Source organism: Pelecanus crispus, chromosome 5 (genome assembly GCF_030463565.1).
Source record: "Pelecanus crispus isolate bPelCri1 chromosome 5, bPelCri1.pri, whole genome shotgun sequence".
NCBI classification, from domain to species: domain Eukaryota; kingdom Metazoa; phylum Chordata; class Aves; order Pelecaniformes; family Pelecanidae; genus Pelecanus; species Pelecanus crispus.
The window spans coordinates 71,070,888-71,569,403 of NC_134647.1; the positions used below are offsets into that span (position 1 = coordinate 71,070,888).

Below are 498,516 nucleotides of genomic sequence, written 5' to 3' on the forward strand. Positions count from 1 at the left end.
GGGGTGGCACTGGCCTGGTAGCAATGCCACCGGTCCCTATCCCTTCCCTCATTCCCCCACTGCTCCTCAGTACAGCAGGAGCGTGTCCCCTGGATGTGGCTGAGCCCCTGAGAAACAGCAGCTTGGACAGAGCCCAATACCCCCAGCCCTTGTGACCTCCTGGGCCAGAATGGCCAGTCAGTCCCATTCTTTTCCCCTTTTGCTACATTCCCACAAGGACTTTGGGTTTTAATTTTTTTTGAGGGGTTTTTGTGGGTTTTTTTCCTTTTCCAGTGTGAATTATTGATCAGGTCGCTGCTAAGCTCTCCCCCACGCTGCCTGGCTGCCATGCTTCCCTGCTGGAGCAGTGGGTGGGGTGGGGGAGTAAATCAAAACAACAGAATAATTAATGACCCAAGATGCTGAAACTCAGCCGAAAGCTGAGCTGCTCCGGCTGGCCCGGGAGGAGCTTCCCAGTAGCAGGGAGGTTGCACCCGGGAGCGCTTTTGCAGGAGGGTATTTTTGGGGGAGGGCAGGCAAACACAAAATAAAGAGGTGGTGATGAGTGAGCATCTCCCTCCCCCTCCGAAGGGCTGCTGTGAGGGCTGATGCTGGCAGTCGTGCCAGTGCAAGTCCCATCAGATCCCAGCCCTGTCCCCCCGGGCTCAGCCCTGGATAAAGCTGGGGGGGGGTCTGTTACAGGGCAGCACCCCGAAATGCAGCTGCAGCCCCTACCACGAGCCAAGCACAAGGACTAATATGTCCCCAGGACTCATCACCAGCTCCAAGCCCCGGCACTGCCATGAGGTTCCCAGCCACCGCGGAGCCGAGCAGCATCCAGGGGTGGCCCATCAGGTAAAGCCTCTCCCAGAGCAGCAAGGCTGGGCAAGTTGGACTGTCACTTGATAAATTTCAGCTGGAAAAAACCCCAAACCCCAATTTGTTTATTGAGTTAAATCCCTTGACTCCAGGAGTAGGTGCCCCGCACCCTTGAGCCTGAGGAGAGCGGCCGGGGCCGTGGGCTCCCATCGCCTTGGCCATGGCTCGCCCCGGTTCCCTGCTGCCCATCAGAATTAGCCAGCCTGTTTGAGCGGGTTTACAACAATCATCAAATAACTGGTTCATTGACAGCATGTCAGGCTGAGAAGACTGACTGAGCCCTCGTTTGCTGATTGCTAATTAGCTTAACATTCCTAATCCCTCATTAGCGACTATGAAGTAAGCTCTGAAATATGAGGTCAGCCCTAATCAGCGTTTAAAATATAAAGCCCACTGGCACGTGATGGAGGTGGGAGAGAGGGGGGTGGCTGTGGGCCAGCCTCAAGGGCTTCCATGGTTTGGGGGACAAGGCTACGCAGGGCAGAGCCAGATGTGAAGGGTTAAACCCCCTGTGGCCACAGACATCTGCACATCACCCCAAATCTCAGCCCTGCCCCCCCCCTTCAGTGCACATCCTGGCTCCACGCTTGATGCAGGCAGTGGCATTTGGGGTGACAGCACATGAGATGCACATGATTGCTCTCAAGTCCCATTCCTTGCTGTGCCTGGCTGGACATCACCGTGGGGCTCGCAGCAACCCTCCGCTGCACCGAAACCTCTCGCTTTGCCCCCTGCAACCCAGCTTTCCCAGCTGGAATGCTCCAGACGGGCCATCCCGCAGACGGGGACCCTCATGTCCTCAAGGACTGGCAGCAGGAGGCATGGAGGAGCAATCAGCCATGGTAAATACCCTTGGCAATTAGCACCATGGCCCTGTCCCTGCTCTGGGGCTCTCTGGAGGGGAGGGCGGCGATGGGCTTTAATGGGGTTTTAGGGTGGGTTTTAACCCCGGTGAGCTGAACATGTCCAAGCAGGGATGACAAGTCCAGGGTGATGCATGCGGCATCCCTGGGATAAAATCTAGGCAAAAGCACCCGCAGGTGAGGCTGACCCGGCACTGCTCCCCACTGCATCGGAGGGACCACGAGCCACCGGCTGCCGGGGACGTGGCAGCCCCACGCTCCCACCGCCATCCCCACCAGCTCTCCCCTGCCCCGTGGGGTTTGGGCAGGGGCTCTGTGCTGCGTAGCTGTGGTTTGGTCCGGCTGCCCTGCCTCAACCCTGCCTGCCGAAGCCTCCTGCCTGCAGTCAGCAGAGGTGCCAATCCCCCGCGCAAATCCCCAAAGCCTCTTTCTGCTCCTGGCTCTCCTTGTGCCATTTCGTGGGGGGTGGCTGGGCAGCACCCCGCCACTTGCACCCCCCACCCAAGGGCGGCTACAACCCCCCCGGTGTGCCCCCCCCTCACAGGCTGCTGCCACCGCTCAGCACTGGGGGCAAACCAGCCCCCAGGCTGCAAAGCCCGCAGGGGCGGGGGGCCTGGAGCTGCTGCTGTCAGGGGCAGACCCAGAGGCCCAGGCAGCGGCTGCGAGGGGATGGGGACAGCCCCACAGCTGCAGGACGCGGGTGGCCGCCAACCCCACCGTGCCAGGCAAGGCCAGAGGAGAAAAGTCCCCAGGAAGGGGCAGAGGAGCAATGCCCTGAGAGAGCCTGGTTCTGCCAGCAATGCCCCAGTTTGAATGCATTGAATTTTTTTTTTTTTTTAATGCACACAAAGGCAAAACAAACTCATCCTCTCGCACCGCTGACAGGTATTATTGGGCGTCACCTGCCCAGTTACAGCTTTCCAGGTCCAGCCTCTCTCTAAACCAGGCGGGAATCAGCACTTTGCAACCTGGTTCCCCTCTCAGCTGCACCCGGTGCCTGGGCTGGGGTCCGAAATCGCAATTGTTACTCTTCTGGCAGCCTGGCTGTGGGGAAACAGCCCGGGTCGGTCTGGCCTCGCCTAAACCCATGTGAAGTCAGAGCCGTAAGCTCACAGGAGCATCACGCAGCTCACCGGGATAGCACAAACCCTCCCAGCCCTGGGGACTTGCGCCTTGCTCAGCCCGACCCGACCCACGTGTCCCACACTGTGGGGCTGAAGGATGCTGGAAAACCTCCCATGGGGCAACCCTTCCCCCAGCAAGGGCAGCCCCCCACTCACAAGGCCACCCAGCCCTCCCACAGCACACACCATTACTATTATTACTTTTACTATTATTACTATTAAAAAAAAAAGAAGGGGGAAAAGGCTTGCAGAGGTGACAAGCCCCGATCCCCCCTGCTCGCAGGGCACAGCAAGTGCTGCTGCTGCAGACGCCAGATTTTGATGGGGCCATGAGTCACGGTTTGGTGCATCCGACGGCAATTCCAGCTGCGGTTTCCATTCAGGGCAGGCTGTCAACAGTGGGGGGCCAAGCACCCATGCAGATTGTTTTGGCTTTCCCCCTAATTCCCATCTTCGAAATTCCTAGTAAGCTGCAGGCAGCCTGGCTGCCAGCAGCAGGACTTCACCCAGGGTCTTGCTCGAACCCTCTGATCCTGGGGGAAGGAGTCAAATCTCGGTGTCAGCGTCAGCGAGCGGGCGCCGAAGCACGCAGAGCTGCCCACGTGCATGCTGTTATTCAGGAGGAAAATGGCCCTTATTTGTTGCGGCTCAATCCTCTGGGAGAATAAACTGCTGTGAACTAAGAGCAATTTATTTCTGACTGGGGGAACCTCTACAGGAGGGCTGCAGGCTTTAAACTTAACCCTAATTAAACTCTAGCTAGTAAGTCTTAAAAAAGGAGAGAAACCGGATGTTCCTATGAAGATACAATTTGAAAAGCTCTCATTGCCCTATCTCTGCTCAGCCCCAAAGAGCAGGACCAGAGCGAAGCTCCTGGCCCCCCGTGCCGATGGAGTGTGATGCTCTGGATTCGGGCCGCGGGCCACGGCCCTTGCTCTGCGCCAGGTCCCTGTGCAGAGCCGACAGCGGCTGCAGGAGCTGCGAGCCTCGCCGTGCCACAGAAAGGCCATTTTGTTCAACGCCACAGGAGCCGTAACGGCATCCTTTCGCCGCGCACTCCGTGCCTGCCATCCCTCTGAGCCGCGCTGTCCCCCTCCGCGTGGGCAGGAGCATCGCTCTTTCATGAACGGACGTCAGCAATGACGAACAGCGGTGCGGCGAGAGCCTGCCGGCAGAGGCACTGCAAATCTCCCATGGATGGAGCTGCGCTTCGCCCCCGATTTCTGCTCAGCAGCTTCTCTGGAGCATGGAGACATGGGATATTTTGAGCATCCTCAGCAGCAGCACACGAGGCTGAGCCCAATCCCCCAGATACGAGTGTCTCCCCCGCTCTTTATTTCCAAGGACAGGAACAAGCCTTTGAAGACTTTTCCATGTGGAGAGTGCACACCTGCAAATGTTAAAAGCAAAGGGGTGTTTCTGGAAAGGTTGTGGGTGGTATATTATCAAGACAGCCTAAATAACTGGGTGCACAAGGGGGCTATGTAGCTCCTGCTGCCTCGTGCCGTTTGGCTAATCCAAGCCAATGCCGTACCTGTGCCGCTGGCAGCCGCTGCCCTTTGGATTTTATTGTGCACACAATTCATGCCCCCATCAGCTATTGTGTTCAAGTGTGGTCGCAGCCTCTCCTTGCCTTGCTGTTTTCTTCTGTGGCTCAGATAAGTTTCATGTCTTGCACGTTTTTACCTCTTTAGTGAGGACTGACCATTAGGACCCTGTATTAGCAGGGACACAGGGCACTATACACTTAAGGGACTCTCGGCAGGGGATGGTAAATTCTCGGCTTGAGTTTCAGAGTGGAAAGCTTTGGCTTATCCATACATCTAGCCTATGGAGCAGAAAATCCCAAATAGCCTGGTAGATTTACTCTGATACCTCCGACACCCACTCTGCAGGCTATTTTCTGCCCCGCCAAGCAGCCGATTGAGGCAGCGGGGCTGACGGCACAGCCACCCCCGGTGCTGCGGGAGAGCAAGGGGAGACCGAACAAGAAACACACACGAGTTTGAATTTATGTAAAAAGAAAAAAAAAAAAAATATTTATTTTGGAGGAGGATTTGAACATCGACATGCAGGTACAACATGAATAAAAATTATTGCACCGCTATTATGTGGCAATTGTTCAAGTTTCTAAAAACACAGAAATTCCACACTTTCTCTTATCTAGCTAAGTGCTGAGTGACACAGCTTGGTGGAGCCCAGCTCAGGAGGTGCTCTCACAGCCGCCTGGATATGGTAATCGAACACAACGTAAACACACACTTCTGTCAAATCTTCTACTAGAAGTACAGAATTATCCTTCACATCCAGTAAGAGAAAACCAGAGAAAGACTTTATCCTCCCCTCTTCGGAAGAAAAAAAAAAAAATTTAAAATACTCCATATCACACCTTAACGCAAGTGTGGCAACCAAAACCACTGGTCACTCCTACCCCTTCCCCGGCAAGCGCTCTTTAGTATATTAGCAGCCAAAGGCCTCTGACATTCAGACCCAGGAGTGGCCGTTACAATGCTAAAGTCTAATATTTACAATAAATATCATCCATTTCTCTTAGTTTGCAACAGTAAGAGACAAAGGGAAAAATAACACTGAAATGAGGGACGGGGCAGGAATGCACCGGCTGGATGCAGGAGCAGAAAGGAGCCACAGAGGCTGGAACCAGCTTTGATGCCATCATCCCAACACAGATGAGGAGCAGGAGACACATCCAAGCCGACAGAAGGAAACAGGGAAACGAAGCAGGAAAGCAGCGTATTTGGATGGTCATATGCACAGCTCATTCACCAAACGCACACGCACGCAACTTCAACCTCCCGCCTGTCTGACTCAGGGTTATCTACGGGGGCCGAGTCCTCAGCTTGCTGAATGCTTTGCTCGGGTACCACGGGTCCGATCCTGCGCTGGGGAACACTCTCTCGCTCTTCACACACAGCTTTCCAACATCTCGTTCCTCCCCAACGTTTTGCAACCTTATTTGAGAAGGTATTTAAGCAATTCTTAGCAGAGCAAGGAGTAAGTCTTGGTGTATCTGCCTGGTTTATTATCAAAATTTTATAGAAAAAGGGTTTTTTGCCCAAACCTTTTGCTAAGGTGCACCATATAAATTTGACAGAAGGTGGAACTGGGACGATGGGGCACCTGGCACATCGAGGGAAACCGCAGGACCACGAGCAGGGCATATGGGGCTTCACTAGGATGCTTTCCTGGTAACACTGTTTGGCTTTAGCTTCCAAAAAAACCATTTTTTTTTTCTTAAATTGCACTGATCACTTTCTGTACCGTAGCTACAAAAGAGGCGATGAAACACATACCTCACCTCTTCTTTGGCCAATTCAGGCAAAAGCAGCAAAAGCTGTGACATAGTAAGTTTTTTCACTCCTCTTTCTAGGCATAAGAAAGGATAACTCTGCAACTCAGCGCTGGAACCACCGGCTGCAAAGGGAGGGAGTCAGCAGGTAATACAGCCGGTACCTTCAGAGGGTCCCATCCCAACCTGCGTGGGATGAGCCAGGTTACCCAGCCCTCTCTCCTAAGAGTGGTGGTTGGTTTTCCCCTCAGGTTTTTTAAACGCAGAGCCCTTCGTGGATGCTCACAGAAGAAGCTGTGTCACCGCAAGGAGCAGGAAACGAGGACCTGCCGCCCAGGGAACAGCCAGGCCGGACCACGCCCTCACGCTACTCTGGGCTCACTATTTAATTGATACAGACTTCCATCTCGCCAAGGTTAGGTGCTCTCAGGAGATAAGCTTGAGGTTTGTCTTTGTAATTACCACAGACTCAGGACGCTGAATCAATTTTTCACTATTCCTGTCCATTTTACTGTATACTGGACTGCCAATCGGACCTTGTTTCTCAGCAATTTTTCAGTAGATCAACCCATCGGGGAGAAAACCAGCCAGGTAAGTACCAGATCCTGCCAGGTCTGTTCCTTAACTTGTTACTGCTCCAGATCAGCACAGAACGACGTTCATCAACAAGAGCGCTCCGAGAGGCTGGAGATACCCAGGACCCTGGCAAGGCAGTGGAAATATCACGGTTTATAATTGCAAACCAAGTGTATATGAGTAGCCTATGAATTCCAGGAAAAAGAGCAAAGAGACAGCCCCGCAGGCTCTGCTCTCAATAGCGTCACAGCAAGATTTATTAACGTGTTATCTGGGAGCGTCGAGGCTTTGGTTAGTGTATTAACAACACCATACATGTTCACACAGACACACAGAGTAAACACGCATTTAAACATGTCAAAAAAAAAAAAAGCTCAAACCAAACCAAAACTTGGTCCAGAAATGAAATCCAAGCAGCCAAAATCAAGTATATAATGGGGGGAAACAATGGTTATACAGAAAGAAGCAGGGTGAGATTCCAGAGATTTCTGTCTTTTGTAGATTGAGCTGAAATCAAGTTGAAAGAGATGGAGAAAATACATTCCTATATAAAAACATATTTGCATTTAGGGGAAGCGAATCAAAACGTCAAGCTCAGAAAAAGCCAAGACAATGAATAAGGCAGCGGTGTAATGAAATCAGACCAACAGAGGCAGGTTTTAGCTTGAAATACTGTTGCACAGTCATTCTGCTTCTAACAGAGTAAGCCAGTGAGCAGGATACTAGACCTTGCGGGCGATCCGCAGGGAGATACACTCAGACAAGACTAGGATAAAAGCTGAGCACGATCTGGGACAAATGACGGGAGTGTTCGTTGAGAGGAACCTTTAATTGGATGAAGAAATGGCTTACAGTGCTACAGGTATCACCACTTGACACATTTATTGGTGTATTATTATTGATCTAATCCTCAGCAAAGAGCACTGTTATCCAGAGTCGGTCACACTTAAAGCAAAGCAATGTCTAAACCTAAGAGCAAAGAGTAATTTTTTTAATGGAAGGTGACCTCAGCCGTGGAAATGATCTAGCTATCATAGCTGAAATCTTAAAATATCACATGTGTTTTGAAGTCTGCTTGCAGCTTGTCCACAGAACTCGAGGAGTCAGAACTCTTCATAGGTTTTTTTGTTTTTAAAACGGGCAGATTCAGAAAACTCAGCATGTTTCCCAAGCCCCAATTCAGAAATGTTAAGGAACACCTTAAAATCCCTACCTATTTAGACTCACCAAGAGAAGGAAAAGTCTCCAAAGGTCATTTATCATCAAGATAACTTTGCCCGAGGCATACTGGAGAACACGCGACTACAAATTTCTCTACTTTAAAATCAACCTACAAGGCACCCCTTTCCTGGGGTCATTTATTCTGAGGCAGGGCAAGTTATGAATTGAAGCCAGAGAAAGGAAGATAAAACATCGCTAAAATTTTAAAAACAGAGGGAAAAGTTGCCATGTGTCCCATAAAGGAAAAGTAAAAACAATGCAAAAAAACCAGCTTACGGATTGGAGATTTCTCTTTCTGATAATTCCATTGAAAAATACTTTTACTTGGTTTAAAGAGAAGACAGATCTCTCTCTGTCCGACCCCTCCAGCAAAGTCCCTTGCCTCTGTACCCTCTAAGGACGCGTGCAGGACTGTGAATGCACACGGTGACAAAGAGGTCTTACTTGCACCGAAGACGGTTTGTAGTTCCAGAATAACTTGCGGACAAGAGAGCAGTTTCTTCTCCTTGTCAAAGGACGTCAGATTGTAAATTCAAAGAAAAAACTTGAAATTTGTGAATTTCAATGGCATTTCAAAGAGAAGGTTGAAAAGTAGAAATTTAAAAGTAAGCTGCCTTTTTTGTACTCAGAATTTTTGGGATCTCAAATAAATGCAGGATTAGAGGGAAAAGCAAAACAGGCCCTAAACTCAGGCAAAATAAAAGGTCTGGAAGTTAAAAAAAAAAAAAAAAAAAAATCAAACTGTTTCTTAAGCCCTGCTTTAAAGATACCCTGTTCTAAAGAGACCTCAAACAGCAAGCATTACTGTGTACAAAAATAGAATAGCAAGGATGAAAAAACACAAAAAACAGTATGAAAAAAACCCTCCCAAAAATAGATGTACACAAGTTCTATTTTATATTAGTGTATATTACAAAATTCAAACATGCAGTCTCTATTTTGAATGTAGAATGCTCCAGTCCACATGTACCAGGGATGCTGCTATGTTTTCTTTACAGCACCATCATGTGACAGGGGAAAGTCTTGTATTTTTAACTGATTTCCAACCTCTTTGCTTTTGGTTTGCACGAGAGTCCCTTCTTTACAGGGCCTCGTGCTGCCATCTGGCAGAGGAGAGGCTCTCAGAGCTGCTGGTCCAACAGTGTGAGACAGCTCTCTGGATGGAGTGATTTTACAGCTACCTCCCAACACTTCAGATGCTTTAGCACTGCAAAAAGTTGCCTCCTTTTTTGCCACCGCGGGACACGTTGCCTCCCAGGGCTTTGCTGAGTTTAACGACTCTGCGCAGGGTCCGCTCCTTGTGGTCAGACTGTCTGTGCTAGATAGTTTGGCTTTCTCTTGACACACTCCTGCTTGTGAAGTTTCCTGCCTTTTTTGTTTCGAATCTCTCTCTTCTTTACAGGAGGCACCCAAATGGGGGAAATCCTTTCTCTTTTCCACCTCTCCGGAACCAGACATACTGAGCTTGAAAGGGCCTAACACGCTCTGAGCTAGCGGCACTAACTGAGACACAGAGAGAGCTCTTTCGATAGCACCGGGGACGAGGAGCGCGGAGGATACAGGACCTGCTGGGCTCGTTTTGCTGGCGGTTGCAGCACACTCTGCCTGGGATGAGCTGGGTTGCTTTTCAGTACTAGGACTTTTTTGGGACATTGCACTCGTGCTTCCAGGAGACAGAAATGAGGTGCTGTGCTGTTCCGCAGGCTGAAGTGTCTCCTTGTGATCCTTCTCACTGCGATCCACGGGGCTTACCGAGAGAGGAGTGCTCACACTTGCCGTGCACCACGAAGAAAGTGCCAGCAGAGGTTTGGAATCCTGTTTTTTCTGACTGCTTTCTGTTAGCAGAGGGACTTTCAGGTCAAGCTTACCACACGAGGCCCCTGAAGAGTCACCTTCTTCAAGTTCCAGGAGTTTGATAGATGGGCACTGTATATGTTCTATGCGAGCTATTGTTTTTTGAGTACTTGTAGTTCTCCCTAGGTCTTTGATTGCTTCAGAAGACTTGTCTTTTGGACCAAAACACTCAAAAGTTTTGTCTTCCAGCAATTTATGTTGCTTTGCAGTTGTTTCTGATCTTAGGAATGGCTTTTCTGAACTAGCTAATTTTTCTGGAGAAGTTCTTGGGAGGACCTCTGATGAGGAAGGGTGCACACCGATTTGCAGTGGCTCTGAAACAGGCTTGGCTTGTTGATTATTTCCCTTCTGCAAATCTTCTGTACCTTTTGGATCTTCAGGTAGAAAGGCATCATCTTCAATACTATCCTTGCTTTCCAATTTAGATGAAAACTTATCCTCATTAAAAGAATCTGAGCCTTGGTCTCCACTGTCAGGGGGCTTGTCCAGTCTTCTCCCATCCTGACTATCTTCTGAACCATCATCCGTCTCATCTTCAGAAGAATCTACTTCTCTGATGGCCTCTTGCTTTTGAAGAGACTCCCTCCTCTCCACCCTGTCCTGTCGAATAGCACCCAACTTCCGTGAACCCGGCTTCTGCAACATCCCTTTTTCTGCTAGCCCAAGTTTGCCACCTGTTATTTCATTCACAGATTCTTGTAAGCTCTGGAGACTAGGATCCCTCTGCAGCATCTCCTTCTTAAATTCAGAGTGAGAGATATCCAAGCTATGCTTACGTGAGGAAGCCAGCTTCTTCTCAGAAGAGGACAGCGAGGCAGCCAGTTTCTCGGCCGACTGCACTCTCTTTAGCAAAGGAGACCTAGGGGGCTCAGCACTTTTGGGGCGAGAAATTTGTCTCACCAGTGGTGGAGAGGAGTGTAGTTTTACTGGAAAAGACTGAATAATACTGGAGCTGCCAACTGAGTGTCCTGGTAAAGGAGATGGGGAGCGCTGCGGTGATGTGGACTGTGGGGTTGGTGACGGAGTGTGAGCTAGTGGTGACAGAGGGATGTTTCCCGCAGATTTTCGCCTTGGAGATCTGTACTGCCTTTGAAGCTTTGGTGCTAGTCCATGCAGAGAGCTGGGTCGGATGTGTCCAGAGCTGGCTGGAGAATTGGGAACACTGGAACTGGGAGAGCTGCTCTGGGAAGAATTGCCACCAACTTAAAAGAGAGGGGGGGAAAAAAAAAAACCACTAAGAAGATTAATATATATTTGGCCATTAAAACAAGTTATTGAAAATAAGACATGCAAAGTGAAGACAAAATGCCATGTTACCACAAGGCACTGCAGTAATATTACAAGGTAATATTGCATGGCTTCTGATGAAAAATTCACATCTTCGTCACACAACACCAGAATATAGTAAGAAACACTCTGCTATCAGAATGGTTTTTTTTCTGAAAAAAACCTCTGAGCAGATAAACCATGTGTTTCATTGCTATTCTCAAGATGCAAATCTCTTTATTCCATCAGCTGATTCAATTTTCAAATATGACTTTGCCACACTGTTTTGATTCCTTTTCTCTGAACTAATATAGAAAATGTGTCAAACTGCTACAAAAACATTGCAACTTACAATACAAATTTACATCAAAGTGAAAGGATGCTGTAGTACAGCAAATGCATTCTTAAAAAGATGTATGGATTTTCGTTTTTAAATGAATCAATGAATGAGAATACATCCATCCTTAAGGTAATCGACATCACAGCTGTCATTTTACTTCACAGCAGACCTACTATCTCCTGCTGTGTATTTCACTTCAAAAATTAATCAATAAGCAAAAATATTCTCCAAGGTTTTTTTCTGTTTGTGTGGATTTTGGGGGGGGTTTGTTTTGTTTCGTTTCTTTTTTTACCTGAGTGTACAGACTCAGGAGTTGATCTGTAACTCTGCGTTGGTGACCGAGGAGACAGATTGTGAGTTGGAGAGCCAGGCACACTTTCTCCAGAAGACAGAGAGCGGTTTAGTGAAGATAAACTCCGGCTGGTGTGAAGTAGCGATGCTTGTTTAGTGATCTTCCTCAACAAAGAACTCTTCTTCTTACTGTGGAAGAGCATTCAAAAGTTGTTTACAAGCCCAAATGATTTATTTACCTTTATTGGCGTATTTCAGTCAATTTTATAGCACAGTTAAAGAGAAAAAGAAAACAAAAAGAAAAGAAGAACTAAAGGACGTACCTGCTGATATACATTATCTGCAAATCGATTTGACAAGATCTCTCTTACATTATCTTGGTTACCATTTAATTTTCACAGAGAAACATCAAAACGAACCTTTCCTGACCATCCTTAGTTTTGCTCTTCTTGTTCCTACGAGCCATCTTAGATTTGTAGCTGGCTTTTCGAGCTGGACCAACTTTGATGGATGTGTTCTCAAATGGCGTGGTGGAGATAGACACTTTATTTCCACTCTGTCAGAAACAAGACACAGAGACATTGCTTAAAACGTGGCTATTTGAAGCAGATCTGCAGGCTAAGCAGGTAGGCTGCTAGTTTATTGCTGCCTGCCATTTTGTAATCCTTTGTCAAACTCCATTTCCCCCTTTGCGTTTCTACCTATCATTTATTAAGGAATTGCTGAGAGAGAGCCCTCTTTAGTCAGGCTTTCACAAATGATTAGCTCAGACCCCAGCTGGTAGGTAAAGCTTCCCAGAGCAGATAGAACACAGCATCTGACCTCTCCCATTGAGATCCCAACTGCCTCAATTTAATACTTGTAATACTTGGAAACTTGAGCAAAGTGATGTTCTGTCACCAATCCTATTCCCAGGGCTCTGACTGATGGCAGATGTGAGCATATCAGGCATCTATCATGATGGATCTCCAACACAGAGCATGGCTTGTCTCGCTCATCTTAAAAAAATATATAATAATCCTGATTGCTCCTCTATTTGCAATCCCAAAGACTTCTGTCTCTTGGAACGGTCCAAAATTTTGGGGTTTATTTCCATGAATGGATTCAGCTCAGAGGAGATATCAAAACACAAGTCATTTAACTGGATAATTTTAAGATGGACCATTACAAAGCTGCTTTTAAATACCACTAGGAATAATCCTTGAGAAAGCAGTATTAAGAGCTAATAACATTAGCACAGCCTAAAGGCAAAAAATAAAAGCAATTTGAAAAATTTTTAAGGTATTTGTTTCTTAAAGTGATGTTTGAGGAAAGGTATACTTAAATCTTATTAACCTTTGTCTCTACTGCTGATAAAAATGTATCTGACAGGTCCTTATTTCTCACACAAAATATCCGAGTTCAGCTTACATTACATGCAGAAATTTTGGAGATTTAGGGATCAAGCTGCAGCGATGAGTTTTTGCAAAACAAGGACCAGGTGCTGTGTACATACTTGTGTTTCAGACACTGCCAATTAGATACCTGCGGCATTTTAAACAAGCTGGCCCATATTTTCCAAAATGTAACAGTGCTGAGTCCCTACCTTCAGAATCAGCTCCACCACTTCTGTGTGCACCAGTCCATGGACCGGCTCCCCGTTGACATGGGTTATCAGATCCCCTTCACGCAGACCTGCTTCGTTCGCTGGACCGCCTTCTTCCACATGCTGGCAACGAGAAGGGGATGACTGATTTGAGAAACGTACAAGATCGCTGGCCGGATCAGACTCAAAAGCCTGTCCGTCTCGTCTCTTGCTGCAGCCAGCATCAGCTGCTTCAACGAATGGTGAAAGAAGCCACTGACTGGCACAGCCAAGCACAAAAGGCTGCACTCTTCCACTCCTCCCCCAGCATCCTGCCAGTCTTCTGCCGATCCAAGGCAGGCAGCCAGGATGGTTAAGCTGATCAAGAGACCACCTCCTCCCAAAGCAAAAGGCTTAACACACTTCCAAAAATTTTCAGCACTCAGGAATGTTAACTAGATACTCTTGATTTCCAGACAAGCATTCAATCTTTCCCAATTTCTTTGCCATCCCAAATCCAGCATCCTTCCATGTAAATGCTGGAACCCAAGGCGGCCAACAGACTTTTAAATAAGACTCTGAGCCGTGTGTTTAGGGTGCCTATATTGCATCTCAACCCAAACAGAGTTTCTTTTTCCACCTTCCATCCTTTATTAACCTATCCAACATCAGATCTTTTCCCCCATGAACACACTGCCTTTTCCCACCACTGTACAGAGAGGTAAGCCTCCTTCACAGGGAGGAGACAGATATGCTTGAGAATACTGCAACTCTCCCTCTAGCCAGAAAAGGCTACAAATCAGTATCTTGGTAAACTCAGCATTTTTCAAGGAAAGCAGAGAGAAGCAACGGAAAAATGCAGCTCCAGATTATTTTTCTAGGTAAGAATGAGTGTTAAATAATGACCAAAGCATATGAAGTCCAAATTGTCTAATGAACACAGAGATACAAGGAAAAGAATGAACCACCTTTACCCTGACTCCATTCTCCCTAACTACACAGTTCAAAGTGCTTCAGGGAATGGATCATTCCTAGAAGCCATATACGTTAACAAAAAAGAGATCAAGTACCAGAAGTAATGGGAAGGAAGAGATACAGGCATGGAAACCGGGCCTTTTAGCATAGCACACAGCTAAGCCAAGAGCTAAATCCCTAGGCAATCAGCATAGCAGCAGTTATGCTTTAAGGCTTGTAATCAATTCCTAGCAACTGCTTGAAAAGCCCCAGCAGACTGAACCGATCAGAAGCAGGTTATAATCACTAACACAGGTTGGAATAAATTAGCTACAACTGACCCTCATGCAACAACCCCAATAAAGAGTAAGAGGGTATGTACACAGAAACATGCTTCAAAGTATGTGCTACAGGTGAAAGAAGGTGGATTCATGTAACCAGGGAAGAAAGAACGAAAGAAAGGTTGCTGTGGTTCTGTGATGAGCTTGAAAACTGCTACAGGGAAAACCCAAAGTGCTGTTAGGTACGTACGCATTTATTTATTTGTTAATTTTAAAGGGTTTCCCCCACCCCAAAAAGATAACTTTGGGTCCGAATAAGGAGAGAGAAAACAGGGTGGCAAAATACAATTTATAAAGCTAAATCCCATAACCTTTGCTAAATGCATTTCTGGCCCCAAGGGTACTCTTTTTAGAAAAGCAGAGACATACCCAGACCATGTGATGCACAGTGTAGATATCACTGTCACCCATATAGACGCGAATGGCACGGAGAGTGAAACCGTATTTCTTTCCAGCCCGATGGATGATGATTGGTGGTTTCAGGTTTGCGATAGCAGGAGAAAAGTCGCGGCTGGGTGAGGAGTCCCTCGAAGATGGGTTGGAGGATAGAGAATGAGGTGACATTGGACTGGCCAATGGAGAACACGTGTGGTGATCTACAGTGATGACACAAAGGTGTGCAAAAATTAGGAAAACAGGCCTCCAAAAGAGAAATTTTTTGTTAGAGAACAGCTAGGAAACCTTCTCTCCCAATGCTCTTAAAGCTGGTGGTCTTCACCAGAGCTGGGTTTGCCTGCAGCTTCAACTAATTCATGCTTCGAAATACAAAAATCAGCAGAGTTTCCAAAAGACACATTTGGAGGTGTGTATTTAATACAGCAGCACTTGCTCGCCTAGGATTATGGTTGGGTCACAGTGTTTACTTCTTCTCTTTCAGGGATTTACAACCCGTCACAAGCATTTGCTCTAGGCACAATCCCGGAACACCCCATTTCAAGGTTATGATATATTATCCTCCTCCAAAAGATCAGATAGTCTCTAGATCTTGGTGCAAGTTACATGTTGGTGCTGAGATAAATCAAAATCAGTATTAACACAAAAACATCAATAGGCAATCAGACAACAACTGCATCTAGGTAGTTTTGGTAGTGTTTTAAATTCACAGGGGCAAAAACATTTAACCCTAAAAAATTAGCTACTGCAGGGACTTTGCTACTGAAAAACAACATCACAAGTGTATTTTAGAGTGCATTTCCCAAACAAACAGCCGTGGGCTGGCTGGGCTATTGGCTAAACTATCTGATTCTGCTTGCTAGTGGAACAACATCCACTTTTAAAAATACAAAGCAAATACAGAACTCTCATTTTAAAGTGAAGCTGGTCAACATCAGTAAAATAAACCCAAAGAGCAGGAATATTAAATGCAGCTGTAAAAGGTAATCCCTAATCCATTAAGAAATACCTGCTGAATTGCCCAGCACATATTTACCTGGCAGATGAGAGCAGCTGTGGAGGAACCTTTGCTGGGTGATTAAATACACATTTTAGAGATTTTTCACGAGGGAGTTTGTAGTTTGAAAGCAACCAATGCCCAAACCACAAGAAATGTAACGTGCATCACCACGATGGTGCCAAGAAGCGGTTGCACACCTGCCTCCAGCTCCCCGGCTGAGAGGGGCAGGCGGGCATTGCTCCGCCAGCAGGCTCTGCTGCATTGGCACTCGTGGCCCAGCTGCGATTTCCTGCTCCCATCTAGGCAGGAACAGGTACAGCCCTGGAAATACAGCAAGGACTTATTCTCTGGAAAGAGGGACAAAGTCCTTGCGGGGAGAGCCTCCTGCTGAACCGGTCTGTCATAGCTCGGCATGGTTGGGCTGCTCACTGGAAGTTACCACCTGGCATTAGGAATTGTCAAGGTCTGGCTCTGCTTGGAGACAGAGCCGGGCCAACAAGGTAGGCTATTCTGCGTTAACTTGCTTGATGAGTTACTTACACTACTGAATTCCTGAACACCCAATCTCAACCAAGTTATCTGGAGTTACTGAAACTTCCCAGTGCATGAATGCACCAGACACATACAGTTCCCGAACAACACCATAGTTAGCACGTAACCCCCCAAAAATAGTACCTTGAGGGTTAAAATCATTCCATCTCTATATACTTCCTTGCTGCACCATTGTCTAGAGACCAGCTAGGAGCCAATTTAAACAAAACTAGGGAAAGAATAAGGCCCAGCTGCCATTTGCAGAAGCTGCAGTCAGACCACACACACAATGCTCCTGTCTGTGGCAAAGCAGCATTCATTATCCTGCCGAGTAGTAAATATTAAACCGATTGTAAAAGTTAGATCTCTCCCCTCCTGCCAGCGAGGGCGTTATTCCAGGAGAGCGAAGGGGGAGGCTCTGTCTGCAGACCTTTTGTTTAGTGCTTGCAGATTCTGACAATGCCTCACCCAAGGCATTTCTTACCTGAGGGAATCAGGAGAGACAAGGCAGTAGCGGATGCTGATTTAATCACTTTATTGACAGGTCTTGAGGTACGTTTCTCCCCTGATTCCCCAGAGAGCAACCTGTGTCGTGCCCGCCGCACTGCCAAATCGCTGATGGCTTTTGGAGTGGTAAGGTCTGGGCCTTCATTGCTATTAGTGCGAGCGCGTGGATCAGAGAAATCTGCAGTGCTCCCAGCTACAGTTTAAATTAAAACAGATTAGAACCACAGGGAATTCCTAACAGTCTATTCCCCTACAGGCAAAATACATTAAATCAAAGTCATGTTTACATGAAGTCCAAGAGTAAATTTTCCTAAGAAGAAACCCCAGGGCTTGAATTTTTATTTACAGAAATGGTGTTATTCTGAATACAGAAAATTAGCGGCTTCTGTTCTGTTGGAAAAGCTCGCTAATGAAATCACGTTGCTCAGTAGCAGCTACACAAATCCTAAAGCTGCGTGCAGTTCTGCAGGCAAGCCATTTCAATGGGATCGTTCACAGATGAAAACAGGTTTATGGAAAGTGCTCCATTTTTACAACCAGCAAGAACTGTCAATCTTTAAGTTAAAACTGCCTGTAACAGAAGAACCAGGTTCTACTGGAGTTGCACATAAAAAATCTACTTTAAGAAAATACTAAGGCACTAAAGTCAGGGAAAGTAAAAATGCGGATTGCAAAGACAACCCTAATTTGCCCCCTTCTGTGCACCGTTGCAATTTAGTCATGAATTACTTAGCTGCTATAATTACATATAAAATATATAATATATATGAAAAATATATATATAATCTTGAAAATCAGACTGGGCATGCAGCAATAGCAGATGCTGGGTGCTGGGGGTGCTGTACTCAAGCTTGGTACCTCAGTTCCCCATCTGATAACTTAAAGGGGCCCTGTGAAAATACATTAATTAGAATTTACAAGGTGCTCAGAAGCGAAAGTGGTGAGCATCACAGCAAGTCCACAAGAGAAATTAATCATTCTGTCTTCAAAAGCAAATTTTAAGCTGCGTGCAATAAATAAAGCCTAAGGGCCGCATTTTGAACAATGAGGACAGAACAAAACATTGACCATCGTTATTTAAGTGGGCACGACTGCTCTGCATACTAAGTAAAGCAGGAAGTACCATGAAAATAAAAATTCAAAGCACCATTCCCATAGACCTCAGTACCAGATGCCAGTTCAACATTTAACAGCCACAGAGTTTCAAATAAGGCTCCCAGACAAAGAGGAACCCAGAAGTAGAGGCTGCATGTGAAAAGGCTGCAATATGCATTACAGGAGCACTCTGAGACAGTGACAGGAATGAAATTCGTTTCTTGCAATCCCCTGCCTCTGACTTAATTTTGCAGGCTGGGGCCACTGAAGCAACGGTATCCCTGAATGCCATGCGCTGGATTAAAGACTGCTCTAATGCCTTAGGCTCAGGGGAGCAGGCTCCCCAGGGAAGCTTCTTTTTTGCCTATTTCAACTTGTAGATACTCAAATTTGCAGTGAAAGTGTTCCTGCAATCTCCAATAGCATGTTTCTAGGCTTTTAGTATGAAACCGAGAAACTAAGGTTCCATTACGGCACCTGTGTCACCCAAGTATGTGGTAGCTTCCTTCACTCCTACACCGTTTCCCATGGGTTAATGGAGCACATGATGGCAGCACCGGGCCTCTTCCGGGACGATGAGCCATAGAGGGACACAGAGGGACAATTTTGGAGGAAATTTCACAGACTGCATTGCAGAAGAGGAATAATGAGATGTGGGGATCTTTGGCTTTACTGTGGTCTGGAGGCAAATTTCCTCTAAGGCATTTCCACCTTCTGCTATCAAGCCACCACCACATCCGCCCAGTGCCCTTCACTCTGTCCTTGTCCAGTCTTGCTGCCACTCTGACTCCTTGCTCAGTACCCCTTTCCTCTCCTTTCCATCCTCAATGCATCCACAATTGCTTTGCCTGCTTGCTCCCAGTTTCCCCCAGCAACTTGTTTCTTATTTTCTTACCCAGTTAGTCCTTCTTCTTCAACACTACAGTCTAGTTTTTCCCCTAAATATGCCTGCCTTCTCAAATATTATCTTGCCAACCTTCAATTCAACTTCCCTGCTCTCTTCCACTGGGCTAAATTTCCTTTTTTTCCTCCTTACTACTTCCCACCATTTCCCAGCTCTGGCTTCCTCTGTACTCAGAAACAGGCAGCTTCGCCCTCTGCCTTCCAGTGGAGCAGGAGCTGGGGACACTGCAGCACCCAGCATCCAGCCCTGCACCGCAGCAGCCCAGGGCACCATCGCAGGGAAGGACCTGCTCAGCCCAGTGCTGGAGAATGGCCACGGGACAGACAAAGCTTTTGAGAAGTCAAACACTGACTTCTAAGACTCACTCTACTAAACCTAGGCTGCACTTTTTTAAGCCTGCAACTTGGCTAAATTTGGGGATATTTGGCTGAGACAGCAAGTAGCATGTCCCTGACACAAACCCCACTCCCCCAGCAAATTTCAAGTCTCTACTCCAAACTTTTTGGATAAATAAAACCATAGGAGGCAGGGATCTGTTAGTATGGCTGACACCCATATTCTCCAGCCCCACTCAGCAGTGATGTGCTCTGACTAATGCTTAAAATAACACTGCCTCAGGTAGGCATCCAGTGGTTGTAAGTAGGCATAGATCATATGGGTCTCAAGCATGGGAAGACCTTAATCAATTTGAAGTGAGAAGTCTGAAATAAAAGATGTAATTTTGAAGAGATAAACCACTGATGATATTTTAAAGGCAAGCACATCCACAAAACTATACTAAAATAACCACTTAGCATGAGACATTCGAGACATTCACATCACTCGACATCCAAACCCACAGTTTTACAGAGTTAACGTCTGCAAGCTAAGATGGCTTTCCTGGGGACCACGACACCATCACACCAAGCACGTACCTGTCAGCGTTGAGGCGCTGCTGACGGCCGTGGAGGGGGTGGTGGGTCCGGCATCCCCTTCCAGCTGCAGCTCCTGCTCCACAGGCTGTTCTGGAATGGGCACCGGCAGCCCCTCCCGTGACTGCACAGCAGATAAGAGCATCCCCTCGGACTGCGGCCTTTTGAGAACAGTTCCCTCGTCCTCGGCGGAGATGGCAAAACGGGGCATATCAAGAAGCCCTGAGCAGCGTCGGCGGACCGTCAAGGGTGGACTGGAGTCGCTCTCCGTGTGTGAGGATTCAGACATAGACAAGCGCTTACGCAAGCTAAGAGAGAAAACCAGACAGAGCCCCTCAGTTGAGTTAGGGGGATAATGAACTTTAAAGAGAGAAAACAGCACACAGACACAACTCACACATCTGAAGACAATTTAAGATGAAGCTAGGAGACCGAGCTACATCATTAGGATTTAAAACAGCAAAGGCTTGGGGCATCACCTGAGTCTAGATTTCCAATATATTCTGTGGTTAAGCTTCTAAGAAAGGAATGAATAAAACCAAATTCTGGGCATTCATATATTTTACTGACATTTTTATTAGAACACAAGATTTTTTTGGATATTCTGAACTTCAGAAACTTTGGACTTTCCTAATGGTTTCTCTAATTTGTGACAAATAGTAAAAGTCTGGCAATACCAGACTTTGAATTCACTGATGTTTAAGAAAAAACTGCTGTTAATACATCTCCGACATAACTAGCCTTTCCCCAAATGAAAGCTTTACTTAAGGTTAGAATCCTTTTAACTTCATTTAAAGTATTAGCTAGAAATTTAGGAGATGTTAGTACTTAATTAGATACATTTAAGGCCTATATCACTTCTACACATTCATTTTCCACTATTTATTCCACTCTTCAGGCTCCACCTGTGGAAATACATCATATGAAGCATTCCTGACCTAACACTCGTTATAGAAAGTTTTGGCACAGGTTGGTCTTTCTCAGATGCTACAAGAAACCAAAAGACTTAGCTCTACAGAACTTACATTTCAGGAGACCCAATCACCCAGCTGCGGTCTCGACTCTTTAAGCCACCAAGGCTGTCCAGCCGGTCATCTTTTTCTTCACTCAGACTCCGTTTAGTTGGTGGTGGAGTCTTCCTCTCTTCATGGATGGAAAGGCGTTCCATGCTGCTGTACACCTGCATATAAGAAAAGATCCTTCTGTACAGAGAAAACAAAAGCTCTGTGGCCTTTTCTGATCAAGGGGCATAATCTCTTCTCAAAATGAAAGATATCGCCCAAAAGCATGAACTTGGAAATATTCTTTGACTAAATAATGCAGTGCAGATATTACACGCTCAAAGTGTGCCAGGGAGGAAAGGGAAAAACCAAGCTTCAGAAACATGAAACATGCTTTTCTACAACAGCATCCAACACCTCTTCTCTGAAAACAGCCCAGCATACCATAGAAATACTAAGACTTTTTGAAATTACTTGATTTTTGTCCTCGACAATTCTCAAATCTAAGAAGAGATATGCTAAAGCAGGCTTCACAAGTCTTGAAGGCTGGCATCTGGATCTTGAAATCTTACTACACAAATTCAATTCAGTGATAGGCATCACACTCATGACCCCATTTCATTATCATCAGTCTATCAGCATTGCCCCAAGCTTATTTCAGAACAAAAAAGTCCTGCCCTCCTCAAGGAATCTACTATAATGCTGACAGCTTAATGAAAGTGCCTTTCTTGGTTTTACAGCCGTCTTTAAATAATTAAATGATTAAGCAAAAAAAATCCATCCTTTTAAAACTACACTTGACTGTGGACCTAATTTACATAAGAAGAGATTAATGAAAATAATGTTATTAAAAATTCAGAGCATCAACAAGATAACTATTAATAAATCATATGGCTGAATTGTCAGACAAGAATTTCAAAATATAATGAGCCTTTTATGCCTCCCACATTACAAATGCTGTATAATTTTCCAGGTCTTAAAATAAATTCATTAAAAGTGAACTTTTTCTCTTTGTGGCAAAAACACTGAACCCTAAAGAAAAGCTTCAGTCTAACAGATGAATAATACTCATGGTGAGAAAAGGCAGAAAAAAGAAACCCTTACGTACTCATGAGAACTTTTTCAAAACTCCAACTAATCCTCAGGTCCAATTTTAAACATACTTTTGGTGATGCAAATCAGGAGCAACTCCATAAAATTAATGGTAACTGTTACTTAAGCCACTGTAGCCAGGCTGAGGACAAAGAAGAACAAACTGGTGCTTCAAAACTGACTTCAGAAGTGGAAATCTGAAACATCTTTCAGAGGCTGTAAGTAAAATTCCTACTCCCATCTCATCAAGAAGAGGGAAATAGTGCTCATAGAGCAGGCTGACCTCAAAACAGCATTTCTTCTCCCTTTTGCCCCTCCCCAAACCTACTTTGTTTTATCCACGCTAACAGTGGCGTTGTACTACTTTGTAACATCCATAATTCCAGCTTTTTATTTCAGATCACCTGAGTAAGAATACGAGACCTGCACAGACCCGAGTAAGGCACATGGAATCCAGAAAGCATGGCTAGAGGGGACCTCTTCAGGGTTTCCTGTCCATTTCCCCACCTCAAAGCAGAACCAGCTCTCTTGTAATCACCTGACAGATGTTTCTCCAACCTATTCTTAAAAGCCGCCAGTGATGGCAATTCTACAAATTCCCCAGGCAACCCATGCCAGGGCTTAATCATTGTCCAACACTGGAAACCTTTTCTTATCATCTATCCTATACCTTCTTTGTGCCCATGATTTCATGTCAGTTCTGGGTAGAACAGGAAGACCGATGTATCCTTTCCTTCTAGCAGTTATGTACTTGGAAACCCATTAGGTTTTATGTTTTGTGGAACTCGGGTCATTCTTGTTGCTTTCTTCTGGACTCTCTTTCACTGGTCCATGTTTATTTTAAGGAACAGTGCCCAGAACAGAACAGAATACCCCAGCTAAGGCCTTCCCACTGCTAAGCAGATAGAAGGGATTTCTTCATTTGCCTTGCAGAAAATATTCGTGCTCGCCCAGTATGGTAACTGCCTTTTTGCTTCAATAATTCGGCCCATCTAACTCATATATGCCCAGATCCTTCTCTTTGAAACTGTCACCTTTTGTTCCTCAGGCTGTATTTGGGACCATGAACAGCAGAGGTGTAAACTTCACCTGTGCTCTTACTGCATGGGATCCCTTTGATATTAGACCATTATTCCAAAATGTCAGAATCAATTTTCCTCCTCATACCATCTTGTCATCTACTGGAAGACCCTTTCAAAATGACACTGTTCAAAGCAAATAAGCTTTGGACACTCCCTATGCCAGCATCCAAGTCACTAGTAAAAACATCAAACTGTATCAGATGCAGGAGAGAACTCCACAGTACCCTGAATATTAGTGAAACATTAAGAAATACAAGATCTCATTCTCAAATTATTCTTGCACTCACCTTCTAACAGGCCACAAACTGACAGAGAATAAACAATGTACACAGTCTTTTCTTTCCTCAGTGAATACTAAACACCATGCAACTCCCACATATCATCTGCATGATTAAAATCTACCCCATATGAAACAAAGAAACTGTGTTCCTGTCTGTATTTTTTCTTTCAACAAGCTAGCATGCTCCTACCTTGCTGAACCTCGGCGAGCATGAGGAAAACTGCCGAATTTCCACGTGATCATCATCATTAGTGTCCTCCTCTTCTTCCGAATCCAGGTGTTGGTACCGTTCTGAACGGGCTGTGAACAAGACGTGGCACATTTCATTAGTGTGGGAATGTTGATAACTCTCACACCTCAAGCATTTCTACTTGTCTACTTACAAAGAACTTTGAGCGTTCATACACCATGCAGGGTATTTTCCTTAATGCTGAAACATACCCAGCCAGTTTTGCTCATTCTGTACAATCAGCAGTGAGGAATACCTCCTTCCTACTGAATTTATCTTATAACATCAGCTATATTATATTCTAAAAGCAGCTGATACTCAGCAGGTGTCTAATTTTGCAGACCCTTCATGGTAGGGATATTTCTTCCTTACGGCAAACAATCATATGGAAGGAAACACAGAAACAATTCACTGTCCCAATTTCCAATAAACAGTTTTATGATTTTACAAAATTTGTCCTTCATACATACATACAAACCTTCTTTAAAAAGTAAAAATATTTACCCCAAAAAAACATTTCCTCTTCTCCCTCCTATAACTAGAAAAAGGATTAGATTTCGTGAAAGAAAATGGGCAAGCAGCCAATATGCAAAGCTATTTTTTTAATGCAAAAATCTAAACTGCTTCCAAAGAGATTTTGTGCTTTGAGATTTGCAGCACTGGATTTCTAAGCCAGCCACATTGGATTTTGCAGGGCAGGCATTAATAAGTTTGGCTACAGAAAGCAGATAGCTATGCTGAGCCAAATTTGTTGCACTGTATCAGCCAGAAAGCTACTTTTGTAAATTCCAAAATTTTCTGCGTTAGGGTTTATAACAGTAATGCCAACTCTTATCAGCGTCTATGTGAGATATTTCCTGATGTGAGAATTCCAGCCTTTGAAAAGGACTCACATCAAAGTCACCCTGATAACCTGCTGAGCATGCCTGGGCACTTGGGGAGTTTGCCATCATTCCTACTTGACAGACCCAGTGATTTGCACCACTGAACATAACGTGGCACTTTTACCCACCAGGATCCGCTCACGGCTGCTGTGCTGAGCCTCTCCCAATCACTGACCCAATTCAGTGACCAGAGCTCAAGTTCAATGTCCAATAAGTCCAATGAGCAGGGGGAACACACCGCCACCCTGGTTTCTACATGTATGTTGTACCAATATAAACACAATACATGCAAAACACACCTCAGCCCCCTCTGCACAGCTTGACTCAAATTGCCCTCTGCAGCAAGTACGTGGAGATTTCTCAATCTCTCTCCATCCTACCTCTCCATCCAGCCTCTACCCTAAAAGCCACTTCTCCAAACTGGGAGAGCATTATCTAAATAGGATCTCTGCTTTTGCAGCGTGGCAGCCAAGGGGCTGGAGGCAGGCTGCTCTCTCCTTCCCTTCGCCCTGAGTAAAGCGTGGGAGCAGAGCAAAAATGTGCTTCATACGGAGCCAGTGAGTCCCATGGCCCTGGGAGAAGGATGGAAGAGATTCCATTGAAGGAGGGCAGAAATTTCCATAGCTCAGGAAACTGAAATAGCCCAGTATCATCCTGTGCTGCAGCTGGAGTCGGGGGAAAGACCCCCCTGACCAGTGACAAGCCCAAGCCCTTTCCACCTGCTCAGCTCGCCAAGTCAAATGAGAAAAGCTAAGGAGCAGAGGCTCTGGGGACGGAGACCTCTCCATCCCTCACATGACGCTCCTCCCTTCTCTCCCAAGAGCACCGACTCTGTCTGGCGCTTATCTGGAAATACCAGGAATCTTACATAGCACTGATACCACGGCAGTTCCCAGACATTTATACACACCAGACAAGCACTTCATATCTCATTAGAGTTAACAATACTAAAAAAAAAGTGATACCCTTGCAGTGAAAATAATCTAAGTTACTTTAAATCTCTGAAGAATTTTCCCTACATACTTGTCTTCGAGGTTCAGGTTTTGTTTGGGTTTTTTTAAAGAAACATTCATTGGCTGAAAACAGTCACTACGGAAAGACAATATTATTCAAAGACTAATGGAAGTTGGATATATCAAATGCTTTGTAAGTACTGTAATAAACCCAGCATAACACCTGCAGCACCTCTCACTGCAGAGCCATGGCTGGCAGGACCACAGGCACCAGTGAAAGGCCAACTGACTTCAGCAGCAGCATTTTTTCATTTAAAATTCATTTGCTTTCAAAGAAACCTTAGTTGGCATTCAACAGAAACTTTTTAAAGCAATTTCCATCAAGCATTTTATTCAATTTCTAACAATGACTTATCTCTAACAATTTCAAAAATGAAATATGCACCAAAAGTATGATGCCATTTAGGCTGAATCTTTAGTCTTACTGTCAAAATAGCTTGTGTCATCCTCAGATTCCAACTGTGGGATGAATTCAGCTTTCTGCCGAAGTAATCCATTCCAGTCCAAATCTTTAAAGAACCGATGCTGTTTCACTTCAAAGGCACTACCTGAAATAAGTACCTTTTATTGCAGAGTATTTCTTTCAGCATTTGCATAACAAGAAAACCAAACCCTAAAAATATCAAGAGCCTAAGAGAATGTACCCCAAGTACATTTAAGTCACACATTTTTCCAGGAATTTTGAGAAACAACTTATCTGTTTACCAAAGTGGTGATGCAGGATAAAATCTGAACAAGATTTCCTCCTTCCCACCTCCTCTTCCTGTTTAATGACAACACATGACTAAACAGGCTGCAAGACAGCATCTGCTGTTACATTCCACAGCAAGTTGCAAGATTAAGAACTAATTAACATCTTAATTTAAAATTTCCAAACTCTAAATACCATCTTGATCATAGCTAAATAAAGAGAGCAAACTCAGAAAGGTACTTAGCATGAGTGTGGCTCCGTTCTCTTGAATAAACTCATCCATGTGCTTAAAACAAGGCAGGGGCTTACAAATCTTCCTGAATTAGTATCTTTTGTTATTAACCTCAGAAGCTTGGGTACCCAGAAGGAAAAACTAAGGATTATCTGTCTACTAGTGTATGCATTTTTTTTTCAAATGAAATTAATATTCATAAGAGATGCTACTGTCTTTTTAAAAAAGAGAATAGCAGAGGAAAAGAGATAAAAGGTTTGTTGAGTGCCAGAGGCACTATGAGATGCCAAGTGGAACAGCAGTCTCAGCATTACAGGTATGTAAGAAATCAAAAAAATCAGTCCATCAACTCATTTTATAAGGCAAGAAACTCTACATCTTTTCCATGACAGCAACATCTTTCAAGTACATGGATTTGAAGTAAAGAAGAACATGTGAAAACCATCTGATATCATTATTAATTCATGATCTATTCATCACCCTTGTGTGCACATATGTTAAGTTTGCTGAATACATGTGCCTTTTGGAATTGTTATATGTAAGTTTTTATTTTGTCCTTAAAGTGTAGTTTCCAATTGCAAATCCAAAATTAAATCAAATAAATCAAATCAATGAAACAGACAACCTGTGCCATGAAGCCACAGTGTTGCATAAATTATTTTAAAACAAGAACATAGCTAGAGATTATTTATGGTTATTTACTATCAGGAAATGAGAAGTGTTGACTTGTAAAATTTTAAATCCGATATTATAACACAGAAAGATTGACATAGGCACCTGACTTTGCCAAAGAGGCTTTGTTGTAGGTTTGGAGAATTCTACGGTCCAGGCCTCTGGGAATGGGAAAGTTCTCATTTATTTTATTACACCCAGGAGTTCACATCCATGTAGGGGATTAAGCCCCTAGTCAAAGAGAACTTCAAAGAAATCTGATTATACACTGTTCAAACAGAGACACAACCCTCAAGCCTTCAATGGAACAGCACAAATTTGAGAAGTTATGTTGCCAAGCTGACAGTGTTCCTTTCTTGTTTCCCAAACAAGACAGTCATATCTGCCTGACTCATGTACAATCTACACTAATTCTCAGAGCTTCATCACCCAGGATTCACTGAACCCAGTATAAACTGTTTCCCAGCTCTAGATAAGCATTTTTCAACATGGGTGGGTGTGCACCACTGGCAAGGTAGCTTCGTTTCCTGCTTCTGGCTAGTACTTTCCTACACACAAGGTTCCTACCTGTTCCCATTCTTTCCAGAGGATTTTGGCGGAGAAGCTTAGAAATGAGGTCTTGGGCATCTGGTGGCAGTGCATCATCACCTTCTGGCCAGGCAATTTCATCTGGGGACAAAAAGAGACTTGACATTTTCTACAAGCTTTACGACCAATTTGAATAACCATTCACATTCCTATACTGTAAAACGCAGTGTTCAGTACTGCCCCGGAATCGTAAACACCTTGAATTCAGCAGCTTGCATAGTTAATATAATTCAAGCATTGACATTTTCCAAAATGCATAAAATTCAGTGTCAGCTAAAGCTGCTGTCAATCCAAGCAGTGCTTGTGGAGAAAAAAAAGCATTAAGAACTCTATTAATAAAGTATGAAATGGGACTTCCATGACAATCCATAAACAATGACACTGACAATACTGCAGCTGTATCTCATGCCTGCACATTCCACGCTTGTTATACTTGGAACAGAGAGAACAATTCACAGGTAACAATTTCATGCATCATATTTAGTTCTTTGCTGAAATTTGCTTTTTACAAAGGACATTTGCCAAGTGTGTTAAAAATTTACTGTTTCAGAAAGCATTCCCAATAGGAAATGTTTTCACTGGCATATTCACTGAGAGAACACAAAGCAATCATTTGTCCAACTCCAGGCAGGAGATAGGTTTAAAAAGCCGCAAGACATGAAGGTACCGAGTACAACAGCTTCAATGTGTCTTGCTTAGAATTTTCTTTTTATTTTATTTATACAACAATTACTAATTGACTGACATTTGTAGCTACAGAAGCAATAACAAAAATCAGACTGAATTAGAACAGTTGGTGGCTGCTCCTTTCATATTCCCCATCATTTAAATTAAAAGACAGAACAGAAAAATCCCCAAATATTTTTCACCAATCGCACGAGGATTTGCGTGACTCCCACACTATGCACAAGGACAGAACTATCTACCAAGATGTTAAGCAACTCACCAACTTTCATAGCTGGAATCAGATGGATGCTAGTTTGACACAGAAAGATAAATACTTTAAAATTAAACCCCATTATTTTATACCTAGTCTTTCCTGACTAAACTGTGGATCCTCAATATTTTCAAGGTTTTACTTCACAGCACACTTCGAAACCCCTTCAGAACCAGAACAGAAACATACCACTGATCACTTGTCCAAACAGCTCTTCAGGTGTGTCCCCAAAGAAAGGAACGCAGCCGACTAGAAACTCGTACAGGATAACTCCCATGGCCCACCAGTCCACAGGCTTCCCATAGCCCTGGCGCAGGATCACTTCTGGTGCAATGTATTCCGGGGTCCCACAGACCTCGAGAGAAACACACAAGAAAGCAATAAACCTACGAATTGCCAAATTCACATCAAAGCTTATTTTTGTCTTTTTTTTCTTTCCCCCCTCAGAGCTTTACAAGGAAGTTATTAATGTTTTGCCACTAACCGCTCTATGCTGTGAACTGTGGAGCAAGAGTCTATATTTGAGGAACACATTACCTGCACAGAAATGATATCACATACTATGAAATGTACATAGTGGGGACATGGCAGCTAAGTAGTTCTTTGGTGCACATATAGTAAAGCATATGGGAAAAATGCATATTCTGTGTGTATAGGTCTGTCTGCTTGATAGATGTCTACTGGTACAGCTACAGCTATCAGGAACTGAGTTTTGACAAACCTCTCACAACTCTGTGCTAGCAGAATTTAGTTTCACAGATGCAGAGTTAGCAGCACAGCATGATTACATACTTCAGCATTTAAACTTGGGAGGTACAGCTGGCACAGACAATGGCTAAGGAAACCACACTGGAAGATCTGGGTTGCCTCGGGCTTAGAAGCAAAAACAATAACAAAACAGTTGTCTCCTGGTTTCAGCTGGGATAGAGTTAATTTTCTTCCTAGTAGCTGGCGTAGTGCTGTGTTTTGGATTTAGTTTGAGAATAACCTTGATAACACACGGATGTTTTAGTTGTTGCTAGGTACTGCTTACACTAGTCAAGGACTTTTCAGCTTCCCATGCTCTGCCAGGTGCACAACAAACTAGAAGGGGTTACAGCTAAGATAGTTGATCCAAACTGGCCAAAGGGCTATTCCATACCATATGGCATCATGCTCAGTATATAACCTGGGGGGACTTGGCCAGGGGGCAGCAATCGCTGCTCAGGGACTGGCTGGGCATCGTTGGCGGGTGGTGAGCAATTGCACTATGCATCACTTGTTTTGTGTATTATTATTATTATTATCCCTTCCTTTTCGGTTCTATTAAACTGTCTTTATCTCAACCCATGAATTTTACTTCTATTCTCTCCCGCATCCCACTGGGGAGGGGGAGAGTGAGCGAACAGCTGTGTGGTGTTTAGCTGCCTGCCGGGTTAAACCACAACAAGTTCTAAAAAATGTAACACTGCAAAGACCATGATCTAGTGACCAAAGAGAGTTCCTGCTAGAAAAAACATCATTACTCAGAAGCAAAGGAAGACAATACCACAGGATGATAATGAATTAACACTTGGCACAGCTAAAAAAGAAAACTCAGCTGCCATCCTAGGTATTTTCAGAAGAGAGAAGCATTTTTTAATCACATTATACAAGGCACTGATGAGCCTGCATCCAGAACAGTACAGTTCCTGTCAACTATGCCCAGGAAATATCAACTCGAGCTGAAAGAGGTGCATGGAAGAGCTATTCATTCATCAAAGGAAAATCTATCTTGATATCTAGAAGAAGTTAGCTGGTTAAGCCTAGCGAAATGAAGGCTAAGGAGAAAAATGACCCTTAGTAAATATCATGGGGATCAAAATCAATGTGTAAGCCATCAGACAAAATTACAAGAAGAAACGTATAGGAACTTGCCATGAACTTTCTAAGCACCAGAAGGGGGAGACTGTGGAACAACCTTCCAGGAAAATCCATGTTACATCCCTAAACCAACTTCTGTTCACACCTGCAGTGCTGCCTGGGCCACACTTTCAATATCCTAAACTAAGAGCTGAAGTGCATCACTCCAAAACAAGAAGTTGAAATAACAAACAATACCAATTTATGCACAAACACTAGAATGGAGTTGTATCTTTTCCTCCCATTCTACAACGCATAGCACAGCATCGAGGCAGAGGAGTGCTACAAACTCCTATTCTATCCCGAGACAGAATCCTGCATCTGATCTCATATCAAAAGACAAAATTTTTCAGCTTACCTGCTTGTCCAGGAATTCCCTGGTATCCTTCTCAATGTGTCCCTCATAAAGATTAGTTGTAAGACTCATCAACCCAATTTTAGACAGTCCAAAGTCTGTTAGTTTAATGTGACCCATGGAAGTTATCAGGAGACTAGAAAAAAGAGAATAAGCAAAATAATCCAACATTCAATTAATTGTTTCCCAAAAGCAATTTAAAAAAAAAAGAACACAAGATAATTCTAAGCAAGTTCTCAGTGTTACATCCCCATCAAACAACTGGAAGGAACCTCTTAGCAACTGAATATCACAGAGCCGCCAAGGCAACTAGAAATCAGACTACCTTGTGCCATAATTTCATCAGCGTAGCAACAGCTTTGAGATAAGACCTTCTTCCCACCCTTCCTCAGTGTCTATCTGGTTCTACATCTGTAGCAAGAGACTCTGTAAAATCTCCTACATGTCAGATGCCACTGAAGATCTCTACCGTCTCTAGCCCCCATGTCCTCTTGCCTATGGAGAAAGCCCTGAGGAACTGGTGGTCTCCCTCCAGCTTCTGAAGACCTAAAGACTTACTTATCAGGTTTTAGGTCACGGTGAACAATCCCATAATTATGTAGGTACTCCAACGCCAGAACAGTCTCAGCAAAATACATCCTCGCCATATCAACAGGTAGGGCACCAATGTTCTTGAGAAGCGTAGCACAATCACCTCCTAGAAAAAAAGTTGCAAATGTGGCACAGTGAAATGGCAAATATCAGTAAGAACGAACAGCTACGAGTCTACAATACTAGATTAGAGTAAGTTTCCTAAAGACTGTCTCTCTCAACCCTGTTAGCCTGAATTCTAAAGCTTCCTCTACACTCTGTCTTGAGCTTCAAATAAATATTAAGCTCGTAGAAAAATGGAGATCCATGTATGTTGGGCATGCTTGCTCAAGGACTGCACAGATGCCGTTTCCAAACTGTAAGCAAGCCTTGAAGAAAGAGCAGTTCATGACTGTTTGGCCTCTCTATAAATTTCTTTGCTTTCCACCACTGAGACATGTACTACTTCTGATATACAAGCTTCTTAAAATAGTAAGTAAACACCTCTACAACTACTAACTGGCTCTCCCTACACATAGAGAGGCAGCCATGCCTTTGGACACAGTGGTAGTCATGAAAATAAGTCTGTGGGCCCCTGATTCAAACTTCTTAAGGAATATTGGCCACACATTTCATTCGACCTTCATCTCTACTTGCACATAGGAATTAATATTAAAATTTATGTCAATACATCTGTTTTCATTCCACTCATTTACCTGAAAGAGCACTGATACAGTAACTACAAGCTTATTTCTCATAAACATTCAGCCAAGCAAGCCAGGCATAAGAAATTAATCCTATCCACCAGTGGAAATACATTGCTTACAATAAGATACAGTGATAAAATAAAATCAAATTATATTCCAAGGAATAAGCAAAGCAAACAAAAAAAACCCAGCATGAAATAGCACTGTATTTTAAAAAAAGGCTGCTAAAGAACAAAGACTGTGTTGCTTGTTGATGTTTCTTAACTTTCTTTTTCTAACTGTAGTGCCAAGTAAACGTGCTATGGATCTAGCCATGCCATCCCATAGGAGAGTGGGAGGATCTCTTTCCAACAAGGACTGGAAAGTTCATGCTGACTTCTGACCCCAGCAGTTTTCTACATGTGGCTTTACGTTTCCTCAGCTCCACCGCAGTCATGTTGTATTAGTCACAGGGATTCACAAATGGAGTATCTCCTTACGCTAAACTGTACTAGCGGTAGAATGACTCATTTCTCCAGCTCAGCCCAAGCAGTCTATACACTCCTCCCTAAAAGGGCATCACAACCTCCCCTGCGACAGCAGGGCTGACTGAGCTCACTTTCCATGAGGAAAGGACTAGCACACACATGAGCTGGTCTTCCTGGTTTTTGTGTTCAGAGCAGCGCATTGACCAGTCTTACACCCAAAAGTACACATTGTATTAATCACTCTGAAACGTCATCCTTTATGAAAAGACACACCGCATACACACTACACATCCATCCTATCTAAGGTCCCTTTACAGGTGTAGATAACGACAGCCATACCTTCCACATACTCCATAACCATGCACAGGTGGCGCTTGGTCTCAAAGGAGCAGAACATGCTGACCACAAAGGGGTTCTCAGCAAATGTCAAGATATCTCTCTCCACAAAAGCCTGCTGGATCTGATTTCTCAAAATTAGGTTCTGTTTGTTGATCTTCTTCATGGCAAAACGTTGACGGGTGGTCTTGTGTCGCACCAAATACACCGCTCTAGAAAACCACACACCAAGGGGAAAAATTCCATTTTCAGTTCAAACTGTTTTGGTTTTTTTTAAAAACAGTGATGGTAACTGTTTTGGATGGATCCTGACAGACCTATCTGTGACTCCATAAAATCCCATCTCAGTGCTAAGCTCCTCTGGAAAAGAAGGAACCTCGTGATGCTTCCTTCCAAAAGCTACTCTGCCTTCTTGAATTAAACAGCATTTTCACTGATGTGACTAACAAAGAGGTGTTTCAGACTCAAATGTCACAAAATTCCTTAAGCATCACTGCAGAGACATGTACTTTTCAACACTACAGTCACCATTTCACTTAAAAAAATTGTCCAAAACATATGGAATCAGCACGATTTCTTTCCAAGCTCCATAAAATTAATTTGATGCAACACTGTCACTGGGGATTTCCTTCAGTAAAGTATCTCTTACATTTCTATCATTTGCAGATCATGAGATTCCTGCACATTAATAATACAGTTTGCAAATAAAATTTTCATCCAGTTTGCCTTCCTTATTGAATCAGCACTTGTTTCCTTTTCTCTGGAGTATATTACATTTAACATGGTATTGTGTCTCAACAGCAGCTGACTATAAAATACACCCAGGATAAAGACAGATACGAGTAACAGCAAAACTACCACCTCTCTCTCCCCTTTTTACAAAGTTACACTTCAATCATGGGGCTTGTGCAGAAGTATGACTGAAAAGATATAAAATCTTCTTGTCTAATAATATGGCTCTTCCACATGCTCCATTGTGTCTTCACTGACTGAAAAATACACTTACACTTCTTCCACATATAATTTTTAAAAAATGAGTTGCTGTTAACTAAGCACCCACTTCAACAAAACACTCGAGCACATGCTCAAGTTTTGCTGTTATGACCTACTGAATATCACTGCTTTTCAGTTACAGCCTAATGACTATCACTGGTAAGGATTGATGAACTGCAAAGAGTCAGGAACCATCTTTAAAATTCTGGATAGCTTTGTATGAGCAGTTAAAATTTTAACTGACCAACTTCATTCTGGATTCTTCAATGGATAATAAAATCTAATAGCATTTTTACTGTATTCCTTCTCACAGTAGATTTGCTACAATGTAATTTTAGCATTTCTTTTAGTATTTCAAGTGCTCACAAACAGCCACATATGTTACATATATAATCGGAATACATGGAAGAATGGCAAAGCATTAACTACTTCTCCCTCAATAGTCTTGCTGTTTCAATGAATCATCAACAACATTTGCAACTACAGAATTTTACCCCCACTCATTTAGCCTTTAAACAAACACAAATCACAGGTCTTAACCAGACAGCATGAAAGGAAATACAGACTGCCTTGCTAAGCAGTAAGGAAATGGGTGCAAAATAATTTTCTCAGACTCACGGAACTACTTTTTTTTACTATTACTTAGGAAATCTCATAATAAACTAAGTGACAATATTTCCCCTAGAGACAAAATTTAGGGAAAATGTTTTTGTCATCTCAAGCTAAGGTTCTGCAGTGTCTATATTTTACCTACCTACCATAAAGAAACTGCAGAAACAGTTACTGGAAAAACAGGCTTGAGGTCACAGCTAGGAAGGGCTTCAGAAAACTTGCACCACAGAGGGATTAGGAATATCATATTCTGAAAGGTTTAAGGTAGGGCAACTAATTTTCCTGAGCTGCAACCTGTGTGCAAGTTCAGCGCAATGTAAGGACTCCACAGCTAGGAACTATGTCCAGGTAAAGGAGCTGTTGTCTAAGAAACCCCAAGAACGTGCAAGAAATGGCATCTCCCAGAAGAATGCAGCAGACATCACAAGTGTGGAACCTCTGTAAGACCCAAGCAAAATTAATTTATGCTTTGGACTCAACAAAACCCAGTTATTCGCCAAACTTTGCTATAGCCCTTCCCAAGGTAGGACAATAATAGTATTCTCTTCTAAAGCAAAATCTAAAAGCCTTACCCATAAGCACCATTACTGATCAGTTTAATAGTTTCAAACTCTTCTTCAGATGGAGTTTTCTTTGACTGGACAGAGGCCCCACGGCTCTGGGGAAAGACAACAAGAAAATGGAAATCAGGAGCCGGAATGACTTCATTCTATACGTCACTTTTTTGTCCTTTTCTTCTTTAAGCAGCATTCACCCGAACTCAATCCATTTCTAAACCTCTGGAGTCCTCAGCTTTAGGATAACTGCCTGTATTCCTAGGTCCCTTGTAGATTTTCTCCACAAATACTAGCACAAAAAGACAGTGGACCTTAAGATTCGGGCCTTTCCCCAACACTACATTTTTAAAAAAAACATAAAATAAACAACTAAGGATCTTTGAAACCTAATGAGTTATATAGTTAAATACTTCTAACAGTCTGTTACTAAAGTCGACTCTCTTCACTACCCATCACATTTTACAAATGCAGATATAAAGAATTTCTCCAATTATTTTTGCTTGTGACTGTAAAAAAAAAAAATAACAAAACCTGATGATAATGCCTGTTTGCAACTTTTAAGCGTTTCACCACCACAGCATAGATTTCCACATTTTCGAGTGTATACTCTAATTTTAACAGACGCTTTTAAATGTTAGCACTTTTTTTTTTAATTGAAATTACTCTGCATGATAATTAATTCTTTACTGTAGACTACCTCTTTCCAGAGGAAAAAAAAAAAAAAAAAAGCGCTAGACAGAGTGAGTGTATTACTGGTTTACCTCGACTGAATCATCTGTCTCAGGAGTGTCTGGGCTGTCATAGCTATTCAGCTGGGCCATTTCTGAAAAGAAAGAGGAACGATTACTCCTAATGATCTCAATCAAACACTATTCTCTTTGTTTATACAAGATAAACATGATTTTAAAAGGTGCTTGTAGATGACAAAGGACATTTTTCCCTTCTGTAAAAAGTCACCCCAATTATACAGTGATAACCTTTAACATCTTTTAAACTGTAGGCAGTATTTTTTACAAAGATAAATAATATAATATAATTAATTGTTTTAATTTCAGCCTGACTTATTCTAGGTGGTTCTATAATAAGTAAAAGCAATAAATGCAGCTTTGGGGAAACCACTAGCTAGTTAATATTAAAACCTATTCCATGCATATATGTCTGAATATAGCCTGGTGGCACCTCTGTACTCCAGAAAAGAAAAAGAATTACATTTCAAACAACCTGTCTCTATGAAATGTGTCTGATTCTGCAAAATGCTGAGCAGCGGCAAACTGGGAGAGAGTCAGTTAGTTTAGGCTACTCAGCTGTCTTAGGAGATGCTATAAACTTTGCAAAACCAAATCCTACATTAACTATTAGTCTCTGCACAGACATCATTGACATTTCTGGGTGCCCTCCTTACAGAAAGGAAATAAGGCACCTTGACATCTCCGCACATTTCTAAAGAAAATTTGACTTTAGTAAGGGGAATTAGTGATGGAAAGGTTCTCTCCCATGACAGGGATCAAAGGAAATTTCCCTTTAATGTCAGATTTCAACAAATGCTATTAAATTGCATTTAGCAATCCTTGGTAGAAATTTTCCCGAAGAGCTCTTCACTTGAAGTCAACCTGTCACCGTCATTCTGGTAAACAGCACAGAAGTTAAACTAGTCCTATCCAGACTACTAATTTATGCTAAAATTATGCTCTCCTGAGAAAACAAAAAGTACGGTTCAATCACTGAAATATTCCACAGTAAATTCCAGTCTCTGTTACACTTTCTATTGTTGCTGAGCAAGCCGTACATGCTCATAAAACTTGTCATAGGAGAAGAGGTTCAGCTAGCAAAGTGCCAGGCAGAAATATTAACTCACAAATTCCAAAGTTAAGATCTTCTGGGCCTCTGTATGTTTACAGCATATTCAAATTACCATATGCAATTCTGGGACCTAGCAGAAAAGCTGTTACTTTCTTCTAAAGCATTACTCTCTTTGGTTTCACTGCTATGCAAGATGTAAAAATACAATCTCATATTCACCTAAAAATTCACACTGGTTCCGGTTTCTCATGGCAAATCACAACAAATACAACTTTTCCCAGAGAGGACAACAAAGTGGGATGACAAGATACTTTCCAACCAGGCCACCAGCAGGCAGATCAGAAAAATAACGGGGAAATTTACTTTTACTGTCTAACAGCACAGAGAAAACAGTTAAATCATAAAGCCATTTCCTAACATTGTTTCAGCTATAATACAGGGAGACATTATTAACACCATAAGTAAAGAACTGTCACTGCTGATGTGCAGTCCTCACCCAAGCAATGCTCCTTTGAGACATGGGGCTGGAAAGGACAGGCTAGAATTTGACAGCAAACAGGAAAATAAGGAAAAACGGCCTAGAAATTAAACCAATAAAATAAAAGCCTCCTTCAGTTATGTTGCGACCAGAGATCTGGTTATCCTTTCAGTAGTTTGGAGAGTACAAAACAAGAGCTCTCACCCTCCAGGGGATCCCTGGTGAGTCCCAGCTGGCTGATAATATAACGAGGAATGTCGCATTTAATTCCTTGCCCTTCCTTGGCATGGCCTTCTGCAGCTTCTAACAAATGGTAGAACTCTTCAGGATCAAACTCCTACAGCAAAGTAGTGAGAGAGACAGAGAGAGGTAAATGATTCAGCTTTACAATTAGGTAAAAGGTTTCTCTCCCATACAGGAGATTCCTCAGAAACATCCAAAGTTAATTCTGGGCTCAGCAGTGATGCAAAACATTTGCAGTTACAACAAGCATGTCAATGTGTTCCACTCTGCTCTCCAAAAATGACAGACATTTACAGCTTGCAGGATGTCCACCGGCTTAGATCTGCAAATCAAAATAGGACAAGGACTGTAGGGACTTTTTGTGAACCAGAACCAGACTACCAGATAATATGGTCATGATAACGTAGGCACCAACGTGGACACACCTCCCAATTTTCTCACATTGAGATGTGCCATGGAAAGGTCTGTGATGAGGACTGAGGTGCTACCTTCTGCCACCTCCGTCTGACAGGTCAGTTAAGCCAGTATAAACCTCTCCTGCTTTCAAATGACACTTCTGATCAAACCATACACCCACGCAAATCTGTAACTGTCCCAACCTTAGTAATTACTAGTAAAATTATTAATAAAACATAAATTGCTATTTTATCAGCAGAGATTTCACTTTCTATGTAAGAAATACTGCTGCAGTATTTCTTGTACTATACAGTACAGGATCATCTTATCAACTCAGTGTTGGTGTATATGATCTTTAAGGCAAGAAGAGGTTATAAGAAGGTGTGATCTCTTTTACTAGCCTAAGAGATACAGTTGGAAATAAAAGGCAAGCTTTTGGCAGCAGGAGCACTCAGCTTAGAAGCAAGTTCACTAGTTAACTTTAACTCTCCCCTACAAACCTCATCATTCACCAGCAATGAGCAGCTTTGCCAAGACTGTTCAAAAATTTTCTAGTGAAATGGGAGCATACAAGGGGAAGAGTTACAGCATACAGCTGCGAGGGCATCAGAAAAGAACTGACGTGAGTGTGCTCAGCAGCATAAGAGAAAAGAGAGCACAGAACTGCAAACAAGAAAAACAAATACAATGATGTAAAGATATTTGAATGGTTTGAGAAACAGAGAAAAGAAATGCTTTTTCTCGACTGCTTTAAGCAATGATGCTTAGATACATGCTGTCACCAAAGACAGCAACAATGCAATAAAGTAAGTTCCTTCCTAACTCCTCTGGAAAAGGGTTCATCAGAATCCTCTACCTCAGAATTGGCAGAGAGCAGGAGCCAGACCAAAGATGACCACGGGAGAGAGGCGATCAACTAGAAACATTCAAGGTCAGGTTGGATGGAGCTCTGAGCAACCTGATCTAGTTAAAGGTGTCCCTGCTTACTGCAGGGGGGTTGGGCTAGATGATCTCTAAAGGTCCCTTCCAACCCAAAGCATTCTATGATTCCATGATTCTGTGAACAGTACTGTACTACTGAAAGAGAAGGTGGAGTCAAGGAAGGACTCTTCAAGACACAATGGTAGGTCATTTATTGGTGAGTGAAGGACAGAAGAAAAAAAGCCTGGTGACTTCAAAAAATTCAAACATACAAAAAATTAAGAAGTTAAACAAGGTCGAATTCTGTCGTCTTTTTAGTAGATTTATTTAATCTTCTGAATACAGTTTTACTGAAATGGAGAAGAATGATACCTACTAAGCAGAGGCAAATGCTACGGAAAAATAATCTGAAAAAAGAATAAATTACATACTTTTTCCCAAAAGATGGTTTCAGTGATGCACAAAACACATTATTATTTTCCTGAAGCCCCAGAGGCTCAGTCCATGAATAAACATTTCACAGTCCAACAGGTAATACAAGGACTGAAGCCAAATAACTGAAGTTTAAAATACTTAAATGCTTTCACCTCCATTAAAACAATCACAACCATCACAACCACTGCCTATGTGGTCAGTTACTTCATTTACAAGGAAGAAATAAGAATGAGCTGTGTTACTAAAATTAACATTAATATTAAATCTCAGCATATTCGTCTATAAGTTCACAAACAATGAAGCTAGAGGTTAAATTAATGTTAAAAATGTTAAATATATTAAAAAAAAGAAATGTAGTTCTCAAGCTACTTAAATGGTAGACTACCCATTGCTATATTTCTCATTCTTTTAAAGGATAAAAGGGACATTAATACTTAAGTCTTATGTCAGCAGGATAAAATATATATATGGACAAAATTGCTAGAAAGGCAATCAGATTAAATAAACAGGAAAAACTAATATGCAGATACAAATATTATTTTTATGCTTTGAAGTCTAGCCACCTCATCGTCAAGGTTGCCACTACATGCTTTGGAGTTCATTACTCAAATTTCAACGACTTTATGGCTTCCACCTGCTACCACTCACTTTGCAGAACATCAGGTGCAAGAAGACACTGGAGGAACCTGGAGACCTATTGATTTGCAGCTAAAAGCAGTCTTGAGTTTGGATCTGCTTGTGGGTATAGAGATGGGTTCACAAAACTTAGTGAGCTTTTATGCCTTCCTAGGTGATGTGTTACTAGTAGAGTGTACTCAAGCATAAATGACAATGGTGAATGCAGCAAATACAAATACAATAAGCTTAAATTTAGTTGCTTTCTTCATTGTCTTCACTTCCAAAGGATATTTTGAATAAGTGCTAAAAGATAACTGGAGTCACAAAAGTCCTCTAAATCACAAAAATAGTTTTGAAAGCCAAAGAATTTCCAGTCTGAATGGAGTTGTGTCCAGGATTTTCAATGTAATGTAGTGGAGACTTCTTGAATAAGTAAGTGTAGGCATCTGTCTTTCTAGTTGTGTGCCCCACCTCTTCATCACTGACAACAGTTGTATTTGAGCTATAGGGTCACAGCAAAGCAATCCATCTGACAGTCATGGAGGAGGAATAAGGGAACCCTCCAAAGTTTACTGGTGTTTTCATCAATACCTCAGCAGATGTTTTCAGAAGCTGATATCCTGGGAAAGGCCGGACACTGCTGTCTACCTTGTCAAAGAAAGCTCTGCAAAACTCAATTAACTGCTAGTGACTCCAGCGATAAAAGTCACCCCTGTGCACACTGCCCGCAATGTGCTTCAAATGTTAACCGTACATCTATATCCAGCCACAGATTCCTAATTTAGCCAACTCCTTTAATGTCTCAATCAGAAGTAGCTTCTTTGTCATTTTTATGTCCAGAAAGAACCATTACATTGTGAGCTTCGACCTCTCATGTAACACAAGCCAAGGAATTTCATCCTGCTATTCCATATGTTTCCACTGTAAGTTTGTGACACCTTCTCCAACCCTCAAACAATTTTTTGTGACTCTTCCCTACCACTCACCAATTTTTCAACATCCTTTTGAAATAGTGTCACAGAACTGACCCCTATACCAAATAACCACCACACCATTGGGGACACCAGAGGCCTGAACACCTCTTTCCATATATATTCAAGACTGTATTAGCCCTCTTGCTGTGGCATCACAGTGAGAATGTATGTTCAGGTTACATAAATATTTTTGGAGTCGTATGACTTCAGGACACAGTGACCTATTTCATTGCGATGGCCTACACTCTGTTCACCATTTCCTAGAGTTCAATAAAAGAATACGTTCTTATTAGCCAGAATAAGTTGTTAGAAAAACAATGAGACTTGCTTTTCCATATATTCCAAAAACATTCAAAAGGATTTTAACCACAGGCTTCCAAATCTGCTTGGATCTCTCACTGGCCTGTCCCTCTGTGTTCACAGCTGGAAAACCCAACATCCGTTTTCTCTGCAATTCTGGGTCTACAGTAAGAGTTTGAGACGAAGAGCCCAAACACCATTTATATGATGGAAGGGAACTTCTTAGTTTAGTCTAGTCTACCCTTGATTGGTTTAGGTGGGCTTGGTAGTGTAGGTTAATGGTTGGACTGGATGATCTTAAAGGTCTTTTCCAACCTAGATGATTCTATGATTCTATGATTCTTCCTTAGACACAGTTTTCTTAGCCTGGCTCTCTGGGCACCATATGCACATCATACATTTACACAGTCTTCACTGTACCTACTAACAACAGGAGGAAAATCAGGTGGCATCAAGTAGCATGAAATGATGTCAACAGCTACATCTGGCCCCTCAGCCATAAACTTTATACTAAAATATAATTTAGCTGCCGTTGCAGCTCACACTTCAAGGGAAAGATACTTCTATATCAATGCAAAAGATACTTAGTACTTCTTTTTCTGAAATATTGATTTATTTTTCATCAATGTTTTTATGAGAACTTAAAGCTTTCTCTTGAAGGCTTTGTGTTCCTTATCTCCTTAAACACACATCAGACTCTTTAGACCATACACGTACTCTCCCAAGGACCAAACTTACCAGGCACTCAAGCAGCCGAGCTGGTCGTGCAATGATAATCATCAGCTTCTTCACAAGTTGGGTAACGAAGGCAACTTCGGAGCTCTCGGATCGCTCGTGGGCCTGTGGAGAGCAGAACATCACATTATGGTCTTAGCAGTGAACTCTTCATTATCATATGTCAAATGCTGAATGCAGAGCAATCACCAACTCAGAAACTGTAATTCGGCAGCAAAGGCATGATTGAGTCAGGGCACGCAATGATCTCAGCTCATTCAAGGATGCCAAGTTACGTAGAGCTTTTCCATTACAACTTACTCCTTTTATCATGCAAGAGATATTTCAAAAGTTCTATTTGCATTATATCACCTATCAATTATATTAGAAATCATGTGGGTTTTTTATTTTATTTTTTAAAATGAAAATAGGAATACTAATTTTTTCAGTATTTTACCTTCCACACAATACTGACATCCAGACAATTACTAACAGCCATACATATTTCTAGGCTTTACTTTCAGCTAGAATTTGAACTACTTCTGCTCATCTTTCTGCAAGAAAAACCTAAACTTTAGTTTCTCTTTATTTATTTTTATAAATCCTGCTGACCAACTACAGCACTGTATTGTATGCTATGTAAGACCAAGCACATAAGCAAAGCAAAGAGCACACAGAAACCTAATTGGGAGAATTTACTCTTGTCCACCCCCTTTACTTCAGCAGATTTCAGTATAAATTCAAGGCTTAGTTTCAAGGGGGGGGTGTGGGGGTGGTGGTGACAGGGTGTCTATAACAATAAACACACTAAAACAAATGTAAAAAAAAAACCCACTAAAGACAAATTTGAACATCGCCCCCAAATCGCTCTTCTTTTGCTCAAGTACAAAATGGTTACATTATGAGTCCTGAAGCACAAATGAAACAGTATTTCATTGCAGGGTGATAAAAAGATGGTTCCAATAACATGTAAAAACTCCGAAACAAAGTATAGCTATTTTTTCCCCAAGGTCTGAAAATTAGGCTTTAGCAGAGCCACAGATTTAAAGTCCAGAACTTAACCCATGAGCTTATGCTGGCAATGAGCCAGTTGCTTATAGGAATGATATTTTACCAACAAGGATGTAAGCAGCAAGAAACTAAAAGGTTCATTTAGCGTTGTTCATTATCACTGTCTAAGAAAAAGACATATATGGGTGAGAAGTCAAATCACACTGGTGATCACCTAAAAGAACAATAAAAAGCACAGGGAAGCAGAATTTCAGAGCTAGAAACACACAGGCAGCATTTTAAATAAGATATCCCTGATATTTTGTTACCAAACAAAAAAACAAACAAACAAAAGAGTTCATTATTTCTCATTTTGACACAGGTCAGAATAAGAAATGCTATTTGTTTACTTCAGCACTGATAAGCTAGGGCTAGAATTTTAACCTTGAAGAAAATGATGTAACTGCTAGTTCATTATCTAAAAAGAACATCAGAGATGCTTCCTGGCTATAGAGCCTTATAAAGAAGATTATTTTGAAAGCATTGAAATAAGCTGCGATTTTTTCTAACTAAAAGGTATTTTCTAATTATAAAATAGAAAATAATCAAAATGAAGATTATTAGTATTCACTCCGTATTCCCTAATGCATTACGCGAACTTACGAGTTAAAATACGAATTCTAGAAAGAAATGAATGCTTTCATATTTGAAAAGCCATTCCAGATCACCAGGGGTTAGCTGTGTTGAAATGAATAAATAAAACATCAACAACTTTGTATTACTTGAAATATGAGTCATGCAATTGGAAAGTCCTTTCCCCCCCCACGTAAGTTATATTATGCAAAAAATAATAATTCATCTTTTTGCATCCATTTATACTGCTGAAGCAAACTTATTCTTTCAAATCAAGTCCTTTTGTTTTCTCCTTTTGTCATCTACAACAATTTACGCAAAATAATTTTTAAAATCTAACTAATTTATTCAGGTGTCTGTTTTGAAAATGAAAAGCTAGACTACCACTGCCAAATGCTACAGAAAAGCAAAAGGAAGAAAAAGGACTACAAAAATCAAACACAACTTGTAACAGCCACTCAGCCATCATCTCTGCACAGCGCTGCTCTTCCAAGATCCTCAGTAAAACTGCCTCTTCTTGTTTCCTTCTCACGCAGGACAGCCCGGCCATCCCTACAGACGTCTTGTTTACAATCTGTCCCAAGGACAGTATCTGGAAACCAGAGGGTTATATAGCCAGGCACTGCCTGCTGCTTCCATGTGCCTTGGTATGAGGCGTGCCATCTAATTAGCAGTTCCCAATGACGACACGCTTGTCTGGAGGTTGCTGGTGGCATTTCAGGGTTTCCCCCCCCCTCCGCCTCCCGAGGGGAGGAGGGAGAAGCTATAGGGGTTGTGGGTAGAGGCTGATGCCATTCCTACACACATTGCCAGGGACACGCGTACAGGAGGTAGCCACGGGTAATTTACAAACCGATTCCCTTATCTGAAAGACCCATCCGTCACTAACTGTAGCTGCTGGGGCATGAAATTAAAATCACTGTCCTCCCCTGGGGTTCAGCAGGACCAATAACTAGGATATGCAAGTCACAATGCTGTAATTGAGCTAATATACTGATGGAAGCCAAAACAATAGACCTGCAATGCCAAGAACCAATAAATTTACGCTCAGGCTTGTGTTAAGAAAGCAATCCCAATCAGAATATCCATTTGCCAATGTACGGCATCAGTCACCGTAGTATAAAACTAACGGCCTCCCCTGTTTCTTTTGTTCCATGCGCAGAAACACCTGTAATCCTTCACCGTCCTCACCAACTGGCTACGCCTATGCAAAAGCCATTAAACTTCTTTTGGCAAGTTCTACCTCGTCAATTCAACCAAGTAATAACTGACTATAAACTTTTTTTACCCAGGAACCTGAGCTCCCATCCCATCCTCTAACCCAACCCCACAGTAACAGATAAACAACTGAATGTCATATATTCTTTTTTATAAGTGCTCTATCTTATTTTTCAATTTTTTAACTTTAACTGTGAAGTGTAACATTCAAGTTCATGTTTTCCAAAATAAAGAGAATCTCTTAAATTCATTTTTACTTCAGGATAATTTCAGTGATGCAATAAGCAATGGGTTTTTCTGGCTGAAAGACAATATTCTATGCTCCAAACAAGGGAAAATATCTCGTTTGCCATAACTAATGAGATATGTTGGTATTTCGTAAAAGTCAGGACCTAAAAACTTTTAAAAGCTTTCTGGTTTTGTATATTTAAACAGCTCACTATTTACACACTCAGTTACTCTATTCTACAGATACATTTTTACAACATGTAGTCGACTCAAACTGCAAGACATTAAATCAAGTTTTCTTTCTATTGTTTGAAATACTGAGCAAGTTCAGTCTGTTAACATGCCAGAATCAGCACCTTAAAAAAGAATTTCAAGAGAATCCATTCTTTCACAGTAAAACTGTATGAAAATCCATGGGTATTCCTGCCACTTGCTGACCTGCTGCTGCTCATTTCCTTATTCACCAATAAATCATCTTTCCAATCTTTCTATATCTTATAAAAATATACCATAAAACTACATATCCTACTGCACAGACCATACAACTTCTCAAGTAGAAGAGCTTCTTTGATGACCTTCCAGCTGGTATTTTTATATAGTGTGTAACTCTGCATGATACATTAAAAGCTAAGCAAAAGCAAAGACCCCGCACTCAAAGTTTGGCATGATCTAATATTGACTCCAAAATTCTTGCATTTCAGTTAAGTCCTCCAAAAAAAATATTATCGCCAAATTCTGTATGTTTAGACTGAAATGTCCCAATTATTTCCTTTTAGAATGTAGTCTGAAGGGCAAAGCACAGACTGGAAGGCAGGGGAAAACTAGTACTTTTTAAAATATTAAAATGTAAAAGAAAAGACAAGGAACTATGGTAGGACAGAAAAAACAAATGAGAAAGATGTGGAATGAAGTCTTCGGCATTCCTCTGCTGTCCTCAATTTCTTTGTCCTCTTCCTTCCCAGCCTGTTCTGCCTCCCTTGTCTCCCTAAGCTTTCCCTTTAATCGTCGCTAGCCCACCTCACCTCCTAAAGTAAATCAATTAAACTTAAGAGTTGACCCTTCTCTCACCCCTGCCCTGCAGAAGGTGTTGAGGAGGAAGAGGTCAAAGCAAGTCCTGAGTGTCAATTCCTGAGCAAGCCCAGAGATGACCACTGTATCTTCTCTAATAACAGTTCAATGTCATCAATGTCATTTCCCTGTGCTTAGGAGTAGCAGTATAATGCATGTAGAATCAAAGGGAAAAGGACATTTAAGAAGTGTGTTTTGAGGATTTGTTCTACAAGAGGGGAGAGGAAAGGAAAAAAGCAGATTTACCTGACCCACACCTTCTCCAAGATCCTGATTAACCTCTTCAGGCCAGAAGACAGGCCTGAAAATGCAGACTGGAAGTGGCCAGACCCAATTTATTGCTCTCTTAATTCTTTATGGTATGAGAGAAATCATTGCCCACACACAAAGGAGGAAAGTCTGGGAGTGGGAGAATTTCAGGCTCCAAGTATCTGCTACCAGAAGCAGTAAACACACTGTAGTCCCCTTGCACCCATTGAAACGTAAGCTATTTTGCCAAGCATACACACCCACTTTTGGTGAAATCTTTTCAACTTCCAAACCATCACCCCAAGGGGCCTGATCCCTTATTTCATAGCTGATGTGTGCAAATACCCTGCTTCTACACCCTGGAGATACAAGCTGGACCCACCAGCACGTGCTCATCTGGCTGCAGGAAATCCCTCCATCTCCCCGTTCCACGGCCAGCCCTACGGTGCCTGCCCTGCACGTGCAGGACTGCTCACGCGCTCCGCCAGCCCGCAGCCAGCCATCGTGGGGCCCAGCAGGAATGGCTGGGTGACGTTATCCAGCCCAGGAAGGCTATGCTGCCACTTTCAAACTCCAGAAACATTTTCCTCTCTAAAGACTATGAATACTGAACAATTTCTTTGACTAGATGCAGTTTTTCAGGCCCTGTATGGTGGCATCAGCCGTCAATCTCTTGCACGGCATCCAAAGAACACCACTTTTACCAGTAAAAACATTTTTTACTATTAAATGCATCCATTTCATTCATATCATATCAGTGGTTACTGATATCCCATAGGCAGACAACCATATAGGCCCTCAAAAGACACTCCCTACCTCTCTTGATCTGTCAAAATTGTATTCCCTATCCTGGCAGAACACCACAAAACCAAACATGAATCATCTTTCTCCCATGTGTAAAAGTATCAGGGAAATTACAGCCACACTCATATAAATGGGGTAGCCAAAGATTTTAGCTGATACAAGGGAAGATTCTGCAGTTTTCACAAAGCTTTTTAATACAATAATTGTATATTAATATAGTATTTTTATTCATCTGCCATTTTCTAATGTCTGGAAAGCGTGGCAAAGGGGCACAAACTAGTGCAGTTCATGCCAGTGACCTGGCAAATAGATCAATACCATATAAACACATCTTCACCAAACAGATTAAAAATTATCACAGAAAATAAATTGTTTCAGGTGTTCTGTTTCTAGGTGTTTCCATGATATTTGTTTTCTGAGACTGCGATCTTTATAAATCCTGTGTATTCAGCTTCCTATCTCCTTAAATCAAAGCTTAGGAAGACATTCCCAAACAGAGGTCTGGACCCAGCAACTGGTAATTGCATTGACTCTTCACAACAGCTATAGCATAAATTCTAAGAGATTTTTTGAATTTAATATTATTTTCATTTTAAAGGAAAAGAGAAATTTTTAATGAGTAGCTGAAGCATACTGAGCATACATTAAAATTGTACCCCCTTGTGTATTTTCATACGCTTTGAACACCACAAAACACATCGAAGTACTAAAAACCCCACAATTGGATTAAGTTCAGCTGAAGAAAATCTTTTATGAAAAATTAATAGCAACACTACAAACTATGGTGTTTTCACTCCTTGAAGGCACTATTGTAATTAATAAGTCATTCAGAGTCTTGAAGTACATGAAAGAAAAGTTCAATAATTTCCTTCATCTGGATGAACCCAATTTTCATAAATGGTAAAGACTGCCTTTGACTTACTCATATGCATATTTAACTCTTGTACAAAGGAAGTACACAGGTGAAGTGATTTGCTCAAATCTGCCCGTGGTAGATCAACAGCAGACTGGAACAACTCAGATCTCCTGACACCCCACCCGCCGCCTCTCCCCTGCAATCCACGTTGTCTCTCCTAAAATCAAAGTTCTGGCTTACTGTTTAAAGTCTCAATCAAAATAATATATTCTACTTTCCAGAGAGCACTTACGTCCTGGAGAAGTTTCTCCAAGTTTTCCTGCAGCTCATAAAAGTACCGAGAAGTAATAAGACCTTCACGTGATTTATCTAGGCAATCTCTGGCCAGTTCAATAACTTGATGATGAATGAAACTTAGGACCCCATCTGCTAATTGCAGCACGTTCTCTGGAGCATTAGAGGCAATAAACTCAGCCAGCCGTTCTTCCATCTGCGCCGTGGCCTAAGAGTACAGAATAAAGAGAAATTACTCTTAAATTTTACTATCCCAGAACTTAAAACATAAACAATAGGGTGCTAAAGTAACTTATTCACAACTCCAAAATGGACGAGGCTTTAAAAAATATTCCAAAATACAATAGCATTTTGCTGAGAATAAAAATAGAATACCGTAGGCAAAAGTTATGTTCACATGAGCAAACAACAAAAATTAATCAGAACACACTTTCTGAAAATGCAAGTAAAAATGTCTTGTTCCTGAGGCTGTATTCCTCCCTGGGTCTCCAGAGTAAGGACATAAGATACAAGGCATTTTTCAGAACTTTTAGGCAAGACCATGGAAGCTGAAAATCACTGCCCCAAGCAATAGACACACAGCATTTCTATCATGATAAGCCCTGATATCCTGTCTCCAAAGAAACATCTATTTTTGCTATTGGTGGAATAGGAAGGAATGGCCATATTGACAGCTCTGGGATACATGATCCTCTATGCTCATTTCAATGAGATGTTGACTTTCAAAGCTTGATTCCACAGATTTCAAGATTTGGCTTTTTAAAAACCACACACACTTATTTTCACTGCAGATCACTTCAGCACATTTCAGTGTAACTGAATTCAGACTGACTTTTCTAAAAATCCAAATCTATCTTCATTTCTTCTCTGGTACCAAAAGCCCCAGTGGCAAACTTGGGTTTTGCTAAAACCTCCAGTATAATTTGGAATGACTTTAAAAGAAAACTTTGCATTTCCAACATGTAAATGGAAAGCCTACCAAAACCAAAGAAGTCTGGATCAGTACCAAGCAAATTTAATGCAGTTATACAGGGAATACTGAGAGAATGTTATTCAACTTATTTTGAAATTACTCTTTAAAATAGCTTTTTAAAGTATATATGAAAATAAGCAAAAAATCCTGTCTTGATCTGACTCAGAATTTAAACAAAAAGACAAGATTAGTTAAAAATACATGGAGAGCCAAAGCATGGCCCTTCTCCTCACTCTTGCGAGCATTTCACATGCCAGTAAAAGACATGAGAAATTTAGTAAATATGAAATGCATACACAAATACACAAAGCTTTTCACCCTTTTCCATCTGAATCACTCTATACATTCAATCTATTTCTTCTACTGCAGAGTTAACACATGAAGCAGAGAAGGCAGCTTCAAACTCTCAGCAAACTGCACTGCTTGGCAATGAGACCTAAGAGCTGGGCTCCTTCTCCAATGAGCACTGCAAATTAATACTGAGCTTGGTCACAAGTTCATTGAATGCATTATTCAAAAAGTGATTCCTTACCTTTGGAAACCTTTCTTTGTACACATGATTCATCATTATTATTTCACTGTCAAAGGAAATTGGGGAGCGACCCGGGCTAGAGGAGAAAAGAAAGTATGTTATCATTTACAGATATCGCATCAAAACCCTCCAAAATCCAGTGCTGCTCATAATGCTGCCACGCTGACTGTAGTCCTTCCAAAGCTTTGACTTCCCTGCAGTAATGGGCAGATGCTTAACTTCAGAGAAAATCCTAGCAAGCAATGGCAGTCTTATAGTCATCTGAAAACTGCTAACCTTCCTGTCTTCACGTGAACTCAGGCAGAAACCCACCGATTGTCAGTGAATGCAAGCCCTAACATACAAGCATGTAAAAACCCAGTGCATTTGTTGCAGGTACAGCTGTTATTTCCCTCATTCTCTTGCTGCCCTCCCTGGCAGTGGTAGCAGCCCTGCTCAGAAAGAAAGCACTGTTATCTCTGGAGTCTCTAGTGCCAGAAAGGAGCAGAGTAAAACGAAACAAGGAACTTGAGTTGACTTGCTTTCCTTTGTCTGAAGAATACCACACTACAGGAGGGATGCACGAGCAGTGTTATTGAGCTAAATCTTATATATAAATACCACAAGCAATAAGAACAGAATACTTTTATGAAAACGGCACTCCCTTTAGGCATGTTACACCACAGATGCATATGCATGTATGCCTAGGTTAGCAAGCAACTTCAAGGCACACCAAAAAACAGGACACTAAATCTTGACAAACTGCATTTATATTACTGTTTGGGTATTTTCTTTAGAGAAGAGTTGCATCTCATTTCATCACATCTGATGGTATGCAATGCTCTGACTCATTCTGCCACTGAGGACAGCCGGAGTGAGGTAATGCCGAGCTACAGGATCGCCTACAGGATCTCATTCTCATTTCTCCAGTTACCTTGTTTTAATGTTCAAGACAAGCAAGGGCTTCAATTATTTGGCATCCTACACGATCACTGTCTTTATGATTTTAAGAGTACTACGTATTCCTAAAAATATTTTCCCTATGTCAAAAAATACAATTTTATCTTGAATGAGTTCAAACATTTTAAACTTTCTTGTGAAAGATGAAATGAATCTCCCTAAATGGAATAAATGCATTTTAAGCTTGGAATGCATTACAGTTACTACCTTGCTGCTAACCTACTTAAAGGAAAAAACATCTTTTGGGAAAATATATTTACAATTCAAAGAAAATTTAACTCACTGGCTCACAGAATATAGCAATACCAATCTCTTTTCATGCCTGGCGCTGGAATTCCATGAATTACATTGTGTCTTGTTTTTATTAAGGTTTATCCCTCAGCTTGAGAAAATGCACTTCAGATTAAATCTCTCACTGAATCCTTTTGTTAAAGGAGAAAAACTGATTTGGATGTTTTGGATGCCAAGTAAAAACACATTTGCATCAACTTTTTTTGAAGAAAATATATCCCTTTAGCTTGGCAGATAGCTATTTTTAATCAAGGAAAATTTTCTTAAAGAAGAAACTTACATTTATATTCATATGTAACATATGACATAATAAAGAGAAGGGTAAGAACATTTAAATTTCAGACTTAGAAGCAAGTTCCCTCACATATCTAGCCTGCTATCTTTACCCTTTTTTCACTAAGACCAAACAATGACGTGAACACGACACTTGTTTACTGGCAGTTCATATGGAGCCGAAGAACTTCGTGAACATAGTTACTGAAGAATTTATTTTTCCAGAATGTATTATTTCTCTGTGTGATTTAAGTGAGGTATAAATTACAGGGATATATTAGCCCTTTGATACTAACTACAGAATTATGGAGGCACATACATACTTCATTTTAACACTAAAGTAGTCCTACTAAAATTTGTGCATGCTTAAGTATTTGCTGTCTTAGGGCTACAATAAAATATGAGGGGTTTTGCGTTTTGCTTTCAAAGCACTTTATTCATATGGACACAGGAAATTAAGAGCTATGCAGAAATCATGCTACTTGAGTTGTCCTGACAGCAGATGTAGTGTTTCCTTAAGGACAGCCACAATGATATGGGAGTTTATTAGGTTTGCTTTTGGTTTTTATGATTCTGAAACACAGTAATTTCTTCGCACCAGAGTCTACTGATTGGCAAGAAAGCAAACACTTATAATCCCTTAGCTTCCTTGGGCATTGGCAATTTTGTCTCTCATCTTTGGAAGCTGATTAATGCCACTTTTTACCACCTAAAATGACAGAGCACCCAAACAACTCTGAATAAAACCTGGGCTGAAGGTTCAAATTGTCATTGTAAATAAAATTTGCCCAATATAACAGGTCAAATTAAATGTCTAGCTGACTATAGCAAGACTGCAACATAATATGCTGCACCATAATTTTTTATGTTGATCCTTAGCCTGGGGAACTACAGAAATAATTAGACAGATAACTGACTAACTAACCAAAGGCTAGCTGCCAAGCACTGCTGGTTACTTTATAGCACCTTTGAGACACAACCAGGTGAAAAAGAAACCAGGACTGGGCAGATAACTGAATGCACCAAGGGAGAACGTAAGGAAATGTAGAAAAAAGAAAAAAGGAGCTTAATACATTTTATTGGCATGACAGCTTTTCAAATGCAGAAGCTTCACACATCTATCTAGCACCAAAAATTTCACATACAGAACCAAACCGGTCTAACATTGCAAGGCTCACAAAGGAACAGATTATTTTCTGTAAAACAGAGGACACATGCTGTGCACGTGCATAACATTTTAAGACAAAAAGCAGGCTGCTTCTCTTTTCTTGGTGCAGATAGGTAGGTCAAAGAAATTATTATTGTCAGTGAGTTTTTCATTTCAGCAGAGCAGACATTAGAAGAATCATATCTGTCCCCTTAAGCTTAACAGCAGAATGAAAAACTACTCTCTCTTTTCCCCTTCTTCACCCTCCCTCCACTTTATGAAATGATGTGGTGGTAGACTTTCAGTGACATCTATCTCCCGCAAAGGCTCTAGCCTCCAACTTGCCAAAAATCATGTGTCTTTATCTGATGCTAGAAAGTGAAAATAGCTTATAGACAGCTATTTCAAGGAGTAGCATTTATCATAACAACTTAAATCTTACAAAATATAGTCTAACTGTGACTAAATAAAACTGAGATGTTTATGAATACCTAATTTTTCCTTCACTGTAACAGCTGTATTTATTAGGAAAAAGCAGAGAAGCTAAAGCACAGCGCTCCCCTTTGCTTTTACCCTGTACATAAAGGTTTAATTAGGATGTACTTGCAGCACTTTACTAAAGTCAGTGTCCATAGGAAAATGAAAACCATAGGCCTTAATTTTCTGTCATTTCCAGACACACAGAATAAGGAATTTTAAAACTAGAGAGCTAAAGTTGTATGAAATAGAAACTAAGTTAAACCTTCTGCTGAAGGTGAGCAGAGCCTTCCTCTTCCCCCAAGAAATAAATATATAAGTCTTTGACCTCATACAAATTTCATTAATACTAGCAGTAAGTCAGCAAACTCCTCCTGAAAAAAGAGACAATAAAGCAGCAGCAAATATTGCCGATCTACACCTGCCCATCAAACTTCAGAGCAAATATGACTCGGTGCTTCACACAGACCACAACAATTAGATCTTGGGGCCTAATCCTGTTTCTGGACAGGACATTGACCAAAGGAGAAGGGAACTCAGTAGAGCAGAATCCATCTGCTAAAGTCTGAATTTATGCAACATGCACAGTAATAGTGAAATACAGTTTCCCACAGAATTACAACAATCTATAGCATGGAGGAAGTAATGTAGAAAATTAAACGTGTAACTTTTTTTTTTTTTCAGCATTTATTCAAGGACCCTTCTTCCTGCATAATCATAACCAAACAGCACAGAAAGTCCACACTGGGCAGTTATTCTAGTGCTGCCAGAAAAAAGGGAACCTGAGACAAAGCAGGATATACAGTAATTCTTCTTAGGGAACAGGCAAGCAGCAAAACAGAACAGTAAAGAGTCTTTCTCATTGAGTGCTTTGAAAAGTCATTTCTGAGTTTGTTTACATACTTTTTGATTTTTTCTATTTATTTTTACAAACGCTCAGCTTCAGCTACATTTAGCCTGCGGACAGATACTATTTGTGATTGATTTTGTATCGCTGAACTGTTTTCCAGTTCAGCGCTTCTTTATATGAGGAGTGACATTCTTATGAATGTAAGGGGGGGTGGGGTGGGGTGGTAATATATAAAAATAAATAATAAATAATTATAATAATACATATGCATAGATATGAGCGAATGTTAAGGGAAAGGGAATACATTTTAATCCCAATCTCTTTGAACGTAAGGACTAGAGTTTTTTCCACAGACTTACACAGGGGCTGCAACTAGCTCTTTCCAATACTTCAGGGGTTTTTCTTATACGTGCCAACAAAGACTGAGACTGCTTTAGACAGAAGACACTAGAAAGTTAAGTAATAAGCAGTACAGAGGGCAAATACGAATACCCAGTTTTCCTCATAATAGAAAACCATAAAGATGGTGAGTGAAACCAGAAGTTAATAAATTTAATCTTCAATCACTTTGGAGAACTTTTTAAAATCAAGTTCACAGAACTCCCTGTATTGAGAGAGAAAACAAAGAGACCAACATTATCTGTAACGTAGTTAGAATGTATTTTCATAAGAAATAGATGCCTTATGCTTCAGAATATGAAACTATTATCTGGCAAATCCATGGCTGCTCTGCAGGGAGCACCGCCTGCTCCTCCGCAGCTCGTGGCATTGGCACTTTCTGAAAGCAGCAGCATGAAGTGATGAAACCACCAAGATTACTCAAGTGGTTAAAGCTGATGCTTAAGTGCAGTGAGATGAGAGCGCTCCACAACCTGCAGGATCAATTTTTAAGATAAAAATGGACTATATGGGCCACTGGTGTGGGTTCACAACATGTATTCCTTCTTCCCATCTTCAGCATTTTATTGTCAGAAGCGTTTTTTTGGCAACTGGCATTTTCTAGGAGTTATCTTTGTATATTCTTAATGTCAGGATCTAGCATGTCAAAAGTCAGGTTGGAGGATTGCATTTAAAAAGCACTACCCAGCAAAGAGATGAAGGAGCATATTTGATTAAGGACAATCTCGTCTACTTCAACTATATAAAAATTCACTGCTACAATCTTCAACCCTTTTTCCCTAGACAACATTATCCTGAAATACGAAAAGAGATCAAGAAAAATGGGCAGAGTGAACGCACAAAGGCAGCTCTTGAAGAAGTCATTATTAGTTAACTCCACTTTTATCTCTGACATTCTCCACACATTCCCACGTGTTAGCAACCGCTAAAGGATGACAAGTAAAGAGAACCAGGAAAAGATGGAGGGCAGTATCTCTCTAACTTAAAAAGAGTAACGATGCTAAGTTTAGTGCAAGAATTCACACCCTCCATGCATTTTACTCCTGGGAGAAAAGATCTTCTTCAGGTAAAGGCCAGGATTGCTCTAAACAAAGTGAATGTAGCTTGGGCATCTCTCTTTTCGTCAATAACTTGAAGGATTTGAAGGTTGCATTAAAAAAAAAGAAAACAGTTGAGAGCTGATACTTAGGAACTACTTCTGCAGTTAATAAAGAAATAGTCTCTTCTACTGAAGACACACTGTAAGCACCAAAACAGGTGGCCACATGGAAGTACGTTCTTTCATTTGGCATGGGAGTACTGGAACTATTGGAGATGGATGAGAGAACAGTCTCCTGGCTTCAGCAACCAGCTTTATAAGCACATCACACTTTCAGGCTGGTCTCAGGCTACCTCCTTCCCCTGCACAGGAAAGCAGCTGGGAAAGAACCAGTGCCACTTCTTTGGTGTAGAAATTCAGGGGATTTCAAATAAGGCATGATTAGTTAAGTGATGAGTATCTTCAAGCCACACTGGTAGAACACCTCAAGCAACAGAGGTGCTACCAACATGTCAGCGTTGGTACCTCTGTGACTGTATGCTTTGTTACTTTTTTCATCCAGTTTGATCATTAAAACCGTTCTGTATGAACAGAACACTTGCAGCGAGATACAAGAAAGTGGTACATTTCTAGTCAAAGAAGTAGATTTTTCCAAAAGTTACATCTAGGCAATACTCTATCTACAAGCATAAAAGGATCATCTGATACTTCTAAAAGATCTTGGGTTATACAGACCCTCAAAAACAACAGTCCCAGCATTTGACAGTGACATCTCAAAATACCAGTTCCTCTCTCATAAAAAGAGATGTAAGACTGCAGTCATAAAGGATGGAAAATGAATACATGGTAACAATCAGTCATAAATATCAGACCCTCTTTTAAACTACAAAGCTGTGACTGCCAACCAAGGAAAATGTCTGATGTATTTTGTTCATCTGCTTTTCATTACAGCTGATCAAACAAGAACGCTAAATGCTTACGAAAATATTACATTTTTAGGGAATTCCTGCTTAATTTCCAACACATTAACTGCTCAGATTTTAGATTTTATTTTTTCATTTTTTAAGTAAGTAAAAATACCCTCTCACCAAGTGAGCTAATTCTGTCATGCGGGCAAATAAATAAGCAAGCTGTGCAATGAATAAGGTCAGGCCTTCATATATTTCAGTACTAGTTTGTTTACAAGGACACACTACCCTCTGTCAAAGAGGGCATTTACTCTTGCAAACATTGCTCCAACTGGTTGGATTGATATATCAATTTTCCTTTGAGGTGCAAGGGCCAGCATGAATGCTTGGTAGTGGCAAGGGTGCTTTAGAGTCACAGAGCATCACAGTACTAGCAATAAGCAAAATGAAAAACAAATCAGGCACAGTAAGTTTAAAAAATTAAATTACTTCATTCTAAGCTTCTGAATACCAATAAGGCTGGCCATTATCACACTGAAAACCAGAGAGCGCTAGCGAAAGCATTCAAGAGAGGAAGAAGATTAATCACATAGTTACATGACACACTGAATTAATCTAGTCTCTTCACAAATTATAAACCTACTATATGATAACGCTGCTTTTAAATTGGCTCACAGAGGTAAAATTCTCAGCAAACCGATAATCCACATTAACAAGGAAAAAAAAGAAAATTGGGCTCTTCGTTTTATTGTTTATATCATTCTTGCATTAACAAGAGTGTCTTATATGTCATTATGGCAACAGTAATATGTCTGTGTTAGAAAGAAGGATAATTACTTTAGTGATGTGTTGTCTACCTACAGTAGCTGTCTTATCTATAAAGAATTAGTACTACTACAGTTACACTACTCAGCGATAGTCAGAGTTAAGGGTGACAGCAAGAAGGCTGAAGTAGGACTACTGCTGAAAGAGACTTAGTGCAAATCATGTAACTAGTCTTTTACTACATGGCAATTTGCGGAGATCACAGGCTAAGTGTGTTACTACCCATAGTACTTACCTGCTCCTGTAGATTACTGTGTAACTACACTTAGTAGATCCATATGCAATTACCATGCAGCCTGCACTGAAGTTTAGAACATACAAATAATTACAAATAATAATGAAATGTCAGCTCTGCCATGACACGATACTCACCATGGATTTTTTTTTGTTATCTTGGCCTGTTTCAGTTCCCTCTATTACAAACCCTGGCCTAGGTCCTGAGCTGGGCACGCCGACTCAGTATTTCCAGCTGGCGGAGTTTCTGAATCTCATCCATTAATTTAAAGGTGATATCCACCTCTGACACCCTCAGATGAGAAGCAGAAGGGAGACTTCACCTCCTTGTCCCCTGCTTGTATAAATCCCTTCCCTTTCACAACATGCTGCATCTAGAGATACAGGTCTCTAGATGTTCATTCACTTGGTCCAGCACTAAACACATAGCAAAACTTAAGGCTTTTGCCATGATACAAAATGTTTGTGGATTTATTCCACATATTTGTTAGAGACCTGCAAGAAAGATTGCTCAGAGAGTTTGCAGAACCTCTGTCCTTGGAGATATTCAAAAGCTGTCAGGACATGGTCCTGGGCAATCTGCTCAAGCAGGGGTTTGGACAAGATGACCTCCAGAGGACCCTTCCAACCTCAGTCATTCTGTAATTCTGTGAAAGATGAAGTTCTAGCTGCTTCTGTTTTTAAGTATGGAAAAATCAACTGCACAAGGAAATAACCTCTGGATAGCTATCTTTGAACAATCAGTTCTCTGAAGCAACAGTGAAAATTATTCAACTGCTAATGCAGGAGAAATGGTTTCAGCACAATTCCATTTAAGGTTTTGACTTCATCTACCCTAGTTTTCATACCCTTTCAGAAGCACTGCTGGAAAAGTTATTAACAGTGACTGTAACCACTTCCTTATATTAATGCAGCAAAATTCTGAGAAGCAACTTCATTAAAGGAAATCTACATCCTATAGATTTAGTCCAAGATGGATCATGTTTTCATAGAGTTATTGTGAAGATACAAAAGCAGACTCTGGTAACCATTTTGCAACCCAAAACCTCAGCGTCAAATATAACCAAAAAAAAAAAAAAAAAAATCCTTTCTGATTAGGTGAAGTGGGTTAAATGTTGATTAAAAGAATTTCAAAAACATGCAACAAAACAACTACAAATGACTACTATTCTTATATCTGAAAGCGCACATAGAAATGCAATAGATGTATCCAACATCTTAAAAATTCAATAAACAACCTGAAGCTCACCTGAGACTGCGAGATCGAGGCCTCAAGGCTGGAGAATGGCGCCCTTCCTCATCAGTGATGCTCTCAGTGCTGAAATGCTTTGTCAGGAAATGAAGTTCATCTGCCGTGGGCTGAAAGGGCAGCTGGTGCAGCTTCTCCTGAGATGAGCATGATGACTGAGTACAGAAAAAAATACAGAAAAGAAATGCACTAAACGCATGCATAGGGGTCAGCTAATGAATGGAAGAGGAACGGATTCTGCCAGACACTGCACACTCCAGCGGAAAAGAAAGCTACTTGTCAGACCAGGTGCCTCTTTTTATTGTTCTCATTAGGCTAACCCAACCCTTACATACAATGACAGAGCTGGTGATATCAGGAAAACTTTGGTAGAAGGCTAGGGAACCATTGCATCCGATTCTGGAACCATTACATCTGATCATTAGGTAGTTTACTACCGGGAGACAGAAGGGAAGGTACGTGAGTACCAGTGCTACTCTGGAAAGCACAAGGAGGTTCCTGGAGTGGTGAGCAACTTTCTTTCCTTTTCCCTCATGCTCTCTTAGCTCAGGAGTTTCACTGGCATGCATAATGCTATGGAGCTGTGTAGGCATGAGAGTTTTTGCTGATTATTGGCTCTTGTTGGAAATTGCTAGTGTAAATGGTCAGGATTTTATTTCTCCCTTCCTTTACCATTCAGGCTTCTTCTCTAACCAGGTAGGTAATAATGAAATGAAAGTAGCTGACTTTGCAGAGTTGTAAGATTAACAGAGTTTGTTATAAACAGATTATTCATCTTTAAATAAGTTGATGCATTTATATGACACACATCCTGTGATAATGAGAGACATGAAACTGTTTTAATTTTTGAACCTCAAGAAACCTGAGATTAAAACAAATACTTGTGGGAAGTGTTAATAACATCAAATGTTGGATGTTCCAGGGGAAAAAGCTGTAGGTCAATTAACAAATGCATTTTTTCTTGTGTGATTTCTCAATGCCCCTTTCCATTTTACAAAAGTAAGGAAATATATTATGTAAGGACAAATTAAAAATGCTCTTTAAAAAAAAAAAAAAGAGGGGGGCGGGGGGGAGTGCTGAATAGCCAGAGTAGCACTGAATAAAACCAGTGGACCTTATTAAAAACATCATCCTAATCTAAGTTCCAAGGCTCCTTACTGATCTGATGAAATCAGTTACATACACTGTTCCAGTGGAAGAACTTTTCCTTTTGCTACAATGACCCTCACTCAAACTGGCAAGCACTGCATCCTAGTATCAGAAGTATTGGTAGGAGGGAATTATACATGATATAACATGTATGACCAAAGCTGTAACTCACCTAGTATGCTTTTCCAGGCTTACTTGCTGTTGATGGTTTTTGGAAAAGAATGCTAAGAAGTATGGCCAGGCAATGAAAGCCAAATGCTGACAAGGCTTTTCACCAAGTCCTGCACATTTGTAATGTTGATAGCAAAGAGAAACTACTCTGAATTCACCTAAAACAGGTACATCCAAATTTGTCAAGAAGGTAACAGCTACACTTGAACTGAATTAAAACTAAGCAGATTGTTGCAGATCCTAGCATAGTCTTATCCAGAGAATTCTAGCCAAGACTGAGATGGAAATCTGAATGTGAGAACTTATAAACCTAAAGATTTTATTATTTGATAAAAATATAATTGGCTCCAGACCCCAGATCCACTCCCTCTGCACTGCACAGAGTTATTTACAGAAAAGAACCCCCTTGAAAGCCTTGGGACATGCACGAACTCCCCAAGCATGGCTGGAACAGGAAGCCACCACTTCCGATGCTTTCCTTCAGGCAGGTCTGGGTGCAGGGATCGTGTTGGAAAGTCCTCTCCAGCACAGTGTCCACATAGTGATGATTATCCAGATGGTGTATCAGCTTACACTGGTCTAATCCACACTGAAGCCAAGACAGAGAGTCTGGGTATTTGATAGTCCCTTTGCCCACAGCTATTACTGCTGTGCACACTGCTTATGCCAAACACAGGAAAGATTCTCCCCCTGTAGTACAGAATTATGCAAGCCCTGTTTGACTTTCAGAGTTTTCTTTGATGTCTGTCTTTGTGTCTTACACAATACAAGGAGTGCGGAGAAGTACCTGCCTATGAAAAAACAGCAACGCTTTTCAAAGAAAAGGTATGTGTCAGTTGATGTCCCATTCATGATGAGTAACACGAATGCTGCAACAGAGCAGGAAGTACTAAAGACACTGTCTTACAAACATGCCTTAGCAGGTACTGAAGTGCTGGCATTACAAATACATATCTTATTCAAAACAAAAATTAAACTAAAACTACCACATTAAGGAAGGTTAGCACGTAGTTACTAGTTACTAGAGTTAGGGAAAAAAAAAATCAAAACTGATGTTGTAGAAAAAGCATTAAAAACTTTATGTCTCCCAACAGCAAAATCACTGGGGAAGCAGTGCTAGTCAACCATGGATGACGCAACAAAATCCTCCTTCCACTGTCTCTCCTTAAAAGCAATCAGATCACGAAGTTTGTAATTCCAGAGAATAATTAGAGAGAGCCCTGAAGATAAAGACCATGATGAGAAATGGACTTTCCTCTGCCAAGGGCTTCTCTAGCAGTCTTAAGGCATACAATCTTTCAATGAAAAAGTATGAAAACAAAGTGAAACACTTCTGAAGTATTGATTTTTAAGTAATCACATCACTGTATTGAATATTTGCAGCAGACTAATACAAACACCCCCCTGGTGTCTTAATTACAGATGCAGAATTAGTCAACTCCTCTCCAGTAAAAAACCTCGAGCTAATACTATAGTAGCTTATATATTAACTCTACATCTATAAAACGAATAGCAGATTAGACGTTTAAAAATAATTGTATATTGGCCCATTCAACTGACTGTTGTATATTCATCTAACTTGAAAGAAGGTCTTCTCCAGCTTTTTCAGTGTTGGTCTGATGAGATATATCTGGTCTTCATGATTTGTATGAAAAGGGTAAATGTGCATTTTTTAAAAGTGTCATCCCTCATTTGGAAGCAAAAAGTAAAGCAAAACATACAGTTTTCCACTGACCCTAGAATAGGTAGACGTCTTGGTTTGTTCAGTTGGTTGTTTGGTAGAGCAGCTGATCTATGACCAGAGAGACGCAGGTCAGCTTTAACTGCCATACAGAAACTCAGGCCAGCAGAACACAGAACTGACACTCTTCTTCCTGCTACTTCATTTCCTACTGATACGTACACCAGAAAGGTCTACCAGCATCTACCAGCATTAATTCATTGTGCCCTTTTGACAAGCCCCTTGACTACTTCTTACTTCAGTTTTGAAGGCTACACAGGAATAATACTGCTTATCAAGTTCACAGGTGTTATTCGGATCAAATTAATTCCAATCTATGAAATACTATGATAGCAGCATTGTCATACACAAGTAGTAAGTAGGATTGGCTTAGAAATGTAATACCAAGTTTAACAGCTCCAAGAATTGCATCACTACTTACTAAACAGCCCATTTAAATGTCTTTCTGAGATTGTAACACTGAACCAGCAAAAGGACAAGAGATCAGAGACTCAGCCATTAAAAAAAAAAAGTCTTGGAATTACAGGTTTTAATCTAAGTATTTCCTGCAGGAAGGTGAATTCAGATCTTCATATGACTATCATTTCATGTTTCTCATTATACCACCTTGTTTTCTGTTGCTTTCAACCTTGTAATACTTAACACCTTTTGAACTGATGCTTTCTATGTGACATGTCTATCTCAGATTTGTTTGGTTGGGTTTTTTTCCCTGGAAAAATCTCAGTCAAAATGATCTAGCCATTTCTGGGAACATGGTAAGAGACAAATATGCGTTCTTTCCCATGACAGAAAGCTGAGAACTTTCTAAAAGTAGCTTTAATGTCCCTATTTCAAAGCAAGGACTGATACTTCCATCAGGTATTTTTTTGTTAGTTTTGCTCTCTTCATGGGCATCTACCCAAAGGCTGGTCAAACTACAAACTCTTGAAAAACTAGTGATCACACCTGCAGGTAAGAAGGACTTAAGTACTGCAGGCAGTCTGGTCTCCAGAGGTGTCATCTTTATGGGCACCTTGGAAGTTCTCACAGTGACAACCAATGATCAAACTATTTGGCTGTCATCCATACAGAAAGGAACTGTACTTGCTCCGTGCTCTCATAGCTTGCACCCAGAGGAGGATTTAGCCATGGCTTATGCCCATAAAGATTTAACCTAAGACTATAAAGGCAAAAGCAGAGTTCCTTTTTAACAGCTGCTCTCAGGTGCTTGAATATATAATATTGCTTGGCAGTGAAACCAGGGGCATATTTTTCATGTTGATAATGAAATCTTCTCCCACATTTTTCATGCTCCTGCCCCTGTATCTGTACACACACACACAGAGACTTCTCCCACTGGCAACTGAAATCAAGTCACCTGCCTTCTAAGGAGACCAAAACCCCTCAACAAAAAACCAACTGTCTTGAAGGACAAAAAATAACAAATTGTGGAAATTGTACAAACTGGAGTCTGTGGGAAGCTGTACAGATGAGATTAACATTGCAAAATCAAATTTTAATCATATCAATTTATACTAAAAGGAAACTTTTGACCCCAATTTCTTGTCTTGCTATATAGACTGAATTTAACACTCACCTCCTAAGGAACTGTGATGATAAATTTGTGTTTGAGAGGCACCAGAAAGTATATAGGTGAACTTAATAGAACAGCTCACAAGGGAAACAATGATACTGTATTCAGTGTAAGATTCGCATAACACGGTGCATTGAGTCCTAATTAATGCAGGTATTACAATTATTAGGAACATACTGTAAGTAGTACATAAAAACCAAAATTATCAGTAGAAGTATTATGGAAAGAGGCAGTGATATGTGACCACACAGTTGAAGATATTCACTATAACACACATACAAAAGCGTGTTACATTAAGTCTGTACAGGTAGCCTTAACATTTCTAATTTTTCTATGCTTGGCTTTGCAAGGTTGTTATGTGGCTAACCACAACATCTAGTTTGCATAAACTAAAGAATAAGATTAATTGTATGAAGTATCTGAGAGCCACAAGGGTTAACACGGTGCTGCTACCCTACTGGTATTCATGACATACTAGCCTTTTGAAAGTACAGAATTCAAGCAAACTGCAACCAGCCTTTCTAATGACATGTGTAAGAACTGAAAAGCTTCATTAGGAGTTTCAGATTATTGGAGTTGAGTAGCAGATGTGGATTATCAGTTTTTCTTTCTGCTAGCCTGTTAGCAGAGGTTTTCATACTAAGAACTTGAAAGCAGACAAGAATTTCATTTCCCAGTTATAAAAAAACTGAGAGCTGGCTAGTAATTATGCACTATCTCTTAGAGTCCTGCCACTTCTGACACATTGTGCCTCTCAACTTATCAGTCGAGCCAAATGCTGCACTGGGGTTTCACCAATGCTAAAGGCAAAGTGCAAGATGATAGGAGCTGGGAAATGGAGGAAGAAGCAGCAGAACCAATAATTAAAATAATTTTTAAAATAATTAGTGTATTAAATAATGTTAGCAAAACAATGAAGAAAGATCAGATATTTTAGTAAAGATTCAGAAGCTGATTTGTTAGGGTGTGTTTGTACAAACTGAATTGCTTGAAAAAGTCTGTGCCACTTACTGAAACTGTTGAACTGGGAGTGTTTGTTCCATATCCAGATGAAGGAAGGGAGGCCAAGGACCAGCGGCGTCCATCCGTTCTGGGGGAAAGAAGCAAAGGAAATTACTGTCAGGGATCTATTGTGGCTAATACTTGGGGGAAATAAGCATTTTCCTCCCTCAAATCTCTTAACCTCAGGATTTTACTAAAGTCTCAAGTTATTCAGATAAATCAGGTATTCTATTTACAATGACCTCTGTGAAAAAGCAGCTAGGGTAAGTTTTAAAATCAGAAGTAAGTGACCTTAAAAAAGATAAAGTAAATGGGCATCAGATTCCTGCATTATGTAGATGCTTTGTAAATGTTACCAGTTGTGCAAAAATTGGAGTTTCTAAAACAGACAAATGAAATCAGCTCATTTCAAAAAGACAGTCATGCTTAAGATTATTACTCATGCAGCTCCTTGTCTTCCAAATAAACTTTCAAATTGAGGAAAAAAAAATCATATTACATCAAGAATCAACTAAAAGCAGGCTTGTTTGTTTACCTAGTCAGAAGGCATTCTGCCTAGCACATCGCCTGAGACAGCTGGTAAATTAAATCCAGTACAGCAGACCTGAACAGAGCCGAGAGGTCCACTCAAAATACAGAGGAGATAGCACAGAAATTCCACCTAGGGTCTCTTTCTCCTCCAGTCAATACAATATTAGCAGTTATTTCCTTATCGTAGCCAAAGAAACATGACCCTCAGGGAAAACATCCTGGAGATGCTGCAGAAAAGGTCTTGTTTTACCGATGTCAAAACTGAGGAACCGAGGAGCTATACAACAGCTTTGAGAAGAATCAGTATTCCCTCCTTGAAGCCCTCTTCTCCCCGCAAACCCGCCGCAGCGAGGATGGAAACTGAACTACATTCAGCTCAGTCTCAGCACTTTTTCTGCCTCTGCTTTCCTTTCAGTCTCGCATACATTTGTGTCCTATAATGTGTCTTGTTGCACGTTGGGATGGATTTTGTTTGGTTTATTACAGCAGATTATCAGTAACTGGTCATAAAGGGAAGCTGAATTAGAACAGTTCACTGTTCTAGCTTCCTTTGGAAAGATTTGGGGGTTTTGGGGTACACATACGTTAATGCAAGTGCATTATAAAATAGGATGTTTCGTACAGGTCTGAAATAGTGCTTATAGAAAACTCAATTGTTATCATTGTCACAGTAATATTTCTCATCTCACTATCCACACCCGTGAAGCCTCATCTTCAGAAAAATGCTCACTGCACACCCAGACATAAATGCCTGTTTATATTTTTCCCAGATCTAGTTCCTTTTATTCTCAGGCACTGATACACACTGCTCCTCCTATTTGCCATCTATCTTAGAACAAGAGGGAAATAAACCCACTGTTTTACATCACTGAAAGAATATTACGTCAAGAGGCTTTTTAAGAAGACTCATGCTTCATGCATTAAAAAACCAAAAATCAAGCTGTAATGCGGATTTCTATTGCATGCGTATGTTATAGCTAAACCCCATTTAGCCACAGGTGATGTTTTCTTTGGCAAGACAATTACATGTAAAAGAACAATCTCAAAAAAATCCAAGAGAAATTAAATTCCTTTCTTAACCCTGAAAAACAACAAATGTCAGCATTACAGAGTCACTGCAGTCAGGGATACAGTCAGGGACTGAACACCAAACTTCAATGATCTTCATTCAACTTCTTGTAACATACAGGGGTACTGGGGAAATATTTAGGACAACACTTCAACCTCAGTTTGGACCCTCAGGCCCAAAGCAAGACAGTATGTTCCTGACTTCTCAAAGAGTAGACAGGAACGCACAGGTCACTCATTTTTTGCAAAAGGAAAGACTAATCCTTTTTTAACCGAGTTGCCTAAATTGTGTATTGAAATGACTTCAGAATTTTCATTTTGACAAAGTTAACCAATAAAGTCTTTCTCAGTTAGAAAATTACAGGATACCTCTTCATGCTTGGGCTCTTTTCTGCTGATGCTAACTAGGCAAGCAATGTGCTAAGCAGTCAGGACAATGCATATCAGCTCTATTCTAGCAGAAAGAAGTGGGACAAGAGTAAAAATCTTCCAAATCAAAGGCAACAGGAAAAAGACTTTAAAAGAAAATTCCTCCTTCATTTATGCAAAACATTTCAAAGTTACTTCAGTGTTTTGTTAATAAACATATTTTTAGAGAGACCTCATGCAATATTGCTTCAGGAAAAGATAGTCCAAAAGAAATTTTAAGGTCTTTTATTTTATTTACTATAGACCCTTTGCTAGCACAATAAAAACATGCAAACAACAAATTTCGCCTTTAAAATGACATTGATTGTTAATTAAGGAGGTATTTTTATGGCAGCTAAATGCTATTCACTGAACAGTAGATCAATTGCAAAACAAGAAGGTGCTAGAACGCATCTTCTCCCGAGCACTACCTGTTTATCATTTTAAGCCAAAATGCAAAGATTTCTTGATTACCAAAGAATAGAAGCTGAATGCTTAAATGGGGTTATTACAGCAGGAACTTGTTAGGGACACAGGGTCAGCTGCACAGAAGCATAGTTCATACACATACACAAACAACAGCAATACGATACACATTACCTGTCCGCTCTGTGTCCATGGCTGTATGGAAGAAACCATACAATGATAATGAGAGAGGGGGAAGTAAAAGATGCACATGCGATTTCTGAAAAAAACTCTCATTTTCTGCTACTGGTATTCCACTAAGATCAGTTTTAGTGAACACGGACAGAATTAACCATACATTTCCTTATTCAAACAGGAGGATTCCTTTGTGGCTATGACACAATCATTGTAAGGGTGTCTAGCAAGGGATTTATGATTGATCACTAGTCAAACGAAGGACAATCTTGCTGTATGTGTAGTGAAATTGGCTTTACAATAAAATGAGTTTTCCAAATGTATTTCCTACTCTGTCCCAAGAATCAACTCATCACAGAGCTATAATGAAAGAATGGAAATAAAAAATAATGTCTGAACAGGACAAATGAAGAAATTACACAAAATATAAAAGGCAGAAAATCAGCAACTAATTATTTCTGTGATGGCAACGGGAGGAAATTGGGTAAGAACCATCTCTTAAGAGCCACGCAACACTGATCAAAAGGGTACAGTGAAATATCCATTTGTCTGGGGCAACAGAGCACCACACTTTCAATTACTTAGTATGATCATATAGGAGTTATTCTGATACCACTATATGATAATCTAATAAATATGTATTGGTACTGCTGGCATAGCTATACAGGGTGTAATGCAAGTAGAAAATGGAAACAAGTTTCTAAAACAAGCTTTGCTTAAGTGTTCTTTTCAATGACAGAAAAAGTATAGAGAGCAAAATGCATACTGTGAAATGAACCACAGTATTTGATAGGACAGACTTAACCTTTATTCATCCATTTCTTTAAAAATTAGATTTAAAAAGTGGGAAAGTGTGAAAGGGCACTCTTCAGAGTTTTATTATTAAAACATTTATTTTCTGCTTGAAATTTTAGAAAGCAATGATACTGAAACATCAAGTTGAAACATGATGTTGAAAAATTATGTTGTTTGGCAATGGTTTCAGCTGCAATTTTCCTCCTGTGTTCTGGGGTCCAGAACTCCAGATACTGTGGAAACTGGTAAAAATTCAGTTGACTTCAACAGAACTTATTGAATACACCCAGATAAGGCTCAGATACCTCTTTAAAAATAAAGGTGGATGCTGTGAGTCCATTTGAATTGTTTTAGCAGCAGGTAAAACACTGATTTTTCCCCCTGAGGCAACAGGAAAATACAGACCCAACCTGTCACATTCCACATGCTATTATAAGGTTTTTTCTTACTTAAGACCTGAAAACCAAAGTCTACTTCCAACAGTATTCAAGGACACCAGGTCTTCTAGCAAATCACCTCAATGGAGAAACACTCCAGGATTTACCTGCCATTCAGATAAAGGGTGTACCTTATTTCATCAAATCCTAACCTTTTATTCTTCTTTGAAGTTTTGAGACCTATCCTTTTTCTAACTAGTCCTCAAGCTAAATCTTGTCGTTCTCAGAAAACTTACTTCCTCTCAGGATGATCACACGTTTCCCATTCTCAGATCATTTTAACAAAGACAGGGTTTTTTCAGCCGAGGCAGGGTTTAGCAAATCCAAAATATCTTCCCCACACTTGAATCTAATAATCCTGATACTATGCCCGAACCCTGCTTGGGATCTCTTTTTTCCTGTTCTTTATTTCTCCACAAAATTTAACTTTCTGTATCATTATCCATTTCTGCCTACCTGCTGGGATACAACATTCAATACACCATTTGTCTGCTTCTCCCAGCTGTCTTTATTCTTTCTGTCCTATTCCTTACACTAAATTCATCACTATAGTATCAGATTTCTTTCCACCAGTTTGATATATGGCATGACCAGCATTTGTCTACGATTTGCTGCAGGACAGATGATAGCTTCGCATTCAGGTCTCTCAATGCTGCTCCTCTTCTAGAAGTTCTTGTAGACTTGCAATTTCAATTATCAGCTATTTTCCTCATTAGAGCATTAATGTACTCTTGACACCAATGCCCAAGACACTAGAGAAAACTAAGAAGTTGCTACCAGTCAGAAGGCAGTGAATGAATGCACATACTGTTGTGCATGCCTGATTTTAGGTATGTTTACCTCTTTGTGCAGACATAGCAAAGAAGATCAGTACACTTAGAATATACCTCAGTTATTCAGTGAGAAGAGCACCATCTAGGACTACAACTAAGATACAATTGTCCTAATCATAATTGGTTTTAATGTCATTATGACTAAATTCTTTGTTATATCACATGCCCTATATGTCATCCTTCTGGGAGAACGTTGCCTCCTCCCTAGGCAGTCTTGACTATTTAATTTACTTTCTCTTCTTCTAGGTCTGAAAAGAACCTAATACTTCCTGAGTCCTGCCAAGATCTAAACAAATAAAATAAAATAAAATTGGAAACATCAGAGAAAGTAAAGCACAATCAAAAAAATTCTAACCCATAGGCCATTTCTAAATAAAAGTATAAAGACTATTTGCTTGCCAGTCCAAAGAGAATAGATCCTGCCTTACCTTCGGGCAGGAACAAAGGAAAAATGAGCAGGTGCATTTGGAGAGAAGTTCCTGGGACTGTCCAAAGGGCTGCTACCTGTTTGAGAAAGTAAAAAAAAAGCACCCAAAAACCTTTCATTCACATTTGTAACAAACGGAGTAAGTTTTCACTGTGCAGAAAGAACTTCAACTGCAAGTTGTAGTCACAAATAATTGAAATGATGGAGCTTTGAGCCTTTGATCATTTGAGCATTAGGTTGCTAAAGAAATGTTCTTATGTATCAGTATTTTCCCTCCTTTTAAAATAATTTAAGGTGTACATTTTCTTTCTTACTTTCAGGTAAGCAACATATCACACATACACAAAATAGTCTCTTAATATTTTGCAGTAATTTCTATATCCAAGCTTTCCCTAACACTTCTCAATGAAAAACTTGAGTTAGAAATTACACTGATGACAGTTTCAGGAATAATAAATAGTAAGAAAGTATTTATTAACAATGTATGTCAAGGCTGAATGCAAAATTCACTGAGGAAAAATAAGATATACCAAAGGAACTGCACATGACAATAAAAGGACTACACACATGTAAGATGACCAGGCTACAAACGTATCAGCATTCACCCTAACTACCACTTTTCTGAAATAATACTTCTACCATGAAAATGAAAGTCCCAGTGAATTTATACAGCAAGGAAAAAATAACACTTCATTTTCACTTGGCACAAGAATACTTTCTCTGGGCTTTGTCATATGATGTGTAAGCATATGGTTGGTAAGTGGTATACTGCAATGTATTTTATTTCAAAGTAAAAAGCAACCATTTCATAGAAAGCCCTTCTGAAAGCCAGACTCATTTACAGACTAACTGCAGAAACCTTTGAAAGTTATAGATGAATGAGACGCTTCATGTCAGCAAGTGTGCTTTCTATTGGGCATATTCTTAAGTGGTTTGCTCTTTCAGATCCTTAATACAAGCACAAAAGAGAAACTATACATAGTAAACATATGCCAACAGCAATTTCTTTGTGCACAGCCAATGAAATAACATTAAAATCAGAGCAGGAAAACTAAATAGATACAGGTCAAGCAATGCACTGCAAGGTACATAACTGTGGTCATCAGAAATGTTTTCAAATTTTGATCCCACATAAAATGGATTTATTTTAGAAGTCATGTTGAAAAGTCAAACCAATGATGCGTCATCTGCAAAGGACTTGTCTCTGTTTTGGGAGAAGTACTAGGTGCCCAGCTCCCCAAGCCAGCACTGTTTGTGAGGTTACAGTCCCATCCGGCACTGTACTGAAGCTTATAATTAAGTTGCATTAATTTCAGCACAAGCTATTCATACACCTTAACTGTTATGCTGAGCAGGAACAGAATATAAGCACTGTGCTCAGTCAAAGGTAACATTCACTCACACTTAGGCTATACACACGGTTCACAAAAAACTGCAGCAGCATCTCTCCACAACTTCTTGTGAGCAAGGTGTGTGCACACCTGACAAGCACGCCTGGGCAGGCAGGGAGGAGGAGAGGGAGAACAAGCTGATGCCGTCTGGGGTGTGAGGATGGCCACAGCACAGCACAGGCCAGCAAACTCCATCTGGTCTACAAGTCTACAAGGGGAAAAATAGCAGCTGGTTGAGATTAAAGCAGCCCCAGGCAGATCTAACATGTGTCGAGGGGTGATGAGAGAACTGGAAAGGTAAGTGAATTCCAGACCACTTCACAATCTGCTTCACCAGGAGCAAACTAAATTTAAAAAAAAGGGTTTGAGCAACAGGTTTGTTTTTCTTTGGCTTGGTTTTCTTTTGTATTGTTAGTTAAGAACTAACAATGAGTTCACAGTGTAATATAACACAATGCAAGTCTTCACCCAAAACTGGATACTATTTAACCAGTATATCCCAAGCGGGAAGGGGAGAGAGCGATCAGAAATCAATAACTAGATGATTTCTGGTGCTTCATTTATTAAGCTTGCACTCATTTTAATTCATAGAGTCACAGTGGAAAAACAGAGACATTATACTGCTTTTGAATTAAGAGAAGACTAGTTTGACAGTCTAGATGGCACTGCAAGCTTACAAGAAAGACGGAAGAAGGCTACGACAGCCACAAAGCGAACAACTCAGCGGTGCATAAACACATACCCTGGCAGCAGCATGCAGCTAGGGTTAGGGTCACTATTTACTTGCAAGCAGAAAGCTGAAGGAGCATTTTAGGTCAGAAGGAAATGCAGCAGGAGTGAGGCCTTTCCGTGGTTACGTAGATCTTCTAACAAAGCAAGGAAGGCTGCCAGTTTTGGTGGGAACCTTGGTCTCTGCCTTCTCATTTTTCAAGTTTTACTGCTGACGAACCCTACTGTGTCAAGATGGTCTTTTTGAACAAAAAGCCCATTGCTCAATGCTGTTATAAACAAGCAATGAATTGTCATTGACTTTTTATGTCTTCATCAATCTTTCGTAAACTTTCCAGATTATGATCAAAATAGGATTTCAGAATAACTGAGCAAATTGGGTAATGACAGTTTTTAAATTTTGAAATTAAGTATGTGGGTGTTCGAATTCTTCTGAGCCCGCACAATCTGGTACAGAGATGCTACTAATTTTTAAGCAACTACTTTTTCAGATTTACACGGCATATTTCCTTCCAGACACTGGAATTTTAATTGGATCCCATGTGAGTTGCTTCTAGTTTTAAAATGAAAAGCAATTAGTTTTTCTACTCAATTCAAGTCTGGGTGAAGCTTTTAAAACAACAACAGGGAGAAGGGGAATTACTACTTTCCCTAAAATCTCCCAGTACTGCTGCATCTGCTATAGTTGAAGGAATTTTAATAAGAGGAGCCTTAGTGCAATGGTCTCATTCACCAAGGCCGATCGAAACCCTATTTATTGTGTTAGCAAAGGTAAGTTCCCCTGTTGCTCAAGGGTTACAGTTGGCTACTACTAAACCTGAAACCACACTGTCTCAAGGGAGGCTGTTACACAGAATGATTACCCATTAGGTAAATCAACACAGTTACATGAACGTTAATAATTCAGGCATAAACCTTAACATTTTCCGGGCACAGGAAGAAGGATGCAGCCAAAGCGTTTGTATATCCGCCACCCTCAAAGTACAAAACCGGACCTCATGGGCAATAGATAGGTGAAAGTCTCAGCTATCACCTACAGACATGACATTCATCAGAGAGGTATAGGATATACTAACATTATTTGCTGAATATTAACACAAGCAGCTAAATATCTTACTGCATGCTACAGAATTAGCTGTCTTCCAGCACACACGAATCTTAAAATGACCAAAAAGGCTTAAGCCCCCTGTGTACCACCTGTCTCATACACAGTTCTCACACCATCCGAGGATCATGCACATGAAATGCTGATGAACTGCAGCTTTGATAACCAGGGCAGGATCTAGAGCGGTATGTTACATGCTCTGCCCACTCTAAAAATAATAAATAAAGAGAGGCCTTAGTAATAGCCATTTTTCTGCCAGAAGGTGGAACTGAACTTGCAGCAAAAGAGCAGAATAATTTAATTCAGTAGCACAGTGCTACCTGCGAGCAGCTCCCTCCACCTGCCGTTACAGATGGGAGCAGGACGAAGGTCCCAGCAGTGACAAGTGCCTCCACTGGAAGCCAGCGAGCAACCTGGCTATCTTACAGCTGTGGAAAGTAAGTTTTAAAATAGGCTGAACTTCAATCATCCAGATGTAAGAACCTGTCTCTTTCCTACTGAATTATAAATATGATGGTGCTTCTTTGATTGATTTTAAGCTTTTCACTTTAAAATATAATCTAATAGTAACTTAGTAATGAACCTTATGATGCGTATGTGTCCTGGTTTTGGCTGGGATAGAGTTAATTTTCTTCCTAGTAGCAGGCATAGTGCTGTGTTTTCGATTTAGTAGGAGAAGAATGCTGATAACACACTGATGGTTTAGTCGTTGCTAAGTACTGCTTATGCTAGTCAAGGACTTTTCAGCTTCCCATGCTCTGCCAGGTGCACAAGAAACTGGGAGGGGGCACAGCCAGGATAGTTGATCCAAACTGACCAAAGGGCTATTCCATACCATATGATGTCATGCTCAGTATAGAAACTGCTTAGTCGCTGGCTGAGGCTAAACCACGACAGCATGCTGTAACAGCTGTACTGTGCACACCTTCTCTGTAATTCTTGAGATTTAAAAAAATGGATTCAAACAAGTACAAAAAAATGTAAGGAAGATACGTGTATATCTTTTTTCCCCTCTGATTTGAAAGAAAAAGAATTTAGAATAAAAGGAGGATTTTCAAACCTGTACTGCTAAAACTGGTCACTTCAATCCAAGTTTGGGTGCCTAGACAAGCAGAGCGACCTTTCCATGAAGTACACAAGCTGTAGCTTTCTATACCAAGGTCCCAGCTCATTTTGGAAAGTGTTATTTCATACAGTTTGAAAACTGAATTAGCACACTCCAAATCCATTAACCATTCTTGAATCAGAAGTGATTTCATGGCAGAGTTAAAATTGTTTAGATGTACTTCCATCTCAAATGTTGAGATCTGTTAAGTATTATTCTTCCTCTAAATTTTCTAGGATATGAAATTGCCTGGCACCTTATCTGGATGCTGTTTCACACAGTAAGTGTGTCTGCCTGCATCAGTGTTCATTAGGGGGCAGGTTTGCCTGATGGACAGTCAACTGTGCTGTATTACACCCGCTGACTTTTACATTACATACACAAGAATATCTCCTGAGGCTAGTGCCATCCAGGACTCAGTTTTAGAGTAGCTTCTGAACAGAAACATTTTAGAAAGCCTCCCTGATTTCTCTGCATGCTTGCTGTTCCTTTGATTCATAAGAGACGTTCAGAATGGGCATTAAGAAGAGCGTGGTCAAGACAAAAGAGGCCAGGGAGAGGCTCCAGCATTTCTTAGTAACTTATCAGTGTATGTGCCTGAACAAACAGATTGAGAGATTCTGTTCAAATACTAAACAAATATCACAGCCTGTTCTCAAATTCACATCTCGTATATGATATTTCTTAAGAAAATATTTGTGACTCTACTCTAAATTTCATCTACTTTTGTCTGTTGAATAAATTATTTTTCCCAGGGAAGACTCCTAAATACAGTACTGGTAGAGAACTCAAATTACAAGTAATTTATCTTCCTATACTCTACTGGCTATTCTTGGAGGTCACAAAGGATACCCTTTTAATTAATAGTTTTAAATCCCATATGCAACATCAGAACAAAAAATGGAAATATTTGACAATTACTGCTGAAGAAAGATGGCATGCCACTGATTAGTTACTCCAGTTTCTAGAAGACAGTCGCATACTTCTAATAAAAGATAGGCTTGTAAAGCCTGAGACAGCATCAAAACCACTATGAGCAATTTTTCATTTTTTAAATAGACAGAAGAGAAAAGCAAATCAAAATAAAATATAAATGTTTCTATCATAGAACATTTCTGCATTTGTTTTCTGAGCAATGATCACATCAACGTCTTGTTGCAATCTGCCAAGCGAGGAGCTTCTTCCATATTCTGAGGAGCATCTTTCTCTATCACTTTAGTTACAGGCTTGTACAGCTAATTTAGAATTTGTTAAATCCAATGTAAATATCAACTCGAAGAACAAAGTAAAGAGCACAACGTAACTAAGTGGAGAATCTCTACCAGGAAACATGCCTTGTTAAAACCAAATTTTACAAAGTTATCACTATCATAATCACACACAACAGAACCAAGGGAGTTTGAAGTGAAAGGGAATTGCCCTATGCACATTTGTGGCCCTGTATTTATCTGAGATGCTGAAGCAAAAAGAAAATTGTTTTAATACACTACTTTTAAGATTTTGTTAACATTTTAATTTGAAAATCATGGGCCATTTTAATAAAACAATGTCATTAAAGTAACTTCCCAGCCTTCCAGATTTATAGCACCCCAAGCAAATATGACAAAGTTTTATGAAAACTCAGGGTGGTTAGGGATTTCATGGGCATCTCTGAACAATAACTTTGGTCGTCTTTTTCCTTTCGACAGACTGGGTGTCACCTCTCGAGATGCAATGCTCTGCAAACAGAAGCAGATGGCTCCTAGCTGAGCTACTATCAATTTGCTGTTCTTTCTCAGCATTTCCTTAGTTTCAATCTCTGGAAAGTATTTACAGAACATACTGCCATGTAGGAGGAGGAAAGCCTGATTATAATGAAAACAACAGTTACTTGTCTTACATGCAACAGCGATGTGCTTCCAGACAGGCTCCACTGTGGATGATGTGCCACAAATGTTCAAGCTGTTTCATCCTACTGACTGGTGCCCATTAGGGCCATACCTGAAGCCCAACCGTCTTCTCTGGCATTTTGAAATATCAAAACCAATGTAGTCACACATCACCTGCCTCCCTCAACAATAAAAACACCAAGGGAACATGCTGTTCAGGCAAGCTGTTGAATCTGCATGCGTGACCCTTTCTGAAAATCCGTAGTTACTGGAGGCTGAACAATCATTTTTCTTTTTCTATAGAAAGAACATCTCCACACACTTCACCTCAATGACTAACAAGCAGTCACCCATTTGCTCCAAAATGAGCATTTCCCAGTTGCTGCCACGGTAAAACTGGCAATAATGTGAAAAAAAGAGAAGAATCCTGAATATTTCATGTTGCTCTAAGTGCAGATAGAGAGACCTTAAGATGGCACACTGCACAGCTGACGGGCTGCCAGAGGCATACAGAAACAAGCAGGATGTATCTTCTCATGAGAACTGCCGTTAAGTCACTGGCACAAATTAACCATGCTAGCAGACTTAAAACAAGTTTTTTACTTAAATGTCTTTACTTCATTTTATTTTACTTTGTTCTCCATCTCACGTTCTTTTGCAGGATGTAAGAGGACTGAATTCCCTGAAAGAGTAGAGGATGGATATGGTAGTGAACTAGAAAGTGCAGAACAGATGAGGACATAAAACATTTATTTTGAAACTATAAGGACCCTTTTACAAGTTAGAAAAGGTGAAAAACTATAGTCAGATTAAGTTGCAAAGAGCATATTTTGATGCAGAGTATCAATATGTTCAAACTCACTACAATGAACACTGTCATTTTTCCTAATGATTCCCACGTAAAGCAGTCCTAGGGAGTTACCTGCGTGTCCATGAAGAGGGGAATGTGGTCGCGGAAGAGTGGGAGATGTGCTGGATGTCACAATCAAACTCTTTCTGTTGCTTGTCCGACAGCTGAAAGAAAGAAAGATAAAAGATAAGGTATGGGCAGATGAACAAAAGCACCCAAAGGCAGATCCTGCAGAATGTGTTTCAGCTAAGGAGGAATCTCTCAGTATTTAGGTCGGTATTTCCTCATGCTCTCAATCTCAGTAGTAACCCTGCAAAGAAGTAAACATACAGGGCCGAAAGGTACTTTGTCAGCAATAAGTGCTTTAATATGCTGGAAGCAATATAAAACTGTATCTCATGCTGCACAGGCCACTAAAGATAGCTGATAACACATTCCTGAATCACAAAATATGTGCAACTCATGCTTTACAAATCACACAAAAAGCAGAAAACTGTAAAATACGCCAGAGTGCTTCAGATACTCTCACCAATATCCAACCTAGTAAATAAGTCTGTTACAGTTATTGGCTATCACTACCAGAAACCAGAGCATTTTCCTTAGGGCAGAGTTAAAACTACGAAGCAAAGTATTAGCACAATTTAGCAGATGAGCAGGATTGCTAATAAAACTTCAAGCCTGAGATTCAAGAATCTTTGTGAACACGTGTGGCAATACTGACAGAAAACTCCGCAAAGCAAGTTCCAGACAAGCCCTCTGCCGAATCAGCTCCACTCACTGCCATGACTTTGTTCCAGTAAAGAAAGCGACACTTCTGTATGAGGCAGTTCAGATTTATTTTTTTCCCCACTGGAGTTTCAGAACTTAGACTAATGAAGAGAACGATGTGTTCGTCCATTTGCTTCCCAGTCTGTGACTGCTAGTAGCAAACATTCAGCTCTGAAGATGATAAAAGTAATTGTAATGGGCAAGGGAAACATTTTTAAATTATGGGAGCTGCGAACAAGAGCGACTAAACATTGAAATCACTGTCTGATCACTTTTCCTGTTGTTTAAACAGATGAAACAGTCCAAGTTCCCAGCAAAATCTCACAACCCACCGAGTATTAAAGCTACGTACATTTATTCCTTGTACCTCTAATGTGCTTTCTAGATGGCAGAACCATTTCTGCTTACTTTAGCAGTTCTCAAACCAGGTAACTAAAATCATATTGGTCTTGATAGGGGTGGGAGAATAGACAGGAGCAGGGAAGGCTGAGCAGAGGCTGAACAAGGAGCTCGCTGGCCCAGCTCTGGAGGTGTCCTGTGAAGCTCCACGCTGGGTTACCGCAAGCGCATGCAAAGGTTGGTTGCTTGCAGAGCTCCGAATGCTGACGCCTCGGTCCTTCCTGCACCAGCTGATCTTCTGGAGCTGCCCAACAATGAATATGCTCGGGCTGCCAAGAACTACAATTTAATGCAAAACTATTTTGCTGCCACAGGATACAGTGCATCTGAATATTATTATTTGTAAGCTTTTTTTATTGCTGTTCTATAGGAAACTAGAGAACTTGATGCAGAAAAAAAATATACAACTGCACTGCCAACTATAATAAACAGTAATAAAGTTGAAGCACCATTAACTGCTATTCAGACTCTTTAGTGTACTTAAAGCATTCCTCAAAATTATCCAACTGATTCCATACAATCTCCATTTACATTCATGTATTATTCAACAATAGTCCATCCAAAAACTGATTGCCATTGTGTACATCGTATGGAAAAACTAACAGCCTGATTTCAAGAAGCTTAAAATCTCAGTTCATGGATTTTTTTAATATGTTTTCAGTCACTCAATTCCAGTAGCAGTTGAAAAAAACAGAATACTCAGTTCCAACATGAATACCAGATAACCATTATGTTTATATTACTAGAAAATCTTTCTCACAACATGGAAGTCCTGAGTATTCTAATACAATACATATTAGTATGTAAGAAATAAAAAAATCCTGGCTATTTTAATACAAATTACAATGTAAGAATTTAAGATCTTGCTCAATATAACACACTAGTACAATGAGAAAACAGAGCTCCATCCTCTATGGTCATATCCCTTTGCTAAAAAGAGTTCCTAAAATACACTTTACCACAGCGATGTCTGGAGCTGGCTATGGAAACTTGGTATATTTAAATCGCAGCGTAACAGGGAACATAAACTGTCCCAAAATCAGAGCTTTTTAACTGTTTGCCTGCATTTGCCAAATTGAACCGAGTTTTACAAACCCATTTTCTCTGCTATATTTGTAAAGATAAGGAACCAAAAGACAAAGGGTTAAGTGGCTGGAGAGCAAGCACAGCTGAGACCCATTAAAATAGGTCAGGTTTACACAAACGTACCCAGAGGAGGGAATAGCTTGGAGTGAAAGCCTAGCCCCAAGTTAGGAATAAAAAATTATTCTCTTTACACCCCCAAAATTGGATAACTTTCAATTTCCCTGGATCCCTAACGTGGGAAGGGAGAACATCACTTAGGCCCATTTAGCCATTTCTATGAACCATGTGTGTTGGCAATAAGGCAAAGCTTAAACACAGAGGCTAAAACCAGAATTTCTAATTTCTTGAACCTATGTTATATGATAAGAAAAATATACAAACAAATACAACCATACTCTCTACTGGTTGAAGAGAGCTCTCTGGATATATACACAAAACTTTTCCTAGATCTTGGAATCCCAGAGAAACTAAGGAACAAGAGTGATGAAGCCCTGCTAGTCACAAAAATACAAAAAAAGGGGGAAGGGAGGAGGGAACATGAAGACTTCATTTGGGCGACGTCCCCCAAGAAGTCACTATGGCAGCACTTGAGCACCTCCTAAAGAAGAACAGATAAATATGAAAGCAGTAAAGCTGGCTTTAACCAGGGTTTTGTGCCAAAGACATTCAAACTAGTCAATTTAAGTGTTGGCAGAAACAGTTCAAATGAAGAAAAAATTATTTCCTGGAAGATGCACTTTAGCCAGACAGATGGTACTGGGCTCAATACTGAGCTATAAGGCAAATGATAATGAGGAGATCATATTATTAATCCTTTAAATTGCATTAATTATTGTTAATGCTCACAAATTCTCCAAACAATACATGTTTCCTTGCCCTAAAAATAATTCAATCTACATAAGAAAACAGGAGGAGAAAGTAGAAATAGAAAAGGTTACCTATATGTCTCTGAGTATTTTAACTAGGGGAAAAAAAAGTTCTTAAGCAGTCCAGAGAGATTCCAAGCATTACTATTTGTTTATAAGCCAAAGTTTTGCTATTTTCATTAAATGCAAGGCGAGCCTGACCCTCACCCTCCTTTCCTCTCACAATTTGGTATGGCTCTCGTTAACCTTTTTTTTCTCAGATCCCACTTCATCATTTCAGAGAACAAACCCCCTCCAGGTCTTCCAGTTTAGGCAAAATACAATCTTAACAGCGCAGAGTTTCTGGTACCGCCTGGAGGTGCAGGGTTGAGCTCCAGCCAGCGGAGTGCTTTGGAGGGCTGTCAACCTGCAAATACCCCTCCTGCCACCCCCTGCCCCGCTGTGCCACCGGGGTCGCACGCTCACGCTGCCAAACCCAAGTCCAGAAATCTCTGAGAGCACGAGAGCGACTTCATTTAATTCTGAACATGCGCAGAAAAACGGATAGTTTATATCGAAATATTTGAAACGATGCCTTTGCCATCACTACGGAAATTGCGCTTTTACTATTTCTAGAGTTAACTTCTCCGCCTGCAGTAAAAATAACATTTGTTACGTGTACTGAAGCGTTCCCAGCGCATTCTTGAAACTGAACACTGCAGGACATCGGACATGGGTCTGGTAACTGGACACTGGGTTTGGACCCACTGAAATGTGCTCTGGAGCCAGCACCCTTGGCCAGCATTATTTATGAGAACATGTGGTAGCGTACCTGCGAGCTGCACGCAGCCCGGGTGCTTTTCAACTACACGCTGACAAACCTTTTCTGTGCACCAACAGACAATTCGATGTCAAGTCTCTAAAATGAGCACCATTACCGCACCTGGTTTCATATGCATTTTCAGTCGGAAAAGGAAATCGATGTTTCAGTTTCAGCACAAATCAATATTTGATTCTTTATTTTAGCAGTTTACTCAGGGGACATCTCTAACTCACTGAGCAAAACTGGTTAACGTCCACGAGGCATTCATGTAATGAAAGCAAGGGCCACAGAAAAACAATTGAAAAATAAATAACCAATACCACTATCAAGTAATTTCATAGCATTGCTGGTTATTAGAAATGAATAATGATGAGGAAGTTTCTCAAAATCTATCTAAATTTATAGGCCTTGAAAAATTTCTCATAGTTGAAGCTGCTGAATATGGAAGTAAAGATGAGCCCTGACTGCATGAGTCTTCCCAGAGACTCTGGTAGAAATCAACTTGAGGTAAAAAGATGTACAGAAATATTATAGTTTAAATGACATTTTGGCTAGTAATCATTAACGCATATGATTCGTATTAGTGATTTTTAATTCTGGAGTTCTCATTTTGTAAACCACCTCAGGTTGTCAGAGTGCCGGATTAACTCTTGCATTAACTAATAATTCCTTTCAAAATAACATTTCAGAAGTCCAGCATCAGACTTGTTCCAGATTTAACATTTAATTCAGTGAGCCCAAATCCCTACAAAATGGGATCCAAAATTCAGAGCAATCACACCTACAAAAGCTATCTGTGGTTACATGTTGTCCTAAAATGTACTATCACCTAACCAAATTTAACTAGATTCTCCTCTGATGTTACAGGAGTTTAGTTTCAGTTGATTTGCTTTACAAAGACTTCTTTATGAGAAACAGACATTTTGGAAATGAAAATAAGTATTTAAAATTTTTATTCACAATGGCAGAAAATTTACAAAATCCAAAATCTGCATGTCAATGAATGCACCAGCTGCGCAGCAATGTTAACTAGATGTGGAAGTTATTGTCTTAATTATAGTAATTCAAAGATGGAAGCAATTTTGTAAGCTTTAGCACTACCAACAACAGGGATAATTAGTTCTCTAAAATAGATGAGAATAAGTAAGCATCTGGTTCAACTGATTTTTTTTTTTTTTTCCACGTTCAAGAATAGTTTAAAAGTTATTAATCCTAGAATAACTGAGGGGGGAAAGTGTTATTATTCATGGTGTAGGTTTGGTGGTTTGCACATTCCTACAATAAACACTTCTTTTCTCTTAAGGAAATACAGTTATGCTCACTTAAGACTTGAAGAATGGAAGCGCAAGTCCAACAAGCAGCTTTTTAAAGATCGAAGGCAGATTCTCCATCACAACAGACACAGAACTATCCTCCTCCCAGTGTCACCCACGAAAACAGCATCTATTTCCTGTCATTAAGTCCCATGAACAGGGAAACATCCTTAATTGGGACCCCTTCCTGGTTACCTTGTCCAGAATAAATGAGTAAGGATTCTTTCTCCAGTGCATCTCTAGACAGTCTTTCCCTGCCATCAGTTCCTTTATAAGGTCAAACCCCAACTCCCATGACCTTGAGACTAAGTTGCAGTATTCCTGTTTCCCCCATCTTATCGAAGAATTTCAAATAGGATTGAACTCCGGAACCCAAAGGAATTTAGCCTTAAAGAAAAATAACAATGAAAACCAACTGCATGAGTGCAGGATCCTCTTCCACAAGAAGCTTGTACGGACTAGTTACTACAACCATGATGACTACAACTACAGAAACAGATGCAAGTTGTTTAACAGGCCAGGCTCTCCTCGAATTTGCACTGCCTGTTGTTTTGAAGCTCATGAGAGGAAATAAACTGGACAAATAAGTATTTTTTTTTTTATAACTGGACACTCCAAGTTTTCCAGCTTGCTGTAGGTGACAGTTGTACTCGGCTGCTGCAGACTCACTCTGTGTTCAAGGGTGTTTGTTCCACGCAGGATGAAAAGTTTCATCCCCCTCCCTCCTTCTTTTTAATGCCTATTTCATATTAATCCAGATATGTGCAATGTATGCACTGCTTCAGAAGAAGCAATTTTGCACAGTCATCTATGAGGTATGAGAAAGTCTTCTTGGAAAGTGAAGACGACTTTGCGTTGCTGTGAAACAAGAGAAAAGTCCTGCCCATATGGTTGAAGCCTTTCCCTTCTGTATTAAAGTAAGATGTTAAGGGGTGTTCCCATGCCTCGTGCTGGTACCAGTAAATTAGAGTCAGTGTGGATGACTATGGAAAGATGTGAATTCTATGAGACAAGGAGCACGGAGATAAAAGATACAGTCAACTTGTGAAGTATGGGCTGCAATTCTGTACAGATATCCAAAGAGAGCACAGGGGGTAAAAAACATGTCTTTTTTCATAATGCCACACATTTCAGCATGCTAGCAAACACATTAACTGAAGTGAACGAGGAGTCGAGCAATGCAAGACTTACAAAGCATGCGGTAAGTTGGATGTAGACTGGTTGTTTTGTTTTAAAGAAAATTAACATCTTAGGAATTAACTTATTGCATAAAAGACCATTTTCCTTTCATCTAAAACAAGCTATATGTTAGATAAACCCTTCTACTTCTTCATTTAGAGCTCAAATTCAACAAGCAGTGTCACCTCAAGCTAAGAATTTATGGAAGAAAAGGCTAAAATTGCCATTTAACATCAAATTTATGTCTAATCTGCCTAATGTTTGAGGCTGGTGCAGACCTGCTTATACCACGCTGTATAGTCCAGACCATTTGCATTATTAACAACATAGGAACAACTCTGCAAAGCCAAACAAAATTAAATGTCACAACAAATTACAATGACTGGTACAGCCATTCTCAACTAAATCAAGCCACTTTATTCTGAAATATTCCTCCCTCGCAAACAGACTCCGACCCTATCTTGGTTCTTACATGAAAAGGAAGAAAATAAGAAAAAAAATCTCTGATTATGGAAGAGATGCCCAGAATAAATATAGACAGTATTTAATGGGAGAAAACATACACCGACCTTCTCAATCATTACTATCTCCTACTTCAGTTGTGTTATGCATTATACTGCCATGAAGTTACATCACAAAGTGTGAAAAGATGATTTAATGAAAACTAAGCATAACTGCATACTTTCATTTCCCATTTCCCCCAACTCTATTATTAAATGCTTCATGTACCATAACTGCTTTTTAAATACGTCTCTACTCGGCAATTCTCAAGGAAGACAGTTTATCACATTTTTTTCCTCCAAAAAATCCAAGCAAACAAATTCAAGAATGAAATACAAAGTGATTTTGTATTGCTTCAAATCTTCTAACCACCTAGCCTACAATGATATACAGGTGTGTAATGTAACAAATCCATTCTAAACACTCTCCCCAAAGACACAGCCAGAAAACTAAGCATACAAGCTGAAAATGAAAAGAAACAGTTTTCTAAGATTCAAAAGTGAGGAGGTTTAATATAAATCTTGCACAAAAAACCACGAAGAGTCACTCAGTTGCTATGTAGCACAAAACATGAACAGTTCTCTTCATTTTGTTTCAGAGCACTTTCCTAGTTTAAGTAGTAAAAAATGTTACAAATTAGCTTTTTATTAGCTAACTGCAGTTTCAAACCTCAGTGTAAGGATAAATTACATATCTAATTTAAAAGCTATTCTAACAGTACATTATTTTGGAAATAATCTCCAAATCAGACCATGTCAACGGAGTTGCCTTCTCTGCACAGAGCACCGATTTTCACATGGTTGTAGAGTAGAGTAATAACCAGGGTGGGAGTATTATGAATGTAAATGGGACTAAGATGTTTGCAATTAAATTATTTGCCAAATTTTAAAAATACATATTCTGAAGGTTAGACCAACAAAATTGATACACATGGGCAATAAAATCTACACTTTTCCTGTGTCAAATACTCAAACCAAAAGGTAACCTTTTCCCTAAAAAAACAGTATCCAGGGTTTATTTTCTAGTGACGATTCACAGCCAAAAACTTTTCAACAGATTATACAGAAGCTCATAAAAGATGATGTGTCAACAATACCTTTGTAACTACATAGATTTTCACAACTCGATGGAGTCAAAAAGCTTTTCCTCTAGTTCATACAAATTGTCAGGTCTGACTGGTCTTAAATTATTGCCAGATAGGGCAAATGCCAGAGCAGACACTACTCGAAGGGAACCCTACTACGGACAGACTATGGGAAATGAAGAAAAAAAAAAAATTTACATATATATATATATAAAAATATATATAAAAGTCTCTGAATGCTGCCCTCCCTCCAAAAAAGGGAATGTAGAAATACTTGTGGGTCAGCAGACCCCAATCTGAATAGGCTTAGTCCGTAGGTGGAAAGCAAATCTCCCTGTCTGTCAGCCAGCAGCATCCCTGGTTTGCACCGGGGACTCCATGCTGCTGGAGCTGACTATTCCCAAACTGTAGCTTGGAAGAGGTGGAGAGGCCCTGTGCTCTCGTCAGTTCTGCTGGAAAGGTTTGGCCCTGTTGGTGAGACTCATTTTTCCAACCATGGACATTAACAATAACAACCCTCCTGAAGAGATTCAGGTTTTGTGCCTGCTTGGCAGAATTTTGTTTATGGTATGCTTTCATACTAGCTAGAACTACAATCCTACTTTGGCTTTTAGGCAAACTCTTAGGCTAATGAGTGATGGGCCATGCTTCCATCCCTGGTACTACTGCTATTTAGCAGACGAGCCTTACTTATCGCCATCCTCGTTCCTCCTAAGGGGCAAGACAGACAACATCAACTTTCCTAAGAACCACCCAACATATTTAAGTTACAAGCACTTTCCAATCCATTAGAGAACAGAAAAGCCTGAACAGAACACAGCACCAGATCTGGACAAATGTACCAGATGAGCAAACTCCAGGGAGAGTGTGTTGTTAGACACACAAATCCACTTCCCAAGTCCTCATCTACAACCAGTTCCTCACCATTTCAGGAAGCTTTGGGTAAAATCACCATCCCTCAATTTTTCACTTCTACATGCTTTAGATACAAAGGTTTCCTAGTTACTCTGGATTTATCTCAGAAGCCAAAGTGACCAAAATATATGACCTTTAAAAAAATCCAAGGTAAGCTGCAACATACATTGTCATGCTTTGTACCACTGGGACATCGACTGCTTCATCCCTCTTACATTTCTGACCCATGCATTGCTCCAACCATTGCCTGCTATGAAAGCCATATTCTTTTATCATACTGGGACTGCAGCTCCCCCTTTTTGAATTTGGCAGAGCTTCAATATACAAAAAAAAATTATTTAATGTGTAAACCATTCACAAGTTCACCTCCTATAGGAAAACATAGTAGATAATGAAGTAGATCCAGAAAATCAAAGTCTCAGTCTTAATCTGCCTACCTTATGATGGTACTTTAAATTTATACTTTTGCTTCTAAATTAAAATGTAAGAGTTTACTTTGTATTTTCATTATAAAAGACTCTCCCCCTTCTAAATTCATAATGTTTCTCAACTCTTAGCAGCTCCTACAAAACAAAACAAAAAACCAAAAATTCAGCAGCATCTCAGCAACATTTCTTAATACGTATAGGTTACTTCTAAAGACAGTCTAATAAAGAAAGGTTCTTTTTTTCAAGAGAGGAAAAAAACACTTTCCTGTGAAAGTATGAAAACATATGTATGTAAGCACGCGCGCGCACACACACACACAAAAACATTCAGCCCCCAAAGCCCTCCAAACAGAAGCACTGAAAACAATTTGTTGCTCATTACATTTGCACACACAAAGGTGGGAGAAAAATCCTCCAAAATATCTCTATAAAACATCAGCAAAGCCTGAGGTTGCTAAGATAGGCTGATAATAGTCTAATGGACATATTAGGAGACTAACCAGGTTTAACAAAACTGTAATCTCAGCAAGTAAACTACAAAACTTTTGTCATTTGTTCAGGACTAAGCTGTCTTAGGAAGGGACACGCCGTGCTTTGCCTGTCTGCACTCAAGAGGGGCTGAGCAGAGCTGTTCCCCACCAAAGCAAGATAAAGGTGAGACGTGCGTGCTGGCGTGCTGCTTTAATCCAAAATGGACATCAAGAGAGAATAGGTATTGCTCAGTTTGTTTCTCTCAGCTTTGTGAAAACAAATGCTGCTCAGGACCCTCCTAATCAATACACTCACTGAATGACAGAGAGGGAGAAAGGATACCTAGGTAAGAGGTAGCTTGTAATGTCAAAGAAGCTGACTGACAGGAGCTAGAGTTCTGTGGACACAGGAAATGCTCTGCATAGCAAGTGAAACCGGTAAACATCCATGTACAGAGATACACTACACTTGCAAATCAAGTATCCAGTTATTTGGTCCTTACTTGTTCAGGGAGGCAGGTCTGTCAATAAACCAGTCTCAGATAAAACCAACCATCTTAAAAGACATGAAAAAAGACTTACAAAAATACATTAGCTGCCTATACTGCAGTGTATATCATATCAAATAAGCAGCCTACTTTAAAATAGTAAGAAAATGCACCTGTAGAAGGCATTTCAAGTTAATGGAGCAATGAAACCACAAAAAGGCAGAACAAGAGGCGGAGGCACAGGGTGCAGATCCCACCCTGGCACAAAAAGCAGCCCCCAGATCTCCAGCAAGGCTAAGTTTCTGGAACAATCAAGCCTGATTACATGTTAAACCGCATTCTTTTGTGTAAAGCTTACTTGCTATCTGAGCCAAATGTTCATTATCCAATTGTTATCAATTTTTCATACAAGGCTGGTCATTCCAGTTTAATAACTATACAAATGCATACTACAGATAGATACACACACAGTTTTGAAATTTTAGGAGCTTGAAGCTGAAACAATCATTCACAAAACTAAGCAGAAGAAAAACACAAACATTAAAAGCCACAAGCTGAGACTTAAAGCTTGCTGCAGTTCTGCTATTGCCTAAGAAAGTATCCTTTAAAAGCTATTCTACTTAAGAGGGCTGAAGATTAAAATCAAAATCAATTCCACTTACAGTAAGATGGTGGAGAGCAGTAAGTACAAATACACGAATGTATCAAAAATAAATGGATGGCAGCAGTGATGACAAGAAAGAATCATAAAAGAAAATGGGAAAAAACTAAATCCTAGTAAAATCACAGAGCCGTAATTTACACAGCTATTAAAATAGCAGATACCTAATAAATGTACCTCTTCTAAAATTGCATCAGAACGCAAATGTAGAAACCACTAAAAGCTTTCTGAATGCTTTATGTACTTATTCGTAATTAAAGGAACTAGAAACAGGTAAGTATTATTTTTACAAACGATGTGTAACAAACTTTACCACAAACTCACACGCACAAGCAAACATGGCCCAAATTTTCTCTGAGACAAAGTAGGGAAAGAGGACTGTCAAAAAAAATTCATCCATTTCTGTATAAATAACAGATTGTCGTAAAAGACATTTCTGCAAGCCGGGTATTGTCATACCCCAGCTTTCTCACCATACCAGTTCTGCTCCACCATGAAGTCTGAAACCAGCATGGCCAGCATGAAATGAAATGAAACCCAAGAAAACTGCAGAAAGCACAAAAATGAAGACACACAGGAAGATAAATGCAAACACTTACAGAAAGCCAGGTCTTCAAATTCCAGAGCAATCATGCTTAATTTAAATTAAATCTGTTAATTGTAACATACTACTTTAGCATGCAATCAAGACTGGAACAAAATTAAAGGACAGGAAAACTTAGAATATACTGGTAATAAGTCATCTCAAATGCCACCACAGGATTCAAGCTAGTTTCCTTAGAGATCAAATATTCAGGGTTCTCATATATTCTCATATGTGCTTGCAGAACATTTTAATCTACAGAGGCTCACGTTGCTGTGGGTCCCAGTGGCTCTCCTCTAGTACATGCTCACTGGCAGTGTCTTATGATACCAAAAGTAACTCCTTCAGCATCAAATAAAACATGTGAAGTGACATTTACATCTCCTATTAATTCTGAAGTAGTTTAAATTATATGCTTAGCTCTGCGTAAACACAGCAGGTGGCAACAGATATGGGGAGACTAATGCTAGCATCATATCACTACGTAAGTATAAAACTGGCTTAGATTTTTGATACATGATTAAGCATTGTCTTCATATAAAACATCACAGTTGAATATCAACTCCTCAAACTTGAGGCATTTAGTGGAAAAGATCAGAATTTGTTAAGCTTACAATCTCAAAACACGCCCAATTTACAGCACAGCATTGCCTAAAATGTTAGCCGAAGAGATGGTATCAGGTGGCTTGGATTTCACATCTGGCATAAGGATTCCCCCACACAGGTCTCATAAGCATTCCCCTTCTGAATCCCAATTCTCTGGACCCTTCCACCTTCAGCTGAGGCAGTACCAAAAGCAAGCACACTGGAACAGTCTTCAAAACTAAACTTTTAAGAAGCTTGGAATAAGCTATGAGTTTTCACTACTGTGGTGCTTATTATTCTATCTACAAATCTACTCTAAAGGGTACTTAGGTATTACTCTGCAGTCATCAAAATAGTAACAAAAAAAAAGGGGGGGGGGGGGGGGCGGCTATGGACCGGGGAAAACTATTCAGGGAATATCTGATAATTAGCTACAAATGTAGAATCAAATCACTTCAAAGGTGTTTTCCTTAACGCTTTGAAAAAAATGTATACTTTCTCAATATGGTAATTGAGATGGTGGTCAACACTAAGTGTTCAGCACCTGGTTGAAAACTAAGTCATTTGCCCTCCAGGTAGGTGTATGGTGACAGAAGATGACATGTCATACACTGTTTCTCTCAGTTCTTTTAAATAAGGTTTGCTTTTTATAAAAACCATTTTGCCCTAAGGTGTACAGTTCCTTGTTAACACCAGCATTCAGCTGCCATTAAAATAATGGGAATCCCAAGTGCACCAGAGAACACCACTACCAACTTTGCTCCTCACCACAGCCCAGCACCTCTTCAAAGAAGAGCAAGGACCTGCAAAGAGTAACGTCAGAGCATGCGTAAAGGTTCCTCAGAACCAGATACATCTACAAGTCCATCCCAGAGCTTTAAGCTGATGGGCGCTCCGGATTTAAAATTCACTTGTCAGAGACAAACAACAGTTGAAATAAGCAGATGCACAGACTTTGTAAGGATTCCAAAACCCAAATGTGTCGACTTCAATTAAACACAAGAACTGCACATTTCCAGGCCAAACGCATGCCAGTATGTACTTTTTCTGTCTCATTGTCCATAGTAGCATTGATCTCAGTGGCCTCTGTGAAGTTCAGAATCTCCCTTCTCCTCCCACCTCTTCTGAAACCAGTTTCTTTCCCCAATATTTTTTTTTTTTTGCTTGCTTAAAACCTCAGTGTAAAATTATTTTATATTCAGCAGCCTCCTTCATGAGAAGGATCCAAATAATTCATTAAATCATCCACAATTTATGTGTTGCTTGGTTTCCTCTCCACAAAAGTTCTGACTTGAAAAACTGGTTTGTCCTGGGCTATAGCCAAGTGTTCATACAAGAGAGTTTCCATCTGAACAAAGAGCTTTCAAGGCTTAAAACTTCAGTGTTAACCCTGTAGGACACTTTGGGTTTTAGTCTAGCCAACAGTACTGAAAATGAATTTAAAATCTGATTTACACAGACAGAATCCCAAATAAACTAGAAATCACAAACAATCCAGGTGTATTCTCTGAATCATTACACTTATTTTGGATATTAGGAGGACCTACCTTCCATTCATGGCACACCGGTCTCTTCCACTGCATTGAAGCAGCACAAATATCCTGTAAAGGAGAGTGTACTAGAAGGTGCCCAAAACTCATCCATTAGTGAGCAAAATGCCCATTACGTTTTTGTGCAATCCAAAAGACTATTCTCATAAAGAGCTTTTCAGAAGATAAGGTAGAATTTTTTCTCCCCCCAAACAGTGTTTTTGTCCTAAGGCCATACTGAAATACTAGCAAAAGTAATTTGAAGGAAATTTCCTCTCCAATTAGGAGTGTCAGGAGGCCATGTAATACACTGAGCTAGGTAAAAAATTTGAACTAAATATTACCAAAAGCATCAGATTTCCAGGTCTTTCACATCCTTCCCAACATAAGGGAAACATTTCTTACTTTATTCATTTGAGCAGGGAAACGTGTGGCATGACAGCTGTCACTTTGAAGTTAATTATAGCATAGACTCACATTTGTAAGATTAGCTTTATGTTACCACAAAAAAGTAAGTATTCTGCTAATGTCAAATTAATTGTTTTTCTTCAGAGTGACAATGTATATATGGAGGAGGTGGCATCCTTCTGACACACACAGCTTTTAATGTCAATCTAGATGAATCAGCATAAAAAAGACACTGAATACATTTGAAGGGATATGTATGGACTCACTCTCTAACATGGTCCTGTTATGGTAGCTTAAAAGTTAGCACGAATACACCAATGCGTCAGAAAGCACTATTTACATGCTCTTGGTCGCCTGATTATTTCCCACTCACTCGTTTATGTCCCAGTGAAAGGTGGTTTCTCCTACTGTTTGTGAATATTTCAATAATAAAGGGCATTTTTCTTAGTTACCAAGGAACTGTTTATAATGAAATGCAATTATTTCCATACAATCACTGATTTTAGAGGTGTCTTGCAACTTAGATTGTTTTACACCTTAAGGGTAGTTAATTCCTGTGATTTGTAACAAATTACCAAATTACTGCATCACCGATGCCCTTTCACTGAAAGGAAAAGACAGGAAAGAGAATTACAGCATCACTGACAATTGTGGACACAAACCTTCCTGACAGAAATCCATCTTTGTCATCCCCCAGAGTTATCTTTCAAGTCACTTCAATACGCAAGTCTCTCCTGTCTTAACTTTGCAAAAAGAAAGTCACTAAACAGAAGTGAAATTATTAAAATCCATAGTCACAGCCTGTTCTACCCAGACAGGATTAAACTGCTGAAAAAATAAGGAAATATTAGAAATCACTATCCTAAGTTAGTTTTTCAAGACCAACAAACACCTACTTGCATAATACTACACTGCTGTTAATAATATCAAATTGCAAGAGTATATTCAAGATATGCCCAAAGCGCAGAGTAACAAAAGGATTTAAAGCCAGAGACATATAATTTAAATACATCAGAATGATGCTTTGTCTTTCTATAATCCAATTTCAATAGGCAAAGCCTCAGAACAGCTGATACTAGAATACCAACCCCATGTGCCCTTTGAACCAAGGAATTCTCATATTTTCTTCTATGGTTTAAAATCATAAATATTTATACAGAACCAGTTTGAGAGGTAAATCTGATTTATGTTTATGTCACCCTTCCCATGACAAACTTCTGTATTTACAGTTTGCTCTTGACTTTCTCTATCCTTCTGGGAATATGCTCAAGAAGAAACAATCCAGCCACTTTGACCGGAGGAGCAGATGGTTCACTTTTACAGTACCATTAGCTGCAGCAAGAATCCCACCAGCTGCATGAGAGAGCTCATTTCAACATAATGTACCAAGGAGAAAGAGGAGTCCTTCCCATTTCCCTCCTAATGTAGGAAAAAACATATGGGAGTGAAGCCCTTTAGGATTTTTAGTACGTATCAGAAGCCATCATTACAGAGAAATGTGCCATATAGTCAGAATACCACTAGTAACCCACTCTTGCGATGCAAAACCAAATTAAAAACTAAGAGACACTGAAGGTGGAGAAGCCCAGAATTACGAGCACACAAGCTATCACAAATGCAGTAGGACTGTGCATAAGTTTTATAAACAGATCAAGGGAAAATTGTATCAAATATTTGACACGGCAAAAAGTTCTCTGCTGGTAAAAATGCCCAAGATTGCAATGCTACAGAAGAAATTTAAATTGCAATCATAATTTCTAAAAGAAGTTTATTAAGAAGTGAGCATTATGCTTTGAAAGGGGGCCAATTAAAATGGAAAAATATTTATTAATTTAATAATATGGTACTTCATTCCAAGTGCCCAGATGCCACAATCCTGAGAACGTTAACACACAGAAATACCTCGATCCCGGCACTGCAATGCACTAGATGTACAGTGACCCCTCTCGTAGCCCAGATACTCTTGGGAGCAAAGTTACTACATACATGTACACGTGTTTTCAGGACTAATGCCCTGGCAAGAACTCACAGTATAAGCGTGTGATGTGAACTAGCTGATTTATCACAAGGCCAACCTGCCTACCCATCTCCCCCAAGACGGTTAGGCAGAGAGCTGGCAGGCCGCCAGCAGAGCGTGGCAGAAGGTGGTATTCCCAGCAAACTGTCACACATGCTCAAATATTTCATTTCTAAGGCTGACTGAAGGCTGTGGTTTCTGCGCTGCGCGAAACAGGATTTCCACCACATGACTTCATGCAGCTCCTCTCTGCTATGAATCCTCATAGAGTGTTTGATCATTTTGAAATATCTAATCTTCATTTATGTAATTAAATCAATAAAGTCATCTCTTTTCCATTAAGGTGTGCAGCAGATTTACAGATCAATTTCTTTGTTTTTGTACTTCAACTACTAACAAATAAATGGAATTTTAAATTTTGAGTAGGAGTTTTCTGACAATATATTGTACCTGAAACCTTGTTAGTATCTCTCAAACTGTTTCTGTCCTTGATGTCTAATTTTAAATTCAAGATGGCACACTAACGTGGTATTGAAAAATAAAGATACTTTATTTTTGTTATGAGAAACACACAGGTGTCCACTCTGTATGGAAGTCCATGATTGCTGAATTTTCACAAAATACTACCTTTATGCACGCAGAACACCATCTAGAATGGAGTGAGCTTTAGAAAAATGAAGTTCTGCAAGCAGAAGGAATAAACAAGTTGCTCCATAAGCTGCAGGTCTAACACAGGTTATTTTCTTACGGAACAGCGTCCTCCTCCACAAAGCCCCTCTCCCTCCCCTGCACTAACCCAGCTCCGCTCCTCCTGGCTCTGCCCATCTCACCTTGCTCTCACAGCGAGCCAAGCCTGATTAGACTATGCTGCTTCCATGCTCACCGGTTGGCAGCCAAGAAGCACCTGAAAGCCAAGTCCTACCTATCTCATCCTTCGGAAACGGAGGCACAGGACAATAATTTGCCTCTTTCCTCTCCCCAGACAAGTTCAAGAAACCCCTAAGGAAATGCTGAGCTTTATCTCTACCACTTCTGTTCCTCCATCAAACCACTGCTGCAACCGCTCAATGAGTTTGAAAGTTACTGCTGGGAGTGGAGACATCAACACACAACCTCAATCTGCAGGAGCTCTTTTCCTTTAAAAAACAGGCTAAAGACAACAAAACTTGTGTTTGAAAAGAATAACATCTCTAATGCAATTCTTTGCAACTAAGATCTAAATTTATTTACAAAATCTTTCTTCATCACCAGTAAAATTTCTAAAAGTCACTAACTTGGATAAAATTTAAACCACAAAAGTGGAAAGACAGCAGGAAATCGAGTGCCCCCCCATATTTCTATTTAGAAGCTACAATCCTCTAAAAAAGATGAATTTCATTTCTGATAACTGATGAATAAATTTCACCCCAAAAATCAAGTCAAAGCTTATATTCTGAGTCTTACATAGATTTTTAACTGTATCAGCAAATCAGCTGATGAGAGATTCTGAAACTAGCTGCAACCGTTTACTCATAAACCTGAATATACTGCTTTAGTTGGGATTAACTACCCACCATACTCACCAAGTCTATTCCTCCAGTAAGTTTTCAGGCTACATACATCAAGCTCCACAGAGCACCTGATGAGCAATAATTATGTCGATATTTCCCAGTCTTGAAGGGATACCACTGTACTGCATCAGATCTGATACTGTTCATTAGTTCACACACTTCAATGTGATTTCATCAAAATCCAGAGAGCACTATGACTACAAACACTGATCCTATTAACTACTACATTAACATATTTACATCTCCCAGAAAAAAAAGCTAAAGGTATTGAGTGACTTAAAATTTAAGGTTATGCATATCTCTAAGAAAACTATGTGCTACGAGTCAAAATATTTGCAAGCCCTGCCTAGTGCTGCCTATATCATCATAATACTGTTTTGCTACTTTGAATACTAAAGCAGCTTGTTCTCAGTAAAGCATCTATCCATCATTTTATAGAAACAAACCCCTTATCAAATTCACAGACTATGAGAAGTAAGGAACAATGAATTTAAATAAATACCTTAAAAAAGAATGATCAGTGGATCTGCACAGTATGATTTTTACAATGAATACAATTACAAATCATTAAGAAATTGTACCTAACGTGCTAGGAATATGAATTAATCTGTTAAAAAAAGAAGAAAGCAAGGCTAAACAGTATTAAAACAAGTAGCTTAGAAAAACATTGTAAGAATTACTTGCAAAATCCTTAGATTACCTTTTGGATCGTCTCAACATGCTGGTAGCAGGCAGAGAGAAATTGGACAGCACTGTCCAAAAGGAGTCAGACATGATCTTTAAAAGCTTTCATCGCTGGGAAAATACAGCACAATCAAGCCACTAGCAATAAATAAGGAACTAAATAATACCAGTGACAGAGCCAATGCAAATTCCCTGTAGACCTTGCAAGCTGTTCCATTAATGTGAGACAGGCAGGCAAGCGTACATATTGCTGCTGTTTCCACTGCCTCCGTTTTCTCCCGACTCCATCCCTGCCTCCCTCCCCTCCACCTTAGGAGGCAGTGCAAAATGAGATATTTATTCCCTTCCTCATATATATATATATACACTTTAAAACTCGAGTTTGTTGTATCCACAGCATACATGCTTTATATACGTCTCTCTGTGTTCATCCAGTACAATCAAAAGATTTTCAAGCAAAACCATAACCGGGCTCCGTTTGCAATCATGAATAACACACGGTTTTTAAGCTGTGTCTGCATGGAGAGCACCACTCAGTGCCTAGTTTCTGTTTTTATTTTGAAATGGTGGCCCTTCTGCTTCCTAACTACATGAGGCACATCAGGGGTGTTTTGCTTATTTTTTTTAATTAATCTTCTACCTTTAAACAAACGCCACCTTTTATCTTAAGTAACCCAAGAGGATTTTAAATAATTAAAAAAAAAAAAAAAAGCTTACAATGCCACCCAAGATCAGTTTAAAAACAGAAATCCATTCTCCCCCTGAAGTCAGCCGCACGACATACACATCAGTCACAGTAAACACAAACTCCTACGTAGCACCTGGTGCCCACAAAACAACGCGACCAGCTGAATTCTGACAACAAAACGCAAGCAGGACTCGTGTGATGCACATCAGAGGTTTCCCACACAACCCCTGCACATCAGCCACAGGTTCACTTTTCCCCCTTTGTGCCTGTAGAAGCTCCTTGCCATGTTTTTGCTTTTACCAGGGTCTAAACAAAACCTCATTGTAGCTGCCTTTTTTTTTTTTTCTTTTTAATTTCAATATGCAATCTATTTTTTTTCTATTGTGGCTTTTTTAAGCACTTCTGCCAGTAGGAAAGCTAATGACGTTCTCATATTTCAGCCTTCTTGAGTGGCTTTTTATCACAGACATGAGAAAGATGACAATCAACAGCTGGCACTGCCTTCCATGCACAATACAGCCCTTAAAAATTACACATAAATGTCTGGGAGAAAGAAATCCCAGTAGGATCCCTTTAGCTTGCCACAGAATCACATGAAAGAATTAGATGGTCTTCATAACTTTCCATTAAATAACGGCCCATTTTTAATATATACATTTATTAGGAATCACAGTACCTGACTCAGCAAAGCATGCTCTTCCATCTGAGCTTCAAAACAGGGAAATGTGATTTTGCATGCTGCAGGAACCGAATCTCTGTTCAACACAACTATCTCTTCTAGTGCTTTTAAACATTTATATCAAATGAATCTAAATCACATTCTGGTTTGACTTCACAAAGTTAATTTAGAGTACCACCAGACAAAACTCTGCCACTATGTACCACTGATGAAGAAACACATTCATTTTTGTATCCACATAACAACATATACCAATCAAGTGTAGAAGCTGAAGAACAGCATTTTAGCATTATATTCAGGATATTATGTGAACTTCCAATTCCAATAAATGCTGGTTTTGAAAATGTATAAAAATACTCAGACTTACTCTGTCAGCTAAAACATGAATTGAAATTCCCAATCAATAATGGGGGGGAAAAAGTGCTCAGTTAACTAACAAAATAAACCCATCACGACAAAAATAAATTCTGGAGTGCTTATAGTTAGCAAATTTTTATATATATATATATATATATAGTTAGTTAGTTAGCAAATAAAGTCACAACGAGCTAAACCCCCTAAATTTATATTCGTTGTGCTTTTTTCGAAAGTGATTGAAAACTCAGCAGTTGAAGACGTATCACTCATAGCATCACTGTACTCAGTACCAGCACTTTCACATCTCTTACAGGAAGGACACAAAAAGGAGAAGCCATTTTAGGAGAACACTCTCCATGGGCATCAGTGACTGACGGCTCTACGGCAGCATTAACCCAGTGAAACCCTGTCCATCCTCCGCTGCTCTTGGGGAATACAGGGCACCCCAAGCAGGACAGGACAGGGGGAACAGGATGTTTGCTACCATCTGAACCCCGTCCATCCCCCCATCTTGCTATTTAATGTGGTTCCACAGAGCACTCGCCCAAGAACTGCAAAAAGCACTTTGGGAATTATATAACACCGGTTCGCAAACAGCAGAAATTTCTTTAACACTTCATCTTCCTGCTTTTCAAAATGTGTGTTCCACATGCCAATAGCAAAATGTTATCTTGCCAATCAGCATCTGCAAAGCGCTTATTTTGGGACCGTCCCCAAACATTAGCTACAGAGAAGTTCAGAGTACCAAAAAAATGTGAAGACACCATACTTGGAGATGCAGTGTTTTTGCTAGAAAAACAGAACACCACAATGAAACCGTCAAACATCTTTTGTAAATATGTCATGTCTTAAAATACAACAATGTCAACATTTGCAGAATTCGCTTTAGTTGTAACAAATGTATGAAGCATAAGGATTTTCTCACATCTACAGTGACAAATTAAATCCTTCTAAGGAACTATATTACTGTCTATGCATAATAAGCAAAACATTTTGCAAAATTAGTACTAGAAATTTGTCACTAGTTCAAAAATATAGGCTGCTGCGTATTAGAGAGCATGGCAAGAAAAATAGCGCGCTCACACAAATAGGTTATGAGATGAGTTTTCTATTTTATTTAACTCATAAAAACATAAAGCCCTCTTCCCTTATAAAATTCTTCCACTTGCCTTTCAGGATATTCAGTCTCCATCAATCTCCACAATGCACCTTCTCCACTTCATGCCCAACTTGTCCTCAGAAAACACCACCGGCAGAACTTTTCGGCAGCTCCTGCGATGATGGAGTATTTCTCTGCCGACCAAAAGTGTAGTTTCCAGGGCCCTCCTAATGACATTGCATCCACTGGACAGTTACAAATAGCCAACGTCAAGGACTTCCCCAATTTCTCGTCTTTACCATTACCCAAGTAGGACATTAATTAAGCCTGACATTAAATGAGAATGCAATTAGGCAAACAGTCCACACGAAACCCATTACTTTCCAGACTTCTTTCATAGCAGCTACATTTATCATTAGATAAATTCGCTTGGTATAAGACCACCTTCTTTTAAATAAAACCTGTCATTTTAAAAGTAAGCTGAACTCCTTGTAAAGTTTGAAGTGGTACCAGGGAGATCATTGAGGACATTTTGAAAAAGAATATCCCAAAGGTCAAAACTCTTGTGACTGACTATATTTTAAGTTAACTATACATCAAGAAAAGTTCCCACAAAATATTCTTGACTATGTTTTTTTAAATATTTCAACCAGGATGAAATTTGTAGTAGTCCAGTAGTTTTCAAATGAAGATAATTTTCCTGTGTCACATTATGGTAAAGGAAAACTTATAATGGAAACCAGCTGAAATACTAATTGGAAAAAACCTACCTCTTCCTAATTATTCAATTACTTGAATAGTTACATTGTATTGTTTCACATAAATACCTGATACTTTCAGACTTAACTTTTCTGAATGCCGTATAAATTTTTTGAATAGCCTTAAAACCACAAATTATTCACTAAAAATATCCAGAAATTAAAACTGTTTTACTAGCGAAGCTAAATTGTTTGGAGGAGTCACAAAACAGAAAACACATTCCTTCTCTAAAAAGACACTATCAATTTTATTTTAAACTATAAATGGCATACCCAACAAGCACAGAAAATTATTCTACTTTAAGTTAGTGTAAGTTGACGCAGATGAACTGAAGATGTATCTGCTCTATATCACTAACAATACAGTTAAAACTGTGTAACATGAAAAAACTCCAGCAGAAAACATTGGTCTTTCAATACAAAGAAAGGAAAAAAGTTCTTCCTATAAGCTTCAAAAAAAAGGAGGGTTCCTTTAAAAAAAAAATTATATGGACGATGTGTGTTGAGCTATTTGGGGCATCATTATTATTTGAACAGTGACCTACGCAAATGAAGAACAGACTGTCTTTGAGCAGACTGCAATCTCAAGATATGTAAGTAACAGTGTGACAGAAAACATTAAGTTGAATATATCTTTAAGGTTCATTTTTCTATCATTATTTGCTAGGTTATACAATCTTAGATTTCTTCCTTTTTTGGCAGAAATCACCCTAGCTCCAGAAATCACCAAGCCAATACAGAACTAAAGAGCCATACTCTTCTGCTACAGTGGTTCAAGCCACTGCTGTAGCAACTTGTTCAGTTGCTACCTCTGTATAAAAGGGCTCCCAAAGACAAGTTTATCTGGGATTAAACTAAGAACTGATGGCCAAGTTTTCTGGGGGTGAAGAACAACAAAACTTCCCTCTGGTGTGCATTTCCCATGCAGGGAACATCCTAGTGACTGCACTAGTTAATGATGCAAAGGATCAGAAACATTTACTGAACTGAGGCAGAATTAGCTATCAGACATTGTACACTCATACCTGAATAGAAGCTGCCAACTTCTCATGTAACTTTAATCCAGCACAGTTACAGAATTGCCAGGAGTTGCCATCATAGTGGATAGCCTGAAATGCTATCTAATTCACTATAATATCAAATTCACTATAATATCACTGCACAGCTTAAGCATAAGCAACTGCTCTGACTTCACAGTCCTAAAACAACTCTGACAAAATTGTACTCACTTAGATATAGAGGATGTTAACTACAGCCGTATCATCACGATTACTATGTTCTAAATGAAAACACTACCAAATAGTGATGAGGCAAGCACTGCTAAAACAGTTAATTGTGCCCAAAATCCTGTGAATATTTAATACGAAAGATTCTTTCTTTGCATGTCTATTTACAAAAATATCACATTAGTATGCTAATATTCCATACAACACTATTCTTCCCAGATAACACTAGTAAGATGTTTGGTGACTTCAGCATAACATAAACTTAACATTACTTCAAGCTCACAAAATTGATGATTGGGCTCAGATGCCATGGAAAGGTCAATTATCCTCTTTAAATAAGTTACTAGAACTCACATTCCTTCCCTAGCCCTGTCCTCTTCATGTGTGATTTCAAATGTCAGTTGTCTGATCTAATCAAATGTAACCTCAATATGCGATTCAAACGCCATAAAAAATTAGAAATGTTATTTGAAAAATAACAATACTGAACATCAGTTCTGAAAATCTCACTTCATGTTTATACAGAAATCTTCTAACATTTTATCCAAAATGTTCTTGAAGACATTCAGTAACACTTGCGCGAAACACAGCATCACGGAGTGCTGCTATAACCTTGACATCCTCATCCAAAGATTTTCCCTCCTCTTCCAAAATTTATCCAAAGGAAAACACAGATCAAGCCTCCTGTTGCCACCATAGCATGTCTCCATCTCTATCATGTATTGTTTATCATGATGCACTTAAAACTTTCCTTCTAACCTGTAATATAGTGTTAACAAATGCACTGTGCAACAGCGTTTGCAAAGAGGAAGATATCTTACTCTCTTCTCCTGCCACTCCACCCTGCATCAGCCTCTCCATGAAGAAGTCCAGCACTTCATGGGCTTCAGTTCTTTGCAGAATTCTTCCACCTCTGGCTCCCTGCACTGAGTAACAAGACCAGGCTATTGCTAAATTCTGCCATAACAGGGTTTTTGTATATATCCCAAAGAACAACACACAGACCTTGATAGACATTGTCCGTAACCCATTCCAAGACTGCTGCAGCAAAGCAGATTTGAAAAAGCAGGTGTTATTACCCTCTGTTTTACAGGGAAACTACAGTGCAGAGCTTAAAGGACAAATGAAGAGAAAAAGCAGCCAGCAAAGGCAGCTGGCACACTTTGTGTCTTCACAGGGATTGAGGGCTGAAGAAGAACTACCAGTGGGTGGCTGAAACTAAACCAAGACAACACAAGTAATTCAGGTAAAATGAACAAAGCAAAGAGAGGGAAGAAAGCTGGTATTTAAGTGGGTGAATTAGGGGTCTTTTTGTTGCTCCGATCACAACTACTGGCTCACAAAAGCAAAAAGGGCTCCCCTCATCTATACAAGACTGCAACCATCCAACACCCATCTCCTGGCAGCAACCTGGACAGACACCATGCCAAGGATCACCGCGTCTCCAGGCTTGGGGCTACACTTGATAACCAGCTAGCAGGGAGCGCTTTCACCTGTTGGATAGCGTACTACCCAGAAGACCAAATCAAGCCTGAACTCTAAAATGACCTCTGGCATCTGATTTGTTTCTATGTATAATTCAGGCTGCTTGCTCCAACCTGCATCGCCGGTGCAGGACCTTCCAGTCCACAGCTTGTTTCCTCGTTTCTTGGTTAACACACTTAGGCTCAGATGAAATGTTAAGGATATTGTAAAGCCTTTGCATTTACCACAGCTTTTCTGAGACAAAAAGCTTATTTTGTAGGATGTTGGCTAAGGAGAGTTATTCTGGGAGCAAGGGGAATGCTAATGTAATGAACAGGCTAAGAGGATGAATTTTACATTTTCAAGCATAAATTCTTAATGAAGTTAGAGCACGGGATAAGAATAGACTTTACAAAATAAGCCATGGTACAGAAGAGACATGAGAAATCAAATGCTAGGGAATTTGATTACCATGCTTGGGAAAGAAACATCATGAGTGCTGGTATACAAAAAAAAAAGTATAAAAAGTTCATCCAGTTTTAAAGGCAGAATTATATCCTAATTTGGCTATGAATTTTTAACAGAAATTGGTCCCTATTTTAGTTATTCCTTTGGAATAACATGAATCTTCAGAGCAAAAGCTTAGCTTTTAATCCTAAAGTCTCGGAAAGCCATGATAACATACCATCAACCAGCAGGCAAACAAATACTCAAGGTTGTGAGCCTCAGAGAAATCCATAACATACAAGACAGAATGAACATGAGAACAAGCCCAGAACACTGATTTTTATATAACTACAGGTTGATACATCTCTATAAACTGTTTTACAGTAATTCTGGGAAACCCACAAAGGTGATGCATTACAAAAGTCATGTTTCCTAAAGTATATATAACACTTAGAAGTTCTTCTAATGAAGATATTTGATTTATATATAAGACTGCTAACCTGTATGTCCACCTATATATAAGTAGGGGCATACAAGTTAGAGGTCTGGAACACAGAAGCAGATTTTACAAGTTAAGATAAATCGGCCCAGAATGAATTCTCTTCTTTGAAATAAAGTACAGAATACACAGATATGGAAGTTGCAATGATTTCCACACTCTCCAGAAAAAAATCATTTTAAAATACTAAAAACAAAATTTTAAAGTTTGCAATGCTAAATCTTACTACACTCTACTGTAACACATTAAAAAATGGCACAAATAAATCTAAACTAATATAGCTAGAAACAAAAATAGATAATGGAATTGCTCATTTTAAAAATAAATATGATTTACATAGCCCACCTCAGCAATGAGCTTTTAAACCATATCAGACATAAAAAAGAAAGAAAATGTAGATAAATGGAAATATTAATCTTATACTCACTTTACTTTTTTTTCCTTCCAAATTTTGATTAGCAGAGCTTGTGTTATACAGATTTTATTGATTGGGAGAAGAAAAAAAAAATAAAATTTTAAGCAAAATGTATGCACTTTTTTTATATTTTCTAATAAAACCAAATTTAAGCTTTTGCCCTACCTATAAAAATGCAACTAGTAATAAAAGCAAATAATATTCCCAGCTCTTCAAATTATTTGCTACAACACACAAACTACTAAACAAACAGACAAGCCAAGACAGCATAGATCATGCACGCAAATGAACACCACCTGCTTGTCCAAAGAAAGTACTTTCTGCAGAGAAAATATGACTTGCAAAATTATTAAATAAAGTACTTTTCACAATACCAACCACTTACAACAACAGTATGTAAAAAGTAGACTGTGGCCTTCTACGGTGTAGTCTGCAGGTGCCCTTATTTTTAATAAGAAGAGGAAAGTTGCAGAAGCGACAGGTCACAGTTTTATGATCCATCTTGAAATTAGATGAGACTGCGCACACTAAACCATGGGGCACAGGCTGGAACACGTCCCCATGGGCTGTTCCTCTATGTCAAATATGAGTGCAGCTGTAATCAACTCCATTTTGTCCAAATTAATTGCAAGTTCTCTGCGAGTGCAATGCAGACACTCGTGACTTAAAGGAACACTTCTGATCAGTATTTGTGTGTTGATTCACTTGGAAAATTGGACGTTTAATGATTTTGGAATCTTCCAATTTCTTGGAAGCAGAATGAACAAACAGTTGAATTAAAATGAAGCATGGAGGAAAGCTGATAAGCGTTTTTATCAGATTTCTTTTGGTTCAACTTTTTTTCCCTAAAACCTTGCTGAGAATTATAACTTGACCTGTTCTGTTGTTGTTTTAAATTTCTCATCTACTGACGAATAAAACTGAGAATCACAGGAACACAAAAACAGGAACAATAAAATAAAGAGCATGAAAAATAATATTCACCGTCTCAGGCAAGCTATAACCCAAACATGCATTATCACTTCTACTTGTGCAGCAGCTCTTCTAATAGAACCAAAAGTATTACTTCCACAACTTTTTTTTTTTTTTTTTAAAGTGTTTATATAAATAAATGCCTGTCTCAGCCCAGAGATGTGACAACGCAACTCTCATTGCACAGCAAGTCTTTCCCAGATGGCTGGATCAATAACATCCCTGCTCGAAAGACCTGAAGGTCTAAAGAAAGGAAAGGACAGGGAGGACAGGAAGGAAAACAAAAGCACACAGAGCTCTTTCACCACAGCAAAGATTACAGTTTGAAGATTTTATTTTAGAACATTAATAATTCATAATGACAGTGTAATGTAAACTAGGTTAGAAGATTATGCTCTCAAGTACCACGCAAGGGATTGAATGACAGAATAATAACCATTGGCCAAAGCAGCAAAATTTTAGGAGATAAATAAGGGGAAGAGAGAACTTGGAGGACTAGAACAAGCATATTTTAGATGAACAAACAAAAAATAGGAATAGAGAGATGCTGAAGAAAAGGGGAGTACAGGTGCAGCCTGTAGAAAAGAGAGCACAAAAGGATACATTATAGAGGGTGAAGCTCTCTTGCACGCCTTTTGGCATGGTACAGTTTTGAATATTCAAACAAGAGCTTACATTTTGAGACAAAAATTCAACATAGCTCAGGATAGCTAGACACAGCTGAAAGGGGATACAGTTTTAAAAACTGGGGCAACGTTACCCTGAAATCTTCTTTCCTTCTTTATATTCTAAACTTTCCTTATGCTTTCAGGTTAATATTGATCCACTAAATGGTTTCTCTATCTAAATTAGAAATTGCAGCTCATGCCTTCAAACAGCAATTTTTTAAGAAAACAGATCTGAAAGGAATCTCCTGGTCATGGGCAGGAATAGTCCTGTGCTAATGCAAGCAGCTGTGTCATATAATCTCTGTTTCTCCCCAGCTCAAGTCTGTTAAATTGACACTAGGTACTCGCTATTACTACGTCTCTACTCTTAGTGCTTCAGTGCGGGATATTAACAGGCCTGCTTGCACATTCACCGATTTTCCAAGACGAAACTAAAAATAGCACCTGGTTGCCTCATAGTACAATTAAAAACAAGTTTTGGAAGATGCAGGGAACTGCCTATCAACAATAATAAACACATGACTGTCTGGTTAAGAATACGTATCTTCTCAGAATGATTCCCTTGCCAGGAATCTTTCAGTGCACAGGTTGTTTCTGTATCTGTATTCAAGAACAAAAGGTCTTTGAGGGAGAGACTATGTGAAAGGAAATTTTGTACAGAACTGAGCCCACCACTATCATTTGAGGAAATCACTGTTATTTGAGGACAAGGACAGAAAAAGAAAAATGTTGATATTGTCTACAGTCTCTTAAGAACTTTCTGAGCTTTTCATTCCTCACTAGAAGTAGCTAGGTTATCCCAACCATCCCAAACTCTTTGAACACTGCAAGGTTAGTAAATGAGTTGGCTCATATGCAGGTCTACCAGCAGAGCACAGCCTTCAAATGAAATTACACAGAAAAAACAGTTACGAACCACTTGGTTTACAGATGAAATGGCTAGCAAACATTAAAGCCCTGCGACTTCTGAAGCCACAAGTACATACGCCCCTCTGGGAGCCTCCGATTTCCCAGGTCAAACTACCAGGTTATCCTTTACAAGTGGTCCCACGGAGAGCAGCCAAACAGTGAGCTTGGAACGAGAGAGGAATTCACACCTCATGCTCCAAACCCCAGGGTTTAACTCTTCTGCTACTGCACCTCCGGGCGGGACGCAGGGATTTTAGCATTTAACTAATGTCTTCACATGAAAACATTATACCATTCAGGCCACCATGCCTGAATATTTCCAACCATGTGGCAAGCAAACAGTTTCCAATCAGCATAAGACAGACAACAAGTTTTCTGAGCCTGTCAAGGCTTAGGTATCACCAATATGTCCCTCCCCTGCAGTCTCCATCTCCTAGATGGGAAAACTATTCCCAAGAATAATAACTGGTACAAAAGAAAAGGAATAAAGAGAAAAATTTCCATTAAAAAAAGAAATGAATTCTGGGAAACTCATTCATTCATTCGGTGTCAGATGCACATTACAATTCAGTTGCCAAAAGATTACCTACTCAAAATTCACCGTTTCACATTATGCATAATGATATATTCACAAAGTTGTTCTGTTACTCATTATTCCTGAATTGCTTATCTACATTGTTTCCAAAAGTGACATTATACTGCCTTGCAGTCAACTCTGACCAATTATTTAGCGCATTTAAGAAAGCAGAACCTGTACCAAATCAAGCACTAAACCAGAAAGATACCGCTTGCTGCAAAAACAGAACAATTTCCAAATGTCATTCAAGCTGAATATAGTCCTCTGACATTTGTCAAATAGGAAACTCTAACTAAAACAAACTCTTAAAACCTGTATCAAGTGACTTTAAATTAAAAGGAAATTTAAGTAGAGATAGGAAACTATCACCAACTCTTGACAAGCCTTGAGGTTATTTCAAAATAAAAAGAACATCATCAAGTCTGAATTTTGAAATGTTTTTTATCTTCCCTAAAAATATGGACCTTTTCCGGTTTACAGGTGCTGCCCTGCTGTTGTAAAAGATATGTAGTCTTCAAAACCCAACACAGGTGATTTGGGGCAGCGCGTGCCAAGAATACATCCTTATACTATGGAAGGGATTTCTGCACCTGCTTGAAGTAGGACTGGAGTTACAAGACCCTCATCAAGACACACCAGCAATCCCAATACATAAGAAAAAGAACCGAAGTCTAACAGGAGACCCCATTCAAACAAGGCGGATGTCTCCATCTCCACCCCTTGGTGAAGGCGAGCTGACCGGCATCCTGCGACGCCTGGGAAGCCCACCTGTTTACTGCAACAGAGTACGCTTGCTGAGGACACTGCACACCGAACCACTCACCCACCCAAACAAGCCATAGCTCTAAATATAGGTCTCCCCTCATCCACTGCAACAGCTTATACAAAAAAATCTTTAAATAAAGGCAGGCAACCCTCCCAGTACATTTGTTGAATGTCTATTTTTAATATATTATTGTTACTTACCAGTTATTAATTAAACGCTTGTTGCCTAGAATAGGCAATTTTTATGTAAATCAAAATAGGCAATTTTTATGTAAATAAATTAATATATTCTTAAATTATATCACAGATGTCTATAAAATCCTAATTATATAAAACTCATAACATTGAAATTACACACTGATCAAGTAATTATGTACCGTGCTCAAACACTGAGTGTTTTGGAGCAACATTAGGTTTCCTGTTTTGTTTCACTTAAATAAGACAGCAAGGATCTGACCACCATCACATTCAGAAATGGTGACCACATTTTGTACAGACTAGGAAAAAAAAAATACATGAAACTACTCTGCAAAGCTGTAAAAAATTATTAGTTCTTATCAATAGACTTTATTAAGGAGAGAACCTCCAAGGGAAAACTTTCCTATCATCTCCACCATATATCCCTATAAGAACATGTTCCACAACTGGCATGAATTCATTAAATCAAAATAGCATGAGAAAATACCTGAATAATCCAGCTGAACCCAAATCTCCCCTTGATTTGTTAGGATAAAGCAAACTTCCAGTGAGACTTCACCTCACCTGCAGCACCCAGAGAGGCCAGAAATACAGCACCTTAACACATTCACCCTTGTTACCACAAACAAATTAAGCCATTTCTCAAAGTACTGAAACTACCTTCTATCTTGCTGAGGGTGATAGAGGTATAGTATTTTTTTGAAACAGGGGGAAATGCATGTTTCTTTAATCTCAAGGCCCATCACTTCTAAGTTACAACAATTCATTCATGACATCTTTTAAGCAACCTGACATCAAGAAATGCTGTAAATCTGTATTTCAATTAAAGGACAAATATGGGTATACAAAGACTTGCCAATTCATAAAGAGGACCAGCTGTGAAACATGGCCTCATTTTCTTCTTCAGTAATTTGACTTCCCTGCTATCCCCAGAAGAGTGCAAGCCAGATCCCAAATATGTGAGCCAATACTTTGCTTTAATTTTGGACATCATTCTCTTTTCTTCCTAAAGATACATGACCTTAATTCCAACCCACAGTTGCATCAACTACAGCAGTCTTACTTCACCTGTTATCAATTTATTTTTATTGTAATCATGTCACTTCACATTTCCTTTTACTCTTTTGAAAGGTTTACATTATTTTCAATTGTTCAAAGGATATACAGAAAATGTTTTCACTCTTCATTAATTCTTTCAGAAGCCACAAACGTCCATGCTAGCTTGTAGACACTTGACATCAGATGCACCAACAGTTGTTCATCAATCCATGTAAAAATATCAACACCACCACAAAAAATAGACAAGAAGGGGAAACCTATGTAGATACTTGCGAACACCATATACAGATGGTAAAAAAAATGAGAAAGATTTCACATTAAGGCATACATTTTTCTAGTTACATTTTCCACCAGTTCCTAGTATCACTTGCATAGCCATGGAAATGAACTGCAGCCTGGCTAACCTGAGGGTGTTAAGCTGAGTAGATCAATGATAGTAATAACTTGCCAAGATGAACCTTTGCTCTAAGCAAGCAGGAATGGCTATCACTGGTACCGTAACCAAGTAAACAAAACTACAACAAAGACAGACAGGATAAAACAGGATCAAGAGCTGCACAGGTGAAAGCAACAAGGACGAAAATAAAAAGTTATTATAGTAGACCTAAGCTCTTACACAGAGCTATGTATCTCTGAATCGTCAACCATTCAGTATTTAGAGAGCAGATGGCTGGAAGGTCCCCATATGTGAAAAATACTATTATCAAAAAGAGTCCACAGTAACAGTGGAATATAACTTGACACTACATCTTTTATATGAACTATTCTTAAAGAGTAAATTACTCACTGGCCCATGTCAAAAGCCTGAAGATTGAAGGATTCTCAGAGAAAAAAAAGCAGTAAGTACCAAAAAGGCTTTTGAAAATAATCAATAATCATTTAGATCTCCTCTCCAAAAAGAACAGTTCTCAATTGACTTTAAAAGTAACCTAATTTTGATAATTAATTACTACTTACAAGTCTGTTAATTAGCCCTAATGCTAAACAGCGTTTAATCACCCTTGTAAAGGAACATTACCCAATACCAGCTTTTAAATAGCAAAAAATAGTTTTAAATTATATCGATGACAACGACACTAAAATGTTGAGACTGCTCTTTAGTCACTGCCCTTCACTTCACTGCAAGTGCTGCCAAAATGAGCACCACAGTAAGAATTTTCACCAAGTGCTGCCCAACGTGCAGGGAAAGCGGCAGGCACGCTGGGCAACCGCTCTGTCTTCATGGCAGCGCACAATACACCAAGAACAGACGCATGCAACATGCCTGTCCTTTGCTGACAACCTGATTTCCACCCAACAGATGTAATACATGTTACTCTCCATTAGAGGGACAGATGCCTAAAATAGCTCAACTTCACATTTTCTGTTTACTCCTACCAGAGCTGGCCAGCAAGGGCAATCTCCCTCTCAAATGATTTGACGATCTGAAATTTGACGAGCTACATCCACGCTGCAGCATGTGAACTTCAAAACCAGCCCTCTGATGGCTCTGCTGGCTCAAGTTTTAAGTAGGTGCCATCAAGCTCCAATTTCATAACTGCACACACAAAGATCTCTAGCTTGTGTTAGCCTTTGTCAGTAACTGTCTCAGTGGGTGAAGTTTCTTCTTAGTGAAGAAGCCGAAGGTTTTCACTCCGGCTGCTGATGGCCATACATGTTCCATACTAGCACAGTGTGGAGGAAGGGCTATTCCTGAAGGAAAAATACATCAGCCAAGCTCTCAAATGCTTTAATACAAACTGAGCTGGTTTGGACTTTTTTTGGTTTACAAACTCTCGCACCCCATATTTAAGCCTCCTAACTACAGGCTTGATTTTACTTGTTATCCTTGGTAGACCGGGTGTCTGGAGACAGAGGCTTCAGCCTGCTAGCTTCTGTAGGAAATTAATGTGGATTTAACAGCGAATAGAACAGAGCACAGTATGTTAGCACAGACCCACTATTCTATGCACAGATTTTCAAGGACCCCACTCTAGGCTGCTTTACTTTTAAAGTTGGTTTTCTTGACATCAACGATACCTGCGAGTGTTTCTTTGCTCCACGGTACAAGTTGTACATGCACTCAGAAACCAGGACAAGGTACGACCAGGAATTTGCATGCACACACAGGTAGGCAGCTTTCCATTCCTCAATTAACTTTATATCCTTCCCTACATAGGGCCTTAAACTACACATGAAGTAGAAAAATTTGTACCAACAAGCAACATCAACCTGAATCCTAAATGACTGGAAGTAAATTACAACTACAAGGCTGTTCCCTTCTGTTAGATGTTATTCTCTTAAACTATAAAGCCGGTAAGTTCATAAATGGTTACACCAACACCAAACTGTTCGAAATTCCTAGTTGATACCTCTCCTTACCTCCACTGAAAAGGATGGCTGTAGCATGGACTAGATGGATTGCTCTGGGGTTGAGAGTTCCGGTAAAATACTAGAGGAGAAGTAACAAGTGCACAGTCAGCACTAAATGGGAATTTAAGGTGCTGCAGACCTGGAGCAGATGTAGGAAAGAACATGTGCTGATGAACATCACTTCCTCGGCAGTGGGAGTACAAAGAAGAGGAGATTCTGACAAGGTACCACAGTAGAAAAAAAAATAAGTCAGGGTCAATATCACATCTTCTGTTTCAATAAAGAAAAGATACTTCCAAAATACAAGTTATATCTTCTTAATAAATGCAATAGACTAAGTCAGTCATCCTTTCAATTATCATCCAAACCAAAATGGTTTTGTCAGTCAATATAATATCTAGTCAACGCTATTTTTCCACTACAAAAATCTTCCAATCTGGAATTATCCAAATCCTTTTCTGTAGTGATTTGCAGGCTTTCTGGAACACACACCACTGTCAATCCTCAACATAAAACATTTAATTGAGAAAAATTAACAAAGTTGATAATGGCACCAGTAACAGACACAGACCATTTATATCACAGCCTTCACAATTTGGGAGCCATGGTTCCACACCACGGCTGTGGCAACAACAGAAATACGCAACTGTGAAAACATGAGTTACAGGAACCATTAACTATAAAACAACATTTAGCACTGACAGTGGTTTATAACAACAACTAATTAAGCCTGAAAGCAGCACTGCAAAATGGCTTTATTCTAATTTTAGCAATGAGGAAACTGAGGCACAAAGAGGTTAAGTGACTCGTCCATAGCACATCCATGGCAGCATCAGGATTACAGCTGAGGACACCGATTCCCACCTCTGTGCTCAGTTCTGTAAACCACACTGCTTTTGCAGGGTTAGCAACCAACACGTATTCGTATACAGAGAGAGCACAGAAAATTTCTCAAAGTAGCTGCTTTCCAAAAAGCTGCAAACAGACTTCTACATAAACATGAAAAAGATGTTCTAACACCTACTTTATTGAACTTTATTGAACTATTGTACACGATGAGATGCCCTTCACTAGAAATAAAGTAAAAGTTAATTTACAAATACTGGTATTATAAAGTGTGCTTATGCATTAGAATACAAACTAGTGACACCATATTTTTACAACTATAACTTTGACTTTGATTGAGGGATGAAAAATGTTTCTGTTTACCATATTTAAGAATAAAGGTGAGCAAAAGGGATATCTGGGGCATGCTTCAGTTTTGTTTAGTATTCAGACATTTTACATTGAAAGTCCTGAAGTCAAGCATGTTTGTCAATGTTCCTTGCTTTAAATTTCCTCATGAATTCAAATACTTATCAGTAAGTAACCTTTACATCTTGGAAATCCTCCCCACGAGCAATCTCTGCTTAAACAGCTGATGAGCTTTACAGTCCGCAGACAGAAAAGGTTAAGCCTGCCTCTTACTCTGCCCCTCCCTTCACTGACTGTACGATAGATTCATTTAACCTCCCCTACTTATACACGTAGTATTAAATATACAATTTCCTTAATTTTAACTAATAAAATAATAAATATAATCACAAACATCATAAATAGCAGTTGTCATTAGTAGATTTCAAAGCATTTATAAAGGACAAAAATCTTAAAATGGAATTGCTTGTTTAAATTTCATTTGTAGAAATACACGTGGCAACGTAAATAAAGATTTTTTGGCTTTGAATCTAAAAGTTTTCAATAGCATTCTTAATTTAAAAAGATAACAAAGGTAGCAAAGGGTTCCATAGATTTGAGCCCTGTAACAGCTTTCTGGCAAATTATTAAAAGTACTTTTTAAATCTGAAGAGTGATCAAACTAGAAAGACAGAGTAACAAATATTCAGTTTTACTACATTAATTAATGCTTGGTACAAAACCTAACCACAGTGTACCCTATTTAAGAACATTTAAATATTGCTCTTTTTTGGCTATACTTTATGGTAAATGCTCCACAAAAGTAAAATGTTAAAGCTTCCAAATGAAATTTCGTGTACAGCCAAATAAGCATGACAGATAAAGAAAGTTCTAACAATAAAAGCAATGACTACTGGCCCCAGAAAATTCTGGCTTGTTTTTCTTCATAGTTTCAATTTGAAACGTTTAAGCTCAATTTATTTTTCACAACAATCCTTACTGGATCCGCAGAGATGGGGCTCCAAGCCTCTGTTTCCTCCGTTTCATCATTGTGCTGATACACTATGTTTCTTCCCAGCATAAGAGGCTTAGAGCTGGGAAGGAGAGCCCACTGTTATCACTCCAACGCAGAGCACAGAACAATCAGTGCAATTCCAAGCTCTTCACGTACCCCCAGTGTCACAGAGACCTCAGGAGTTCAAAAGTGGTCCAGATTAATCACACGGCTCATGTCAAAACCCGAATTATTTAAAAAAAAAAAACAAACGCAAACTTCTACAAGTCTATTCATAGCGTCCAGAGAAAGGAAATGAAGCCCACCAGTACGAAACAAAGGCACGGAAAAGTCCAGGACACCAACTAGCCATCTGACCCGTCACGCAGCCAGCAATATAGTCCCGACACCCTCAGGCTGAGCCCACAGCAAATCAGCGACAAACTTCTCCTGGGCTTCAAGGAGCAGGAACAGTCGCTCTCACCAAATCAAAAGGAAAGCGTAAAGCCAAAGGGAGCGATGGCACACTTGAAAGGATTCTGGCAGAAATCTCACATAGCAGCTTGAAAACTCACACTGCGATAGGAATAGAGTCACGGCTCCCACCCAAAGCCCTTGCGGAGTCATCAGCGGTGAAAGAGCAGCTGTTCTCGACCGGCGGGGGAACATGTGAACCATCCCTTTTTCAGAAATCAATCCCCTTAAGAACACACACAACTTTAATCTTAATAAACCTTCCTGTAACTCCCAAGCTGTGTTTCAGCTACAAACTTTATGGATTCCAGCACTGAAAACAGAGCAACAGCAATTGCAGCAGCCTGGGGAGCCGAATCCGGGGGTGGGGGGGAACAACCACCTTCATTAGAAGACGGTGTTCCCTTGCACAATGCATGTCTTGCATTTTTGTTTGCAAATGGCAATTTCAATCAGCTCCAAATCAATTTCGTGCTATTAACAAAACGGTCCCAAAATAATGCCCAACATTTTTTAAATGTATTTGTAAGAAGGCAGCTTTCAAAAAAAAAAAAAAAAATTCCAAATATGTGTCTTTGATAGACTTTGAAGTGTTAAAGACTGTATTTAGGCAGGTAAAGACAAGCACTCATTCACAAGTACTCATCAACCAAGTCAAATTCCAGATTACAACTCCGATCTTCAGATCCTCCCATGATTCAAATCACAGCAGGAGTGCCCCACGCTGCAAGATCACAACCTCTCAACAGCTATGTCCCATCAGGAGAACAAACTGCCAGTCTCGAAGGTAAGGTCCCGCGTGCCCAGGGTGGCTGGTCCTTAAACAACCAGAGCCCCTGCCCCCCCATGCCGTGCCTTCAGAGTAAGAAAGCACAGCAAGCAATAAAAGGTACAAATTTGGTATGTTACGTATAATTTTATTATACTTACTCAATGACAACCTGGATTAAGTAGTGGAAACTTGATAATAAAAACTGCACAAAAGACTGTTCTCACTTTTAAATCCTTGATGAAAACCTCCATAAATTCTTTGTCTCTGAGATTACAGTACACACAGAACACTAAAATCCGCCTTATTCACTATATCACTTCTTTTAGAGAAACAATGTTTTCCAATTATTTTTAAAGCCTAATATATGAATAGCAACACTCCTACGGAGCCCTGCAGGAATAATTCGGCACGTTCCACCTCCAGAGCCAGCCCCACATATCAGCTTAAGAGCACCGGGTTATTTTTGATCTACTGCTTGTGAGCTGCTCCTCTGCAGCTCAGAGAAGGATGGAGTGGTTAGAAAATGCCACCTCTTTCTCTCCCCATCTATAAATAGTATCACGAGCAGAAAGTATTGAATGGAGGCGTTATTTCCTATTCTATTTCCAAATCCAAGACAGAACAGAGTGCAAAAGTAGCACAACTCCCTGCTCCTTTTCAGAACCATTTTTTTCTCCATTTCCAGCACTTTGGCTTCTCCATGCTTGAGGCACAGCACTTGCTCCTGGCAGGGAAATGGCATCGATCGATCCCCAGCAGAAACGCTTACCCGCCAAGATGAACAGAAACGGAATGATATACTCCATTTCTCTGCAGATACAGAGGAAATTCCCACAGCACCCGAGCATGGCAAGATAAAGACATAAACCAGCACTAAAGGCCAGAAATTTTTTTCCTGCCATAAAACTTCTTGTTGTTTCCAAGGGTCTAAGCATGAAAAAGAATACAAGTAGAAACTGATATAAACTGGTATTCAGCATATCCTCCCAAAGAAATTCCTTGGTGTGTTTGTGTGTTATTTTACTGACAGGAAGCTGGGGGTAAGTTTAACAAATTATGATGAATGTTTAATGAAACACCCTATGAAATGTCTAGGGCTATAGAAACTAACAACCTTTGGAGCTTTATAAGTAGAAGAGGAGGGCAGAGAAGGAGGGAGAGAAAGAGAGAATATGAGCCCCACAGTGGACATAAATTGCCTTAAAAAGAGAATAAAAGGAATAAAGACCAACATACACATGCCTTGCACAGGTCACAGATCTTTAGCAAACACTATTATGTTGCTTACCAGATTTCAGAAAGATAGGTATAAAAACTTGAGGTAAATACTGTTTCTTGTCAGCACCTATCACTATCAAAACAGCAGTTTGTAATATTTGATTTATTTAAATGTGTATTTTACTGGATATATTCTGGATTATAATTATTTTTCATGTTTCTTATGAAACATTTTATCCATGTTCTTTTTCTGTTCATACACAGACTTTAAAAGTATATTTGATACAGATGACTGATAGCAGGAAAGAATTAACAACAGTAACTTGCATCTGAAATTAAAAACTGGTTTAGCAAATTTAGTTTGCTGAGGAAATTACTCTTTTCCAATTTAGATACGATGTGGGAAAGCAATATTTTCTTTTTAGAAAATTTTACGTTTAGACAGTACAAAAATTACAGCAACCCAAGCTAGTAACCCTGCCTAAGAAACCATGAGGATTTCAAATATAAACCCACGTTTTTCATAAAAAAACTGAACGGGTCAATAAAGTTCATGTTATAAACTACTGAATTTATTAAAAACAGGGTACTGAACAAGAAACCACATGGCTCAAATGCAACTCCAACTCGATTTAGTGACTGCTGATTAGCTGAGGAGGCAGTCAGAAGAAATAGTGAGCTCCAGGATGGTGCTGCACATCCTGCAGCCACAATGAAAATCTGCAGTTCACAGCCTGGTCTTTCGGATGGCGAGTTGCTGTTATACACATGAACACACACGAGCGCTTCATCACGAACCTCGTCTTGCTGCGCAGTACCCACCTTTGTCCCTTCAAGTCTGGAACGTCTCTAGTGCGCTTCACGTGCAGGTGCACATCAAAACCATTTGAAAGCTGAAGCCAACAATACAAAAAGCAATCTCTGTACATGCTGTAGCACCAAAAGAACAGAACAGGGTAATGGCTGAAAATAATTAAACCACTTCCACTAATAGGACAGAGATCGAAGTTTGGGTCTATCACTTCACATTTGCTATGTGAAATTAAAGAAAATATTCATGAATGGCAATTATTTTTTGCGAACAAAGCATGGGAAAAACCTAGCCAATATATTTATTTGCATAATTTATTAAAGGAAAACTTTGAACTCTGATTATTGAACCACACCAGAGACAGAATATAACTATTTGTTCCTGTTCTCATACTTGTATTATTCAACCTCTTAGCAGCCTACAACTCAGTTGAGTATAATTTCCTTTAGTGTATTAAACATAACCCCCCTACAGAAACACACACACTTTAAGCACATTAACAACAAAACGGTCTCTAAATAATCAGGCATTCCTCTTAATGTCACCCTGCATACAATTCCCCCATCTGTTTTACATGCCTGCTCACTCTGTGCTGATTATTTCAAGATTAGACTGCAAGATCTCCAAGGGCAAAGCCATCGTTTACGGTGTGCTTGTGTTCCCTTCTGCTAATATGGGAGCAGAGTCGCTAGTCAACAGACTTCACAGGCTCCATCCCACCAGCCATTCTCTTCAGCTTCTACCCAAGACCTTCTTTAGGTGACAAAATTCCTCATGCTCTCCTGCAAAAAATACTGAGGCATCTAACTCCACTCCTTTTCCTTAGTACAAACAAGCATAGCAACTCTTGTCCATGCCTACAATCAGTTCCTGCAGAAAAACAGAGACTACGATTACTGACCCAGACAAATATGAAGCAATGAGAGTCAGATAAAGAAAAAATTAGAAGCAGGAAGAGGTCACCCTTCTCCACTCAGCAATGACAAACACCCTAGCTAATCCACAGTCTAAAACCTTTCTAACCCAACAATCAACCAAAGCAATCACCTAGCAAGCCACAGTAATCAAGTCTTCATTCTGCTTCTGTCTGGCTGAAGAATAATTACTTCCCTCCCAAATATTATCTTTTTACAGCAGTAAATGCACCCCAGCCTCCAGACTAGCAGACGGAAAAATGCTGAGAGGCTGTATATTTCTATATAATACAATTGCTACTGAGCTGCTACAAAGGCTGGAGTTTGTGCAGAAAATGGATGCACCTCTTGAGGGTTTCTGGCTCCAAGCCAGACACTTCATCCTTCTGTCAATTCCTGCTTCTGCTCCCGTCGGTGAACAAAAGTCAATGAATGACAGCCAATGAATCAGGACCTAGCTACATCCATAACTATCCCTACTCATTAGCTACAGCACAACAGCTTTTCAGAACAAATTTTCCTTTCAGAATTTATTTTTGCTTATAAGGTTCACTGTTAGGTTGATTCAAGCAGAGGAAGAGCCTCCAGGAGAACTGAGAACTGCCTACAGTCTGTATTTAAGTGCACATCGTTAGGCCACCTTTTTCAACAGAATGGTTGAACAAATTTATACATATTAGGTATATATTTTTAACATATATATGTACATACATATTATAATTATTCCCTTTCTTGATATAATTTCTCTAATTTCTGATTCGAAGACTGAGTGGCTTTTTTTAAAATCAAGTAAGCACCCTGATACTGGGATATGCAAATCATGTACATCAGCTCCACAAGACCCTTTTCAGTGAGCCTGTACGCTTAACAGTACAGCATCAACACAAACATACACAAGCCACAATGCACTACTGACTTCTTAAATAGTTAAACTTTTCAAACAACAAGAAATCATTTGGTAGAATTGACAACAGAATCTGTAATTCCAGAAACCGCAATCAAATGATCAACTAGATAACACAGGCAACTAACTGAAGGCATTTCAATTCTTCATAGATTTTCAGTCTCGCTAGTAGCTGCAACCTTGTGCTGAAAATTTATCTTCTTGACACAGGTTGCTAAATTTCTTCACATAATGATGGCTTAAAAGGACTCACTTGGGGAAGAAAACTAAAGCGAAGTAATGAAAACTGAAGTCAATATAGAAATAAAACATTCAGTCAACTGGCTGAGTTACTACTAAATAAAACGCTATGCATTTGAAGCACTTCATTTGTATCTCAGCTATTTCAAATGTAAATACATGAGTAGGTTTGTGTCATACCCACCTCCACACTTGAACGAGGGAAGGGAATATCTCTGGCATCCTGAATTTCAATTCCAAAAGTTTTGTACAAAAATATTTAAGTTACATTAAACAAAAAACTTACTGGCAACTCACTGCTCCACCATTTGTGCAAAGAACCTTCACAATCTTCAAATCATGAACACCACCTTTCTTAAAAATCTATCAAATATAGTTAAGCTAGCCTTTAAGGCACACTGGTTAAAAAAAAAAAAACAAAAAACCAGCCAGTTTCATGTTCTTTAAATAACTCCCTGACTGGTTTACCATTGTTAGCCGAACTAAACAAAAAGGTCTGGTCATGCCCCATTTTAAAAAAAAGGCCTTTTGATCCGTTGTATTGTTCGGCCCCGAATCACTGGTGCTACACAGCATTTTCCAAACACTGTGTGTTATACAAAGGGGATAGCTTACACTGAAAGACTGAAAATCATTTCTCATTAGAACCAGAAACCTGAGGAAGAAAGGTTATATGCTTTTGTGAGCTTCATGTCTGTAGTCTGCAAGCTTTGGGAAACAATTTTAAATCATAATGCAATAGCAGGCAGTACAAAAGCTTTCTCTTTTATATAATACAATCAATAATGCAATTTCTTCCACCATAAATCTGTAAGCATAGCAGAAGCTAAACTCTCATAATATCATTGAAACACAAGTTAGTTCACTAAAATTCTTTAAACATCATAATGTATTAAAAAAAAAAAATTGCTACTTGTTTAAACCACATTTTTAAAATCCTACTTTTCCCGACATCTGCTACTTTGTTGAAATATCTCTATTACACTGACAGCTCCACAAACACCTGACCTGCACAGCCCAGAAGCTGTGTACTTACACTTCTGTCAACAGGCTGGTTTAAGAGCAGTGATCAAAGTTGTCCGTATCACACAAATAATCAGTGACTTCTGTGGAGTCACTTCAGCGATGTCAGTGCAAGCAACACTCAACACTGCAGCGACTTCCATCTCGGGATCAGCCCAAGCTGATAATTAGAAGTAAGCTTACACTACTACTACTTTTCCTACTACACTTAAGGAAATGAATAGAGGCTTCAGTCTCAGAGAAATGCAAGCTAGCTGTTTCCAAGTGCATGACAGATTCTTGAAAATGCTAACAGAGAAAACAGAGCATCTGCCCATTTAAATGATTTCCACAATTGAACATGTATGTATGTTCAAAACAAACCAAGTGATGAATAAAGAATAACTATACTTACAAGCTTCCTCTTCTGGGGAGACTGAGCTCCTTCTGGAAAAAAAAAGAATGAAAACCTTGAGTTAATTTTATTTGTTATCATATATTAATCATTTATCTATCAATAAATGACTGAGGCAAAATTAATGAAAAGCTGGCCATTTCCAAATGCACGCTCAGTGTATAACCACCTCACCAAGAGGTGAAGCTGCACACCTTCACAGCGCAGCAGTCTGGGCTACAAAAGTTACTCATTTTGGCTGAATAATCATTGCCTTTGCAGTCACAAAATCCTAAGCACTCAGCAGAGCAAATATAACTTTGAAATTCAAGCCTAAACATAGGTAAGGCAGTAATTAATTCTGTCCTACACGCCTCAGCAGCATCATATCCAAACCACTTCCAGCAGCGTGGTGCACAATATGCCTCGCACCTGCTGCATCTCTGTTCTCACATTCTCGCCAAAAGAAAAAATTAATGCAACAGAGCGGCTTTTGGGTTTTTTTTCCAAACGTACGCATTATTTGTGTCAGATATTATCACAAAAAAATCCAAGGCCAATGAGACACAATTCCCACCTCAGAGCAGCATTTTGCACCTAAGCAGCAAAAGCAAAGGGAGACCGGGAATTTTCAGGTTTTTATTTAAGTAACTAGACCATGAGCATCCACGAGGCACAGTCAGTGACGACACCATCATGAGACAATAACCGGCCGGGTCTGGCGTGCTGTTTAACGTCCACCCCAGCACGCCGCCGCTTCCCTGTGCCCCGGGCCGCCGGGCCCTGCGCTTCCGCAGGCCGCCACCAGGTGGCAGCCGCCTCCCGCCCGCCGCCGCCCAGGCCCCGCCCCCCTCCACCCCGGCCCCGCCCCCCTCCGCCCCGGCCCCGCCCTCGGCCCCGCCCTCCTCCGCCCCGGCCCCGCCCGCAAAAATGCAAACATGAAACATTTCCCCTCCCGCCTGGGCGGAGGCCGGGCCGAGCTGGGGAGTAACACCACAGCCGATTTCCATTCCTGACTTTCACAATACTCATGCTGTATTTCTCATCCCCGCGCTAAGGAGAGGGGGGGGGGAAGAAAAAAAAAATCAGCGTTTTCACTGAGCATTGAAAAAAGTCAACAGAAAAAAAAAAAAAATGTGGTAACCTCTTTTCCATATTTAGTTATGGTGTACATGCTGACTTAAATGATTAACAATGTTATTGACAAACTGTCAATGACTGGATGACTGGTCTGTTAAGTAACATTGGACATTACTTAGCAAAGTTTTTCAAAGATACCAAAAAGTTACAGCTACTTGGGGGGGGGGGGTGGGTTATAACCCACCAAAAAACCATTAATTCTTAAACATGCTGTTATTATTTTCAAGGATGAGTTCTCTACAGTTTGAAATTTCATTACAGTTTTACAGTACTGAGCAAATTTCATGTGTGAATTATCACAAGGCTGACAGCTTACAGCATCAAGAAATAAATTCCTGCCATCAGACAAACTTGTCAGGATCTAATCAAAACATTTCAAGTATGTAAGATAATAAATCATTAGCATCTATAGCAGGTTGCGTGTTTTATATTCTAAAAAGGTACTTCTTCCACTCTCATTTGTTAGAAAGAATTAAAGTTTCCAATCATGAAGTCTACATAGCAATGACAGCTTTTTGCCACTGCAAATGGATAAATAGGTAAGATATAGTTATTATATACATTATTCTGTTATTATATACATTATTCTGTTTGTGTATATAGTGTATTACTTATACATGCATATATATCTCTTACATCATATGAGCAGATGTATTTAATTTAACCTCTTTAAATAAGATCCGATAACAAAGGTACTTAGCAGAGGGTACTTTTCCGATTCAGATGGCGTATTTCCATTTATTCCAACACAGTCAGCCCTGGAAATTTTCAGAATGAATGAATAAAGCTCTGGATTTGCATGGTACTGGCTGAAAAAGTGACCTTTAAATCCTACCTCCTAATTTTTGAGCTTTTAGGGTTCACATTTACGAGCTTTGCTCTAGTTATTAGGGTTGAAAAGTCACTTAAAGAGAGAACACTTCCTCGCAGCAGCGCAGCAGCGCAGCAGCACAGCTCCAGTAACTGTGACTTGCAGACATACACCATGGGAATCCTAACAGGTCCAGTAACAGGAGTGGACAAACCTTTTCCTTTCCTCTACTGTACGCTCATTTTACTCACACAGTATTACCTTTAATACTTCCTATAATGTAGCTAATTCAAGATTAAATGCATGCAAGGTTAAAAGGAGGACTGACTCGGGCTTTGTTCCTGAAATCATCCTTTGAAATCGGTGATCAACCGAGTTTCCAAATAAGGAAGGAAAACAGTACTAGCAGATGACAACTCAATGCAATTGAAATATTATTCTATCCATGTAGCAATTGTTTTCATTCATTCTGCACCTCCACCTTGACAAACACAGTGCAGCTGTGGAATCAATAGGCAGTAGTTCAAATTTAATACCTCTGTGGTCTTGACAACAAAGAGCACAATCAAAGCAATCAATTTTTGTACCTGTTGTCCCGCTATGCCTGATTTCACGTTAGTCTTAAAACCCCTTCAAAAACCCTACGAGCCACACACCAAGCCATGCCCCGAGTCCCGCAGCACTTTTCCTGCCCTCTGGAGGAAGGCCAAGCCTGCACCCTCGCAGCTATCCGCCCTTTGCTGCTGCTCCAGAGCAGGGCTGGTAACAGCCCTTCTTCGGGTCCTCCAGACCAGACCACGAATGGCAGGGCCAACGCAAAAGCATCAGAGCTGCAAGTTACACAACCGCGAGCAACGTAATTACGAGCTTTGCTTTTCCTGGATCACCAGTGAGTTAGCGTCTAAAAAAGTTACATCCCAGGGAAGAAGACGAAAGCAAATGCCTGGAGATGGAAGCAAGGAGGGAGCAGACTGGAGACAGAACCGATGACCTATTTCAGGGCACCTATTTGAGGCCGTCCGCTGTCAGGAGAACACTGCGGATCTCCAGGGCATAGAGCAGACAATGAAAATGCCCACCAGAGATGGGGATACGCTCACAGGGTGGAGATTCAGCTGGGTCTTAAGATGGCTTAACATTTGAATGTGTGCAATGGGACCAACTGAGAGTTTACATCTAAAAATGATAGGGTAGTTTCAAACGTATGAACTAGCACTACAAAAACGTTGATTAAATAATTATGCAAAACGTTAAGAGAAAGTCCAACAGAATTTCACAAGTACCCTATAAAGGTGAAACTCTACTCAGAATCAGTTTTATAATACAGGTTAAATGTTTTAGATAGTAAATGATGAGGGAGGTGGTGTGATTTGACTGGTTTCCACCCACTCCGCGAAGGAGTTTGGCATTACATGTGCGTGTATCCTGAAAAAAATAAATCACATTTTAAGAGGTAAGACAACTAATAAAAGAGTGCTGAGCTGTGACTGCTTGGTCTGAAACACTATTTACAGGGTGCAGCTGTAATCCTTTAAGCAAATATGCTAGTTTAGCCTAAAGGACATTTTTCATTTAAGACCACCATTCTGATGAGAATGACACATGAACATTCAAGATTTCAAACCTCTTCTTCCGACAGCACATCTGCCTCCCTGAGCACTTGTGCTGCCAGTACCTATATATATTACCATTATTACTTCGGCCAGCCTCCATGCCACCTGCTCTCTAGGTCAACAATATAACCCTCAAACTAGAGGCTCACATCTATATTTGATTTATATGAAGTGATAAATAGCATAAGAATATTTTAAAGGATTGTTGCACACTATTCACACAGAACTTTCAGAAGTGGAAACAAACGCTAAAAAATAAGAAGTGTATTAAATCTTGCAGTATGCAAATGACAGGAACAGACTGTTCTGAAAGTTAATTTTTTTGTATCAGTTCCATATTTCCAGGCATAATTGTTGAACATGCAACTTGATCTCTACATGACAAAAGAAGCGGCAGATTTTCAGACAACTCTTTAAAAATGAACCTTGGGAAAGAAATTCAGCATCGTAGAATTTATAAAAAGCTGGTTCAAATACACTCCTTCAAAAGAGTTCCTTATATTTGCTTCCTTTTATCTTAAGGTTATCACCTCAGATCATGCAGATATAGAATCAGTTGGACACCATAACATGCTACAGTTCAGGTTTCACAACAGGACTGGATCATCACTGGATCTATCATTTTTGAGGCAGCAAGGAAGCTAGAAGAGAAAAATACATTGGCCATTTTAAGCATCACTTTTCTGTTTACATAATATATTGTTTCGTGCATAGATACTGAAATTTATTCTATTGTGATCTTTTGTATACAGAAACCGCATCTGAAAACAGGAATGTTTCAGGCAGCAGCAGGAGTCCTGGCTTTTTGCATACATATATGCACACAATATGAAATGGAAATAAAGTCTGGAAATCTATTTGCTCATTGACTTACAATACAACCCATCTCTTTTAAACAGATATGTTACGTTATAAAAGTGTGAAGAAAACAGGAGCCCATCACTCAAAATTGTCACTTTCTCTCAGTCTTGTAATTTGTCCTTGAATATGTAGCTGCGCATATGGCACGGACCCACAGGCAAAGTTGGATGCTGGAGTCTGCACTGATGGCAGCTTAAATGTAGTCCTTTCAAATTAAAGTGAGAACCGTCGCCACACTCAGGATGTTCCATATTTTTGCCGGAGCAGACAGCATGATTCCTGAGATTGCCTTTGACCTTGGCTTTCTTGCAAGGTAGCTCACTATCATACCAGTTGGGACAATAGACAAATATTTTTACAGCTATAACAGTAAATACATTCCAGTTAATAAGTTAATATTTCACAGATGATGAAATTCCACTGACACTCATTGACCTGGTACCATGCACTCATGTTTTAATATTTTTCCTTTGCTAACTATGTTTGCTTTAGGGTATACTACCAACCAGCAGGGGATTAATTAAATCTTTTTCTATACATAACCATTTGCATTACAGAGATGATATAATGAGGGTTGGAATCTCCAGTTCTGATGGAAAATACAACCTGGCCATGCAAGGACAAACCATAATCCATCCATCAGATTAACAGGAAGGAATTTTTCATGGTGATTAAAAAAAACCCACCCCACGCTAAGCTTCTCTTTCTCCTATCGGTATCTGTCAAGAAAAATAATTTCCTTCTTTTCACCATACGGTTATCAAAAACACTACTTCTCCGTTTCTCTCTCTAGAAATTACTACATCTGAACTTGTTTCCCAAACTCATCAGCAAAGAATTTTAAACAGCAACACTAAAACCGTATCTGTATTGAATGTCAGATTAACCTATGGAATATGCTGCTGATATTTTCTATAATTTACTGACGTTTTAGAAACTAAATTCAGGATCATACTATTAGATCATCTGCTTAGCTACAGAGATACTTAAAATACAGAAAATGAATACCCGAGCTCTTACCAATATCATTCAAAATACTGAAAGGACAGAAGAGTTTAGTTCACAGACCTTTGCCCACACTGTACTGAGTTTATGCCTGCAATCACACAAATCCTGAATTGCCATGGATATCTTAGTCCCAGCGCATCTTCCCATATTCCCAGTACCAGCCAAAATGCCTGGAACTGCCCTTTCCTATGAAATCTCACCTTCATGGCGTCAGGGTGCCAGAGCCTTCAGGACAATGTGTGTGGCACTAGAACAGTTAACAGTATACATGTTCACCCAGTGTTACCCTAAACATACTACCAGTTCAAAGCAAATTAAATGTATTATTTGGATTATTTCTCTACCTCAACAGAAGTTACGTGTCAGTAAAAATGTCATTTGCAAAGTACGTTAACATATAAAACCAAACGGGAGAAAAAACCCTCAGCTGTTTAACTAACAGGCAACCCTATTTCTCTAAATAATCAGTTTCTATCAGTCTTCAAACCCACAGGTCACGCATCAGCCAATGATGCATTTAATGTTTTTAACGTCTTCCAGCCTTTCTCTTCTCTTCAGCTTGGAAATCCCTTACTAGTCAGCAAAAAAAAAGCCTTTGGATTTATTTCAAATTATAGTTACTGCAGAATAAAGCTAAAAGCCCTTTAAGCAAAATTCTCAAACACAGCAAATTATTTTCCCTCCCCCACCAGCCCTCCTGCCTGGGCAACACGAAGTTCTTCCTTTGTAGGCAAAGCTAAGGATCCAGGTCACATCTGTGCATTAACCTGTCAAGAATATATACCTCCAAAAGTTGCCCACTAACCTTTCATATCACTTAACCTCAGGGCTTTCCATAAAATTAAGGGTATTGGTTACTTCACCTAAAATAATTCCAGAATACATCTTGGAACAGACAAGAATTCCCGCTTTCCTCAGAATATTTTCAGTGACCACTCCCAGAGAGAGAGAGAGAGAGAGAGAGAGATTCTAGTAAGCTGAAGTGTCTACTCCCAATTTTGTACATTACATCATGTTTTCAAGCCCAAAATACAACATTACGCAGTACACCATGGGCCAGACTGAACCCACTCATGGTAACAAACACAACTGAAACCCCACATCACAGGTTGGATAGGCAGATGACAATAAAAATGATGCATGCAAATGACATTCCCAAGTGGGTGAATGGAGAGTTGCCCAACCCCAGGAATAAGCCAGCTGCCGCAGCTGAGCTACAGATTACGGGATGAGTAGGCGTCTGCAGCCAAGGGCAGGGTGGTACGCACACATCCCTCGCTAGCCAGAGCAATGAATGACTTGCAATTCTTCAAGTCTCATTTCCTCTGCCAGATTCATTCCTATCTCTGTTATTTGGGACTAAGAGCACAGGGTCACTCTAATTTCATGCTCTCAGTCAAGCAGCAGTCTCTTTCTTTTCATAGTAAAGAAAATAGCTAGTTCCGTATTTGATCCCAAGCTTTTCAGCTGAGGTTAAACAGTGAATGGTTTCTGAAAATTAAAGACAACCTCTGAGAACCCTGGTCACATCAAGAATAGCAGGTGTAGTAACTCAGCTGTTCAATCCTTAGATGTCAGCAAACTAATTTACTATCAACTTGATTGTTTTCCTCGAGGCTAAAAAATCTGTAGCAGCAGCCCTCTTCAAATACACTTGCCAAACTTATTTTAAAATTATATGTAGCACATAAAAAAATTATGTTTTGAAGGTGTAGTTTCATTTGCAGGAAAAAGTAAATTTAAAGATTACAGCTTGAGTTTTGCAACTCAGAGTCCTAGATGTGGCACAGAAGCATACAAAAAACAGCAGAGCAAAAGAAAAAAGGTGAATTTGCTCTCATAACAGACAATCCATAAATTGCAACAGCAGTAGCTGCAGAGGGCCATTATGATAACTTATTCCCTGAAATAAACAATAACAGCTACCCAAAATGTACATGTGGATCAATGAAATAAAAAGTGAGATGCATGGTAGTCCTCTGTAAATAAAAGGTAGGTTACACTTTAAAACCTGAAAAATAACATCCTTAATAAATGCTCCAAATCTTTCTTATATGTATTATATTTTTGCACAAATTAGCCTAAAGGAGAGGGAACATTGAGAGGAATAAAGCAGACCGCTTAGACAGCTCATTAATCTTTCTCATTACTTAATTCTAGCTTTACAAGGCCATGAAGCAGATTACTGATCCACCCTATGTGTCAAACAGCCTGCCCAGCACTGAACAGTCATCCAGAATAATGGAAGCAACTGTTCAAAATTCTCTTTCATTTTGCCAGACAACACCAGTTTCAGAAATTTAAGTCAAAAGGTCACGTTCTACAAAATTTTGGAAAATGCAGAAAAGAGTGCCATCTGAGAGACACACAGGACTGCAGCTGTAACGCTACTGTTAGAAACTGCTCTTAAAATTACTGTCTTGACTTGCACCACAAATTCCTTCAAGACTGGGCATGCAACGATCACAAGGAAACAGTCACAGCTGCTAAAAATGCCAAGAGCATTACAAATAAACAAATCCAGTTTTATTCTCTCCCTTGTTGGCTCATACTAATATTAATCTATTATTAAGTCAGTTGTCATTTCTACTATACACGCATCTACTCCTTAAAAGGTTGTTTCTAAAAGAAATGACAGCCGATATCAAGGCTACCTGACCACCAATTTTATTTATAAAACTCTGTAAACATCCTTTATTGAATTTAAAACTGAATAATCAAGCCCAGTATAATTTTGGTGAGTTTGGGAACCCTTCTGGTTTATCTTACATAAAAGTTATATAAAACAATGTGCATCTCATGAAAATTCCTGGACCTGCTCACCAGCTCATATCCATTCAGTGCACTGTTAATACATGCTGCGAACAAAGGTCAAAGGTTACAAAGAAAATTATATTGAAATACATTGATTGAGAGACAATCTCCAACACTGTAGCTGGACCAAGAAAAGGTACATGGTCAGCTCAATAGTAACATCAGCAGCAGCTATCTCACAACAGTCCAAAGGGTTCTGTTTATTCTGTCAGGTTGGTTTCTCACCAGCTCCCCAGTTGTAAAGTATCTGGAAGCAGACAGGCAGAAATTAAGTTTTGGTGGTTGTTTCTGAGAGGCACTCCACATGTCTCCAATCATTTTGTCAATGTTAGGCTAACACTTTTGACACATCAACAGAATTTTGTCTTTACAATTGTATATTTCTCAACTAATTTAGACAAAAAGAAAATCTGTGTCAGACCGGTCTCCCAAGACGGCTGGACGGCTTGGCAATCCCTGAAAGAAGACCAAGCTTCCTAATAGTAAAGGTCTGGCAGAAAGTCCTAGGGAAGAGAAACTTTTTCATTCCTCAAAAAGCCTCAACAATGGAGGCATCTCCCATCCTCCCCTAAAGCTGCAGCAAGTCCATTCCACATAGATCATGTGAAAACACTCTCAGAAATTGAAAGCATAAGCAATCAATTTTAAAGATATTTAGTAATTAGTCCTAAAAGGAATTCCAAGCATATAAAGCTCCCTTGCCTTCATCTAGTTTATGACTGATAACATCTGTAACCTCATGAGGCATCCATTAAGTTCACTAGTTAATTACATCTGCTCTGACTGGACATTATTTACAGAACAAGCAGATGTAATTTTTCATTGCTTAGCTAGTCTACATGAGACACCAGCTTACCCCTCTCAAATCACTGCTTCTCACCGGAAGCAGGGAAGGAGGAACAGGCAAAGGATGGTCTGATCATTTTTTGCAAAGAAATAGTTAAAGGCCATCATCCACTTAATGAAGACATCCACATGCTGAGTACCATGTGAAAATTTGGAATAAGCAGATGCCAGCCAGTACTTACGTCTTTGTAAGCAGACAACAGAATTATAACTTCTCTTTTTGCCCTCAAAAGTCAATGGTCTCTGATAGTGCTTATGTCTGCTAGGCTCCAAACTGCAGCCAAACTGAAACATAAGTCCTTGACAGAAGTGATGAAAGAAAAGGCTCTCTTGCTTCATTCCCAGATAATAAATATTTTTACAGCAAAAGCAAATAGCCACAGAAGCTTTACATTTGTATTATGTGTACAGGAAGACATTCATCCCCTGAAAATAGAAGGTGGTTACACAGTGTGACTCATTTCAGACTGACAACACAAAGTGTTTCTAGAACCACCTTTTTATAATTAGTTCTGGAAAACAACATTTTCAGTGAAAAACAAGCATTAAATTGAAACACGCTGTCCTATCATCTCTTTCACACATACTTTCAAACAGGTATTTGATCTGCTTAGGAATATTTAAATTGACCATAAAGACCAAAAAAAAAAAAAAAGGCAATTGGTCCTCTCAATTTTGATGAGGTAGAACTGTAATAACCACCAACCTTACCTTAATGTTAAAATTATAATCTTGGACTATCTTAATTTCAAGGGAACAACACTGCCTGTCATGTTCACACGTGGCAAGGTTCTGATGGTAAAATATAAAATGTGAAACTGCAAAGTGGTGCTCGGCCAAACCCAAGATTAATTTACAGATCAAACTGAGTGTGGTGAAAGGTTTATCACTGGTGTATGCAAGACAATCTTCAGGCTTAGAGGATGTGGAACGTATCTTCGGAAGCAACATCTATTGCTTTCAAAATGAACGGCAGCAGAGCTGGGAACCACAGGCACTGACTGACCTCATCCCGGGGCATATTTTTAAATAACCACATCCAGGCGTATCCTTCAGGAATATCATAAATTGTGCAAATGTCAAGTGAACTAAGTTTTTGGATCTCTAAGATTTCTCATATGAAAAAGCATGTGATACATCGAAACATCTTTCACAGATTTATTTCTGAACAACCTTATATTTAATACAGTTGGGTAATTCAGACTTACTTGGTGCCAAGAGATCTGTTTCAGAGTAAAGGAAAATTCATCCCCAATTAAAGTACTGGTAAAATACAGGCACTCACTCCCAAAGCACAGCTTTGAGAAACTGCAGACTGTGCCTAATGACTTTTCGTTCTTATGGGTGATTAGTGTGCTCTGTAATGGACTGACAGAAACAGCTGATTCTATTACAAGGACATGTTCTGGCTAGGATTTTCTTTCTGTTGCATTTAAATTATAAATATGAACTCTCTTGAAAACATATGAAGACAGAAGATACTAATCAATCTCTAAAACTTCTGTCTTCTGTCCTTTACCGTACTTCAAATTAGACCAAACACTGACTTCATCACTAGGAAAAGCCTCTCGGGTACTCAGCACTGTCTGTACCGTATTACTCTTCCATACTACCAAGCACAGAGTTCTCTTCATCCTCTGCATCTTTTGGAAGAAACTGCAAGTTTTTTCCATTCAGGTGTTGGCTTCAAAGGCAGATTTTGAGGTATGTTCCAGTTTGTACCTATGGGTACAGAAGAAATTTCTGAAGTCTTTGCAAGACTTGCAAATTCATCAAAAATTGCCATTGAACAGTCCTTTTCTCCAAAGAAGATTTGGGAAGGGACTTTTCCTGAACCTGACAGATCTCACAACAGCTCGTCTAATCAATGTTCTTGTTCACACTTTCAGGTTGAAGTCAATGTATGGTTAAAGCATTCAGCTCTCAATAGCTTCTGAGGAGCTAAAAAGTCTTTAATACATTGGTTTTAACTCGTTGTCTTTACTGTACTGTAGAACTGGAATACCAGAATCTAAGCCTGTGCTTCTCTAATACGCATTTCATACAACCTACAGGAAGTTATACATACTGGAAGGAAAAAGTAGCATGAAAGCATAAAACATATTACAGCCAAATTTTTAGTACATAAAAAAAATTGAGTACAAAAGCGGTGCAAGCACCCAAAAACCAGCTGTATACCTCTGCACAAGCTTTCTCACTGTTGTTTTTCAACACTTTTGTTGCAATTTTCTTTTGCCTATCCCACTCCGCTAACAATCAGCCCCAATTCAATAGCTTTTCTCAGAGCAGAAGTAACAATATTGATGTGCTTGCCATATACATTAGAGGACATTTTGTACAAAGAGTATTTGTTGTAGATGTAAACCACTTAATTTTCATGATCCTCACTAATGAGAAAAAAATTCTTACAAGACTTTTCACAGAAACTTTTGCATTTTTGTTTGATATGGATCAAATTACAAAGAAAAAGCTAAAGACAAAAAAGTTTAGTGACCATCTATGAAGAAATAACCTAAATAGCTTGCAAAGAAAGACTCAAGACGTAACTTTCCAACAGCAGCCTTCTACCTACATCCTCTTTGGTATAGTAAGTTGTTTTCTCCATCAAGAGAATCCGTCTGCATCATTAATCCATATTTAGACAGTAACGTTCTCTCTCAGCCAGTGCTGCCACAAGCTGCATGACTCACCAAATGCTCACCAGAGAAGTGCAACTCCAGCAGCCAGAACCAAGGAGTAACAAAAGAATTAACGTGTTCCTGTAAAATCATTCACTGCATACACCAAATCTGAATTAAGTTCATTCATTCTCCTCTAAATTTAAATTCTGTGATAACTGATATTTTTTATTTCAATAAAAGTTTAGAAATTGATAACATAGTTCCAACATAGTCTTTTTTTTTAAAAAAAAAAAATTCACTTTTTCATTTCTCACGAAGTAAAAGCACAGCACGGAAAAGGAAAGATGGTGATTCCCATTTAAATCCTATTCTTGGGGCTAAAACATTACACCAAATTCACTGCCACATTTTAAGCATTTCAGTTTATGTAAGAGGAAAGATACACCTTCAGACAGAAACTTTCAGGATCTAAGGGTTTATTGGTAATACAGACTTCATGTTTGTTGAATTCAGAATTTTAACATCGGAAAGCAAACCCAGCGTCTAGTCCAGAAATTACAGCTACCTGGCTATAGGGGGACTTAAGTAACATAACATAAACTGAAAGTAATCCCAGTGCAGCTTCTGGGGTTACTGCAGATTTACATATATGATAAGTGACATTTTAGACTTAACATCTTAAAATGGTCTTTTCTCACTTATATGGTAAAAAAAAGCAAGTCACAGGTAACACTCTTGGGTTTTTTCAGTTATTAATTCCCCACTATCTTCTCAAATAATGAATTAGACGATGACGGTTTTTTACCCACCATTTATTTTTATAGAAGCATTAAAACATCAGCTTGACATTTATCTAAGAAAAAGACTGAGATGGCTCACATAGAGACAAGAACTATCAGAGGTTTGGCAAAAAAAATATGTATCTTCAGGGAAAAAAAGCAGGTTTTCCAATGTACTAAGTCCGCTGTCTCACTAGGAGATGAGCCCCTGGGAAAGTGCATTGCTTTGTTAACATGGTGTTGGAATATATTTCAGCTGGAGGTAAAGCAACTCAAATCATACTCCCTCCCCTGCCTGAAGCTGTAAGAAGCTAGCCAGCATTTATGCCTAGTCTGCTTAAATTACAATGTACAACGTGCTTAAAAAAAAATAAAATCAATAAACATTATGCCTACTTAAATAAGAATCAATAGACATTATAGATAAATAAAATATTCTTTTCATTTTCCCAATAATTCTAATTGACTATTTATAAGCCTCTCTACCCAAGTTTAACGTTAAATGCAGATGTACACAGAGCATTTAAATGTGTACTGGTTCTAGGAAACAGAATCTGTATTGTAAAACAAACTAGAAAAATTTTTTTTAAAAATAACCACTGAAGAGTACTAAACCTTATTTTCAGTCTTCATACTTCAAGTTTTGCTAATTACAGTATAGTTAAATTTCATTCCACTGCCTGTTCAGTCCTAGAGAGATAATGAACAGGATATAAAACTGATAAAGCAAATGGCTGGCAAAAAGATAGTATTTTCAAAACAATATAGGGACCTCACTGCACAAATTTCCATTCATTTCAATGGAAAAAGTGGGAAATCAAGTTCATTGTACTGTCTGAAAATCTCCATCTGTGGTTTCCTTCACACCTAACAGGCTTTTGCCCTCATAGATGCAGGTATTCCTATCAAGATAAATAAGTCACTGGAGCCTGAGAAATGCAGGGAGCAAAAAAGAGCTCAAAAAGCCAACAGGAAAATAAACAATATAATAGCAAGATACAGGAAAGGCAAATGAATCTGCCTACAATGCCAGTTAGCTGCCATGTGAAATACTGAGCAATGGAGCAAAGCAGAACTTACAAGTGCTTCCACATTAATTCTAGAAGCCTGAAAAATAAAAGTGTATTTGGCATCAACCACCCACCCTCTGTAACAAGCATCCCACACACCTACCCACAGGACGATAACCTATGGGATAGTGTTGTCAGTATCAACTTTTCAGGAATGATGGATTAAGATGTATGGGCAGGGAAGTGGCTCTGTACATGAAGTTTACGAGGATAAAAAATATTACAGAAGAAAAGCATCATGGAATCTCTTTGGACAGGAATCCCACCCAGCCTGTAATAACAAAAAATGCAGTTCCCGGACTGTGCTACCAACTCTCAGATCAGGACAGTGACAACAATCAGGAAACATTAAATAAGGTTAGGGAAGCTGCAAAATCAGGACAAGTCACAAGAGTGGAAGATTTCAGTCGTCCTCACAGACTGGGCCAGCGCGTCATTAGGATAAGCAATAGAGAGAATATTTTTGACATAATAAAATAATTGCTTCCTGGAAGACTAGTCTGAACTCCAAGAAGAGATACTATTTTGGATTTGTCTCCAGTCTTCTACATTCTTTTTAATTTTTAGTGCCTACGTCATGATTCTGTCTTGACTGACATGCAGCACGACTCCTGCGCAGATGCCTTCAGTCCCAAAAGGCTGATCAGCTCCCATCACACCTAATCAGGTTTTTTTACACCATTATGTCATGCACACATGGGGCTGCTAATCTCTTGTCTACCAATTCCCACACATGGAGCTGGCAGGTATTACAGAGAATGTTATTCACAGAAATCCTGTATTTCAGTGCCCCACTTGGCAATCTGAAGTTAGCCTCAAGAGTATCCCTCCTTGAACATCCTACATCAGAAATCCATTTAACTGCATTTACTTACAGAATCTCCCACTATCACACTCAGTTTCCCCTTATCCTTATGGATCCCTTCTGCTGCAGGAGCCTCCTCAGTACAGAAGGATACAGTGATATCACCTGGAAGGTGGGTCTTGTCCAAAAGATTGGGTCCATGCTTCCCAGGATTACCCTCTGTTTCTGAAACGCACATCCTCAGCAGCAGAAGCTGCTACAGTTAAGATGGAAGTGCCCTGTCATGCCTCTGTAGGTCTCATCTATGAACCTCTCTACTAACTTGGTCCAGTTAGCTACTTTCAGCTTAAAAGAGCAAACCTATTCTCTTAGCACTGGGAGCTCCTTGAACTGCATGCACACGTTAAAGGCCTGCTCCCAGACTACATAATATGTATTTTGCATTCTCTGGAATAACTGGAGAACCCTTCACTTAGACACTAGATTTTTACTTGTATCTCGTGTTTAAAATGTGTTAGGTAATGGAAGCTAGTATTAGTTAAGCTTCTCCTTAAGCGATTAAGATTACTCTCTTCCCACCATATTCTGCTTTTACTAAGCACATTAGAAATAGGTGAGAGATATCCAAAAGCATGTTTGGTTTGTTGTTTTGTTGGGGGTTTTTTGTTTGGATGGGTTTTGGTTTGGGTTTGTTGTTGTTTTTTTTTTTTTTTTAAATGCTGACTTGAGGCATTCTCTCTCTTCACTGATGACAGCCAACCTTTTTGTTGTCCCCTGTTCACTGTACAAATTAGAAAATTTTGTTACTTGCACTCCTGCATCTCTGAATAGGCTAAGCATTCTTAGTAGCCCATATGCTCAGACAGAAAGCTGGGTGATGTTTTAGGTGTGTGAAACATCTTATATACAGAAGTAAAAACAAACAAACAAACCAACCAACCAACCAAACACACAACACCCCACAAATGCAGAAGATGAGAATTATTTTATTACAGCAAAATGTTAGATAGGAGACCTCAAGGTTTTCCATTAATTCCAGCATACAATACATTAGTAGATACTGCACAAGACCAAATGTGCAGATTTTCTGTAAATCCCTGGCAGTGTGAGGAATTTATTAGGTAAGTGGTCAACACAATGCCAGAATCAATATATACACAACTAACTACTCATACACCCACGTAAGGCCAAACTAGCACTAATTTCAAAAAGGCTAGGGGAGAAACTGTGAACAGTTCACTGAAGACAATGTACAGCTGGAGTCTGGAAAAAAAAGGCAAACAAGCTGTTAGGCAGCGTCAAGAACAGGATGGAACATAATATGGAAATTATTGTAATGCCATTAGCTCAATCAGAAACACATCAGCAGTTATGATGCCATGTCTGGTTCTGGTCATGTCATTCACAAAGACAAATCCCAGACTCCTAGCCGAGACAGCTAGCTACAATTCTTAAAATTCACTCTCCTCTGTAATATACACTTGAGCCTGAAACTAGAAGAAAAAACTCTAAGCACCAACTTTAAGGAACAAGTTTTCAGAAGTGAGGAAATAACTTGTCCTTCTAGCCAAAAGAAGAGAGGTAGCTTCAAAGGTCTGCAGTGTGACACAACAGGCACTGAGCACTGCCTTCCATAGTTCAGCAAGGAGCATCTCCAGTTCATCTAAAAGAAATGAATATTTAAAGGCTATCAGCCATCATTCCAGCCAAAGTAGTCTTTGGCTGCAGTGAGGACAGTCTCTTGGATTCATTGAGTAATATCAAGTGAGAATTCCCATGGAAGGAAAGCTACTCAGATCAAAGGACAATGCTGGCACAATAAATGATGCATACAAATGGGTGCATGTAAATGTGCTGGAAATGCAAATTAAAAGTTTTAATTTTCAGAAGACCACACTTCTGAAACAGTAGCAGTACAGATTATGAAGTACCTACATTCTCTGTGGTCCTAAAGAGGTACAATTGGACAGCATATATACATTATTCCATACTTATGTGTGTGTATATATACACACACACAACTTCTATGAATACACACACACAAAGAAATTTTATTTTCTTGGGATAAGTGGAAAGCTCACACATTTTCATTTGTACATATGCAAACTTCAAAGAAACCAGAAGAGCTAATGCTGTTCCAATGCACAGATACAGCACAGATTGCAGTATTATTTATAACACCTTCTTTTACAACTGACTTCTTTCTTTGGAAAACAAAAGGCTTAAAAGCCACAGGTTTTTGGAATGCATTTTCTAGAAGTGCAATTTATGGAGGCATTCAAAAACAGCCTACAATATATATAGCAGGCAAACTGTGAAAGCTTAGCACAAGAGGAATTTTCCTAATCTGCTTAAGGACAGGATTTTTTTAGTGGCAACATGGCCGCTGCTATATGCCTGTGTTTCTCTGCATTAAGCCTGTTTGTTTTCTGTTTAGTTTGATTCTCTGGGGGGGATTAATAGTTTTTTGCTTTTTTGCCTTCATGGTAGGATCGCTTTATTATCTGATTTTACGGCTGCCATTGCCATTTTCTGTGGGGGCATTTCTTTGTTTGTTTTGTGGCTCATCTTCAGTGAATCCTCTCTAGTTACATGCAATCTTTTTGGCTTTTTACTCCACTCTGCTAGGACACTGCGCTACAAATTACCTTATGAGAGATTAACTGCAAGACTATCAGCCCCAATTTTCAGCAACTGAAGACCACAGAAGGATCTGTCTGCTGCTGAAAGACTGAGGTCCCAGCTGAAAGCTACAAATGTGTCGTTTGGGATGGATGGAGCTAAATCACCACATCTTTTCACAAGAGGATGCACTCCAGTACTAGGAATCAAACTGGTGAGGAAGACACTGTGGATCAGGATTTTTTCCAGGAGAAGAAAGAGCTACCAAGAATCCAAAGGTTTTCTCATTTTACTCCATTCCACCAGCAAATATCATGAGCAGTTATTTCAGGTTTTTGCATCTCTAAACAATAAGGCTTTCACCATTGAAAAAAGAATTAGCACTTTTATGTTAACCAATGAAAATATTTACTTTCATTTTCACTTGGTTATTAAATTTCATATTACACACACTTATGATACGGACTTTGGAAATACACCATTTGATCAATCTCCACCATTAATACTGCAATAAAAGGAGATCATCTTCCCTCCTGATCACCTCCTGGAGATGAAGATGCAAGCTTTATAAACTGAGAAAGGATTATGTCAGATCTTCTAACACTGATCACTGGCAGTGTTGTTAATGCATCAGCATCTTGCATTACTGGTAAAAATTAAAATTCTATGTACTTTGGAGAAAGTTGTACTTTGTCCACTACCAGGGGACAAAGGGAGTCTATACAGTATCTGGCAATTCTTTTAGTATTAGCTTGTTATGATGTCTTGTGCATCAGAAGGTAACATCCCACATCCAAAAATGAGTTTCTTGTAAAATTATGTCACTGGTTGGCAGTTTTTCCCACTTTTGTCCTCTGCAATGTTCTTCTCTGTTGAAAGTTCGAATTGCATTTAGCAAATGTTCTTATTCAATATTTTGCTGTCAGTGAATCTCTTTCCTGCAACCAGGAGTTACCATCATAATCCCAGTGGCATACTGGCTGCCCTTACAAATTGCAAGGAAGTTTTTCCCACTGTTTTGAGATTGTGCTTGAGGAATAGCATAAACTGTCTTATTTCTCAGTTAATTCTCAAACTGCCTGCAAACCAGGCCATGGTCAAACTACTGCAAGTGGTCAGGTAAGGAGAGGACACAAAGCTGTCACATCTCAGTTCAGATGCAGTAGCTTAGCCATGTGCACAGCTACCACTCCATTACAAGCCTTACTTGCATTATCTTCATTAACTTTGTTAACACTCGCCTGCTCTGGTGAATTCATCTGATGTTGAAAGCTGACTTCTGTTTCTATTTGCTCTGAGGTTGGATTTCCATCAGATTTGCAGCTATGTCTTTAATCTTCCAGACCAAAATAGCATAGATGAATTTTTACCTGGATCAAAAATAGGAGACCTTATTCACATTAGTAATGTTAGCACTTTTCTTCTAATATTAGTACTAATTTTGTACTTTTCGTGTTGAGCTAATACTGTACATTGTCCCCTTATGATAGTTCTGCTTCGTATATAGTCAATCCTGTGGCATTGGGTGTATTAGCTATGATAAATGTTCTATTTCTTACTTGATACTCGTATTTTTAGTTTTAAATTTTCATGAGCTGGTCTCCGTGTTATGATTTTATATTTCCACAAGACTACTCATACAGCTATTACATGAGTTCTTTAAGGAATTATGATTCACATTCTGATATCTCTTACTCTATTTAACATGTGTCAAAATAAATAGTAGAAAAATCCTTTTTAATGCAAAAGAATATCTGCATGGATATTGCACAAATCTTTATCAACTGAAATACTATTTGAAGATTTCCATTCCAAAGCAATTACCACTCCTGCAGAAGAAAGCAGCTGATGAAACAGGGAGCAAAAAAGATCAGTACTTAATCCATTATCACATCCCAGTAATGCTAATCTAGGTGTAAGATTAATTTGGACTTCAAACATATTAAAGCAGCAAAATAAGATTTGCTTCCAGAAATGTTCAAAGGACAGTATATCCATATGATCAGATTCAGCATTCACTGCAACCTTTCTTCCATAATATGCATTTGAAACTAACTTTTTCAGTTCATAATTTATCTCAGAAGTTTAGTAAGAGATAATACAAATAGATGGTCTATGGAAGCATTTACAAGACCCAAACATGGATTTTAATATGGGAAACAAAACTTAACTATTCACTAGATCTTCTTCTCTGATGGGGCAATTAAAAGACAAGGAACATATTTCCAAAGCAATCCTTTTAGTATTTCTCTCATATAAACTTCTAAAATTATTTCAAAGTAGCATTTTTTGTTTGTTTGTTTCCAACTATGATTGTTCTATCCTTTTTAATTCTATAGTTTTTCCCTAAGAACTCGACAGCTACCTGATAGCTGAATAGGTGGATGGTCTTTTTGTTCCTAGTGGTCCTTGGTTTAACATTTCAACATTAATTATTCTCATATTACCTCATTTTTAATTAAAACGGATTTCCTCTGAATTTTATTTAAAATTTTAACCTTTAAAAACCAATATCATGTTCAGATTCTATGAATGTTTTATCTCTACCTTATTGCACTCTCAGCTGTATTTTATGATCTTTAGAGTTATTTTGCCTCCCTTGTCTACGTTTTCCAAGTACAAGTCTTTACGATGCCCTCAATCTGGAAAATCTTTACTCCATTCAGGGAATTAAGCAGTCTTAAAATATATTTACAGGTATTTTTATACTTTGTCTGCATAAGTTTTAATTTTCTGTTTCTGTGTGGTTTTCTGGCTGCTATGAAGCACAAAACGTTTTAGGAATGCACAAATTAGCAATAACACAAATCCCAAACAGAAGATTCAGAGGGAAAAAAGAATAATAAGTATTTAACGGTAAAGTGGATGTTATTGCAAACTGACCAAAAAAAAAAAAAGATATCTTATTCAAATACATCTGTTTGCATGGTTGAAAGACCATGAAAGACAGCAGAAACAAGATTTGTAAGAGAGGCAAGTTAAGTAAAAGCCTTACTCAAACTGTTCCAAAATATTATGCTTAAAACCAATTTCTAGCCATAACACCAACTACCAATCACTATCTGTTATACTAATAAAAGGATTTTATTCTATTTTTGCTTTTTGCAAAAATTGACACACATCCAAGACTACAAGTGGCAGAAAATGCGGGACATGGTTGATTTAGGAAAGAATCACCATTCATTTCAAGAGTTCTAGAAGGTTTTTTCCCTGTATTTGTATAGCAAAATACAGTACCTAAACCTGCCTGTTACACAAGTATTAAACAGGAATGTCATTTATTTCATTTTTTTCAGAGTTCTATTAGAACTGACTCAGCATCTCAAACTGTTTGAACACTTGCAGCTTTCACATGCAATTTGGGTCACCCATCCTTCCTCGTCCTAACAACAACTTGTTGCACACAGACAACTGCAAATTTATACCACACTCTGGTTCATGAAAACAAACTGTTTATTTCTTCCTTTTTATAAAATAAAAAATAAGCCAAATCAACCAACTCCATAAAAACACCCAGCAAAGACCCAAAAGCCCAGCCCACAAACGAAGGGAGCCTATCTTTATTTTTACAGCTAAATATCTTGCTGTATTTTCTTTATTTCAGGAAAGCAGAGGGCTCTTGAAATACCAAAAGGAATTATTTTAATGCTTTCTCAAATCTGCCTCCTAGGAGTTTAGAAGCACTAATTCTTCACCAAGAATACTTGGGGAGAAATTGAGTTGGCTAGCTGGGGAAGTAAAAAATGCAACTCTTCCATTTAAAACATCATTTCTCAAGTGGTCAGGTTTCATTTGCACAATGCACCCTGCTGCCTTTCCCTTAGCAGCCCTCTAATCAAGCATACTTCCTGACAGAAAAGTAGAGAATATTGTAATGATTTTTCTGAAAACTTTGGAGTTTAAAAACACAGAGCATACATAAGTATGAAGCCTGCTTTCAAGTCCCATTACACAACATGCACAGTTCTGTGATGCTGTTTGACTTCACCTGCAGAGCAACTAGGATCTGCACACTATGGCTTAAGGATAAATGAGGAAAAATGAAGGGAGGTAAAGCTCTTGTGTCAGAAAGCTTTAATTTGCCTACAATGGGGAATTTTTGTAAGTTCAAAAATGAAATAAAAATAAGTAGTCGTTTCTTGAAATACTCTTTCACCTGATACTAGTGAGCAGCACATCAGGAGACCCAAGACAACAGAGTCTTCAAGAACCCCAAGACACCAATACGAGAATGCTTTGTTTGAAGTATCACTGTATATATTAAGGGTATTTAAAATTCATTTTACTTTGGGAAGAAACTAAGTTACCTGAGAATTAATGAATAAATGAATGAAAGCAAGCCATACACCAACTTCTTAAACAATAAGAACACACATTTGTCTCTGGTTGAAAGGTGAAGTTAGTAAAACTGTTAACATTATACTGTCTGCCAAAAAACACAAGCAAGGAATGGACATCACTTCAAGTAATTCACCAAGTAAAGACCAAGAGAAAAATAGAAAGAAGTGATATGCCATGCAGTAACCAAACTAACCTTCTCTGAAGTCATTGCAATTTTACCTTAAATGCTATTTTGTTCCATTTTTAAAAAACAGAAAAAAGTATGGTTATCTTGTGGTACACAAACGCCACAAAAAAGATGAAGTTATATGTGCAAGTAATGCAAGGCAAGTTCTACCTTAAACCCCTCTCATTCCACTAAATCTCTACCTTCAATTTTATATAAGTTACGTGGAGGCTAGCTTTCAAGAAATTGGGTTTTTTTTGGGTTTGGTTGGTTGGTGGGGTTTTTGGTTTTTTTTTTTTAAGTATGAGTTAAGGACGTGGAAAATTGGCAGTTCCCCGCAACAGCACATGAAGTACCTCTCAGCTCCTCATTTAGACATGTAACTGGATTGTTTTACCTGGCTACAATCATCTCCCCATCTCTATCAAAGAGAAGGAATTCTCCTACAGTACCACTTTTAGGTAGCCCATTTCACCAAGATTGCTGCAATCCATACAACCAGGCCAGGTACAAGCTATTTCTCTTGATTCATGGTAAATCAATATTATGTTTCCAGCACCACGGAACTAAATTACATCTGTTGCGTCTGCTGCTGAAAGCTATATGTAAGGGCATGGTTTTTCTTTAGTAGTTCATTTTTATCAGTCCCAATGGTACTACATTGCATTCTCTGTTATATTATGCCTTAACAAAAATGATTTTTACTACATCACTCCATCATCTGTCTAAACTTAATCAAGCACAACATCGCTTTCTGAAAGTCTACAGTAGTCTCACGTCCCTGAGGGGCTTTCTTCATGGTAGCCACTTTGGAAGAAAAATACCAGCTCAGCATTGTCAAACTATCAAAATTTACAAGCAGGCAGTTACCAGCACACAGCAAAATTGTTACAGTTGTTTAAAAAAAAAAAATCTTTAATATTGGCCCATTTCAATACAACAAGTTTTGGGTGCTATTTTATAAAGAAACAAGTTGAACAGAACTGCCAGGTTTACATTTGGCCCACAGAGTTTTAAGGTAGGGACTGCCAAAACAGTCAGCAAAGCGAAGAACATGAAGCTGCATGACATTCACATTTAAGAATGGAAGAGAAGATAAAAGCTAGAAAAACAAATAGTAAATGACTGAAAACCATTAGAGAGAATAAACTGTCAGCCCACAGCCTTTGTAATCCTCATATCAACCTGACATGTAAAACCATTCAGGTCCCTGTTTAAGTCACCGACAATCTTTTTTCTGCCCTTACGTCACCACAATCCATTCCTCTGGCCTTTAAATTTATCCTCATTTTGAAGTTTTTTAAGATCCTAATCCACTCCCAACAGGCATCCAACAATTAGCCCCCACAAGGGAATCTCTTTTCTAGTCGGTACACATTCTTCCACCTTGGCCAAGATATTCATGACAATTATGAAAAATAAAGCTAAACTACACAAATTTTTGCCGAGAAGGAGATCACTACATATACCTACAGACAAAAAAACAGCATAATATTGGAAACACTTTATAATAGTCTGAGGGCCACAGATTGGCTGGGAAGGAGACGACCATGGGTTTGGCTTGTTCTGTTTCAAACCAGTGTAGCCCAGAGTCATTACCAGCGTGTACAAGCCACAGGTCACAGCACAAATGGAGCAGAAAGGACCTTATGCACAGGCTACACTAACCTAGCAATGACATCCGATATAACTTCTTTTTTTTTTGGCTGCCAAGACAAGTGACATTTATTAGCCTATGCTGATATAAAACAAGTGATAAATGTCAAAGTCAATTAATATTTTCATATTTTGATGAAAGTAATTTAAAAGTAATTGTATCAGGCTACAGTTATTTAAGCTATGCCATACAATAGGCAATAATTATATTCATCCTCATTCCAAACATGATTTTAATCACACTAATATCCAAGAGCATTTTGGAAAGAGAAACCTTTGGCTACAAAAGCATCTGTTGTGCTAAAACAATCTGATTTAAAAGGAGCACTGCCATTAGCAAAATGAGTAATTTATAGATTTGACCAAAGACACGTAAAAACAAAGCTGAAACACTTTCCATCCAGAGGATTACTTGTTTGGATTCATAGACAAAATGCTGCTAACTTCAAAGCCCTGATTTTAATGATCTATATCTCATCTCCAAAGAGAAACAATACAAAACCATAAATGCAATTATTTCTTTAAGAAAGACAAATTTCATTAAAAGGACAGCAATGACTATGTCAGGATATCTTCTGCATAGAAAGTGGAAGAACTAAACTCTTTATTTACTATATTATGAAAAGCCTGCAGTAGAACACTTCACCCAAATGCCCACAGCAGACAGCATGTCAGGATGCATGGAGAAATGGACCTTATTACTTTCAGACATATCAATAAAAATTGGTATGGAATAATAGTTAAGGACAGCAAGCAAGGTTGAATGTTAGAATAAAGACCATCAAAATCTGAAACAACTTAATACTTTTTACTGGATATCATTCTTGATCCTTAAAGCAGAAAGAGAAACTTCAAAGTTTCAAAGTTTAATCATATAGAAACATTTACATAAAATGCCATGTATTATGTATTTATGCGATAGCATACAATAATTTAATTCAAACTGAAATTAGTTTTCTAATGTGGAATAAATAAGACTAGCAAATTCAAATTAATAGATGCATAACCTACCAGTCTTTCTTCTAGGCTCTGAATCACAAAACTAAAAAATGTGATTTATAAGAAATTTTCCAAATAGAGATAATGATTTCAAAGCTCATAAGCCAAGTTTAAGGAACTCTGTGCTACTCTATTTACAGTATAAATACTCATATCTCGTGAAAACACTGTAAAGTGAAAATGCGTATTCCTAAAGCATACCTGGCTACATTAAACTTAGTCTAATAAATCATTTACATACCACTTGAATTTTCTGTATTTTTAGGTGGCTTTTGTTTATTAGTTTCTTTCAAATGTGCCACTGATAGCCAGGCCAGAAGTTATACCACTTAACCTGCACGATAATTAAGAAAAACCTTTAACAAGTAGAAACATAGAATCATAGAATCATTTAGGTTGGAAAAGACCTTTAAGATCATCCAGTCCAACCATTAAACATTCCAACCATGAACATTCAAGTAGCAAAATTTTAGTAAGACTACCAAAGCCAACCCCATTTCTTCGATTCCTGAAAGAGTATGTAAACTTTAAACAGTTTGCTCCTGTACGAAAAAAGGATGCTAAATTATATTCACAGATTTGAAAATTCAGAGTATATCCACACAGCTGAACACAAACTACAGGGAACACATCAACTCTCTTGGATGCTAAGAGAAAAAAGTTGCATTCGCACACTGCTCTCGTGGGCAAAAAGACTCTGCTGCTCACGTAGCTGCTGAATAAAGTAATCCAGATACCTGCATCTCACTGTTGTGCTATGTATGCATATCAAAAAAGTCTAGGGTATGCAACTCTTAAAAATAAACCCCATCTGAAGATTTAATATCATATACTTCAGAGAGTAACACAAAGACACCACAGACATTTTGCACAGACACACTTCGGTGTCTACAGATTACTCCGTGTTTTTTAAAAATAGCTTCTAGAAATTCAAGAACAACCAACCGTGAAAAGCCGATCTTGTCTTGACCCCAGAAATGGTAAAATCCCATACCTTCTAGAAGTCCTATAAATATTAGCTGCTTGGGTAAAGCAATTTAATACAAAGTAAAAGAGGAATAACTGCTAAATCATATGGGAAATACTGCTACCTACTTACAACTGACTTTAAATGTCTCTTGACATTTTAGAAAGCCTTTTCTAGGTGTTATTAAAATACTGCAGCTCATAATATACTTTTGTCATTTATTTGACTAGTAGCCAGAATTTACAAATATTCAGAACACAAAGATACTTCATATTTATCCCTTGAAAACATGAGAGGACTACCTGCCCGCAATCAATACTGATAGCTTTTCAAAATTAGATTTTTCACTTGGCATGTTTTAATTAGGTTTCCTTTTACAAAACCCACTATCCTTCAATATATTAGAGAAACTGAAGAGGCAACCATAATCAGCAGAACTGACAGGAAAATAAAAAAGTGCTCTAACCAATTTAAACTTCTAGGCTGATGACATAAGCCTAGAAGCAAAATACATGCTGCCTCACTGCAGGACATTTCTTCTCATTAAAGAGGTAAGTGGGTCTGTGTAAGCAGCAAAGACTATTCAAGATAAGCAGATTAAACACTAGTCTTGCAGCACGGTAGCAGCATGTTATGTTGCTAGGTTGGAGAACAGGGTTTTCTTTTAAGATTTGGGATTTCCAGCATTAAGCAAGTACAAAATGAAGTGAATATTAACACAAGTGAAGCACCCCAAGCGGCTAATGGTGAGGAAAAGAAACAAAAGCCACTCCTTACACAGCAAACCCTGCAACTAGCAGCAGCAGCAAAAACTGTTCAACCAGCAAGTCTACCAAGCAGACACTTCCAAGCCAATGAAATGGATGAAAAAGATGTTACTGTTTAGCTTTAGGAAGAACCCCTTTGTCCAACATTACTTAGACTGAGATGCACACACATACAACCGTTCTTTCATACGGTCATCTGCTAAAAAAACCCCTTTCTTCCTGAAGTAGTAAAATCATTTCCTGGCATTTTTATCTTTTCTCACAGGGTGAAAATAAAAAGTTTAGTTCAACTACACAAGCATTCACAAAGTCCTTACTGACAAACTGAAAGCACTTATTTAAGCATAACTATAGCAAATTATTAGACCAATTTAACAATACCCTGAAGACAGCAGTTAAATGCTATCTTTTCTGCCTGAGCGAACCATTTAACCTTTTATTCTTGTCCATATTTCAAGGACTTTTTATTCTGACAAGCTTTCACATTTTTCCCTGGGTATATTTTCTAATGTCTTCAAAGTGAATGCCAAAAGCATATGCTCCCCAAACTCAGTTCCATTTCCCACTCCATTGCAAAGTGGACCACAAGCACCAATCCTGAAAAATCAAACCAGCGTGAAAGCTCACGTACCAGGTAGATATCCACCAAAAATCAATGAAGCTCCATACGTCTCTGAGCATGAATCCTCAGTCCTACAATGAGATGTAGTATATTCATACACATCATAACAATCCATCTTCTTATAACATATGGCATCCAAGCACAAGATTATAACAGACTCGCATAATAAAACCTCACAATTTGTTTCCACAGACTGAGTTTAGTCAAAAAAAGTTGCATATAACTGATCTAGTTAATGAACTCTAGTAACCATTAATCTGCAGGCAGTGTTCCCCAATCCTTTTCCTCCCTCAAGTCCCTTCAGACACTCCACCTGAGCAAAGCACTGTGCAGCTAGTCTGGACACCCACAGCTATTGACCAGCCCACCTACATAGAACAGCAAGTTCATTTGGCCTTCACCACTGTGCTAACACTAATGTCGATCCCTCTCCTTCTGTCAGCTGCTAATTTTCACAGAAGCTGAAGAACTTAGACTATCTTTTGGACATCTTCTCCAGACCAAATTTTAATTACTTTCATGTGTTGAAAGTTTACTGGGAGAATAGGAACCAAGCCTGAGCATAAAATCTTGTTTCTTTCGGAAGTTAGCCTAAAAAGATTACTTCTTTTAAACTAATATTTTTAAAAGACAGACAGTATGCTATTTCTTGTATCCTTTCTATAATTTCAGTATCTACATAAATCATTTTTATTTATCTTCTCATATTACCACCTCTTCTTCAGATGTCAATACGACTGGTGACTGCCTGTATCATCACTGACATCTGATCTGTGGATTTGGTTATGTTCCTGGTAGGTCTCTAAGCAGTACAAAGTAAGTGTTGTTAATGCAAAGAATCTAAATTAGAAAGAAAATGTTATTATGTTCCATGGGAAATCTGTTTTTTCTCTTGGAGTTCTGAATTCTTCAAGTAACTATAATGACAAGTAACTACAGAAAACCACCCTAAGTTATTCCAGACTTCAAATGTGAAACTTTACACGCAAGTTTCTAATGTTATCTTCCAGAGGTAACTTTCATAACTGAAATAACCACATTTTTTCTAAACGTAATTTCGATAAAATTGTCTTTTTTCTTTCTAAAGAACAATTAAGCTTTCAAATCAGACCTGTCAGCTTTGCTTTGATATAAACACAATGCTGTCATTCTTCTGTTGTCTTAAGAACAGAGCAAAGCCATTATTCCATGTATACATGACAACACTACTGGTAATTACAGGAAGCCAGCATATGCACCAGTGTTTAGCTTGATTAAAAGAAATATTATCCAATTTATACTGTTTATTATTCAAAGATTTTAGAACATTCCTCTCAAATTTTTAAATTTAAAGCTGTTTAAAACAATCCCCTCAAAGATTATAAGGAAAGGTGCTCAAAGTTTTATTAAAAAGTTTTATTAAAAACCCTCAATTCGTGAGGGTTTTTTCCCTTTGTTTCTTTTAAACACATCGTAAGTATCCCAAAAGGATCTAAATCTCTAGTATGGGAGAGAAACTAATCTCCTTCAAAACCTGAATGTTTTCTTTCATTTGAGCATACTTTCCATTGTCTACCACCAAGCCTCAAGCACAAGAAAAATTACATAGTCCAGGCCAAACCCCAAACCAAGGCAAACATCATCCCTGGGCAGACCAAGTTTTGTTTGTGGAACACTGAAGTGAGGATCTGGGAGAGTGAATGGAGTTTAAAGGGGGGTGCAGAGCAACTGGCAGTTATCAGATGCACAGCCCAGCATAGCACTAGAAAACATGTCAGTCAAGAAAAATGCACCACAAGAATCAAAGGTGTAAAGATGAGAGTAATCTATATAATTTTAGAAAGCCACTCAAAGTCAAATTTCTTCTAAAGGCTGTAAAAGCAAAGTTAGATTTCTCCTGGAAGCAGGTGCCAGTATTTCCCATTGCAGGATACCTTGCAGCAGGCAGTTCCAAAAACTCAAATCCAACAGACTCATAATATCTGAAGATTTTCATGTGTGTGTATGCATGCATTTTCATGCTAAATTTAAAGTTAACTTCTAATGTAAAGTTAATTTAAAATCTATTTATTAACCTTTCAGTTGATGTGTATTTCAGAAGTTTTAAAAAAGCAGAACAAAAAAATCAAATTTTCAGTCCCATTCAGTCTCCCCTCAGTGTAAACAGCTTTTTTTCCTTTCTAGAACATAATTTCTACTGTTAACTTTTTATGAAAATACTGCAAAAAGCAACATTCTTACTAACTGCATGCTTTATTAGATCTTATAATAAGCTCTGTAGCCAGCAAAAAATGTCTTCAGTAACTATGAAAGACTCTTAAGGAAAACAAAATTGAAGAGCATGTCAGTTTTCAGGGTTTCTAAATTATGTCCAAAGATGTCCCAGAGAAGGTTTAAACTGTACAGAAAACTGGACAGTACAGTAAGCCTTCTCTTGTTAAATGTATTGAAGCTTAGAGTTTCTGTAACCACTGATTCCCTGATTCCCTTTCCCCATAAAACAAAAAAGTCCTCAGTCCTTTGAGTAAAATAAATAAGCTCAAAATCAAGTCCACCAAATATGCTGAGATTATATTCTCCATGCCCTATTTCCCTCCCACCCCAGGAGGAAAATGTAAGATTTATCTTTTGAATGAAGAAATCGTTCTACTGGTTTGTGTTTTAGGGGTTTTTTTAATTTTTTTTTTATATATATATTTTAGCCAAACATGCTGTGTAGTAGAAAACACTAGTCAAGATAAAGACATTCAAGTACTGTGATGCAGTTTGGGTTTCACATCTGCACTGAAACCAGCACAAAAAGGGACCAAAATAAATTAACTAGTTGAACTTAGCCCAAATTTCAGCAGAAAATGAAAGGGAGCTAACACTCTGTAGGAAGATGTGGATGCAGAGAACTGTGGTGATGATAATGTCCAACCACATCTGAATACTGCTCAAGTATCACAAATGCAGAATATAAACTCCATGACAAGTATCTGAAATTTAGAATATCATACTCTCTATTACTTTTCTTACTTGCACTTACTCGTAAGGATTTTGGGGATAGAAACTCTAATTCCTTGCATGCGCAAGAAGAGCAAAAGCATACACGCCGCAGCTACTGCAATGCAAAAAAAAAAAAAAAAAAAAAAAGGAAAAAATCACATATTTCTAGTACAACATTATGTTCAAAATACAAGCTTATCTTCACAGGGACTCACTGGATACTACTAATTTTCATCTGTACAAAAATACCAGCAACAACAAATGATACACATGTATAGGGAACAATAACAAACCTAGGTAGCCTTATCACATGTGTGACTAACATCACAATGTATTTTATATCACAACAAATAACTAAAAAAACACAGATCTCTGCCCAGTGCAGCAGAAGCAGCTCCACCACCTGCATTAGCACTTGTCCCTAGGCAGTGACTTATGTCAATAGTCCAAGCACATTACCTAAAATGAAAGCCTAGAAATTAAAAGAATATTCCATTATTAAAAACACTTTCTCAGCCTTCTGTCAATACTATTGCACAGCTACATCAGATTGTGAACATGCTACATGTGTGCATATATTTATATGTATATCTATGTATACAGACACGTAAAATCTGATTTGCCCCTCCTGGATCTTCATTTCCAGATACTTCACTATTACAAATTTGTAGACCAAATTTGTGACACCAAACAGGATGCAACAAAAACAGACTGAAGAAATGAGGAAGGTGACAGACGGACCACGCTCTGATAGATCGACTTTGCTTGTAGGAACCATTCCTGTTCCTTTAGCTTATCTGCTTACACTACTACATGGCTATTTACTGCAGCAATCACAGCAGAAGAGAGTTCCCAGAGAAGATAGAAAGCATCACAGTAGTGATATGAAGTATATTTCAGGTAATGGAGGTAACAAGCACAAGGAAAACAGATGCATGCATTTGTTAGAGAACAGGAAGAGCTGGTGATGGTGAATGGTTTGTTTAACAGGGAAAAAAAAAGACTAGGTTTTGAAAAGAGTAAGCCACCTGTGAGAGATGAGCACAAGGAAACGTGAAACTCACACAATCCAGGTCCTTGAACAGGTGACCACTAAAAATAAGAAAGGAATAGACCAACAGTACTTTCAAAATAGTCAGACTTCAGAAAGGTTACAGAAAGAGTTTGAACCAGTAACAGGTTAAAAATTTCTGTTGGTATAAACGAAGAGTGGGGAGACTGGAAAAGCACCTGGAAATTCAGATTACTGCCTTATAGATAGTGTTGTCCATAGGGACAGAAAAAAAGAAAACCAAAAAATCAGTTTGCTTTTATTAGTCAGCAGGAACAACACGCAAAAGGAAAGAGGTATCTTCATTGCCTTTATACTGAGAACTCAGTTACAGGAAGCAATAGGGGAAAGTCAGAAGAGAAGGAAGACTGAAACATCACCAAAAAATAAAAAGGATTCCACCATAAGATACCAAATGAGCAGGAAGATATGAAAACAAAAAAGGAGAAAACCCCTAGAACACAGCAGTCTCCACAAAGCCACATCAGTTCAAGTTTAAATCAACTGTGTTAAAAACCGCACACACACCCCCCACACCCCCCCAAAAAAAAAAAATATCAGAGGTTATCAAGATAAAACAGGAGCACTGGTCATTAAAAAAAAAAACCAAACCCCTAAGATAATCAGTTTATTCATCTCAATCAATCTTCAGTAGTCAATTTGTAAATATTACACGAAATAGTACTAATAGGTTGTGGGAAGTATTCTTCTATACCAAAATATAAAGGAAATAATACTGTCACAGTGCAAGTGATTAAGTACCAGAACAGGTGCCAAGAAAGGCTGCAAAATCTCCATCCCTAGAAATACTCAAAACCCGCCTACACAGGACCTTTAGTAACCCAATCTAACTTTGCAATTAGCACTGTCTCGAGTGGAGAAGTTGGATTAGGGAACCTAATTTAGGCTGTGATGTTCATTTTAAAAGCCACCATCATCCAGTTTGAACTAGGAAAGTAATTTTTTTCATCAGTGGCCTTCCAAACTATTATCACCCAGCTCCCCCAAAAAAGTAATTAAAACATATTGCCTTAGCAGTGCCAACATGAACCAACAGCTTTTCAATTTTTCCCGATTGTTAAATTTGAAATTTCTATAAAACAGTCACTTTTCTGAGCCACAATTTCTTCTAAAAAGTCTACTCCAAGATGCAAAAAGAAAATTTCCAACATCAACTTCCTTATGGACTTACACATCTGCCCTACTTCCTGATGTCCTTTTAGCGTATTTTCTTAGTTCCCGAAGCATTTTTGATGTAGCTATTAATTACACCTATATATATACGCATGTGTATTTATACATACCTACCCAAGTGCATACAGACACAACACCACACACAGACAGTAAATACTCAAGACTACTAAAATTATGAAATTCCACCATACTACACAGTTAAAATAGGGAAACGCATTCTCATTCCCAGCATGTCTTCTCCTGACACTGGCAGACAATTGGGCTCCTCCAACCTCCCTTCCTTTTCCAATACTCCCTGAAGCATCACCATGAAAACCACTCCCCCACATGTCAAACAGATACAACATCCCAGAGAAATTTTAGGCTCAGGAAAGCTCTAAAGCATACAGGGCTTGAAAAATTTTTATTATCTGCGGTCAGAAACAATTTTCTTGGTTATGAAGTTCTGACTAGTTAAATACATTGAAAACAAATATCAGTTTATCCAAACCCAATCTTACTTATTCCTACACAGAATTATACAAAAATTAAATACAGCTGATTTTATGATGAGCAAATACACTACCATAACACACTGTCACCATGTTATATGCAGCACACTATGTCAAACTTTCAGTAATATTAAGTTGGCACAAAGAAAAGTCAGAACATACACAGAATATAAAAAGGTGAGACACAGAACATATGCAGATAATGCAATGGTAATTCTGCAATTGCCTTAAAGCATCAGTAAGGTATGAATGGTAGTATGTTACAATGGTAAATTTATTTTCCTCAAAGGAAGTTAAATTAACCATGCCTGTTCGATCATTTAATAGGCAAGGTTCATGGTCTATAAACAATTATTTATGCTAGCAAGTATGTAATAGGCTAGATCACATTACAATGCCGAAGAAAAGAATACGGTACTTTCAAGCAAAAATCTAGTCTATGCCCAGCTCACACAAGATTTTGGAGCTCACTCACTTCCAGCTGTTTTACTCCATAAGAATCAGTTGTCATACGCCATTGACACTAGCACAGATTACCATATTTCTCATACTATTGCAATTGAGTAAAACTTCTGCAGCACCACTACAAAATAAAACTTCACGAGTATTTTAAAGTTCAAAACAAATTGCAGGAGTATTTATTTCAACTTAATGATAGTTTCTGAAAATAAAATATAAATATTATTTGCACTGTAGAATTGCATTCTGGTTTTGGATTACTGTGCATTTGAAGTAATAAAGAAGCATAGCTCTAAAATAAATGCAAGTATTCACTCTGCTTTGACAGTTTCTAAATAATGCTCAACTAAAATGGCTACTCTAAGGCAAGTCTGAAAAGTCACTTAACAGATTTTTCTACGTATCTGCAAAAGTGAAGTTTCAAAACTAAAGTAAGCCTTATAATTCAGACTTCACTTCTTTCCATAAGAATATTCACAAGACTATTGGATATAAACCAAGAAATTAACAAACTGTATTTTATTACTTTATACAAAATCTCCTACTTTTAATTAATAAAATATACACTAGGTAAAACCAGAAAAACTCAAATTCTAGCATCACTGTTATGTACTCTGTCAACATAATTTACTTCACAAGATTGTCATCACTTTTATGAGACTGTCGACATTGCAAGCAGGAGAAAAAAAAAAGTAGACTGAAGTTACACTTACCTGCAGCCCTCTTCTTCGAAGAATACTGGAATCATCCATGTTTCGACTGTGCTGATCACAAATTCCTGCTAAGGCTCACTTGCTTCTGGCTAGCTTTGCTCTCTAACTGTTAAAGAAGTCCATTATTTTCAAACTTTTCTCCCCCTCCCACCCCCCTCCGTCCACTCGCTAAAAATAGGACATGGTCTTTCATTTGCCTGTCATGAAGAACTGCAGCCACAGTCTCTGACTATCTGTACGCAATTTTGCCTGCCTCTTTTGTGGCAGATTTAGCAGGTCACATTGGAAAAAAATCTGTTCGACTTTCCTAAATCTTTTCAAGGTTGGATATCTCATTCCCCTCATATACACAACTCTCTAGAAATATATAATAATCCACGACTCCATGTAAGGCCAAAGAGTAGAATTTAATTTAGATCCCCCACACACACATTTTTGCTTTATTTCAATTTACTTGAGCTGTTATAAGGGATCAGTAAACTACAACAGCTGCCTTCATTTACTGTTTATAATAAGCTCACAAAATCCAGGTCACATTTCCTTTAAAAAACACACGGTCACACTTAACTAAAAAAATCAATTCTGTGGATACACAGGATACAGTACTATTTAAAATATGGAAAAACCTCACTATGAAAAAATAGAAATTTTATTTTCCAATTTTTGAAAAATTCCTTTACTCCTTTGTACGACAAAGCGAATGTCAGATTCTTCAGATACTGTCGCACATTCTTTTGTTTCTGCTATCTCTGAGGTATGCTGGTCTCCTTCTCGTATGCAGCAGACAGGGCACATTCTTTAGTTCATTGCTGTAATCTTGTGACTCTTACGTGCTTAAGGGTCTGGAACACATGTTGCAAGTTCTGAACATATAAGAATTCATTCATCTATTCATCACTGACAGAGCTGTCTTAGGAAGCCCTTCCCTCTTCGTCATCCATGTCAAAAAGGGGGGGGAAAAAAAAAAAAGAAAAAAGAAAAAGCACAGTTCAGCTGAGGCTTTTTCAGTCTGTCCTGCAGTTTCTGTTTTCCAGCTACCTTCACAGAGACAACTCCAGCAAGGTCAAAAAAGGCTTTGCCCCTTTATGTACAGTATCCCAATCACATTTTAAAATGAGCTGTTAGCCTGTGTTGGGGAAAAAAAAAAAAAAAAACCCCACGATAATGTTTCTAGCTATACGAAACACCATTTCAATAAAAATAAAAATCTAGATATGTTCATCCCAGTATTATTTAAATTACTGAGCACATCAAGGAGCCTTTGTCCTACATATGCCCTTCCTATATGAGAAAGGAAAAAAGGAAATATTGCAAATATAACGAACAGCCCACTGCCGCAACGACCTTCAATTTTTTTTTTAGCAGAAAGCTAAAGCAACAGATTTCATCTCCTGATAAAAGCTTAGGAAGAACCTATTTATAACTTGTGAATATAAATACTGTATTTAAAAAGAACCTAACTTCAGCCTCTGCAGGATTTCACGAGATCTATAAAAGAAATCAAACTTCATCAAGAGCTGTGTTTATGAGGGGATTTCAGCCAGACATCCTGAAGTGTGCAAATGCAACAACAATGAGAGCCCAGCCCCGTAGGCTGCCTACCCCAGCTTGATGAAGTGTTCCTGTTCCCACAGTTATGACAGCTGCAAACCAAAAAAAGTCTCAATACAAGCACACAGGTCGATGGTGCTTAAAGGAATATATATTTACATGGAAATCTTTAGCTGATCTTCATGCTAAGTGACCGAGTCACATGAGCTAAACACATCATTGTAAAGTCAGCTGAAAGCAGATACAACTCAATCCCATTCACCAGGCTTTTTCTGATCCTCTGCGGAGCGAGTGTAGTCTTTTATTGTGAGTAGCTAATAAATCCTCATCTTGCCGATACCTCCTTCCATCTGCCGTTTTAAACAACTGAATGCTGAATTAGGTCTGCAGAGTCTTTGTGAGCTCCCCACCAGGGCAAGCAGCCACACAGAGCTGAGCAGGCAGCTCATTTGCATGGAGTATACTGTACCATATAAAAAGCAGCGCGCTAGTGAAAACAACTCAATGAGCCACTTGATTTTAAAGGAGCAGTATCTTCTTTTGCAAACGTAACTGCAAAACATCAAGTCGTGCACAAAACTTTGCATGAGAGCTTAAGAACATGTCACCAGGGAGAACAGCAACATGAAAATAAAGTTCTGTTTAAAAGCAGACTGAAACATAAGATGATCGTATTTCTTCACTGTGATAAATATTTATGATGGATTTCAGTATTACTCCCTGCATTTTGCCATCAAATAAGCTTCCTTGGAAAAATATTCCAAAGACTATAACTTCACTTAGACATTAGCATCAAACAAATTCTATTTTTACTTAAAAAAATCCCATAGAAACAAAACATTTTGGCATGCATACTCAGATATTTACATGCATTTTGCAGTTTATTTCAGTCTATAATAGATTCTAGGAATGTTTATATTAGGCCATGCACTAACTGGATTGTTGATCTTGCCTCTTCCGACTAAGGCCACCAGCATTAAACAACATATACTGCGAGAGGAATCAAGGAATCTTAACAATTACGCAATACCATTCACATTGTATTTTCCTCCTGAATCAGCCACAAAATGAAAAGGTTTAAGCCTGATAACAATAGTATATAACCCTACTTATTTCTATAACATAATTGAAAACATTCTCATTAGCACATATAAATCTAATTCTTCCTGGATTATTTACCTTAATATTCAGACATCACCAATTCTCAAAATGTCTTCACAAGTGACTTATAATTGATTGAGGCTGGCACAAGTCTCAAAATACCATGAGAATCATCTGTTCTCTTCCAAATTTCAAGCTTTCTTGGGGAGAATGCTTTCAAATTGGCTGCCTGCCACAATTACCCAGTTACTGGGGTAGAGAAGCCAATCAGGGCTGCTGCAAAAAAGCAGGCATCATTTTTCCTCTAGCTTCCCTCTCCTCTTCCCTTCTTCAGAGCAAACAATTCTTACTTAAATGTCAGATCAAAAACCACCACCAAAAAGATCCCAGGTGTGGGGACCACCTTTTCTTCCCTCCTATTTAACTGTTAACACTCATCCACTCTCCCTTTTTCTTCCTTAAACAGAATCTACCACAGAAAAGCAATGATGAAAGAGGGTAAGAGAGAATACTTCGTACCAAACGGAATCAAGCAAAGGACAAATGGCATCTAAAGGCAACTCTCTGGCATGGAAATTTTTTCTTACAAAATATTACCTTTAGAAATTTATCTGTCATTTCATCAAGATATTATGCCATCCTTAGACATTGATTTTAACATCTTAAAAGGTCTGCAGGTAAGTCTGCAATGAAAGATGAGAATGTATTTATGTAAGACATTTCACTAAGATATATTACTGAAAGATATTACAGAAACTTAAGTACATATCATTTTATCAATTATATAAAAAGTTAATCATAAAACAAATTTCTCAAAGAGTTTTCAGATGCAGGTAGCATTTAGAAAGTATCTAATAGAATACCTGTTTATCAGAAGAAAAATTCAAAATAAGAATGTCATGTAATATTTGAATCCTTTAAGAATGACAGTATCTACCTTATCACTCAATTTTACTAAAAAAAAAGCTAGAAAGAGGGACAAAAAGATGGAATACAAAGTTTGTTCATCAATAACTTTAGCAAGATCGTAATTCAAGTCTTCCTTCCTCCATCAAATTAACAAATCTGAGGAAAAGTTTGCTCTGCTCTGCAGCAATGAGAAAAGAGAAAGGGTAGTGTGGTATTTGGATCATTTGGACATAATCCAACCAATTCCTGTTTGGCTGCAGCACTCTCTCTGAAAAAGCTATTCAATCTTGATTTGAAGACATCAAGAAATAGAAAGAGCCATGAACTTCCGGTAAGTATGTTCCTAAAATGGTTAGTCTGGTAAGGACAGCTTATCAGCTTGCCAATACTAGTATGAATTAAATGAGGCCAAGAGCAATTTCCAAAGAAACAAAAGGAGGTACTACCTTACACAAAGAGTCACATTGGCCTATTTCTTGCCATAAAAGGCAGGGGGTGGGGGAGGGTAGTGGTGGTGGAAATCACAAGCATGGCTAAAAGCCTTTGGACTAATTCAGTGAAGAATCTGCCAAGAACTCTTAAAAGAGGAAAATACACTGAAGACAACCCAGAGTCACAAACTGGCAGCGTTCTGGGAAGAGACTCTGCCTTGGATAGCAGGTATCAGCTGCTATCATAGAACCACAGAACCATAGAATCGTTTAGATTGGGAAAGACCTGTAAGATCATCCAGTCCAACCATTAACCTAACACTACCAAGTCCACCACTAAACCAATTAAGGGTAGAGTAGCAATTTCATGTTTCCTGGCTTGGTGGCTGGATTATTTATAATGAAAGTAAAAACTAGGAATCATTAAGATTGGAAAGGACCTCTAAGATCATCATTGCAATCATCAACCCAACACCACCATGCCCACTAAACCATGTCACAAAGTGCCACGCCTAAGCTAATGAGCTCACCCAGTATAATCATTCTGTGTTTTTACTTAGGTAGAAAGTACAGAGGTAGTGTAAGACACAACAATGTCTTGCATCCTAAAAGGCATGAACTCCACAAAGGAAGTAGTGGTAACCATGAAATTGTAAACTGAAAAATAATTCTGAAAATAGTGTGACAGCTATGACTGTTCATGTAAGCCCTGAACAGACCAAAAGAACTTACATGTCATAAATGAGTGGTACTGTCTCTGTAGTATGATATTGATGAGATCATTATGGAAAATCATGTCTGTTACCTGTATTTCAAGATGAGTATTGATAAAATGGAAAGATCCAGAAGAAATATTTTCAGGGTAGAAAAAGATCAGCGTTAAAAGACTTCGGGGACTCATTCTCCTTTAATTGTCACAGGAAAGGCCAGAAGTATGACCAGACATTCAAGAATATTAAGAGGTCCTGGAATGTTACTCCTTACACGCTAGACAGCAACCAACCCTATCTCTCAGAGCAAAACTCTAGGAGGGGTCTGCCCTTAGTTCGGTCAGCATTTCCTTTTTCTTGATAAGAATGCTGATTCAGACCTCATTCCACTGCCTGCTACCAAAATCTATTACTCCTCTGTCTTGTAGAATTAAAATCTGAGAGGTTAGAACAGTTCCAATAACGGTCTAAAGATGACTGGAGTTTTCCATCCGTTAACTTCAGTATGATCAAAGCAACAATTCTTTCAGTTATACTGTAGCCCACAGGTTTCTGAATAGCATCAGTGGAAGATGACCAAAGGCATACCAATTTCACAATTAGGAAAGCAGTGACCACAGGAAGTCACTATGAAGTAGTGTGGTTGTTCCTATGTACAATACATCTTACAAAAAAATAATTGAGAAATTGTGAATAAGCTATTATCCTATTACTCACATTTTCTAATCACCAAAGGCAACTACAAAGGGAGATAAATAAGAAAGAAGCCTGTATCTACTATATTAGAGCATGCGTATACATATGCACAAAGACGTATCTGTGTAGAATCACATGGCTCATCTTTGAGTTGTGTTCGGTTTGTTTTTTGTACTATGTATGCTGAATATAAAATACCTTCTACGTATCTAAAATTGCAATTGAAACTTGGGGCATATTTCAAGAATCAGTCAGCATTCATGGAAAAAGTTTCATCCAGTTTATTAAGAATTAAGTAAAATATGAAGACAAGAGCAATTCATTTTGCTATGACTTCCTAGTCCTTTCAGGTTTTTGGCACTGCATCCAGCCATCTTTTGTGGTCTATACTGTTGCATCAGAATCGAAACTTACCATTACCATAAAAGCCAAACCAGTAAAGGTTATCTTAGCAGTGAAATCATTACATTGTGGATCAAAAATTTGTGTTCTAGTATAGCTTAAGTGAATTCAGTAGCTACACACCATAAACTCCTAACACTAGAGGTCTAAGTCCACTTACATTGACAACTTAGAAAATTTATTAAGCCACTTGTGGTATTTAGCATTGACTACAGAAACACCAGAAAGTCTCTCCATACAACCAGGGACCTGGTCATGGGAGACGTGGTGTGAAGGATGTTAACATTACACAATAGGATGATCCAGCGATGAAGACCTATTCATGCTTTGCCATACAAAGAGTACTCCCATCCAAAAATCAGACAAAAATGAAACAACAGCTTTTCAGTTGTTTGCAACAAGATGTAATGCTTTTTATTGCATACTTTTATTATCAAGGAACTTTGAAAAGAACAATTCCCTGATCTAAAATACTGAGATTCAAAATTCACATTTTTCATGATTCAAAATTCATTATTTTTCTTACTCTATTTAGTCAAAACTAAAAACAACAGAGCATCAAGCTGTGGCAAACCTTAAAGATATAACATTTCCTTACATAACATACTGTCTGCTGGGAAAAAAGATCACTTTCCAAAAGATTATCAGCTGACAATTTCAGTGGAATTCTTTTAAGTCTTTGGTAACATTTGTCTGTGCAACCAAAATGAGCCAAATGTTTCACTGTCAATCTGAAACTTAAGTGTTTGGGGTTTTTTTTATTTATTTTGATCAAGCTATGTTTATCTGGAGATTTAAAAACGTGTCCTGTTGAGATAAACTGACAGACTACTGAAACAAGGAAGGTTGATGGGGTAACTTGTTTAAAAAAAATACTTGGCAGTCAACCTAAGGAAACTCGCCTGACAGCTTGTCTGAATTTCTTCTGGATTTCCTGCCTATTTACAAGATTCCGTTTGATACACTAAGACCTTTGGAGCAAAGCTGTGCATTAACAATGAACCGTAATAGGAACTCATTCTGAACCACAACAAACTCTGCTTATGAGGCTTGGTCCCAGGGAGAAGAAATGCTGAAAAAAATGTCGCAAATCCTCAAGGTTTACACAATAATCACGCATTCACAGTGCATTTTCTGTTTCCAGTTTGTTAGGTTTAGATTCCTGGGCAAGACTGCCCCCATCCCCCACATTCAATAGATTATGAAAGGCGGCACACCCACTAATCTTGCATACAAATGTAAATTTACTGTCGACAAGGGTGGAGGAAAGAGTTCATTCATCTACAGACCAACTGTTTTCATACTGTACCATAGAAGGTATACTCAGAAGACACACCAGCTTCCAGGCAGAAACAAGTTCCTTGGCTCAAGCCCCTTCAAAAGCTAACATCTTTGGAAAGGAATCTTCAGTTAAACTTTAATATTTACAGAAGATGTTGAATTCATTATGCAAACATTCTTGTTCTGAAGTTAAACTGGCATTAGAACAGAATGGAAACTAGCTTCTCTGATGCTACATTTCAAATACAATACCATTTTTAAAAGAAACACTTTTTTTCAACAGGCAGAGAAGCCTTTTTCAATATATGCTGCAAATTTAAACCTGAAGAAATATAATTTCTATTTAGTAAACATTGAGATGACATTACCAAAATCAGGAGTCTCTTACTTGATTATAAGACAACCCTCATGCTTTAGAGACATTGAGACTTAAACGAATGGCAACAAAACCAAAGCTCAAGGACCCAATACCAACTCTTGCATGTTTCCCTAATGAACAGTATTGATATTTACTAAAAAGGTTATAGAAACAACAAAACATGTAGTTTCAAGAATCCCCACAGGAAAGATATCATTAACCCAGTCAGCCCAGGAGCTATTTATAGAAAATGGTTCTATAAAAGCTACAAATTATAGATGGATCTCATATCTCATGCAAGCACACATTGAGAAATACCCCCAAAATTTTACTATACATAAGATTTCCTCCACTCTTCTCTTGAATTCTTCCAACACTCCTGCCTAGCAGCACTCTTCCTGCAACCTCACCACAGCAGCAGCGGTTCACATATACATAGCTGCCTTTTCTGTAAGCTCTTCCCAAATTTCTCTGCTTCCGATTCTTACTTCGTCAATAAAGCCACATTTGACTTTGAAGTACAAACCAGACAATTTTTAGAGGCAGCACTTCCTTTACAGAGTTAGGGTTTTAAGGACAAGAAGTTGCAGAGCTATGAGACTATACCAAGTTGTATTTCACTCTATTTTCCTCTCACTTGTATCTATAGGGTATTTGTCATTTTGGACATGCAGTTCTTCAGAACAAACATTTGATGCTTCACAAAATAAGGAACCTCTTCTATTACACTAGCATAACATTTACAAATAATGAATTAGACTGTCAAACACACTAATTAGGAAAAAAGCCATGAAAGTTAACAACTGATTTTTCTTTAATTATTCTTCTCAGAACAGAGTCTACAGCACTCAATATATTTTTCCAACTTAATCCACATGCAATTCATTTCAGTAGACCTTGAATTTTACCTTGGTTTCCAGCTGACACTAAAGCGCTTGGACAAGTCTCCAAAGATTGTACCATTTTGCCTGCGTAAGACCAACATGATATACATTCAAACACTGCCTTTGAAATAAACACTTGACATGCCAAACAATGCCAAAACATTTGCAGTTAGAGGGTTTTACATGCCCTTACTCTCCTTTTCTATACCAGACTAAGCTTACATTGATTATCTAGGGAGACGCCTCACAGCAATTTTTTGCTGATGGATTCTGACAGATCTTTAGTCTTCCTCTTCTGGTCTCAGACAAAAATTTTGCTATTCATTTCTAACAATTTTGTCATCCCCTTAAAATGCTAGGCAAGTTAAAAGCTGCTCATTTTTTATAGATAGCCCTTTTCCCAACAATTATCCACTAAACTAGAACAAAAACTGAAAGAAAGATAAAAGAATAGATTCATTCAGGATTTCAAAGATTTACAGTGCAATGACAAATATTTTTTTTTTTCATTCTTCCTCTCCTCCAGGATCTGTGTCAGACCTCCCATTTGTATGAGTTCTCCTGTTTTTTTCTCTTTGAAAGCTATTTTTCCTCAAAAAAAAGCAGACGCATAATAATTATTTGGCAATCTCAAACATTTTTGGTTTTGTTTAACAGAACCTATTACATTTAGTCAGGGGAGAAGAAACAAAAGTAAGAGATGTTGACTTAGAGCCTCAAAGAATATTTCTCAGGAGAAAATTAGGACATTCTTTCTTTTAAAAGGCATGTGAATACAACCACTTTCCATAAAACTAGCAGGTAAAAAAATGCTTGGATTTCTAATTAAAGTGAAAAAAAAATACATATTTTACATTTCTTGATAGTTATAGTTACATTTTACCCCAAATTCAATTCAAACACACAATTCTTATGCATGACACTACAATACTGCCATGTCCAGCAACAAAAATTTCATAAAAATAAACATGCTTCATTGCAGCAGCAACATATTTACAATATATGTTCTTTAAAGTGTTCAGACATCCTATTGAATTACTAATATAAGACTGAGCTTAGCAGTTGAAATCTTTTGTTCTTTGTTTAAAAGAAAAAAAAAAAAAAACTAAGCTTACCAGAAAAAATTGAAATATTATTTTCATGCATCATTTGAATTGTCACCTGGGCTTTTGTCTGAAGAACTGACAGAGAATATCAATGTGTTAATTGAAACAAGCAGTATGTAATCCACAGGACATCTTTGGCATATGTTTCTTTCCAAGGGCTGACAAGAGCTTTCTTGGATTTTTCAGTACTAGAGTCTAACATTTCCATTTTCAAGCTAAAAATAGGAACAAAAATCTTACATGTTTACATAAATACATATTTTCCCAGCAGTATCTTTCCACAGGAATGAGACAACTTTATATCTGTTTTGAGACCTCAAAAAATAAAATGGGAGTATGGTAACATTGGCATGAAAGTGTTGAAAACCCCATCTTCAAAGCTGTATTTCTCTTCATAATTCAAAAGGACCAGAAAAATAAATCCAATCAGAAACCTAGCTCCATGATGGAACATTCTTACTGATGAAGGAGAATAGCTAGTGGATGTAACAAGGCAAAGCTCAATACTCAAAGCTATCATAATTTAAAATTAGACATAATTATCCTTAACAAAACCAGGCACTGTGGAAAGGGGCTTTGGAACAGCTGCTCCTCTTCAATTTAAATGCTCATTTGTTTTACATTGACCTAGAAATCAGTATCCTCCTAACCAAAAGCCAATTAGATAATAGTCTCTCTTTCAAGCTTGTAGAATACTAATTTTTATAATGTCTTTAGTAGTGAAAAGCAAAGAAATAAACTGCAGATGATGCCACAAGCATACTCTGCTCCGATACGCACAACCAAAATGTGAGGGTTCCCCCCTCCGCCTTTCTGAAAGGTCAGATTTACAGTCCAGGAAAGACACCCATCACTTCCTTGTGCTAACCTTTCAGTGCAGTCTCAGCTTGGGACAACCACAGAATGCTGCAAAGGCAGCATGTGGAAAGATCTTCAGTCTGCTGGACTAGCATCCCGACGTTCCTTCCACAGTAAAAGTAATATGCCAAACTGACAACAAGGAAGTATTACAAGAAGCATTTCAAAAGCTGTCCTTCCAACCTTGCCCAGCATTAGGTCACTAACATCAATGATTCTGGAAACAGCAGGATGTCAGATTCCTTCAGTACTGCAATATAAACAAGCTGCTTCTCAAGCAACAGAATTAAAGACACCCAGTTTCCTACAGACTCAAATTTGTCTTTTTGTCATCTTGCTCCCTCCCATGGTCCTTACAGAGGTAACTCCAGCTCTCCTGTTTTACCTCCACCCAGCTGGAGACAGCATCTCCCCCAGCTAATCGAGAGCTGTCATATTTGAGTGTCAATCAGTGCTGCCAAGCCACAATAAACAATGAACTCTCTCTCAGAGAATGTGAGGGGGTGTCTCCAACTCGGTTCCAATTCTTAGAAAATTGTAATTACAATTATTTTTGACATTTCTTCTTCTTTTCAAGGCTGGATGAAATTGGCCAGTGGCTTGGAAGTTACCAGGAAAGAAGGAACAATTGCAGAAACTTTGATTCCCTACCACTGCTCAATGCTTCTGGCAGTTCATGGTCATGTACACCATTACTTGCAATTTTGGTTAAAGCCAATGCCAAAAATACATATTCATCTACATATCTGTTCCAGTTCTAAAGAGACAAAATTATGGTGAGTGCCAGTTTGATTACACTCAAATACAAAGCCGTAAGATTTCTTGGTCTTCTGAGTCTTGGCAGCATCCCTAGAGAAAATTCTTTCCATGAAAGAAGTAGAGCCTTTTCTAAATGCATCAACAAAAGAAGCTTCTCAGAAGACTGGTATCATACTGAGTCCAACTGGATCCAGCAAGAAATTAATTAAGGCAGGAAATTACATTAGAAAACAGAGAATTCGATTCTACCAAAACATTAGGTGTTCAAAGAAGAAAGAAACACTGGCAATCACCAGTAGCAATCCACAGTTCCATGCTGAAAAATAATCTGCTAATGCAAAAGGTGGATGGTTTAATATTGAAAGGAACCTTCTGAAATTGCCAAAGTTGTGAAGTAAACAAGTCTATACTGACAGAATGATCTCATAGCAGAACACAAATCTGTACAGTCAAGATGGAGTTCAAGGGAAAGGGAAGGTCTTTGCAGAATAGGCAATGAAGCTGAAGAAAACCCCATCTCCTAAGGTTTCCTTCTGAAGTCACTGAAGTAGAAGGCAACTAAATGAAAGCGTGAGCTGCGATGGACAAAACACAAACATGAGAACAGCAGCATGATTCTAAATATACCTCAAAGTTATCAGACATCAGCATTATCAGTTTATTGTAGCAGTTTGCTCTCTGTCCTGTGCTCCTGAACTTCCCACACTAGCAGCCCCCTTTCCTTCTCAGTACTGCCTTCAAAGCTTGTTTTGCAACCAGAAGCAGAGGACAAGTCCAAAAAAGCCCATTCCTACCCAGCCAAATGAGAGTCAAGGAGTAAGCAGATTATATCCAGGAGGTTTCAGAGCAGTTCAATAATCCTGGGCAAAATAATTATTTCAATCCTGTATCAACTTTTCCAATTAAAGAAAAAAGTAGAAGTAACATCAGTTGTTGAGATTTTTATGGAAAAATAAGGTCGCAAATAAATCACTGCGATTTCTGAGAAGAGTTCTTAGGTGCTTTTGGATGGGGGAGGTGGGGTTTGGGGTGTTTACATTACTGCCTCTGCTGATAAAGTAAAAATGTAGACATCAGACTTAGAATTGTTCAGAGCTTTTAACTTGCCTGCAAACTACATTTCTTAAAAAAAAAAAAAGTATCTCTAGGAAACAGCAAAATTTTCTGGGTTAAGAACCTGCCAATCAAGTGAATTTTTAAAAGCAGCCATCAGAAAAAGAACTGCTACTGAATACGACCGTTCTGTGTCAACAGAACAGTCATGCATATAGTATTATGCAGCACTTTTTACTTACATTTTGAACCAGAACTGAGCACTGCTAAGGATAACAGCAATGTTACTTCTCCTCCCATGGGCTTTTTGCTAGAGCTTGACCTCTCTTATGAAACACTCACTGAACATTTAAAGTCTACTCTCATCATGTCCCAGTGTGACACGTGTCCAGTCTACATATAAGGAACTGAAGTCTCCCACTAACATTTCCTTCTACGGTGTCCGATCTTCCTCAGCACACTGCAGTCAGCATCACCTATCCTCGTCAAACAGTGGGTAGTACAGGCCCCCCGATTACTACTACTTAGTTAGATTGAAGTTTCAACACTTAGGTGGTCTGTGCTACTCACTGATGCTTCGCCTGTTTCAAATGCGGGCAGGGAGGAGGGTCTTTAAACATGCGGCACCACCCGGCCACAACCCCAACCTCTTTAACCTTTCCCATATACTTTGAGGACACAATATTGGCACACAGAACTGCATGTAAATGAGACAGCCAATTCTCAGCATAGCCATGTCAGAATTTGAGCATGTTATGGGACTGAAGCAATTATGTGTAAAACATATAGTAGAAAATGTAATAATTATACTTATGGATAGTGAAAATTGTTATACACTTTCCACTATTCTGAACTGTGGGATTCAAACCAAAACAGAAGCTTATACCAAAAAGATAAGCTCAATTATGTAGCTTAGGTGAAATGGAGTTAAATCAACTTTATCCATTTTACTTAACACAAAATGGAGTTTAACCAACCTTTCACTGCTTCCTCCAGAATGTGAAATTGTGATTACCTACTTTTGGACACCCAAACTACTGGAAAAGTTTCCTGATGCACAAGGAAAAACGGAGCTAACAATTACTAACGGTTGTCCATGACTATTCTCAGATAGAGATTTCATACAATGCGGGCAAAGTTTGATGATAAAAGCCTTGTTAATAATGAGACAAAAAACAAATCAGATAGCAGATGGAAGGGCATGCATCATTAATGTACTTCATTGAAGAAGTTAGGCACCACAATACCTTTCCCTTGAAATTATTGCAATTTACAGTAAGCCAGAGGGAAGAGCAGCAGTTTACCTTTTGCTTATGGAAAAATAGAGGAATTCAGCAATTAGAATGGTAAGGGATATCTATCACGTCATTGTAGAGCCAAGTTTAATGGCCGAGCACCCCTCCAGTTAAATGGGTTTTAATCTATTCTTGACACTTTCCCAGGGAAGTTGATACCACAGATTTGTCTGAAAATAATCCACATGGAACAGGGTCCCCCAAGGTTTTCAACACCTCTCATTTATACGAAGATTTACTGCCATTTTCTTTTTAAATCCAATACGATTTCTAAATAACCTTTAGCATTTAAAAAAAAAAAAAAAAGATAAGCATTCCATTCAATTTATTAGAGTGCTCTCTTGGAATTAAGTTGGTACATAAATCAACTGTTTTATTTGTAGATATTACCTGATATTCATACATGTTCATACCAGCTATAAGAAGGTCTGATTTTCTTTCTACTTTGTGCCTGGTGTAATTCAACTATTTCTCAGTCAGCAACATTTCAAACACAGTATGTAAATTACATCAAGAAAATAAACATGTCAGCAGGCAAGTAATCATGGAAAATAAAAAGATGTCATTGTCAAATATACCACTTTAAACAGCTGCCTATTTAATCAGGATTGATGCTGATGCCTGATCAATATAATTTGACAATGCTGACACAGTACTTTTCCTCTCAATTCAGATAGTTCTGCATGTACGCAATATTACAAATTGTTCTTTTCTTTCAAAAACCTCATCAGTTTATCTTGCCAAACTTCTCTATTTTATTAGCCTATTTTGTTCTAATAAGATTTAAGATTTCTTTGATAAGAAATGCATGCATGTGTTTCAAATTCGTAACACTCTATATTTTACTTTATTTTGAAAGAAGTTATTTGATAAGTGAACTTTAAGGCAAAACAACAAAAACTTACCTAAAACCAAAGAAATAGTTATCAATATAGTTAATAATACCCACAAACTTAGTTTTACACTGCATACTGTCATTTGAGCAGAGCCAAAGAGCTTGTGGACCAAAAGCCCAAGATTCAGAACATCATTCATTTAGCAAGGAGATACTACAGAAATAAAGGTTGTACCAGAACAAGTAACTGTATGGTAAGAGAGAGACGTGCAAATTTTGAGCAACAGTAAAATTGTAATGCAAGACACAACTCTATAGCTTTCGCACTAAGATTTTCAGACCAGTAGTCCACAGCCCAAAGAATTTACACTGGAGAGGGATCAAGGAGGTCACAGAAGTTGCCCAGAGAGGTGGTAGAGTCACCATCCCTGGAAGTGTTCAAAAAACGGGTAGATGTGGCACTTGGGGACATGGTTTAGACTAGTCTACCCTTAATTGGTTTAGTGTGGACTTGATAATGTTAGGTTAATGGTTGGACTGGATGATCTTAAACGTCTTTTCCAACCCAAATGATTCTATGATTCTAAGTATACTTGTGCACAAAGCAGTCCAAATTCACAACTTTTCTGGCTATCATCAAATAATAAGAACTAATGTTTACTGTGGGAAGGGTTTTTTCCTGTTTTCTGGGGATAGGGAAAGCCACAGAGAAAAATAAACACTTCTGGGAGAACACAGGAGGGAAAGGAAAGCTTAGGATCAGAACAGGCAGGAGGGATCTTAAAAGGGATCTAGCTCATGCTAGAGACAGCACAGTATGCAAAGGTGCAAACACGCAACCAAGGCTAGCAACACTGATGAAATGCAAGCAGTAATGAACATTCTGACCTTTGTCTTCAACCCTTGGATTCTTGGCACTGTAATAAACACACCATGTATTTTCCTTGGCAACAGCTCATCCATTAAATTAGTTCAATTACCAATATTTAGAAAATTTGAGATGCAAATTTGCCAAAAGTACCTCTGCAGACTTAACTATTTGAACCAAATGCATAACAAAGTATCTAACTAGAAGTCTTGGTTTGAAGAACTTAGTGCATGCACTGTAACTTCATTTGTGTAAACAAATCACATAGCAGTATTCTCTATACTAAAGGTATGCAAATACTTATTTTTAATTTTGAGTGAAGACAAATACAGAAACCATGTTAGACCTGAAGTTTCATGTTTTATTTAAACTCCAAGGCAGAGAATTTTAATTCCAAGTTTCACATAATGGTTTGTTTTCATGGACAAATCATGAACTCTGCCATAGGAGTTCATCATATAACTACTTTTACTGTCACTATACCATATGACCACATTAAAATAATGAGGCTTGAACATTCATATCTTCAATTAGAGTTTTGTGGCTTCAAGCACTTAAAGAACAAATGCTGCCATTAACCTAGACCTTACCCCTCAAATATGCACCAAATATATTAAGAATGTTACCGAATCATGAGGTCATTGTGAAAATGTAAGTCTCAGTGGATTCCATCACAAAGCAAAATCTTGAGGATTTTAATAGGATATTATTTAAGGTAGAAAATTAAAATCTCTCATTAAGTTATCTCAACAGCTCATTTAATTTATCAGGCTCAAAAATATTTTAAAGGTTATTTTAGGTTAATTACATTTCACATCCTTTTATGACAGATCTGAAACACTGCACATCTTTCAGTCCTCTACTGCAAACATTTCCCCCTTGCCAATAACTTAAACTTCACATTGACACACATTTTTGCAGACTCGCGCTATAGTCTCAACATGACAGCATTTTATATTCATGATGTACACAGAACTTTTTTTTTTTTAATGGAAACTTGGCCATTGCAATAAATAACAAAAGCAAGAAGCACCTCAGTCAGTTGTTCCGCACTATTTACTAATAAAACAGCTTTGGTAAGCTGGTTTGTTTTGAACACAGAAGGCAACCTCTCAGCAAATTTTGCACTATACATACTTAGTTGGTCACAACTGCTTTCAATGAAAAAAATTCTGATCAATTCAAAATGCCACAATACAAGAGTTCTCATCTATTCCTGTAATACACAAAGCTTTGAAAAAACAGCCTGGCCATTAATTATCCTAGTCTCTGTTCACAAAGGGAAGAAGTACAGATACTGACTCTCAAATCAAGCTTGCTAGTGTAATGGTTATTCTGACTTCATACCTCATGTTCTCACAGCACAAGGACGCTGCAGTTCCCACCAGGGAAGAGTTTAAAAGTCACAATTCCTGCAGAAATGCTTGGGTTAGCAATAATAGCATAGCAAAGCCAGGTAAGAGGTCAAGGTATTTCCTGGCTTTTGAACAATTGACTTAAAAATCTAAGTATCTTTAAACACAGTCTGAAATAATAGAATGACACAGGCACACTATATACAGCAACTGCAGGAGTAAGTTATTTCATAGCACCATCCATTTGAGTTTCAAACATTTTCCAAGCATTAATAAACTGAGCTTTACAGAAAGTCTGTGAGGTATGCTTTACTCCCAGTTCTACTGATGACCAAATGACTTAACCTCTCTGTATCTTAGTTTATCAAAGCTCAGATATCAGGATTGTTGCATAAGTCTCAGGCTTTAGGACTGTGTTTCACTTACAAGGCTACACTTATCTCTGCCAAGAGATTTCACCTCTCCCCCTCTAATAATCTCAAGGTAATAAGGACTGTAGATTAACTCTCAGGAAAGATTCTGAGCTGCAGCTTTTCAGAGGTGAAGGATATAAATCACTGTATTCCTGTTTTCCTCCAACTGGTAAAATGAGCAATCATTGTGTCTCTGGAGCTGAAACTGTTTGGATGGCTGGAAAGACACATTGCATGGCTTGGATAAACCAAAATGATACAGGATAGGAAAACATACCAAAGAAAAAACGGCAGCCAAACGTAGAGGATTATGCCACTGATTTCTAGAGCATCTCCAAGGCTTTTGTTTAGTCAAAGAGTTATGGGGGATTTTTATATGTCCTAAAGCTCAAAACAGTTTGCATTACTGGAACAAAGTAGTTTGAAATTTAGGCAAACAAACTATTTCATGTTTAAAGGCTGATCCTCCTATTATCACATCCTAGGAAACAGTCACCAGAAGTGTTACCAGACACAGAAGGCAGCCATATTAAAATATTAAATGTGGGCATCTCACACTGCCTTTCTATGGAAATACCTGCCAAAATTCACGAAAATAGAACAGCCAACTTTCAAATATTTTAAATTGAAAACCAGAAATTTTATCATCTACATCAGTATGTTTTTATATAGAGGTCACTAAGAACCACAGAACAACAGTCTCATGGAACAAAGCCTCACTCAGTGACAATGTGTGTTCAAGACAGTCTGAGTAATTCTTTATATTTTATCTTAAGTTCCCCACAGGTCGTCAAGCAAAAAAGCTGATTTTCCATGTGCACTACAGCAGTTTCTCACTTTACACCTACAATAGCGCTGCTGTCAGGAACAGAGCTGACTGCATGTGCCAAAAATCAATTCAACATATTCATAGACAAAAAAATAACACACAGCATCTGAAGATAATGAGAACTGCAATCATTCAAACTGACAGTCTAGTGCCTAACAATTATCACAAGGCAAGTTTTATGAATTCATATTTCCTACAATGACAAGCCTCAGGTTACACAGAAGGGTGTTCAAATTTTCTTTCAAGTATGAAAATCTCCTTTGAGTCAATGAGTCCACTCCAAAACGGAATTCACTTAACTGAAGTGAGTAAAAAGATGCTGACTGTGTTCAAGTAATATGCCGAAGTTTCTTCACAGTGAGATGCTGACTGTGTTTAAGTAATATGCACTATATATTAAATATAACTTTAGTACAGCATTTATCACAGTTATGTGCTCTTCTTTACACAGATACACATGAATTATTCAGAATGAAATTTACTAGTGAAAAACCTATCAGGACTATCAGTTTTGAATGCCACTGCGAAGCACGCATCCTGAATCTATCATGAAAACACACAAAATTATAGCATATGCATTTTAGTTTCCCTACCAGAGATACCTTAAAGCTGTGACAAAGGTAAGTCTCTGCAAGCACTCTAAATACTGCCCAATGCTCAAAAATTTGCTCAGAATACTTGAATACGTTCAAAGAAGCTCTTCTGCAGTCTGCTTACACTATCATTTACTTCTTTGCAAAAGCCTTATTCTCCACTGTTCACATGATCAGATCCAAATTCCTTGTTCTTACTTTCAAGTTTTATCATTCAGTTCACGCCGATACGTTCAACCCTCTGTCTAGAACTTGCTCCCTACCTCTTCCTCAAATTCAGTCCCTTCAAACAAATGCAAGCTTGGACACTGCTTTAGTTCTTCAAGCAACACTCATCTATCTATCTCCTCATACCCACATCTTCCAAAATTGCTAACACACCCAAACTCTCAAAGATTCACCCATAGACTTTGCAGCATAAAAAAATGCAAGATTTTAATTAGTATGCATAAACTTAGACTTCACATGGTCTTAATTTGGAAATCCACTTACATCCTATCTCAGGTTATTACAGTTACAACTGCTATTTTAAACTGCAATTTCCATGCCTTCATAGAATAATAAAATCCATTCATTCATACAACCATAGTTTCTGCTACCTTCTGCTTTTCTAACAATATAAAAATATGACATTCTACTTGTACAGTCAAGTATTGAAAGTTCTCTACTCCCTAAAACAATTTATGGTCTTCATCAGCTATAACTTTAATGATTATTCTTAGACAAAAGTATTTTCAGCCGTATTAGCAACATTTAAGTAGTCAACATGTTACCACCTAAAATACAAACTAAAAGTAAGGTTATCTATGACAAAATATTTTGGGAAAAGAGCAGCTGTGTCTTTCAGAACACACAAATGTAAATGAAGTTTTCTCATCAGATTCAAATGTCTGCTTCTGTAATAAGTACCCAGTCAATCAGCAGGAGGTAGCTTATGCATAACTGGCATTAACGATTTGTCCCCAACTAGTATTGTATTTTTAAATAAAAAGACAGAGATTACATCTAATTCTTTTGTGAGGAGGCAGAATTCTAAGCTCTACGCACTCACCTCACCACCAGCATATACATATCGAGCAGAAAGGTGGAGAGTGGGGTGGAAGATCCGCTACTGTGCTTTGCAAACTAGTATTTAGTTTGCTAGTCAGATACCTGCTAGTCACTACAAATGTTATTCCTTCCAAGACCTCATCACTGTGAGATTAACAGCCACTACCCAGATGTCTGCATAAAGTGGAGATCCTAAATAATAAACAACAAATACATTAAAGTACTAGGGACTAAGTAAGAGACCCAGAGATAGAATTTTCTTTTATAACTAGGAGGAGATTTGAAGCAGAGTATAAAGAAGCTTGAACTTCTAGTTCCACTGCACTTTATCAGGCCTTTTGAATTATTTATTTCTGTACTGAATTGACAGTCAACACAGAATTAAGGTCTCCTTTAGCTATAGGCTAGAGGAAAACACCTCTACCTCTTCTTTATGTTGGCCCTGTAGCAATGGTGTCATTTTGTGCTGAAAACGCAGTTCACTCTACTGAGACCTCCGGTACTCCAGCACCACCTAGCAGGCCATAGACCAAAACACAATTAGGCAACACAGCTTCTGACCCAAAAATTACAAACAGCAATGATTTATATAAATAGCTCCAAATAATAATTTTTAAAAAAATTTTTTTTAAAAAAAATCTTATTTTCTTCACAACTATCCCAACCATCATCTCTCTGTTACCAGAAAAACAAGGTTGCAAACCACGGTATGGTATTAAAATATAAAGCTAATTCATACTTCAGCTAAGAAACCAAAAAGGCCCGGTTATTAGCAAGTGGTTACTGTGCAAGACGATCCCAGGAAAAACATGCCTGTGCTGTAAAATCACTAACAATTACCGGAAATCTCTAAAAATGTTTTACAAAAAACTTACTTGGATCTTCTATTATTCCTGTCAATTGCCACAGGCCCACCAGCAGATGGCCGACCAGCACCACAAATGCCTCAGCAGGCTTTATAAAAACTTGCAGTTGGATTTAGCTTTCTACATGAATTTAAAGGGAATTACCTAAGTTGTCTCACCCACAAACCCAAACCTGTAGCCAACTAGCCACTCTTCCTGGTAGCCAGGAATGATACAGATTTGAAATACATCCTTTTGTAATGAAGAGTGGAAAGAGCAACCCGCGCAGGGGAAATACACTATTACAGGAAGTATATATATTAGGTACAAATGATTCTATTGCTGATGTATCTAAAACTAAGTAAAAAAGCAAAGGAGTAAAAATTTAGAAAATCAGCAGTAAATGTTCTCTCCTATATCTAAAAAGCACACCCCATTGACATCAAAGACAACATGCCACAGTGTGAAGTCTGTCTCAGTTACTGTGTTTCCAATACACGCTTCCTTGCTGAGCCAAGGACCCACGGTCACAAGGACGACCATTTTCCCCATTCCACTCGGTATTGCCTAATCCGCACAGCTTTGGGGAACTAAACGTTCAGAATAAATCAGGCTGAACAGGCAGCGTCACTGACTTAGTGTTATTCAACACAGGAAGTTCTTCAGCTTGTTAGTAATTTCAAGTCTTCACATTTGAGCCTTCCAGATCATTATTCAGAACCTGAGAAGCTTTTTTTTTTTTAACCACTTCTAGAACAAGACCAGGGAAAGGTGAAGTACCTGGCACTCTCTACAACAGCAAAGAATACACAATTGTCTCATTTTGTTTTCACCATTACCTTACAAAGTAAACGTAAAACCGTAAGTCATTTGAAATTATTCTCTGAAGAGGAGACTGACCCTACAAGGAAATCTTGCAAGTCTGGCATCAGAGGATTAACAGAGCACCAACTGCTTAGTCAGCAGAATTCATCTCTGAAGATGAAGAAATGGCTCTGACCACGTACCATGTGGCACAGAATATAAGGAAGAAAGTTTACACTAAAGAGAGAACTGCAACCACCCGGCTAGAATCCTCAACCTAATTTTCAAAAATTATGTTCATTTTTTTCAGTTCAAGGAGTACAGCGAGTTCCAGTTCAGTACTGGGAACACTTTAGAAAACTGAAGTTTGTAAGTATTACAAAAAAAAAAAAAAAAACCCAAACCAAAAAAACCCCCCAAACCTAAAGGTTCAAAATCTCTTTCACAAAAGTATGTAATTTTCCACTGACAGGCTTCTACAATTGTTTTCCAATCACCACAGCTGGCAAAAGGAACATGCATGGTTTCTTACTCTTGGAACATCTCAAACTTTTCCGGGCATTAGGTAGTGAGCAATGCAGGTAAGATGTAGTCCTAATTAATGGGTACCACAATGTCAGATGTTTCTTTCACAAAATGCTGGAGACAGTGCTGGAGATGCTCTCTACGGGGGGGTGAGACACACACAAAAAACGCCACATCCCTCTCCACAAATGCAAATACGTATTCAGCATTAGTGTAGTGCTCCAGTTGAGCAACCTGTCCTTAACAATAAACATGAGGGGAAAATCATCCTTTGCCCACCCATAAATGCTCCAACCCTGGAATATTAACACCTTAGAGCATTGCTTCTGGCAATCGATTTTGTTCACACTCAGTTTTGTCAAAATAAGTATTTGCAAGAAAGACACTCCCAATCCTCTACTCCTCTACAACAATCGCAACCTTCTCTTCACAAGCTTTTTCCTTTCTAAGATTAACAAACCCTGATGCTCTTCATGCCTTTCTTTATAAGAGAATACATCCATATTCCTGAGAAGCTTTTTCCTTTCCAAGATTAACAAACTCTGATGCTCTTCATGCCTTTCTTTATAAGAGAATACATCCATATTCCTGATTATTCACATCAGCTGCCTTCAAAACGCAGTCCAAGTTATAACTCTTTTTATGACAGGGTGCCTGCAGGTCGAGATTTCAGATAAACAAACCCCTAAACTAAGTCCTAAGAGATTTTCCACATTATTATCCTTCTGTTCCTCATACACACACTTTATACACACTCTCTGAGCCCTCAGTTTTTACTGTATTTGGATCTTGAGAGCACAAAACACCACTGAGATGCCCACAATGATGCTTTATGTCTTTTTTCTCTGATTACTTCCTTGGCTATCTTAGGGATTTAAAAGTCTTAAACAGGATGCTCCCCACCAGAATTCAATCTACTAGGATCAGAGCAATCCATCTTAAGAGTAGATGATCAACTGGAAGGTCATCCTCTGAAATCCTTGCATATATTTAGAAGGCACACAGATCAGATCAACATCTATCATTCCACAATGACAGCACTCAGCATTCAGTCTGCCTTGGCTTCTTTCTCAAGTCAAGGATCTAGTGGCAACTGCTATGCAGACACATTAATCCAGATTATCACACCCGTGCGAGCTGAAAGAGTCTGTCTAACAATGAACTGTGCTTATGTAGTTCAGCATGTTAGAATTCGATGTATTTCCAGTTCTTGAGTTATTGCTGATAAGTAGCCTAGCTATCAGTCATTTCAGAAGCTGCAAACTTATTTCTATGGATTTGCTATTGTTAATTTATCTTTTTGCTTTGCAAATACTTTCAAAGTTGAAATGAATGCAGTTTAAGCACAGCAAACAATCTGTAGGATTAGTAGTGGTTAGAAAGTAAAAAAGACACGCTACTGAATGCCAGCAAAGCAATTTAGCAAAGGAAAATCCACTGATACCTACAGTGCCAAAAAGAAGGAGCAGAAACAACGCACACAGCTTTGAGTATTCTGGCTTTCCCATACCACACTCCCACTTCTCTCTAGTTATCTGTGTATTGTATTATAACAAATAACAAAAGAATTAAATGCTCCAGCAATCAAGGCTGGCATATTAAAATGACACTCTGCATTACTGAACCTACTCATCTCTTAATAGAGCTATTCTTCAAAGGAGATTAATTATACTGGCAAGAGACCTTTTGCTATTCTAATTTGTGAAACGTATTTCAATACCACAAGCATATTAAAACAGCTGCAAACATGTAACTAGCTCCATGATCCCAGGACTCACTGCATTTAATTAGGTGTTCACCTTGCGACCAGCTCTTGAGTCATTGCTTTAGAAGCCCACTTCATATAAAAATTCTTAATTTCTAGGCTTAATTAACTGCAACTGTAATTAACATACAGCCCACCATAAAGTATACAGAGATAGGAAAGCAACCATATATTTCAGTACCTAACGCCACCAGAGGGACAAATACTGGATCTATAGCTGAATTTCTCTGCTTTAATTAGAAAGCACAGAATTTTAAATTATTTTAGCATAAGTTATTGGCATTGCGTTTCATATCAGAACATTTGATAGGCAGCACAAACACTGCCATGACACACCAAAAATACATCATATTACTAATATGCAGAATTATAACACAAATACATCGGCAGCTCACTGAATTGTACACAGTTGTTAAGCAATGAACTAGTATTCAAAATTAATTATCTGAGAACTAATGCTTTGTTTTAAAGCACAGTTATTTTCATTAACTTAAGCTATGAAGCTTCAAGGCATTTGCCTGCCTCTAGACAACAGGCCTGAATTTTAACATACTACCTTTTTTTAATCCCCATCAGATAAATACTTAGATGCCAAATTGACATGAGCATTTTCCCTTTCTGTTGATATAGGCAAATTATAACCAATGCTAAGAATAGAAATTTAAGGCAAACACTGAACAGGCACCAAACTAAGACACAATACAATTAAATCAAATCAGAAGAATTTCAATATGGTAGCATGTCTGAAAATGCTAAGACTACAAATACTTCATTGTGAAATCAAAATTAGTGGTAACATAAAAGCGTGGCTTTTTGAACTTTAAAGATTCAAGTTTCTTTTCATAGCCTGGTGGTGCCAAACTGTCTAGGATCCCCCAAACATTCTAAGGGCTAACAATCCGAGGGCTATATCCAAGGTACACCCTTTTTCTTAAAGGGTCATTGCTTCTAAACAGTCTTACAGTGTAATATATATATAAATTTACCCAGTTACTTGCAGCCCTATAAAGTAGTGCACACCAAAATTTGGTCATTTGAGTAAAACTGGTTATATAGGCAACTCTATGGAAGTTTGGCAAAAAAGGCTTCTAGCTTTGCTTTTAGTCTACTATTTAGCAACAATTTCTGTTGCATATATGACTGTTCACAAATAACTGTTTTTTCCTACTCTTATATTTTTCTTCTCCTTGTACTTCAGTGATTTTAGGTATTTAGAGGTAATAAGGAACATCTACAAATAAAACCTATGTTCCTTTTGGTTTGCAATTCAGTCTTGACTATAGCCATTTGAGTTTTCCCCTCATACAGAATACTCTCTTCTTAAAAAATGCTAATTTAACAGATGCAACATTCTTCACAAATATGTTCACTTTACCAAAACCTTTTGACACAAACCACGCAGAAGAGCAGATGTCAGTTCCAGCTCTTTAATTCCTTAGACTTTATCCCTTTCAGCTGCATCTCCCCAGCTATTCTCTAGGGAAACAGGCAGAGGTAGCAACTCAGAAAGCTGTTTCCCAATTAAACTTGTTTTAAATGGTCAAGTTCCCATGCTTACATCTCCCTAGACTTCCAGTGATATTTTCTTTCAGGTATCAGGCAGCTTAAGTGGTATTGAGGAGTGTCCCCAGAAAGAAATTATTCTGCACACACATTCTTTTCCTGCATTTTGTCAAAAGCAGGATGAACATATTCTCCTGCTAATTCACCCTCTACCCTTAAAAGAGCCACAGGAACAAAATGTTGCATTCACTGAGCAGGAACAGGGAAAGCAAGGTAAAAACTAAAGCACAGGATCACACCACTTTTTATTTATAGCAGAAAATCATCATGAGTATTCCCAGACTCACTCACCAAACCAGCAGTAAGTGAAGGAGCAGACTGTCCTAGGGACTGATTTCTCATGCGGACCAGGTTTGAGGTATCTCCAGGTGGCTGCCATATTGTCTGTCCCACTCCACTGTGGACACTGTTTGATAAAGGAAGTAGCTGTTTTCCTTTAAAAACAAAACCAAAATACTATCAGCTTGTTTTTAAACAAGTTTGCAAGTTCAAAATACAATGCTGAAAACAAATATTGCATGTGGAGAAAAAGCATTTAATAAAAAAGCAATTTAAAGGTTTTGGTATGTTAGAACTTGTAAGAGCACACTACCCGTGAATTCATTATGTTTGATAACTATTTCCAAAAAAATCTGGTTTACATTATGGGGTAATGGGTAAATCCAAAACCTTGTAGAAACAGACTTCTACCACTTTATACCTTTCTGTACTTTACACGGCTTAAAAAGGAAACAATATTTGCTGCCAATTAAACAATTTATTGCCCTACAGAGAGGCAATGTTAATGTTGGAAAATCTCTTAAGTATAATTTTTAAAATTCTTATGAAAAATGCATTCCTAATTGTAAAATATTACCTCTTCTAAATAGCTTAGCCATCTAGACATTCCCCACTTTCTCCTACCATTAGAATATTCAGCAGTAGATTTCATGCAGCTGTGATCAGACTACAGTGTATGTTTAAACATTGTTTTGCTTTGAACCATTGATGGATATTTTCCATCTAAAAAAATTTCACTCTTCAGCAATATCATATTATCTTAAAAGCAAAACAATCTGTAGCTTTCCCAAGTCTCCCTTGTATCTCATTGATTAGTGTAGACACTAATCTCCCATGCTACATATGCAAACAGTGAGAAGAGTAGCTCCTATCTCAACAAGTTCACACCATTGTACTTTACTGCAGGAAATACAGTAATCATTTAAAAGGATCTGCTTAATACATTATTTTCCTAGTCAATATAACACTCATTTTTGAAACATGTCAAGCAGTAAATTTCCACAATGAAAAAGAACCAAAGTCAAAGTAGGTTTGACTCCATCAAGCTTGACAGTTTCCTTTTATGTACAATGTCATTCACCAAAAAAAACAGAGAAGAAACATAGTCTTGTGGTCAAAAACACATAAGTGAAAAAGTCTGTAAATCTGGGTTCCATTATTAGCTTCCAGATGACTTCCTCTGTAACTTTGGTCAGTCAACCTCTGTACTTCAGTTTCACCATCTGCAAAATGGGAGTGAATAATACCTCTTTTCCTTAAAATTAGGACTGCAAGGCTAAATTACACACACCCGCTTCCAAGCATGGTGACGACAGTTGCATTCAACAGATTATTACATGCTCAGGTACTACAACAAGAATCACAGGGGACTAAGACATTTGTTGCAATAAGTAGCAGGAACAAGTCTACATCTTTAATCACATATACTGTAGAAAAATACTTTGTTTCTCAGAGGCAGCAAGCTATTTTACAAATTCAACTACACCTTAGAATTACATGTGAAATATTACATTCATTACATAAAAGCAGCTACAATATTTGGAAGACTGTCACATAATGCGATTAGCCATAATGCAGGAGGGCAGGGAATGGTGTCTTTTTTTCTTTTTTTTCTTTTTTTTTTTAAAAAACTTGTTTATGTTAATTTTCTGTGAAAGTTACAAGCAATGGGCCAAGTACACACTAACAGAATGAGTCGAAGTATGAGAGATGAGAAGGCTCAACTTCGGCTAGCAAACAGAGACACAGCATATTAGTACCTTTTTCCCAGTTCCACTCAAGCTGCTTACAGCTGTGGACATGATTTTCATGGTTTGCTCATTTTCAAGATTATGTGTAAATACAATGACTCCTCTTGTCTGCAGAGATCTAAAACTACAGAAATGTACATTGCTGTATTTATCTCAGTAAAGCACTAGCTAAGACATCCTTAATAGCAATTCAAATCATATAATTATTTAACAGTTCAAAATGCCACTGCTTGAGCAAGAATAACATTACTTAAATCTCCATAAGATACAGTTATCAACATCTCCTTTTAGTTCCACAAAATCTCAATCCAGGAAGACAGAATTCTATCGAGAGTCGAATCTAAGCCAACCAGTTTGCATGCACAATCATCTATATTCTTTAAACTTACTTGCCCCTGTTGCAAAAATAAGGTGGAATTATTTTCAGGATGGAGCTTGCAGCTAAAGCCTTTCCCTGCCATGCCTCAAGTCCTACATACATTCCAAACACTCACATTTAAAATATATATCTAAACATCTCCATTTTCTTTATCCAGTTGGGTCAAACTGATCTTGTTGGGGCTCTTTTCCCCTTCCTGAATCAAGCGGTAGTAGACTGAACAGTCTTTAAGATGAAGCAACAAGTTCTGGAGAACATTATCATTTCAGAACAGAAAATTTACAAGAATGTTATCTCCAAACAGAAAAAATATTTTTAAAAAAGAAACAGAACTTTTCCAGTTTTCCTGCTTCCTCCTGTTTACTTTTCTTTGCTTACTCCTACTCAAGGTTGGGGGAACCCAACCCAAACTAGAGTACTATCTTCGGCCATTGTAATCAGCCAACAGGTGTGTAGTTAATAAACTTCTGTTCTCCTCTAGCAATTAACCTACCTTAGAGAACAAACTTACACGAGTGCAAAACATGAATGTTTCGATTTTTCAGAAACAAGCCACTTATTACAGATAAAACATTAAGACAAGGCCAAGCCAAAATAAAACGTGCATACCTTACTGCTTATTTAATTCTATTATACCTAGCACCTCAAACATTAAAATATTTGTCTTCCGCTGATAAAGGACAGAGGGACCAGGACTGGATGTATTTTCGCAACCATGTAAGTCAAGCCCATGCTGCTGCCAAAACGGGTGGTTTCACCCTCTTCCTCTTCCCCTCCCACTTGAGAGTTTCCAACCCTTCTTGTTCTTGCACTAACATGCAAATAGGCAAACAGTCAGTCTAATTAGGGAGGAAATGGGCTGCAAGTTAACCCTACAGAACAACAGTGGTATTCAGGCACATCAGCTATTTCATTCTAGACTGATCATGCAGCTCTGTGTGTTCTAATGCCAGCATCACAGACTTTGATACCAGCTTTAAACAACTGTGGAACCATCCCCTAGCCCACATACAAAGTCTTTGAAGAAGAAAACTACTGAGCTTGGTCCTCCATTTTTTGGCTAATTACTAGACTATGCTCACTCCATGGTTCTACAGTTGACGAACTAAATTCTCTGACAGGGTTGAAGACTGTGCTCACAAGAAAAAAAAAATGAAACTTTATACAAACTGAAAAAACATCTAGTTAGTACGGAAGATTTTTACTTTGAATCACAAATGCCTACAGTGCTTTTGAAACCAAAAAACCCCAAATAGTAATTTGAACCTGACATAAAAGTCAGCTTCCCTGTAAGAGACAATACAGCAAAGTAGGCAAGCTTACAGTCAGTGCTGACCTTAAAAGTAAAAGATGTAAGAATGCATCACTGTGTTGCCTAAAGTTCCACCGCTCCTTTATTTTAACTTTGCACATTAAGTCTTAGCTTCTAACTTTTGACTCTGGGCAATATACAGAATTTCAGTCCAAATCCAGTCTCTCTTTTTCACTCCTTTCTACTAATATTTCTCTTTGCGTCTTTCTCTTACATAAAATTTTGTATGCCCTCCCAACAAGAGGTCACCTCTAGTTTTAAAGAAACAACTTATCAGTATCTTTTATTACAACTGTTATGCCAACAAGTAATACTGCATCTTTAATGCTAATGAATTGTCACATGGTATTTACAAAATGGCATACCTGACAAAGAACTTGCCAAACTACCTCTTCGTAGCTTGCAGTCATCTTGACTTAGCTGACGATGGAGCTTGGTTTTCCCAGCAGATGAAAAGATGTCAGGGTTGCTGAGCTTCCTGCAACGTAGTGGAGTGGACTCTGTTAGCATCTCCTGTAGAAAGAAAAACAAGCAGAAGTTTGTTTATGACAGCTAAGTATCTGTTTTCTGAAACATACAATCTCCAAAGCATAAAGGAGACTTTAAAAAAAAACCCCACCCCCCACAAAGAAACCCGCTTAAAGTTGTAAATCCACCTCTTTTGTGCCACATATCTGCACAGGAAGCACATCACAAACACGGTCCTTGAACACTACTGCTGTAAGGAATATCATTAATAATAGCCAGGAACAGGCAATTGTGCTACAGCAGTTATTTACTCTTACAGTATGTAGGAAAAAGGCTACTGAAAAAAATCAGGCTCAGCTTTGATTCAAGCTATTTCCTGCTAAAGCAAAGAGTATTTTCTCTGAATTTCTTGAATATTCGTTCCATCCAGTCTATGAGTAATACACCTATAAAGAAACTATTGCAATGTCTAATTGCAACCCAAAACTCCTCTTATAAGTTACAGATCTACTACAAGACCATATGTATCGCTAAATAATAATTAGGATAGAGATCATCCTTTGTGTAATGTCTTTGTTGTTATTATAAACAAAATTAGACATGTATTTGTCAGAAACACTCCCACACATGTAAATTCTTTTCACAGCATACAGCAAACTTTCAATCAAAATAGCAGTAGGTAGAACAGTGGCAAGCACAACCACAGTGCTTTCCTCATGCATTTAATCATTCTGGAGGTGTCAAACTCTCATTTCACACCCAAAGAATAATTACGAGCATAGCTATCGTACATGGATTTGAAGTTAATGTGACCCTTTCCATTATAGCCTACATAGATGAACTTGGTCAAGTTCTCCCTTCTCTGCAGTATTGCAACATGTTCCACACGTCTTAATGGATTGCTCCATTTTGTTTCAAATGCTTCTTATTAGCTATACAGCACTTCAAGCCATGCTTATCCTCATAAAAAACTCATCTGAGGCAGAAAATAAACTCAAAGGAACACTTTCCCTCCATGATACATCACCACATGGTTTAATGTAGTTTTAAGTCATGTTTAAATCAAAAATTAATCTACCAGTAGTGGATTCTAATTAAAATTTGTAGATTCCAGTCAAAATCTATTTCTGAAGTCATTAATTCAAATCTATTCAGTCTATAGTGTTATGCCTCAAACTGTCAAATCCAGACCAGGACTACACACTAAAAACTTCAAGACTTTTTTTTTTTGGGGGGGGGGGGGGCAGGGGAAGGGGGAAGGAAGGAAGGACATGAATAAAGTGGTTTTACATGAAAAAAAACTGAATTTGGATTTGAAGTAGAATCCTCACTTAGCTCCAAGTCGCTCATTCTTAGCCTTTCTTAGACCCCATCTCCTTTTAATCATGAAATCTTTTGGCACCTCATAATAGTAAATAACTTTGTTATTTGTTTGAGGGACAGGAATGCTTTGCTCCGCGTGGGCTTTGGTGGTGCACCTTTCACAGGCTGAGAGGTACTGTGGCTGATACAATTTCTTCCTTTGGTTACAGTTAGACATTCAGTCGCCGCACTGTCTAAACCAGATCAAGAGAGAGACCTGGGTAACTTAAAGTAGGTCAGTTCACTTATCCAGTTCATCACACAGCTGCAAACAGTTGTGTTGGTGCAAGAGTGGGGAGAGGCATGAAAACAAGTGACCGGGGTAGAGAAAACTGCTTGAGCTAAAACCCGCTATAATCTTAAGGTTCCTCATACACATCTTGGAGCAAAGAACCTCACATTTTCATTTGTCTCTGACCTTTTCCACAAAGGTACTGAAGGCCTTCATTTCGAGCAACTTATATGTCTATTTTTCTGTCATTTGGAGAGCTGGGAAGACATCTACCACACTTTCTGCTTGTACTTAGGAGCAGGCTAAATAAGTTTAAATTGCAACATAAGCAGTCCCCCAGCATGTCTCTGAAAGCTGCAGAGACCAAGGGCAGAAAGCCTTTTCTGTTTCTATTTGGGATGGCAGAACGTGGTTATATATGTATACATATCTGTAAGTAGACATACAGAAATACACACACACACACACTTTTAATATGGCCTGTCCTAAATGCCTATAACATCTAAAATCTGTCATGTGTTTCCCAACTGTGACCATACTTAAAAAAAAAAAAAAAAAAATCCACGGGCACCCCAGGTTACAAGCAAATTAGTTAAAAGTCTCATCCAGCCTACGCTCACACTTCTTATGCTTCAACTCCAGCAGATGTTCCCAGCATCCTTCAGTATCTAGCTACTTCTGGGAAACTAGTCCTAACTATGTTGAAAGGCCCTATGCACAAGATGCTACTGGTCATCCCTGCAGGCCATGTACTGCCTGCTTATATAAATCCCTAAAAAAGCCAGCTTTTTTCCCACTCTCGCTCTGCACAGGCCATTGCCATGACTGTCTTGCCTTCACCAGTGCATTTAGGTTCCTTTAGGAAGGGGAAGCACAGTCCTGCTTGTCAGACTGATGCAGCAGCTCTAGTTGCTCTGCCACCATGTTCAGCTGAGCTGGGGCAGGGGGAGGAAGGGGGCAGGCAGGAGATACGCAGAAGCTCGTGCCAGTGGGAATGGTACCCTACCCACCTGGCTGCTGCCCATCACTCCCCAAATACACCTACACCTAAGGTAGGAACAGAATACACCCCTTACTTAAACTGCGGCTTTGGGGCACCCCCTTTACGTCCTGTTCCTCTGACCCAGCACAAATGCCAGAAAAGAGAATTTGGGGAAGGGGATGCAGGAAAGAGCATCAGGGAACAGGGATAAGGCTACATGGAATTTCCTCGGCTACTTCTTCGCTGCTACTTCACTTTCACAAACATCTCACATGTCTTGATGATGGTTTAGTGTGACATCCTTAGCTTGAAAGGTACACCTTACCTCACTAACAAATGTCCAATAAAGCTAGTAATTTTACTCCAAGTCAACAAGTAATTTTAACATCCAAATCAACAAAAGGAACAAAAAACAGCACATGTAAGAAAATAGGACTTTCTCTTCATTTGAGAGGGAAAAAACAAGGTATTCTTTTGCCTGCAAAAAATTTCAGCAGAACAATACTGTACAAAAACAATTTTGAGATTATTGTATTAATAAGAATACCCATCAACAGTTAAAACTAAAATTTCAGATTAACATGAAGAAAGAGTGTTCTAACTGGGACTTTTTTGTTCAAGGTTTCGGGGTTGGTTGTTGGTGGTTTTGGTTTTTGGGGGTTTTATTTGTTTTGTTGTTTTGGTTTGTTTGGTTTTTTTCCCCTCGGGTGCACATTCACCTCTCTTCCAACAAACACACACCTCACCCATCTTTCTCAGTGAACTGCAACTAAATAAAAAAAAAAAAAACCCACAACACATAAAACATTCATTCATTCAGGGCACCAAAGTAAGGAAAGACAGTAAAGTCAGAAACAAAAGTACTCTAAGTCATGTTACAAGCAATTTCTGTATTTTACATCTCTTTTTTTTCCACCAAGTATATAGACATTCACATACCCCACCAACCAAAGAATGTGCCCACTTCCCTACCCTTCCTCTTTCCCCTCTATGCAGTCTCTTCTTATAGATAAAAATAATTACAAATTCTTAGTATTTCTTCTTGAGTTACAGTACACAAGCTTTTTAGATCTGATAATATCTAAATCAAGAGTACCCCAACTGAAGGAACACATGGAGCACCAACACCAAAGGACACACCTACTTCTACCACAATATCCGCTCAGCTGCGACATCCTGCCTACACACACCTTCCAGATCAACCCAATGGTATATGCTACTTCTCAAAACACCATTCCATATGCATTTCTTCAACAGCCATCCCAGCTTAAGCAACCCCTCCCCACCAGGACTTGTACCACAAAGATATGAAAGGAGCAGTGGAAAGGTAACAGCTTCCCACACTCACCAAAGAATCTAGGCTGTCTTCTACAGGAGACAGGCTTAGTACATATTACATATGCAAAATTCTTCATATGCCCTTTTTTTATTAAGCACATTAAACACTTGGTCAATATTCAGAAGACTACATAGCTGTTGAATGTTTTGAAGAAAGGGACCCCAATCACACTCTGCAGGTTTACATAATGTTAAACTCACTTTTCAAATATTAAAAAAAAAAAAAAAAATCCAGTACACTGTTCTGAGACAGCCTATTATGCTTTAAAAAATGCTAAATACAACACAGCCAGTTTACATTTTCATTTTCTAAGAGCTATACCTATATTGTGTTAGCAAAACGACGAAGAGGGAAAGTTTTAACTTGACAACAATAGAGTTGTCTGTCTTAAGACTGTAATTTATTTCACTCCCCCATCAAAACCCAGCTTTAATACTGCAGTTCATAGACGAACTACATGGAAATAGCGGTGGTTTATGTTACCACTCTTAAACAAGGAAGGAAAAAAAACCCACAGGAAGAGATCTTTCTTTGTCCTTGCCCCAAAGCAAGATGTAACACATACAAAGGACAGAAAAATCTTACACAATGTTCACAATCAATGGATAAAGAAACTCTTTGCAGTGATAGAGCAAAATTTTGTTTACATGCTTTCAAATTACTAAATTAGACTACCAGAGCAAATGGTTGAAGAATAGATTACATAGAGCAGACTGCTGTAATTTTAAGGACTCCACTCCCACTTTTGAAAAGAAAAAATTCTTGCCGCTTCAGAAATGACAGCATCAGTCAGCATGTAACAGAAACACTTTGCTCACAGTGTGAAAAGGACTATGAGCCTCTCTAATTTCTTTCAAAGGTGATTAGGAAAAGAAAAAAAAAAAAAAACCCAAAACTTAATTTACTTTGGCCTCGTGTCTTTTGCCACAAGCTAAAAATCAGGCTCAAACAGCCAGCTGAATCCTGCAAAGCTTAGGGCTGAAGATAAGTGTCACACAAACAATCTTGATTTGCTAGGCAAAGATTATTCCTATCAGTCACTTCTAAGGTATACAAAAGTTTGCTCGCATAACTTGAAACAGTAGGATATGAAGAAGAATGGCAAAGACTTTTCTTGAATAGTGAGAGGCTCTGCATTTTTCAGCTCAATCACTTACCACACTTGCACGGAAAAACAGTTAAAATAGTTGTGGCACTGGAAATACATACAAGTCTGTTTCTCTTGCCTGAAATCTCACATAGGGGTTATTACACTCAGCAAGATGGAGAACGAGACAGATTGCAACAATAGCTGCAGACAAAAGACAAGAAACCAAATGTGCTTCCTGATGTGTAAGATTACACTAATATCCCACACTAAAATCCTGATCTGGTAATTTCAGAATACAGCTACAAGGACCCTTCTCAGTCATGTTTTCCATTCCATTGCACAGGGAAAGTCTCTTGCTCTCCAAGCAAGAAATAAAAGAACAAGCACATATACCACTGCAATGATTTTCAGCAGCTTTTTTTTTTTTTAATGTTCATTTAACAGTGCTGCAAGAGAGTAACACAGCACAGATCCTTAATCTACAAATGGCATGTGAATACTGAAAGTGTGGATGCGTGTCAAAGCACTTCCCTGAACTGCCAAATGAAGTACCACACAATTAGTGAGACTGATATCAGCAACAGATGAATGTTAGGAAAAAAACTTAAGACCTGTCTTTATGGCCTACATTTCAGATGTAACAGATCATACAAAGGAGCACTTCCTTACATGTAACTGTGTTATAACTAACTCAAAAATATATCTTTCCTAGAGATCTCTGCAACAGGGAAAAACACTCAACTGTGACTTCCAAATATTCAAATCTGCAGGTCAAAACATGTTAAACTATTAGCTGGGGGTGTGTGGGGGTGTGTGCAAAGTGAGGGGGGGGGGAATCTACAAAAAGTTTTCTATGAACAGGTAATCAATTAACAAAAATGAGAAATCTTTATTTTAAGCCTAAAGAGTACAATCACCTAAGGTCATCTAGAAGTGAATACTAGCTAACTGTTGGAAGGAAGAAAAGAATGAAAATTTAAATACAATAAATTGGCAAAGAATACACCAGTATTACCCTATTTTGTAAGGAAGGTAACCAATGAGTAATGCAACTTGAGGATAACTTGACTCTTTCTGAATTTTTTTTAAAGCAATAGTCAACATTGAAAGCTGCATTTTCTATGTTTTAACATAGTACTGTTTGTCCTTTAAAAGATAAAAACCTGTGTGTCAAGATTGTGTGCACAAACCTGAGAAGCATTCTTTTTCTTCTCGGCCTTTCCTCATCACTTTATATAATGCGTGTACATACCCTAACAAAAGATAAATCTGATAGTGTCATTAGGTCTGCTCTAATATACTTTAAAATATACTGAAAAAGAAAATTAAAGGGCTAGAGAACAGATTGCAGACTAAGTATCTGTCTCAATAAGTAGCAATTAACGCAATGGAATCATAGTATTTATGCTTTAGTATTTAGCACTGAAATTTGCCTTAACTTTCTAGCCTGGACATGTCATATTGAGGGAAGAGGGCCAGCAGTTTACCAGAAAGCTGAAGTGAGCCCAAATGTGACCAAAATTGTAGGCTGAAAAAGAACTTGCAACTAAGACTCTTCTTAACTGTAACTGCTTAAGTCATGTACTTGCCAGCAGCATCCTGAAAAATGTCACAGACAGCAGAATCAAGGAAAATTACATTAAATCAACATAGCCTCTTAGAAGCTGTAATATATTGGTTTACGACATCAACAAGAGATAAAAGCTTTACACAATATATTACATTATATAAAAGTGTCAGCATTTTAAAGACAGAAAAGACTTTTACAGTATTTTTTCTCTTTAATAGATTTATTTGAAGAACTTTGCAATAAATCCCAACATTCCCACAAAGGTAAATATATAAACTTAACTTAGCGTCAATATTAAGTTTCCAAAATGACTGGAAAGCTAAGCATTATTGCCACAGTGATGTTTTCAATAGTTATACAGTGTAACATGCACACATTTAACATTCTCAATACCTATAGCTTCCTCTGTACACTCATCTGCAGTTATAACACAGATGACAGAAAAGTTACAAACCAAATTTAAATCCTTTTGTAAAAAAAAAAAAACCCCACAGTTAAAAAACAAGGAAAAAAAGAATGTTTCCTGAAAGACACAGTATCAGAAACCTATACTATGAGATACAACCCCCCTTATTTTGTTCCTCCAGCAGGAAGATTTTTGTCTTGTTAACTCTTCAGGAAACAACTCCAAGGCATGTTTGATCAGAACTAATGAATTAGAAGGTTTAGTGTTGCTTTCACCAGGGAAGTTCAAGTTGTTAACTTTGTTGCCAAGTGTTCCCAGCTGCAGGAATGCATTAAAAAGCTTGTTAAAAAGGAAAAGTAAATATTTACAACTACATACACTATTACCCCCCTTCTGAGGATCATTGAGATGCTGAATAATTTTATTCCTAATGGAACCACAGTCTAGAAGACAGGTAACTTTGTGATTAAATAATATCAGCTTGAATGTTTGGTCCTTATATGAAAATACAAATAACACCACAATGGTTTACACAAGCAAAGTATTTGATCCTACTTCAGGGTCTCCCTACTAAGAGACAAATGGGTAGTGTAATTCTTTAATTCAGCTTGTAAATGCCTAAAGCCAAAAGAATTTCCTGTAGGGAAGAAAAAGCAACAGAGCCTCTACTAAAGTCTGTTTCAAACTTTGCAGAAGCTCAAAGAAACCACTATCGGTATATCAAGACTCAAAACCCCACTACATGATCACTAGTTACATTGAAAACAAACGCAGTCTGAACAAAGACACTGCACATTAAAGGCCACATCATTCCTTTACCATTGGTATTCTAGCATGAGTATTTCAAACATAAAAAGATTGTATAGAGCAGGGAAATTAACTCCTGGCCAGATAAAAAAACATGAAAAACTCTAATTCATCATCTGTACATTAGAATCCTGTCTGCTGTAAAGCTTAAAAGAATTATGACCAAAAAAAGTGATTTGTAATAAAATTTGGTGTTATATGACATCAATAACACCTTCTCTCTGAAGATTTTCTTCCATTAATCTCAGATGTGCCAAGCATGTGACGCCCAACTTTACTGAGTAGTATTACTGCAAGTTCTCTTTGGCATCCTATGCGTTATCAAACACTCATTTACCTTCTATATTCTTGTCTATTTGATTTTATACAGTCAAATAGAGATGTGAGTTTAGATTTGCTAAAGACCATAATCCACGGTATCAACAAGCCAAAACTTTTCTCATTTGCCCATTTCTTACAGATTTATTCAGATACTTATTACACAGCAAACACTGAATTTAACACCTTTTATTACAATTATGCTGTAAGAAAGACTAGAATAGGAATTGCTGAAGGAACCAGCCAAGCAGCAGAAACACAGCTGTATCTTAAGCTCTGCATGTAAAAAGACCTATGATTTCATATTGGCTATAAAAAGGAGAATTATCAGAATATTCTGCAGGGTGCCTTGATTTGCTGCAACATTGATGCTAATTCCCCACCCCCAATGAGGGAGCTTTCAGGTCTCCAACTGCATTTATTTTTGTTCACATTACAAGCACTGTCTCACTGCCTCATTCACAGGGAAAGAGCAAAACAACATAAAATACCTACTTATACCTGTGTAAATTCTGTTTAATTCCTATAAACAAAGTTACAATTAAGTCATTTTAATTGGGAATGTGAACTCCCTGTTTTTCTGCAGAGATGAACAAGACCTAGTGATAGGTTAGAAGTTGATTCAATTTACATAAACAAACAATAGCTTCGTAGCAATAGGACCTGCAAGAGAATTTCACCTAATTTTATACATAAGGGACAGGAAGGGTCACATTTCAAAAACTGAGAAGTTATCTGTACTAATACTTGATTCTCAGCCCAAAATGATATAGAATTTTCTATGTCTAAGGCACAAATAAAATATATTTCAAATTAAAATACTAGCTGAAAATACAAAGTTTGGCAAGTGAACAATAATACAGTGTATTAAAATGTGCATGCTGTATAAAAATGACTTATTAATAGTGCAGAGTTCTAATCTTCTTTTGAAAAAAGCACTTTCGAAAGCAGTATGTTAAGAGCCATTAAGTTTGAAGTACAGTCTCAAATAAAAGTGTCTGTTGATCCAGTTGAGATAAAGCCCTTAAAAAACTGGCCCAAGACTACGGGGGCTAGAAGAGAGAAATCCATGCCCAACTGCTGTTCCAAGGCTTGTTTCAAATGAAGCTGCCTACAAAGAAAAGAAAAAGGGAACTCATGAACTGAACTTTGGCAGGGAACCACTCAGGTGACTTAACAGGGCTTTTCTAATTAGACATTCAATGACTACTTACAGATGTGTAATACAACTTTAAGACTTGATCTTAATTTATAAATCTCACTTGAATAGTACACGCTGCACAGAAAGAAAAATATGAAACCAAAAAACACTACAGGAATCCTCTTTAACCACGCTACTTTTTTGCTGAGGATGCTTTTATATATCGCAACTATCACCTAAACAGTAGTAGTAGTGGAACCATCTGTTGTTAGACAGAGATTAGGGGCAAAATAAAATCTAAGGCACAATGGTCTGCTAAGAGTTAGAACACTATTTGTTCATATACATGGCAAAGAAAGACCAAGATACATTTTAATCTAGTGTTATCACTGAGGAAGATCGTTATTTGCAGCAGGAAAAAAAAAAAAATACTTTTTTTTCCTGTTTGTGACAGCGAAAGTTACAATCCTTTGGCATCAATATTTTTGTGTCCATGAACCATCTGGAATCTTCTCACTTCCTACCACAAATGAGATAGGGACATCAATGCACAGCAAAAATGAGAAGCACTTATGTGATGTTTTCCTGAGAACAAGTTTTCCCTCAAACTCAACAGCAGATCTGCACGTACGGTATGGGGAAAAAAATTATGATTTTATTATAAGACTGTAAATAAAGTGAAATAGTAAAAATACTCTAAATAAAGTTAAAAAAGGGTAAATAAAATAAAAAGACTGTAAATAAAACTACCAATGGCTTTAGACCTAAAGGAAACGAAGCTAACATTTGGAAACACAACAAACACTTAATCCTTAGCTTTTCTTAACAGAAATCACATAAAATGGCAGACACAGATAAACTGATTCACAATTCTTATCAATGTCTGCACAAAGAAATGGAGTCTCTATAGTCTGACACAAAAGCTTCTCCTCACCAAGCAGCATAATACACTTCCATCCCAACGAAACAACAGCCAAATTTTTTTCAAGGACAAGCCATGTATTTCTTCCCTTCTGCTTGAGAACAAAACCAATGCCCAACTGTTAGGTTTATGAACACCACCGGTCCTTAAGATCAAACTGAAAGACTACAGTCAGCAGAGACTTCTACTAAAGTGTCTGCTGAACTGGCAAAACAATGCTGTAAACAGATTCTCCTGTCCTAAAAACAGGGATCAATGCAAAGCTCTAAGAACATACAAATAACTAACTGAATACATAATTTAACTTTCAGGGTCACGTATTTTTGCCACCATTTTCACACTGCACAGGTCCAATTTAAGTCATTTAATGCAACAGAGAAAGACATATTTGCTACTAGTATGTCACTGCATCCATCTACGGCTAAAAGTTTAAACATCTAAACACCTACAGTCACTATATTAACTATCCAACTCATTTATAAGCTTTCCTCTAAAACAGTAACTATAATTTATTTATTTGTACTCTCTGATCTTCTGGTGCTGTCCAGAACACTTAACATCAGTCCTGACCATTTGATTTCCTTTTAAAGCTCTTCTCTAAGGCTCCATATTAAAATGTGATTTTTATGATAATAAAGTGCTAAAAAATACACTAAAGATTGAATGGTGTTCTTTTAGTGACTAATAAACCTATTTTAATTATTAAGCATTCAATTTTTGAGATGACATTTCTTTACTCTGGGGCCTTACAATGGCTTCTTTAAAATAAAACTGGGGTCTCACTCCATTTCAAATGGAAAAAAGTACACTAAGAAGAGCTGTTGCTAGTCTCCTCAGCTAGTCCTCAGTGAACAGAGGACATGCATCTACCAGGAGATTAACAGAATATCAAAAACACCAATGCAAGGCATTCAATTATTTCACTACCTATCAGTGCATTTTTTCCCCTAAGTAGTTCCACAAGTCTCCATTACATACTCTTTTCCAGTTTTGCCTTTCCAGGAGTTTAACACTTCACTTGCATTAGTGAAGTTGGATTCTTTGGGTCTTGTACATACTTCATCAGAAAGCTCTGAAAGCCACATAAAGGACAAAGATATCTATGCAGTTTTGCTGATTTGTGTACTTGCTTTGTAATACAACTTGTATTTTAAGAAAGAGTGCAGAGAAATGCAATTTGATGATTCTAAGATGCATGCTCTTCAATGCAAAGAGAAGCAAACCCCAAGTTTAATACCTGGGATAACTGAAAATCAATAGGCACAGGGAAACAGCCTTCCTGGAAACATGCAACCACGCTTAAACCAATTGTAGAGTACAAATCAGGTGTTTATGCAGTCCTTCTGCATGTGTATGACTCTCAGTGTCATGAAAAAAGCATGCATAAGCAGCAGAATCAAGTTCCAGTTAGTATACATAGTACCAGGAAGGCATATTAGAAAACTACTTTTTTTTATTTTTAAATCATTCTTATTGAGCTCAAAGCATGACAGCTGTGTATTTGAAGGATAAAAGAACATGCTTGAGCATCAATTAGTCAATCTGACAAGTACTACATTTCATAAAAATCCTCAAGCTTCCTGAAATACAGCTGCAATACGTTTTCACAAGTTTTCATCCCATGGACAGTACTGAATTCCCCTCACTCCTTAGTGGATGTACCTTTTGCCCTTAGTTTTTGTTTGGCTAGATTAAGAAGAGATGACAAAGTGTCTCAAGTTTGGGTCCAACCATACACATAATTCAGTCCTTAGTAAAACTGCTTTCTGTACACTGCAGGCCAGCATTTGTTTACCCTTGTAACCATTCGGTACTTTGTCTTCCATCATGAAAGACAAACTGGTCTGTGAACTCTTCCATCAAATCCAACAGGGAAAAATCAACAGCGATGGCAGGACCTATAAAATCTTTTTTTTTTTTTTTTTTAAATCCTGATGTGCTAGCAGCTAACATATCAAAGTGGCACATAGTGTATACTGAGCTAATTTCCGTAAGACAGCTCACAGTCATTGCAAGGAGTTAGGGCTAGCAGAATGTAGCCTCCTATAAACAACAACTTTAAGTGTTACTAGAAATCTGTCTTGAATGGATTGCTGGATGTTTGGAAAACGTGCAGATAATGGAAGCAGCAATCCAGAAGTGCACTGAAATTCAGCTTCTTATTGTAACTACTGTTAAGTATTTTTACTATTAGCAGAATTAGCTGAGATGCCAAACACCTACAACAGGAGTTTCAGAAATACTAGCATGACACAGTAAAGGCCAAAAAAAAAAAGTTATCCAAGTGTCATTCAATTAAGTAGTGAAATAACTTATTTTGGCTTTGTACTCTTGAAAATGTTTACAGTGGATTACTTGTCACACTATGTAGTAAAAAACATTAGAGAAAATCTTCCTATATAGACAGTTCGTGAAGACGTGTGGACTGAAAGTGAATCAGAAATTACACTTCCAAAATTCTTAAACTCCCCACAGTCCAACCTTAAGAGTGCTATCTGCTTCTGGAAATTTGAACAGGTACATGGAATGTTTTAAAGCACCATCTTGCTTTTACATGCAACTAAAAGGCTTTAGAAAGTATTTTATTGTTAAATTGTTTACTACATGTATATTAAAAAAAAGATAATATTTACGATGCAGTTCTAATAGCAAAGGCATGATTTTTTCCTGGAACGAAACAGAGCATCATCCTATTTTCCATGTAAATAATGGACCTCCATTAACACTACAGCCATTCCAAATAGCAAAAAAATGACAAGCTAAACAGCTAGATTTTTTTATTATTGCTGGGTGTTCTAGTCTTGAATCATCTTCCCTCACTGCATTGTAATGTGTATTTATAACAGAACATTTGAAAATAATTTCTGACAGGTTACTAGTTTTAGGGTTCGTGGGACCTACGCATTTTCACCAGGCTTCAAATAGTACTACATCACTACAAAAAGACACTAACCACAGCACATCATTATTTGATGTGGAAATGAAATTATTAAAACTCTACGTCACCTATCTATTTAGCTGTTGTGGTTCTTGAGGAACAAGGTCTTGATGGGTGATAAAACTTTTTGGTTTAGTCTCAAACAGTTCACTAACCTGGTGGTCTTCACTGCTTCCTTAGCTTCAGCTACTCGTTCCATGAATAAGAATTAAATAAGAGTAAAAACAACTTTTATTTTAAATAAATGCTTATCATTGTATCTATAATAATCCACTGCATTTCTTATAAGCACCAAAGCTATGTTGGCTTATGGAGCACAACAGGCAGCTCAGGCGATAAAAACAATCTATCAGATAAAAATAAAGAATTGCCTCTTCTAGAGACTCTAAGAACTACCTTGACAGGCAAGACAACATTCACATTCTTTGCGCTGCAAGAAGGCATATGAGCTTGCTCAAGAAGTATGTCAACTTCTAGGCGTAAATAATGCATACCCATTCCTCCAACACAATACACACAGATATTACTTGGTTTCCCAAAGCATGCAGTCATGAGTATACCCACAGCCTTTCTGAGTGTTCTGTAGATGCCTAATCCTAGCCTCAGACAGCACTCCGCTGTTATCCTCAAGTGATCTGTAACAAATACTTAGTAGCAGCAGCTTTTCCCTTCAAGCTAATAATTGATTATGATTATAAAGACAAGTAGTCCCACAACAAATCCAGCCACTTCCAGTTGAAGACTTCTCTTGGCTCCTTCACTTCTATACTCCTTTTGGACAAGAAATACAATGCACTGCTGAACTCAGATGCAAATCATCAGCAACATGAACACCTTATATATTCATTCCGCTGCCTGCTCAGCTATTCTAATATGCAAGATATTAAATTAATGTGGCTAATACACAATATTTGCTCTTACTCTTCACTTCTGACAGGAAATTGAAATCTCACATGGGTGAGCTGAATCATCTAAGCTGCTGATGCAATGCCTACTTACTTACTGATTTACAGAAATTGATTTAAATGTATTAGGTTTGTCCATTAATATTCAACTTTGAGGAAGGTGATGTTTTTATTATATCAGGCCAGAGAAGTGCCATATGCCCTTTGGCTCTATTTTGCTATTATCTAACCAGCCCATGGCAGAATTGGTCACTTCACTCTACATCCCTTTTGTCTGCTTCTAGATGAATCTTTTGGCTCAATTCTGTTATTATCGAATAAGTACATTGCAGAACTGATCACTTGACTACATTCCCCTTTGCCTGCTTTTAGATTACTCCTTTCTTCAGTCTCTTCCCTCCTCTCCATACTTCTAAACATTAATATGAACGTACAAGTGAACTCAGAGCAACATGTTGCCAGCTGCTGCCATTGCTGCCCAGTCAAAATACAGAAAGGCAAAACTATGGCTAATGAAGAAGTCAAGCAGGAGTAGCTCTGGCATCAACAAGAATCAGCTTATGGAAGGCAGCAAGACACACCTACAGGATGTCGAGAGATTTCCTCTTTCTGGCTTCTTTTCTTGCCTCCTCAGGAAAAGGACAGAGAAGAAAACAGAGGCTGAACATACATGTCATAGGGTACAGTATCTTCTTCCGCCTCTATGCTCTGGCTTCTTCACTACCTTTATTTCTCCACAGAGAAGGGGATAAACTTAAGAAATTAAACTCTGGGGTTGAGTAAGAATGCCTGCCAGCCAACCATACACTCTGGACTCTGGTTCACCATGTTAGAAGCTTTACAGGCTAGAACTTGGCATCTTCTTATAAAAAAACCACACTTATTTTTTGCTCTCTCCCTGTAATGAGAAAAAGAGCTAGACAGCAACAAAGAAAGGGAGATGGGAAAAGGAAGTCGGAGGTCTACGAACAGTAACTGAGTTTTTAATGATAAGTCACATCCACATCTTGTAATTTAGGAGTCTTTACCAATGTCTTCCTTAAGACTTTCTTTAGCTCCCTTAATGAAACAGCCACAGGACAGAATTGCCCTAAAATCAGCCCTAAATGGCAACAATATCCCAAAACAGGTAGCTAGAAGTATTTATGTAAACAGATGGTTCCTGATCTTCTAGAATTCAGCAGCACTCTGTCCCTCCTTTGATAAGAAGGGGTAATGATGCTTACAGAACATATGTGGCTATGTTTAATCTATATTGGCTTTTATGGAATCCGTAATATGAATATTTAAAACTACACTTTATTGCAAATGCAATCTGCATTGCTAGTGATACATCCATTTGATTCCACTTATTTGTTTGAATTTTGGAAATAAACTTCCATTTTCTTCCAATTAAGTTTCACCCCAGCTTGTAGGTTTTGATATGAAATTGGAAGAAACAGCTTTGAGTGTTGTGAGCTGTTAATCATAGGGTTCATGGCTGGGGGAGCAGAACAGGAGCTGCAACAGAGCTCTGATCAGCAGCCCGAGACGCGTAGAGAAAGCTCAGAAGCAAAGCGTCAACTGAACTCCGAAAGCCTGCTTCCTCACCTATCAAACAAAAGGGAAGACTCATGGTAGAAATAACCAAAGAACACCAAACTGTTATGCAGTCTACATACAGGGCTCATTACAATAGAGGTACTGCCTTAATAGCACTGATGGCACCTAAAGGGAAAAGAAAAAAGAGAAAATGCTTAGTATATTTGAAGCACAGAAGTTCTGATTAGGAAAAAAGAAAGATCTCGTCAATTTCCAGGCTTGCCACACAGCAAGGAAAGCAGGGTAACAGCTTTGCAGCTGTGGAGGCAAAACAAATCTGACTAGCACTCTGGGGTTTGGCCAGCTTCTCCCTGCCGGTCACTGACTGCTTTCCAAAAAAACGAACAGGGTGAGAAGTCAGTGGAAAAGATCCTTTGCCATTCCTTAAAAAAAAAAAAAAAAACACAACAAACAAAAAACCCAACAACAACAAAAAAACCCAACCAAAATATAAAGACAACATGAAAGGGGGTTAAGCTTTCTAACCTAAGGTTTGTAAGTAGTCTTGGACCAATTTGCACGATGTTCTGAATACGGGAGTAGAAATATCCACATAGGCATAATGTTACAAAACTCCCTCTCATAAGACACACCCAACTGTGGTAATGCAATCCTCAAAATTGTAAAAAGACAAGTATCAAACAGTAGTGGAGAAGTAACCTTGTATGTGATCACACTATTCCAGGCTGCTGCCAGAATACTACCTATTTTTGGTGCACATACTCCAGGAACAATCAGGGGGAAAGCACAAAGTGCCAGAAGCAAAAGAACTCAGTGTCTTCTGTTCCAACTGAAGCTAGATTTTATATTTCAAATAGTCATACATGGAAAAGATATCAGATAGTAGAGACTTTTTACTGCCTGTGCTAGCACAGGCATATTCCACAACTGAAAGCTGGACATTAGACAAAACCAGCCTTGAAATAAGATGTGGTTTAGCTTCCTAACTGCAGGAATAATTAAACATTGGCAGAGCTTTCCAGAAGAGGTGACAGACACACCATGATCTAAGGCTAAGATAAGATCAATCTCTAAGAGAGATGTTTTAATTTATCTTTCAGGAAAGCTCCATAGCCTGCACATATGGGGAAATCACGCTGGATAACCAGAGTAAAGCATTTTGGCTTTGGGACATATAGATCTACAAAGTTTCAAAGACACATGGAGAGAAAGGAATACTTTTGCTACTCTCGGAAAGTTTGTAGCACTACAGTTCCAAATAACTGTAATAATTAAATGATTCGATTGTAAGTCAGTTACCTTGTTCAAAGCTCAGGAAATACTTTCTATCCAATGCAGAAATGACAGTCTGGGGGACACAGAAGACCTCCCTTCTTCAGACACATCAAAATTTACAGCTGGAGATAGTCTACTGCACTGACTCCCCTATAGAAGGGGCTCCCCCAACACAAAAACTAACCTGGGCTAAGAAGGTTTTTCATCTTTCTCTGTATTATGTATGTAGCTTGACTATTGGCATCAGCTGAACATTTCCCATACAACAAAAATACATGGAGCAGGGGAGCCTCTAGGTTTAGCAACACTTCAGTCCAACTCTTCATCAGCAGCAGCCAAGTTAAACCTTATACAAGACAAAGGGTCCATCTAACCCAAAATCCTGACTCTACAACTTGCAGTCCCTCTACCAGCCCCTTGAACTGCTTGTTGAGATTCTGCTACTGTTGTCCCCTTCACCTCTTTATTATCCTACAAAATCACAAAGTCATGGAATCTACTGATAAATCCTCTCCCGGCCCTGGCCATCCATAGCAAAAGGAGAGGGAAGCTTGACAGAAGTGAGGGTAAAATGCTGACAAGCATGAGGTCTCTTTCTGTTCCCTCACCCTGTCAGATCTCCGAGCAAAGCGCCACTGGGCAGCACCCATTAGTTCCCTGGATGCCTTTGGAGCAGCAAATGCTGTTCTGCAATACTCAGTGCTCAGTGTCCTCTGTTTTTGCTCTTTTGACCCTCAACCTCCATCCCCCTAGACATTCCACAGTACTTCAGCTTTCCTCCTATCCGTGTATTCTCCCCCTGCTTTCAGAGGAAGATAGGATTCAGATGTGTTAGGGACCGGCTAACACGCATTCCTCATGGAAAAAAATCTATACAAATAGCAAAGACATTCCCTACAGACAAGTAAAGGGAAGCATCATGCATTTGCCCTGTTCTAATGTTCTCCTAGATGGTAGTTAATTTCGGCTGTTTTCCTCAGGTGGATGCAGTCTGCCTATTTAATAATCTTCACTGGATCCCTCCTCCAGTACTTCAATTCTGAATGCTTTTTGCATCCATTGCATCCTTTGGCCAAAAAAACCCCCAAACAACCCACCATACATGTATTACCTTTTGCGTGAAGATTCTCTTTTTAAGCCTGACTCCTAGCTTAATACTAGAGGAAACAGCTGCTGTTTGCTATCTACCCTCTACATACCAACCATGGTCTTGTATACTTCCATCATAACCCCCTTAAGTCGTATCTTCTAGACACTGAAGAATCCTTTAAATCAGAACTTTGGCCTTTGATTTCTACCTGAAGTAGAACATGCATAATAGAAGCACCTCTGACAAATATTGGCTATGATCCATGTAGGATATTCCACAATAAATATCACAATGTTTCAAACTAATTATGTAAGCATGACATGGAAACAATCTAATCCTTATAATACACCTCTGGATGAGGGTGACTGTCACTCCTAAGCAACAATAACTTTCATCTCAGCTTTCCATTTTTCTCCTTCAACGGAGTCAGCAAATACATGATGATGAAGCTGATACTTTACAGAAATCCAAGTGGGCCATGCTTGACAAAGATGCCCTCACTCAATGAAACTGAACTGTCATGGGATAAGAAGGACAATTCAACTATGAATTAATGACTGATGAACAGATAGGAAATAAGAAGCTGGAACAATTGGCCTTTTTCCCAAAAAAGAAGGATCACCAGTGGAGTCCCACAAGGATCTGTTCTGGGAACAATACCTTCAACATTTTAAAGCAAAATCTAGCAAAGAAGCTTAATACTTACGTGACAGAGTTTGCTGACAATGCTTAAAGTTATTCAAGGTTGCAAAACCGATGGCCAAAGATCTGAAGAAGGGCTTAATGATACTGTTTAAGTGGGGTGTAAAATAGCAGATAAGATTAAATGTAGATAAATGTAAAGTGATGCATAGTGTAAAAAAAAAAAAAATCTAAATTTATATACACAATGACAAATTCTAAACTAGCTATTACTACTTAAAAGAGTGATTGAAGAGTTATAACAGACAGTTCCATGAAAGTGCCAACACAATGTTTAAAGACTGTCAAGAAAAAGCAGGTAGAAGACTAAAGAATAAAACCTAATATGCTATATAAGTTTACAGGGTGTCATACACTGAAATACTGTAGCCAATCCTGGTTATTGTTCCCCAACCCTGTTCCTCTGATCCCTGCATCACTATCTCCAATCAGGAACAGACCTGCAAAAGGTGCAAAGAAAACAGCAAGGACAACGAAAAGGATAGAGTCACTTCTTTCTAAAATGCCTCTGGAAAAGTCACAAGCAAGGGATGGTAAATAAAATAAAAAGTTACCAAGCCGTAAGCCACACAGAAGAACATGGTTTCTCTTTTTCACCGCCTCTTCCAATACAAGAATTAACGAACAAGGCACGAAACAAGCAGGTAGAAGGTTCAAAAGCAAACAAAAAGAAGTGGTTTTTCCACACAAAATGTGTTTAAGCCTTACAACACTCAGCCACAGGATGTTGTGGATGCTACAAGCATACACAGCTTCAAATACTGATTGGACAAATTCATAGAAGAAAAAACCCACTGGGGGCACTAAAAACAAATATCACCTCTAGTTCCGGAAACCTGCGAGCCACAAATTACTGGAGGCTGGGAGAGGTATTTCCTTAATACACACTATACTCTTCTCCAAGCATCTGCTTTTGGCAGCTCAGAGAGGCAGGATACGGGGCTAGAGGGATCTTTAATGTGACCAAGTACAGTCATTTTTATGTTCTTACATAACTCATAAAAAAGTGAAAACATTAATCATATGTACATGTCAGAACTATAAGCACAGCACGTTAAAGGACCAGATTTTCAAAGGCCTAAAGTACAGTGATTAGCTACTACAGTCACATTTTGATAAGTCCTTTTTCCAACATTAGTTTATTCTAACCCCGCCACAAACTTGTGCAAATGTATGGCAAACAAGCTGTGAAATCTGAATTTAACTGAGAACGGTTCCCTGCAGCTGTGCACACTGTTGCATTGGTACAGCTGAGGGCATACTACAGGCTTGGAAACAACAGGGCTACTTAAATCAGAAGTCGCCCCTAAGGAAGTATTTGTCAAGCTACAAGTTGCGCGAGTGGAAATGGAGTAACACGCTGTCTTTTGCATCTCAGAGGGCCCTTTCCACCACATCCACACTACGAACCCCTGATGTTTAAAGAAATACCAAATTATTGATATTAAAGACAGAAATGCTGCGAGTGGACTTTTTTGTCCCATTTATTAAATTTGTCCAACATATCTATTTCTGGTTGCTTAGTGCATTTACAAAACTTCCACCACTTCAAATGGAAGACAAAAGGGGACAGGGGATAAGAGGTTCTCCTTTGAAGTTTGGGGGGGCATCTCACATAGGTTGAGTAGAAGCTTTCTTTACTTTAGCTGTAAAACTCCTCAGAGACTCCATCACACTGAATACTTGCCAGCACATAAAGATCTGCTCCTACAAGTCACATCAGGTCTTAGTCAGAGCACCCAAGCTAAAAACAAACTGGCAGTATCTCCCATTAGGAAGTCTTGTGCACCTCAAAGTTTCTGAACTTGCAGCCTTTCCTGTTTTGCAATGTTAATGTTGTTTTGGTGAAGCTTCCCCAGTGTTCAATACATTATACAGTATGTATGCATGATTTGTAAAAAGTTAGTTCACAACTACCAAGAATGGAGGTAATTTCCGCTAACTTCCATGTCAATATCATATACAATATGTCAAAGCGGTACAACAAACACCTTGCTATTGCATTTGATAGCTCTACCAACCACTGTTTCAATGGACAGTTGGGAATAAACTAAATCACCTCTTCTGCTTTTAGATATTTTTTTTTCTCCACTGAATAAGGATATTAGTGTTCCTCAATTGTTTCAGGAAGTGATAAGCATCAAAAGCAGCAGCACTTCCTAGCCACCTGGCTTAACAAGACACTAGAGAATAAAATAAAAAGTAAAAAAATAGAGCTCTCTTTTTCCAGAGCCCAGTCTGAGAAATCTATATTCAAGAGAAATCCACTAGTCAAAGCCAAAATACAAGTCTCCTATAACTGAAGGCAATGTAATGCAGCTTATCTAGAAGAACCTAAGAAAATATTAAAAAAAAAAAAAAAAAGAGTAAGCCTGTGCATCTGCAACTATGACGTAAACTTAAGACACCTTTTTAACAAGGAAAGCCAAAGAACCTGTTTTTTCACTTTGCTCCTAAAAATGGCAAAACAAACCAACAAATTACTGCATCCTGGGAGTCTTCACACTTGTGATACTTTCTCCTTCTCTTAAAAAAAAAAAAAAAAAAAGCAGTAGTTGCCATCTACATTTTTAAACTGCTAAGTCTCATCCCCTATTTTTCTCTCTTGTAAAACTAGGAATATCAAAACACACCGAAACAAAGTTGAAGATCTCTTGGGTCTCTTATCCCTGTAACCCTAAGTAGCAATCAGCAGATCCTTTTTTTTTTTTTTTTTTTTTTTGGGGGGGGGGGGGCGTGAAAGACATAAAAGTGGACACATTGAACTTATGCACTCTCGCTTTTAAGAAGCCTATGCGTTTTCGAATATCTGCAAAGGCATTTTCTTAAATAAGCCGCTTCTTGCGTTAAGAATTAAGACCTAAGAGATGCTGGAAAAGGCATCGTAACTAATGTCACAACTAGGAGTGACCTACAGAAGGCTGCGAGCAAGAAGCGTTCTGAAACCATTAATGCCAGCAAGCATATAACTCAAACTAGATTTCACTGCATCCTCCCTCGCTTCTCCACCGGCACGCAGGACTTCTGGCACCGCAACGCCTCCCCCCCGCTCACCCAACGCCATGCCGGCAGGCCACCGGCAGGCCACCGGCAGGCCACCGGCAGGCCACCGCTCCAGCGCTGGCCGCCGGCTCTGTTCTCCTCTTCTGGGGGCACCCACCTGAGGCAGCGCACGCAGCCCGGGAGGACGCTCGGAGGATGCGGTCTCAACGAGCGCCGCTGCAGGCAGCCTCCCCCCCGCGCACCGCACCTCTCCCCGGCCAGCCCCCGGCCACCCTGCCCCCGCCGCAGCCACGGCAGCCCCCGCCCGGGCCCGGCGCACCCCTGCCCGGCGACTGCGGCAGCCGCAGCCCGGCCGGGCGCCGAGGGCGGCACCGCCGGCCGCCCCCGCCCGCCACGCGGGGCGCGCGTCTCCATGCCAACGGCCGCCACCGGCCCGGCCCGGCCCGGCCCGGCCCGGCGGGGCCCCCCCCGCCCCACGCCCCGGCTTTACCCTCTCCGGCGCCTCCCGGCAAGGCGCCCCCGCGGCCCGGGCGTCCTCCGGCTCCTTCCTGCCGCCGCCCCCCAGCAGGGTGGCTCTCCGCTCCGCCGCGCTGGCGGCCACCGCCCGCCCGGCCTCCCTCCGCGGCGGCGGCGGCGGCGGCGCCGCCGCTTTGTCCCCCCGGGAGCGGCCCTTTCTCATCGCGGCGGCTTCTCCTCAGCGGCGGCTGCGGCGCGACTCGGGCCCCCGCGGCGCGGAGCCGGCCATGGCCGGCGGGAGTCACGGAGAGCCGGGGCGGCGCCACCGTCGCCGCCACCACCTGCGCGCGGGGCGGAGGGACATGCCCGCCCGCCGCCGCCGCTCCCGCCGCCGCCGCCTGTCAGGGAGCGCGGGCGCAGCGCCTGCCGCGGCGCCGCCCCCCCACCCCCCGCGCGCCCGCCCGCCCGTCCGCCCGCTGCCTATCGCGAGAGCAGCGGCCTCGCGGCGGGGAAGAGGCGCGAGACTTGGGGGAGGGAAGGAGGGGAGCGCGCGAGACTTGTCACGAGGGGCGGGCGGGAGGTGCGAGGCGGGAAAAGGCGCCGGGCGCGCGGGGAGGGCAGCGGCGGCCCTGAGGGGAGGCCGCACCGCTGCCGGTGAGAAGGCTCCCGGGCAGGAGGAATAAACCCGGGGGGGCCGCGGCGCTCCGGCAGCCTGGCGCCCGGGCAGGGGGGGCCTTGGGCCGCAGAGGCTCTGCTCCCGTGCCGGGAGAGGAGGCACGGAGCCGCCGCGTTGCTGCGAGGTGTAAACCGAGCACTGCCTCCGGGGGCGAGGGCAGCGTTTCCGCCCCCATCGTCGTGATCCGGGGTCAGCTCAGGTGTGCGGCAGCGAGCGGCTTCTGCGTCAATAAATTCTTAGTTGCCCCTGAACACGTGAGCGCAGGACCATTTTGGTGGTGTCGCCAGTAGTGGGTCGGATTTGGGCAGACGTTTGGATTTGGATTTGGGCAGGCAGTTCGTTCCCAGAGGCCCAGCAGCTCCTCCAGCCTGGCACGGTGCTCGGGTGGCCGGAGCGGCTCTGGGCAGCCCCCAGCCCTCCGCAGGAACACCGGGCTGCGGGAAAACTACCAGCAGTGCCGTCAACTGCTACAGCCCACTTTTTTATGGAGCAGATTAAGATGTAGTTCGGCGTCTTCTCGGTAGAAAAGACAAACCTACGGAGATTCATTACCTCAAGGAGTAATCAGAGCGTATATCATCATCTTGCGTTTCATCTCAATAATTCACACCCTCTCAGCGTTTTTGTCTTTGCAAATTATTTCCTGAGGGAATAAGTTACCAGTTTCTGCATTCATTTTTCACAAAAGCAACTTCAAAGTTGTCTTTTTTTTCACTACTACACAGTCAGGAACCTTGCTATTGCTGCAGAAAAAACAATTCTTTCTCCTTTTTCACCAAGCTGAAAAGGCTTATACATCTTCAGCCAGAAGTCTGATTTTATAAATTTTTTATTCCTTTTATATAAACGAAGACAACAAAAATACACTTGCAAACAATTTATGCGTGTAGATGAGTGGGAGCATTTTTAAATAATTACTAAGAATATTTAAATTCTTGCTGAAAACTATTTCAGGATGCTGGATTAGTGACAGAGATCTTTTTCCATCGTAATTGTATATGATAGAGATGGACAACCATGTGGAATTTCCCAGCTGGGAATCCTGCCCTAACTAGATGTAAATAATGCAAATTTACAGAATCTTGGCATCCGTGATAATGTGAGTCTATTAGGATGGCACAGAGCCTCGTCATAATTTGGCTGGATCTTTGCCCTGTTGCAACATAGATGCCAATTAGTTATTTGTTGGTTATGGCCTGTGGGCCACCTTGCACTGGCTCACACCTGTTCGCTGCATGTGCCAAAAAAGAATTCATGAATACGGGAAGAAAAGTCACAATGAGAATTTGAATAACGCTACCTGCTTTTGAAACATTAAAAACGAATCTTCAGTTGTTAGTTTTAGATAGAATTGCAAATAATTGCCTCCTGGTTCAGTATTTTACTCAAAACAATTTAAAAATCTTTTTGATCACTCCAAATCAAAAAGTCGTTTGGGGGTTAATAGGACATTTTACTTGCAAAAAGACTGTTTTCAGTTTGCTTCTGGATTATTTCCTTCTCTGTTTAATCTCCATTTAGTATTTAGACTTGAGATGTCTTTCCAATATTTTTGGAGCGAAAGAACAGTGAGGTTTCATGTTAAAAGAACAGGAAAAATGCTCCTCATTTTATTGATTCTCCCATATTTTTTCCATTTAAACTCGTCACTGAATATGACCTGAATCTGCAAACCAGTCCGAGTGACCTGATTTTTCTTTTCCGTTTTACTTTTTTTTTTTCCCAACTTTAAATAGAAGTGAACGAATCATGAGTGTCTTGGCAGGGAAAAGGGGTACAGATGAACGAGGCAGAGCGTGGTCTGATGCCATGCCTATGCTCACAGTGTTTGTCTTCAGAAATATTCTGTCACATCCAAAAAAGACAGAAGAGTAATTAATAAAGGCTTATAAACAGGCTGATTATTATGCTATCCAGACTAACCTGGAGCAAAAGCCGGGGACCACAGAGAGCCTGTGTAGCTCACTTACTGATACTTGGCTAATACTCAGTTAATTCTCTTTCTCTTTGCAGTTCCAGATACTTCCTTTCCCTGGCTTCCACCTTGTGTTTTCTCTGTATAAAGAAGGTGTCAGCATGCCCTTCTGCTTCAGAAGGTTGCTGGAACAATGCTATCCAGGAAGACTTCCCTTCCATTCTTCTCTAGCCGGTTTAAAGGGACTTCAGTAAGGCAGAACACAGATTCTAGTCCAGCTTATTCCATGATGTTTTCTGAAATGCCATAAATCCATCTGCAGCATTTTTATGACTACTGAGCACACAGCTACAGCAGTAATTCCTGGAGCTGCAATAGAGATATACAGCTTGAAGCTGTGAGGTTAAAACCTCTTTATTCCAAACAGAATAGAAAATGCTAAACAGTAGATGTTATTAGGATGCTGCTGAACAAGAGAATTTCCTCTACAAAATGAAATACTTAATCATTTGAATTCCTATTAAATTCGAACATTTAGCAACACCAGTGCAGCACAAAGCCCAGCTGATCGCCTATTTTCACTGTTTCCAAGGCAGAACCGCATTGCTAATGCCACCAAACAAGTATATCGCTTGTCATTTGTCATTCTGCTCATACTATACACATAAGCTTCACTCTCAGTATTTCTGCTCTGCCTGAGCTGGAGGAAATGGCTTTAGTTGTTCTGCATGTTAAGCTGTCACACACCTTCTGCTAGTGACCCAGTTCTAATGGTATTCACAGAGAAGTTTTAGTCTTTACACCAGAATACTAATGTTTGGCAATTGGCAATATGCAGTCAGCCCTGAAGATGGCATGGTACTTTGGGATGTTGTGCTATACCTGCGTAGAATGTCAGTAATGACAAGTAATTATACAGGCTGCACGTCATCGCCATGACTCCTGGCTGTTTTTCCTAACTCCACCCCTGTGACAGCATTCTTTTTTCAAGATTCACAAAAAAACCCAGGGTGACACAACTAAAGAATACCAGTTATGCGCAAAACAAAAAATAAGGGTAAAAAAAAGCAGTTACATGAACTGCAGGAAGAGTGAGATTTGCTAGGAAAAGCTTTGACTAAGACTAATCAATTACTCTTTACAGAATGATGCTTCATTTTGTTCAGCAAAAAGCAAGACATTGATCCCAGCTCTGCCAGGCTAGCCAAGCAATGCACGCTGCCTGCACAGCTGAGAACTGCAGCCACAGAGTACAGCTCCCACCACCACCCCTAAGGTCCAGGGAAATGGTAAGAAATACAGGATTTTCCAAAAGAATGCAGGAGAATTAGTAAGTCTGGCACTTTGACACAATTTATGCAAAATTTACTCATGATCTGAATCTAGTGAGGTCTGCTATTTGAGAAGTTCTGCTTTAGACATTTGTGTAATTAATAAAAATAGTTAGTTGAGGTTACTAATCATAGTTACATGAGGACTTTTTACAGGAAGGATGTAAACACTCAAGTTTCAGGGCACAAGCTAATCATTGAATGAAAGAGCATTAGGAAGAAATTTCTTACAGGCAGGTTATTCCGTAAAAGTATATTATACAGTATATTATTCCAGTGCATCTTCACTGGAAACTACTACTATTAGTCAGTCGCAGGGACAGAATAATGAAGTAAATCAACTGCCATCCTGGTCTAGGATGGCAATTACTAGATCTATATATAAGAAAAGTCCAGTCCTAACTGGATATGATTTGCTTTCCAGTTGTTATTTTCGTTCTTTATATACCATGAAGAACATTTATCCTTGTTTGCAGTGATGCGGTATGTCAAAGTGACAGCTTTGCACTGCTGTAACCTTGTTCTAGATACCATATTTACATCTGATAAGGAAGTAGATGTAAATATGCAAATATATGTATCAGGAGTTAAAAGTATGGCTGTGAGGTTTAGGGAGAGCTTAGTGCAATAGCTAAATTAACAGCACTTCTTAGCAACAAAAGCTCATGAGACACATTATAGCTTTAAAGAGACAGAAGGAGACCGGTGAATATGCTGCTTTCACTGTCAGCTTGGACTTGATTGTACAGCAATTGCCACAGTTGACCTGCTTCCCCTAGGTGTTAACAGAGTACAAATTACATATGCATATAAATATGTATATTTGTGTGTATTTCTGAAATGTCCAGAGAGGGAAGCACATAGGGAATGGAGAGATGCTGGCCAGTGGAGTAAGTAGCATCAGATCCTAACTGTTGTCACCCTCTCCTCAGGCACCCACACAAAGATGAGTTTTAAGGAGGACTAGGGCAAAGATTACACGTAGTTTTATGGCTACTTATAGAAATGCCTCCCAAATATGAGATGACAAATGCAAGAAAGCAAGCCATGGAAATCCAACGGGGTACAGTAGAGGCTGGCATCGGGACACTTCAAGAGACTTAATGTGCCTGTATTGAAAGAGAACAGGCAGAAAGGGCATAGATAAACTGAGAAGGCAGTTGGAAGTGAAAACAGGTTTTGATTGATATAACAGAGAGGGGAGCCATTTAAGGGATGCAGAGAGAGAGGGGACAATGTAAAGAAAGGTATTGTGAAAAAATACCTTTTCCATGAGTGTTGTGGTCAATCTGCTAACCACAGACTCATCACAGGGCAATGAGTCAAGTGATCTAGAACTAATATGACACGTATGGGAGTCATTCCTCAGAGATGTCTGCAGGGACGCTACATGGACCTCAACTGTGTCCTTAAAATTCATCCCTGCTCTGATACAAACAGGAAAAGCTCAGCAATGATTAATCTGGTGGTTTCCAGTCACTGCCTTTTAATATGTTGACCAGTGTGATCTCACTGTTACCTTGTGCTTGCATTATTTGTTTTCTTTGTAGACCTGTCAGCTCTTAATTTTGGTTACAAGGTGTTCAACATAACAACTAAAAAAACCCTAGAATGCTAACACAATGGGGCTTAGAGGTTTGCAGTTCTGCCTGAAAGTACTGCCAGTCCTACCCTCCCCTATTGTCTCTCTCACTGTGATACACCACCCTTTCCTCACAGCAACACAACTCTTCTACCTCTGTGCTATGAACTGAAAGTTGAAATTGATTTGGCTAGAAACACTGGAGGCAGGGAGAAGCGCTGGATTTCTTTTTGCTGGATCAGTTCCCCCATCTGGTTGGGTGTACAACCCCATCGGGGTTGTGCCAGCACAGTGGAGGGAAAGGGGCAGTGCAGGCTCAGGGCAGAAAAGGGGGCTGTGGGACGTGGCCATCCATAATCCAGTGTTGGCACCAGATACTTTAAAACACTACATCACAACTTTAGGCATTACCTGTATGCAAATAATAAATACCCATAATAAAAGCATAAATAAAAAAATAGTATTCATACTCCCCTAAGAAGAAATTCATGATTCATAAGTGATTGCAGAAAATTCAATCAAATACTAATAGTGTGAATTGGAAATAAGATTGCAGTTGGTTAATTCTGGAGTATAGGTCAAGCCGGACCCAGATTTTCTTTGTCACTTTTGAGAGCCCACATACCACCACACAGTCAGTAGCTATCCAAACCAAAGCCCATTCTTTGCAGAAAAAATAACAATAATTGTTAGTGGTTCGAGGAACCTCACAAGTAACAGACTAGCAGAATGTGAAAGGCAAATGAAAGACTAGGGCAAAGGAAGAGCATTCAGTTATGCTTTCAACTCAGTAATAAGCTAAAATAAGTAGGTTTTTGTCCCCTTTAATTTTGAAAAACCTAACATGGGGCTTAAAATAACATTTTTACAATGATAATTTTGTTGTTCGGGTTGTGATTGCTTTTTAAACCTACTATTCATTAAAATATCTGATTTTTTTTTTTTCCCCACTGACTCACTGCCTTGGTTATATAAAATTACTGGTGCTTTTGTCATTCCTGTGCCCAGTTGGAGAACTAGCTCAGCAACTGTTGTGTACTCAAATAAAGCAAGTAAGCCTTACTTCGTGCCATGATGTATTCCTTACACAGACAATGTAAAAGGAGAAATCCCAGCCCCACCGAAGCGAACTGAAACAAATCACACTTTAAATTCAGTAGCATTAAGATTTGACCTCAGCTTTTTTCTTCCAGAGTCAGGAGTGCCAGACTGAGTCCATCTGGAGTGTCTCCTTTGGCATTCAGCTTGACTTGGGACATGATAGGTTCAGCAGAGAGACTTGTGAATACAAACTCTTGGTTCTGAAGTTTAACATAATGAAAGTCACGAATATATACTTAACTGATCATCACATAACATGCCCTTGTTGCAACTTTAAATGCAGTTCTGCAAAGGAGCTTCAGGAATGACACTAAATTAGATAACAACCTATGCTCCTAATTACATTTCTTGTTACAGTTAACGAGAAAAACACTTCCAACTTCTGAGCATGCAGGCTCACACTGAGATATGAGGAACAGACAGATTAATTTCATTAGCACACATTGCCATCTATAATAAAGCTATAACAGGCCAAATGCTCTAGTTTACACTCCTGAAACTCTTGTCTCCCTCCGGTCACACTGTTGTTACACTTTCAGGATGCCAAGAAGGGAAACGGATCTGGCAATTGTCACTGTTTGGAAGTGCAAACAATTTTTCCCTTAACCACATCGGCTTTGCAGACTTACCAATAATATAAAAACCGTAAAAGCTTACTTCAGTCATTAAAGCGATCTGACTCACAAAAAAGGAATCACTATGTTGAGTTAGGAGATGTCAGCTGACATAGTTACTAAACTGATTGCCAGAAGCTGGGAAGTTAGCAACCAGCTTTACTTTTAAAACATTTTTTTCCCTAATTTTCTGCTAATGGCTCTTGCCAGAAGGAAGTTGCTCAGGTAGAGCAGTGTTTGTGGTTTTGGAATAGATGCATAGTTTTACTAGCATCATAGGCCACTATCAATTAGATCATCAGATGATAATAATAATCATAATTTAATGTTGTGGTGCCTGAATTACTGTCTGTGGTGATATTGTAACATCATGCATAATCTTGAAAAGATGAATAGAAGTTACAGGGCACTGGTAATAACGTTAAAATTAAATGGTAGTAGGAGTCTTAAAAGTACAAGAACATCAATGAGTACTTGAAATAAGTTCCATTTTAACAAATAAAGATAAATGACCCATTCAAGTATGGGAACGGGTAAGAAACTTCCTTTAATGAATTTCTCAGTATAAGACACCACAAAAAATAACCAGAGAATACTTTAAGAAAAAAGCATGAAGATTCACTTGTCAGGTGATGAAGATGTATAGCTGAGATCTCGAAAACCTCTTAGCCTGAGCCTGCTTACATGTATTGCTAACCAAAGCCAAGTCTGAGAAATCACAAACATATGACAATTTTCCTTCCTGCTGCTAGAAACTCTGCCTAATCTCCCAGCAAGTGGTCCCATTTGGCTCATACTCAAAGCCTGAAAGAGATCCCAGTTTCCTATAGCTTAATATAATTTGTATGTCAATTCAGTGAACAGAGGCATTACAAGAAACCTCCCGGCATTCTTACACCTTTACAAGCATGCATATATTTTATGTAAACTGAGCAGTAAGGCACAGAGCATGTGCTATTTCTGTGCTTTTTACCAGGCTGGCTAGCCCATCCACTCATCACAATGTTGGAAGTGAGTGCTCATATTATACAGTGGTCTTTATTTTGTATGAATACACAGATCCAAGCGCCGAGTAGTATGCGCGAATCCTTTACATTACAAATCAGCAAGGAGCTCCATTAATTTCAGCCAACACTAGATCAAGCCACATGAGGTGAAGGCGTGGGTAATAAGCCATTATTTACTTCAATTTCTCCTATAGTAACTTTATGCCTTTTTAAACTTGTCTTAATTAAATTCATTCTGGAACTTAAAAATCGCTCAGTTTCCACTGATCTGGAAATGACTCTTTTTAGGCCAGCAACACTTTCACCTTGAGGCATTTACTAGATCTAGAATAGGTATCAGTGCTTATAGCTTATAGAGATTGTTTTGTTATCATGCTCAGTGAGTTTGCTCCATGAGATTCATACCACACTTCCACTGTGCCAATGTTTGTTTTTTTCAAGCAAAAAAGGTTTGTAAATAATGGCCCCAGAGTATTATCTGACAAACCAGTGTTCTGTTTTAAACGCAAAAACAACAGATGCTACTTTCCTTATGTATCTAAATAATTGGAAGGTAGTGAGAGGTACTGCTCTTTACAGTACTGAATGAGATTTGATCTATGAAAGTAAGTGCAACTATTTGTAATCACCATGTCTACCTTATGCAATAGTTTATGTTCAGATGCAGAATCCTCTTTGCAGAAAGCAGATCTCACAATGAAATCCAATAAGGAATCACTATCAATGGTACAAGCAACAGTTCCTCGTAGTGTTCATGCCACTGGTTGGAGAGTACATACGAGGCAGGTAGAGCAGCCAGAGCAAACAGCAGCAGGTCGTAAAGGGATCTTGTGAACAAAAAGACCTGGGAATCAGGAGATGTGGATTCTCGTCCAGGGGCCGCAGTAAAATTACTGTGTAAGCCAAGGAAGCCATCATATCTATAGTCAAAATTAAGCCAGTCAGGCTGAAATATGAAGCATTGTTTTTAATGTCTCTAATTCAGTGAAGTCCTAATCTGTGATAAAAGCCCCATGAAACTGTTGTAGAAATGAATCTAATAATTAATAATAAAAGGAATCATTGAAAAACCAGGCGGGGGGTAGCTGTATTTGGTATATAGGAGAGCTGTTATTTTTCTAGTTCTAACCTATGTTTGTACTTTCCTCTTTATCATGTCGACATTTGCAAACAATAAAAGGGCATTATGTGCTGGTCTTTGCATCTGCTTTTGAGATAAATCTATGTTAGCATTCCAAAGGGTCAAAGAACTCTTCCAGGGCAAACATTCTGGAGCACTGATGCCAGATGGTGTGTATATAAAGTGGAAAATGAGAAAAGCAATTTACTGTGTTCCTGTTCCAGGGAGAAGTATCACCCAGAAGGACAGCAGAAGAGGTGAGAAACTACTGAGAGACTGGAGACACAGTTTTCTTCTTCTGTAAGATGTTGTTTTCTTTCTATCTGAAAAGTCTAGGTACATAGAGGAGCTACAGTCCTTATTCAGGCAAAATTATTCCAAGTAGATAACAGGAATATTTAACTAAAGAATGAAGGGTTAAATTGATAACATGTATAAAGAATTATGCATTGATTTATGTAACGGGTTCTAGATTTATCTATATAGCTCACTAATATGTAGTCTGTTTAGAGAAATTTTAGTCTCACAGACAAAACATTTTTATCTTGCATTTTTGACCAAACTCTACAAAAGAGGCAGAAAATAATGGATCAGATTATTAAGTATAAATTAGCATAGCCTCAACAAAGGCAAGTTATCAACATAATTTATCCAGCTTAGGTGCTAACCACTACTAGCTCACCTGCAGCTGTATTAAATGTGTAATTTCCAAGTGTGCAAAACAACTCTGCAAGTTTTAGAACTAATGAATATTTTCTTCAAATCTAGTGAAGCATAGGAACGTCTCTTGGAAGGGCTCAAAGATAAATTCAGGTTGGTGTAAGAAATTTAAAATAATTTTCTTAAATACTGAAAATTATAATGTTTTCTTAAATAGCCTGAACTATTGGTGGATTTTATCACTTGCCACGGAACCTCAAAAATATGTAGCAGAAGAATAAGTGTTCAGATATAAGCAAAGACAAAGGGAGAATGTGTGTCTTAATACTTATGTGTGCATCTTTGATGAGCGTATTTTATTTTGTTATATATATGTAGCTTTTTTAAAGCAGTTCTTCCTTTTAATGTTATGGCTTCTCCTAGAAATAAAGGATATAAATAATGATTTCTCTCCATACAGGAAAAAGAACCAAACAACAATGCTGAGGTTTGCTGTCGCCCTCTTTGCTGTCATAACATCATCTACCTGCCAGAAATATGGATGTCTGGAAGGGGACACCCACAAACTGAAGCCAAGCCCTGAGCCAAATATGCATGAATGCACTCTGTACTCTAAATGTAAGAGTGGTTTAATTTTTGCCAAATATAGTCTAGAAGTACAGCTTTGTACACACTAATTGTTTTGGCAGTTCCCTTAATTTCTCAAAATTATATAAGATGTAGTACACATTACTTTTGAAAAGCTTCCTTCATTGGCATTTAGTTGCATGCAAACCAAGAGTAAGATTCTGGTTCTTAACAGTGTCAACTGCAAAACTCTCACTGACTTCATTTATTACCTTTAAAAAATTCTGATGCAGTTTACTTTTCTTGTAGCTCCATCTGCTTAAAAAAGTTTACAGCAAAGATGAATTTGGTTTATTGTGATTAAGTGTAAAAATTAATTAATTGTAGCAGACACCGAACGGGAAAGGTTGAAATCAAAATTCTACAGTGAGCAAAGTATAGTATTTATTACATTTCTTTAACTCTCTTTTTATGTTTGGTAGCTTTCAAAGCTAGTATCCCTCAGGATATAACATCTGGCGGAACACTAGTAAAATTCTTGGGGCTCTCTGGGCGCACCTTGACAAAGCACTGTTGATGCCAGTCTACCTCACTTAGCATTTACACTACTACTTCCAAAATAAAAAACGTTGGTGCTTGAGTACATATTCTAGATAGCACTAAGAGACTTTATCATGTTATGGACCAAAACAGATTCATCTTACATTTTGAGTCTTCTAAATACAGTATTAAAGAAAATCCTTATTGCAAGATTTCTGTTTAATTCCTAACAGCTTCCTGTTGCTATGCAGACTTCACAGAGCAATTGGCCCATTCCCCAGTAATTAAAATAAAAAACAGCTACTGGAACAGATGTGGGCAGCTCAGCAAATCGTAAGTCAGCTTTGATGTTGTCTGTGTCCTGGTTCAATAGATCTGTGCTGTAGCAGCCACACAGCTAATGGTATCTCTCCCTGGAGTTGCTGATGGACAGTCCCTAGGTTGCCCTAGAGATTACGCCACCCAGCCTAGTTCCCATCATCTTGTCTCTATACCTGACCAATGTCTGGCTCTTCTCCTCCTCTCACAAAAGCCCATGAATCCCTAACTATATACTACTTATGCAGGATTTATGCCATTTTATCAAGAAAGGGTTCTGTTTTTTCAAGTTTGCTTTCAGCATAGAACCAGACCTAGCAATGCAAAGCAGTCATAAACCCAGTAGGTAACAACCACACCGCACCTCCGCAGCTCTCCAAAGCAACTATCACATACCCGTGAGTATGACCCCTAGTCAATACAGACCAGGCTTCTTCCTTTGTTTAGAAAGCAGATCAGCTAGATTATTAAATCTCGCAAACAAAATGCATGAGTCCAGAAACGAAACTTCTGAATATTTAGAATAAAAATTCTTGTAGTCCTGTGGGTTTTGTAACCATGAAGAATGTCTTCGTAATTAAGATTTTTAGTACCCTGTTAGATGTTAGAGCTATGAAACATGGCAAGTTATAGAAATAAAAGAATGAAAGTACAAAACAATTAAGCAAAAACAGATGTGCAAAAGTAACAGCTATTGCCTGCCACTCCCAGAAGAGCAGCAACAGTATGTGTTTTTAAGTAACTTCAGCTGGGCTGTGGGAAAAATCTAAAGATTAGTGAAACCATGAGGCTACAGCATAGAAGGAGGTTTGTACTATAGTTTTAAACTACATTTAGTATTGCCTGGAATCGTTCTTGTCAGGAAAACTCAAGGCCTCAAAAGTTTACGGAAAGCTTACACAAATAGGGCTGAAATATGCATGGAAACATTTGTGCACTCTTTAGCTGGCTATGGTAATTGCACAGTCAGAGTCTGTACACAATGCCAGAGGAATGAGTTTGGAACCTAGACACTAACAGGGTGAAAGGATGCTTTTCTATGTTTTTCTCCTAATCTGCAATATTGCATCCACATCAAAGCAGGCCTAGAAAACTGAGGCTATAGCCTTGATGCTAAGAAACAGGCTTATTTGTGGCTTTTCTCACCCACCACAGCTGTGAAGATTTCACAAAGAAAATTGAGTGCTTTTACCGGTGTTCTCCACATGCTGCTCACTGGATCCATCCCAGCTACACTGCTGCTATTCAGTCTGTTCCACTGTGTCAAAGCTTTTGTGATGACTGGTAGGTTCAGCTTTTTATCGAAGTATTTTTATTTAGCTTTAATATGCCTGTGTTACTAGGGTGTCAAGGAACATGGGTGGATGAAGCACAGATCTCCTAATCAAGTGGCACTAAGATTCCATGGTGTTGCACCACCTTTGTGCCTTTTCTCGTGTTCTTCCTCTTCATTTCTTGTTTGCCATCGCTACTTTTTCCTCTGCTAAGCTACTACCCCCCGGAATAATAATGACACAGGCTGAGTGCAGGATGGAGTCGCTAAAGTCTGTCAGAGTTTAGTGGCTCAGGGACAGCACTGCCCTGCTCTCCGTGAGGATGCAGTGCAGCGGCATCAGAACTGCCTGACGTGACGGAGGAGCTCCCACCATGCTGACAGGCACTAACAGCAGTGAGGGCCTGCCCACCCTTTGAAAAGCCCATGCCTGTGAGTTAGTATTTATGCAGCTAGCATTTTAAATCCAAATACTTGATCATGATATGATACATTTCTTTTTTATATAAAAAGTGCACTATGGAATCATGAAAGCAGCCACTTTCTGTATGTTTTCAATTCATTCAAATAACAAATTAGCTTAATTCCTTAATTTTTCACCCTTGGCCTTTTTTCTTCCCTTCCATCATCCCTCCCTCTAATATCACGTCTAAAAGCCTGAATCTCAGAGAAACGTGCAGCCAAGTAATGCTAAAAATATCAATAGCAAGCATAATAGCATTTAATTTTGTTTCCCAAAATACAGCATCAGGGAATCACATTATTTTTTGAGTGCCAGACATGTAGTGGGACAGCCCAGCACTTGTCTGTCCTTAGTCTTGGGGCAGGAGCTTTATATCCAGGTGGGGATACTGAGATTTTTTCAGTGGTCCATATCCAGCACATATCTCTCCCTGCCTCCCTTCCTGTTTTGGGATGTTGGATCTTAAATAATGTCATCATGTGACATATAAATCTCAGTCAGTACCATATTAATGTTGTGCCTAGTAACTACAGTAACTTGTCTGTATGGTTAAATTGGTGTGAAGCATAGTACAAACAGCACAGGCTGTGTTCACACTATAGGATTGTAAGTGCTAGCATCCCTTGAAAGTAATGAACTGTGAATGTCTGAATCCCTTAGGCTGCTCTGAAAATCACAGAAAACTGTTTTAATACTTCTAAAAACATTATAAAAAGGCTTTTCTTGGAAGCACAGAAAATACAGTACACAGTAGTGCATGGTCAGGTTCTCTTGCAGTGCTCTGGACAGTGCTTTCCCTAGTGGTTATGCAACTTAAATATTATTGACACATGGATCCATTTTCACTCTCATCTTCTCTCCAAGGGCAAAGTCATGTATGCAGTGCAGTATTTTGTTAGGATTTGTCTTTAAATATGTCTCCATTGCTTTGTGCCAGAGAAGGAAACAAGAAGCATAGCTCGGATTTGTAATGGAAGATAGTGAGAAGGGCTGACGTATTTCTTAGCTTCCCTAGAGCTTCCTCTAGTGATGAATTTTATCTCTGTGTTAGGAAACTCCATGTGCCTCAGGAACAGATGTCATGTGCAGTCTTCCTTCCTAAATTTTTGGTAATCTTCTAAACTGAATCCAGATTATTGACCTCCTTGAAGATAAAGACTGAGACCTTGAATTTGCCTCGGTGCTCAGAATCTCAAAGCTCAGAATCAAATATTACCAACATTTATGAAAGCATTTGGATATTAAAGCATTGGAGTTGCCAATGAGCTTTAGAATAGATCTAACAGGCAAAGCAATAGAATACCAATATCTAAAACAAATGTATCACAAAATAAGTAGCACACAAAGTCATCACCAAATTGCTATATCCAGTGAAAGTGTAAAGATGAAAGAAAATACACCCTGTAAGTTTAGTTTGCATCTGGTTTAAGCTAGCCTTAGTATATATGAGAGTTACACCAAAGTGTATATATGGTGGGTCAATATTGCATAGCAAAACCCTTGGTGTCCCCCGGGTATTGCCAGAAGCTCCTGGTTTTTAACTTTTGTTGTTGGAAAGTATGGGGATGTGTGATTGAGAGCTGCTGCACAGGAAAAACTGACCCTTTTCCAGTATAGAGTCTCCTGGCAGAGAGCAGGCTCTGCTCTAACCAAATACTGAACAATGACCTATTGCCCCTGTTGGTATCATAGATGCCTGGCCTGAATCAAAAATATAATGATGACCCATTACTGTGCATGCTAGTCTGTGTGCCTGCCTAATGCCAGTGTCAACACCATTCCCTCACCCTGCATAAGGCCTGAGGCTAGAAAAGAGCCTGGACAGAATTCCCACTTTTTCTGGTGATTTAAAGTAACATTTTTTCATGTTCTATTCACTGGAGTCCCTTTAGCATGCTGTAGCACTGCTACTGATGTGACCTACTTTCTCTACATGCCGTGAGTGTGCCTGCTGCATACTGTATGTCTTTGTGGCCAGAAATGTGCAGAGGATTCTGAATGAGCAGTGACTTCATTTAAAAGAAATTCATCTGACTAGCTTGGGGCCTTCCTTTTCTTCCTATTGTCTTAGGATTCCTTGCTCCCACTAGTCCTAAAACTATTGCTTTTGAAAGAGCCCAAGGTATAAGCCATTTTCGGATCCACCTGCAAAAGGGCCCTGTGCCCTTTAAAAGAGAAACAGCTAATTATAAAAGGGGTGGGGGGGGGGAAAGCTTTAAAATAAAAATATCCTGCCCATTGTGCCTAGGGAACGAGTATGTTCAGGGAGTATTTTAAGTATTTATGTTTATGTTTCTCACCGGTTTTAATGAATGTTTGAAGAAACCACTTATGGGTCTCTGGACAGCAGAAATCAGACTTATGCCTTGCTACCTGCTTATATAACAAACCACAGAGTCAGGCAATAATCATAATTAGGAAACATTTCATTTGACAATTCAATAGATAATAGTGAATAAAAATATAAATACTTTAATAAACATATTTAATTCACGTTCCTGAGGAAACCAGATGCATAGCATAAATGCCCCAGTTCAGTAAAACTCTGAAATACATATTCATAATTTGAAAAGTATAACTGAATGTGACACTAATTTCAAAAGAAGCAGTTCTGCCTTCTCCTCAGCCCCAAGGGCTGCTCATTCTTTCCCCTACCCTGTCCCCACCCATGTGCCAGCAGTGCTGTCTGAGAGGCTGTGAAGCAACTCTGGTCTGGGAACCCATCAGGCTGAAAAATACTTAAGCCAAATAAAAAAGGAAACCAAAAAAGACGACTGTGGAGGGGCACAACTGCTTTAAGTGATAGTGCTAGTATTAGGCAGCTCACAGTAGATATTGGTGGACTTTGCTAGAAAGCAATGAATTTAAGTGCACACATAAAGTAAAGGACATGCCTACATGGCTTGAAGAATCGAGGGCTAATTGTTGAATCTGATGCTGGTGTGTGGAGAGTTCATAGATGGTGATTAACAAAAAGTTTGCATTTTGGTGCTTCTAACTGGTGTGCCTTCAAGCACGCAAAGTGACGAGCATTAGAGAAACAGCTGTCACTGGGGAGTCACCTCTGTGTGTCTGTCTCAGTCAGGGTACACGCAGAAGCTAACAAACAACAAACCAATTATTCTTATAGTCCCTAGTCCCAAATCCAGTCATGGCACAAACTGGTAGGATATGGCTATTAGTGTCACATTATATTATCAAATCGCAGCCTATATTTCCAGCAGAGCCCCTACCTCTGACAGCAGATTCATGGATGGACACATTTGAGAATACATGCCCCCTGCCCTAGACCTGTTTAGTTCAGGCCCTGGTTACCCTCCATCTGTTACGGCTCTTTCTCCCTCCAAAAAGCCCGGAAAACCTACGTGAAGGTTCTGCAGATGTGCATGTGCACATGTACTGCAATGTCTAGTTCTCGTAGTTCTGTGACCACATGACAACCTCATATTTAATTTAAAAATATGTCTGCAGCCCTCGTGATATCAAAGTAGTTTTGGAATCATGACCCTGAAGATTAAAAATGACAAACAGAAAATATATCCAAAGGCATTAATTATAAGTACCATGCTGAACTATGCTAACTTTTTCACAGCTGTGCCTCATGGTTTTGGCACTCTCAGTTACTGGTGTGAATAGTCTGCCTGAAGCCATTGAGACTAAGTTCAAGTAGGTGTTAACTTATTTGCAGAAAGTGATCCTTAAGAAAGGTAAGAGCCAAAAAGTAGAACATAAAAAGAAGTGGAAGGAAGGAAGGAAGGAAATGATGTAGGATAATGGTAAATCATGATATCTCTCATCACATAGACCAGCCAGTTGCATGCTGTACTCATTCCAGGACATTTATAGGCTTTTTTTTTACATTAGAGCTTACAAGTTAAAAATAACTTAAAATTTAAAATTTTAGACCTACGCCCTCAAGACTCTTACCTTTCCTCTTTCAAGTTTAACTTCATAGAAAATGTCGTTCTGAGGCTGACAGCCTATTAGTTTATATGATTTTGTTGTTTGTGGATTTTCCTTATTTCAGTGTACATTCCTCATAGCAACCCCCTGCCCAGGAAATATCATTCTTCTTTTCCCATATTAATTCATAAACACAAACTTTCCCTACATCTCCCTCAAGTGACTGTTCACTCTTACTGTACCTGTGCTCTGTCACAATATTGAATATCAGCATTCATGAAGCTCCCTCCCACACAGTATTTCCTCCACTCAGTAACATCAGCAAACACAACCAAGCAGAAAACACCGCATTAATGAGTGTTGCTCCTCAGAACATGAGCCCTTCAGTTAAGTCTGTGAGTATAAAACATAGTGGGTGAACTGTTTAGTTTTCATTGGGATTTAGGTCTTCCTGGCCAGCTCAGAGTATATGTACATGTCAAGCTAAGATAATGTGCACATTTCTTGAAGATCTGTTGCTAAGCTGCACTATACAACCATACCACATTACTAGCACTGCCTACGTAGACTTTCTGAGTTGAATCTGAGTCCACTGAAAAAAAAGTGAGAGAAATAACTGTATCTTCCACACTAATCTCCATGAAGGTATGAAGCCTGCAAAGATGATTCCATATGTGTTCGTAACTGGCTGACAGACTGGGAATGGGATGAAAGTGGAGAAAACCACTGTAAGAATAAATGTATTCCGTACAGCGAGGTAAGAAAACCTGATCAACTGGAGCAGAAGAAGTGGCATTAAGAGTTCTTTTTTTTTTTTTTCCCTGAATTTATGGGTGTAAAACACAACAGGTGAATTATTTTTACTTCAGCCGTTTCAAGCCATACCTACATCAGACTTTTTAAGTATATAAATTTTAAAACATTCATATTTATGTAGGTCGCTTACTCTGAGTATATACACATTTAATTAATCACTATTCATACCACTTGTGAAACAAAAGTTCAAGCAGCACTGATATTTTAACCACAGTGGGGTTTAGGAAGTAAAAGATAAATGAACTTTGTTCATACAACAGAGACACTGAGATGCATTTTATAAGGTTCCTTACATAATGTGGGGCTTTGCACACCTCTGTGTTTTTAAATTGGGACGTAAATTTCCAAATCACTAAGGAATTTTTAAGGTTTTCTTGCTTGTTAGGCATCTTTGCCCTTTTCTCTTTTACTTTGTTAAGTTCAAGTCCTTCTCCATCCTCCAAATCCCTAAGTCCTGACGTTCTTCTAATTGTCTCCCTTTTCATTCTCCATAGAGCTGTCATATCTCTGATGTGTGTTCTCCATTGTGTCTGCCAATGGCTAGGCAGAGCTAACTTTGTTCCTTATAACTCTGATGGTTAAAGAGCAGCACTGACAAGCTTTCTGAGAGCTCATCCCATCTTTCTGAGAAGGTTTAATGGTTGTAATAACTAATTTTATGAGAAAAAGTACATAAAATGAGAACTGATAAGACTTACGGGAGCAAGGTTGTCTGGAACCTGATCTACAGACCTTTCAAAAGTCAGGTAGGATTTTTTCTAGTGACTCAAGTAAGTTTAGCATCAGGGCAACATAATACAGCTCAAACCTGCTATGCTTATTTGAATATTTGTAACAGTTGAACTTCACTGAGTCCATGAAAACTGTCCAACTTGCAGAAGTAAACGAAATTTAAGTGTAGTGCTTAGGGACTGGTAGTAAGGCTTGCAGAGATCCCAGATTCATTGTTTTGAATTCAAGTGCATGTACTTCCAGAAGTCAGTTCAGCAACTGATATAAGTGGAAGTCACAGCCCAGTTAGTGCAGGATTGCTGTCTGCCTTGCAAAATTGACACTAATCAGCAGGCTCAGGAAGGCAGCCAAAAAACAAATGGGCTGTGGACACTTACAGCTTAGTTTCCCAGATGTGCTAAATCATCAGTAGTTCCAAATGAAGTGAAAAACGAAATTATAATCTCCGTAAATAATCTCCAGTCCCTGTTCAAACTGTGCCTGGTCCAGAGATAGGAGTTTTTACCCTCAAATTCCCTTGTACTTATTTCTTAAAGAAAATATACCATGTGCAGGGAAAAACATGCAGCAAATCCAGAGGTCTTATCATTTGAGGCCAGGCACAGCTATTCCTAAACTAAACGGAACCACACCCTAAATTGCCCATGTTTTTCACCAAAAATAGGCTTGCATGGTAAGTCAGAATAAAGATGAAGTTTCTTCAGAGAAATTAAAAAAACACATTTCCCATATGAAAATTACACGATATACAAACACTAGACTCGCTTGGTTTGGACTCGACTCATGGAAAAGAAAGTTACTTTTACCCAGAAGCTCAAAGGGCTCTCCAATGTCAGAGCACTGTAGACAGATGCTTACTTTCTTTTGATGCCCTTAGCTCATACAGAGCACCAATCAGCAGCCCTACATTTGCCATATGCAAGTGGTTGTAAGGACTATTTGGAACAAATGCTGAGTGCGGAACAAATGCTGAATATTAAGAATGCACAATGGATCATAGCCAATTTTAGCCTGGCTAAAACAAGGCACATTTTGTCATTCTTCTGCCAGCTGAGTGCTCCCCAAGCAATGTTAATGCATAGACTAGAGCATCTTCCAAGAAGCTAAAGAATCAGAATCCTTTGCAGTAATTTAGGGACATGTTTGGTAAATGGGCTGTGTGCACTGTTTGTTTGCTGCAGCATTCTGGCTATGCTCTGATCTTTAAGCAGAATTAGGAGGAAGGTCAAAAAACCCCTACCAATTTAGCAAGTAGAAGAGCATGCATACATGTTACAGAACCTGTGGGACATAAGATTAGGATGTAGCCATGTCTCCTGCATACAGACCTAAAAAAACCCACATGACAGCTTTTAATACTTTCTGGAATGATTAGCTAAAAGCAGGTAGAAATCCAGGAACTGTACAGGAGCTGGAAGAAAATGTCTAATGCTGCTTAAAAGCACAGGAATGGTGGCAAAGAAACAGCTAAGATTGGCCTGCCCTGAGAACACAAGGAGAGAACAAGCAGCAACCTTCCTATTTCTGACCCTGCATTGCTCCCAGCGCACTAGCCAACCTCCACACTCCTCCAGCAACTGCAGCATCTGTGGAACAAGCCCTGGCTGGAGATGGTGTGAACTGAAAAGCTATTTTACAGACCACAGAGTCTTTGGGGCTATTTGGAATGGACTCTCTATTATTCACAAAGGACAGATTTCTGAGGCAAAAGCAATAATTATGATTTTTTCTCATCTGCCTTCCTGCACAGTATAGGTCAACATAGTTTTGCATGTGGGGAGACAAGGAGACATCTCGTAAGAAGAACTTGTGGAAAATAGGTGGAGCAGAAGGAGCTGCAGGACTACAGATGCCCAGTCCCACTTCCACATAATAGACTTAAATCTGTAATCATTTTTTTCACACAGAGCAGCTTCCATGCAGAAATCTCCCAACCACAAACACAGAGCATTTTCTCCGAGATTCAGTGTCAGATCTTTGTATGAGCTGGTGATGACGGTAAACCAGCAAACCATCCAGAAATTAGAACCATAAGAGAAACACTGTAGGATTAAAGAATCAGCGTCACCTGCAAGAACTGCTTGTACTATTACAAATGAAACACAGCTTCCTTCAGAGAGACGCTGGTGACACGGTCAAGGTGAATCAGTCAATAATGGAACCCAGCAGTCCTGTTGCCTGGTCCACTGTTTCAGTCATTAACACTCCCACTCCTTAATTCCCAAGGCTTCTACTCCTGCCATCACTCCCACCCCCAACTTCATTCTTAGCTTTGCTTCTGGGATTACCTAAAGCTTCCTTTACAGAAACAGAAAAGATTCAACCACAAAGACACATGGGAGAAATGCAGGAAAGAAAGTGTATATCCTGCCCACTCTGTGGCTGGATGCGGTAACTCCTAAGCTAATACACTTCAGGCAAACTCAAGCTGGGCGGACATAAGGTTGTCACAATATCAGCTTGGCAAACAAGAAATATCTTTGTTGTGTGATTGTACAGGTCCTATGACACAGGCCTTACAAAAAAATGTAGTATCAAGAACGGGACAGATTCACTTGCAGAGAGTGCAAGAAGCTGCAGTTTACAACTTCTTGAGCCAGAAAGGCCATTGCACCACTGGACACAGCACTTTGGAGGCTTGAGGAAAACTTATCTTCACGCAGTTTCTAAGTTACGTCCCTTCTCTTTGTCTGTGAGGTCCTGCCTGGTCACGATGTACACTGCAGCAGGCACAGTGAGATCCCACGGAGTCGTGACTCCACTGGGCTGTCTCTAGCCTGTAGCTATAAGGATTCCCGTATTTAAAACACTCAGTCTGGCGCTTTCAGCACTACTCAGATCCTGAGACATGTCAGAGTGTCCTGACATGCTACAAGTTGTACTGGTTGTGGCTGTCACACACAGCTTTGGTCTGTCAGACCCAGAAAGCTAGCTGGGCTGTTAGTCCCAGGGTGGAAACAAAGGGCTGGGTGTTGATCATTTTGCACCTTGTGTAATCACTTGCTCTCACAACAAACAAATCTCTTTTGCCAGCTGTGGGACTGGATAAGATTTTAAGATATCTCAGAAGTGATGAAGCATGTCACACAGCAAGATGGTGGATGACTGGAGACTGCTTTTTTATAATCTAATACCAATTTTTAAAAAGTTATAAATATTTATCAATTTAATACAAATTGATTCTTAACTCAATTCTTTTTAAATTTAATTGATGCATTTCTTATTTGACACACAGATGTATGCAAATGGGACTGACATGTGCCAGAATATGTGGGGGGAGTCATTTAAGGTGAGCAAATCCTCCTGCCTCTGCTTGCAAATGAACAAGAAGGACATGATGGCAATCAAGTATCTCCTCTCCGAAAGCTCAGAGGAGAGCTCCAGCAGCAGCAGCAGCAGCGAAGAGCACGCCTGCCAAAAGAAACTCCTGAAGTTTGAGAAACTAAAGGGAGAGGAAGGAGAACAGGCAAGATAAGTGCTGGTGGATGTAAGTCAGGACAAGAGAAATTGTCGCGGAGGCTGGGCTCAGGGCATCATGCCAGCCTGCTTTATCCCTTACTTCCTAGAACGTAATAAATCAATGGCTGGTTATATTAACCTTTCTCTGATGTTTTGCATCTGCATCACAAAGCTCCCAGACATGTTAGCACAGGTGTAATCTTGTGACTTGAACTGAACAGCTAGAAGCCTGAAGGTAACATCTAGGGGTTGACTTCCAAAGAGGAGAGGCACAGGCAGCTCCTGCTGACTTAAGGTGGAACAGTGAGAACGCAAGACCTCTGGAAGGCCATGCCAGTAATGCAGCAAATCGTCAACACAAACCTGTCATTAGCATAGGCACACAGCACTCCTGTCACAAGTGCCTGTGTGCCTGGCTCTGCTCAGATAAAGAAGAAATGCTGCAGGCAGAAATAGGTCAGTAAGCCTGGCTACTGACCACTGAAAATGTATTTATTTTGTCTCTCAAAAACATTCTTGCAAAACAGGGGATCATGGTGTACTAGATAAAACCCTGGATCCATATATTGCCAGTATACAGCATGCACGGTCTGTTGCACTGGGCTTTTACCTTAAACAACAGCAGTACAAAAGTCTCCTGTAATATGCATTTGAAGCATAATTTTGAGTGCAATTAATCCCACCGAATGATTCCAAACAGAATGATCTCTGACAAATGGAAGTGTCAGGGAGGGCCCCAGTCAGGTTGCTCCCCTCAGTAATTCTGCTTCCCAGCATCACTGTTACAGTTAAAGTAAAACCAAAATCTGCACCAATCCCAGAGGGACTCGTCAGGTAAGGATGAAGGAAATCCTGCTTTCTTAGGCATCCTCCATACTATCTCTGACATCGCTGAAGACTGGACAGGTCTCTGCCATTCGGTACAGCCTTTCATAGTGGTATCACCAGGGAAACCATGAGAAGGATTTAATTTGGGGGGTCAGATTACTGAACTGTGAAAATCAGCATCATCTCAGTGCTTGCTATAGAGCTAGGCACCTTACAGCATTTAAGGATCTGGCCCACAGTTAAAACAATGACTTGGCACATCCTGTTAAACTAGGAGAATCTTAAAAATCCAGCACACTTTCTTCACTGGGCTGTTTATTTATTTGAATGGTTTCACACAGCTGCAATAGTAATGCTACACCCATTAGGTCATGATCTGCTTCCAACCAGCTTCTCAGTATATTTAACAATGGACTAATTCCTACCAGCACTGAATTGTTTTTAGAATTATATTTTGCCACATCTGTATTTCATGCTAACTCAATTTGTCAGTTCTACTGTTTGAAAAGAAAAAACAAGCATTTGGTCTCCCGTAAAGCTCTGACAGTCCTTTTCCCCCCTATTTCACTAACTCCATTCTTTCCTGTCCTTCTTTATTGCACCTGAATCAGAGCAGAAATTTTCCTGCTTTTTATTTTGCTGTGCTCAAAATTCAAGGATTAATTATCCCCTCTCACTGCCATAACACCAACTTTTTCTGTATCACCATGGCCAAAGTTCTTCATGTTCTTTGTTACGTATAACACAATTGTCTCTGCCTGGGTCTCTGTTCTTTTTCTTCCCATTCCACTTTATTCTCTGGCTAAATTACTCTCAAAACCACTCTCAACAAACAATTCTTCCATGCTTAGTTCCAGGATGACCATGACACTGGTTACTGCCTGCTCTTAAACAGCACTGGATCCTACAACAACTAAGGCACCAAGACCATTTTGCTCCTATTCGTAACTTTCCCACTGACTCATGATGTACCCTAAGCAAACCATTTAACTCCTTTGTGACCGCAATAATTTTTCAGGGGTACCATATTTCCTCTAGTTCATCTCTTTTCTAAGCCAAAAAGTCAAGAGCTACTCAGTTGTCCCTAGCATAGAAATTGTCCCATACCTCTTGGTCCTTTCATTGATGCAGATATGCTTTATTCAAATACAAGTTATCATCCAGAAAGACTTTCAGTCTCAATTTAAAACTCCAAATAATGGAGAATTGTCCAATGCACCTGGTAATTGTTTCCTTGGTGTTAAAGATTATCCCTAATTTAACATCTGTTTCAGCTTTCAGCCACTGTTTTTTGCTAAAGCCTGTTGTATGAAAGAGTTCTTCAGTATTCAGCATTGCTCTTCTGCTCAGCAGCATATACACTAGATCAAATTGCTTCTTAACAATTAGCTCTATCTTAGCTCTATTTAGTTTACATATGTCATTATAAGACATTCCCTCTCTCCTTAAATCATACTTACGGTTCTTCTCTGTACTTTCTCCACTCATTAATATCCTCCCTAAATTGTACAAATCAAAGCCATACTCCACGGCAGTGTCAAGAGTGAGCTACAGAGAGAGCATAATGTCCTGGCCTCTCTACACACTTTTCCCTAATTGCACTGCCCATGTCTACAAGAGCATCATTCTGATTATTTGCACACCTCCAGTGTCCATGTGTTACGATTCCTCATTTTGTCTTGGTGTTACTCTTTTCCACTATACAGCTCCCTGGTCCCAGAGGTCTGAACTGTCATCTTAGCTCTTAGGCTTACTGCTTTGAATGCGGTTGTATTACAAAACCTTCATGTGAATAGACCAACTTTCCTAAGCCACTGTTTGCTCTCTTGTCTAGCTGCTTTATCCTCACAGTAATTTACATCTTAGACAATCTCTGTGTCACTCAGAAATGCTATCAGTGCTGATTTTACATTTACAAAAAGGCTAGGATAACTCACATAAAGCAAAATTAAAAATAACACAAATCACTAAAAATCAGACTACAACAATACACCGTGAAGGTGAACCAGGGAAAAGAAAGATCCAAGTAACTGATGACTGCAGACAGCCCCAGCTAATGCTGACCTGATTTGGTAAGTGCCTGCTATGCATCGCAGCTCAAAAGCACATGCCCTGCTTCTGGACCCATGCTGGCCCAGACAACTGAAATGTCTCTGTATTTAGTGACACTAGACTCGACTCAGATCTTATCAAAATGTCACAATGGTAGATCAAATGCTTTGTGAAATACGTTGTGAAATACGTTCCTACACTAATCTGTAGGAAACAGACTCACAACCTTTATCAATAAATTAAATTGGATTTATCAACAAGGCAATGTTGATAAAAATAAAAATTATTGCCAATTATTGACTTATTTGCTACCTGGCTAAGTGTCAGCTTTTGTACTGTGCTACTTGGGACTGGTGTCACGTTAACCCTAACACAGCTAGCTGTGTCATCCTGCTTGCTCTATGTATTTAATTTTCTTTCCTTAAACGTTGGCACAATACTACGAGTCTTCTGAAATTTCACTGAAATGCCAGGAATTATTACAAATGAGATCTCTCTTCACAGTTCTGTTAGAACTCTTTAGTACAGGTTATGTGAGCCTGCTTGCTGCTTTAAAATTATTGTTACTTATGATGATGAACCTCATCTTTAATTACTTGCAGACTGAAAAGGATTTCATCATCCTTCTGTAATACAAATACTTTATCCTGCATATATTTCAATACTAAGCATTATTAACAAAACTTGCCCACTGTATCTTGTGCCATTGCAAGGCTTTCTTTGTCAGGTTACTCAGTTGCTTTCACCTTCAGTGTAGTTGTGCCAGCCACAATTTCCTGTAGTACCTTTAGAGTCCTCGCTCTATTTTTACAGTTCATAATTCTCCATAGATATTGATTGCAATATAGCTTCCTTTTTAAAAAATAATAAGCATCAGTAATGATGACGTTTTCAGCTTCTGTTGCATTTTTCATGTGCAGGTTTCACTCAGAGCTTTTTATAAATATTCATTAATCTTCAAAATATACCTGAGAGGAAAATAAGTAGTGAGAAGCAAACTGAGTCAGTGGGAGAGAGTCAGTAAGAGACTTATCTGATCATTGCAAGTATTGCAGAACTAGAACTAGCACGGACAAGTCCTGTTTCAGAGCCTTATTTCACATTGCAAATGGATTTGCGCTTTGTAGTTATAAAAGAGATTTTATGAAATAAAATATTGCAAAAATCTGAGCATCCAAAAAATAGAACAAGTTGTTAAACAATGTATTTCCATGCACCTTGAAGGATAATGAAATTATAAAAATAGCAATTGTTAGATTATTTAAGACAAATAATGTCAAAACAGGCTAATTTCTCTTGCTGAGAGACAACGAGCCTGCAGAAAAAGGGAAAGCTGTAGAAAAGAGATGGCTTTTTGAGGGTTTTGATAACATTTGATGTAACATTCTGATAAGCAAACTGACAAAACCAAAATGCAAATGAAATCACCATAACATGGGTGCACAACTGGTTAAAAAATATATTAAAATATTACTATGAGTATGTTGTCATTAATCTCAGACAGGTCTTCTGTTAGGAATCCCAAAGGATCCGTTCTGATTCTAGTCAACACTTTTGTTTACTCAGACAATGAAGTAGAGATTTTGCAAGCACTTTGAAGGACAAGATTAGAATAAAAATGATCTTTCTAACCAGAGAACTAACCCAAGCCCCCAAAGGTGAAATTCTGAAAAGGGAGATGAAAAATGTTTGCACTGAGAAAAGGTAAATCAAGGAAAAAATTCATCCAGGGAAATACATGGCAAGGAAACAGCAGAGCAGCCAAGGAGCTGGGATGCATTGTAGCAACCTATGCCATTTACAGTTGAAATGTCACTCTCTGGAAGTTTTAATCTTTTAAGTCTTCAGTGCATGTGGAGCCCTGAATGTCCTGACTCACAAAGGAAGCAGATGCAGGACCTGCAGACATCCTACTAACAGTTACTCACAGAGTTCGTGACGTATCTCACATTCCACAGAGGCGCTGCTTCTAGAATGACCCCACTGCACACAGAGGCTGTGGAATGTGGTGGGTATCAGCAGAGTTTAACTCTATCCATCTTCTCAATGAAATCAGCTCACAAGCTCTGTCAGTGCAACTGCAATACCTTCTAGGAGAGCACACATGCTCCTGGTGTGTATCTAATGACTATATAAAATAAAGGGAATAAAATTAGCTGAATTTATGCACATTTTCGGTTATTTTCCTTCCTTTTTTCTGTTCAAAAGGTTTGCATGACTTGGAGTTACGTAAAAAAATGCCACATGCTCTAGACAGACAGACATGGGTCTGTTGTGTGTTTGCTCTATGTTATTATACAAGGGAACATGGTGATTTAGACAAGAAGAGTTAAGTAAAGAGTCCAAAAAGCATTAGGATTTGGATTACAATTTGAAACATTGCCAAACTTCACTAATGGCAAAACTAAAAGTCCCACATGCCTGGAGACTGATAATTCTCAAGCACAACTCATTTTTCCTTTTGGCAAAAGAAGACCTGCACCTTTGATAAAGTCACCTTAGCAAGCAGGTCTAATTCAATGTGAAGCTGCAGGACAACTCCAGACAACAGTGAAAAAAGAGCCAAGATAGAAATCAATCACCTACTCAGATAAGTGTGTGGATACAGTGACCCCAACAATCTGGCAGCTTTCAACGTCTCCAAGAAACAGTTGCAGCAATCTCCTACTACTGAGATTTAACTTCTCAGAGAAATGAGGGGGGAAACTCTCTCTGCTGCACAGTTTTGCATCCCTTTAGCTACTAAAAGCATATCTCTCCTCCCTCTGTTTCGATCACCAACTGCTATGCGCATCTTAGTATTCTTTTGGCCTCCTTCCTTGGAAATGCAGTGAGCTCTCTGTGGAGTTTGCCTTGGTTCCCCTCTCAGACAGCTGTGATTAATTCAATGTTCAAGCTCTTGAGTTAATTCTCTCATTAGATCACTTTCCTTCTTCATGGAATGATTATTCCCACAGGAGAAATGAGAAAGACTAAAACAATATTGTGCTAGTATCTGACACGCTGCCTCCAGGATGTTTACTTTAAATCAAATTGCCTGGAATTGCTCCAGATCTATGGCTTAAACACAAGAATCTTCTAACTGGTGAGGAACTGTAGCCATGCATGTTGCACAACATTCCCAGTTTCACTGGCATTCCTCCAAACTTCCTGCTAGGTAAGTGTACCCAGAACACGAACCTCTCCACACAAGTTGGCCAGGTGACACAATCCTTTCATCGCTAGGGCATACTTTAAGACTGAAAAAGTTTTTTTCTTTTATTACTTTTTATCACACACCAATCACCTTTCTACCCAACACTATTGTGAAGATGAAGCCCAGAGCACACAGCAGTCAAATATTGCCAGTGCTCCTGAAATCACAAGCCATTATCTGTGCATTACCCACTGGGAATGTCACGTTCCCTCTGGGGGCTCCTGCAGCTCAGACATGTTCCCCACTTTTGCTGCCTGCCAAATGGCTCCCCAGGTATGGCTGGTCACTGGAGGGCATCACCCCTCTCAGCCGGACTCCTGCACAGCCTGCTTCTCAGTACCTTTAGTGCAATGTGGATACTCGGAAGAGTTTCTCAATACCCAGTTCAAGTATGTTAAATCTGTCTGGACTGACAACTCTGATGTCAGGCAGTTACCTTGTCACCTTTACCTGAAGCCATATTACAGTGAAAGTAATAAAAATACTTAATTACAAATTTCAAAATAGACAAAAGAGTTCACAAAGGCTTATAAAGACAGAAGAGAAGAGAAGACAAGAGAAGAGAGAGAAGAGAAGAGAAGAGAAAAGAGAAGAGAAGAGAAGAGAAGAGAAGAGAAGAGAAGAGAAGAGAAGAGAAGAGAAGAGAAGAGAAGAGAAGAGAAGAGAAGAGAAATCATTCAGCATGGCACTTCAAGGAGCTTTACAGTTCCCCTAGCCATTAACAATTCAACTGAGAAATGGACAGAGCCATCACCACATTGTTGGTAGTGTGAAAACTTAAAAGTTTTCACAGAAGCCCTATATTCTGGGGCTGCCTGTGCAGAAAGACTAGCTTTGGGCACCCCTCTTGCTCCCCATCTTTGGGTCAATTCCAGTTCAGACCTCTACCCTATGCGCACACACACACATAATCATCAAGATTCATTAACCCACACAGGAATGAAGGTAATAGCTCTTGGGCCTGGCCCAAACCTCCAAGAGAGAGTGTTCTCATGCCTGGCTGAAGTCTGGCAAATGTGTTATCTCACTGTGAAGCACAGTGCCTTTACCCACTGAGATGGGAAACATTCAGACCCTGAAGGGAAGCTTCTTCATCCACTAAAGCTTATGTATCATATAAAAACGTAAGCTGACAACAGGTTTATGCAGATATCTAATTAGAATCTAGTGCCTGTAGCTCATTAGAGGCTTTTGACTGAGTAGACAACATGATAACCAGTCCCATTGGGGTGATAATGGGTTAACCACCATTGTCTTTGAGAAATACCTTGGAAGTACCCAGTGAGCTGTTTCTCTCTTCCATGTTGCATGAGTGTGAACTCCAGCAGCCTCTCTCATCTTACCCCTACTAGGGGCTGCAAATTCATCACACAGCACACAACACCACCGTTCCACTAAGCTGGGTGTCAGCAGAGACTGCTGATCTGCATCATTGCCTTGGGTATGCAATGGCATCCAGGGTAAATGGCACATCTGGGCAAACATAGGCCTTAACAGAGAGAAGGTGTCTCGGAAGTATAAGAGATGTAGCTTAGTGCGCTAGAGATATCTCTAGTCCTCATAAACTCTTGGTGGCTCTGTACTTCTGCAATTTTGGCTTCCCTGGGAGAAGTTTGAGTTCAAGTCCTTAGGGAAGTGGAGCAAAAATGGTTGTATCCTATGAAGGTTTTCTGACCTGGACACCAAAGCACAAAGTAAACTCCTTTCCATTTTAGTGAGGCTGTTCAACACCTCTCATCTGATAGGTCAAGTGCATTAAAATACAAGTAGTAATTACAGTGCGTAATTAGTAATTAAAATGGCAACTGACTGTACCACTGAAAGATTAGAGCAGATGCCTCAGCACAGGGGACAAAGTGCAGAGATGCGCTGCAGTTTGGAATGGGAAGTGAAGATTTCATACCCATTGAAACGGGGAGGAATTTGACCTGGCACGTTGACTTTCATGGAAAGTGGCTCCCTATCACAAAACATCACACAGAGTTTGTCGTACCTACAAACAGTCAAGGCCCGAGTTTCACGTCTCCTCTGCAAGAGAGAACTTTAGCAGCAAGTATGGTAAGGATACTGCTTGAATGCTAAGTCAAAATTATCCCCAAAGCTATAGGTATAATAGACAGGCTTCTGACTAGAGGCAGACAGGCAAAACTGTGCTTTCAGATCAATTATTTTTCTTTTTTTTTTCTTTTTTTTTTTTTTTTTTCTTTTTTTTTTGAGACTAAAAGCCCTTCATCTTTATGGAGTTCGGGGGGGGAGAGGGAAAGAAAAAACCCTTCGATCTAACAAAGGTCTTCCTGTAACAGAGGAGAACTACAACACCCACACATGCAACACCTTTTAGCCACCCATTTTTGTTGCATGTTCAAATATACCATCCTGCAGAAACAGCACCATCTGCAGGATTCGAGAGAGGGAGCACAGACACCTTACTCGGCTCAGCAGAGTATCTTCCAGGCATCTGGAAAGGTTTTCCTGAGAAGCCTTCAGCCAGGGAAATCTGAGCAGCCATGGGCCTCTGTGGGGTAACACGGGGAGGACTGCAATGCTTCATGGCGCTCTGGCACAGCACAGGGGTTTTTCAAGAGGAAGCCTGAATAGTTTTGTTTGTGAGATTCTTCTGAGAGGTTTTGGTACTGTGACAGCAGCACTTCTGTGCAGGTGTGAGCAGTGGGACACGTTAAGGAGCACAAGGCATGCCTTTTTTGTCACCTGTCCTATATGTCAGTCAGCATTCAGCTGGCTTATTGGTAAATATCGTGTTAGGAGCCTATTAAATTAAAATTGGAGACATTTTTAATTTCTTCACTGCAATGACTGTCATTCTTGGTGTTAGTTAATCAAAAGGCCCCTCATTACACCGTGCAGTTTCACACTGCCAAATGTGATTTCAGACTTATTCCTGAAAACCTACAGCTTGTTTTGGGAGATGCACAATAGTATATGGGAGCATTAGCTCCATCTTGTACAGATTCTGTGTGGTTACAGAAGAAGCACGCTAAAGCAGTGCCCTCTTCTGGAGGCAGAACCATTCAACCACATTAATACAGTACGCAGGACAGGACAGGCCTTCAGGGCAAAATTAGCAGTCTCAGCAGCACTATTTTGTGTCTGTAAATTTGGCGCTATGGTGTGAAATCCTAGTGCTGGCCAAGTGTCTAACAGCTGACATCAGCCAGTGACTGAGCCACTAGCATTTAGGAGAATTCTAAGCCTTTTACTCACAGGCCACTTCCGATGAATAAAATGTCAGCACAAGAGGGGTCTGGTTTCTTTTACAGATTCATCAATGAAAGAAAAATCTCAGCGCATTTATTGGCCTTGCTTAAAATTTATACTGTGTTATATCAGCATGCATCCAACTGTGTGTGCTTGCAGAAACCGTGTTTTTCTATCTAGATCTGTATTTTCTATGGGTATTTTTTAAGACCGGCTTGAAAGGTAATTTTACCACTCTACTGTCAAGAATGTAATGCTGATGAATGGAGAAACCAACAGTCCCCAGAGAGTATCACAATTCAGATTCCTTCCAGAAGCACATTTAAAAGTTACTTCAATGAAATGCAGAATCATGAGAAAAGGCTGAGGGGCCATGACCATTGTAACTGTAAGTAGACATGTTTTTCTTTCCCAGTCTCATGGTAAATAGATATGGAAGCGTTCCAAGAGGCTCTCTGATTGCTTTTTGTTTTGGCCACATGTCATGTTGCTGGAACAGTTGTGGAAAACTCAGGAGGGATGCTTTTCTCTCAGGACCAGTGCCAGCTCTGCCAGACCCAGTGACTGTGTGCGTGTAACTCAGTATGTGATGCTCATCCCTCGGTCAGCGCTCAGGCATGCAGTGACTCAGTGAATTATACAGACTAAGATGGAAGCGTGCCCTGCCTCAGAACCAGTGCTGACCCCAGTGGCCCACACGGTACTGCTACAGGACGCTGTGCTGAAACATCTGTGCTGGAATGAAGAGGAAGGCCCAAACATGGCGTGACACTATAGAGAAAGGGGGTGCGTGGGCTCTGCCTCCGGTCAGTGCTGGCTCTGATGCCACAGTGCTGAGCTAATGGCAGGCAGCTCCCCCTGCCTCCCATCTCTGGGGTTCCCCCAGGCAGATGGTAGCTGTCCTCTACCCTCAACACTGCCATGTTTCTCTCTCACAAGCACAGATTAAGGTGGCTAGGAATCCAGTTTGCAAAACCATGCCTGAGGAAAATATGACTGACGGATGGAGATTGTGAAGGCAGCGAATAAGGCGACGGCACATCTGCTCTTCACCGGTTACCTCGGCACCAGGCGCCGTGAGCGAACCTGGCAGGGGACCAGCTCTAAATCTCCTCACGGCGCAGGCAGCCAGCCCATGGTGCGGTGGCCAGAGGTGCCTCTGGGGGCGAACAGGCTCCACAGGGCCAAGTGACCATACAAGCCCATAGACAACGGACAGACAGACGTACCGCAACCAGGGCAGACCCACCTGCTACGCCCGCTGAGGGAGAAGGGTGCTCAGCGTACAGGACTCCTCGGCACGGCCTCTGCCACCGAGCCCGCCCTCGCCGGGCCCCGCCGCCTCAGCGGGGACCGCGCATGCGCCGCGGGCGGGCCGCGCGGGGCGCCGCGGGCGGCGGTGCGCATGCGCCAGCGCTGCCCCCCCCACCCCCACCCCCCCCCGGGCGGCGGCAGCGGCGGCGGCGAGGGGCGGGGGAAGGCGGCGGCAGCGCGGGGGCCGCCATGGCGAGCGCCGCGGCGGCCAAGGGCGGCGGGAGCTCCTTCTCCGACCGGCACGCCCGCCTCCTCCTGGCCCAGATCAACCGCTTGCGGGCCGGGCAGAGCTTCTGCGACGTGCGGCTGGAGGTGGGCCCGGAGGCGTTCGCCGTGCACCGCCTGGTGCTGGCGGCCAGCAGCCCCTACTTCGCGGCGCTCTTCGCGGGCGGCATGAAGGAGTCCGGCCGGGATGTGGTGCGGATCGCGGGCGTGGAGGCGGGCACCTTCCACACGCTCCTGGACTTCATCTACACAGGTAACGGCTGACGGGGGGCGGCAGGGCCGGGCCGGGCCGGGCCGGGCCGGGCCGGGCCGGGCTGGCGGTTGCCCGCTGGCCGCGGCCTCGAGCGGAGCCCCGCTGTCCTGTGCGTGCCCGCAGGGGTGGCGAACATCGGGGAGCACAACGTTCAGGAGCTGATCGTCGCCGCCGACATGCTGCAGCTCACCGAGGTGGTGGAGCTCTGCTGCGAGTTCCTGAAGGGGCAGATCGACCCGCTGAACTGCATCGGCCTCTTCCAGTTCTCCGAGCAGATCGCCTGTCACGACTTGATGGAGTTCACCGAGAGCTACATCCATGTGCACTTCCTGGAGGTGCAGAGCGGGGAGGAGTTCCTGGCGCTGACAAAAGAGCAGCTGGTTAAGATCTTGCGAAGCGAGGACCTAAGCATCGAGGACGAGTACCAGGTTTTCATAGCGGCGATGCAATGGATTTTGAAGGATGTGGGGAAAAGAAAGAAATACGTCGTAGAAGTACTGGAGCCCGTTCGGTTCCCTCTGCTACCAGCACAAAGGCTACTAAAATACATAGAAAGTAAGTGAAAGAAGGGAAGAAACAACATCAGGTTTGGATTTGAGCAAACCATGTGTCATTCAGAGTTACTGGATTTTGATGGACTTTTTAAAATTAATAACATGATGGTTGAAAAGATTTACTCTATCCGAACAAATTCTACTTTTTTAACAAATGAGCACAGCTTACTTTAAAAACATGCTTTTGAAAAAGTCGTATAAAACTAGGCAATCTTGATTTGTCTGCTGGTTTAGGAGAAGCTAGTAACTTTCTACAACATTTTTCATTATGCCTTTTCTCATCTGCTTTTTCCCTCAAGGCATTCCAGATTTCAGCCTTCGGGTGGCCCTGCAAACTCTGTTGAAAGAATATTGTGAAGTCTGTAAATCTCCCAAAGAGAACAAGGTCAGCAGTTTTCTGCAAGCTTCTAAAGGTCGTCCCCGGAGGAAAGCCAGGAAGTACCTTTATGCAGTAGGTTAGAATGTGGCTGTTTGAACCTTGTAAAACAAATGATGAAGTAGTATCTCGTATTACAGTACCGAAAGAGATACTGGATGTTTTTTTTAATCAAAAGATATAAAAATAGCAAAATATTTCATCTGCCTGAGTTACTATGTTAGCTGCTTTCTGCTTAGAATTGCACAGAAGGGTAGCGTTCACATTTCATGTCATTATGACATGGCATTCAAAGCCTAGATTTGTCTTCTAGAAATTATTTGCCTTGGGTGGAAAGCTACAAATCAGCGGAGGATTTGCCCGTGGTTCACTGCTGGAACGGTGTATGCAAATTCACTGCACTTCTTGTTCTTCTGAAGGTTAAAGTTTTCTCTGTCCAGAATACTTTGGTTCATGTGATGGAATACTTGAAATTGCAAGCTTTCAGCAAAGCTGGAGCTTTTTATCGGAAGGGAAGGCTCTTGTTTCACCCTGTGGGAAGTAACAGTGACTTAAGATAGCAAAGGCTGTTGGCTGGTCTCTGCATTTTACTGAGAACACGAACAGTAATGTTTGTAGTGTTGTGGCGAAGTAGTTAGCTCAGGCACAAGTTATGTGACCTTCAAGGTAACCATTCTTCCTTGTGCGCTGGAGAAACAGTGCTACTTGGAAAAGTCCCATTCCTTCTAAAAGTGGCTAATGGCTGTTACTGTAATTTTTCCTATGGTTTAGGTATAGGAGCATGGGGATGAGTAGGAAGCTGTTACTCAGCCATGATCTTTCTACTTACTTTTTAGGTGGGTACACCCGACTGCAAGGAGGTCGCTGGAGTGACAGTAGAGCCCTCAGCTGTGTGGAGCGATTTGACACATTCAGCCACTACTGGACCACAGTGTCCTCTCTCCACCAGGCCCGGAGTGGGCTGGGTGTGGCTGTGGTGGGAGGAATGGTCTATGCCATTGGAGGTAAACAGCTTAAATATGCTTTCTTTGTTACATGGATACTAGAGAACTCATGGATGGAGATTTTTAAAATTATTCTTCCTGTAAGTGGTTCTGAGGAACCTAACAGTAGCTAATACAACTTTTAGATATAATAACAACTGAATTGTGGTTCCTTGGTTCTCTACCATCACTACTCTGTGAATGCCCGTTTGGGCTCCAGTGTTGGCCATTTTTTACTAAGCTGCTTTCCCCTCATGGTATAGCAACTCACAGGTAAGCATACAGACATGTGCAGATACACTAAGAGATGCTGGATATTCTGCGGACTTTGTGTACCACCACTAATAACATTTCTTTTCTCACTTGTAGTCTAGCAGAAGCCCATAGCATAAAAGGCAGTAGTACAGGACAGACCAGGACAGACCACTTGTGGTCTGCCCAGCTGGAAAAGCTTGTTACGTATGTTTGCACAAGGATGTGATGAGTAGCTCTAGCAGACCATCATTGAAGAAAGCATATGTATACTGTTTTTGTCACCGCAGAACGTGTTCTGTGGTCTTGAAAACCCTGTCAGTTGTGCTGAGGAGTAAAAAGTGTGTAGCACTGTGGTTGTTCACCCTCTGATGTTTTCGCTAAAGTTTCAGAGAACTGTTGATGAAAGCCGTTCCTAGTGATGATTCAGTTCTAGGTGTAAGTGATGCTTTTGCTACTTTGGCTGTTTGGCTAGCTGGAAAAAAGATCTTGTATTCAAATGTTGTCTGTCTTGGAAGGAGTTGAAGAATGCTTCTATATCTGCAGTGCAGAACACTGAGTTTCCCCTGTCTCTCTTCTTGCTCATATTATGCAGGTGAGAAGGACTCCATGATTTTTGACTGTACTGAATGTTATGATCCTGTTACTAAGCAGTGGACCACTGTGGCTTCCATGAACCATCCCCGTTGTGGACTGGGAGTGTGCACATGCTATGGTGCTATCTATGCTTTGGGTAAGTTAATTTCAAAGTTGTTAATTCATGGAACTTGTAAATTGATTTGATCTTAAATATTACATCTGGGTGTTGCAAATTTGCAAACTTAAGTTTTGAAAAACAGCTGTTTATGTGAGCATTAGCATACCAAATCTTTGTGGATTAGTTATTGTTCAGTTATAACTTATTTCTGTTGTAGATTGCATGCTGGTTTTGGAATTTGTCTGTCCTAAAACAGTCTACCATATGTCTAAAAATGCAGCTAACGCACAGCTTCATGTCATTAAATTCTTTCCTGTGTTTGCTATTATTTGCAGGAGGTTGGGTTGGAGCAGAGATTGGCAATACAATTGAAAGATTTGATCCTGAAGAAAATAGTTGGGATGTGGTGGGAAGCATGGCTGTGCCCCGTTACTGCTTTGGGTGTTGTGAAATGCAAGGTGAATATTGTTAAGTTTGTATCCATAAACAGTTCCACGGGCCATGGGATTTTGAAGCTTTATGTTTCAGTCATGAATTTTTACCCTTATCTTGCACTGTGCTATCAGTTGCACAAGCTTGTGCATCACTTTTTTGTCCTTCTAGTACCTTATTTTTAGTTCTACAGAACTCAAAGACTATAAAGTTCTCTCTGTCTTTCTGCCTTTTATCTCATGAAAACAGTTTTTATGTGGCTGCCAGTATGGTTATCCAGCTAGTCTTTAACAGTTGATTGTCCTTCCTGATACTGCTTTTATTTACGTCCCATATTTGGGTTTGTGTGTGTCTTTGTGACAATCTGAAGAGTTGCCACAGGTTATTTAAAGACAGATATGTCTAAAGACTTGATCTATAAATGTACGTATTAAGTATTTGATCCAGGACTGGTCAGCAGTTGCAGCCTTCTGAATTCTCTCCCGTGCACTAAATTAATTATTGCTTTCGTTAGAGCTTCTAGTGCTTGAGCCTCAGGTAACTCATTTGAAAGCTTTTTGTATGCTACTACTGGACAAATGGAGGACTTTTATCTGGCATTCTTAAACCACCTTAATGTCAGGCTGAAACTTGTATTGTGACAAACATTTTCTGTCTTTCAAACCTTTGTATTATGAAACATTATAGAGGAAAAACTCTGTTTCTACAGGTTTGATTTATGTTGTTGGTGGTATCAGCAATGAAGGAGTAGAACTACGTTCTGTTGAAGTCTATGACCCAATGTCTAAACGTTGGTCTGAGCTCGCTCCAATGGGCACCCGAAGAGCGTATCTTGGTGTGGCTGCTCTCAACGATTGTATCTATGCTGTGGGAGGCTGGAATGAATCTCAGGATGCACTTGCTACTGTAGAAAGATACTCCTTTGAAGAGGTATGGTAGAGCCCCTTTCTGACACAAAGTTGATGCAATCTACATTTATGAAAGATGCTATAGAGGTAGCCTGCTTCCTTCTTTAAAAAGAAAAAAGTTGGAAATTCCATTTCCTTTTCACGACTGGCTGGTATCTGAGTGAAACAAAGCTTCGGTGAGCTCAGGGTCCATCTGTCCTAAGCAGTCTGTAGAATCTTGCTATCTGACTTAGTGGAGAGTTTATGAAGATTGTATCCGTGCTTTTGGGAAACTGAAAGCTAACTGATACTGATGATGCATAGATATACTGTAGTTTGGTAAATACTTGTTAGGGTTAAGATGGGGGGATAGATTCCCCCTCTGCAATAGAATGGGCAATAATCTGATGAGAGAGGAAAAAAAAATCCCTGAAAAAGTAAGAGTTGCCCTTTCTTGCAAAAGTTGAGCATCTTCTGCATCAAAATGTAGTGGTGTTTCAGCATGACTAGAAAAATCACTTTGAATACTTAAGCTTTTGAATAAGGTTAAGAAATTATTCCTGGCTATTATTGCTCATGTTTCTGTGATGCTCTTTGGAACAGTAGCTACTGTTAAAAGCAGAACATAATCCCATGTGCCATTCTGTTTCACTTTTGGACTTGAATCTAGTTTTCCTTATTTCCCACTTCAAACTGTGTGCCATTCTCTATTTTGGAGACAGGCTGCATCTTGCAGTGACTGAAGAAAGGGAGGGGTGTTGTGTACAGACAGTATGTGATCCATTCTTTTGTAACTAGCATGATTTTGACCACTTGTGAAAGTGGTGTCATTCCAGTCTTGATAACTGTACACGTATCTTATTTGAGCCTGTGAAGTGTACCTGTAGTGTCTTTTGTATATGTTTCAGTCTTCAAGCTTTAAAAGTTACTTTTGTCAGAATTGGGGCTTACCTAAAACTACTTGTTCACTCTTTTCTCCTTCTCATTAGGAAAAGTGGGTTGAAGTTGCATCAATGAAGACACCAAGAGCTGGTGTCTGTGTTGTGGCTGTGAATGGATTTCTTTATGCCTCAGGAGGCCGAGCTCCCAGTCATGATTTTGCTGCTCCGGTAACCTCTGACTCTGTTGAAGTTTATAACCCTCATGTGGACAGTTGGACTGAAATTGCCAACATGATCACCAGCCGCTGCGAAGGAGGTGTAGCTGTGCTGTAAAAACACAAAGAAGAAAACTCATTCAAGGAACGAGTAAATCTGTCTCCCCAGATTTCTGGTTTTGTTGGTCAGAAACCTCTTCTAACACAGGAGCTTCAGGTGAGACAGTGGAGAATTACATCAGAGGGCTTTTCCTGAGCAAAAGGAAATATTAAAACCCTTGCCCTTCAAAGTAAATTGGCTTATCCTATGTCTGTCTCAGGAAGTATTCTGTTAAAGAGTAGGAATGCCTCTTATGACTGGATTAAGCTCTCTGAAATAAATGGCGAATTTGCCCTGTAAAAATCTGAAGAAATCATTCCATCACACTAGATACATTATTCAGGTTGTTAACTCTCTAAGGTGCACCAAAGCTAGCATCTTTAGCTGGCCTTACGATCTGGAAGGAGGCTACTATAGACAGCTAGGAGTTATCCATAGATAAGAGCAGATGGGCTACTTGGTTAGCATTAGTTTTCTGGTAGAAAACAAGGAAGAGAAGATAACAGATGGGGAAGACTTGGTACCTCTACTTACGACCTTGATGCATTTGAGCCTCTTTGCTGCTGCTGGACATGACAGGCATTAAATATGAATTGGATGTTTACTTTCTGGCCACCCCACTAACTTGGATGGTAAGTGGCTGGGAATTTCCTGTTCTGGAAGGTTATTCTCACAGTTCTAATAATGTAATTCCATTTCAGCATAGGCTTTTCTTCTCAGTGATGACAGTAGAGCTCCCTTTTGTGTAAGCCCTGATGAATTTTAAATGGAAATGCTATTCATTAGATTAGCTGTTCTGGTTAGGACTGCTCTTAGTATAAAATTATAGTGAAAGCCTTTTGCGCCTTTTTGGGTTTTTTTTTTTCCCCTTAGTTAAATGTGTTTTACCCTGGGTGACACATGCTGAGACTTGGCATTGGAATACATGCTATTCTACAAGGTACACACGTTCATCCTTGCTACACGTTGTATCCCGCCTCTTCCAAATTTGAGTGAATGGAGTGTTTTGTGATAGAATTAGCTGCACTCAGCGTTAAAGTGATGCTATTAGTGTGTTTTGTCTTAAGGAGTTTGTATTTAGCTTGGATACTTAGTAGAACAATACTACTAGCAGTTTGGTGTTATTTCTAGATTCACTTAATTAACATACTTGAAGTTGCTTTTTGCACAATATGATTGCATTTTCTGCACAGCTGTGGATGATTTGCATGGAGTCTGAAGTAAGGCTGCTTGAACTTTGATAGACAGTGTTATTCTGGAACACAAAACCACAACTGGAATGTCACAAAACAGGAAGCCTGCACTGTGTAGACAAAGGAGCATTCATGCTGTCTAGGTGAATATCCCCTGTGTAGAATTAGCAAATTAATACATGAATAAAAGCCTCCAAGGTGAGTGTTGCAGGTACCTTAAGAATCTAGGTCTTACATTCTAACATAGGGCTGGGAGATTGCCAAGCTAAAACATGCTAGACGATGGAACATTTGTTTCTCTGATCATTCTATAATCTTGTGTGCTTTTACTTCAGAAGGATTTCTTATGTGTGTGAACTAATGTCTGTTCTTCCCCCCCTCCCCAAGTATAAGCTTGTTTTAAACAGTTTTTCATAATAAAATGCATTTTTAGAACTGACTGTGGAATGCTCTTGAAGGTTGCTTTCCTATCATAATGAGTTGTATCACTGCCACTTTTTTTTTTTTTTTTCTTTACTGGAAATCCTATTTCCCAGTAGGACACTAGGAAAGATTAGTTATAAATGTTGGCTGTTTGAAAGGTGCAAGTAACACACTGCTGTAGCAAAATACTCATGTAGTTCTTAGTGTAAAATCACTTGGATTTCTTGGAAGTCTGGCTGCCTTGCCAGCTCTGTGCAGCCCTCTCTGGGATCAAATGATAGGTAACATTTTTTAGGCTTTCTTCTTTACATTTCAGGATCCCTTGTGAACCATTTGAGAAACTGTATTTAGCTGTATTTTATTAGTTTGGGAACTAGAAGTTCACTTCTGACCCCTACCTGTAAACTTTCTGTTTAGTGGAGCTTGAGGGAGTCTGCTGTTGTATGAAGTTACCTTCTCCAGTTTTTATGGTTGATTTTATGATGTTTGAATGAAACTTTGAAGTTGTTTGATCATGGTCTCTGATACTCAGCACCTCTTTCCCTGAATCAAGCCAAAAGCAGTACTCTGCTCTGGACCCATCTTAAAAAACACCATGTCTAAGTAAGAAAGAATAAAATAACTGTTTTCATTTACAAACTAAACTTTACTTCCTTTATATTCAGAGAGCACAGAAATACATCATTCTTTCAGAAATTTGATGCTGTTAACATGTAAAGGTTAACAGGTTAGGAAAATTAGAGGCTCATGTACAAGAAGATGGCTCTACCTTCAGGACAGGCAGGTTTCTTAAATGTCTATTCTTTGCAGAATGAACAGACAACAAATTTTAAGTGACAGTATGTGCTTTATTCTTAAAGTGAAGAACAGCACTTTAAGAGAACTATAAGGATTATCTAAATTGGTCCTAAGAATGTGTGTGGATGTCACTTTTCAGCTTTCTTCTTGCATCTTATACTGTACTTAAAGAATACTTAACACAAAAAGCCTACACATACAATTTTGTAGGTTTCTTGAGGTAGCTGAGGCTACAAAACAAACTATGTGGCTTATGTTGTATCTTCTTGCCCTAAATGATGTGTTAGGGAGACTTAAGTACAAAGAGCCTATGTTCCTGCAGTGTTTTCAATAACTGGCCCATCATGGAGGGTTTGCAGGCTACAAGTCCATTTATACCTGCCCCAGGTGCTCAAATAAATCCAGTTTTGAGGAGGGAGAAAACACAAACTACCTTCAATCCCATTATCCCATACTGCCAGCAATCAAGTCCATGCGTCATATCATCATTTGATAGTACTTTAATTTAGGAGTATGACAGAACTTTATGGCTATGTTGCATGCAGCTTCCTTGGCTAGGCAGCCCTAAGTCCAGACAAAACCTAGGAACAGATGGTCCAGGTATTTTTTATTCAAGTAAGCCTGAGTAGGAAGCTAACCTTCTGTCTCTTATGGCACCTTGTCAAGGATACAAAGCTTTCCCTTCTAGCTTTCCCCACTCCATCGCAGCAGCTGGATGACGTATTTCAGGTGAGTGCTGACCTTGGTTTGCCACTGCAAACAAACCTTGCCTATCCATTCTCACCTGACTAGCACTTAATTACATAGCATTCTCAGCATCTTCTCAGTTGAAATAAGACAGAGAAGAGTTTTATGTTTTTTTTGCATTTCCACAACATAGGAATCGAACATGTATGTACTTCTACGTAATTCTCTGCTGCTTCTTTAAACACTAAACCAGAAGAACTGCTCTTGCCTTGTTACAGTTTATGACTACAGGGTTGTTCTCCCCACCACAGAACAGTATCACGCACTATACTTAAACCAGATACTTTAATAATTCAGCATAGAGTAATTCATACCCATGTCATTTGAATCTCCATTTTAAATTCATATGACAGTAGCATCTCACTCAAGAGTGATGCTTGGAAGTCATCGGTATTTACAATCCTTCCCTATTAAACTTGCTAAGTTGTTTACTTTGAGAATAAGCATCTTGATCACTGCCATCTTACGACCTATAAGCACAAATGAGTCTTTATTTCCCCTTGACCTTAATACAAATACCTTATTGGCAGATAAATAGCTTTTTGCTATTGATTTATTATTTTGTGTTCTGCCATTTATTTCTGTTGTTACTTAGCTGCTTCTCTGAAATAGTCTTCAACGCTGCAGTAGCTAATAGTGATAATACCATCACCACTGTTCCCGCTACCCTCAGTACTTTAAACCACCTAGGATAAGGAGGAAGAAGGGAAATGTCATAATGTAGTGCTATCCCTAAGGCCATTACTAGCATTACTGCACCATGAGTGATATCTTTAAAAAGTAAGGCTTGCCAGGCAAGTAGAAGAGGAATTGTACTGTTAGCCAGGTTCAGCCAGTCTGGTTTGGCCGGGCTGTTTTCTGGGAGAGCAAACCCCCACCTCATTCCTCCTAGGAAAGAGACTGTTACGGCACCAAATGTAACCTGAGCAAACGCCAGCTCTGGGTAGTAGGTCCCTTGGATGGCCATTGACAGTGGCACAGAAACAAATGGAATTAGCCCTGCGAGGCTTAAGTAAAGGGCTGGCTTTGGAGAATCCTTTAGTGATTTCATGCTTTGTTCCAATATGCCCGAGTGTTTGGTCTCAGATTCTTTGGGGGTTTTCTTCTTGAAGAAGGGGGGAGAGGTGTGAAAAGCCTGGAGCTTGATTGCACATACTGATGCTGGGTTGAGGCTTGGAGATCTTGCGAGAAGATACACATCTCTCTGCAGACGGAGGCCAAGAGAAGAGCAAGTTGTCTTATTCTTTCCATACAGTAGCAGTCTGGGACCGGTTAACTTCCGGAGCTGCAATTATAAAACCTGTTCTGAACACCTTACAATGTAGGCTTATGGATCTACGGTTACCTAAACTACCTATGAAATACTGTACCAAGTAGTTTTCCAAGTCAGGTCATATCACAGCTACCCTTTCTCTCGGTTTTCAGGTGTTTTTAACTTAACTAATTAAGCTAACTGATACAGCTTTCACAAGCTAGCTGATGAAGAGCAACTAGGCTCTTCACAGTGAGTAAGCAAACCTTACTACAAAAGGTTTGTGTATCCACCTACCCATCTACCCATGCATGCATTCTTTAGGCATTTTTAAGTAAGGTGATAGCAGTCCTTTTCAGAGTAGAATATAAAGTGATTATACAGAGGTAGGACAAGGTCACTGCAGAAACTAGCTACTCTCCCCTCACCGCTCTACCAAAAAGAGAGAGGAAAAAAGACCTTTAGACAATAAAATTTTATTTTACAAAAGAAATATGTCAGCTTTGGCTAAAAGCTGCTGTAGAAACTATGAATTCTCTCAAAAAAAGCTGAGTGATAAACATGTGGCTACTGCAACTTGTAAGTCACTTTTTTTTCAATGCTCCAGTCATACTTTTTAAGAAATACAGACAGCAAAGAAGGCTTCAGAAACTTACTTTGAAAGGTGTGTGGAAGCAGCATCGTTGTAGGAGGGGAAACATATTTGCTTTATCAAGGCCCTAAAACAGAAAAATTCAGAAGATCTGAAACTCACGAATAGCTGAGTTTGTCTTATATACAAAAGCCAAGTCACAGTCTAGACTTGTTTACCAGATGCGAGACTCTTACAGATGTATATTTAAAGACACACGTTTTACGTACTCACTCCTTATTTACCCGCTGCAGGATATTTTGTTTCGGGTAGCTCTATGAACTGAAGTTCTAAAGTTGTACTACCTCTTACAAGAACGAGTGCTAGTTAAAGAACTGAGTATCAGGAAACAGGTGACAACTTCCCGTTTACGGGCCAGCTCCTTTTCACGTGCTAAATGGCTGCACGCAGCGGATAAACGACCAGTTCCTTACAAGTGGAAAAAACGATCCTTAACCACTGAGGAGCGGAAACTTCATCACACCCCAAGCTGCAGGTGAGCTGCCGGCGGGGAGGACAAAGCTAACCGGGAAGCTAAGCAGCTCGCCGGTGGCCTTGACTCCCCGGTTCACGGTCCGGCGGCTCCGCACCCCGAAAGCCCCAGCCCGGAGGGAAAGGGGAGGCGAGGGGAGAGGCAGCATGGCCGGGGAGAGGCAGGTCCCGCCGGGCCGAGGCACCCACCCCGGGCTGGCACGGAGGGGCCGCGCTGCCGCCGCCCGGGCGCGGGCTGTGCTCGCCGCTGGGCCCCGACCGCGGCGGTACCCACCGGCTCCTGCCCGCCGCCTCCCCGGCTGTCGCGGCCCCGAGCCTCCCGGCTGAGGCGGCTTCCGGTGCCTCGGGAAGCGCTCCGGTGGCGCCCGGCGCTCAGCGGTGCAAGTCCGGGCGGGAACGGGCGCGGCCTGTCTCGTTCCGCCGGGCCGGGGAAGCGGCCCCGAGTGCGTGGCACCCAGCGGCGCCGGTCCCGGGAAGCGGCCCCGAGTGCGTGGCACCCAGCGGCGCCGGTCCCGGGAAGCGGCCCCGAGTGCGTGGCACCCAGCGGCGCCGGTCCCGGGAAGCGGCCCCGAGTGCGTGGCACCCAGCGGCGCCGGTCCCTGGCGCGCTTGAGGCGGGGCCCAGCAGCGCCGAAGAGGCACGCTCCTTCCCCCGCCGCAGCCTCGATCGCCCCTAGCCCGAGGGCTGCGGCAGGGCCGGCAGAGCGGCGACGAGGGCCGCTGCTGCCCCCGGGGTTGCTGTGCCGGGCGGGGAGGGGGGCAGCCGCTCTCGCTTTCCAGGTTTCGGGATCTCCGCAGTGGGCAAGCCTCGCTCACGCGGAAAGGAGGGGCGGACTACAAATCCCAGCCTGCCCCGCGGCGCGGCGCCCGGCCGATCGGCACGGCGGGAGGGCGCGTGGCCTTCTGGGACGCGTAGTCTCTGCTGGCGGCCGACGGGCGACGAGGGCGACCGCTCTGATTGGTGGGGCGGGGGGCGCGCGCGCGCCCCGCGCCTGGGCCGGGGCGGGGGCAGCAGCGCTCCGCGTGGCCGCCGGGGGAGCCGGGTGGGCGTGTCCCTTCCGCCACCTCGGCCCCGCCCCGCGCGCTCGCAGGCCCCGCCCCCTCCGGCCCCCGGCCGGGCAGGGCCGGGCAGCCATTTTGGGCAGAGCTTTGTTATGGTTCTGGGGCCGCAGGAGGCAGCGAGAGGGGCCTGGCCGGTGAGTGCGGCTCCCACACCCCTCCTCCCGGCGCCCCGCCGCGCCTCCCCGCCGCCCGCCGCTCCGGGACCCGGCCCGCCGCCCCCCCTCCCCCCCCCGCCGGCTCTGCGGCCTCGGAGCGGCCCGGGATCGGCCTCCCGCCAGGCCGGGACCCCGCTGGCGGCGGCGGCGGGGGGCGGTGCGGCCGCCGGGGGGGCTCTCTCCGCCCTCGGCCCCGCCGCGCGCCCACCCCCGTCCCTCAGCCGCGGCGGGGCCGCGAGGAGCCCGCTCCCGAGGGCGGCAGCGAGGGGCTCCCGGCGGGGCAGGGCCGCCGGGCCGGGCCGGGCCGGGGGAGGGCGGCTGCGGCCGAGGCTCCTCGGTTATTGTTTCCTGCTTAGCCGGAAAGTTCCCGGCGCTTGACACCGCCTGGGCGCTGCCGCGGCCGTTCCGGCTCTCGCCCGGAGTTGAGCCTTGTCCTGTCATCACGCGGGCCGGCCGGGTGCGGGCTCGGGGCGGGGGGGGGTGGGACGGGAAGGACGGGCCGGAACGCCGCGTTCCGCCGGGGTGAAGTCCCCGGGGGGCCGGGCCGGGCGCGGGGCTTCCTGCGCGGCGGCCCGGGGCGGCCCGAGCGCCCGCGGCAGGGGCGACTCGGCTGCCGCCTGTTTTGATTGCGAGCTGGAAACGAAACTGGGTGAGCCGTGCTGGCTCGGGCCGTTTCCCTTCGCCGCTGTGGGATTTACGGCCGCTCTTTCCGGCAGCCCCCGGCGGGAGGGGGCGGTCGGCGCCGAGCAGTGACACGTGTGCTGCGGGCAGCCGAGCCCCAGCCCGCTGCCAGCCCCTCTCGGCCGGCCCGTGCGGGGGCGAGGGCAAAAGGGAGGCCGGGAAGCTTGTCAGGTGCCAGTCGTTATCTGCTCGCACAAAAACAGCGCCTGGCCGGAGGGCGAGGTGGCTTTTTCCGTCGTGAAAGTTATTTCTCTGTGTCTGGTGTGGTTTATGCCCTGTTGGCCTAGGGTCTCGCACGGTTTAACTTAAGCGGCTGTAGCTGGGCTTGATCAGAACAGCTGTGGTCACACCTAGTATTTCAAAGACGCATTTAAGGCTTTGAATTGAATTCAGTTTAGTAGTGAGCCGGTTTGGAACGATTTTAGAGCGGTTAGTGGGTGTCTGCAGAAGTTAGGAGTTTTTAAACAGCTTGAGAGGAGCAGTCGCTATTTAAATCCTCATAAGTAATGGTAGAATCGCTTAAGAGCATTGCTGAGAAATCTTTTTATATTAACATGACCAGGTAAGTCAGCCTGCCTTTCCCCGCCCCCGAGGTCTGAGTGACACAAGCGTTAGTAATGTTGATAATACTCTGAAACGTTGCAAGCGACTGAGCAAAGTATGGAAACAGCAAAGGGGGGTAATGGAGCTGAGAAAACAGCTGAGATAATTGAAGAGCCATCAAAGCTGAGTTTACTGTAGAATTGACATTGCTTCTATAAAAATGTTAGGTGGTTATGAAAAAAAGCTTAATGCAAATGTTACTTCATGAATGAATATGGCTGGTATCTCAGTGAAAGGTTCTCCATGCTCATCCATTTGGAGACCGGTATTTCAAACTTCCAGTCTCTGACTCAGGAAGGAAACAGGTGTAGAGCAGTGGTAGGAAGAAATAAAATCACCAGATTTAAGAAGAGCAGTTTTCCTCTCATATTTTGTCTGATCATTTCTAGAGAAAAACACCTTAAGAACTTGAAGTTCTGTATTTGGAATAGAAACGCTTCAGGTGATACTTCCCTATTTTTTTTCTTTTTTTTTTTTTTTACAGCTATTTGTAGGGAAGTGCAGCCTCTGCATTTTATACTCATCTAGTTTGTAGTCTTAATTCTATATGACACAGAAGTTTCCATTGCAGATATACTAGAACTTCAAGTGAAAATATGCAGGGAACAGATGGCATTTAAAAAAAAAACAAGTCCTGTTTTTTCTGCGGATGTCTCAGAAATAAGAAGAGCAGAATATAGATGTGATACATAACAAATCAAATGGAAGTGTACACTTTCTGAATTGTTAGGAAAAATACTCTGCAAACATTTTTGCAGGGTATGGTTGCCTTGTCTCACAGATGTGACTACTTTGTATGTGGTGTTAATGCCTCTTGAAATTCCTGTTTTAAATTAGGAAATTAAGTCACTACAGAAAAATAATCTTCACTAGCATTTTCATGAAATTTAAAAATATTTCAAGAGCTGTGGGATACTTTTTAAATACAGAAAAATACTGTGGTTGGATCTGTAAATTTCTTCAGAAGTATGAGGTGTCAGTAGCTCTTTGTCTTTACTAAGTGAACAAAAACTATTGGCTCAGGAGTTAAAGTTGCTTTTTTTAATTGAATTTCAGTGTTACAAGATGTTTGAAGTTAGTTGTATGGCTGCTGAATTGACTTAGTTGTGAAGTGTACTTCAGGGCATGCTTTATTCATTTGTCTGTATGAACAGATTGGAAAAGGACTGGCTGTGTTCAGTAGAGCTAAAACAGAAAGCACCTCTCTTCAGTAAAGTGCTGGCTGCTCTTGCATGGATACAGCTTTTTCTTACGGCTTTGTAAAAACACAACCATGGGGTGACTGTTGCTATAACTTACACAGGAAAAGGTCATAGTTACTGAATTTTGCAGTTGGTGAGGTAGTGTGTATAGCAGGAAGCTTGTTTGGTTTTTTTAAGTTTTTATGTTAATTTATTTGTAGAGGCAGGAGCGGTTTAGATTTTGTTCTGCTAACATAGCAGTGTAAGTGGACATTTTCCTGTCACTTACGTAGTGACCAGGATACCAACTAAATCGTATGTGGCTTTCATTTCAGTAAGAGTAATTGGAGTGCATGTTCTCTTTACTTGTCAGATTTGATGAAAAGCAGTGAAGTTGGCAGAAACATGGTCCTGCTTAGAATACTTCATGAAGGCCAGGATGTTGTTTAACTTGTGTTCTATAAGTTAATATGTTCCTGTGAAAATGTGCCAAACTCTAATGAATTACTGTATGGTCAGAAGATAAATTTACATTTTGGGGAGTGGATTTAGGTAGAGATTGATAGTGGCTAAGTATCCACTGCCCCATACATGTATGTGCAAACACTGTGCAGACCTAAAAATTCTAGGTTAGATGAGGCCATTAGCATGACAGTAAGTGGGAAGGGAAGCATATTGGTTAATCATACATATTAGCTATCAGGCTGTATCCCTCCAAACTGGAAATTCTTGACTAAAGTGTGCTTAACTATTTCAGTTCCTGCCTTCTCCAGCTGGCCTTCAAAAGTGTCAGAAGAAGAATTTTAACACTTTATGCTTCTTAGACCTTTCTGTAATTAAACAGCAAAAAGACTTTGCAAGGTGTTGGTGTATGCAGTTCCATAAAAAGACTAATCTGAAATAGTTGCACTTCCAAGGTCTGGCTTTAACAACAATCCTTTTTGAACCAGTACATCCAAACATAAGTGAGGTTTTCTGCAATAAGTGATGCTCAGAAACAAATATTTTGCAGTGCGTGACCTTGTGCCCCAGGGACTGTTGAACACTAGAGAGTTCATCAGGAGCTACTGAAGTTCTAGGATTTACAGTCATTCTAGCAAAAATGCCAATGTATTTTTTTTTTTCTGTTTTCCTCCTTGAATCTTGTGATCACTTCCAGTTCAGTGTTTTCATAGTCTTATCCTCCACCCTGGAAGGAGCATCACAGCTTCATGGTGTGGTGTTGGTGGTTCTTAATAAGCAAGGATGGGGGGTGTATAATGTTGTCCAAATGCATGTCCTTCGTTTTAGGAATCCCCTTTTTTTCCAGTATAGGAAGAAATGAATTATTGTAAATTAGTTTCCATTGGAGCAGTTTTATTTTCAGCATCTGTTCTAGGTTCAGGTAGATAGTAAGTGTCAGGGGTGAATAATGGTATGGCCAAGAATGACTGGCAGTGGGGATAGAGGTTTTGTGTGGCGGGGACTGCTTTCCTGGATATCTGTGTGACCCTCATACTGTAGTTGCAACATACGGAGCATGTGGCAATGATCATCACTCACTTTGAATTTAGTCATCTTCAGTTTGTGATGAACAATTAGCTTGTAAATAAAAGACTGGGTCTGCCATGGAGGTATAGGGTATTATTCTGGGTGCGGAAATTATTGGTATTCACAAAGTTGCTGATGAATTTGTATGGTAAAGATTATAACAGGTCTCCGGCTTTTCAGCGGAAAGGAGTGTTTTGCCATGGTGTTCCAATGCGTCATCCATCATCAAGGGATTAATCAGGATTCACATGAGGTGGTCTGAAAAGACCTTTGATGCTAATCTTAAAAAAACTCAGCAAGGGAACTCTCTCACCCTGAAGGTGTTGAATGGGTTACGATCTCAACTGTTAGTTTGGGAAAACTGTCTTTCCTGTACTTCAAACTCTAGTTAAAGTAGAGAAACAGGTTAATGATGACTTTAATGTCTTCAGGTTGAGTGGGCCTTATGGAATATATCCTACAGTATTTAGGGAACTGACAGCCTGTGGGGGTGGTAAAAGTTCCAGAATACTGAAAAGTGTTGAGGAGCACTTCCCCTCACAACATCTAGAAAAGGACAGGACTTGGGTATGTTCAAGGGAAGAGTGTTCGCATCAGGGAGTCTGTCTTGGGTCATGTACTGTTTGGTGTTTTCACTTTTCCATGTTGAAACAATATTCTTACTGAACACACAGATGATATGATCTTGACAAATTCAAGAAGTGGTCTGAAATCAATAGCATTGATTTCAGCCATTTTGGTGTAGATGGGTTCAAATTACTCTGTTTAGGAATATTACCTTGTGCAGCCAAGTAACAGCTGGCTAGGCAGCAGTGCTGTGGGAGAGTATCTAGGGGTTATGGTGGTTCCTAAATTATCATGAGTCAGCAGCATCACTGTCATGAAAATTTGCTTGTCATACTGGAACATACAAAAGAGCGTTGTAAACAAGGTATTAATGAAGCAGTTTTTCTATTCTTCTGAGGAGTGATAGGTCTTCAGCTAGAAGTATGTTGTTCAGTTTGTGATACTATCATACTTTGGGAAAGTTATGGCTGGATAGCAAGATCTGTAAAGAAGATAAAATCTGTAAAGGAGAGAACCCCTGAGTGAGGATTGGGGGGGAAAAAATTGGATTGTTTAGCTCTAGAATAGTTTTATACAACTTATGTTTCATCAGACATCAGCAGGTGATCTATAAAGCAGCTTACAAAAGTTACCTGCGGATATAAGTGGGAGCCAGCTCTGACATCCTGTCACTGCCTGCAAGCTGTCATGCTTGGTAGGTGGGTCACATCAGTTTTTTCATCATTAGTGCTTTGAACTTAAAAGCTTGTAGCTTCAACAGTAACATTGGAGTTGTTGTGGGGAGTGTTTGTTTTTTAAAAACATGACTATATTTGGTCCCAGAATATGTTATTACATCCTTTTTCTGCTGCCAGACGGTGCTGGGATACAGGGTGGTGTATGGGACTTCCCTCCTGACCCCCCCAAAAAAAAACCCGCCGCCACCTGCTAAGGTTGCCTTTCAGTCAGGCAGTACTGAAGTACTGGTCTGGAGAAAAGATGTCTTAAAAGGTATCTGCAAAGAGAGGTTAGTCAGCTTGCCATATCCACCATGAATAAAACAAGTAGTTATGGGTTGAAATTGCAGCAGAACATATTTAGGTTAGGCATTAGATGCGGGGACAGGCTTTCAAGCCATAAGAATAACGAAAACAGATTGTAGAGATATGCTGGAGAATGCTGGTATGCTAATCTCTTTTGATTTACAGCTCCAAAAAAAATATTTTGGTGGAGGTATGAATAGCTGCATAATGAATTCCAGTCTGCTGATAACCAACTCATTTTTCTAATACTTTTTGAGACATCTGAGGGTTAATTTTTGGACCCCTGCAGCTCTGCAGCCTGAAGATCACTGTACAAATTGGTGGAGGGGGGTATTGCTTAGCTTATTTTCAAAGACATCTGATGAGAGAGGGTAGAGCTAAAATCTTTTAAATCTCAGGAGAAGGGGATGGACTATGCAACCTCTGAAGATCCACCACATGCACACTCCCCGCCCCCAGATGTTTTCCTAGTATTCCCTAGTTTATTGTAGGACACTAGGGTAGAAGAATGACATTGTTTAACTCTTGGCCTGCACGGTGTACCTGCAGAATAACAGCGCAATAATTCTCTGCAAGATCTAAAGATGAAGTTCAAACCAGCTGGACAACATCTTGTCCATAACTCCTTGCTTTATTTTATCTCCGAGAGTTTCACAGACTAGATCGTAGAGAGAGCTCTAGCAAAATGCTGTGAACATCCACAGAGGATGTATCTGCCAGCTGCAGCAAATCATCAGATCACAGGATTAGGGATTACTTGTTCCTCTTTTTTCTTTTTTTTTTTTTGAAGCCAAGACCAAACAAATGGAATAGTTATTATTTGTACAATTTATTTTATATGTGTAGGACTTGTTTTAAACTGAATTGTCTTCAGTGACTTTTCTACATTGATGTTTGATAATACTTTCTTGATTAGAGAAAGTGCTGAAAATTTTAAGCTAGTGGAATGAAAAACATAGCAGATAACGTAAACTTTACAAACTGTAATGCAGGTGTTGTACACATGCTGAAAAGTGCTGACTGAACATGCCTTTGTTGTGTCCTAGTCACAGACAAATAAATGTGGAGTTTCTTCATGTTGCCCTGGTCTTGAGGTAAAATGGTTTAGAAATAATCCAAGTGGAGGGAGGGGCAGAGAAGGTATGTTAGTCCCCCAGTCTTTGCCTGTTGTCTTGGGCGGGAAGTCCCTGGACTGTACCGCCCTTCCCAGTTTGTAGTACTGGTCTTGTAGGGCTGGAGTAGTGGTATCGAGGGGAAGAATTACTATAATACTGTTTAGGACAATGGTCTCTTATTTCTGAATGTCCTTCTCTGTTTATTTTGTTGACTCTCAATTGTCTTTCCTCTTTGCAAGTGACATGCCTTCTGCTCTCTTATCCTTCATCTGGAATGCAGATCTTTACTTCCCCGTACTTGATTTATGGTCTCTCTTGCTTTGACACAAAGATTTGATAAATAATCTGGTTGCATTTGATGCTCTTTTCCAAAGGAAATATGTTTTTCTCAGCTCCAAATGGAATATATTTAAATGTAAATGTGCTATAGTAGCAATAGTAACCCTGGTAAAATACTGGGTTATAAAATACCCTTAGTGGGAAACACCCATCCCATTATTTTTTTTTTTTTTAAGGTACTGGAGAACTACTTACTTCACTTCTGCTTAGGCTCTGTCTACATCTCTGGAAGACAGGTAGGCAGGAGGTATGTAGTATGCAGCAGGGATAAGCCAGTAATTACATATTTGCAATTCTTTCCTTATGATGAGGAACATTATCCTGGCATATGCTACTGAGCAGTAGAAGAGACTTTATTCATTAAGGCTTTGGGTACACCATACAGATAGGCTCTTCATTGCTATTTCACTCATTCTGTCATGAGGTTTTGGGGATGATAGCGGTACCTTTAAAGGCAGCCATGACAAGGTGTTGTGCTTTGTAAGGTTCAAGGCAGAATAGAGCCTTATCTTGACCTCGCATACTTTCAAAAGGTCTGTGGATCAAAGTTCACTACAAAATAGATGTTTGATTTTTGTTCCCTTCAAGAGCTAAAAAGACCTTTGGATTTGATGAAAATTAGCAGAATACCTTCTCCAGATTCAAAATACCTTATTTCATAAAATGCTAAAGCTGGTTGAAAGTTCAGAACGTTGTTCACATTTAAAGCCTAATACTATTTAAAATATGTTTCTTTGTTTTGTATCAGTAGTGTCAATAGATACACTTATTTAACAGAGGTGTATACAATCCCTGGAACCTTACTGCCTGCAGTAGGGCAGAGCAGTAAGTAGGTTTTAGTACTTCAGGTAAATGCCCCAGTTCTCTAACGTAAACAGTACTAAAGGCTGTTAAAGGGATGTTGGAGGGAAGTGGAAGCTTAAGTGGCACAGGAGAGAGGCATAAGGGATGACAGTATTGCCGGTGGCTGTAGAGTATAAAACACCCAGGAATAATTGTCGGTAGGTATAGTATCTGGAAAGTCTGTGCTGTCCCCATTCTATGCTTATAAGGCGTTGAGCCTTTTTAGATTTAGCCTTTTAGATTCTACATGTTTAAAATGGTCCTATCTTGATACTCAGAGTAAACTCATCAAAACCCACTAGAACGGTTCAGCTGTAATGTATCGCACTTGCTGGCTGCAGTTCAGAGCCTTATCATCTTACACAGGCCTCTGTGCTGGTTCCCCAGATGCTGCCTTTTCCAAAATGTGCTTTGGGCTTTTATGTTAAATACAGCTTGCTTCCAAAGACAAACTTGCTGGCTTTGGGGTCTGTGGTCTTCTCAATGCATCTGATACTGCTGACCCAGTAGTGATGTGGTGGTAGTCTTGCTGGCAGAAACTTGGATCAGCTGGGGCTGGAAGGGTAGGTGTCAGTCAATCAATAGCATTGCTAAAGGTCAAGTTTTTGTCAATGGTGTTTTCTTAGTGAAGAATCTTTCCTGCATCACAGTCCTAGAAGTCACTTTTCTCTGTGATTTGGTTATGTTACTCTTGTATGCCCTTGTGTCTTTGATTGCTCTTAAGAAAGACAAAAAATCATCTCCTTACCCACTGCATTCTAGATGTCAGTATGTATTCACAAGAGTAGGCTGTTAAGGCTTTGCAAGGTATGCGGTTGGGTGGGTGCATGTGTATTTGTTCCAGAAATTTTGAAAGAGGTAGGATTTGGTTAGTGTGACCTTAGAGAAATGGAAAGTAAGTAGGTACATGGACAGTTTGTTTGTGAAGCAGTGCTGTACAAGATGCCAGTGGGAGAACTGTCAATAGTGGGAAAAGGTTTTAGCGTATAGATGTGTCCATATGGACCTTTCTTAACCTATTTTCAGTTCATTGAAGTTAGTCGTCTGGTTTGCAAAAGTGGTCAGATACATAACAGTTAATATGATTTTCCCCCACCCCTAGCCTGTTACTCTGGAAAAACTTTTGTATGGACAAGCTTCTGACACGTTTTCATCTTGGAATATATAGATTTGCAGTGTTGTTTCTAGAACACAAAACAGTTTTGATGATTCTGCAAGATAGATTAATTTGCTTTAAACTTGAAAAACAAGGTGTTAATCTTTCAGTAATAACTGGCTTTCACAAGAACTTTTAATAGCTGTCTGTATCTGTGAAGACTTTGGTTTTATACATGATTAACATGTTAATCCATCATTTAGTGTTTTAATGGCTCACGTTTCCATAATTCTGTAAAATCCGACATGAGTGATGCTTGCATTTTTAGATGCTAGATTTTTCAGCAGTCAGGTACAACTTAAACAATGTTTTTTGCAGTATTTTTAATTAATGGAACTGTCCTATACATGTGAGTAAAAGTTTTGGAGGTCTAGCTGTATGATATAATGGAAAGAAACAAGTAATGATGGCAGGTGTGTATAATAGTTACTCTGATGCATAATACCTCAGGTGTGTGAGCACTACCAGTTGTACGTGCCGTTCTGGAACATCTACATTTGTCCTCTCAAAAGGTAGCCGTATTTCAGTCATGTAGACAGGCTGAAGGTGTGTCTAGACAATTGTATTCATGGAAGCTGAAAGCAAAATGAAAGTAAGTTTGTTTTGTAGATGAACGTGTAGGTGAACATGCCATTAACTGCAAATAAACGATCTCAACTTGAGAAGATGTAGCTCACCAGTTGTTACAACTCTTGAAGTACTAATGCTGCACTTCTGTCTTTTATAGTAAGGCCTAGTAATGTGTGTGAAGTTGAAGCAAGTTTTATAATTACATTATTTTAAAAGGGCTGTGCACCCAAATATGATTATCTTATTCAATAAAATGTTTCTAATAATAGTAAGACCAAGCCACATTCTGCTTTTTTGGAAAACAGGATAATAAAATTTCATGTGTGGCTTTTTGATATCCATAAGGAAATCAGTAGCATGCTTTTGACTCCTCCTAGGTTGGGCACCAGGCTGTGACTCGCTATTTCTGTGAATGCATTAGATTAACCAAAAGTTGTTAGAAAGAGATTGTATCTTAGTGGATGCATATGGTATTAGTTCTTTATCATAAACTAATATACACCTGTTAAATGACACTCTACTCTGAAGAGTAGCTAGGTGGAAAGGTCTGTCATGTACACGTGTATGTTTAGGCATATATGCTTGATTAAATAACTTCGAAAGAGCTGCACAGAAAGAAAACTGATAAGGGAAGTAAATTCTGTTCTGCCTTATGCATCCATTAAGTTGTTCACTAATTTTTCTGAATGCTTTTGCAACCCAGCTGACATCTGATCTTTAGGAATATTACTGAAATCCTAATTGAGTTGGCCAGTTAGAAAAACAGTCTTTACTTTTTTTTTTTTAAGTAAACATGTTCTGTTTAGAGAAATACATAGAAATGCAGTGAAATGAGCTGAAATTGTGGCAGAGATGGACTTTACAGCTGCTATTAGCTGGATTGATAAATGTATAATGAAGGGTAAAAGTCTACTTTCGTGCTGGTTTTCTGCTAGCAGCTCTAAGTCTTTGTCATTTGCTGTTGCAGGAGACCAGAAATGGAATTAATGTAATTAATAGGATTCCAGGTAGACAGCAGAGGTGAAGGGACCTGAGGAGGTTTGCAAGGAACATTGACACAGAAAAAGCATCCAGTAAAACTTGTATGTTTCAGATGTGCACTGCAGTACGCAATGTGAGCAAAGGTTAGAAGGCCTGGTTCCGGGAATTCCCAGAGAGGTTGTGTGCTAGAATGGCACAGCATGCAGGTGAGCTCTTATCTCAGGCCAGATTTTGTTTCCCATTGGGCTTTTACAGTTTTGTAGGCCAACATAGGAGATGGAAGAGGATGTAATAGGAAAAATGCACTGCTGATAAGAAAATGCATAGATTAGCCTTAGGAGTATTGCAACATCTTGATCTGTTGGCAATGAGTAATTTTGTATCGCAGCTCAGGGGCCTGGATTAGCTTGTCTCTTTAGTCTTACATTCTGGTTGGTGTAGGTCATGGTGTATTGAATACCTCCCTGGTTCCCACTGTCAGGTATATATGGAAAGTTCAGCTTGAGAGTCAAAGCTTTAGAAACTCTCTCTCTGGTTTAGAGATTAACTCTGGTCAAGTCTATGTAAGGAGTAGAAGTGAAAGTTAACAGGATCAAAACAACTGTGTAACTATATTCAACTATAACACAGCATTAATGGTGTATTAGAGGATGGGGTTTTCTGTCCTGACTATGTTCCTTACTGTAGTCTGTGCCTCTTCTTTAAATTGGATGTGCTTGTATGTTTCTTCTATTTTTATGTCAAACTTTTAATATTTGTTTAGACAAATAGGCCATGAAGTCTGATCATAGAGCATCTGACAACTTTCACTTGTTTATTTGACTCAGTGACAAGTATCATTTCTTCCATTTGCATGTTAAATGACACGGTGAAGGATATTTAGATATGAAACTTAAGCAATTACCAAGTGGAAAAAAGTACTTTTATAACAACAAAAACTTATGAAAAGAGGTAGCTATGAAGTAACAGTTAAAACATTTTTAATGCAACATGTAAAAATTTGTAATTGAAAAAGAAATTTTTTTAAAGGTTAATTAAAACTGTTCACAAGTGGAACCCAAGTGCTTATCAGAGTTTAATGTTTTATGTACTTATATTACTTGCCCAAGACTACTTCATTTTGATCAGTGAAAGAATATTTTGGGGTAGTTGATAGTCAACCTTTTTTCTTCACCAAAGCTCATTAATGCAGATTTCGTTGTTCTGAAAGGAGGTATGCCTTTAAAGAACATATCATTTAGTGATGTTATTATTTTCTCTTTTTCTGATTTGTATTTCCAGAAATAATTCAAACTGGAATTTAAAAGGAGAGAGGGAATTAATTAAATTTGTGTTGACGAGCACTTTCATTTGCTTTTTTCCTGGAATTGGGAGTGGCTACTGGGGATGATCTTTGTCCTTGCTGTTTTCCATCGTGAAGCAGAGACCAGCTCGACTGAACTGTAAATGCAGTATGGGAAGAATTGGGAACTTTGCCTTCAGGGAATGCATGGGTGTTTGTTCCACACACATGCTCATGTGCATGACCAGAGAAAAGCAGACACCACCTGTATTTTGAGAAATCTCTTTGCTCTATTCATTACTGAGTAGCTGGTAAAGGTCATTTCAGTTCTGTGTAGTAATCAAAAACAGAAACAGTGTTAGATATTAGGAAGAAAGGTTAAAAAATGCACAATTTTGCCACCGTATGGATTGGTCATGCTCCCAGATCTTGAGCATTTTATGCAGTTTTGGTGACCTTATGTCTAAAAGACATGGTAAAGGCTAGGAAAGGCTTTTGCAAATAATTTGTCTTAGCTTGGAAGAGAGATGACTTGATGGGTATGTACATCATGTATAAAATCATGAGTATCATGAAAAATTAAAGAGAATGTGGTCAGGCTCTTTGGTAGCACAAGAAAACATCCAACTGAATTTAGACTGACATTTCTATAGCCACAAATTTACCTTTACACTAAGCACAAGTAAACTCTGCCCCCTCTCATTGGGGAAGCAAAAATGTATTAAAGTGTTTAAAAAGAAAGCAATTCAACAGATCTACATAGAAGCACTGACTGGTAATAAGCTATAATACCAACTCTGGCTTCAAAGGCTGAGAAAGTATCCTGGGACGCACACACACACCCCCCACCCCCCGATGCTATTCTCTCTTGTTCTTGCGCATTTTTTTTCTTAATAATTTATTGTAGGTTGCTGTCAGAGAAGGTAATTGAGAGAGTTTGGGTCTTGCCCTTATGATTTTGTGGTATTACTGTTGTCAGTAGTATGGTAGGTTGTGGAAGTGGTCTTAGGTAGGTTGAAGGTGTCATGTTGGACAGGATTCAGAGCGTATGTGAGAAGAGGCTGTGAAACCTAGCATGTGGGCTAATCCTACTGAAGGGTTTCAGTAGTAGTGTAGTTTACAGCACTTCGCCTAACAGCAAGCTTTTTGCTCTAGCAAAGTGTTGCATTTTAATGTCGCATACCTTGTTCTTTTTCTGATACTACATGCACAGGAGGGCGATGACTGAAGAGCAGTATATATGCCTTTTGAAATAAGGAGCCAGCTGCAGGCTGTGTTGACATACAGTATATTGGCATATAGCCTTCAGTACCTTGCTCGTGCCAGGAAACACAACTTTGGAAGGGCTCAAGACGTCAGTTCATATTTACTATCTGAAGTGTGCTTTCTGTACACTACCTGAAGAGAAGTGCGTGGAGATTAATTTAAGCCTCTTGCTTTGATGTACTGCAACCTCAGTGCAGAGCCTCCCAGTAACTGTGACACCCACAAGTGAGATTGTTTCAGAGTAAAGGTTACAGAAGTATCAAAATACTTGATAGACGGTTTGAGGTGATGTGGAGGTCATTCCTTTAACAACTATAAAGTTTTCTGATCGGCAGTGCCTATTTTATGCTAACTGTGACAGCACAATGTTTGCAAGACAAGTAGCACATTTTAGACAAGTCCAAAATGTCATGTCTAGAAGTTGCACTAGACTGTCTACATGCATGTTAGATACTGCTCCTTAATGAACTGCCCTGGTCACTGATGCTAACGATGATATCAAAATAGCAGGTTAGGAGACCTGAATCCTCTGCAAAATCTTCTTTAAATTGGTGGTTGGAGTTTCGCAAAGAGTTTCACCTTGGTTTTGACTGTGCTGAAATATAAAAAGATGTCTTGCAGCAACACAAGTTTTGCAAACTGTTCGTGTGCTTTCCTTTTCCAAAGGTACTGGGAACCTTTTTTGTGAAATGGAACCTGGATATTGTACTTCTGTGGTGTTTTTATTTTTGTTGTGTACTCAGACATAGTTCCTACTTCAAAACTGTAGTTCTGTGATGTTCATTTATTTAGATACCATTAAATCCCAAGAACAGTTCCATGTGGGCTTTGCTCCGCTTAGGTCCATTTTTCACATCACTGTGAATTGTTCTCAAGGTTCATGATCTTCTTAAATTATATGACTTCTCTCAATAGTTTGACATGGCTTAATTGCTATACAGCTTGTTCTGAAAAGCGTATTTATTCAGAAGGTAATGAATCTTGTTTAAATATAGTCAACTACATTGACTTTGTCCCTGTTTTATCTTCTACTTACTGCTCAAACATTTGGTAGCAGTCTCAGGTCACAGCTAAAGTTCTGTACCTGTGCTGAGTTCAGCATGGTGGGAACACTGTTCTGTCTGCAGCAGATGTTCCAGCATGTCCCTATACACACTGAAAAATTACCCTTTCCTATAAAAACAGGTCTTGATAGGTTAGCACTTTTGTTGTTTGCAGTGTGTGATGCTTACTAACTTGTGGTACAGGGTGGGATGCTCAGAACGTTCCCAGGTCAGTATTGTGTATGGCCATGTCCGCTCTGTTTTTGCCTCATCTTGGCTGGTAGTTTGTAGGGGTTGTGAGGGTGCTTGTTGTTACTCTACCTCCAGAAATGTGATCATGGCTCACAGCTTAGGTGCAAAAGTGTTCCCCCCTTTCCAAACTCCCCTACAGAACAATAATATCTAGTTCCAGAAAGAAAAAATTATATTTAAAGGGGGTTTGTTAAAGGGAATGACCCAGAGGATAAAAAGGTGGTGATTCTTTTACTATTCCCTGTGTGTGTTTATTTTGAGCTTCTATCAAAACTGTCTTAAAAACTTTTAAAAAAAAAATAATCCACATTTAGAGTAAAGAATGGCATAACAAGTGCAACAAAAACCAGAACTGATCAAAGAATGGAGCCATAGCCAAACAAGGAAAACAAACTCTGATAAGTCAAATATAAAGACATAATAAGGCACACCTAAAAGGATCCTGAGAAACAGCTGCTGGCATCAAAAGAGTAATAAAACCTTTCAGATGTTTCAGGAGCAGTAAACCTATGTATTTGCTTCTGGTTAGGTAAGATGGTTCAAGGAAAAAGAGACCATAGCAGAAAACCTCAATTTTTTTTATTGTTGGTGGAGTTAATGGAATACTGGATGTATTAATGTCATGAGCCTCTTGAGAGAGGAGTCTGGCTGTGTTGGAGCAGGTGAGGAATGGTGTGCGTGCGCAGAGGAGATGAGGCACATGGAATGGCCCAAGCCTACCTGCGGCCTAGAGTCTCATTTTTATTTTAGCAGCAGGTTTTAAAATTGCTACAAAGTGTGGAATCCTTTTCATCAGTTGCATGCAGTTTCTCCACTCTTACTTTTATTCTGATTCAGCTTGTTTGTATTGCTCTTTTGTAAGCTAAATCTGGGAAGTTATCATTTAAAAGCAAAAATGCCCTTTTCGGGGACCTTTTTTTTAATTAGATTATTTCAGGTTTAGTTTTGATCAGAGATCAAATAGCTTTTGTCACTTGCACTATAGTTGCTCAATTCCTCCTTCTGTTCTTCTCTCTAGTCATACTTTGTCATGTTTATGCCACTTGTATTGATGAGGTTTTGTTTGTTTTTTATAGTGACTACAGTTCCTGTCTCACCTCTTTGATGGAAGAGGACTATGACCCAGAAGTGAACTCTCCACTGTAGAACAAGAAGCTCTTGTGGAATAATTTGTGTCCCTTTAAAAGCAACACCCAGTCTACAAAAAAAATAGAGTAGAAGAGATTATTTTTGGACCTGGCATTTTTTGTTCATGTGACCTATGTTTCAGCATGTAAATGGTGAAAAACGGGGAGATAAACATTTGTGCCTGCTTTTGAGCTTGATATCAAGTAGTGCTTAGCTCTGTGGAGCATTAACCAAGTTACGTGAAGACCAGAGTATATCCTAACATTCTTTTTTTTTTTTTTTTTTTTAAATACTATACCTTTTTTTAGCAGATGTATGTGATAAAAATGAAGCTTATATTTTAAGAGAACTTGGGCAGATGCTTCTTGTTTAGATCTCAGCATTTGGGACAAACGTTTTTATGTAACGTCATCCTTTTTCCAGAGTGTTCAGGTTGATCTGCTGCAGATCATGAATTATCCAGCAGACTTGAGTGTATCTGTTCAGTATTAACCATGGTGTTGCTCTGAATGTTGTCATGCAGACTTGACAAACCTTTTTGTAATGTAAAGGCTGACTTCTGTACTACCACGACCAGAAGAAATTTAATGAGGTGAACGTGGTCGTGGCTTTTTTTAAACATAAATTACCTTCTTAGGTATATTTTTTTTTGTAGTGAGAGTGCAAAGAGAGGTTAAAATGAGCAGCTGAGGGGGTGAAGGGCCCAGTTGGCACGAAGTGCGGCCTCTCGTGCTCCGCTTCGAGACGCACTATTGCCTCAAGGCTGGCCTTACAGCATACTGGAGAAGGAAGGAACCCGAAGGTCAGTGAAGCACAGAAACTGAGGACATTGGACTGCAGAGGCCAAACTCAGGGTAAGTGATCGTATGTACTTTTTTCTTTGCTTCTCTAATGTTGACTTGTTCATAGATAAATTAAAGTTGAAAAATAAAGCAGAATGGTGAACTGAAGAACCTTCCACAAAAAGGCAGAATTCAGTTACGCAGAGCAATAGCGGAATTTTCATTGCTTTGAGCAATGGAAATTGCTAAGGCATGTTGGAATGAAAATTCAGTTTTGGATTCCTCAGCTGGTCTTCAGTTGAATTTCCATTAAGATCCTTCAACCAGCTTGTGTTCTGTTCCTAACCATTTGGTTTCTTAGCTATGAAAACAGTTTCAGCATGAAATATTCCCTGGTGTATGGAAGTTGGTGGATCTGGATACAATTTTAAGTTGGGAGTGCAGGAGCTGACATATGGCTGTCTTTCAGGTCTCTGATCTGCTCTCAGTGTCTCTAACATCATCACCAGTTTGGTCATATTTGATTTACAGCCTCTGGAATAAAACATGCAGTAATCGCCCCTTTGTAGACTATGAGACAAGGAGCAATGAAGGAATGTACCCCAAATTTTGTCATGTCTTGATTTTGCACATCTGTGCATTGTATGGCTTTTGTATGCTGTTTGTTCTGTTTTCTTCCCACCTCCATGCCCATCCTATCATGAATTTCATGGGTATGTTAACTGTAAACAGGAAGTAACTGGGAATGTGTAAGTTCTTACCTGTTTTGGTCAGAGGAACAAAGTCAGCAGGGAAAAAAAAAATGCTTAAGTGTAATATGAAAAACTACAGCACTTTTCCCCTCCTATTCGTATAGGCCAAGCTTTGGGAAATAAATTGTATTATTAATTCAGTTTGGAAAAGATGACAGTCAGGGAATGTTCTTTTCATTTACAGATCCTGGCCATGAGGTTTGATGCCTCATTTTGTTGAAGGGAGACACTGGACCTAAATGGCGCAGCATGACTTTGTTCCTGCCTGGCTTAACTTCTCAACACCACAGTCAACCAAGGTAACATTAATACAGATCACCTCCTTTTACAGCTGTGACAATAATAAAAAGCAAAAAATTGCCCCAGTGTTTTATTGTACTTAAAATGTTTAATTTTAACTTCTTTTGTGTTTTTAAGGAAGGCCTTTGGAAACTTGCTAAGGTGAAAATATTTTTGTTGGTTTTGTTTCAACAAATGTAACCCTTTTATTTCAGAGGAAGAACAGTCTTTGCATTCAGACATGGAAGTAGTTCAGTGTCTTTGCATTGAGACTTGAGTGGGATCCCAAGTAGAAAATCGTTAAAGAAATGGCCCTAAATCTGTGGGAGTCAAGACTTGAGCTGCCACTTATTTACAATTCAGAATATAATTTGGGTTTGATTTATGAAAATAATCTGATCCTTGCTGAGTAGAAGATTGATGATAAGCCCTTGGGCTCTAACTCTAAGCTCAGAAATAGTTTGCGGTGGTTGGGGTTTTTTTCAGCCTTAAAATGAGGGCAGTTTGCCTGTCGCCTTCTTTCTAAAACTGATTCCAGAAGCAGCTTAGGTTGACCCAGGAAGTCTGTTTCAGGACTCTTACAATTTGTGTTACTTGTGCGTGGCGGTGGAGAAAAACATTTTAATAGCAAACCGTATCATGATGGACGACATTGAACAAGAAAGAATACAGGTTTCACCTTCATGCTTAAATATGACACAAAAGTAATTTCAGGATATTTGATGCATTTAAAACAAACCTTTGCATTGTTTATAAGTGAGGGAAAGTGAAGAGTAAAAGATTCTTTGGAATCTTAATGCTAGAAGCATTAACGTTTTCTACAGCATCATAGTTGTTTTAGTCCAGAAGTGCTTTAACTAACTTGAGTATCTCAGAACATAAGTCAGACTGATTGGATCCTCTGTTGCTCTCTGTTCTTCTGTCTTTAGAGGGAGTGAATGAATGAGCACCTGTGTATCATATAATTTCTTAAATGAATTTTGCAGAACGTATGCATTTGTAAAGACCACTGGTAAGATTAGTGTGTTAGGTTCTCTCTGATTCTGTGTAAGATATGCGGAGTTGTGTGCCATTCTGATCAGGTTCACGTGATTGTTGACATTGTTGGCTAAGCAATGGGGATATGGATGCTATATTGAAAACTAGTATGGGAATGTGGGGTTTGGGTTGGGTTGGTTTTGGGTTTTTTTTCTTTTCAATTAACAAATGTCACTGTTGGACTGACAGGCTCCTGGAGTGCCCTAATGAATGCTTCATTATATCACTTTTTACTTTCTACAGTCCCCTGCAGCCACCTTTGAGAAACATGGAGAGCATCTTCCACGGGGAGAGGGTCGCTTTGGGGTGAGCCGTAGGAGACACAACTCTTCTGATGGATTTTTCAATAATGGTCCCCTCCGAACTGCGGGAGGTGAGTAGGAAGGATCAGAATGCAGCCTGAGAGCAAATATTTTAGAATGTTCTACAGAATGAAGAATTCTGCAGAATATAAACAACATTTTCCAAAACTGTACCTTTTCAAAACATCCTATAAGAAACTTGTGCTATTCTCTTCCCCCATGCCATGTGCTCAGGCCTTAAGGTGTTTTTGTGGTAGCTGTATGTGTGTTGTGTAGCTTGGTTTGTTTTCTGATATAATCACACAGTAGCTTAATAAGTTTGGCCTAGTAGTTACTTAGTGAACACTGACTTAATAAGAAAAACAGCCTGGTATTTCCAGTATTCTACACACTGTTGACTTTTTTCATTTGTGTACTTATCTCCTTTTGTTTAGACTGCTGGCATCAGCCGTCCCTTCTCCGCCATGATTCTGTAGATTCTGGTGTTTCTAAAGGAGCTCATGTTGGGCTTTCTGGCAGTCAGCCTGGCTGGCATGGTCCCTCACGGGGCCATGATGGTGTGAACCAGCGTGGTGGAGGAGGAACTGGAGTTCATCGCCACTGGAATGGCAACTTCCATTCTCGGAAAAGTTCTGCCTTTCAAGAAAAACTGCCTGTTGAATCCAGGGAAGAGAAGAAGGACGATAAAGAGCAGTTGCAATTTGAGGAAGAAGACTTTGTAAGTGTATAGCTTCTCACTAGAAGTTGCAGCTGTGAAGCGGCTTTTCAGATCTCATTTTTATTAGCATTGATAGGTGACAAGGATCTAGAGTTGCATTCCATTCCATGTTTGAGATCACAACAGATTTAACAAAATTGTTGCAGTGCTGACAGGATGCTAACTGGTACCCAGAGTCCTCGGGATTTGGCAACCTGTTGGATTATGGGTTTTGGCACATTACTATATTTTGCCAAATGGTTATTGTGAACTGAAGACAGCATTGTAACACACAAGCTAGATCTTCAGTGAAACTCATAAGGTGACACTTTGGTCTGCCATAGGAAGAGCAGTTGTATTGACTTTGTGCCTTTGCTTACAAAGCCTTTTTTCTTTTTCTTTTTCTTTTTTTTTTTTTTTTCCTCCTAAGTACATCTATTTGGCTATCTTCACCTGCTGTTCCTGTTTCCTGCATTCTGGTACATGTTGGTGTTTGTGATAACCTCCCCAGGCTTGTTCATGACGTGCTCAGACCTTTGAAACCATCTGTCTTCAATCTTCGGGAATAGATTTTGTTATCAGGGATGCTTTCCTGTCTCTCGGTTGATCTGTGCATCAGGGTTTCTTGAGCCATTTCTTCCATCAGTATCTCTAATTCATCAGCTTTCTTCTTATCCAGCATTGTGATTCACATGATATTATCAGTATGATAGTCTCCTACATCCTGGCTCTATTTTTACTGGAATATCTTTAGTTTTCCAAACTTTAACAAATAGTACTTGCATTTGTGGCTTTCATCCTTAGCATGTACATTCCTTAATGATAATGCTTTGAGATATACACACCTTTTCTGCTTTCTCTTTCCAATATTTTTTTTTTCCCTCCTGTCCCCTGATGAGGATTTTATTGTTACCAGACTACATATTTTGGTTTTTGCATCTTGTTTCTTGCTCTCTCTAGGGTCTTCTTGACCAATGTAATGAAGTCAGTATTGCCTGTAAGGTTCTGGTAACTCGGTCTGTTCACCTCATGCAATTCCTCTGACTTCATCTTCAGTGCTAAAGCCATTGCTGCCTCCAGTAATGAGAGTTTCTGGTGATAGTGTGCATGCTTGTGTGTATCATCATCTTGAGCTTTTTGCTCTCTTATTCAGCTTTTCTCTCTGGAAGGCAGAAGTCAAAATTATTTTTCTGCCTCAATAAAACATATTGCTGCTTCTCTCTTTAGAGTGAGGTGCATTCCACTCTTTCGTGACACAGCTGAAATTGTCATGGCAGTTTGATGACACTGCTTCTATTCAGGAAGGTAGGAGTTGGAGTGAAATATGAGTGTCAACACAGCTGCTTCAGGCCCAAATCTAGAGTTTCCACTTAAATTGCCACAGGAGCCAGTTTGATTTTAAGCTGCTGGTTTTTTTCAGTGAAGTGCCTGGGGAGTGATTGCATGCTCTTGTTCAACTGCTTCTGCTGGGAGTGGTACCCCACATCACAGGGTGGTTAGCACGGGAGAGCGGTGATAAAGCTTGTGTGTAGATGTCTGTTAATCTGATTTCTCAAGAATACTGTAATTCAGGATTTCTATAAGCCCGTTCTTTAGACTGTAAAAAGCCTGTTGAAATATAGAAAGTTATTGTAATGATTGCGACTGTGCACTGTTGTAGTATCTTGGTCTAAATCTTTCTTGCATGTACTTCTTCATTCTCTTCTTCAGTGCCTTGGTGAGTGCCTTTCCCCAACTACATGGCTGTTTCTTCTGTTAATGACTTCCCCCAATTTTTTTTAAAGTGATAACACCACACACTGTCTACCAGCAAGCTTTGCTAAATAACTCCTGTATTGTCTTTGCCATAGTGGTGTAACTAACGTATACTGTGGTTAAATATGTAGCTGTTAGGCCTGTGTGGCTGACGATGGCAACACCTTCCCTGAAAGGTCTACAAAACAGTCTGTTAGACAGTCTAAGTTCTCCTGTGGTGTGAGCACCCCTGGTATAAAACTGACCTGTAACTAAAAAATGAAGCACTGAAACAGAGGAATTTCTAGGGTCTGAGGCAGGAATTTATGCTATGGTGTGACATTTTTTCCTAACTCTTATAGAACAGGAATGCCTACTATTTCAGAAGCTCATTATTAGAGACTTATGCTGTCGCCATAGTGACTAACATACGAAGAATTCATTAAAAGGAGGAAAAAGATGGCTTTATTTTGAACTGAAGTTATTTGGGACGGGGGAAGAGGAATATCTAATCAGGAATACTTGTCATTGAATGCTTAGGTTTTCTGTACTCTGTTTTGAGCTTGGACATGTCCTTAGTTGTTCCACTAAGTTGAATTCTGATACTGAATCAAAGGTAAGTCTGCAGAGAGCACTGAGTCTGCATGCAGTATTGTCCTGAAAAGTAGACTCTGAAGCTTAACATAAATTTACATGTAGCTTTTTTGTCAGTAAATATGTATATATTCATTATTCCTTTACTTTAGGAGCCTAGTATTGCTTTTAGGGTTTGGGTTTTTTTTTTAATTGGTTAATGCATAATTATTGTATAAAAATATTTGGGAAATGAGACTAGATTCTTCATATACTGATGATGTGGATTCTGTTTTATATTTTGATCTGCTGTTTAAATACCTAAATCTTTTATGTATGTATTGGTTGTTGCAATCTACTTAATGGTATAGTAGAAGACTAAAGGGCCTGCCCTGCACCCTCTGATAGTTCTGTTGGAAATACAGCAGAAGTCAAGGAGAATACAAACTTGATTTTTAGATGTCTTGTGACAAAGCACTCTCTTCTAATTCACAAGCTCTTCAGAGAAATGTACCTGTACCTGTTCCTAGAAGCAGAATGTTAATACTGAATTTTTTTTGTTATATGCAATATAATGATATACTCATTTGCATTGGCTTTTTACAGCCATCTTTGAATCCAGAAGCTGGAAGACACAACAACCAGAACAAACCTTTAGGAACACCTTCTGGAGTATGGGGTAGGTAAAGATATTTACATTGCTGTACAGAATGCTGATGCTGAAGCAGGAAGTTGTAACAGATGTTTAAATGCTAGTTTTGTTACTTAAAAAAGATTTTAAAGACCTTAAGTGAAGCAGACGCTTTGCAGCTTTCTCTCCTTTGTTGTTTTCCTCCCCCAGTCTTCACTAATCTCTTGGCCTTTTTGTCTACTTGAAACTGTGCTTGTCTTGTCATAAAAAAAAGTGCTGGTGGCAGTAATGTCACTGTTCTGCGTTTCCTTCCTGTCTTACTGCAGTTGCAATTTCATGCAGACATCACTTGAAGGGCAGAGCAGATTTGAGTGAACTAGACATTAGTGCCTGACTTGTGATCTTCATATTAGAAATACAGCAAAACTATTGTAATTCTGTGGTTTGGATTTTTTTTTTTATTTGGAACAGGCTTATTCTTGATTCTGATGTCATATGTGAATATGTGCCTTTAAAAAAAAAAATTAGTGAAACAAGGTACTAGTTCTAGCAACTAAATACAGGTTTGTTAATCTCTAGTTAGAATGAAGCTAGATGAGTTGGGTTATATACTGTAAATAGTACAAATACAAAAAAAATCAAAACCACTTCTTGCTATAGTACTGGATTGTGTTCTTTTTGCATGTTTGTCAGGTAGCTCTTTTTCTGCTCAAAAAATAATGACAATTAGCATTTATGGGGCTTTTAGCTGTTTATACTGTTACTGTTTTTAAAATGTGCTGCTCCTGCAAATGTGTTGATTTGGCCTAAGAAATATTAATTGTCCTTGTTTGTAAAAGCCCCATTTCTTTTTGGGTGTAAGTTATGCAACGTGTTTTTGCTATGTTAGTGAATTAACAAAGCTGATCCATGGTTGCTCAAAAAAATGCTAATATCTGTTCTGATTCCTGTAGTATGGTGGAAGGCTGTTGGCTGATGTCACTGTAGGTTTTTCCCTTCAGTGTTAAGGGAGCTGTTGTGGTTAAATGAAAAAAGATTGGACTTTTGACATCCTTATCCAGTATCTTTGCTCAAAGCTGAAACGAAAGCACAGCTGACAGCAGTCTCAGAATCAGAAGTGTAGCACCTACGATTGGGAGGGAAGAAACTGGAGCAGTATACTGAAGCTGTTATGAAACTGAACAATTGTATTTCAGAATCTTTCTCATTTTATTTTTACAGAAAACCCCCCTAGTGCCAAGCAACCTACCAAGATGCTGGTCATCAAAAAGGTTTCAAAAGAGGATCCTGCTGCTGCCTTCTCAGCTGCATTTACATCACCCGTTTCTCACCTGGCAAATGGCAACAAAGCCACCACCATTGTCCCAAGTGTCTACAAAAATCTGGTTCCTAAACCTGCAGCTCCTCCTTCCAAGGTACAGGGGTTTCCAACCAAGTTAGTGAACTGCAGATGAAGGGAAAACTCCCTTGGCAAGGGAATCAGCCCCCTAACAAATAGCAGGAGTTGGAATCCAGTAGTTTCTGGGGTAGTGGCCTTTACAGTAGAGGTCTATTTACTACTAAAATTGTGGTTCCCTGTTAAAATGGCATTTGGTCTTGTCCATACAGAGAACTAACCTCCCTTCTGACTATACTAAAGTCTATTTGAATGGGTGTGTTTTCATGCATTAGACAAATCCTTATCTTAATTAGGCAAAACAGGCAATGCTAGAGAAATGGAATGTGTGCCACAGTGCTTGAATGGTTCACATGACTACCTTGAAAAATCTTTATTGGGTTACAATACTTTGATGTGTTTAAAACACAATTGAGGCTAAGATCAGATTAGATTGTAACATCCTGCAATTTAGCTCTAATTTAGTTGAGCCTTAAAGACAACCTGGAAGAGTAATGGGTTTTGTGCTATAAGTCTTTTACTGAAAGAAATATAGGAGTGTTGAAAAAACAAGTAGTTTTGTTGCTTCTAAGTTCTAGGCTTTATCTTGCCCATTTTTTTCCAGAGAATCTACATGTATAGATGCCCTAGAAACTTTGTAGGATTGATAGTGAAAGTATTTAAAAAGCTTAAGAAAATTACTAGCTAGGTTGTTCTTTAAAAAGGTGTCCAAATACTTTGAGTTCTACAGTTTATTAATTACTAATGCTGGCTGCGACATTCCAGCAAAGTCTTCCCTGTGATTAGAGTAGATTAGTCTTACACACTTCAAAGATAAAAGCAAAATGGGGAAGATAACAACTTTTTTTGTAAGAAAGCAAGTTTAGAGCTTCTTTCTCTTATGTAAGTTTCTCTTAATTCAGGCCAAATTCTGCCAACTACGGGAAAAATCCTAATGGTTAAAATGATTATCAAATTGTCTGCTGGTGTCATCAGCAGCACTTTTGTTAATGAATGGTGACCATTAGCAAAGCTAAAAGGTGGGAGATCAGCATATCCTTAGGCAGAAAAACTGTGTGCCTGATGCCTTTTTTAAAGGTATAGACATAAAGCAGCTATGGTAGAATGCATTATTCTGAAGACCCTAGACAGGTGTACAGAAATTGCAGTGCATAAAGTAAAAGAGGGGTCAAAACATTCTTTTTGACAAAGTCAGCAATATTGGAAAGCTGTCACAGGCAAACTGAATGAAAAATGTGTTTATGAAGTTGTACCAAGTGGTATTGAAAGGTGGCAGTGAAACAAGTGCATTCTTTCTTGGCTAATTGAGGTGGGTAATGGTTCACAGTCAAGCAATCCATGAAGGTCGTAATCTGCAAACGATTCCTTTTGATACTCATCTCTAGTTGTTGTGCTTGAATTTAAGTGGCCTCCCTAAGAAATCAATAGGGGGTCTGTCTTTGAATTTGTCTGAGCTGCCCCTTTGTGGAAGCTGGGAGAACAACAATGAGCAGCCAAGAGCTGGGTATCTGAGCAGTGCAACCACCAGATCTATGGAGAGAAACTTTTTGTCATAGTAATTCTACACCCTAATTTTAGTACCAGGCAATATTGCGCAGATTGGGATATTTTTTGGGTTTGAAAGGAATGTTTGGAATGTGTGCTGTGAATGCCAAATAATCCATTCAATAATGTGGACTGCTCTTGTTTTTAAGTTGGAGTGGAAAAGTAATGCTGATGGCCTCCCCTACTGATTCACTTATTTAAAAATTAATAAGTAACCCAATGGAGAGTGAGAACGTACTGAAATAATGGCTTCTGCTCTCATGGCTTGCAGAATGCAAGATCTGTTGCATCTCAGATTTAACTGAATCCCACTTGTGCCTGAGTCATTTTGCTAATGACTTGAAGTTGGCTTCAGGAAGTCTAAAGGGTCAAAGGAACCAGTATGTTTTAATGCTCTGATGGGTGTGTTTCTCGTGCTACTTGATAAAAGTTTCTTGCTAGGATCCTTTTTGTAAAGACTGTCACTTCACAGTGTTTGTCCTTGGTTGATAAGAGAGGCTCAAGAGTAACATTCCAAGTAACAAAAACTTACCTTGAAGTCTTTGCTTTTTGGCCAAATTGCCAGTGTATGTGAAGGGATACTGCAGAGAGTATCCAGAGCAAAACAGCAAGTGCTCATGCACTTTAACGAACGGGCTGCTTTTTCTTTCTTTTTTTTTTCTTCCTTTTTCTTTCCCCCTCCCCCCACTAAATCAGTGCAATGATGGACACTTTCAGAGCCCTAGGAAATAAATAATCTGCATTCTCAGCCTGGACAGAAATATTCCTTGACATGCTTCTTCCTTGCACAGGGGAAGTTCCTGTCAAGTGATGCAAACCCTTTCTTTGTGGCATACAGTGTTCCCATATGAAATGTGAATTTAATTGGGATTTTTTACTTTCCATCTGTGGGTAGCTGTAAGATGCATAGCATTACTCGGTGGTGATTCCAATTAATGAAGAGCAATGCTGGATTTTCTCTTTGAGCTCTAACGGGATGTTAAACTTGAGACTGTTCTTGGACAGGGAGGAAAAATATCCGTACAACAGCCAACATAATGTTTGTTTATTTGTTTTACTACTTGCAAGCAACCCTTTCTTGTGCCTTACCTTTTACTGTCCAGTGTTTTGTGTTCTCTTCAATATAGCCAAGTCCCTGGAAAGCCAACAGAAGTGAACATAAACCAGGCTCGCTTTCCTCCAGCCGTGACTCTGCCTTTACCAGTCCAGTGTCTGTAACCAAACCAGCGGTACTGGCGAGCGGCTCAGTCCTCACCTCTCCCAAAGAGGTAAGGGATTAGGCTTGGGGATACGGTGGGAACTTTTGTCACTGTCACCTACTATAGCTTAAGCATAATAAGGTCCTCTCTGTACATGGTATACCTACCTTTGCACCCTTGAAGAATGACTCACTTGTACATTCTTTGCATGTGTTGCCACATCTCTGATACACTAAAAGAAATAAAAATGGTGTTTACCTGGATGTAAAGCCATTGGTGTTTGTCCAAATGTATTAGAATTTCCCTCCAATATTAAAAAAAAAAAAAGTACTAATGCTTTAAATAGTGTTGCATAACTAGACATGCATAGACTTGGTGTTATCAGACTGCAGATACCAAGAACTGATGTGAACAGATAAGTAAACTGATTCCCATGCTATTCTTTAATAGGGGAAAAGAAGGGGATGGAGGGTGATCTGTCACATTTCCTTTATCTAGGAGAGCAACAGCACAAGCAGTGAGCTCTGAGAGGGTTGAGGGGGTTTAATGTGTGTACATGTGTCTTCAGCTACAGCGTCTGTTTTCAGTTTTGGTGTTGGAAGGAGGTGAGGTGGAAACTGACTTACCTCTGCTTTTGGTCTGAAGTATGGAGAGAACCTTGCATATAAATCTGTTAACATTTCAGCAGTAACGTTTCTATGCATCACTTTATAGCTTATATACAAAGTGCTGTTTTGGAGCTTGAAATTCCACAAAGCTTAATAGAAAAGTGACACTGAATAACTTCTCTTCTCTGCTCCTGGGAATCAAAATTCAACAGGCTTGTGATCATATGTAAGAAGAACAAAAATAAAACAGACTGATAAGTGACCTAGTCACATAATTTGAAATGAATGTGTTTGCATTTCAAGTGTAACTGGTTTGGTGTTTGTTTTTTTTTTCCCCCCTAGTTGTGCGTTTGTCTTTTTCCTTTACAGATCTTACTTCTAAAATAAGACTTTGTCATCTTTATGATTCTCTGCTTTGCAAGCTTTACTTCAACAGCCTGTATTTTTCTGCTTTAGCCACTTTTTTTTTTTTTTTGCACCTAAGATTTTAGTGTCAGGTATCCATATTAATGACTAAATTCCTCATTGTCTTAGAGTTGCCAGACATGAATTCCGTGTATGAGCAGAAGGTTAAGATATCGGGAACTTTCACATAACATGTTTTCAGATTTCTTTTGCATGCCCAGTCAAAATGCTGGAACAGATTAAATTGAAAGTTCATCTTGGTTAGCAATGTTTTTATTGCAGTGTTATGGCTGGGGCACTGCTAATGTGCAAACTGTTGTGCCTGGTTCACAGATTCAAGATGATTAAGAAAGCTTAAACACTGTGGAAGAGCATGGGAGGTTACCTTGGGTTCATGAATTGAGCTGAGCAGGTTTCCCACAGGCTCCAGGGTTGTCTGTGTCTGGCTACACACTGAACCATCTGGGCTGTGAGTGTACACAGCAAAGAATCGGCAGCATGCTTTCCAGGGGAGGCTATCGAGACTGTGGCTACCTATTTCACACCTGGTTGTTAGTTAAGGATGTGACCTCTCTCTTAAAGGAGGTTACCACCCCATAGCTTAATTTCAGGGCAGAGTCTGCCAGGATGGCTTAAGACACAAACTTGAACTGAGCCTAATCGCCTTCATTTTTTAATTTTTGTAGGGTAAGAGTCCTCCATGAAGTTCTCTGACTTAATATTCTGTTGTAGGCTCCAGCATTGCTTGAGAGTGTTAGATTGCCAAGGAATAAAATAAACGTATTCATGACTATGTGAATTGACTCTTAGGGGAAGAAAAAAATTAAGAGTCGACAATGATAGGTGGAAGAACAATGTGCTGGTAAAGGAAGAAATGAATGTGCAACACCAGTCAGTATTTTGATGGGAATTTGATATTACTTTTTTTTTTTGAGGGTTTAAGAGCCAACCAAAAACTGATGGGTGTTTGAAAGGTGGTTAGCACAGACCCTGAAGAGGGCCCCATCTTTGCAGCAATACAGTTTGAAAGTCTCTATATTCTACCTTCCTTGTCTAGAGTCCTTCCAGCACCACCCCTCCCATCGAGATCTGCTCTTCACGCTTGACGAAGCTGATGCGCCGTACCACTGATAAAAAGAGCGAATTCCTCAAGGCACTGAAAGACGATAGGAATGGGGAGATAACAGAGAACAGAGAATGTGACAAGCTGGATGATGTAAGATCACTGTCCTTACTGTGTATATGATCATTATGTATTTAAGGAGTTGGGTACTGAAAAAAACCAAAAAAGCAGTGTATGTAATTCAGGCTCTGGAGGAGGAAAGGAATGGCTTCCATTGGTCTGGCCCGCATGCCAGCAGAAATAGTGCACAGCACTGTGATGAAGGGAGATCTATAACATGATGAAATGCAAATGGATAAGTAATAAATGAGGTGGAAGGGAAGGTCACAGATGGTGAAGGTAATCTAAATTTTTGCAAGGATTCTCTAATGAGTGGAACAATACCATATTTTAATTTGCTTTCAAACTTCCTTGTCAAACTACATCCACAGGAAAGTAGAACTCAGTGCTTGTGAAAGGTGCAGCATAGTGGCTCGAGCCTCAGAGGCTTGGACCAGACCCCTGAATGTCTAAGTCTGTGGTTTAATGTGTATGTGAAGGGCATCCTTAGGAGTATTTCATTCTCATAGTTTTTTTTACTCTCACTCTGAAGCCACTGATGATAGCTTTGTAATGCCAGCACTTACTCCCTTGACACAGAATTGCAGTCCACCAAATGTCATTCATACTGTGTTGTCTTGTCACAGCCAGGTAGAAGTTGCTTTCAACCATTACCAGGGCAGGCTCTGTAAAACACACTGGCTCAGGGTGAAAGGCTTTACTTCCAAAAGAGAAGCTTGAACTTGGAACTGTGCTATTGGCACGGTCCGTGCAAGCACACTTTGATGCTTTTATTTTTCTGTAGATGGAGAGCAACAGCACACCAGAACCAAAGGAAAACTGGGAAGAGAACTGCCATCAGAATGGCCTTTCTCTCCCTTTGCCAGAGGAGGGGGAAAACCTGTCTCATTCATTGGAAGCAGAACACAGGTGAGTAAATGGCAAAATAAAGTGTCTGGAGTAAAGGAGAGCGAGTCCTTGGGCTGTGTGATGAGAAGGAAGCTATTTCAAATACAACTCTTTGGGAAGCAGCAGTAGCTTTGTGTGTACTGAGCTAGAGGTGTGTGGGCTTCATGATGAGTGCTGGACTGGGTGGAGTCTTATTAAAAGTAAAACAAGACACTAATGACAGGTGAGCCAAGACTTTACCAAGGTCTGTAATTAAATTCCAGTGCTTTTCTAGTGCCACATCCCAGTGTGTAAATGCTGCCTAGGTGTTTACCTGCCCACACGGGGAGTGAGCACAAACCTGGTGTGATTCTGGTTAATTTACAAGCAAGTGTCCTAAATGGAATTAGTCTGAAGACTGAAGATACACACTCACACACACACACCGCTTTCTGTCTGTCTGCACTTAGAATACTTCTGTGCTGCTTCAAATGCTATAAAAGTGGAGGAGAGTCAAGAAAAAATTTACCTAGTATCTCAGCTTGTATCTCGCTTCAGTGAGTAAGCAGCGTGTGAGCATCTGGTGAAGCGGGTAGTAAGCTTTAGGAGATTCTGAGCTGCGATACTGGTTTGATTGTGTTGTGTCCTCCTTCAGTATGCTTGGGTAGAATTTCAAATCTCTGCCTTGCTTTCCTTCTGCCAGACTAGTTATTTACCTATTGTACAGGACTGCTGATGATTAAATATTTGTGAAAGACATTGAAAAATGTTGGGCAAACACAAAGCATTGTTGAAGTGGTCTCTAATATAGAAGATTCCCTGGTGAATCGGGAGTGAATGAATACAAAACCTTGTGCTTCATGGACAAAATGTTCTGTCCTTTGCTTTAATTCCCATGCTCTTTTCATTTTCTCCACAAATCAGGTTATTGAAAGAAATGGGATGGCAGGAATATCCTGAAAATGATGAGAACTACCTTCCCCTCACGGAGGATGAGCTCAAAGAGTTCCAAATTAAATCAGAGCAGGTATGTTTACAGCTCTTGCCACTTGTGACTACTCTTCTCCCTCTTCCTTCTCACACACAAGTCCTCTGTGGCGTAATTCTTAAGGATGTTCGAGAAGACAAAGAATTGAAGTGAGATTGTAGTGCAGTTGGTGATTCTGCATTATCTGTGCAGAGCGTGTGTATACAGTTGAATACATAATTGGTGTACACAGATGGTTAGTCACGGTTACTGTCCACTTTTGCTTGTTTTAAAACTTGCTTTCATTCCTACAGCGAAGAAGAAATGGATTTGGGAAGAACGGATTTCTTCAGGGCCGCGGCTCCAGCCTGTTGTTCCACTGGAGAAGCACTTTTAAGACAAAGATTGAGGACTCAGACACAGAAACTAGTAGCAGCGAAACGTCAGATGACGATGCCTGAAAGTGGGCACAAGAAAATTAAAATAAATAAAACCAACCCAATAAACTCAGTTCATAGTTCAACATGTGTTTGGGGTTGTATAAACTAAACAGAGTTTATTCTGTCTCCAGTCTGTTCAGTTTTTTCTTTTGTTGTTGATACTTCATGCACAAGGGAAATAATTGTATCCCAAAGAAGAGAGAAATTGGCTTCTTTAGCTTTTTCTTTTGGTTTTGCCCTAATGCTTAATAGAAGTTTGTGCAGCTAGCAAATTTTGACAAAAATCCCTTGTGGGGCAGTGCACAAGTTCAGTCTTGTAAGCAGGATACAAGTGGCTGACTGATCTTTGCAACAACAAGCTTCTAACAGTGCCGCCTGCATTACATAATGTCGTGCGGTAACAGTGTGCTAAAACAATCATTGTCAATGACAAAATGGCTATTGAAGTTCTAATTATGTTAAATTAATGCTAATAACATGAATTTTTTATTTTATTTTATTTTTTTTTTTTGGCGGCTCGGGGAGCTTCATCAAATAACCAGGCGTTTGTGGTTTTCTTTTTTTGGGTACAGCTGTAAAATATTTGGATATAGGAATTGTTTGTGTTCTTCTTCTTGCAGCCTTGATATTCAGGGTGGATTGTAAAATATAAATTTTTTGTGAGATTTCAAAGATTAAGATTATTTTGATAACATTATTTACAGATTTAAAAAAGTGACTATCACATTGAGTCTGTATGAGGGGGAAAAACTACTGCATCAAAAATAACTAACTTGGAATAAATATTTTGCATCAGTTTGCCAATTCTAATTGTCTTTCTTATGTAAGAAAAGCTTTCCTCTAAAGGGACCTGCAACTTTTGGGGGTTTAATAGCACTGGGGATAAATAGTTTCTTCTCCCGCTGTATTTTTCCACTTGGCAAACATTGCTGTAGCGCTCAGACTGCAGGAGCTAAACTCTTCCTTTAAGAAGGGAGAGGGAGAACAATGGTGAGATGATAGCCCATGTTTGGTTTGTTTTTTTTTTTTTAAAATAAGAAATGAAAGAAAATAATTCAAATTATCTTCCACTAAAGTAGTTTGCTTTTTTTTCCGCTTCATACAAAATCGTGAAGCTCGACTGGTCGGTGTCACTTGTTCCTAGTGCAATGCTGCTGTTTATGTTCACAACGTGGCAAGGGAATGTCTGAATCCAAAGCTGTTTTCATTGAAATCTTTTTTAAAAATTCATGAAAACATTTCTATTAGATTAAAAAGGATTTTACAAACAACTCGGTTGTGGCCTAAGCTATTTCAGTGTCTGTTTTAAAGTTCAGCTTGTACACGAACGTTTTGGATTGGAAAGTATTCACATGGTTGTGCACTGTTTGCAAGTGGGTTGGATGGAATTGCACATGGAGGACGAAACCCTGGTCTTGCTGACCTGGGGGGATCTCACCTGATGTCTTGCTTGGGTGTTTTGTGGTTTTTTTTTTTTTTTTTAATCCACTCCTGACCAGGCAGAGAGGAGAGATGTGTAATAAAATTACAACGTTTAGCCATGAATCTTTGCATCTGGACTCAAGGGAAGGCTCTCGGTGGTACCGGCTGTTACTGTTCTACGTGTGCCTGGTGCTGCAGGTAACCCCTGGGTGGGAGGGGTGGGGGGCATTTCTCCATCGCTGCTTTTGGGAGCCAGGCTCCCAGTCGCTGGGTCTTCTGGGAATACTCTGGGAAGTGCTGGGTCTCCTGTAAGACATTTCACAGCTCGTCTTGTTCCTTTTGAAGGTCCTACCACTTCGCTCCCATCAGATACGACTTTTTTCTGGAAAAGTTTATCCATTTTTTTTTTTTAATTTAACTTCCTACATCCATTTAAGTAAAAAATTATGCAAATGTATTTGCATTGTTGTCAAGGAATGGGGTAAGTTTAAAAATAATCCTTCACATCAGGTCCATGCTCCCACTTGTAACAGGCACAGGGGATCAGTCACTGCCCGGAGTCAGGAACCTGCCGGGTGGGGGGCAGCGCAGCAGGGCCCGCGTGCGCCGAGAGCCCCCCGTGTTCCGTGCCAAGCCCGTCCTTCGACGTCTGTGCCCTGACCCTCCCAGGGGATGGGCATGGTTTAAACATCGGTGAAACTTCACTGCCCTGGGGAAGCCCCGTGACTCGGACGGCAGCTTTTTCCTGAGCGAACCGCCGGTGATCTGTGACTGGCATCGCTAGCGGCGGCACGGGAGGGTGACCCGCGGCAGCCTGAGCAGAGCCTGCGGGTGCTCCGCAAGCAGAGATGGGGGCAAAGACCAAACGAGGGGAGCTTATTTTGGGAAGACGGGTATGGCGCTGGGCAGCTGTGGCAAGGAAAAGGGGGCGGTGGGTAGAAGGAGCTGTGTCACCTGGGTGCGGGGGTGGCTCCTTAGCCGAAGGGCTGCTGTGAGCTGCTGCAAGGAGGAGAAAAGGGGCAGCCCCGGGCCCAGCGCTGGCTCTGTCCCCGCAAAGGGGGAGCGCGGCGGGGGACGGGGCAGCCTCGGAGCACTGCTGCTGGCGGGGCCTCCCCCATCTTGTTCTCTGGTTGCTCAGGTGGCCAAGCGACGTTTTCTTCCCCTTTCCTGTGCCCGTGGCGAGCAGTGGGAATCGCCAGGGTCAAGGGTGCGGCCGCCCGCCCTCGCCTGTCCCAGCGTAGCAACGGTGGCTTCAAACACGGCAGCTTGCAGGCTGCTGCAGGCGTCCCGGCCCTCTCCCCCGGCGGCGTGGCACCCCCGGGGTGCTGCACACGGGGCATGGGGGGCTTCGCCTGCCCCCGCTGCCGCATGGCCTTCGGCTCCCGGCCGCTGCTGCGGATGCATGAGGAGAAGCTGTGCCTCGGGACCCCGGCGGGCGACAGCTCCTGCCCCCCCGGGGGGAACCCCCCGCCCGTGGAGGGGGCTCCGGGCGCGGCGGGGAGGCAGCAGGATGCCTCGGGAGTGCGGAGCCAGGTCTGGCGGGGGGCCGGTGGGGATGGGGACAGGGATGGGTGCTGGGCTGGGAGCGGGTGAGGAAATGGGGCGTCACAGCCAGCACAGCTGGATCCGGCCCGGCCCGAACCAGGGGGACCCTCCATCCTCCCCACTGCACCGCACGGGCAGCCCTTGACGCTTATTTTGCCAAAGCCAGAAAAGTTTATATTATTAAGCATTTTTTCCCCCTTTTTCTTCCTGTCTGCGAGGTTGGGGCGTCCCAGCACGGGGACCGCGCTGAGCCACGCCATCTCCTCGTGCTTCCCGGGCTCCCACCGGCCGTGCGTGGGCAGCGGGTGCCGGGGCGAGCGCGGGGGGCTCCCCTGGGGGACGTGCTCACCCCCCGCGAGAGGGCCCTGCTCCGCACGGCCGACCCCACTTCCAGGAGGCTGACAGCAGAGGTACGGTGAACCCCACACCCCGGGGAGGGCATCGGCACCCCCACGGCTCCCTACACCCCCAAGCCCCGTGGCTGATGGGGTCCAGCACCTCCCGCCTGTTGCAACCCCCTGTGCAGCAGGGAGAGCCCAGCCGGCAACCAGCCCCGCCGCGGGGGCACGGGCAGCGGCCACAGGAGCTGCTGGAGGCCCACGAGCGACACGTGGCCGAAATCCGGGCCAGGACCCAGCAGCTGGAGCAGCAGCGAGAGGGTAGGTGCTGGCAGCTTGTCTGGGGTGATGGGAGGCACCTGGGGGATGCAGTAACCCTGGGGAGCGGGGCTGTGAGCGCCATGCTGAGCCCTGTGGCCCCCTCTCACCGTCCCGCAGGGCTGTGCCGGCGGCTGGCGGCGCTGGGGACCAGGGCGGCTGCACCCCCCCACCCTGAGCAGGCAGAAGCGGAGCTGAGCGGGGCCCCGGCGGTGCTGCGGGATCGTGTCGGATGGCTGGCGCGTGGAGGGTAAGCCCCAGCTGGGGAGCAGGGCTTACCAGGTTCTGGTGAGCTTCTACCAGGGAGCAGGTTCTCTCCATCACGGGGCTCTTGGCCCCTAACCCCTTCCCCGCCCCATTTGCCCGTTCCCTCCCCAGGGCCACCCACCGCCTCGACACCCTCCTGCCAGCCCCTGGGCCACTCTCCGCTGAGGCCAGGTGAGGCTCTGTGGGCGATGGCAGACATTTGCTGAGCACCCTGCTGAGCCCCAGCGATGGCTGATTCCGGGGCTGCGGCAGGGCGCTGCGGCTCTCCTACCTGCGCGCCGGAGGACGCGACCTGGCTGTCCTGGACCAGCTCCTCAACCTCCAGGTGGAGGCCACGGTGCTGGAGAAAGGACCCACAGGGCAGCGCGGGGGCAGGAGGACGGGTAAGCCCCAACCCCAGCCCTGGGCTCATCCCCCAGCAGGGACCCCATCGCCACAGCCGGCAACTGAGGCACCCCCGGCTGTGCCAGCAGAGCCCCCCGGCACCAGTACACGGGGCCTGGATGCGGCGCTGCTGGCCATGGAGCTGGAGAACCGGCGGCTGGAAGACGAGCTCCTGGCTCTGAAGGTCAGGCGGGAGAGGCGCGCCGATGCTGGTAGGTGACTGTCGTGGTTTAGCCCCAGCCAGCAGCTAAGCACCACGCAGCCGCTCGCTCACTCCCCCTGCCCCGGCGGGATGGGGGAGAGAATCGGAGGAGTAAGAGTGAGAAACACTCCTGGGCTGAGATAAGAACAGTTTAATAATTGAAATAAAGTAAAATAATAATAATAATAACAATATAATAATAATAGTAATAATATACAAAGCAAGTGATGCAGAATGCACTTGCTCACCACCTGCTGACTGATACCCAGCCAGTCCCCGAGCAGTGATCGCTGCTCCCCGGCCAGCCCCCCCCCAGTTTCTATACTGAGCATGACATCATATGGTATGGAATAGCCCTTTGGCCAGTTTGGATCAACTGTTCTGGCTGTGCCCCCTCCCAGTTTCTTGTGCACCTGGCAGAGCATGGGAAGCTGAAAACGTCCTTGACTAGCATAAGCAGTACTTAGCAACAACTAAAACATCCGTGTGTTATCAACATTCTTCTTCTACTAAATCCAAAACACAGCACTATGCCAGCTACTAGGAAGAAAATTAACTCTATCCCAGCCGAAACCAGGACAATGACAGATCCAAGGGAATGGGGCAGCCCCCATCTGCACCCCACAGCCCCCGCTTGCCACGGGAGCGGCAGCTGCCAGCAGCTCTGGCAAATATGTGCAAGGGGGTGGCTGGCACGGCACAGCCCGGGGTGGGGGTGGCTGCACTTGGGGGTGGGGGTGTTGTCTTGCACAGTGACAGCACTGAGCGGAGGACAGTGTTCCCTTGGACGCTGGGGAGAAATGGGGAGGGGAGCATCACTGCAGCCGCAGGAGCAGGTCCCGGGATGCCGGGGAAAGGGCTACTGGGGTTGCGGGGGGGGTGTGGGGGTGGGGGGGGTGGGGGTGTAAACCCCGTGATGAGCTCCCGTCCCCCAGGCTCGCGGGTGGCCCAGCGGCATGCGGAGGAGCTGGCCCAGCTCCAGGCAGAGGTGGGGATGCTGCGATGCCACCCGGAGCAGACAGGGCCACGGCTGCCCCCTGCCATCCTCCCACCCCCCGTGGGCCCCCCGCTCCCGCCAGCCCTGGCCGCACCAGAGCTTTTCATGGTAAGAGCCGGGTCCCAGGGCTACTTCCAGGTCGCCAGAGGCGAGGGGAGATGGGGTCGGGCCGCTCATCCAGACGGGACGATGAGTGTGGAGCTGCGGGCTTGGGGAGATGCTTCAGGGACTGCTGCCTTGGCCACAGCCGGGGACACGGGTGCCCCACGGAGCCAGGGCCAGCAGGGCAGGAGGTTCCCCACCACTGAGCTGCTCTGCTCGCCCCACACCAATGCACGGCCTGGGGTGCTCGGGCAGCTCCTGCTGGGGCTGCGGTGGGACAGGGCCGGGCCCCCCCTCCTGTTAACGCCGCTTTTCTCCTTTCCCAGGAATCCCCCGGGCCAGCACTGAGCACAGGCAGCCCTGCAGCCCCCGGCTGGCTCCATGTCCCCCCCGGCCTGCCCCTCGCCCCCTTCGCGGCCCTGGAGGACCCTCCTCCCGCTCGGGAGCCCCTGGCACAGCACAAACCTCCACAAAAGTGAGCCAGGAACAGGCCATGCCCCCATGGTGCTGCCTTAGCATCCCCTGGTGTCCCCATCGCTGAGCTGGAGCAGGAAATCGGGCCTTTATTAAGTATACATGTGATGAAGGGATGGCAAAATTTATGTATTATAGCTGCAGGTATGGGGGCTCAGGACCAGCTGGATAATTATCACTGGGGCCTCACTGTGCTGGGGCAGGGGGATGCACACAGGGTCCCTCCCGGGACCAGAGAGGCTCTGGGCATTTCAGCAGCAGAGAGAGCAGGCAGGGAGGGGGCAGGCAGTGACAGGCAGAGCCCAAAGCCAGCAGCCATGGAGCCCCATGGCTCAGCCTCCACCTAAGGCTGCTCCTCACCCCACAACAGTGCCCACACACAGGGGAGTTGTTCCATCCAGTTCCCTGGGACAGTTTGGGGACCAGAGGAGGGCTCGATCACTTTTTTCCCCCCCTTCCCACCACAAACCTCTTCTAGGGGAAGCCTCACAAGAAACATTCATAGCTCAGCCCCAGGAACCAGCAAAACCCAGAGCAAGATTCCCTCTGCTGGGTGTTTAATAAAGAGCTTCAGCCTGTTGCTTTTTACTTCTTGACCTTTTTTTTGTGTGTGTGTGTGTATATGAATAAAAAAAACATTTATCCCAGCACCTCTTGGGCATAGGCAGGGGCCAGCTATGTCCCTGTAAGGCTCCCACACCCCCTCCCTCCCTCCCCACAAGCTCCCCCACCCACCCACAGCTCTATAAAGGGGCAAAGCAGAGGTTGAGCAGAGCCAACACTGCACCCCAACAGTGTCCTGGCTGTTAGGAGAGGTGCAGGGGCCAGACAAGCTCTTATCAGGCTTCCCCAGCATGTTTAGGCTGCTCAGGGCCCTGCAGGAGCCTACACCAGGCTCAACCTGGAAGGAACCAAACGCAGCCAGAGCTGCACGCACAGGGTGTGGGACCACAGGCCTGCAGTGGGTTCCATTCCAGCACCCACTTGATGCAGGTGGAAATGCAGAGGCTAAAGAGAGCCAGGCCTGGGGTATGCCAGGGCTGAGACCCACACCCCAAGGGCCGCGAGGAGCAGAAGCTGGAGCCTGCAGCAGGAAGAAAACAGTTGCTTACAATCTTTATTGAAGTCATACAAAAGTTGCCAAAAAGTGAAAAAATACACTATATACAAAACCATTTTCCTTGTAAGGAGAGGAGTGTCCAAGGTTAAAGAATTATCATACTGTGCTTTCAACTGCAGCCCCTGATTCTGCTTGTGGCCTTTTCTCTGTCTAAAAGAAAAGAAAAGGTTTTGGTTTAAAAAAAAAAAAAAAAAAGACACTGCCTTACAGCACCAATTCATGCAGCAGTTCAAGGTTTCTGTAATTTGAACACTGACTACTCACACTTTGCTGGTATTCAGAGCCCAAAACTATTCTAAAATATTGACATTACAGTTGTAGCCCAGGTGATAAGTATTAAAACCCAGGAGTATTAAAAAATACTTTGTGGGGAAAGGCCCTGTGCTGTGGTTCAGCCCGGCTCCAACACCCAGAACACGTTACTGTCCCACCCCACAGGTTGCAAGTCTCCACAGTCGGTATCCTTCCAGCCCACGCAGTGTCACAGTACCACACGCATTCTGCCAACTGGGGAATATTCCCCACCTCACCTGGGAAGCTTTATGAAGACCAGCAGGCAATAAAACCAGTACATCTACCAGGCACAGACCCATGCCTGAACAGAGTGGGGAGGAAAGAAAGAAAGAAAAAAGTGCACAGCACAGACTCTTGACTCAGCTGCCCACCTCCTCTTCCATTTTTTCTGCAACCTCATTTCCACTGGGGGCCGTATCGCCACCACCACCATTGACAGCCGGTTCTGGTTTAGATTTCTTAGCTTCATTGTCTCCCTGTTGACTCTCCTCCTCTGGTTTCCTCTGAAGACAAAATTGTTTAGAGTCTTCACTATGTACAATTTTTTTTTTTTTAAAAAGAAAGTTAGCACCTAGGTGTCATTGCACATTATCCATTCAACCTCTGCTTGCCAGGTTCAAGACAGATACTTAAGATTTAACCAAAGCTCTGAAGCTTTGGTATTAGAGGTCTTAACCACAAGGATTTCCAGTAGGAAAATACTGCCCTTTTATTTAGGTGTTAGTATCTGTAGTGCTGGATTATGCTTAGTTATAGTTTGGCAAGGAAACGTGCGACTGCTGAGCCACGTAACAGTTAAGGGGGTAGATTTAGGGCATCTGTGACACTTACAGTCACCTGTGTAAAGCAGATCAAAGTTGCTCCAGGCAAACCTGAACTGAAAGAGGCTAACAGGACACAGGCCAGGCTGTGCCACAGCAGCATACAAACTAAAAACTAAGATTCCATTATGGGATAATTTTAGTTATATTTGCAAACGGTTCTAGAAAACAAACATACACCTTTAAAGGGACCTAGTGCTCAGTACATCATCTCTTTAAGACGCAGTTTATCATTACTACCATTAGACTGGCTTTGCTCTTTATTAAGTCCAATTCTCCATTTCCACTTGGAAAGAAAGGAAGCCAACTCAGCCTGGTTGCTTGCCCTTTTCTTAAGATCCACAGGCCACCCTGCTCTTCTTGCAGGTCCTCAGCAAGGGAGGGCACTTGTTCAGAGAACGCCTGCAGAAGCCACCCAACTCAGCTCAGAAGTTAAACCAGTGTGGGTCAGGCAGGGTGCTGAACCATCAGGAACTGGTCTCCTGGAGGCTGGATGGTTCCCAGTGGAAAGGAGTTCCATGCACTATTTCTGGTTTTACTTTTAGAGTGGGTTTTTTCCATTACAGAACTAAGTTAGGTAAAACAGCTTTAAGCCAAGAAATCCAGTTACACAGAGCAAGCCAGTGGTACTTTAACAAACTGTTCGACTAGTTATTTCTGGACTCACCTTTTTTCTGACTAGGTGAGATATGTCTGTAACACACTGGGATGCGCCATCAGCTGCTTTTCTTACTGGAATCTATTGCAAGACATAACATTGTCACATACATAAGAGCAAACAGTAATCCTTGAAGCTGACAGGAATTCTCAACCATCTTAAATTAACTTACTGTGGAAACAGAACCACTGTCTTCACTTTGTGCAAAGCCAGATGTAGTTCCAACCTTAAGAAAAAGCAGAAGAAAAACAGTGGAGCAAATTCTGGCTATCTAGTCACACAAAACCATATATGCTAGTTGAGAAAGGGACAGAAAACCCAACTCCTTCATGTCTCAACACCGCTTTCTGCTCCTACACAGGACAGAGAGATGAAAAGCTTGCATAGTGATGTGACACTCAGTCCATTCTCACATTTGGCTGACCTATCATTTCCAGCCCCAACACATTAAGTTGCTATAGAAACCTATCAAATTCCAGTTTAGTTTGGAACAATTAATGTCAGTGTATTTACTAACTATCCTCTCTTTAGATGTCAGCTGCCTCAGTCTCAGCCCATAACATTTGTGAGCAACCACCAGCCCCTGATCCATACAATCAAGTCTGAGCTCTTCCCATTAGCAGTTTACTTCAAGTCTCACTGGAAGAATGTTTGGGTAAAAGGAAACAGCAGGACACTAACCAGAGTTGCTTTCAGTGCCAGCTCAGCTACTCTTGCACTCTTTTGAGACTCCTTTGAATCTTCTATCTTTTCTTTAATTTCAGGAAGCAGTCCCTTCAGTTCTTCAATCTCCTTCTCATCATCCGGGGACCCACTTTCTGTCGTCTTTATTCGTTCAGTAAGCATTGCTAGGATGAAACAGTTATGGCAAAAAAATCCTCAAGACAACCTCAACAGTTCTGATTATCAGTATAGATGTTACCAGCTTCAGAGTGGCAAACATTTGCATGGCAAGGTAACAAGAGTATCTAATGACTTTGACGGCAGTTTAACAAAGTCTGCTTTGACTTGTGAAAGCTCTCACATTTGCTAGGCAGTTTTAGAAAGCCACTTACCCATTCTCTTGTCAATGACCTCCATGGATTTCCCAAACTGCAAAACCGCCTCATCGAACTGGCTGTTGTAGTGATACGCCAGCGCCAGCTGGTAGTGACTCTCAGCTAGCAGGCGGTCATGAGCCTCCAGGTACTTCTGCTGCAGGGCCAGGCAGGCCTGGAACTCTTCTATAGCCTGCACGTAGTTTTCTGTAGGAGAAAGCCACAAGGTCTTTACAAACCACACTCATATATCCAAACAAGCAAGATCTAAACCCTTATTCGGCTACCCTGCATTTTATTGCACTTACATAGTCTGAAAACAGAACCACTGTTGAATACAGCAGTTGAGTTCAGTGACAGGCCACTTTCAGATTATCAAGTGACACCACTCACAGTCCAACACTGCCCCGCCACCCTCCCCCACCCGATTGTTTAGAGTCCAGTTCCTCCAGTTCTCTCAAGAGGGCTTTGTCCATTTAACAGCACCACAGTAAACTAAGCAGCCAAGTCAAAACCAGGCACACAAATCCTGCTATTTTACCTACCACCATGAATTGGGTGCAACTTGAATCCAGAGCTAAGGGCGGTCCCCCACTACCTCCCAGTTGAGCTCTCCATTCAATAAAACACAACCCTCATTTTGTAGCCCTTGTCCAGAAACCTGACACATTATTCCCAATGCTTGTCATAGAGGAAGATTACACCCTACTTGGATTTAACAAAATTAAAACACATGTTTTTTAAATGAAGGGCAGATAAGACACATTAGAAGGCACAAACATAAGTCTTGCTTCACACTCCTTTTTTCTTGTGCATAACACATCAGGGTCTTCCCTGACCATACCCTAGTGTTTTGGAAAGTCTAAGAGAGTCAGCCATCTCTTATTTGCAGTCTTTATGTTCTGGAACTGGCATGGTACCAACACCTCCCATTGAGCTCAATGACTCACTACTTCAATAAGGAAGGAGTCTTTCTCAGTTTCTGAAGCTAACCAAACCTTGCCTATAAAGCAGAACACAGGCTGTTTTTGATCTGGTAACACACTACTTCTTACTCGAAGCTTTCTTTCACTGTTCTGGAAAAGCATGAACTGCACTGTTTAGACCACCAACGTGTTCATCCATTGATTCTAAACCTTCTCACATGGTTGCACCACCATAATTAAACAAAGCATATTTTGTTTTTATCTTAAGAGCCTTAACTCACCTCTGCTCATTTTAAAGTAAGAAAGAGAAGGACAGAAAGTGGAACTGTACATGAGAATTAGTATTACTTACCAGATTCAATGCTAACTTCCCCTAACTTCAGATGAGCTTGAGCTGCATGGAGCTGAGCTTCTTTTGTTTCTTGTCTAAATCAAGGAAAAAAAAAAAGTAGTTTTCAAATCCTCATCAGAATATGCCACATTCACTAACTACTTATGCTACCCCCCAATTCCCAATGAGTTTCTCTAGCAGATATCCAAATTAGAACTTCAGCCTTTACCTCTTGTAGATGACTTTTGCTAACTCCAGCATGTCCCAGGCTAGCTCAAGATTTCCAATTTCATCCTCCTCACTTTCCTGTAAAGACTAGAAATGCATTGGAGATTAAGTGACTTGGTTACATGTCACAACAAACAACATAAAGTTTCTAAGCAGCATTGTCAAGGAATACATTGCTTTAGGAGGTAAACAGTTTACCACTAGAAGGAAAAAAGAGAACACACAGAAGAGATTACTGCATCAACTGAGACTTTGCCTGCAGTGAAGGTTGTTTTTTTTTTTTTTTAAGTGGAACATAAGCTTACATTGTTAGTTGATATGGCCTTAATTTTCTTCCAGAAATAACAGGGCACCAAGCACCAATATTATCTTAAGAATAAGATTTTGTTTAAGGTGCTATTTAAATGAATCAAAAGCTAAATAAAGGAGTTGATGTTCCACTTTTTTTTTTAAAGAAGCTTTTGAACTTCATTAGAATAGTATGAGGCAGAGACAGATATTCTATTCAAGACAGCTGTATAGCACGCTTAGTACTACACTCATAGGCTTCAGATTTTTCCAGGTGTTTTGACTGCTGCATCAAGGAAACACCCCAGATTTAAGCAGCACTACACTTCCCACTAAATTTCCATCCTAATCATGGCTTATTGGACCAGGTGCGTTCAACATGCATAGTGAGACAACAAAACAAGCAGAGAATAAACCGTACAACGCGTAGTACGCGTAACGCTGCACCTTCCTTTAGGCAGTATTTGTTTTCAAGTGTCATTTCCTACATAGGGCTAAATGAAACACAAGTGAGCTTTTATAGACATTAACATGACATTTAGACAAATACTGCACTCTTCCATGAGCACCGATACCAGAGCTCAGCAATCTCACCTTGTCTTCCACTGTCAACTCATTCTCCTTATCATCTTCAGCTTTATCATTTTCTTTATCATCCTCTTCAGATTCTTCTGTTTCTACAAGGAAAGTAGATGAGTGAGAACACTTGTTGTTAATACACTTGCTTCACATGGCGTCAGGTAGAATATATTATATCCAGCCCTGATCCTTCCAGTGACAGGTTAGATGTGTGATACAAGAAGAGCACAGATACATTAAATTCTGAGCAGCAGCAGCCATCTTGCTGAAAGGGTTAGGCACTGTAGACTAAAGCAGCTCCAAGCTACCTTAGTCCTTGTTTTAAGTTTAACTTCATACTATCTAGAAGGGAAACTTACCTAGAATTCAGTTCTCACCAATGCACTGTGAACTCCCACTGAAGCCATGGGATCCTGAGCAGCCCTGGAGGTACTGGTCAGTTGCTGGACTTCATGCTACAGATAACAAGCGTTTTCAGCAAGATAGCTGCCAAGCTGTGCACAAATAAGACTGTTTCTGAATTCATGTTCCTCATGTCAGACATTTAAGTGGCAATGTTATTAATGAACCTGCTATTGTGTAGCACTGATTTGACTTCTGATACCGCGCAGGAGCGGCGCATAGAATCATTTAGGTTGGAAAAGACCTTTAAGATCATCAAGTCCAACCTTTAACCTAACACTACCATGTTCACCACTAAACCATGTCCCTAAAAGACGCATAGATCTGGCGCTTAAATACCTCCAGGGATAGAGAGTCAACCACTTCCCTGGGCAGCCTGTTCCAGTGCTTGACAACCCTTTCCGTGAAGAAATTTTTCCTAATATCCAATCTATTCTACCACTAGAAAACATTTTGGGAAAGTGTGCTGTGAAGGAGCATGGCTAATAACTTTAGAGCATTGGTTGACTTGCATGCTGAAGTCACACACTTAATTCCTGTATCATAACCACTGACTGATTTCAGAGTAACAGGAGCTTGATGGGGTGGAGACTAGAGAACCCATGAGCTCGTTAGTCTAACCTCCAAAAAGCACACACCTACCACTGAGAGGGCCAAACCTGTAAGTATGAGGACAGCTCAATGAAAGGCAAAACAGAAGAGATGTTGGGAAGTTAAATTAAGTACTGGAAAGAGTCTGTAATGACACAGTACCAGACCAGGATGTTCAAGAGTGTCCTCACACTAACAGAGTTGGGAAAAAAGCAGCAGTATGCATACATAAGCAGCCTTTCACAGGATGAGTGGGTAACTACTCTTAGCTTATGTTCAGTCATACTCTGTCCAGAGTTGTTAGGCAGCTGGCTCCATAACTGTTCACTGTGCTAAGCAGCACAAACCCTTTCAGTGTCCAGAACTATTTAGTCTGAGTATCTGCCACTCCTAAAAGGCTCTTCCTGTGAAGCTGAGCTACTAAGAAGGAAAGTTTCAGTTATCAGCTCATCAATTAACTTGTGCAATAGAAAGCACCAGCCTACTAAGACCACATAAGTACTACTTCAGCACAGCATACAAGTTTTACTAGGTTACCTTAACATAATCCTGAAAACAGCTATAATGAAGCAGGGAAGCAGAATGGCAGAAAAAGCTAGATAGCTGGAAGACTGCTACTACCTAGTACAGTAGGCCTTCAGGTTACCAAGGCAAATTAAGTTTAGATTTGCCAACCAAATGCTCACTTGTAATTATAACCAGAAAGACTCAAATGGAGTTCCTTCCCCCCACCAAAAGCAAATTTACGATTTTGTTATGTATTCAGTTGTTGTTATTTTTCTGCTCCACTGTTTTAAAATAAAATATGGTTATAACCAGAGGCAACTTGTGCTTCAAGTTATTTGAAGGTTAGTGCAATAAACCCAGATGCATGCAAGTGAACATCCATTCAGTATTCTCCACCAGCCTAGCCATTACTTACACATTTCACAGGGCTGTAAGTTTGCTTTCAAGTAAGATTTGCTTTGCAGTTAGTTAAGCGTTAGTCTAGAGAAACCGAGACTATTCACTATTCCTTGAAACTTTACTTGGATGTAAAATCCTTCAAGAGCCCCTTTACTGTGCCTTTTCCTTATTCTAAGGCAAACAGAAAATTCTGAATGGAACACTTTTTACCCATTGTTAGCCAAATCCATCAAGTCATCCACCCACAAGTACTGTTCTCCTCTCACTGTTACCTTCTCCCTCTTCCATCAGGTCATCTTTCTCTTCTTTTTCTACCTTAGCACCTTCACCCTCTTCCATCAGGTCATCTTTCTTTTCCTCTTTCTCTACCTTAGCAGCTACTTCAGCCTTTTCTTCCATGTCGTCAGATAGCTCTTTGCCCTCTGTGGGCACAGGTTCCTTTGAGGACTCTGTCTCTTTAGAGTCATCTGGTTTCTCTTCTGTAGCTGTCTCTACCAGCTCTTGTTTCTCCTCCACCTTCTTCTGTTCAGCTGCCTCTGCTTCCTCTTCTGCAGCTTCCTTCTGCTCCACAGCGACTGCTGCCTGCACTTCTGTCACTTGTGCTACCGCCTTCTCTTCCACAGCTGCCTCTGCCTGCCCTTCTACGGCCTCTCCCTTTTCCACAGCTGGCTCTTTTTCTGTTGCTTCTGCTGTCTGCTCTCCCACCTCTCCCTTCTCTTCCACAGCTGCTTCTCCAGCTTCAGCCTCTTCCACAGCTACCTTTGCCTCCTTGTCCGACACTTCTGTCATTCTCTCCTTCTCCTCAGTTGCCTCTGCCATCTTGTCTTCAGACACCACCTTCGGCTCTTTTTCTACTGCTTTCTGTTCCACAGCTGCCTCCTCTTTTGTAGCCTCCTTCTCCACAGCTACCTGCTGCTTCTGCTCTTCTGAACTTACTTCTTTTTCCACAGAAGCCTCCGTCTTCTCTTCAGCCTCTTCAAGCTTTACGTCCTTGTCAGCAATTGCTTCCTCTGTTGGTTTTTCTTCTGTGATCTCTTTCATTTCAACATCCTCCTCTTTGATTTCCTTCTCAGATAGTAGTGGAGATTCTTCTGTAGATTTTTTGGTCTCTTCCTTTTCCCCCATGGCGTTATATACCTGTTCTCTCAACTCCTCCCTTGCTTCTTCTACATGATTGAGGAAGCATAAACATTTCTTCGAGTTTAGTGATAAAGACATTAATGGGCACTGACAATACCACCCTCAGACCCTCCAGTGTGTTGGTTTGTCATCAAGTTAGATGACATTCCTAAAAGCTCCATTTTCAAAGTACAAGGAACTAGGACACAACCAACATAGTAACTTGAACTAAGCAAATCCCTTCCCCTTCCCCAGGCTGCATTATTGCAAGCGGCCGCTCAAGCAGTGTGCAGTTTTGCGCGCTAGCGTTTTTAGTCACAGCTAAGCAAGAGGTGCCAGTGTTTTAATAGTCTGGATTGACAGGAATTCCTGTATTATCTCCAGCTGCAGGCAGTATACAATAATTACTGTTCTTGGACTTTTTACAGAGACTCTGACCTGTCCTACTAAACACACTGTACTGCTACAAGGTTACAAAGCAGTTCAAGTTGGCTATGAAGCTTAAGAAAGCAAGTCTGAATGCAGTGTTTCAGGACACAGACACCCGGTGACCCTTTACACATGCTTTCAGTGACCAGTTCTTTGCAGAAGTTTTAGAGGTTTTGTTCAATCTTTAAGCAAGATTAGAAGAACAAAAAAAAAAAAAAAAAAAAAAAGAGTCAGTTCAGGCTGCTAAGATACCAATGGACTGAACTTGGATCTTTTAGACAAGAAAACACAGCTTGGTGCCTCCACAACATGGCAGACAGCTTTACATACCATCAACAGTTGGTAATGCAGAATCATCTTCAGCTTTTTCTCCTTCCTCTTCAACCTGCACCCCTTCTAAGGCATTTCCCAGCACGCCATTTTCCATTCTAAAGGGAACAAAAGTTTGTTATCCTTTAGCTCTTATAACAACAACGTTTTAACTGCACAAGCTACAATGCCACAGCCCATCCTACCCAGTGCAACCCTGCGTGTATGAAGTTCTAGCACAACCCTGTCTATATGAAGGTGAAATCCTGTTAGGCCAGGCACACTCTTAATCAAAATGAAACTGTTAGCATACCTCGCCAATTCCAGGAGAGATTTTCCATAGTAAAAAAAGGCTTCTGCACACTCATCCGCTGTCTCACCGTATTTTTTACCCCTACAAAAGTAATGAAGAATTATTTGCTTGTGCCTACTTTAGACTTTGATACATGAACTTGAAAGCTAAAAATTCCTGGACAGGAAGAATCAGTTTCTTAGCTCATCTCCCCTTGTTTCAAACAAATAGTGAATGCTCCTCTCACTTTGCTAGATGTGGCTCTCAAACATCCAGCAAAGCAAATTAATCTAAAACCTAAAGAGGTATCACCCTCAGAGACTGATCAAGACTAGTAAACAAGTTACTAGCCAGTAACACTATCCCATTATTTTCATATTGACAGACATCAGAACTATACACTGCAAAATAAAATATCAAAGCCCTTTTCCTCCTTAGGGAACTACACTGGCAATTACTATCACAAAAGCTGTCTAAATTGCACACCAACTACAGTATTATCCAATACTTGAGTTAATTTAAATAGTTTGCCCTCTCCTCTGTTGTATTATAAACACAGCAGCATATGTAAGGTAAAAGTCTCAAACTTTCCTGTGTAAGCCACATCAGTATAGTCAAGCTGAAATCCACCTACAAAAAACACACAAAACATTCTACTACTCACAGTAAGCTTGCAGCTTCCTGGAACGCATTAACAGCAGCCGGAATATTTCCCATTACCAAGTGTTTCTGTCCTAAACCCAATAGTTTCTTTGATTCTCCATCCACATCCATACTGGAGGGGGGGGGGGGGGGGGGGGAATAAATCAAACACAGGATTCTGTTAGTTTCCATAGTAATTTTGTATCCAGCTTTCAAACCCTAGTCAGCTTTATATAAGAGCAAGCTGCATGTTACGCCGGTTGGAACTACCAGGGTGGGGTGTTGTTTGTCTACATCTGGACCAACTTTTACTTCTGATGACCAAGGGCAGGCAGGTTAATTTTAACCAACCATTGCAGGAAGCAGGTATCAGAATCTGGTATGACAACGGATGCTAAAGAACATACTTTAAGAGTTGCACACTAATACAACACCAAGCACCATACAGTGTTTCAGCAGACACTAAGCCAAGAAAAAGAATAATAAATCCAAGTCATGACTTCTCACAGCACAACGTGATGTGTTTGAGAAGGATAGATGCAAGTCCTAGTTTCAATTCAGTGTATCTCACACAGCTCCGTTTCCAGAAGGTCCATCCCAGTCCAGTACCGGACTGGGACAAGAGGAGCTGCCCACAGAGGAGTACTACTACATGCTAGTCACATACTTGTACCTCCCCAATGCTTCCCTCAGCACTCACGCACAGATCAAGGACCTCCTAAACGACAGCTGGTACTTGTGTATTTATTACTCCTTGAAAGAGTTTCGTTGCACTAGATTTGTGCAGACTACCAGTGAGCACAAGTCCTCAGCATCTACAGCATCCGCATCTGTTAGACTTCAAGCCTGACAGCCGATTTGAAGGGCAACCTTTTTGTTTCCTTCAATAACCCCTGCAATTGCATGTTCTTTAGTAACTGACAACTCTGACTCTCATCTCACCTGTCTGTCTTGTCTGTGGACGTGGAAGGAGCTGCCAATTCCTCTTCCATCCTGCAAACAAAATATTGAATAAGTGTTTATAACAGGCCACCCATTCTGTGACAGGAACTGAGCTCTCGGAGGTGTGAAACCAGAGCCAGGAGCGGTGCTCGCTTGCAGCTTTTCAGCCATCTAGAGCAAGTTCACATGCTGGTTCGCTCTGCTGGCTATGTTTCAGAGAAACCTATTCGTTTCAGTTTTTGTTTACTGCTTGAATAAAAGCTTGTTAGGAAAGCAGATGCTTCCACCTTCAGGTTCTATCAGACTAAGCCTGGCCAACAGGTCTGCTGCCTAAAAACCAGCACCACCCACCCCTGCCAGCTTGCAGCCACTGACCCACAAGCGCCCCGCAGCTCGGAGCTATCCCCACCCAAACTCGGGTGTTTTGCGCCGCGTCTCCTGTCAGACAGCGGGGGGGACGGGCCCAGGGCGCCCGTCCGCGCAGCTCGGGGAGCCCGGGGCTTGCCACGGCCACCCGCCGGGCAGCCGCTCCGCCGCCCGGCCCCCGGCTGACAGCCCCCGCGGCCGGCGGAGGGAGCCCGGAGGCGGCGTCGCGGAGCTCCGCGGGCGGAACAAAGGCCGGGCGAGGCGGGCAGCGGCCCCGGCCCCCCGCCCCTCACAGACAATGGGCGCCTTTCCCGCCTTCCCCCGGCCCCGCCCCCCGCCATTGGCGCCAAACCCCGACGGCGGCTCCTCACGGGCCGACGGCCCGGCGTCACGTGACGCCGCAGGACCACACCCTCCCCCACGTTCCCCCCCTCCCCCGCCCCGCTCCCCCTCCCCCAACCCACCCCGCAGGCAGGCTCCGCGGCGTCGGCTGCCCCCAACAAAGATGGCAGCAGCCGCGCAGGGGTCACGTGGTGGCTCCGCGCGAGCCGAGCGGGCCCAGCTGGCGCTGGAGGAGCGGGGCGGCACGTACCACCGCCGCGGGGGGGGGGGGGGAGGGGGGGGCAGGCGCGCCAGCCCGACCAACGCCCCCGCCCTCCCCCTCGAAGGAAATCCTGCCCGCCACCCCCGACCCACCCCCCCTCCGGTCACCCCGCGGCGCGAAAGCGCCCCCCTCCCCCCTGCTGCCCCCCCCCCCCCCCCGACACGCACACACCGTGACCGGGGCCAGCCCGCGCGGCCCTACCTAGTTGGGGAGGCCGGCGCGGGCTCAACACAGGGGGGAGCGGCGACGGCCGACGATTGCATAGAAGCTGCTGGAGACAGGGGCGGCGGCGGCAGAGTGCAGACCCCTGCCCCTCCGGCCGCCTATATACCCCCGAGGACACGCCCCGGCCCGCCTGGCGGCGCGCGCACGCCGCGGGGGGACTACCGCTCCCGGCATGCCGCGCGCCCACCCGCCGCCGGCCGCTCGGCGCGCCGCCGCGCGGGGGTGGCTGGGAAGCGTAGTGCCGGGGGGGCGGCGGCGGCGGGGCCGCACGGCCCGCTGGGAAGTGTAGTGCCGGGGGCGGTGGCGCGCAGGGAGCGCCGGGAAACCGAGTTCCGCCCGGGCGGCCGCTGCCGCGCCGCATGCTGGGAAATGTAGTCCGCGCCTCCGGGGCCCGCCCCGACCCCGCGGCGCCCGCGGCCCCCGGCCCGCCCCCGCGGCGGCTCCGAGCGGCGGCTGGGCGGGCCCCGGGGAGGTGGGAGGGCCGGGGCCTCGCCGCCCCGCTCCCGCCCCGGGGGAAGGTGGACGTGGTGTGGGGGTGGGCGCCGCGGGCAGGCCGGGAGCCGCCCGGGCCCCCCGCGGGAGAAGGGCCTGCCCCAAAGGCGGGGGAGCCCCCGCGGGCCGGGCGCGCACCTCGGCCCGGGTGTCGGGGCGCAGGAAGGGCGAGCCGGGCCTTTGCTCCCGGACCTTGCGTCTCCTCCGACCCGGCGCTGCCCTCGCAGGCGGGGGGGCCCCTCCTCAGCACCGCTCGGCGGGCTCGGCCCTACCCCTCCGGCGGGCCGCGGAGCGCTGCAGAGCGCGGGGAGGCGTCCATTAAGGCGGTGCACATCCCGCTACAGCTACAGCCCTTCTTTGCAGAGCTCCTGTTTCGCCGCCTTCCATTTGAGGGGGCACCGGCAACCCTCGCCCTGGCATGATCTTGCCACGTTCAACCTCAGCCTGTTCAAGGTGAGCGGTCAGTTGGCTCCGGCTCGGCTCATGCAGCTGCTTTGCTTTGCTTTTCCCACAGGCCGCCTAACCTACCAGACGAGGCAGACATGGCTGCTGCCGCTGCGACGGCAGAGACCTCCAGAAAACTCGCACAGCAGCAGCAAAGCCAGTGGTGGAGACCCGGAGGCTCATTTCCCCCCTGTGCTATTCCAAGACAGAAGTTCTCCAGCTTCAGCTGCACCGTGTTAACTCCATGCAGTAACAGAGCTGGGAATTGCAGGCTTAAAAGAGAGACAGAATTAATCTGCTTTTCTTGGGAATTTTCTCTGCCCGCTTACTCCTGATTAGAGAAGTAACTAGAAAAACTTAATTGGGGCCCTGACATTTGGGGGGGGGGGGGGGGGGAGGTCTCAAAAGTCATACACTGAGTACAGTATTTATTTAAGACATGCAAACATACAAGTGGAAATACATGCAACAAAAGCCACTTTTCTTGGCAGGATGACTGCTGTTAACATTCTACATAGCGCCTTCCAAGTAAAATTGCTTCCCTACTGATTTGCAGTAAGAACTGTATTCAAAGTCACCCATGTTTCACTAGAATAATAAAAAGCCAACAGAAATTTCATTTCCCTTAGAAAAAAAGGTCCAGTCTAGTAAAGAATCCTAACTGAGCTGTAATGGCTTTCTCCACTGAGGTAAATTCAGCAGGAATTAGGAAATACTTCTCTGAGGAACAGAAATTCTTTAAATTTTACATAAGGATTACAAAAAGCGATAAACAGGTTTGTTCCAGTTCAGCTGCACGCTGTGAGGCCCAGGGCAGGAAATACTTGAGGAGGCATTACGCTTGAGATGAATATATAGTTTTACTATAGGCCTACTGTAAATGAGGTTTATCAAAACTAATTCTTTAATTTTTGAACTATTTGTATACAGAAGATTATTTTTTCTAATTCCATGTTTGTTATTGCTATGGGAAAAATAATAATTAAAAAAAAAGTGTTCTTTATTTCACTTACAGCCAGTTAAACTTTCTTTATCCGGCAGCAAATGAGGAGTTGTGCCTATAACCGTCTCTGAATGGCATCAACAGATCTGAAAGAGTTCCTCCGTTTTAAATCCACAAGGCCTTTAGAAACTCTGCCTTGCACCAAGGCAAATAAGCATTAATCCTATTTTACAGGTAGAGAAAACCAAAATAAAGTGTTAATGTTGCTAAGGCCACAGAAGGTATCACCATTGGAGCACCGGTAGGTACTAACACCTCATGCCCTTTGTACCCAGATGGCTAGACAATTCATTAAGAGACTGAAACAAAATTAAACCATTGTTAGTGCTAGAGCTCCGGTCCTTCTCAACAGTATATCAGCACACAGTAAATTAGTCCCTGCCGGGGAGTAACACAGAGACATGGCAAGTGGGAAAACAGAGGCAAAAAAAAGGCAAATTACTTGCCCAGTGTTACCAGCAGGTCAGCGGTAGAACAGGAGACAGGACCAGCTCTCCCAAGCATCAGCCCAGGCAGCCGCCAAAAATGTGACACTAAAATGGAAGGGGCCCTCCGACACGTCTTTCCTCTTACTGTGTAGTCAGGAGCTAATTTTGTGACCTTCTAGAACTCAAACTGCACATCTTTGGTAAAGAGACACTGGACAACTTCATGGTAAAAGCAGGATGTTTTTCTACAAGACGTGCTAAAAAGTTCTTGAGGCTTTTGTGATAGGACAATCAGAGCTATTGTCAGAGCAGAAACCTACCCATGTGACAAGCAACAGAGAGACGACTGCCCTGAAGGCCTGCTCCAGGGTATGCATTTATTCTCCTCAAATGTACAGGCAGATTAAAAGAAAATAGAGAAGAGAGAATTCTAAGTCCCACAAATACTCTAAAGGGGATAAAAAGCACTGGGCATGGCTGGTTACTTGGGTTTTAATGCATGGTTTATGGGCACAGTGCAACTGTAGGACATTTCACTTTATGCCCTGTATAAAAATATTAATAAAGATATCAAAGTCAATGGCTGAGCAGTTGTTTAGTCTTAAAATGTTTTTGTGCCTTTCCCCCCTCATAGTAATAACTAAAGCTTTCAAAACTGTTTCACTGGCAGTAAACCCAAAGTATTGCCCCAACCTGATAATAATCATGTGTTTGGACCTTGATTTAGGCTCACCAACTCTTTATCTAATTCCCAAAAGATCTGATGCTTCCAGGAGCAAGCCTGCAGTCATTGTAATAAATCCACAAACTTTGACATGGAAGCTACAGTATATCTCCAGAAAGGCGATCAATTAGAAGCACTACATTGTAAGTAAACCTACTCGGGAAGGAAGGTTTATAGTTGGACAGGTTTTTTTGACAAACTGTGGCAACAATTACTTTGTGGACAAGTGTGGAGATGTGGAGACGAGCATGTTATTCTAACACCTTATTTTCTAGTAGTTAATAGGGGTCATTGAAGGGGTAATGGGGGTGTCCAGCATCTCTTGCTACTAGCTTTCCATTCACCTGTGAAGTAAACAGACTCATGTCAGAAAGACAAAAATCCATTCTCACTCTCAGTTTCAAACTCTGCATGGTTTAGATTTCTAAATTTTCATAGCCCAAACATCTGAGAGCATCTTCTTCAGATCTTAAACAAGAGCTGTTCCCTCTACCCCCAAGTCCTCTTAACACTTCTTGAAAGAAAAAGTTTAAAAATTAATTTTTTAAAAAAAGAAGTATTTCTGTAGCCTACAGCAAGTCTTTCTTCCACCTGCCGAGGCTTGAAGAATTAGACTGAAAATAGTTAAAAGCCTTTTGCCTTGTAGCTGTTATTGAGCAAATGTTGTAACATGCACACTTCAGAACACTTTACTGGAGTTGGCGCTTTTGCCCATGTTTCCATGACAGAGTTGCCAGGCTGCTGATTTTACAGATGGATAAGATGAAACACATTGAATAACTTGTTCAGGGTCATACACTGAAGTATCAATAGCGTCACTGAGCTCCTTTATAGCACTTTTTGTTTATGAACATTTCCGTGGAAGACCAGCTTCTCCAGCTGTAAAATGGGAATACTGAAACTGATGTTCACAGATAATGAAACAGCGGCTCAGGCTGGCCCAAAAGCAGACGTGGCCATGCAGAAGTCTCAATTCCTACATCCCACCACTAAGCAGGCAGACGCACAAGCTGCATTTCTAGTTGCATTAAGTGCGTTGCAACACCTCCAACTTCCAAGGAGCTGAGGTAAAACCTTGCTCCTTTTCTGTAATGTTTGTGGAAATTTAGGTGCAGCATTGGCAAAGAGATACACACCTCCCTGGTGACAGACTAGCATCATTCAGCTCAAACTTACATCAAGTGACTAATGACTGAATAAAATGTTATGTTAGAGAAATATTTTATTTTTATACATACATATAAATATGATTTTTATATTAATGTGATGTTAGAGATCACTCAAAATGTTATGGGGATGGAGGGAATCACAGGGACTTTCAAACCAAGTGTCCACTCGCAAGTCCCTCTATTAGCTTTCAGTATAAAACCTGCTTTTCAAAGCAACAACTGGAATCCCTAGTAACGAATTGTTTATCGTGAAGACTGCTGGAAGTGTGAAATTAGTCACTTGGGGGCACTACAGAGCAGAAAACTAAGATGTTAAACCTTAACATTTGACTGATGCTCAGATTAAAATAAAACAAAGCTGAAATGAAGCTGTCAACTGAAGGCAATCATTGAAACTGTGGACAAAAGTATCACAGTATCTTCAGGTTTCCTCATAGTCTCTTGAGAGACAAGAACTTCCACACGTTCCTAGAATTCATATTCCTCATTTTTCCCCCCAGTTTCTTCCCCCAGCATATTTCACTGCACAGAACAGTTCTTCAGGTAAATATTCTTCTTCACAGCATGCCAAGACAGCAGCTGCCAGAAGCAACATCTCACATAGCTGATTCCAGTCTACCCCAGGAATTTGAGAGAAGGAGGGGGGTTAAAATCAGCAGTGAACACATTGCAGGTCAACGGTAGCTAACTATCAAAACCAGACAGATCATCATGTGTACAACACCATCACTCCTCCTCTCCTGGCTTGCTAGTCATTCAAGTTTTGCTTAAGTATATTCCTTGGCCAATTATATGTTTCCAAAAGTTTTGATTTCAGGCTGGTGCAAGGTAGGGCTGAATAATTTCCAACCTCTATCCACATAACGAGCTGTTAAAGTATAAAGCAACTTAAATTGTCTACATGCAATGTAACAGCCTCTCCTCAGGCTTTAAACAAAAACACAAATGCGGAGAAGAGAGCACAACTATAAGAACTTATGGTTATATATCAGTGAAGTAAAGCAAGGAAAAACTGTCTCATCAGTCATGATAGGAGCTCTGACATCACTGCCATATCACACTGAAATCCAGACACTACAAGCTAGAGGAGAAAGGCATGAAAGGTTAGACAGGAATTTCAATTCACAGTTGATGAAAATTCTTTCTGATAAGCCCAGAAGGGATGGGCAGGAGACAAAAGGTTTCACTAGACATCTTACAGCTACAGAGTCCTGTTTTAATTCTCCTCATCTTGCTTCTTCCTGTCTTGTTATCTGACAACATGGCAGTATCTTTGAAGCCCAGCTGCATCACATTCACCCTTTTTCTAATTGGATGGGCTAGCACTTTGAACTGTGTTTCATCTCTCCTTTGTGAATCACTGTGATCTGTTCAGGTCTCCCAGGTAACAAAAGCACAAGAATTATCCCCTGCTCATCCAAGCCAGGCTACATTCTAATGTATTTTGTAGTGTCATTAACAAAACAACTTTGTTTGCAGCACAAGTAGCAAAACACTTGAAAGAAACATACTGTAAGCAGCAGGTGTGCTTGTCACTACCACATTCACACAAGCATAGCTGCTTGCAGTTTGGCACATAGACTCCTGATCCATAAGCACAAAGATAATTTTGGTTGCAGGGATGTGGGAGTTTATATTTACATCCACATACTGAGGCAACCCTACAGTTAAAAGCATGGCCTTGATGGTCACATAAGCCCCATCATGACAAACAGTCAAAGCCATAACAAGTATCTACCCTTGATATGAGACAGTAATTCACCACACACTCACAACTTCTCTTTTCTAACTCAGACTAGCCTCTGATATGCCCTCAAGTACTCAAAGAAACTCAATAACAAATCCTGGAGAAAAGGTTCCTCCAAAGAATTCCTAGAGCCAGTAGCCACTGACTCTTGAAGAATAATTTACAGGCAGACAAACTGCTGGAGAGGCAAGGGTATGCTTGACAGCTTTCAAATTTGCAGAGACCTACTGTATCTATGCAGTGTACTGTATGATAGAGAAGGGATAAATCACTTCAGACTCGTTATAGCACAGTTGCCATGTGTTGGTCAGTGATGCCCCAGGGAATGGCAACAGCTCTCTGTTGTATAGTCAGAAGCAGGACAATAAGAAGTGAGGAACACTATAAAGACAGGAGACAACAAGGCATTGACTTTTTTTTTTTTTTTGCCCCCCAGAGAGGGGAAAGGAACAAGGTTAGGTCCTTTAATATAAGAAAAGAAAGACCAAGAGGACTTCAACACTTAAAAGGCATCGGTCCTCTAAAAACAGGCTAGCATCTGATAGCACACGAGGTAAGGTTTCATGTGACAGAGTAAACTACTGATGCTAAAAGACGCTGCGGCTAATGGATTTGGGAAGAAAAATACAACAGCCTAAGCCAAACTCCTTACACTGGAGGAAGGTCATTACAACAGATGCTGAAAGGGGGGACATCCAGTGGAGGGGAGTGGACAAATTCCCTCATGTGACTTCCACAATGGATGTGGAGAACTAAAAGCACCTTGAGTCTTCACTGATCTTAGAGGTTTACAGTATAAAGTTGACAGGGACAGTTGGAACAAGGGGTACTTCTGGAGGAACGGCAGGGACCTTAGCCTGCTTGTACAGGAGAAGAACAAATCAGCTGTTTGGTGAGATCTGAAGATGGGACTCTGGCTTAAAGGCCCGTGGACAGGTCAGTAATGACAACTCGAGAGAGCCATCAGTGGCCAAAACAGAGGAGAATAGTTTTCCAAAAGTTACCTTTTTTGCACTGAGCTTTTGAAAAATTCTTTCATCTTAGATACCCTAAAAAGATGTAGTGTTCTTATGAGTAAGTAGTTCTGATAGGGACAGTAAAAGAAAGAAAACTGCAAAAACCCCAAGCTGTGGCCACATGCACATAATGAAAACTAACAGAAACATGAGAAATTTACCGTAATCATTGGCACAATGTAACGCCAGTTTTTATTCAGGCTTCCAATGTGGCTCATCTCCTCTTCTGTGAGGCTGAAATCAAACACCTGAGAACAAAAGCAAGAGGCTTTATTCAATAACCATAGGTTTTTTACATTTAATTGAGTTTTGTCTCTTGGTTTTGTTTCCTTTGTATGTCACAACCATCCCCTTGTGCCATGAATTTCTCCAGAGATCCACAAGCAACAGATTTGACTTAAAGGCAAAAAGGTTCCACTTCTCAATAATCCAGGACAGAATGGAACAGCAGCAGTGACCTGAGACACTGCTGACTATTTCAGTGTTTAATTTCAGATGACAGTGCAACAACACAGTTGTAACTGAGGCAAACACACAAGACTGGAATAAGTTATTAAGCTGTAGTTACATAGTATTTCTTTTGCACTTTCAAAAATAAAACCTACATGCTCTATTAGAATTGCAAGATCCTAGTGTTAAAACCAATTAAATTAAACATAATGCAACTTGTAATATTTCAAACACCTTCAGAAGCTGCAACTTTGGTAAGTCTGAGCCTCAAATAGAGGGAATTTCCATGCAACTCTGATCAACAGAATTCATGTATCTAAAAATCTTGGCTTCAGACAGTATTAGTTTGTCTTCTATTCATAAATATGAAGTTGCAGTTAAACCCATTTTATAACAAACACCAAAACAAAGGCTTAAAGCCTGAGGTGTTCATACGCTTGCCAACTCTAAGCTTACACTGACACTGCCTAGCACTCTTCCACAAAGATAAAAAGCAGCGGGACTGTTCCTCCAAGTGCTGCCTATTCAGTCAATATTCTGTTCCCCTGCAGATCTAAACCTCGAGTAACTGCAGAGTTTACTGGAATTTCTTGACATTTCTAGCAGCAAACTATATGGCAGAAAACAGTTTCATAGAAGTAACAGTTACAGAAACAAGTCTTAACTTGAAAACAAGTATGTAACCAGCCAACCTGGTCTCCTGGAGGTGATTCAGAGACTTCCTTCCAAATTATTGGAAGTCAGAGTTTTCAAATAATTTCTAAAGCGAACTGTCTCTACTTCAGAAATGAATCAGACTAATTCTATTCCTTCATCATCATTAGAATAGCAGCTTGCTGCAGAAATAGTCACCAGCCCTCACTTGCAGGCTAGGACAACTGTTATTCATAAATAAGAACCAATAAATATCATTAGAAGACTGCCTTGTTCAATAAATCTGTATCTCAAATAAATTTCAGTAAAGACGTTCCATTTAGACTTCTGCCAAGGACATTCTTTACCTTTTGATACCAAGACTGTGCATGCACATATACGCACACCTGCATGCACACACATACACGCTTAGTTGCTTAAAACATATCAAGTCTGTTTTCCAAAAATCTTTACCCTCCCTTCTAAGCATGTGCATACATTGATGAACAAGTATGAACCAAGTGCCTCAGCTTGTTGTTCTGCAAGTAGTAGGACAGTATATTACTCACATGAAAGGGCATTGCTGAAACTCCTTTCCTCCGTTTAAACTTACCTGGAGATTTTGCTGAATGCGAGCAGGAGTGACACTCTTGGGAATGGCAACCACTTTACGCTGCACTTGCCATCTGTTAAGAGGAGGAGAGAGATCTTCTATGCATGCAGCCCAAGAACCCCCGATATTTGTATTGGTTGAGTAATTACCTGTGGCAGCAGAGATGCCACTTATGTTTCTACGTGAAATAAAAGTACCCAGAAGAGGGCTGTCATAGCACTGTATTGTATTAGGACCTAGTATGTCCAAGCTGAAGCAAGACAGTAGCCACTGGACTAATCAATGAGAGGAAGATGCTCATGCCTTTGAACAAGCAAGCAAGTTTCAGGTGCTTTAAGCTAGAAACCCAAGAAACAGTCAGAAAAACGTACTTAAGCATTTTACGCAAGTTCTAACACAATGACCATTGAGAAACTAGAAGAAAACCCAGATCTCTTAGGTGCCTGTCTAATGGCTTGAGCACCAAGTCTTGAACACGTTCACGTGGCAGGGTAACTTGCTGCTGCCCAAGACTGTACTAGTGATATTGAGAGATACAGAGCCAGACAAAAAATGAGGATAGAAATCCAATTTTACTTTACAAGGTGCTGATCATATTCTGGATATCACTCAATCATCTTGTTTCCCAGTATCCAGTAGCTGGCTCTTGCTATATAAAAACAAAACAGCAAAGGGTTCTTCAGTGCGAAGAAGGAAGGTCCCTTCCTCAGCCCGTCTTCCTGGGAGCCCATTTGAATGCAGCAGCAAGCACTCAAGGGTTCAAGCAACTGGCCACGGCCAAATTCAGTAGGTGGCACTCAAATGTGGTACACTGCTGCCTTAACTGTCCTACTGCTGTTCCACAGCAGAAAAGGTAATGAACTGTCCCAGGCATAGGTCTATGCCCCAAACGGAACCCTCTGATCTAGCCCATCCACCTGCCCTAAGGCAGGACCAACTCTACCTACTCTGTAAAACAAGCACCAAATGGGGTTTGCTTTTGGCACCCCCTGTGATTTTAACTCCCCACTGATGTGGAAGAACATACACTTAAGTAAACTCCTTCTACCTTGCATGTTTTGCTTTGTTTAAGGCTAGTTCCCAAATGCCACCCTCTCTCACAATTGTTCTGTACCTGAGGATGATCTGTGCAGGTGATTTGCTGTATTTTTCAGCCAGTTTTTTGATCCCAGGTTCTTCTAGAAGCACAGGCTCATCTGGGTGTTTCCACATGCGATCTGGAGAACCAAGGGGACTGTAGGCAGTGACAACCAGTCCTCGTTTCTGGCAGTAAGCTATCAGCTCATTCTGAGCTAGGTAAGGATGGCATTCTACCTATTAAAATGACCCATAATGAGTGGCTAGAGAACAGATATCAACACAAAACTCTAAACAAACAGGAAGTCAAAAGCACAGCAGAACCAAACACATCACAGGAAGTCATTCCAGCTTCTACAAAACCTTATGAGGATAACCTTTAATGAAAGAATGAAAAAGCATCTGGTAGGCTAAGTTTACAGGAAAAGGAGAATAGATTGCCTAAATTTAGAGTGCTGGATTTTCCTCATGTACCAAACAGATCATCCAACAAGCAAGGAAGTTCTCTACAGAATGGATTCAAGTTACTCCCCTGCAGTCTTTCTTTCTTATAAATTGTTCCTCAGAGGGAAGATGGACTCTTCCACAGACCTGTTCAACTAAGCAGGCACAAATAGCCACAGAACATGGATATAGGCCTCCACCTCAACAAATTAATCTGCCTGGAAAGATCACCTCTGTGTCCCTGCTCCTGCAGAGGTGGCTATATTCTTCCCTGTACATAAGCAGCTACACCCCTTGTGCTAAATACATAGTATTGGTTTGCAAATTCTTCACTCTTATGGACACACAGGAAAGGTATTCATCCTCTCCTAATGTATTGGGTTTGCATGGCAAGGTTTTGGTAGCAGGGGGGCTACAGGGGTGGCTTCTGTGAGAAGCCAGGCACTGGAGCAGAGATTCCCCTGCAGCCCATGGTGAAGACCATGGTGAGGCAGGCTGTCCCCCTGCAGCCCATGGAGGTCCACAGAGGAGCAGATATCCACCTGCAGCCCGGGGAGGACCCCACGCCGGAGCAGGGGGATGTGCCCAAAGGAGTCTGTGACCCCGTGGGAAGCCCGCGCTGGAGCAGGTTTGCTGTCAGGACTTGTGACCCCACGGGGGAACCACGCTGCAGCAGTCTGCTCCTGAAGGACTGCATCCCGGGGAAGGGACCCATGCTGGAGCTGTTCGTGAAGAACTGCAGCCCGCAGGAAGGACCCACACTGGAGAGGTTCATGGAGAGCTGTCTCCCCTGGGTGGGACCTCACGCTGGAGCAGAGGAAGAGTGTGAGGAGTCCTCCCACTGAGGAGAAAGGAGCAGCAGAGACAACGTGTGATGAACTGACCACAACCCCCATTCCCCATCCCCCTGTGCCACTGGGGGGGAGGAGGTAGAGAAAATCAGGAGTGAAGTTGAGCCCGGGAAGAAGGAAGGAGTGAGGGGAAGGTGTTCTAATATTTGGTTTTATTTCTGATTACCCTACACATGTTCCCACTCCTCTCTCCTAGTCAGTTTTGACTGGTAATAAATTAAACTGGTTTTCCCCAAGTCGAGTCTGTTTTGCCCGTGACAGTAATTGCTGAGTGATCTCCCTGTCCTTATCTTGACCCACAAGCTTTTTCGTTATATTTTCTCTCCCCTGTCCAGTTGAGAAGGGGAGTGACAGAGTAGCTTTGGTGGGCACTTGGCATCCAGCCAGGGTCAAACCACCACACCTTTATTCACCTTACCTGGAGCACAGCTGGTTTGACAGTAGCCACACTCAGTACATCATCGATCTGACGACTGTTGAAGTTTGACAGTCCAATGGCTTTCACAAGACCTTTTTCTACCAGCTTTTCCATAGCCTTCCAGGTGTCCTTGTAATCAGTGTAATCGTAACGCATCGTGTTATCAGGATTCTTTGGGAAGAGATTGTCCCCTCGTCTATAGCATCAAAGATGAAGTGTAAGTACATACACCACATTGGTTATATTATGTTAGTTCTTCACTAAAAGAAACTTTCCTCAAAGTATTCTCAAAAGCTTATACATAGTTTGGAGGACAGAGTACAAATTGAGCAAATTTGTCCGTTGAATTCCATTATGCTGACTTTACTATGAGAAATTATTTCACATACAGTCTTCCCTATGTAAACTTGTTATACAGTACTTTGAACTACTTACCTATATGGTAGTGACTACACAAAACTGATAAGCCACTGTATACACAGCAGCAGCTCTTCGCACACTTTGATCCTAGCAAAACAGCTGTTTTAGAGAACAGCAGCTCAGAGGGAGGCTTTGGTTTTTCAATTTGTTTTTGAGGGAGGACTGATATTCTTCATAGTCTGTTTGGAGCTGCTACCCAAGGGATCTTGGTTTAAGAGCTATCTAGGAGAGACTGTATTCAGAGTATGCTGGTTTCCCACTCCCTCTGGATTCTGTAGCAGTGTCAGCGCTCGATACAAGTGCAGATTTTCATGAGAGGTCTTAACATGCACATGTTGATTGTAGGTTGGGTGTGTTTCCAGTTAGTCATACCAACGCATTTAAAAAATAAAATTAAAAACAAAGCCAACAACACACACAAAGTGCAGTGATACCACCGCACTGCCAAAGGGCTATGACTGGTCTCTGAGCAGTCCATGCACGGAGGGATGCCAGCAATCCCACTGGAAGAGCACTGGCTTCATAACCACTGCAGGACTCTGCTGGCTCAGATCTCAGAGATTGTCTTACATTCTCTAGCTAAGCAGGGAACGGTGTGAGAAATGGCAGCAGCTGGGGGACAAGGGGAGATGGTCCTTGTTCTGGATCCAGATAGATCTATTCCAGATAGATCTGGAACAAAAAATAACTCTGAAAACCTCATGAGCTCCCAACTCAGAGAAACAGCCTCATATGTCAAGAGTAAATACATTGAGAGATTGTCACAACCTAGAGGCACTGTAACTTTCATCCAGAAGTCTGTTTTAATTTCTGTGTAAGTAACACTCTTTTGCTTAGCTTCCCAATACAATAGGCATTATAGATAACCATGCATTAAAACAGTTGAAGTAGAGCTAATGGAAAACTGTAGAGTGAACAGTTTCCAGTGAGAAAACATAAAACTGCTTTATTAGAACGTCAGTTTTGTCAATGGTTTCCACATCAAGCACATTTAAATATTAGTAACATCTAAATATACAACATTATTTGTGTTATGTGTTATTATCAAAGCAACTACTGTTTTTTTTCAATCAACTGGAAAACAAACCTGTTTCATAATAGGGGGAGTTTTTAACAGTTCTTCCTCCAAACCAGCTCTAGTTGAAAACGATTCCTCATTCTGTTATGCTGAGGAATATATTTACACTTTGAACATCTTTCCTCTTATCGTTAATGTTGTATGCTTTGTAAAATTCAGTTCATAGGACTAGAAGGGGAAAAAAATATTCTCAAATTTGCAGAACAGATAGAAGCCCCTTAAACTGACAGGGTTTCCCCTGTTGAGTGAAGTCTCCATGCAAACATCTGGTCAGGAGATTTATTCCCCCCCTGCCTTTTTACTGATTTGGGGGGCGGGGGGGGGCGGCGCGGAACTGCTTCCACATCTACAAGAAAATAAACCAAGGAACAGTGCTTCTGATGGGATTGTAGGGTAAGTGCATTTAGCACTTAACTGGAGAATTTTCTCATATTTCCTTGAATCGTAGAATAAAAGTGTCATAAGAAGCAATTTTCGTTTCCACCTCATACAGATACCAGCATGATACTGCATGCGCTTGGCCACTCCAGTACAGTTAATAACTATTAGCAAAAAGTGCTGTTGTCTTTACAAAGCACCTAATTCTAATTTTACAGATACGTAAGACTAAGGCACAAAGCAGTGACAGGATTTCCCCAAGGTTACCGTGTAGGTCAGTAGCAGAACCAAGAATAGCTGCCACATTTCACCAATGCCTAGACGAAGACACTAGACTATTTTAAACTTCTAATATATTTTAAACTCGACAAATATTTTACCCCTGAGCAAGCCAAGTTTTCAGCTAGTGTAAGACAGCAAGCTTCAGTGTAGAAACCTGTCCCATAAAGCTTTATCACTTCTTTCCAGTTACCTAACTTTGGCACCCATGCCAAACCGTCAGAAGTTTAGTGATCCTAATTTCATTAGTTGTTCTCACTATTAAAAAAATTAAGTAATTGCTTAAAGATTTTAAATGAAGACTTAATACCCGTTTTTCCAGCCTCATCACTGCTAAATAATGAAAACAATTATCCCTTTTCTATTTACAATACAGCTACACAAAACCAGGAATTTTGTTTTCTCTACTGTATGTTTACAGACGTGCTACAAATCTAACAGCAAACAAATTCTCACCCAACTGAAATTCAAAGAAAAATGAAATTTGAACAACTGTTTCTGTGAATGAATGGACCAAATGAGTAAGCGTACAGGTTATGGGTAGAAAAGATTGTCCATATGACAGTCTGTAGGACTACACTATCAGCCACACTGAAACACATCTTGAGGCAGTATACACAGGAAAAAATTCACAGCCTAGAAAGAAGCTCCTCAGGACATAACACCCGCCGCTTATGTAAAACTGGGGTTTCTGCTTTCTGTGCCCTTTCCAGGTAGAACTTACTCAAAGGCATGAGGCCAGTGCATGAGGTACAGGTCCAGGTAATCCAGTTTCAAATCTCCAAGTGTTTTCCTTAGCGCTGGCTCTACATCTTCTGGGTGGTGCTTGGTATTCCAGAGCTTTGATGTTACAAACAGGTCCTCCCGTTTAATAACCTTTAAGAAAGGGAAGAGACCATAATTTACTGGAGGAAGTTCAGAAGGGTAATTGTAGCAATTCCCCAACTAGCTTTAAAACAAATAAAACAATTTAAGTTAAAAAAAAAAAGCTAACACATGGAACCTACAAATTAAACCTTTCAAAAATATACTGGATGGAGAAGAGCGAGAGAAATACACACTTACATTGACAAGTCCTAAAGTATATCAAATACTTAGCAATTTATTAGAAGTTTTGAAAAATAAAACAATCCCTTACACACACACACACTCTTCTCCACAGTTTCCAATTCAAGGGTTAAAGCCACTACTAAGCGTGATGTGGTCAAAAGAAAGATCACTCAGTTTATTCATATGTAAATTTTGTAATTTCTATTTAACAATTCACATATTCTAGACACAACCAGCTAACTTACTATACTCATCACATGTTATAAACAAAGAATGCTTCTCATGGAAAGAGTGTGGGAAAATAAACAGAAGAAGGTTCCCCAAACCTCTGCACTTGAGTTTCTAGGTTCTGGGAGGAACACACTAAGAATTGAGCACCCTGTATTGGCAGGATAAGAGGCAGAAATTAAAGAAATGGAAAGTTGGTTAACTAGGAAGTATAAAACTCAAAAGGGAGATCTTATTTGGTAAGCTGAAGCACAGAACACCAGAGGGCACTTCTTGATGACTTACGCAGGACCAAGTTTCACTCAAGTCTATACTTTGTAGAAGCTGGAATGATTAATTGCTTAGTTTCTCTCCTCCAACCATTCAGTTATTTGTGTGTTTCACACATGACTGTTGTATTCAAAGAGAAAGATGTTTTAAAAAATTCTAGTTTTAAGTTAGCTAGCTAATAGGAACTGAATAAAAGAGTCCTATGCTTCCCTATATTAGTTCCCTTAGCTAGTAGGAAGGAATCCTTGGGGCAAGCTGAAAACAGCCTCCCTCAAGCTAATCACATAACAAAGAGATTGCCCTAAAGCCAAGGCAAGAGCAGCAGGAAAGCAGGAACATAAGAACTTTCTTCCCAGGAGCTCTGAGGCTGTACACATAAGCCTTCTGGCCCCTCAGGCCAACAAGAACAAGGGAATGAATTTAAGATTCCACCTCATGCCATCCATATGAATGCCTGTGACCTTACTTTATATTTAGGCCATGGGCTCTCATTGCAGGCCCTAGAGTCACAGTTACCAAACCTTCAAATGCAAACACCATTTAAAAAAAAAAAAAGTACACATTTACTCTCTCATATCTGATCTATAACCAAAAAACCCACAGTCACCAAATTTGCTGTGGCTACCCACAATTGCATGCTATTCTAGACTGGCAAACTAGAGTAACTTTTCATATAAAGCATGGCAAATATTTTGCATTTTAATTAGTGATTCTGGGAACCTCCAATGTTTTGAAAACTCAAATTGGGATACTTTGTGGCGGGGCATGGGGAGGAGGGCAGGGAAATTTAAAAAGGCATTTTCTGTACTTTCCATGCAAATATTCCTGACAATCTTTTCTCCTCCTGACAGCCAGGATCGTTATAGAGGAAAGAAAGCCCTCTTTCACGCCTGCTCCTGATTAATAACACACAGCTGGGGTAGACCAGGAGGAAAAGCCACAAATGTTAACTTTACAGTCTACTTTCAGGTCACAGTTGTAAATTTTGATACAACATACAGTCAGCATGGTGGTTCTTGTGTTTTTACCTTGTTGGGCCCAAGGCATTCCTGGAAAGCCTCACCGATCTCTGCTTCATTGCTGTAAGCTGCTGCACAATCAATGTGGCGATAACCCACACTTAGGGCATATTTCACTGCTTCTTTCACCTGTAATCAGAAACAGATTATCCAATGGAATCAGCAAAAAAGGGACACATGACTGGAAGGAAAAAAAAAAAAAAAAAAGAAGTTAGGGCCTTAGTGAGGAAAACCCCCAAAGCACAGATCTACATAACATCATGAGACTCAAAAAGAGTAAGATACAGTCCTCTGTGGCACAGCCTTTAGGAGTGTAAGAGTTAATTGCTAGCAGATGCTCCAAGAGTAACAAGAAAACACACCATGCACACAGGCCAAGCATGCAAGAACTCACCAGACAGAATAGGAATTCATTCTTAACGATAGTTGTCACGCTTTTCTTAAATATAAAATGAGCTTTAAGAAGCAATTTTCAAATAAATCATGGCTTAGGAAGACAAACTTTCTGGAACTAACAGACCAATCAATGTCAGTCAATCCTGGAATATTCTTCCAGGATTCCAGGGAATCTCTTCTCTCCCAGTAAAGGAAGAGCCTGGTTTCTAATTCCAGAATTGCCGGAGTTTGAGTTTGGTTCAACTGTTAACACTTAATTTCCAAGATAATGCTATTTTATGGCACATTTTTCCTTCATGTCTCATTCTCACTGATTGCACAACTAAAGTCACTATACTGCTGAATGTGAACCCATGGCCTGCAGGGGATCTCCTGATGATGCTTGCAACTTTGCATTTTGCTTTCCACGTGGCTGATAATGAAGGTGTTGCCAACAGCAACGTGTCCCTTGCAAGAATGAAGAATTATTACAGATTTCTCCCATTAGGTTGATGAGCATTAAGTAAAATCTATTTAATTTAACTTCCAGTGGACAGTAAGCACATGTTCTCTTTTACATCTATCCATCTGAAGTGCTACAATAAGAGTACATTTTATCGGTGCAGGGACTTCTATACATTGCTCTTCACTGACTTGTCTCTTGAGACTGTGGGAGATTGTAAATTACTCTGTGTATAAGGCTTGATGCAACAGGGCCCTAATGTATTTATAGATATTATGTGTCTCTTGTCAAGAGATTAAAAAAATGTGTCCACAAAGTCTAGAGAGAGATTGATTTCTTTCAACTTAATCAAAGTACCAACATTTTCAATTTTAAAGCTGACAAAATTATTAACACCAATTAAAAACATGTACAGTCCTGCTTTCAGATGCTACAGAAAGAGAAGGGGCAATCAAATGTGAAAGACATTGCTCTTCTACTGGTGGGTTTCATTTGTTTTTCTTGTCAAGACCTGCAGTAAAGGCAGACACAGGATATTCCGAGTGCATTCTTTGGCATTTTGAGAGGAAAACTGGAATGTAGACCAGCTTCCCTTAGCCAGAATGACAAAGCACTTCTATTACAGCAGTGAAGTAAGCTCTTCCCTTCTCTAGCAGGATGGTATTTACAGTCCTTGTTTCACTTTTGACAAAGACATTCCTCAGAAGGTCACTACAAAGTCACGGTCGTGGTAATTCTGAAATCGCTTGAGACATATTAAAGGCTTTTAAGACTCAATATCCACCCTCCAAAAAGGTGAGAGTTGTGAGGCTAAAGCAGAAAGGAAAGGAAAAACAGTGGTGTTCTTTGTCTGTACTAATCCCCCATTTCCTTTATCAGAATTTTTTTTTTAATCCAAACAGGCACAAAATTTGCCATAAAATGAAAGTAGGCACCACTCGCAGAAAACTAGTGATAAGGCACTCCAAACATGTCTCTGCAAAGCAATAAACAGGAGGCTGTATTTCTGTATCAGCATGTTTTGATAAATTTCTAGCACTGAAAAACTGGGACTGGTCATTTAAATAAGGTCTGGATTTGGGAAAAATCTGTATTTGTGTAAACTACTCTCAGCCTACTAAGACATTCCAATGTGGACTGAGAGTTCCTGTTCCATGCAAAAGGCAAACAATCAAGAGAAAATGTGGAAAAAAAAGCATTTCTGGAGGGGGAAAAAAAAAACCCTAATAACAGACAGATGTAGATTTAAGAAGAATACTTCGTTTTACCAGAAAGTTTTGTATTTTTGAGATTATGTTCAGACGGGTTCTGGGGGGCATTTCCTGGGAGGCGGTGGGGGGGAAAGACAACAAAAGCAGTTGGAGATTCATATGCCTCCGGATATTTGGTGTTGTGAAGTAACAATAGCTAAAGGATCCTTCAGACTTTCCATATATTCTTTAGTTTAGCCTGTCAATACTGCTATGGAAGGAGCAATTACTGAGTTCATTTTGCATTAGGCAAGTTGAGTCACACAGCTTAAGTGCAACTCACCAACCTAGCATCATATAACTACAGAAAGTAGGTCTGAAAGGATCTTGAGACATCATCTAGTCTATCCTCATGCCCCACAGCAGGGCCAACTAAGTCTAAACCACTCCTACACGCATTTGTCAAAACCCTTCTTGTGACAGGCAGGCTATTCCAATGCTTAGATAGCTTTATGTTCAAAGCCGTTTCTTCACGGAAAGGGTAGTCAAGCATTGGAACAGGCTGCCCAGCGAGGTGGTGGAGTCACCATCCCTGGAAGTGTTCAAAAAACGGGTAGATGTGGCACTTCGGGACATGGTTTAGTCTAGTCTACCCTTGATTGGCTTAGAGTAGACTTGGTAGTGTAGGTTAATGATTGGACTGGATGATCTTAAAGGTCTTTTCCAACCTAAACAATTCTATGATTCTGTGATCGGAATGATGATCTTAGAGGTCCTTTCCAGCCTTAATGATTCCTAGTTTTCACTTTCATTGTAAATAATCCAGCCACCAAGCCAGGAAACATGAAATTGCTACTCTACCCTTAATTGGTTTAGTGGTGGACTTGGTAATGTTAGGTTAATGGTTGGACTGGATGATCTTACAGGTCTTTTCCAACCTAAAGGATTCTATGATTCTACAAGATGACCCTGATGCCACATCCTATTCCTCACAGACACAAAATCCATAGCTTCTCCTTTGTGAGGGCTTGTTGCGCATTTGGAAAGCACCAGCATGCCTCCTCTCAAACCTCTCTTGACCATGTAACTGTAGGCGCTTCCACCACAACTCCCCTTTCCCAAACCTTGCATCACTGTTGCTGTCTCATCAGCTGGTTCATGCTTTTCTTGAAGAGGTCTGCCCCAAAACAGACACAGTATTGCAGCTGAAGCCTCACTCTCCTTCACTGTATAGCAAAATCCTAGGAACTACACTCACATTTATACATCCTTAGCAAGGCACTTGGCCTTCCCACCCATCCTCTTCTGTGTTTGAAGATGGAGGAACATGATATTTTTAACAATCAGCGGCAGATTCGGAAACAGAATCTGTAAGTCTGAATTCATTATAATATCCATTACTAGATTTCCAGTTCTTCAATTTGCCCACCGCAAGGTGAAAAACTAACAAGCCATCTTTATACTTCCAAGCAACACAGAGTTCAAGTGACTGGGGAGCCTCTTCTGCACAGCACCAAGCCATTATGAAAAGGCTTCCACTCTAACAGTTCCAGTCAATGATACTCGGAAAGAAAAGGCTCTGACAGCCTCCCCCGCTTCCTGCAAAGTAGTCACATTTTAGCTGGCCAAGCACATTTGCTGATGGGAAACGGGAAAAAAACAGATCATCAGTCCACACAATATTCAGATGCAATATGACCAGAACATAAGTGTTGCTATATCACAGCTTGTACATACTGTACTAAAATTTGCTGAAAAGGAACTCGGACCACCACATAAGTAATGCCAACTTAAGAGTTGACACTCCCTAAAATAAAGAGTTTTGTGTCCTATCCTTCAGATGTTGAACTCAAGTCCCTCCCTTAATATATACCAGCAGTAGTGAATTTCTGTGCACATAACCAGGATGCTCTATATTGTCTAACAAACTTTTCCAAGAACTAAACAGTCTCCTCCATAACTGCAATCCTGTCACAAGACACCCAGTCCAACTGGTTTTCTGAGGTATGCATTTCCTCTTCAGCTTTCTTGAAGTTTCGCACAGAAATACAACTTCCCCAAGCCCTGTGTCTCTCTTGCCCACAGAACCAGCCTCTGTCACAGCAGGTTAGACCGATCATCAATCCTCCAGGTTGAAAGCATGGCCCACATGAGGGAAGAGAACAAAGCATCAAAGGATTACAGATAATCAAGCTCTGATATTAAAAAAACCCCATGCTACTGACGTTCTTGATGCTCCTGTCTGAATGGACTTCTCTTTAAACTCATTCATGCTGCCAGTTCATAAGCTTCTGTACTGTGTTCCCGTCCATTCAATAGCCCCCCCATCATGTTCCTACGGTAACATGTAAAACAAATTTCTCTTCTAGCATTTGATCATGTGAGACAGAAAACATCCTATTATTTTATAGGATCCAAATCCTATAAAATCCTATAGTCTTCCAATGTAGATTTAGATTCAATAATCCCCTCCCCCTATTCTTACCATCTAGGAAACTAGGGCTGCAATGACGCCTTTGTACTGGACTGCTAAGATCTGGCTACAACGTCAAGTCTTGTTTAGGATCATGAATAGTAACAGCAATAATAAATTACTCAAGAGAGTAAAGTCAAGACTGAAAAGGAGCTTGGCAAAGCAACTAATTACAATCTGCAAAATATTTCACTGGAATAATTTAAAAGCCACCCACTTCCACTCTTGCTTCTAATGCAGCCCTTGCACAAAAGGGCTTTCGATAAATAGCCTCTACTTGGGAAACAGCTAGATTAAATATCATCAATGATAATTCTTCTGCTTCTCTAGGTTTTTGGCCCTTAGTCTTTAATTCATAGTTACAATTATTCTCCCTGAACGACATCACGTCCTTTTAAGGGTAAATCACGTGGATGCTCTGCCAAATTGCTGCTATGCTTCTGAATTCTCAAGAGTGATAAACAGGAATTTATTTATTCCATAGGAATAGCAGCAACTTCTGTAACTCCTGCCATTTTCACCGCAGTTCCTAGATTTTTCCTTCAATACATTCTAGGAATAACTCTTTGAAGATTAGTACATATTCCAGAGAAGTGACTCTCAATGACTTCCATGGGACCCCAGAGAAGATGGCTGCATCCCGTGTGGGGTTCAGGTGCTAGAAGCACTGCTTACTGTGGCAAAATCCATCTGAATTAGGTTTAAATTATGCACAAGCAGGATCTTTTCTGGTTCTTTTATAAGACCGCGCTTTCCTCAGAACAGTTAGTGCACAAAATAAACAATGCATTCATATTTTGTTTGTTTCATTTCAGGCATTTGTTTTAGACAATGCACATTTAACTGCTTTGGGTGCACAGAAATGAATCCATTAAGTTCCTGCACGTTAATAAACTTAATTCAGTTGTCAGCTGATGTTTTAAGGGACGGAGCTGAACATTCACCCTTGTCCGCATTTAAGAGGTTGACTGAGCTCTCACACCAATTCAGCTTCCACACCAGCACAGCTTCTATTTCCAACAGATCTACTGTCCTGACAGTTGTTTGGACAGGAAGGCCAACAACAAAATGACTGAGCAGATTCAATTTTTATAGCTTGTTTCCCACCTTTTCCTCTACCTGGCACAAGAGAATAGCACAACATCATGAGAAGGTTTCTAACTTTCCCTCAGTCACGAGCACAATGTCATCCGACATACTCCAAAACCATCGTGAAGCTAATGCAAAAGTAGCAGCAAGATATACAACACTTACTGCACAGACATGCAATGGTACACATAATCCAAAAGGCATTATAAACAATACCACCTAAGAATTCCACCAAGCAATGGACATTGCCTTTCACAGCAAGTATGTGCAATTTCTTCCCCCAAGAATTTACCCTTCCACTAAATGAAACAGAAAGAAGACAGACAAGGGGGAGAAGTATTACAACAGGAGTCCACAGCACACAAACATTCCCACAGACAGTTTGTAGTAATACACAGAATTGTTTCTCAAGTGTGGTGTTTGCCAATTCATTGCATTTAGAAGCAGAGTGAATGTCTAATGACACATCAGTCATCTTAGTCTACAAGCAGGATGACCCAAGCAAGTTCTTTGTTTTTCTGCTAAACATAGACTGACTGCTGGAATGGGACTTATTACAAGAACAACTATAGAGTTCTTGCCTCCCAAAATAATGCTTTCAGCTGAGTCATCAGCCCAAGCCAGAGGGATGTCTGGTCAAACTGGCAGCCTGAGGATTTTCCAGTGGAAAAGTCAGGCACCATATTATGGCTACAGCATTTTCCCTGTCTCATGCCACCCATTGGTCTCCTTCTGGATTCATCTCCCAGAGCACCACTGCCTGAGGCCTGGGTTAACGAGTCTTAAGGGATCTTCTGCTGCTGCTGCTTTTGAGCCTTAAGGCCTTAGTCATGCAAATATATACATACATTCCACTGACTTCAGCAGACCTAAGACTAAAACCATTCAAGCGAAGGATCCAGGCCTCAGATCTAGGATCTTCAAAAAAGGTGCACAAAACACAAATACTAGTTGCAAGCACAGTATTGTATCATTCTCTGCTTACTTGCCCACGTTCACTTTTCCAAGTTCCCAGTCCTATGAGAGGCATCTTCTGCCCAGTCTGGAGTGCAACGAAGTCGCATGCTGCAGACATTTTTGCCTAAAAAAGAACAAGAACAAACTGAGTTTTGCAGTGATTCAGTAAGTTGCAACAATTTACCTTTTCTATGGAAAAAAAAGAAAAAATCATAGAGGTCCTCATGATAATGACGATAAAGGTCCTCCACATAAAGAGGAACTAGGTTCTTTACAATTTTTACTGGTATAAAGGAGATGAATAGCTACCCTGGAAAGACTAGAAAAGGAGCTCCTTTTCTCCTCTTCCTTCTTATTCTCTTTTCTCCTTTACAATGCACAGGTTTAAGATTTCTCAGAGTTGAGAAGTACAAAAAGATGCATGCTGCAATAACATACAATTAATAGAGAAACTCAGGTGAAAACATGTTTTTTATTTTTTCCTTTTTTTTAAATCAGCAGTAAGCATCGATGAGGCAGAAGGGAGCAAGAGATGTTTGTCTGCCCTTGGTGTACAGTAATTCCATAGGACTTCTGCACTAAGCCTTTCTCTTTTACCAACTCACTACCAGCTGGCTCAGTAACCAAGCTCTAATTACCACTGCAGTTGGGGATAAATACATTTCGTCAGAAACAGCTGGTGCAGGTTAAGGTTTGAAGACCTGACACAGGTAGGGTTTTGATTAGGAGCAAACAGTAAAGGCATTTATGAAGGCATAGCCCAGAAAAACAAAAATAAAAAAATAATGCTCCAAAGAACATCACTGCCAGAGGATCAGTCCCATCTTTGTATGCCAGGTATGTGCTTTGTCATCCTCAAATCCCAATTTTCACCAACTCAGAGCTGAACTACAGCTCATTATCAAGACTGTCTGGCATTGTGAAGAAAACCAGAAACATTTTGGCTTCCTTTGCAACAAGCATAATTGTTTATGAATTGTTATATACCTGCAAGAGGCAAATGCTACCAAAGGAGAAGATGTTTTTTGGGTTTTTTTAAATACTAAAAAAAACCCTCTCTGATGTGAAGTCAGGGCTAGCAGAGAGGACAAAATGGAGGCACCTTCAAAGGTGGACACTAGGAAATAACACCTCAGTACACAGGTAACATAAAACTGGTGCATATATAAATTTTTTTTTTAATCATTCTGACATAAAACTAGAAATAACTGCATGCAAAGTGAGCTATAATGCGGTAGGTCCTTACATATTTATATGTTTTGAATCCCAGAATACCTTTGTCTTCCTGCTCATTCAGAAAGGGACACTATCTTTTAAAGAGCTGAAAGATTCCTCGTTCCCATACTGCCAAAGTCTGTATGTAGACTCTGATGGAAATTCAAGACTAAGAGCTCAACTCTTTCATAAGATGCATTTCAAGTACAAACAGCATGCAATAGCTAGCATTGCTATTATAGAACGTGTCACACACCTGATTTAGGACAAATTCACAGATGAATAGCGTTCTTCTGTTACTAAAGGGAGAATGAAAAGATTATGCAAGGTCAGTTGTCACTTTGAGCCTAGGCTTCTTTAGCACTGTGATATCCAAGCATTTTCCCTGTGAAATTCAAGAGAACAAAGGTCCAGCAGGATCGTCGATTACCTGTTGCTGGCTTTATAGCTGCTGCAAACAGCAATCTGCTCACAGTGGCAAAGCTTTTTATAAAAAAAGGAAGGTTTTACAGTGTGTCCCAACATCCTCACAGTCCACAGTTCTGGTCAAACTGTTAAAAAGAAACCGCATTCAGGATGAGCTCCAAAGCTGGCCAGCTGATTTCAGCAGAAGCTGAGGAAGTTACTTCCCAAATTCAGCTGTGTCCAAATGCATTGAAGTTATTTGTTTAAAAAAAAAAACCCAAACCCAAGAGTGGCAGCATGCAATGTTGGTTGAATTGAATGGCTGACTATGTAGGAGGAATGGATGTTTTCAAAGCAGAGCATTCACACAGCATACCATCCCAAAATAGCTCTGCCTTCTCCGAGTTATCGTTTTCCTCAGATAATTAAGTCCCAGCTGATGGATGTGTTCACACAGGAAGTTTATATTTTCAATTTCTTGCTTAGCTTCTCAAGCCATATTTTTGTAGATTTACAGCAGACACCAAACAGCTTGCTTGTTTTACAGAGAGACACAGCAGAGCAGTTGGAGCAATCCTGACCCGAAGGCTATTGTACAGCAAGGAGCTGGTGATCCACGTAACATTTAATCTGAGCAAGTCCAGGCTTGTCTTCTGCTGCACTTCATGTACAGTGTGGCCTTCAGGGCTGTGCTGTAAGATGCACAACCCATGGCTGCAGGATAAGCTCAGCAGCGAGTTGTAACAGGGGAGCTTGCAAGCAGCTCCTACTTGGTACCTGCGATTACGCCACCTACATGTCCTTGCCTTTATCTAAAAAGCAGGAAGTTCTCATGCGAGCATCCTTTCTGTTTTGACAGTAGAAATGATGAATAGAGTTGTTTTCTTGTAAGAAAACCCCTAAAAGCTCAAGTGACTGAAACGGGGTAACCCTTTCTATGGACAGGGTCTGCACAACATGCTGCACATGAATCAGAGGAGGTCTGTTCAACGCTGCACAACTCAGGGTTCCCAGCACCTGAAGCGATGTAAGATTATCAATGCTATCCTCTTTCTTTATAGGGTTAACTCTAACAAATAGTATTTGAGATGATACTTTACAGAGTCTGAGTGCCCTTCTTATCGGGACTGTAATGGACCAGCACCTCCTGCTGCAAACCAGCAGTTAAACACAAACTAATGGCTCTGAGTTTGCACTGAGATGCATTAAGTCCAGATGCTAGTGCTGAAGGCAACCATCGGTGAACCAAACTGTGAGCGTACATCTATTTTTGGGGGTAGGGAGTCAGACAAGGAAGAATGACAATGACAACAGTATTCTATTCTGAATTTGCATAGCAATTTTGTAGCCAGCTACATGCAAGTAGGTGCTTCTTACCTAAATTTAATTGCCCAAACAAAGGTATCTTCTTAAACCATGCAGTACAACTAAAGATTTAAGGCTTTTTGATTCACATTGGCCTGTAACACAAATATGGCACAGCCATATGCTTTACACAATGATGTTACACAATCATCTTAAATGCAACACTTCAGCCCAGAAGACAAGGTACACGTTTAATCAGTAACTACCATCAGCACATTTTCTAAGAACCATCTTGCTTCACCTAACATACGTTGTATATTAACATTGCAGAGAGAGAACTATAGCCTCTGGAAGAATGGAGACATGCCAGAATTAGAAACACTGGAAGAAAACACACAAATTAATACTTTCCACTCAGATTCTTCCCCTAACAAGGGGATGTAAGAGAACTACAGTGTCTGCCAGCCATCGTTATTTGGTTCATTAAAAAGCTAGAAGCCTCCTTCTAGAAGAGCAAGGCAAAAATAAACATAGATGCAAACTAATTTGGACAAGATGTGGTTTTGACTTAAGAATACTTGCCTCTCCTATTGCCACATTTGCATAAAAGAGTAAGGCTCCGAGTAATTCAAAGGCAACGCCAGGGTGCATGAATAACCAGAGAAGCGTAAGCTACACCTGCGCACCAACCCACAGCTACAACTCGGTTTCAAGCCACAGCAAGGAGCCTCCCACCAGTAAAACGCACACAAACATGCATTAAGTTAACGCGCACAGATATGCAAACAAGCATATCTTGGAAATACCTAAGTCCCGACTACTGAATGGCTTTTGCCCCACAAATGGGGGGTAACTCCTCCCCCCCCCCCCCCAGTATTTTGGCTCCCCCAGAGGCGCCAAACGCGCCACCCCCGCCTTATCGCGGCGGCCCAGGGAGGGCCGGGCCCGCGGCGGGAGGCGGTGAGGCGAGGCCGCCCGCCCCGCAGCCCCCCGCCGCCGCCGCACTCACCCGCACGCCGCCGAGCGCGGCCCGCCCGCTGACAGACACCGACCGACACCGACACCGACACCAACGCTGCCGCCTCGCCCGGCGCTTCCGCTTCCGGCCGGGAGCCGCCGGCGGACACAGCGGCCCGGCCCGGCCCGGCCCGGCCCAGGCGGGAGCAGGCCCCGCTCCTGCGCCTGTGCTGCGCGAAGCGCCCGGGGGCCGGCTGAAACAGCGCGGGGTAGCCCCTTCCCAGAAAATAAAATTTAAAAAAAGAAAAATAAAAATCATCCAGCAGGGAGAGTTCCTGCGGGGACCGGGGGAGCCGGCCGCGTCAGGGCCCGTCGCGGCGGCGGGGCTTTTGCAGGGCTTCCCCCCCCCGGCGCGGTGCCTGAAGCTCGGGGGCGCGGGCTGCCCGCGGGCCCCGGCCGCCATGGCCCCCCAGGGCCGCTGCGCCCTCGGCGCCGGCCGGCTCCCGCGGGAGTCCTCGCCTTTGCCCTCTTCATCCTTCTCTTCCCCTCGGGTCGGTTCCCGTCGGGAAATTCAGGCCGCCCAGACTCTCCCATTCACGGCCGGGTGCTCAAGTGACGAGCCTGATGGAGGGACGCGACAAAAGGCAAACCTAACGGATAAAGGCTACATTCATCGCCTGCATTTACGTAAAAGCCTCCTTGTCTGCTGTTTGTCTTGGCTTCTTGAAGCTGGTTTTACTGGTAGGAAGAGCGAATTGCCCCAGTTTTATTTGCAGCCCGGAATGATAGGAATCCAGGGAAAGTCCGAAGCCAGACACGCTCGTTTCGCTTCAGCTTTTGTGCTAGAAGGTGCACGAAGAAGCGGCACTTCCTGAGAGGACTAAGGCTGCTTTTGTTGCAGGTGCACGAGAATGCGTTTCCTTATTTGTGCAAGAAGATTGACAGCAAGGTCAAAGCAGACTGATTTTAGCAGGGTGCTGCCTTCTGGGTAGGTACAATCTCGCTCTTGTAGTCAAAGATAACAACCTTCAACAGGAGCAGACTTTGGCCCGTAACTTAAAGACTACCCCTAGGTTTACAGGACTGTACACGCAATCTTAAACACAACTAAAGAAAATTATAACCGGCTTTGACTTTTACTCCAGGCTTTCGTTTTTACAAGTAATTTATAAACATTCAGAATTTGAAAATAGTAAGATTAGATCAGAAATAAGGCAACGTGTATCCCTAACAGGGCTTTGAAGAGGCTGTTATTTATTTCCAGAAAGATAACTCTGCTGCAGATTCTTTCGTTGCTGTTCTGACTTGAACTGCTCAGGAGGCTTAAAGGCACAAAGGTTAATTAATCTCTTCTTGGGCGTGCACACGACCGGATTTTTCTTTTGTGCAGCCTGTTTTGATAAAATACAGGAAAGTGGAAAGAGAGTGCAAGGACAGGACAAGACAAGACAAAAGTAACTGGAAATAGAAAATTGCGAAGAGGAAAGAATAAAGGGGGAGGAATCACTGCTGGGTTTGATTTCTTTTTATGGAGACCCTGTCAATCACAAATCCATTTGAAAATCCGCAGTCTTAATGCAATAGAAGATGCTTGAATTATATGAATATCACATATGAAAACTTTAACAAACTTCAGCCTCTGATAACGTAAGTGGGAGCAAAAGAGAAAAGGTAAGGAAGATTAAAGCGTTTTGTCATCAAAAGGCAGTGATTATCCAAACATACAGAAATAAAGTTTGTTAATTAAAAAAAAAAATATATATGCAGCGAAGGAAGAGGTAATCCAAGACATTTTTACCTAGAAATACAGTCTTCACTTAGGCAAAACAATGAAAGTAAACATGTGCATTGTATATTTAATGATATGTAATTGTTTTCATTAAAACTATTGTGCACCAGCTGCTTGTGCATAAATGCCCCACGGCTTGGGAACACATCAGTTGTTGACTTTTCAGTTGACTTTTTGCATATTTTATATTGAAATGTCCCCCCATGGCCAGGGTTTTACTCTTACTGTGCCCCTGATGGTACCATGCGTATACAGTAAGCTCAGGATTCAGCAGGCTTTCTGCACGTGCAGTGATCAGCTCTGCAGACCATGCGTGATGATGTCCTCACACGCTGGCTTCAGAGGGCATGCATGGGTCATCTCTGCCGTAGGACTGAAGTGTACACGCTCCAGGGACATGCCCGGCATGCCCAGCATTCACACTACTGTTCCGACTAGGTTCATCTTACTCTAGAAGTCCTGGATACACTTACATAAAATCCTCAAATTCTCTTCCGACAAAATGCATGGAAACCCAAATGTGTGGTAGTGTTCTGAAGTAGGACCCATTTCTTTGCCAGTGTTTTTACGCACAGGGGAGTTTTGTTTTTCACACCAGGGACCTATTCCCAACCAAGATACATGGGAGATACTGTGATCAAAATGATACATGTGAAATCTGGCGTGGTTACCAATTTGGGAATCTTTGGGTGGTTTCAGTGCTCTGGCACTGCAGGGCGAAGCCAGCTCCTCGTTGTTAATACATAAACTACTTTACTGTGCCCACATCTGTATGGATGGGTGCAAAGAGGCCTACACTTGGGCTCCTGATGCTCCATGCTAATCAGGTACAAGCTGATCCTGTCTGGCAGCTATTTTAGCAGAACACTACACCATGGTTAATCCACTGTGTGAAGAAGAGAGTGTGGAGAAACAAGGTGTGGAGAGAACTCTGTCCTTCCAGCACCTGCTTGGGTAGACATGCCCTTTCTTCTTTGGAGAACTTAATTTCTTTTTTTATCTAAGTAGTATCTTACATCTAAAGATGATTGAAAAAGGCTATAGAAACCCATCTGCTCACTGAACAAGGAGTGGCCCTGACAATTTACCACTCCAAAACCTCCAGAAACTGATGTTTGGAAAGGCTAGCTCAGAAATTAATCAAAAATAATGAGGCCATGGACATATGAATGGAAATGCAATGCTTACGGCATGAACCCGGAACAAACTGCATTGTGGCAGCTATGCAAAATGGGTATATTATGCACATAAGTGTGAGAAATAAGCATAACAAGCATTCAAGGAGTCTGAAACCATGAGAAAATTGTTACTGCTTTGTCCATTGGTAACCATGCCAGAGTTGCACTAAGACTACATAGTTCTGGAGGTTTTAATTAGGACTGTCTGAGCTTTCAGGGGTTAATCTGTTCACAGGTTCATGGCCTGAGTTGGTAGGTAGATATATACATGTCTCAATTCATAGACCTCCATTATTGTCACAATATTGGTGTTAAGAAAGTAACAAACTTCTTTCTGTAAAAGATTAAGCATACTGTAACAACAGAAAGAGCAGTAGATAAATTATTTGCATTAAGGTGAGTGCAGTTCTTTTTTTGAATACACATATACATGTTATTTTGCTTTTATTATTTAAGGAGTAATTTAATCTGGTACTGAAAGCAGTCATCTCTTTGGTGAATCACCACGTGGGTATGGTCACCCAGCAACACTACACAGGGATGTAGATTGTAAACATTTAAAGTTTGTTAATCCTTTCTGGTTTTCTCCTTACGATTTATAATCAAGTTTGAACAGGTATAAGAAACACAACTGTAAACTGCAAAACAGACAAGTAAAATCAGTTGGTAAACACATTTATCACTTTTGACTAAAGCAAGCAGCTCTCACTGGTATGTCCTTGATGGCCTTTAGTATTCATTATTTCATAGAACTTTTATATTTAAATTCAGGGTTTGGTTCTCAAAAAGTAACATGACTGCTTCAGTTCAGTCTTGGATCCAAACACAATGCTTATAAGGATTCACTCAGGCTCAATATCCCTCAGAGTAGCTTCACTGGGAATGAGTCAAAACTCCCTGAAGTGAGTGTTGAATCTTCCCATAGTTTCCATCCTACCTGCAAAGCTCGGAGGCTACATGTTGTTTAGTTTTCAGCTTTTTTGCTGACTTGCATGACTTGGGTCAGTCTTCCCATTGATGGAGAAGCATCAATGAAAGCTTTGGGAAGTACTATCAGGTTGAGGACCCAGTTGATAGTACAGAGCGAGAGGATACAGATTTGACCCCACACCTATGTTACACCGTGAATGCATATTGGTTTGCCAATAGGTCTGATTTTATTGATGATGAAGTCAATGGCCAACTCCCATTCACCTAAATGACATGCCAGCCATCTTTTATTTTTCCTCAAAGTCCTGTGTATCCTCTGCCTCTTTGATGACTTATAATTAATTACAGCCGCCTTATATTAAGGCATTGAAAAAGTCACCGCTTCTTGCCATAAGCCATCTGAATCATCTTCCCGTTAATTGTTTACAACCATTACACTAGTTTTGTTTTTTTTTTTTTTTTTCCACGACGGGACACTCTCCAGAGAACTATCTCCATTTCTCCAAATTCTTTTGCTGCTTTCAGCAGTCCGGGGCAGCGCAGATAAGGCGGTGGAAGCCGCTATCGAGCGGCCGGCGGGGAGCGGCGCAAAGCTGCCGAGTCATGCTGCCCTTGCAGGCGGCGGGCGGCGGGCAGGGGGCGGGGGCGGCCGCCGTCGCCTCGCGAGATCGGGCGGCTATAAAGGGGGCGGCGCAGGGGGGGGCTGCCGCAGTTTGGGGCGTCCGTGGTGCGGTGCTGCTGCTCCTGCCAGCTGCTCGGCTCTTTGTGTAAGTGCGGGGGGTGCCTGCCGCGGGGCGGCGGCCGGGTGGTGTTCGTTTTTTTTGGGGGGGGGGGGGGGGGGAGGTTGCACATCGCGTTCGCTTCTGCGGTTTTTTCCCAATTTTTTTTTTTTTTGGTTGTTTTCCCCTCCCCCGCTCTGGGGTCTTGAGCGAAGCGCGCAGGGCCAGCTCTTGCTCTCTGCATCCCGCCCCCTCAGGGGCGCGCTGCTGGGTTGCCGCTTTCTGCCCTTGTTTACTTCCCCCCCTCTTTTTTTTTTTTGGGGGGGGGGAGGGAGGGCAGATACCCCCCTCCCAGCCGCCTGCCTTCATCAGCCCTGCCCGCGGTGCTGCGTGGAGGGGGCCGCGGGCTGAGCCGGCAGCGGAGCGGCCTCGCCCCGCCGGGCTGCAGGCTTCGGCTCCGCGCTGGGCGAGCGTGCCGGCCTCCCGCTTCTCAGCCTTTAGAAAAGGAAACGAACAAAAAAGCTGCTGGGTTCAGCTTGGAGGGGGCGGCTGCCCCCCCCCCCCCCCCCTCGCAGGGCGGTGTGGCTGCGCAGGTGGAGGCTTTGATGTCGCTTCAGCGCTTTTTTCGGTAAAACGCGTCTCGTGGTGTGCGCGTACCCGGCTGCGGTGCAGTGGGACCGAGGAGAGCTGTGGCGATACCGCGCTTCTCCGACCGCAGCTCGGCAGCTTAACCGCGTTTTTGTGACAGTCTGAAGGTAGCGAGGTGGAAGGCTGATGGTGTGTTTTGAAATCGGGCTTTCACTTTTGTTCAGGATATCCTAAAGGTATGACTGACTTGTTAAGAGCGCAGGCCTGGCTTATTATAATTCTGATTTGAAGGTAATTGAGGCTGTGTGTGACTACGAGCAACTGAAAGATACTGTGACCTGATTCAAGTGTACTTGATTTGCAGCATCCATTCTTCTTTCCTCTAGAATGGGAGGAAATAACATACTGAGCCTGCGGTCTATTCCTCTGTGGGTTAGGAAATGCTGCGGCCAAAAATCCGAGCAGAACATATGAGAACACATGCTAACCCTGCACGGAAAAGCAGAAATGTTGGTGGGTCACAGTAGGTGCTCTGAGGAAAGCAGATGGCTCTCTTGCAGTACAAGGCAACTGAAATCTCCTGCCAATATTAAAGGCTTTCATTTTATCGAAAAAGGGGGCAATCGTTTCTAGTTTAGAAAGGGGAAGTATCAGAGTGGTGTGACAGCTCTTATTTGACATTGAATACCTAGTAAAATACTCCAGGGGATCACCGATGGAACAAATATAGGAGGACTGGCATAGTACTGAGCAAGAGGATGACCTTGAACTTGAGTAATGGAGAAGAATGTAATTCAGTGACAAAACGTGGGGTCATGCACTCCAGGCAAAATGGTTCTTGCTTATGAGAGAAAACTCGCTAGTTGGAGGCATCTTGAATACTGTGCAATGGCTGTCCCCCATCCCTCTTTATGGAACTGCAGTTTCAGAATTGCACCGGCAGCCATGGCTGCATGCGATGTTCAGCAGAGGGATTATTGATGTCTTCCTGCTAGACTGTTTCAGTACAATCCTACAAATACTCTGTAGTTCTGGCCACCTTCATTTGTAAGAGTTACTCCCAGTCTGCTGCAGTCAAAGACTAAACTGTTGGATGAATGTGGGGATAAAGAGCGTTGTTGCAAAAGGCCGTTAGAAACACTGAACAGGTTGGCGCTTCTCAAAATGAAAGCTGAGAGGTAGATGACTACTGTCTATATAATGTCAGGGTATGTAAGAGGAACTTTCAAAGGCAAGACTCTTACTGAAAAGACGCTAAACTGATTAGTTTAAACTTGGATTGAAGGCTAGATGTTTATGACTTCTGGGCTAGTTCTCCAGGAAGAAAGTGTCTGGCAAGGGGGAATGAGCCAAGAAATGAGGTGCTGACAAGCTTTTTTAGAATGGACTTAGTGCCTTGCAGGCAGGACTTGAAAGAATCCTCAAATCTTGGCTTTCCTTAGCAACACAAGACTTCGTGCTAACCTTTCAGAGGTGTTTCATCTCCAAGGCAGCTAGTGCTTGTAGCAGTGTATAGAATGACTTAAGTGAAATGACTCTTAAGAAGATTTTGAGTTGAAGAAACAAGGTTCATAAATTATGCTCTGGAAGTAACTGGAATTCTAAAGTGATGTACAAATACTGCATTCCCAGACTGAGCAAAAAAATACTGCACAGGGTGTATTACAAATTATTAGCTTTTAGGGCAGGCAGCCAGAAGTAGAGTTTTCTTGTCCTTGTATGCCCTCTTACTCTTTTCAGTAGACTTGAGGGGGAAATGACCTGGCTGCACAGGTTTAAGACTTAGTGACATTTTAATTGCTAACATAGAACGTGATTCCCATGTATACCATGAATCTTTCTAGTTGCAAATAAAGCAAGGTTTAATTGTTTGAAAGGCTAAAATGTAGTCATGCAGAGCACTGTTCTCTGCAGATTAACACAATTCTTCTGGAATCAACAGAAGAGAAAGTTTTGAGGTCTTAAATCCCCTTGTAAACTTGAACGAGGGTCTCCTCATCAAAAGTTCTAAAACCCAGACTTTCTAACTCATTCATGAAGTGGAACTGGAAGACTTACTGAATACTGCTAAAACTCTAGAAGGCTAGCCCTGTTCCAGACTGTGATGAGCTGTTGCTGGTCAAAGATAACCATTACTGTATTGTTAGGAGGCTAATGAGCCATAGACCTTGAAGTGCTAGTAATCTGTGTAGTGGCTTGGTCTGGATATCCAGGCTGTGATTATTGAACTGCATCCTACTGTGTTGTGTCTTTAGGAAAAAGTGCTAGTGTTTCAACTATACCCAGGTGACAAAGTTAAAACTAATTTTGCTCTTAAGCCTTGTGTTGCAAGACCATGCACTGATAAACTGTCTTTGGTGTTTAGTCTAAATTAACAAGATGTTTTGAATCATTGCTTGCTTCTGGGTGCAAATGTACTATTATCTAAACTGTATTGTTATCAACTTCTATCTAGATTAAATCAAGATGTCTTCAGGAAATGCTTTCATTGGAAAACCAGCCCCTGACTTTACTGCCACGGCTGTAATGCCAGATGGACAATTCAAAGACATCAAACTCTCTGACTATAAAGGTAAGCTTATGTGCTGCTCGAGTTACACAGATATAATTTGGCCATATGCGGGGGTGGAGGGCATCTAAGGATACATCTTGATTTGGTTTTGAAGTAATAGTGACCACTTGGCAGTAGACTGAAGTACACAACTGGTGCAGTGGTTCTTGGTGATGGTCAGTATGCTTGGGAAGCTGTCAGCAGCATGGCTGAATGTCCCAGCTATGGTAATTGTTGCTAATTAGCATAAAACTCCTCTAAACTGTAATCTTGGATCAGGTTTATTTGTCCTGTCTATTTTACTAGGAGACTGATGTAACATCTCTAAAGTACTATGTGGAACAGCAAAATCTTCTCTTGTAGTTAGTAGGTGGGAAGTAGATTCTTTCCTCCAACCAGTGAACTTCCTTTCTCTAGTGTACTGCCAAAATGTTTGCCTTGCCAAAAAAGCTTACTAAAATCAAAGGTAAAGCCTGAAGTATTCAAGTAGTAATGTGGATGGCTTTAGAAATAGACATTTCTAACTGGAAGCTGCAGCCCTCAGGCTGCATGAGTGGTGAGTAGCCTGTAGCTATAGGCTAGTCACCCACTCAGTTAAAATGTCTCCTTGGCTTGTAGCCTTTCAGACCCATGGCATTTCTGCACTCTGTTAGAGGTCAACCATAGGGTCTTCTAGCATAGGTACTAGGTGTACTCTGGGCAGGCCTATGGGAGTAGACCCAGGAGACAGGCATTCCCTGTCAAATTTGAGAGTCTGGGTTTGGAGACTTCAGTTGGGTAGGGTTCTGCGTTATTAGCTGTAGAGTGTCCTTGAAGAGTGTTATAAATGGTATTTGGCTGAAGTGTAAATGCCCTAGGTGCTTCATGGGCTTGCCCCTCATATAGCAAGTCTTAAAATAGGGGCATCTGTAGCGTGCCGTTTAATCTGTAAAGGTAGTGTTGTATCAAGCCCTTTCTCCTCTATCGGTATTTGAATGGTTGGCATTGAATATGACAACTCTTGTAAGATTAACTAGTTGTACTGCTCTTCTAGGAAAATATGTTGTGTTCTTCTTCTACCCCCTGGACTTCACTTTTGTCTGTCCAACTGAAATTATTGCATACAGTGACAGAGCTGATGAATTCAAGAAAATTAACTGTGAAGTAATTGGAGCTTCTGTTGACTCTCACTTTTGTCACCTTGCCTGGTAAGAATCAGCCTTTTAACCTAGTAGAATGTTCTGCCTGGTCTCAGTTCTTGCAGGAACTGAATTCCGGGTGTATTCAAACTTGCTTACTGAAGTATCAAATAAAGGCACTTGGGAACTATTCATAGTGCCAGGTGCTTCTGAACAGACCTGAGCATACTGTTCAGTTCTTCTGTTGCCTCATGGCAGACTGAGTATGATATTGCAGAAAAGATCAGCTTCTGTTGTACCTCATACTTTATTTTGAACTGTCTGTATTTTTAACACTTAAACTTCCTTCTTTTAGGATCAACACTCCTAAGAAACAGGGTGGTTTGGGTACTATGAAAATCCCACTGATCTCTGACACAAAACGTGTCATTGCCAAAGAATATGGAGTACTTAAAGAGGATGAAGGTATTGCATACAGGTAATATGCAAGAAGGTAAACTTGCTGTTAAAGTATTATGTTGCAATACATGGAGCATGTCAGATGAATGCAGAGCTTGCAGATACTTGAACACCTGCAGCAAGCTGAAGGTATTAGCTATTCTAGATGTAAACTGCTTCAAGCTATCAAACACTCCTACAAGGAGAGATGCTACTTGGTTCTCCTCAGTGTTTAGACTTCTCATGGTTTTGGTAAGCTAGGTAAATGCCTGCTGCTTCCCTTTGGCTACCTATCTGCACAGTGCAGGAGTCTCATGCAGGTGAGCTTTTGCAAATATTGGTAATGCAAGACCTACATAGTCATGAAAGCGATCACAGGTATTAGTGATTAAAGTACAGATTAATTGAAAAACAAGCCTTATCTTTTAGTCAACTGTTCAGTTAAAGTTGCTGAGGGAGCTGAACTTCTGTTAACTCTTAACATGACTTTGGAGGACTAACTGAGCCATTGCTGGGTTGGGTTTTTTGAGAACAGCATGTATAGCTTTTCTTTGAATGTAAGAATGTGTCTCCTTCAACTCGCTCTTTCCTTGGGTTTCTGTTCCATTTTGTTTTTCCACTAGTATCTTCCTTAAATAGGAAGTGTTGCCTTCCTGCATTAGTGTTTTGACTTGTCTCCTGTCCCTCCTAGTTCCTGCTCAGTGTTTGGCTTTCAACTGCTAATGTTTCAGTGCTATGCATACACCAAAGGTATTAGCTTTCTAGGAAGAGGTCAGTAATACTAGATGACACAACTTACTGCCATAATAGAATACTGAACTTGTTTTTGAAACTCACTTCAGTCTAATCAGTCTTTCAAAAGCTGTGTTTAACTTTAGGGCTGTGGGTTTTTTAGGGGTCTGTTCATAATTGATGAGAAGGGGATCTTGAGGCAGATTACAATCAATGATCTTCCTGTTGGCCGTTCTGTTGATGAAACCCTCAGACTTGTCCAGGCCTTCCAGTTTACAGATAAACATGGAGAAGGTAAGAGTCCTTCCTTTTTCTAATCTTAAATGTTTTTTCTAGAGAACGGTATTAACTAGGCAAGTTAAATCAAGGTTTACTGAAAGGTACTAAGTACATGTATTGATCTGTGCACAGCAAGTAATTGTGCCTCTTGAAATGCAGCTGGTTCTGTAAAGCTACTTGTTGAAGGACACTGTAGTGCTGTATTTATCCTATTCCAGTTAATTGTCCATTGAGTACTTGCTAATGTTGAAATATCACTTAAATCAATTTGGTGCTGGATGTCTCATTGAGCACATAGCAGTTGTCCCTCTTTCAATCAGACACAGAAATGAAGAACATGCAATAATTGAGCCTGCAAGGGTAAGCATAATTTAGACTCTGCTCTCAGATTTGGTAGGTTGAGACCATTGCTACTAATGCAACGTTTCATGCAGTCCATTAAACAAAGCATTTAAATTCCCAGAAAGCCTGCTGATCTTCAGCCTTATTACACATGGACACAAATGTAGTGAGGGGAAAATGGATGAGAGTCTTTCTGCTGAAAGTTCAAGAGTTAAGGTGCTTGAGGCTGGTGGGTTTTCTGCAGGAATTAAGGAGAAAAAAAAAGAAGCACTGCAGATGAAAGGTTTGAACCAGGTTATGGAAGCTCAAAGTTGCTATGTAGGTATTAGTAGTCTTCAGCTGTCATTAATTAATGACATGTGTTGCTGCTGGTCATACTTAACTTGCTTCAGAACTGGTAAATCAATGGCAGATTTTATTAAAACAAGCTGCTATTGTGGCTAGGGTATAGCCTGAAGAGAGTCAGTGTTTCTGAACCTGTATGCCAGACTGTCAGCTGAGGAGACATCCCTAGTATTTCATGATGGAGCAGTCACATGTCATGCAAACAAAGCCTTTGGGAGTTTGTTGTGTCCTGGAATAGTCAAAAGCTGGCAAAAGCTTTTCCTCCAGAACTAGGACTGCAGTCTCATCTAAACCAGGATAGATGAGAATAAGGTGTGTAGCAACACTCAGAAGCTGAGAATACTATAGCTACAGTTGCTAGTTTTACATGGAGCACATATTAATCCTTGCATGGCTGTATACAAGGAAGACTGTCCAAAAAATGCTGCTCAGGAGTCACTGCAATCTTGAGGCTGTGCAACCTTGGCATCTTGGTGGCCTTCTGATAGCCATATAGGGGGACTAGAGACAGTTCAACTCTCCTTCCCTCTCCATTAAACTGGAGAATGGGACTAGGGTTGATTAAAGATAAGGAGAACATAGCCTTGACTGGATCCAAGGAGAGAAGAGTGTACTGCAACAGTTGTAAAGCCTTCTAACCCAGGCTGCTGGAGTTGGTGTTTCCTTGCTGTCAAGCTTCTGTGGAGCTTTTAAGCAGGGTGGGGAGGGGTGCGTGTGTAAAGGGCCCACTGTTCTGGGCAAACACCTCATTTTTGCACCTAGCACCTTGGGTGCTACTACCTAGTGAACAAATGGAAATGAGTTAAATAACTGAACATAATGCCACACTGAGTAATGCACCTTATGTATGTTGTGAAGATCTATACATGTTTTGAGTTGCTAGTTTGCTTTAATGTTCTGTAAAACATGTTCTGCAGGAGCAGCTGGTTAAGACTTAAACATTCTTATCATTTCAGTGTGCCCAGCTGGCTGGCAGCCTGGCAGTGACACAATCAAGCCTGATGTTCAGAAAAGTAAAGAGTATTTCTCCAAGCAGAAATAAACTTCTGGTCTGAGTGGAAGCTAGTACGCCTTATGTAAAGAGCAAGCATCAGTTACTGAACTTTGACTAAGTCATTGCATCTGAGTCAAGGGATCATGCTATAGGTACAAACAGTAACTTTTTTACTTGAAGGAAAGTTTGTCCTGTTGACACTACCTTCATAGAAAATCTTAATGATCAATATCTGTACATCAAGCCCTGTTGACTTTTGTGACAATGCAGTGTATGTGGTTAACCATGTGTTACATATAGAGCAGTGGTATCCTTTTGTAACTCTATTAAACTTGTGGAAAGAGCATACTGTCTGCTGTTCTTATGTATAGTCATCAGGAGACCTGAAAGCAATGCAGGCTGCACTTCTGAAAGCTCTGTCTACTGAGCTGTCTGTAGACATCTCAATTCCTAAAGGCCTTTTACAGCTCCATTAAAATGGAGATACTAACAATTAGTTTTCATGTTGCAGTAGTAAAGTACTCTACACTCTTGACTTTGCTAATAGGTAGAGGAACATGGTTTGATATTAGGCTGTCAGACTTAAGCAATACTACAGTGCCTGGGGCATGAAGCATAAATGTGACTGCCATACTTGACAGGCATATTTTCATGCACTGTGTAAACTTACTTGTTTCTGCATCCACTTTGGCCAAAGCTATGACTGTTGATGCTAAATTTCTGGGAACCCAACATTCAGTTTGAACACTGTCTGTACAGGAGTGGAAGACTGGGCTTTCTGGAAAGCAAACTTCCATGTAATGGGAGTGAGAATATGCCAGTTATCCATTAGCTTGTAGTCATACGATTTAAGATCAAAAGAAGAGTGACAAAAATACGGTAGTTGGATGTGCTCAGTCTTGTCTTTAATTTGATTATGTGCATACTGTAAAACTCAAAGCACGTGACTGTGGCCTTAAGTTACACTAAACTGTGTCTGCTGTGTAGCTTCATGGTTAAAGGTGGCTTGTAACAAAGTTCTGAAGTTCAGAGCTGTGGATCTGGGAAAGGAGCAATTGCCTAGCAATACAAGTGAGTCAGAACCCTGTGATCTTTATGTACCTGTAAAGTTTAAAGTCTTAAAGGCCAGGACCTTTTATCTAACTTCAGCCCCTCAAGTAGTAAACAAGTTCTGTCCTGCTTAAAGTGAGCAATAAAAAAGTTGAGGCCCAGGGCTACTGACAAGAGCTGGAAGTGAAAGTTGCATGTCTTGTGCAGTTGGAAAAAAAGACTTTTTGCAGAAGCCTTACTACCAAATAGTGCAATAAATACTAAAATAGCTAATCCTCTGGGTCTTGCTTAAGTGCCACAAATCTTCCTGAAGATATGGGAAAGTGATGCTTTGTTGGATCATTTTTAAAATCCGAATTATTATTCTACTCAAGATAACAAATGGGGCTAACATCCTTGGTGGCATTGAGAAGTTAACAGGAACATTTAGAGAGAGAGAGAGGAATATGGTTCAAGGTAAGTGAATGAATACTAATCAGTATGGCTTAGCATAAAGTATCTTTGTCTATCAAACTTCCTTTCCTAGCAAATGAAAAGGAGTAAAGTCGGGACTAATCTAATACAAAGCTTACCTTAGTTGTACCTAGCTATATTAGCCTTGAAATGTTACAGAATTGATGACAGCAGTTCTTTGGAGGGCACAGTATTGGTGTGGTCTAGTCCTGTGGAATGGGGATCTTTACCTGATGATGTAGCTATGTAACTAAAGTGAATTCTGCTCCTAATCAGAAGTAAAATTGCACCTGTTTTGACTGGGCCATTGCATCCTATAATGCTACACGATAGTGTGGCAAATAAACCTGTTCTGTGCTGGCTTTTACATTAATGACCAAGTTCAGCCCCTCACCACGATATAAACAGCCTTTCTCAAATCCTTCCAGTGTATTCACTGTTCAAATGTTAAAAATCCATTTAAAAGGAACAGACCTACTATGCTGCTCTCCCACCTACCCCTTGTCGTAGGAGATAAAGGGGTTCTTTCGTGTTTTGGCCTTAGAGCTCCCTCCCAAAAGGCGGAGGGAGTCTTCGTGCGCCCATCCCAGGCCCTCGGAGGAAGAGGAGGGTCTGAGGGCGGCAGAGCCCCCGGCCCCCTGCGGCTGCCCCTTCCTGGCTCTGGCGGAAGCCCCCCGCGGGGCGGCCTCGGCCTCCCCCGGCCGGAAGCGCCGCGCCGCCCGCGCTTTTCCAACGGCCGCCGCTGCTCCCGCCCCCGCCGGCGCGCGGGGGAGGCCGGGGATTGGCTGCGGTGAGGGGCGCGCGGCGGGGCCGCGCCGCCTCCCTGAGGGGCCTGAGGCGGCGGCCGGCGCCGTTCGCGTCGTGGCTGCGGCTGGGGACGCAGCGGTGCCGCCGTGGGAGATCTGGGTGTGGGAATGACCCGTAAAAATACACGTTGTCTCAATTTATGTAATCAACTCCTCTGATGTAACGTGTTTCGTTTGATACGCCGTTTCCTTTGCCTGCTGGTCGTGTGGAGGCTCAAGTTCTGACAGGAAGGTTTTATTAGTGGTTGGCGTTCACCCTCGCTGCTAACGCGGTTATGGTCGCTTCTGCTTTTAGTGAAATTAAAATATGTTGTTGGACGATATTAGATACCTCCTACCTTTTAAATGTCCTAATAGCAATAGCTGTATTCATGTGTTTATTTTCCAATTTTTGGAAAATGATTAATCTCTGTAGCTACTTTAGCTATTAAATAAAAAAATATCTGACTGAAAAAAACCATTTCAGTTATAGTTGGCCTGCTGCTGTTCAGTTGGAGTTGGTACACTGAGACACTACCAACACTATGTGTTTAAACATAATAGTCGTTGGTGAGTGATGACAATGTGGAAATTCAAACCAGCCAAGAAACAAAATACCTGTGGGCTAGGAACTGTATTACATGTTTGCAGCAAATGTTTGTCTGTGGGAATTAATGCAATTAAATTTTTTTTTTTTAACTCTTCAGCCATGTGAGGCATTTGCAGGAACATTTGCTACACCGTCATTTTAATGTTTCCAAGAGTGTAACACACAAAATGGGTAACACACAAAACTTATTCAAATCAAGAGGAGTCTGGGTTTATTTCTTTGCATAAACTCAACTGATTCAGATGCAGCTTGGAATTTCCATTAAGCATTCTGGGGCTCACACCCCAGTCCTAGTATCATGATATCTTAGACCAGTGTAATTTTTATGACATTCAAATAACTATAATTGTTTCGTGAGAAACGTTTTTTCATGTACCAAGAGGCATGCATATTGTATTTTCATTAGTTATGAACTGGTTTTGCTTTCATGATCAATGGGTGCCATATTTCCCAGTGAGCTAAAAACACATCAGCAATTATTAGTTTTGGTGACAAGACTGATAGCTGTTGCAGTATGGTGTACTGCTTAGTGGGGTTTTCCCTGAAGACGTGTACAGCAAATGCTATTTAGAAAGGACAGAATCTTGAATGTGATATTTGGGTTTGGGTTTTTTTTTTTAATGTGCGAGTTTCCAAGTTTGGGTGCTTATTGTAAAAATAACCTTGTATTAATTAATTTCTTTAGACTATCTTACTCAGAGTAGTCAGATTAAGGGAAACTGAAATACATCTTACTGTGTGTCTCTGCCATTTCTCTTTATTTGTAGCTAATTGCTATGATTACTGGGGATTTATATAACTGGCTTGCTGCTTTGCAAAAGAACATTTTACAAGTATATGAAGTTTCAGTCTTAAGATAATACCTGAAAAATTATTTGGATCAGTTTAAATACCTATATGTATCTTTCACAGATTTTTACAGAAATTTATGATGCTGCATTCCTCTGAAAAGCAGAGTGCCAATGGAAACAAATGTACTAGCAGTCATCTACTGACAATATGATAATGAAATTGGCTACATTTTAATATATTCATATTCTTGTTTTTGAGGGCTGAACTACACAGCACCAGGTGTTTACACTGGTAAGAACCTATAGTAGATGTAATTTATATATAAATATATATGGGTTTTTATCTGTTTGGTGAGATCTGTAAAACTGTTAAAGCTGTATGTAATAAAATATTATTTTAAAATTGTATGCCACAGTAGTTAACAAGAGCAAACTCTTGTCAGTCTTTGAAACAGAACTTGAACAGCGTGGTGAAGTAGCCCTGACACCCTGACATCACCTATCAGGTGGTGCAATCTTGCCCTCAAAATAAATGGCAAAGGTCCTGTTCACTGCAGTTTTACAGACAATGGCTTTAGGTACCAATTTGTCTGATCTTATTGAAGACTGAGTAAAAGTGGAAGGAAATTAATCTTCTACACATTGTGTTCTTCATATATTATCTAAAATTAAGAGTATTTACTCCCTTATTTTTGTAACAGACAGTTTTCAAAGAGAACAGCATTTGTGCAAGAGCATCAACAGGCTTTTCTTTGTGTAATACAAAACAGTGCATCAGACCTAAGTTCTATATATGTTTATCATAGAATACATAAAATGTGATTTTATTTTATATTCGATATACAGAACCTAACCTTTACTAGATTTTGTACATCTTTTGAGTACGTTATTTCAAAATTAACAATTACATAAGTGTTTATAAGAAAAAAAAATGCTTAATAATATTTAAAGAATTAGCACTTTGTTACAAAATCAGTATCTTGCTGGTTTTGAAAAATACTCTAAAGAGTTACTAAATTGAAAAAGTGCTATTTTCTTAGCAAACGCTCCAGCCTTTTTATCAGGCCTTTGATGAATAGTTTATTGGATTGTCTGACAAATCAATACAGTTCAAAGAACAAAAGCAAGTAGTTGACATCTCACAGGTATTGCAAAATGATGCACGTTGGTTAGGAAAGTATGTTTACAGAAACCCCATGACTGTGCTGTTTAGTAATATTATACATCAAGACAACAGTCATAATACATATTCTGAAGTATCTTGCTAGACAGGTAAAGAACTTAAAACAGAAGCGTCATGGTTCTGCTTTGCAAAGGGAGGAATGAGGTTGGTGCAGAGGAGTGGTATGAAGCCATAGGGTAGTTAGCCCTGTCCAGCGTGTGCTAGTAGGAATGCAGCACACTTGGACATCAATTCAGAAGGTGTGTTAAAGCTGTCCCTGGGGTTTTTTTGATACAAATTGATGGCATGTACAAAAGAACACTAAACAAGGAAATCAAATAGCAGGTATCTTTTTGATCATTAATGTATTCTCTTCTATATTTAATACTAGAAGAGAAGAAACAGATGAATTTGCCTTTAATGTACAGTCAGAACTGATTTTACTTTGGCTGTCCACATGTCTGTGTTTGTATCAGGTCACTAGTCAGTGTCTTCACCTGTAACACTGGTATAATTCAAGCACCTCCCAGAACATAGGAGTATGATATTACAGAATGGCTTTACGGGCCAAAGCCTGTACAAATCGAATGACTCTATGTAATCAATCAATCTGTGCTGCACACGCTTATGTGGCTGCAGGAGGACAGGTTGCCATTGTGCTGTGAATTGTTTGCAGTGTTCCTGTGCCTGTGGTAAGCTCTTCTCACCACACCTAGTGATGACACGTTTGGACTGTAATGTGAAACTTGGCTCTTTCACCTGAAACTTAAATAATTGTACATATTATGGGACACGTGTCTGAATTTAGAATGTTTCTGTGCGAGATACCATTTGACCATATCTGTATGAATATATAAAAAGTCTTTAAGATTGCACTGTCCTCTGAAACTGAGCCCAGCAGGTTTGTTCCATATTCTATAGCAACATATTTTTGAATATCCTTTGTCAAGAGAGAAAAAAAATCTTTAATATACAATTAATAAAACTTAATATAATTTAAATTTAATGTATTTAACTGAATTCACTTTTCATAAAAATAAGGTAAATTTCTTTATTTTCATTGCTGTGTTTTTTTGTATTTTGGAAGAAGAGCCTGTTAAAAAAAAAAATGAAGCAGCAGTGAATGATTCAGGAACACTAGTCAGAACAATACTGGAAAAAAGGCTATGACATGAAATTAAAACTTAGAATTAGCTAATTCCTTTAAAAGGCATAAAACATTTTATGCATTCATACAAAAAATAATGATTCTGCATAAATTTAAGATTCTGTAGGGTATTTTTCAACTGAGAAATTCCCCCCACCTCTTCCTTAAATTTACTTACAGGAATTCTCCTATCCCATGCTTTGTTTTACATGAGGGAAAAAAACCAAAGACAACTTAGTGTAAAGGGGTATGATTTCCAGAAACTTGAAGACATAAAAAAATTGAATTCTCTTTCAAAACTTCCTTTAGGAAGTGTTTTGGGGAAAAAAAATATATGCAGTTATTAAAAATAAAATTGCTCACTGAGTTATGTACAAACATCAACAAAAATAACATAAAATGAGAAATGTATTATAGATATAATATTAATGAATGGTAGTTATGCAATTTATTTTTTCAGGAAGTAGACACTTCAAATACTTTTACACATATATAATCACATTTTGAAGATTGTGGTATATTATTGGAGAGGTTTTAAACGTTCCACTAAAATATCTTATTTCTCATTCTATGGTAATTTTTTGTTAAGATTTCTACCGTATTTCCTATTATTATGTTTCAGTTATTGGGGAAAAAAAAAATACCACCCCATTTTTTCATCTAAAGTGCTGTTTTTCTAAGTATTGTGAACATTTATCTGTTTTTCAGTTGCGGAGAGAAAAGAAAAGCACATTTGTGTTCCTTGGTTCTTTCTGTTTCCTCCTTGAAAACCTAGAAGGGAAGTGCCCTGTTTGCTTTCTGAAGCAAACATGATTGATGATCTGTCACAGGATATATGATATGACAGGAAGCCAACTTAAGAGCAAAAAAGTCTCATGCATACATTTGTCCATTGTGGTAGATGAATTTGTGAAAGTTAAGGTTGCAGAGGTACAGCTGGCTCTCCACTGCAGTAGACAGCAAAACCCACTTCCCCTTAGAGGAGGAACTTAGGAACTGTTGCCTCTTAGATCAGTATTCAAAGCTAATTTTTTAAATGTACTTTTCACGTGGGGCTGAACAAAGAGTGCTGATAACCACAGTGGTGCTGATCAGTACCTGCCAGTTGTTTTCAGAAATACGCAAGTCCTTACTCAGATTTTTTTTTTTTTAAGTCAGATTCAAGTCACTGTGCATTTTCAGTAATTTAACCCGTGTTAAATAGTAGCTACACCACCAGTAACTTTGGTCACAAATGAATAAAAGACCACGTATACTACAGTGAATGAGTAAAATTATGCTTCTGACCCACAGGAGGGCAATGTAGCCCTACTAAAACAAAACCAAACCAAACCCAAACAAAAAAAACCCAAGAGCGTACTACCCTCAGAAGGTTGGCTATTTTTCTTGACACACCAGCACTGATTTATACAGCAAGCCATCTTTAGACTTCCATAGTTTTAGAGGAAGACAGCACTGTTACAAGCCATCCCTTTTACAGGAGAAGGAAATAAGGCAATTATCAGGAACCGTTTGCCAAGCTCTATTTCATACCCCAAACAAACATTAGTGCTCATTCTCATACCACTGAGATGTAACTGATTTAACTGGGGGGGGGGGGGGGGGGAAGTGTTTTTCCCTTTCTGAGCAATAATCCTGATGGCTGCTTGTCACCAGATTAGATTGTGCTTTGCATTTAATCAGTATTTTCTGTCACATCTTTAATCGTAGTAAAAATCTCAGTTATTTTAAGGTTCATGAAGTGAAAAAAAGGAAATTTGAATGGAAGGAGAAGACGAATGATAAATGTTATATGCATTAAAACTTACAAATTTGTTAATTCTCCATAGAATATTTTATTAGCTTGTTGCTAAAACAGAATTCAAATTCAAGTAGTTTTTAATTTTTTTTTTTTTTTTACTGTTCAGCTCTTGAATTCACCCTACTGGTTACAGTGAGGAAAAAAGATACTTTAATAAATGTTTAAAAATTAGGATTTAGTGAAAAACTTACTTGTCTAAAAATGTAAAATGTGATACTTGAACTAGTAAATCTATCCAAGTATTTGCAATTACTTGTTTGACATCTGCAAATGCCAAAAATAAGAATGTCTTCACAACGCCTCAGGATGCCAGAATGATCCGTTCCTCACCATGTCTAGTCTTGTCCCAATAGATAAGTCAAACAGGTTCTCAAACTTCAATTTTGTAAGACAAAGACCATTATACTCCAGCCAGCAAGGAAAGAAAATTACTAGCTGCAGCTGTGGATCTCTGTGACCTGGCTAAGGGAAAGCCAGTAAGAACCAGTCCAATTCACTCCAAAATTACTGTAGTAGGAATGGATATGTTATTAAAAATTTGTACTCTGTTCCGCCTGACATAACTGTATTGCCAGAAGCACAAAGAACACAGGCTTGCCCTTACTGTGACTCGGTATTCACTAATATGTTTTAACAAATAAGAATTCCAGTCCTTACGGGTATTACTTTTAAGTTACTGGATTTTGTGTGCCAGGTAGCTCGCTATTTTCAGTATGTTAAAAACGGTGATCAATTCTCACTTTAACATCTTTAGCTCTCCACAAGTTAATCATTGCACTGCTTAAATAAAAATACTCAGTAGTGAGGGTTACTTACAATTTCATGTATTTTATTAACCAAAATACCATGTGAAGAGAAATAAATTACAAAAATTTAAATGAAATGGCTATGGTAATCCATTTAATAAATGAAGTAAGACAAAATACTAAATATTTGTAAGAAATCAACCCCAAAATAGAAAAATATTTTACTTTAAATTGTAACTCAAAAAGATAAATCAGATTCCATTCTGCACTTATCCTTCTAAGAGAATCAGTGTTTTGTGTATGTTACTAACATGAACCATTAACTCAAGTCCCTGTTAAATTACAGTTCAGTTGGAAAGTTCTGGAAGGTCAACCAACATTTCAACCAGCAGTAATTCTATAACAAAAGAACAGAATTTAAACACATTTCATTATTTTGCTTAAATTAAAAATCACAGTACCGCTATCACACAGTAAGTCAGGTGCCTGCCTTGGTCACATGTGGTGAACAAGGCCTGGAAAGCAACAAAGACTGTATTGTAACAGCAAATACACTGAACAAATCCAGCAATCACACCCTTGCTGCTCTGTTCGCAGGAAAAAGAACTTGTTATGCTGAATTTTGATCATGCTTAGTTAGTATGTAGCCTATGAAAAATTGTATCAAGCAGTGACTTATTGTGAGGGCAGCCTTAGTGTTTGGGTCTCCAAAAGGTATGAGGAATCACAGCATAAAATAAAAAGAAAAAGGGCTTGGTTCTGCAAAGTGAGTATTTTTACATCATCGTGTTGTTATCAAGGAAAGGGAAAAAGTGCTTAGTGACTTGCAGCACTGCACTGCAGTCAAGTAAGAAAACTCCCACAAAATATTATTTTAACTTCTTATATTATTTTAATGAGGCCTGAGCCTTGAAGTGTTCTCAGATAAATCAATTCCTGGTGCCATTGTAACCTCTGACAAATCCAACAGGACAAGTAATGTAAAAAAACTGCTTCTGTCTGAAGATGTTTTATCCAGCAATATAAGTAACATGAACGTCATTGAATATTTTTTCTCTTTTTTTCTCTGCTTGGTTGCCTGTGCGTGTGACAATGCTTTGCGCAATGTTTTTTACGTGCGTGCAGGTTTACGATCTCCCCCATATGGGAAGTACAACAGGAAACTATGGTAGTAAAACTGCGGTGTGTGCTGACATGGCACTGAAAAGTATTTTAAATTCAGACCTCATCTACCTTAGAAAAAGGTCATGGGAATTGACTTTTTTGGTCAGTTATCTTAATATGAGTAAAAACTCCACTCACATAGGCATTATTCAGCACCTCTCCAAAGATTTTAGTTGGCTGCTCTATGCAGTGGATAAGTGCTTAAAACTGACCTAAAGACATCACCTTGTTCTGAGAAGCTGACCCTGGGTGAGGAGGAAACGTTATCGCTCGGGCTGTGACTTTGTACCGTCCCTTTCCCTTTCCTAACTACCCTGAAGGAGGCAGCTGCTGTTGGCTGTGTTTTCCACACTCCTGCTCCATATGCAGGACCACGCTACTCAATGAAACAATCTCTGGAGATTTGTCTTTTGGAGGTTAAGGAAACATTAAAAGATTTTTTAAATTAAATTAAGCCAGCTTCACCGCAAGTGAAGGAATACAGGACAAATTTTCTTTCTGAGGAAGGCAAGACTGAAAAGACTGAACATTTATTCCCTAGAGAGAATTACGACACAGGCTAATAAAATGCTGGATACATCTAAAAAAGTTTCTGCTCTGAGTTCAGATGAAAAAAAAAGGTCAGCATACAATGACTGAAAACTAACTTTTTTACTCTTACGCAGAATAAAACCAAAACATTTGGAAAGAAAATTCTTGAGAACAAAAATTACTTGTCTAATGAGCAGCATGGGTTTTCCAGTTGCCTGGGTGCCTGAACTTTCCTAACCAAAGGCTAACTGGCATCTCACCAGAATCCCAAGAAGACATGTCAAATCAGCAACCGCACAGCATGGACTGCTCCCCCCTTCCTCCAGACCACCAGTGCTATGATGCAGTGCTTCCTCTTACTCTGAGAAGCTGATGTTTGGATTGAGACGCTGCACGCGCTGCTTGCATTTGCCATCTCTGTATCAGCACGCCGTCCTGCTCAGCACCGTGGAAAAGAAGGTGCTGATGAGTTACACTTCGCTTGCCCTCTGCCCCTCCACGGAGCCACATTACTCAGTGAAATGTGCTTCTCTGGGCTGCTTCAGCCCTAGCAGTCCGAATCTCCCTGCGGGAGGAGTGGCAAAGTAGGCTTTTTGCTCCTCCGAGTACCTTTCCTTCACTTCAATTATGTCCCTGTAGCGGCCATCCCGCCAGTGGAAATTGAATTGCTCCAGCAACTCAATTCGTTTTTCCTCTGTGCTCACACAGTCAACAGGGTCAGACTGTTTCAGGAATGGTACCTGAATATCTGGGAACAGGAGGACACCCCTGATAGCAAACCAACCGCCGTACTTGGGATGAATACATACGCCGTAGATCTTCTGGAAGGAAAAAAAGAAGGATCTAGGATGTCTCATTTTGTCTCTAGTAATGGTTAGAGTTCAAAGCATCAAGCTTTGATGCAACTTCTCACGCTCCTAGCCCTCTGTTGGAGTGCTATACAGAGAAGAAAGGAAAGCTCTTTCCTGAACATGTGGCTCAAAGCATTGCATTTCATTCCCATTTTCCTGTGCCCACATACACACCACCCTGTAATGTGGGGAGAGGTCCCTTTTTGAAAATCTAACACAGAAATTAACCACAGTGCAATTTTTTTTTTCTATTTATAATGCTCCAAGCAACAGGTCTCCTTTTACACTGAGATTTATTCTCCTAAATGTAGATTTAATAGATCGAGATAGTCTTCTCCATGTATGCATCTCCCTACCACCCCAAAGAATCCTGGAAGCTTCCAATTCCTGTCTGAAACACTTTATGCATCTATATGTGATCTGGACTTTCTATTTTCCTGCAGGAAGAACTAGTGAGTAAACAATCGTTGTACAATTCAGTGATTGCAGTTCGGTGGTTCTTCCCAGACTGTGTTTTTGCCTCACCTTTTTACCCCAAGGATCAAGCTTCACATCCTTCCTTTGGTAATAATATGCAGCTCCAGCAACGTGGGCAGCTGTCTGCGCCAAGAACTTGGGTTTTCGGCTTGGCAGGATCTCGTAATCAAAGATGACATCCACCTTCTGGTCAGGGAATTTCTGGGAAAATTAAAAAACATCAGCCCAGGCTCATGGAAAAAGACTTGCCACTACAGAGGTGCTGGATGCTAGCAAATCAGGCATGTGAGAAGCCTGCAGATTTCCACATCCCGCTACTGAAATCCATCAGTGCGCTTGTGGCCTTGGGTTTTCAAACAATGGCTGTAAAGTGCTCTACTCAGCTACAGGTTGTAATAGCAGAGACAGAATATGCAAGTAAAGCAGGTCAACAGCCTGTTGATGCTCTTAGTAAGAATTACCATCATGAACGATGCTTTACCCTTCTAAAGAGCAGGGGCAGGAACCTGGAAGGCTGTGTCTACCACTCAACCCGTCTGGTTATACACCACAATAGTAAAAGGAATTGGTATTTCAGGTTCTTACCTCCTTCACACGGGATAAATGATGAGAAACACACTGATCCACAGGATCCCTGATTATTTTTAACCATTCTTTTTTCACAAAAGGTTTAAGGGCTTTGTCAAACATAGAAGGTGTGCTGAGGACCACGAAGGCCAGCGTGTCATCTGGGTAGGGGAGATGAAAGGCTGGCTGGAGAACAGCATTGTACCATCCAACCTTTGGCAAAGGAAAACAAATCTCCATTAAAACAGGGACACCGCTCTTTTGCTAGTGGGCACACAGGAATCTTAAAAAGTGGAAAGAAGCGTAGCCACCTTCATTTGCAACCCAGATATGCAGCCTGCCTAGTGCCTTCCATTCAAACCAAGTGGTTTTGCATACTGGGATTTACAGTTTCTGGAAGCTGTACCGTGAGCTGTATGTGCGAGATAAGAATCATCCACTGCATTCAGCTCAAGACTACCCTTTATCCAGCTCTGCTCAGAAACCGTAGAGGGAAGTATGAGCAACCAGTCTTGCCAATGAAAATCAGATGTTTTGGTTTAGATAAAGCTTTTACAGGTTTTTTTTCTCAGCGTTGGCCAGAAAGAAACCGGTGCTTCTGTTTTGCTCATGTGACAAGTTGCATGGTTTATTTCTTCAGCAGGAAACATTTATGTATGGAAATGCAGGATGTGAAGCTCCTAGCAGTGCTAGAATCCCCCCGAACTGTCAGCTGTAGCGAGTGGATTGTGACATGGCCACATTTTGATATTTGTTTCCAGGGCTGGACGTGTTAGAACACAGCCCAGAAATGCAGGATCAAGCCAGGGCAGTGGGAAGACATGACCAGAGGGACAGGGCTCAGACCAGCAACTGCCAAGCAGGCGGAGGTAATGGCTGAAACCCCCTGCACTCCACTACTAAGGTATTGCACAATAACATCAGTCTTTTCATAGGTTATGACAACTCCCACTCTCCCAGGATGCCATAAAGACCAGGTGTAACATTCAGAAAGATGTCAAGTAATGTAACTCTAATATTTAGCCTGAACCTGCAAAATACTGGTCATCTCTAAATATCCGTAAAATGGATCTGAAAGTGACTTTACAGGTGACAGTGGCAGCCAGACCTGCCTATATGGAAACATACAATGATAACTAAGTTTACAATAAAGATACATTCTTATATCAATCCCAAAGTTTAATCAGTTTTGTGGCTCTTGTTTAAGATGCTGAATTGAGATGTTACAAGAAATTACAGACGTGAATCTAAGGTTTGCTGATTTCCTAGTTTCTGTCAGTCAGCACACCAGAGCTAGCTGTATGAGAATTAAATCTAGAAAGAGATACAGCGCTGTAAGTTTCCCTCTGGTAGCTGTAGCCTTTTTGATCTGGGTTCTGCCCCTCATTCTGCTGCTGTGTTTTGGGAAAGCAGCGTTAAATTCTTCTCCAAATTCTGGAGATGTCACTTCTCGGCGCCTTTTACTTTCTGTCAGATCAAGAACAGAGCAGGAAACACAAGTATTTCACAATACATTCCCCGAGGACAGGAAGGTCAGGTTTGTTGTAGATTGATTTGTATCTGATATTGTAGATTGATTAACTACAGATTGCCTCTGGGGTAGGCAAAGAAGGAACCCCTAAGTTTTGGTGGAAACTGAGAGCATGCAGTTCAACATGGGAGGGTGGAAGAGGCTGCCTCGGTTGCAAGGGAGAGCCCCGCTTCGGCCGTCAGACCGAGCCGAGTGCCTGCAGGCCACTTACAAACGGATGAAGTAGTCTGCACTTTCATATAGAGGTGCTTCTATAGCTAGATTAAAATTTAAGCTTGCTTAGGGGACTTTACTCTCTGTCGGTCCAGCCGTATCTTTATTTAACTCTCCTGACCTCATCAGATCGGGCCCAGCATAAAGGACCTGAACGACCTTCCCGTTCAGCCGCTGCTCCGCCGGTGCCAAGGCACGGCAACAACCCCGCTGCGCTTCCCCGGGCGGACCGATCCGCCCCCCGCGGCGAGCTCGGTAACCGCGCCAGCAGCAGCGCTTCCAGCCCCCGCCCGCCGACGGCGGCGCCGAGGCCCAGGCCCCGCTCCGCTCCGCGGAGCTCCGGCTTCCCCCGGGGCAGCGGCCGCCCCGTTCACACCCCCCCACCCCCGCCGCCCGGAGGAGGTGAACGCGGCGCCGCGGGCCCCGGCTCCAGTCCCGCAGCCGCTCGCAGGCGGACGGCCTCGCCCCTCAGCTGGGCCCGCCGCGGCTCGGGGAGGCAGTGCCGCCTGCCGTCGGCCGCCGGCAGCGCCGGGGCTCGTCCTGCCCGCGCCGGCGGCCCGGGCACAGGCAGCGGCGAAGCGCCGCCAGCCTCGGCGCACGGCGGGGAAGCGGCGGCTCCCGGGGCTGAGCGGGGGAGCCAGGGGCCGGCCCTGCCCGGCAGCGCTCGCCGCGGGGCCGGCGCCTCGGCCCGGCACCGCTGCCCTCAGCGGCGGCAGGGGTCACCCCCGGCTGGGGGAACCGCCGCCGCCCCACACCCCCGCCTCCCCCCGGGGTGGTGACGTCGCTCTGAGTGACGTCACGGCAGCCCCCGCGTGACGTCGTACCTTGAAGGCGTGCACCTCGAAGCCGAAGGGGCCCAGGGCGCCGCCGAGCCGCTCCGCCACGCGCCCCTCCATGCCGCGCGGGGCATGACGGGAAGGGTAGTTTTGACTGCCCGCCGGCGCGCGAGGCACCACGGGAGGCACGGCGGGACCCCCCCCCCGACACAGCGCCGCGTCTCCTAGGAGACGGCCGCCGCGCAAGGCACTCTGGGGCCTGTAGTGCGCGCCTCCCTCCCCGCCGCCCGCGCCCGCCCGGCGCGGACTCCAACTCCCAGCGGCCTCCGCGGGAGGAGCCCCACCCCCCACCCCCCCACCCCCCACCCCCCCACCCCCCAGGGGCGGGGCCCGGCTCTCGCCTGCCGGCCCGCGGCGGGGCCGCCCCGGGGCAGCCGCCGGTACCTTCCCCCGGGACGGGGCGGCGGGGGCGGCTCCCGGGGGGCGGCTCCGGAGCGAGCAGGCGGAGCGGTGGCGCCGCTGCCGGCAGGGTGTTGCGGAGCGGTGTTTGCTCCGCTCGTGTTCCCCGCTGGCTGCCGCTGGACGCCTGCTGCCCCCGCGCAGCTCGGTCCCCCCGTGGTGGGTCGGTGGTTGGGCTGAGAATCTCGGTAGAGGCCTGCCGTTTCTAACGGCTGCGTGCGATTGTGTGCTTCGAGTGGGAAAGGGAGGAATTTCGGTGCCTCGACGCATGCCCTGGACGCTTTCCAAGCTCCCGGCTGAGGCGCTTAGCTGAGGCAAATTTAACCCTGGGGCAGGCCCAGGTGGGCTCCTTCCTTCGCAGCCCCTGGAAAAGTGGGGTTTTGTTTTGGCCAGACTTAAGGCTAGGGATCAGTCTGCAGAATTCCAGTTCCAAGCTCAGGCAGGATTTGCAGTTCCCCCTACAAGCTGTCAGGTGGCTGTATCTGCTCCTGCTCTGGCTTTTTGCTCGTGGGGTGGGACAGATCATTCTCTAAATAACGCACCTAATAACAAACTACAAGGCCCTGCGGTACTTAAGGGGTTGGACTTGGCAGTTTAATTAGTCAGCACCAGGCAGAGCCTCCTGCTCTGCTCCTTTAGGGTTGGACTTGATGATCTAAAGGTCTTTGCCAACCTAAACAATTCTATGATTCTATAATTTTTTTGATCTGCGGTGGGTTTGCGGATGGGCAGGCGAGGCCCTGAGAACGCTGCGACTGAGGAGTGCCTGCCTGCACCCAGCAGCCCTGCCCTACCTGCGTGCGTCTCCCACGCTGCAGCGAGGCAACAGCGGAGCTAGCGGCCATCCCAAACCAAGCGGATTTGAGGGCGCTGGTGACATCACCTCTCTGTTAAGAGCAAGTTTTCCTAGCATAGTTGCACAGCGTGCCCATCTGTGCTATACCACTCTGTACTGTGCATATTTTTCTTTCATCATACACCGTTTGAAAGCCCCACCTTCCTGTGTGGGTGGATGCTGCTCACTAAAACAGTTAGGAAGGCCTCTGTGCTGATAATCCTTTCTCCTTCCCCATCCAAAAGTACATGTTCTTTGCAGCTTCCCTTTCCCCTACCAACACATTTGCCACATTGGAGACCAAGCCTCAGATTTGGATCTCTTTACCCTAATCTTTATAGCAGCTTAATATAATCTTTATAGTTCTTGTGCAATGTTTTCCAGCCATTAGTCCTGAGTTTTACAAAGTGTCAGGACACCAGATATGCAAGTTCTTGGGGACAGAACTACTTCAGATACACAAACTTCTTTCTTTGTGGAGTTCCCTTATATCTTCTAGAACCCCAAGAGTTGTCTCTTACTGTATCCATGCCCTCTGTAGGAGGAGGGCAGAAGGATCCCATCAGTCTTGTTTAGAATTAAGGTTTGTTCTCTCCAGGTCTCCCTGTATTTCCAGCTTCTGAAGTTCAACCAGCCTACTAACTATGGTCTTTCCTGGACTAAGTTATTCTCATATAAAATCTGGTTTTGCCCATCTGCTCAGATCATTGAATTGCTCACTCTGTCTGTTAATTGACTAAAGCAGGAGAAAGAGCTCCAGCAGGAGCAGATCAATAACGCGGAAGGTAGTGAAGGTAAAGGCACTGGAACGGAAGCACTGGTGTTTACAGAAGCCTCTTACACAGATCACTTCTTGTCTAGGTTGCTGAAGTCCTGTTGAAGAAACAACAGGCTGTGAGTGTAGCCTGGCACAATGTAGCTCCATCTCTGTGCTAAACAAGTGAGCACAAAGTGTTGGATATAAGGCAGAAAGGGCTTTTTGAATTTTTCATTTCTTCCTTTGCCTTTTCTTTAGTGATCTGAAAACCTGGGAAGCACCTTTGCTTCTCTGGAGAGAAAATGGACAGTGAAAAACAAAGCTGAAGTGATTTCCTGGAGGGCCATGACCAAGTTTGGTCTAGAGTCGGGTATCCTCACATGGAGTCCTTTGCTGAAATCCTTGTGACGCACAATGTTTAGTCAGCTGGCCAAGTTGCCTTTGAGGGTGGCCAATTCAAATATTTGAATTCTTAATGTGCATCTTGCCTGTTTTTCTGTCTGAATATAGCAGTCCAGGAAGACAGGGTTTCTGAAGTCTGCTGAGCATACAGCATAGTGGCAGAGGGGAATTCCTGGGCTACTGCTGTACTTTGCCTCTGTCAGGGACTGGTATGGAACTGAACCTTGAAACCATCATACTGGGTGTTCCTTGAAACTACTCTTATCCCTTCTGTCCCAGCAATTGAAGAGCTAGGCTGGGACCTTAACACCTCCTGCCTTTCCTGTTTGCTGTTACAGAGGATGCTCAGAGATTGCAGAACAGCGCTTAGAGCAGCTTGGAGGCCTTGCCAAGGAAGACAGAGGAGTTGAAAGGTAAATGCCATAACTAGCAACAGCAAGTGCTTCACCAGCAGTATGGAGATTGTGCATCTCATTTGTATCCCAATGCCAACAGTCAGTCCTCAAGAAATAAATGAGATGTCAATGCTAAGACCTTTGTAGATTCAGGGCTGGTGCAGGGGAGGTACTGGAGGAAAATATAACTTTTCCCACTTTCTTTAAGCAGTGAAAAACTACCGTGACAAAATGATGAATACGTGAGGAAAGAGTTGGAGCAACTGCAGCATAAAGTCAGTGAGTGATGTTGTGTTCTGCTCCTTGCATGGTCTGAACTCTGATTCTGCACAGGGCAACCTGTTGCTGCCCAAGTAGTCTAGCAGAAACAGCCCCCGGTGCGAAGCACTGTTAATGTTTGTTATAGTGAGGATCTCTGTTCAGGAAAATGAAACCAGGGAACACTGCTGAACAGGCAGCACTGGAGGAGAAGTAAAGAAGAATAGACAGGGCTGGCAAGCTGTGACTCCATGCTGTGCTCTGGGAGAGCTGTGGGAGGAGAACATGCATGGGGCTTGCCTGCAGTCTCTGAATCCACCCTTTGCCTTGGGAGAGATGTGGGTGGATATAGTTCTGTAAGGTTTTGCCTGGCAATAGACAGATGGAAAATCAGGTGCAGAATGTAATTTAGCCATGGCCTTTTTCTTGGTCTGTGTGAGGTCAAGTTGCTTTACTGCACAGGTCAACAAGAGGAAGAACTATTGAACCAAATGGCTGCAACTGATTAAATTAAGAGAACTCAAAGTTGACACTGCAGGGTGGGCTGCTTTATAGTCACAGCTCTTCCCTCCAAAATCTGGCACTGAATGGTTTGATGGCCCATGGCAGTCCTACTGTTGGAATGAGCAAGCTTTGCTACTGGGATCTGTGGAGGAGAACTGAGTGTTGAAACTGACGTATGAAGAGTTTACTGTGAATAGTAGCCTGACTGAAAAATGCTGTTGCTGCCTGCAACAGAGAAAATATTTTTATTAAATATTGTAGTACCACTAGAAGGCTTTGGTTGAGACAGCCAGTGTGCAAAGTGCTCTGCAGGCACCTTTCCTGACTCACAGGCTTGCTGAAACAGCAAGAAGAGGCTTTCCTGTTCCAGTATTGAATGATGGAGGGCAGTTAGAAAGGTATCTTCAAAATATGTATAAGTGGGGGAAAAGATAAATGTTTGTATGTGTTTGTATGTATTCTGATATGACAGGTCCTACTGCAGCCAGAATGAAATCAATAATTTTTTTTAGTTGTTGCAGAAGTAGATGACATTTGTGAAAGGGAGAATCAGAAAAGACTTGATGGGAGAAGAATAGGGAATGAACAGAGCTGGGGGGTAAAGAGTTGAAATGAGAGTAGGGCTAACAACTGCCTGTATCTTTTGCACCAAGCAGCACATTACCATTCTTGTGGAAACCTCCTGCTGCAGGAGGGTACTTGCACAGCCAGGACTTGTAATCTGCTTCCCAAGGGAGGTGGAAGCATGCTCTCAACTTCTCTGTAGAGTAAGGTGTGCACAAAACCCTGCTATTCTACATGTAGCAAAACTTTAATTCCTGCTGAGGAGGGCTATCATGCAGATGATGCCAGGTAGGGTGCCATCGTGATCTGAACCCAGAAGTATATAAAGAAAGTGGGCATTACCTTTGATGGTAGAAATGTGATGTGTTCACCAATGGTGGCATGTTATATGTCCAGCTCTCTACTTTTTCTCGGTTGTTCCGGCCTCATCTGGACATGATTTTTCTGCAGGGTTTAATGGTGTTGTGGTGGATCAGAGGCTGCCTCTGGGAAATGCTTGGAAGTGATTGTCCTCTCTTTCTCAGGCACTAGATCTACTAAGCAGCCACAAAGCACACTCTTACAGTTTAGACAAACTCAGGATGGAAGTGTGGAGCACCTAACAGAAGCTTGCCCACATCAGGTAGAGGGGATACACCTTCAGGGAATTTGGGGGATGCCCAGGTCTGTGCATATCACATGAGAGCTGCTGCAGAGATAAGCGCAGCTCTTGGGTTTCAAGGGGAGTAACTGCCTGGGAGCTGCCGCAGTGTGTCACAGGAGGGTGCTGCTGGCTGGTGGCTGTTCAGAGCTCCACAGGACAGCTCCTGCTGTTGCAGCTCCCTTTCACAGGGTCTGGATATTGGCAAGCTCAGAGATGCTGGGGACTGATCTCTCATCTTGCCGTTCCTGTTTGCCAGCTGTCCTTTGTACCTGCCTGTATAGAGGAGTATTTGTCTTGTGGAGCACAGTTCATTTCCATGGCTAGTAGAGTACTGGCTTTACTGATGCTGCAGGTAGCAGATTTGTCAGCTTTGTTTAAATCCTGAACTGGTAAAGCTTGAAGCAGGTATGGCTTAAGTGTTTGCCCTCTCCTGGGGAGGACCTCTAGCTAAGTGCAGGCAAGGCATTCAGTCCTTCTGAGACAGCTAGTGAAGGGGGTGAAATGGCAGCCTCTGTTACTGAGGCATTTGTATCCTGATGGTTAGCACCTTCAGCTTATTCCATGTGGGTGTTGAGAACCGGTACCTGCTGTTCCTTTCCCAGCTGTCCTTGGAGCTGAGCTGTCAGGGTCTCACGGCTGTTTCATGGCTTCCCTGAGCCGTCTCATCCACCTTGTTTAATCAGGAGTGTTGCTGTCTCCTACCCAAGCCCTCTGTCAGGGCAGTGGTGAACTCCACATGCTCTCCTGGTTGCTAGCTGGACAGTACCATACTTGTTTTTTGCTGAAAAGACTGAAAATAATAATCGGTGCCTCCAAGAAGCCGTGCTCATTTGAATTGCCTAAGCTCTAATTCTTTCCCACTTTCCCCAGCCGCCGTCACTTTCCTTTCCCACCATGCTCGGCTGGTGGGAACTAGCTTTGCTTGTGCCTCTAACCTCTGCTAGCTTGGCCCTTGCTTCCCTCCACACCTACCCAAGGGCTTTGACCTGCTCCCTGGAGAGAATGAGTGACATCGGAGCTTCCTTGTTGAGGATCCTTAGATCTTTCTGGCTCTGTTTAATTGTATCCTCTGTCCAACCCCAGCTGCCCTTGGACAGCTGCCATATGTCCTAACTGGCACAGGTTTAGCTAAGGACTCATGTTGCTGTTCCCAGTGTTCACTTCCCCATAGAGCTTTGTGCTACAGTAAAACAGCATCCAGAGAATATGCATCACTCCTCTGGGGTAAGGCAGTGATGTCTCCGTGAGGTGTCTGTGTCCCAGGTATGGTTTGGGTTTTTTTTTTTTTTTTTATTGTTAGGAAAAACATAACACTCCCATTCATCTATTCATCTCCCTCAGGCTAATGCTGATGTTACATGGGCTACAGCATGATTTGGTGTCATCATAAAGTATTCATACAGAAAGGATCTTAACGTTCTCTGTGTTCTCCAGAACAGTAAGTACCACTGAGACACAATGTTGTACTGCTAACACATAACATAAGCGACTTTCCTTCTGCTTTCCATCCACAGCTCTTGAAATCTTTTTCTGACCCTGTTAAAGAACTATTGCTCTGCATTAGGTAGGAACCCGAGAGAGATAGTCACACCAATTTTTTGAAGACTCAAGGCAATTTGGTAACTGAAATGGAGTTAAAGGATATCTTAATTCCTTGTCTGTTTTTCTGGTCTTTCTCCCTCTTGACCATAAGCATATTAATGTCTATTAGTGGGGACGTGTTGGTGGACACTGAGTGTGGAGGTCAACATAGCTCTATTATTAGGTTTTCTTTGATAAAGGATATTGTATCAACTTGGTGAAATGTTTTCAGTAATGGAACTTCATTGCAGTTCTCCTGCAATTAAATACTGATTCCCTGTTTCTTTTTATAAAAGCCTAAGGCCTTCCCTTATTATGTCAATCTCCCACCTATTGTCATCTGTGATTTCATGATATGTGTCTGTGCTGTCAACATCAGCTTAAAATGTGCCCACCCCTCTGCTTTTTCCTGCACTGGCCTCACAGCACATTGGCTCCTGAGTTTCTGCCACTGCAATTGTTGGTGTGCTGTAAATCTGATCAGGGAGCCGAGCTGGTTCTAACAAGTGCGTCATTGTTTTGGGATTTTTTTTCCCCTAAAGTGGTGTGCTTCACAGTGCTGCCACAGGAAAAAATTGTGCTGGCACAACTGAGATAACAATGTGAACAGGGCTAGGTGGGGAGGCAGAGGTTCTGCTGCCAGACTGTTCATCTGCTGAAAACACGACTGAATTGCTCAGCAGAACTGCCTTCTGCTGCTACGTGGCATCACTTTGTCAGAAACCCCATCAAAGTGGTTCCCACCCCATCCCCACCCCAAATAATTGTTCCAGTAGGCATTGCTAATCTTAAGGGACTGTCAGTGTTATCCTTTTGCTTCAATCAGATCTACAGTCTCTGACCTGAAAGATCAAGTGAGAAGTCTGTTCTTGAAGGAGATGCCATCCACTGAGCCTGCAGGGAAAGACAGAGATCATAGGAACTATTCCGCACTTACTCCAAATTTACTAACACTCTGGGACATGGTATTCCAACCTCCCTTTGGCTTAGAGATCTCATGGTCAGGTCAGGTGTCCTGTTGTCCCTTTCCAACACAAACTGACCCCTGTATTGGATGGGTTTAGCATTGTGACTGTGGCTTTGAGCAGAAATGAGCTGGCCGATTCTTTGTGTTTCAAACCTGCATGATTTGGAGTTGTTTGGAGCCATTGGTGTCAAAGACAGATGAAATCCAGTGCCTGAACATTTTTGCCAATGTGTTTTCCTGCCTAGGTTTGTGTATCATGGAACCTGTTTTCTGCTGCCTTGTGCCACTGCTTGTACTCATGCAAGAATAAGTAAAATTCTATTAAATCAGGATAGCAGTGGTTTCTCCACCTGATAAGAAGTGTCACAAAAGGTAGACAATGGAGGCTTAGGCTCAGCAAGTTCATCCTTGAACTTTTGACCTAACCTGCTGCTTGCTTCATTTCTTTTAGAAAGAACCAAGAACTTGCTGACAGGCGCAGTGTGGTTTTGTCCATCTTTGGGTGAGGTTTCCACCTCAGAGTTCAGCCTCAGAGACTTCAGCTCCAGTGAGCTTTCCAGCACCACAGAAGTGAAGGTGCCTGAAGGTTGGTGTGGCTGGTTCCTGCACCCTCAGGATATGAAGAGCCTAGCTGGGTTTTCCACAGTAATGCAGATGATAGAGGTCTGTAGAACCGATTTATATCTGCTGTTCAGGGCATTCCAGAGGTCATACTGATAATTTGCTGCACCCAATTTTACTGGTAGGGCTGAGTATTAGGGACCTAAAGGCAGGAAGGCAGTACAATTTGGAGTAGTGGCCTAGCACTATGGCCACAGTTAAAACTTTGCTCTGAGAGCACTATTGCTATGCCAGGACAGAGGTAACATGTGTGTGCCTGTCTGTTCTTTCATCCTCCCTCCCTGTCTAGTGTCAGGGTAATGTAAAGCTGCATGTGAGGGCCAATTATGATAGTTATCATTTCCTCTGACAGTGCCAAGATACCACTTTTTAATGTGGCTCCATTTTTGTTTTGGTGCTGACACACAGCCAGTGAGATTAGGAAGGTAAAAATTGCTCACTTCAAGAAGGTTTGTCTCTCAGCCTCTTTATCCTTTTGGATTTATGCCTTGCTTTTAGGATATAAACCCCCCTTGTGTTTGCATTAACACTTAGCATTAAAGGAAATCAGGAACAAAGGGCTAATGTTCCTTTAAAAGAAAAAATTCGTGCCCTGCTTTAGTAAGATGCTTAAGATTCTTGTGAATGGAGGCTGTAAGGCATATTAAACTGCCCCTGTGTTCTGTTTTTCCAATTTACTAATCCTGCTGATTCAGACTTTACGAGCAACCCTGCTACAATTAACTGCTTTGTGGATGCAGTTGTAACATGTCAGGTTGCTGTTAGGACGATGCCTAAGGACTCTTCATGTCCCATCAAAGTGTTAAGTTTTTCTCTTTAACATTTAATCTGAGGCACATGCCAGGTAGGGACTCCTATATAGAGCTTTACCCATCAAATGCTCAAGCAGTACTCTTCATTTAATAAGAAGAACCTAGTTACCTGTTGCTTAGTATTAATAGTAAATATTTATATCGTAGTAGCATCAGAAACCCTGACCAATACTGCAGTAGGGGCACCCAGTAGCTGTGTTGGCAGCTTGCTAGGACACTTGGGACCATGATTCACTTATATGGGCACCTATTTTTATTTGAGCTTACGTAGCTTGTGAGGATGCTTGTTGGTATTTCTCTGTTTCACAAGAAGATGAATGAGGATGTTTTTGTATTAGAATTTGACACGGATTGCAGTCCACACTGAACCAGCAGTGCTGGAAGGGCTATACGTAGGCTGTCGTTTGTTCTTAGGGTTGGCATATGGGATAAGGAGTCTGGGGAAGGCTAATTCCTTGTTCCATTGGTGTGGATTGTAAAGATATCTCCACGTGGTGTTATGAGCTGCAGGACAGCAGTGCTGGAGAAGAGGCTAGAAATAGCTGAAGTAGATGACCTCAGCAGTGACCTATCTCACAGCCTGCCTGAACCAAAGCTGCATGACCTTTAATGTTAACTAAAAGATGCACTCTTTACGGCAGGGAACAAGTAAAAGATGGAAAGGATATTGGCTTCCCTAGGTGGGCAAACTCTTCTTCTTCACTTGTTTGTTACATGGATTTACCAGAACTGGAAACTATGAGGTTTGGAGCTGACCCAAGGAAGGCAACTCAAGGAAGGGAAACAGCCATTTTGGTAAGTCATTCACAGACCTGCCCAGTCCCATGCTCCACCTGAGACCTGAACTGTTGGCTGTCATCTCATGCTCTCTTGCTTAGACCTACACCTTACACCTTTACAACACAGTGCTGTGCATTCTCTTCTTTCACCCCAGGAGACAGACACCGATGGAGGGCCTCATTTGTTGTGCATCAATCAGCTTTTGCAGTTGCCGGCTGGCTTGCAGAGGGAGAGATGATGTGGTGCTTGTCTGCAACAGGGGGGTTCTTCCAAAGTCAGAGAATTCCTAGCTGCAGCCCTTTCCTCCAGCCCTGTCCCGTGGGATGGGCTCTATGATCTTGTCTTCTGAGCTGTCACTTGGTGGACCAAAACAAACTGAGAGAATTTTGTGTGCTGTCTCTACTAATACCTTCAAATGTTTTTTCCCCAAATATACTGCAAGTTTTGGGTTATGGTGGATATTGTTTAAACTGTTGGCTAGCTAAACCTCTGGGATATATAGCTGGGCTTAGATCATGCCATTTAGGGAGACCCTATACGTAGCAAGAACCGAAGAGGTATGGATTGACCATAGATTTACCCTGTCTGACAAGACCCAATATGGAGCAGCTGGCTTGACAAGTGTTGGTAAATTGCTTCCTCTTCTGTGGCTCAAACCAGGCTAAGAAATCTTGGTTTTTTACAGAAACTTCCATGACCACCATAAAGGGGAGGTTGCTGGGTTTGTTTTATGAGAATGAAGTGTCATAGTGGCAAAAAAGGGCCTTGTGAAATTTCCTAATGTGGTTTGAGTTTTTTTTATTCCATTTTCCTCTGAGAGAACTTAATTTTAGAATTGCTAGCTGGTGAAGGAGAAGGGAAGAGGTGAATGAACGACACTGAATTCAGAAAGCCTTAGAGTATGGGGAAAGAGGACAACTGCCTATTTGATGGTGAAGGCTTTGTAGTCTAGCAGAGGGGATAGTGCAGGAGATAATCTGTGGCATTCTCTTTGCTGCCTGCTCCTCAGTCAGTACAAAGGACCGTGGGATGTGGCACAGAGGCAGGGATGCTGTAAAGGAGGCCCTGCAGAGCTTGGTTAGGACTGGTTTGAAAAGCAGGCCGAGACTGGTGGTGCCGAGAGTAGCAGCAGGAGTCATTAAGTAGGGTCTTGAGCACAGATCAAGACAGGACACAGTGGCAGAGGCTGCTCCTGTGACCTTCATCTCATTCAGTTGCATGAACTGTGGATTTTGGTTTGAAGATCAGTTAGTTTTCCCTCTCCAGGGAACAGCTGCTTCCCAGACTTCAACTCTGCTTCTCGGAGTGGACCTGAAAGTGTGAACAGCCATTGGCAGATCATGGTTAGGATATAAGAGCCCACTTGAGTGGCTTGGATCTGACTGAAGCTGAGCTGGAAAGTGGCTTGATGCATCCAAAAAACAGACTGAGCAGGATGTAAGCGACCAATTCGCTATCACTCAGTGTGGGCCACCAGGTCAGACTCTGTAACGGAAGCTGTTTTCCCAGTGCTTCTCTCAGCCCTTTTTGAAAACGGGTTCCCTTTCTCCTAGCCAGACACAAATAGTATTGTGCTTGATTGCCTTCCACCTGCAAATATTCAGATCCTTTTAAAAAAGTAGGCGAAAATTCTTATCCTGCCCCCAAGCTTATCAGTAGGGAAGTTGAAGCAATGATCATGTTAGTGGCTTGATCTGCCTGTGTGATCAGAAAGCACAGCCTGGATTAGCACAAAGGAAAACTGCTAATTTTGCAGTTGTCCCTGGTAAAACCCTTCTCAGTCAGAATCAAATGAGTGCCTAAATCTGGCTGAAAGGCATGTTCCAGAACCTGTGAGCCTTGTCTTGTTCTGAACAGAACCTGTAATTTAGCATTGAAAGCTTCTGGAATTCAGACATAACAGCAAATTTTTAAGAAAATACTGAATAAGGCTGACTGCTCATCCCTCTTCCTACAGCTCCCAAGAAAGACCAGTGTGAAAGGAAACACTCTAATGCTTGTGAGAGTCCTCCTGTGGCAACTGATGTGTCTAATTTCAGAGCAAAAGTACTTCTGAAGGAGAGAGGATTAAAACAGGGGAGGGGAGAAGTTACCCTGCGGGAGATTGTCAACAGATGTTCCATTATAGTTCAAAGAGCTCTAGCAAAAGGCTTCTGCTGCAGGGATATATTAATTCTGGGCAGTTCATCACAGGGAGACCTGTTTTATGACTGGGAGGATACCTCTGGTAACTTAGCTCTTTATTTGAACTGTGGGTGGGGGATTGGGTCTACCTGTAAACAGAGAGGGAGCTGAACAGTAGGAACAAACACATACTTATTTTCTTGCAGCTGTGACCGCTGTCCGTCTGATCAAGATCATGCTGGTTTTGTGGTTCAGAGAGTTATTTGGCTGATGGGTCTTTCAAAAGAAAAATTATTACAGAGGAACTGAGGCTAACCATTGTTAAACTGCTGGTGCACGTGAAGCAGACCTGTGTTGAGTATGTCTTTTAAGTATATTTATTAGACAGGAAGTGGGAACAAGCACAAGGAAGGCTGTGCATGCTGTCAAGCAGATGAATTGATCCCTTTGTCTTTAAAATGCACAAATTTATCAAGTTTGACACTGTCTAGCACCCTATCTATGCTTCCTTCATGTAATAGTTAATGATTGCTTATGAAAGTTTACTAATGTTGTAGAATCAGCTGTGGTGGGGGATCTAGTTTGCAAGCTGTGTATCACCAGCCACAATTAGAAGGTTCTCTTCTGGGCAGGTCTAAGTGCTGTTACCTTCTGAGACTGTTTTGAGGTTGTGCTTTGGGTAAAGGTTGATTTTTCTCAGATCTGTGAGAAAACATGTCCCCTGCAACACTAGAGTGGGGAAGAATTGTGGTTGAATGGGGAAGTTTGAAGCCCTTGATTATTTTACAAAGTTCTGGGAGATTTAAAAATAAAAAACTAACGCAAACATGAACAGTTTTGGGGGCCTAATAGTGATGGAGACTTTTGTATTAGCAGTCATGGTCTTCCAGCTTTGCTTATCACTTAGCTACATACCATTAGTACCAAAGATTTGGCTGTTTTATGGACAGGAAGTGCATGTTTTCTTTTTTATTTGGGGGGATGGAAGGGAGGATTGGAGAGAATATCCCTCTTTCACTTCTGCTATGCAGTGAAGCAATTAGATGGGAACATCCCTGGCAGAAGCTCAGGAGGTACACTTAGAAAAAACTCTCCCCCTTCCCCCATGACAAATCCACATTTATATTGAATTGAATGTTGTCATAGAAAATTGAGTGGAAATAATGCGGAGGTGTGCAGTCTCCTGTGTCCTTCCTAGGTGTCTGGGAAATGACAGTAGGCATTTTCTGTTCTCCCCTGGGTATGAGAAGAATATTGCTTGGCTACTGGCTGAAAGCTTCCCAGGTTATGCATCATTTTGTAGCCTTCATTACTGAGTTTACTGCTCTGCCTCCGTGGCTTGCTTCTGCGCTCCTGCTCCCTGGATCAGTGCAATGCCTCTTCTGTTCTGCTTTAAGTGGTAGCAAGCGGAGGGGACAGTTATCCATGGGAGAGCCTTATGGGGTTGTTGGTCTTACCAGATCTACACACTGCCTTGTCCACTCCAATGCTTCTCATGGCAGTTTCTCTGTCTCTGAACACTGTCTGTAGCCTTATGTACAGACTCGCAATGTGACATGATGGTGAAAATACATAGTGTCCAAGGCTCAACTACAGGCTCTGAGCTATGAAGGACAACTGAGTGGGCAGAGAACTGGCACGTAGCACAGGTAGCCCTGTCCTTGGCACAGTAGCTCTAGCACTGTCACTTTTCAGGTGTTCAAATCCCCTTCCCTTCAGAACATGAGCCTGGAGAAGGGAGGAGGGGAAGGCAGAGAAGGCAGCTGGGTCTAACTCTCCTTTTCTTTTATTTGGGTTTCTTTCCCTCCTCTTTAGCTTTAAATGTAAGTGATTTGATTGATTCTTGTCCCCTTGCTAATTAATAATATAATTGTGCCTTACCCTAAAACTAAGCCTCATCAAAAGTGAGAGCTGTGTTGAAAGGGACATACAGGAATTGGCAAGTTGTTTTCTTGTTCTGTCAGTTTGCTTTGCTGCACAGGAAAGATGAAGCCCATACAACAGACCCAGGTTAATCTCCATACCTGGCCACCTCAGAGACTGCATCTCCTGGCTGGGAGGTCAGAACCTGGCTGGGCCTCCCGAGGGTGGCTGCCTGCACAAGCCTGTCCCGGTGCTGCCTCTCCAGCTAACGCAGATCTGCTCTGTGCTACCTCTCTAACAAGGCAGCCCAGCAGTTTGTTCTGCAAAGAATGAATCAGCTCTGAGTGGGGTTGGTGGTAAAAAGGCAGAACAGAGGAAACTCCAACATAAATCACCAGAATAATGCTGGCTTCAGACCCGAGAAGACTGGCTTAGTTGTAGCATGTTTGTTCTGTTACTTCGTTCTTCTGGTTTGTGTGGTTGTATGTTGGGACAGGACTGAAATCTCTGCAGGGTTTGGAGTTCACCCTCAAGTCTTCAGATTACTCAGCAAGCACTTTGCTAGGCTAAGAAGTCTTTGTTTGCTTTCCCCTTGCTCTAGATCGTCCAGGGATTTGCTTTTCTAGATTCATTGTGGGAACTCTTTCAAAAACAGCATAAGCCAAATGACCAAGTAGTTTTGCTCACCATATTTCGCTTTTGCAGTAGAAAATCTTGTAACACAAACAGTCTATGAAACGAGCTGGATGATTTTCCCCAAGTATTCTAACAGCTAGGAGATACTATTAGACCAGGAGAGACTCTTATCAGGTCTGTAGCAAGAGCTGGGCTTTTGAAACAAACCATAAGCGCTTACCTCCCTGTGGGTCTGAGCTCCAAAGCGAAGAGTTCAAAACAGCTATAAAGCTAAACAAAAAGAAGTACCTGCCTTTCAATTTGCTTTGTCTTCTGTGCTACAGAAAGAAGCATGACAGATGATGCTTCTTAGGTTTGGATTAGGCTGGCTTTCAGGATATTTCTGTAAATGGAGTTCGGGGTTACAGTTGACAACAGATGAGAATAAGGATACCTTCAATCAGAGGCAAAGGAAGAGAGTCTAAAGGTGTATGTTAGATTATTCGGTCTAGTGTGGTTCTCTAAGACAGATTTCATCTGATTTGAGCATACAGAAATTAATCTCAGTCAACCCAGACAGGGAATGACCCTGACAAGAAGCAACACAAGCCGACAGTGGTGTCCTTCTGCGCCCTCAGAGCTGTGGTTTCTAGCTGTCTGGCATTTTCAGTATCAGCTTTGTGAGTCTTCTTACACCAAACTGCTGCTGCTTATCACAGGATTCATTGTTATCTACAAAAGCTTTTCAGTTAGATGTCTGTAAAGAAAATATGGGGACTGGAACACTTTTGGCATTTGTAACTTTATTGCAGAAAAAAACCTCCACTATTAACATATTTTACAAAGAAAGTTGCACTTTGGTGTTGGGCGAGTCTTATTCATCACCCCTTTCCCCTGGACAGTGATGCATGGGAAACCAGAACAACCATCCCCTGCCCTTTTGGTTCTGTGCAGAGACACTTTCCAGCTATGCCAGCCTGCACCAGTTCCAGCCAGGATGGAGTTCTATTTTCCACCACTGACTTGCCTCTCTTTGTGCCAAAAACCAGTAGCACCCTGCCCTCCGGCAGGGGAAAAAAGTCTGTAGCTAGGGAGATTGCTCTGTGTAGACAATGCTTGATACAAAAGCTTTGGAGTTGTGACAATTGCCCTTTAGTTTTCATGCAATAATAGTAGGAGAGAACCAACCCTTCTTCCCTATTTTACTGGGCATCCTTACAATAAACAGATGCAAGGCCAAAGCCAACAGCTGAACCCAAACTGCACTGCAGCCATTTGTCAGCCACTTCGGAAGTAGTAACGCAGGAAGGAGGAACTGCTGCCTCACCCAGTTCATCTATTTGACCCAGACTGGTTCTGCTCTGTCTTTGGGCTTTGCAGATAATTTGAGCCCTGCTGATGGGGAAATTCCCCCTTCCCTGCTAAGACAAGCAAGAACAGCACTGGGAAAAAAAAGGTACTTCTGCTACTGAGGCCTGGTACCTGTCCTTTGTGGGGTCAGTGAGTGTTGCTACTGAAAGGACAGGAGAGACTGAGGCTTGTAAGAGCAATGTGGTAGATAATCTCTAGCCCTTGCTGTATCCTGAGGGAGCAACTGGCTTAGTCAAAAATCAACCATTCTAGAGAAGGCATGTGTTTCTCTTTATCTGCAGTCAAATGTGAATTAGAAAACAGGAGCAGGTGTTAATTACATGAAGACTTTCATGTCACATGTGCTCCGGTCTTTCTGAGGCAAGGGCACCAAAAGATCCTCAGACTTACACTCAGAGGCTCTGATCCGTGGGTTTCCTTGAGGGGCCTCGAGAGCATTGGATGCAGTCTACAGCAGTGATATTTTGAGGCAAAAGTGCAGAATCTAATCAGCTTAACATCTAGAAAGGGAATGGGAAGAAGGCACCTACATCCAGGATCTGTCCTCATGACAAGACACCAATTGGCTCAAAGACCAACAGTAAAAGGTAAAGGAGCTCTGACCTTGCATTAGCAGAGGAGGGAGAGTGCAGTACTAGTTTTGTACAACTTTCAGCAACCAGATGCTAGCAGCAAAATGGGAGGTACCTGAGGAAAGGCATGTGTCAGTCCAGGCAGGGAAATGAACTAAAGCATTTACTGAGCCTGGGCAAGGAGTTTACGCATATGCTGAAAGCATCAAGTATGGGAGACACAGTTTCCTAAGTTTGGTGAGACCAAATTAGTGTGTCTAATTGGCAATAGACTGAGTCCTATCAAGCCCTGTTAAGCTAAAATTCTGTTCATTTTCCTCCCAGCAACTTCAAAGCAACATCAAGTAGCAAGGGCACTTCTCCAGTGGCCACAAAACTGTTTTCCCTGGTTAAAGAGAAAAGGTATGCATGTAGGAAGGAAGAAGAGCGGTCTGTCATCCTCCTGGTAGGTGTTTCAGGATGGGCAGTGCCAATCCCAGGACTAAAGCTGAAACAGGAACAAAAAAAGTGCAAGAAAAAAAACAATCAAACAACCAACCTTAAAAATACAGAACAAGAGGGAGCCCAAGAGAACTGATCTCCACATCCTTGGCTCCCTCAGAAAACAGCAGTCTCCTTTGCTAGCACTGTGCTGACACAACCAGTGTTAAGAGCTCTTTTATGGATCACTTGCCCACGTCCTTTGAAAGCAGCAGCCACCAAGAGAGAGAGAAGAGATCCATGCAGAATGTGATGGCAAAGGTTGTCTTGACTAATTGGTCACCACACTAAAGGGAGGAGGCACCTCTTCAGGGCATTGTTGTGAGGAGAGCCTGGAGGAAAGGGCCAGACTTGGGCTCTGATTCCCAGCATAAAAACTTCAACATTGAACTATTTAAAACGTCTAAAACCAAAAGCCATCTGAAAAGGATCTTTCAGTTGTGTGCAAATCACAGCCCCTCATTCCTCAGCAGATCGTCTGGGACCAAGTCCTCAAGGCCTTCTCCTCTGGGAAGTTCAGCAGGCCAGGCAGAGGACAGCCTGGTTGCCTAGTAGCTGTAGAGTGAGAGAGGGGTGTCCTCCATCATGTCATCCTAGAAGCAGAGAAGAGCGTGCTTTAATGAGATGTCTGCGTGATGGCGTACAGCCCCAGCCTGGAGGAGTGCTGTGCAGGCAGCACAGCCTTCTCATCCACACTGTCACAGTGTGGCTGTCTGCCCAGCAATCCACCCAAATGCTGTCCTTGTGCAATTCCTGGATCTTTGGACTGTCACTATACCCTCCTGCTGCAGGTTTTGGAGAGAAGAGATGTATGCTGGAAGAACCTGCCTGCTGCAGGGATGTGGAAAACCCTGGCTGTGGCAAAATCCACTGAGCTTGAAAGAGCACCAGCTTGCTTGCTAGCTGCAGAAGGGAATCAGTACTCCGCTGTCCCAGAAAGCGCAGTGAGTTAGTTGCAGCTTCACCAGAGCTAATCCAGCCTTTGAAACCCTCCTATCTTTTCATATCCCCAAAGTGTCAAATGCAGGCAGACAGACAGCCTCCCCAGAACAGAGCACAGAATCTGCTTTGTCATAGTCACAAAGCAAATATATCAGAATACAGGAAGGTGTCATTTCAGGGGAAGTATGGATGGAGATCCCCTTCCTCTCTCTATTTAACCTCTTAGCATTCCCCTGCAGACTGAGGGGAAGGCAGAGAGCTTCTTTAGTGGTCAACCTTGAGACTTGCTGTCTTGATTCAAACACTGGATGGAAGGAGAGGGACCTAAGAGGGAACAGGAGTTGTGATCAGCATTCTTGCTGCTGCAAATACCCAAAGCATTGCTAATGTAGTAGAAGGGGAACTGCAAAGCAGCCAGTAGCAAGCCAGACCATGTCAGGCTTGGCTTAAGGCATTACTCACCATGGGCAGGTCCTGCAGGCGCCGGAACTCCATGCGGCTGTTGTGCTGGCGGTATCTCAAGAAGCCCACCAGGCCTAGGATGCCCACCATGACAATGAAGACGGAGATCACGGTGATTACCAAGGGATCAGCCCTTGCTGTGTCAGCCAAAGGAGGACTGGGTAGCTCTGCAAGGATACCAAGGGAATGAGGCCAAAGGAGAGTCTTCAGGGGCTGGAGTAGCAAAGCCTTGTCTTTTCTGGTTCTGCTCAGTACAACTGAGAGGAAATTTGAGGTACCCCCAACCCTTTGCCATGTTTTGCAAGAGCAGGGACAAAAGCAGAGCATTTACCTCGATTTTTGTCATCACCAACATCCAACACAGACGCTTCCTTGTTCACGGACTCCAATGGCTGCTGCAATGTAGATGTGCTGCTGGGGATGGCAGCTGTGCTGGTAGTCGTGGAGCTGGTTACAAGGGATCTTACTGTCACAGTACTGGAGGCAGTAGCAGAAGACCTGCTCCCTTCAGTGGAGATGGGAGCAGAGGAGGTTCTGGGCTCCGTGGTGCTTTCTTCTGTGGCACCCACAGGGCTCGTTCCTGGCCTGGTTTCAGACCCTTCTGCTGTGGGCCGCATGGTCTGCCCATCAAAAGGCCCCAGCTGAGAGCTGTTAGTTGTTGCTGCAAAATAGGAACAAGAAGTTATTTCAAAGGATAAAGCACAAGTGCGGTATTCTGTGGGGCTGGACGAGATGGAAGCAAGGCTGTAAGGAAGACTGCTGGGACTATAGGAAAAGCAGCTTATTGACAACCCTTTGGAAAACAAGCAGGTCCTCTAGCACAGCCACAGCAGAGCCACACTATAAGCCACAGTGCTTAGAAAGTCCTCTTGGTTTTCACGTGCACCAATCTGCAATGTCAGCCAACTGCAGCTGGGCCCAGAAGGCCTGTCCTCTGGGGACACAGGACAAGCAGAGAAGCCTCAAACAGCTCTGCATAGAGCTGGGGATAACCCCAGAGCAAGAGACTGGGAAAGGTCTCTCATCCCTTCTTACGGGGAGCGCAAAGGGCGACTGGGTAGCAACATCCCCTGATGCTGTGTCTGTGCGTCACAGAACAGCAGGACCCCGTGACACAAGCCAGGGCAAAGGATGCGGTTGTGCATGAACACCATGCAAATCAATAGGCAATCAATATCTGCCTTGCATCAGGGGTGTGTGACAGCCTGGCAGGCCCCAAGGTGGGTGAGACTGGGATCGCAGACCCTATAGCCAGTCCCCATGCTGCCCAGAGGGATCTGAAGGTAGGACAGGGGTTCCTATGGTTGCCCAGGGATGGACGGGCTGATGCTTGTGCCTGCCCATCTCCATGCTTTGTGTTAAGGGCGGATGCGCTGCCCCATTCTGCAGGCAGCAGGGAAGGCTCCTGTCAAGCTCTCAGCCCTGGTGCAGGAACAGCCCAGCTGGGCAGCACTGCTGAAGCCCATTTGTTTTGGATGAGATATATAAAGGACTTCCCTGCACACAATTGATGTCCTCATCAGAAAGCAGCCAGGACAATTAATACCATAATTAATGGGGTTTGCAAAGAGGATGCTGAACTAACGGCACCTCTGCAAGTCAGTCCCACTGAACTGGCCGTACTTAATGGCTCATTCCCCTTCTTCCCCTCTCTCCAGTTCCCATGAGAGTTCACAGAAGTTCCCAGGTTGTGCATCCTTGGGGCAGGGCTTTCTGCACAGGCAGGAAAGGCAAAACCTCACCCGGCACACTGTTCAGAGGAGGCGTGGGGGTTGCACTGCTAGTGTCATCCATTTCTTCAGTTGTGCTGAAAGGCTCTGTGGCTTCATGGTTGGGCTGGTTTTCTTCCAGAGTACTGGCAGTCGGGGTAGGAGAGGGGATTTCAGTGCTGCTGTTGACTGACAAGCTCACGCTGTGGTGCTCATGCTGTGTAACTGTGACGTCCGCGGGGCTGGCAGTTGTGGAAGCCTGCAGTCTCTCTGCCTTGGTGCCTACCATGGGGGTGGTAGGGATGGAGGCATCCTCCATCTCTGTAGTGTGGGCTCCAGTGGCATTGAGCGTTGCAGCAGTCAAGTTTTTCTCCAGGCTTGTCTCAGGAATGGCAGTAGTCACTGGACTGAAGTCAGAGGCTTCCCTTGGCTGATGCAGGGTTAGCGTTGTGCTAAGAAAAGGTGATGGCGTCAAGGTCTCTGCTGTCTTCTGTCCCTCTCCTATGGAACAGAGTTAAGAAATGCTGAGAAGTTTGTCAGGGATTCCACACTGAGAGGAGAAACAGAGGGGGAGGCCAGGAATCGAACCTCTTCACCTCCTTAATTCCAAATCCAGCACAGGCTCACACTTGGGGAAGGGATTCAAATAGCTCCTCTGTCCTCCTGGCCTCTCTGAGACAGGGACCTGCTCTAGGGGACCTATCTTTACCCTCCTCCCCCTCAAGCCCTGCACTCCTGCTCTGTGGGGTCAGCATCACTAACCCCTCTACCCTGCAGCACCTTTTAAACCTTTTTAGAGGATTTGGGTTTTTTAAAAGTACCGCCTGAGATCTGATTCTGTGAGAAACTTAGATAAGTCTTCCTTGGTTCATTGAGAAAGAGTCAGAAGTGGTGCAGACAAAATACAAGTGGGAAAAAAAGTAGCAGTAGATCCTCCTATCTTCCCTGGCCCTATGAAGTATAGAAAAGTAATGTTTAAAAAGTCTGTGGCTGGCAAGGGTAAAGCGTATATTATTAGTCACCTTAGTAGTAGCGTGGGCTTGCTGCTAGAGGGAAAGGTAGAATGGGTAGCAAGAGAGTACTACAGCTGACAGAGCTGGTGGCATACTTTGGGAGCTGCCTTCACGAGCTATTTATGAACACATCGCCACCATGAAGTGTGACTGTTGTCATAGAAATGGGGAGCTACTCAGCCTCCCACTACAGCAAACAGGGCCAGCTTCCCTCATGGGAACCTGCAGTGAACAAGGATCCCCCCAGATCCACAGCCGCTAGACGGTGTGACAGCATGCGGGAGGAGGAAAACCACAAGGCTCTTACACTGCCCGTTCATAAACATGGATCCTGTGAGGGTTTTTTAGGGTGTAAACATGAAGAAAACAGAGAAATGTAGCCACATCACGATGGACTCTCCAGACAATTTAAAAACATCGCATGGTCAATATTTTGACCATTTCTGTTCAAGTTTCTACCCAAGTCACAGAGGTGTGATGAGCCAACTACAGAAAAAAATAAAGGTACTGAAGAAAATCCATCTTCATGCCCATTCTCTCCACAGTGGAGAAGCATCCCAGGCAGATGCCATAACCAAGAAACATTTATCCACCAACAAAGCAGCCCACTCTCCTACTAAGGCTTTGGGGAAATCTCAGCAGTTTTTAAAAGCTCTTCAGAACAGACACAGTTATCGGAGCTCTTCTTCAGCTATAGCACTTAACAGGCCCTAAAAAAAGACACAATACATGTCTCTCAAGAGACCTTCGCAGTACCCCAACCAGCTGGAGAATTCAAAACCTCGAAGCAGCCTGTCGGAGCTGTGCTTCCCCGGCCCGGGGCCCCAGTCCCAGAAGGGCTCCCGCGGGGGATGCACAGGCAGGCAGCACAACCCTGCTTGGCATATTCGGGGAACAAGCTCTCAAGGGGAGCCCCAGCTGGGGCAACTTAAGCATGAAGACCGAAGGCGTCAGTGATGCTCCCTTTGGCCTCGCCTGGATCCAGCTGTCTGTGGCCAGAATGTGCCTCTAAACAAAGCAAGCTGCTCTCTGAAATGGAGCTAAGGTGTAGGATACGGTTACACCAGTAACGCCTGGAAGGAAAAGAGCTAAGCACTGCGTTTCCCAGGATCAGGTACCAAAGCTCACAGCTCCTCACATGACAATTTCCAGCCCTAAACCCAGCATTGCTATTCAGCACGCTGCCTGCTGGGTGAGATCCCAGCAGCTCCAGAGCCTGCACTGGGCAATGCTGAAGAATGCCGGCTGAGCATTGGCAGATGCTCGCTCTGTAAACACCCGACTACCTGCTCCTATCCAGCAAGAGACGCACACAGAGCTGTGCTGTCACCGTGGTGTAAACAGGAAAGGTGGTGGCCAGGTGCCCGGCCAGTGACGAGCCTGGCTACGTGCTGCTTTGAATAGCTGGCCTGTGCCCAGGACAGCAAGCCGTGATTGGGGTCATGCAGGGGAAAGATTTTGGGAGAGCTGTCTTGCACAAAGGCCTGAGAAACTCTGAAACCATCATGCCAGTTTCTGACTGTGAAAGGAAAGCCAGGAGGAAGGCAGACAAGTCTGGGCCCTACATGCCAGGGCACCTCCCCGCAGTGTCAGGAACTGGCATCCCTGCCAAGAGGTGCTGTGGGGCAGGAGGGTTTGTGGGGACAAGCAGCTCCCCCCACCCTGCGAATAAGGACAGGCTGCACACCCAGCTCCCCGCTGTCTGCAAGAGGGAGAGCTAGTGCAAGTAGTATTTCCCTAAGCTCTTCTCTCTGTAAGTAGCCACATGGCTCCTTCCCGCAGAACTGCCCAGTGTCCATGACCGCCAAGGAATCAGTGCCTGGGCGGATGGGCTGCTCCGGCCCTGCATCCCACAGGAACGTAGCAGGACCATTGCAGAAAGGCTTGTGCCGTAGCGGCAGCCAGCCCAGGTCTGGCGTAACACAGCACTGTGGTGTGTAAAACCTGGTTTGCAGAGAATTGCAGAAGAGATGTTAAAATTGGCAGGCATGGAGCAGGAAGGGGAACCGCTGCAGCAGGGCACCTGCTCAGAGGCCTTTGAGCAAGGCAGGTGTTGATGGCAGCTGGATTAGCAGGTCATCCAGCCCAGCACATCACGGCACACCCAGCTCAGGAAACAAAGGAGAGCCTGAAAAAAGGGAGAGGCTAAACCAGGCTAAGACAAAGACTCAAGCCATTAAGAGATGATGGTGGGAAGATAGAGAACAAGGCAAGAGCCTTAAGATGGGCAAGGAAACAAAGGACAGTGAATAAATCCTGATCACTTGAGGACAGACAGATCACCATCACTGTCTGTCAGCTCCTAAGCCAGCACACAGTCACCAAGCAAAACACCTGGGGAAATACCCAATAGGTGCAACTTGGTGCTTGTGAGCATGTGGGTGTTAAGAGTGCAAGCGCTAGCGAGTTTTACTTCAGTTTTGTTTTAAAATAAAAATACTCCCCCCACAGGGCCTTGCATTAAGATTTGCGACATCGTTGCTGCAATGCCACAACTTTATCACCCAAACAGGCAACCAACCCCTTCCCACCCAGCTCCGGTGCAAACCCCGCAGCACAGTGAGGGGAGCACGGCTCTGCTGTGAAGCTGCTGCGGCTGGCGGTGCTGGATGAGACCCAGCAAACCCCAGCCAGCTGTGATCCTCCAGCGTCCAACCACTGTGGTTTGCTCTGCATCCTTGGTGCCCGACAGATGGGAAAATCCCCAGCTCCAGCGCTGTCGCTGCTGCTCCAGTCACTGAGTGATGATGTTTTTAGCTGTTTATCAGTTACTTGTAGAGATGCAGGTCAGAGCTCGTTACTCTGGCGTCTTCCTGGAGGAGCTCTGCTTCCTGCACCACATGCCAGGGAGGCTGTGGCTGCATTGCCTAAGGCATTGCTCTCACCGGCTCCGGGAGACAAGAAGGAACCACCCGCCTCTCCTCTTAGATGGAAAGGGAAGGTGTTACTGCGGATGCTTCACCTTCTCTGGGATCCTCCAAGGCCTGACAGTGGCAGCACCCCAAGACAGCTGGTGAAGGTGCAGTCACCCTTGGATCCAGAATAAAGCAACTACAACCGTACTGCAAGTGAAGAAGCAGGACTGGCTGCAAGCAAGAGCTCGGATAATAACAGCATCTCTGTTTCCCTGATGGGGAACCGAGGGTGGGTTTGCTTCGGTTATGCTGCAGTGCCTGCTAAAGCAGAGCTGGCTGGCAGTCCCCTGGCTACAGCCCCGCTCCTGCCCCGCGGCTGTGTTAACCACCAGGCTCAGTCTGCACATGGTGAGAACCAGCAGTCTCAGACCACATTAGGGCAGGGCCGGTGGATTTGGAGCGGCAGCTCCCATCAGACAGTGCTGACTGCAGTGACCTCTGTCTGGGAAATGAGAGGGGCGAAGGAAGAGAGCGGCCCCCAGGGAGGAGGGATGCAGCCAGCCAAGAAGCCCCTGCCTTGGACAAGGGTGGGAAACGCTCCCTGCTCTGTGAGGGAAGGGAGGGCTCTGAGCATCAGCCCACGGCTTCGGCCCCTCTCCAGCGCTGCATGACGACACTGAGGGACTTCCACGCATCAACCCGAGCTCCCACCAGCTCCAGAGCAGACATGGTATAAATATGCCATAACGGAGAGGAGTGAAGGAAGCCAGCTCTGCAGGAGACGGAGCCGTTCCTGCTCTGTGCTCCCTGCCCAAGTTTCAGGGCTGGGGCCAAGCGAGGGGCTGAGGAAGGTTTGCACAACCAGCACAGAGCACTGCTGCTGTTAGGGCAGCCACGCGGAGCGGGGACGCCTCCATCCTCTGCCACAGCAGCCACCCCACCGTCTATTTGTTTCTCAGAATAAAACAAGGCAGCGAAACAGAGCAGGGCCTCAGCTGGACCAGCCTGCGGACGAGCTCTTGCCACAACCCTCCTGCCCCAGTCCCAGCAGCATCCTCTGCACCCTCCTTCCTATCTCAGCCAGAAACAGCAGCCTGAGCTCCCAAGGGCTAACACAAACCCAACTCCAATCCATAGGCTTTACCACCATTTCTAAAATCCCTCCTAGGGTGAGATGTAGGAGAGCCATGTAAGGTAAGGAAGCCAGCGGCAGGCTGGCTGCCGGGGCTCGAGGGAGACCAGGGCAGCAGGGTGCAGGCTGCAGTCACCGCTGGAAGAGGCGCACAGAGACCCAGGCGAGAGCTGAGCACAAAGACGAAAAAAAATCCACCCAGGATTTCAGAATAAGTGCCCGTGCGAGCAGGACTCCCCGGTGCGGATGTATCCTCCTGCGCAGGCTGTCCCTGTCTATGGATAGCACCTCACTTAAATCAGCTTCCTACAGAATGCATGTCAAACCACTACTCTGATTCATTGAAAAGGCACCCAAACCCTTCTAAAATGCTATTTTTGTGCACTAACTGAATTAAATTTCCATTTAAGTGTAACAGCTCAAGTCACAAACAACCTAGTAAAATGCAAAATTAATATAATGTTTAAAAAGTAACAGCATAAGCTGTAACTTATATGTATTTAAGCAATTATATTATATCCTCTTGCTTAGCAAAGTACTCCATTAAGTGTAGAAATTATCTTTTGTTGCCAGTTATTACATTTTTATGGTTACCAACCAATGGTAATTAAACAACCTCTTCAAGGAAAAAGAGCTTGAGCATAAATGCAAATAAAACCATATAGTGGGATTTAAACCCAAGGCTCCTCATTTCATTTAAAAGCAGAAGTAGCTGCTGATTAGATACCAGCTGAGCCTGACCTCTTCTTAACTTAGCTTGGAATAAAAAGAAACAAGTGGCAGAAGAGATTTCTGGAGCCCTTCAGGTAGGTGCCAGATGCACCCAGGGATGCTGTAGAGCAAACACCCTCATCGCGACGAAGCGAGGCTCAGAGACGCAGATCCAGGACAAAGGGCAAGTGCTTTGTAAAGCTCAGCTCTGGTTTGATACCTTGCAGGACCTCAATGGAGGCAGGATGCCACCGGGCTGCATTTGCTGCAGGCTCCAGCGCTCTCCCTGCCAGGGCTGACACCAGGACTGTTCCCATCCCCATCCTGGCAGAGAGGCTGAACGGGCTCCATCAGCTGCGAGGAGTCTGGGCATGGGGCGCAGGGACAGATCAGACCTTGCAGCCCACTCAGGGACCACAGCGAAGCTCTTGCACGGCAGCATGTTAATTCACTGCACCCCACGTGGCCTCTGCGAACTGAGCTGCGCCCTGTGCACGGCTCCCCAAGGGTCACACCTGTGCAACAGCACAGGCAGCAAAACTGGTGGAGGGGAGGCTGAACTCGGGGTGCTGAGTGCTGAGCGTGGTCCTGGAAAGCTGCCAGGCCAGGCACGCTTGCAAAGCAAGGGCTTCGGTAAGGGACAAGAATAGAAACCAGGTCTCCTGACCGAGAAGCTCCTTCCAGCCCGACAGGCAAGTGGCCACGAGCTGAGCACGAGGCGGGGCTCAGATTAGATACGGGGTGCGGAGCGAGCACAGCACAGTGCTGGGGAGGGACAGCCCAGCGCCCAGCCTGCCTGGGCAAGCAGGAGGACGCTTCCCCAGGGCATCTGCGGATGCCAGGCCTCAAGCTTGAACCTCTGGGGAGCAAAAAGAGGAGCCAGGAACGTGCCAGTGCTACCGCCTTGTTTGGTGGCACTGCATTTGGGATGGGAACAACCAGCTGGTGGTGGCATAGCGGAACCGGGCAGAGCAAGAGTTGCGAGAGCAGAGATGAGCAGCCCTGGAAACAGCGCCATAAATGCCAAGCACAGGTTCTTCAGTACTAGCAAAAGCCATAAAGCAGCACAGACATGCCTGGAGCATGCGGTGGTGCCGGAGCCTGAGCCGGGGAGGTGTGATGGGGAGGGGGGCAGCACCAGCCCCAGCGCCTGCAGGACGCAGCACCCCAGGGTGGCACGCTCTGCCTAGCCCTGCCCCCTGAGCCCTTCGCCACTCAGCCCGAGCGGGGAGAGATGCAAGAAACTGTGCTTTCCCACAGGGGGGATGAAGCCCCATCGCTGATCCCCCATTTCGGGGCAAGGGGGCATATCCTGAATTGCCGTGGCTGGGCAAAAGAAGAGAGCAAGCTGCTTTGCTCAGCCACCACTGTCACACCAGCCAGTTATTTTCCACTGGCCACATGCAGCTATGAAGCACCCTGCTTGCCAAGAAGGTGCCCAGGAGACTCCCATGTTGTTTGCCTTGTTCCTCGGTGGAGGGATTGAGCCGTGATGAAGACCCCTTTGCCCAGAAGCTCCTGGGGACACGCATGGCACCCAGGGCCTGGGAAGCCTGCCCTTCTCTGGGGCTGTGTGACCCCAATAATACAGCAACAGCAGGGAGCTCTGGCATCAGCCAGCCCTGCCCTGCTTACCTTGGGAGTCACAGCTGCAGTGGAGGAAGCATGTCATTAGGAGAAAATTAATTAGCCAGTTGCCTTAATAGCAACCCCATGTCAGCCAGGAGCCTGGTCTCCAGTGCAGTGCGGCATGAGCTGGGGAGGAGTCTGGACATCGGGAAATCTGCCCAGCCCCAAGCAGCCCCCAGGACATTCCAGTTGCACGGCTGCTGGTTCATGGCCATGGGGCTTGGAGGACACATCCTGCCCTGGGCAGCTGCAGTTTGGGTGATGCAGGGCGAGCACGTGCCCTGGCCCTGCCCTGAGCAGCCCTGCAGGGCTCAGGACATGGCCCCAGACCCGAGGGGTGCTGAGCCTTATGAGAGCTGCCCCACAGAGTGTGGTGGGGATGAAGGCAGCCAGCGTCACCGCAAGGCGGTCCAGTGGAAACCCCTACAGCAAGAACTGTGTCTGCCCACCCAGAGGGTCTCGGTGGAAAGGAATGAGGGAGAGGGGCCTCTGTGCTTTGGATTGTCCCTGCTCCCCTTTGCCTGGAGGGATGGGGCCAAGGGAGCTGAAGGAGGCGAGTGCTTCGCCCCTGCCCAGCAGGTCAGGTCTTGGAAGGGCAGCAGGGAGCCAAGATCCACCCTGCAGCTGCAGCTGGGGGAAGAGCACGTGCCGAAATAGCATCAAAGACCGATGCATGACGTGATGGGGCTGGGCAGGCGGTGTAGGGTTGGTGGTTACCCCACGCAGCTGGAGGTACCACCCTGAGGAGAGGGCCGAGCTGTGGCTCAATTCTGGGTGCGGGAGAGCTGGAGCCGTCCAGCCGGGGTGGGGTTGGGTCCATCCACTCCCCCTTGCCCTGGGCAAACAAGGGGAAAAAAAATCATGGCAAATCACCTGCGGGGCTCTGCAGGCAGACACACTGCCCGCCTGTGTGCACGGCCCCAGGTGCCGACAGACGGGGCTTTATGCCCTCGTGCCGCTCCCGGCCCCACGCTGTCCCCTCCGCTTGCGAGGCAGCTCAGGGCGGGAGGGGGAGGCAGCAAAATGCCCAGACCAAAATTACTTGGGGTTTTATTTGTAAGGCTAATGGTGCTGGAGGAAGTGGATTTCCGCAGGCAGTGAAGAAAGGCTGCATTGAGAGGCCGAGGTGGGCAGAGTGCGGGGCACACGGCAGCCTGAGCCCCTCTGCGGCCCCGCAGCAAACCCAGCCGGGGAGCGGGAACAGGCGCTGCTGGATGGCGGGGGTGGGCAAAGAGGATCTGTGCCGGGAGCAGGGCAGAGACCAGCTCATGGAGCTGGGACAAGCCTGGTTTTGGATGGGTTTGTCCAGGGACTGTCAACTTCGGGGCCAATCTCCAGGCAAACCTTTCCCTCCCCCCATCATTGTCCTGCTGGGATTCTCTGGTGTCTCATTAAGGGTTGTGCTTGCCATGGGGCATTTTTTTTATTGGTGGCATCTCTTCCATGCCATGTATTTTCACAAAACATTTGCTCTCTCAACTGTGGCTGGGATTAGCTAGCGGATCCAAAAGTCATGAGGACAAGGGCCAGGCCAGCTGCATAGGTGCCATTTCCTGAGGCTGTGAAGGGACTTCAGGATTGGGACACTAAGCATGAAAGATTCCAGGAAAACCTAGCGCAACCTTAATTCTGGCACATTCCAGCAGTTTGAGTCTTGGACTTTGCAGCGAGAGGGCTCCTGTGAGCCAGCTGGGGCAGGGGGCTCCCCAGGGGTACCTCAGTCTGCCGGGGGCAGGAAACGCTGCGAGACACGGGACCAGCACAGCCAGCTGCAGCCCCGAGCTCCTCCTCCTCTCGGCGATGGAAATCCTGAGTCGTTCCTCTGCCAGTGGCAAGTCACCTCCCCGCACCCTGTCACAGCGCAGCCACCCTCGCACGGGGAGCACAGTGTTACCCAAGGCTTTGCCCACATAAAGGGGGCTGGTTTGGGACTGTTTCCCCGTGCTCAGCCTCAAACCCAGCCAAACCGCATCTGGCGCCCAAAACCTCAGCTTGAGCGCTGCTCTCGCTGCCGGGGCTCAGCCCTGCAGGCACCTACACTAGGGTTTTACCAGCCCAATTAGTTATTAGAAACCGAGTTTCTCTGTGTCACCCCTCGGTCTCTATTGCTGCCGTCACTGCGCTGTGACCTGACCAGGGTCTGGCCAAGGGTTTTTTCTCAGCTGCAAAGAAGAGGAAACACGTTTGCTTCCCAAGCCCCAGGCAAGCCCCTAAATGCCAGCTCAGGCTTTGTCACTGCCAGGGTCACGGGGGATGGCGACAGCCCCCCGACCCGGGGCACGCTCCCAGCCACGCGGCAGGGCTTGGCGGCGTGTCTGTGGACGGGGCTGTCAGCGCCACGCTGCAGACCGAGCCTGCCCACGTGGGGACATGTTGCTCACGGAGCCGAGCCGAAATACAGCCTGGGAGAGGCTGCCTGGGGCCAGGGTCCGGCTCCCGCTCCGTCCCGGCCACCGGCATCGCCTCCTCTCCCGCAGCACGGCGGGACAGGCCTGCGGGGAGGCGGCAGAGCTCGGGCTTTGTCCGGGGTCCCCTCGGCGGGGAGCTCAGCAGCGGCTCGCAGGCACCCCAGAGCTGCAGGGTGGGGGGCGGGGGGGCTCGGAGGGCTGGACGCTGGTGGGCGAGCGCCTGCGGGCCCGCTGCCCCCCCCCCCCCCCCCGCGCATCCCCTCGGGCTCCCCGCGGGGCCGGGGAGGCGGGGGCGGCCCGGCTCCGCTGGCGGGGAGCAGCCCCCGCGGGGCCAGCGCTGCCTTCTATGGGCAAGGCCGTGGCGGGCGGCCTCGCCGCTGCCTTGGGCCAGGGGCTCGCCCGGGCCCCCCCTCCCCGAGCATCTTTGGGCGACCTCACCTGCGCGCCCGCCGGGGCGACGGCGCCCGGGGCCGGGGCACTTCCCCCGAGTTTCGGGGGCCAGGCCCGGGGCGCTGCTCCCCGGAGGTTTCCGTCCCCGGGGAGGGCTCCCCCCCCCCTCCTCCCCCAGCCCCGCCAGCGGGCGGCGGAGCCCGGGCCCCAGCGCTGCCCCGACGGCTGCCCCCGGCGCTGCGCTCCCCGCCGCGGCGAGACCGGCGGGACCCCCTCGGACCCCCCCCCGCCGCGCCGGGAGCCCCTCGGGCGGCCGCCCCCGGTACCTGGCAGGGCGCAGAGCAGGCAGCAGGCGGCGGCGAGGCGGAGCAGGGCGCGCCGGGTCCCCTCCATGCTGGGCCGATCCGCGCTGGCTCCGCCGGCGGCGCCGGGGCGGGACGGGGCGGGGCGGGGCGGGCGGCACGTGGTCCGGCCCCGGCCCCGGAGGCGCGGGGCCGCCGCCCCCCCCGCGTCTCCCCCCCGGCCCGGCCCCGGCGCCGCCCCTCCCGCTCCGGTACCCTGCACCTCCGTTTCGGGCAGAGCGCTCCCGGTCCCGTCGCGGCTCGGTCCCCGGCACCCTCAGTCCGGTTCGGCGCCGCCCCCGGCATCGCCTGTTGGTCCCCGGGTCCCCCGGTTCGGGCAGGGCACTCTTGGTCCAGTCCCGCACCGGCCCCCGCATCCCCTCACCGGTCACGCCTGGTTCGGGCAGGGCACCCCCCGTCCCGTCCTTCCCGGTCCCGGGCATCCCCGGTGCTGTCCTGCACCACCCCGCACCCCATGCTGGTCCAAGTGACCCCGGTCCAGGCCCTCACCATCCCCCAATCTGGTCCCGCAGAGCCCCTGGCACCCCCAGTTGAGCTTGGCACCCCCACTTCTGCCCCATACAGGGATGGGGCCGGTGGCCAAGCCCAACATGGGCATCGCCCTGGGGCCCCAGCACTGTTTTTGGGTGGGAGGGTCTGTGGGCACAGCCGGGTGCAGAGCTGCTCCAAGCACCCCTGGAGGCTGCCCTGGCCAGGGCTGAGCCAGGCGCTCAAGTTGCGACGTCTGGTTTTTCAGGGCAACCTGGAGCCTGTGGGGCACCCCCTGGCCCCACATCCCTCCCGGCCTCCTGGGGGCTGGCCAGCCCCATCCAGGCATTGTGAGGGCTGAGCCAGCAGCCATCCTTCAGAAAGTCTGACCGCTCTCTTCTGCTTGGCATTTCTGAAGAAAGAAACCCCATTTTGAAGCTGGTGGTGGCCAGGCACCCAGCCAGGCACCCTGCACCCAGGCTGCTCCCCAGAAGGACCAAAAACCCCCTTGCAAACCCCCTGTCACGGTGCTTCCTCCCTGACCCCCGCCTCATGTGGTGCAGCTGGCGTGAGCTCTCCTGTCCTGCCCCATCAGCTCTCACAGAAACAACAGGAAGGTTTGGGGCTCCTCTGATCTGGGAAGGTGCCCTTTGCCCATAAGGTGCAAAGACCATGGAGCCCCGGAGGCATCCGAGGGCCCCATGTCACGGTGTGGTCCTTGCTGACCCCTCTCCGGCTGCCTTGGCAGAGGTGGGGCTGTGGGTCCCCTTCTCCATCCCGATATCCGTGTCTGCAGTACCATGGGACAGAGGAAGAAGGTGGAAACAGGTATTTTTGTTCCCCAAGAGGTCTTGCCTTCCTCCTTCGATGTGGGGCTCCTTGTAGTTCCTGCCCTCAGTTCAGAGGCAGGTAGAAGAGAACAGGGTTGATCTGATGCAGAACTGATCATGTCTTTTACTGGCTCTGTAAAAAAAAAAAAAAGGTAAATCTCAGCCCCTCATTGGAAATGCTTCTAGCTGCTTGCTACTTACCACCACCAAAACTAGATGTACCATTTTCTGGCATCCCGTTAATACGGAAGTAACTGGGCTTGTACAGATTTCCCGGTTCTAAGGGGAATTACTTTAAGTGTATTTACAACTTCTCCCCCTCAGATGCTGCAGGGCTGCCTGGCAGAGCAAAGCCTCCTTTGCGCTGGACAGGCTTGGACTCTCAGTGCCACAGTGCGCACCACCCGACCCGGCACCTCGGAGCCTGCCAAATCTCACCGGCGAGGGACCAGGGCGTTCCCACCTCCCCAGCACCCATCCCTGGGGAGGACATGAGCTCTGGGGGATGTCGGCGCTGCTGGCTGTGACCGCTGTTCACGAGCGTGTCTGACGCCTGCAAGCTTCTGACTCACGTCTCTCCTCTGGTCTGTCTCTGGAGACGCTGAAACGATATGCATCTCAGCTGGCTTATAGATAGCGGCTCTCAGTCGTCAAGGTTACCGGTCCCTCTGCTTTAATTAAGGGTATAGACAAGGCACAGGGTATCTTCAACAGCTGGGTGACAAGGAGAGCATTGGGCTGGCACTCCCCAAGGGGTTTGTGAGCAGCACCACAAACCTGGGCACGTAAGCCCCCCTGCAGGTCACTGCTATTACTTTAGCTGATCTCTGCGCTCATTAGGATTATAACACACTAATGAGGCACCTTCAGCTCCCCGTAGCACGGAAGGGGCAGTTGGGAGCAAGAAAACTGACTGCATTGGCGTGGCAGTGTCTTTTTCAATGACACTGCTGCTCTCCCACCCTGGAAGAAGGGAGGAAAAACAAGGGGCACTTTACCATCCTGCTGGTGCACTGCCACTTTCTATTGGAGAGAGCAAAAATATTCCCCTCAGATAGCAGGCAGCAGCCCCCTGTGTCCGTGTGGGCTATATGGGGGCTCTGACTTGCTCAGGGGGGTAGTCGCCCTGCGCTGTTCTTGAGGAGGACTGAAAACACCCTTGCAAACCCATGCAGCATGTAGGCCAGACAGGTCTGGGTAGCAACAAGAGTTGAGGACTTAGAATTAACTTCTGAAAGAAAGGTTCGCACTCGAAAAACACAGCTTCGACTTCTGCCGGTGTCATGCTCTCTCTTGCAGTGGCTTTATTTAGCTCCTGTCCTTTCGTTTCTGGCTGGCGGCCAAAGCACGGAGCAGGCCAGAGATGATGATGTTGATTATGTTTATTTAATAGGAAGAAGCAGATAATAGAAAACAAGTGAGTGGAAAACAGTGGTAGCAAAAGGGCTGAGGGGGAGTAAGGGTATAGGTAGGAGGGAGATGTTGGCCCTGGGAGAGATGTGTAAGCTCAGTGCTCGGGCTGTGTCCCCCAGCCTGGGCTACGACACGGGTTGAGCGAGCAGGGCAGCGGCGCAGCTTTGGTCCCGCTGCCACCGTCACCCTGGTGCGGCCCCCGCGCAATCTGAAGAGCGATCTCCTCTTTCGCACAGCCCAGAGGTGAGTGGTCACAGCAGCGGGAGCCCTGGGCAGAGGGATGGCAGCTGTGGCCACCACTGCTGGGACACGGGTGTTTCACCTGGGCTCTGGGTTCATGTAAATCACCCAATTTCTTGCATTTCAGCCTCCCTGTCCTCCGCCCTTTGCCACCGGGCACAGCAGCACTGCTGGTGCACATCTCACCCTGCCTTTGCAGAGACCTCAGCGGATCCCAGCCTGCCCTGTGCCACCTTGCAAACCTGCTTTTTTGGGAGGGCTGGGCGTGATCAGAATTGGTCTTGGGGTAGATGGGCTAATATATCAGCCCCAGACAGCTGCTCTCGTACCCTCCAGAAGCACTTCACTGTGGGATGGAGAGAGGGACTGCTCTCAAAGGGACACAACTCGGCACTTGAAGGGACTTTTAGTTCTCAGGGGAGGTGGTAGCCAACTGACCGGAGCAGTAGAGCTAATCCAAGGTGAGTCATTCCCCCCCCTCCAAGGTTGAAACATTAAAACAGTTTTTTTTGAAAGGCAAATTAAATCCCATAAGTCAGAGCCAAGAAAAAAAAAATTATCAAAGAGCAGAAGATGCTACTGGGTGACTTGCAGGCAGACAGAGGGAGCATTTGCTCAGCAGCCTGGGATATTACATCTCCTCTGTCACTCCTCCGATGCAAAGAGCACTGCCATTCATCTATTTTTAATAACAGTGACGCAGGCAGTGAACCTGACTTCAAGGCTGGGAGCTTGTCTTCTTCCCCATGTGTATCTGTCCTGACTCATCTTCCTTTCCAAGGCCCCTTCACAGCTTTGTAACCCAGCGAAGGAAGAAAGGAAAAACAAAACCAAAGAAAAAAAGCAGATCAGACAGCAAAGCATTGGAGACGGAGAACCGTTGTGGGAGAGGAATAATAAACACTGGGACTTCGCTGGCTCAGGGAGCCAGGGAAAACTAAGGGGCTGGGAGACCTGAATGTATACAGGGTCACGATGATCCGAGAGTGGGGTCTCTCAGGCAGCTGAGCAGGGATCTGGTAGCAGCTGGATGCTTGTAAGTCTTGAAGCTCTGCAGAAAACCCAGGCTGGAGGAAGCAGGGGCAGAGCTGAGGGTGCCCAAGCCCAGGGTGGCCAGGGGGGACAAGCTGAAGAGCTCCGTTGTGGCAGAGGTCTCCAATTTTAGTGCCACAATGGGTCTCTGCGCTGTTGTAATTGCAAAGGTAAGGGCGGCAAGTGTGAGTAGTGTGACCAGAGGAGGGGAGGCTGCTGCACAGCCCGGGGAGGCAAAAAGCTGTGCTTTCATCCCAGAGAGGAGTTGGCTTAGCTGGGGCATGAGGACAGTGCATGAAGCAATGCAGGAAGCCTTTCAGGCCTTGGCATGGGGCAGGAGAGGTGGGACTGCTGGCCACGTGGGCTGGTGGCCTTGATGCTTAGTAGGACTGCGTGGTCTCTTTGGGCATCCACCATGGTCCAAGCTAGTGCAAGTCCATATTTCTGCACTCTGGTGGGTGTTACTGTGAATACACCTTTGTCATATGTTCCCGGTTTTCCCCTACAAAATTGGTATTTTGGTATCAGACAATCCAAAAACTCAGGGGCTGCTGAGAGGAGCCGTGCCCCAGGCCTGCCCTGAGCACTGGGGTCTCACCCTTTGCCCCTCAGCTCCTAAGGGCTGGAGCATGGCCTGATGGGCTCTCCCCAGGGGTGAAGCCACCCAGGCACAGTGACACAGGGTCAATCCTTGTTCACCGACCCGGTGCTTGCACAGCCTCATGGCTGAGAGCATCGTGGAGCAGGCTGGAGCAAGCCGGCCGGCTCTGTGCAGCTCCATGCCCATGGTACCACCAGGAGCTTGGCTATAGCCATGCCACGGCACCGCTGCAGTGTGGACAGGCTCTGAGCTGAAGCCAGGACAGCAGATGGCTGTGATGAGCAGGCAGGGGAGCACAAGACCATGGCACCGGTCACAGCACGGCAGCTGCCTAAATGGGAATATCCATCTGCCCCAGCACACGGCTTCTCTGGTTCCCGAGGCAGGGTGTCTGGCGCTGCTGCCAGCCTCCCACCTGGGCTCTGCCCAGCCTCCTGGAAGAGGACCATGGAAGATGCTCTGACAATCCCACGGTTGCAAGGTCTCGTGCAGAGATGCGCGGTGCCAGGTTTGGGCTGACGCAGCAGCATGGCTTTGTGCACAGGGACATGCCGGTTGCCTTGTCCGCACCGGTGGTGAGACAGAATCGTTAACCCTGCTCTTCATCAGCAGGCACGTAAATCCTCGTCCAGAGGACAGCGTGCAGGCAGCCCCCACGGAGCCCTCCTTGCTGCCAGGAGGATGGTCACGACGTGACAAGGAGCACGCGGTCCAAGCGCAGCCCCAGCCGTGCCTTCCCCTGCTCAGAGCGGTGGGAAATGGCCTCTTGCCCAAGAGCAAACCTCACCTTGGTCTGCAAAGGCCACCTGCAAGGCGGGCTGAGGGAGGTGCATGTGGGAGGATGTACCTCCAGGGGAACCCAAAACCTAGGGGGTTTGGTTTGTCACTGAAAGCCTAAAGAGATCATTTTTCATGGCTGTCCTGTTAAATGTCTACTGAGGATAGGGGCTAGAAACGGGACAGCATTGGCATTAGACAAAGGCAAATTCCAGGCAGTCCCGCTGGGACCCTCTCCTCCGGCTCCTGTGACATGACTCCAGATCTCCACTGGTGTAAATCAGAGCAGAATTTGACCAATACTATCTAAAGAAGATGTTTTTCCTCGACGGGTTTCATTACATAAAATATTTCATGGGTTAAATCACTAAAATGCCCAATCTCATCACAGTGCTGTGAAGTCGACCCACTGTCTTCATCCCCTGGGAGGGGAGAGAGACAGTCCCTGTCGCCTGACACTTATTTAATTTTAGAGCCCACAAAACCTCTCTGCTGGGGAAAACACCTGCTCTGCTACAGTGGAGGCAAAACTTGCATGGCTACATTGCAGCATCTTTCTCCTGGGGAAGGAGAAATCTCCCAAGCTTCTCTGCCCCTCTGGGGCATTTCCAAAGCCCGGAGGAAGGGAATTCCCCCTCCTGCCTGCTGTCACCTAACTTCTCTCATGTCTATTTTTATTGCCACCCTGTGAGTTAACCCTTGGCTGCTCTTCTGCCAAACCAGTTACATTTAACAAGCTAAAGTGATCTGTCTGGGGAAGAGAGTCATTCAGAGAGCAGAGAGGAGCAAACCACAAGCCACAGAGATGTTTTCTGGAGTGGCTGATCTTTGCATGGGGCAGCAGCCTGGGCGCAGCTGGAGGAGCGGGATGCAAGAGAGAGATTGTTAGAACAATGTGATGTCTGCAAGACTTTGCCTTTGATGGGTCTCTTTGATGAGTTTCTAATACAGGGTTCATTTTCCTCTCTCCGGGAAACAGAGGAAGACTACAAAAGCCACTCACCTTCTGCAGATTTTAAGGCCACAGATTTGCTGGGGTACTTCTGCCAGCTGCGAGGAAGGACAGGGGACTTTCTCAGACAAAAGTTCTGCTGCTGATGTACATATACATGTGGTCACCAGCAAAACACGTGTTTTTCCGCTTTCAAAACATAGGTCTTGCCTTTGAGATAAAGCCGTAAGAGGAGTCACAAGACTATCTTATTTCCCTCTCAAAACAGGGATCATCGATGACATACATCACGGGACCTCATGCAATGTTATATAAAGTACAGTATGAGTGTTTCCAACTGAGATTTAACTTTACTGAATCACACTGGCATATTTTAATGATGTTACTTTGCACCATTGGATAAATGCTTGTTTCTGGATATTACCAGTAAGACCAAAAGCAGAGACAGTGTATATCTTGTTTGGGAAGCAGAAAAGAGGTGAAATTTATGATGGGGAACTGGGAAAGGTAATTAATTTGCTTTAGTGCTGGCATTAGCTCCCAAAAAGAGAAGTAATAAAAACCTACCACCAGATGTCATCTTGAAGCTAGCTAATAGCTTCCAAACCAGCAGGGACGAGGGATACTGGGGGAAGTGAGATGAAACCCAGAAGGCACAGGGCTTTTTTAACGGGGTACAAGGCCGCCGGGGTCACTGCACCCTGGCATAGCGAACGACCACGGAGACGGAGATGTTTCAGAGTTGGCTTTGTAAAGTCTTGTACACTTGCTCGGATAAATCCTAGCAAAATGCACAGCACTGAAATTTAACTTTAAACAGTAAGTTCTGAAAAACTAGTCTTGATGAAAAGCCCCATTCTGGAGCTCAGTTCTGCTTGAGTGTCAGAGAACAGAAGACACTGATGGATCTGAGTATTTCCATCTGCTTCATCACCGATTAAAATATGATGGATATGATAATAATTGTTTCATGGCTTAATTACAAAAGCTTTGCTGCACCCTGTGTTTGAGCTGTCATTAGAATAGATGTTTGCATATGGTTGATATTTAACATTTCAAGTGTGGGAAAGTTTCCTGTGAAGGAAACTGAGAAGGAAAATTAAGAAAACAGGACAAAATACACATCTCAAAAAAATCCCCACACAAAATGCTTTTAATCTATTACCTGTGCGGAAAGCACTACTTTTTTTGCAGTTAAACTTACAGAGGAAGTTTCACTGTTGACTTGGGTGAAATTCTGAGACTAAATTAAACAGATAAATTGCAGAGTAGAGATTTTAATCCAACTGTAAGGGTAACTCTCCGTTCAGTATTATTTGTAAAATTGGTGCTGATGTTTCCAACGTGAAACACCCTCAAGCACATTTTGGATTGAGCTGAAGAGATCAGGTGCAAACTTAATGACAAAGGATAACGAGAAAATATGTTACTAGTATGGTATGGCTAGGTTGAGCAATGTGTTCTTCTCAGAGACCCTTTTTAGTTATAACTCCGCTGTTTTTAACTCTTTGGGATATGGTTATTCTATCCAAGACTCTGCAGCAAATGAACTTTGTTTTTTGAAGAGTTTCAGTAAAAATAGCTCAGCCTTTGCCAAGGATGAGGTCAGGGGGGGAAAAAAAAAAAAAATCAATCCTTTGCCAATGTAAAACAAAACCAAACCCCCCTTACAACCATTTAGTGAGACGTTCTAGTCCCACCGTGCTTTGGAACGGATACTTGAAGTCTGGCAGCATGTCCTAGCAGGAAGAAAGGTATTTTTTTCTATACCTGTTACAAGCTTCCTACACGTGGATAAGTTATAGTTTGGAAAATAGCAGTTTATATGCGAAAAATCACAGCCTTATTGCAGCTAGGCAGCCAAAACCTCAGGGACTTGGAGGCACATTAAGCAGGCTACAGGCGGGATTCGAGGGGCCGAGCAGGACGTTCTGCGCAGAGCGCTCCTCTTCCCGGCACGCAGGCACTGGGGAAAAAGGGGAGAGTTTGAGTAAAAAGCTGACGTTGTGAAAGCTGGAGGGAGGAAGAGACCAGGACAAGGGATGAATCCTGTGGGAAACGTCGTAGGGGGAGAGGAAATTAGAGGGAACAACAGCGGGGATGCCGCCGCGCAGCCCAGTCACGGTCACTCCAAAGCCGGGCGCCGCCCCAGCCGCGCGTAAATGGCTGCCCGGCGGAGGGCCCGGGGCCGGAACTGGCTGCGGTGCCGCTCGGGTTTTAGGGCACGGAGGCCCGAGGTGCGCGGCGAGCCCCCGCGGGCCGCCCGGCAGCCCCTCTCGGACAGGACGGGGATGTTCTGCGCTTCCCGGACGGACAGCCGGTTACCCGCCGGCGCAACACGCCCAGGCCCCGCCGCAGCGGCGCCGCCCGCGGTGCGGGACGGCGGGGGCTCCACCGCCGGCTCCCCCGAGCGCCCCGGCCCGCCGTCGCCATGGCGCCCGCGCGCGGCCTGCTGGGACCCGCCGGCGCGGCGCGGCGCGTCCCGTCCCGGACCCGCCGCTCCCCGGGGCGCCTGTTCTGCTGACAGCTTCACGCCTATCGCTGCCTATAAACATACGGGGATTGGCTCTTCCGCCCGCCCGTCACCGCGCGGACCACACTCCTACTGGCTAACTCTCTTGTTTATAATCCGCCCTCAAAGGCTGGCCAGTGAAAGCGAGGCGCCCCTAGCAACGCCCCTCTCTCTGTCCTGCTACTGGCTCCCGCTCTTCTCTCCGCAGCTGTTGTGCTCTCGTATGGTTGGTCAAGCTGCCTGCCTCTCAAGCGGCTCGTGACCAATTAGAAAAGGGCACTCACGTGGGCTACCTGCGAGTCCCTCCGCCCGTCTTCCCTTTCTCCATTGGCCGAGCGCCACCGTCCATCCAGCCTCGCCCGGCGCCGATTGGCTGCTAGGGAGGGGCGGCTCCTGGTCGGGTGCCGCCCCGGCGCTGTGGGCGGCTCGGCGGCGGCGCTCGCCGCGGGGCGGGGGGAGGGCGCGTGAGGAGGAGGAGGCGGGGGCCGCGGGCGGGGGAGGAGGAGCTGTGGCGATCACGGCCCCGGGTCCCGCAGCTGGGCTCCCTCCTCACATGGGGCCCCCTCGCTTGCCGCAGCGGCGGGGCAGACCCTCGCCGGGTTGCTGAGGGGCCGGGGGTTGGCCGCGGGTTGGGTATGCGGCCATGAGAGCCCGCGCCGCCCGCAGGCCCTGCTGGCGCCGCCGTTCAGGTAACGGCCGGCGCGCGCGCGGCGGTTGGGGGCAGCGCGCGAGCGGCGGAGGGGGCGCGAGCGGAGAGCGGGGCGGGGGGTGCCCGGCGTTCTGCGGGGTGGGCGGCAAGGGGAAGGGCCTCGGGGGCGGGGGGCGCCCCCCGAGGGCGGCGAGGGAGGAGAGGAGCCGCTCCGGGGAAGGGCAGCCTTTAGCGGAGGGGAAGGGGCAGCCGGCGGGGTCCCGCCGCCCCCCGCCCCGCCCCGGCAGTGCGGTGGGGTGAGGCGAGAGGTGCGTTTCGGTTGCAGGTGCGTGGAGCGGCTGCGTTCACCCCGCGGGGCAGGGGTGAGGGGGAGCGGGTGCTGCAGGACGCCGAAGCGCTGCGGGGAAAGCCGGCTGCAGCATCCCGTGCCCTGATCCGGGGGCGAGGGTCTGCCTGAACACGGCTAGGATCTTTGCCCAACCACAGGAGGATTGCCTTGAAAATGCTTGCTTTGCCAAGAGGTGTGAAGGCTTGGCTCGGGTTTTGCTATTTTAAGTGCTACCCTGTAAGAATACATGAATCATGTTTTAATGACAGGGCCGACTGTTCAGGTGCATGTGCATGTTTGCTTTCTGGCCTTCAGATGAAAGGTGCTGTATAAATGCAGATGATCGCTCTTAATGTTGCATTCCTTTGAGGGTGAGAATTGTATTTGCTTTAAGTATGGGGGACTTTCCACTGAGGTGGTACCTTGGTAGTTGAAAGCTAAAATTTCAAGAGTACTGAACTGAATTTCATTTCAGTTTATACATTTCTGTTTGTCCCTCTAAAAAAGACTTACAGCTAATAATTAGGGTAATTTATGAGAAGCCTTTATGCTTCAACTGAAATTACTTTTTTTCTTTTTAGTAGAGATCAGAGTTCTAGCATATTTTATTGTCTGCAAAATCAACAGACTTACAGTTCTATGGACTTAATTAGGCAGTGGAATTTACAACCTAAGATAATTTTTTTTTTTTTATGAGAAACTCTGATATGCCCAGTTGGGCTAGCCATAAACCTTTCCATTTAGTCATCATCTTTGGAAATTATTGTTGCATACCATATCCTGATAGGCCAATAAAAATGTCATTTTCTGACTGTTGCAGAAGTATACTGTACAGCTGTAGACATGGCTGTGTAATTCCATTGCCCGTTTTGGTTTGTCTTCATGTAAAATTTGCATGCAAAACATGAGTAGCTTGAACTGAAGGCAAAGGGGTGTGTTCCCTGTACCTGGTGTCAAGTGTGTGCTCTCCTATGGTTTTTGCTTTGAAATTGTTCTCTGCTATTTCGTTAGGATGAACAGCTGTTCATGGCAGTGGGAGCAGAGCAGGAGGTAGCAATGGAGCAATCCTTGCATCGGTGCTTGATGTTTTTGTGACCGTGAAAGGAGGAAGTTGGTCCAAATGAGGTGGTGGTATAGGCCTCCTGTATCCTAGTTATACCTTCCAATTCTATACATTTGTGCTTTTGCCATTCTAATTCTTTATGCAAATGATTTCACAAATTCATGAAAGAAACACAGGGTTAAAGGAGGGGACTGCTGCTTCTGTGTCTGCTGCAGAAAAGAATGAAGCTTGTGGTTCACTTGCATCATAGGTTCCCTTTCTGTATTCTTCCTGTAGCTGAGAACCATGCATTTGCACAATGGCAAAGCTTTTTATTGTATCTTTGCAGCATGGTATCTTGCAGCCTGGCACAAAAATAAGCGCTCTTCTAGGCAAGATCAAAAAATGGTCAATGTTCATAAATTTTTTTAAGGCCTTCTCCTGCTTATTAGTTCCGTAATGTATTCATTTGAAGTTGTGTATTTACCAGTAAGTGTATCTAGTAATGAGCAACTGTATCACACCGGCTCCATCTGTTGTCTGTTGCCAAGTCTTCTTTCTGACTTAGATAGTAAGCTTCTTTTCACATGGCCCTCTCATTTTTTCTTAAGTTGAACGCATTTCTGGTATTGGCTAAGCCACTTTTTGATATGATTGTCCCATTGGTTTCGCTGGAGAACTGTAATAGCTCTTGCAACTGGGAGGGGAGTTAGTTGAAATAACTGCTTTTGAAGGCTGACTTTGTACATTCCAGGTCTGTGGCTCACAAACTGTGAGTTACCTGTTTCCCCTTGGTACCCAGGGTGCTTCAGATTGATATGTAAATACCAGCAGACTCTAATGTCTCCAATACCTTAACAACAACGGATTTGGGAAGCCCTGTTCTCGCTTCAAAAACTCATAAACAAATAAGTCAAGACTATGTTCTCTTTGTGCAGCGTGTACCTGAAGTAAACATGGTACTGGGTGTTTTACAGTAACATGAAACCAGTAACACCAGCTGGTGTTTCAGCTTTATTTTAAGGGTAGATTACAGAATGTGTTTAAATATTTGCGGAGATGATACTTTTAGCTGGAAAATACAAATATTGACTGGCTTGTGTGATGATGTATAAATGTATGATTTTGTCCAAGAGAGGTCAGTCAGGTATGACTTTATCTTCATCCCTCTTTCAGGCATTCTTGTTCTCTGTGCTGTGCTGGGTTGTCTCACTGGTTGCATTGAAACAACAGAAAGTTGCTTCTTGTCTCATGTGAACTCCCCCCAGTGCTAACGAGCTGTCAGCCCTCAGTCATAAACCTGGCAGAGAGGCTGAGGGGGAAATTCCTTGATTATTGAGATGTTACAATACCTGTTGGTATTGGAAGGCTTTGATTCCCTTTGTTTTTCTCAAGAGCTAAGCAAATGTCAGCCTGCTGACACCTGGAAGTCATGAGCTGCTTCTCAGTGTCTTTCCTGAGCTCTGTTTTGTTAGGCAAACATAATATATTAAAATTATCCATTTGAAGCAGCAGCTGTGTATTGTACATGGTCAACTGGAGTGATTATTTAACTCTAATGATGCTCCGAAACTAGGCTAGACTCTGTCTGCACTGTGGATTGGAGTGACTAAAGCCAGGCTAGGAGATGAATGGATTTTTGCAAGGTCCTTCTGTAGAGGTTTAATTTTGTATTATAATTGGACCCTAGAAACTGTTGGCAATTATACTATGGGCATAAGGATCAAGTGGTTTTCTGTTTGTTTGTGGGTTTTCAAACCCCGCCTCCCCCCAGCTCTGTTTGCCTTCTAAATATGTGCCAGAATTTGTGCCTATGCTTGATGCAAATATTTTTAAACCTACAGCCTTGGCCCTGAATCCTGAGCTCTGCAGTAAGTTAATGGCTAGTCTCTCTTACTGGTTTCAGACTTGGCTACAGTCACAAAATAAATGAACTGTTTGTTTCAGCTTAGCCTCTTTGTGGAGGTTTGTTTGCATTATAAAACCACGATGCAGTTTAGCAGACTTCCAGTTTCTGGAGTAGTGTAGTATGGCTAATGCAGGTCTCTTCTGAGGAATGTCAGCCCTAGTTATGGGAAGCTTATGCTGTGACAATACTGGCTAGAGCTAGGAGTTATTGCCTACAGGGGAGGTGAAATTAAAGCAAAATGTTACCTAAATGAAAATAGAAGATGTTGGGATTTTCATGTTCGAGTGTAATGTCGTAATTAAGACTTCAAACTGGACCCTAAGACTTAACCCCATAAAAGTAGTCAAAAAGACTTCAGCTTCAGGATGAGCTGGGCCAAACATAGTGCAAGCTCGGGCACTTGTAGCTACCCTGTCTGTAAATATTTGATATTATCTTTCTCCCAAAGACAAGAAGCTGAGTTATGGACAAATGAAAGAACTTTCCTGTGTTAGGAAAGCGGATGACAGCAGTTGAGAACACAATTGTGGAATGCCTGGTTCTCTTTACCTCTTTAGTTTGATTTCTTGTGTTTCATTCCCAAACTTCCCCCCCCGCCCTGCCCCCCTCCAGGCTAATGACCTCAAAGTCAGTTCAGTCTTTGCAAGATTTTGTTCTTTACATTCCTTTGAAGCTTTTCCGAAATTTGCACATTACTACAGTGAATTCTCCCCCCTGAAGTTATTATTTTGTTGAGTGACGCTTGCCAGCATAATTCCTTCATGTTTTTGTAGTGGTGGGTTTTGAAACTACATCAGACTATGAGTTTAAATAGTTAACTCTTGGCAAATTACTTATGTCAAAGCTTTGGCATCTTGTTCTTCAGAAAACCTTTTGAAATTAATAACATGCATCCACCAGATTTATTGCTTTCCAGGCTGAATGCCTAGCGACAGTCTTCTGTGTCTAAAAATGGTTGTTGTTGTTAAGGCCATCTTTTAGGAAATTGTGAGTTTGACATTTGAGTGCAAATATGCACGTTACATAGATACTGGGGACGGAAAAAGTCTTAGTAATGAACTGAAATGTTTTTTGGAAGGCTCTTGTTTTATACCCTGAGGTGTTAAAGAGATGCTGCTGAAGTTGAGAAGCCTTAACCATTTTTATGTCTATAAAGTATAAAATGTTAAGTACTGGCTAATATATGTCACCTGTTAGTTTTACATTGATGTGTGGGGTATAACTTGATGTGCTATTGTGGGGTTTCCATCTTTAAATATTTGCAGGCTTAGGCATTAGTTTTGAAAGCCAAACATCTAATTAACCAAATAAATGCTGGTAGTAGTTGTATTGCTAGTAATTTCTACAACTAAAATAATCAATGCATTCATACAGTGGAGAAACTGGTCTTAATATATTATTGACGTGGATATTTTTTTTTTTCTTCAGAGTTTGTTTTTTTTAAAACAAGAAATTAAATGTGGCAGGGCATGAAACATTCTGAAGTTGTGCTTTTCAGTTATGTAATAAATGGATGAGTAGGGCAGGTATGCGTTTTGAGAGGTGTATTTTTAAATGATTTTTGTCTTGGCAGAGTGGGGTGCATTTTTCTTGTATAAGGATGTCAGAAAAATTGGCCTGAAAGCTAAGAATTTATTGGGAAATGTTTTTTAGAGTATTTAGTATCTTTTTTTAACTGGCTGTTGAGCACAGCTTAAGAGTTTTTAAGCTGAACTTTAATATGAAAAAGCCACCCAACAACCTTTTAGTTGGTTGCAGGATTTGCAGGATAGTCTTGGATTCTATTCAATGCACTTTAATTAACCATACAAGGTAGTAAATTAAAGTACCTCAGACTGACTTGACAGTCAATTAAACCTTGGTTGATTTCATTGAGAATGTGATCATTAGTGTAATTGGCCAAAATGACAGGAGGCCTACTTGGAATTGTGCCCACTTGAAATTTTCCTCTAATTCTGTGTATGCAATCCTGGGCAGAAAAATAGACAAATGGAGCTCTATCCTAATAATTTCCAAGGATTTTGTGTAGCTGTCTGGAAAGAAGTCAAACTCTAGCAGGCAAAAATGAAGGAATGGGTTACTTGGGAATCCAGATGGCAAAACCTTTTGGGGTTTACGTTGTGTGAAGTACTTTGAATCTCTTCTTTCATTGTGGGATTTGTATGGAGTTTTGCAAAGTTCACCATGTGATTTCAATCAAAAGGATGTGTATGTGTGAGGGAGGTGGGTTGTTTTTTTTTTTTTGTTAAATAGATTGAGAGACTATGTTGAGAGCTGATCTTTTGTTAATGGTATCTGGACACTTAAGACAGAGTTAGGCTTTTCTCCTGTTTAAGATCGCTTACCTAACTTGGTATCTTCCTCTAGTTAAGACAACAGCAATCTTCCCTATTTTGGTTTTGCATATATCTTGCTTTGCCTGATAACTTGAACTTACAGTCCTAATTTACAGGTTGCTTTAGTTTGCTGGGCTGCAGTGTGGATGTGTTGTTTCACTAGATTTAGCAGGGTTGTCTACAAGCTCCAGGGTCCACCTCATATGGTGTTACTGTGATACTGGAGTGTCAGACTGTGCATTTCTGGGGCAAATGGTTGCTCCTTTCCTTGGAAAGTGTCTAGTGCATGTGGGTACTACTCTGATGCAAATAAGTTCTAAAAAATTGTTTCTTCAATTACAGCAGGTTTTCTGGTCAGTCTCCAAAGATACTTGCATCTCCTGTTCCAGAAAATGAATTGCTAACAGCATAGTTTCCTGTCTATCCTCCTTCCATAGACAGTTCTTTCTTTGTCTCCTTGAAAAGTAACCAAATCATAGTTTGTCCCTTTCAGATCAAAAGGAATTATTTAAGTGTGCCTTAGAAATTCCTGGGCATCTTCTCTATAGCCGAGGAAGTTCTCTGGGCTATTCTTCTCAGTTGGGGAGATATAACAGGCTTTATCTTCCCATGGTGCTTCTGTACCATTTCCAGACCGTCAAGACTCATGGGGCAAGAATATGAGGTCAGAAATTGGATCCTGATCTTCTGTGTGGCAGTCGGCCACACCATAACATTAGGCTATGTAGTACTAGCATCTGAAAAGTGTGGTAAGCTCATGCATGTGGGAGTCTGCATATAAAATTCTGTAGGAATACTACAATGTGGGATTTGATAGAGATTAAATTTTCTGAATCAGGCCCTGGTAAGACTCTTATACCCACTGACTCCCATTTAGAGAGGTAAGTATTAAGACATTTGAAATAAACACCCTGAAAAATATGGAGTTGGGGTTTTTTGTTGTTGTTGTAGGTTGTTTTTTTTTTTTCTTTTTTTGAGAGGACAACCTCAAATTAATTCCACGCAGTTCAACAGAGCTTAATTCTGAAGGCAGGCAAGGACTATGTGTTTTTCTGATGTGTTGGCACAGAGCATCTCGGAAAGATACACTGCATACAAAACATGGGTATAGCAGCACTGCTATATATTCAGAGGACAGATGGTGTGCCTCTGTGTTTGAGATGCTCTTCAAATTTAGTGTATTGTTCAGGTTCTGTACATCTGTGTAAATAGAAGTATAATTTCCTGGCCTGCTCCGTGCTTCGTGATTATTTTCTCCACCATTTTTTTTTTAAATTTTATTGTTTCCTTCCCCTCCCTCCAGTTTTTCATTCACCCTCGGGGGGGTGGGGGGAAGAGAGAGAAATCTATCCTTTGTGACTGCTCACTTGGTTCAGGTTTTGTAGGGGCTCACCAAATTGCTGTAAATGAACAGTTAAGTGTGGAAAAGTTGAATAACCTCCTGAGTCTAAGGTTTAAAGAAGAAAAAAAAAAAAAGGCCACCTGTCAGGTTTGCCAGTCCAAGCTGAATTTGATGGGCTCCAGAGTCATCCTGATTACTTCATCATTCTCTTATTAAAAAAAAAAAATAAAAAAAATCCTTTACTGTTGTGGTTTTTCTCCCCCCCCCCTTTCTCCTACTTGGCAAATGTATCTTGTTTCCTGTGTTTTCAGCTGAACTGAAATTAATATAGCTTTAAAAAGTGTGTTTGTGGGGAGAATTGTTCTGGCAGTTTCTTATAAGAATGCTTTGTTTTTGTAGCAGGGTTGTTGATGTTTTTATAAATTTGGGGGCTAGATCTTTAGTGGATATAAACTTGTGTTCCTACCAGTTAAGGAATTGGTCTTGGAAGATTCATGGGTGGAAGCTTTAAAAACAAAGTTTTGGTGCTCCAGCTACTGTTATTGACAGCTAATAATTTTTCTTATGTCAACGGAAAGTTGATCTGATTTTTATAGTTAGGGATCCTTTGTTCAGTTGCTAATGTGAAATGGTTTCTTGCAATAGCAGTGGATTGGTCACCAACTGCTACTGAAGTAGAATAGAACGTTACATTTTGTGGGTTTCCTCCTGCTTAGTTGCTTGCTTTAGCAACCAGAACTTAAGTAAAAAAGAAAGGGGTTGGGGGGGAGGGAATGAAAGTTGTTTGTTACAGTTAAATTTTGAGTTCCAAACCTATTAATCTTGCAATAGCCAGAGCACAGGGTATTTCCATGAATCTAAAGGAAAAGTTCATTAGATTGTCTGTCTTTACCGATCATGCTGTATGGTTAGTTGTGGTGTTCTTTTTTTTTTTCCTTTGTTTTATCGTGCCCCTACTTAGATATCTTCTGCTATTTTTTCGTATTCATTTAAACTGGTGAAAGCTGTGCTGGAGTCCTATCAAACTTATTAGATATGTTTACAATAATGGTAATCTCAATTTCTTGTATTTTAGGATCCAACAAGAGTAGAGAAGACAGCAAATTACCTAAGATGTGAGAAGTTCTCCCTTAGCAAAATAAAATCTTGTTTTCAAAATGGACCGAAGTAAGCGGAATTCAATAGCAGGATTTCCACCACGCTTGGAGCGTGCTGAAGACTTTGATGGTGGTGCTGGAGGAGAAGGGACTGTATCCCAGATAGGAAGAGTTTGTACCTCTTCATACAGAGCCCTGATAAGTGCCTTTTCCAGACTTACTCGTCTTGATGACTTCACGTGTGAGAAAATTGGCTCTGGTTTCTTCTCTGAGGTGTTCAAGGTGTGTGTTTAGTTCTTTCCTCTCTTCATGTTGATTGCTTCATGTTTGGTGCTGAGAACGTACGAGGGTATCAGCAGAAGTACTTTTCACTGAAGTCAACTGTTTGTTCTTGTATTTGCTTTACTCAGGATAAATGAGTGATGAAGAACTTGCAGGTCTCAAATATTTCCTCTGTCACTCTTCCAGCTGTTTTTTATCACTTGTAATTTATTTGGGGAGTTGCAGAGGCTATTTGGGAGAAACAGTAAAAGCTAAAAAAATTGCTTTATCTTTTGGTCTCTGCTGTGTATTTTTGCATTCATGTAGTGTATTAAACACCAATGGCTATTGGTTCTCTCATGTGTAAGTGTGAATGTCTTTAAGTAGTTTGTTAGTTTTGTGGGATTGCAGTCATTCTTTTGGTAGTCTTTGCCTCCCAACACTAGATGCATGTTTTAGGAGATCTACACATGATCACTGAATTTGAAACCACAAAATTTATTGCACTGAAGTTACAATACAATTAGCTGCTCTTCTCTGTTACCTTTACTGCTTGTTATGCCATCCATGCCTCTAACTCAAATAATCAACAGATTGATTTGAAGTAAGTACTGTGAATGAGAAAATCTGATGTTGTCAATGAGTTGCTGCTATGAATCTGGGAAGCGGCTAAGATCTCTGTAAAGCAATTTATGAAACCATACAGGCAGCCCCAGTTTTATAGTGCTGGTGATATTTCTGCTGTTCTGACTGTTCTGGTAAGGTTTATCGTAGAGGAGCAGGACATTGAGTTGACTTCCAGGCTTTCAGGCATTGCAAAAATAATTTATTTCCTTGTCCTAGTTCGTGACTTTAAACAAAGTCACACTCCAAATTATTTCCATTTCAGTGAAATGCCAGAAGACTTTATCTCACAATATGTTGTGTCCATTCCATGACACTGTATGTGGTCTTCCCTTTAAGAAGTTAAACCCAAAAACCTCTTATCCAGCTTTATTGCTGTGAATAGCTATGTGAATTAGAAAATTAAAATTATTTTTATGTTGCTTTAATACCCAAAGGCATTCAGATCTCGATATATACCTCTCGGCTTGTGTAAAGGCAAGTCACTCCACAGAAGTTTTTGTTTGACTAGATACATAAAATTTAATGCCCAGTAACACAAATTTTTAATTCTTTGAGATGGACAGACATGAAGAATTTTAATTTGGGGTGTGTAGGAGACTTGGTGCAGGTCAGCTCTTTATAAAGCCAGCTTGTATACCAATTGAAAACAAGGGTTTGGTTTTGGGTTTTTGTCTGTTTATTTTTTCTTATTTTCCTGTTTGGAAAACTTTCTGTAATGCATTTTGTAGCAACTGTCTTTGTATCCAGACATTTCTTAACATGGAATGAACTGATTTTGAGAGTTCTGTGTGCCACTGGAACTCATCTTTACAGCTTTTATGGAGAAGCTGCTGTGAAAGTGTTTAAGGGTGCCAGTAGACCTGGGTCATCTCTAACTAACTGGGGAATAACAGACCTTGGTTTGTTTGTGTGAATTTCTGAATTCACGTTTTGGAGCAGTTTTGTCTCAGGTTTATCTCAGTGTTGCTGATGAGACATTGTGTCTTTTCCTATTCTGTAAATTCAGGATTTTGCCCTCTTTAATACTTGGATTTTCCAGTACTTAGATTATGAATTTATCCTGTAGTGGTATTACCAATCATATTTATGTTGGGACTTCAAAAAGTTCTGTAGTCAAATAGCTACATACTTTGTGAACAGACGTCCTGGGTGAAATAGGTATAATATTCTACCATGCATTGGTGAAGAACATGATGGAGAAGCGCCCTGAGGCAAGGTGCTTGCATATCCAGCAGAAAGGTACGGTATTACTATCATTAGGAAACGAAAGTGGTGGTCGTGGGGGGAAGTGTCTAAAAGTAAAGGTAAATTTCCAGCATTCATAGTAATTGATTTATTAAGAATATCTTATTTTAAGAGTGCTTGGTTTACTCAGGTAGTGGCATACAGAGGTAAACATCTGCTTGAGAACTTACACTGATAGAAATCCTTGATATCTGATTTACCTTCCTGTGCATAAGTAAGCCTGCTAACTCTTTAAGAACCTTCCCTTGCCATTCCCTCTTCCAATAAGCTAAGCTAGACATCACACAGTGTCAGTCTGCAATCAGTGGCATTACTCTGAGAACCATGGTAGTAGTCGGAGTATCTAGTGTCTGCTTTCCCAGAAACAACCACAGACCTCCTGCAGGGAGACAATGAGTGATAAAGCCTTTTCTTTCACATCAGTTTCAAACAAGGTCTTGCTTCAGTTTTGGCACAAAGGAGTGAGAATGCATTACAACCTTATCTTAGATGCAGTTCTGTACTCATTTAAGTAGGTTTCTGTTCTGCTAGTTTATCAGCCTGACCACCTCTGTCATTAATCCTACTGTGCTGATGATCAGATTTCATGCAAGAACCTTGATGTGCTTCCAGGAAGGAGGCCCTCATGGTTTGACACAGTTAAAGTTCAGTCTGATCTGCAGGCTCCCAACTAAATGATTGAACTCAGAAAAATCCAGGATAGTTCTAGACTTACTGCATAAGTAACTTTACAAGGGCAATGAAGCCTTTCCTTCAAATTAGCAAAGGTGTCTCAAAAAACCCCATGTCAACCAGAGCTTTTTCAGTTATGTATTTGTCTATTGTTTTGTGAGTATCATACATTGGGTTCACTCAAGTGATTTAGCAACAACACTTGGACTGTTTTGAGGGTTTGGGATTTTTGTTTTGCTATGTAACTGACAATTGTTTTCAGTGATTTCTTCCCCTCCATCCTCTTCTGTGGAAATACCTTTTTAAACATAGTCTATCACAGTGGATAGAAGTTGCCTTCTCTTAACTGGGGAATAGGAGTACATTACAGCTTGGATTTATAGATTAATGGTCATATGTATTATTAATGATCTTTTAGCATTTCTAGTGCACCTTTATTCATACACAAATTAAACTTTGTGGTTCTTCAGCATAAAGTATTAAACTAGCATTTTGATTTTGTTAGCCATCACTGTAACACTTCAAATTCATGTTTACCTGAATACTAAGTATTATAGTTTAGAAAAACTGAACTTTGTTAAACTATTAGCAATCTAGTTTGAAGCAGCTGATTGACTAGTGCCTGTTCTAATTTTCAACAGCGAGTGCAGCATACTGAGGTTTGCTTTTGAGGTTGAGCTAGGCAAAGACTGTTTATGTAAATAAACAATGCCCAGCCATGATCCCAAACCTTTAAATTCCTAGCTGGGGAGACCAGTAAGGGCTGATGGAGCTATAACTTATTGTGGGGGAGATAAGCATCATACTGAAACTAAATACCATATTTGGAAATAGATACTATTCATTATAAAATTTGTGTGTTGGAACAGCAGTCAGACTAAAATCCAGGATCTTTTTCTCTTCAAATATACCTTCAGGTTCAAAGCCAGTACTAAATATTGAAGTTGCTGTAAAATTCCTTCAGGTGTTCTTGTTGCATCTGCATTCTGTAGCTGAACTTTTGAGAGACACCGGAAATACTTGGACGCTTTGGCTGAATGTTAAAAATTGACTTTTTGCAGTTTATTATTCATGTATACGTGAAAACAGGGATCATTGATCCAATATGGAATAGTGCAGATTCAGTGTCCTGTGTGTTTGCATGTTGGGAAGGTTGTGTTGCTGTACTGGTGTGGTCACTGGGGAATTTGAGGGTTTTGACTGTTGAGGAATGGTGAAGTCCTTTGACATCCAGGGAAGAATTCATGGTTTTGTCTTGGGCAGTTCTGGGTGCTGAAATAGTTGTTTCACTGCAGACAGTTCTTCTGCTGTTTTAAATACGCCTAGCCATCTTCTGATAGTACTGCTAATTTGATAATTCAAGAGGAGGAAAACAGTTTATGTTTGCATCGCCCTGATTAGTTCTGTAGTGCAGGGACACCTCACTGCTATTGTAATGATGGGCTTAGCTGTTGAAAGCTCTCCCCTCCCCAGTAGCTAAAAGTGGATGTATGTAATTTCTGTTTGTCAGGGAACATGCTCTGACAAAACTGCTAAAGCTAGTGCAGCCTTCCAAAGATTATCTTTGGGACAGGCAGAGATCAAATTTGAAGACAGAACTCAAGTCAACAAGGCCATAGTCTTGGCCACCTCGAACTGTGCTTTTAACCTTGTAGGAGTCAAGAGATTTACTATTCAAAATTAGTCTTCATAGAAAAAAATCCATCTTATGAAATACTCTAAACAATATGTCAGTATAGTTTGTGTTTAAGCATACACCTGGGAAGGTTATTCGTATAAGCAGTGAAAAAGGTACGTAATACCTTAAAAAAAAAATCAGTTAATGAAATGCTTGTTTAATGGTGAATGGGCAAAGATGAGCCTATGAATATAAGATGTGTAAGACATAATGCAAAATAAACTGCCTTTCAGAGCTGAAATACTAAGCAGCTGAGCATGGGTGCCTCCAAAGAAAAATTTAAGATGGAAATCAGCCCTCCCATTTCAGCATACTTACTGACAGCACCAAGCACTAATCACTCAGTTTGTGATCCCCTATAACTTGAGATCCTTTTGCAGAACTTGTGGCTACACAGTTTTCTTGTTTTTGCACTTGTGCAGCAGATTTTACCTAGTAATCCCTGCTGGGTTAAATAATGCTGCTTTTTTTTTGTGTGTGTGTGTGTTCCCCTCCTTCAAGCATTTCTTAATTTTTCAAGATCACTTTGAATTCTAATCCTGTCTCAGAAGTGCTTGGCCCTCCTTCACTCCCTGGTTTGACTTCAGGCAGATTCCTCCAGAGTCCTACTTGATAATCTTACCAGTTTACCTGTGAACCACTAGCTGCTCTTTTGATTATGGTTTTACATTGCTACTTTGTAGTAGTTTCTTCTAGATCATGTTTGTCTGGCTTATTTATGAAGATGTCTTGTAAGATGCATCGAAGCCATATGAAAAACAAGATACGATGAATCTTAGTGCTGATATGACATGGATACCCTTAAGAAACAAATGCTGGAAATATGCCAGTGCTGTTCTGTGACGTATGGACTCCATAGCCTATGAAACTAGCACTGTCCAGGTGCAAAGCCAAGTCTGAATACAAAGAGAGGGCAGCATACTTAATGAGAGGGGCAGTGGGTGCAGATGGGTCAGTATCCTCAGGATATTCATGCTGTAAGGCCTCCTATTTGAATACCCTGGAATGATGGTCCTCAATTCATCAATTAGTTGTTAGTCTTTATTTTGTATGGTCAAATTTATGTGCTCTGAGTTTCAAAGGTGCTGACTGATCAGGGAAGGTGCACCTGTCTAAATACATACCTTGTGCCTGAGGCTAGGATCCTGTTTCTCATATTTAATTAATGTCTTCAAGGTGCCTTAAAGGTAAGCGGCATCCAGCTGTCTAATGTGAAAGGAGAAGCAGGGCTGATGTGGAGTTGTGCTTAGGGGTAGTGTGAAGAACACTGACATATAATTCTTTTTTATCAAACACTTGTAATGTACTTAGGATAAAACTGGTAGTTCTGTTACCTCTAATGTACACTATCGCGTATTATTTATGATGCTGTGTCTCTCAGGCACAATTTTGTGCTGGTGGGCTTGATCTCTGGAACTGTGGTAGAACTGAGAGATACTATGGATCTGGCTTTCCCAAAGCGTCTTAATTGAGAGCTGTCTTTTTTTGTGCTTTATGACTTGATTACCACTCTGCTTGATTATCATCTCTGTCTGTGTTTGTCTATAATTTTGCAGGCCTTGAGGAGTCCAGTGCAGAAATGTTTGATGTTAAACAGGAGTCACTTTCTTCTTTTGGTCTCTGACCTAGGTGTGATAGAACTTGCTAACTAGAATAAACAGTGCAGAGTAAGAACTGTACAACAGAGTAAGTGAGGGACTAACTTGTAGGACTTCAGCCACTCGACACCTGCCCTACCCCCCCCCCCCCCCCCCCCAAAAGCGTCTGTCTTGGTTGGCATGAATATCTATTTTCATGTTATCCTTTGTCCATTATGTTCTATGGTTAAACTATATGTTTAAAAATAAAGGCATTATGGACTTCTCAAACAATTAAGGTTTGGAAGGGTTACTAGATCATCTACGCACACACTGCTACATAATCAGAGGTCATTGTATTTTACCAGTAACTGGTATTTTGCGTACAGCATATATTAGCACCACATACAACACTGTTCTTTGCACGCCCCCCCACCCCCCCCCCCACCCCATGGGTTTTTAATACAGTTCTGAACTGAAGACCTCAAAGACAGCATCACAGATTCCAGCGCTCAGTGTTTTATCTGACTGTTGTAAACTTGTACCTAACTTGAAGTCTCTGGACCTGCTAGTCTACCCAGTTGTTCTTTGTATTGTTTTGGCTGGGCTAGCATCTTTTTAGTACCTCTTCCTTCTTTCCTCCCTATAAAACTTGATGTACATTATCAAGTTAGGTTTTGACCCTTTTGGTGTGTTAAGTGGTCCCAATTTCTGTCTTTCTTGTCCTACCCCGCTCTGGGAATGACCTAATTCTTGCAATATAGTTTTAAGTCTTTCCAACATCTTCAACATCTTTCTCTTTTTAAAGTGGACATTCCAACTCAGAATGCCCTAGTTTTGTTCTTAACAATGACATGTAAAAACTGTCCTTTTGCTTTGCGTCATGCTCTTTTATAATACACACCACTTGTTATCATAGCACTTTATTAGCTTATGTTTAATGGGTGTGGGTCTCCTGTTCTGTAGCCTTCAATCCTTGTTTGTAGTGACATTTTTCATTTGGGTATGTTAATTTTTGCTCAGATGGGCCTAAGATACGAAGTGGCCTTCACTATTTAGTGAAATAATGCGAATAGGATAATGCTACAAACTTAGAAGTTTCAAATTTTTCTGAGTGGCAGCTTCCATCAGTGAGCTGGAAGTGGACATGGAGTATTGAGTAACAGGAGGCCTAGCTCAGTTCCTCTGGAAGCTCAGTAAAAGACTTCCCTATCTTACACTGCTTTGTCACGTACAACTGTATCTTGAACTATCATTAGCCAGTCTTTAATCTGGTTGTAGTGGCTTGTGGCATGAAGTCAGATGTCTTACAAAAGTCTGTATGTTCATGCATGTATATTGCTATTGTAAAACATTTATACAATTAGCTTAATAAATCTTATCACCTAATTTTAAAATTAATGTAAAGCTGGGAAGGGATGTTATGAGAACTACTACAGTATCCTTAGCTGAGCCAGGCTCAAGTATATGTGATCTGTTCTTGGCAGCTATTTTTGGCCTGTCCTTTAAACTTTCATTATAGAAGATTCTAGAACCTCCTTTGGTGTGTCCAGGCCATTTTTTTTTTTTAAAACTATCCTTTTATAGCTAGAACTTCCCAGTTTGAGTTGTTTCTACAGCTGGTCCTGTTTATTTGCTTATTGACTCTACTAGCAACTCATTACTGACAGAGGGTTCAGTTTTCCTGTGGCATTCAGTGATATATCATGTCAACAGAGGCCTTCTTCCAAGAGTAAAATGTCCGTGAATGTGTGGAAGGAGGGGAGGAGATATTTGAGCAGCTTTATAAATGAGCATGCAGAGAAGGGAATGCCAATTCAGATTAAAAGGAGAGGATGACTGCAAAAAGGACATGGAAAAGGTGTGGAAAAAATGGCAAGAGAATCTGAATTCAAGGCAAAGGAGCTGCTCCTTGGTTTGCAGCCTGTGCTCAGCAAAATCCCACTGGAGAAAGGTATTGGAAACCAGTGGCTTGGGGTTTGCAGACAGCACTTTCCAGAACTGGAATCTTTATTAACTTGGGTTTTGACAGATAAGCAGGCACTGCAATATTTGAACTGTCAATGTGTTTTAAATCTAAATGTGAGTCTGTGCATTATTGCCAGTCCTTGCAGGATGGCTGAGAATAGAACTGGTATGGAGCTCCCTCCTGCAGGACAAGGCCCCAGCACACTCCCAGCACTCTACAAGCAAGTTCTTACTGTCTCCTCTGGGTGCACCTGTTTGCTGCATAAATGCGATGTCAGTCTTCAGGACTGTCAAACCAATACCTTCCCCCCCTGAATTCTTTTAAGGAGGAAGGGGTTAAATGTCAGCAAAAATCAAAGAGATTCTGAGTATTCCAACTGGAGACAAACTTTTGTTAATCCTAACATACCGTTTTGGTTATTATGTCAAAACTCTCAACGTAAACACTGACAACAGGAAAAAGTTTGTTTTTTTGTTAAAACCAAACTAAGAGATGAATTTGGCTCTTAGTACAACTCTGGCTTTTGCTTTGAAACAGTTTCGTTGCTTTGTCACCAGACTTTAGGGCAACATTACATTCTTCAAGGTGACGTTAATATCTCCATAAAATCACTTAATTGGGTAGAATGCTTGTGTGTTTTTTATGTAGAGGATGATAGGAAGACTAATTGTGTGTAGGTGGGGTTTCTTTTATGGTAGCTGTTGTATATGAGATTTAGTGGTGCTGGAACCATAGCTTGGTTAACACAGTGCATGTGTGAAATGGTATCATGTCCCAAGACTTACAATGCACTAACAAGAGTTTTCCTCTTGTCATTAGTAGCATACTGGAGATAATTGCACTTACTTTTTTCCCGGAAATTAGTTCTTGCCCAGTAGGCATAATTGCTTTCTGAAAGTTTTGTTCACATCAAGTTTTGGCATTTTTATTACTGTTTAGGCCTTCCCACCACACTGTACATCCTTATGTGTTTTTCTTTGCTTTATAGATTTGTGGAATCAAAAGCATAGGGTTGGAAAAAAACTCCATGTCATCTTGCTCTTCATCCTTTTGTCCCAGGTCAAAAGCAGCTTTATCTGTCGTTCTTCATGGACATCTCCTTAACCTATCTTTAAAGCCGATAGTAGACACTACTGCAATGGAAGATACTGACTCCCAGGTATCTCTGAAGAATCCATTTTATTGAGCAAGAGAGGAGTGGTTGTGTCATAAGCCACACTGGACTGAAAAACCTCCAGCAGTAGATTAGGCTGCTCTGACTTCCTGTGAAGGCGATGTGCGTGAACAGCTCCTTCATCTGGTTGAGCTGGGAGGGCAGAAGCTCTTAGCAGAGGGATGGTAAAAATCTACCGAGGAAGTGAGAAAGCATCTGGAAGATTTGCTTTCCATCATCCATGTATGGTTTCCTCATACCTTCTCTATTTAGAATGATTGTCATTTTGTCTTAAGGAACAAAATAGTAATACTGTCGATTTAGAAATTTGATGTACAACAAAAATATCTTTCTGCATAACTCATAAGGAAGTATTTCTGGTATTCAAGTTAAAAATATTCTGAAGGCAGCACTGAAGTAGAAGTCAGCTGATAATGTGAAATTTCACAGGAAACCTCAAATCTATCTCACACTTTTTCTTTGTCCTTACTGCTTCAGTTTCAAAGTTCTCTCATTTTCTAATGTGTTGTTTTGAACATTTAGTGTAAGGTTTGCACTAGCAAAGGATACTCTTTGATTGCCTCTGGAATTAGCAGTCTGATCAGGGGCCTGAACAAATGTAGGTTGTCTTCAAAAACTTTGTGAAACATTAGAGGTGAGATCACACAGTATCCTTGATATTTGTGGGACTATTTGATAGGCTTAAAAGGCATTTTATTTTAGTTACCCTATAAAGTATTTGTAGGAAACTGTCTAGTTAATGTATTAAATACTTTTTCAACATTGGATATTTGACTTTTCTAAAGCTGGAGAACTGTAACACTTGGTGTCAACACATGGGGAAAAATAAGCAATAAAAATTGGTTTAATAACTAGACAAGTGATTTGGTGAATGACTTCAGTCTTAACATGTTTGGTGTATAAAAATTGATGTCATTACAGTGCATAAACGGTCTTATAATGAGAAAACAGTTGTTCGAAGGTACTCTTTAGTGTAGTGAAAAAAGGCATAATAAGGCCCAATGGCTAGAAGCTGTAATAAGAATTGTGGTTATTTTTAAAAATTAAATGGCTGTGGGAACAGCCTCACCAGCTGGAAATTGTCTTCTCTCTCCTGTTGGTTCATTGGCGATATTTGTAGCCAACCTGGTTTTTTTAGAATGTTCTTGATTAAGCTTGGCAAGGTGTTGAAACTCACAGCTACCAACAGTATAAGGCCACCAATTTTGGAAGCTAATGGTCTAGACAATTGAATTTATTTATTTATTTTTTTACTGAAGTGTTTGGGTTTTTTCTCCTTGAGATTGGTGTTGATACATTGGATTAAGCATTGGATGGCTATAAGCTCTTCAGAAGGGATAGGCAAGGAAGGAGAGGCAGTGGGGTGGCTCTGTATGCTAGGGAGTGTTTCGATTGTATAGAGCTCAACGATTGTGATAAGGTTGAGTGCTTATGGGTAAGGATGAGGGGGAAGGCCAACAAGGCAGACGTCCTGCTGGGAGTCTGTTATAGACCATTCAACAAAGATGAAGAGGTAGATGAAGCATTCTATAAGCAGCTGGTAGAAGTCTCACGATCGCTGGCCCTTGTTCTCGTGGGGGACTTCAACTTGCTGGACATCTGCTGGAAATAAAACACAGCAGAGAGGAAACAGTCTAGGAAGTTCCTGGAGTGTGTGGAAGATAACTTCCTGACACAGCTGGTAAGTGAGCCTACCAGGTGTGGTGCTTCGCTTGACCTACTGTTTACAAACAGGGAAGGACTTGTGGGAGATGTCGTTGGAGGCCATCTTGGGCTTAGTGACCATGATATGATAGAATTTTTGATTCTTGGCAAAGTAAGGAGAAGGGCCAACAAAACCGCTACCATGGACTTCTGGAGGGTAGACTTTGGCCTGTTCAGGACACTGGTTGGGAAAGTCCCTTGGGAGACAGTCCTGAAGGGCAAAGGGGTCCAGGAAGGCTGGGTGTGCTTCAAGAAGGAAGTCTTAAAGGCACAGGAGCAGGCTGTACCCATGTGCTGTAAGACAAACCAGTGGGGAAGACAACCAGCCTGGCTGAACAGGGAGCTTTTGCTGGGACTCAGGGAAAAAGGGAGAGTTTACTGCCTTTGGAAGAAGGGGCAGACAACTGAAGAAGAGTACAGGGATCTTGTTAGGTCATATAGAGAGGAAATTAGAAAGGCAAAAGCCCAACTAGAACTCAATCTGGCCACTGTTTTAAGAGCTAATAAAAAATGTTTTTACAAATATATTAACAACAAAAAGAGAGCCAAGGAGAATCTCCATCCTTTATTGGATGCGGGAGGGAACATTGCCACCAAGGATGAGGAAAAGGCTGAGGTACTTAATGCCTTCTTTGCCTCAGTCTTTAATAGCGAGACCAGTTGTCTCCAGGGTATTCAGCCCCCTGAGCTGGAAGACAAGGATGGGGAGCAGAATGGAGCCCCCATAATCCAGGAGGAAGCAGTTAATGACCTGCTATGCCACGTGGACCCTCACAAGTCTATGGGGCTGGATGGGATCCACCTGAGAGTACTGAGGGAGCTGGCAGAGGAGCTTACCAAGCCACTCTCCATCTGTTAACCAGCAGTCCTGGTTAACAGAGGAAGTCCCAGACGACTGGAGGCTTGCCAATGTGATGCCCATCTACAAGAAGGGCTGGAAAGAGGATCCGGGGAACTACAGGCCTGTCAGCCTGACCTTGGTGCTGGGGAAGATTATGGAGTGGCTCATCTTGAGTATGCTCAACAGGCATGTGCAGGTCAACCAGGGGATCAAGGCCCAGCCAGCATGGGTTCATGAAAGGCAGGTCCTGCTTGACCAACCGTCTACAACCTGGTGACCTGCCTGGTGGATGAAGGAAAGGCTGTGGACGTCATCTACCTGGACTTCAGTAAAGCCTTTGACACCATCTCCCACAGCATTCTCCTAAGGAAGCTGGCGGCTCATGGCTTAGGCAGGTGTACTCTTCGCTGGGTAAAAAACTGGCTGGGTGGCTGAGCCCAGAGAGTTGTGGTGAATGGAGTTAAATCCAGTTGGCGACCGGTCACAAGTGGTGTTCCCCAGGGCTCGGTTTTGGGGCCAGTCTTATTTAATATCTTTATGAATGATCTGGATGAGGGGATTGAGTGCGTCCTCAGTAAGTTTGCAGATGACATCAAACTGGATGGGAGTGTCAATCTGCTTGAGGGTAGGAAGGCTCTGCAGAGGGATCTGGGCAGGCTGGATCGATGGGCTGAGGCCAACTGTATGAGGTTCAACAAGGCTCAATGCTGGGTCCTGCACTTGTCACAACAACCCCATGCAACGCTTGGGGAAGAGTGGCTGGAAAGCTGCCCGGCGGGAAAGGACCTGGGGGTATTGGTTGACAGCTGGCTGAACATGAGCCAGCAGTGTGGCCAGGTGGCCAAGAAGGCCAACAGCATCGTGGCTTGTATCAGGAATAGTGTGGTCAGCAGGAGCAGGGAAGTGATCGTCCCCCTGTACTTGGCACTGGTGAGGCTGCACCTCGAATACTGTGTCCAGTTTTGGGCCCCTCGCTGCAAGAAAGACATTGAGTTGTTGGAACATGTCCAGAGAAGGGCAACGAAGCTGGTGAAGGGTCTGGAGCACAAGTCTTATGAGGAGTGACTGAGGGAACTTGGGTTGTTTACTCTGGAGAAGAGGAGGCTGAGGGGAGACCTTATCACTCACTACAACTACCTGAAAGGAGGGTGTAGTGAGGTTAGTGTTGGTCTCTTCTCCCAAGTAGTTAGCAATAGGACGAGAGGAAATGGGCTCAAGCTGTGCCAGGGAAGGTTTAGATTGGGTATTAGGAGAAATTTCTTTATGGGAAGAGTAGTCAAGCATTGGAACAGGCTGCCCAGAGAGGTGGTGGAGTCACCATCCCTGGAAGTGTTCAAAAAACAGGTAGACATGGCACTTTGGGGCATGGTTTAGTGGGCATGGTGGTGTTGGGATGACGGTTGGACTGATGATCTTAGACATCCTTTCCAACCTTAATGATTCCTAGTTTTCACTTTCATTAAAAAAGAATCCAGCCACCAAGCCAGGAAACATGAAATTATCACTTTACCCTTAATTGGTTTAGTGGTGGACTTGGTAATGTTAGGTTAATGGTTGGACTGGATGGTCTTAAAGGTCTTTTCCAACCTAAATGATTCTATGATTCTACCTCAGGCAAAATAAGATACTTCAGGCTCTGCTTATTACATATAGTGGCAGAAGTCGTCCTCATGTGTTGGAAAATGAGTAGGGAATAAGTGTATTATTCTACATATTGGTTATGCAGATCTAATATTTGGTCTTGTAGGTGTGGGGAATACACCTTGCAACTGAGAAGTGACACCCATTTGAGCAGTGTGTGTCTTCCCTCAGCCAGGTGTGGTGTGTTGTTCCTCTTCTAAATTTCTTCTTTCATTCTGACACAGTGGGATAGAGCCATCACAGTTGTCACTGCCCTCCCTGTGTGATGTGATGCCTGTTAGACAGACAGACAGCAAATCTTCTTGTCAGCACATGCCTTTTGGTCTCATTTCTTATTTCAATGGGATTCACTTTTAAGCTGAAAATCTTCCCCTTTTGACTAGTGGAGGAAACTCCTTGCTCAAGATGACAGAAGCAAGATATTTGAGGCTTAAGGTCTCTTATGTGAAGTTACAGTGTTAAAACACACTGCTAATTACTTGGGAATACAGTCACTCTGTGTATTATATAAACTGGCCAAGAAGGCTAGAATAACTTTGAAACTTCACTTCAAGCTCTTGAGTTATGTCAGCTAGGTGGTTCTAATCAGTCTCTTTCTACTCTGATACTCATCAGGAGTAGGAATAAGCACCATTCTGGAACTGGGATGAGGCATAAATCCTGAGTATGCTGGTACTTTCTTAGTCAAAGTAGAAGTCTTGTAAGTTTGATTTGTGTCACGCTGATGTGTGAAGTATCAGCCTTTTGGAACCCTTCTACCAACTGCTAAGATGATTTGTATGGTAACCACTAAACCGGACAGTTGTCTTCCTCTTGCTAATGATTTTTTGGTTATTGAGGTGCCAAATTGCTGTCATCCTAGTCCTTGTCACTTAATTAGCCAATGCCTTTACAGGGCATAGGCTGTGGGGAGTAGTAGTAATAAATAGGCCTTACTCCAATGGATCATTAATACAGGAATTAAAAACCATCCGCATTATTATTCTTCATGGATTGCACAAGCAGAGCAAAATACTCGCTTCATCCCCAGTCATGTGTGAGTATCATTAAAATTCAGAATCACCTGCCTGACTTGCAGGGCACTCTTACATATAACAGAATTGAGAATGCTTTGAATTACAAAGTAGAGCGGAGGGAGGGCTAGTTCACATTTGTTATCCGAAGTAAGTCGTGATTATTATTTATTTATTTTCTGGCTAGAAGTCTTAAGATATGCATGTTATAATCACCTTACAACATCAGCTGAGGAAACACTGTGAGTGACTCAAAAGCTGTCACCAGGTAGCAGATCTAATGAAAGCCTTGCCTATTGTAGTGGTGGTGAAAAATTTTAAGAAAATTTTCAACATCATATTTTTGTAATACTTTTTCTTACAGTTGTACTTGGCATCACTACGGGTAAAGTCTAAAACTATACTGATTGAAGAAAATTAACAAACAGGGGAAAGAGTTTTGCTTACACATTTCACTTTCTCTGGTTTGGTCAGCCAGCTTCTCTGCTGAAGAAAAATCTTTGGAAAATATGGCAGAACTATCATTATGGCCTGAAAGTGAAGGATTTGTTCCTTTAGTAAAAAGCCAGAACAAAAATCACTGAAACAAACTTGATGCTAAAAGAATACTCAGTCAAAAAATGAATGTAAATCAATGTAAAGTTTGAAATGTACTTATCACCTGTTTGGAAACTTGGCATCTTCTAACTCTTGGTGAGCAGCTGATATGTTGAATGCCTGAGGTAAGTCTTTGTTGTCCTCACAACTATTGAGAATGCTGACAAATTCTGTCAACAATAAGAAAGGCACTCTGATACTGTAACAAGTGGGACCTTGCAGTAAGAGATAACCCCTGGATGGGTTTGTGTTTAGTACAGTGATTTCTGTAGTTCAGAGTCCTTTGGACCTTTGATTTTCTTCTGGGAGAAAAGTTGCGCCAATCGGAGTATCACTGTGCTGTTTTCCAGGGGGAAGGCAGGTGGCAAGATTCCCTTGGCACAGAAATGTTTGTGGGCTTTTTGTCTTGTTTTTCATAATAATTTCTCAAGCACAGTTAAATGATCTGTTTAGTTTTCTGTTCTGGATAGAGATGTGCTGGGTTGGCAGCTCTGGGATTTTCTGCGTTTTGCCAGCTGGCAAACATGCACATTTGTGCAAGCTCATTCATAGCTGATACTGAGAGACAGGTGCTGATTTACTGTTCTTCAAATAACTGTGCTGGCATATGTCCAGTATTAACAGGACTGCGCCTAGAGAACAGAGTGCATCGCTTAAGATCATTGTGACACACCTCTCTGAACACTTATTTACTGGTTTTGGAAGGGGGGGAACTTAAATATATTTAAGTGATGGATTTCACTGCCTGTGTCTGGAGAATGTGTGTGTGATGGTAATACACATGCATGTGTTACTGACCAATACGAAATCTAAAAATGAAATGTGCAGATTATTATTGATGGCAGTAACAGAAAAGAGGTGTTGTTTATAGTCTCAGATCCATAGGGAATGCTTCCTCATAGCCCCTTAATAGCCATTGGTAAAGATTAGAGAAAGGAACTCCAAAACCTGCATGATAGGGCCTCTGTTAGTCTTTATTTCTCCAGTTGTTGGGAATTCTGTATGCAAGTCATTCAAGATGTCCTGTTCCCAGTAGCTGCTGGGGCCATGTCCAAATTGCAGGGACTCCCTTCTCCTCTCCTTGTCAGCTTCCTCTGTCTGCGAGTCGCCACGGCTGCTGACCGATCTCGCTGTGCTTGCCACAGCCCGAGAGCGCTTCGGGGCGGCTGCACGGCCCTTCGTGTTGGGCGGCAGCAGCAGGCACTGCTCTGCACGGGTGGGGCCTTCTGTTTGATGGTCTTGTTGGATCAGGGGTTGAGGAGAGGATGGAGCTATGGAACATCCGCTGGAGGAATCGATACAACATTGCTTTGTTAGCTAACCTGTAGCTGACAATATGCCCAACAATGAGTCACTAATGGCAGTTTGTAACTTTCATATCAGCTGCCTACAATTAAGTCCTGCAAATCCAATTCTTGTGTTTCCTAGCCTTTACTGACAATGAGGAGACACATAAGAAATTGCATGGTATATTTCATTAGCTACTTTTTTGCTAGGACAACTTAATTCTTAAGAAGAGCAGTTTCATGAAGGCTTAAATAACAAGAAACTATTTAGAACTTTTGGTTTTGGCTGTAGCCTGAAAGTTATTAAATGTAGCAATTTAGAAAAACTTAAGTATCCTCAATTAAGGAAAATGTAGCTCCTTTCTACTCCCTGCTCTCTTCTTATTTGAGGTTGTGGTCAAGTCCTAGTGCTGCAGCTGTGATTATAGTAGCACTAGTTGTATGCCAGGAGGCTCTGTTCCGAAATGTGAGATTGACTTCCTTACTTATGCACGGTAACATTTATTTGAAAGATTTAGAAAGGAAGGGTACAGAAATTATGTCTGCCCAAAATAAAACTTTCTCTCAAGGTTCCCATGCAGATTTTGAAAACGAATGTGTTTGATGAATAGCGATGATGACATCATTGGTACAGTCGGGGGGGGACGGACTGTGTGCTCAGTACCAAACTGTTATTATACTGTAAAAGACTGAAGGTGCAATTATATGTCAGGAAAACTCAACCTGAAGTGTTCTTTTTGCTTCAAAAGCATCTGCAGATTATGTAAATACCATCATCTTTCATACAGGATAAACCCGTAGTAACATGGGAAATACTTAACTATAAGTATTACAAATTAAATAGGAAAATAAGGACACAGATACAGTATCTGATTATGTGTTATTTTTGGATGTTGCAACAGTCATTTGCAGATGTCAAACTTCCAGTTTCCCTGGTAGGTAGATAGCAATATCACCTCCATTTTATAGATACAGTTAAAGAGGGAATGAAAGTAAGTGCAGTAGCGTGCCTGGGGCTGTTAATGAGCTGCTGATAGCTAACATTAAAAACAAAGAATAAGCTCCCAGTTCTGTATTTCAAACTCAATATTTCTTTTCCTTTCCAGACTATGACATTAGACTCGGGTATAAAGTACATACTTGAGCTATATGCTGGGGTTGTGGTATAACAATGCTCTTCTGCATTTTCTTGCCTAGTACTTCAGAGGTGAGCCCATGTTCCTTCTCCTGGATTGCAGAGGGAATTTTACATGGTTACATTCTACTGAACTGGCTACAAAATTAGTCAACTTCCCCACCTGGGCTGTGCCTGGTTTTATATCTCATCTCAAACTGTGGAACAATAGTCCTCTGATTAATTTGTGCTTTCTCTCAAAATAAGAATGTAGTCTCTTTTTTGCCTTTATGATTTGATTGAGATCAAATTAATGGCAGAGATATGCATGGATTCCTATCAATAAATGGTTTGTTTAAAATAAATGAATGCTGTATTTTGGGCCCTGGCTCTATGTTACAGTGGGCAATGAATAAAAAATACAAAAGAAAAATTTAGGGGTTCTTGGCACACACAAATATATTTACAAAGTATCAATGGTACTGCTGTGTCACGAATTATAAATTTGCTTTAGTTTGGCAAAAAAACTGGAGAACTTGTTTGACTGTAGGTGTGGAATATGCTGTAGTAATTGAACTTGCTACTTTGCTGAACTGATGATGCTAGAAGTTACTGAAGTAGGATCTTTCTTTGATGACCAATAGCAAGCCTTTGTACTAAAGGGAAAATGGTAAAGGCTCCAACTTTTTTGGTGTATTTTTCACAACTGTTTTTAGTAATAGAAATTAGTGGAGTCACAATTACTGTCAGGCTTTTGAAAGGTTTTGGGTTTTGTTTTGTGCCTAGTTTCGTACATCTTCTGAACCTGTGCTAAAGCTGTTGTAGCACATGCTGACTAGTTTTGTTTGGCAAAGTTTTGTTACACTTGGCAGGCTTCTCTCTTGCTACAAGAAGTTAAGAGTATAGTGACATTATATACTACTACTCTGAAAACAACCACAACCCAATCTGACTCCCTAGCATGAACACTGCAATTTAATATTATCTAGACTGATGTATTTCTTTAAGCTTCTATTTGTCACTGCTAATTTTCCTAGTGACATGAGATTTTTGACTTGATATAGGCATCACTACTATGAATCTGTGTATCTGACTGTGGGTACATTTTAAAGTTTAGAAAAACATTTGAGATTCCAGTTTTACAAACAGTGTGATCTGAGCTGAAGAACAGGTTTTTCTTCTCAATTAAAGGGAGCTTTCTTCAATCAAACATAGAATGATACTATATAGCATAGTTAGTGCAAGCAGCCTAGAAAGGTAACTAAGGTAATGTCTTCATCTCTTGTCATCGCAAGAGAAAATACTTGCAAATCGGATGAAGACGCTTAGACTGTTACAGAAAAGAGATTGATAGTAGGTGGCATAGGTAAATAAAAAGACATTTGACCTTTGCCGTATATGTCACTAGCATGAAGGCTGCAGGCTGAGTGTGGAGGAAACATTTGAATTGGTGAGTGTAAAGTTGGTGAGCCAGTATAAGTAAAAATAATATGTGCAGCATTTTTTGTGGATAATACAGTGAGCTCAGAAACAGGACGCAAACTCAGGGAGGGTCGTCTATTTGGGCTAGAGAGAGTTGCTTTTAAAATGGTACTTTGGACACATGGCAGGAAAGGCAAAGGTGAAATGGACAGATGAAGATTGAGGTGTGTAAAAGAATGAAGAAAGAATTGGTGTGGGTGCTAGAGATAGAGAGGCAACATGATTTTATGTAGTAGGCTGTATAAGATCTGTAATTAAGCATTGAGGCTAGATATCAGAAGAGGGAAAGGTAGGAAAAAACTGGAAAGCAATTAAATGCAGTTTTGGAAGAGAACAGTCATCATTACATAGTTGGAAAATAATGAAAATGCAGTGAAAAACTAGGGGCAAAACTGAAAGTTGTAGTGGCAGATTTATAACACCAATATTAGGAGATGTTCTTCAGATGCTCATTCCAAGGACACCTGGAAAGGTACAGTTAATAGTGAAGGTCAAAAAGGCCTTGTGAAAGATGAAATCAGGCTAGATTTCAGCTATTGCTTAAATGCTCCTCCTCCTTCAGTCCATGCAAAATGTGGAAGGAATATAAAGGTTTGGATTTTCGGAAAGGCCTGACATATCTATATGACTTAAATAATTATTTAAATTATGTTTAGGGCTTTTTAATAATAAAGAATTTCATTGCTAAGCAGCAAGCTGAGAATAAAACTACCAATTTTTGCAGGATATTCTTCGTAGGAACTCGGTGCAGCATTTATATAGCGACTGGCTCTTTTGAATGTGAGCTCTGCTCAATCACTATTATGAGTTTTCTTTCAAATATATTACTATTTCTGTACCTGGATCCATGACTTCCTCTAATTCTCACCTTCTTCTAAAGGAAGCGGTAAGATGCAGGATCAGAACATGGTTTGGAGACACAGTGAGCAGGCAGGCCATGCAGCTAGCCATAGCCAGGTCAAAGTACTTACAAAGTACTTTGATCCTAGAAGAATCAGAGTGCAAAGGGACAGTTTAACTGCCTGCCAGCAATAAAACAGGAGGCAATATCTGGTTACTGTGACCTCGGAGATGGAGACACTTAGGTAAGCAGACTGAGAAGTCAGAAGCGCATGCAAAGCAGCATGGGAAAGCAGCTGTAGGATTGTCAGAATATTTCTAAGCAGAGACATGATCATCCAGACATCACTGAAAGGTTACTTGGTCTGATATGCAAGGAACCCTAATTAATAATAATGTCAACAGCTTTAAAAGCTTTACAGCAATCTGCTAGTTGCATCAGTGAAAGGGTTTGAATTGCACGAGTGAATCCCTGCTTATGTTGAGTATACAGGCATATGCCTGAAGCAAACTGCCTTGTAAACAAATGTTAAACTGGATCAGCAGTATTTCCAAAATATTTACTAGTTTTCCTTCTGGAGCAGTCAGGTGGTTGAAACATCACTTCCATGCTTTCATTGCACAGAGGTGGCCTAAAAGGAGATGAAGGATTAAAACTGAACAGTTTGGCAGGGTTTTGGCACGGGATGACAAAGTAGACCCAAATTTTGTCTAGGGTATGGCTGACAGGTAAGTAGGTACAGAGGGTAGTGTAACTGATAGCTCCTTCTATGTAGATGATCCGGAGCTTGACCGAGACCTTAAAGATAGGACATATCTTTTCCCCGTTGGCAGTCTGTTCTTGCCATGGAAATACTGCTTGCCAGCAGTGCTTCAGAGGAGAGAACGCAATTAGCCTTATGTATATTCCAAGTGATTAGCATTGTGTTCCATAATATACAAAGTGGTATTTGATTTTATTCATAATATTGGGTATCGTCCTCTTGAGAAGATGCCCTCCCATCTTCAGTGCTGTTTCTTCCTCCTTGCTTAAAGGGCAGCTAGCAAGAAGGGAAGAGTCCCTGTTTTCCCACCTCCCCTTTGGTTTGATTAGATAATTTGCTTTTCTGTCAGATTCATCAGGAATACACCCTCCAACATCAGAACAATATACAGAAGTTCAAATAAAATCACTGGCATTACCATACAGTGTCCCTTTAAGTGAAACAAAGCATAGCACAGTGTTGGGTGCTGTTTAGAGACCAGTTATATGGACAGAATATGCTGTATATGCTAGCAAGCTGAGCTATTTCCAAGCATGGGGAAAATTATTTTACAAAACAAACGAATGAGAAAGCTCAAGAGCTCACCACTGAACCTTGTTCAGTCTATCAAGACTGAAAAGACTCCAGAATATCCTTCTGAAATGGAGGATGAAAAATTTGGTCTTTGCAAAAGCAGCTCAATTTTTTGAATATGGAGTTAGTACTGTGGGCAGTCAGACCTTTGAGAAGCAGTTCCTAACCACTCCCTCTTGTGTATCAGACCTGAAAATCCAGGAAGCATGCAGGACACAGTGCCCCAAAAACTTACCCACCCTCTTTTCTGAGGTTTCCGTAGCTCAAGAAGAGTGGTCAGAACAAGGAAAAGGCAAGGAGCAAGGAAGAAGATCCTATGATAGGTTCTACTTTTACCTCGGAGTTGAGGTAAAAGGGCTTGAAATTTTAGTATGGAACTGAGTGAATTATAGAAGTGGGCAGGAAATTAAGAGGTAGCTAGCAGAGTTATTAAGAAGGCAAATACTGCTTAAGACCACACTCCATCTAAGTTCCTGCTTGCCTTCTACCTCTATTCATTCCCTGTTAGCAGACCTTGAAGCTCCTGTGTTAGTGGAAAGCTGATTTCTGAGGAAGTTCTGTTGAGAGCATCTCTCTGCCTGTAGGAGTTAAGTTCCTTCAAATTCTTTCCTGTTCCCTGCAAACCCCAAATTACTCTACCACAACACCCAAGATTCCTAACCCTGCTCCCAGAGGAAGTGTGCTGATTTAGCTGCTGTGTATAGATGCAAAGCTTTCAAATTGTCCTTTCTTCTTAATTTAAATTTGCGTTGTTGGAACAAATCTTCATTTCTTAAGTCCATGAAAGCATTTTTAAAATTTTTTTATTCCTCAGCCAGAGCATTACTGCTAATAAAACTAATGTATAACTAAAATATAGATTTAAAAGTCTGTATATAGACATTGACCTGTCCAACTTGGCTTGTTCATTCAAATTGACTGGGTATACAAAAGCTGTGTAATTAAAAATTAATGAAAGCACACAATAGACACAAGAAACCTGACAAGTAACAATAAACCTCATCAACTTAACATGCAATCATCCTGTTTAAAACCAATAAGCATGCCAAACAGGCAAGACAGGTTATGTGCAAAAGGATTCTAGATTATCTTGTTATAATGCAATAAAACTGTAGTTTGACTAGTTTTACTTTAAAGCCAGTATTGCCACTGAAAGGAGGAGTCCCATGCTTATGAACTTGCTGTTGGTTTCTGCTCTCAGTGCTGGTTTCTATATCCTCGACCTCCTTTCTCTGATCCTTCTTGTACTGGGATTACTGGGTGACTGTGGGTGAGGCAGCTGAGGAGCTCATGGGCAGGGGGGGAAGCAGGAGAAAAAGTATCTGTGGGCTATTTTTCTACTCACTCAGTCCCTCGATGTTTCCTGCACTGAACTGAGATGTTTCCAGTGTCACTCTATACCCCAAACTAGGATGGGAATAGGCAACTTGGAAGCATTAAGCCAGGGACACATCTGAAATACGACACTCTTTCCTCCTGGTACATCCCTGTGCTGAATTTATGGTGCTTTGTGTCTATGTGAGAATGTTTAGCTGAAATATGCCCCTTGTTCTTGAAGATCTGGTGTGCAAATAAAACTTGGAAATGAGTATCACTTGGTGCCTCAGACCTACTAGTGAGCCTCACCTTCAAAAAACATACCCAGCTTTATTCTTGCATCTGCTTATCCTGAGTTCAGCCCTTCTTTCTGTAACTCACAAATCACAGCTAAAGAAGCCTTGTACTGGAACAGATGAGCCGAGTCTGCTGGAATAAAAGGAGGTAGGCTGCCATTGTTTAAAATATAGGTAGTTTGATGTACCTACATCATAATGTAGATTTCTTTTTTTAAATTAGAAACCTGATGAATCTTAAATTCTTGCATCATAGACTTTTCTAAACTTTTTCTAATCTCCATAAACATCAATGAATTTGCCATGGTAGTAGTTCAGTGCTTTGAGAAGTACACATTTTCTGCTTATGAGCTGTGGTACTGATGTAGGAAGAAAATAATGGGAACAGAATTTCCATGAATACTGCTGATATGCACGTGGGAATGCTCAACTGCAAGGAAATTCTAAGGCTTGGCAAGTCTTGCACTATTGGGACAACTCCTTTCTGATAGTAGCACACATCTACATAACATTCGTCTGCTTGCTGATGACAAATAGGCTAGTTTGAGAGTATTGAGTTAGAAATGGCCACAATCATGCATTTCTGACTGGGGAAGGTAACTCTGAATGGTGTGCTAGTTCTGTGCAGTTGCTAGAGAAATCCTCTTTTTTCATGCTGACACTCTGCAGCCACTACTGAACAGCCTAGACTAGATGATACCATGTCCAGTAACCTCTCTGCTTTGCAGCAGGGGTTGGTATGAATGCTTTGTCCACTGAATGTATAATCTGGTTCGTGGTCTTGGCTCAGTATTAAACATTGAATACCTCTGAAATCTGCCCTGTAGCTGTAACCAGCAGGCCCTCTCATAACACGTTCTGTGGAACAGTGACACTGGCCACTGCAGTGGGAAAAGAAGAGGGATATGGGTGGAACAAAGGTGAGTTTCATAGGTCTTGGAGTAGGAAACTCTCTCTCGTTGGACAAATAAGTGGCTTCCTTCACTTGTACTAAGAAGTTGATAATTTTTTTTTTTTTTTCATCTTCTTAAGCTTTCTGTCATCACCCAGTTGCAAGAGAAGAGCAAAATACCTTTTCACATTTGGATGGTATGCTTATAGAAAGTAATTTGTGTGGAAATCAGAGTATAGATCAAGTCGTTTGTCATGAAGGCTCTCTAAGTTGTACTACAAAATTACTGTTTTTTGTCTTGCATTTCATATCCTTACAGTTTTTTGCTTGTATCCTATAGGTAAGGCACAGAACTTCAGACCAGGTAATGGCTTTGAAGATGAACAAACTGAACAGCAACAGAGCAAACATGCTGAAAGAGGTTCAACTTATGAATAGACTCTCACATCCAAACATCTTAAGGTATACTGGCTTTTTTCTGAATCATATAGAGATAGGCTGTCTTTAGTAGGGCTTTCCTATTTCCTTTTTTTTTCTTTTTTTTTTTTATTATAGCTGTATCTGTTGTGAATGTGTTAGGATCAGCTTTCAATTTAATGGAAGAAGGGGACGAGAAAGAAAAGACTTGAGCAAATTGAATACCCACATGATTTTGGTATCTGGAGTTTACTGGTAATGAGTAACTTATTTCAGAGAAAAACAAGTTTTCACATTATAAATTTCTGATGAATCAGTAAAATGATTGGAAGAGTGACATTTGGCTTCTCTTCATGAATTTAAATTATTGCAAATTTAACACCATTCAAATAATCTGTGGTTACTAATCTTGCAGATTAACAATGCAAAGTGCCATATTCCTCGTATTTTTAGGTCTGTTTTCTAGTTCTTAGCATTTTCTTAATGTAATATTGCAAGGTGGGATAAAAGGGACTAAAGAAAAGAAGCTAAAGTTGAACTAGTGTGATTTATCTGCTCGTGAAAGGAAAAAGGTAGTTCTTGTTTTGCAATAGATTACTGGATGGAAATCCAAAATGTTTCAATGTGTATCTTGTTATTCCTTGAATCTTTTCAGTCTTGGTTACTCTCTTATGATGATGTGACAAGCAATTAACATAATTAGCTGAAGCCATAACATTAAGAAGTTTAAAGGTGTGATGACAGTGCACCAAATAACCAGTTCTCCTAAACTGCTGTTGCACAGCTGGGATCCAATTTGGTAGTCTCAGGAAGTACAGCTCTTTCTGAAAAGTTTTGGAGACACAGTAAACTTTAGGTAACTTAATTTCCTCTTCTTCACTGGACTGTTAAATGGTACAGACGTACTACTGATTCCTAAAATCCTTTATAACCAACTTTTCTGATCCTTGAAATCCTGGCTCAGTCTTCATCAACTGATGTGAAATGAAATTATCTTGTTTGTTTCCTTCAGTATTTATGAGGAGACATATCAGAAGCATTTGGACTATCTGTAGGGAGCATTCCATTAATTCATACCTATTTTCTGTTATTTTTTCTTAAAACCCCAAAAACCTTTGAACTTAAGAGAATTTTTACTCATGGTAAACTGTATTGGTTTTATCACAGTATGTTTATTCAAGTGTTATAGTAAGCTGTCCCTAATTAGAATTCTTAGTCTGTTTTCTCTGCTTCACGGTGAGGTGAGTTCCCAGCAACTCCTCTGGCTCTTCTGTTTGTTTGGTTGTTGTGGACTTTTTTTTAAAATTATGTCAGATATTTGGCTTTTTAGGTTTCAGGATCATGAATTGTTTCTTATATCTATCCACCACTTCCATTCCCTCAGAATCCTTAGATAAGCAGCGTACGATTCTGGGGACTGATACAGCTGCTTTTTTAGTAAGGTTTGTGGACAGAATAACTTCATAGGATTGGCATTGTCAGAATCATGAAGTCAGTACACTTCATCAGTTTATCAACTTTGTGTAGTTTGTAAATCTTATTTTAAAAACCACCTAGCTTTACAACTCTGTTCAAAATAAAGTATTTAATTTGGGCTGGGGTGAGGGAAAGTAGGAAAGGGATAGTTTGACAGGCAAAAAGCATTCAGTTGCAGCTTGATGTAACCCTGCCCCGCCTTGAATGGAGTTACACAGGTGTTGCTGAGAACAAAAGTTATTGTGCTCAGTTCTGAGTAATTGCTGAAATTTAAATGTCTTACGATGTCTAAGAGATCATATCGATGATACACCAGTCCCCTCTGGCCTTAGAGCCTATGAATAATTTGAAGTCAGTCATGTTACACAGATGGTCCTGAAGAAAGAACAATAATGTATTGATTTATGCATGAAGCAGAAAAGGAATTCCATTTGGTCTCCCAGTTATTACACAGGATTGATAGAGAATTTTTTTTTTCCTGTGTGCTCAACTAAGCAGTTATGAGTGAATACATAAGAAATAAATTACTTAAATAGAAATGGTTTATCTTTGCCTAAGTTGTTTTGAAGAATGAACTACACTTGCTTTATGAGTTGCTTGGTTTGAGGCTTCTTCAAAGAGAGTTGGTACTCTGGTAAAAAAATACTGCCTTTTTCTTATGTATTAGTTAAGTTACCCTTGCTGCAGAGAGCAAGGACATTCCTACAGAAAATGCAATTGAGAAAACTGTATTTAGTTTTACTTTATTCTTTTATTGAATAATAATGCACAGTAAAAACTATTATTTTTCTTTCTGTAGCAGATAACTTGGTGGTTTTGTGCGTTAGTTATATGTAATTTTATTTTTGGTTTAAAATCACTTACTGCAGTGTTTCCACTCCCTTTATATCTGTGGGGAGATTTTGCCCTTTGTAAATGTTACCTGCCTATGTGTCTATATAAACCTGTATATATACATACACATGCATGCAAACATCTGTATTTATGTTTCAGAAACCTATTAATCATTGGTGCTTCTACTAGTGTTGTAAAAATTAGTTTAGGACCTATCTCCCACTTTAGAAACACAGTAAAAATAGTATTTGATAATAATTTGCTTCTATAGTAAAGTGGTGAGAGGTAAAAACATCGTGTTGTCAAGTAAGAGCAGCTGGAGTAGTATTTCTGAGACGTCACTAGGAAAATGTTCTACAGCAACATGTTCCTGCCGAAACATTTTTCTGGGATTATTTTTGGAAATTTTAAGCTTTTATTAGTATTTAAAGGGAATGAGCCTCTTCCAATAAGTTCTAATGTATAACTTCCCCTTTCCAGGGACTATGAGCTATGTCAGCTTGCTGTTAAATGTTATTTTCCTCAATTTCTGTCCTTTGAAGTTCTTCCTCTATATTACTGAGTAAGCTCTTTTGTTACTAGCATCAAGTTTAATTATTTATTGATTAGTCACTGGATCTCCTCCACTTGCCTTGAAGGTGTACTCTGATTTTATGTAATATATACATCTGAGCTGCTTCATCTTCTGTAAGCTCTAGGGTTACCTACCGTTAACTTATGCTGTAAAGAAGTTACTTTCCTTAGTGCTGATCTGTTTGCCAGTAAGGATACTAGTGGATTCTTAGGCTGAAATGTTGAGGCCATATGCAGTAGTTAATTGTAGCAGGTAGAGGGCTGCAAGGCGCTCTGATAGCAAATGGCTTGTAAAGTTAAGAAATTGGATAGATACTGGCTTTACGGCATCCCAAGTCTGCTCTCAACCTATTTCAACACATGCAGTTCAGTCAGTTAATGTTTTAGAAAGTGAATGTCAGATTCAGCAATGATGCATTTATTTTAGCATACTAAAATCTCCCTTAATCTGGGCGTGGTTATGTTTTTGACCATCCTGATGCTTTAGTACCTAAAATTTGTAATTGAATCTTCCTTGGTTTATATGAACTAAGTGATACAGAAGAGAGAAGAGATTCCTCTTCCTAGTGTATTTGATAGCCAAAAATCATTGTTATCCTTTGGATAATTAAAAAACCCATCCCTTTGCCAGTGCTCCAAAATACATAGCAACTTTTTTACAAGCTATCCATTCTGATGTGCCCACAGTTAACTTCAAGGTGTTACTACAAAGATTCTTGTATTTTTGCCATTGATTGCACTGATGTGAATAATAAATATTGCTGACTATTTGAAGCTGCTTTTGCTTCTGTGCTGTCCCTGTCAACTCATTTTCACAGTTACAGATGCCTTTTGAGGTTTTTATCCTATCCACAACCACCATTCTGGAGTATGAGTTTGTCAGTACTTGCTGACTTTCTTCCATTCCTTAGCTCGGCAGAGACTACCTAGAGGTAGGCTTGTGTTCTTACTTTAGTGATACTTTTGTACTATTATAGGAGATGGAGTTGTGTCAATGTGTTTCAGTTTCCCTGCTTCTAATTCTTGAAGTATCAGTCTGGTTATTTAGGCTTTAAAAATAACTCGTGTTGCTGGGCATGGAGTGAAATGCTAACTTGAAATGTCCCTACTCATTTCAGTATTTCTGTGCTCAAATTCTGCTCTTGGCCAGCTATGTAGATCCATCTTGATCAGAAGACTGATGTAAATGAAGAGCTTAGTTTTCGCTTGCCAAGTCCCCAGTAAGTATACCATCCCCATGGTAGTATCACAGAGATTCTAGTGGTCAAATATAAAAATATATAAAAAAATTTTTTTAATGTATTTTCCACCAAGAAAATGAGAAACTGTGCTCTATTAAAGGGGTTATTTTGGCAAAAATGGAACCTCTTTCTCAGTCTGTTAAGGATATTTTGGGAGAAGATTCCAGCTCTTGCAGCTACATTGGTATGGTGGTAAAGTAAGGGGATTTAGAGGTTGGTGGTTTTTTTTCCTCCCTCCCTCTTGCTTCCTATTTCAATTAACAGATACGATTCCAGAGGCAGAGTAGATTTTAACTGTAATGTAACTTTTTGTTCAGTCACAGTGTGGTGATCATAAGAAACTATGTATGAAAGATCTGCTTTTTTTGTTTTTGCTTTTTTCTCCAGGGACCAGCTTAGGGACATTTTAGGAGTGGAAAGGGCAAAAGCAGACTAGTGGTGTTCATGGAGCACTCTGCTCTGTTTCTGTCATCAACCCCATCTCCTATCATCTCCTACTTCCACCTCACTCCTGCACGCAAGCTAAACATGGGGGACTAAAAGCTTTTCTGCCTCTGATCTACACTTCTCCTTGTCCTGGGTGTGGGATGTGTTGGCTTTATCACATCTTCCCTCAAAACAGATGGTAAGAGCAGGAGTGGAAAAGTGAGCTGGGGTTCTGGTTTGCACCATGTGATATATAGCCGCTTTAATACAGGTTGGCTGATACGTGGTAAGACTGTAATTGCTGGGGTTAGGGGAACCAGAGGTTTGGAGCATTTCTTCGCTTCCTTACTAGCTTGTGTCCCTTTTAAAGCTCAGTGCTGTTCAAGGCTTGGGTTAGATCTGGTACCAGGGTTATGAAAGGTCTGGTGTATGCTTGTAAATGTTCTTCATTGCTTTGCTGCTTCTCTAAATGCTGATGTGCTGCCATAGTCATGACTTTTTACCCAAATCAAAGTAAGAAAATGGGGCTGGAAAGGACTCAAGAAATCTTCGTCCTTGTGTCCTAGGCTGGGAGCCTTAGGGCTGCAGCCTGAGAGAACTGATACCTTTTTATTCTGGTAATGTCCTACAGGTGTGTTTTTCTCATTTTCACAAATGAAGTGGTGTGCTAACACAGATTCTCCATCTCCTGTGCTGTCTCTGAAATTAGTGTATCTTCAATTTTGAGATTGAATTTCAGTCTTTAATATCACTACTGTTTGCATGAAAAAGTATTTCTTTATTTGATCTGTACCTTGGGGACTTAATTTAAAACATTCTGTACACAGAAAACCTTAGGTCATGACTTAAGTGCTCTCATGGGAGTGCTTGAAGATATTGCTGCATATTTGGAAGTGAGCGCGCAGGCAGACTGACTCATTGATTAAATCCACCTTCTTGTGTATGCGCACAACCCTTCCCCCAATAAGCAAGCAGTGTATTACATGAACTTCTTTCAAGGAGGATTTTATTTGATCTCCTTTCAGACAAATCTAGCACCCTGGGAACACAATACCATTTTTTTGTGTGTGCAGTTTTCTTCTGTCAAACCTTCCTTTTTGTGAAATTACTTGTGATTGACTTTGCTACAATAGGCAGAAGGATTGCTTTTGTCTTTTAACATCCTTTGTCCTGTATTGAACAGTGCTTTAACAGAAAAGAAAAATACTTCTCTCTGTGTAACGTGGTTATCAAAAAAGGAGTATTTTAGAAATGCTGTGCACAAGACAGCAGAAGAGAGGCTGTATGCATTGTGTATGTTACAGAAGGGACAGATGAAATGCCTTACCTCTGTGTCTTGAATCAAAATGCAAGTGTAGAAAACTTAAAATACATTTTTAATGTAGCATGGTGCCTAAAACATTAAGGAAGGTCTTAATGCAGACTTAATATTCTTACTCGCCCTCTTCATTCTTCAACAATCAGTGCAATGAAATAAGCATCTGCCTTTTGACCTTGTTTCTCTTTGTGTTACTGAGCTCATATGAGTCTCTACTTTTGTACTGGTGTGTTTGGTTTGTTTCTTATTTTTAATGTTATCATCAAACTGCTGAATTTTCTCATACAAGCAGTAGATTTCAGAGGGCATCAATTTATCATGTTGGACTGTAGCTGCCCCAGGTTTATCCACAGAACAGGAAGGTGTCCCAGTGAAGTTCTTTTAATGGGAAGCATGTGTTCAGTGTCTAGATGTCCACAGTGGCTGTATAATCTGGATATTAGTTTTGTTTGATTTATCAAGGAGGCAAAGATTGCAGGCTGAGGCTACAGTTCTTTGTCTCCCCCTTCCTGTCCAGAATTTTCTCCCTTGCAGTCAGACTGAACTGAAAGCAGTTTGGGTAACTGCTGTTAACAGACTAATAAATATCCAGACTACCATCTCTTGCTCTTGTCTAGGAGTGCAGGTATTCCAGATTGATTGAGGAGTAACCTGGTTTATGGAAAGAGACTTCCAACATCTGAACATTGCTGACATTTGTTAGAAAGCATTTTGTAGTGGAAATGTGCTGCGCTGTATTTAGTAGGGTGGACTCCAATAGCATCCTTCATATTTGCAGCTTCTGGGGAAACTTTTCCAACTACTAGTTATGATTTTGGAAGTGCTTCAGCTTTCCTGATAAGGCCAGATACGCTGTCTTGAAAATAAACTTCCTTAAATCTGCAAATGGTCTCCTGTTTTGTGGATGACTGGCTCATTGAAGCGTCTTCCAACTAGAAATGCTTATAGGAAGTGTAACCTTTGGCTGACAAGAGATTCTGCTGAAGTTCACCTACAAGCACATTTTGGCTCTGGAGACAGTGCGTCTAGCCAACAGGACTAATCTCAGCTGTACTGGGCCAGCATGTCAGCTTCCTATCCACAGAACTTGGAATCTCATCTGGGGCAATCTCAGAAATTGAAATCTTATGTTAAGTCTTGCTTGGTAATTGTATTTCCTGGTAGCAGCTGCATGTGTATTATCTTTTAGCAAAAATGCTTTCCAACAGTGTTTTGTAGCAGTACTTGGCTTAACCAAGAGGCTTATTATTGCTTGATACAGCAGCTGAGAAGAAGTTTTCCAGGAATTTGGATCACTAGAGGTCTATTCTATCAATCTATTTTCCAGAGTCTGAAAAATGAGATTCTTGATACAAAGTTTAAATGGTTTCAGTATGTTGCTTGTAAACTCATTAATTCTGTCTTTATCAGTGTATCTGGTTTCTCTTTTCCTGGGTAATAACTTCTAAATGTGTGGGGTTTATAAATGTATCTTTATGTCCAGCTTTCTTCCATGAGATCATGATACTGAGCTTTATTTTTAATTTCTGATTTAAAGTTAGAAATGTGTGTCTGTTTCCCAGTAGAAACCCTAAATGTTCAAGAATTTTTGAACTCTTACTCTTGGTAACTTGAGCCAGGGTGTCTTTTCTGCCTTAAGCGTAGGTTCACAAAGGTTTCCACTGAGACTTTCCTTGACCAAAACAGCTTGGCAGAAAAAGTTAAGTTCTACCAGTCTTTGGGTGACAGTGATGTTTTTCCTGTTTGGTAAAGATGAGACAAGAAATTTAATTTTTCCAAAATTTTGATAAGCTCTTAATTGCATTCATATTTTAGAACTAAGTCAAATACAATGAATTCCTAATTTGAAAGTAATGTAATAAACCTTTACAAAGGAAGAGTTAATATATAGGTGAAAACATTATTATTTTTAATAACTTAGCCTCAGTGTTTGTTGAATGAAAATACTGCAGTACTGGGTTAACCTTGTGTCATTAGAATGTTTCATAAAAGAGAAAATAATACTTTCAAAAGTTGTCTAATAATGGAACTGATATCTTGGATATTTTTCCATTTTTGCTTGTGAATAAAGCTGTTAACACCATGCCTGATAGCTGTGGAGACTTTCAGAATGCATTAAAGAAGAAACAGATTTCTGCTCTGAAGGAATCTGAATTGCTTAGTCTCAGGAAGCTTAATTTGTCAATTTGTTCACAAAATTGTTCATATGCAATTGCTGTATGAAGTGAAACTCAGAAACAGCAATGTTTTGAGTAGATGGTATATCTAAAAGAACCCTTTTTCCCTTTCCCCTGAATACCTGGTTGTGCCCTCTTGTTCTTCATTAAGCAAGAGGAACTGGATTTTCACTGTCTCTCAAATTAAAATTTGCATCTTTAATTTGGGGAATATTATTTGAGGTGAGAGCAGGCAATAGGCGTTCAAGTACAAGTCCTGCTGCTTCTTTGGTTATAAAAACAGATTTCCACAGCTCAGCTTATGCAAAGGACCTTACCTATATTATTTTTCTTTGGCTGCTTGTAATTTACCAGTCAGCTGTTAGACAAGAGAACAGTGAGGATCATTCATTTCTTCAAAAGCAGCTTAGCTGAAGTAGTACTACATGTGTCATGCATAATTTTGTTTTTTAAATTTGGAAATGTTTGAGGATACAAAAGGGTCCTTTTCCTTCAAATTGTTCTCCGCAAGATTCCCCTGTCACATTTAATGAAATCATGCATTTCTACCTCTTGCTTGCAAAGTGGAAATTTCTGAACGATGTGGAAATAACAGTGTGTTTTTCCTTGTTGAGACCAAAATCTAAATGATAAAACTGAAAATTAGTTAATCGAAAAAGAACTAATACTTTAACTGTGCAGGGAGGGCTCTGAACTGCATACAACTTAAGTTTTACTGAACTTTCTCATGGGAGATGTTTACTGTTAATATTAATTTGCATTTTGTCACTTTTAAGTTCAGCTTGTACGGTGGTAAAAATGAGCTTTCAGTTGTTGCTTATTCATTAAATGTATGGCACGTTCTCTATTGCTTTCCAGAAAAATCAAGGGTGACAGTCATTACTGTTAACAGCAGGAGTCTGAACCTTGTGCAGTGTAGGTAACTTTTGTGGAATGTGTGTATCCTGCATAGTATTGAAACTTGCTTCAGTCCAAGTGTTGGAAATAGGGGGTTGGGGAGGGGAAGTATACTGCACGTATGTGCCCTCATATTCCTGAGTGGTTAGGAATGGGATAGGAAGAAACATCTTTATGCTTAAGCAGCAAAATGCAAGGGGAAGTAATTTTCTATTTATGCAAACCAACAGTGGATTACTTGGCTTAAACTTCCTTAAAACAGAACTCTGAGACTGTTCCTTTCTGCGCAAGTCATTATATGCTGGCCTTTGCTTATAGTCAAATTAGTAACTTTCCATCTTGAGTTTGAGCTGTCTCCTGTGCTCTCTTGGAACTGCCAATGCAAATTATATTGTAGTGTAGACACATGATTTTGGTTTGTGCTGAGATGTTTAAATAATCAACCTTGAGGTATGCAGTATCTGTGAGGCTGAATTTTTTCTTTTTCTTTTTCCTTCTTTCTTGGCATCTCCAGTACTTCTTATTATCTTAGTTTCTTTAAATTAAAAAAAAAAAAAAAAAGAGGGGGGGAAAAAAGCCCAAACCACTTTTCTTTTCTTGTTTCTTGTAGGTTTATGGGTGTCTGTGTGCATCAAGGACAGCTGCATGCACTTACTGAGGTAAGACTATTTCATGATATACATACTCAATATGAAACAGTTCTCAGGCCAGATTTTGCAACTGGTGTTCACCTTGAGTGATAGTTTCTTTTATGGTGACTAGTGAGTTAATCACATGCTACTTGCTATGCAGTGGGAAGACTGCAGCATCAGGCCTCAGAACTGTACCTGGCTTATAGCCCTTGTATGTCTTTTCCAATCAGAAGCACTTATTAGGATGGAAAAATAAATCACAGCAGGAACATAAAATTTCACTGATAATCTAAATGAGAGATGCGGATTACTGTTGAGCTGCCCTTAAATATCATTTGTTTCGGTGACATGGCATTGTACTTAAGTCTTATTTGTACTCTGGTTGCGTGTACGTTTCATAGGTGAATCAGGAATGTTTCAGCTGGGTGATGTTAGTGTATTCAGTCCCTACCACTTTCTTATTTGGAGTAACATCAAGATTACAGCTTAACCTGGGTCCCATAAAAAGGAATGATTCCATTGCCCGTATACCCTGATCTAGGTCTCAAATGCGAAACTGAAGTTTCCATTCCTGTGAGTCTTCCCACCAAGTTTTACTGGGTTGTATGTTTAATTCCCCTGTAAACTGCTCACAAAAAAACAAGAAGGGAGTATTCTCGTTAGGAATAACGTTGCCTGTTTTGAGTCAAGACCAATAAAATGTTTTTCCTGCTGTTTTAGTTTGAGTACAGATTGAGGGAAAACTCATGTTTTGTAATGTTAATGTTTCTTATTTACTTGTATTTTGTAGGAATTGCTCAATTAAAAGATTAAACCTTTCCCACCCCAAAGACAAGTATGTTATTAATTAGCAATTAACAGATTCCTGGTTTGCTTGCCAAGAACTACTGTAAAATGAGAAGATTGGATGGCTGTATGCCAATTATCAGGATACATGTGGCCATCACTTTCTGTGGCCATAACTTTCATATGCAACTCTGAGGCAAAAATGCACATAGGTGGGCAGTGAATTTCTTCAACTTCTGGGGTGACAATTCTGCAGTTCTAGTTCGAGCTATTACTACAGTGATGCACACTAGTTTACAGTGGGTGTATTTCTAGAGTAAGAGCAAAGGTAAAGACACTTTCAGAAATTTCAAGATACAGCACATGTGAGGGGTCCTTTGATATGAGAGGGATAGTTTATTTGATCTTTTCCTCCGCCCCCCCCCCCCGCTCAGTAGAGGAACTGTTTCTAAGATTTGGCATTAGATGGCTGATCTAGTCCTTCAGAGGGGCAGGCTTTGCTGACATTGCCAATTTCTTTTGAACCTCTGATCAGTTAAAACAGGGAGGTTTCAGGCCCTTCCACTCACTAAACATGTCCTAGAAGAGATGGAGGTTCATAATGTGGTGTTGTACTAAATCTTGGCTGATCTTCCTCAGTGTGGCTTTTTGGTTTTTGTTTGTTTGTCCCTCCCCCCCCGCCCTTCATCCCAGTTGCTTGCCATTTAAATGTCCCTCTCCACCCAGAAAGCCAAGAAAATGAGAACAGCGCAGATGCTTCCTCATGGAGAGCTAACTTTGTAGCTGCTTGCTTTGTTCAGCTATTTTTGAGTTCTTGGCAAGCAAATAAATCTAAGACAGACTTCAAAGAATAACTTTATATAGTTATAATTCAGAATAACAGAAGAGATTCCTAAAACATCTTGAGACCAAAGAGGAAAAGTTTTAGCCTGAAGAAGGTCGCTGCAAAATTTCGAGAAACAGCATAGCTTTAGTGACATATTATAAAAGTACATGTTGTGATCACTGCTTTTCTTATGTGGCCCAAGATGGACATTTAATGCCTTCAGTAAGAAAAAACACAACTGAAGGCCATCATAAGTTGATGTTGTAGGGAATCCACACACAGTTGTGTCCAATACGGTAGTTGTTCTTTGGTTTTACAGAGCTTTTAAAAGTTAAGAGCTGTGTATGTTCCAAGTGGTGGAATTAGTTGTGTTTTCTGGCAACAGTAGTGGCATTTTTCATCTTGAAGTGTGTGTAGAGTAATAGTTGAGTTCTGAAGACGTCTGGAGGTTACAGAAGGGGCCTGAAATGGCTGAAGGAATTATTAGTAAGACAGACATGGTGAATCACCAGTTCAAATATAGCCCAGGAGGATAAACAAATCAGCCACTGTCTCGTGGCTTTTTTCAGCTTGTGGTCCAAAAAGGTGGTCTCCTAGCTTCCAGTGCTCAACGTAATTGATACTAGCCTGACTCTACTAGCACTTCTGCCAGGGTTTCACTTCTTTGGAGATGAAACTGTTGATTCAGAGGCCCATTGCTCAATAGGTGTCTGAGTGACTGCAAGGAGAATCCTCTCTTGCACTAGCCTATGCTGGACCTGTTCTGTAAGGAGCTTAATTATCCCTTCTTGTGTTTTGAGAGTACGGTTGATGATATGCCTAAGTAAAAGGGATACAGCATCACTTAGAGCTTATGTCTGAGGGCACGATGGGAAATCATGTTTATTTGTATGTATATGTTTCCATGACAGATGAGGTTGAGTACTTGTGGCAAATGTTTGGTGAATGGATCTAGATGAATTGTGCTGTTAAGCCTCCTGTGCTATTAACAGGCAGGGCAACAACCACAAATGGTGTTAGAGGAGCTTTGAGGATTTTATAAGCCTGTTAAGGGGCTACATTGGTAATATACAGCACTTTGTTATTGGAAGGCAGTCTGAAGTGTTACATTTCTTTTCTTGCATGTTTAAACACATAGGAGGCTAAACACAGTGGATCATGCAGAGCAGCTTTTTTGCTTGAGGAAGGTGTTGATCGTATGTAGGCCTTGGTTTTTCCCGTTTGGCAGCATTTTACATTGTTTTAATTGTCCTCTCTCAAGTGGTTTTTGTTTTTAAAACTGTTGGGCAAGAAGCAGTTTCTGTTTGTTTTGGTTTGTTTTTTTTCAAAATAAGAATGGAATTGTTTAATTATAGACTGCACTAGGACTTTGGCCTTGTTCTGAATCCACAGTCTTATCAGTTTTGAAAATCCAATATTGTTTTCAAAGTTCTACTCAAGCCAGAAGCTATGGCATATGCCTCTTCTGACGTAGGTCAGTATCTATCCTTAGAGTCACAGAATGGTTTAGGCTGGCAGGGACCTGTATCCTTGCAGGCACATAGTTAAGAAACATTTAAGGAAAGTGAAGTAGGTACTTTTAATAGGTGTACTGCTCAGACGAGACTGCCTCACTAACTTTGAGCTGATGGGCACAGATTTTCTGTGCTTATTTTTTGTAAAACCAGGAACTGGGTATTCCTTTTTCAGTATTCAGCTCTAATCGGTAGCTAGCGGTTTGTTTCTGTAGCTACAAGAATCTGCAGGGCTTCCTGCTGTACTTGCATGCCTCTCCAAGCTAATTTCAGCCTCTCCTTCAAGCCTCTCTCTCTGTTTTCCGGCCACCTTCCTAATCTGACAACTCTCTATTCGCTTCCATTTCTTAATTTCCTGGCACACAGCATCCTCAGACTTGGAGAAATTTGCGTAGTAGTACAGGCTCTGGTGTCAGTTAGCATGAAATGCTGCTGAGCATTCGGAGACCAGATCTGAGCCACTGCCAGGAGGTTAGCAGACAGCATACACTCCAGGGGACACGAAGCTATGAGCCAGTTAGTGTGGAGCAGCCATGGCTTAATAGTGATAGCATACGATCTTATCCCGTACACATTTACCATGGAATGGATGCATGAGCAAGCACCTATTTTAGATGGGAGGCAAACAAATTTATTTGTGCGTTGCAGGTTCTATAGGCCTATGCTATTACACTGAAGCAGATAGCATACAGTCTAGCATATAAAAGCCACTTAGTACCTTTTTGCGAATCTTAAATTGTTGAACTCTGTTAAGCAGGTTTATCTGAATTTCTAAGAGAGAGGTCAGGCTAAAATCTTGTTTTAATTATATGTGTATATATGCACAGAGCAAGTCATACAGCTTGATAATTCCTTCTTGAAGGAAATTAAAACCCTGACACAGTGTGTATAGAAGATGAGGAACGGAGAGGTATTACGTGTTGATTGGGATATCTTGAAATTGCAGTGCTTCACAAACGAGCTAATTGTTACAACAGAAGTTTTATGGCTATTAATTCATACTGGATGATAGTAAAAAAGTGCACAAATTCATAATCTGAATATATATATATAATCTGCCCTAATCTGAAGCTGTAGCTTTACTTGCTCAGTGCAGGATCTGACAGGCATTGAAGCTTTCTCAGGCAGGGAGCAGGGCCATGGCAGTGTGGTAGGAACACATGATCTGTGGTGGAGGGGTGGACAGTATTGTTTCAGCCAGCAGCTGGATCTGCTGTCTGCCTGACATGCACTCCTGTAGTCTTTCAGTCTTCCTTCTTGCGGATGTACTACCTAGTCAGTCTGTCTGATTCCATCCCGAGTATCTGGGGTGGTATTAGGTGTTTCATGGGTCTAAGAGTATATTTGGGCAGCCTTGGTTTTAAGGTGCTGTACACATGGCATTGGAACAATGGTGAGATAACTGTAAGGGGTGAGACAGCCTTTCTGTGCACCTGCCTCCTCCAGTGCATCCCATTCGGCGAGTTCTTATCAGCTGCCTCACATACTGCATCTTACAAGGGCTGCGTGCAGGGATGCATGAAAGTGCCTTGAAGTCTAAAATGTTTCCTGGGTGCTCAGAGTGGTGGTGTCTGCAATAATGTATGCTGGCAATGTATAGTATGGACAACAGAGTTTAGTGCAGATGTATGTGGCAAAAAGTGCTGTAAGAAATATCTTGACTGCTGCTTTAAGTTTTTGGAGTTTTTTTTAAGAGAATCCACAGAATTCTTTGAACTCGTGCACATTTGCAGTTCAATTAATTTTTTTTTATAGCTGTGTCGTAAACCCCAGGAAAAAATTTACTACGGAAATCCTTCCAGACATATTAATTTTTATCTCAGGCAAGATAATTGCCATTGGACAATTCTGACATGTTGCACTGTAGTAGCTTACTGAATTTGACATTGCTGTTTTTACCATCAACCACAATTCATTGTTTTGAGACAAGAATGGTCTTATGTAGCAGTTTGGAAAAGATACTTCCCCCCCCCCCCCCCCCCCCCCCCTCTTCCTTGCACAGCGTATCCCTTTTGTACTCCTAAAGCTCATCTTAATGAAAGAGCCTGTGGCTTTTGAAGAGAGAGTGTTTTTTTCAGTAAGTTCCTCTGTGATAACTGAAAACTTTCCTTCTCTGCTTTTCCTCCCAACAGTAATAATTTAAGTAAACTATAGATGCAAGTGGAGTTTCAGGCCTTTGGAGACTTTTTTTTTTTTTTTTTTTTTTTTTTTTTTACTTTTGGGGATAGCACTGACTGGGAAGAAAAAATATTAAAAGCTTAAAATTCTCAGAATTATTACAATTCTGCTGAATTATCCTTTTACAAGGAAGGGAAAGTAAGTTCTTTAAGTAAGAAGGTCCTTCTGATATACAACTTTCACAAGTAGAATGTATCATGAAAAATGTTTAATTTTCCTTCCCTCTTTTTTCCTCCCCTCAGTTCTTAGGCACCTTCCTATGGAGAGTCTTTGACCCTGGAATGGAGGACAGACATCACTTAGGTCTCCTCTTCTAAACCTTTATGCTACAGCAAAAATTGTAGGCATACATTGCCTTCCAGATGGCAACTGCACACTTTCGAGAGTTTTAAAAAGCCCAGGAACACCATTCTTTCCATGCTCTCTCCTCCCCCCATCTCCTGTAACGCTTGCTAATCCCTAGTGTTACTCCACCAGTGCAATTCATATTGTTTGAGTAACTTCAGTTTTACTCCTCTAGCACTGCAAACAACTCAGCTTTAACTCAGCTTTGGTGATCACAGTAGGGCTAGCCTGTCAACCCTAGAGAACTTAGTGTCTTTAGAACTATAGTTCCTATTACCAGTCATTCTGCAAATATTCCATATGGCAAAGGACTTGCTCCCAGTTTGGGTATTACCTGTTTACCAGCTGAGGTTTAGTTCCTGGATAAGATGGCTCTCTGGTGGTTGTCCCTCAAAAAAGAGAAAAGCCGCAGTGCTAAGTTGATTAGCCTGAGCTTGGAGACAACTGAAGAGAAGATGAAAGCTGTGTTAAAGGTGGCACCAAGTAGAAAATTAGAAGAAATTAAGGGACTCTCAACTTCATCCTGTTAGAAAATGTTACTCATCTGTTGGATGCTGCCATCCAATTTCTAGCAAAAAAGCAATTGGAGAATTATTAGGCAAGCTGTTTACTTTCATGTAAGATTAAAGGTGTTAGGTATTACCTAATATGCACAGTCAAGCCATACTGATTAGAGACTTCCAGATCAGTTTGTATCCTTAATATCTTGTGCTTTTCATTAGCTACCCTTGCTTATTGAAATCTTCCTTAGGCACTTTCTGTAGTCATTCTGACTGTAGTATTGAAAAAAGAAAACTCAAGAGGATGAGCAAAAAAGCAGAGGGGTGGGAAAACTCTAGAGATGTTTTGGTCCTCTGTCTCTCCTCAGATTTGGTCTCTAACTCTGGTCCAATTTGGTCTCATTTGCGTACATAAAACATCTTACCTGAGTGTATCAGAGGTTTCAGGCAGTTTGTCAAGTTATTTACTTTATGGTCTTGTGGAACTAGCAACTGCTGTGACTTTCTGGAGGAATTAAGTGAGCAACTGTGCAAACTTTCTCTTGGATGTTTTGGCTGACAGCTTTGAGAATATACCTGCTAATTCTAAATGTCTTTGTTTTAGGGGAATGAGTCTGGATACAGAGTAGTGTAAAAAAAAAAAAAAAAGATGGAATTTACTTTGAAGCAACTTTAAAAAAAGATTAGCATGCTATGGTGACAAAGGATACCTTTCAGATGACTTTAGCAGCCCATAGCTGGCATGTTTAAATGCCTTCTGGCTCTAGGATGCTGGAGAAGGAGTGCTGTTTAAACTTTTTAAGAACTCTAAGTATGTGTAAAATTCTGCAGATTAAATTGATCCTTATGATCTCTCAGCCAATGAATAGCATGACCTGTGGATTAATACTGTAATAAATCTCTACTTCCATGCTTTATTCTTTTTGTCCTTAGTTCAGATATTTTTTGTAGCATTCATTAGAGCTACAGATTCATTTTGTGTACTTCCATGGGAATAGGAAGAGGAGTTCTTACAGTGGTGCTATACTGAGGCCAGTGCTGGAAAGTGTAACGTGTAGAGGCAATCTGGGCCTTTGCAGGTATAAAACCCAAGTACCAGCAGTGTAAGTTTAGCCTTATGGAAAGTATGTCAGAGGTTGTTGGGTCCTCTGCTAAACTATGGTTACTTTGTACCCCTCCTGGTATGGATTTGGGCATTAGAACTCAATATATTTAATTCCAGGAAGGTATGCTTTGATGAAAAGAATGGGTATGTGGTATAAGACTAGAGTACCTATTGCTAATACTCGCTTGCCCCTTTTGCTGCTTTCATTGTAGGACTGGAAGTCTAGCCAGCACACACCTGTGTTATTTCATCTGTTAATTTGGTTGTTTGGGTTCATTAGCTTTTCCCTTACAGGAGTCATTAAGAGTCAGGCCTTGCATATACTTGCTTTGGAGTCAAGAGAAAACCATTCATCTGGACCCCAGGGATTTGACCTCTAGAGAAGAGTGACGGTAACCTTGTCTGATGCAGCAGTAGCTGCACTTCCCCTTAATGACTGGGGACTGTGTCAGAAGTTTGCTGTAGGACCTAAGGAGAAGAGTAAGGGTCATGGCAGTAGAAGTAGGTCCTGAGCAGGAAATAACTCGGGTATTAGGAAGACTAGGCTAGTCTGTAATGTAAAGGTGAGAAATCATTCCATTTCATTGCAACTGTTTTTTCCAGCACTAAAATAGAATGAATGCATCACATAAGATGTCTGTTAAGACTGTTCACTGTCCGCATAGTACTTTATGTTCTTAAGAAAAAGCATCTATTATCTCACCACAGAAAAACTGTTGCAAGCTAATAGATGCTTTGAAATATCTGGTTAATTCTATCATCCTCTTTTTAAAAAACACAGAACTGCGGAGTGTTTTACTTTTTACTTTGGAGAATAGAGTTAAGGTGAATCAACAAGACTCAAAACCTCCATTACTGTGTGCCTGCTTACTGGCACATGTGAATATCGGCTCAAACTTTTGGGGTTAAAAAAGCCAACCAACTGAACGTGTACAGAAAGACAAGTCTATTGCCTGTGCTTTCTCCTTCATTGCGCATGAACACCAGTTACGAAGTTACGAAGAACTGAAAGTATCACCTTCGTTGTTGCATACGGCAGCTATCTTGGCATAGGTAATAGGGAGTTTTCTTAGAGCCAAAAAGTTGGGAAGTTTCTGTTTATATTCCAGGATGAATGTCTTTATAACATGGCAAACCAAGTCTCTAGCAATATCTTTTAGAAATTTTAAAGATCCAGAATCTTTAAAGTGATAAGCCTTGGGATGTGCTTCAGATTTCTTGTATCAAAGTATCATTTTTAGCTTTTGCTTAAATTATTGTGACATTAAAAAAAAAAGGTATCTATAAATTTGAATGTTAGGTACTTGTATGTGCGTATGTATCTGAAATAAGTTATTTTAATAGCTTTGTCCAGGACCACATGTAGACCTTGTGCTTTTTCTTGTTCCTGTGTAGCTTGCAAAATGATTCCTACTACATCTTTGATAGTTTTGAAATGCAGCTGTAATTTTTTTATAAACTTGTTTCAGTGCAAACATGTCCCTTCATCTCTTGACTGTTCATGATAGAATTTTAAAAATACTTGTCAACAGTTGAGCCATATTTGGTCTTAGTTTTGCACTCTTCACAGCATATGGACTGTCAGTTTCAGTTTTGCTGTAACAGTTCACTTAGGTTCTCAATTTATAAAAATTGGCTGAATGCACTCTTGGCAAATGTAGAGTGATACTTGATGACCAGCTCTACCTCATCCTTTCTCTGTGCTGCACAAGGCATCACATTGTTTCATCTTCAAAGCGGTGTCCTTTTTTTCTCATGGTTTCATTCTCTTTAGAGGAGTACAGCATGTCTCTCTCCAACTTGAGAGATCCACGTATGAAAGGCTTAACATACCTGACACTTCCCAGCTTGCAGAATTGAAGAGACCCATTCCTGTGCCATTGATCCGTGTCAAGAAGCATGGGTAGCTCTAGAAGCAACCATGCCCTGATTCAGTATTAACTGGAGAGTGCTAGACTAACCAACTGTATTGGTTTGGGGGGAGGGGTGTCTGCCCTAACTGTATTTTTTGAAAGGGTGCATGAAAAGGGGGGGGGGGGGGGGGGAATCCCATTTCCAGTAATGATTCAGTCTAGATTATCAACTCTAGGAAGACTGAGTGAGGGTTAGAAGAATGTGAGCACCATCATGCTGTTTTATCAGCTTAAAGATGTCTCATTTTTGTTGAAATAACACTGTAGGTACTTGTACTGAGCCTAGATGACTGGTTATTCCAACAGCTGAAGAGCTGCAGACTCTGGTACCCATCACTGTACCTTGTACATGAGATTAAGTTAGACTGATTAAAGGTAGAAGTAAACCTGACTCATCTGTATGCACCAGTGGATGCAAAATTAAACCTAAACATGGTACCCATAATAAGTAAGTTAGACTGTTCAAAGTAAGAGTTTAAAAAGCTTGTAGAAAAGGGACGGTAGTGTTGGTATTTGGAAGATGTCACACTGTTTAAACTTTATGCTGTAACTTTAAGGCTTCATGAATTATTTTGTAACACAAAAAAGCAGTGTGTCTAAGACAGTGAAGTTATTTCACAGAAGTTAAGACAAAGTACATATTCTTTACTTTGTTTATATTGTTTTCCTTGGGAACCAAATATTTTTGTGAATTAGTTAAAAGGAAAAAAGACTTCAGTCCCAAACACAGCTTGATGTGCTACACATACCAAAAAAGTCCATTTAAAATCACACAAGGGGGCCTGGCTTCCAATGACAGAAGGCAGGAAATTTAGTGTTCTGGCTGAAATTCCATCTCCAGTTCATACTCTTGCAGCCTGATGTTGTGGCATATGTGGTGTGCTTGACCCTTTAGTTCTTTCTCCAGCAAAAATGATACAGGCCTCCACAGGAGTTTCAGCTAAGTCTGTCTGATTTGTAGCTTTGCAATTTTGAGTGCTTAAATATCAAAAGTCAGGTTCTTGGCAAGCATATAAAGGACCTTATTTAAGTTAGGTGATCTTTCAATTTTTTTTTCCTACATCTGATGGCTATTTACTTTTTCACAAATGAAAGCTAACCATCTTGTCTGATTGCAGTGATCAAAGACCTAGGGTTTCCAGAAAAACACTAAACAATAGAGGATTTTTTTTTTTTAAACTTAGTTTTTGGGTTGGTTATACCAAGTTAGCCCCACAGAATGCAGGCGCCCTTGTGGCATAGCTTCAGTTTGATAGGAAGTTAAATGCTGCTTTACCTGGTCGCAACATTTGTTCTGAGGACAGGAGGAACCTTTAATTACTGAATTTGTGTGTGTTTTCCTGTGGCTGTATGACTGATATGATTTGATCAATTCGCCCAAAACGCATCTTTTTAAAGAGAGTGATCTCCTATCATGTACATGTACAGAATTAGAATAAGTAAGAGAGGTTCAAGTGGGTCCTTGCTTTATAGAAAGGTGGAATAGATTCTCAAAAAGCTGCAGTAAAAAGCTCAGTTGTGGGGAAGAGCTGACAAAAATGTTGGCTTATGGAGGATGCAAGCTGGCCTTTCAGGCTCTCTCTCAAAAGGGAAGTGCTGGCAGATCAATTAAAGGAGAAACCTACTGTGGGTTGGTGGTGACCCAGTAAATTAAACACACTGGGGACAACTCTACAGAGAAAGTCTCTCCTTTTCCCAAAAGGAGACAAGCAATGAAAGTTGCGTAAGCACTGCATTGTGCTGAAGGCACACGGAAACTGCTAGATGCATTTGCAGTATGTGGTTAGGTGAGGAGAGAAGGGCGGGTTCTCACAGAGAAGAAAGTTCAGGCGTAAAAAGTACTATAATCAGAGCCACTAAAGAAATCCTCATGTGAAGACAGAAGCCAAGACTTTGAAAATATGAGTCTAACTTCAGGCGCATGGTCTGTATTTATGCATGCAAGTGCTAGATGAGAAATGATGAGCAACCAGTTATTTCAGTGAGAACTTCTGGATGTGCAAGATTTTGAGTTCTTGTCTTTTTCTTAAATGCCTGTGTATAAGCTTAAGAGCTCATGGTTAAACCTTCTTTTCTCCCCCTGCTTTCTTCCTCCCACTCATTCTCTCTTTCTCAATCTTGGCTACACAGGCTGTATGTTGGATTTAATTCTTTTTTTTTTTTCTTCCCCACTCGTAGGAGGATGATCGACTTGTTTCATCACTTCAGAGCCCGTAATAGTGCACAAGGAACCTTTATTTATTATTTTAATTGAGACAGATGCATCTAAGTATGTTGTGTTCTGAGGAGGGCTTGCTAAATACCTTGCTGGTGGTAACCTCTTCCTCCTCCTTAGAATGTTTCAAGGATAGAAGAAAGTAAAATAAGAGGTAGATAGATGTTGAACTGCAAAGAGCAAGCTCCATTGTCTCATTCCTTCCCTCCCTTCCCTGCATGTGTGTGGCAGACACATGCGGGTGGGGGGGTGTGTTCTGTGGGTTTTTTAGGGGGAGGGATTTTTAGTATCAGTGTTTTGACACTCATTGTAAGCCTGCTGGACCATTTGCCATTGTCTCAAGCAAAAAAGAAAAACATTCTTGAACTGCAACCCCTGCAATTCTTTTATTGTTGCTTTCTTCTATCTTGGAAATATGTCTAGGTTAGTAAGAGTGAGAAGATGCAAGCTTCTCAACTATTATGGTATGAGGGGGAGAGAGTGGAGGAGAACTGAATACTGCCTTGAGGACTAGATTTTCCTGTTACTTGTGTGTATGAAGAGATGCAGTCTGAACAGATACTGTGATGCAGGCCCTTTAACTTTTTGTCTGGGATTTTTCACTTATGTATTTTCCAGTAAATTCAGTTTGTAGTACTTTCTATTCCTTCCCCCCCCCCCTTCACCCTGGACCCCAGGAAACATACTTTTGAATTAACAAGTGTTTTGTAGTTTTACTTCCTCATTTCACTTTACTTATCAGCCATCCAAACCATTCAGAAACTGAGTTGTACAAGAAAATTCCTTCAATGTCTGCTTTTGCACACCACTATTAATAGGGGATCTTGGTGCATTCTATAATTGCCAATAAAGTGTTTGAGCACCTTCAAATGTAAATGGGTATTGTGGCACAGCTGAAGTGTTGAGGCTTAGAAAAGCACTCTGAAATAGCTAAAAACCAGTATTCCTTGTGCAGAATTTAAATAGTTTGTACTATGAGAGGCGTTTGTGTGCTGTGACTTTTGAGCTCAGTAGATCCTTGTAGCTGTTTTACAGACTTCAAAAAATGAAGCAAACAGGTTATTTATCTGGAATCTTGCAGACATAATCTGTGGGCCGCTACTGCTGGTATCTTTGTGGGGAAGGTGAGAAAGACCTTATTTAAATAAGAGGCTCCTTGTCAGGGGCTACAGCTTGCTTCTAGGCAGAACTTAGTGTATAGTATGTTCAAAATGCTGTCATTATGGATAGAGCCTTCTGCTCTTAACAGAAGTGTTATCATAGAGATGCTGTTTCTTCTTGCCTGTGTCAGCAACAAGGTACTTTCTCTTCTGTGCCTGTGTGCTAATTTATGTCATTGCTAGCTTGCCATGTCCCAGATTCTTATCTGCGCTGAAACTCGGCTCTACTTAATCCAAATGGTTGTGACTTCAGATCATAAATGCAGGTTTTTTTGTTAGGCCTTCTTTGCTTTCTGTTTTTTCTACTAATATAATTACAGGAAAAGTGGTTATCAAGGTCAGTTTGTATAGATATACTGGGAGTGTCTTCCGGTTCCAACAAAATAAGCTTATTTCCTGAAGTATTTCAAACCCTTCATACGTATGGGTTGCAATAGTGCATTGTTGCTATGTGCCTGCAGTTGAAGCCTTACTTACAGTAATCTGTTTCCAGCAGCAGGCAAGCAAGTGAACATTAAATTTTGATTGAATGGAATGACAGGAAAGGGATAAATTCAGCATGATGACCATACGAGCTGTTGGATGTAGAGAATTAAAGGAAGACAAATCTTGCCATTCTTTTCCATGCCAGCGTTTAAATGTTTGGAATGCAACAAATGGTTTTCATTACAGCTCCTTCCTGAGTTAGTGCATATTAATTCTTGTTTGCCCTTATAAAATAAGCCATGCCTGTACATGCCTTTTTAGAAGGAGGAGCCAGTGAATCAATCAATGCCACAACTGACACGGAAGAAGAAACTAGAGGTAGATGTGTTGCATGCCGTGGCAATTGTGTGAGGAAGCCTGCCCTCTCCTCTATGAATAGCTGACACTTTTTAAAGCAAGATTATTTTAATCCTGTAATTGTTAACACTTTTAAAGAAAATACATAAATTTTTAATAAAGACCTGAATTGTTTGTATTGGTTGAAAAGTAGAAGAAAAATTTACTTTAGGTTACAGACTTTTTTGCCTTTGGTTTTCAGCAACCAAGGAGCAGAAAAGAAAAGTGGCCTTTAGAGGAAGATTTTTGGCTTTTTTTCTGTCCTTTCAATCAGGCTATTTTTCCTAGCCACTTGAGCCCTTCTGGTCTCCCATGAGGAAGTTTGAGTTTTGTTCTGAAATGTTCTTGCTTCACCTGCATGTTCTGACTCTTTCAGTACTTGTGGTTTGCTCCCTGGCAACATTAGTTCACCTGCTGTCCAAAAATATGCTCGTACAGCCAAAATTAAACATCCAACTTGTTCTAATGTTTAATTTGTTTTCTTTGGTGCAATCAATGTGTTAGATATTTAATGCAAATGGAAGGTTACTGCTCAGGGGTACTTGCGTGAGACAGTTTTGTAGATTTTCAAACTGTTTTGGGTTTGGTTTGTTGGTTTTTTAGTTTTTTTTAACCAAGTGGCGGTCTGTGAACTAACTTAAAAAACAATTCAATTTAATCTGGTAGTCAGTCTCAGTGTATCAACTTGTATTTCATATTGTAGTTTTGAACATACTGTCTTTTCCAGTTCTGCACAGCTGAAGCTAATGAAAACAGTTCAGGAAAACAAGGAAATTTCGAGTCCTCCCACTGTAGCTAATTATGCCAGTTGTGGCAGAAGGGTACCTTGGCTGCTTGTCTTGCAGCCAGAAGCCTTCAAAGTAGTCACTTAGTGCTGAGTGTGACAGATGACTTTTAAACATACGAGAACTGAAAATTGGGTTGTGTCCTCCTTGAAATGGGTGGTTTAAAACTTTTTTTTTTAAAAAACTTCTGCAGAAAGCTGAGTAAGTGAAAAGATTTCACTTTTCTTTTATTAGGTATGAGAGTTACCTTCTTGCTTCCAGCATTAGAAATGATACAAATATGCAAGCTCTCTTTTGACACTGCTTCAATGCATTTGTCGCCAATGTCTGCAATGTTATTTTGCTTTCCAGGTCTCCCTTTAGAGTCCAACTACATAGTTTGGCTTTTGCTCTGACATCTCTCTTACATCTCCACACTGAAGGTGCTACAGGTGTGATTCTAGTTTCTCTTTCCTCCTGCTTCTCTGCCTGCTTTCTTCATTGGGCTTCTCCAGTATAATCATTCATTGCTATCTCAGTATTTGTCTTGCAGTGTTCTGGGTCCCCGGAGCTCTTATTCTTTACTTACCTCATTTGGTCTGTCATCCTAAATGCACTCCCCGCACCTACTTTTCTTAACCACTTAAAGCGTTGCCTTTGGCAACATTTGGGCTACCGTATAGGGGTGTCTTGTGGCTTTTTAAATGGCAAGCAGTGACATTTAAAGCTGAGTAAATAGCAGGCCAACTTTTTTTCTGGCTTTCCTGTGCAGTATCTGGTAGCTTATTAGACCTACAGATTGAAACAGCATTGGTTTTCAAAGTAGCATTGAAAACTCTTTGCAATTCCCTTCAGTCTTCCCCTCTCAGACTTGGCAATATTTGGAGTCTTTTTTTGAGCAGTAACTGCTGGAATCATGTGAATCTACTGCACATTTTCTTTAAAAGCTTCTAGTTCTCCTATTAGTGTGCTCAAACTCTGTTTTGAATTTTGAAGGCTAAAATCTGACAGCTGAAGTTCAGTATTAGTCTCCTGAAATGAAGCATGTAATGCTATGTGTAAGTACCATTATATGCTGAATTTCATGCTGTTCCTCGTTTCATATGGTTGAGTCTGACAATTGTGACTGCAAGTGTCTTGCAAGGAAGCACTCCTATTATCCTGTTGTTAACTTAAAATAGCACATTTCCCTATGCCCTGACTGTTGTGAGAGAAAGGGTTATATAGTGCTGCTTTTGCATTTCGTAGCATTAAGCTGTAACATCAGAAGCCTCCTCAATGCTCTTTGATCCAGAAAGCACCCATGCTTGGCTGAGCTTCTGGGTAACTTGTCCTTCAAAGAAGCTACTGCCCTCTTTCCTCATAAGGTTGGGGAGAGGTGTAACAAATACAGTTTTGCTGAACTTTCGTTCTAGCAACAAAAGAATGAGCTCTTACCATGGATAAATTTATAGGAAAAGAATATTTTTGTGAGCTAAAATGGTCTTTTAAACCTGTGTTCAATTTGCTGTGTAAAGTTGTAGGAAATGCAAAAATAAACAACCTAAAGCAGTTACTTTTAGACTCTGGCAACCAAATATACTGACTGTTGGTGTCCTGTGACATGACAAAAAGCTAGCAGTGGGAATAATGGGTAGCTGTTTCACTGCAACCTGATGATACAGAGTTTGAAAAGGTCTGAACACTGCTCTATTTAGCTGTGAGGTCTCTTTATGAAATGTAGTGTCCTCTGCTGTTGTCGTCGAAGCCCAATCAGATCTCTGCTCCAGTTGCTTGTACACATATGCAAATGGCTGTTGTTGTTGTAGCAGAATAATGTTTTGAGATGATGTGTGTGCTGTAGCCTTACTGTACCAGCACTGAAATGTTTCAGGGACAAAATAAAATCAGGTATTCTCTTTGGGAGAGGTGCGCTTACTATCCTTTAGGATATTCTTACCAGACAGAGATAGTTTGTGCTAGTAAGAGATTGAGAACAAGTATTTTTCTTTCAGTTGCAGTAGCAATTAGGAAATAATGTACATAATTTTGTGTCTATTCCAAAAAGGCATTGTTGAAGGGCTCTGAAAAAAATAGGCCATCAGGCTGGCTGTTTGCATTATCAGTCTGAATGACTGGAAAAATTGGATTACTTATATGACACTGAGGGAGCACTGAACTCTGTGGTGCTTGCCTTAGGGACAGTTCAGGACTCTGCATACAAATATTACCTGCTGGCCAGTTTAGCTTGATCTGAGATCAACTAGAGTCTTAAAGATGTCTATAGGAAAATGTTAGTTCAGTTGTTCACTTGATGATTAGCCTGCTGTGCTTCATAGAAGTACACTAGAAATTAGAGCCAAACCCAGAACTCGCATCTCTAGTAAATGAGGTCTGAGCACTTGCCAGGTGGCAGTTTTGGACAGGAGGCCTAGCAGGTTTTGTGTATGTGCTGGAGTCAGGTTTGATTCTTGCTCTTGCAGCTCATGCATGCTGTGTCCTCTGTGTGTGTGTGCCAATTTTTACTCAGCCCGTGCTAGAATCCAGTCCTTGCAGTTAAGATGGGTGAATGACTCTGCAAGTCAATTTGACTGGAAGGGTGTTGTGGGAATGGATATATTAGACGCACTTAACTAATATGGCAGCAATGGATCAAATCAGTAGGCTACTTTATTGAAAAAGAAAGCACGAGCATGCTCAAAATAGCAGCTACCTATTGTCATATTTCGGTATGTATGTCAATACTCTTATGGGTTGCTTGTTTTATTCTATTAGCATTTCTGGAGCAATTACTGTCATGGTATGGCACAGTTTAACCCTAACCAAAACAGAAAGCCAGGACAGTGATTCCCTTCCCCCTTGCATTCTCTTGCCAATGAATTTAAGTATGGTAGTGCTATATGGATGGTCTATTACTGCCCGGTCAGAAAGGTGAAGTGGTTTTAAGATAATTGGTAAGTGTCACTGTATAATTGGGTTATTGACCTAGGTGCTTTAGTGCCTTCTGTTCTAGGTTGGTCAATACTGTTCTGATTTGAACATAACTGGATTAGAAGTGCTGTTCGCGCTATTCCAAGGAGGCTGGGAATATATATGAAGTTAATGTAGAAATCTTATTCAGCATTTTTTCTTTAAGCAAGCTAGAAACTTGTGATTAAAAAAAACAAAACAAAAAACAAAACACGAGGGATATTGAGCAATGTTTTGTGTGGGTTTTTTTTTTTTTTTTTTTTTTTGAGTGCTCTGTAAGGTCATCTAGCTCCCTTAGGGGTTCAAATAAAAGCAGTAAGAAAGATCAAAGTTGGAAAAGCTCAAAGCAGCATTGTTTCCAACATGAAGTCAGGTTGGCTGCAGCTCTGTCTAGCTGAGTCTTGAAAATCTCCAAGGATGGAGATTGCACAGTCTCTGAGCGACCTGTTCCAGACTGGCACACGAAATCCTAGCGTAAGGGACAGGTTGTTTTGGATCTCTGGCTTGCACCAGCCTGCAATTTCTAGTTTCCAATGTAGTCATCTGACCAACTCCCTTCCCCTGAGGCTGCAGTGCCTGTATAGCAGTCCTAAACATTGATTTTTATCATTGGTGTGTTAAGTCTTGTTTGCCTTGATTTTTGGAGAGGGGCCAGCAGGTATTTTATTTTGCAAAATGATATGCACTAAGCACAAACTTCTGAGTAATTAAATTATCTTGACTTCAGTACAAAAGAGAATAGTTTGATAGAAAATGATGCTACTTAAGAACAGGACAGTGCATTTTAAAATGTCAGTCAGATTATTCTCTAGAGTTCAAGAGCTTTCCTTGCCTAATTGTAAAATACAAATACTTTTTGCCTGTTTGGTCTAGAAATAGTCAATACGAGGAAGCATTCTGTTTCCCTGTATCTTATTTTGAAATCCTTTCCTGTATATCATTGCACTCGTTCTCCTGCTGTTAGTCTAATGCAAAAGATATGAAAGAGCATCTTGAAGTAGTCATAAGAACATGAAATTGCTAAATATTGGAGCATTTCCTAGACCCTGGCACCTTTTGTGGAATTGCCTCCTTTGATATGAGAAGGTACTTGATATCTAAAATCTGGCCCGGATTGGAGCTAATTAATCATCTCTGAAGAATATTTGAGTACAAAGAAGGAACTCTTGTACTCGCCCTTTGCCTTGATTGTTGCTCAAGGACAAAAGGTGGATGCACAGCACTGTGATCAGGCCAAAGGTTCATATTTAAAAGGAGAAAAGCAAATGCTGAGGGTGAGAATGCTTAGCGCCCGCTGTGTCCATGTGCGGTGTGTGTATTCCCCAGCTTGTCCAGCCAGTCGACAGAGCTTCTGCCAGAGAGAGATGGCAGAGGGAGGGCTCACGTCCTGGACTGCAGTGAAATGTGCTGGGATGAACCCAGTTCCCGGGGATGTGCAGTGCAGCCGAGGGGAGCAGTGGAGCCCCACGCTGCTTTGTGGTGCCCCCTCCCGGCAAGCTTTGTGGCAGTTAAAATTGGTTTGTGCCTCATCTGCCCGAACAATTTAGCCTCATTATATAGGTACTTGTGAAACCTGTGTATCTGCTGAAAAAGGTTTTCAAAATTAACTGGTGAGCTCAGGAAAATGACAGGGCCTAACTGTAAGGAAGAAGCTGGTTTTTGTAGACTGTTCAGGAGGTGAGCCATGACCCCTGGACTTTACTGGTAGAGTCTGGCTTACGCGTGCCCTTTCCTTGCTATAGCATAGTCTGAGGAGATCAGCTACATCCACGCTGCATGATGTATTGTTCACATTTGCCTTGTGCCCCAGGCGCCAAGACACAAAGAAGCCCAACAAAATACAAGCAAGTTCAAAGTTTCTGAAGTAACAAGAGCTACAATTACCATTTTTATTTTAACGTGATAATGGTGGCACATATTTTGTCTGGGTGAATGACACAGGAAAAGTGCAAAGCCTCTTTCAGAGAGAGTTGGAGGGCTCTCTGGCACAGAGGAGCAAAGTTGGTGCAGCCTGCTGCAGTGTTACATGCTTGGACCAGGTTTGGGAGCAAATTATCCTGTCCACTTTGCTTGGATTTTCTTGAGAGAAGTCACTGCATTGCTACCAGGTTTTCCTTCCGGAGTGAGCTAGGCTTTTGTGCTTTGTCACTGGCAAGGGGACTGGTGCTGGGAGTGAAAGAAGCAGCTACTCAAATATGGCATAGCTGCTTCTGTGGTATAAAGGGTCTATACATAAAGCATAAGTCCAGTGTTGCTGTAATGATTATTTGAGCACTGGAGCTGCTGTGTCTTAACCCTGGGTGACATTATATAGCATCATTTGGATGCTGCTTTATTTCACTGTCTCTTGTAGGATTTATCTTATACTTAATGTAGGTTCCTTTTCATGAGGGCTACCATTTGATGGGGTTGATCTAGTACTGAACACAGTGGGAATCATATTGCTGATTAGGACTTGTAGATACAGCAGTGAAAAAATGTAACTTAAAGCAACATGTTGTAATATTTTTCTTCAATGCTGCTTCAGTTTAGGGAATTGGTGTCTGGGAACTTGATCAGGCTCCGTGACCTACACTTGGATACTCTTGACTGACTTACTTGATTTAGACAAGTTACTCTTGTAACTTTGTCAGGTTACTCTTGAATTAGACAGTGGGGCTAAACCACAACACATACTCTGTCTTTCTTTGACTTACTCTGTATGAGAGCCAACTCTTCGTCCTTTTTGCCCTTATTTTCCTCACACTGAAATAAGAGGGTCTATACTATACCAGTATTTAAATACCATAAAGTTAATGCAGTGGTGGCTGTTGCATGCATCTTTAACATAAATGCATTGGTACAGGTGGTGAAGGGAGACATTTTCAGTCTCTTTTGATCTGCAAACTTTGTGCCTGCTTAGGCCTTCAGGAGAAAAACAAAAGTTTTTAATGTGTAGCTAAGCTGAGGACACTTGCATAATGATGAATTTTACATTCCTGGCAATATATGAAGTTAAATAATTAATTACAAATATTGCTTTGTCTTTTCAGTACATCAACTGTGGTAACCTGGAACAGCTATTAGACAGTAACCAGCATCTGCCCTGGACAGTGAGGGTGAAACTGGCATATGACATTGCTATGGGAATCAGTTATCTTCACTATAAAGGCATTTTCCACCGAGATCTTACATCCAAGGTACCATTTATAAAATTAAGGGAACTTTTTAATGAAGGTACTATAACTGGTTGTTTGGTTCTTTCTCCTCCTTCCAGCAGAGAATTGCTATTATATAAGGTGTGATCTAAGACATTTTGAGAAAAATTGAAACACAGTTTATAGGATTAAAACTTTCCTCAAAACTTGTTGATACTTTGGGATGGGAACTGAGGAAATAACTATCCTGAAGGAAGGTCATTCCTTAATTGAGTTCAGATTAGGATTTCTCAGAAAGCAGCTGCAGATTTTTTTAGTATTGAATTATGGTTCAGTGAAGTATTTAAATCCCTGAATAATTAAGCATAACAATCTAACATTTGGAACAGGTCAATCATATAAAGAACCCAAATTGAGGAGATTATTACAAACACACTTTAAAATCTCCTTGTTGTTTTTGTTTCCCCATGTATTTCACAAATCTTCTTCAGTAGGAAGAGTGACCTTTCATTTCTAATTCAGCATTAAGGGTTGTCCGCAATCCTGGTTTATTTCTTTCATTTCTAAAGTCAGTAAGATCAAAACAGTTCACCTAAGTGTTTCAAATTTCAAAATTTCCTCCAGAATGATATTGCAGTGGCAGAGTTGTCAATGGACATAGGTTTGGTTTTTTTTTTAACTGCTTTGGTGACAACTTGTATGAATTTAGTAGGCTGAAGTAGCTTGCTAATTCAAGCTCAGCTAGAAATATTGACATAGGAGCACTAAGCTCTGTGAACAAATTGCCCCACTATTCACACTGGGTCTTGCCATCCGTTGCAGCCTGTGCTGAGGGCTTTGCTGTCCTGTCTGTCCTGTTGTCTGGAGCTAATGAGCTAGTTTAAGCTCACTGGGGACTTGCAACATGAAAGTACTCCACAACTGTTCTTGGGAATTGAGTTCTTGGGAATCTTGACTTCTTAATGTCACTTCAGTCAAAAGCATCCAGAAGAATATTATCTTAGCCTAAAAGGAACTATTTTTTAAGATTAGAAACAGCTTTTAAAAATAGAAACACAGCACAGTGTGTTTGCAAATGCAAGTGACTACTAGTCCTCCACCCAGTTTTAGGGTTTTTTTTTTTTTAAAGCTACCTCAGTGCAGTGTTCAACAAATGAAGAATGTGCATTTAACCAAGGTGGGGCAGGGGGGCAAGTTCAACTGGTAGGTGAAAGAATATTTCAGTGAAGTCATAAAATACTTCCTTGGGTGTCCTTTCAAGTGAAAGGTGCTGAATTCTGCAAGGAAGAATATCAAATTTATGAAAAATGCCCACATTTGGAGTCATGTCACTTCAACATGATACACTCAGAAAGCTCAATTTCAGTCACCTTGGAGTGTGCAGATAAGACATACGTAAAAATAACTGAAGAGATAACTTGGTGTTCCCCTTTTTTTTTTCAGTTCGGGATGTATTTTAGTACATTTAAGAGTGGGGAAGTAGAGTTACTGCAAGGAACCAAAGTAACTTAAAGAGAACTCTGTGCCTGCAGCATTTATCGTAACATGTACTGTGATGGCTAGTCATATGAAAATCCATTTCCTGAGACCTCTGTGAATGCCTTTGTTCAAAGCTTTACATAATCATATGTCATTCTCCGGAGCTGCCCTAGCAATACTTCAGTATTATCTATTGTTGAATATCAATTGTTTAGAGAACGCACCTGCTGGGAGGCGTGCATGATTTCACTGCAATAGCAAACTCATCAGTGGCCACAGGAAGTAGTAAGGGTTATTTAAAAACAAACAGCCAACAAACTAAACCCTAAGAATTTACTAGCAGTTATATTTGGATGGTTCTTAGCACTAAAGGTGTAGTATCTGTGTGGGTCACATTGGAAGCTGTCAGGATAAAAGCTTAAGTCATTGGCTATATTCTATATTTTCCAGTTTCTTGGGTTTTGGTGTTCTTTTTTAATTTAATTTTTAAAATTTTTTGAGGTGATGTATGCACTTGCTTGTTCTGTTTGGGAAGGGAAGTATACGAAACACCTGGCCTTAAATCCCTGGGTACTTGTGAATTTTATTAGTGTATTATTGTATCAATGAAATATACTCTAAAATTAAATCTGTTGGGCAAATGACTCTCCTGTTGGGCAAATGTTTGCCCTGCTGGCTGGCTAAGTTTTAAAGAAGTCTCTTTGTTCCAAAGCAAAAAAATTAAGATAATAACCATAGCAAAAACATGTCACCAAAATTTTCAACTCTCAGACTGTGGCTTTTGGCTGCTGCTTGAGGAGATGCCTTGTATTTTACCAGGTTTGTAGTGGTGGTGGGATGAGTTGTCTTCATTCTTACTAGTAAATAGTCAATGTGTGAGCAAGCTGAAGGAAGATGTGAGGGGCTCTTTACTTGGGAGAGAACTTGTGATCTGGATTGAACAAGGGCAGATTCAATACTGTTCTATATTGTCCTTCTTTCTTCGGTAAACTTTGGTAACTGATGTGATGACTTTATTAATCAAATGAAGGCAAAGACAAGGATTTAGACGTCTGTAAAAGTCAGAACAGACACTGAGTTTGCAGGATGGGAGAGTGAGGTATTTTTCTAGGAAACTTGCTGGCATTGACTGAAGTATGAACAGAATGAAACCGAGACTTTCTGTGCAGGAATGTCTCCATGCTTTACCTGTTAAACTTAACACAATAGCGCACTGCAAATTATCCCTCTAACATTAATTTTACTATAAAAATTATTGGGGATTAATTTAGACCCGAACTTCTGCCTTTGTTCTTCTGTTTCTGGCAAACCTCTAATTTCTGCAGCTTCCTGGAGCAGGTGGCATGAATACACAGTTTATTCTGTCAGTTATGGCAGCAGAGTTGTCTTGTTCTGACAGTAGCATTATATGTCTATGTACTGGATGCATAAAAACTTAAAGAAGGAAAAGTTCCTGTCCCATGCCAATCTAAGATTGAAAAATAAGTGGTTTTGGCAATCAGTATACAGCAGGGTGATCTCTCTTCCTAATTGCGCCATGGGAAGAGTAGCAGAACAGCATTGATACTGCAGAATGCCAGAGGGAAGAACGGTAGAGAAGAGTAGATGTAGGTCATTATAGTCGATGTGGCAGCCCATGGGGGATGTCAGCCCTGACATCCCACTGGTGCCCTTCCCGCTGCCCTTCTGTCAAAGAAGAGAGTGTGCTGCCCAGAGAGCTGGTACTTACCCACATTGCAAGCAGCTCAGTCCTTGGGCTCTGGGTTTGGGCTGCTGTAGCTGATCAGGCTGATCTGCCCTGATCAACAGCAACAGCCTAATTTGACTCTGTCAGAAGGTAAGAGTGGTTGGATTGGCTGTTTCCAGCCTGCAGATAGTAGGTGTGTGGGCAAGGTGACTTGTACGTTTTGTAAGCCAATAAATGTGGTGTTCTCACTTTTGACTTGTCATAAAGAGACTTAGAGAGAGATTAAGCCATAGATGGATTATGACAGTCAGCCTCATTGGCTCATTCCCTGTCCCCTATCCATATCACTGCAAGCGCTGTGAATCGTTTCTTATTTAGGGCTCGTTGTAATGTGCACAAGGAGGATTTGCATCCTGGAATCATGAAGGTTTTCTTCATCTTTCAGTGGTTCTCAAGGAGGTCCAGTTACGAATTTTAACTCTGACAGTCTTAGTCATGGAAGATGCAGTCATTAGAACAGAAATCATAATGTGAAACATTGGAAGTGTTTCAACAGGAGCCAGTGGATTGTGATAAAGTTTTTCTTAATCTGACTTGGTTTTGCAACATTCTGTCTGTTGTAACCTACAATTAAAATAACAGTGTTTAGGAAGGCACAGGGAAGAAGTGTCCAGCCTGCAAAAAGAATATAACAAAATCCTTTCGTACCTCGCCCCTTAAAACAAATATCTTACTACTACACAGAAAGTTCCTTCAACACCTTGTTTACACTGTATTTGCATTGCATTCAAACCCTGCTCTGGAAGCACTGTAGATTTCCTTGGCAGCTTACACCAGCGACTGCCCTAATATCAGTGAATTTATTCTTATAGTATCTCTGAAATGAGGGAGATGAATAAACTCAGTCTTATCAGAACAGATTAAAAGCAAGAATGTCAGTAAATATTTGGTATATGTTTTAAGACTTCATTTGGAGTATTTGTCATTTTACACGTTTAAGTTCAAGGCGATATGCTCCCTGACCTCAGGGGCAGTTGGAAGCATTACAGCACTTATAAAATAGTCAGGTTTGACCCCCAGAGGCATAGAAAGCACAAGATTAGCAACAATCTCTGAAAGATTTTGTTAAAGTAGCTTCCTTGTCACAGAATCCTCCTGTGATGCTGAGGAAGGCCAGAATCCAGATCCTGGGGCAACATTACAATAGTCTTAACCACAAGACAGAAGACCTTCATTTCCAGCCCAGCCTTTCTTTTTCATCTCTTCCCAGCCTTTCTTTCACCCTACTGTTTCTGTGGCAAGAGTGGCCAGAGTCCTGAAAATAGCAGTTCAAGTGTTTTATGTACAGCCCCAATTCACTGTCAGTGTGAATCCAGTGTGTGCACTAAAAGACGTGGGTGCCAGGTGGAAAAATGTCTGTGTGATCATGTAATTAAGGACTTTAATGCGTATGCATAAGGGAAAGAATGAATGTTCTCACAGGAAGTTTTAGATCCCATCTTTTGTGCAATATTAATTTTTTTGATGTAGTGTATGTTGTGTGCAACTTCCAATTTAAAAAAAAACTGGAAAAAACCAATGGCATTACACATTTCATTTGCAGGGTTAGAAGCTTGAGATTCATGGCAGAGGTGTCTGCTGCTTTAGTTAATACAGTAACTAATACATGAAGTATTTTTAACAGTAGCAGTAAATACTAATTAATTAGTATTACTAGTACACATTGGCTGGTTTTGCTGCGGAGCAGGAATAGACAGAGGAACAAGACAGACTCCTTGGCAATGAGAAGCGAACATTTAGGAGTCTGCCCATTTTTCCAAGACCGATCATATCTGCTCTGTAACTATCCAATCCTTTCTGCTAGCGTACAATGCCAGCCTCCGGTCAAGCTTTTCATCCTTGTTCAAAGGCTTTTCCTCCTCTTTTTGCTCTCAGTTCCTGCCCCCCAACCTTATTGTTCAGTCTCCTTGTCTGGCTGACTGCAGTTATCCTCTTCCTATTGCTCCTGCTTGATGCTTTATGCAAGCTATCTTTCTGCATTCTGGTCTTTAGGATGCTCAGCCATTTCTAGCTCTCCCCCTCTTCTGCTGCTCCAGGTTAGCTCTGTTTCCCCACCACCACCACCTGTTTGCTATGCCTGTAGTTCTTATGTCCTTGTAGTAGTCTTTGGTTTTTTTCTCCCCGTCTCAAGAACCTAGCTCGAGACCCTGGTCTTGGTCCCTGCCAGCCCCTGGCTTGGACTCCTGCTCTGTTTTGTCACCTTATTCACTCTTTCAAATTTCCCACACAGCAGATGTCCTGTCCCCATCTACTTTTTGTGGGGGTGGCAAAAGGTCTCATGTTCAAAGTTGAGAACATGCCAAGTCTGGGTATGATACCATAGGCTAGTATTTTTGAGGATATTTTATTTTCATTATTTCAAAATTTGCTTGCAACACACATTCCGAGTTTGTTCTCTGAAGCAGCTGAGCTGTTCTAGCTGAACACCCCCCTCTCCCAAAATGCACTACCAAAGCTGTTGATTAAAAACAAACAGGCAAATCCCCAAATGCCTTTTAGTTTTGCAGAATTATGTACAATTGAAAACAAGGTCTTATAATCAATAAGAGGTTGTGAGCAGTTTTAGGAAACGTTGTGAGCTCTATTGATGATAAAAGCTATGAAGAAATTCTAATCTCTAGGCCTACATATATATATAGTGTATATATACGTGTGTATGTATATATACATGTGCATGTGTGGATTCCTGCCAACATACGCTTTCACTTCACAGTAAACATGTAATGGCTCACCCTTCTTTCATTGAGAGAGGAGTAGTCTCAGTTACTACAGGACAGAATCATGCATGTAAACAATTACTGTGGATTATCTGATGTAACATAAATCCACTGCCTTTGGGCTTGAAAGTGACATACCCTGACTTCCTACCTTGTATGCTGTTTGCTTGTTTAACACAAAATAAAACAAAATAAAATGTGAGCAATGAACAGAACCTGTGTCTGATGAGTCTCATACTTGCTGCTGTGGTTGTAAGGTCCCCTTTGTGCTAAAGTAAGCTCTTGTCTGGATATTTTGCACTGCAGGGGAGGGCTTGCACTGAAAAAATTAGCTGTTACAGATGATTATTTCTAAAGATAGTCACAATATTAAACTTTTACTGGTACTTTTGGGACCCAAATAGAGCCCGTCCCTTAAACATAATGGTTTTAGTTTCAAAAGCATGTCCTAGTATTGTCAAGTTCCTGTTGTACATTTAATTGTCAATGGTGTTTCTCCTAGGGGATAGCACTTTAAAAACAGCTGATACATCTCAATTGGCCTTTAAGTATTTTAATTCAGTAACAGTCATCAGAGGGTTGCAAATGACACTGCAGTAGCGTTCCTGTATTTTTTGGAGTACGATAAAAATCCCTGAGGAGTTTAGCTTGTATGTCATATTGTAAAATAAAATGATGGGGTTTCTTCATCTAAGCAACTTATTTTTAACTGAAACTCTTGAGTCTATTTTCGTTTTTGTTTATGTAAAAGGGAGAGTAGAATATTGCATTCATCTTAGTAGGATTATGCTGTGCAAAGCAGATGTTAAGCTCCTGTAACACACAAAGGGGGCTTTATGTTCTTTCACATCTGTCTCTGCATAAACAGCTCTGTTAACTCTTTAGGGCTCATGTACAGAGCTACTTGCTTCTGTAGCAAGACTGCCTCAGGAAGGACTGATGGGGTCCCAATTTCAGGGAAAATACCTCGAGAACCCAACTGAAGACAAAAATACTGCCCTCTGACCATCTGAGCTGCCAAAGGAAAGAACATCCTTGTCTGCAGAGGTCCAAAGAGAAAGCTTGGGAAGGTCGTTATGTTTTACTGCCTTGCAGCTTATACAAATAGTGCAACAGTAAGTTGAAACCGTTTTCTTAAAGCCCATGTTGTAAAGCTGCTTGGCATTTCATCTCATAGGCAGTTCTTGTGAGGCTCTTTGCACTAGAGAGGTCTTTGAACTCTTGCATCTCTGTGCCAAAAATCCATTAATGAAACTTCTTCATACCAAATGGATACACATATTTTCTTTTTTGTAGAAACTGAGAAGTATCACTTTGTCAGTAGAAACAGTGCAGTATGATCTATTGTACTTTTCCTACTAAGATACCACCTCTAGCTTAAATTTAAAAGCTCTTTTCAACCTTTTAGTCTCTAATGAAGTGTTGTCCCTTTTTTGGTCCTAATTCATCTTGGCAGTAGAATGTGAATGCTTAGAAATGTCTTTCATTGATTGCATGTGAACTACCAGTTACTGTGGGCTGTGTTAAGTCACCCTTTTATGTACTGCATCTTAAATCTGGTAACTAAACTATCTGTGCTGTGTATTTGGTGCAGTGTTGTGTAATGGCTTTACTAGGGCCGGAAGGGTGGAGAAAGAGTATGGTGGTGCTGAGGGTTGGCCTTGAATACTTGGAGAATCTCAGCACAGAATGAAGCATGGCCATCTGCAAAAGTTTGTCCTGAATGAGCAGTACAGGCTTGAAAGGTGACATCTGACCATGCTAGTATCCGTAGAAGGGTTTTGCTACTGATTTCGGTAGGAATAGGCTTCCATCCTTCCTGGGTTCCACGAAATTGGTGCTTAGCTACATAAAAATTTGCACCAGTTGAATTCAATCAGTTTAGTTTCACTATAGTGAGCGTTTGTAGTGACACTGGCATTTTTTTGTCTGGTGCATGCCACCTGCCCATGGCTGATACAAGTGTGAATAAAAAAGTCACTCTTGTACTGGAGTATGTATTCTAATGAATTTAAATTCGCACTCAGGACTACTTCATATGCACACAAAAGACAAGCTTCTACTAATGAGAGAGAATAGTTTAGCTTCCTTCTTTATGTCATTTAACATTGTGCAGCCCACCACAGCAGAGCAATTGATCGGTACTTTATATCAGAAATGTAACCCTAAGCTTTCCTCCATTGCCTTGTCGTGGTGTACTGGCCTCTCCTGCAGGACCTCTGGACCCCACAGCGGTGGCATGTCCGCTCTGGTTGGTTTCTCAAAAGGTCTGCACTGAAAGGGAGCTTAGCTTTGCTGCAGGCAGCTCCTGCTCATCTAGGAGGGAGCTCAGAGCTGTCGGGTAGCATTACTTGGCAGCTAGATTGGATGCACTATGGGTTTAATTTATGATTTATCTAGGAGTAATCTATTTCTGTAATAGTTCAGTGCTGTACTGGAGAGCTGAGACTGCCTGGGGCTTGGTGGGGGGTAAGATTGTTCACCTTCAGTGGGTGATGTATTGCTGTCTAATGGGATGTGATTGTATACGGGTAAGAAGCTGAAGGAAAATTTGCTGTCAGGATGATGTTGCATTTAAGCCTCCTTTTGGTATCAGAGGAGCCCTGTAAATTATTACAGATCTTAAATCCAGTAGAAATACTTCTACAGATTTTTAGTTATGTTGAAAATAGTTCTTAGTCTGGATTTAAATGTTCCCCTGAAATTTTGAAGACCAGGGGTTATTGGAGAATAACCCTAATCCACAAAACTCAGAAGGTAAAATGAACTACTGCAGTCTTGCTACTCAAAATGAACAAAATGTAAATAGTCAAAGGTAGTGCAAGAAGGAAATCTAGATCTTAAAATGAGTTCTTCTGTGAATCACAGAGGGTTGTTTTTTTTTAAACATGTCAAAACTGCTGAGAAATTTATGGTGGAAAATAATCTGGTATTTTGCTGCATAAACTAGTATCAGCATTCTTGTACACTGCAAAATCTCTGGTGTCCTCACAGACTTGTTTCTGTGTGGTACACAGTGAAATTCCACTTGTCTGAATCATTTGAGTAAGATTTTTCAGAAAAGTTTTATCCTTCTCAGTTTTAAGTCCACTTATAGTGACTAAATGTTTAAACAGAGGCAAGCTGAATGAATGTGCTCTTTGATAAAAGATAACAAAGCCCGTAACTGAGAAGCTTTGCTGCTCTTTGGGCAAGCATGGTTGATTTAACTCTGTACATGATTATGGATCCCCAAACTAACTGTACTTATACTTGAGTCATGCTAAACAAATAAAACTTTGCATCTCAGGAGCCTGGCATGTGTTTCAAGAGGCTGGCATGCATTTTCTTTACATGATTGCAGGAGAGTGGCTTGCTTAACCTTTTAATTGGCAGGAAGAAAACTCACTTCATGGCCTGAGCCACAATCATCTCTGAATAATGTAAACAGTAATGACCTGAACTTGATCTTTTAGACAAGGGACCCGCTTTTCTTGGTAGTTGCATTATACAGACAAGCTAATGTTCTGGGGTCAGCGAGGGGCTTTTGTACATCCAAGGACAATAAAGCTAGAAAGTGTTTCCTGCTGTTTAGCTAATTAATGTAGGGTACCACTCTGTAGGAGTCGGCAGTGGTTTTGCTGCCTGTCACTGCTATTGTACTGCCTGCAGAAGGATACAGAGCAAGGCATGTGGTAAGGGAATGAATTCTCTGTCTTGCTCCACCTATTGCAGGACAGAAAAAAACTTAGGGAAGTCTGCTATTGATTCATTGGGTGAGAAGGGAAAAGATGTGGTGCTGGAATGGTCAAAGCATTGTTTTTTTTACAACTCAGAGTTGTAAATAACAAAAATAAATTGATAGTACCCTGCGTGTGATGTGATGCTGCCAGACCAGAATTATCTGTGTGTGTCTTTAAATTGCCCTCCCTCCTGACACGGGAGGGCACATCTGAAAGGAACAGATTGACAGCTTTTCCCTATTAGAGTTTTCCCTTAAATCCTGTTTTATGATGTACTGTAGAATAAAGAATTTTGAGACTTTAAAAGCACATATAACTTTATCACATCTTGTACTTTCTGATTAAAATCTACTGCAAAGCTGTGAGTTCCTTTTCAATAGTTAATGTAGCAAAATATACAAAGGCATTTAGAGTCTGCTCTGATCTTGCATTCTGGTCAGGTACAGGCAAATCGTAAAGAGAAAATTTAAGGTGTCATAGTGAACAGCGTGTATTGCATACTTGAGCAGTAAGGGAGCTAAATCATCTTAATTCTTGCTAGAACCTAGCTGGGTACATGCTGCCTGTGGCTGCCTGCTTTCTCAGCAAGTTTTTAAGTGGATTATTAACTAAGTGTAAGGCTGTTTGCAGCATCTTAAGTTTGACAGACATGTGATTGTGCAGGGGGGTAGGTAGGGGAAAAGGGTCGTTGCTTTCAAACAAAAGCTTCTCATAGATTAATGTCTTCCAAACAATAACTTGTAGTCTTGTTCCAGATTAAAAATAAAACAAATGGTATATGGGTTTCATGCCCAGACAATAACTCTTCCGGGTTTTTTTTGTGTGTTTTTTGTTTTTTTTTTTCCCCAGAACTGCTTAATAAAACATGATGAGAATGGATACTCAGCAATAGTGGGAGACTTTGGTTTAGCAGAGAAAATTCCTGATCACAGGTAAGTGAACTAATCAACATACAGCAACAGTTGGCAGTGCAATTGTAGGTCAGAAGCTCTAATGAGCTGGGTCCCTGAGGCCATTATTGCATTCTGATACAAAATTTGCAAAAAAATATCCTCAGTCTTCATTCTAGAACGGTAGGCTACATGACCAAAATGTTCCAGCCTTAATTACTGTCCATTTTGATAGATTTAGTGGTGACATTTAGTCTTCAAAAATGCTCCAGTGAGTAGGGGATTTACTCAAGCTTTTCAGTAGGTCTTCTAAGCAGGTACTTGGGAATTTTGGTTTAAAAAAAAAAAAAACACAACAAAGCAAACACAAAAATACTGTCTGGCATTCTGGATTGGGATGATTTTGTAATAAATGTCCTCTGTTGATTCCAAACAAGTTTAATTAGCTCCTTTCCATTTTCATAAACAATATTCAGTGGCATTCCAGTATTATTCTCTTTAACCTCTGGGTTAGTTGGTAAGATCCAGGTTTATAACAGAGATACTAAAATTACTGTCTAACAGTAGTTCACCATTTTGCTCTCCCTAGGATGAAATTATAATCTTAACTGATTTGAGCAATGCACAGGTGACTGTCAACAAGCTATTGTCACAATTGGAAATAGTCCTTTTGTCATTCCTCCATTAGGGAGATCAAGGACAAGAATTTCGTTGTGCTCTCTATATTGACTTGTGTGTTTCAGATTATTCTGACTGTGAAATGTGCTGTCAGATTTTCTCCAGTGCATGCTTCTGCATAAAAGAAATAAAAGCCTTCCAGCTCTTTTGACTGCAAAGAAAACAATGAAAGTTGAACTCAGCTATGCACTGGTTTTAAACTGCATATATCCTAAAACCATATCTTGGGAGGTCTGAAGGCTTGCATTAATGTTGATGAAATGCTGATCTAAAAGCTTAACAAAGTGAACATCTTAATTTCCAAACTACTGATAAGTACAGCCAATGTGTATCTTGTATGTTCCTGTAGAATCTCTGCCCTTTAAGGTGCTGAAAGCTTCAGCTGTATTCATAGGAACCCATCACAAAATCAGGAAGGTGCCACAGGTGCCTTAAGGTGTGCTTAATACCCAGTTTTGAGATGCCCTGAAACCTGAGAGTATAGCTAAAGTTAAGGTAGCTTGATACTAAAACAAACAATATAATAAAATTATTACATTAGCCACCATTTTGGTTTGATCTAGTCTTACCTCCATTTTCAAATGTAGTTTTGTTGTTTCCAGTTTGCTGACTAGCAAGCCATGCTATTTTGAGGCCTTCAGAGGCCTGGGTTTTTTTTTAATAGGTGTTCCTTTAAGGTCAGCTGGGTGGCAAGCTGGAGGCCTTTCTTAAAGCCCTAGTATTCAGCCATATGGAAACATTGCAATTTTTTCAAATCTGCTCTATCCTGATTACTTTTAATTTTTCCCTATTAAAGGATTCATCTGGTCAATCTTGACTTTTTTTAAAAGTACAATTTGCAAGCACGCTGTGCTGAATACTTTCAGAGTTGCTTATTGGTATATACACACGGATGGATACCTGTATGTCTTGCTGCAGGGATGGAGAACTTGACATCTAGCCCAAAACTGATGTCCACAAACCTTTCTATGTATAGATGAAGGAGCCAACTCTGCCAAGAGTTTGGAAACCAAAATTATTGAATAGCTGTGACCTTACATTTTTTTTTTTTAAAGTGGCCAGGCACTTAGAAAATGCAAATAAAATACGACTAATTGATCGAAGCTTTCTTTTTCTTTCACCTTCTCCTCCTGCTGTTGAACGTTCCAGTGACTCCAGTAGGAAACCAGTGTAAAATACAGTATGTTATGGAACCCAGTTGTATTGACTTCCCTCTGGTGAAAGTTTCTGCAGATACTTGGAGTTGTGGAAAGTTAGTAGCAATGCTTGAGCATTTAATTAATGGTTCTTCTCTCTCTCCCCCCACCCCCCTCCCTCCTTTGCCCCCATCTATCCCGTATCTATATAGTGAGAAGTTACCGGTGGTGGGCTCACCCTTCTGGATGGCACCAGAAGTTCTTAGAGATGAGCCTTACAATGAAAAGGTAGGTACCTCATGTAAATGGACTTCAGTCGTCAGATGTTTCTCTTCAATAGCTGTATACAAGATTTAGAATTTCCATAACATTAAAATTATTGTTATTTTCATTTGTGGTATTTCTGTACTCAGTAGGTTGTTCAGATTAAGGGAGAGTGTGAGTTGAATAACTAATATTTTTTAATTCATGGTGTGGAGTCTTATACGGAAATAGAATTACCTTTAGCATAATTCACTGTCACGCTGTTTCCATTCTGAAACACCCCACATGCAGAAATATGGTAATGGCTTGTTGACCTAACACAATGTAATTTAACCAAGTCTCATGAGAAATATAGTGAGGTTGCTTCCCTGACAATACATTAGTGAGATCCAGGTAGAAGTAAAAGGTCTGTATGTAAACTTGTACAATTATTTTAATTTAAAAAAAATAAATTAAAAATCAACATTTCTCAAGGTAAGATAACTGCATAAAAATGTTCTCCAAAGGTATTTCTAAATTTTCCTATTTGTGGCATTGTGAAATGTCTCTTTCAGAGGAGGATCAGATCACACTGGATTTTAGAAATAGTATTTTCAATCAAGCTGTTCTTTACACGTGATTTCTCTCCCATGTGTAACATAGTCTACTTCAGCCTTGCAAGTGCAGCTTTTCTGTGATAAAGCCCACATCCTGCACCATTCTATAGCTAGTAGTCAATAATCTGTTTGATTGGTGGTACTTTTAACTTGGAGGAAAGCAGTAGCTACCTCAGTAATTAATGTAATAATTACCATTTCAAAGCTTTTTTAAGAGTTCCAATTGACCTAAATTAATAATAAAGTACCCAAATCCATGGTGCCACATTCTTCACTAACCCTATGGCATAGAGGACTAAAGAGGAAGCACGTCTCATACCTCGTCAGCATGAAAGGTGGCATATAAGCCTGCCTGATGTGTAAGGGATGAGGGATGCTGGCTTCTGCTCTGTAGACTTGTATTCCATGTTTTCCTAAATTTTATTACATGATAAATTCAGGTGGTTGTAACTCTCAGGAACTGTGCAGCTCCAGGGGTAGTCAGATAAGTGATCGCTAAGTGTCACAGTAATCTCGGTGGAAATTGATGCTCATATTCGGTGTTACTAGGTAAGACACTGTTTTCTCCAGAGGTACTGAACTGTGAGAAGAAAAAAATGTAATTTTTCTTAAATACAGCATTAATGTTCTGGATAGGCTGTGATCATGTGTATTCTAAACCCATCTTTCTAACCACAGTGATATATAGGCATGTCATGTTTTGGCTATGTTTTTAATTACTCCCATCTGTAAGACATCAAATGCAACTTCACTGTTCTTTATGCAAGGAAGGATTTTTTTAATTTTTTTTTTTTTTACACTGCTGAATTGAATGGTTTGGTGGGTTTTTTCTTTTTTTCTTGAAAGAGTTTTAAAGTTATTGCTATTTGTGCAACAAAAATGCTTTACTGTGAGCATGTGTTTCTTCACATGGAAAACGTTAGCTATAACGCAGTTGCTTACTGTTGTAAGGCTGTGGTGTTGGTTTAGTTGTTTCACGATAACCATTTGCGGTAAGGAGAAACTCGGTGACAGATAACGCTGAGTATTCATAGCTGAACCATGTGGCTATTTATTTTTTTTTTCTCTCTCAGGCAGACGTGTTCTCCTATGGTATAATTCTGTGTGAGATTATAGCACGAATACAGGCAGATCCAGACTATCTCCCTCGCACAGAGGTAAGTGGTTACGTTTATAACATTGGTGGGAGGTGGTAAGTATGCCATGATAATGGCTGGCCTTTAGAACTTCTGGCACTGCTGCCAAAGATACGATGAATAGGTGTTGCATTAAAAATAGCCTGTAAAAGGCTTTTGTTCTTCTGTGCTGTTATTGTAAGAAGCTCCATCGAAGACACTTTCACAGAGACTTTGTCTAGCTGTCTAGTCCTCATGGGAAATCCTTTCTGGCCCTAACTGGCAGAACATTGAGAGCATTGCAGTGACCTTCCTTTTGGAGAGTGATAGCTCATGTAGACTTCTTGCCAGAGTCAGAACAGAGCACTTTTGGCACACTGCAACCACTAAGCAGCCCCTCCTTGTGAAAGGGGCAGGAGCTATGTTAGCAGCAGCTAAAATAAGCTCACCCTTATTTTTGCATAGATGGTGCTGAGCATTGTGGTTCTGAGCTAGAATCGACTAATGAAACGAGATACTCCTTACTTTCTTCAGTTGCCTTTTGGTTGAGTCCCATCTGCAGGGCAGCTTTTGGCCCTCTGTGGGGAGGTCTTCCAAATTGTCTATCCCCCTCCGGTTCTGAAAATGCAAAATTGCTTAGGTCTTGAACTGCAGTAAATAAGAGATCCTTTTGTTTATCTGCCCTTCAGATTTTATAGAAGTGCATTTAAAGAACTGGATAATTTGTATTAGCAGTCTACCATCCACTGAAAAATTAACCATTTTAATTGATAAATTTTTATCATAGCAAAGCCTCCGGTTTTATAGCAGGCTATTAATTTACACTGTGAAAATCACCATGGTGAAACATCATAGTATAAGATATTGCTTCCAGATCCACAAGGGCAACATTTCTAGTGCAATAGATTGCAGTTGAGTCCAGGAAGAAGCATGGGCTTTGAAGTCGGCTCATTCTTTTACAGGTATCTTGTATCAAGTAATCCCCATTGGGACTGCTGCAGTTCAAAGCGTGCATGAAGTTTTTTCACTCAGAATCCTCTGTATGTGGCTGCTGAGCGATGGTGTTCATGGTTATTCCTGATAACTCCATGTAGGGACCTCCTGAAAATAAGATGCTTTGGGCCAGATAGCAGACCTCATTTATATCTCTGTGCTGTGTTTTTGTTTGTACAGAATTTTGGATTAGATTATGATGCCTTCCAGCACATGGTGGGAGACTGTCCCCCTGACTTCCTCCAGCTGGCCTTCAACTGCTGTAATGTGAGTATCTTACTGGAAGGGGAGAGGACTAAACTGGAGTTCTCTAAATCCCTCTGGCTTTTGAAGATAGAGCTTAAAGCATTTACAGAAGAGACTTGAAGAACCTACCTATAAAATCAGCGTACATTCTGATAACACAGAAAGTCCCTTGCAGTTTTTATAACCCTTCCCTCCCCCTTGCAAAAAAGTCTATCTTGTGTTTTTGCAATTCTGCGTTCTGTCATGCCAAACAAACAGGTCTGGCGCACTGAACAGCTTCTTGCAGGCTGCTCAGGCTGATCATAACCAGTTGTATGCTATTGACACTGGCTGGCCCTCGGGCTGACAAAATCCAGCTGTTATTGTGTACAGACCTACTGAGCTGTGAAAAAAGAATTCTCAGTTGTTCTCACAAACAGAGGGGGCAAACAAATCAAGAGCAGGCACTAAACTACTCTAAAGTTTCTATATGCTGCCTTTTGGAGAGTGGATAAACCTCCAAATCGCTAGCCTGCGTTCCAAAAAACCAAACTTGGAGCCAAATGATATAATATCAGTAAGGCTATAGGCAGTGCACTGTATGGAGTAAATTTTCTGCCAATTATTAAAGCAAAAGTGTGATAGTTTGTGCTACCTTCATGGCTCCTCAGTGTGAAAATTCCAAGGAAGTAGATCTCTTTTGTGGGTTATCCCATAACAGAGGTTGCTAGTACCTTTGTGTACTAAACTGTTTTATATGAAGTAAGAGAACCTGAGTTTCCACCAGATTCAGCTGAAGTTGGGAATGTCCAGTTTGCACAACTTAAGTTGAGGCAACTCCTAAAAATTTTACTGCACAGAACTTTGCCTGGGACTCCACAACCAGGCCATGCTGGAGCCAATACCAGCACTGTGCCCAAGTGAGTGTTTGTAAGAAAGGTCTCATCTCTCCAGGCTTTTGATGCTTATTTTTGTCCTGAGCGCTCTCTCTTTACTTTGTATTAGTACAAATGCACATGCTCAAGGGGAGAGCAGTATAAAGGTGAGGATGTGAGCAGGTGGGGGTGACTTCTGCTCTTGACACAAGATAGCATAATTTAATTCTAAAAATGTTTGTGGAACTTACTCTGGACAAGCTACTTCACTCCTCTGATTTCACCTTAGTACAGTGGAGCTTGCTGCACCAGGACAGGGGTACATCTGACTCATGCTTATGAAGTGCTTCGACTACATAAGCACTAAAGAGTTTGGCTAGAGGTAGGATTTGACTTTGGAAATCTCAGCTCCCACCTGTAGACTCCAGAAATCATACTGCATCCAAACACATGGTGCATGACTCAAAGCAATTTTTCAGCCCAGGTGAAATTCGGAGTAAAACTACTCATGAGGAAAGGGGAAGTGACTGATCTTACACTCTCATGTAAGAATTTGGTGTGTTTGGAGAAAAAGGATTTTCACTACTGATTATCATCAAATGCTGCTTCCTGTCTAATAAATGTCCCATCCCTGAATTGAAAGTGCAAATTACCGGCTTGTGATCAAGCCATTAATAAGCTGATTTCAGTGTGGAGCATGCTGTAATTCACTTACTACTTACCTAGTAGAAGGAAAAAGGTGGTGAACAGTTAAGGCTTTCTTGTATCTTCCTAAGCATGCTGTGCTTCAGTAATAGGTGATCTGTGTGATAATTTGCTCTTAGACATGGACTTTTATATAGCTTATTATTTAATAGGTCAACAAACAGCGTAAACTGTATAGCTCAGCTGATTAGCTGAGCTACTGTGCAAAGCCCTGGGGTTTTCTACAGCCAGGAAACATGTTTTAGGGCAACCTAAGAAAACCAGTAAAAACTGACATGTATGAGTAGTGGATTAAAATTTCTTTAATTTCCTGTTATAGAGGGGGGTTTTTTTTGTTGGTTTTTTTTTTTTTTTAAAGAAGTGCATGCAAGGAAGTCTAAAACTTTAAGGCTTCCCAACAACTATAAGCCTACTTGTGTGAATACTTAAAACATAATCGTGAACGATCATGCAAAAAGCTTACCAGCACGAGCTGAACTGTGGGCAACTGCTGCCTTGAGGAAGACCCTTCTGTTCCATTTGAGCAGAATCTGGACTGCTCGGAGATGGAAGAGGCAAATGTTGCTCGCAGTCACTTTTCCATTGCTGCTTTTGCACTGGATCTTACCTAGCACAAATCAAAATAGCCAGAGAGCTCTTCTTACTTTCTGTAGCTTGCAACAGCTCCCTAAGCTTCCCAAATTAGTAACTTTGTCAGAGTACAGAGTGTGCGCTTTGCTGTTACCCCTGCCCTACTCTTTCAGTGAATAGGGAGAGCAGAAAAAGATGTTTTCCTATGCCAGGAAATTCCAGCTGCTGCATTAGAACAACTTTCTTGCTGCTCTTGAACTCTTCAAGTGTGATTTGTTTGTTTGTTTTTTGTTACTGTACGTATGAATTTTTAGCCCTTTACCCTGTGTTGCTAGAAGGTGTTCTGGCATTGCTGGTCATACCAGTTCTCTTGAGAAAGATACATCTTGTAGGACCTGCAAGGCAGTATCAGGGAGGTCTTTGGGTTTTTTGTTTACAAAGCACCACTGTTCCCTTTGTACTAGAGGTAAGATCTGTCTGGGCTTGTCTGCTCTGAAAAAGCCTTTAGAGGGCTGGAAACAGGATCTGGTCAAGCGGAATCTTTTTTAATAGTGTAGTGAGGTTAACTTTCAGCTGCTGAATTAGACATTGCTACCTACAGTAGTTAAGCCTGTAACATATATACAGGGTTAATGTTCAAAATGATGAAATGCCTTCTGAGTTACTACTTAAATTAAGCTGCTTGCCCTCTAGTACAGTCTTAGTGTTGGACTTTGTTTAGAGATCCATTTCTACTAGGGTGAATAAATACATACATACTGATGACTGCGGGACAGTATTTTACTTGGGCAAAGATGGATTTTTTTCTTATTGTATTACTTTGTCAAATTATATAACCGATCTTGCTTCCTCACAAGGCAGACCAGTACACCAAGTAGTAAGGCTAATTAACAGATGGAAAGATACAACATTTGAAACTTTCAAATCAGCAATGGCATTTAGGTGGGTTTTAATTAAAGCCACAAGGAGATGATGGAAGAATTACAAACTTTTAAATAATGACATAGCCAAGTTGCTCTGTTTAATCCTTATTGCTTCAGGCACATTTTGAAATAACGTTGATATATAATTTCTGATAACTGGAGTCCAGAAAGAAATCCTTGAACTATGAAACCTCTTTAAAACAAACAAAGAAAACCCTCTCTGAAGCCCTGAATCTAACAGCTTCCCACCTTTTCAATTTAAAATGCGTCCTCATCATAGAACGTTTACAACTTGATAATTAAATGTGAGAGGTATAATGTACATAAACTGGGACAGAATACTACTTTTCCCCCGCTTTACTTAAGTTTTTTGCAATGACAACACACTTCTTAAAACAGTCTTGAATTTTCTCAGGTCCTTCAGATTGTTCCTCTGTCTGTCCACTGTGTAAGTAGAATAGCATGGACAAACCCACATGAACCTATTTGATTTGCGTGCATTCACAGATGGATCCAAAGTTGCGTCCTTCATTTGCTGATATTGTCAAAACACTGGAGGAGATTTTAAACCGCCTGAGAAATGAGGACTCTGAGAGAGAGAGAAAGTTTTTGAACCTTGACAACAGTGAAAGAAAACCCAAGGGTAAGTGTTTGTATTGTACAAACATTGCTGCATGCTAACAGCAAGAGGGTACAATGCTTCATATTTTGAAGACTGGGATTTCAGCTATATATGGTGTGTATATATATATTTACAGCTTATGAATGATTTGACTCAAAGCCTGAAAATGATTCTGGAACAATGCTATATATTTTGCACTGAAGAGTGTCCTTTGGGAAAGAACAGCTAACTGTTTCTTAAAGTGCCTCAAAAGATTCTGCCCACAAGCTCTTGAGGGGAAATTTAGAGTTCAATTGGGAATAGTTTTGTAAGTTGCTAATAGTATATGAAAATCTATCAACTCTTGCTTTGTCCCTGCCACACTTTGTGCATATACATAACTTCTTTGGTATATGTTACACATAACACTTAGAAGGTCCTTAAATTCCTTCAGAAGGAAGAGCAGAGAAGATGCAAGAGTGTTATAAAGTACCTAGAAATACTCTGAAAGACTGGGGAAAAGACGAATCCCAGTTCTGCTTGGGAATGCTGGCTTTTGAAGGGCTTTCTCTAAGGCCGTCTAGTGCCACCTGGTGTGGGGAGCAAACTGCAAGCAGTTCTTGTAGGCTGGGGCATATTCCAATTAGGTATCTTCTATGTTAGTAGACTTCTGGCATCAGAAACTTAGAGTACAGTAAAAATACTTTCTCATATTGTGTATATATAAATACACAATAAATATACATCTGTGTCTGCAATATCATTATAGATTGAAGTAAGTTCTGTATTGCAAACCACATGGAGTGCATGCATGTGGTAGTTCTCCCACACCTGGAAAGCATCTAAAAGAGGTGCAAGTTAAAAAGGAAAATTTTTTGTTTGTTTGGGGGGTGTGTGTGTGTCGTGTGTCCCCCCCCCCCCCCCCCCCCCGTTTTCCTGGCATTCTCCCATTCTCTCTTTGGAGTACATGTCAGATTTCCATCTTCTTGGAGAAGTGTTACATGCTGTTCTTTGACCTGCATAGTCTTTCCTAGGTGGAGTGACTACAGTCTAAACTGTGGCAGTGTTTAAAGGGAAAAGTGGAAATCCATATCTGCTTATTCTGGAAATGGTAATCAAAAGGAGATACTACTTCTTTATATGTTTGTTATTACTGTACCACAGCTCCTCAGAGGCACCTTGAGAGCCAGTGGGAGATACATGCTCCAAACACTCAAGGAGTTAGCATTTTTTCCTGAAACAACTACAATTTTCCCATCCTGTTCTAGTGCTACAGCTTTTATTTGTATGTGTGTGTGCACGTATATGTGCGCAAAGAAATAGACACACGCATATGTACAACTTTTTAACTCCTATTCATTAGATTCAAACTCTCATATATCCCTAGTTTCTGTATTGGATAGTGTACTGAATGAAGGCTGGGATGGAAAGATTTAAATTCTTCATGGTATCAGGAGGGGCATTTATTTTGGTCTTAGGCTTTTCCTGTCAGGGTGAAAAAGTCCCAAGATCTTGGGCAACCTCTGCTGGGAAGCCAGGATGATAAATCTAGAAACATGCAAATTGTTCTTCTCCAAGATCACTCTGTGTGTCTCTGCTGTGTCGGTGTACTGGCAGTGAGGAGGTTTGAAGGGGCCCTAAAGTACAGGGTTTGGATAGAATAGGGAAAGACTTCATCATTCCTACCAAATTTTTGTACAGTTTCCTTTCCTTTGTTTTTTCTGAAGACAATATTGTCTTGCCAAATTAGCATCCCCCATAATGTGGGTGGCAAATTTGATCATAAAATGATAAAGAAGCAATCCAGTTTCACTGCCTAGGGAAGTGAGATGGCGTTGACTGAATTCGTACTTCCTCGAGTCTTCAAGATGACTTTTAGCCTGAGGCATGAGTAAAGAGGAGAGAGTATTTTAAATGTAGTTTTGACTGCCTTACATTTAAAAGGTCCTGTGGACACGGCTGCCAAATCTCCACATTTGAAACCAATAATACACTGAGGAGAAGGGAATGGTATGCTTGTGCAGTAACTTGTAAGGAATGAGCAAGCGTGTTTATGGAAGATACTTTGGAACATCAGAAATGGAGCTTTTTCTTTACAGTTGTCGTGAAGGCTCTGTGAGTGAGCAGACATGCAGGCATGTAGCTCCTTTAAGCTAAGAGTGTTTCTTTTCTTCTACTCAGGGTCAATTGAAAAAGGACCAGGAGTAAAACGTTTGAGTTCCCTGGATGATAAGATCCCACCCAAGTCACCCCGTCCACGTCGGAATATCTGGTTGTCACGCAGCCAGTCGGATATCTTCTCCCGCAAGCCTTCCAGGAAGATAAACGTGCAGGACCCCTACTATACACCAAACAAAGGGTTAGGCCGGAAAGTTAATCCCTTCAGTGCCCGGGAGGACCTCAAGGGGGGGAAGATCAAATTCTTTGACATGCCAAGCAAGTCTGTGATCTCCCTTGTGTTTGACTTGCATTCTCCAGAGGCAGGTGGAGGCCTGAAAGCCAGCCAATCCCAGTTCCGGCAGGCGTATAGCACAGACTGGCAAGAATTTTCCCTTCTTCCTGGGAGGAGATGCAGATCACTTCCACTCTCTCCTGAATTGCCACACAAGGAATATGGCCTGTTTGGGGGACTGTCTTCAACTGTCAGCAGGTGTGACCCAACCCAGCTAGGTGCAGAGGTTCGGCAAAAACTCCTGAGTAGCAGTAAATATGGTGTGTCAGAGATTCCCCCCTTTCAAGCCAAGACTCACAGGCCAGAATTTCTTCCTGTACCGGGACAAGAAGAGGATATGGACTGTTCAGATGGGCCAGTGGCCCAGGAGGAAAATGGGTTTTGCCCTGTTGAAAACACATGTGGAGATCCAGCATGTAATCAACCATTAGCACTGGCCCAGCCTGAGCCGCTATCTTACAAAAAGCTCCCAGTTGAGAATTCAGTGAACTCTGAGGGACATGACTCCTCACAAGTGTTTGTGGGTTGTCTCCCTTCTGAAGAGATGGAGGTGGAAGATGACCTACTGAAAAATACTCCGCTAGAGTCTACAAAACCTCTGTTCAGTGTTAGTCCTTCCACTGAGCTGAAGAGAGAGGCATGGCCCTTCAGGGAGCAGGGTGGGGACAGTCCTGCCCTGTTGTCTCAGACCTCCTCCAACATCCCAGCAAGTGGCAGCACGCAGTCAACTTGTGACATATGAAGAGAGGGCTCAAACTGAATGTGTCCTTGAGGGAACACTTGTTCCCAGTCGCTAAAACCCTGTTTTTCTGTAGTGCTGGGCTTCACATTGGAACGAGACTCAGTAGATGGTAGAAAGTGGCTGTCAAACAGATAGCTGCAGACAGCATCTGGAGAGACTGATTATTTTATTTCAAACTTGCTTATTCTCTTCCCTGATTTGCATTAGGAGAGGGAACTACTCCAGCCAGAATGGCCATGTGGGCCCTGCAGTCCTTCCAAGAGGCAGCAGCCAGAGCAGGCACTGGGTAAACAGTGTGACCTGGATTCCAGCATGGAGCATTTCAAGGCCTTAAGCTCCACGTTGGGTAGAAGGAGCAACCCTTAGGTGTTCCCTCTTCCTCTGACTGACCAGCTGCTCTAAACCACTGCAGATTTTGTATTAACATTCTGCAGCAGTGCACATGAGTTGGAGCCTCTGTTTTAGAAATGGGCACAGAGATCTTTCAGAGCTGTGTTGAGCAAATAGGAATGCTCTCTGGTCCCAGAGCTGCTGTTGCAGCATTAAACAAGCTCTTCTTTCAAAAGCAGCAAAAACAAAACCCCTCATGCTGGTCGCAATTGGCAGGCTGAATCACATGACAAGTACTTTGCGATTAACAAGAAGAATCTGTTCCCTGGCGTTTCATTTTCCCTTGGGATTTGGTAATGATGTGTAATATGTTAGTGCAGGAAAGCAGGATGCGGTAAGCACCGCTCTCCTCCTAGCACAGCTCTTCGTGTACCTCAACCCAAATGTGGAGGAAGATTTGCCCAGGGCACAAGAGGAGAGCCATATTCCAGGCATTGTCATTTCTGGGCTTCTGGAGAAACTGCCAGTGAAAGTACCAGTTGTACTGAGCTTTTGCAGGGTGTGGGCTCTTATCTTGGAAGAGCTGAATGGACATCATGATCTGTTTCTCCAGAATAGTTAATTAAATGCAATATCTAGATCACAGTTGACTATTACCACTAAGCTAGAAGTGTCACATTCACCTCCCTCTCTGGTACGACATCCCATCTCACTGATATCACTGCAGTAGTGATGGCTCCTTATTTAAAACCAGACTGCTTGACAGAGGACAGGAATCCCCTGCTCAGGGGACGTTGCCGGCAGTGTTGCAGCCACACAAGTGCTCTTGGAGGAGGATAGACAGTAGACTCACAGAAGGGCTTTGAATTGTCAAACTGAAGAAAATTTGCTTGTTCCAAATTAACTTTTTTTTCTTCTACAGAAAGAAGCTGTTGTCTTCATTGGCTTCTCCTATCACTGAACAGGATGATCTCTTTCTTTTTTTTTCTTTTTTTTTTTTTCTTCCCTCCACCAGCAGGTACATGTGAAAGAAGCAGCAGCATGAGCTTTAATGCTGCTTGCTGGAACCAGCATCAGAGATCCCAGCTCTGGGATGTGATGTACGGGAAAGCTTGTTCTGTGATGACGTTTGTGCGCCATCCTGCCCTTTTCCACTATCATTGTCCCAACAACATGGGATTTTAAAATTTTTTTAAATTTTTTTTTTTTTAACCTATATTATCACTCCTAACTGAGGTATGCATTGCATGCCTGCTAAGCAGATGGTGATGCAGTGGAGACCAGAATTTCACCCAGGTAGCCTGTACACTCTCTTCCTGCTCTCTTGTAAGGATGGAAAATGTAAGCTAGTCTATTATGGAAGCAAGGCTATTCCTGCTCTTTCCTGATGTCAGAGAAAGGGTGAAAGAGAAAGCCTTAGTTCTTTCTTGGCTGAGATGCTTATCTTTCCAGAGGTGTAGGTAACTATTCTGTGAGTTATAATTACCACTTCCTCTTGTGAAATATGTGTTAAGCTGGGCAGCAGTTATCCTTTTGCAGTGGCTGCGAAGAATTAAATGAGAAACCCAGTGTTGCTGAGTTACTTAGCACAGTCCATGCCAGATTAGGCAGCTGTTACCAGTTTGAAAGAGAAAATGCCTATCCTTACCAAGATCACCCCTTTTGGCCCACATCTCTCTGCCTCTTGAAGGTGCTGGTCTGTAGTCTGTCTTGTGTATCCTGCCTGCAGGGCTGGTGTCTGCAGAGTGCAGAGCAGCTTGTATGGCTGGCACTGTGTGTGTGAGGACAGGGAAACAGTCAGCAGAACTCAGTTGCCAGCTAGTTGCCTGCCTGGTGCCTGCTTTTATTTCCTCTTTTTATCTTTTATACAATTGTAATCTTCCGGGATGGAAACCATCAGCACCAGCTTCTGTTGTCACAAGATACATTTAGGTGTGTGACTTCAGACAAACAAGCAATAATAAGGAATAGTTTATTTCTGGATCACCAGGCTGCAAGGAAGCTGTCCAGCATCCTGCAACTGCCTGCAGCCTCATCGGAGAGCACACTCACGCCTCTGGCTGCTCTGTGGCTTGTGTTGGCCCTGGTTGTCAGTGCTGACACCTCATCATGAAGCCTGTTGCCCTCTCTGACACTGACTGCAAAGGCTATGCAGTCAGGCTTGGGGTACCTCTATGGCACCCATACAGTGACCTCATCTGTTTTCTTACACCACTGTCTCTTAAAATGTTTCCCTGCTCTCTTACAAAGCAGCACAGCTAAAATTTTATTTTCTTAAATGTCCACCCTAAGCACAACCAGCTGACATTCATAGGGCACATCTGTCAACTTCTCTAGCTTTTTCTACTTTGGTGGAGATGTCAGAAAGAGAAATGCCAAGGAATAGCAGCTCAGGCCCTTCCTGCATTCGTGGTCTGCATGGGAAAAGAGGCATGTGTATGAAACTGGAGTAAAAGGCCATTTTAAAATAGCAAAGTGGTTGCTAAAACCCAGTGTTTCCAAGGGTCTGGATGCAGCTGGCACTCACTACGTCTCATCCCTTTGGTTGTGTAAAGCTGAATCTAGGTTGCACCTAGTAAATACTCCTAGGTTTTCTGCCTACCTGAGGTTGCTTTTCTACTGGGGGCCATTTTCTGACAGCTACTGATGAACATGAATACGAACATGTGGTCAGCAAACTCTTTGTTTTATAGTGATGTGACAAAGTTTTATTGTGATTGGATTTTATCATGATTTTTGACTTTCTTAAGGGAGCAGTTCTTGCTCTTTTAAAACACTTTCTACACATTGCTAGGTTCCCTGAAGAGATCAAAGATACTTTTAATTCACTTTAAATTTTTCTATGTTGAATTCATTTAAATGTCTGTCATAAGCTATTTTTGTTGAGGTTGCAGGTTGATAAAATGCAACTAAGAGAATGCATGTGAATTGCTGCCCCTCAAAAGCAGTGCAGACAAGGGGCTGTAGTAAACTTACACTTGTTGGAGAGGCATTGATGTATTATGTGTAACAGAACATTGGTATTTTTTGCCAGTACAACTAAAGACACTTGAATAATTCCTGTTTGCACTTAATGCTATTGTTTATATTGCATGTCACTACATTTCTATGCAAAACAAATAACCTTGTTTTGGGGAGGAGAGGCAGCCAGATATTTGATTAAGTATAAAGATCTTTGCGAGATGATCTATTTTCGTATTTATGAAGGAGTTCTACGTCTTAATATTTTGCGGTCTGTAAATAGCTTAACTTGTAATTAAAGGCTTAGGAAGAAGTTTGTAGCCTGTGTATAATAGTAAGTTAACACTGCCAGAAAAAAAAAATCTTTGCAAAACATCTTTTCTAATATTGTGGATATTTATGAATATGTAAAGAAAGCACGTCTTGGTTTTATGTTGATTGACCTTCTGACTTTTTTTGAACTATAGAAATGGTATATGTTTTATTGGAACTGCAATAAGAAGTAACCAAAGATGAATCCAGTTAAATATTTTCATAATTTTTTCTTGGTCAGGTTTTGTAAACTTTCCCAACTTGCTTTCAAAATAAAAATAAAATCAAGGCCTGAGTCTTGTGATTAAGAGGGCAACTCTAGGTTAAAAAAGCTGGCTCAAATGCTTACTTAAGCTATGGGTGACCCACCTGGCTTGAGATCGTATTCACTATTACTTGGTGCTGAATTATAAATGGGGAGAACTGTCATCCTTATTCAGTGTTATTTCGTTCCTGCATCTTACTGAAGTGTTACACTATTAAATCCATGAGACTCAAGGACCTTTTCTGCTCTGCTTTATAGCGCTCTGAAGACTAGGCAGTAGCTTGTGACCTACAAGACAAGATGGCTTTTGATAGCACTCAGCCTGCAGGGAGCTTGCCATTGTGACTGCTCTGCTCTAGTCCTACAGAATAGCTTCAGTAGCACAGGAAGCAGTGCGGTTTAAGAGGGCCACATCTGGCTTTAAGGCCCACTGCATCTCCCCTTAGAAATTTGAAGACCTGCTGCAGCTTGATTCTGCACACAGTTACCCTGCACTAGAACCAGCTGGCCCATTTGGGAGGAGGAGCTTTCTCCTTCCCCTCTCTCCTATAGGAGCAAAGGTCTTGTCCATGTATGCTGTAAGGTAAAGTACAAATATGAAGTGGGATAGCTCTCCCAGGTGCATATTCTAAACCAACCATGGCCAGTGTCTCTTTTTTTTTTTTTTTTAAAACAAAACAACACAACAAAAAAGCCCCCAAACCACAACACTTTTTTCCTTCTTGACTTCCTTAGAAAGTCAGGAAATAATTATGAGGGTTATAGGGAATTACCCTACCAGCAGTGACTGGAAGCAGTAACACTTGATTAAACATTCATAAAAATGTATGCTTTGCCTGAAGAGCTAGCCTGCTTTCATCTGGTGTCTGGCAGAAGCATCACATCTTCCTCCAGTGACTGTTTATAGCATTTTCTATCAAGCTGGTTGTATGGGTCAACAGCTTGGAGCTCTCAGATGTGGTTTTGTAGGTAGACTTTGACCTTTAGCACATGCTCCTTTTGAAAAGGTCTGTCCCACCCTAAACCACTACATTAAGTGGCAACATGTAGTAAAGCTGTAGGTGCAGTAAGGATAAAGGCAAGATCTGGGAGGAGGCTGGGGCTCTAACATGCTAAGAAGTTCAAGTGGGAAGCTCTGACATCTGTCTCCTCTTGTTATCAAGCGATTACCCTCTTCATCTCCTGCAAGAAGTGAAACCCATGCTAAAGTAGCTAGCATATGGTCTTTCCAGAAAGGCAACCCTAGGTTGTTTTTTCAAAACCCACTTGAGTGCAGAGCACTGAACTGAAACCTGCAGCCCTGGGTGCAGTTGGAGAGGTGCACTTTTCCTCCCTCTTCTCCAGCCTCACCCCTGTCTTCACAGCCTAGCATGCCACTACGGAACAACAGGGGGAACTCCAATTGAGAGCAGTTTAATCTGTCAGAAGTTAAAACAAAAACAAGAGTAAGAAACTTGCTCCCCTTCTGGTCAGTTCTTGATGGAATAAAGAACTTCAAAACTTGAGGGGGGGAAAAAAAAACAGTTCAGTGAGGAGTCCTCTAGCTCTATCCACTGGCCCAGGCCAACTTAATCTTCTGGCTGTGAGCTTTGGAAGATTTAGAAAACAAGCTCTTCACTATTTGAAGTGGCACCGATTTCCCGCTGAGGTACAGTTTATTGTGGCAGTCCGGCAACCAGGGCCTTGCACCAGCATCTGTGTTTTTTCCTTTCTTGAGCATCCAGACATAAGCCATGATGTAGCCAGTCATGAATGCATCAAAGCCAGCTCGGTGTGTGCCCCCCTGTGAAGGTGGACCGTGGGTTTCCTTTTCCTTTTCTGCAGCACATGCTGCTTCAGTCTCAGGGATGTCTGGGTGACTGACTGAGCCCACCCCAGCAGGAACCTCTGACTTCCCCTCCGCTTGGTCACTGTCAGAGGCATTGCCCTTGTCAGAAGGGCTCACAGCAGTTGCTACCTGGGCAGCAGTTCCTTCAGTGCTCCCCAGATCCTCTTCCCGTTGTGCACTGGTGTCTGAGCTGACCTTTGGCTCCATGTCATTGGAGTTCTCCTCCAGTGGCTTGCCCTCAGCGTTGGGTGTGATCTCTGCCAGCTCCATAGCAGCTGCAGGCTCATAGCAGCTCTGTTTTCGTGGCGGTCCCTCCTCCCCATTCTGAGCTAGCTCCGTTTCTTTTCCTGAGCTTTCCTGTTCAAACGCCTTTGCAGGCTCTTCTGTGTTCTTCCGACGTTTCCATTTGTGCTTCCGTTTCTTCCGCTTCTCCTCCCAAAGCTTGTCATCCTCATCAATTATAAGGTCAATATTATGAGACTGTGGACACTTCACCCCTTTTGGACACCAGCCATAGGCCTAGGGAGAAAAAGATAAGTCTGTAGCCACCAGCCTCCTGGTCAGAGCAGCTTATCACCATAACATGGAGCAGAGCTAATTATTCCCCTCTACTGAGGGCTTGTGAGGCTGTATCAGGAGCATTGTGTCCAGTTACAGCCCCACAAGTCACACAAAAGGCCTTGACAAACTGCAGCAAGTGCAGCTGGGAGCTGTCAAGATGTAGCACACAATGTATGAGGAGAGGGCAAGGAAGATGGGTTTGTTCTGCCTGGAGAAGACGAGGCTAAGGGGATGGGGATATCTAGTTGCTGTCCGCAGCTACCTAAAGCAGAGGTTATAGAGAAGATGGAGCTAAACTCTTCTGAGGGGAGCACAGGGAAAGGTGGCATGGTTAACAGTCAGGGGAAATTCTGACTAGATACACAGGAAAGCATTTTTTGCAATAAGTGGTCAAGCACCGGAACAGGGGCCTGGAGGGGTTTTGTAATCTCTGTCCTTAGAGATTTTCAAAATTCACTAAACAAGGCTCTGAGCAATATTGAGTTGGTGGTTGGATGAGAAACTCTCAGAGGTTTCCCCAACCTATGTTGTTCTGTGACAGTAATGAGCAACATCTGGAAGAGCTCCTTTTCTCCCTGAAGCATCTGAAACCAGTTATGATCTGATCAGATGGGCTGTTTATGCTGTAGCAGCACCAGGACTCGAGATGTTGTGGATCACACTGTGCTACAGTGCCAGAAGCTGCAGACAGGTAATATTTTTTATATCTCATCAAGACACGGGAGAGGAAAGAGGCAGGGTTTCTTGCTCAGAAGACAAGACAAACTAATTTAGAACTTGCAGCCCTCCCATGACACCAATAGGTACTGTAACTCATACCATCCCACTATTTAGGGCCATATAATCTTTCTGAATCTTCGTGTCTAATGTAGCCTGTGGAATTCACCCCCTCCATCATGAAGTATGCTATTGCCCTTTCCATCATGAAGCACCTGAAGCTTGAAAATCTTCCTTGTACTGTGAAGCAAGCAAGGGGAAGTTCCCCGCTGCTTTCCTGGGAAGCACTGGTGCTCTCCTAGTAGCACTTCCTGCTCTGGCCACACGTGGTTCTTTCCATGGAGCCAGGAAGGAAGCAGGGATTCATGTTACTTACCGAAAATTTCTCACAGACAGGCACCTTATTTCCCCCTCCCACATTGTGGCTTTCTTCTTCCAGAGAGCAGTGGCGATAGTCGATGTAACGGGACATGTTGGCAGGGTAGTTGCAGAACTCAACGGTGAGGTGCTGGCTGCTGGAGTCCTTCAGCTTGCAGTTCTCTCGCTTGCTGGAACAAACGAGTACACAGTTACTGGGGTTAACTCACTGAAGGTACACCACAGCATGGAGCTGGTGCAAACACAAGTCTCAACTCCACTAGTTTCCCACTCTCAAGCTCGAGCCCCAGTTCGACAGCCTGGTGGAAAGAAACCCAGTCCCGGCAGAATAGCTTTAGTAAGTAGCCGCTTCTGTGCTGATTTAAAGGTTGGTTTCTCTTTTGCTGACATACAGGCAGGGACAACAGTGTCTCTGGTGAAGCTATGGAAGAAAGGGACACATAGCATGGTTTTAAATATTAAGGGCACAAAGGTGTATGTCAGTCCTCATAATGTAATGGACAAAAAGAAAATACCCCCAAATGAGGTATCGTGTAGAGTACCCAGCAGCCACCACCCAAATGGGTCGAACCTGGGCAACGTAGACAACAAGGAAACGTTTTCCGTCTCATGAGAAAAGAACTGTTTTGTCCCAAGAGCTGGCTAAAAGGCCCAAAACCTTTAGAAGGCTCCATGTAACTAGAATTGTGGGTTAACACATTTAAGAGGTGAGTTTAAAAAGTATTTTTGTCTTGTCAAAACAAAGCATTCTCATGTTTGAGAACAGCCATCTTTTATGTTTTCAGACCTGTCAAAATGGCATTTCCTGATATAAAACAGTAACTAAAAATACCATTTCTCCTCTGCACAGAGCATGACTTCAGTTTAATGGAGATTCAAGGGGCTGTATCGCTGCCAGGGGCTCGTTCAGATTGCATGGGGAGTGCAGAACCAGGGGCCAGACTGACACATGAAGTGGACAGACATCTCTGCTTCTAACATAGAATCATACAATCGTAGAATCGTTTAGGTTGGAAAAGACCTTTAAGCTCCTCCAGTCCAACCATTAACCTAACATTACCAAGTCCACCACTAAACCAATTAAGGGTAGAGTAGCAATTTGGTGATTCCTGGCTTGGTGGCTGGATTATTTTTAATGAAAGTAAAAACTAGGAATCATTAAGATTGGAAAGGGTCTCTAAGATCATCAGTCCAACCATCAGCCCAACACCACCATGTCCACTAAACCATGTCCCAAAGTGCCACATCTACCTGGTTTTTGAACACTTCCAGGGAGGGGGACTCCACCACCTCTCTGGGCAGCCTGTTCCAATGCTTGACTACCCTTTCCATGAAGAAATTTCTTCTAATATCCAATCTAAATCTCCCCTGGCACAGCTTGAGCCCATTTCCTCTTGTCCTATTGCTAACTACTTGGGAGAAGAGACCAACACCCACCTCACTACACTACGGGTGTCTGCCTGGAAGATACCCACGAAGAGCTGGGAGCAGGAAGCAAGACAGGATGCCCTTCCTTTGCTTGGAAGGAAAGCGATGGGAGTTGTAGCTGGCCACATGTGAGCATCAGGTGCAGGACATGTGGCAGAGCTGGTCAGTGTCAGGCGGTGCAGGGAGCACTCACGCTTTAACTGCCCCATCCCTTACAAAACCGAGTTGTAACTAGCAGACCCTGCAGGCACAGCCCTGTTCTCGCTTGCTCTCTAGCTGAGTTTTAAGGGTCTCTCTTCTGCATGTGTTCCTGCCGTGGCCCTGTGGCACTGCTGGACCAGGGCCATGCAGCGAATCCATTATTTTTCAGTTAGATTATGTCACTCTGTGGTCAAAACTGCTGCCAGTGGAAGACAGAAATCCTCTTTCAGCAGCTGCCCACTGAACAGATAAGGCATATTACAAAATGCACCCTTATGAACTCAGCACTTGTCCTAGAAATGGGAAGAGCACAGAGCAGAGGCATCTGAAAAACACCTTTCTTCACTTGTTGGGATAATACAAAGACCCAACTCCCTTGCCTAGAAAAACGAACAAAACAGTGACACTCCCTTTGCCTTTCCTCCCATAAGCTTTAAATACCAGAGCGCCGCTCACCACTTCTTGTAAGCATACTCCAGGTAGGATGCTACAAAGCGAGTCTCAAACTCTGAAGCATATTTGGTGTCGTATATTCCTGCTGGAAACATTTCCGAGAGGTCAGCGGTGAAGGTGCCGAGGTTGTCTGGGAGGTGAGCATAGAAGCACTGGTACAGGAAGACCAGATCGATCAGGCCATTATGGAGAATGAGAGGCTTCTTTGCTCGTATGAGCTCCAGAAAAAAAGTCCGAACGTTCTGGCTCTGGTTCTCATTGCCCTGCAAGAAGGAGGATTAGTCAAGGAAGATTAGTCAATGAGCCTTAGCGCCTTCACTTGCCGTCACCCCAGGAAGTCCTCAGAGCCTGCTGTAGCAGAGTACTGCCTACAGCTATTTCTTGCTCTCGCCAAACAGAGGCCCAAATATTTGGAAAAGCAACTGCAACAAGTGACAGCCTGGATGTAAACCAGCAGGGAGGTGAAAGAGACAACGCTGCACTCAAAACCCCAGCGGGAGCCCATCTTCACTCAGCAGCTGTGTGAGGGAGACGCTGGGAGCGGGGGAAGCCAGCAACCTCCCCGGAAGCCTGGAGCGGAGCCGGCGGAGGTGCCTGAAGGAGAGTTGTCTTGTACCTTGTCGTTGCCCTTGTGGTAAGGAATCCCCTGGGAGTACTGCTTGTTGAAGTCAAAGCCGTGCTGCACCAGGAACTGCACCGACTGGGGCTCGACGATATAATCCTCCATGCAGAGGAGCGTCAGGTTGTAGATCTGGCAGAGGTACGTGTTCTCGGGCTGCAGAGGGAGAGCGGTGCAGGGACGCCCGTCACAGGGAGCGGCCGAAAAGGCCAGGGGCGAGTCCACCGAGCGCGGGGGGGTTGAGTCCCACCTCCCAGCGGGGTCCCGCTGCTCCCTCGGGAGGCGGGAACGAGGGGAAGCGGCGGCTCCGCGGCCGGCGCACGTACCTTCTCCGGGAGCTGCCTGAAACACGCGACGCCGAGGGACAGGACGGAGCGGGTCCTGGCCGCGCTGCAGACGGCCTTGTACCGCTCCTCGATGCACCTGGGCGGCAGGAGAAGGCGAGCTGACGGCTCCTGCCCCGGCACCCCCGCCCTCCCTCGGCCGCGCCCCCCCCCCCGTCCCACCGGCCCCCCCGGGAGAGCTACACCCGCAGGGGGACGGGGACCGGGCAGCCGGTACCGAAGGGACGCGCCTCGGTACGTCCGGCTGAGCGACACCCGCTCTCCCGCCGCGGGACCGGGGCACTCACGGGCTCAGCAGCGACTTCCTGGCGCCGAGGCCGCTCAGCTCCTGCGGGGAGACACCCGTCAGCGGCCCCGCGGGCCCGGCCGCGCCGCCGGTGGCCGCCGCCCCCCGCCCCGCCTCACCGTGTCCACGGCGACGAAGGTGGCGGTGCGCAGCGCCAGCACCATGGAGGGCCACAGCTCCGTGAAGTTGTCGCTCTGCACGTCCACCACCGGCACCCGCCACCGCGCCATGGCCGCCCCGCGCCACTTCCGGGGCCGCCGCCGCGGCTGCCCCCCGGCTGCCCGCTCCCGCCCATCGCCCTGCCCGCCCCCGCGCCCCGCGCTGCCTGCCCGCGCGGCCGGCCCGGTTGCTGCCAGCCGCCAGTGGGGTTTTTTTCCCCTTCTCCAAAACCCGTTTTCAACCAAAATCTCTGTTTTAAGCAAGCGGGCGCTTAGGCCGGGCAGCCCCCTGGGGTCCTTCTCGCGCGGCCGCTGCGACCGGCGGGAGAAGGGGCGGGGACAACCTCGTCCTCTCCCGCCGAGCGCTGATTGGCTCTGACGCGATGGGAAGTCCCGCCCCCTCCCCCGGGCGGGCTGAGGACGGGAGGGCGCGAGCCCTCGCCTCCCGCGCCTCGCTCCGATTGGCTCACGCGCGGAAGGTGGGCGGGGACGCCCGCTCTGATTTGCCCCCGCGCGGGGGCGGGGCGCTCCACGAGAAACATTTTCCCGGGAAAGCCTCGCGTGGTGCCGCGCCGCCCCAGGGCCCCGGCCCCGGCCCCGCCGTGGAGCGCCCCGGCCCCGCCATGAGCCAGCTCCGGGCGGCGGCCGCGGGTCTCCAGCGGAGCGGCGGGAGGCCGGTCGCGCCCGCGGGGCAGAGCAGGAAGGCCGCGTCGCCCCGCGGAGGTGCCCGGTAGCGGGAGGGCTGGGGGCAGCGCGGGGTGTCCTCTCCGGGGCGCGGCGCCGCCAGCCTGGGCAGCTGCTGCCGGTGCTTGCTGCGTCCTCCTAAGGCTCCGTGCTCGTCCCCCCCGGCAGCGGCGGTGTCGGGCTCCCGCCGTGGCCCCGCGGTGCTGCGGTCGGGCCCCGCAGCGCTTCTCCGTCCCCCGCCGTGCCCTGACCCCCGCCGCTCTCCTGCCAGGGGCCCCGGCTCCAGCGCCTGCCCCGCCGCCCGCCCGGCACCTCTTCAGCGACCCGGCGGAGACCGAGGCCCTGCGCGGGAGCCTGCTGGCGTGGTACGACAGATGCAAGCGGGACCTTCCCTGGAGGACGCTGGTAAGGGGGGGGCGTCGGGAGGCAGCGGCGCCGTAGCGGGGAACCGGCCCCTCTGCCTTGCGGGGGTGTTGCTGAGGTGGCCACGGCGGCTTTCCCTGTGCCATGCATCCCGAACTGCATGGAAGTGGAAGAGGGTGTTGGAAACGGGAGCGTGCTCCCGGCTAGTCCTGGCAGTTCCACGGCGGGGGGTCTGTAGCCAGTTCCTAGATATGAAGAATAAAGCGGGGCACGGGGTGAAACCACGCTTCTCAAATACAGCCTCCAAGCCTGAGCACTTTTCTCTCATAAACCTAGCCTAGCTGACTTTTAAACCTGTTTTGTTCCTGCCTCTGTGGTACCCTGCAGCAGCGAGTGCTGCGTGGAAAAGCTTTTCCGTGTATTTGCTGTAAGCCTGCTGAGTGTTTTTACTAGAGCTCCTACCCACTCGGCCTGGCCGCAGGTGCTTGGGGTGCGGGGGGTGGGCATCAGCTTTACAGCAACATCTGTCTGAACGGTGCTGGGAACTGCATGGCCCTTCTGGGGGATTTAAATCGACCTGGATTTCTTCCCATGCAGAGGGGCTCGGGTCTGGGACAGCTCCTCCCGTGGGATTTTTTGAACCTGGGGGGAATATTTTTATGCAGATTCCTACGCGGTGTTCAAAACGCACCACAAGCAATTTTATTTTATACACAGGTCCCCGCTGTGGTGGGGTCCTGTGTCACCCTGTTTCTCTCGCTCCATCTTCTTCCCGTTTCAGGCAGCAACCGAGCCGGATGCCGACAGACGGGCGTACGCAGGTGAGGAGCAGGGGCTGCGCCCCAGCGTGCATGGGGTACCCCGCTGCGCGTTTCCCCCGACACGGATGTGCAATACGGCCTTGTGAGGAAACGTGGCTTCAGTTGCCATCCTCGGAACAAGCTGCTTGGGGTGGCCACGAGAGCCACTGACCTTACTTGCAAGGCTCTGGGGGGTCTGAGAGCCCACTTTGAGCCCGAGGGAACTCCTGTGGGACAGCCTGTGGGGAGGGAGGGCGGTGGGAAGGGGTCCCCTCTGTTGGATACCACTGCAGTACTTGTAGCCGGTACTAACATGGCCACATTGCAAGGTGTGGGTGGTGTTGGTGCCTCTGCTCTGATCCCTGCCCCACTCCCTGCAGTGTGGGTGTCTGAGATCATGCTCCAGCAGACGCAGGTGGCTACAGTGATTGACTACTACAACCGCTGGATGCAGGTGACTGTTCCTCACAGAGTCCTGTGCCCACAGGCTGCCCCTTTTGGAGACCTTGTCCACTGCCTGTGGCAGACCCCCAGCTGCAGAGCACGGCTCTGCTTGTCCCTGACTTGTCCCCTCCCCTCTGTACCGCAGAAGTGGCCGACGCTGCAGGCTTTGGCGCAGGCATCCCTGGAGGTGAGCGTTGCTGGGGCCGGGTGCTCTCCCTGCCCTCATGGCTCTTCCCACGCCCCATCTAACAGCACGCTGCGTCTCTTGGAGCAGGAGGTGAACGAGCTGTGGGCAGGACTTGGCTACTACTCCCGAGGGAAGCGTCTGCAGGAGGCAGCAAGGAAGGTGCCTTGGTGCTGGGATGTGGGGGTTATTCCCAAAGCCCTCTGTGGCCTGTGGGTTGGTGCTGGCTCCCGTCTGCCCTGCCTCGCTGGGGCTCTGTGCTGCTGGCACAAGGCTAGGATCCTGTGTTACTGTGGGTAGAATGGATTGTACCCACGCACCCCAGCTGCTCCCTGACCTCAGCCCCCTCTCTGGCAGGTGGTGTCCGATCTGGCTGGCCGGATGCCCAGGACGGCTGAGGACCTGCAGAAGCTGCTGCCGGGAGTGGGCCGATACACGGCGGGAGCCATCGCGTCCATCTCGTATGGGCAGGTGAGAGCTGGGTGTCAGTGGATGCGTCTCCCCTCTCTGCCACTCAGCCCCGCTGCTGGCATGGTCCTGCTGCCGGGCCTCGCAAGCCAGGGGCTCCCCAGGGCTGCGCTTGCCTCTGGCTCCCCCCGCTTTGTGGTGCGTCTCGCCCGCTGCCCAGCTTGGCCTGTGGGTCAGCCTTGTGTGTTGTGTGTGTCCCCTCTGTCCTGGGAGCACCCCAGCTCCCTGCCTTGCCAGGAGCATGGGCACCTCCCAGCACGGTAACCCCAGCTCCTGGTCCCAGGCTACTGGCGTCGTGGATGGGAATGTGATCCGGGTCCTATGCCGCCTGCGCTGCATCGGTGCCGACTCCAGCAGCCCGGCTGTCATCGACCGGCTCTGGTAAGGGGAACACTCCATTCCTGCTCCGAGCTGCGGCCATTGTGGCTGTGCTTGTTGGTGGCCGAGGGCAGGATCACTCAGGAGCTGAGCCTGTGAAGGGAGAGAGGTGTGGGGTGTGGGAGCTCTTGGGAAGCTGGTGCTGCTCCGAGTGGTGGAGAAAGGAGCCGTGCTGCCTCTGCCTACCTAGGAGCATTATCCCTTGCAGGCAGGAGGTGGGCAGAGGTCCTGGGGCCCTCTCCCCGCAGCACCCTGCACCGCTCACCACTGTTTCTCCCAGGGACATGGCCAATGCCCTCGTAGACAGGAGCCGCCCGGGGGATTTTAACCAGGCCCTGATGGAGCTGGGGGCAACTGTGTGCATGCCCAAGGCCCCGCTGTGCGGGGAGTGCCCCGTGAAGCAGCACTGCCAAGCGCAGCGCAGGGTAAGTAGGGCCGCAAAATCTTTCTTCTCCCTGCCTCCGGGTGGCTGGGGGCTGCCAGCTGTCTCAGTGAGGTGGCAGAGGGTCATTCCAGGTCCCCTCTGAAGCTTCTTACAAGCCATCCCTGTCCCAGACCACTGCTGCAAGCTGTTCTTGGCTGGGCATCACATCCTGCATCCTCACCGGGTGCCGGTCCCAAGGGGCCACCATGCATGGGGACAAGGGGGGCTGGTGGATGAGCCTGTCCCCGTTCCTGTCCCCCCTTGCAGGTGGAGAAGGAGCTGGCCTTCGCCTCTCAGAAGCTGTTTGGAAAACCTGCCCCAGTGCCTGACGTTGAGGACTGTGGTAAGTGCCTGGGGAGATCCCTGTTGTGGCTCTGGGTCTGGGCCCTGTGGTGACTGTTACACTGGCGTTTGCAGGTGTTGGGGGCTGTCCCCTGTGCCCCCCAGCCACGGAGCCATGGGACAGCAGCCTGGGGGTCACCAACTTCCCCCGGAAAGCAGCGAAGAAGCAGCCGCGGGTGGCGCGAACGGCCACGTGTGTGCTGGAGCGGAGGGGCTGCCATGGGGCCCCGGAGTACCTCATCGTGCAGAGACCCAGCTCGGGTAATGGAGCTGGGCGGGAGGGCATCAGAGGCACCGCATGGCCCCTTCCTGCCTACATGAGGGACAGAACAGCCTGGGAGTGGGATGTGATGTGATGAGATTCAGTGTCCTCAGATGTGCCTCTTGCTGTCTCATGTCCCTGTTGTGCCCCCTCCCTAGGTCTCCTGGCCGGACTCTGGGAATTCCCCAGCCTCCCGCTGGCTCAGGGTCTGCCGGAGGAGAAGCAGAGGGAGGTGTTGGCAGATCACCTCCAGGCCTGGATGGGGCAGCCCGTGGCGGCCAGAGGCCTACGGTTCATCGGAGAGGTGAGCCTGGAGCCAGAGGCACGCAGTGTGAGCCTCCTGTGCTTGGCCGCGGGGGACATAGCATGGGGGGAAGAGGGTCCCCTTCCCTGCTGTCACCCCTCCCAAGCCCTGCCCCGCTCCGCTCCTCAGAGCCCTGGCAGACTCGGTGCACTTGTGAGGCAGCAGTGCATCCCCTGCTGCCTGCCCATTTCTGTGTTTTTCCCATCCCCTCACAGGTCGTCCACATCTTCTCTCACATCCACCAGACGTATGTGGTCTACTCCCTGCCCCTGGATGGGGACATGACCCTGGACCCTGCCTTGTCCCCCTCCCGCTGGGTGACAGAGGGGGAGTTTCATGCCTCAGCTGTGTCCACAGCCATGAAGAAGGTACTGGGGGGACCTGGGCTTTTCCTCCTTTCCCTCTGTCTCCCTGGGGTCCTGGGCATCCCCCCAACCTCTGTGGGCTGTCCTGGCTCCAGGACCCGGCTGCAGTTCAGCTCTGGGCTCTCTTGTGCTTCCTTCAGGTGCTGAAAGCGTGTGAGAAGCAGCGTGGGGAGGAGAGCAGCCCTGGCAAGGTGGGCATCACTGGAGGGTGTGCGGTCCTGGGAGCTCCTGTTGCTGTGGGCTAGGCCCCGGTGTGCGGTGCTGGAGCCCTCCTGGGCTTTGGGGTCAGGCTGAGGAGCAACCCGAGCCTGGGGCAGGGCTGCGTCTGGGGGATTTGCCTGGTTGGCTTTGCCCCTTGGATGCCCCCAATACCAGGGTCCCCCCCTTGCCTCAAAGGTCATCGCTGGAGGCCGTGGGGGCCCTTGGGGTTTGGCTTAGCCCTAGTGTGTCTCTCCTGCAGGGCTCCAAGCGGAAGCGGGGGGTAAAGCCAAATGGAGCGAGCAGCACCCGCCCTGGGACGCAACTCTCCCTCCGTGCCTTTCTCCAGGCACCCACCTCCTCGTGATAGCACCTTTCACATCTGAGACCACTGGAGACCTGCGCTGCAGTGAGTCCTGCCCGCAGCGTCGGGATGGCGTCCCCCACGCTGCTGTGTGCCCGGCCCGCAGCCCTGTAATAGCCTCCCGCTCCGCCTTGCAGAGTCCGGGGGCTTCCCCAGCCCTCCCGTGGGACTTGTGTCTTGATGGGGCCAGTGTGATACTGGATGTGACCCGGAGCCAGGCTTGCCCTCTGTGCTCACCTGGAGCCCTCCTGGGATTATTTGGCTCCATACAGCCACCACTCTGGCATCGTGGCCTCGCGGCAGCAGGGATTTCTCTCCAGGAGAAAGGCAGCAATGGTGGATGCTGCTCTACCCTTCCTGGCCTCCAGTAGCCCTTTTTATACACTTGTTTTTACTGAACCTGAGTTCACAGGATTTCTAGTAATAAATTTAAAGCGTGTGGGGGTTTTTTAAGTGACTTTCTACCTCAGTTGCACTGTGCTAAGCTGGGGCTGTCGGGCAGCCTGTGGTCGAATATGAAGATGGCTGGGGACAGCAGGCCTTTCTTCGTTAATGCACCCATGAGCCCCTTGACTGAGCATTAACTACTGGCGACCCTAAATAAGGCACCTAGGGCATCTCTCCTGCGAGGGCAGGGATCAGCCCCTGGGGACTGCACAGCTCCTGCCTCTGGGCAGCTCCTCTGTGGGGCTGGGCAGCCATCCCCTGGGCTTTTTGTAGGGTTTTATTCCCCCTTTTTCACCTCTTCTGTCAGGCTGGTTCCCCACTGTGTTCACAGCGTGGCTTTCCCTTACTGCGATGCACAGTAGCACCCTTGCAGAGGCACAAGCCCGGGAGGCTCTTTCCCAGGGGCTGCCAAGAGTTTTCTGCTTCCCCAGGCTTGCGTCTTTGCCTGGGGCTGGCAGGGACAGGGGCCAGTCCTGCGGGGGTGCACAAGGGGCAAGTGGCCTCAGTTTAGGGACTGCAGGACTGGGGCCAGCCTGCCTTGAGGGGTGGGAAGGGCCCTTTCAACCTCACCCGGAACTCTGGCAGATCTTAAATGTGAGAATAAAAAAAAAAAACCAAAAACCCAAAGCAGTGCTTGCAGGTTGATTCTTTAATTAAGAGGAACAAGAGGCCATCACTTGCCCCGCACAGTGGTTGGCCATGCTCTGGGTGGTAATTGTTGATGAGCTGTGGTGGCCATGGCCCCCAGGTTATCCAGTCCCCTCTGGCAGCCCTCATCCCCTGCATCTGGGGGTGTTGCTCTGACAGCAGTGCCCTTGGCCATGCTGCAGGTACAAGTCTGATTAGATCAAGATTAAATAAAGGCAGAAAGTTCTTCACATGAGGCTGATAACTCACTAGGAACTCTGGGAGGAGGACAAATCACCCTCCATCCCGGGGGATACTCAGAGCCCCACTGGACCTGGCTCCGAGCAACCTGCTGTCATGCTGAAGCTGGCTCTGGGTTGACCCGGAGACGTCCCTTGGTCCCCGCTGAGCTGGGCCATGCCGCAGGCACCTGCTGGTATCTCTAGAGCGGTGCATCACCCCAGGGTTGGACCAGAGAGGACAGGGAGCTGAGGGAGGAGGATTGCAGTGTTGCCACTAATGCTGCTTGTCCATATAGACCTGCACAGCTTTCCACAGTGCCTGTATATTGCCTTCCCCAAAGCCCGGTGCTCCCCGCCGGTCAATGAGCTCCAGGAAGAAGGTCTCCTCGGAGAAGATGGGATGGGTGAATATCTGCATCAAATACTCCTGGGAAGGGCTCTTTGTGGCATCAGTGCCTGGTCGGCCCTTGTCCCTGGGCACCGTGGCGTCCAGCAGGATGCCCAGCTCTGCCAGCGTGTGGGGGTCCTGCCCGGCCCCCTGGATCTCCTCTGCTTTGCCCCCCTGGCTGTAATAGGCAGCGGGGGGCGTGAAGAACCGTGCTCCCCCCTGCTGCAAAGCCCTGGTTGTGGCGACGATATCGGTGGTGCAGAGGCCGACGTGCTGGATCCCGGCCCCACCGTGCTGCTCTAGGAAAGTGTCAACTTGGTTGGTGACGTCCTCCGAGAGGGACTCGGCAAGGATGAGCTTGCAGCCATGTGCTTGGGCGCTCTGCAGCGCGAGGAGCAGCATGCCCACCCCCTGCCCACCAACCATGTACCCCTCGGCCGGCCTCTCCTGCGGGTTCAGCAGGAAGCGGCGGAAGCTGAAGCAGCGCTGGTACCAGTCCAGAGCCGCCCGGGCACCACCCCGCGGGCAGACGTATGTGATGTGGTCAAAGTGGGTGATCTCAATCCCATCCCCTGCAACCGAGGGGGCTCCTTGGATGGGCTGGAAGCCAGGCAGGAAGGGTCCCCGGTAGCGGGATCGGTCCAGAAGAGTATGGCTGACGTTGCCCACGATGGAGCTCGCCACGCCGTAGGTGACGGAGCCGCCATCATCCTTCACCTCGGTGGGGGGCACCGGCAGCGAGCATCCCTGGCTCTGCAGCTGCTTGCAGAGCCCCGGCACATCATCCACCTCGAAGCAGACATTGGAGGCTGTGCCCAAGGCGGGCCGGGGGTCCACGTCATAGAGGAAATCACGGGAGGAGGCACCGGCGGATCCCTGCGCCAGGCGCTCATTGATGAGGAAGACGGCGGATCCCCGTCGCAAGGCCAGCTGCCGGACCCGTGGCGTCTCCCGCACAGCCACCGGCTGGAAGCGAAACGTGGTGGCCAGGTCCTGGGCCCAGCCCCGCCTGTAGGGCACGTGGAGGGAGATGAAGCAGGGGCGGCTCAGCAAGGCTGCCATGGCTGGGCAGGCTGCAGGGAGGACGCACGGGGTCAGGGGGGGCTTGCTGGGCACGGGAAGGAGCCATTCCCCCACACTGCACGGAGCCCGAGTGCATCTGCATGCACAGATGTACACACATGTAAATTTGCACCCCTTAAATGTGTGTATTTTAAATAAGTGGGTCTCACGAGCCGATATGCACTGTGCAAAGGCACCCACCTTTGGGACCAGCTGCAAAAAGCTGCCCAAGGACGCCGAGCCGTCCTGCCACCCCTTTGCTATGCTGCCCTGCCCCACGCCCACACCTGGGGTCACAGAGGAGGAAAGCCCTGAGCCTTGGCCGCAGCGAGTCCCCTCTGGAGCCATGTGTCCCTCGAGGGTGCCGCAGGGAGCTTAGCGGGGAAATCCGGGCGAGGGAGGTGTGCCTGCATGTGTAAGCAAGACTATGGGGACAAGGGTTGTGGAGGGGGGAATGTCCCGTACCAGCAACCAGGAACATGGAGGTTGGACTGGTAAACAGAGCAGCGTGCTGGTTACAGCTAAAAGGCTCCTGGTGCTGGCCCAGCGCTTGTCAGTGGTGTCCAGCAAAGGGCAGGGGGGCAGCGGGGTCGGGGCAGGCCGGTGTGCCCTGCCCTTCCCCAATAAGGGCGACGTGACAGGCTGGGGGCAGTGACCTTGCCTTAGGGGCACAGAGGGTGAAACAGGAGGGACGCTGAGAGAAAAGCGACCTCCCTCCCCACCCAAATACCTGTCACGCCGAAGGGGGAAAAAAAAGACCTGGCCAAAAACCCCCTCGCCATCACCTCTCAAGAGCATCCCACTGAGGGTTCCTGACCCCGTGCCATGCACCAGCCACCCCGGCCGGACCCCTCAGAGGTGCACTGGGGAGTTGGGGGGAGACCTGCTTAATTATTCCCTTCCACCTGCCCCGCCCAAAAAAAAAAGCCCCAGGGCTTTGCACTGAGCGCTCCCTGCGCGGGCAGGGCACAGGGCTCTGCCGGGCGGGGGGGGGCACAGGCTGCACCGCACCCGGGCACCCCGCCCGCCGCGGGGGAGCAGGGGGCCCGGCGGCGCCCGGCTGGGACCCCGCCGCCGCCGCCCAGCAGCCCGGGGAGGGGGCAGCCCCGCCGGGGCCCCCGCCCCGCTGCGCACATGGGCAGGGCGCGGCGCTCCCTCCCTGCCTGCCCTCCCCCCGCCGCTGCCCCGCTCCCCGCTCCGCCGCTGCCGCCGCCTCTCCCGGCCGCCCCCCCCCGCCGCCCCCCGGCCTGCCACCCCCCGGGCCCGCGGGGGCCTGCAGGGCCCCGGCTCGCCCTCGGCCTGCGGCTCACCGGGGTCAAGGCTGCGGGCGAAGGGGATGCCGGGGCAGGGGCCGGCCCCCGGGGAGGCGGTGCGGTTCGCTCCTCCCCGGCACGCCACGGCCCACGGCGGGACGGGGCGGGGGGTTGGCGGTGCCGGGGAGGCTGCGGAGCGGCCTGCGCCGCCGCGGGGGGAGCCTCCCCGGCCGCCGCAGCCCTGGGCGAGGCCGGGGCCGGCACGGGCGGCGTGAGGCCCTGCGCCCGGCCGGGGAGCTGCCCCGGCGCCTGTGCAGCCGGGGACGTGCGGCTGCCGGAGCCTGCGGGCGCCGGGGGCTTTTGCATCGGCGCCGGGGGTGCCGGGCTGTGTTTGCACAACAAAAAGCTGCCCCGGCTGGGAGCCGCAGGCCCTGCGGCCGCCGGGCTCGGGGGTGAGCGAAGGGAGGGGAGGAGGCGGCTGCCAGGCCGTGGCTGGGGGTCCCCTGCGACCGCTGAGGAAATGGCTGATGGCTGTGCCGGGTCATTCCCTGCCAGCCCGAGTGCTGTTGGGGCAGGGCGTGCGGCAGGGGATAATCCTAACTCCTAACCCTAACCCTAAGCCCCTGCTCGGCGCTGGGTGCTTCACGGTGCCCGGGGTACCCGGCGGGGACTGGGGGGGAGCGGCGTGCGGATGGGGGGTGACAGCTCTGCAGAGGGGCCGGCGTCAGTCACGGGATGGGCCTGCTCCAGGCTGAACCCACGCAGCTGCGCCTGCTCCCCAATCCCAGCCCATGGCCCCACGTTCTTGCTGACATCCCTGAGCCCCTCCAGCCTTCCAGCAGTGATCCCTTCTCTCCCTGCTGCTCGTGGCTGGGTTTGGACAAATTCCCCCCCTCTCCATATGTCCCAGACCTTGTCGCTGCCCCCGTTGTGTCTGTGTCTGCTGCCCTTCCCTGCCTTATCATGTTTTTGTACGCAGCCCAGGTACGATAAACTGCTCAAATATTTGCAGAGATGTCCGTGTGCAGCCAAAGCGGTGAGCTCCTCTTGTTTGGTTGGGGGGCAGAATCCACCGGCGCTGTGATTTCCCAAGGGAGCACCGGCTCCTCACGCCACCACAGCCCCCTCCCCGGTGCGGGGCTGGGCAGGAGGCACGGGACCCGACGCCGGGGGCTTGCCGTGGGGCAGAGCATGGCCCGAGAGCGCCCGTGGCACCGTGTGCCAGGACGACACAGCCTTTGGGGAGGCACCCCGCAGGGCAGGGAGCTCTGGCACCCCAGGGGTGCGGGGCAGGCACCTGTCTTTCTGGCTGCCGGGTGACAGAGGTGCATTGGCAGCAACCTGGGGGCCTTGCGCGTGGGTGGCACTGTTCGATGTCACCCCACGGTCCTGCAACACTTTGGTGCAAGCGGCGCCCTTGGCAATGCTGCCGGCCCTCCTGGGCCCGCGGGGGTTGTTCGAGTGGCCGTGCCTGGCTTTTCCCCGCGGCACTGCCTGGCACCCTCTGCACCAGCCCAGCACCAGGCACCGCTTTGCCCCAGCACGGCTCGGGCTGGGCTGTCGCAGCAGGACCCCGAAGCTGCGTGGCACCGAGGGGGACAGTGCCTGCCTTGTTGCCGTCCCCCAATGCAGTCAGGCGGTGGTGGCCAGGGCGCAGTCCCTGCTCCAGCCGGGCTCTTCTCCTCCCTCCTGGGCGGGGAGAGTGGACAGGAGATAAAAGGGAGACCAGGGCCAGCTGGGCATTGTGAGAGCCGCTGGGGCCGGGAGCAAGGTCTGGCTGGAGGACGGCAGTGAGGAGAAGTGCGGTACTGAGGGCTTGTTCTCGTGGGGGAGAGGGCTGAGGATTGGGGCTTCATCCATTCTGAGCAGACCCCACAGTCCCTTGCTCCCTCCCCACCTCCCTGGATCATCCCCCGCAGCCCTGTGTCCTCCCCCTGCTCCTTAAATGTGTCCTGGGATGGGCAGGGTTAGGGGGCTGTGGGAGGAAGGGGCTTCAGGCAGATATTGGGGGCAGAGGGGTTAAAGGCTCTGTGTACCCCTCAAGCACTTTGTGGGGCATCAAGAACTCTCAAGGTGACTTGAAGGTGAAACCATTCCTGTCCCACTGATTCCCTGCCAATTGCCGGGACGATGGGGGTTGCATCCCTGCCCACCCCTGCGGCAAAGACAGACACCTGGACATGGCTGGGTCTGGCTTTTGGGGTTGGGAAGGAGGAGAAGGCCCACGGGGGGAGTGGAACCTTCATGCCCCGATGCGTGGAGCAGGTGCCTCGCCGCCGGGGGAGACCGGGGCACCCTGCTGCCACAGCGGGTGCCCACGAAAGCCAGCGGTGAGGGTACTGTGTTTGTTGGGAGCTGG

The 498,516-nt window shown here is 42.2% G+C and overlaps 13 protein-coding genes across 29 annotated transcripts; 6 read left to right on the forward strand and 7 right to left on the reverse strand.

Annotated features, from left to right (window-relative positions):
• Window positions 1-8,823: 8,823 nt before the first annotated feature.
• MAST2 (microtubule associated serine/threonine kinase 2) lies at window positions 8,824-203,275 on the reverse strand. 3 transcript variants are annotated; one of them, XM_075710859.1, is made up of 32 exons: window positions 203,087-203,275; window positions 180,870-181,017; window positions 177,075-177,217; window positions 118,583-118,614; window positions 109,675-109,881; window positions 76,290-76,381; window positions 69,171-69,246; window positions 66,678-66,698; window positions 64,080-64,158; window positions 58,435-58,589; window positions 57,187-57,252; window positions 49,804-49,879; window positions 48,297-48,506; window positions 41,983-42,084; window positions 37,562-37,694; window positions 35,841-35,902; window positions 35,095-35,180; window positions 32,921-33,129; window positions 31,396-31,534; window positions 30,841-30,973; window positions 28,791-28,956; window positions 27,644-27,745; window positions 25,907-26,029; window positions 23,546-23,655; window positions 20,926-21,080; window positions 19,904-20,208; window positions 16,968-17,183; window positions 14,929-15,155; window positions 13,286-13,408; window positions 12,120-12,256; window positions 11,702-11,889; window positions 8,824-11,005 (listed from the first exon to the last, which is right to left on the reverse strand). In XM_075710859.1, the coding sequence occupies exons 1-32, from the start codon at window positions 203,273-203,275 to the stop codon at window positions 8,931-8,933; spliced, it is 6,285 nt and encodes a 2,094-aa protein (XP_075566974.1). In that variant the 3' UTR covers window positions 8,824-8,930. The 3 variants fall into 3 exon arrangements, with proteins under 3 accessions (XP_075566974.1, XP_075566975.1, XP_075566976.1); XM_075710860.1 differs by lacking the exons at window positions 57,187-57,252; window positions 66,678-66,698; window positions 109,675-109,881 and having other exon boundaries at window positions 203,087-203,119; XM_075710861.1 differs by lacking the exons at window positions 57,187-57,252; window positions 66,678-66,698; window positions 69,171-69,246; window positions 109,675-109,881; window positions 203,087-203,275 and adding exons at window positions 44,027-44,173; window positions 178,823-178,937 and having other exon boundaries at window positions 180,870-180,906.
• A 10,245-nt stretch (window positions 203,276-213,520) lies between these two features.
• Window positions 213,521-225,145, forward strand: LOC104039111 (riboflavin-binding protein). The gene is made up of 5 exons (XM_009493683.2): window positions 213,521-213,676; window positions 214,399-214,498; window positions 215,639-215,767; window positions 220,768-220,879; window positions 224,906-225,145. Exons 1-5 carry the CDS (start codon window positions 213,538-213,540, stop codon window positions 225,143-225,145), a joined length of 720 nt encoding a protein of 239 aa, XP_009491958.1. The 5' UTR covers window positions 213,521-213,537.
• A 10,779-nt stretch (window positions 225,146-235,924) lies between these two features.
• IPP (intracisternal A particle-promoted polypeptide) lies at window positions 235,925-243,223 on the forward strand. The gene is made up of 8 exons (XM_075710330.1): window positions 235,925-236,213; window positions 236,337-236,768; window positions 237,067-237,222; window positions 237,980-238,147; window positions 238,974-239,111; window positions 239,411-239,533; window positions 240,217-240,437; window positions 241,384-243,223. The coding sequence occupies exons 1-8, from the start codon at window positions 235,925-235,927 to the stop codon at window positions 241,606-241,608; spliced, it is 1,752 nt and encodes a 583-aa protein (XP_075566445.1). The 3' UTR covers window positions 241,609-243,223.
• A 1,902-nt stretch (window positions 243,224-245,125) lies between these two features.
• On the reverse strand, window positions 245,126-247,434 carry TMEM69 (transmembrane protein 69). 2 transcript variants are annotated; one of them, XM_075711087.1, is made up of 3 exons: window positions 247,401-247,434; window positions 246,660-246,722; window positions 245,126-246,036 (listed from the first exon to the last, which is right to left on the reverse strand). In XM_075711087.1, exons 2-3 carry the CDS (start codon window positions 246,702-246,704, stop codon window positions 245,308-245,310), a joined length of 774 nt encoding a protein of 257 aa, XP_075567202.1. In that variant the 5' UTR covers window positions 246,705-246,722; window positions 247,401-247,434; the 3' UTR covers window positions 245,126-245,307. The 2 variants fall into 2 exon arrangements, with proteins under 2 accessions (XP_075567202.1, XP_075567203.1); XM_075711088.1 differs by lacking the exon at window positions 247,401-247,434 and adding an exon at window positions 246,940-247,049.
• Window positions 247,435-248,235: 801 nt separating this feature from the next.
• Window positions 248,236-280,324, forward strand: GPBP1L1 (GC-rich promoter binding protein 1 like 1). 3 transcript variants are annotated; one of them, XM_075710427.1, is made up of 12 exons: window positions 248,236-248,321; window positions 263,850-264,755; window positions 265,620-265,734; window positions 266,996-267,125; window positions 267,489-267,772; window positions 270,665-270,737; window positions 271,911-272,104; window positions 274,758-274,898; window positions 276,900-277,058; window positions 277,810-277,934; window positions 278,817-278,919; window positions 279,174-280,324. In XM_075710427.1, the coding sequence occupies exons 3-12, from the start codon at window positions 265,675-265,677 to the stop codon at window positions 279,318-279,320; spliced, it is 1,416 nt and encodes a 471-aa protein (XP_075566542.1). In that variant the 5' UTR covers window positions 248,236-248,321; window positions 263,850-264,755; window positions 265,620-265,674; the 3' UTR covers window positions 279,321-280,324. The 3 variants fall into 3 exon arrangements, with proteins under 3 accessions (XP_075566542.1, XP_075566544.1, XP_075566543.1); XM_075710429.1 differs by lacking the exon at window positions 248,236-248,321 and adding an exon at window positions 255,607-255,627; XM_075710428.1 differs by lacking the exon at window positions 248,236-248,321 and adding an exon at window positions 261,424-261,566.
• A 6,145-nt stretch (window positions 280,325-286,469) lies between these two features.
• Window positions 286,470-298,512, reverse strand: NASP (nuclear autoantigenic sperm protein). 3 transcript variants are annotated; one of them, XM_075710863.1, is made up of 15 exons: window positions 298,434-298,512; window positions 297,263-297,313; window positions 296,343-296,453; window positions 295,700-295,780; window positions 295,408-295,505; window positions 293,802-294,695; window positions 291,646-291,728; window positions 290,765-290,850; window positions 290,557-290,630; window positions 289,297-289,485; window positions 288,923-289,089; window positions 288,414-288,467; window positions 288,251-288,322; window positions 287,134-287,265; window positions 286,470-286,618 (listed from the first exon to the last, which is right to left on the reverse strand). In XM_075710863.1, the coding sequence occupies exons 1-15, from the start codon at window positions 298,493-298,495 to the stop codon at window positions 286,565-286,567; spliced, it is 2,208 nt and encodes a 735-aa protein (XP_075566978.1). In that variant the 5' UTR covers window positions 298,496-298,512; the 3' UTR covers window positions 286,470-286,564. The 3 variants fall into 3 exon arrangements, with proteins under 3 accessions (XP_075566978.1, XP_075566979.1, XP_075566980.1); XM_075710864.1 differs by lacking the exon at window positions 293,802-294,695; XM_075710865.1 differs by lacking the exons at window positions 293,802-294,695; window positions 297,263-297,313; window positions 298,434-298,512 and adding an exon at window positions 297,021-297,245.
• Window positions 298,513-301,069: 2,557 nt separating this feature from the next.
• AKR1A1 (aldo-keto reductase family 1 member A1) lies at window positions 301,070-325,216 on the reverse strand. 4 transcript variants are annotated; one of them, XM_075710867.1, is made up of 10 exons: window positions 322,881-323,125; window positions 322,707-322,749; window positions 321,264-321,359; window positions 314,698-314,817; window positions 312,846-312,997; window positions 309,967-310,162; window positions 308,291-308,490; window positions 307,177-307,249; window positions 305,642-305,728; window positions 301,070-301,892 (listed from the first exon to the last, which is right to left on the reverse strand). In XM_075710867.1, exons 1-10 carry the CDS (start codon window positions 322,973-322,975, stop codon window positions 301,827-301,829), a joined length of 1,128 nt encoding a protein of 375 aa, XP_075566982.1. In that variant the 5' UTR covers window positions 322,976-323,125; the 3' UTR covers window positions 301,070-301,826. The 4 variants fall into 4 exon arrangements, with proteins under 4 accessions (XP_075566982.1, XP_075566984.1, XP_075566981.1 ...); XM_075710866.1 differs by lacking the exon at window positions 301,070-301,892 and adding an exon at window positions 301,899-303,332; XM_075710869.1 differs by lacking the exons at window positions 322,707-322,749; window positions 322,881-323,125 and adding an exon at window positions 325,170-325,216.
• Window positions 325,217-325,759: 543 nt separating this feature from the next.
• PRDX1 (peroxiredoxin 1) lies at window positions 325,760-337,464 on the forward strand. Of its 6 annotated transcripts, none has more exons than XM_075710545.1 (7): window positions 329,716-329,781; window positions 330,686-330,834; window positions 332,777-332,893; window positions 333,906-334,059; window positions 334,346-334,468; window positions 335,324-335,454; window positions 337,083-337,464. In XM_075710545.1, exons 3-7 carry the CDS (start codon window positions 332,788-332,790, stop codon window positions 337,166-337,168), a joined length of 600 nt encoding a protein of 199 aa, XP_075566660.1. In that variant the 5' UTR covers window positions 329,716-329,781; window positions 330,686-330,834; window positions 332,777-332,787; the 3' UTR covers window positions 337,169-337,464. The 6 variants fall into 6 exon arrangements, with proteins under 6 accessions (XP_075566664.1, XP_075566662.1, XP_075566660.1 ...); XM_075710546.1 differs by having other exon boundaries at window positions 330,708-330,834; XM_075710549.1 differs by lacking the exons at window positions 329,716-329,781; window positions 330,686-330,834 and adding an exon at window positions 325,760-326,105.
• A 5,611-nt stretch (window positions 337,465-343,075) lies between these two features.
• MMACHC (metabolism of cobalamin associated C) lies at window positions 343,076-351,895 on the reverse strand. The gene is made up of 4 exons (XM_075710543.1): window positions 351,824-351,895; window positions 349,274-349,468; window positions 348,737-348,889; window positions 343,076-348,181 (listed from the first exon to the last, which is right to left on the reverse strand). The coding sequence occupies exons 1-4, from the start codon at window positions 351,893-351,895 to the stop codon at window positions 347,870-347,872; spliced, it is 732 nt and encodes a 243-aa protein (XP_075566658.1). The 3' UTR covers window positions 343,076-347,869.
• Window positions 351,896-391,469: 39,574 nt separating this feature from the next.
• On the forward strand, window positions 391,470-477,098 carry TESK2 (testis associated actin remodelling kinase 2). Of its 2 annotated transcripts, XM_075710899.1 has the most exons (11): window positions 391,470-391,505; window positions 399,498-399,801; window positions 423,423-423,544; window positions 433,052-433,100; window positions 453,183-453,329; window positions 463,802-463,884; window positions 465,869-465,944; window positions 467,590-467,673; window positions 468,805-468,891; window positions 472,430-472,565; window positions 474,705-477,098. In XM_075710899.1, exons 2-11 carry the CDS (start codon window positions 399,580-399,582, stop codon window positions 475,715-475,717), a joined length of 2,019 nt encoding a protein of 672 aa, XP_075567014.1. In that variant the 5' UTR covers window positions 391,470-391,505; window positions 399,498-399,579; the 3' UTR covers window positions 475,718-477,098. The 2 variants fall into 2 exon arrangements, with proteins under 2 accessions (XP_075567014.1, XP_075567015.1); XM_075710900.1 differs by lacking the exon at window positions 453,183-453,329.
• Window positions 477,099-481,131: 4,033 nt separating this feature from the next.
• On the reverse strand, window positions 481,132-486,630 carry TOE1 (target of EGR1, exonuclease). Its single transcript, XM_075711106.1, has 7 exons — window positions 486,520-486,630; window positions 486,402-486,442; window positions 486,097-486,193; window positions 485,768-485,926; window positions 485,155-485,414; window positions 483,068-483,239; window positions 481,132-481,932 (listed from the first exon to the last, which is right to left on the reverse strand). Exons 1-7 carry the CDS (start codon window positions 486,628-486,630, stop codon window positions 481,132-481,134), a joined length of 1,641 nt encoding a protein of 546 aa, XP_075567221.1.
• A 551-nt stretch (window positions 486,631-487,181) lies between these two features.
• Window positions 487,182-492,141, forward strand: MUTYH (mutY DNA glycosylase). Its single transcript, XM_075711225.1, has 15 exons — window positions 487,182-487,281; window positions 487,514-487,647; window positions 488,387-488,426; window positions 488,786-488,859; window positions 488,995-489,036; window positions 489,124-489,195; window positions 489,391-489,504; window positions 489,785-489,882; window positions 490,160-490,304; window positions 490,571-490,646; window positions 490,721-490,906; window positions 491,066-491,211; window positions 491,427-491,579; window positions 491,717-491,767; window positions 492,037-492,141. The coding sequence occupies exons 1-15, from the start codon at window positions 487,182-487,184 to the stop codon at window positions 492,139-492,141; spliced, it is 1,536 nt and encodes a 511-aa protein (XP_075567340.1).
• A 1,587-nt stretch (window positions 492,142-493,728) lies between these two features.
• HPDL (4-hydroxyphenylpyruvate dioxygenase like) lies at window positions 493,729-494,904 on the reverse strand. Its single transcript, XM_009483121.2, has one exon. The coding sequence runs from the start codon at window positions 494,902-494,904 to the stop codon at window positions 493,729-493,731; it is 1,176 nt and encodes a 391-aa protein (XP_009481396.2).
• Between the last annotated feature and the right edge of the window lie 3,612 nt (window positions 494,905-498,516).

Bases quoted from the DNA above. Each gene is read 5' to 3' on its own strand.
- MAST2 (XM_075710859.1), bottom strand. From the start codon at position 203,275: ATGAGAAAGGGCCGCTCCCGGGGGGACAAAGCGGCGGCGCCGCCGCCG. The intron at 109,882-118,582 runs GTAAGTATAGTT...GTACCTTGTCAG, and splicing joins CTCCCCAGAAGAGGAAGCTT to AATCTCCTCTTCTTTGTACT. The intron at 28,957-30,840 runs GTAAGCTGAAAA...GTTTCTCTCGAG, and splicing joins GGGAATTCCTGGACAAGCAG to GTCTGTGGGACCCCGGAATA.
- LOC104039111 (XM_009493683.2), top strand. From the start codon at position 213,538: ATGCTGAGGTTTGCTGTCGCCCTCTTTGCTGTCATAACATCATCTACC. The intron at 214,499-215,638 runs GTAAGTCAGCTT...CACCCACCACAG, and splicing joins TGTGGGCAGCTCAGCAAATC to CTGTGAAGATTTCACAAAGA. The intron at 215,768-220,767 runs GTAGGTTCAGCT...ATCTCCATGAAG, and splicing joins CAAAGCTTTTGTGATGACTG to GTATGAAGCCTGCAAAGATG.
- IPP (XM_075710330.1), top strand. From the start codon at position 235,925: ATGGCGAGCGCCGCGGCGGCCAAGGGCGGCGGGAGCTCCTTCTCCGAC. The intron at 238,148-238,973 runs GTAAACAGCTTA...CATATTATGCAG, and splicing joins AATGGTCTATGCCATTGGAG to GTGAGAAGGACTCCATGATT. The intron at 239,534-240,216 runs GTGAATATTGTT...CTGTTTCTACAG, and splicing joins TGGGTGTTGTGAAATGCAAG to GTTTGATTTATGTTGTTGGT.
- TMEM69 (XM_075711087.1), bottom strand. From the start codon at position 246,704: ATGTTTCCCCTCCTACAACGATGCTGCTTCCACACACCTTTCAAA. The intron at 246,037-246,659 runs GTAAGTTTCTGA...TTATAATTGCAG, and splicing joins GCTTCCACACACCTTTCAAA to CTCCGGAAGTTAACCGGTCC.
- GPBP1L1 (XM_075710427.1), top strand. From the start codon at position 265,675: ATGGCGCAGCATGACTTTGTTCCTGCCTGGCTTAACTTCTCAACACCA. The intron at 267,773-270,664 runs GTAAGTGTATAG...GGCTTTTTACAG, and splicing joins AATTTGAGGAAGAAGACTTT to CCATCTTTGAATCCAGAAGC. The intron at 278,920-279,173 runs GTATGTTTACAG...TCATTCCTACAG, and splicing joins TCCAAATTAAATCAGAGCAG to CGAAGAAGAAATGGATTTGG.
- NASP (XM_075710863.1), bottom strand. From the start codon at position 298,495: ATGCAATCGTCGGCCGTCGCCGCTCCCCCCTGTGTTGAGCCCGCGCCG. The intron at 289,090-289,296 runs GTAAGTGGCTTT...GTTTCATCCTAG, and splicing joins GGTCATTGACAAGAGAATGG to CAATGCTTACTGAACGAATA. The intron at 288,468-288,922 runs GTTAGTGTCCTG...CTTTTTCTTAAG, and splicing joins TGGCACTGAAAGCAACTCTG to GTTGGAACTACATCTGGCTT.
- AKR1A1 (XM_075710866.1), bottom strand. From the start codon at position 322,975: ATGTTGGGACACACTGTAAAACCTTCCTTTTTTTATAAAAAGCTTTGC. The intron at 312,998-314,697 runs GTAAAAACACAA...CCTTTCTTAAAG, and splicing joins AATGCCTTGGGCCCAACAAG to GTTATTAAACGGGAGGACCT. The intron at 307,250-308,290 runs GTACAGAACAAT...TCCTCTTAACAG, and splicing joins CCTGCACAGATCATCCTCAG to ATGGCAAGTGCAGCGTAAAG.
- PRDX1 (XM_075710549.1), top strand. From the start codon at position 332,788: ATGTCTTCAGGAAATGCTTTCATTGGAAAACCAGCCCCTGACTTTACT. The intron at 332,894-333,905 runs GTAAGCTTATGT...CTGCTCTTCTAG, and splicing joins CAAACTCTCTGACTATAAAG to GAAAATATGTTGTGTTCTTC. The intron at 334,060-334,345 runs GTAAGAATCAGC...TCCTTCTTTTAG, and splicing joins CACTTTTGTCACCTTGCCTG to GATCAACACTCCTAAGAAAC.
- MMACHC (XM_075710543.1), bottom strand. From the start codon at position 351,895: ATGGAGGGGCGCGTGGCGGAGCGGCTCGGCGGCGCCCTGGGCCCCTTC. The intron at 348,890-349,273 runs GTAAGAACCTGA...TAATTTTCCCAG, and splicing joins ATTTATCCCGTGTGAAGGAG to AAATTCCCTGACCAGAAGGT. The intron at 348,182-348,736 runs GTGAGGCAAAAA...TTTTCCTTCCAG, and splicing joins TTGATCCTTGGGGTAAAAAG to AAGATCTACGGCGTATGTAT.
- TESK2 (XM_075710899.1), top strand. From the start codon at position 399,580: ATGGACCGAAGTAAGCGGAATTCAATAGCAGGATTTCCACCACGCTTG. The intron at 465,945-467,589 runs GTAGGTACCTCA...TTTCTCTCTCAG, and splicing joins ATGAGCCTTACAATGAAAAG to GCAGACGTGTTCTCCTATGG. The intron at 467,674-468,804 runs GTAAGTGGTTAC...TTGTTTGTACAG, and splicing joins ACTATCTCCCTCGCACAGAG to AATTTTGGATTAGATTATGA.
- TOE1 (XM_075711106.1), bottom strand. From the start codon at position 486,630: ATGGCGCGGTGGCGGGTGCCGGTGGTGGACGTGCAGAGCGACAACTTC. The intron at 485,415-485,767 runs GTACAAGACAAC...TCCTTCTTGCAG, and splicing joins ACCACAAGGGCAACGACAAG to GGCAATGAGAACCAGAGCCA. The intron at 481,933-483,067 runs GTAAGTAACATG...TTTTCTCCCTAG, and splicing joins CTGTCTGTGAGAAATTTTCG to GCCTATGGCTGGTGTCCAAA.
- MUTYH (XM_075711225.1), top strand. From the start codon at position 487,182: ATGAGCCAGCTCCGGGCGGCGGCCGCGGGTCTCCAGCGGAGCGGCGGG. The intron at 489,505-489,784 runs GTGAGAGCTGGG...TCCTGGTCCCAG, and splicing joins CGTCCATCTCGTATGGGCAG to GCTACTGGCGTCGTGGATGG. The intron at 491,212-491,426 runs GTGAGCCTGGAG...ATCCCCTCACAG, and splicing joins GCCTACGGTTCATCGGAGAG to GTCGTCCACATCTTCTCTCA.
- HPDL (XM_009483121.2), bottom strand. From the start codon at position 494,904: ATGGCAGCCTTGCTGAGCCGCCCCTGCTTCATCTCCCTCCACGTGCCC.